Source organism: Paralichthys olivaceus, chromosome 2, assembly GCF_024713975.1.
Source record: "Paralichthys olivaceus isolate ysfri-2021 chromosome 2, ASM2471397v2, whole genome shotgun sequence".
Taxonomy (NCBI): Eukaryota; Metazoa; Chordata; class Actinopteri; order Pleuronectiformes; family Paralichthyidae; genus Paralichthys; species Paralichthys olivaceus.
The window spans coordinates 10,557,463-11,045,049 of NC_091094.1; the positions used below are offsets into that span (position 1 = coordinate 10,557,463).

The 487,587-nt window shown below is 40.6% G+C and overlaps 15 protein-coding genes and 1 long non-coding RNA gene across 35 annotated transcripts; 8 read left to right on the forward strand and 8 right to left on the reverse strand.

Moving 5' to 3' along the window:
* Positions 1-11,335: 11,335 nt before the first annotated feature.
* hrh1 (histamine receptor H1) lies at positions 11,336-18,429 on the forward strand. The gene is made up of 2 exons (XM_069535265.1): positions 11,336-11,484; positions 13,368-18,429. The coding sequence occupies exon 2, from the start codon at positions 13,606-13,608 to the stop codon at positions 15,250-15,252; it is 1,647 nt and encodes a 548-aa protein (XP_069391366.1). The 5' UTR covers positions 11,336-11,484; positions 13,368-13,605; the 3' UTR covers positions 15,253-18,429.
* Positions 18,430-19,678: 1,249 nt separating this feature from the next.
* Positions 19,679-73,878, forward strand: atg7 (ATG7 autophagy related 7 homolog (S. cerevisiae)). Its single transcript, XM_069535263.1, has 19 exons — positions 19,679-20,113; positions 21,333-21,572; positions 21,704-21,758; positions 22,168-22,285; positions 22,423-22,500; positions 22,628-22,744; positions 23,447-23,593; positions 23,981-24,069; positions 26,810-26,931; positions 28,501-28,591; positions 28,716-28,860; positions 30,308-30,466; positions 33,414-33,608; positions 35,094-35,339; positions 36,123-36,238; positions 37,802-37,877; positions 41,047-41,127; positions 46,193-46,315; positions 72,376-73,878. The coding sequence occupies exons 2-19, from the start codon at positions 21,401-21,403 to the stop codon at positions 72,406-72,408; spliced, it is 2,163 nt and encodes a 720-aa protein (XP_069391364.1). The 5' UTR covers positions 19,679-20,113; positions 21,333-21,400; the 3' UTR covers positions 72,409-73,878.
* Positions 73,879-74,764: 886 nt separating this feature from the next.
* Positions 74,765-114,074, reverse strand: vgll4b (vestigial-like family member 4b). Of its 2 annotated transcripts, XM_020096868.2 has the most exons (6): positions 113,739-114,074; positions 112,422-112,495; positions 90,822-91,047; positions 80,608-80,875; positions 80,214-80,331; positions 74,765-79,616 (listed from the first exon to the last, which is right to left on the reverse strand). In XM_020096868.2, the coding sequence occupies exons 2-6, from the start codon at positions 112,483-112,485 to the stop codon at positions 79,363-79,365; spliced, it is 930 nt and encodes a 309-aa protein (XP_019952427.1). In that variant the 5' UTR covers positions 112,486-112,495; positions 113,739-114,074; the 3' UTR covers positions 74,765-79,362. The 2 variants fall into 2 exon arrangements, with proteins under 2 accessions (XP_019952427.1, XP_019952426.1); XM_020096867.2 differs by lacking the exons at positions 112,422-112,495; positions 113,739-114,074 and adding an exon at positions 97,392-97,777.
* Positions 114,075-114,752: 678 nt separating this feature from the next.
* tamm41 (TAM41 mitochondrial translocator assembly and maintenance homolog) lies at positions 114,753-120,006 on the reverse strand. Its single transcript, XM_020096746.2, has 8 exons — positions 119,756-120,006; positions 119,216-119,398; positions 118,728-118,820; positions 118,360-118,510; positions 117,746-117,891; positions 116,916-117,081; positions 116,035-116,097; positions 114,753-115,469 (listed from the first exon to the last, which is right to left on the reverse strand). Exons 1-8 carry the CDS (start codon positions 119,891-119,893, stop codon positions 115,378-115,380), a joined length of 1,032 nt encoding a protein of 343 aa, XP_019952305.2. The 5' UTR covers positions 119,894-120,006; the 3' UTR covers positions 114,753-115,377.
* Positions 120,007-120,098: 92 nt separating this feature from the next.
* syn2b (synapsin IIb) lies at positions 120,099-187,831 on the forward strand. Of its 2 annotated transcripts, XM_069535285.1 has the most exons (14): positions 120,099-120,199; positions 120,338-120,424; positions 159,402-159,459; positions 160,998-161,089; positions 165,494-165,650; positions 166,227-166,316; positions 177,636-177,698; positions 179,226-179,368; positions 179,880-179,954; positions 180,649-180,751; positions 182,914-183,090; positions 183,265-183,331; positions 185,975-186,839; positions 187,201-187,831. In XM_069535285.1, the coding sequence occupies exons 2-14, from the start codon at positions 120,342-120,344 to the stop codon at positions 187,352-187,354; spliced, it is 2,127 nt and encodes a 708-aa protein (XP_069391386.1). In that variant the 5' UTR covers positions 120,099-120,199; positions 120,338-120,341; the 3' UTR covers positions 187,355-187,831. The 2 variants fall into 2 exon arrangements, with proteins under 2 accessions (XP_069391386.1, XP_019952302.2); XM_020096743.2 differs by lacking the exons at positions 120,099-120,199; positions 120,338-120,424 and adding an exon at positions 127,981-128,996.
* Positions 166,523-176,929, reverse strand: LOC109635525 (metalloproteinase inhibitor 4). Of its 2 annotated transcripts, none has more exons than XM_020096747.2 (6): positions 176,781-176,929; positions 176,271-176,592; positions 170,256-170,353; positions 169,655-169,769; positions 169,213-169,337; positions 166,523-168,883 (listed from the first exon to the last, which is right to left on the reverse strand). In XM_020096747.2, exons 2-6 carry the CDS (start codon positions 176,407-176,409, stop codon positions 168,686-168,688), a joined length of 675 nt encoding a protein of 224 aa, XP_019952306.1. In that variant the 5' UTR covers positions 176,410-176,592; positions 176,781-176,929; the 3' UTR covers positions 166,523-168,685. The 2 variants fall into 2 exon arrangements, with proteins under 2 accessions (XP_019952306.1, XP_019952307.1); XM_020096748.2 differs by lacking the exon at positions 176,781-176,929 and adding an exon at positions 176,630-176,774 and having other exon boundaries at positions 176,271-176,466.
* A 3,706-nt stretch (positions 187,832-191,537) lies between the features above and the next one.
* Positions 191,538-223,362, forward strand: pparg (peroxisome proliferator-activated receptor gamma). 4 transcript variants are annotated; one of them, XM_069535305.1, is made up of 9 exons: positions 191,538-192,858; positions 208,026-208,322; positions 208,674-208,840; positions 211,769-211,907; positions 217,165-217,364; positions 218,912-219,026; positions 219,575-219,768; positions 219,879-220,122; positions 221,635-223,362. In XM_069535305.1, exons 2-9 carry the CDS (start codon positions 208,031-208,033, stop codon positions 221,880-221,882), a joined length of 1,599 nt encoding a protein of 532 aa, XP_069391406.1. In that variant the 5' UTR covers positions 191,538-192,858; positions 208,026-208,030; the 3' UTR covers positions 221,883-223,362. The 4 variants fall into 4 exon arrangements, with proteins under 4 accessions (XP_069391406.1, XP_019952399.1, XP_069391394.1 ...); XM_020096840.2 differs by lacking the exon at positions 191,538-192,858 and adding an exon at positions 193,105-193,332; XM_069535293.1 differs by lacking the exon at positions 191,538-192,858 and adding an exon at positions 201,605-201,740.
* Positions 223,363-228,715: 5,353 nt separating this feature from the next.
* On the forward strand, positions 228,716-234,554 carry terf2ip (telomeric repeat binding factor 2, interacting protein). 3 transcript variants are annotated; one of them, XM_069535327.1, is made up of 9 exons: positions 228,716-228,796; positions 230,055-230,297; positions 230,419-230,561; positions 230,736-230,935; positions 231,564-231,641; positions 231,797-232,319; positions 232,412-232,512; positions 233,080-233,847; positions 234,037-234,554. In XM_069535327.1, exons 2-9 carry the CDS (start codon positions 230,062-230,064, stop codon positions 234,256-234,258), a joined length of 2,271 nt encoding a protein of 756 aa, XP_069391428.1. In that variant the 5' UTR covers positions 228,716-228,796; positions 230,055-230,061; the 3' UTR covers positions 234,259-234,554. The 3 variants fall into 3 exon arrangements, with proteins under 3 accessions (XP_069391428.1, XP_069391435.1, XP_069391439.1); XM_069535334.1 differs by having other exon boundaries at positions 230,736-230,923; XM_069535338.1 differs by having other exon boundaries at positions 228,794-228,973; positions 230,736-230,923.
* Positions 234,555-235,482: 928 nt separating this feature from the next.
* Positions 235,483-261,489, reverse strand: iffo2b (intermediate filament family orphan 2b). Of its 2 annotated transcripts, none has more exons than XM_020096676.2 (8): positions 260,448-261,489; positions 245,725-245,785; positions 242,879-242,974; positions 241,316-241,486; positions 240,448-240,599; positions 239,763-239,922; positions 239,524-239,622; positions 235,483-238,982 (listed from the first exon to the last, which is right to left on the reverse strand). In XM_020096676.2, the coding sequence occupies exons 1-8, from the start codon at positions 260,927-260,929 to the stop codon at positions 238,734-238,736; spliced, it is 1,470 nt and encodes a 489-aa protein (XP_019952235.2). In that variant the 5' UTR covers positions 260,930-261,489; the 3' UTR covers positions 235,483-238,733. The 2 variants fall into 2 exon arrangements, with proteins under 2 accessions (XP_019952235.2, XP_019952234.2); XM_020096675.2 differs by having other exon boundaries at positions 238,295-238,982; positions 239,763-239,952.
* On the forward strand, positions 250,644-258,899 carry LOC138412191 (uncharacterized). The gene is made up of 4 exons (XR_011244678.1): positions 250,644-250,772; positions 251,926-252,045; positions 253,477-253,636; positions 255,948-258,899. It is a non-coding gene; the product is annotated as an uncharacterized lncRNA (long non-coding RNA).
* Positions 261,490-262,986: 1,497 nt separating the features above from the next.
* Positions 262,987-265,665, forward strand: mrto4 (MRT4 homolog, ribosome maturation factor). The gene is made up of 8 exons (XM_020096678.2): positions 262,987-263,129; positions 263,684-263,742; positions 263,850-263,953; positions 264,322-264,403; positions 264,507-264,574; positions 264,654-264,805; positions 264,896-264,972; positions 265,068-265,665. Exons 1-8 carry the CDS (start codon positions 263,102-263,104, stop codon positions 265,218-265,220), a joined length of 723 nt encoding a protein of 240 aa, XP_019952237.2. The 5' UTR covers positions 262,987-263,101; the 3' UTR covers positions 265,221-265,665.
* Positions 265,597-269,281, reverse strand: akr7a3 (aldo-keto reductase family 7, member A3 (aflatoxin aldehyde reductase)). Its single transcript, XM_020096677.2, has 7 exons — positions 268,926-269,281; positions 268,366-268,553; positions 268,102-268,206; positions 267,793-267,889; positions 267,012-267,111; positions 266,752-266,881; positions 265,597-266,039 (listed from the first exon to the last, which is right to left on the reverse strand). Exons 1-7 carry the CDS (start codon positions 269,215-269,217, stop codon positions 265,878-265,880), a joined length of 1,074 nt encoding a protein of 357 aa, XP_019952236.2. The 5' UTR covers positions 269,218-269,281; the 3' UTR covers positions 265,597-265,877.
* A 1,493-nt stretch (positions 269,282-270,774) lies between these two features.
* megf6b (multiple EGF-like-domains 6b) lies at positions 270,775-329,414 on the forward strand. 2 transcript variants are annotated; one of them, XM_020096679.2, is made up of 38 exons: positions 270,775-271,502; positions 272,913-273,047; positions 274,265-274,374; positions 281,521-281,625; positions 302,815-302,937; positions 310,080-310,202; positions 312,070-312,195; positions 312,892-313,014; positions 313,401-313,520; positions 313,600-313,737; positions 314,371-314,493; positions 314,663-314,785; positions 316,190-316,360; positions 316,958-317,089; positions 317,171-317,299; positions 317,398-317,526; positions 317,675-317,809; positions 318,123-318,257; positions 318,352-318,477; positions 318,572-318,703; positions 319,010-319,138; positions 319,302-319,433; positions 320,076-320,204; positions 320,634-320,762; positions 321,056-321,184; positions 321,276-321,404; positions 323,560-323,688; positions 323,793-323,921; positions 324,243-324,371; positions 324,493-324,624; positions 324,733-324,861; positions 324,984-325,112; positions 325,745-325,873; positions 326,018-326,146; positions 326,425-326,553; positions 326,642-326,770; positions 327,566-327,694; positions 328,014-329,414. In XM_020096679.2, exons 1-38 carry the CDS (start codon positions 271,411-271,413, stop codon positions 328,076-328,078), a joined length of 4,794 nt encoding a protein of 1,597 aa, XP_019952238.2. In that variant the 5' UTR covers positions 270,775-271,410; the 3' UTR covers positions 328,079-329,414. The 2 variants fall into 2 exon arrangements, with proteins under 2 accessions (XP_019952238.2, XP_069391423.1); XM_069535322.1 differs by lacking the exons at positions 270,775-271,502; positions 272,913-273,047; positions 274,265-274,374; positions 281,521-281,625; positions 302,815-302,937 and adding an exon at positions 306,965-307,258.
* A 1,715-nt stretch (positions 329,415-331,129) lies between these two features.
* kcnab2a (potassium voltage-gated channel subfamily A regulatory beta subunit 2a) lies at positions 331,130-405,741 on the reverse strand. Of its 6 annotated transcripts, none has more exons than XM_020096684.2 (16): positions 405,639-405,741; positions 378,567-378,732; positions 376,928-376,969; positions 346,520-346,563; positions 346,197-346,234; positions 345,825-345,904; positions 341,947-341,991; positions 341,375-341,419; positions 341,077-341,120; positions 340,819-340,905; positions 339,497-339,582; positions 339,038-339,158; positions 338,401-338,495; positions 337,178-337,298; positions 334,805-334,893; positions 331,130-333,496 (listed from the first exon to the last, which is right to left on the reverse strand). In XM_020096684.2, the coding sequence occupies exons 2-16, from the start codon at positions 378,641-378,643 to the stop codon at positions 333,407-333,409; spliced, it is 1,104 nt and encodes a 367-aa protein (XP_019952243.1). In that variant the 5' UTR covers positions 378,644-378,732; positions 405,639-405,741; the 3' UTR covers positions 331,130-333,406. The 6 variants fall into 6 exon arrangements, with proteins under 6 accessions (XP_019952243.1, XP_019952245.1, XP_069391459.1 ...); XM_020096686.2 differs by lacking the exon at positions 405,639-405,741 and adding an exon at positions 398,649-398,793; XM_069535358.1 differs by lacking the exon at positions 405,639-405,741 and adding an exon at positions 383,073-383,182.
* A 973-nt stretch (positions 405,742-406,714) lies between these two features.
* Positions 406,715-412,724, reverse strand: park7 (parkinson protein 7). The gene is made up of 6 exons (XM_020096511.2): positions 412,324-412,724; positions 411,469-411,570; positions 410,313-410,372; positions 409,541-409,610; positions 407,791-407,877; positions 406,715-407,034 (listed from the first exon to the last, which is right to left on the reverse strand). The coding sequence occupies exons 1-6, from the start codon at positions 412,408-412,410 to the stop codon at positions 406,874-406,876; spliced, it is 567 nt and encodes a 188-aa protein (XP_019952070.1). The 5' UTR covers positions 412,411-412,724; the 3' UTR covers positions 406,715-406,873.
* A 22,589-nt stretch (positions 412,725-435,313) lies between these two features.
* Positions 435,314-481,566, reverse strand: pax7a (paired box 7a). Of its 5 annotated transcripts, none has more exons than XM_069535411.1 (9): positions 481,045-481,566; positions 479,591-479,826; positions 478,668-478,794; positions 478,116-478,244; positions 459,707-459,906; positions 451,744-451,909; positions 451,080-451,276; positions 439,298-439,547; positions 435,314-438,110 (listed from the first exon to the last, which is right to left on the reverse strand). In XM_069535411.1, the coding sequence occupies exons 1-9, from the start codon at positions 481,127-481,129 to the stop codon at positions 437,995-437,997; spliced, it is 1,506 nt and encodes a 501-aa protein (XP_069391512.1). In that variant the 5' UTR covers positions 481,130-481,566; the 3' UTR covers positions 435,314-437,994. The 5 variants fall into 5 exon arrangements, with proteins under 5 accessions (XP_069391512.1, XP_069391500.1, XP_069391507.1 ...); XM_069535399.1 differs by having other exon boundaries at positions 478,653-478,794; XM_069535406.1 differs by having other exon boundaries at positions 478,668-478,797.
* Between the last annotated feature and the right edge of the window lie 6,021 nt (positions 481,567-487,587).

Below are 487,587 nucleotides of genomic sequence, written 5' to 3' on the forward strand. Positions count from 1 at the left end.
TGCACAACAACTCACGATAAATCAAACTGTCAGTCTGTAGAACAAAGATGAATTTGATTGCACAGTTAGGATCACTGACTCTGGGGGTCTAGAAGGAAGATGGATATTTTGTGTTTGTGTAATAGTTCATGGTGTGAAAGGGGGTGGGGGGGGGGGGGGGGTGTGAGCTTCAGCACAATATTGTCTACAATATTAGTTTTAAATTTGCTGTGTCCACATACTTTGGACCATATAATACATGTATTTTTATGACATTATCTTATTATATAATATGACATAGAGAGAACACATATACTCACCTCACTAGTTTGCTGCCCACATAATTTGGTTTTGATAAATTTTTTAATCTTTGTAAGATCCAAGTTCTTGGATAGCTGTTCACACCACATAATGATCGGGAGTCTTGCAAGTTCATACTACATGACTAACTGGCAACCAGGGGCTACACATTACACAATCTCTGTTCTCTGTTCACCTCATGCCCAATGTCAGCTGGATAGATAGCTAGATAGATAGATAGACAGATAGATAGATAGATAGATAGATAGATAGATAGATAGATAGATAGATAGATAGATAGATAGATAGATAGATAGATAGATAGATAGATAGATAGATAGATAGATAGATGGATGGATGGAACCAGAACCAAGTGAGCAAGGTAAGCTTCTTGTGCCAGAACTGCTATCCCAAGTCTGCCATTCATTTTTGCATTACGTCAACAACTCAGATGCACTTGGAAATTAAAGTAAATTGTCATTATATATAACTTTTAGTTTAGTGTCCAAAGAGAAAAGCTAAAACGTAGGAGGAAGAAAGAGTGCTGAATGTAGCTATCGTCCACTGTAAGTGGACCAACAATAATCACTTCCTCTTTGCACACAGCATTCCTCTCTCCTGTCTTTGGCAAGTCCTCAAACATCAATAATATTTCTTACAATTATCTGTCATTTTTACTGCATTTGTCACAGTGCTCTGCCAAAACACTTTTTTTTTATTTTGAAAATGCAAAGAAAAACAGACACGGAAAATCTATTTTTCCCTACTTTTTCTCCCCTCCCCCTCCTTTTCAAACACTACTGTAATGAATTGGCATGAATGACAAGAAAGGCAGTGTAGTGAGGAGCCTTTTTCTTGTCTCCATTAGCAGGTCCTGTGTTTCCAGCGAGCATCAAAGAGAGAGGAGCAGAAGAACGCAGGAGGGGGGAGGCAGGCTGTAAGCTTCAAGCTGCACACAGAGATAAAGACCAGACATATCTGTGCGTGTGTGCGTGTGAGAGAGAGAGAAAGAGAGAAAGAGAGAGAGAGAGAGAGAGAGAGGGGGATTAGGCTAACTTTGACTGGCTCTGCTCCATTGTGACAGCAGCTCCTAAGAAGCTGCACACTGCCACATGATGGACAGGGCTTGGAATTGCACAGATAACATCTGCCTCTCTCTCTCCCTTTCTCTCTCCCTCTGTGTGTGTTTGTGTGTGCATGTGTGTGTTTGTCTGTGCATGTGTGTGTGTGTCTGTGCGTGTATGAGTGTGTGTAAAGCTCGAGTTTAACAAATTTGTGTGACTGGAAAAACATGCAGAATGGGCACTGAAGGTCACTGGCTCTTGAAACTGTGCAATTATATACATTTTATGCTTGTGTGTGTGTGTGTGTGTGTGTGTGTGTGTGTGTGTGTGTGTGTGTGTGTGTGTGTGTGTTTGTAGAATGCTTGTCATGAAACAGAATGTGTGTTTTATGTTTGCTATGACAGAATGAATGAAAGATGAGAAACAGGAGACGAAGAAGAAGGACTAAAAGTGAGGAAGAGTGAAATGGACAATTGAAGGGAAACAGACCAAACAAAAGAAAGAGCTAAAATGAGGCTTGTGACAAACCCAAATACAACCTCCTCTTCTTCTTCTTCTTCTCCTTCTTCTTCTTCTCTTAGCACAAATGCAATAGACGTTACTGTATGACCCTGTTTCAGAGTTTTCCCCAGCGCTTTATTTGGAACGACATAAGCTTGTTTCCCCGGTTAGAGTTTTTAATGTTTGACTAAAAACCCTCTGCTAAGCCCCACCATGCCTGACCCTCCTCATTACCTTCATCACTAAATGAAATCAGCAGCGACACTGAAATAATTCTGCAGTCACGAGAAGGAGCTCCGTGCTTCTCTGCCTCTTCCTCTTATATTTATTAATCAGGTTCAAGATGTGATTTGAAGGATCATTATCAAAACCACTGCCATTGGGCACCAAGGTTTTCGAGGTTCATCTGTGATCCATCATCTCTATTTTTGTAGTTTAGTTGTTGTTATGCAGTTTATCTAATCTGATGTATAGACCATCTGTGCAGATTCTATGTGAGAAGAAAAATGATTTCTGTTTGGAATGAGAAAAATGTTTGCCTTGATTCAACAAAAGAAAAACAAACACTGACGGTACAGATCTCACATCTCCATCCCAAATCGTCCCTAAATAAAATGCAGTGATTTGTGACCTTCTCTTTTCAGCCCTCAACCTCAAACCTAATTCGGGCAAACTCAAAAAATCCCAATTAACAGTCTATTGTTTACTTACCAATACGAAAAGGAAGCAATGTATTCCTGGAAGATAATGTTGAAGCTGCGTGATTTCTTTTTCTCCAAATCACTGCTATCTACAAACATGATGCTGGTGGAAACTCATAAACTCCACTATCTCCCAGTGTCATTTCATTGTATCAGTGTCATCGGGCCTCCTCTCTAGAGGCTCATCATATATGGCTTTATCAGTGGCACTGCAGCGAACTGCTGAGCACAGAACTGCAGACGCTTTGCTTGAAAACACATTTCAGCCTGCCAGCAATCGCGTGACAAGCGAGTGGCATTAGCATCAGCAAATCAAGGAGTCGCTCAGCTTTGATGTGAACATGCACAACAGCGACAAAAAATAATACAAATGTTTATTAGGAGATGGTTGTGTTGGATTTATAGCAAGAAATATGCATCCATCCATTATGTGTACTGCTTATCCTGTGAGGGTTGCAGGGGGAGCTGGAGCCAATCACAATACTGTTTCATATATAATGTTCAGCAAATCCAGTTTAATGTTCAGCTTATGATGTCTCATTGGCCAAATTTTTATTTTGCTGCATGTCTCATATTTTGAAAAACAATATTTCAATATAAAGTAAATTCATTTCAGACATTTTAGGAATGTAAGTTGTTTGGTGTTATATAACCATAAGGGCTGTTACAATTGTCAGAACCAATAAAACACCAAGATACAAGTAACTGAAAAGTCTTGCGGGACATTGAACGTATTTTTACAGCTCTCCCTCTCCTCATCTCTTTCACTCAATTCTAAATGAATTCACAGAAATAGGGAATTGTTGATATAGGAATGGTCTGATTAAATAATATAAATTATATGTACAGTACATATACACATACAGCAACACTGAGGTTTGAAAAATCATCTGGAATTTAAGCAATGTAAAGTAAAATTCTGAATATTGCCTTCAAGGAAACAATGAGGCGGTATGTGTGTGTCTGGGGGTGGGGGGGTTAAAGCTCAGACACTGATAATGGGGCCTGCAGGGTCTTGCTGTGTGCATCCATTGGCATGTGTTGGAGGTGCATGTGTAGGAGGTGCATGTGTGTAGCAATACGTATACATGTTTGTCACAGTGTGTGTTGGCGAGGGGGGGGTACATGTGTGTGAGAGAGGGCAAGGCTTTTGTCTGTGTGCAGTGCATTATTCTTCATTAGAAACAGATGAGTGACTCTGTCTATTCCAGGACTGCCCCTGGGTTCAAGTCAATCCACCACCCAGGCACCTAAACACACACACACACACACACACACACACATTCATGTTATTCATGCAGTGTCTGACAGTCAGATGCTCAGTAGATATTTGCATTTTAGAAGTTGTCTCAGCCAACAGACAAAGCATAATAATGTATGTGAACATTTCAGTGAACTTTTTTAACAAACATTAATACTCAACAGATTAGTAACTTTGTCTGGATAGAAACCTCTGGTGATAAAAATGTCTTATGAGTCTTTGAAGTTTGCCCTGGTTTTTGAATTTACTCAAGAAATTAGCATTTCGCAAAAAATATAATACACTTCATATTTATATATTAACTTAAATAAAACTCAATATCACCTTCATTTTAAAGTCGAGTTTGAGACGTTATTAAAGTCCCCAGTCAGCCAGTTTTCATTCAGACCAGGTTTTTCTGAGGTTTCGCTGGAGGAATATAAACTAGTTACAGGATGGATAGACGTGCATGATGAGCCTCTCTGCTTTCTATCTGACAGATTTGCCTGAATATTGCTCGCTTCCGTCGTTGGCTATTTGCCGAGAATGAATTATCCAATATGCAAACACCTCACTATTTCTGCTTAGTCAGGGAGGATAAAGCTTTTGGTTTGTTTGGGATTTTTTACTCTCTATTAAAAACTAATTTTCAAAATCATCAGTATTCACCATGTTACCTTACACCAGGATCCGAGCCCGTATGCATCTATAAGACTCTTAAAAAACATTAGCATTCTTTTTTTTTTTTTCAGTCCATGGCATCTTATGTTATGGTCTTTATGTTAAAGGTAAAACAGCAGGCCCAGTTAACAGGATACAGTATCCAGCTATATGTGCATTAAGTCTAGACATGTATTTACAATAGGATTCCTCCAAATGAAGACAAGAGGTGAATTTTACTCCAGTAGCCTCCACTCCATTGTTAAATTAGCACGGCTGCAGAGAGAAAGACTGACAAAGAGTGAGTGTACGGAGAGAGCAGATTACATAAGTCCTTCACCTCACATGCCTGACTATGTGACTGCAAAATGCCCATGAGATGGAGGGATGGAGGGAGGCAGCGAGGGGCGAGGGGAGGGTTGGGGGACCGCAGTAAATTGGAGAAAATTAAGTGGGAGAGGGGAGAGGAGCGGGATTTGAGAGAGAGGGAGACTGGGAGAGCGAGGGATGGAGAGGGGGAGAGGGGGGGGGCTGATGAGAGGTTTATAAAAAGGAAAGTGAAGATGATGTAGAGGGCGTATGAAGTGGGCCTCTGTCATTCTCCTTAATGCCAGTCACCTCACCTCAGCGACAGCAAAAAGACTGCCGCCGGAGAGGAGTGTGATACGCAGCCTGACAAAAGCTCTTATCTAGATGCAGTGCAGCTTGAAAAATGCTGACGTGCCAACAAGACGTTGAAATCAAGTCCATTGGAAGGCAGACTGAAGACCTCCTTCAAATTGTGTGGCTGACTCAGTGTGTCAGAGAATGTGTTTGCTTCTGCACATTTAAATTAAAAGAACACAAGCGATGTGATGAAATGAAAGCTTCTGTGTTTAGATAAAAAGGTTCTCTGTGAAATATAATGCGGCCAAGTGCTGAATTTATATTAAAGCAGAGATTCATGCAGCACAGCTTCACAGCCACTGTCACAAATCCAAATCACTGGTGCTGGTGAGGATTAAGAGTCTTGCTCAAGGACACCTCAGAAGGACAGATGCTTTTTTTCGTACTGCTCTGGCTTAAGGGCGAGCTCACTACTGATTGTAACACTCCACTGGTGGAATTTAATCGAGTACATTTACTCAAGTGTCATATTTAGAAACTAAATGTTAAGCTATGTCCCTTTTATGCCTCATAACTGTATATTCACACAGCACAGATCAGAAGGAAACATTTTCACTCCACTACAATTATGTGACAACTATAGATATGATTGTATTGGTGGAGCAGTGGTTAGCACTGTTGCCTCACAGCAGGAGGGTTAAATCCCAGTTTGATTCTATGTTATAATGACTGGATGGATGAATAGCAGGCTATAAAAGAAGCCTGCTAAATACAAATTACAATTTCAAGAGCCCATGAAACATGATATTATTAAATTGGTATGATTACATGTCATCAACAACATATCAGGTGGTCAGTCAGCAGAAAATTTAAAATATTTTTCATATATAATTTTTCATTGGGAATATTCAAACTATCTTTTTTTCTGATTTGATCTGATCTGAGCTTCACATGTTGATGCTTGAGGTTAAATAAAATGGAGAGTTTGGAGGTTTGCACTATTGGTTCGTATAGGACGGACATTTCTCACTTTTGAGCCAAATAATTAATCGAAAAAGTCAAATCAATCCATTATGAAAATAATGAGAAGTCGCAGCCATGGCAGCCAAATAGCTTTTTTAATTACTTTGGCCAAAAGCCTTTTTGTTAACTTTTAAATTAATGATGATTATACAATAAATAATAGAACAATCCCCTATATAACAGCATAGCAGTCATAGGGTTCATATGGAGTACCTTCACCTTTGTTATCACTTCAGTAACATTGTCAGTGCAGGACTTACAATGGAGTAGTTTTACAGCACAGTGCATTCTTCACTGAAGGGACAGTATTGGACAGATCAGCTGCATTTTAAGAAGAGAGGATGTGTCCATCTTGGCTAATATAGGAGTAGCAGAAGAAAGAGAGAGGGAGAGAAGGATGAAAACAGGCAGTGAGAGGAAGACTGAAGAAATGAAGGTCAGCCACACTTCCCTCTGTAGATGTTAAAATGAAAAGGACATCCTGCTGTCTGATGATTGGCATCCTTCAGTCTCTTTTTCTGTTTGTTTACAGAGGCGGGAAACAAAAGGTTGCAAAGTCAAGTCCGAGTAAATCCCACATGAAGGGAGATTAGCTTCAGATTTCCTCCTCTTGTTATTTCTCACAGACACTGATCTACTGGTGAGTAGTCAGTGGATGGTGGAGATTATCAGACTGGCCTTCAGTTTACAGACACTTTACAAAAGGTTACGCAGATTCCAAATTCTAAAAGGAGATTTCATCCTTTTTATTCACTTGTAAATGTCTCTCATGCATTTTAGCTGCAGCTTTTAGGATATTTCAGCATTTACAGATCTGACCAGCAGATGTCGCTCTTTACCTGCAAAACATTGACATGGCTTTTGAAGCGTTGCTATGGCAAAGAACCACAAAGGAAATAAGAAATCTAACACTGTCTAATAGGAAATGACTAATATTAGGACTAATATTGATTTATTGATATTCAAAACAAAACCAGTAATTCTGGACTAAGAAGGTCTGTTCCTGAGACATGCAATTTAAAATAAAATAATGTGTGTAAAATTACTATATTAAATAATAGAACTGACGGTCATGACCAGTGATTGTTTCCCATTATAGACATCTAACTTACTCGAAAACCTCAAGCATAATGTACTGTCCGCTTCCGTTTCCCTACAATTTGTAATTACAGGCCATTACGTGCTCCTGTACAGATTGAACCTGATTACATTAGGAAGACCACTGCACGCACTCATTCACACACACAACTGAGAATACACACATTGTCACTTCCACTATGCATGCATGGATACAGGAAACAGGTGCACACACACATAAAAAGATGAATCTGATTGCACTTGCACACACACACATATACACACAGCAGAAATAGACAACCCCTGTCACTACTGCACACTCATAATACAGCAGCGACTGATCCTAGGAGGAAGATCTGCCAATCAAGAAGTTTAGTCTGCATTCCGAAGTGTCCTCAAGCAATCCTTCAATGGGTGTGTGTGAATAGGATGTATATACAGAAGAAGCACTGTACAAATAAGTGAATGTGGCTCTAGATAGATGCAAATAAAGACAAATGTGGTGACTCATACTTCAGTTTAAATCAATATAAAAGTTTATCTGTGGTCATTCATTTATCCAGCTTGCCTGCTGACGTCCTCTCAGGGATGACATCTCCATAGTTACTACATATGTCCTTCTACTTGGCTTGCCTCCTGTTTTTTTTTTTTTTTTTTTTATGAATACAGTAAACCTGTCTAGAATTTGTTCACAGAGCAGCTTCACTCAGCTACTTTCATGGTATTTGAAGAAAGCTGGGAATTCCCCAAGGGATCCAGGAGTTCAATATAAGGACACCTCCTTTTGGTCTTTTTCTTCATTTTAGGTTAGCATTCCATTTCCTACACACACACACACACACACACACAAACGTACACAAACACACACACACATTAATCAGCCACAAATTCCTGCTCCCTTTCTTCTGACTTTCCTTCCCTTTTTCATCTCCCCCTTCTTTTCTTCCTGTCCCCTCCTGCCCTTCCTTCCGCTCTTTTATTTTTCATCACCTCTGCACCCTAAATTTTTCCTGTAGGCAAGAGCTGGGGATGCACTTAATCCATTTGGGCCTGTTAATATGAAATTGATAGGGTTGGTGCATCTCCTGCTTTAACAAGAGTAGAAATAACAATAAATAGTGTCTTTCAACGTTCATTTCCTTTTCACAGAATCACCGGTCGTCTAAATAGGTGGTAATATTACGTGAGTTTGTATCCAGATAATTATTTTTTGGAGCTGATCAGTCAAGATCAACAAAAATAAGAAATCTAAATCTTACATTTATGAAGAATTGAGGACTATAGATGCAACCTGAAGCTTAAATATATGTTTAAAAAAATTCTATCATATGGTTGTAATGATGTCATCATGATGTCATTAGAATGAGTTACACGTCATGATGTGAAGATTGCAATAACTTTTGAAACAGGATATTGTGAGACACGGTCTACAGATTATTTGGATGAACTGATTGCTCATCATCATATGGTTGAAATGACATCACTGTTGATAGTTATTATTACAATATAAAAAGTTCTAATAAATTGGGGTGTATGCATATGATTTTACACAATTACAACAACCATGCCTTTGACTTAATGATGTTAAATGTTAACTTATTTCCCCCTTTTCCGAAAAAAAATGACCTGGGCATAAACCTCGAGCTCTGCCAAGTAGTGCAGCCATATTGACATGAAACTCAGTGTTTGCACACAGTCTCTCATGACAAATCTATTGACTCTGTGACAGTGGTTAAATCAAAGTTTCTCAAGTAACTATCAGGTTCACCTCTTATATTTATGAATGTGTGTCTACAGGCACCTCTTAATAATGATAACAAAAGCTTTCCGAAGCAAGATTTTTGTCTGTATCTTTGGCACAAAGTCAAACATGTTTCCAGAGGGTTTTGCACCAAGTTGCTCCTTGTCACCAATCCTGTTTGTGACATTAATTTACAGGATGGAGGTGGTTAGAAGAGATCATCTCTTCTCTTTGCAGACAATGTTCTGTTGGCTTCATCAGACTGAGGTGGTTTGCGGTCAGCACCTCAAAGTTGGGGGTGGGGTCCTACCCCTAGTGAAGTCACCGGAATACAGAACGAGAAGACAGGTGGGTTTCTGTGGTGCAGCAATGTTGGCTTGGTACTAACCAGTGAGCCTGGAAGGCATAGCCTGGAATTTTCCAATATCCTGCCTTCAACCTGTGGTCATAAGCACAGGGGGAGTGGCTGACATATGCTTTCTGTAGACTTTCAGCCTCAGAGATAACGGGAAAGGTTCAGACATCCAGAGGACCCATGATTTGGCCAATCAAGTAAATGGAGCGGCTGGTACATTGCAAAATTAACCTCTTGATTTGTTGTGATATCTTTTACGGTTTGCTGTACAGTGCTGTTTGTTGTTCGGATCATCTGTTGAGAGATACATGGGTTTATTTTGTTTGTATTTTGCTTATCAAGTGATATACTCCCAGTACATTGGCTGGTTGGTTTATGTTTGAAATTCACCTGTATGCAGCCTTTAGCCAGATGTCACAACAGGATAGTAAAGAAAGAAAAGAATTACTGGATCAGTTGGAATAAAGCTATAAACACATGTCATAAAGTGATAAGGTCGAGCCAACTCTCCCTCTATTCAAACTTTCATTGTCTCTGTACTATTGTAACACTCAAGACTGTAAAAATATAACTGCTTCAATAACAAGCATAAACAAGCATAAACAAGGAAATGTATTGTTTTTTCTTGAAATCTAATTGGATATTGTATACTTCACAAAATCTACATTTTTTAAGCTGAGCTAAGATGACTTGAACAAATCAAACAGGTTGTTTATATTCTACATAAAGCCACACACTAACACGTGCGTTGGCTGACATGTGTTGGGATATAAAGCTGGGGATATATGTTGTATGTTGTGATTAATCTGGTGCTTTACAAATAAAATGGAATTGAGTTGAATTGAGACTCATTGCTTTCACTTATATACCACTCCAGAGATAGAACAGAAAACACAACCATGTTTGAAAATTCTGACACGGTCCCTTCATGAAATTAACGGTCATAAGAAAATATACTTAAAAACACAGCACCACAAAATATACCAGTACAATGTATGTACTAATAGTCTATACATTTCAAAGCAATATATGTAAAATAAATTAAAAACACATCAAAATTTGTTTCTATTATAAAACTGAAACCTATAATTAAGTCACTGCCTACAAATCTGTGGTACCAGTGGGTCCGAAACTTTTCAACCCCTGGCCCAAAATAACAGTGCCAGAGACTTGTGACCCCCATTATCCCCGAGGTAGTTGAGGCTTACAAAGAAGTTCACAAATAATTACATACATGGACATCTGGCAATGTGTTCGGTGAAAATGAAATCTGGCATGCTACCATCAACTTACAAAAAAAATCAGAGCACTTAAAGGGATAGTATACCCAAAAATGAAAATTCCCTATACTCACAACTATGCAGATGGAGGGGTGAAGTGTTTGAGTCCACAAAACACTTTTGGAGTTTCAAGGGTAAACAGCATTATAGCCAAATCCAATACAATTGATGTAACTGGTAACTCCTTCAAACGTAAAAAACAACAGAAAAAAAACATGTCCGTAAGCCCCGACATTCATATTACACATTCACACCTGTGATAAAAACATTGTGTACATGTACTCGTTAAGAGTCAACTGTGAATGGCGTACGTTATGTACCTTACATCTTTTTTTTCTGTAGTTTGATGACGTGGTCAATGGTTACTTCACTTTTGGACATTTGCTATAATTATTATCTGGATGTTTTTATTTTATGTTAATAAAAACAAATTATTCTTTTTTTATATCTTGAAAGTGTAACTACAACAAAATTTTAAGTTTTACATGATACTGGGAAATCATCTCGAGACCCCCACTCTCAGTGTCTCACGACCCCCCGGGGGTCCCAAGCCCTACATTGAGAACCTCTGCTGTAGATTTTGTTATTCGACCTCTAATATCTCCCTTCTGTATAATTTTATTTCGCCGCAGTAATCTCCACATGGCATCGCTATGCAGGAACTCACTGGAACCCACTCGCTCGTTGACGGAGTGAATCCCACACACACTGAATCATGACGCGCCACCTCATCAGGTGAAAACTCCATCCAGGGACAGTCGCTCTTTTATGGCTGCACTTGTTCACGTGGACTTTGAAGTCTGAGTTCAGTCCATTGCACAAAGAGAGAGGAGGAGGAGGGAGGAAGAGACTCTTATTTCTTTCTCCTAAAACCTTTATTCGTTTCTTTATTTCCACCCTGAATACAAGAAGCTGGAATACAAAGGCACACTTGAACGTGGAAATTCATGCTGAGAGGTAAGTGTGGAAACGATCACTGAGATTGTTGAAGTTATTAAGTTTAAACACGCGGACAAAAGTCGTTTCGTTGTCTATTTTGTTCGATCGTTTGCATACCAAAACTGAAAAGTTTCCGTGCGCGGATCAACAGGTTGTTCTTTGCGCACTGACTTCGCGTCAAAGACATTTTTCATGTAGATTCATCAAAGGCAGCGCGATTAATCCGCGTCCGTGCTCTTTTTCTAATGAAACCAGACAGACAATGCTCATTTAAGATAATCACATTGAGGAATTAGTCTGATAAATACCATGTCCTGTCCTGGTGCAGAGAGATTGTGCAAATGCAGAAAACACGCAGCACGTCAATTTTTTTCTCTCTTTTATCCATCCCCTCTGCATTGTGTCATTCTTTGTGAATTCAGTGAGTAATACGGTTCCTAAATATTTGTGTTGCAGAGGCAGTTATTGTACACACAGAGATACTAGACACACAGTCACAGATTATAAATTATAGACTATTGTTTGAGTCAAAGCCTTATGCGAGATTCAAAATATGACAAACAGGATGTGTGTGTTTTAGTCTGTTCGTCATATTTATCACGATTGTACATTTGAATTTGACTTTAATTAAGTGCATTTATTATCATTTGTCCCATTGATGAAATGACTGCTGAGCGATATGGCCAAAAATGTTATCAAGATTATCATGTCGATATCAATGATTATCATGATAAATGTCACATCATCATTTCTTTTGAGTTTAACAACTTCTGAGAGAAGGTTGTGGTTTAAAACTGTTCTTTATGTGCAGAGAATGACACCAAGTACATATTAAATACCTCCTCACCATGCTTACACAATGCATTAGCAATATATTGTGATATATTTTACTTTTGTTATAGACTATTGCTATTGATGCCAATTATATCGCAATAATCATTGTTTTATCATCCAGACTTACTTGTTTCTAAAAGCTGGAGTTCTTGTCAATAAACCTCCTGGATGGAGCCATCATACAGTATCCACAGTGTCATAGTTCATTACCAGTGTTTGGTCATTTCCGTCCCTCTCTGGCTTATGTAGTTATTTATTTGTCTGATTGAATTGGAGGATGCGAGCAGATGTAAACATGAAAGCAAATAAATCTTCCTGCATTGATTCATTTTTATATCAAAACCACCATGACACTAACTGATGAGTCACTATCTGAGGGAGCGCTGCTAAAAAACATCATAACCCCCATTACTGCCTCTGTGTGTGATTTGTGTTGTTTTTCCCCACTGAGCATGAAACACTTGTAATTTTGGAAATACAGCTTAGCGATCGATAGACAGACAGACACAGTAGATAGATAGATAAATAAATAGATAGACAGACAGACAGACAAATAGACAGACAGACAGACAGACAGACAGACACAGTAGATAGATAGATAAATAAATAGACAGACAGACAGACAGACAGACAGACAGACAGACAGACAGACAGATAGATAGATAGATAGATAGATAGATAGATAGATAGATAGATAGATAGATAGATAGATGGATTTTTAGCCTCCTTTGTTCCAGTCACACAGTTTGTCCTCTGCTGTATATTGATGGGATTCGTCACCCTCCCTTCATATGAGTGTTAAAAAAAGCCAGCTGGACAGTGAAAGAGAAACAGCATGAGAGATTTTAGTCCACTAAAAATGTATATCCATACATTAAAGAACAAAGATTAAATGTGTTAAGCAGTATTTAAGTATATATTTAAATCCATTCAAATGTGAGTGATGGAGAGAGATACTCTTATTTACGATGTTTTGTTTTTTGCAGAAGAAATGGGGTTAAAATCGTACAACTTGAATTAAGACAAAAAACTTAATTCTAACCTCTAACGTTCTTTATGTTTTCCAGGTATTATCTATTTGGATATATATATGACAAATGGACTACACATCAATACAATGCTGATGGAGCTTTTTCCTAGTTTTGAAAGGATTTCTTCCACTGGTTGTTATGCAGCAAGTCTTGACTCCAAACACCTTCCTCACCTGATTCAAACACACTGCTTCATACAGTCTGCAGTTAAAGCCATGTTTGAGGACACTTTTACACAATGTGACTGGGTCTAGAGGTGACCGTCTCACCTACCATGATGGAATCTGGTCTGTCATCATCCACTTATCCTCTACTACACCTCAACACCAGCAGCTACGTCAATAACAGCAATAACTGGAGTGGCCTTGTTGACAGTGATTCACTGAGGATCAATCGCACCCTGAGCGGCCACAACCTCTTCCACAAAGCCCTGCTGGGGGTCTTTCTGGGACTCATCTCTCTCCTTACCATCTTCATGAACCTACTTGTGCTCTACGCTGTGAAGCGAGAGAAGAGCCTGCATACTGTCGGGAACCTCTACATCGTCAGCTTGTCGGTGGCTGATCTGATTGTAGGGACCACAGTCATGCCTCTGAACTTGGTGTATTTACTTGAGGATGAATGGAGGCTGGGTCGGGCTGTCTGCCAGTTTTGGCTCATTATGGACTACGTGGCGAGCACAGCCTCGATTTTCAGCTTGTTCATCCTGTGCTTGGACCGGTACCGCTCTGTCAGACAACCACTTAAGTACCTAAAGTATCGAACACGAGGAAAAGCCAGTGTGATGATTTCTGGAGCCTGGCTGCTGTCGATAATGTGGATAATTCCAATTTTAGGATGGAGGTCATTCACACATGTAGAGCTAAAACCTGAAGAGGAGAACAAGTGTGACACGGATTTTCGCTTCGTCACATGGTTTAAGGTCATTACTGCCGTCTTCAACTTCTATGTGCCCTCGATTTTGATGCTGTGGTTCTACACGCACATCTACTTGGCTGTGAGACAGCATCTGAGGGACAGGGAGAGAATCATCCATCCAACTGACTCGTTTGGAAATGAGAATGGACAAAATGTTAAAACAACTGAGAAAAATTCCTCCAAATCAACTGAGAGGGAGTGTGAAGCTCCGCTGAAACTCTCTAAAAAGCAACGCTTGTTGGATCACAACACTCTCGATCAGGTGTATTCACTCGAAGAGGCTGATAAAGTCAAAGCTGCTCCTTCTGCATCTCACAGGAAAATTGTTGTCAAGTGCCAGCAGACATCACTGCTAGCCATGACAACAGAGCGACTCAGAGTGGCACGAAAGGCCAAAAGGTGCTCCTTGGCCCCAGAGGGGAAGCAGCCAGATGTTGATATTCCCATGAGGAACAATTCTGTGCCAACGGATGTCATTTCCTCCGAGGGAAATTATGAGCACAAACTTCAAGCATCATTAAACGAATGTCACGTCACAATACCAAACTCAGCTAGCGGCGTCTGCGATATCAGTCAGGTGTCAGATGTGCAGAGATACACTTCTGCGCTCTATACCACCTACGACCCCAGTCACGCTCTGCGGTGGACGGATGAAGGGGTTGAAGACGCTGAATTGGACCCGGCCAACGCCGTGACTCTGAAACAGGCATGGCAAAAGTTTATAGACCAATCACGTCAGCGCATCCAGAGTCTGAGGATCCATAAAGAGCACAAAGCAGCCAAGCAGTTAGGCTTCATAATCGCTGCCTTCTTGCTGTGCTGGATTCCGTACTTCATAGCTTTCATGGTCATGGCATTCTGCAGAGAGTGTGTGCACCATGACCTGCACATGTTCACGATATGGCTGGGTTACATCAACTCCACTCTCAACCCTTTCATATACCCACTCTGTAATGGGAACTTTAAAAGGGTCTTTAAAAGCATTCTGAACATTCGCTTGTGACAGGAAAACAAGCACAACAAAAATCTTATGTATGTAGAATCTGCTGATGGACAAAACTTTGTGGACAAAACCGTTGAATGTATCTTGTTTCTGATTATTCGTACCTTTGTAGCTTACTGAGCTTTTCAGACTCGGGGGAAGGTTCTGGATGATGTCTGAACTTGATGTTATTTATTTTGTCTGTGTTATGCCACAATGATGATACAAATTGTGTGGGACCAGAGGTCTTTAAACTGAGAGGAATTTTATCTCTAGTCCAGGGAAACAGGAGTGAACATTTATGTTCTTGGTTCTGATGCAGAACAAAGGGAAACTATGTTCAAAATGTGTTTTTAAAGAAAATCTTTCTCCCTATTTATTCATCTTTTTTTGCTTTTTTGCTGTTTTTAAGAGATTAAAGCCATTATCTTAAAAATTATTTGCAAAAGATATTGGTCTGGTTTCATGTAGAAGACGCAGGTGAGTCATTAAATACATCATGTAAAGAAATTTAACAATCAACAAAACAGATAAGTTATTAATTTATATCGACATACACAGTGTGGATTGGCTGCTATATACAGAAGATGAATAATGGCTGTTTGTCTGAATCAAAACACCACTGATTGCACGGGGCCTGTTTAAAACGTGTGTTAAAACTGCAAACAAAACTGCCCTTTAGCAACTGATTGCCAAGCTTACTAATTTCTCATTCATCTGTTTTATGATACGATGTGGCACCTTTTCTGCCATTAGCCTACGAGCATCAAATGTCATTTCACAACGCTGCAGGAAAGAGCCCATGAATTTGAGACTCCTGTAATGCATTGGTATTGATTAAATATTTGGAAACAAACACACAAAGAGCTACCAGCAGGCTCGAGCATCACAGAATAACACACAGTATGGCTCCTATTAGGAAAAGGCTTTGCCTACAATCTCACTGTGGAAAAACATTTTACCATTCCCATAATATCAATGTGTTCAGATTTTCAAAAGCAGTTTGTTATGTTGAATGAATTACATTTTACATGTCAGGGGCCAATTGGTATATTTCACATTCTTGCATGTGAATTATACTGTTAGAAATCGGGTTGTAATAAATAAAACTGCTGTCTTTTAATCCAACATAAATGTGGCTCAAGAAACCCATGCTGTCTCCTGTGTACAATGAACACAGACTGGTTGTGAGTCACTACTTAGCCAAATCAAACAAATCAGAGGGGGGTGGAACTGAGCTGGAAGAGGTGATGATGTGTAGATGCGTGCGTGTGTGTGTGATTGCACTGAGTACATCTCTGTCAACAGAATGGAGCCAGCGTCAGGCTGGTATTCAGGAAAAACACTGGTCTTTTAGAAATCACAAATCAAAGCCATTAAGTTCTGCTCTTAGGTACAAATAACTGCAGATTTAACCACAAATTCTGTCCCATTGTGACAGTGCATTCATCACGTTTAATACTCACCATGGAAAGTTTTTAAGTGCATGTACATCACATCGATTTTTTTCTTCAGCAAATAAATTCCTGCTGCTGTCTGGCCTCCCTCATTCCCTCAAAGTTCTTGGTTGAAGCACATGAAGGATATTGATTTGAGCTAGTTTGAAAAAAACTCACCTATGTGCACATTTCACTCAATCTTTCCTGTCGTGCTGAAAATTCACCTGCTGCAACACAAATGTCATAATCCCATCAGAGGTCAGGTCACGTAAGGACAAAGAAAATCAGAAGGCTGAAGATATATATTTTATATTGATATACATCTTTTTTTAACAATTATGATCAAGATAGCTATATCTAATTGTTTCTAAAAATGTTTTCTTGTGACCCCCCATTATTATATTATATTATTTATATTGTTATAATATAATTTAATTTTCCCAGCTGACCCTGATCAACCTCATAGATAATTCGCTGTATGTCGGTGAGGAACATAAGCATAAGTTGTGCAACTGACCAAACGACGACTGTATTTCAAACTATATTTAATGTTATTGTAGGAAAACCTGCCAAGCTCAAGTCCGACCAGCGATAACATCATCACCTTTAGTGCCAGCACTCATTTCTTTCAGTGAATGAATTAGGAGGGAACCTCTGCACCTCTCACCTCTTCATCTTCCTTTCTTCAACATGTTCCTTATTATTTATGTCACATGATTTATAGATGGGATTCAGTGTTTGCCCAAAATGTGTTCATCAATCAAGCAGTTTTTCAGGATGCCACATTGAGGCTCTCTGAGGGGGTTTAAGTTACATCATTGTGCTGAAGCTGTTTGCTTTAAGTGCTTGTGAAGGGTAAACCCAGGCTCTTTCAAATTTTATATTGATCCATAACCCTCCAATATTTCCCCTTCAGACATTTCTGAGGTGGATGTCAAAGCATAAATACTTCATGTGATATGTAAATAAGAGAGGACAGCATGAGGGAAATCCAACTGACAGGGCATTGCAAACATTTGCTATGGCTGCCAGTGACTAACTGCATAGACACAGCATTTACAGAAATGTCTTATTTATAAAAGTGGTCACTTTTTATTGTAGTGAATTCTATTGTGTCTTTTGCAAGTTTGCAACTTGAATTGATCATGCAGAATAAAGGGGAGTCAACTGAAATTAAAACAGCACAATGGTTAAGTGTGAAACAGAGACTGATATCAACTGTGTAGTGGATATATTTAAGGAATTCATGGATCAAATGCAACATTTTCTGCAGAAATGTATGTCTGTTTGTTTTATTTATATAATTTATGTAGTTGAGTAAACATATTAATAAAACCTTAAACTTACCAAGCTAATTTTGGTCATATTCCCAAAATTCTTTGCCATGAAATTGAATTAAGGAAGAAAATGAATAGTGGGGAAGTTGACAGGTGCTATGAAAATCTAATTTAGCAACACAAGCCAACTGGTTTGACCAGTAGTTCACAGTAAACACATGAATCTCACTGTTGGATATGTTTAACATTTCACTCAACCAGTAAATACGACTCGAATGTCACTAAACCTCAGACGACCTAAAGCTGCATTCAGTGTCAGTGGAGGAGCAACTGATATTTACACTCTAAATTTCACTGTAATAGTCAGTTTCAATCTCTACTTGTTCAAGTGTTTACACCACAATATATAGTTTATATATAATGTGGTTATAATTTGTAATTCAGTGAATCTATAATGCCAATTTAAGAATAAATATGGTTCTTTACTGAAGGATGAAGTCACATTTATTGAGTAACTTACTACTTAACAGTGTTCAAGTGTAACAGAAACGTAAAAGGAATCTAAAGTGGTCATGTGATGATGATCATAATTGATGCTCACAGGATAAATAGCCATCTGAGGTACTCATTGACTATACATCTGTTATAAGTTACAGTGAATTATTCCTCAAGAACATAGTATTTATTACCTCCACTGAGAAGATTGTATTTTCGTTTGTGTTTCTTTGCTAGTTGCCAGTATTGCACAAAAACTAGCAAGAAACTTGCTGGAAGGATGTAGTAGCCTATGGGTCAGGGAAGAACCTATTGAATATTGGTGTAGATCTGGATCATGGGGCAGATGTAGGATATGGATTTAGTAATAGGCTGAAATGTATACCACTCACTCATGGTAGACGAGGTGTATCAGCAAAATGCTAATAGAATTTAGAAGGTAGAATAGAGATGAACAGTGGTTGTAAATGGAATCAGTAGCAGATTTGCTCTTGCAGATGAAGACAGGCAAGAGGTCTTGACACACAATTTTATATTTATTAAGCATCTTCTCAGCCAGACAGTATTTTACATGCAACAGGTAAATAAGCCATTTGTACACTTCACTACTTTTGTTTCCTAGAGTCCTGTGGATTCAAATATGGACAAGTACACTTCCTTTCTTATTACCAATTTCTGTGATCTTGATTTTAATTAATTGTATCTTTTTTAACACAATTGCCTTTTGTCTTTACTTTAACTTCACATTATACCCTTTGCTAGTTTCATGTTTTTTTTAAAATCTTAAGTGTTTGTTCTATATGATTTTTATCGAAAAGCACTTTGAGCAGCATTCTATGTATGGAAGGTGCTGAATAAATAAAATGTATTATTATTATAATGACGTTGACACTGTTTAAATGGTTGATACTAAGAGATACTGGATTTACCTGAATTTAAGAGCATTTTTAAGTGAAAAGAAGTTAGTCTTTTAGTTTGTGAGTGGCAGATCAACATAGTACAACCAATGTCAGAAGTGTAAGTGCAATTTGTATATAGTAATTTATCTTTACTTTATATTCTTCACTTGTCATGCTTGTTTGATTGTCTTGCTGCTGCAACGCTATTCATTTCTCAATCTTGGGACAATAAAGGAATTCTGATTCTGATTCTGATTCTAGTTCGCTTGTCTCTCAGCTGTGAACTTTATAGACGGTCCCTGACTCATTATCGTAAAGTGGTATCCGGCTCGCGTCATTTTTTTTTTTATTTCCCGCAAACTTCCCGGTGGAAACGAGCTCGTAGTCGCTTGTCGGACGAACCCGGAAGTGTGGCCCATGTGTTGTGTCATGTGCAGTCTGTGTCACAGCCACAGTTTGGTTTGACGAGTGATGATGTCACCTGCAGCTTCACATCCTGGTTCACGTCTGTTCGCTCCGACATGAAACGAAGAGGCGCCTACAGGTTCCTGTCGGTGTTCTCCTGCTTCGTCGTCTGCGCCTTCTTGTTTTTATTTTGGTTCTTCATATTTTACTCCATGGTGCAGGCACCGTGAAGTAAAGAGACACATTTCTGCCGCGGTTTGCTAACCTGGGATAGCCCGACGAGCTAATTACCCACACTGCACTGCTTTATTGACAACATCCCCGGCTTGTCACATGATCACCCTAACCAGGAAGTCAAGATTTTCTGGTAAGTAACCTCGGCTTCTTGAAATGTTCACAAAGAAAGCGCGTGTCTGGTTTGTTTGATATCTGGGTTGTGATGCAGTTAGTCAGTCACTGGTGATGTGTAGATACTGGTCGTGTTAAAAAGTGTTGCAGGAGAAGGAGCTGCTTCCTTCATGTGTCTGTGTTCACTCACTGATCAGTAACTGTTTCAAAGTCCTCACACAGGAAATATGGAGTTACAACATACGTTCACTTTACTGTGAAGCCCCAAAGTGTTGAAGGTGTTTCCCTGTTAAAAATCATCTGAATAAAACAAGAATGGTTGGACCTTCACACCAGTATGTGTCAAGATGTTTACATCAGGGTGACTGCTTGATATACAATATGTCTACTCACATATTCTACCATTACTGACAATAACGCCTCAGTTCATTTGTCTTTGCTGCTTCCTTCATCTCTATTAGACATTTTCTTCTTGGACACGGTTTCTCTTAAACTGTTTCTTCTAATCGATGTTGTAAATACTGTTATTTTGTTGGTGTGTTCAGTTACACGTGGCATCTATTGCACTTCTGTCCGTCCTGGGAGAGCGATCCCTCACACGTGTCTCTCTAAGGTTTCTACGTTGTTCTCCTGTTAATATGTGTTTTTCGGGTAGTTTTTCTCTTGTTGAGGGTGAAGAACATTGGATATCGCACCCTGCTAAGCTCTATGAGACATTGTGATTTGTGAATATGGGCTATATAAATAAAATTTGATTGACACATCAATGGGCAGTTTAATAAGCAGTGTAAGAAGTAATGATATGCCAAAACCTTTGTTCATTCCTACAAAAGACATTTCAACATGTCACCTTTGTCCTCTGGGAAACTGGGATGGACATTTTAGCAATTTTGTCACATTTTAATGATGCGCAACCAGTCAAATAATAATAATTAAAATTATTGTTTCAGACCCAGAAATTTATCAGGGTTGTCTATGTAGTCTGGACAGTACACAATTTTCAATTTTAGTCTACATGTATCTACATCACAGATTCACAAATTACACTGACATCAAAATCTGTAGAACATATGAGACTCCCCATGATTGATTTTGTACCTTGTTACTGTTTGCTTCATTGATTGCAATAACAAACGGAATCATTAGAGGTCCTGAGCTCAGAAGTTGGTTGTGTGTTTGTGAAGTTCCAAATTTATGACAGTGAGTGTAACCTTCATACTGTTTGTGTGTCATGACAGATTACACAGCCATCAAGAAACCTACAGTTGTTTCATTGCACAATTAGAACCCTGGTAGTAAAGTTGTGATGGCGTCTGACACCAGTGGAGCAGCGTCCTCTGCTGCGGACCTCAAGCTGCAGTTTGCTCCCTTCAGCAGCGCCCTGGAGGCAGGTTTCTGGCACCAGCTCACTCAGAAGAAACTCAATGAGTACAGGCTGGATGAGAGCCCAAAATGTATCAAAGGCTACTACTACAATGGTGAGCATTTGCGGTCAGAGGGTATCATTATAACGATGGCTCTCCAGTTTATGTTTTATGCATATTATGTAGTGCCAGAAAGAATGAGCTAATTTAAAATCTTTACATTTATTCATATTTCTGTCTCACAGGTGACCCCGTTGGTTTGCCCACACGCCTGACTTTGGAGTTCAGTGCATTTGATGCGTAAGTGTGATGCAATATAGGCTATTGCCAAACTTAACATTATCTGAATCAGAAGTTCTTCTGTTGCTACTGAATTTTTAAAGCTCATCGATCAAACAAATATCAATAAAAAGATGGAGCCAATGAGAATAATTTGGAACGTGCCACCGCTCTCAAAAATGATAGAGAAGAGTTTTAATAAAAATCAATATTTTTAAAGACAATAACTAGATCTAGGTTATGAATGATTTCTCTTTTTGGAACTATAGATGTAGACAAGGCCTTTATTTCAATTATTTATATTTATCTAGGTACAGCAAAGTGAAGCTCTCATTGTAAAGTCAATATGGAATGGGTTTATTTATTATAACTTTAAAGTTAAAGGATGTTCATTCAGTTTAATGAGAATGTGTTTTTTTTTTTCTGTCAGGGATGGTCCCACCCCAGCCCATTGCTGTCCAGCTATTGGAACTCTGTATAACACCAACACACTTGATGCCTTTAAGACGACTGATAAGAAGGCTCTGCTAGAGAAAGAGGCCAAAGAGGTAAAAGATGTGCAGTGGAATATTTCCAAGACACTAAAATAGTCCTTTAAAAAATGAATTGAAACAATGGACTCAAAGTTTTGTAATAGATAATGACATGATTTAAAGTTAAATATTCGTCTCCTGCTGTGTTGTAGATATGGGATGACATCCAGTCTGGAGCTGCGTTGAAGGACCCATCCATCCTCTCCAGATTCAGTCTGTTGACCTTTGCAGTGCGTGTAAACAGTATATTATAAATGAGTTTGTTCCATATGTCAATGATATTATGTGTCACCAGCTTTCTGTTTTTCTGTATTTTTTCTTGCTATTTACTCCACTTTGTGACCACATCTTTTCCAGGACTTAAAGAAGTACCACTTTTATTATTGGTTCTGCTTCCCTGCACTCTGCTTCCCGGAGGCAATAAAGATGATCCAGCAGCCTTCTGTCCTCGAGCAAGTTTTCTCAGCAAAACAGGTAGAAATTTTGCCAGAACACTTTTAATTAGTTAAATTCAGCATTGGTTCCTTCTGTTTTCTAAATTAGAATATTGACATGGTTTTCTCAAAGTGGTGATGGTACAAATTCTTATGCTTTATGATCAGAGTAAAAAATGTGGGGCATTCCCATTCCTTTTTAATTTCTTTTTTTTGTAAGACCTCTTTCCTTTGAAAAAAGCAGCTTCTTGAAGAGTGATGTAATACTAATATAGTGTCTAAGTGTGTACAGGTTCTAGAACAGAATAAAACCCCCCATTAGAAGAAAACATTCCCTCGATGTACATGAGAACAAAGACCATGGCACAGATTATAAGCTCATTATATCTTTATGAATGATTCATTCTTAGGTAGTGGAAATTATGTTTTGAGACATGGTTATGTCTGAGGTTCCACTTTACTTGTATTTGTTTGACTTACTGATAAAAACGCCTCTATTATTTAAATGTTCCTGAGCCTGGCCTAGTTTATATAATTTAAACATGCTTAACATAATTATAAACTGTATATGAGTGATATTATGTAAACTATAATTTACACCATTGTTAGTTCTATTTACAAACAAATATCTTAGAATTGTGGATATCCTGCCTCTGTAAACCTCAGCAGTACCACAAGGTACATTGAACAGTGTGGATGTACAAACCTACATATTTGTGTTGCCTCATTATTTCTGTCTCAGATCGCAGCCTTGCAGGAGGCCTATGACGCCCTGGGGATCAAAAGAGGAACCAGTGCTGTTCCTTATTTCCTAATGAAGTACACAGATGACACAGTTCAGCTGGCTCCCCTTGGGGACTGGGATACTTTCTTCACTGATACTAAAAAGGTAGACAAGATAATTTTATTGTATTTATATTATACATTAAAAAAAGTATTGTTCGTCTTTTAGAGAATCATATATAGTTATGATTCAGATACAATACATGTAAAAGTCAATAACATATAAGATCAATACAGTTTGACTTAAAAATATCCAGTAAAAGTTTACATTCATCAAATATTTAAAAGATACTCATTAGAGACACATTGAATCTTCACTGTGAAGTCACTGAGTTCACCTATTGCATTAAAGCCTGTTGTGTAACACACACACACACACACATACACATACACACACACACACACACACACACACACACACACACACACACACACACACATACACACACACACACACACTTTAATATTAACACACTATGTTTGGTTCTTCTAGGTAACCGTGGGTGTCTATGATCCGTGTACTCTGTCTCAGCATCCGGGCTGGCCTCTGAGAAATCTACTGATCCTCTTAGCTTACCAATGGTAAACCTAAAATCTCAGTTTGTGTGTGTGTGTGTGTGCGTGCATATGTGTGCATTTTCTGTAGAAAATGTTGGTCCTCATTGTGCATTTATATACAAGTTGTCCTGAATTTCACTATGAATGTCCCTAGGCCCACACTGTCTAATTTATTTAGGCACAAAGTGAAAGACAGGAAATCCCTTCCTAACCGATTTCCTGACTCTGAGCTGAAATGGTCCCAAACTTCAGTGGGACTGTGGATACAGAAATCAACCCCCAGAGTTCATTGTGACGAGTTTGAAAAGTATCATCTCATCAAAACGTAATATTACGAGATTCTTTTCACACACAGACTGAAAAAGCAAAGTCTGGCCACTGCTTAGCAACAGTGACTTCTTAAGAGTTTAGCAACAAAGAGATAAACATAATGAATTCCACTTGTTCCTTGATGAATCACCAACTGTTAAGATTGTGCTACTTGTTTACAGAACTGTACATTTTCCTGATAAACAAGGTCTGTTCTGCACAATATCTTACAAACTGGTGTGACTCTCCACAGTTTATTTTGGGATCTAGTCTGTCTTGTCTGCAGCCGTTGCGATGTGATGACGTCATTGACTATTTTCTCAGCTGAAAGATTTTTCAAAACTTAAACCCTGAATTTTCCAGGAAGGCAAGATCCAGATAATAACAGCACGTCTGCACTGTGCATACTTGTCTCCTTATGTTTCTGCACCGTTTCCAAATGGTTATTGTTATGTTAGACAGCAGCTGTTGTCACCGGACAGAAATGAAAAAAAAACTGGGAGCTTCAGTTGTCATTAAAACTCAAAAGATGTTTAGTTTGTCCAGTCTGGACTAATGTAAAAAACATGGCAGCCTCCGTAGAGAGGGTCCCCTCGATGTAAACATAAAGTATTTAAATATAAACTGTCTTTTCTGGGGTAAAGAAAACTACAGTTCATACAATTTAGATGAAACAAACTAGTGAAAACATTATGAGAATTATTCTACTTTAAATTTCCCTTTCAACTAAATCTTACACACTGGACCTTTAAAGTCCAGTGTGTGTCGACATTTCTGAAGTATAAGTGAAATACATTATGATGTCGCTCAGTGATGACTGACTGAGTCATGTTGGAATGTTGGTGGAACATGGAAGCTCTTTTGTCTAGTGGAGAGATTTATTTAGCTGAAATATTCACAGAAGAAACATTTCAGAACACCAGTGGGGAAGTTTGTACAAGTCATCAGATTTATTGCTGAACATTAAGTCGAAAAATGTTATGTTATTCAAGCATATTCAAATATTTACATAGAGATAAAGATAAGAAGCATTTTAATCCCACATCAGTCGTTGACCGCGTGTTTATCTTGTCGCATGCAGCATCTTCTCTCTTGTGAGTTGATGTGCCATGAAAACGTACTTAATTCTCAACAGAGGAAATCTGATGGTAGATGGAAGGCATAAAGACAAACTGTGCGCTGAGATTGCAAATAGAAAACAATTCCAAATCATTGATGCAAAATTGGGGCGAAATAAATTAAACATTATTGTTGTCCAATGATCTTGATTAGAGCCTAAAATAGTGTTATGTGCATAATTAATTTAGCAGGCCTCCTGCAATACTTGGAAAAGTAATTGATGCTTATTTTAAAAACAAGGCTGTGCTCAAAGACCATATTGTCCATATCATGTCATCTGAGCCACAGCTTTATCAAAGCAGAATAATGGATCTTTTCCTTGATGGACACAATCAAAACGTTTTTTTGTTTTTTTTACCATGTCAGTGTTATTTCTTATATTTGCCGTTTGATTAAAAATCACTTTCACTTATTTTAGTGGCAGGTATTTTCAAAGCTCCATTTTTTGCACATAAACACACAAGGTCAAGAGGAAAAAAGTACAAGCTAAAATTAATGTGAATGTAAATTAATGTGTCTTGAGTTCATGCTTAAAAATAGAAAGTAGTTATTTCAGGTGCCAAGGTTGTTCTGTATCGTTGTAGTATAAACAATAAATGAGCTGTTGCCAGATTTGAAATGAACTCTGTGGATCACTGCGAGATAAAAACATTGTTACATCACTTGCGACACGGCATCATCATCGTCATTTAAGAAAGTGATTAATTATCAAACAGCCAGTTTGAAAACACTTTGTACGCCGCTCATTTCTTGTCCCACTTTTCCCCAGAGATCTTAGTTTTTCCTGGCGCTCGTGTTGCTATTTTAAAAATGATTTTTTTGGATAATTATTCAAATGAGGAATTCCCATTGAGGCCAGTTAAGCAATAGTGTTCTGTGATACCAGGGGCTCCGTGCGCTGCAGTCGGAGGCAGTTTTTATCCAATACAAACCTCAGTCAATCTTCTGCTTGACTACACTTTCTATCAGTGATAAACATAAGCTGTTGATACTGGCTCAGATGGGTGAAGATAGAATTTCATTGTAGCCGCAATGTCTCGCTTGTTTGAGTCAAGTTTGACTGTGCAGTCCGCCTAAGTCTTTTAGCACCATATTAGGGAAAATTGATGCTTGTATGTGTTGATTGTATAATTGTGAGTGCTCATTCACCGTTTTACCACAGAGGGAGAGAGAATATTGTTCTTTTTAACTTACAGTGTTTTTTAATATTTAAGTGAGAATTTCACAAAGTCACACATTATGTTCTAGATTGTATTTTTGTAGTTTCTAATTTAATCTCTGCATTATTTATGTTATTTTCACTGTTTGATATGCACATTTTATTTGTGTCTGTCAGGGGGTCTAAGCTGGACACAGTGGAGGTGCTGTGTTTCAGGGACAGAACTCTTCAGGGAAGCCGCTCCATTCAGCACAGCTTAATCTTCCAAGTCAAACTACCTGAACTTCCCATCAACTCAGGTAATCTTGATTCCTTCCTGCGTGTGGTTGTCTTTGTGCATGTGACACTTTATGTTTCCGACATGAAATCTGGAAAATGTCGGACATTTCCAGAAGTTTTCTCTTCCAATGTGAAGAACAAAGCCGGACATTGTCCAGGTCAGACATGTTCACTACAACAGAAACATTACTGGCAGGACATGACATATAAATTCCACTGCAGAAAGATGCTTGTTTTTGCAACCGGCTTGACCCTTATCACCAAAAGCTGTTGAATCTCCTCGTCTTTCCAAGTTGTCTTCATTGGCATCTGCTACGTGTATGTCACCTCTTTCATCCTGAGATATTTGTATTCTTTTGGTTTTTTTAGTTTTGTTTCTGTCTCGTTTAAAACATCTTCACTATGATCGCTTGCCAGCTACATTCTCCCAAGGGCTCACTTTGACATTCCACGGACATTTTACCAGAGGGCTGTAAGGAAAAGTTCCAGAAAATGTCCAGAGCAACTGACTAGGACATTTGAATTCTCACATGTCTTTTGAGGTGTCTCAGTGAGCACCTCCAGGTGAACCAGGGACAGGGGGTTGGTACAGCTGAGAACATTTGGCTAACCAACTTGGCTAACCTGGATTCAACAGGCAGTATAGTGGAGCTGCCAGAGAAAAACACGAGAGGAACACAAAGACTCCTTCAACTGTAGGTTTTGTCAATTTTTGTTTGACGTTCTGCAATAAAAAGTACACCGAAAAACAACTGGTTTGTCTCTGGCTTAAACCCCGGTGGTATCCTCGAATGCCACAGTGTCTTTTTCTGTTCATCTATTTACACTCTTCCATCTGAACGTGTGTGCACTTTTGTGAATGTCTATTGTAAATGATGTGAATCTTCAGTCTTAGTTCACTCTCCTCTGAGGCTGCTTCCTATTGAAGCTGCACTGATCTCTCACAGCTTCTCCATTATTTCTGCGTCTGTTTTCTGAAAAGGGATGAAAGTAATTTAAATGGTAATGGCAGGGTGGCAAAATGAGTAGCCCTGTAAATTGTGAAAGGCTGTTGGGTTCAGATGAGGTGTCTTTATTTACCTCAGTCTACCCCTTCAGCACATCGAGCCTTTTAAATACACTTAGTTGACGTGATCATGCAATAAAAATTCATTCTAAACTTGATGGTTTAGCACAAATGTATTTGGGATTGTTTTGAAAGAGATAAGGTAGAATATTTCTTGCTACTTAGGGAGTTTACAGAGGCCTGCAACCATGAGGAGGTTATAATAGTTGTATATGTCATCGGTCAAGTTGTCATGCGTATAAATAAAGGGTAAATTTTACCCAATTACACTGTGTTTAATTATAAATGGTTCTCATAGGACTATTTCTTTATTTTCTAAGTAACAGGGATATTGATTCTGGAATTTGTTTGTGTGAGCACCACAAATTTGATACACTGTCATTGTACTGGGGTGAAGGCAGAAATAAGAGTGACGGTGTTTAGACTTTTGTGTAAAGGGTGCACTGATGCTACCTGTCTCATTGCTGCGTTACTCTGCAGCACATCTTTTGCTTACACTCTCCTGTAAATGTGTTTATCACAGCATGTCCTAAGAGCGTAGGTTGGGAGAAGAACCCTAAGGGTGCCATGGGACCCAGGATGGTGAACCTAAGTGAATGCATGGACCCTAAAAGGTAAAACTCAGGGTGTGACTGGACTTGCCTCTGACTGTTATACAGGATCTGACAAACTATATAACTACTGAATGGATGTCAAGGGTAATGTATGTCTTCAGATATATTGATTAAGTGTCTCCAGACTTGCAGAGTCCTCAGTGGATCTGAACCTGAAGCTCATGAGATGGAGGCTAGTTCCTTCGCTGGACCTGGAGAAGGTGGTCAACACAAAGTGTCTTCTTCTGGGAGCTGGGACTCTGGGCTGCAATGTAGCCAGGACTCTGATGGTAAGGTTGGAAAACCAAAGTGATGGAGGGACAGAGGGTGGAAAGTAAACAGGAATTTGACAGACTGTTTTGAGCTTGATAATAGTTTGTAATTTTTCAATTTGTATGTATCTTCTGTTGCTCCTGTCACAGGATGTTTTTATCTGCTGTACAACCAGGATGCACAGATTGTCTACGCTATCGTAACAATAACTTATTAGACTAATGTCAAAAATATAAGAATTTATGAATTATTCAGTCTGACGAAAAGTATTACAGAATATTGGTGTTTTTGGAAAAAAAAATATTAGCATTGATTAAATAGAATTTTTTCTGTGCAAAACTCCTCCACAGTGTCTCAAACCAGTGGGACAGCTCATCACCACTTAAATAGATACTTAACACTGAGTGACACTAATTTTCCTCAGACTCTTTAAAACTGAATCAGTGAAGTGATTTAAGTAGGTGCTCAACTAGTTGGATATTTAGCAAAATCATCTTCTGTCACAGACATCTGGTGGAGAGCTAAAGGTGTAAATAAATTAACGATAATGGCTGGTCAAGATTAAAGCATTAATAAATCTGTAAACATAAGCTTCAGAGCAGATTACAAAAAACCCCAACAGACAGAAAATGAGAGGGATGGCTTCCTTGGAAAGTAAAATAGAATAAGAACATATTGGGAAACCATCCAACCTATCATTTTATTAAAGATGTTAGCGTTAAGACAGTTGAAAATGATTGCTGCGGCCTGTGACAGCTGATTATTGGTGAACTTCTGCCAACTGTTTACAGGTTCTGACAGATTTTTGTGAGTCAGTAATGTCACAGCTCTTATGAGAAAAACTGATCTCTGTAACTTGCTCTGGTGATGGAGTAACTTCACTGTCTCAAGACTGAGGGGACGCATGCCCTCCTCCCAAACTGATCTGCAGTCAAACTACAAAAGAAAAACAAACAAAAATCTTATCTCCTCCTTGGCCACCCCCAGGCCCTGCATGATTTCCACAGGCTGAACAAGTGTACCATGACACTTGCTGTGTACTGTAAATAGTTAACGTCTTTCTTTCGTTACTTACATCAAATTCTCAAAATACTTGTATTGAAATTAATTTCCTGGAAACATAAATGAACATCTGTTCTCCTGGGCAGTTGTCATGTAATGCTCTCCAGTAACTTAAGGAAGGAAACTTAAATTATTATATTCAGAAATAAAAAGACAATACCTGTAGGTATTCAATACATCACAAACTGATAGTTATGAATCTAGACTTTCAGCGTTATTGTAATTTGCTTTAATGTCACTTGAACTGCTTTGCAATATCTTAATACGTTGAGAAGCATCTATTTTGTTTTTACACAATACAGTCTGCTCACAAATGCTCCATTAGAGGTTCAGTACAATAAATTGTGTTATTTCAAAATAATCTTTTTAAAAATAAGAATGTGTTTTTCCTTTGTTCTCCAGGGATGGGGAGTGAGACACATCACATTTGTAGACAACGCAAAGATCTCGTACTCTAATCCAGTTCGGCAGCCGCTCTACGAGTTTGAAGACTGTCTCGGAGGAGGGAAGTCCAAAGCCATGGCCGCTGTCGACCGACTCACCAAAATCTTTCCAGGGGTGGTGAGTTCTTAAATTCAAATAAAATGCTGTAACTGTGTGAAATTATATTTTTATATCATCTTGTATGTCTTTCCTTCCTGTGACATTGTAAAGACAATGAACAGTGTCTTTACAATGTCTGCAAATGAAATTATAACATTTTGTTTATGTTATCATATTCCTTTTTGAGTAATTGTGTCTGAGATGCAATGGACATACCAAACAGATAATGAGGAGCTGTCTGACTTGCATGTTAATACTCATGCCTTAATTACTTTGTTAATTAATGATGGGATTTCTCTACTCTGCAATTGTTTCATAGGGCTTAAAAAGTTGCAACATCCTCTGTTCTTAACCCTCAACAAGAGTCATCAGGGTTCTGTTTGGGTGTGAAAGAGGGCACCCGTCTCTTAACAACAGTATCGTGTGAGGTCAAGATTAGGGAGGTCGCCAGTGGTAAAAAAGTAATTATTCAATAATTTGGTCGATATGTTTTTGTAGGCGATTTCATGGCCAAAGTCTTTTTGTTTTGCATCTCAGTAAATTTTTCATAGTTTCTAATAAACTCTACCCAACAGTGTAAACACTCAGAAAATATGACCTAATCACATCTTACACAAATAACAAATGTAATTGCATCTGGATGAAAATAGCAACACTTCAGATATTAGGCTCTTTACACCTGTATGGAAAGTGCAAACGTTCAATGGCTCTTTAAGTGCCTTGTACTTTTCCTGTAAAAAGCTTGTTATATGGAACAAAATGCACCGCTGATCCTTATTAAATGCTGCTTGGCACAAAACAGAAAAACACAGCCTCCTCGCTGGAGGTAATGATGAAGAGATTGTAGAGTATTAATGGGTCAAGCACTGCACCTTCACCTTGGACACTGGGGTTTGACTCCCATGTGTGATTTAACAGATTTTTTAGAGACTTGGTGATTTTTTAAATCCTTTTTTTCATTTATTATCTTGATTGTTTGTCATCTTATCATAATGTTGTGGATTAACATAACATGTTTTGCATGTCAGGATCCCTTTGAATGCATGTGGGCAGTCCTCTGTCAGGAAAGTGTAGAGCACAGTCTGTGTAATGAAATGTTCACATCCTCTGGGCTTCGACTCAGCTTGAGCTTGAACGAAAATGACTAAGAGTAGTTTCTCCTCTCCCAAATTTGCCGGTCTCCTCATCTGTTACATCTCACAGTCTGAGTCATTCACTGTCTGACTGCAGGGGTGAGATGTAGTTTTTCCTTGAATGTGGTAAGACTGAAGCCACTTTAAAGTTTCCGACCCCGTTATCACAACTTGGTAATGAGTTGTTCCTGAAATGATTTACAATAGGTCAGGATTATAGTGTCTGAGACAAGAAGACCTGTGATTTCTCCTCTAATAAAATGCACATACACTCACAGACAGACACACACAGACACACACATACACCCACCCACCCACCTAGACACATAATTGTCATGTCATCAACTTGGCATCCAAACCTCTCTCTGGTTGAATGGGGAATAAAATGGAGAGTGAAGAAGTGAAGTGTCACACTTGATGGATGTGCCCATGCTGACAATATGTGTCTGGACACTTTGTTTGTGTCTATACCACCTGCAACCATACCTCCCTTTCTATTTTTATCAGTGTGGGAGGTGATTGTCGGCTTCTCTTTACCTCATGCTCCTTTTTCTACAAACACAGGGCATCAGGTGCCAGTGTAAAGACAGATTTGAACACTGAGCTGAAAGCACAGAATTGCATTAATTGAATTGTGATCCTCACAACCAGATGATCCGTTGAAAAGGTCAGCAGCAGATTTCGTATTTTGTCTGTGGACAAGTAGTGTCGAGTCACATTTAAGTTTGTTGTGTAGGCAGCAACTTGCCTACCTTCTGTTCTTTTGCGGGGAAGGATTTTTCCACAATCCAAATTATTATGGCTTTTCGTCATTCTCAAGATGAAGGTTGAGGATGTTTACTGTGGAATGTGATCATCTCTGTGGCCTGATTTCATCCTGTGAAGGCTTAGCAACACTGACGTCACAGTGCGGTGTAAATTCAAGACTTGTTTAACAGCTCCCACTCTTGAAATGTGGAGAGCGAAGGCTAAATATCCACTGATTCAGTAAAAGTGGCATTTCTTCTTATTAAGATCTCACACCTTATCGCTGCCATTTTCCATCTGTCTCTTGACAGTGAAGTTTCTCTTGACATTTGCAAGGTGTGACAGTCACAGTAATAAAGTTTGGACAATAAGCCCCAATTTATCCTTTTCATTTCACCATACTGTGTTTTTTTTTTTAAGATTCTCCTTTCATTGTGAAATTAGAAGTGGTGATTTAAAATTTCCTTTTCTCTTCTATAATTGAATGTTACTGGAGAGCCACATCTACACTGTGGTGATGGTGTGATTACCCCCTGCTCCCCCCAGTGTACCAAAGTGTTTTTAACTTCTGGCCTTTTTTCTGTAACCCAGGTAATTATAACACTGAAACACATTTAATTGCATTTTATACACTGTAGCTATAGAAACCAATGTCAGGACATATTATATGTAAGAGCTTGATTTAGACATTAGGTTTTACATAAAGTGAGCAGCAAAAGCAGGGGATTAGTTGTGTAGAGGTGGATATACTTATATACACCACCTAGGAAATAAAGCTGCAAATAAAAGATTTTTGACTCCGGTGCCACCTACAGGTGATGAGCCATCTGTATCAAAAAGAGAAACATTCCCAACAAAATTTGCTCTACTCATTTAAAATCTCCCAGTTAAGTTCAAATTTAATTTTGATTAAATGTTAAAATTGAGTTATGATGGTTTCATGTTTACAACTGCACAGATACTGTTGAATTTAACAATATCCACATATTCACTACAAAAGTGAAAATGAAATGTAGTGATATTTATGATAACTTTATGAGCTGTGTCTTTGTTCCTTCCGTTCTCTCTCTTTCCCCTCCTCTCAGAATTCAGAGGGCTACAACATGAGCATCCCCATGCCCGGTCACCCAGTGAATTTCTCTCCGGACACTCAGGCCCAGGCCCAGAGGGATGTCGAGCAGCTGGAGAAACTCATCTCCGAACACGATGTGGTTTTCTTACTGATGGATACGAGGGAGAGCCGCTGGCTGCCGACAGTGATAGCTGCCAGCAAGAGGAAGGTAGGAGGGGAAGTTGTATAGTTAACACAACAGTTGCTCACTGGTGGCATTGGGGTTATATGTGGGAGTAATCGAAGCTGAACTTGTCATATTGTCTACATAAACAATGAATCACATGATGATGTGTGACATGAAAGTCGGTGCTTCTGGTGACGAACGCACATACAGTTGTGTGAATACAATACTCAGTGTTACTGTAGTTTGCAGTGTCACCACTCTTGTCAACCTTATTTAAAAACACTGACAGAGTGAACAATAGCTTCCAGCACCAAACTGCGCACAGACAAAGTTAGTATATTGTTGTTGAAGAAAGACTTACATCCATCAATTGGCCAGAAACAGAACTATAAATTATGTTCACAATGTATTTCGTCCGATAGTAATTTAGACTGGAGCCGACACATATTGGTGTTTGGGGGATGATGCAGATACCAAAATTACAGAGTAAAGAAAACTCAATACAGATAAATAGTTTTAATATATATACATATTATATTAATTTATTTTATCTTGGATGATTCCTGTGATGCGTTATCACAAGATAATTTGATTGAGGCTTGATATTTTACCTTTTAATTGTAAACTAAAAAACACAATAACCAAATAAATCGATCTTGAAAAAATATTTGAATCTGCAACAGATGTGTGTCCAGGTAAAACACGTCATCGACAAATCATCAATTAGAGCCTGACAGATTTCTCTGTTAATATGGTGACCTTGACAAAACCAGCAGTATTAGTTTAGTACTGGTTAGTATTGACCAGTAGTCTTGTTCCTGGCCACCAGACAAATGTACTGTAAGTTATTCCTATTTTATGGTGGTACAAGGGTAAATAAAATAAAATCAAGATTTAAACTTTCAACACAGCCCTATGGAGGGGACACACACACATTTATGACTTTGTGACATTATTCTTGTTTGACTTTAAACTGGAACTTCAAATTTTGAGGCCATCGTCCAGGAAATTGAAATAGCTTGAAAACACTGGCCACATTTTCTGTTTATCTCTTGGAATTGTATTAGTTGCCAGGCAATGTTGGAGTTATTGAACATTGTGTCAGGATCTTGTAATACCTCCAGTGGTATTACTGGTGCAGCTCTTGTATCCCTACATGCTGGTAAGTGTTTTCAGGGCTGCTGATTAGGTTTCCTTCATGGCCTGCACTTGTGCCGTGGGTATGTTTCAGACACAAATTGGCTTTACAATTTATTTCCTTTGCTTCCCTGAGGGTCTAGATGTTTTCAACATTCTAAAGAGCCTATTAATGCTTTTGTCATTGGTTCCTGAAATGATTCAACACACTGTTCCCTTATTGTTTGTGTAAAACAGGCCATTTAGGTTATTTGATTTGGTTGTAATGTGCTGTGTGTGCTTTGGACAAAATGGAAAACATCTTTATTCAGGCCAAAGCTATATGAGATCTCGTATTGCTACTTTACCTTTTATTACCGATTAACCATTTTTGTTATTGTGTGATTCCAGCTGGTGGTGAATGCTGCTTTAGGCTTCGACACGTTTGTGGTGATGCGCCATGGGCTGAAGAAACCCCCTGTCAGTCAGAATGTTTCTGCAGGCGCAGACTCTTCCCCTTCCTGTTCTTCTGCCTCCTCTTCATCCTCCACACCAGCCGGCTCTGCGCCCTCCTGCCCAGGATCCTCTCTGTTCTCCAACATCCCAGGACACAAGCTGGGCTGCTACTTCTGCAACGATGTTGTGGCACCAGGAGATGTAAGAAAAACTCACAGATATCAAGCAAACACTGAGCTCATTCGCTTACTTAATGTGAAAACATAGGAATGACACAAGGAGAACTGTTTTAGATATTTTCTTCAACTTAAATTCAGCCTCATTTAGCTTCTAATCACTTTTTTATATGAATTGATCAAACACCTACTTGTTGACTCACCGCACAGAACCACACAGAAAAAGTCAGCATCTAGCTGAACATTGTCGAGGAATGAGCCTCCATCAAGCTAAAGAGACAAATATTTTCAGACCACAAAACAAAGCCAAAGTGTAGGTTGGTGTTGTATGAGGTAATCAAAACTTGTTCTGCAGCCATCATGTAATCAAAATAATACATAAAGTGGGATTCCTGACAAAATAAGTACATTTGTGAGAATCACATTTTTCTTGCAATCCACATTCTTCCTGTGTTTGTTATTTGTACTCTGACACTTGTTTCTTTCTCTTTTTGTTCCTTTTCTTCCTCCTGCCCTTCTGATATGAGTAATTTATGAAAGCTGTTCAACAGCTATTGAAGTCTGTCACTGGAAACTATTCAGCTCTGACTTGTGCTGTAAATGTCATTTAGCTCCAGCCTGCTTTCATTAGAGAAATATTAACATTTGAATTGGAGGCGCAGCTTCTCTGTAAATTCTAAATGTTCTCAAATCTAAAATGGAAAGTTTCAAAATGGTAGATTACCCATCATCTGTCTTTGATTATTTATGTATCACCAGCTGTTTTGTTGCAGTCATTGTTCTTATTTATTATTTTTTTCTCTTACAGTCGACCAGGGATCGGACTCTGGATCAGCAGTGCACAGTCAGTAGACCAGGTCTTGCCATGATTGCTGGAGCCCTGGCTGTTGAGATGATGGTGTCCATTCTGCAGCACAGTGAAGGGTAAGGCAGCTCAGACCTATAATTAGGAATCATAGTCGTACTAGTACTGGTCCGGCCATACATGCATAGTACAGAGAAGGAAAGGTAAGAATGGAAAATCAAGCCTGTTGTTTCAAATAAGAGAAAGATATACCTTTTTGTACAATTGCTCAGATCTTTAGAAGTGTGATGTTCCACCGAAACAAAATACACATATTCAGGTTTATGGTAACGTTGAAACATGAACTGTCAGTTATGGTGAACCTCAGTATGGTTTATACAGCTGCTGCATGGAGCTACTCTCTTGCTACTCTGATGTTTACCCGTGCAACAAGTCCACTTTGCCTTTGGTGCTGATAAATGTTCACTTCTTAGCAAATATACATTTGAGATATTTGTGTGTTTGACGAGGTCCTCTGAAGGTTTCATGTTAGATCCTCTTCTTGATTTTAGTTTTGTCCAACTGACTCCATATTAATGTCACAAACAAATTAAAGATCCCTCTGCGAGCTCAGACACTCGCCTGAGTGAGCGGCCCTGATCACCTTTATGTGTTTATCATTCTCTCAGCAGAGCTTCAAGCTGGTTCCTCACTCCCATTGTAAAACTTAAGAAAATGGTGTCTATGCGCTGTTTCAGTAAGCTTCATGCTGCAAACAGCAGAGGTCTTACCCAATTAGGTTTTCACCCAGTTCCATAAATTTGACTTTAGTTTACTGTAGGAACTTTGTTGTCATTTCTAGTCTTTCTCTTACAATTCACCTTCAAAAGCTGTAATACGGCAACAGACTCAACTCCGATCTTCACTTGGCAAACTGTAGTAGCTCAATGTTTTTGTCTTTTATAAGTCTTTTTACCAATGAAGGGTGTTCATGTGCATGTGTATGTCTTTGTGGAAATGTAATTGTGTTTGCCTGTTATGGTGAAAGTCGTGTTAAAGCGTCTGCTTGCTCAGGCTGATAAAACAGCCATTTTTCTGTGTTCAGTGTTTTGATATTATAAGCCTCCACAGAGCTCTTCTGCCTATCCTGGATAAAAAGCTTATAAGGCAACAGAGAACAGGAGAGTTTCTATGTACTGTAGTTTCTGTGCCTCTGTCATTGTGCAGCTCCTTCCTTTGCAACCGGATCTCCTAGTTTTTCACTTTCATAGCTGTGTTTATTTCTGTCGTCCATTACTTTAGTCGTTTTTAAGGACCTTACTGTGGCTTTCTTTTAGGCTTTTACTTTTTCTAACAATCACAGGCTTTAGAAAATTGTCACCTAGGGATCCATTTTGTGGCAGTTTGATTGACATTTCTTACCTTACAGAACCAGTCGTAGCTCAGTGTGAGACATGGTATTACAGTTATTAATAAACATATAGTCAAATCTTTTAATTTGGCAAGATTGAGGGAACTAGACCTCTTAGTTCTCAGTAGAGTTTTTTTTTAAACCTGGCTTTTGTTGTTAAAGGACATTTGCTGCCTTTTGTTCTGTCATTTGTCCAAATAAATGTTGCACAAGCTCTGGTTACATTCATGTACGAAAAAGGAATATATAAATGACATAAACGAAAACAGAAAAATTGTTTTTCTCCATCCAGCGGCTATGCAGTGGCAAGTAGCAGTGACGACCGAATGAATGAACCTCCCACTTCTCTGGGTCTTGTGCCACATCAGGTCAGACACACACACACACACACACACACACACACACACACACACACCCACCCACCCACATGCTTTATATTAAGAATACTGTGCAACTGCTGTTTGACTATTGACCTCCATTATATGCCTGTGCTGTTACCCCACATCTATGTGTTATTATAATGCTAAAATGCTAAAACAGTTGCTTTCATTAGCCCCTTTTACAAAGCCTATTCAAAGGTGGTAGTGTGTAACAGGAAGAGCCAGCAAAGCTTTGCTGTTATACATCACTCCTTTGATGCCATGATTTTAAAATCACACACCATTTGGGTTCAGTGTAAATAAGCAAAGGTGACATAAGAAGATATCTTCTTAACGACAGCACAGCAGCAGGATCTCTGGACAAAAAAGGCTTTTGTCTTTGCATACACTTCTCCTACTGCTGGTGGTTGCTATAGAAATAAAAGCAGTTTTCTCAAGGAAGAGCTCACAGCTCTGCACTGGTGTGTGTCTGTCTATATGTGGTCCAGATATAACTCATGATGTAGAGGACTAAATCTGTTCATAGTCACAGACTGTAATGTAAATAATTTAATTTCAAGGTTAAAACAGTAAATATTAAAGGCTTATTTTCAATAAAGACAGTAAATATTACAATTATTTGTATGTTATTAGATTAAACACAATGTGTTGACCAACACCAGCTGACTCTAAAGGGTTTACATAATTTTTCTTTTTTTTCCCTATTTTTACCAAGGATAAAGTCTTGTGGCTCTCTACAACCATTTTGAAGTAGATTTGAGATTTGAAGTACTTCTGTTGTGGAGAACAATATTAATTCAACCTGAAAGGTCGATCAGTTCTATAGTGAGGAAAATTCATGGCTCAATATATAAACATGAACATAATAAGTGAAATGGTTGGAGTACTACTCTCAGGAGACAATACTTCTGTGCATGTTTTTGTCTGTCCTTGTGTGGCTACTGTTTTTATGTCCATTTTTCAAGACAACTATGGATGAAGGAAGAGATTGAATTTATAAACTTAGTTGGTCATTGGCTTTCCCACTGATTCATTAGTTGTTATTAATTTGACAGTCTAATAAAATATGTGTACTTATTTAGCATGAGGTCGGATATGTGCCTCTTATGTTCCCATGATTGCCAAGGACCAAAAATACAGTCAAAAAAACATATCACAGGAATTCTTTCCAAAGCATAACTGAAATAATGATCATATGCTCTGGACTGGGATGGTCAGTGAATAAAGGAAGACCACAGCTTTCTGATCGCTGTCATGTACTTATCTCACCACCTCCATTTGCATTATCAGTATTCATCACCCTGAGAATCTGCATCTTGCCATTTGCTCAACACCTCTGCTCCTCATTGTATTTCAGCCAACATATTTCTGATAAGAATGACATGCAAATAGATGCTCTGTGCTGATGCAAGGGGATGAGAGAATGATCACCAGAGAGAAATGCAGAGTGAATAATATGCATGAGAGGGTGAATGTGTGTTTCTGTATATTTTGCCAGCAATCGCCTGATATCACATTTCACTGCAGCTCAGTGGTTTGAAGCAGCAGCCTGTGTTTTCTGTGGTGTCACAGTGACAACTTGTGGTGATTTATAGAAACTGCATAATGTTTTTGATTAATAGTCTGTGAAATGGGGCCTTGGGTCATCCCAGCTAACATTGGATGAGAGGTGGGGTACACCCTTAATAGGTCGTCATCATGTCACAGGACCAACATACAGAGACAAACAATCATTCACACTCACATGTACAGTCTCCAATTATCCAAACCCCAGCCTGTATGTTTTTGGACTGTGATCAACTGTCTTTCATTTCCTTGCATTAATGATATTGATTGATTTGTCTGAGAAATTACAGCGAGACGAGAACAGAAGCTGGAGATGCGACATGTTTGTTCACATACCTGGAGGCCTTTAGTACAAAAGAGTCTCTCCATAGACAGTGCATTTTGTTTTATGTGTGGCCACTCATCCATTCAGGTTCATCTCACTTGCCCATGCTCTCCCACTGGTCTGAGTCACTCATTCACTCACCCCTTCATTTTTGTATTTATTCACTGAACACGTTTGCTGTTGCAGTTTTCTTATCATATACTGTACATTTTGTATCTGTACTATCTCTCAAATCCCCCGTCTGCCTTTTCGTTCCTCTTTGTCCTAGAACATTTTAATTAAACTAAAATAGTTTAAGACGAGAAGAAATGAATAAAAAAAAGGAGCATAACAAAACAAGCTTGTTTTGTAAATTGAAATGTTTTGCAAGGTGATACATCCTCACGTGGCCACACAAACTGGGCTTGTGCAACTCTGGCCTCATGCAGAAATATTCAATAATTAAAACCTGGGTGAAAGAAATGTCACGTAGTTTGCACCAAAATATCCCAGCACAAGAACTGAAAGCTTTTAATTACCCTCCCCCATTCACTCCGTGTGCTTTGTGTGGTAATTGGTCACAAATGTTTGATACATTGTCAGTTTCACCACCAGATAATTAAAGTAGGAAGTAATTTCATCTTCTGGTCGACGTGCGTCACCAGAAAACATAATGGGTGAAGCTTTTATTAACCGAAGGATGCGAACATATGCGAGGAGGGAAATAAAGTGGAATATACTGGTGATTATGAGTGGTGTTTCATCACGTGTTGCAACAGAGGTTTGTGAGTGTGTGTCTGTGTTTGTGTACAATGGGCTCTTTGGTCAATAACTGAAGTAATTAGCCATAATTACTGAAGCCTTAAATAGGAGCGAAGGCTTTCAGGAGTGAGAGATGTGATGATGATGTTTCACAGAAAAAGGTTTGCATGCCTCTCTGGCACCAGAGGGCGCTCTCTGCATGATTTTTGAAATGTGAAATACAGAGAAACTCTAAACTGCTTCCTGATTTTTAAATATCTGACAGGAGGTTTAGAACCATGCCTCTGCTTTATATTTACATTTACTTTTAATTTTGTGTCAAGAATACTCACAAATAAGAGACTTAAAAAAACCCTCTTTCTTCTGATTGTGGGTTAGACTTTTTTGTCGTGATGTTACCGTGATATTAAACGTTCTGTTTTTAAAAATAACGTGATTGTGGTTTTGTTACATATGTAATTGTTGAGGAGTGATTCTGCTCCTCTGTGTCACTTCAGTTTTGACTGGTTGATCTCTCCTCCACAGATCCGAGGTTTTCTCGCGAGGTTCGACAACGTCCTTCCTGCCAGCCTGGCCTTCGACAAATGCACCGCGTGTTCACCCACTGTAAGTGATGGCTCGAAAAGTAACTCAATCATATACATTATGTGTTTTCAAATCCAAGATAGTGTTTGGAAGGTAAACTTCTATATTAGCATAGTTCTTTACTATACTTAGATTAGATTCTGTTACTGTGAAACACAAATTGTAGCCTTTGCAGAATTGGGGAGATTCCCATTTCCACATTGTGAGGTTAGTAGAGCTGTGTTGAAATGTTGTTCCTCTAGGAATACTGAACACACACACACACACACACACACACACACACACACACACACACACACACACACAGAAGTTGGAAAAACCATATGGTAACAATCAAGCAGCAGTTGCTCATTGATGTCAGTAACTGTCGTATGAGTGAATTTAGCCCCCCCCTGTGTTTGTGTGTGCGTGTCTGTGTGCACATGTGCATAAAGATGGGTTTTTGAAGGGTCTATGTTTCCATAATTGATCGAGTGGGGTGAGAAAAACTGCCTTTTTTTCTTTTTACCACATTGTCATTGGCCAGTCAGAACCCCAGGTGGCCCTGCGGTTAGCGGTGTCCAGCATCGTGAATGGTTGGTGTACATCCGTGTATGAGCAGGGTGGAGGAAGATAAAACCACAACTTAGAAAGGGAGAAAGTTGAGAGAAAAAAAAGGGGGGAAGAAAAAGGCAGATTCTGTGGGGGTGTAAAGAGTGGAAGTTCAGGGCTGAAGAAAGGGTGTTGTGATGAGTGGAGGGCTGGTTCACTCTCTCTTTCTGCCCTGCTCTCAATGCAGTCTTTGTGTCTATAAAGAGGTCATAAAGCCCCAGATCTATCACTTTCATGTGAACACAGAGCAAGAAACCTAGAGGCAGATGGGGGGAGGGAGCTGGACGACTTGTCCTCTTAAAGTTTGAAGTTTTCTCCACCTACGCTGCTTGTGAAGAAAAAAGTTTGAAGTTCCAGCCCATCTTAAGGTGTCATGTTTCTGCCCGTGTGACTGATGAGATTATTCGCTGTGCACAGAGGGTTCATATGGTTTGATAGGGACAGGGTGAAGCCTGTGTAGTCAAGAACAATGAACAACATGATTCTGGAAAGACGATCCTTTGCTGAGGCAGGGATAAAGGCTATATGGTGAAATCAGTGAAAGTGTTTTGGTTCAGTTAATTCCGCCCACACATCTTTTTCCCTTCACTCTGTTTTGCATTTGCTTATCTGTCCTTCTCTTTCTTCTTTTCTATGAGCCGTCTCCTATTTCCCTTCTTCCTCTTTCCCTCCATCCCTCAGCTCTGTCTTACCGTCTCTCCCTTCCTGTTCTCCCTACTACATATCTCTTCTCCTCCCTTTGTATGTCCCTCTGTCCAGCTATCAGTCCATCCACTGTAATGTGTGAGTGCCTGTCTTTGTCTTGTGTGTGTGTGCGCGTGTGTGCATGTCTGTCTGTGTGTACTCATGCTGCAGTCAGCTGTGTGATGCCAGGTCACTATGGAAACAAAACAATTCAGCCCCTGTCTGGGCTGGAGCAGTTCCTGTAGAGTTGGGGCTTTTCATTCTGCTTGTGTGCGTGTGTGTGTGTGTGTGTTTCCGAACTCTTTCTGGGGCTACACGCCAGAGAGTAAATCACAGCTGACGTGGCTTCATATAAAACTATGCCAGACACCTCTTACTACAACTACTTGTAACACTGCAAAAATGCTGCCTCTATTTATAGTACAAATACAATTATATATGTCGTATGAAGACACTGGACTGGTCACTAATGCTACTTACAATGTTGGTCTATTTAACCATTTGAACAAAGTAAAAGGTTAAAATCAGATTCTTGAATGAAGGTCACTTTTTAATGTATCTTGTGGACGTACACATCATTGATCACCTTTCAGAGGAATCTATAATAATATGGAATCGTTACAGGATTTGTATCATCACAAGGAGCCACAGGAGATTAAGTTAAATTAATATTTGGTCTAGTGATCAGAAATGATTAAGAACAAAATGCTAGTAGTTTATTAAATGTGAGCTTTTGCTACTTTTCCCTCTGTTCTAATACGTCTTTGGGTTAAAGATTGTAAGTCAGGCCAAGCCTATTTAGAGCTCACCTCGTGCTGTGGGAATAATCGTTATCAGTAATGGCCCTGATTTTTAAACCAGCAATTAATTTCACATTTTAGAATAAAACCCTTTCTTTTCCTTTTCTAAGGTAAGTGTTTCTGTTTACTGTATGGGTGCACAGCAACCACAGCCTGTAAATGACATGTTCTTTATGAGTTTTCCCTCCTGTGCAGTGAGCTGTTTCTCTGAAATACCAAAAGGAGTTGAGGTTACTCAGTGAATCAGAGTTGGTGCGTTTTTAAAGTGTCTAACCTGGTGCGACGACCACACATATTAATAGAGGAAGTCAAAGCCACTGAGTCACCAGGAACTGTTAACTCACGCTACGCAGCCTACAATAACTGCATATCATTGCAACACCACCAACTTTTATTCATAGCTGGGTACGAGCTGTATTTAACATGACTTGTGTTTTGAACTCCGTCCATACGACCACCAGCAGCTACATCTGTTACTATTGTTTGTGTGTTTATAGCTGAAGTTAAAGCCCCTTTTAGCCACCAGGACCACCCCGTGTATGTTTGATATGTTGAAGCTATGCTACACACAACCACAGCCTGTGGTGAGTGACACTGTCAGTTAATATCCACAGTATGAATCCACAAACAGCTTCAAAAAGAAAACATTGCCACTGTCAAATAAAGTGAGATGGGAGACATTTATGTGGGAAGTAATCTACAGATGTGTAGCACACCATGGAAAATCCAGATGTTGCGACTCTGTATCAAGGCTGTTGCAGTATACTGGTATTAACGATAATCATGATATTTAAAAATGGCATTCGGAGAACACATACATCTGCCAAGGCCCAGCAGGAATCTTATGAAACCACAGTCAAATCCACTAGATCCAGATTTTTTTGGGTGGTCTTGACCAAATTGGTCACACTCATAAATATCAGTCCTCAAAACATCTTATTTTTCTTTAACATTCATGAATTATTCTGTTAATTTACCATTCTAAAAGTGTAAAAAAAAAGCACTATCCTGAAGAGTATACAATCCTGGATCTGCCCCCTGATCCTGATCAGCTGCTTTCAAAATTATTATTCAAATTTACTGGCATCGCTAACCAGCATGACAGTGACACGGTGGTAACTCCCCATCAGTCTTTCCATTCTCTTAAAAATCAAAATAGTTTTCCATAAAAGTTTGTGACTATTGAAAAGTGTACCTATTTCTACATGAGACGTATTTGTTCTTTGAGTATGTTTGTTTTCATTATTTTACTGCCTATAAATCTCCTCCCAGGTGGGTTCACCTATTCTGAAAAGCTGATGACGAATCTCTACCTGTCGTAGCAGGCACTGTTTGGCTTCGTCGGTCGTTCGCTTGAAGCAGGTGTTTGCCCTTTCGCAACGATCGTAAATAACGTAGTATCTGGAGTGTAATTAATCTGCCAAGAAAGAGACAAAACACACAATGAACACTGTTAAAGATGATTAGCTTGATAGCTTTATTATTTAAATGTCCTGTACAGACAACACAATAATATATATAGATATTTTTTTTTTTTTTTTTTTTTTAGCTTTGTTTGATTGCTGTCTGCCACCAGCATGTGATCACTGCTGAAAACTGTTAACACTTGCTAAACACTGCAAAATCCATTAGATGCCTCTCTCCTCTGGTATAAACTTTCCAAACCGTTTTTAGAAAATTCAGTGTAAACTCTGCAATGAAGTAAAAGCATCATTAAGCTCAATTAAAACAAACAAACAAACAAACACTGAATTACATTTTGTACAAACATTGTTGTAGGTACAACATTCTTGCTATTGGTCACAACCACATCTGCTCTGAATCATCCATTGTTTTCAATGTCCCTTATGGTCTTGTGTGTCTTCTATTGAATTGGGCATGGGTGAATGGTTTAAGTGTGTTTTGTGTGTTTGTGTGCATTGCTTGGATTGACTTTATTAATGTTATCACAAGATCATTACAGTCATCAGGTTTCTGTGACATGAGCAGCTATCTTCCAACAGAGTGGGTTCTGACTGTTGACATCTCATGTAACAGATCCCATAGATGGAGGCGCACAATCAAAGAAATAAAAGTGAGCGAAGGAAAGAAAAGAAAGGTTGAAAAGATGAACAAGGGACACGTCAGTGTGTATTGTGTGCGGTGTGTCTGGCTCGGAGACTAGACGCCAGGTCAGTCTGTGAACACGCGCGAGCAGTTGTGTGTGTGTGTGTGTGTGTGTGTGTGTGTGTGTGTGTGTGTGTGTGTGTGTGTGTGTGTGTGTGTGTGTGTGTGTGTGTGTGTGTGTGTGTGTGTGTGTGTGTGTGTCGATGTCTCAGGCAGAGGTAACCCTACACCTGCAGAGGAGGAACTGTGAGCATCAATGATGGGCTCAGCCAAGTTTAGGAAGGTAGTCAAGAGGGCAGAGGGTATGTGTGTGTGTTAGTGTGCTTTGGGAGTTGAGGTGCGTTGCTGCCGAGGCCCAGAGCCTGTACGGTTATTGTTATTATAACTATTATAATCTGCATTTGAGAGAAAGTTCACCTTCTGAGATGGAAAATTGTATTCTTTTGACCTGGTTTTGAGTTTCTACTTTGTACAGCTGAGCAAATTTAAAAGCATTTGAAATGGGGCATCATCTCTCTTGCCACAATTTTGCATTTCCTGCACCAGATTATTTAAGAATTTCTTTAGGGAAATGATATCAATATTTCCTGGATAATCCTTTTAAGATTCAAACTTACTGTTGTGCAAATTTACGACATTAACAGGTTGGTGATACAGCAACACATACAAAGGACCCACAAAGTGATGAACTACTGTTGTTTAATTTCTTTTAAAACTATAAGTGTAAAACCTGGCTCAAAAGTATGATAGTAAAAGTATAGATAGTAATATGAACCTTGGACCAAGAAAGTAGCTTATATGTAGGAGTCAGAATGTTTTTTTGTGTGTTATCCTTTGCAAAAGACATTACATCTAATGTTAAATAACCTCTTGTTGTTCTTTGTTCGTGTTTTCTTTTTGTCTAGGTCCTGGATCACTATGAGAGGGAAGGTTTTAACTTCCTGTCCAAAGTTTTTAATTCTTCCCACTCTTTCCTGGAAGACCTGACAGGGCTGACATTGTTGCACCAGGAGACGCAGGCAGCAGAGGTAAATTCCTCCCCCAAGTACACCTGCACTAACAAGTATCATCATGCACATGAAACCTTGTGCACCAAGAGCAAAGTGTCAGCACATACATGGATGAAAACACAATGTCACAGTCAGCGCACACACACAAAACATCACTGTTTAGTGAAGTGTCTGTGTATGTTTTCACTTTGTGTAGTGTGTGCATACTTAGCTATGAGAGAAAATCACTTACTTGTATTATATAGTCAGTTTTTTATCTTCTGGGTAAAGAGCAACTCTTTAATCAGACAACAATGACGTCTGATTGGGGGTCTGTGCTTGAGGTAATGCAGGAACTCCGCTTTGTGGGCCCACCACCTGGAAAGTCAAGAGAAAGGGTTTGACATGTGTAAATTCAGGGTCCCAGATTGTCTGCACCTGCAACCTAAAGACCCAAGACATAGAAGTATTACACATGTGAATGAATGACTAGGCCTGATCTGATTTCCCTCTCTCTCACATCTAGACGTGGAAGTACAGATTCCATACTGGTTTGGACAGTTAATCAGCTTCACTCTTTAAAGGATGTTGTAATGAAAGCCTATCAACAGTGGAGGTGTTGTAAAAGGCTTGGTGTCCCATTGTTTCTTATAGAATTAGGTTCTATTTGTCATAGTAGCTGCCCCCTGCAAATATTTTAATTACCAAACAAGTTTAATGACAAATAATCACCTGAACAATATACACAGCCCGTTCTCTCTGTCTGTTGTCAATCTCATCTTCTTCTGGACGAACACCCACAATATCCTTTTTCCTGCTGTCCATCTCCTTCTCTTCCGTCTCTCTCTTTCTTCATCAGCTACAGCTTTCCCTCCCTGCCCCTAGAAATGTTGAGCATAAAAACTAAAAGCACCTTCTCCATGTTAAGTGTCACCAATTTTGTGGTTTTCATGGAGAAAGTGCTGCTTTGTATGGTTTTATATTCTAAGGATTTCATTTCTGCTTTTTGCTGACAATGTAGTTCTATTAGCTCCATAGGTCTGTGACCTTTCGGGCACACAGGGGCAGCTGTTTACAACGAAGTGTGAGACCATTGTACTCTCAGTAATGGGGTGGATTACTCCCATTTTCAAGTTGTTTTCCAGTATTTTGGGGTCTTGTTCACAAGTGAGGGTAGAATGGAGCACATAGCTGAAAATAGCTGAGTGAAAAAGCTGGAAACAAAAACATAAAAAGCTTAGCTGAGGTGAAAGGTAGGTGAGGTAAAAGACAACAAAACAAAGTGCGATGAAAAAAGACAGCCGGTAACGTGACCTAAATGTGCACAAAAGCTTCTGCTCCACTGCAGAGACTGAAAAAAGCATCAGGCGAAAACAGCAGAACTCATGAACATACATTTAATATTTCTTACCATTTCAGTTATCACAGCTCCCCTGGAGAATTTGAGCCAGCAGTTGTTAATCTCGAGGAACCATTTCACAACATTTTCATAATAGCAGTAGATGCAGTAATATCTTCATTTCTCAAAGTGTGGTTGAAGAACTAGGGTGGAAACCCTTGTGGCAGCTGGCATTACTCAACATTTTCAGTTTGGCCATTTTGAAGGAATATTAACACGTTTGATTTTGGACGTGATTGGACACCACATCTTCCAAACTAGTTCTGACAGTGCAAAAACCAGCCCTTTGACTGCTGGAACCTTGACTTGAAGCAAAAGGGGGCAACAATGGCCAGTCATACCTAACCATGGTCCTTCAGGTGCTGAGTAAAATGTATGACCTTGTGAAATCCATAAAAAAATCACCTATATGGTTTAAAGTCAACTTTGTTCGTCTCTGGAAACTATGGTCTTTTTCAAAGTATTTAATTACCAGGAGTTTTCTAATTATATGTTTAACGGGAGATACACTGTTTTAAATCAAAGGGAGGGATATTTTTTCCTGTAACCCTCTGATTATTGTGTTGCCATAGCACCTCACAATTGTTGTCTATGGAACAAGTGGCATAAATTTCCAATAAACATCCAAAATAGTGGTGGAATATGGGTGGTTTTCCTCAAGACTCCCCTCTGACATGAGGCAGAGGGAGTGGAGGGAGAGACAGAAAATGAGTGTGTGTGGGTGGTGGGGGTTGGGTCTGGTTCTGTCGAGCTGTGGGAAAATCCCACGTACTTTCTCCCCAAATGCTACTCATAACACAGAGATGGAGGAGGGGAAAAGTGAAAGGCATGGAACCAAGAGGGCTAGAGGAGGGAAAGAAGTGGAGATAAGAGAAGAGAAAAAGAGGAGAAGAAAGATGGGGGATAAGAAAAAGCCAGTGAAGACGAAAATAATTTCAGCTCTTATATGTTTTTCCTCCATCTTCTCTTCTCCTCTCTTTCTCCCTGAGTAAGGCCTGCTTCATTTCCTCTTAGTCTCATTGCGTCCTGCTATCAGTGCATCTATAGTTCAAAATCATTCAATCCTCAGTTGCACTTGTTCCTTCCCTTGATAGATAGATATGTTTAGTCAACAGGCCAAACCAGATTAATTGTAGAGTCTGATAGAAACAGGTATTACCTGCTTTATAACTCCTTTATAAACTTTAGTTGTTGCTTAAGGAGCCCTAAACATGGCTAACATGTTTTTCAGAGGGTGCGAAGGCGTTGCCAAGGATCAGCAGCAGTTTTGCCAGGATATTGTTCTCAGCCACTTCTTTCAGTGTGAACAGCTTGGACCCAATGACAGATCCAGCCTTCTTTAAGATTGTATTCTGCTTGTTGGTGTTACACTGCATAGAAGATGCTACTTGCAACAACAGGCTGATAGAACATGTAGACCTGAGCCTTCTCAGGGAATAGAGCTGGCTCTGGCCCTCTTTTGTTAAAGGCCTTGGAGTTGATGGACAACCAGGTACTTGTAACAATATCCAAGTAACTCTGAGTGATTTAGACTGGAGAATAGTCTTAATCTCCTTTCACTGTCCACATGCAGACTACCCTAAAGTCCAACATTTATATGATGATAGCACAGTTCCATGGGGAGTCCCAATATACTCACAATATGTGCAGACATACAGCTCTCTAGCCTCACTGCAGTCTGCCCATCAGGTATAACTCATCATCGCATCCTGCACATCCTCATGTCTATCCTTTAGCAGTCTCGGCTGAGTAGGGTTGAAGTCACCTGAGAAGTTGAAGAACACCACACTGTTGGATCTGTCCAGCATGTACATTATTTGGCCATCCACACTCTCTTGATAATCAAACTGCAGGTTGATATTGTGTTATAGGACCAAAACTCTCCTATAGGCCTTGTGATATGTTAGTGCTATCAGCCAAAGATGCTGGTACCAACCACAATGCTTTCCCTAGCACAGGAACTGTCTTGACATCACGTTGACAAGGTGCTGGAGTACTCCACATAGCTGGCCAGCACAAATCTTTTGCATGCAGCGGCTGATGTCATCCAATGAGTCAAGCAGCCTTGCCCTGGTGAAGTCTCTTCTGCTCTCTCGTCACCTGAAGGTGAAATCCAGCCCCGGGATGTGGGAGGGTCTGCAGTGGGTATTCTTGGGGGGAGGTGATGGTGTTATGGGGTTGGGGTGTCCAGCCCCCACTCCCTATGATGAAATGTGTTAAAGAGTCTGGCGTAGGTCCCTTTCTGCTCAATCAGAAGATGGAGAGATTGTTTTGATTGCTCAGCCCACTAGCGCCAGAAGTCTTAGCGCCTGTTTCCTGTACACAGATTAGCTATTCTGAAAACGACTGCTCTTGAAGGACGTCCCTTCAATTTTTTTTCTCTCCCAATTCCAGGAAGGGACAGAAGTTATTCCCTTCGCTTGTGAAAGCATATTATTACTTATTTCATGGGATCCCACTAGAAACAGGCTTGTGGCTTATTGTGGGTCTTGACCCATATTTTAAGAAGAACCAGCCTGAAATAATGATAATTCTCAATGTAAAAATTAGAGGTTTAAAGAGCCCTTGTTGGATACCTTTTTATGTGTAATTATTGGACTTGTATGCAGCTATGAGTCATCATTGGATGATGAATATCACTCTTAACGACTTGTTGCTTTTAGAAAGTTTCTTCTTCTTCTTATGCCTTAGTATTCCCTGAGGAACATAGGCCGTCAACGAACACCCTCCTTCCTCTTCGGTCTTGTACCCCAACTCTTTGAGGAGGTTTGAGTTTACGTCAATATATAACGAGACGTAAGACTTACTGTCTGTGATCAGAAAAGCTGCAGCATTGGTAGTGAAGTACAAAATTTTGTGTTCAGCACTCTCTGGTGTCTTTTTTGAGTTTCAGTCGTTATTTTCATCATAAGATGTTATTTTTACAATGTTCCTTTCTTTTGCATGGTGCTGAATTTGTAACAGGCCATGTGTATCCGTCTGTGTTTTTGCTCGTGCAAGTTTGTGTAACCATTCTAAACTATAATCTACGTCACCAGATAGCAGTACTATGTACTTAAAGCCTATTTTGGGCAAGTTTGTAACCTGAGAACTACTTTTTATGCGGTCACCACAGGGTTTTTGGGGGAGTTTAAGTTCGGTAAAAGTTTAGAGTGTTTGCTGTGCGAGTGCGTGTGTGCACATGTGAAAGAATCACAGCGGATTTGTTTTAGTTTGGTGCACATGCTATATCTTAAGCCTCATGAGGCTATTTTTCTGGCAGTTTTTGAATATTTATGGAATTATCTGTACCTGTACTTGAATTTTTCCTCTACAATTTGGTATAGTCAGTTTTCCTTGTGCACTTGTTATTGTTCAACTATATGTGTAAAGTTCTCATTATACTTCATATGAAGCATTTATCAGTTTGTGTAACTGACCTTCTTACTAACTTGAACAATCTTTCTAACTTTCTGACAAACACAAATGCAAACTTCATGCATTAACCAGCCAGTGTGGCATCTTCATCTGTGTCTTCTACTTGTATGACACCATTTTTTCCCCCGAAGAGTTTTGTTTTGTCTTTGTCTGTCATGTATTAGAAGGGGATCCCCTGCTGTGTTCTCACATCTGATTCTTCTTAATTTCTATGAACGTTATACTCAGAGGCCAGGCGGAGAAAGTCCGCAGATAATCCAGACCCTCTAACTCCGTTTTTTTTACGTTCACACATGCACCTCCTCTGGAGAAAATACAAATAATCTGCAGAGTTCAGTGCATGTCTGAAAAAAGCTCTAGAGAGAGATTAGGGATTCATCAGGATGCAGCAGGAAGCTAAGATGCAAACCTTTTTACACCACTTATGGTTGTAGCGATTAAAACATTGTTTGACCCATAGGCCCTTGACTGCCACACATCTTGCCTTATGTCATATCTTCGACAGCCACTTTTTTACCCATCAATTCGCTGTTGGTAAATCTGGTGGTTGTTTCATTGTAGTGAAGCAGTATTAACATAAAAAAAAAAAAATTCTTCCTCAAATCCAAGTATTGACTGACCTGTGTTCCACCATCTCAGGCTGGGAGGTGGAGCAATTTAACATCTAAAAAAGGTATTAAAAATAGTAAATTAAGTCAAGTTTCAATTCCTAAGCATCCTGCTTAACATTGAAACATTTTGAACAAGTTATGTTATACAATGAAAATGCATGTTAGCATGTCAGAACAGGGTATCGGCCTTCCTGTTACCTCATCTGTAGAGGGCTGGGTCGGACAAATCAACACACACACACAAATTAATAAACACACACGGAGAGCCTGAAAGGAAATGAGTGTCTGTACAGGATGCTGTTCCTCTCCTCTCAGGATCAGGCTAATCCATTTTATGTAAGAAGACAGAGAACAAACTATATGGACTCTCTACACACAAGACCTGGGATATAACCTAATGAAAAACCCACATCTAATGTGATCCCTGTTGCTTCAGCACAATATTCTGCTCCAGTCAGTCAAGTGATGTGTAGAATGGAATTAAACATTGTAAAATGCTTCATTCTGTAACATATAATTTGTTTATTTATTTGAGGTTCTGGAGTTTCTCACATGTAATGATTAACTAAATCAATAACACTCACCCAAGTGCTTTTAGTGAGAAAGATTACGTTGTTGAAATTCTTAAGAAAACATTACTATGCTGTTGTACGTAGCTTGGATTGAGTAACTTATTTCATCAGATAAGCAAAACTGAAAAAAAGACATCCAGTGATCATTGGTCACGCTCTATCTTCCATACGTGATCATGTACAGTAAGCGATGCTGTTTGCTTGTGTGTATTTGTGTTTTCCCACTAATCTCTCTGACTGTTCTGCCCCAGAGGATGTGTGACCCTCTCAGTACAAAGGGTCTTTCTGCAGAATTCATGCTTCACTCCCTTCCCACCTACTCAAACTGGCACAGCCAGTAAGTCACAAGACGGGGATGTGTGTGTTGAACTCGGAGAAGAAAGTGTCATTTGTCACACTCTCCTTTTTTGTTTCGATCTTGTGACACATTTTTTATGGTTCTCATTTGAATACAGTGACAGCTCCTCCACTTTGAACGAGGGTTTTCATAACACTTTGACAGGAATCGTTGGGGGAAACGGGGCAACACTTGATATGATGACGTCCGACAGCTGGTTAACATAGTTTATATTGTGGATTTAGTAATGCAAAAAACTCTTGAGAGGGTGTAACCTGTGCTTTTGTAACATCATCCCCTCCGTGTTGTATTTTGAAGTAAAAACATTGTGAAATTACCATCCCGACATTATAATATGGAACCTTGCTGGAAGTTAAAACTTCAGGGTCTCCTCAGGGTCTGAGGCCCCTGACTGGGGAGGCATTACTTTTTTAGCTGACACTTCAGATATCCAGGGTGACTTATTGTGAGTCAGTGTCTTGCTCAAGTCACATGTACATTTGGGAGCATGGAACACACTTTAGATCATTCAGATGGAGATCAATCGCTCCACAGTTTACCAGCTTAATTATTTTGTTTTTGATAGATGATGAATCACAAGATAACCTGATTCTTGGAAAACAAAATCCAAGGTTGCACTTTTCTCTGTTGGTGTGATTACAGTACATCAGTAAAATATAGACACCTGTGTTTCTACAGATGTGCCCTCGGCTTCTCTGATGTAAGTCTATCATCAGATGCCACTAATAATCACCTTGACTCATGCTACTGCCCCAGAGGAACAGAGGTTACCCAACCACCCCCGCTCTGCTCTGGGCTTCTCTACGTAAAACAGTGTGCTGGCGATAAAGTTGATTTAGTTACGTTGGCCCATGACCCAACAGCTTGGAAAACATACAAGTGGGAGCGCACACACACACACACACACACACACACACACACACACACACATTGACTCCTGGAGCGTCAGAGGGCCCCAAGTATGTCAGAGCTTTATCCAAACACAGCTACGGTTGCTACATGCTACAATTATTACCAGATGGACTCAGGGAAAACATATTAAACCTGCTTTTTCATTAGCACACCGCACACCCGCCTGCGAGAGAGAGTGAGAGACTGACAGACAGAAAGAGAGACATTTCCAAACGTTTGCTTAATTTCACATTTTAAACTGAGCATGACTGACTGTTAGTCCCTGATGGTCCAGGTTGTACATTTCCATTTCCATTCATTTCACCATGAAATGACAAATAATTTCTCTTGTTGCTATGTTGTCAAAACACGTGTGTTTTATGTCTGTTCATGTCAAAGTCCCACCCTTCTTTTTAAGTTCCTGTTAAATGAGATGCAGTCAAGACAACCCTCCAAGTAAAGCTGACAGTCTCAAGTAGTGCTTCAAACTGATTATATGATCTGTCAAATTATAACAGCTGAAAACCTTTTGAAATTTGAACTGTTGAACTGACAAATCAATTTATCACACTATACACATCACATCCTTCCACCAAGTTTCATGGTAATCTGTCCAGTAGTTTTTGCATAATCCTGCTAACTACCAAACAAGTGAACACAGATGCAAACATAACCTCTTTGGCAGAGGTAAATGTGCAGGTACATGGCATTAAAGCATGCCCCTCCCCCTATCATCTTTCTTTCTGTGTAAATGAGGTTTATGGAAAAGCTGAGCGATCTTCAAGGATAAACTTCTGAGTCATTTCAGCTTAAGTTCTTGATTCTTTGTGTTGCTTACGTCTCAGATAATGATCCCTCTAACATCTCGTTCCAAGCACAAACACAAACCACAGAAAAATTTAACAGCTCCAAACCAGTTCTTTGAAGCATTTAGATAGATAGAGTACTAATTGATTTATGGTGAGTGTTGGGTACGACGTTGTGAGGGGAAGGGGCGTTTTTTTTTTTTTATTCACTGCACCACAGATCAACCAGCAGCTTCTTGGTAAGAAATGTTATCTTCATTGAGGTAAAATAGAGGTGACGTTCAGAGAAAGTTACATCAGTAAGTTTAGTTTCTGTTTGTTGATGAGTGCAGGGATTTTACTGAATAATTTGTTATTAATTTATTATTATTGGAAACAATTTTTTCAACTTGTTGAATTGAATTAATCAATTATCTATTTTTGTAATAAATTACACAGTTCTTTCCAAGAAACCTCCAAGGAAAGTACTAGGAAAATATTCTGACGTTATAGACTCAAAAACATCTAATATCATCTTTTCCCTGCACCTCCTCACATTCTCCTTGCATGTTTTTTATTTCCATATATAATTACCAAAAGTGCACATTACAGTACTTGCACATACATGTTCATGTCATCATGTTTCATAGCCCTAAAGCATGTGTGTATTTATGTGTATGTATGCCGGCCATGCCTCCTTGACATCTACTGCACTGCTAATTATAAATGCACACTGGACTTGAAGGGATGCATGTCAGCTATGTACAGACGCATCGCACCTCCTATACACGCTCCACACTAAACATAGTGAGACTAAATCTCTCGTCTTTACAGGCTAAATTCAGAAGCTTTGTGTCACTCAGTGTCTTGACTTGTAAGATCACTTGCTAACCTTCCTAGCCGTCCGCTGAGTGATTGAAGGTTATGTTCTCATGTGCGAGTTCAGTTTAACCGATTCATGTGCATAATTCTGCTCCTGCAAACTGTTGTGATGGTGGAATCTTTAGATTTGAACTCAACTCTCCTGGTGTCTTACATTATCCAACATTTCCTTTAAATCTTGATTGAATTGTAAATATATATTTTTTGTTGTTGTTAGTTTGGCACTCTAAGGCTGGTCTATAGAATCTATGTGATTCTGCAGCCATTATACTAAGTTACCATACTAATTATACATTTTTCCACATTTTATGAGCTTTTTCCCTTTTCTTAATTTGCTGCCAACTGTTACCGGGGCATTTCTTCACCAGTTGTGAGTGTATGTGTGATCACTGCAGTCCAGCTTCTGTCTAGAGTTATTTTTTTTTCCTGGTGGACTGACGTCAGAGTGAGCAATGGCACAGGCATGCAAACAAAAACAAAAAAAATACTATGAATAAAAGACGTTTGACGAAAGTGGCAAACAAGCTGAAGGCAGAGAGAAAAAGTGCCAGTGTGTTTTTGTTTTTCCGTTTTCAGCTTTATTATTTCATGCCAGCAAATGTAACATATAAATCAAAACATGTGAAAAGTTGGAATTAGCGAGGACCTCTGCATCATTGACAAATAGAGAACAGAGCAGATATTCTTTCTTTAACTGATGGATTCCTTCTATGCATACAGACTCCATGTTGAATACCAGACATTCTGTGTCAGGGCAGCTACTCACTCAGGACTGAGGTCAGGTGGCACAGCTACAGTATGTCATCATACCCCCCCCCCCACACACACACACACACACACACACACACACACACACACACACACACACACACACACACACTTTTTCTGTTTCTGTAGCTGAGGTAATGTGAGTCTCAGAACTGGCATCGCTGCTCAGTGTTTGCCATATTACAGGCTGCTATCTTCAGCAAAATACCACTGAAATATCAATACCCGGCATGTATACAGTATATATTATTAAAAAGTACAAATATCCAGTCAGTGATGCATCTTGTTGTTTTGTTTAATTTGTTTCCACACTAACCAAAATAGTCAGACTGTCCTCATTACCTCCATTAAAGAGGTTGTGTTTCCATCAGCATATGTTTGTTTTTTAGCAGGATTGCACTTAAATTGGTGATAGGATGAACTATGGGTCAGCCAAGAGCCCATTCAATTTTGGTGCAGATCCAGGGGCTGGATTGCATTTTTTCAACATTTTCCTTGATTTCTCCGAGAGTAATTCATGAATCTTAAGAAAATCTGACAAATTGGTGCAGATCTAAATGAAAAATCAGGATCTAATGAATTTAAATGTGGTTTCATAAAGACTGTTGGGCCTGGATGGAGGTACACACTCCACTGATTGACATTCTAGTATCTCTCTGTGTTTTGTATCATTTATATTTAGGTTTTTTTCTTTAGACTTGTCCATACGATACCTACATAACTAAGATTAGACAGATTCGTGGAGCAGTGAGAAGAATAGCAGGTGAGGGAATCCAAATGTCTTTGGCGAGCACATTACTCCACTCTACTGGGATGCTACTTTGGTGGGCTGCATAATATTAATACACTCGTACACATGCATGGCTGAAGCTGGTGTAGAGGTGTTCTGTATGTGTGGGGGCAAAGGGGACGCATGGCCTCCAGGACAGCTGTCGCACATCTTTGAGTCTAAAAGGACCCCATACAGAATTACCAATCATCAATCATAGGGGAGTTATTTTCATAAGTCTGGACTTACAAAGCCAAATTTTCCTTCACTATGTGGGAAAACTTACATCGACCCAGCTCCCATACATGGCTTCTCCTCCCCCGGCGCCACTCAGTCCAGAGTGATGCCTTCTTCTGGCCTGGCAGCTGGCTGCATGCACAGACAGACAGAAAGACAGATGACTGGGTTTGAGACAGACTGAGTAGTAGTCTGTCGTCCCTGTTTAGCGCCTACTCCTCTTCCTCTTTAGTAGCTTTTAAGGACTATTTCTGTATCCATGTCTGCATCGCACATTAGAATAGACTTTCACTTCCGAAAAGCCCCACACCAGCCGCCCCCCCACACTCACCGACATAGCACAGATATAGTGTTTCTACGCTCGTCATCTCGAGTATGTAGTTCAATATGAAAATGCATTTTACTATATATACACATATACATCATGATTTCAAAGACAAAAATGCATTTTTATAATAAACATATAATATGCTTTACCAGATGTATATTGCTTTTTGCCATTTTTCAATGTTTCCTTTTCCCTCATTTTACTAAAAGAGCCCTTCTGAATGGCTCATTGATATTCCACACTTTCTATATTTCTTATAGTGTGACATATGTTTGTGGTTTTCACAAATCCTCTGAGCTTGTGGACATTACTTTTTGAAAGTTGCCTGGTCCCACTTTCCTGTTTGTGTTGGTGTTTACCTGCTTGCTTTTTATGTACACAAGCTTAAGTATGGTTTCAAAACCATGTGTGTACGTAGTAGCATTTCCAGCTGCTACACACTCACTTGAGAAGCATTTTAACGAGTCTTATCTGAAGTGTTTATTCTTCTGTTCCTTGTTTGGCAAACCATTGATACAGAAAAACTCTGCAGCTGCATCAAAGGCAGAGATAAGAGCAGGCCCTCTCTGTGTGCGTGCGTGTGTGCCTGAATCTTGTATAGCCTGATTCTGGGCTGCTTGGCTGGTCACAGGTAATCTGCCCTGAAGCTCTGGCCTGAAAAAGATACACACACAGACCCACACGCACAATGTACATGTCTGGTCACAGTGCCAGTTCTTATCTTTTCCCCCCTGATGCTGCTCTGCCCAGCACATGGAGGGCAGCGATAGCATCGAGACTCTGGTTGAGACAACTTTTCTCACACACACAAATAATACATATGGGAATTTATACATGTTTGCTAATGTGTGTAAATACTGTGTGTGTGTGTGTGTGTGTATCCCTGTTTCTCCGCCTCACAGAAACACGTTTGCTCATACAAACGTCTTTTCCTGGCATCATTTCCTCTGACCCAATTTTCCTGTGAAAACAAAAGCGCTTTAATGACGCACATTAATTCAGAAAAAAAAATAAAAACCTGCAGGCCATCTCACTCTGAAAATTTGAATATTGTGTGACACTGAACCATAAGAAAAAAGTAACAACACCTGTTTAATTTTTTTAACTTTTCATTAACATGTGTGTAGCTGAGCCTCATGGTTCGTAGCTGTCCTTCATCATTTTCTCTCAAACGTTGGAAACAGTCCTGGTTGATGATGTCCACAATACATTTTCCAAAAGGAGCTGTCACAGTCACCGTGTCTGTAGTGATACAAGGTAAAGTTTGGATCATTCTGTGGAGACGTTGTCAGTGATTGGTTCTTTGTAATGAAAGACTTTGACTGTCTGATGTTGTTAGCATCACATCAAAAGATTCTCTCCATTGTGGTTTACCAGGCCCTTTGCCTTCTTCGTTCCTGTTAACTGTGTGCGTGTGTGTGGGCATGTTGCTTCATAAAGACTGGTCAGTTTTCTCAAAGTCCTGAGTTCTTTTATAACAGCAGGATTATTTTTTATTCTTTTAAAGTGTTGTCTGTTGCATGTGTGGGAGAATGTGTACGTGTGTACGTGTGTGTATGGATGCCTGAATGCATTTGTGCATGTGCTCATGGGGCCCAACTTGTGCTACTTGTGTTTGATTACTCCTCTGACCACACGTCACTTGGCTTTGAATCACAGATCTAATTAAACTAAGGGCAGGTCTGAACTGGCACACACACACACACACACACACACACACACGTTGATCTGTTATTGCCATTTGGTTAGTTCCACTCTAAAAACAGTTCATTAGGTAGAGTTTATATGGTTGCACACATGCACGCACACACTAATGTCTCACCAGAGGCAGCAGCATAAAACCTACATTTGAGTCTTTAATGTCCAAAGAGTTTGATTCTTCTCTTATTTTTACCACAGTGATGTGTATGTATTTATATATAAGTTCAAATGTAATTACCAGACCAAAAATACACTTAACAGGACTAACAGACCTCCCATGAAAAATCCTATATACATCCTGTATAAATCCTATATATTGCAAATGAAAAACAGTCCATATGAAACCAAAATCAAACTAGATTTTTGGAAAATCATCATCTAACAAATCATTTTCTATATTGCCGACAATGAGTTAAAGTCTTTTTTATCTCTGACACTGATTAAGCAACACTTTAATAGAAGCCTGACACAAACTGTGTTTTCTCCCATTCCCGTAGAAATGTTCGGAAAATACGAGAATTTTTTTTTACTTGCTAAAGGTTTTGATTTCACTTACAGTGCTCCGGTCATAGTTCTTAACTTATGTTATCTGTAAAACAATTCAACACTACATGTGTGTTTCCCGTATGTTGTTAAATTTGTCACATTTGTCTCATTTTGTTGTTTTACACAGATGACAAACTTGTGAGCATTGCGAAACACTCGTATGACGCAGAAATTGTGTTGATAACCTTCTCTAGTTTACAGGAAATGTGTCAGTGGGAAAAGGGGGCCCAGGAGGAGGAGAGGAAGAGGGAGACCATTTGACAGATTAAGCGAGAGAAAGAACAGGCTGATGGCACAAGAGAGAAACCACACTTTTAAATAGATGAGCAAGAAGAACAGAGCACAGTTGAGTTGTTTGACAAAGACTGCAGTTTTAAGAGCCGCACTTAAGAAGAGGTGAATTCATTCTAAGAAAATCAGAGAAAAAGCAGTTCAGGGTTGTCCCTTGAAAGGGAAAGGGATACTGAGAAAGTGAGAGCAAGAAGGACAAATATTAAAGAAAAAAGTTAGGGACTTGGGGGCGGGGTTGTCCTGAAAACGAGGGTGAGAAGTCAGTCGGTGTCTAAGGAGAAAGAACAGGACCCAGCTGTTGCTCCACAGGCCACCACACCCAGCCGAGAGAGACTCCATTTGTTGTTGTAGCTGGCCTTTATGACTCTGAGAGGAAAGAGGGAGAAGGAGGTGGTGGAGTCTGATCGTCTTTAAGTAATGAGAAAGAAAAATAGGGAAGAGGAGCAAGAGTCCGCCCATTATTAGGGAAATGGGCAAAGGTGGGAAAAGAAGGGAGGATGCTGTATCACTTCCTACAGTTTGCCATCTCAGTGTTATGACGTTTGGCTCCGGGGTCTGTTATCTGAACGAGTGTTGTGAGTGCCAGCATTTTGTTTGATTACCCCAAGTCTCAGGAGTTTATGAAAACACAGCCAGGGGACGCGACCCTGAGCTGGGACCTGCACACTAACGCTGTTCCCACCACAGCTCCTCCAAACCATCTCTTTCCTCTCAGTGTCAAACCACTTTCACTCCATCTTATCCTTCACTCTCCCTCTGACGTTACTTTCTCTAACCTTCTGCCCCGTCAGGCTTCAACACTCCTCTCCTTCGGTCATCGCTCCTCCTCCAATAGTTACTTGTATTATAGTTAGTTCTATTTACAGAACAATAAATAGTAGGTTCTGTGGTGGGTTCTCAGAAACTAACAACTGAAACATGCATATCACTTCCTTAATGTTTATTTGTTAGGAAAATATACAATACAGTTTTATGGAGGACTATGAAACATGGAATTAAAGTTGATGGATTTGTGGCTTCAGAGAGAGATGCACAAAATTGGATTAATTACCTTAAAGGTTCAGTGTGTAAGATTTAGGTGAAAGGGATCTATTGGCAGAAATTACAGTCATCCAAACTGGACAAACTAAAACCTTTTGAGTTTTTATGACAACTGAAGCTACCACAGGTTCTCTGTCACGTTCGGAAGGGGAGGGGTTTTCAGCTGCAACTTCAACCTCACCACTAGACGTCACTAAATTCTACACACTGAACCTTTAAGGACGCTCTATCGGCTGAGGCTGTAAATTTGAACGTAAAAGGAATCAACATGTGCGAATTTGGAGAGACGTGAGTTTCCCAGCTGGATGCCAACAGCTTGAATCTGTGTTAGCCACTACAAACACAACCATCTTACTGAACTGATCAGTGTGAAGTTCCATTGTGGGTACTATATTGTAGGCGTCAGGTTTTAACAAGAAAGGAATCTGGACTTGAAATAGTTTATGTATGCACTAACTTTGAATTCTTTCAGATCTATTATGTATTGTCTTCGTAGTCAGAGCCTGATATGAATCATTCATCTGTATCATAGAGCTCCATTGTTTTACTACGTCTATTAAAAACACATGAGTGAGCCACAGTAACTGGCTGACATGTTCTCATTTACATCCTCAACAGGAACAAATGAGCTTGGACCTCAGAGCGGGACAGGGAAGGGAAGTATCAAGGGGTTGAGTCATAATGCTCCTGAATTTTCATGTAGAATTATATTTGCCTTTTCAGAGTCTTGGCTCATCACTTTATTAGTATTTGTCCTGTGTTTCTTCATGCCATGCCTTTGTTTCTCTATAGCCTTTAAACATTACAATAAATACACAGGATGTGGTAGTGAGTTATATAAACAGTATAAAACTGGTGTGTATTCTGTGAAACCTATCACACAGTTACAGTATGTAGCATCATAATGTAAAACCAGACTCTTTATATGATCATTGTTAATTCATTGTAATTGGTGTGAGAAGTGGGTGTGTGTCAGTTTTTTATTGAACCCAGAGGACAGAACATGTGCTGCTGATAGGGCAGGTTAGGTTAGTGACTGCCCCTCCTCTTCCTGTCTCCTGTCGTGTCCTCTTCCTCCTCTTCCTGTCTCATATCTCAATGAATAGAATGAGCGCGTGCGCACACACACACACACACACACACACACACACACACACACAGCCTGTTCCCTGTGCCCCCCCCCCCTGAGAGCTGCAGCCCTGGAACAATGAGAACACCAGAGAGAACACAGGATCGCTGCAGGAAATGGAAGAACACAAAATGCTTGTTTAAAACACCGTGGTGGGGGGCGGCACCACTTAAATCTGTGTGATCTTTTCCAGACGTACATTATTCTGAGGTAGACATTTGATGTGGGGGGGGGTTTGCTCGACATAAGGAGTAGCCATATGGTGCTACATGAGAGTGCCTAAAGTTTTGGCTTTGAGGTAGTTCGACAGTGGAGACACTGCTCCTCAGGCAGGACACACAATACGGTTGTTCAGTTTGTGTTTCTGAAGCTGTTTCCAGACAAGAACTCCAGAGAACGTCCGTACAACTGTTTGTACCCAGTTGTCCAGACTTTTACATGTAAAGATGTCGCAGGAGATTCTCCACTCAGATGCTCTCACAACAGAGAAATCTCCAGAGAGTTCCGTGGTGGTGCAGCTGACAGGATATTGAGATATGAATTCCTCTGCAGAGATCATGTGTTTGTGTACCAGCGTTGGCCCTGATCGCTAAAAGCTCTCTCGATATCTTTGCTTTTTGCATTTTTGCATCTGTCGCGTGTTAGAAACCTCATCAACACGCCCACTTACCTCTGGAATCTCCTGCGTTATTTACCAGGGGCCTGACAAGAGAAACTTCTAGAAAAGCGGTGCAGCATCTTACTCTGACATGTGGGTTCTTACATACAGCCGCTCTGGAGATTATCTGGAGTTCAGCGCCTGTTTGAAAGCAATATAATTGTCAAAGTGAATGATTGTATGTGTTGGAGAAAACAGTCTAGACTTGATCGAGGTTTAAACGCTAAGTTTAAAGTCAGTTCCCCTCTGTATCGACATGAGACACGTAGAGTTTTGAATCTGGATCACACAGCTACAGCATCTACAATCTATTGTTGCATCTGGAACTACTTTATCAAATGAGCGTTTTTACTGCCAAGCAATATCAGCCCAAGCTCTGTTTATTGTGTAGAGTTGTATATACTGCTGGAAGACATTACTTTATTAAACAGAAGGCATGAGGAGCTTTAGAGTCCTTCACTTGTATGTTTTCACTGGACGACTCTGGATCGCCTGAAGTGGTAATGAGTGCATCCTGCGTCATGGTAGAGTTTAAAAGAACCTGGTGGACCTCCTCACATGGGCCCTGACACACGTGTCACCCAAGACAGAGTCACAGTGGGCGTGTTTTTTACAGATTAGCACACATTTGTCAGTGTGTGCTGCAGATCAGAAGATGTTGTGGTTTATTTCATTCTCACTATATAACTTACAAGTATTTTTAAACACATTTGTTTTGAATCTGAAACAACCGGTTGTCAGTAAAATTGGTGCGTTACAGGATTTCCTTCCTAAATAAAAGGAGGAAAAGTGTAATTTGCGATAGACCATGGCCCCGGGGTGTCTGCTGCTATCTGCCTCTGTTAGCATTTACACGGGCGTCACACTATGTTTGGTCTTTTCTCAGAACTGCCAGTGAGAAGTGCATATGTTTGGATTGTACAATGTAACGTAGCCATTGCTGCAACGTTAAGTCCAGCACATAGCAAAGTTTGCACTCTTGTTTGATGTATTTTTAGTTGTTGTTTTATTTTTTCTGATCATACTGATTTGTTGGGGAATGAAGGCATGTGCTCATTTACAAAACGTCAGCAGTCCTACTGTTTTCCAGCATTCAGGAGAGCAGATACCTCACTGAACGGTTTAATTAAATATGATGTGAATCGTGTGTTATTATCGCCATGGTTACCAATCACACATGATACCATAAATGGCAGAATATCTTTCAGAGGAAGACAATATTTTAGTGTATTGAGTTATATTAAAGAGCCTGGTTTTTCATTTTGGGAGCATTATTTCTTCGTTCCATGTTTGTAATGTTTTCGCTCAAAGCCTCTCCTGCAAGTTGGCCCTGCTCGATTTGCTCAGCAAATATGACTTTATCAATTTGATTTAAAGAAAGTAGCAGCACCAATTAAAAATATAAAATAAAGGCACTGGATTCACTGAACCGTGTCAAATTGTAAGCACCCGTAAGGGACACTGAAAGAAATAAAGCTAATGCTGTAATGACACATTGATGATTTCATTGGTTAACGTCATCCCTGGCTTTCTATTAGTTGAGGAATTTTGACGGGATCATTTCACAAAAATCTAAGAGGGGAACATCAGGGAGCAGCAGATTCAGGAGCAGCCTGAGGACTCGACCTGAAACACAGGACATTTGTGTGGTGACAGATATTGAGAAGGAGCTGAGTAAATCTGTGCTTAAACAGAGGCTATTGGAGAAAAATCTCAACATGAAATGAAGAAATAATGCCCTCAAAATGAAAGTCCACACTTTCGAATAAAGAAAGGAATAAAAAGTCAATTTTAAGGATTTGCAGAATATGTGCCTTGATGATTCAAAAACGACTCTAGCTGCTTATTTGTCTCTTCACCTTCGCTGTGAGGCACTCGTGGATTCAGCTCTTATTTGTCTGGTTTTCTAACGGCTTTGACCTTTTACCTCTTCACCCTCCATTAAACCGTCTCTGCCGGAGAAATCACCAAACTGCAGACTCCCGCCACTTTGTGCAGGAATGTCTGAGGGGAGCTCAGGAATGTGGTTGGGAATTCCTTCGTGCTGCAGCAGCTGGGGTTACGTTCGGCTGCATGAGGTCATTTTCTCTGTTGACATAGTTTCTGATGCATCGTGGTCAGCGTCTCAGTCTGTGTGCATTTGTTGCATTTAAGTGTGTTACTGGAAGAGGAGGCTATATGGGGATTACCACCCTCAATGCCATTTAATCTTTTTTACTGGAACATGACACATTGTCTTCCTAGACCAGATTAAGTGAATAATTATTTAACCAGATTCTTTTCCAGCAGTGTTTTATTATCAGTTGTAAAAGAATAGATCTGAAATGACAGCTGAAAGATTAGAGCCATAAAAAGACTTACCATACTGTTATGAAACCCACAAAACAAGACCGACCCTGCTCTTGTTGTAGGACCCAGACTGTTATAAATACCAGCAGTGGCTGAGTAGTAGTCATCACTACATTATTACCTCCTGCGACAGCGTGATTGGTTCAGTTTTCACCTTGTGTCTCTGTGTAAGTGTCATCCTGGCAAAATGTGGTCCTCAACAAATCTGCTGTAGCGGGAAGTACCGCAGAGGTGGTTCTGGGAACTGTGGCGGGTGTTAACATGATTTTGCTTTGTTTCACAAGATGTGGCCACAGAAGGTCACAGGTGTGTAGCTGAGATTGAAACGAAAAGCCCAGTTCAACAGTAGGAGCGATCTGACTCACGGGTTGTGATATTGCAGTAATATGTGGCGAGTGCTCGTGTGTTGGAACGTCAACACGCTGGTTTCCTGAGAACTCTGTCGTCATTATTACATTTTTACGAAGATATTGTCGAGGGCTCATTAAAGGTATTAAGACGACAGAGGGATCAGGGTAAACATAACTGAAACGGTCAGAGCTCAGGTTCGGTATAAAACTCAAGCTCCCACTGTTTATCATTTTCACAGACTCTTACAGAGTTTGAGAGTTTTTTTCTTCTTCCTCTTCTTCTTTCCAGATTAGAGGCTCAGGTTCCAGTTAAACCAGAAAAAGTTTGTTCCCTCGGGTGATGTAGACCTTATCACACCTTTGTACTTCAAAGTGCTGCCGTTTCACAGTTGAATACTCCTCCATACCGGAAACCGAATCCTCTGAAAGGCTACACCCAAACGACATTATTTATTTATTTACATCCCACTGGCCTGAAGCCACAGCTCATTTGGTTTTGTGTGTGTGTGTGTGTGTGCGTGTGGTATGAGATTCCTGTGTGTTGTCGGTGTGCATGTGTCGTGTGAGTGGACGAGTGGACGTGTCATTCAGGGTTTGCAGAAGTGTTTTTAACATCCTGAGGTCAGCAGAAACACACACACACGCACGTTGCTGTTGTTGTTGGTCAGGTAATTTCCAGTGCTGTGTGTTTTCTAGGTTTTACGAGTGTTTTCAGGATGAGTGGACCATGGTTAGTCTGTGGAGAATGAAAAGCAACTGAAAAAAGAAAGAAGCTGGGGAGGGAAATCAGACAGAGGAAGAAATCTTAAAAAAAAGAGCTCATCCTTTATTTCTCTGTATTGAGCAGAAATCAATACTTGTCAACAAGTTTCATTTCTCTTTGATTGCAGTCGTATCTGTGTGGGTCTTCCTCCCACTTCTCCAGATACTCTCTGCCCTGAGGGGTCTTGTGAGAGGGATGAAAGAGGAAACATCCACCCTTCATTAACATTAATCATCGAATGAAAGCCCCCCCCCCCCCCCGGCTAACAGATGTTACATCGTTTGTTGGAGGAATTAAGACATTTTCATGGCCGCCAGCTCTCTGTGAAGTTTGAGCTGACATTTCTGCAGACTCATAGATCTGTCAGGGTGATTTTATAGATCTGAAAACAAGAATCAACACCTATTAGCAGTTTTTACCTCTACTGTTTGTATTGGTCACTTCTATCGTTTAATGGATCATGATTGTTCATTGCTTTTTGCTGCGTTACGTGAATAAAACTTTAGTTCATGACCTCATCCATGAACATGCTTTGTGTTTGAGTCATGTCAGGTAGTGAAGACAACAACTCCCATGATCCCACGCTGCTTCACAAAATCAAAATAGGTCTTTTGTTGTTGTTTTGATTGAGATGCCCCTAGTGGCTGAAGTTACCTTTTCTATGTTGAATTATTGCAGAATTTCTGAAGACTGAACAGTTTAAAGCTCCATGAAAGAAAAATCCACTCAGTCGTGATTTGTATTGACTTTTCTCTTTTTTTACACTTTACAGCTGCTGAACTCACATTCAGATATTCACCAGCCAAGTCGTTTTTTCTCAATAGTCCCAGTGTTTGCATTACTGCATCAGGCTTATTAGGAAAAAAACAGTCTGAACTGAACGCTGCTACTTTAACGTTGGCAGTAAATGCACAGAAAGAGAAATTAAATGTGCATGTTGTTAAATATCTTGTTATAAATGAATAGAATTACCCAGTTTTAATTGGAGCTCGACAGGTTTATCAGTAATATTGATAATATCGGCCGATATCTCTGTAGTCACTGTTTCTGCAGCTTTGTAATTACAACTCAACATCACCTCATATGTAAAATCACAAGAATGAAACATACGTTCACTCCCTCACTGTTTCTTCCTCCATGCTCAGCACACAGTCACTGTTGTATCCAGCAGCCATAAACCACGTCACTCTGTGTGGTCCACTAATTACATATCGGATGGAGCCAGTCTCCATGATGAAAGCTTGACTTTGCGCTTTGTGCTTTGGTGTCAGTTGTAATATGTAAAGCAGATGTGTGTTTAATAGCTGAGCCCATCGGTGGTTGTGCAGCGCTGCCGAGCTCAACGGCTTTAAAGGTTGGATTTTCACTGGGGCCACACGCACTTAAGAAGTATTCCTGTAAGAAGACTCAGGATTTAACATCAGCAACATCCCTGAGCTGTGTCTGAATCTGGTAACCTCACTGAAATCACACTGATCTGAAGAAACTGAAGACGCACAGGAAATATATATATAAGTAGTAGAGCCAGCCCGATATAAGCCTTTCACAGACACGTTGGTATCAGGTTTATATTTCAGGCGTTAAAAATTCTGTTTATTTTTTTTTTCATTCTGGGTTCTCTATATTTGTTTGTACTTGTGTATTTTTTATTGATAGTTATTTATCATAATGTTTATGGTTAAACTTAATATAAAGAAAACAAAATTCTCCCAATATCAGTACCAGCGTGTATATATTTATATATATGTACAAACAATACAGAAAAGATATGAATTTATGTAAATATTTTGCATAAAAACTTTTTTTATTTGTGGTTAAACTGTAAAGTCTATTTAAATAACTGTGTCATAAGGGTTTGATAGCGTTTATTATATTTTGCTCCCTAATATCGGTGTCAGGCTGTAATTAGTAGTTGTGGTCCTACTTCTTCAGAAGCAGTGGTGTGAGAGCAGGAGATGTTGCCACAGCCCCTCGTGCTGAGGCTTGTTCTGTGTTTGCGGGGGAACAGTAATCAGCAGCAGCAGAGGGTTGGCTGTGACTCCAGCAGCTAAAAGCTTCTCTATCTGATCACATCCCAGCCTTGTTTCAACAACTAGCCCGGATTATCGTCGTCATATCAGCCGCTGCCCAACTGATTACAAACACAAGCACATTCACACAATGATTACATGCAGCTTATTCTGTTGGACTTTTTGAAGCATCCAGCGAGCTCAAGTCTTTTTTCCGAACCTGCAGCGGCTGAAGGTCCTGGAGCGATAAGGCTGCTTCAAAGTTAAAGATGTGTCGCTGATTGTGTTTCTGCCAATCCCTTTGAGGTGCTGTCATGGTGTGTGTGTGTGTAGTGTGGGGGTTAACCACTTGAAAGGGATATTCTCCAGGGTACGGCTGCAACTACGAATTTGTTTTGTCGTCGTTTAAAGTCTTGATATCTTTCTGATTCTTTGAAATTAAGAAAAATTGAGAAACATTTCTCGCAGCCCAAACTGACAAATTAACTGTTGCATAAAACTAATGCTGTTTCTCAATGTAGAAGTTAGTTTTTAAAATTGTAAAGATTCTGACATGATAAGAAAAAGAATCATCTGTCTGGCTGTTTCACCCACATAGAGGGAGAGAAAGAGAGATATCGAAGGTTGCTGGTGCTAAAATCAGAAGTTGGGCTCACGACTAAAACTAGAAGGGTGTTCGGAGAGTGTGCAGCTCCTAACTATCTCACCATGTTAAAGAAAATGAGAGAAACAATCGTGGATCTGCCTGTTTTTCCAGATCTGCTCCAAAATGTAATGGGTTCTTCCTTGAATCATGCCTCACCCTTCCACCTCACCTCACCCTTCCACCTCACCTCACCCTTTGCAGACAAACAGGCGGATGAGCACATAAAACTGGCCCACGTCCTAATAGGAGGTAGACGTACGTGTCTTCCTGTCAGTGATCCAGAGAAGAACAGAACAATGATCCTAAACATACGAGCAAGGCCACTAAAGAGCTTTTTAAGGTGACGAGGTGGATTATCCTCGAGCCGCTGAGTCATTCTCCTGATCTCAGTCCAACTGAGAAAGTTTCACCAGCATCTGAAGAGAGAGACACAGTGAGCGAGAGCTGGAGGGGGCTGGAGTGTAGACCCGGGAGAGAATCACCAGGGAAGATACAAAGATGTCTGAAGGTCCAAAGTTTAAGAGACAGGGTTTTTGGTTCGACTTCATGTTTTTCTGTCCAATGACTCTTGTGGCCCCCACCCACTTCTTCTCATGCTGACATCAGCAATAGACGTAAAGATGGACGACATGACATCTTCCCCAAAAGTGAAGCCAAACTCTCATGATGCCTGCAGGCGACTGGCTGCAGTATAGGTCATGGACTGCACCTGCTCCATGTTAGCAGACAGGACATGGATCAAATAAAATCAAATAAAGTCAAAGAACACATCACATGAACATTTTTGGTACTTTTTGACATCAAACTAATGTTTCTGATCATTTTCTAGTAACTTTGGTGTGAATTAGTTATTTGATTCTATCAAAACGGTGAGAAACGTCTTGATTGACAGCTGAAAGACGAACTCGTGATTGGTCGAGCATGTTTATAGGTGGGACGTCGCTACTACATCCCCCGTTCACCACTGTGCAGGCACCTGCACGCAGGATTTTATTTTAAGCTTCATTTTTGTATGAAAGGAGGAAGTTAACTTGAATTCATTGGAACTTAAATGTGGTATAAATATATAAGAGTGTTTTATTTCAATGCACCAACCTTGAAGAACAAATATGTGTAACTGTAAATAATCATATTTAACATATAATAGAACCAAATCTTTCACAGTCAGTAAAAATAGTTTTCTTTGAATGGTTCACATTCAGGTGCTGGTTGTCGACTTGGAACAAAAGCAGTTGGTAAATTCAGTTAATCTCCGTGATTGGAGTGAGCAGTGATTTATTTTGATCTCAGCTTTGCAGAATCAGCTGACGTGTTGCAGCAACACCAGTTAAACGCTCGAGAAACATCCCAAGTATTCAGCCCTGCTCGAAAGAGTGTAGTAAACGTCGTTGGCCTCAGTTTGCTGAAGCTATTCACGTTACATAAGGTCTCCCACAAACCCCCTCACAGCGCCTCCCTTCTCTGCCTCCTCTCTCTCTTTCATTTTGCACAAAAGATTTGTCAAAACACACACACACGCCATCAGTGCGGCATGGCAGTCGTCCAGAGAGGGGCTCCAGTGTCGCTTCATTTCAAAGAGCTCTTTGCTGCGCTCTCCTTTTGATGCTCGCTCCCCAGCAGCAGTGGAGCAGAAATGCAGAACGTCCAGCTTTGATATGAATTTGTCCCTGATTCTCCACTCTGCCCTGAAAAAAATCCACCGGACGACTACAGGGCTGTGATAACACTCAGTTTTAGTTTGTTATCTGTTTTCTGGTTGACTCAGGTTCTTGTGCTGCAGAACAGGTTGGATGGTTTTTTTAACCCTAACCCACAAATGACTTTAGGCTAAAAAATAATATGACACCAGGAAACATTCATGAGGTGAAGACGAGAGAGAGACTCGGATGTAGTTTTTAGTTTTTAGCTGAAGATCCCAACGTCCTCTTTTACCTTCAGCCCTTCAGATTGTTTTAATCACATTTTCAATTGATTTATTTTGTGTCTGGGATCTGAAGAGGTGAAACTTTCCCTCCAATCAACAAGCACAAACATAGCTTGTATCTTTTAGTGCAACCTTTCTGAAAAAACGAATTGACAAAATTGTTAAACGTCGTCTGGTTCCAGTTAGGACAACCTGTTATGACAACCTGCTGCTTTTCTCTCATTATTTTATTATAACTTTGACCTTTTGGTCTGTAACAAGACATTTGTCATCAAGACATTTAAAGACATCACGTTTTACAGACAAACTATTATTTGAGAAAACAATCTGAATTTTAATTGTTAATGGACAATTGTTAATAATTGTCGACTGCAGCTCAACTTCACTGGTTCTTTGTTTGAGTGTTTTTTTTTGTGTCTCCTTGAAAGATCTGAACCACTTCTTTTTATTCGATAGCTTTACTATGGGGACTGTAATCACAGGGGGGGTCTGGTGTGTATAAATGTACATCCTCGGCTCCAGGCAGTATTGTACAGTGTGAATTTCATTTCTTTCGGTCGTAGTCGTTTCACTGGAATTTCAGTTTCTTATGTGTGGTGAAGCAGCTCGTTTAAATAACCCAGCACGTATGTGTCAAAACTCCCTGTGAGTGTGTGTGTGAGTGTGTGTGAGTGTGTGTGAGTGTGTGTGTGAGTGTGTGTGAGTGTGTGTGAGTGTGTGTGAGTGTGTGTGAGTGTGAGAAACATTCCAGTGTTAGAGGTATGTGAATTACGTCTTACAGAGCGAGAATGTGAAGAAACTGCTGCCAGGAGAAGGCCTGTTGTTTACTGACGCAGTACTGCAAAGGAGGTTCCTGTGAGTGTGTGTGTGTGTGTGTGTGTGTGTGTGTGTGTGTGTGTGTGTGTGTGTGTGTGTGTGTGTGTGTGTGTGTGTGTGTGTGTGTGTGTGTGTGTGTGTGTGTGTGTGTGTGTGTGTGTGTGTGTGTGTGTGTGTGTGTGTGTGTGTGTGTGTGCGTGCGTGCGTGCGTGCGTGCGTGCGTGCGTGCGTGCGTGCGTGCGTGCGCATGTGTGTGTGTGTGTGTGTGTCACATGCTGCTGTCACTTCCTGGTGAGGCAGGTTTTAGTTGTGGATGTAAATAATTATTTTAAAAGCTCTTATACATTCGGTGCATGGAGCCAAGAAACGAGCTGCAGGCTTCCTGTATTTTCTCTGACGTGCTTTTTGTTTGAACAAACTATTCAGTTATTAGAAACACACTGAAAACCAGAATCCCGGTTATTTGTTATTTCTTATTTGTTATGTCCTAACAGCTGTTGACAGATGTTGATGATACCATATGTATCCAGACATGAACATAGATATTAAGCGTGATTTACAAACATTGTTCCTATTGAAAAGTGCAAACATGGCTTTGATCAACATCTGATAATGAAATACAAAACTTTTCAGATGTCATGTTTGTCAGAAACACTTTAGTGGGAGAGAAACTCTGAATTTCTACTTAATGCAATGTGTGTTCACAAGAAAACCTCCATAGACACATTCAAGGTCCATTAACTCGTCTTTTCTGGAGCCTGTTCAGACACCAGCTTCAGTTATGTATATTCGGTCAAACCATGCAATTGTACTTTTGCCGTAAGTGTTTATTTCAATGTCTTTTTCTCTGTCTCGTCAGATTTGGGACATGAGCGACGACGAGAGCATCTGAAGGGCGAACAAACCAACGGACTGGACTGTGGCCTCCACGTTTCTGTCTGGTCCTCCTCAATAGATCTCAACATTCACAAAGGACAAGTGGAGTGAAAGACTCGCTGAGGGCTTTGTGGACGACACTGAACCCAACCATGAAATTTACGTCATCACAACCAAGAACATTACAACATTGATGCTGAAATTAAAATTCCAGTTCGTCTTTATTTGGATTCAAGACCAGAAAAAATAGAACAAATAGAAATTCAGAGGTGGGTAATAGTTCAATTAAAAATGATACGAACAGTTAAAAAATTTGATTTTTTTTACTCCTGTTAATTAATCACGTACTTAAAGGAAATGTATGATGCTTTGTTCTGTGTTTTTTTTGGTTGTATGGTTTTTTTTTTTGCGTTTGTCTCCTCCTTCTTTTAGTTTTAGGCGGATGGCACCAACATCATGATGTCACGTGACCTCTCGATGCCCCACATAATGCACATGTAGTCTGTTAGTCTGGCATGTTCCAGAACAAAGCCAGGTGAAGCGAACGCGGAGGGCTGACATTTCCTACAATGGTTGACCAATCCCAACGGAGTGGGCCAATCAGAGCCCAGATAAAGCCTCACAGGGAGTGTTTCAGACAGAGGCTGAGCGGAGGAGCTGATGTTTGAGGACAGATTATTTGAATCTGAACGTGAGCAGAATACGTCTCCTTCAGTCACATTCATTCGGAATCAGCTCGATTCCTTGAGCTAAAACACAAAACACTCCACATTTCCACTTATTGACTTTTCTGAGACGGCTTCAGTGAACAGTCGCAGGTTGAGTCTCTCCGTCAGCACAAGTACTGGATTTGCTGAGGAGCCGTTTTTTTTGGAAGGACTTTGACAAACTACATCTGCTCACTCACTCAGTTTGAGCTTCAGATGAATTATGAAAACCCAAAACACGGTGGACAACTCAGCACATCCATCCGTCTCCCCGTCTGTGATACATACAGTTGTTAATACTTAAACCAGCATCACTCTTGAGGAAACGTGCACAGATGTGACTGAGCAGCAACACAACAGTGGCTCCTGATACAGAAAATATTTACTCTTGCTTCAGAAAAAACCTGGAGAAACTTAAGCGCTTCGTTACGTATGTGTTGACGCATGCATTTGTTTTTTTACTCTGTGCTGATCTGCTGACGTGTGTAATAATTTCAGTGTTAAGAAACGTATACAACAGCTACTTAAGAACAAGGATTAGTGGAATGAGAAGCTTGGAAAGCTTGAAGGTTGGAAATAAACAGAATAATTAAATATAATCCCACAATTTAAGACTTTTACCTCCAGATTCATTGTCACACGTGAGATTAAACTCAGGATTCAGACTTTTGTTTCCATAATTCTTATTTCTCAGTTTTTGTTTTTTTTACCTAATTCTCATCTTGAAATATTTCACCAAAAACAGGGATGAAATGTGTCTGTTATTAAACTGTTAACACCATGTTGCTGCAGAATTGTGTTTTATTTCAGATTTAGATCAGATCAGAAGTTTTTTCTATAATTCATACGACATTCCATCCATTTGGTTCAAGTTCACAGTCGATGTTGGTTCCCACTTTAAGGGAAAAAATCGAGATTCCGAGAATTAAATTGTATTATTGTTAAAATAATGTCTAAATATGTGTAAATATTACAAGTCATAATGCTGTAAGGTGTACTTTTACAAGAATTAAGTTGTTGTGAGAATAAAGTCGTACTATTGTTAAAGTAAAGTTGTAATTGGACGAGAGTAGTCATAATACTATAATAATTAAGTTTATATATTATCACATTAAAGTCAAAGTTAAAAGTTATATTAGACTTTGTCACTTTAGAAAGAATATCAGAAGATCAGCCTGTCGTCTGTGTTAAAATGAGACATGTGGAGACTCTTGATAAATTATGTTTCAGTATAATTTTCACAAATGAAAAAATGGCTCCTCAGCATCATATTATCAGAAGAATCTGTGACGTGACAGTGGAAGAAACTGTATTCTGAAGAAACACTTGGCCTCTTGTAGAGAAGGAAATGTTTGACGCTGGTCGACTGATGAATTTTATTGTTTCTCAAGAAACAGTGACATTTATTAAGATTTTGGATCAAGAGAGTGAAACTCTGGGGACTGCTGGTTCTGCTCACTGGTTAAAGTTTTTTTATTTATCGTCATTGGGCCTTTTTTCTTGTTAGATTACATGATTTTATGAAATCCCAGAACTTTGTTCTTCAATGAGGCCCTTATACTCTGTTGTACAACCTTTTACCTATTTGATTTTCATAATCATCCCATTACTGAGCACAAGCACAGCAGCACAGTTACTTGAGACGGAGGCCCACACACTCAGACAGTGGTTTAAAAGCACTTTATTGTTCATCAAGGCTACTTTACGTACAAAAAAGGTGGCCTGCCAAAACCTTTTTAGTAGGAGACACAGAGCCACAAATTGACTGTTGTTTTCTTAATACAATGTCTTCTCTTCTTTTACAGTTCAGAGTATTAATACCACAAGTACATGCTACTTCCACTTCAAAAAAAAAAGAACCTGGAAAATGTGGTAGTCAGAGTATAGAGCAACTCCTCTTTGATTTATCTGCACAATTTATTTTCATGGTGTTTACAGATGCTAAATGGCCTCCAGATGGGAACCGTGACATCCTCAAAGCTCATTTACTGCTCGGTTCGTCTCAGCCTCACTGACGAGCAACGAAGCAGAAGAACTTCAGCACAAAATACCACTGAAATATGTTTTGAGATTTTCATCGGCCAATTTCAGTGTTCGAATTCAACAAGACTTTTCCTTGTAGCTTGGTTCCCATCTGTAAACCAAAATCAGTCATCAAAAGATTTTCTAAAGAACCCACAATGTGCTGACATGCAGTAGTGGAAATGTAACTTGCCTGCTAGCCCGTGATTAATGTTGATTTTTACACTTAAATGGAAATGGTTTGGAAAAGGCTAACGAGCGTTGTGGGCTGGTAGCAACATCTTTCTGTTCCACCGAAGCAAAACATGCAAACTGATCAAGAGTCTGCTGTTAAGGACCAACTCTTTTCTTTTTGCTCACGAGTGACGTCTCAGAAGTCACAGGAACAAACAGTCTAAATGATGGCGGATCACCGGGGGCCAATGGAAGTAGCGATTGTCACGGACAGCGGTGGCTCGTTGTGGTTTCATACACTTTCCGTGCTCCTGCACTCTATTAACAAAAAAGATCAACTTTTTTCACCAAAAAAAAAAAAGAAAATGCAATGATTACAATTTAAGGACAGGGGGAAAAAACAATTAAATAGCTACATATCATTAACAAATTAATTGTTCCTCAAAAAATACCTACGATTTTTTTCTCTGTACATTCGTTACGCACAGCGTAATGATGGTCTTATAGTTACCTATTATAAAAAAAGTAATTTTTTATTAAGTGATTTTCCTACAGTTTGTAGGGAGAGTGTGCCGAAGCGAAGAGAGAGCCTCCTACCTACAGGGTGGTAGTGAAACAATAATGAGAACAAATAATAATAACAGAAAAACAAAATCTTCTGGACACCAAGCCTCGTTCCCTCATGGTTTCTTACAAAATGCGAAGTACATCCAATCTTAGTCAGGGTCAACTGAATCTGAGGAGGAGGTGATGCTGTGAAAAGACTCGTGGCAGTGAACGTCTCGCAGACTGTTCTACAGAAGCTCAGCTCCTGAAGCTCTGACCCCCCCCCCCCAACATAACAAACTCACCACCCACTCTGAACCTGTCACAGAAAACAAGCCCAGATTGTAGACGACCTGTTTGTAATGAAGTCGACTCACTGGCTGTTGGGTTAGGATTTTAAAACATGTACCATCAGTTCTGGCTCTGTTGCATCTGCTCTGAAATGAGAGGATGGAATGTGTGGATCTAACGTTCCGTGTTGAGAACTTTAATGGATGTACTCATCATATTTGATTAAAAAATACCTAAACCAAATAAATATGTCGAATCTGTAAACCTCATGTTAGAGTCATGCAATGACACTAAACTGTTTCCAACCTCAGCTCTGTAAGTTCTTCGCACTGAACGTCCTGGTAACTTTTATGGCATCGTGTGTCCGTCCGTCATACGTTTGTGGACACCTTGTTATTCTGACATAAAGACGTCAGTGGGGACCCTCTGGGACAAGTGGCTGGTTATCAGCTCGATCTGTTGATGTGGAGATACTGAGTGTAAGTGAGGCCTGTACAAAGTTCCCTATAGGAGGAATGTATGCCGCTGTGGCGCAGGCTCTTTTTACAGAGTAAAATTCATTTCTTCAGGCTGCAGCTTGAACTGCAGCAACAATACAATGTTGTTCAGAACAGAAAGCAGTGAAATATAAAGCAAAAAAAAGGCTGGACACCAAGTCAGGACACGACAAGTCAACTGTTGAGGTTTGAGAGAGTTTTGATGGCGCATCACGAATCCAGAGTTGTGTTGTTTGTTTCCATCTCTATGATGTTTTCCAATGTTGTTTTAGGGACGTTATTTTTTCTCTTTCACAGTTAAATTCAAATTAGTGTTAGACATTTATCTATGGGTCAGAAAAATGTCTGAGAGCTGTCATCACCGTCTCTGACCATCAACAACACCTTGTTTTCCAAAAGCTTTCTAGCCTGCTAGCTTGTCTTTGACTTAGTACTTGTTGGAGCGCACGTAAAGGCTGGTGAGAAGGTGGCGGTTTTAAAACGGCACCCAAATAGTCTCACAACAATTATGTTGTTTTATTTTATCTCAGGCTTTGTGGAAAACAAGGCCCTGCAGACTGATTTGTGCCAATTTGGTGTCTCAGCTTTGTCACGCTGAAGGCCGTAGCATCCTGTACCACCAATGGATCAACATCTTAAGAAAACCGTTAACGGGCAGCGTCTCTCGAAGCCGACTCAACACCCTGGCGATCACGCCCATCGTGCTGAGGTGGTTTTGAGAAACGCAGGTCTCAATCGTTACACAGAGCCTGTCCGGAGGCTTGTCCCACTACAGATGTTTGTTACCATACTGATATTAATGGAAAACAAAAGTACAAAACTGTAATAATAACAATAACAATAATAATATGGAGTACAACTGACCCAGCAGTGAGTGTATAGTGTCTATGTCCGTTACTAACAACGAAAGAAGTAACAACTACCGTCCGAATGAAAAGGCTAATAGTAGTTAAGATTGAAATGCTTAAAAACACTAATAGATACCAGCTATTAAAAAAACAAAACAAAAAATACATGCATGTGTAAAAGCATTAGTTTACCCTTCGAACCTTATAGAAATCTACCAAACCACAGTGTGTAGGGGAGGGAGGGAGGGAGGGAGGGGCAGCAGGGTGTGAGCCAAATATAATTACAACACCCATGTTCAAAGAGACACAAAAACAAAGGGCGTGTTTGAAGAGATCTGAATAATCTTCTCTCCCCCGGTCAAGAAACCAGACAGTTCTTTTTTATCTCCTTTTCTTTCAACCACAAAGTGACATGCAGTGTCATCTATCCCCGCGTCACTGTCAGCAGTTCAGTTCAGCCTGTGAAGCACATCAAAGCTCTTTGTTCCTGCAAACGCCGCGCTGTGACACGCTGCACTTTGTACTACGTCCATCAACACCACAGTTCACTGATTTGATAAAAACCTGACTGTGCTCGTAAAAAAAAAAAAAAATCACCGCACAACAACTTGGCACATTATCTTAACAGGTAAAGACCAGCGGGTGAAGAATCTGATTTCGATCCTACATCGTACTTTACACATGACACAGTTTGCTTGAAGTGGTGTTTTCGATCATGAGGTTTTCCTGCAGTTTCCTCATTTTTTTAAGGGATGTGGAATATGTGTGAGTAAGGCTTCTATACGTTTCCATGGTGACAGCAGTTTACTTTAATTGAGAAGTGGCCAGTTCCTCACACAGTTGAACTAATTGTTTACACCTCAAATTTAATAAGGAGCGCTCTCTGCACCCGCATGTGTGAATTAATGTGACTGTTGAGTGCTGGTGGAGAACTTAACATGTGATGGACAAACAGTAAGTGAAATGGCTTGGGATAGAATTCTGCTCTTCTCCCACCTTCTCCATTTTTTTATTTAACAGCTAAATAAACCAACATCAAATTTATTTGGGTCATAATATTGGCCAGGAGTAAATTATGTCCAGGTAGATGTTATACGGTCCCAGAAAAGTTGATTTCAGTCAGTTTGAGTTCAGTTTTATAAATCCCAGTGTGTACGGTGCCAGATTGTGATGTTGACATGTTAGCCTTCACCCTCTATGGCAGTAGTGCAAGTCAGACCGAGTCGATCGGTTAAGTTTACACATACAGTAACACATACAGAGGAGACAGAGGGTGAGAGACTTAGAACAAGACCAGAGCGGAGCCTAGTTGGTGGCTATTTGTTGTTGGTTGTTGTTTTTGATCTGGGCATTGATAAACGTCAACGTCTAAAGGTTTCTTTGGTAGCACAGTCAGGTGGTTTGTGATTATTTTCTCCAAGGTGGTTCTTTCTCATCTCTTCTATCAAACATCAGGCATCTCATAACGCAGAAGCAGTACACAAAAACTACTGTTAAAAACAAAACAAAAGAAGAAGAAAAGAAAATTAATAATTAAAACGCCGCCTCTCCTCTCTCTCTTTATGTACATATAACTACAGACACGTGCCTGATGATGCTCCTTTCAGTCCAAGAGCTGAGTCCTCATCACTCATGACTTATTGTCTGACATTAGCTAACCAGAGGACAGAGGGTAAAAAAAACCAACGGTTTATTTATTGCTGATTTGATCCTCTACGAGTGCATAGAGGGAGAGAGCACGCTCGACCCGCAGGTGGGCGCTGCCCCTGGGACGCTGGTGACAGACCAACAGAGTGACAGGGATGTTGGAGTCGGGGTGATTGGGAGTGGGGTGTGAGGGGGCAGGGGAAGCGGGGGCAAATCCCTCTAAAATCTCTCGGGCCCTTCAGGAGACCACAGATGGGGAGTGGTTGTGGTTGATCATGTGACTGTCGGGGGAGGAGTTTGGGCTGCTGCCAGACGACGAGGGACTCCCCTTGTTTTTGATCTGCAGCCAGGTCTCGCCCAGCGCCTTGGCGAAGTGGTCGTCCACCGAGCCTGTGATGGACACGGAGTTGGTGGCGGGCTCGGGCTCTTTGTAGTTCTTCCCAAGGCTGCGGCGGAAATGCTCTTCGATCACTGGGTCGCAGGCTGTGTTGGCTAAAAGAGCGAGGGGGGAGAAGGAAACAGATTTTTTAATCCCCATGACGAAATAAAACTTGTATAATACGCAGTGGGTTATTTATTACCCAACATCAGCTTAAACACTAGTAATGTGGGTTTTATTTCAATGGAAAAAACGAAATCCAACATCTACTTCACTTTTTCATTGCAGTTTTTTTTACATTAAATCCCTGTTTTAAATTTCAATGTTAACCTCAATGAGATCATAGGGATTTCACTGCTATCATAAAAAAACAACCACAGTGAAGTTATCAACCCACAAAAAACATAACTGACACAGAGCAGAAGAAGAAAACAAACTGGAGCCTCAAATGACTTTAACTACACAGATAACAGGAGAGACTGTTAACAAAGCATGTAGTGGCTGCATTACAACAACTGATGGACTATAAAGAGAAAAACTGAAGCATCGCTAGTTATATAAGTCAGACTGAATGTAGAAAGTGAGCTGCCCTCTGGGAGAAGTTTTAAACAAACCAAGTTCTGGTAAACATTGCTGAAGTAAAAGAAGACACACAACAAGCATGTCATGTGTGAGTGTTTGTACAAATGCATGTGCATGAGTGCACTCACTGTTGGCTCTCCTGTAGTTGTTAGTGAGGCTTGAGCAGCCATTGTGAGAGACTGGACAGTGAGACAGGTTGCAGTTGCGGTTGTTGGCCGGGGCGCATGTGATCACTGAAGGACGATTCTGAAACATAAAGACAAAATTCAACGTGTTAGGTGCAGGAAGAGTAAATAGAGCATGGGAAATATTACAGTAAAGGAAACAGACCAGGAGAAGAGTTGAGGTTTAAGGGAATGATTCAGTTGCCAACAGGTTTTTAAATCAATTGGAAACTTCCTCCTATCGACCGTTCAATTAACTTTGATGAAAGGACAGTCACATCATAAGGAGGTCAGACCAGAGCTGAGGTTTACCTGACAATTTTCAAATAATCAGAATGTAATAAGATGTGCATGATACCTGCTGGCGTTCCATGGCGCTGACTGCCTGCGGCACTGTGGTCATGGCTGCTGTGCTGCTTCGTGCAGACTCCATCATGCTGTTTTTGGTTAACGCCAGTGGCTGGTCCATGCCGGCTAAGCTGGCCAGGTGGTGATGGTGGTGGTGTGCGTGGCTGTACAGATGGTTGCTGTGGACTGCAAGACCGCTGGGCACCACCACTCGCTCGATGGGGCTCCGGCTCCGGTCCTTAGAGACCGAAGAGCTGCGGTAGTCTCCACTAGGTTTCCTAGGAAACAGAGGTAGAGAGGAAGAACCACATTAATTTACACGAGGCAGATACATTTAATAGTCTAATGTCTTTCAGAGATTCAGGAATGAAAGCATTTATTACGCTTCCAACTTTTAAAATGATTTGTTCTTTGCTACATTTTAAAGAAATTCGGAAGTTTAAAGTAATTTTTGTATTTTACCAACATGATACTGGATCCAAAACTACATTGGCTATCAAATGTTCAAACCTGCGAGAGGGATGAGCTCAAGTGAAAACGAAAGGAGAAGAGACTGGTGGAAATGTAGAAAATGAAAAGATGAAAAGTAGAGACAAATAGGACAGAGAGATAAGAGTCAGTTAAGAGAGAATGAAATGAGAGCGACAACAGAGAAGATGAACAAATGAACAATTGTAAATGGGCAGGACAAACAGATGCTTTTAATACTGATCTAAAACATACACTCTGATTGCTGGAGGATAGATTGATAAGACTATTTTGTAAGAGCACATGCTCACAAACTCACTCTCTTTTCTTGGAAGGAACACTAAAATTATCTAACATGGATGAACTACAAACTTACCCCTGCACAGAGGGGCATAGGGGCAAAAAGTTCAAAATTCCACAAATCTACTTTATCTCCCAAGGGAGCCTGAGGACAGCTGCACTCACTGCTGTCTAGATGAAAACCTGGAAAATCCTGCAGCGTGAAAGTCCTAAGAGTCCAGCTGCGTCTCACTTTCAACAAATCTTGCCAATGCTGTTGTCGTTTTATTTTTTACAGTTTTCTTTTGCTTGACTTCTATTCCACAACACACTTTGACAGAAGGTGAGCTGGCCACAAACATTCCCATTCCATTTGAGAGAGTCACTTCCCACCACCTCCCAAAAAAACCTCCTGCTCTTCATTGAAAACACAGAGATAAAGACCAGAGATTTATACAGTGACAGTTTAATACAGCGCAGATTTTGGCCTCTTTATTCTCCGGCTCCCAGCTCTGATGATAATGACTGTAATATGTAGTGAAGTGGTTGGGCCTGATATTGTGCACACTTGCTTGCAGTTTAACAGGTAGCAATTATTTTCCTCTGTGCGTCAAATGTGGTCTGTGTGCATGTGTGTGTGTGTGTGTTGGACTGTGTATTACACCCTTCCTGCAGCTCCACTCCCCTCCTACAATTTGAGGCCCAGTTACAGGGAGTGAGATTTACTGTACTAGGCTCTTGCTATCTCTGCTTCTCTCTCAGGCTTCAAACACCCACATGCTTACCCACATCTATTCACAAATCAACACACACTGCCTTTCCTCCCTTCAACACTGTAATACACACTATACATAGACAATGAAGCCTCAGTTAGGAAAAAGCTATTAAAATGTACTTTAAATAAGCTCTGCTGAAACAATGGAGGCCAGAAAACGACATGAAATCTTGTCTTTATTCTTCAACCAGATACTGTGTGGAGGCATTTCCCACCCGTGTGAAAAGGTCTGAGTGAGAACAAACGGACTCAAAAGGAAAAAGGAAAAAAAGCTGCAGCCGCTCTTTAAGGTTTGTTTGGATGCAAAACAACAAGTTCAGGCAAACAATTGTAGATCCATGTGACCAGGCAACCTGACTGCTGGGTCAAGCATCTGGAGTCCACAGCACCGTCCTCCACAAATAAATAGTCTCCGCAGAATACAGAGAGGGAGAGAGGAAAGGCTTAGGAGAGGTGGGGGGGCTGCATGTGAATGGTCCGGACCTCTACGATAAGAAAGAGTGAGGTCGGTAGTTTCCTTCGTTTGTGCCGAGAGCTTACATTAGCAGAGGGACCCCCCTCTCTGTTTTCTCTCTTTGTCTTTCTTTCTTCTTTTTCTCTCAATCTGCTGCAAACTTCCTGAGGGTTAAAGAGGGAGAGACTTGGCAGCTCTTACACAAACCCTGGCTGACCATCCAGCTTTTGGTTTTTTTAAGTTCCTTTTTTCTACAATAGTCAGAAATGATTCCTTGGTGGTGTTTATCACATTGAAATCAGGTCATAATAATAACAAAACTGTGCACAACTGAATGTATTGTTGTTAAAACTTTTAATCAAACGCTACAAACCCATATCTTCATTTTTAAGCAAAGCTTTATCATAACAAAGGTCGATCTCTCATCCCCCTCCCAGCAGCTGGGTCTTCAGTATGGTTGTGGAAGTTGTTCCAAACTTTAATCATTGCCAACGAGTGGGCATGCCCACATCCTCACACAAGAGGGGCCGTCACCGGAGCCAGTGAACGGGATCAACAAATCCAACCAATGAATGGCATGGCTGTTGAATCCATCACCGCCCCCGCCTTCCCCTCGCCTGATTGCCCACCAAACCCCGGACCACAATTCATGCCAGGGATCATGCATTCAGAAACCACTGCGCCTTTGTCTCTCTTACTCACCTCTCAATTATCGTTAGGGCTGCAGCTGGGGAGAGGATGGAAAGGGCGGACAGAGGGGGCTACGCATGAGAGATGGGCATGGGGGGTGGTAACAAGGGTGAGAACTGAGACAGAGGGCTGCCAGTTTTGAGTCTAGATGAGTGGATGGGAGCTAAAAGTGGGAGACCAAGGGGGACAGCCTTTGAAACATAAAGAACTCTGAGACTTAGCTCCTACAAGGGAAGGCAACATGTAGCAAAAAGTTGAAGCAGCTTAATATTTCTTTTTTCACAATACATTTTCACTGGGTTACTTTTCACTTTAGAATCAAGCAGATCTTGGCAGATTTTACCATAATTGGTTAAATGATTTTTCTTCCATGAATCAGTCAGACTAGAAAATTCAACTTGTGCCTTTATCAAGGAGAAAGCTAACATATTACAGGGTCTGACCAATTATTTGATGGACCAGGGCCAGAAAAAAAGTTTATGCTGGGCAAGTTGATTGACCTGTAACGGAGTAGATATGGAATCCAAATATAAGACTGGTGTAGTATGCCAAAGATACATTCAAGTTCATGTCTACTGTATACACATAATTAACTGTTATCGAGTAGGTCATCACATATCACAGTCTAATGTTGGCACCATTATGAGATACTTTCCTGAAGCACTTGTGTCTAGCTACCCACGTAGCCCACTTCATGGAGCTACGGTAAGTCCCAAGTTGTTCAAAGTTCAGCGTCTGGTACTAAAATCTGAAAATACTGATACGATCATACACTCTTCCTTGACTTTTCTTTTTTGGCTGCTGACTGGTCAGTAACTGTATTGAGCTAATACTAGCTAACATCAGCATGCAGTAGTTCCCTGCACATATCTCCCGAGTAGAGACATAAATGAATCATGATGTTTGATAAGGTTAAGATTTATTACGACACCACTTATAGCTACAAGCGATGTGACCTCCATGGGCTGTGACTGGAATCAAATGATGTTGGTGTTTGCTACTTCCTAAACACACAAAAAGCCTAGAGGGGTGCGTTTGATTTGTTGTACTCGTCCTTGCCAGATAAGAGGACTGTTTCACTGTTCGCGATTCCATTTGCATCAGATATTAACAACAAGTACTACTTTTTGAGAAAATATTTGTGTATCTTACATGTTGCTGTACGTTAACATAAGAAAGAAAATTTAAATCATTTAGAATAATAAAAACATTTGGTTATGGTCACATGGTGGAGCGCCTCTACTTTGAATGTAATTTGAAAAAAAAGGAAGAGCACTGATTCTTTTTTCAGTTAAAAATGGAAATGTTTGACCGAGCCCTGTGGCGGGCACTCACTGAAAGATCCCTTCATTTAAAACCCTAACAGTCAAACCCTCATAAATGGTATAGTCATATATCCTGAACAAAACTACTTGGATCTGTCATTATATACTGCCTTTTAAGTAACCATTCACATGACAGCCTGTCTTCAAGTTAACCTCAGGTTAAAGATCATGACCATGATCATGTGTTTGAAAGTCTCAAGATTCTTGTAAAAAAAGAACGAACTGGTAATTTGTTCTTTGTATGTGCAAACCTGCCTAATTGACACAATGAAAATCTAAATAAAACAAGTGAAACAATAACTTTAAAAATATGTTTTTTTTCCAAAAGTGTGCTAGGTTTAGAGACTGACAATTTGGTGAGTTAACCATATTTCACTTTGAGGCGAAGATACAGCAGCTATAAAAGCTCTGAGCTTTTTCTCACAATTGTGCTCCAAAGTCTTCAGAGAAAACCTCACTACAAATCTTTGGTTGGGCAGAGGTTTCCATCCTACTCTTTCACGAAATAAATAAAGAAAGAGCAAGGGAGGGAAGGGGAGCGAGATACACACAGGAAACATCTGGGAAAAATCAGGGTGTAGACAGAAGATGACAAAAAAGAAAAAAAAAAAGACATGATGAAGGCTCAACCACAGGTTACAACCAGACCCAAGCTCTGCGAGGTCTGCAGAAACCCACAAAATGGCTATTATATATATATATACATACACACACAGCCTCACAGGACTGACTATGTTTTCTAAAGTATACAAACATCTCCACACAGTGTACTCTCATCAGCCCAGGCATTAATATTTGCATCCTCAGTGCAACCTAGAGTAGGTTTGTCAAAACTCAGACGAAATACACATGGACAGGTATAATGTAGATACTGTTATTGTCAAATTATCTTCTTTGGCATACAACATGCAATATAAATTATTGCATAGAATCAATGAAATATGTTAAATCTTGCCATATGCCATAAGCATGTACATTTCATTTCTACATGATTTCCAAGCAACTGTTTTAAATTGTTCACATTTTCACTCATGCAGAAACACAAGTGCACATTTGCCAGTTGTATGACTGCAGAGACAGAGGGCTGAAGAAAATCCTTTGTTATCAAAGCTGGGACAGATCGGATATGGGAATAACCACAACAAGAAGGCAAAGAAAACATGTGAACACGCACTCGCGCACACACGCACACTGAAAAAAAAACATGCTCGCCCTCCTTTTCTCGCATGCTCACACAATATATAAATAGTCAATAGGGTAACAATGACTTCACCAGCGTTGACCCTGCTCACGCGCACAACGAGAGAAAGACAGAGAGAAAAATAGAGAAAGAGAGATTTTCTCCCCATTTGGCCTCTGGAGAAACTTCCATGAGAACAACTTGCTGATGAAGTTCCCAGTAAAAAGCAGCTGCAGCTTCTAAATGCTACAATACTTACTGCAGTAAACTGACCAACTTGGATTTTGATTTTATATCTTCTATGCACAGCATGAATGAATGTGAGATTACATACTGCTAAAAGAATGAAGCTTCATTTCAAACCTCTGATTCACTGTACACGTGGCTGTTTTTTAAAGCAAGTCAAATAATCAGTGAAAGAACTTCACATTGCTATAGAGAAAGTGACCAAGAAGAGGAGGGTTTTAAAGCAAAAAAAAAGGAGTTGATCACAAAAGTATTGTAATTCTTTTTTGATGGTTACAGAATTGCCACACTAAATCTAGAAGCAACATTTAAGTTAGCCTGTTAGCCTCCGCAAGTGAGTGTGAGGGCTGTTAGTTCAAACTGCGACTTGCTACACTAACAGAGCATAACTTCTCACATTTAACTGTAACAGTTAAACTTTCGAACTGACAACAGCTGACTGCCAGCTGTTGTTGTCCTCTCGTCTCAAATTCATAGCAACTACATGAACACTTAGTGTGAGAGAGAATTTGGGTGCTTCAGAATAAAAGCACTACGGTACTATAACTATTTAAATGTATTATAACATAACTGTATGTACCTTGATAAGTGCATTTTAACTATTGTAACATTGTAATTAATTCAACTTTATTCCAACAGAACTAACAGATAGCAGACTTGTATAATTGCCTGATGACCTCTTGGTCAGTAGTGATCCTTTAGACAGATGCAAGGGGTTTAAAGCAGTACTGCTGTTGAAATAAAACTCAGAAAGACTGATGGATATTCGATGTAAATTCTTGATGGAGGCAGGACTAATTATATACAAGTTTCTACTTCAATATCTAGTCATCTAGTCATATTTAATACTTGTATACCATTGTACCAGCTCTAATGACTACCAGGCACAATTTGGTGAAAATCTTAATTCTTGTCAACTGTTGTGTTCATCACAATGAGATTTAGTCATTACATGATAGTGGTAATTTACAGAAAAAAAACAAAAAAACATGTCTGCAATCAAAGAGAATAAATACCAAATTCTGACATATCCTCCAGCTATATTCCCAAATTAAAAGCCAATATGCGAGATCTGATCTGAGACTGGCTTTTATTTTTAAGTAAGGATGAAAGAGCTGAGCAAGAGAACTTTTATACTCGTGGGTCTACAACTGCTGAGTGGCTGGCAGGCAGGCAGGGAAGCAGGCGAGCAGGCAGCAGCAAGCTTCCAGCCCGCAGGCTCCAGTGGACAGGATAAGGCTTCTTTGTTCAAGACTCCTCCTACTCCTCAGAGAAATGAGAACTTAGACCCTGCTGCCTGACAAGGAGCCCACTCACCACACACACACACACACACACACACACACACACACACACACACACACACACACACACACACACACACACACACACACACACACACGGATGATCACAGATGGACAAGCCCACACGCATGGATAGACAGCACACACGACACATGTACATACCTCACAAACACATGCCAGTGCAGAGGACATGGCTACATATCAACAAAACTTTGCAGCAAAATATTTTTAAAACACTAAGACTGATGGGGGAAATATAACTTTTTATTTCTGTCCCATACAAGAAGTACTAATTTGGTTCATGGTTTTCCTTCTGTCACTACATTTTCCCCTCCCACTGACTTTAACGCGATGTGATTGGACAACAGAGATAACTTATGTTTCCATCTTTACAGCTACGCCCAATATCTAAGGTGCCAGGTGTCTGCCTGTGTCAACACTCAGTGAAAATATGACTGAACTAACAGACAAGAGATGGCCTACGTCACGCAACTCAATAACAACACACATTATTTAGCATAGGATCAGGTAAGCTCAAATGAAAACTGCCACTCAAGCAAAACATATGAGAAAATGTTTTTTTGAAAAGAGGAGACTGAACAAAAAATCTTCACAAACGCAGGAAAAGTCACCATTTTGCAGAGTAGTCCATGGAGACAAAACACAAGCTGCATAGACAGAAACAGCTAGCAAACTCTAACAGCTAGAGTGGTATCAGATAACAATCTCTGGATATCTGGACTGTATGTATGTGAGTGTGTGTGTGTGTGTGTGTGTGTGTGTGTGTGTGTGTGTGTGTGTGTGTGTGTGTGTGCGTGTGGTGGAGGGGTTGCAGGGCTTCTTTCTCTGGTTTGCTTTCCAGCTTCTTCCCAAGAACTAAGTCCATAATTTTCAAATTAAACATAATCGCTGATTGACAAACGAGTTCAATGAAGCTAAGAGCTCATGCATGTTAAATAAAGATGAGTAGACTGCAAAGTGTTCTTCAGTATTTTCTTTTAGCTGCTATTTTTAGCTTTCACTTCTTCTGAAACGACAACCGGTCATTCTCCACTTTGGTGTAATCACTGTTCTTTGGACGGCCACAGCAGTTAAAAGAAGGAAAGAACTTTTCAGAGGCTGACTCTGACTGCAGCTTTTACAAGTAACTAAGCAGTTACCTTTGCCAGGGAAAGAATCTCCCATGAGAAACCTCAAACTAAACGACTAAAAATAAGATGCAGTTAGGATGGCCCAGAGGCAAATAGGTTTCCAGCATGAAATAAAATATCCCGATGAAGCTATGTAAACTAGAAAGCCCTGAATCTGGATTTCAGTCAAATAAAAACTGGCTTTCCTTGGTTGCAGATTAACGTACAGCACAGAGAGTCAAATGACTTCAAGGTCATAGTCAAAATGAAGATTAAATAAAAGAATTGGCTTATCACAGGTTATTCCCAGCACATAATCATGGTACAATGAGCAAGTTTAAAAGCCTGAACCACAGGCGTTTTTTCTTTTAATGTTGCATAAGTTTTATTTTTACAGAACCTAAAACTTGCAACACCAACTGAAAGCTGATATTACAATAAGTCCAATGTAATTTAGCACTCCAACTTACCTAATAAAATCCAACTTGTGATACACGAGTAGGAGGATCAGTGCATGCAGAAGTTAACCGCACGGTGCATGAAAAAAATCTCTCTTCAACATTGAACGACTGAGACAACAGACGAACACGAGTGGGAAGATGGATTTACCGCAGTGCATAATGTTAATTCTCCCACCACTGACACATACATAATAGAAAACGAGATGACTCTGTACAAATGTCACAACGCACAAGCTAATCCTTTGTTATGTGGGTGCCCAGAGAGTCACAAGACGAAGGAACAAAAGACCCTTCCCCTTGTTCTTCTTGAACAACTTGATTGAACAGTCGTAGATTCCTGCACTGTCACACGGCCAACAGAATGAAGAATTTTCATCAGCCGCCAAAGCAAAGCTGGTTTTGTGAGTTTGTGTATTTGTGAGTCATCAAGATCATGGCAAATTAAGGTCCCAGAGGACTAGATAACTGTCATATAAAATATTCATTTACATAATTTCTATTACCTATACCTGCATATTCACGCCGACCACCTAATTACTTAATAGACTGCTACTGGTAGAGCTTTGGAGGCATTAAGTTGTAAAAGGAAAGCTGTGCTTAGTTATGTTTTTAAGTTTGAGAATATACATAAAATGAAGCTCATTGGCAGAGGAGCGATCATATTTAGTAGTTTGAGAAAAAATTATTCCACAATTAAAATCCATTGCAATTGTTTGTTTTAAACTCTTTGTTGTGAGCAGAGAATCACCAACACATTTTACAAATCTGAGGTAGATAAATGTGCTTGCACAAAGCATTATAATCAATATATACTGACCTTGTTATATTGCTATTGATGATGATGACATTGTGATTATTACTCATATTGTTTCATCACCTTGCCCTATGTGGGGTTTGCTCCAATAGTGATTATAATTCAACTGCTGTATTTGATAAAGTAATTTCGTTTCCATGTGCAAACATACACAAATGTGAGCAACATGTTAATCCTCACTCTATGTGGTAGTTTTCCCTTACTCTTGTTGAAGTTTAAGGACAGAGGATGTCGCACATTGTTAAACCCTATGAGACAAATTGTGTTATGGGCTATACAAATAGAATTTGAGTGATTGATGATTGATTGATTTATGTGTTTGCACACGCTTAGCTATATTAATACACTGCCAGAAACAGTGCTCTACTCTTCATCCAAGGCTTCCAGTGAATCCAGTGTACAATTTATAGTGTTCTATTCTGTCACTGCACAGCCCTGTGAGTGACAACTAGGTGATTGTGATAATGCTTGAAACACAGCTCTAACCTCATTGACTGGCTCTGCAATAAATAGAAGTGGCCAGGGTCCCATGACTGACTCAGTCAAACTGAGAGAACGAGAGGAAGAGAGAAAGAGATCTCTGACACCAGTGCCCCGGCCGAGCAGTCCTTCACCACCAATCAGCGCTCCAGAATCTCTGGAATCTCTGGAAGCGGGAATGTGGGAACGCTGGAGATGTGAGTCATTTTTCTGTTGTGCAGTCCCTGTTTCCAAGCTTCCAGAGAGCTGCAGCTATAAGCAGAACACTGGGGAGCCAGCTAAACCTGGCGTAGCACCCTGGGGTCCAAACTGGGACTTCTGAGAAGGCCTGCTTGTGCAAAGCTTTTACCAAGCGAGGAGCCCGCAAACACAAGGTTTTTTTTAAAACAGTGAGTTTTCTGTGTATATGTAGTTTCTAGGAGCATGGTGGCTTCTTCACAGGATACAGTGTATTTTTGTTTTAAAGGAGAAGGACAGAAAAGAGAAGAACTAGGGAATTGCAGATCTCTTTCCTTGCATCTCAGGAAATTAGTATCTGGAAAATAACTATTTCAAGGTCTCGATGAATTTTAATAGAATGTGTGCAAGTGTCTGGTCAGCCTCAGTGTATCCACTTACAGCTGTGTGGCAAACAGTCGGCTCATCTTTGCCACATGCTCGTTGTCGTCCATGTCGCTGTCCCCCTGGTCCCCATTCAGCTTTCTCTTGGTGGGGCTAATGGGAGGAGGACCTGTCCTGTGGCTGGAGATGGAGGAGGATGACGATGACGATGATGAAGAGGAGGAGGAGGAGGAGGACAGGGACAAGGACTGGAGTCTGGGGTCCCCCCTCAAAGCTGCTTCACCTGAGGTTGAAGAAGAGCAAGGGAAGAAGAGAAAGGAGCAATCATTAATATTTATAAAGACTGTATAACAAGACTTAATCACAATCTTGGTCATTTCAAAATGACTGAAACTGAAGCGATAGATGTGAAGTTGCTGTCAACTCATGTGCATTCGCTTTAAACAGGCAGCATAGCCATAAATGTCAATTATAGTAGTTAGTCAAAATGATGGTATTTTCAAGTAGAAGGCGACTGTTTTATTGCCTCTTTAAACAGTGAGACCGCAAAAACTACTTCATGACAGTGTTTTACTGTACCGGCTGTGTTTCAGCTCAAACTTTGGATTTTGTTGACATACAGTTTGCTGAGAGCGGCACAAACCTCTGCCATAAGCAGAAGTATCTGGTTGTGAATGTTTTGGAAGAAATAGTTGTGGATGGGTTCTGCATGTGTGTTTGTGTTGTGAACTATTTCTCTCTGCTTCCCTCCAGTTTCTGTTACAGAAGACCTACAGAGTGGTCGGGGAGTGGGAGTAAAGAAGCTTAAGAGAATCAGGAAAACTACCACTGGCTCTGTCTCAGAACGGGGACTTTCCACTGCTTCGGCCTCATGTATCTGTCTGACGTTTCCCAAACAAAACATTAAGCTTGGATTTAAACTCCTACTACAACTCACAGCTTTCTCTATAACTACTCCTGCAGTGCTGATTATATTTTGGAGAAATATATATTTATTGTATTATATATATATAAAATATATGAATGTTGCAGAATGCAAATCAGTACTGACAGTGTTGATTTAAATGTTTGTGCTTTTTCTGCTATATGCTTCCAAAGGACATAACTTACATTGTATACAGGCAACCATAATACACCGAAGCAAAAGTAGCAATGGATCTGCTATAGGTTGCTCTTTTTTATTTTTGTGTATTCTGCAAATTTAAACAAACTGTGTTGATTTTGAATATTTTAAAAGTGCAATATCAAACTTGAAAAATACTATTGGAAACATTACACGGTGCTGTATGTTTACTGCAAACATTTTCTGAGTTGCTTAAATCAACAGAGGAAGTATCCAGTAAACTAGTGGACAGTGGAGGAGCAAATAAAAACGTTTGGATGCATGAGGTCATAGAAGCTGGATACAAACCGGTTTTAACTGATCTGCAAACAGTAACATCATGTCATTTAGAGGGCAGTACCACACACACACGCACACACACACACACACACACTCACAAACAAACACACTGAAAGGGCTTTGTAATATAGTAAAAAATGTGCTCTATTCAACCAGAGTTCCCCATGTATGTTTAGTTTTAGCTCGGTTTCAATAACACAAGAGCCTTCCTTCCTTTTCCTTCCCTGTCTCTCGGGCATGTTCCTGCTTGCTCCACAGTGTGCCATAGCAACAAGGGTGACATCATTGTTTTTGGCAGGACAGAGGGGTGGCAATAAAAAGATGGGAGTGTGTGACAGCACACTGTCCAATCAGGATCCAGGAAACATAACAGCTTATCAGAAGTACAGGGGTAAAGCATAATAGTGTGTTCCCTGCCAACAAATAAGACCTTCAGTCAAACGCTACTGACCTAAATGCACAATTGAAATAATGCTAAGCTACTAGCTAGATACAAGTAAAACATCATATGAACAGTCAATATTGTGATGTTCAGTTCACACGGTAATTTTAGAGAGGTGAGACTTTCAATATATATGTTTGTGAGTGTGTGTGTGTGTGTGTGTGTGTGTGTGTGTGTGTGGTGTGTGTGTGTGTGTGTGTGTGTGTGTGTGTGTGTGTGTGCATGCATTAGTGTTACTGAATTAGCAAACTGTAACAGGGTATGATATTGCACAGCAGCAGACACAATAGGGTTTGGCAATAGAACAATATCATTCGTTATCTCATAAAAATTAATCAATGGCAAGAAAACTAAAGGCCAACATTTACAGATATATTGCTAATGCATTGTGCAAGCACGGTGAGGAGGTAAAGCCCATCATTGTTCCACCTCAATTAGGGAAAATGTTAAGCTGTTTATCAAGTTTCATTCTCTGTCCATAAAGAAGAGTTTAAAACCACCAGCTACAGTCAGAACACAATGTGACATTTATTGTAAATACTTATCGATATCTAAACAGTGATGCATCAGATAAGTAAAACTCTCCCCTCTGCTTTCTCAGTTCATCAGGTTCACATGATCAAAGCCTTTTTGTCTTGACATGACTTCAAACAGCTCAGAGTCAGGATGAGATTGGATTACAAATGGAGGTGAATCTATCTACCCCCCCCCCCCTCTCTCTTTCATCCCCCCTTCTGATACTTAAAAAAAGATGAGAGAATGATATCTGCTCTCTGCAAAGCAGAAAATGATTATTTTTGGTTTCTCTGCAACCTGAACTTGGCCCTCTGGGCTGCCTTTTTTTGTTAAGTCTATAGAGGTTTAGGCTTTAAATACTCCTCCATGGAGGTTCATGTCTGTGTTGTGTGATGTGATATCTCCGGATGTTAGATCGGTTTGATCTCTGACAGAGGAAAGGAGAGGAGCTAAACAAACAGACAAAGGAGAAAGGCTTACAACAGTGCAACAGTGCAGGGTTCTGAGGAAGTTTTCCATCTTGTTTATTTTGTGCTGTTCAGCAGCAAAAGGGGACAGTCAGCATTCCCCTGCTACCCCGTCACTGTTGGGCCTACTACTGATAGTAGCTTTACAGAGAGAGAAGGGTAGGTGGGAAACAGAGATATAGATGAACATATTGACAAACAGAGAACAAATGAAAACCACAGGGAAGTCAAAAAGTACATATACTTTAACAGAATCTGAGAGCAAATTAACTGCCACAAACAATTACCAAAAACCGAGTTTAATCCCTAAAGCAGCTACTGATGCAGGTAGTTATCTACCTTTGCACTCCAGCCCTTCATTGCTGCCTAATGAACAGGGTTCTGTACTTTTATCTGTTAGCATAAATTCACAGAACCTTTACCCATTCAAAACCACTTTTGACTATGTAAACTTATACCATCCATCACATTGTGATACATCCAGCCACCAAACAGTGCAACACAAGAAGAGACTGCTGTTTTCTCTACACCCTGACTTAAGAAGACTTCATGAATACAGACAGAAAGTAATACACAAAAGATAGATAATATTGAATAGATCCTGTAGATGAACATCACAATTCCCTTCAATCAACCAAACTTCAACAGACACTAATACTATTCACTTCTTCATTTACAACAGCAAATGAATGCCAAAGTCAGTTCTTTTTGCATTCATGTGCCAGAAAAGGCTCACAGGAAACTGAGTATGGATCAATTGACTAATACTAAACTTTATCTTTCAATTAATCAGCCAAAAAACGTTCCGATTAATCGCATAGACAAGATGATAGATCCTCAAATGAAACATTAAATCTTCCATTACTAGAGTTCAGGATAGTTCAAACTACTCAAACATTTGATCCAACAATTACTTGGTACTGTGGTTATCCAGATTGTGATGTGTGTGTAATATTATATTAACACAAAGAAAAGCTGCTGTGATATGTATGTGTGTGTGTGTGTGTGTGTGTGTGTGTGTGTGTGTGTGAGAACATGTACAGTATGAAATAACTGGTTCTATGTCACAGCTGTAGTTGCTAGTAAATGATGACAAAATCGTGAGAGCTTTTAGAATACAAATAAAGCTCTCAAGATGGTGCATGAGTATATATAACGTTGTTTGTCAGGGAATGTATCAAAGCATTAATGCTCATGCACACAATAAAAAGTCAGCACACCCATAATATCACAAAGCTCCCCCAGCCCCTTCTTGGCTCAACATGTTTGAACAAGGAGGGCTTCTCTTTCATGCTTTTTACTGATTGGCCCTTCTCCCTGTTATTATAATCTTTGTTTTCTTATCATGAGGCACATGGATTCAAATTTTAGCTCAGTCAGCTAAAAACAACACACACAAAACCCAGAAAAACAAATAGATGGGCTAATCCTGCAGAGATGAGCTTCCACAGATAGATAAATAAAGTATTGTGTCTGAAATCAGCATGTCAGAAGAGACACACACAGAGGAGGGATGAAATGATTATACATTCCTGGTTAAGACCAAGTGGTTAGTATTACCAGTTCAAATTTTGATTGTCATATAAACCATGTTGGATTAACACACTATCACGGTAAACACTGTGTAGATCAACCAAAGCAGGCAAAGGTCCAGCAAACAATATGGCGGCAGGCCCTGGCAGACACTTTTATAGCTTTCTAAGTCTGAAGTGTGGTTTTATTTTGGTTTTCATAAGAGAGCTTAAGGGAACTTGATCACAATATGGTCACCAAATTGACAGAACATGCTAAGAGAAAAACCCTGCTAAAGAAGCCAACAGGCAGGTTTACTGATAGTATCTTATGTTTAGTCGCCCAAGCAACATATTTGTTTAATTTCCATTCCAGTAGTACTTGATTTGGTAGTAAAAGTGTTACAGCAGGTGAAAGACTAAAGACTCTTATAAAACACTCCTCTGTAGTCATGTCAGTCTAGTTCTATGCAATCACTGTCACTGTCTTCTTACTCATTTGCATATATGTATTAAATCAAATTCAACAATATACACTGTGTGACTGCATGTGTGTTTTCTAGAGACTAATAATAATAGTAATGTGTGTATGAGTACTTTTAACACTTCTTTGATAATACAGAAAACCATAATAACTTGGTCACTATAACTGTGGAATGAAATGTGTCCTGTTTCATCTCTAACCCAGAGTACATGAAAGTAAAAACTACCACCCCTTCCTCCTTCACTCTTGTATTTTTCTTCACTGAGATAGACGGGATGAAACCTGAGAAAGGTGAAGCTTTGGAGAGACGCAGACCCCACCGCCCCACCCCCTCTGATTGGCTTCAATCCCAGGCCAGTGGTGGCAGGCGTCCTTATCTATCACTGCACAGAAGAGTGAGCTTTAGGCAAAGCAAACTGGAGCTATAAATTTCCCAGGAATGCCATGTGTCCCCAAGGGACAGAACTCAGAAAGTAATGTGCCTGAGAGCAGGACTCCTACCTGCTATTTGCCAAACATGAATAACAGCAAGACAACACTTATTTTTCCCTCTCGAAACAATTTAAAAACAGACACAAAACGCCACTGACAGAGGGTTTTATCACATGCTCAACCACAGGAGAGCCCAGTCAGTTTCTGCAGGAACTCATCTCTGTATTTATCATTTTGCAGATACATCTCTTACGTACCTGCTCATAACAAATGGCCATCAGCCTAAACCCTGGCTGTACCTCTGACATGCAAACCTGGCAAAATGTGCATTGGCAACACAAGTGCAATTACAAGTTTATTATAGAGAGGGACAAAAACAAGAAGACAATCATGAAAATGCTTTGGCTTTGTCTTCAGCTTTTAAAAATGTTGTGCTACCTCTACCTTCATCGTTACTCACTACCATCAACAACTTATCAATATTTACAATCCAACCAGTTCCTGAAAGATCCTCTGCAGGATTCTTCATTTAAAAAGACAAGGCTGCAGACTCACATCTGAGGCTAAAGTTAAGTTTTGTCAGTGCTGATTAAATTGCACATACTGCAGTGAAAGTCAAGAGACGGGGCAGGGGAAGGAGTTGTGTTTGGCTCCCAGGACTGGATGATAACATACTGTAATGGCTGACATGTGAGAAGAGCAGGAGTCACATTGTACACTTTGCAAAGACCTGGAAACTCCTGCTCTGTGTACATGACATAATAAGAAACCCTACACTGCTGCTGCTGGACATAACTCCAGTAGAGAAAGGAGAATCCCTGGATTTATCAAAAGCACACAGACAGATTTGTGGATCACAACACAACTCAGGCAGATATTTAACCACATAGATCACAGGAGCTGGCGTGAATAACAAAGAATCAGAGCAACACAGTGAGTCACACACAAGAGGAGAGACATGACATCCACATATCACAGATCACAGGCTGTTATTTCCGCCTGTGATCTCAATCAATAGCCGAGTCTTCCTTTGGGAAGCAGTCAATAACACAGGCAACGATACGAGAGGCTAATAAACACACGCACGGTCCTCTAGCTAGCGAGCTAACACTTATAAGTGGGAGTTTAAGCTAACGCTGCTCACGGTTTAAACTCCGCTCAGAGTTCAAACTGTAGAAAAGTTATAACGAGTTTAAAACGAGAACACAAGTATCAAACTAACTAACGTGTAGTTTTTGTAACACACAGCTTTTGTCTCAAAGTTTAGCAAAGTGTCGCTGAGTGAAAACTGCGTCGCTGAAGTAAAACTCCTCCAACTTCTCTCTCCAGCGTAAATAACGTCCACACCGCAGCGCTGCGTCACGTTGTTTTACCTTCGTAGCAGAGAATACCGATGTTGTTGTTCATCTTGTCCAGGTACTGGTAGTTCAACAGGTCCATTTTCGTGAGAAGCATTTATCGACTTTTTAAACTAGGAAAAAAGAAAAGACCAGCTTTTTTTTTTCTTCTTCTTCTTTTTCTCCGCTCGGTCAAAAAGCTAAAGGCCCAGCCTCCAACTTCAGTTTCCTATAAAACCCAACTTTATTAATATTTTAAAAATCAGCGGAGAGGATCGAAGCCTGGTGAGTTGTTCTGACAGAGTTTGTGTCGCAGAATGGAGGGAGAGCGTCAGTTGTCCTCACAGCCAGCTGTAAGTCGACTGCACTGACACGCAGGCTGAGCTCGGTATGACCGCACCACTGGTTCCTCTGTCTGTGCTGCTGCTGGGAGGGAGGGAGGGGTGGGAGTCAGGGAGAGAGAGAGAGAAAGAGGGAGGGGAGAGAGAGAGAAGAGAGAGAGCGACACAGAGGGAGAGTCAGATAGAGAGAGGGGGGAGAGAGACAGGGGGGGGGCACAGAGGGAGAGTCAGATAGAGGGAGAGTCAGATAGAGAGAGAGAGGGAGGGAGGGAGGGAGGGGTGGGAGTCAGAGAGAGAGAGCGACACAGAGGGAGAGTCCGATAGAGAGACACACACACACACACACAGAAAGAGAGAGACAGAAAGAGAGAGGGAGGGGAGAGAGAAAGAGACAAAAAGAGGGAGGGGTGGGAGTCAGATATAGAGAGAGAGAGAGAGAAAAAGAGGGAGGGGAGAAAGAGAAGAGAGAGAGCGACACAGAGGGAAAGTCAGATAGAGAGAGAGACACAGAGAGAGAGAGAGACAGAAAGAGAGAGGGAGGGAGGGGAGAGAGAGAGCAACACAGGGAGAGTCAGAGAGAGAGGGGGGAGAGAGACGGGGGACACAGAGGGAGAGTCAGAGAGAGAGAGAGAGCGACACAGAGGGAGAGTCAGAGAGAGAGAGACACAAACAGAGAGAGAGAGAGAGACAGAAAGAGAGAGGGAGGGGGACAGACAGAGAGAGGGAAAAAAGAGAGAGAGAGAAAGGAGAGAGAGGGGGGGGGGGGGAGGGAGGGAGAGAGAGAGCACTGGGCATGCTCCCGAAATCCCTGGAGCGCCTCAAATATCACGGATGTTTAAAGCTCAAGCTCAGCCTCTCCACACATCCAGAGAGGAGGAGGAGAGAGGGGAACAGAGGCTTTTTTCTTCTCCTTTTCTTTTAAAATAGAAGTTTGCACATTTTACAACAGGCAGCATTTCAAGAGAGGCCCGAACTGTCAGCATGTGCATCACAACAGAAGTGCTATGATAAGTTTATTACAGGGAGGGACTCGATAAAGATGGAATAAATGAAAATGCTTTGACGTTGTCATGCCTCAGTTTTTGAATTTCTTGTATCAGTCTACATCAGGTGCAGATGAGATAAGATAATCCTATTTTTTTACTCTCTAGCTTTTTTGTTTTTACAGTTTTTTTCAATATTTTACTATGTTTTGTTTTTAATTCAGAACTCAGTACACAATAATACACCTTTATTTTCCCTGAAGGCAATTTGGTTTTGGGCAATTGATAGAAAAACAAGAGAAAGACATGCACTGACAAAAAATACCACAATAAAACAGCTGTTCAGTTGTGTTGAGCGAAGACTTTTATTCATTGAGTTATTTATTCAATGTCTTATTGTTGTTTTTAAACTTGTTTTACAAATAACTTGACTGGACTTGTTGGGAGGCCCATCACGTCTCTGTAGGACCAGAGAAGTGATAGCTGAAGATATTGAAGGTGCCATAAAATCAGTTAACGTCACTATAACCTTATCACAAAGTGGTTGTGTTATTAAAGTGATGGTACGAGAGGCGCTTTGATAAGTTTGATAAGTTAGTACGTGTGCACAACGTAGGGACATGAGAAAAATATAAGACAGAGTAAAGGAGTAGGGAGAACTTTAAAGGTAAGGTCTCACTGAAGCACATATATTCTGTACACATTGTATTTATTATTTCTATTTTATGTTTGTTTGTATTTCCTTAATACAGCATTGTACTTATTTATTGCTTTCTTAGATCCTATTTTCACTTTCCTCCTCCTTTATCTAATTTATTTAAAAAATATCATCATATTATTTAAAATCAGCCCTAACACTTTATAATATAAACAAACTTTCATTTATTCCTTCAATAAGGTACTAAATTCTTGAGAGAACGAGATAATTCTGATCATTTTTCTGTAGTTGCACAAAATGTTTAAAAAACAAGCTTCACTCTAATTCTAATGGATATAAAGAAAGTTATTGGAGGCCTATTGTGATCTCTCACTTTTATAATGGTTCTCTTCTGCCCCCTGGTGTCCGAGAAGGGCTACACCCAGGATTTGTACTCTTGAAAGAAAAGGGACTGCTGTGGAAAAAGCAGGAGGTAAATGGGATGAAAAGAGGTAAAGTTAAGTATAGCTGTTGAATAGAATGTGAATATGACCATCATCACATTACAGGGTTTGTGTGGAAAGAGAAGAGAGAAACCTCCTCAGGGTTTTTGGCCGAGGACATAATGAGCAGGGTGGGGCTGCGTTAACTGAGTGTGAGCTTACACACGAACACACATTTGCCATGTGCGTGTTTTTGTGTGACACATAACCCGCAAACACTAAGCCCCGGAAATGAGCGAAACCATGAAAGGCTCAGACAAAACACTAAATGCCACGACCCAGTTTTTTGAAACCAAAATTGATTATATTTTTAACGCCACAGAGAGGAAGAAAACAACAAAAGCAGAGTAAAAAAAGCCTCATTAGTCCTTCCAACTCTCAGCCTTAGAAAGAAACCTACAGGGACATAAAGCTTTCAAGGAGGTAGATTTAATTTCTTACTCGCAGGTTAAAACCAATGTAGACGACATTTATCAGCAGATTGGCTTATTGAGTCACGGCTGCTCCACTGACTTCTGTCTCTCTAAACAGGCCTAAACCAAAGCATCCACATGAAAAACAACTTATACACCCACTTTATCCTGCTCCACAAACACACATCATTCTAGCCACCTTCCCCTCTTCTTTCTTGCACACACACACACGCACAAAGGCCTCTACCCTCCTCCCTCCCGACGGCTCAGGACTAAGAAACATGCTTCTTGTCTCATTGGACGCCCATTGTTTCCAGTTTCACACACAACAAGGCTGAGCTGAAACAGAGAGTCCATTCAGTGCCACTGCAGCTACTATACAGCTGGCGCTTCATGTTACGACACAGGTTTAAACAGCCATGTGCATCCGAGAAGGAAGAGGCCTGAAAGAGAACTTCTCTCACTCAGATTATAATGTAACACAACAACAACACACCAGGTAGTTTCAGGAAGTAAACCGTTTTTTAAGTGTGACAACTTCTCAGGAAAAACCGCAAGCCACTAATCACTAAGTGTGCTCAACCAGTTCTGGAGGCAAGAGCCATCCATATATAAACAAAAGGTCAGGTTTATAGAGACATGAAGTGCAGACTAGTGCCCCCTTATGGCTTTCAGAGACACTTTTCTCAGACTTGAATTTGAAACCCCAGGTTAAAACAACTTTTACACAAAAGTTTTCTTTCTTATTTAGACCAAACAGAGAAATACAACATTTAATACATGTTAAATTATTTAGCAGGTCAAAGCTGGATGATTTAACACCATACAAGGTTAGAGGATAAGGCTAGAATGTTTTACTAGGTAAAAAAAAAAGAATTACATAGATGCAATTGCATTATTTGTATAAAATTGTCAAAATATCAGGGTCAGAAAAATGTATGTAATGGACCTAGGATGATTACAACCCTTTACTCTAGAAACCTGTTAAACTCTGTACAAAGTCATGATGAATAAAATAATTAAAAAACATAATAATTTCAAAATGTTAATGTCTTGTCTTCTAGTTCCCTATTTAATAGTTAATCAAGGCTTGATTTTGTCAGTGTTTGTATCTGTTGAGTAAATCAATCCAGCATTTTCCCTGTGGCGTCTGCTTTTACGTTAACATGAACATTTGTTGTGCAGTTATCACAGAATCCTGAATTTACTTATAAAAAGGCAAACAAGCTCTCTGACACAGTGTCTTTGTTCTGGCCTGGTAGTGAGATGGAATAAGTATACTAAGGAGATTAATGGTTACACAACAAATGAGAGTGAAATCCCACCTCTTCCTTGCATATGAACAAGTTCTTACACATAATTTGCAGCATGACTCAGGATTAGAAGTGTGAAAGGGAAGAGTTCACCGTGAGGGCTGATAACCAATAGTGGCATCAGCCCCTTAAAGAAAATGTGAGTGTCTTCATGATGTAATGCAAACTTTCATGTTAAAGCCTGCACACACTTTGATTGAATGAGCTGGTTCATACAATCTCCTTTATTTGATTTATTTAGAGTGGAATGGAAGATGTGAGAAGTACACTTTGCTAAATTGGAGGAGGTAGGTATCCTCTAGGGAGCATACAGTGTAAAAAGTGCTGCAGTTTGTTATTATTTTAATCCCTTGCTTTTTTTTTCAGGATGAAAAAGAGGAGCTGTACACAGAGGACACCAGCAAAAATGTCAACTTGGAAAGACAACCAGATTCGAGAGCTTTGGCCAATAAGGGCCTATGATGGTTTTGATGTGCTATAAACAAAAATATGTAATTTCCGCAGCGGAATTTATACGTCATGTCCTGCCTCCTACATGCTCAACCCGAATGTTCCAGACATTTTCCCGTTGTTTTGAATGTGTCTGACCTGGACTGTTTCCTGCTGCTGCCTCTATATGTGAAAGACAAACACAAGATAATGTCCAGATCCACTTTTGTGGAGTTCATCTGAAAACAGCTTTACAGTCTCAAATTAAGCTTCAGTGCATCTCCTGGGACTTCAGGAGCAGGCCCAGGGTACCTGACAAAAAAAATCGAGCTTTAAGTTAGACTCTGGTAATCAGATTTGCATTATGCTCAGTAATTATTTTTTACTCACTAACTGACATGAGTAAATGATCCACAAGCACACCCACCCACACAGCCATCTTTCAACCACTGGAACCTTCCATTATCTCTCATCAGCCCTCTTACGTCCCTGCAGGCCTGTTTATTTATTTGTCTAATCTGTCAGGAAGAGGCACTGCCAACCTACTTCTTCTCCTGTGGTGTCGTGTGTCTCTTACGGAACAGGTCTGGGCTTCTCTGGGGAGTGGGTGTGTCTGGATAACAACACGCCACAGGCCAGGTGGTGATTCATCCTAATGCTTTATTAACACACTCCGCTGTTGTGACACAAACACTGGCAGAGCAAGAGACTAAAGGATGATGGTGGAGTGTAAAAAGCAAAAAAAACCTTTCCTGCTCTTTAAGTCTGTGAGTTGTTGTTTGTTTACTTATCATATGGAAGGATCTTTATGCCTTAAAGGAAGAAAAACTTTGGCCTTAAACTTAAGTAATATCATGATCTTGACAAACCAGGGTGACAGAACAAATCTCACTCGGCAGGGAGCGAAGGTCAAGTCCTCGATTACTTTATGGCACCCTCTGTTGAAATAGTGTCGCAGCATTACCAGCTTTGTTTACAAAATGACATAATGGAATTGGGAAAATTTGTCCCGTCTGAAATGTGTTGTCTCAGCTCTTGGTATCAGGGTTAACTGTGACTTCTGCACAAACCTGGAGGCTGTAAAAAGCTTTGATTACACATAATGTCAGGTTTCTGGGAGTGTTTAGATGACAGAATCCTCAGCGCTTGCCCACGGAGAGAGGGAAATATCAGGTTGCTGCGCTAAAACAATAATAACAACAGGTGATTGTGTGGAAACAAAGCTATTCCGTCATTTCCCACCCATGTGATCTCTCACATCTAACCTGCTGTGGCTATTTTCAATTTCAACCATGACTCATTTTGTGCATGTGCTGACATTTAATTCTAACCAATGAATAAGTGAATCTGTATAAAAATATTCTCCAGAGCAACATTTCTTCTTTCGAAAGTGATATAAAGGCCGACACATGATTTATATCCTGGAAAAATCTCACAGAGATAAAGAAAGTTTCCTGGATCTGCACCGAATGTAATGGTTTCTACCCTGACTCATCCTTCCACCAAGTTTTGTGGAAATGTGTTCAGTTGTTTTTATATAATCTTGCTTACAACTAAACAAACTACAGACAGAAAACTGGACAGGGGAGATGGATATCAGTTATCATTTTCGTAAGAATGTTTATGTTGAAACTATTTATGTTGTTGAGTTTTTTGTTTTAATTCGTATCTTATTTTAATCTGTGATAAAAGATATATGTTTATATATATTTTTCTTTTAAAGGTCCAGTGTGTAAGATTTAGTGGAAAGAGATCTATTGGCCGAAAATGAATATAAAATAATCCTAGGGATGTTTTCACTAATGTGCTTCATCAAAATTATATGAATGGTTGTTGTCTTTACCCTAGAAAAGGCCCTTTATATTTAAAGCATTCATATTTACATCAAGGGGGTCCTCTCTATGGAGGCCGCCATGTTCTTAACAGTAGTCCAAACTAAAAACTTTTGAGTTTTTATTCTCTGTCATGTTTGGAAGGAGAGAGTGAGGTGAGGGGTGTTCAGCTGCAACATGAGATTCCACCACTACATGTCACTCAATTCTACACACTGTACCTTTAATGCAATAACAGACCTCAGCAGCCTCATCCACCAACCACAAGTGCTCTCCTCCGCTCCTCACAACCCACTATCCTGGTAAATGTTGCTTCCAAACTTAAGGCAGTAAGTGGTTGCAAAAGTATGTTATATGTACAATATGTACAAGAGTGCAACTGACAGGATTCAAATCTGTTCACAATATTCAAATCTTTTCTGAGCTGAGGGTTGAGACTTACATGTCTCATCAGCTGTTTTCATACATGAAGATTTTATCTTTCTAATATGAGGAATCCAGCAGGAAATCGAGTCAGACAAGTTAACAAAATGAAACTGTCCTGAACATTCAGGTGAGGGGGGACACCTGCGTAAAGCATGCAGGAGGCAGGACATGATGTACTAATTCTGCTGTGTGCATGGCTCCTCTTTTTCATCCTAAAATATTTGTAATCTTCCAGTATTGTGCCTGTCTTGTGTTAAAAACCTCATCGCACTCACTGCAGACATTGTCCTGCTTCTTTCTGCCATGGGCTCACTTGGAAATTTTAGTAGGGGGGTGGCAGGAAACTACAAACATGTTATCTGACGTTGATATCGAGGTTGGTTGGTCTATGTCGTTTCCAATTAAATCTTATTCCTGGTAATGAAAACTGATCGCTGCCTTCAATTATTAGCGGGACCCATGACAACATTCTTGCCGTGCTAACAATTAGCTGGCAGCATGTGTGCCAGTACTGATCCTTCAGAGGACAGCAGGCTCTGTGCCACTCGAGTTCTGCATCTGTGCCTGGATCACAGCCTCACTGTGCTCAGATGTCATCAACACAACCTTATCACTGGATGCCGAGGATACAAATACTACACATACTTTTCTTAGAGACTATCAAGACTAACATTTTCTTTAAGAGAGCCAGTGCTATCCTTTTTCCATTGAATTCTGAGTAACTATGGTGAGTGCTATCAAAAAGAGAGGAATGTAAAGTATGTGTGGTCAGTGCAGCTCTGAGAAAGTTCCCTCAGTGAAGCAGCAGAGCTGGTGTGGGACCAGCGAGCGTGGCATTTACAGAGTGAAATGTTGGAGAAAAGCTGCTTTGACCAGGGCGACTGACTAATGACTATTTAACACAGACTCTTGTTTAGATAACTTTGATGAACAAATGATGTTGGGAATCTCCCTGTATGCAACATCAAAAAAAGGTTTTCATCAGTATGTGACCTGTTATATAATAGTATTATTGAATCTATGCCCGTCTGACGAATCTTGTCACTGGTAGAAGTAGATGGTGAAGTGTATATGAAAAGCATGAGGCTGTGCACGCCCGCCTCAGACCAACAGGGAGGGTGCCCACATGGAATTAAATTAGTCATATCGAATTTGGGAGAAAATAAATCACAACACAGTGTTGTTTTATTGTTTACCATCACATAACAGTTTTTAAATCATTGTGACGGTGCACAATTTAATAATAGATAGAATAGCGTATCTGTCATTGCCACAGTACTACCAGAAAGCCTGGTATGGCCCTATATACCCCTGGTGTATTGTGCAGTAACACATAAGCAAGTGCAGTATTGAATTTGGTTTGATCAAGACATGCGATTTGTTCAATATTAATAAGTTTTGAATAAACAGGAAACCAAGGCCTTGTAGCAGCAGCCGCTGGGACTCCTCAACATAAGTGATGTTGTCGATGACAACAGCACATTTACGACAACAGCAACACTTGATTCTCCAGTTCAGGGTTCTGCATAGTTACTGAGTCAAGCTTCACCGAACTTTAATAAACAGGTGAACAGCTCTTTGTGCAGCAGCTTAGTTTCGGCTTTGCAGGCTTTAGGACCAGCAGTAGGTCTTTACTAGGTGCAGCTCAATTACTGCAGGTCACTTTTACAGTTTCAGACAGAAAGCTGCAACCAGTGCCACCACAATTCTTACATTGGTTTACTTTAATGTTTGGGCCTTAACAAAAATGAAATAACAAAAAGCTGGGAAGAGGAAATCCCCACACTATTAGCAACTGTCTTCATACAAGTAGGAAAAAGTTGTTTTTGTTGAAAAAGACATTCAGTCAACCATGCACAATAATAAAAGAAAAAAAGTTGCACAAGTGTAGAAAACAGAAAAGCTGTGTGCAGAGAAAAACAAGGGTAAATTGTATTTAACCCCATTACTCGGCGCAGTGACCTTTTTGACACTTGAAATTTGACCTTGTGACCAGTAGCGATCTCTTGCCCCTCAAGTCTTAATGGCCGCTCGCTGAACCACAGCACTAACAAAGCAGTGCCGATGATGCAAGTGCCTGATGTGTATGTGTGTGTGTGTGTGTGTGTGTGTGTGTGTGTGTGTGTGTGTGTGTGTGTGTGTGTGCAGCGGTCAACAGAAACGTTCGTAAAACAGCAGAGGGATGTGTATGTAAAGGGACAGAATGATGAAGTGGAGGAGGGTGAGACAACAACAGACAGACTGAAGGTGGAGCGGGAAGTGACGGAAGGAGGCTGTCACATTTCCAAAGGAGCCTTTTATACCCCTTGTTTCAGCATTTCATGAATTTCTCTATATGCAGTCTTAGGGATAACAACAAGTCAGCTGAAGATACAGACTCAACAAAGAAGCAGGGCATGTTACAACATTTTCAGCCCACTTTCAATAAGTTTCAATAAAAACTAAATCAATAAATAAAGAAACAAATATTCACTTCTCTCCTGAGACTACATTTTCAGACCAGGGGCAAAATGTTTTTTTTTGTAATACAGTTAAGGTTTGTAATGTGGTAGCCATTAAATATGTCCTACAGGAAACTTGGTGTTTGGAATTAAGCAACCAATCATATTTATCCTCATCTTATCAGTTTATTTTATACAAAAGAAACTGAATGGAACCCTAACCCTAACCCGCCACCAACAGAAATCAAGGCACACATTTTAAACATTTGTACTTCAACAAAGCAGCCTACCTTAATTATTTGGACAAATCCATCCCCATTCTCACTGTACAGTATGATGATACAGTATTCCTGTATGTGGAATGTTTGCTTTGTGTTTTATTGCAGTCAAATCCAACTAGTTCTTTGTGTAATAAGAAAACCACTATTTTCATATCACGCAAATACAAGTGCAACTATAGAATGGCACTCGGTAGAGTCATCTCCACCAAATTTGAATGGGTTCTTTCCAGGCCTGGGTCAAACCCCTTCTCCAAGTTTAGTGGAAATGTGCCAAAGCTTCGGAGGTTTTGAGTGTGAGAAGCTCACCCAGATTTGAGTGATCCTGTAAAAGGAGATCATCAATTGCCAACTCTACATCAACACTCACTGTCTCTGTTGTAACTCGCTGAGTTATAGGGAAATGCAAGATCCACATCACGTGTTAAAGTACACGTTTTCTTAACCTTCAAATCTGTCAGAACCCAGGAGAGGCCAGAAGGCAAATCCAATCCTTGCTGAAGACGTTCCAGAGTCACACACCCAAAAAACAAACCCACCCCACCCGCGGGCATCAATTCATGGTCAAATTACCTCCCACCTAGAATCCTGGTTGCCTCTAGTAAGATTTAGTGAAAGTGCCATGATGCAACATCTCCGATTTCACTTTCAGCGTTGATCTGGGTAAACACCATCGAGCAGCAACAAGCTCTGACAAGTCTCGACTGCCCACTAACTGAGAGGAGTACCACCCTGCCGTTTAAAGGCATAAAGCCATTTTTACATTTAGAGACATTAATACTTTAATCAAGGTTACAATCCATTTCATCATATTCCCTCTTTTCTCCAATTCAAGTCACATTTTCACAAAATAATTTTTAGTTCAGGGTCATTTTGAAATATATATTTTAACCGGATTAAAGATTTTACTCATCAGACGTCTGGATCTTAAGTTATCAGAGAAACAAGCTGAGGAAGCATCAGCGACAACTCACCTCGCAGCCCCTCAGAGATGAATTTTGATGTGAAACTGCTTTATTTTGTGAGTAGGAAAGCAACTTTAGGTTTAACTCTGGGTATTCAGGGTTATGAGGGGTTAAGGGTCAGCTCAAACCTTATCAACAGCCCATATAATGACCAATCAGATCACTGGAAACTCACAGTCATCATTCTAAAGGATCCTGACCATAGACTGTAAATAAAGATGGACGACACATCTCCACTTCCTCTCACTAGAATCCAGAATTAATGCCAAAATATCTTAAATATTAACCCAACGGAGCCTGAAGCAATAAGGTGGATGAAGCCACAGGGACATAACACCGATTAACACACTTGAACAATCACGAGTCATTCTCAGCCGTCAATCATTACAACACACTTTTATATTGTCATATAACTAATTAAAACCAAACTTGACTGAAAAATTACAACTTCAAAACAGGAAACTATCCACTGCCATGGAAGAGGCCCAATTTATGATGAATACTGCAGTCAGCCACCAGACGGCTTCTAAGACTCTGGCTTCACTTATGTGAAGCTCCATTTATTTACATATATGATCCTGAAAGTGACAAAAATATAAACATAGTAGGTTTTAAAACAAAGCTTCTAACAAATGGAGGGAGAGTTAATCAGACTTAAAAAAATATTATAACTATGACGTTACATTTAAATTTACAAAAAAGTTTTGATACCCAATAGTGGTGCTGCTTTAACTTTCTTTTCTATTACTGCAGCTCAGAAACAACATGGGGAGAATGTGACGATAAATGGAAATAAAAACTAAATCCTCTGCAATCTTTTCTCTTTTAAAATTTTTTTCCCACACATCAATATGTCTAATGATTATAAATTAATCAGATTGACCTCATCAGACATTAACTACTTCTCTTTCCTCTTGGTTTTGGCAGCACAACAGTCTGACATCACCTTTTGTTGACACTGATGCTGAGTCAACTCTCTGGGGATATAAACGACTGTTATCTTCCTGTTCTCTTCAATCACCTGTACTGTCTGTCTGAGCCTTATTCAGTGCATGATTTACAGTGGAGAACAGACGGCTTCCTCTGGACTGAAACCCTGACTCAGAGCTATAGGAAAACACAGTGGAAACTCTAACAATCAGCGGGGGATTCTGTGTGTGTCTGCGATTGTGTGCGTCCTCTCTAAACAAACAAGCGGTATTACAGAGTACAGAACTAGAGTAGAGGGCACTGTGCAGATCTCAGTCAACCACCTTCTCCTGGCATTGCTGCTTCTTTTGTTGTGGTTCCTGTCAGAAACAAAAGGGCCCTAAACCACCGGCCCTCCTCGGAATGACTGGCCAATCCAACATCCATACAAACGACAATATTTGGATTTGTCCCTGCAGCTGAGTCTGAGCCTGCAAGCCACATTGTTTAAGGTTGATTTCAAATACAGGTTTGTTTCCAGGAAGGGTGGAGCTCTCTGTGAGATCTTCCAAGCAGCCAGCAAAATTGCAGTGCGGGGGTGATGGAGTATTAAGCTTTTCTAGACAATTACTATTATATCAAGATTTGGTCACTACTTTTGTTTTGCATCATTACTTTATATTCAAGGTCCGGACAGTTTGAATAAGACCTGTTGATTACAAACTGTTTGTCCTCTAACAGGAAGGTGAGCGTTCACTAACAGTATGTGTTTATCTCTGTGTGGGAGAGAAAGTGTTTACTTCTTCTGTGATAACGTCAAATTATTGGATCTAAAGGGAAAAACCTTGACTTGCTCAACATCTCTGATCTGTGATTCCCATTCTTCACTTCAACCACTTTGAATGAAAGTACTTAAAGCTGCTATACAATCAATATCTCTGTAGTAGCAACAGACCAAATGACGATATGTAAGGGAGAAGATGCTCACAAACACAGTGACGTTGAAAACATTCCTCAAACTGGGAATAAACAACATAATTTGGTCTTTGCAAACAGAAATGACTAACATGTTTATTCCCATATAGAGCGGGGAAGTGAGATCCGATCCCAAGTGGTCATCAGATTTCTCAGGACAGATGTTATTACTGAACAGGGCCATGGTGATGAACCTATGTTTATTTCCACTGCTCCTAACTGGCCAAAAATAACAGTTATCGCTGAGATATCTACAAGTTTCCATGTAGTGGGACTACAGAGGCTAATGAGGATCTAAATAAACTTAAAACTTATGCCTCTTACAAGTATTATATGTGCAAACTCCACGTTTTGTAACTGTTGCAGACTTTTAAACAGTAAAAAAAACTTAGGTTTTAAAAAGTGCTCAGTCAGGAATGACCTCAGTTTAATAAAAGCAAATGTTTTTCTAATTAAAAAAGTCTTAATTGATCTGGGCCAAGGCCAACTATTCCAATACAGGACGGCAGTACATTCTTTTCCATTTTAGAGCCAAGCAGCGTGACCCTGGACCAATTCGCTACTCATGTGCTGTAATTCAATTCCCCTCAAGGTAGTATTTGTGTGCTTTCCTGAGAAATTCATCTCCCACAGAGTTAAGCTATCTGCAGAGTTGTAGTTTGTAAAAAGATCAACAATGCTTTTCATTTTGATTTGAAAACGTTGTGCACTGCACAACTGGCCCTGACAAGCCTTGCTCTGTCCCTGTGAGTTTAAGCGGCTGTTGTGAAGGCAGGCCCGAGCCTCTCCCTGTTCTGTGGCAAGTGCTCCGGTGTCAAGTGCTGCATACGCATTAGAAAGGTTTGTCACAAATGCAAACAAGCAGGCAGCGGTTACTGCCTGAGCTGCCTGTTGGTCTGGTTGCTGATAGGACTAACAGTAGTTAGTGTGGCAGACTAGCTGGTTGTTTGACTAGCTAAGTAGGCTGACTGGCTCACTGGTTCCACCATTTTTTTTACTGCGCTATTGTGGAAACGGGTCGAGTGAATTGTCTTAGGACAAAGAGGCCATGCACGACACACAACAAAAAGTGACATCAGTGCAGGGGGAAAAACAAAAACACTGCAGGGGAGCGAGGGAGCAGAGGAGGAGGAGTTGAATGCTCCCATGCCATTTTGCACAGAAGTGCAAGGAAGTTGATATTCAGCTCATTTAGGTCGAAGCATTATGGGAACAAGCTGGTGACACGGGAGAGGTTACAGCTGAAACTCTGTCTCACAGTTATCATTATTATGTGTATATAGACTATATATTCCAAGTTAATAATTCATTATGCAACTTAAAGAGAGGGTATATTTTCTCAATGTGAAATGGCTTTAACAGCAAGTATGTACTTTTACTAAAGTACACATGCTTTTCTTAATGGATTTCAGTGCATCATTTCCCTCCTTTTAAGAATTCAAACTATGACTCCCTCTGATAATTTAGTAGCTTTAAATTATGCTGCAACAAAAACAAATAAAATAGCACAGTAGACTGCATACCTCCGCCAAGGCTCAACAGTCCCCTTATGAAACCACATTTGAATTCAATAGATCCACATTTTCATTTTGAATCTGCACCATTAGACACACTCAATATCAGTCCCCTAAAGATGCCAAGTTTTTTCATTGAGATCCATGAATTATTCTATATGAAATCAAGGAAATGTCAACAAACAACCTCTCATAATGTTGAAAAAAAAAAGCCACATCGAAATTGTATGTGTTTCTCCTTGTGTCATGGCCCTATGGTCATGACTGACCCTGCCATGGAGAAATGTCATGGAAATCGGTTTGGTAGTTTCTGTGTAATTCTACTAACTACCTTCTAAATGCAGATGAAAACATAACCTCCTTAGTGGAGGTATTGTATAAATCCATTCCTTTTACTTTTCACTCTACAATATAGATTAAGTCTGCAAGACTACAAAGCAATCATTAAAAACCAGACACATAATCTGCACAGCTGATGCAGAGAAAACTGAAAACACAAATAAACTACAGCACATTAATTATCAGTGGTATCCGCTGAATGTTAAGTGTCCTTGGAGGTTTCACCAGCTCTGGGGCCTGCTGGTCGCAGGGACCTGCTGAGAGGGATTGGCCGTTTCTCCTTAATCTGGGGAGGAATTTATTTTTACAGCAATGCCAGAAGTCCTTAGGAAAGGCAAAAGGCAGAAGAAGATGGAGCCGCAAAAGAAAGAGTGAGGCAGGGAGACTGAGGAGAAACTGAAAAAGACATAGACAGAGATCATCAAGACAGAAAGTTAAAGTTAGAGAGAAAGAGTCAGAGGGAGAAACATCCCACTCTGCCTCCAGTGAAAGCAGGTTAACACTGCAGGCAAACAAACAGCTGTGTTGGTGGCAGTTGGTCTTATTTGCCTGAGTATCTACAACTGCAAAGCTTGCACGGCACAAAGACGCCTATTGTCTTGTGTCAGGAAACAGGGACGGAGCTTACAACTGAACATAATGTTGCACTTCATCGATATGTAATGCGACGCTAATCATAGAAATCATTTGTCCACAATGCACCCTTTGACGGCACAGAAAGAAAAACCGAAGCCAAGAGGAGCCATAAGCGTTGTGAGAAAAACTTACTCTCTTCTTCGGTCGCATGAACAAATGATGCTGCTCTCGACAGAACATCCAGTGGTGTCTCCATGCTGGGACGCCTGCAGGACAGAGGGGAGGGCACTGAGTTCAATATGTTGTTGGCTTTCATCCATATGTAGCATTTTGTACAGAAACTGAATGATAATTTGTTGGATACCATATTATTAAACACCTCAAAAGTGTTCCAGGAGGACCCATTTGAAGTTTTTTATAATGGTGCCAGTATGATAACTCACTTCCAGTACAAACATGGAGATTTTGGTGAAGTCACATCACATTAGAGATGTTGGAACCAGAGAAAGTAAATGCCTAAAACAATTCTGTGATTTTCAGAATAGTTAACAATAATTAATACCCTATACACTGACCAATTGATTAACGACTGCAGCTCTAAACTCCACAAACACTAAAACACTATAACGAGGATATGATAAGACTCTTCAGGGGCCTCTCTTCAGGGGCCTCCTTTACTTTTAATATCTGTTTGCTTACGACACTGTACTTAAGTAAAGTTTTGAATTCATGAGGTATCGTAGTATTCTGTGGCTTCTTGCATCACTACTCTACTCATCATGACCTTCTTGTGATCTTTGGACTTTTCCTAAACTTTGTTTTTGCATTTTTAGGATTTTTGTCCTGCAGTGTTGAGCTTTCAGACTCAGCTCTGCTATGAAAGGTATTTCTGATTTAAAAACAAACACTCTTCAGCTTTTTTCCAGCATTCCTAAAATGCCAGCCCTCACTTCTCCAGTGATATAGAAAACACTGCTCCTGCAGCGTCAGAATAAAGTGTAAAACTAAACGCACATGCACAAAGTCTGTGGAGACTCTGGCAAAGTGGAAATGATCATTTTTAGGAGCAAGTGCATGCGTCCATCTTTCTTTATTCCTTGTGATAGTGTTTACACCAGCCCGACTCCCTGCTTCCTTATCACTGACACTGAGCTGGAATAGATTTGGCGATCAGGTTTCATTTCCTCCTGCTCACAGGTTGCAATATGCAGAGACAACAAGATGTCCCAGACCCGAGCAGGAGGAAAGCATGTGGCCTCAAGAAGGAGAAGGAGGAGGAGGAGGAGGAGGAGGAGGAGGGTGATTCTTGACATGACAAAGTTTTGGAAGCCGTGAATGAAATTTCAACAAGCACCGATCACGTAGATTACCACAGAGACGATCTCTGTCTAAAATCTCTCCTCTGTTCACAAGCTGCATGTTTCTGTGGGAAACTGTCCAGAGATGAAGAGCGCACCCTCCTCATCCTCGAAACAACGTTTAACTTCTTCATGTGTGAGCAGCACTCACCTCCCTCGAGAGCCACTTTGGTATCTTCCACACCAGAGATGGAACAAGAAAACAGAAAATCTAAATAGAGATTAAATCCGCATGCGACAGAAAAAAGAAAATCCGCGGCAAAAAGCAGTCCGCTGCGACGGAAGACAATAGTTACAGAGCTGTCGGAACTAAGTTGGTTGTAAACGAGGAGGAGGAGGGAGGAGGGAGGGAGGGAGGGAGAGAGGGAGGAGGAGAAGCAGGGAGGAGGGAGGGAGGAGGGAGGGAGGAATGCCTGGAATGATGGAATTCAGTTCCTAGCAGGTGGTGAAAGTGCAGCGCGCTGATTGGCTGGAGGAGCGCAGCGGTGACATCAGCATGATAAACAGGTCGTGACGTCACTTCCCTTGAAGGTGAAGCCGCCCGTCAAAGTGTTTACGACCCGGAGGTGATGACGTAGAGAAGAGTGGCGATCAGAGCCCCCCCCATAAAACGTGGTATTTGGTTTTGTTAAAAAATCAAAACAAAAGGAAGAGATGTCATCCACAAATGCAAACACAGCAATTTATTGAAAACAATGTTAACCTAAAATTAACCTATGTTGTTGTATACAACTCCATGTTTACTTGTTCTGTTCCTCTTTTAAAATAAAAGTTCCCTCCTTTAATGACTCTATACCCCTTCTTACTCATGTGAAGTAAGTAATATGTATAAATCATTAAATAATATCTATGTATATATTTACATTTACCTAACAATGTTCTCTTACAAATGATGATTAACTTCAATCTTTCATAGTGACATTCAACCCCCTCAGTGACGGACTGACTTAAGTTTTATTATATTATTCTTTAAAGCCCGTGTTTTCTGGGGATTAGAGGATAATATTATAAAGCTTTGGGTTTACAAATAATCATGCCACTTAAGACCATTGTTGCTGTTTCACTAAAAACTTTATTAAACCTGATTTCTTGTAACTGAATTAGACAACTGTGTTTATCAAGAACCAACTGATGTATTGGCTGGGGACAGAGAAGTGTGACAGTGTCTGTTAACAATTAGGAACTTTATTTAATGGTAGAGGATAAAACTTCAAATTGACTTCTCTCAAACAACTTCTCAACATTGTGTGATCCCATATTTTATAAATCCTGGTTGAGATAATAGCGCAGCCTCCAAAAACATAGTATTAAGAGATTAAAAGATTTGTGGATCTTTGACAAGGAGAAACAGAAGTGTGTCTGTGTGTATGAAACATGTAACACCAGTTCACAGCTTAAACAAAATCTATCAGTACCCTGCTACTTGTTGCAGTGTCATCCGTTCAGCTCTCCCACGCCAGGCACTGTGTGTGTGTCATCATCCACAAAGGTCCAGATTGTATTACTGTGAAATGTCAGCCATAATTCAGTCTGACTCGTGAAATGCCACCTTTTATTTGACAACTTTTTATGAATCGCATGATAAAGGGCAGCAGCACAGATATTTCTTAATTATCCAGACAACCTTATGCATAGTCAGTGGTCCCATTCACACCTACTACAGAGTGTCACAAGCAGAGGTGAGGAGACAACTGCTCCAGCCACAGTTCATCAGGGTAGCATCAAAAGGATGGACGTGCATTGTCAGACTGTCAGTGGTAGACAGACAGGTTCCCAGTGAACAGACAGGTTCAGGACATGTGGGACACAGACGGCTTCCTCCTCCAGCCCTTCCACATCTTAATCAGTTTCTTTGAGCTGTACGACACCGTCTTCCACAAACCTGAGACACAGAGCACCAGACTTTAACAACCACGCTAGAACAACAATATTTCCACATTATTAATAATGCTGGTTGGAGGAACACATTTTATGTCTAACTTTGCCAAAACATATTTTTAATTTCTATAATAAGCTCGACTATTATTCTAAACAAAGGTGAGAGTCATGTTTAAAGGCCACGGTAAAGAAGATGTTTAACTTTTTAGTTTAACAAACATGAATTCTTATTTTAACCTTGTTTTTTTAATACTGATTAAACAAATATACTTTTCAATGCTGTTACCAAAATTAGAGAGGAAAAAAATGTGTGCTCTTAATATAACAATATAGACTGCGGCAGGCTAGCCATTTCCAGTCTTTAAGCTAACCTTAGTGTCAGGTGGCTGTAGCTCTAAAGTTAGCCAACAGACATGAGAATGAGTAACAATCAAGTAACAATAGCAAATCTCCCACAATGACTCTACACTATAATACAAACACAAAATCAGTCAATACAACATCACAACCTGACAATGTTTGATCTAGTATTTTGTAATATTAACTAAAGGAAAACAAATATCTCTTACCAGCTGTAGCAATGCCTTTGATACTCTGTGTTATACTGGAGGTTTTCACAATAGATGAGATACCTGAGGAAAAACAACACAAGTAATTACAAACACATTTCATATCTCAGCACTCTGCAATATGATTTTATTCTATTAACAATCTAGAAATCTAGAAACAAGGAGAAAACTTCCTGTAGAACAATATTTAGTTTCTTCATCCATCTATCTCGACATTTTTCTGCTTCCTGCCATAAAAATGTGACAAATGAAATGTGTCCATCCACAAGTTTCTTGTGAATTATTTTTCAAAGAAAAAATGGGTGACTATTAATCTTAGAACTTATGAGCCGCTGGGTGGCTACATTTTGTTTTATTTACTACCTGTTTACTTATCTACCACTGCATCACTTTTGGCCAGGTTTTAACATTGTGCTGGCTGTGTAAGTGTGTTGTATAATGGATTCCTAACATTATTCATTCCTAACATGACCCTGATGAAGAGGCAAAGTCAACACTTTCAGTCACTAAGTTTCTACACCTGATGAATCTGAGTCTGAGACAAACTTTTCAGCTGAAATTGTCAAAGTGCCCATTATACTTATGATATTTCAATGACAAGCACTTAAACAGGATCATCCAGAACACAAGTGAAGCAGCATCAGTGATCAAAAACTGTTTAACGTTCCAGGTGGAACACAGAATTATGCTAATGAATATTTATCTTTATCTCACCACACAACAATGACCTTGATCTGTGCATCCACCATGCACTGTATCACAGACCCATAGAGCGACTTTTGATTAGGGGGAGTAATTACTTTTTCAATCCATCTCTCTCTCCATCCTACCCATCTTGTCCTCTATTCCCCATCCCTCCGTCCATTCTTTACCCTCCGTACCTTGCTGTACCACAGCTCCACAGTCTGGGTCCTGAGCCACCTGCAGCAGGATCTCCTCCACATCGCGGTTCTTTCCCGGAGGGTCAACCAGCTTTGTGATCTTTTGCTGGAGGGTGCGCGGCAATGCCATCAGCTGGACAAACTGTCCCTCTGGGCTTTTGTCTACCTGCAGGTACACAAGTATATGGATATACATTAATTCAAATGTATGTAAGTATGTATTTGAATACACCAAGAATCACATCTACATGAAGTGAAATGGAAATATTGTAAACTCAGTGGGTGTAAATATTTTATCTTGTCCTTGTATGTAAATAAATAATCGCAGACTAATATTGATGTGATGTAAAGTCTAACTTTGATGTCCTGTCATCAGACATGAGTTCACCTATTTCGGGTTAATTGATTTTCAACAAAACTACAGTGTTATATATTGTAGTGTTTGTAGGACTATGGTATTTAATAAATAAACTGCTATTGTATCTAACACACATATCAAATATATGATAACAAATACTGGTGTTCATTCAAATAACAAACACATAGGAAACAGAATTGATGGGAATATCTTTCAGCATTTAATTTTTTCAGCAAAATGTTCCCTGTTTTGTTTGTGGCAATTAGTGTAAATAATTCTACAACCATTTTATGTTGGGTGTTCATGACATCACCGATTTTAAACAGCAATCAAACACATTGAAAACCCACTAAAATGTACAACAGATGAATGAAATCAAGTTGTAATTCACACTAATACTTTTTGAATTGGATTTTGTCATGACAGATGATAAATTATTTATGTGGTCTGTACATGTTTAACTGTGCCTTACCTCAAGTTTCCCTTGCTGTGATTTGTAGACCACCTGAGGACAGTCCCGCAGGATGTTGCTGTATAGAATTCTGAAGTGCTGAATGTTGTCTTTGACAATATTGGCCACCTTGGACTTGTCTTCTCCAATCACCATCCTGAAATCCCCTTCAGAGGCAAAGACAAGATGTTTTCACATAGGTGAGATATATTTAATCTTTAGTTTAGTTTTTCATCCAGGCTGTGAGACAGTTACCTCATTCTGATGTACTCTTTACCTCATACACTGTACTTCAGTTGTGTAGGATAGCTACTCCTCATGTAAGCATATTTTTAGAACATTAGACATGAAGTACCTGCTTCTATTTCACTTCGATGAATCTGAACAAATTAAAAAGGTTTGTTTTGTTTCTTGGGGCATAACAACTATCGGTCTAATAACTTATATAACTAATAAGCATTTCATTTGCCCTCCAGCCAACTCAGAACCATGCTGAGAGATGGAGAATTGGAAATGTAAACCACAGGCTTTGATATCATCTCTGCTGTTTCTGAATAACAACAGTAAGAAGTGCATGTGTGATAAATGTGTATGTCTTTCACTTTCTTTCCATTTATGTTTTATAGGTTAGTTACCCGCATAAGAGAGGCCAGCTATCTGCAGGAAAAGGTCCTCTTCAGTGAAGCTCTCTGGCAACATGAGGAACGAGGCCGTCACAGCACTCTTCAGGTTGGATACCAAAGCAGCACGGAGCTTTGCATTCTCACTCTGCACCAACATTTTTACCTGCATAGAAACACAAATGCACATGCATATAAGTATGGATGCACACTGCTAATTTGTACACATGCATTTAATCAAAGTCTGACAAGTGTTAATTGAAGCCTGTATGTAATTATTTTTGTAAACTCAAACGCATTATACTTTTTCTACATATCTAAAATACTTTTGTCAAGAGCTGTTTTATCTGAATCAGTCACATTTTAATAATCATGGTACTGACTGGTTTGTGAAGGCGTCCAGCAACGTACATGGTCTTCCAGTGCATCAGGTCATCTATCAGAGACTCCGTACTGATCACACCGTATTTGATAATCTGAAAAGAAGAGTTAAAAGAAGTATGTAGTTTATTCATGTAAAGTTAAGCCCAGAAAAATAATGAAATGAGATATGATTATATACAGACATTGAGTTTTTGGAGGATGCAATCTTTATTTGCACCTAGAAACACAAAATCTGTGTCCTATTGATTTTGTATTCAATTTTGAATTGAAAGGCAAGGTTGGTCTGATCTCTGGTTCCATCGGTTCAATAAAATATGATTCAAAAAACAGTGCTTTGCTTTAACAAACACTAAAGTCATACAAATCAAAACAGAACGTTCTTGTGAGAAGCAGACACAGTGTGAAGAAAGGGACACACAGCTTCATAAGGAAAACTATATGTGTACCTGATAGGCCTGAGAAGAAAGGAATAAAGTGTGTTATTTACCCTCCCATCCACAGGCACCAGAGTGTTGTAGTATACTGCCGCCCCATGATCATTTTGTATGGAGCTGATCATCGTGGGCCCCAATAGCTTGAGGATGGAGTAGTGTTTGCGATTTTGCAGCAGATTCATGGTGTGCCACGTCACTGGGTCGTCCACCGCTAAGACAAAGTCCAGCATGTTTTTCTGTTCATATAAAAAGTGACATATAGACTTGATAAAGTTATGTTGCCGAAAGTATATAATCTGAAATAACTGCAATGCAAATGAAAATAGATTTTGAGTGACACACACGTTCTGGTCTGTTGTAGTGCACAACACACTGTGAATAAGTTATAGCACATGTGTATGTATAGTTATACACAGTGTGTTTGTGCTACAGGAGGATTTCCCACTACCTGGCATGTTATCAATGGACTTTAATGGATGAGTAAACGCATCAATGAGCGATTATTCAAAGTTTTAACCAGTTTATAAAAACCTCTGTTAACTGTGCCCCACCAGGAAGGTAAAGTTTAGTGAGTGGCAGCACATGTCTCTTACCTCCATTTGACCTTGGCTGGTCCCATGCTGTTTGAAAACCCCTGATCCGTAAGCGAAAGCTAAGCTGATGTCCTGAGGGAACTGGGACAGGATCCTCCTGTAGACCACTCCGGTGCTGTGCAGAGCTGGAACAGACATTTTGAACGAGCTGACTCTTTTTAATCAGCAGCAGCATCCGCCGGTTTAATGAGCGGGTTCAACGATGAAATGACGCGTTTAACGAAAATTCAGCAGTATGAGGTAACATGTGCATTGTAGACGGATGTGCCCGGTGTGGCTGAGCACGACAAAACCTAGAGAACACAGTAAAGATGTCGGTTTTATCGATAAACTACCAGCATGTTGTTTTGAGTCAGCTGTGAGGCTTTGACAGGCGACTGAAATGTGCGTCACAGATTCCGCCGCGCGCAGGAGGCTCATGGGAAATGGAGGCAGAGATGGAAAGTAAGCGTTCAGTCGTTAAACAGCTTAAATTATCACTAACACGCGGTTTATTTTGCGCGTTTGTTGCTTTTTTAATTGAACGTAATTGTGAAATATAAACTGGGCAACACGAGGCTGTGTTTTCTATTGTTTTTACAGGTAAATGAAGTCTGAGCGTTGCCAGCAGAGGGCGGTTCTCTACCAAGTTAAGCTAAACATGCTAACTCCTGAGGGCAGCTGTGTCAGGTCAGAGGCTACATGCTAATGTGGCAGCTACTGTCTGCTCTAATGTTAATAAAATTAATATCAAACTGTGATGTCATCGTGCTTGAAATCATCACACATCTGGGCTTCACTGAAAAAATCTACTTCACTTTTTATTTTTTAATATTGATGATACTGTTGAGATAAATATGGAGGTTTAAAACTACACGAGAACTGTTCAAAGTTACCAACTCCTCCCTACAAGTACAAACGCTGCTATCTCCTCAGTTAGGATCTTAATTCATTAATAAGGAGACACCTACAAGTTCAGCGTCAAAAGTTTCACACATGACCAAATCAGCATTTGCTCAACATCATTGATATGTGTGAGGGTGCGGCACGAAGTGTGATGATTTGTCAAGGAATGACCCACGTTTCTTTAAAGCTAATACAAGGCTGAAGATAATGCAGTATAAAACAGAACACAAATCCTCATTCCTGTAGGAGCAATATCCAGTGTTTCAAAGATAAATCATTTGAGGATCAGTGCCGTTGTATTGTATTGTGTTATATCTCCAGTGTTTCAGAGGTTACACTTAAATCTGTTTTGAGCTGTAGGCTAAACTGTGATTTAAAAAAAAAAAAAAAACCTTACCAGTGATCTCCATTTTTATGGCTTGAAAAATCCAGCCCCTTCCTCCCTCGTCCCCACAGTCCCCAGCCCAGTTTTTAGCATTTTTATCGGTTGGTGGATTTGGACTCAGAGCTGGGGGAGAAGTTAAACTTTGATGTTAATCATGAGTTGTCAAATATATACACTGATACATTTAGCCTGCATTTACTGTCTGTAGTCTTCTTTTTCATATTGTTCAACACTGGCTGCATGTGAAGTGCAAACCTGACTGTCAGGACTGATGGTTCAAATAGATTTGCCTTTTCTAAAGTTTCATTTTCTATTGTGTTTTAATTTTGTAATACAGTTCACATCTTGTAAAAAAGACCTTTGAAAAATTTAACAATCCTGAGAGGACACTCTAATATTTAGACTTGAGCTCCCGGAGGAATAAATGAAACCACTGAAAGCATCTTTAACAGTGTTTGGCTGTTAAAAAGTTCACAATGATTCAAACCAAAGACACCGAGCATAACCATGAAAGTAAAGGAAATTAAATAGGAGATTTGTGTGAGATTCTTCTGTAGCAGTAAAAGCCAAAAAGCTTGTGAGGCCATCATCTTTATCTTTATTAGTCAGGAGTCTTATAAGACGATGATGCTCAGATCTATTTAAACAAATGAATATTGAATGTAGATTCTTGACACTTAGCAATATGTCTGAAGCTCATTAGGAGATTGTCACGAGTGGGACAAATATTATCTTCTTAGTAATGACTTGTCTCTTCAGCCATATGAATATTGATGAGGTCACTGAATCTTGGCTAACAAAGTGTTAAAGGGCCTTATTCATTCAGAGACAGAGAAGCACTAGTAGAACTATAAGGGTTTTATTCATTTTATAGTACATATAGAAAATCTTATATTCATACATGTGATCAAGGCTCTAGAGGTGTGAATTATTCCTTTTTATATGTAGACATATGACCTCTGGCTATTTCTCCCTCCCTATAGTTTGTTACTTCTTTTCCTCATGAATAATATAATTCTCATAGGATTCATTCAGTTTTGCATTTCTATGGTCAACTTATCCTTAGTTAGTTATAATTTAGGAGCAGTTGCATAAATGAATGGATTAAGCATCTAAATCAATAAATATAGAGTCGTGTTTCTCACCACACCGAATCCCAAAATTCAGTCTAATTTTTGCTTTGGGTTAGTTTCCAACAGCTCTGTAGTAGTTTTCTACAGAGTGTCTATATTGACTAGCTGTCTGTCAGCTGTCTGGTACTGGGTAGGTAACATATAGTGACTTAATCAAGTGGAAACAAGGTTAATGAACTAAAACAGTGGACCATAAGCCCAATTAAAGCCCATATAGTTGCTTATTTACACGTTCCGCAGTTGAGTAATAAATCATTGTGACCGATAGATGTCAGCCAGAGTTTCACTTGCTTTAACTCTGTTTTTTTCCTCTATCAACTCCTGAGGAAAGTTGGTCGAGGTAAATAAAGGTAAAACTTGCTATAAAGCTCCATAGAGCTCAGCTGAGACATAATATTCTGTAGGTATAGGTCCCTTGATGCACTATTATAAAAATATTTTAGTGCTACATTAAGGAGACTACAGAGCAAAGTAAACTATGTGAAAATGTAGGACTGAAACAAGCACCTTTCTTGCAGAGTGTTGCTTTTATTTTTCAGCTGTAAACATATATTGGGCACAGAGGAGTGGACTCAACACAGGTAGTAAAGTAAAGAGGGAGGCAGCAGGCAAGCAGACAGGAAGAAAGATATTTGTTCATTAATTTCGCCAACCACAGTGAGAAATATGTGTCGCCATCACACCTCCATCTTTCCTCATAGTGTTTGTGTGGGCCTGTGTGAAACGGCTGCAGTGATAGGAGTGAAAGCAAAAGCTGCCTGTGTAACTTTTTGTCTGGAACAAAAACAAGAGGAACTGTCTAAACGGAATCAGTGTTTGTGATGATTGGATATTGATTTTCAAAGTTTCACGTGATTTGTGTGATGGTTCTATCTTGTGCTTCAGTCGGAAAGCTCCACATGATTTTTTCACTTACAGTGCCTCTCCTAGAGTATTAGTGGCTGCCTCAGAAACGATGCATTAAGACGTCAGGACCTTTTTAATTGGTGCGTTTTGGCAATGAATTGCACTGCAGTTGATCTGTTGCTATTAAAACCTAAATATCTTACAGTCCCCCATAGTTTACAGCAATTTCAGGGCTGCAAGAGGAGGAATAGCCTACAGAAAACACTGAGTGGTGCAAATCCAGAAGTACAAACACTGGTAAACGCACACAATAACCGTGAGGATCTTTTCAGCTGTAGCACGCCTGTTGCCATGGAGATTCCGATTGCTGCCCATGCCTAGTGAGGGAACATCAAACGAAAATGCACCATTAAGCACACAAACACACGCGTGCTTCTGTCGACACACAGCTGCTGCAGTGCCCCACTAGTAGAGAGCAACCGATGCTGCTACTTTCATGTTACTCCACAGAAAGGATGCAGTGTCACAGAGCAGGGAGCGAGTCAATACTTTTCATAAGAAGAGAGTGAGGAGTAAGTGAAAGCCAAACTGAACTGCACAGTTGAGGTAACTTGAGAGTTTGAGTGCAGTGCTACTATCTTCCATTTATTTTATAATGGTGTACAGTCGGCCTGTGTGTTAATGTAAACATCACATAAGGGCTCTTAATAGAAATTGCCATTAAATCAATACCTGCTGCTTGTTCCACCTACACACACACACACACACAAACACACACTTTCATCAGACTCAGTGGTCAATGGAGTTTCCGGCTCTTTCAGTTGGCAAGTGTTTGTTGCCTCATAACAACACCTTATCCTCAGTCTGTACAAAATACATGCACAGCTATGTAAATGAAGCTGTACATTAATTTTAAATGAAGGTACAATACAGGTCAGTCCAACAACAGTGCATCTTTATTCATGCTTTTAATCATATTTTAATTTAAGGGGATGAATTTCAATTGTGATCAACTGTAGTTCAGATGTGATATATTACCTGAACCTAATGTATCAGCTCTACTCTGTTGAGAATTATTGTTTAAATTAGATTCTCGTTCAAGTCTCTTATGCAGTGTCTTTTTTGTGTCAGTGTCTGAATCTTTGGCTTTAAAATGACATTAAAATGACATACTGGGCTTTAAATAGCAGTCAGAATAGTTTGTCTCATGTGTTGTACTTCATGCTACACATATACTGATATACTAGTTTAGGTTGGGGTTTACCTGCCTTTAAAAAAACCTGAGAGTTATATATTTGCCATGCTCTACTTTACAATAACTTAACTTTCATCAAACTGAGTTTACACTATATAAAGCACTGCCAGGTAGGGCTGGGCCAGGTGGGACACATGTGATCACTAAAACCTGTTGTAGCAGCAGGGAGTTTGTGCTGCTTGAAATGTTTATTGTTCATGAACTTCTCGTTAGTGTGTTCATCATGTCTGTGGTGTTCTATTGTTGTGCTTGGCAACTGGCAAGTCACCTTCTGTTCTACTTGTTGCCATGGTAGTTTGGAATCTTGAATTTCATCTTGTGCCTAAAATATACTCATAACCAGGCCTATCATAAATATGAGCAGCAGCAGCAGCACTGTAACCCTCTGAAGAGTATGTTTTGTGTGCGTGTGTAGATGTGCAGCGTACAGAAGCCCGGTTAAATGTTGTTTTGGGGGATTTGCAGCAGATATCTGAGTTGTGTGTGGGTGTTGGAATCTTGTAGCTCCTTCCATCCACACAGCGCAGTTTAAATTCATTCAGAGAGCTATCATTTATAATCGCTTTGCTGAATCTACACTATTCCTCGAAGAAGCTCCAGGGGCACGAATAGACTTCTAAAGTTTTCTTTACCTGTTTTTTGATGTTTCAACTGAGTCATGGCATCACGACTCATTTGCAATGCAAGATGCATAGGTAGGGGATTTCTGTGAATGTCTAGCAATGTAAGACCTTGTGTTAAGAGAGGACCAGACAAGAGCTCAGGCCAAAAGTGACCCTGATGCTTCCTGTGCACTACCCTCTGTGTTTTCAATTAACCTCTGAGTGCATGTGACATGACTCCCTGCAAGGAAAACCTCCATTCATTCAGGGTTTTTTATCAGCCAGTCATTAAAAAAGTGCATTTATCAATCTGATAAAACTGGAATTGAGTTAAAATCAATTGAATCATTTGAATAATTCATTCAAATGTGGGAATTTGCTGTTATATGCATGCCTTGCTGAGGTTGTAGCACATATTTTACCATCTCATGAGCACAAGCTCTATCAGAGACTCACACAGTCAAAGATATTCACACAAAATGTCAAAATGTTATTTTATAGATTGTCTGTTATTCAAATCAATGAAACCACAGGACACAGAGGATTACACCTGAGATATCTGCAGCTAAACACACAAACACACCAGCTGTCAAATCATGCAACATGTAAATATCCTACTCCCCCCCACAAAAAATTGTTGACATATTCATCGCATTAATCCTTTTAATGAATGAATGAAGTGTTCCATGTAGTTAATCATTCGTGTTGCAAACATTTATTGCCCCCCACTTTCACTCATTTGCAAAATATTGACTGTGTGTGTGTGTGTGTGTGTGTGTGTTTGTGTGTGTGTTTGTGTGTGTGTGTGTGTGTGTGTGTGTGTGTGTGTGTGTGTGTGTGTGTGTGTGTGTGTGTGTGTGTGTACCGGCTTTTAATAGTAATGCCAATCAAGACGGAGGGTTGATGTGTTTTTATTTCGGCATGTGTCTTTATATGTGATGATGTGGCGTATTGTGTATATGCATGTGTTGACAGATGAGTGATGTCCCTGGCATCATGGGTGTCCGTATTATTACTGTGATTTCACTAACGCAGCTAAACTGCACCTGAGAGAAGCAAACCCTAGGAGCATTGTGACTTATACACTTTTACCTCTTATTTGAAAGAAGATACTGGTGAAAGCAGATTATTTATGTTGTTTATATTTACATATGTTTATGCGGAGTATGTGTTTGTGGAGAGTTGTTGAAAAAATATACACCTGAGCGTCTTCTACTGCAAAAAACACCTCTGTCTCATCTTGACCCAGACACGGTGTGTTTCTTCGACTCTACCGCCTGCATAATTTCATGCATACACATACTCTGTTATATAATGACTGTTTTATGTGTTGTGTGTTGTGTGTCTGTGTCCTGAAACATGTAGGCCAGGATGAGCTTAGGATGTCGCCACAGTTCACACTGCAGCTCTGTGTGTGACTCACTCTGGCCCTCTTCTGGTTGACTGAACACAGCCCCCCTCCTCTCTGGGCTTGACTCATCGTGACTGGCTACAAATATGCATCCTGCATATTTGTTTTTTTTTCCTTGCATTAAGTTATGCAAGGAAAAAAAACTCTTTTTAGGACTGAGAATGGTGCAATTTATGAATTATTTTACAACACAATTTATGCCCGTGGTTGAGTTTACCAGCACGACATGCAGTATGTCATCTGACTTGTCATTATTCTTTATGACAAGAAAAGTGGGTTGACAACTCATTTTTTTCTAGCATCAGCACATTTTCTGTTACGCTACACATCATATAAATTAAGGTGCACGTCAGAGGCATTGGTCTTTACAAGCACAGTGCACAGTTATGTAGCAGCTTTATGTAAAAAAACCAAAAATAAGGGGTGAATAAGAGGTGAATGCCTGCGGCTGTGGTGCAGTAATGGGCAGTGATCATTACCGATGTCTCAGGAAACCCCCCCCCCCTCAAATTATGAGTCAGACTAAAGTAGCTGAGATTCAAATAGGGATGTGAACACACAAATAGTTTGGATTACAATTGGAAAGCAACCTTTCGATTACGTAAAGGTCAAGGAATGTATTTCCATTAATTGACATCGTTTTCCAGAAATCTCAATGCTTGACAATGAACAAGCTTTCAAATCCAGTAAGTGCTGCTGCCGAATGAATATCTCTATATAACAGCTTTACATTTTTTCAGGAATAACCCATTGAAGACAATAGAGAAGTATAGTGTAGTTCCTTCCTCTGCTTCATTCTTCTAATGCCAAGCTGTTCCCTTCAGTGTGGTGCAGACGTGTGTGGAATTTTCTTCCTGCTCGAATAATCTTCTTTCTCTCTCTGTCCTGTCATCTTCTGGCTTTTTTTTCCTCTTTCTTTTTTGAAGTGAAGCTTAGAGCAGAAAACAGAACAGACGCTGCCTGCTGCCGCTGACGGCATTTAGGAATCACGTTCATCACATACCCTGGAATACTGAATTGTATAATGGAGAAGGGATGGGGAGGAGATGACTGTTTAGGAATAGAGTGGAAAGAGACACAGAAAACATAGAAGAAAACAAGCTGCATCTATTGTTTGACTGAATATAGATTTATTTGATAGGCAGCTTTGTGATTTGTTTTCTTCTTGGAAATTGAGAAGTGAAAATATGCTGCAAAACACAGTCCATTATTTAAGGATAACACGTTTCACTAGGGGGAATCATTTGACTAATTACATTGGCAGTTACAAAGCTAGAGGGATGGATGGTCGATGTCCATCTGTTTCTGTTTTCCTCCCTGCCCTCCATCATACCACTTGCTTTTAATGCCAATATACTGGCGCAATTCCATTCTCACATTTTCCATTTGAGAATGAGTCTTTTAGACTCTGTAACACGCACAAATCCCACAATGGAGACGAGAGATCGAGAAGTGGGGTTAAAAAGAATGGATAGATGGGAGGCAGATGAGGGAGGTGGGGCTTGCAGCGCAGGATGGATGGCGTTTCCATCTGTGAACTCCACCTTCAGCACGATCTCAGGAAACCCCCTTCCACTGGTTGCACACGGCACGCAGCGCTACAAGGCTGCAGCATGACACACACACGCGCAGCCTATGATGTAGGAGGATGATGACAGGAGAGAGGAGGAGGAGGCGAGGGGGAGGGGAAAGGGGGAGACAGCCAGTGAGCGTGCCGAGCGAGAGAGTGAGGAGAGGAGAAAGGGCATAGGGAGCGTGAGCGAGTGAAAGAGTGAGATAAGCAGAGAGAGCTGCATCTCCTGAGCGCATTCAGCTTGCAGCAGTTCAAGAGGCAGGCGGGCAGAGTAGAGGGGGAAGAGCACCAGTATCTCATAGGAGGGTACTACACCACGCCTCTCTCTCTCTCGCTCAGAATCACACACGCTCTTCTATCACGTCACACACTCATTTGTGAGGAGGCGTAAGGCTCAGGAGGAGGAACACCACAACTCACGCTGTTTTGCTGCCTAAGCTTTGGAGAGCTGTCTCTTGAAGACTGGACCAGAGCTATATCCATCTCTTCATCCATCTTCTCCTTCCTTGCTTTACATCCTGCAACACAGAAGAAGCTCTTTGTCACCTGCCCCTCAATCATCTGGACTGATCTCTGTCCTCCATCCAACCTTTGATCCGTGTGTTTCTCTGCCTATCTCTGCTCTCCACCATTCAGCCAAGAAATCCAGAGACGCACTCAGAGAGCAACTAACCGACCGAGCGAGAGACCAACCTTCCGACTGCAATCATGAACTTCCTCCGTCGCCGGCTCTCTGACAGCAGCTTCATGTCCAACCTGCCCAATGGCTACATGACCGACCTCCAGAGGCCTGACCCACCTGCTCCTCCTCCCCAGACCACCTCCTCTCCTACCCAGCAGGGCCCAGCACCTGCCCCAGCAGCTGTCCCTGCCCAGTCCCCGACCAAAGCTCCAGCACCGTCCCAGGTGCCCGCCAGCTCCCCCGCAGCTCAGGAGCGACGTCCATCCCAAGTGGCTCAGCAGCCTCAACAGGCCCAGTCCTCCTCCTCCAGTGGTTCCTCTGGCTTCTTCAGCTCCTTCAGCTCCATCACCAACGCTGTCAAACAGACGGCTGCATCTGCCGCCGGTTTTGTGGAGCAGTCGGCGCCCTCTCCCTCCCTCTCCAAGAAGTTCAAGATCCTGTTGGTCATTGACGAGCCCCAGCACGAGTGGTAAGACACTAGCAGCTTTGACGATTGGTTGAGGGTCCAATTGACTTATAGGTGGTTGATGTGAATTGTAGCATGTGCTGAGCATCGTCGCTGAATGAAATTTCAATATAAAGTGAAACAGGCACACTCTAAAATTTTGGGGTGTAAAATGATTAGTTTTTTTAACATTTAAAAAGCCAATATAAAAGGCTGCATTGGTGTAATGCTGACTGACACTAATTTAAAATAAGATAATTTATTTGTGCAGTCCTTGATGGGATTCACACACAAAAACTGTAGCCGAAGAAATGCATTGGATTTTTGCGTGAATCGTAAAATGAATCTTTTACATCCTTATGTCTCAGTCTGTTTGTTTTTGTTGGTGCTTTACGTCTTTATATTTATATATTTATATATATTGTTTCCGCTCACCGAAGCTGCTCCCAAAATAGCAACTGCTCCATTAATCTATTCAGACAGGACATCATCTCTCTGGGGTTCGGATTCACACATCCCACCACCCAGCTCTGTCTATTTTTGTGTGTTTATTTGAGGCTTTAGGACATCATGTGTGTGTTTGAGTGTGTCTATGTAAATGTGAGCAATGAATAAGTGTTTTCATCCCTTGACAGCACAAGTTGGTGAGCAGGATATTATTCCTTTGCTATCACCTCGTACATCATCACGATTCGTACAAGAGCATGTAGCTCTGAATAAAACATCTCTCTCCACACATGAAACGTGAGCCCCTGGCACTTAAATAATGTTGCTATTTCACTCGCTGCTCTCTGCCCACTGCAAATCACATTTTCATGCTGTAAACGTTCTCTGTGTGGACGCTGATGTGTGGCTGATGATGGATTTTACAGCCCCTCATCGCTGCCATTATCTAGGTGTAGTTTGATCTTGTCAGCCTTGTATTGATGCCCGCGTGATAAAGTAACGGCCATACTAGACAAATTTGACCTTTTCAATTTAATGACGTTATGGAGTGTTGTCATATGGCAATTGTCGTTTAGAATCCCTCATACTGAGTGTTGTTACAGTTCTAAACAAAAACCGTGTTGTGGGGTTGAAAGCAAAGCAGAACAAGTGAGTGTGGAGACCTTGAGATGAGATTGTTGCTGTTTGCAAGAAGTCCGAGAGATGGAGGGGACTAAGATTCTGCCGTTCAGTGACACCTGAATACACTTGATTTGTAGATGGAGTCAATGCAATATGGTAAAAAGCTCCAGGACAAACAAACAAAAGAGATGATTTCTTGTTATAGTTTCCTTGCTGTTTGTCAGACTTTAACAGGATTATTTAAAAACTATAGAACCAATTTTATCAAAACTTGGGTTTGAGCCAAGGAGGAAGCCATTCACGCAGATTCGGGGGTGTATATTTGTATTGCTTTAACATTGTGAGAGGGTGTTTTCGACATTTTGTGAAAAAAGCAGGCATGTGTAAAGTGCTTATATCTCTGAACAGATGAAATGTAGTGTGGGTCCAGATAGTATATTTACTCAGTTACTATACGGTAACAAATATTATTTTCAACTATGTCAGAGAATGGATATTTTGCCTCAGTTTAATGTAAACAGTTTTAGTGGAGGTATGTGCCTTTGTTTTTTAATTGGACACTGATTGAATTATTATGTTTTCTGCAGAAGTGTCCCTTTAGTTACAAAAATAGAGTAGAAAAGTCATTTCCAATCTTCAGTGACTTGGTTTTTGGCAAAGAAATGTATGTAATCATGCTTTAGTGCCAAACAAAGAATACAATTACATCTTGCTTTTGGACTTTGCCATTGTAGGTGTCTGATACTGACATTTAAGTGTCTACACAATGTAAAATGCAAATGTAACCAAATGCTCTGTCACTTGGGACAAATTCCAGTTTCTCTGAGGGGCTTGTCCACAGTATGCCAGTGCCATAATACAATCTATAGCTGTAGTACTGGCATCTGTTGTAAATGGACTTAACGCCATCAACTGTCTAGTGAAGTGGATTTTATTTTCTGCGTAATCAGCACAGGATTTTCTCAATGAGGTTGCATTATGCATCTGAGTATACATGCATGAGTGTGGAGGCTCCACGACAATGCATGGACTGAATGTGACTGCTGTTATGGTAATCCTGCTGTAAGCATTTCGGTGGCTTATGATGTGATGGCGTCGGAATGGGAGCCATTACAGGCTACGTTCAGAAAGAGGTATTTGAATGCAACACTTAAATTCTCCTTGCAATAACCATACACCAGAACTGCATGTATGTGGATATAATATGGTTTTACAGGCTGACCATTTGAATTGTAAACTGCTAAATACAAATGGAAATAGACTGAGAGGTTTGTGTTTATTGCTTTTCACCTGCTTGAACACATGAGCGACATAACCAGTAAAAACACATCACAGCTGCCAGAACAGGAACATAATGTAGCTTTTAAAATCAGTGTCTGTTGCTGCCTCACCTCAGACATTTGTAGCAAAGAAAAACCACATGATCAAACTGTGGGGATATGATTACACTACATCTGTGAGTCATGAATTCCAATGGATACTGAGTGAGTTTGCAGTGACTGCTGATATGTTTTACATGCCACATCCTGTAGTACAAATGAAACTTAGTTGTAGGACAATGGCATCTTATATGTTATGCAATGAATTTGACTCATTATTTTCAGAAGTCCTCACATTTTGTTGTAAACATTATTCATCCATGAGAGCTCAAGATAAATATTAATATTTATTCTTTAGACTGAGGATACTTGCAGACCATCCCTTTAAGCATCATGGGCCAGAGAGGCTTTCTGCTAAAAGTTATTGATTTTCCACTCCATCAGTCTTCAGTAAAAATAATATCTCAGAAAACAGAAAGTCACACAGGAAATGAAATTAATAAATAACAACAAATATTAAAGCCAGATACCTGTTATAATGTTGTGAGTGATCAGTGTACAGACAGACAACACTATGAGAATGCAGTTTTAAATGCTTCAAAAGTTGGCACAGGTTTTGATAACAATCTTTTAGTCTATAGGAAGTGCATTCTAGAGTTTGGTTTAATCTTCTCCAGTCACATAAATTGACCTGGGAACAGTAAGAAATTACTGATTAGACGATCTAAGACCAGGGTCAGGCTCATAGGATATTAAGAGATCTATAAATTGTGGGGTCAGTAAAAGTCGTGCTAAAGAATAATGCAATTTTAAAATCAATTCTAGGTGGAAAACCCATTCTGTTGGCCTTTATGGAGAGAGTGTTTTATTAATATCTGGTATCTGTGCCACAAGGTCAGAGACAGACCTTAATTTAAAGACTAATATCAAAAGGAATTTGCAAGTAGACAGAGTGAATGAGTGAATTCAAGGGACTCTCCAACCAGTCCAATTTTTTCAGGTCCGAGGCGGTGGAGCCAGCCAGCTGTCCAAACATTTAAATACAAGCAGAGCAGGCTGAGTGCAGCGGCTTTCATTCGAGGCACAGGTAAAACAGAGGGGAGTATTTTGGTGGAGCAGACAGTAACAGAGCTTTGAAGTGCAAAAGACTGAGACGGCTCGAGGAGTTGATTCATCTACAAACCTGATCCACCTAGTTGTGGGACTCACAGACAGGGAGCAAAGATTGTTTATAAAGATAGAAGACATGACTGAAAAAACAGAGTATCTCAGGACCAAATCAAAAAAATCCAAATACACATCAAAAGTTTGCCAAAGATGGTTTCTTTTCTTTTTTCAGTTATTATCACACTGATGTATGTTCAAGTGTTAATTTGTCCATGAGGTTTGGTTTTATTTCTAAATTGAATATAATAAAGACGAGATGAAATGTCATGATTGACAGCTGAGACAGACTCACGATTGTTTGACTGCCTGTATCAGCTGGACCTTGCTACTGTGGCTTCATCCCCCCCGATCACCAGCACAGACTCAAATGCGCAAGATTGCAGCGTTCATATATAAGTGTTGTTCATATCTGAGATATTTTGGCTTCATTTCTGGATAGTAGAAGACCAAATGAAGACATGCAAAACAACAGCGGGAAACATAGAGATAAAGCCATTTTCCTAAAACTAAAACTTGATTGCATGATGTAGAAGCTCTAACAATCCAAAACAACAACACAAAGAAAGCCTAGACCTTAATGCCCGGACTAGTGAATTATGATGAACAGATTGAAGCAGCACTAAAAGGGAAAGGCATGCAATTAGTGTTGGTCGTGTCCACCTGTCAATTACAATTAACTGAGATAAAACATCCTAGAAATATTAGTCTCAGGGTTTTCTGTTGAGATGTCCCGAGTGGATGATAGTAATGACAAGCAATAACACTTTCTCTTTCTCCGTCTGGGTTCTTTCATTCATTCGTACTTTCCTTTGACTTTTCCTGGAATTAAACTTCCTCCATTCTCCTAATTGAAAGATCCCTCTCTAAATCAATCTTAACTTTGTATCTTGAAATAGATTAAATTAGCATAAAGGCAGCATTTGGCATGAATAGCAATTTGCGGGACATGCAAATATAAATGGGCCATAGCTCCAAATAACATTGGCATTTCTCCTTTTCAGTGCTGTCTGGCAATTGCATAAGCAACTGCAGGTATCATCAGTCTCTCTCCCTCTGACGGCTGCACTCTCTAAGCTCTCAAATATCAACTCTGCTACCGTGATGGTTTACTCTGGCTGTGCCGCAAAGAGAGACCACAATGGGAGTCCAGCAATAAAGCCAAGATGAAAGAGTGAATGTATTTTGAGGCAATACAGAGCGTCTGCGTAGCCTCATGTAGTCTTTATGTAACAGAGCCGAGCCGGTTGAGAAGGGTGAAGGAAGAGATAGTGTCCTCCGGGGCCTTTCAAGGTGAAGATTAGCTAAAAGGGAGAGAAGAGTGCATGGGAACATCTGGGAATCTCCCTATTATTACTTCCTCTTGATGTCGGTGTGATCCTCTTTCCTGTTCGTCTCACCTTTTCCCTCTTTCTCTGCCTTTTATCATGACAGTCGCTCCCTGTGTGGCTCCAGAGAAAGTGCTCTGGGTTCATGATGCGATCAAGTAATGAGAGGAGACATGGTGATTCAGCAGTTTTAGCCCAAAGGCCACATCTGCTCTCTTTCCTTTGCTCTCTATATCTGTCTGCATCTCTCCCCCTGTTTTTCCCTCCATTTCTTTATCTATTCGGTACCAGCAAGTGTGTTTACCACCTATATAGCCAATCAGAGATTATTTTATTTTAGTTCTGTTGACTTTTCAGTATGAGTCATAGTGGAGGGTCTCATTGGTTTGACTGCAGGTGGACACACAGCTCTGTGATAAGGAGGGGTTGATGTGAATGTCAGCTTGTTGCCCTGCGGCTATTGAGCTTTAACTGGTTGGTATTTAAACAAGTTCAGTTTAGCCAATCAGAACCAACATATGAAATTGCTTCACGGTATAAACATTATTTTAATCCGTTGTACTTTGTGCATCAGTGATTGCGAAATCCATCAATTTTCCACAAGCTGACCTGGAGTTATAAAAACTCAAATAAGATCCTGAAGCCATGCTAGCAGCATGGTGACTTTGAGCTAACAACCGCATGGTAGCATACACGTGCCTTCAGCATGACTGTGCTGATGTTAAGCAGGTATAACAGCCGTGTCTCAATTCATGGCGCCCTTGTAGACAACATCTGAAAATCGATTGGACACGGTGGCACAACTTGGCTGTCCCATTTCAAAGGCTGCTCAAAATGTGTCCATCCGAACAAATGCTCCAACAGGTTGATCCTTTTCAAGCAAACCCATCCCAGGGTTCATTGCACCATCTCGGCAAACCATTTTTCAAAGAGATGATACCGTCGGCAAGTTAGCAGTGCACATGTTAAAAAACCAAGGGGCATTAAAACGTTATCTTTGCGTCCCACAGCAGCTCTGTTTCCAGGCAATAGCAGCACGAGCTGGTGATGCTGATCACGGAAATCCATTGTGGACCGAACTGTCTGATTTCAGTTCAGCCTTTGTGGTCTACACAGCCTGTGAAGGCCACCTCCTTCATTAGCCGTATCATTCGAATGAGACAGACCCTGAATTGAGATACATTTTCTTGGAGCCATGAATGTCTGTTTCATAGCAGTCCATCCAATATTGTTGAAATATTTCAGTCTGGACGAAAGCTGTGCACAAATTGACTGACCGAGGGTGTGTTTGTGCATGTGCGAGCTGACCCATGCAAATTTGAAAAAGTTGTTCTAATTGTCTCCATTGCCGGTGGAGACAGGAGTACATAGTGAGAGCAGGTGGTGAGGTGGAGCCTTGTGTATTTCCATCAACAGTTCACACACACTGTACTCACACATCTATAAGCACCTGCATTCTGGTTCTATTCTCTGCCCGTTAGAAAAAACAAATACAGCGCTTTTCATAAATTCACTAAATTCTTGTGCCGATTAAGTTTACTGTGCAACAGTGGCTTGTAAATATAGTCATTTTGATTTCTGCTGAATGTAGTTTTGACTCATATAGTCATAAGGAATTCTTGGTGGAATTGTGATTCTTAGTTGCAGGTTGTATTTCCAAACACACAAGCTGAGAGCCGACCCTAATATAGCCGGCGGCAATGTCATGTTGACTTTGTAGTGTACTCTTGGTTTTGAACTTCTAAAGTCTTTCAGCTCTCAGTTGTTGTCATACAAGACTGGTGGCATTTTGAGCCCAAGGAAGAAAAACAAACTCCAACAAATGTCTAAAAAAAATTAATGACTCTTTTTTTTGTCTCACTTTTTAATTCTTGTCCAAGCTTGTGTAAAGCCAAACAAACAGATTTTGCAAATATCACAAAAAAGCATATAAGGTCGGTGACTTCAGCACGCACTGAAACTTCTGCCCCACTAATGAGGAAAAAAATGGAGGGTGCCAGTTGTAAACATCAAAGCTTGATGGGCCGAAACCTTTCTAAAATTGATGCACAAAACAAATTTAAATGCCATATTTCCATGTTGCCTGTTTGGTTTGACTGGCACTTTTAATTCTGTCATCTTGTTGCACCCTCTTCTGCAATAATGTAATGGCACCTGCTCAGAAATGCAGTGCCCCTAGCTGTTGTCTCAACAAACCATTACCTAAATAAACAGAAGGCTTATGCCTGCTCCCAAGGGACCATGGGAATTTAATGCTGATTTGTTGTACTGACTATGTCATTGCAGACTTACTAATAACCAGCTTGTATCCCTAAAGCCTGTTAAGACTAGAGATCAACCTCAAATTAAAATGTTAGCTCATGTGAATGTTACAGGAAACCTCCTGGCTATCGATGTGTATAAACAGTAAGTTTTGCTTTAGTTTTTCATGACTAAGATAATTGAATTGATCTGAGATGCCACAGCCTGATTGATTCAGTTTCTAATGCCAAAACAAAACTGATCTTTTATCAAAGCAAACAACAAGGACAAGAAAGCTTTGACCTCCTTTTGAAGGATTTGATTCGGCCTCATTTGTAAAATTGTACTAATATATTGCAATTTTAAAAAATGTGTCTGTAATATACATTTAAACTCTCATAGATAAATCATTCTATTAAGGATTATAACTTACTACCCTCACAGAGAGAAATTGATTAATTGAATCCCCTCCGTGCACATCAATAATGATGGGAAAATCAACTTATATCCAATGATGACGGCATCAGGTGAAAAATCTATGAGCTATCAGAGATGACAGATATCAGGGTTATTTTAATTTAATCTTTGCCTATTTTGACCTTTACTCTGATTGAAGCATGTGCATATTCTACAAACAGACCTCTCCAGCCATCTTCTATGAGTGTTACTGCGTATTTGTGTTGTGCTCCTCTGCAGTATTTCAGAGATAAACCCGTTACTATGCACGAGGCATAAGGATACCTAAGAGGGTCTTAAATGAGACCAATCAGCAACACAACCTTTGGTGAAATACTCCACTGTTGCCATGGCAACAGGTAATCTTCAATAATCTTGAAAATTTATGGTCGAGCCTCCTCTTCTCACGTCTCACCCTCCTTCTCTCCCTGTTTCTCGCTGTTTGTCTGTCTATCCCTATTTCACCTCAGGTTTGTAGCTGGTTTATGAACATGAAATAGAAAGTTCGACAAGAAAAGTTTGACAAATATTAGACTTAGTTTGTACACGATACTGGCCAATCCGTGTCTGAGGGTTTTCAGCCTAAAGGTGGGATGAAAACCCTGCCATAATAACGATGATAAAACAAGAATATGAGACACAATTTCAGACAGTCTCTCTTGCAAGAAAAGGATGGATGAAAAGACACAATGGGATTCTAACACAATCCAACTTTGTCACCTTCACAACCATGTACAATCTCTGTGAAGAGGGTGGCAAAGTCGGCTTGTCAGTTTTATAAAGTCTTAGAAATTGTCGTGTGTAGCATTGTTACTAAATACAGTTAAAAAGTTATTTTTATAAATCACGCCAATTTGTCTTGATAATGAAAGCACCTATGGATCTTGTAACTCAATCACAAGCTCATAAATTACTAAATAAAATTACTTTTGAAGCTGAGCAAAGCCAGTGTTCTGTGTAAAGGATCTGAAGCTGTATGGACATGTTAAAGGTAAAGGTATTAAATTGAAGGTGACGACGGTACGTAGTTTTCTTTATTAGAAATAAACAACCTTAAACAAACCACTATAAGGAAGGAAACACACTGGTTCATAGCCACACAATGTAACACTGCACTCTTTCAATATTCACATGCAGTAATTACTTATTTCTACTTAATTAAATTTATACGAGTTGCTATAAAACTGCCCCCAGGCTTATAGGCATGGCTGCACTGTCTGATTAATCACACATTTCTTATTCACTTACTTAGTCAGGGCAAGGGGAGGCACTATGATGTCCAAGGCGAGTTTGGAAGTTATTACTCTTCATGTTAACACAAATCTGTGAAACAAATACAAAAGTATCTGGACACTGTGGTGCCACTGAGAGGATAGGCTGTTGACCTAATTTTTTGCCTTGTTAATATGATCAAATTGAGCGCAAGCCATGAGGGACTCCATCTTGGCTGCATCAGCTAACCAATGCTATTATTTCTTGATTTCTGTTATTATTGACACCAATATTTTAAAAAAAGAAAATGTCACTTGACGACCTCTCCCCCAACGTCCAAATCCTATAAATTTATATATATATATATATATAAAAGCGACACAAATGCCATCCTCTGCCATCCTAGTTGCTACGGAAACATACTAATTGGAACATTTTGCATTTCAGAGGCTGACATACAACATCCCCTGTATAGATGTGGTCACTACTGTAGATATGGAGCCTAGTACAGTGTACAACAAATGATCTATGAGTGTCACAGAAGACAGTGGATTAGCATAGACTCACATGAAGCCATTTCAATGACATGGTGTATATTATATCTGACCATGTACTGTACTATAAACTCCACGCCACATTTTGTTCATTTAGGTTTTAAGCACATATTATTATGAGGACTGCAAATTATGTGTTAAGCTCTCGATTGCCGAGCTTGTATAAATGATAAAAGGTTTAGCAGTGTCAGAAGTGGTACTAAAGAACTAAAAAAATAATTGTAATAACTGATGTTCCATCAGACCAGAGCTGTGCTGTATTATTATGAATTATAAATGAAAAAACAGCTTTCTGTACATTGCCAAACCATAATGATAATGGTGAGCAGCATACTAATTTTCCATTCAGTATTATTTAAGTAAATCATATTTAAACTCAGACATTAATTCAGATTGCTGCATTTTGATATCAGGTCTTCTTGTGAATCCCATTAATATCTAAGAAGAAATTAGAAGACAACAAGTATGAGAAATTTGGTGAATGCCACAAATTGTCCTTAATCATTTTTGCCTCTTAAAAACAGCTTTGTCCATAGAATGGCTTTGTCGTGATATTCCTTGTATCCTTGCAGCTTATGCCATGAAGTTATCCTCTAATTACTCTGAAAGTAGATGTAATTTGATCAGCTCAGCAGCAGTGTGGTGCAATAAGCTGAGTGAGCTATAGGGCTTTTCCCTTGAGTCTGCCCAGGGCACTGCACAGACCTTTTGAAGAGAAGCAGCTTCAGAATGGTAGAAAAGGCACCTGTTTTATTAAACATGGGGCCGAGGGCTTCCCAAATTAATTCTGTGGATTCCCTCCTGCAGAATTTAGATGGAGTCACATGTGCTCCGTTTATCCATTTTGTCCGTGAGCTGTGAGGAAGAGTCGCCTCAGCCTGCCATTGTCTGTCCTCCATTAAGCAGGGGATGTGCAGCTCTGTTAGTTTTGGAGTCTGTGGGGAATCAGGGGTATCTGACAGAAGAAGTGAGGAGTAAATGTGGAAAAAAAGAGAGAAAAGGAAAAATAAGACAGAAGGCAATGGCACAGAAAGCTGGTTAAAGTGGAATATGACAGACTGACGTGAAAGATGGGAGATGGAGGGGAAATGAGCTCAGCAGAATGAGAGACTGTCAATCACTATGTAAGCTCTTCATGGTGTATAACAAAAAGCCGTATCATACAGGCCTCCAGGTTTTTCTCCCTTGTTGTCTTTCTCTCGCTGTCTCAGTTCAGTCCATATAATGAGAGGGACAGACACATTATGAAAGGTCTTAATCAAGACAGAGCTGCTTGGCTCTCTACAGTCTCCTGGTGTGGTCCATACATTTACTAGGGGACCAAATAATGATATTTACTACTCTTTTACAAGCAGAATGTGATGAAAGGCAGAATTTCCAAATTAAGTTGAGCTTTTGAATTATCACAAGGCCGTAAAAATGTCAGTCTCATCATCACCACTACATGCACTCGACATTACTTTTTATTCTGAAATTTTTAATTTCAAATAACTTTTGAATTTGGCTTTATTTGCTTGACACAAGTAAACAAAAACATTCCAAGCTAATAAACTGTTCTTCCCCGTATTTATTGTTATATTGTGATAGAGAAACTTTACCCTGATTTAGTGAATTTGCTTTATTTTGAAAAGGTGAGGGAGATCTCAGGATTCTCTTTTTTGATTACATTTATTAACTTATGGTAATCCATCATCTGTAGGTCCGTACTGCATAGTGCACGTCATCCAGATCTCACTGAAATTAGTGGCACTTGTGGAGTGTGAATGTTGAGGGCTGCAGCTACACGACAGCATTAATCAGATAAAGTGTTTTGTGAAAAATGAAGTGGTTCAGATTGTGACAAAGCTTTGACCTTGGTTCTGCTGCATGGTCATCATTGTTCTCAGCAGCAGGCTACATGCCATGAACAGAGAGGAACACACTACAGCAGGAAATCTGCAGACCCCCATACATTTACCGTACAATGAAGAAGCTGTCGCCCTCCCTGCATCTACCATACACCATTAGTTCTGCAGTGTCAGTGCCTCATCTTCTCTCCTCTTCAACCTCCTATGAATTTTTGCCAAAAGGAAAAGCTTAATTGTAAGAAATCTGTGCAAGTTAAAATCTGACTGTCCTTCTCAAAAACATGAATTTTATAGAAATTGCTCAATAGTGCAGTAGCAGGTTGTGGAACCAGCTGAATCCAGCTGTGTCTTTTAAGTCAGAGGCCTGATTTGCTAAACAGGCTTTTAGGGTTTTTGCCTGCTGTTGCGTAGCAATAGGCAATAATTCTCTGAGGTCTTAAACGGCTCAGTTGACCATATGGTGTTAGGTGCAATGGTGCATTTTGGCAGGGAATGCAGAACACAAACACACACATTCAAACACAATGGCAGCAAGCTACCATGCAAGATCCTGACCATGTGGAACAATTTTTGGTTCAGTGTCTTCCTCACTTGGTGGAAGTGGAAGCTACTACAGTGAAGAATATTAACAGGTTCCTTTAGGAGGAAATCTAATATAGTAATAGTCATTATTTTTTAAAGATATTTTCGGGCATTTTGTCTGTATTGAAAAGACCATGCATCTGTGAAAAGCAGAAAGAGACAGGGGAAGACATGCAGCAAAGGGTTGGATCGGAAACAGACCTGCATGCAGCCGCTGCAGGAGGACTCATGTCTCTCTTTGTGGGGCGCTTGTATAGGAGGGCATCTTTTATTTAAACCTAAAATTTTAAAAAGGGACATTTTTTAAAATCACAAATCAGCAATTGCTTAAGTGCTCCAACAAGTGTATTTGTTGAGTAGAGACAAAGATGTTGGTCAGTATGCCTGCACAGATACAAATGTCAATGATCAGTGATCTGGGGGAGACCTGACCCAATCACTTCCTTTTCTGCCACTTTCCTATAACCTCAATAATATAACAAACACTTAAATAAAGGCCGTCATGTTCAGCTTTTCCTGTTTTGTTCTGCTTCTATGTGCCTCTATGAGCGAGCTTCACTGCAAGTATGTAAACATAAATCGTTGCAGACAGCGCACTCAGACCCCCGAAGGAGCCTGCACGCACATGTAGCACACTGGAGTCCAGACTCCATGAAAGCCTAATGACACCAGAAAGTGATGCATTTCAATTAATTGATGTGTCCTTGTGTACAGTATGTGGTGCTGGAAGCTCTCTGACCTGCTGCTCTCTTAAGTGGAGCAGGAGAATATAAAGTTAGATGGGGGGTGACAATGCTAATATATCCAACTCTTTACTGAGTGCTTATAAATGCCGCTGTGAACGCGCTGTTAAATCCTAAACAACCCCTTTGAAAATGCCCTGACTCTAGATCTAAACGGCAAACTGGGCTTCAGCATCACACACACACACACACAAAGACACACACAATCCAACCTTTTGCATACTGCCTGTTTCTCTCCCTCTGCCTCTCTATCACAGAAACACACACACACACCACATATGGTGCATAGCCCACCCATGACGTGCAAGTCTGTAGTAGGTGTAAGTGTCAAACTGTCAATATGGAGACACCGCAAACTGCAAAGGCCAAGTGGGAGAACCACTTCCTCTCCACTCCATAAAAACAAACACGGCACACACTCACACACATGCACACACTTACAATACTGTATACACTCATGATGTAATTATACATGATACATGATGTTGTACCAGGAATCAGAATCATTCCATTCTTGTGTTTTTAGTTATTTTGATTCAATAATAATAGTGTTTTGATTGAAAAAACCACATCTCGCTCTGAAAGCAACATGAAATATTAAAGGACACAAACAATATCTTGTTCCCTCTAAAATCCCTTACATAAGATAAGACTTATTTGATCTCTAGGGGAAATTCATGTCTAAGCAGCAGAGAGACAGGCCAGTGAGATAATGTTATTTTTTATACATTAAAAAAAAAACTAAAACCATAATGAGTAATGTGTGCAAATATTTCTACAATATTAATCCACCAGTGCTACTCCTGCAGCTATGATGTGTCAATTATATATTCATCAGTTATATATTTATAGTATATTGCTATTGGTATGAGAGAAGTGAAGGGACAAAGATGCTTTTTCTGAACCTGAAACTAATTGAATGGGGGGCTCTCTCTCTATCTCTCAGTAGGTGTGTGTGTTTGTGTGTAGGTGTGTGTGTGTGTGTGTCCTTGTGTAGGTGGATTTGCAGTTTCTGTCTGCGTGTGCTGAAGCCTCCATCAAATTTATCCACCATTCACATCCTCGCAATTCACACACCTCAGGGGGGGGGAAATCACATGACACATCCAAGCCAGCACTTTTCTAAAATGGCTGAAAGAAATATGGCAGGAATACGTCACCGCTCAACCATGTGCTCCTGTGTGTGTGCATTTGTATGTGCAGAGTCTGCTGCCTTTGTGTCGTGACCAGAAAATATCCTTCCTCCTGAGCTTGTCTCAAACACCCACTGTGCAGGTTTGCTGCTGCTAATAGGGACCTGCAGTAAATACTGTGCCGTGCACGTACTTCGCTCGCCTGTGGGTGTAAGATGGGACAGCGGTGAAAAGCAGAGAAGACGCTCTTATGACATACTGGGGAACTCTCTTTCCATCACCATAGCAATCTTTAACATCAACCTCCGACTGGTAGATGCCAAACTCTTTAAGGATTTTTCTTTGAGGCTTGATTGGCCCCGTCATCTGCCAGCAGCCTCTCCCTCACAGGCTGGTGTGTGAAGTGTTCCTGTGGGCCACACTAAAGTCCAGCCTGTTCAAACATCCACATTTCACTTCATTAAAAGCCTCATAGTTAGTGTAATCTCTTGTATTACTACCTCTGCCAAGGAGGTAAGGATTTCATCCCTGTCCATTGTTTGGTTGGATTGTTTCTAGCAATTACACAAAAAGTACTTAACAGATTTCCACAAAACTTGGTGGAAGAATGGGACATAGGCCAAGAACAGGGAATAGTTTATGGAACTTGATGAAATATATTTAGGGGACTGATATCTATAAGTGTGTGTATTTTGCCACTGCTTGATTGAATTTAACGAGACTGTTGGGGCTTGGAGGACGGATGAGTTTTCATTCTTTTTTACTTCTTTACCCACTCTGCTTATGTTCTTTTTATAATCAAACCCAACCTTATCCTTCTCAACCCTGTGGCAATAAAGTGTCACACATTGTTTTTCATTTCCCTGTGACAAAGAGCTATAATAAAAAAATAGAAAGACACAACCGGCGGTTCAGAGAGAAAAAAAAACATCTTCAAGCAGGAGTAGTGTTAAATCTTTCTCTGAATCCTTCAGGAGGAATCCTCAGTTTTTAGGCTGAAAGAAAATTCATCAAATAGCCTGTGGCCACTTGATTTTGGAAGTTCTCAAACTCGATGGCCCATATTCACCTCCACTTCTACTCTGCATGAAAGGTGGAATCTCATCCATATACTGTATTTCATTTTACAGTTTAAATCAGTAAAAATTGATCTAAATAATGTTCTCCCTCATTTAAAATCACATTCATGTAACAGATTGTGTTGTTTGTCTGAAGGATTATCTCACTTTTCTATCAACAATTACTTTGCTGTGACTCCAACCTCTGGCTTTGAAGGCTAGACCTTGAAGTCAAGGTGTATTTTTTTACTCCCAGCCTCATATCAAACAGACACTCTCATGAGTTTAAACTGACTATAATTAGTTTGAATTAATGACAATAAAAATAAAACCCTCTTTCTCATTTAAAATCAGAATTAAACCGACCTCTGGTTATCAGACTTAAATCATTTGAGATTAACTAGACAATTAGAGCTACAAATGGTACAGATGACAGAGGTCAGCAAAAATTGATTGTTTGATCCCCTGGGACAGTCTTCATGATTTTTTGTGTGTTAGTGTTAAATTAGCTCAGGCTAATGGAAGCTCCTCTGCAACATAAGTACATTATTAGTTATTCCTCTCAAAAGGCCAAAATTAACATACCGACTGAATGAGTGAATGGTAGTAGCTTTGGAATTTATCATTTCACATACAGACATTATGTTAATTCACCACAAAAACAGTGACCAGTAAAACAAGCCGCTCTTTATTGAAATCAAACAATGAAAGTAATAGTTAATCATAAGTCAAGAAGGAACATTCAGTCTCATTTTTTAGAAGGAAAATCCCACCATCCCACTGGTGCTACTGGAATGTGTCACAGTGGTTCTGACGACCAGATCAGATGAATCAGAAACTTACAGAGAGACAAATGAGAATGAGTAAATTAGAATAAAATGTAATTTATTCTGAACAAGAGGAGTAGACTTTGGTGGTCAGACCCCAGCAGGAAGTAGAACACCATGGAAGCAGTCCTACATATGATGGTGATAAAAATGGAAGATGAAGGGCCTCTGATTGGACGTTTGAAGGGAGATGACCTGGTAACCAGAGTGAAGGTGATGCACCGGTGGACGTGGGTCACTCGGTGATCATGGTGCTGAACTGACCGCTGAATGACAGGAGAGGGAGATTTTCAAGGAGAGCATGTGGAGGTGTGATTGGAGGAACAGAGAGAATGAGTTGGTGGAGATGGTAGAGAAGACGGTCTTGCAGTTGCTAAATGAAGACCTCAACAGTTTATCTGTCTCCAGTACTTCACGTAATAACAACTGTATGACTCAGTCCAACAAAGCAGGTTTGTCGTGGGAAGTGACTGTGTCTCTGTGTATGAAGTACAGCACGTGAACAGAACATTCATCACCAATGCGAGGTCCTGCGGCCAATTGATATTCAAAAAGAATAATTACATTTTAGTGTTTAGAGGATAGAAGAAGAGAGAGAAAACTGAAGAGAGGGGATGATAACAGTGTGCAGAGGCCAGGATGTGTAAGAGAGAGAGAAAACCCGGAGAAAGGATGGTGTGATGGAGCTTCACCTCCTGTTGGTGATATGTATGTGTTAGTAAAAGAGGGGGAGTGGAGGGTGACGGAAATTGAATAGATGACAAAATGCCTGCAAGGACATGCTCTTATATTTGACATTGTGTTGGAGAAGATTGGAATTGGAGAATTTGTGAAAAAATGATAGCGACAGTAGATGCTGGGGAAGCAACAAAAAAAGGGCTCAGGGCATAAACAATAAAAGCATGGCGGGAAAGTGTGTGCGCATGTGTGTGAGAACAGAGGGTTAAAGAGAGGGACGGGTCTGAGCTGGATGGTCACCGGAAAGATCTGCGACACGTGTCTCCGTCATCCTACTGAGCAGCACGGCACATGACTGCCCCAGGGCTGCTGCACTCAGCCGTGTCATTGCTCTACAACACACTTTTAGACACACACACACACAAACACACACACACGAGGATGAGAGGGTGAAGGAGTGGGAGAAAGTGAGAGGTTATAGGGCAGAGGAAATGGATGGAGATTGAGGTGCAGAGAGATGTCAAGTAAAGGAGTACGATTTAGCGGGGGCTGAAAGTGAGAATGTCACGCCAGCAGAGCATAGACACCTTCAGACTCACACATAGAAATGAACCAGGAAAACCAGAGAGGAAAATATTGCCACTGTTCTGCACTCCTGTTTGTACAAAATGCTTCAGCCAGATGTTACACCATTACCCTGACTCATTTGTATGTCGTGCACAGTTGAGCCTGAATATCCTGATAAAGCAAAGCTCACAATACATTTAATACCATGTGACTGCAGAGTGGTAGTGTAGCAATGAGAATACAGCAGTTCTCTATTGTGAGGCTACAAACTCAGTGTTACTGCTGCCTGTGGCTTGTTGGGCTAAAAAGGCTCAACTTTTATTATCCCCTGTGTGTTTGAAGCCCTTTTTTCCCTGATTGTGAACGTCACAGTCTGAAGTGGAGCACAGGGCTTTAGAGGATATTAGATTAGTTTGTAAATAAAGATGGACGACCTGTCTCCAATTCTTCCCCCTTGATAGAAAAGAGGACAAAATATCCTGGATATGAACGCTGCCACCTTGCACTAAAGACCTAATTTAGAGCCGGAGTCTGAGCAGGGGATGGTGCTGCGTTATCGAGGTTCCACCAAAACACATATTTGACCAAACATGAGTCAATTTCAGTTCTCAATCATAAAATTTAACTCTGTTTTTTATAGCAACAGATAACTGATTAAAACCATTTACTGGAAAAATGTACGGTTGAACAAAAATCATTGTGATAAGGATAGCTAAAATCTTCAAGCTACATTTCACTAAATGTTATCAAGTTATTAGTCATTAACAAGTCAAACCTCTGTATGTGATGAGTCATGTTTTTCATCCCCCTGATTTTGGTTTAAATGCACTGGCTGTTGTTTTTCAAGTCTGACCTTCTGATTTGTTATTGTCCTCAGAGATGCCTCAAAGTCACTAGGTTTGATAATTTGATTTTAAATGAGAGCAAAGCACATAGCAAGTGACAGTTAGTTCTGTCTCAGTGGAAGAGTACTTTGACGCATTATGATAAAATGACCAGAGTCAAATCATGAACTGTTCTTTTTTTATTTTGAACATTTACATAAGAATCACATGAAGCAAGATAACGAAAGTATAAACAAATGAGAGCCTTAGAAGTTAAGGTGACATTTAAACTTTAAATTAGCTTTGGACTGTAGCTGTTGTTTTTGCTTTAGTTTGAAGCATTGACTTGAGAAAGAAAGAATGATCAACCCAGTGGGACTGGAGGTCCTCCGTCTGCTGTTACCCTCTCTGTCTATCAGCCTGTTGTTTGACCTCCTCTATGCCCAAACATGCTGCACATCTTAATATATGTGCACTCTACATGATCCCATGTGTCAATCTTAATTCCCCAAACTCTCTTTAATCGTTCACGATACGAGCCCTGAATTGAAAATGCAAAAGCTCCTTGTGTGGTTAATTCTATAAGTTGGAGGTTGGAGGGAGGAAAACAAGCAACATCTCATTGACATTCTGTATGTTCAGTGTGATATCTGTCTCTTTTCAAAGTCTTTCTCTTCACCTCTGACACACACACACACACACACACACACACAGCCACCCAACAATAATGCTGGGTGCCTCACAAGATGCAATTAATGAGTTGCACTGAAGCAAACAGAAGCAGACGTCCTTGGTATTGCCAGTATGTGACAAACCATTATGGTGAACAATAAAAGAGAGATTCCACATTAAAGGCCTGTGTCACTGTGCTCATGTGCTGTGCAGAGCTGAGCAGCTTTAATGAGTGTTTAGCTTTGGGATCTTGGCTCAAATGATGAGAAACAACAAACTGCTGTCTGTCAGTCATCTCTTTCTGCTAGTGATTCACTATGTCCCTGTACATTAGGATCAGGACAACATGGATTGTGTCTGATGTTTCCATATGGTAAGAGGATCTGTCAACTAAGACAACTTAGTTAACTTATTTTTCTGACAGCGCTAGAAAAACCCCTGTCTTTTTTTAAAGTGACATTTTGTGAAATAGTCTGATAGATTGGCTTCCTTGCAGAGAGTTAGATGAGGAGAGATACTGCTCTCATGTCTGTATAGTGAATATGAAGCTAGAGCCAATTGTTAAGCTTTGTTTAGCACAAAGAGTTGAAAGGGAGGGAAACAGCCAAACTGGATCTATCCAGTAACAAAATCTGCCGACGAGCGCATAATCAAGTTTTTTTGTTTGATCAGATGGAGTATAAATAATGTACGCTGCTGTTTAAGTTATGTATAATTGTCCTTGTTTAGACATGGTGTGACTTACTTTAGTTTGCTGGTTGGATGGTGACAAGATACCTTTTATGATCGTAGATTAATCTCAAGTTAAGTCAGGTTTATTTGGTTAAAGTGGGGGAGCACTGGTCATGTTTAAAACAAACTAGTGGAACCTTATGCAATGATTTAGGAAGATTGAAGTTTTTGTTGTCAAAGTCAAAAATGTCATACCTCAAATGTTCTGATCCACACATCTCTAACATTATAGACCTTTAATCTTAATTTATTAGAGAGGACAGATTTAATAAAATGCTTCTCATCAGGTCAACTATAAACAGTTGTTGTCACCATCCATTTCGGTTCCCTTGAAGATTTATTAGCGTACATAAAAAGTTTCATAGTGTGCCAACAGTCTGAATAGACAACAAGCAGCAGTTATCTCCCTGCAGCTGGATTTATTTGAGTGGAACCCTCATTGATTAATCTCCACCGTGTCTGGTGCAGAATATTGTAAACACACAAACTGGTACATTAATCATGACTGAAAACATTATCCAGTACTGATGCACATGAGCTTGTTGGGGCTTCTACAGTCAAATGTTTTAGCTTTGATAACTGAAGTGTTGATTTCAGTTTGGGCTTAATCTTTACATTATTTGTTTTTACTCTGAGGATTATGGGCTGTCTATCAGGGATATAAACAATAATAAGCATCTGAATTTATAAAACCCTCCATGTAATGCCTCATAATGTATGTGCCTTTGTGTATGAATGTGTGTGCAGAAGAGGTATTACTTTGCAAGGATAAAAGGTAACTTGCAGTTCAGGTTTACTTTGTGTTCAGCACAATGCGAGCTACTTCCATCTCTCGCTACAATAGGCTAATTAATCTATTAATTAATTACTATTGGAACTCTACCACAGCTCTTTCATGTTTGTTTTCTATGTAACTCTTTGACACACCCTCTCTTTGCTTCTCATCTCTGTTGGAGAGTTCAAACGGCTCAGTGAAGGAGAACCGCATCATCTGTTAAGTTCCTTAATTAGCTACGAAAGCTAAGACACATGAATAGATAAATATCCAATGTAACACTGAATAGATAGAGCGCGTAGCTGCAGAGTCCCTGCATCTAAAAATGTATAATCAGCTGCTGTTGTAAAACAGATGACCTGCAATGCACTCACCTACACACACAATAAATAAATAAAGAGTTTAAGGCAAACCATAGAAAACGTTTAAAAGCAATTTGAAGATCACATAGCAACAGAAAACATAACAGCACAAATATAAGAATTCAAATGTTACAAATGAGAAAAGTGTGAAAACAAATTAAAACCTTATGCAATGATTAAAATAATAATAATTGGTAATATTAAAACTACATTAATATGTAAAATATATAGTCATTCTGTTACTCAGGGATGTTGCAGGTTATCAGGAAATTGACGAACTCACTGACAAAAAACGTTATATTAAATAATTTGCCTGCATCTTATCCATGTCAAATGTTTGACTACACTTACAGGTCTTAATAAAAAATGTGAAGACCAAAACATATTGTCTGTTTTGAAAGCTTCCTTACATGACATCCATTTTAAAATTCCTAACTCCGAGGCTACAGTTTTAAGCAGGTGTCACTGCTACTCCTGGAAAACAGTAATTGAGGAATCGACTGGCTACATAAAGGTCTGGTTTACTGCCAATTCTCAGGGAACAACATTGATCGAGTTCTTTGCAATGGGGCAGTAAATTGCCATGGCCTCCATTGCCAATCTTATTTTAGTATGAGGTACAGTTTTCTCTGGAGTACATCAATATCCTTTAATGTACAGTATACTGTTGTAATAGTGAATGGGATTAATCTGTGCTTGTTTTAGGGGTAAAGAGTCTGTATGATAGAGAGTGAAAGACGATAAACTAGTCAATAGCTTTGAATTTCAACACCGGGGCACAGTGGGCTCCATTTTACTGCAGGTGCAAAGCTTGTAATGCAAGTGAACGAGCACCGGGATTGAATTATGTTAATTTTATGTGCTTTGTTCACTTTGTAATGTTGGTCCAAATGAACTCGCCTGTGTCCAAGTCAGGTGTACTGTATTAATACTTAGATCAGGTGGAGCAGTGCAGTTTGGTGCCCATTCGGATACAAAACAAGATAGCTTTTATCTGTCTTTCACATTGCACTAACCAAGGCTTCAAATGCAAGCCTCAAGATGTACGTATTAGCTCAAAAGCCAGATTAATCCAAGGATCGGTGCACAGTCACTAAAGCAGAAGTATCCAATACGATAAGGCACAAACGGGTCCAAAAAACCTAGAAGAATAAGGTCATACAGAATTACTTTCACAATGTTTAGAATGCTTCAGGTCAAGACGAACTGGCAACAGACAAAAGAAACACAGAGATTAAATACTCTGAGCGACGGGCAGATAATGAGACTCAGGTGAAACACATGAGGGCGAAGCAGGTAATCAAATATGGGGAGAGCAGGAAGTGAGGATCTGAAACAAGAAATAAAACAAGAAGCCCATTTTCTCTGCATTGTTTTTCTGTAAAATAAATTTCCTCATAACACTGCATATTGGCAAATGACTGCGATAAATCATCAAAAGGCTCCCATTCAACCAATGTATTATTGTATATTTAGATTATTGTGGTAGTCACCAGCTTGGCTTGTAAATGTAGTAAGAGGGATTTCAGTATCACTTGAAACAAACATCTGTCTCAAAAAGGGAACATCATCTGTCCATAGAATCATAACTGAGTCAGAGTGCTTTGTATTCCTGCTCTGGGACTGTGCACCTCCTCGAAAAAAACAGATTTTCTCTGCGGCAAAGCCAAACCAAACTCCCCACCCGGCCCATTAGGAGACCGGCTGCTGCTTCCAAAGATGGAGCTGATGTCATCAGGCATTGTTGATGCCTGGACCAAGCATTTATCTCATTCCAGCCACTTCTTCAGATTGCACCGTGCTATGAATGCTCGTTTCCATAATCGGCAGTAAGCAGACTAATAAACAGCATAACTGGAAAAGATTATCTGGTTACATGTTTGAACCCCCCCCCCTCACTTCAATAAATACAGAACAATAGATTCCTAATTTTGCTGAGCCACAGGGCACTTTGATTTGTAGAAATAGAAAAACAATCACTGCATATCATGCTGTTTGTTTGGTTTATTTGTTTTGTTATTGTTTGCCAAATGAAACCCTCAACTTAAAGTTAAGGGGTACCCAGGAACATTACATTTTTGGCTCATACGTAAAGTAAGTAAAAGGAAATAGGTTGATCCAGAGTTTCAGTCTTCTCTCACTGTCTGTATTTCTTTAAATTACCACAATCTGTTATCATGTATTCACTGTCTCTCACTACCACTGCCTTTAACCTATCCCTATTCCCTTTCATTAGTACAAGAACACTTCATATACGTTTATATTATGTCCACCAGATTTAGTCCTGTGACATTTCCCAGTGTTCCTCCTACAGTATCTGTGTGTTTGTAAATCCTGTTCATCTTATCACACTCACTGAGAAATGACATAAAATATGAAACCTGAGCTGGAACTGAACTCCTCTCCTTTTCAAGTAACAAAAAAATCAGACTTATTCAAAATCACTCACTGAACCTTGAAATAATCCTCGACTGTGCCTCTGACTAGACAGTGTATATGTGTTTATATGTGTCAATACATGCAGGTCTGTGTGTGCATTTAAAGAAGAGTGTGCTCTTGTGTGTCCGGACAGACAGCAGGACACAAAGATAGCCGGTAGCGACTCGAGTTGAGCATCTGGATTAAGTAGTCATAAAGTCTCTTTGTGCAAAGTCACAGCAGGCTTGTCTGCAGTGATGTATCGGCTCCACGTCTTGCTGCAGACAGACACTCTGTCTCAACCCACCATGAAACCAGGAAGAGTGCTCGCCTTAGTTTCATTTTGCTAAGACATGAATCAGAGCGTAGCTGTCGTTTCATCAATGCTCATCTTGGTGCAAAGATGACAGGCAACAATTTTGAACTTGGAAAGTTGTGTGGTCAAGTTCTTGACTCTTGTCACAAAAATCAAATCAAACCAGTGCAAATTTCAAAGAAAGGTAAATCCAAGGTTGTGGTAAAATTGGATTTTCACAGGCCCTGTTGCTTTGCTGGATCTGATTAGCATGCTTTTACAACACAATAGAGTTATGGAGAAAGCTTAAGTTTAAAACACTGTCCCTTCAGCTCTGCATCCATCTCAGAGTTTCAGACAATAAATAAAACATTGAGCAGGAGTGGGAAACCCAATCTTCAAACCTGAGAACACAACCCTTAATCTTAAAGACCCACAGTGACTGGAGGCTGTGCATCAAGGCAAGACATGCATCTTACTTCAGGAGACAAGCAGATGAGAGGCAGACACTGAGCTGAATTCAAGTTCAGCCAATGAAGTTTTAACCAGTTGTCAAGTATTCTCCTGAGCAGCATGTTCCGATGTACGATATGTACACTAGTGGACTGGGTTGGGTTTGATCATGTGTGCTGGACTATCTAAGCTGTACATGCCTAGTTTGGAAAAAATTATGCATGGGTCGGGTTCAAATACGAAAGACAGAATACCTTTCATGTTCAGGTCGGGCTCAGCAAACATTCTCTCTATTTTTATAATAAAGTAAGTAAGTGAGTAGTTAAACTTATCAACCCTCGATTACATTTCCATTTTCTAATAGTTATCTCCTAACATATCAGCATTGAACCCCAAACATGTGTTGTTCAAGCTCTAATTGTAACATCAGAAGTAGCATTAACATTATCCATGTTTTTATAAAAGAGACCAGTGAAATTGCTAATTAGAAATTTGGGCACAATATCTGATGCAACCTTTGTTGTTAATTTGCAGTAATGAGGTGTTTTATGGTGTTTGAAATGATCATGGCCCCGTATCAGGTAGTTACTGCTTGGCTTCTTCACTCCCCTCAATTAATGAACATCATATTTTATAGGTGTAAAGCCGGGAAAAAACCCTGAAAAGAAATTTGAAATTACAGCTGCATTTTACCTGAGTGAAGCAAAATGTACAGTATTTATCTCTGTCAAGAAATTTATATGTTCTCACACACTGTTTGTTGGTTTGTTTGTCTACACGTGTTGTTTGACTCGATTATGCAAAAACTGCTGAGCCGATTTGCATTTAACTGGGTGTAGGAATGGGACACGGGAAGAGCCCATTCAATTTTGGTCCATTTTCAGTTAAAGGGGCAATTCATTATCCACAATCAATTTCCTTTACATCGCCAGATTGTGTTTGGTATTTTCATCAATTTCTGTGAATTTGACCTGTTGATTTAGGATATTGTAACACTTTCTCTTTACATTTATTGTTCTATAACAGCCAGACACACATTGTTTAGCTTTGACAGAGCCATTCTCAACGTAATTGCAAAATCAAGTAAATTACTTTTTAATCAAATGTTCTTCTGCTCTGAGAAATGTGTTAAGGGATGAGAAGGTTAATGTGAGACAATCTTCAGGAGGCAATGAGAGACAAACTGTGAGGTGAGGAGGGGGGGGGCAATGAACAAGAGAAAGACAAAGCTACAATAGTTGTGTTAAAGCTGAGTTGAAACAAAAAAAGATTAATGTCACACCTGTCTGCTTTCCAAGGACAAGAAGAACAATAACAACACTCTCATGAACACACACACACACACACACACACACACATCAGTAACTCTCAGTATCTGCAGGCTGAACTCAGTGAAACCTCAAGAAAGCAATCACCTCAGCAGTTGGTTCCAACTTATTCCCTAGATGAGCCTTTTTCAATAAAGCAGATGTGCCACTAGTTGACACTTTAGAACACACACATGCACAACACCGCGTCTACAAACATGTACACACTCCTTAGTGTGCTTTTGTGTCAACATGAGAAAATATCCTGCCCCGTAGGTCATCATTCATCACAGTAATGTAATATAAACACAACAACACACCACAGACACTGACCTCTCTGCCAACACAAACACACAGTTACCGCTCACTTACACAAAACACACACACACATCTACCTCTCTGCTAACACAAACACACACTTCTATCTCTGAGCATCATTTGTTAAACTTATTGTACAAACAGAATATATAAATATCTCGTGCATTTCTGTCTTTTAATATTAATATAAACAGGAAGAAGACACTGAACTTTTTGATGAATAATGAATGACTTCAAAATTATAATTATATAATTATATTATATTGATCATACAACTACTGGTTGTTTTCCCCTGCTACATTTTCTACTCAGTCCAGCTCTGTCAAAGGTTTGTTGAAGCCTCAACACCCACAACCTCTCTATCTAACTTACTGTATGAGTCACATCCACCACAATGATGCATCGTAAGAAATACCCTGCATGTGTCACTAACAGTCATGTGACAGGATTTAATGACTGAAGATAAAGTCGGGTGCGTTGCAGAGCTGCTTACATACATTTAAATTGACCAATGACAAGATAATAAATTATGATAAGTCTCCTTGTCATTGTAGCATTAAAAATGCTATCAGTCTTTTTATACCTGAATTCCTGCAGGACAGAGCAGAGTGGATGATGGCATGATCATGTGCTGCAGCTGAATAATTCAAGCGACACCCTGAAAGGACACATGAGCCAAGTCGATACTGATTGATGTAAAGCTTTGTATGCTGAGCATGTTCAGTCGGTGCAGCCAATCACAACTCTGGTTCTTTTGGCTATTTTCTTTTCTTCTTGTGCCCATTATGTGCACAGAAGAACAATCAAGATGTCAAACGGTAAAACTTCTGCTTGGAGAGAAGATAAGTAATTGTATGTCTCTGAGAGTCTCTGGTTGATTCACTGCAGTCCTCCAATGACTATGTCACAGTGTCAGAGGAGGCTGGAAAATGCATAAGTTGATGACAAAAATCACAGTCTCGACTGTACAGATGTCAAGTTTTTGACGACAATCCTAGTTAAAGAAAGTTGGTAATCTTCAGACGATGAATTAGCCTTCGAGGGTGACGGCCAATATTTTGAGGCTTCCAGTGTTGATCGTAGATATCTAGGCCTAGACTCCATCTTTCATTCACCTTACACTATTTACAGTCTGACGAGTCTACATGAGTCAAATGTTTCTCCAGACAAAACACAAACAGCAGTACTTTTTCATTTTAGTCAATGTGTTCTGCCTGCTTGGCTCCTCACGGCAACCAAAACCTGCTCAAACGTGGTTGGTCAAACTAGAATCAGACATCAGAAGGCTTCCAGCTCCAAAATCTTGTCCCGTGCCTACAGATCCAGCATATTCACATGCAGAATCTGTTTATAGAGATCAATTTGAATGTGTTTATAGAGATATGTAGAACCAAAAGGTCAGTGGTTCGATGCCAGTCTTCCCCATCTGCACGCCAAAGTTTCCTTTGGCGAGATACTGAACCCCGAATTGCCACTCTTAGAATAAGTGCTGCCCATAGATGCACTGTGTGAATGGGTGAATGGCAATTACCTGTACTGTGAAGCGCTGTGAGTGGTCATAGAAAAGCACAATATAAATACAGACCATTTACCATTTACAAATAAAGGAAGGTAGTGTGCCATGAAAAAGACAAACACAATTTGTCATGAAAATGTTTGTCTGTTTTTTCATGACTTTATGCTTCCACTCCCTACACCATGATCTTTCTTTATTTCCTGCAGAATTGTTTGTGTTTATCACATTTTCAGCCTGTGGTGTCCTGTTGAAGAACTTGTTTCTTCCCATGCACATTATGAGCTGTGCTGCATATAAATCAACCAACCTTCTTGCCTGGTTCTTATTGAAGAGATTTATCATTGAATAGCATTTGGCAGAAATTCTGTCATCAGTAGGAAAACACTTGCTTCACAGTAACAGGTAGCATGCAGACAGAAAGTTTATATAGAAACTGAAAATAAATCTTAGTCTGCAGCCAAAACTATTCACCAGCTCCAGTGCTATTCCTTCCACTGTATTCTCATCTCTATAGCCGACTTGCCAGCTGGCCAAATAATGACTCTGTCTCCCACCACGCTCGAGCTGACAGGATTGTTGTTACACCTTTTGTGCCCTTTTACCCCAACAGTGAGATTCTTGTTTAACACTCTCCACTCCATTCATGGATCAAGCGATGAGAAGGCCAGGGTATGTTAAGTCTTACATTGCTAGAGTGACTATGCAATGGTCAGAATAGGGGGAGGGCTGTTTTTGTGCAGCTCATTGAAAAAAGAATTATAAACAATTAAAATCACCAAGGCCTTAATTCAAGGGCTGTCAGATAATTTATCAATAGTTCATTTATTTCTGACTTCCTTAATCTTGACTTGTTATTTCTAAATTTTAAAAACGGCTTAGCAAAACAATCGCCCCTGTCCAATCATTCTTGTTTGACTGAACCCATTAAAAAAAGCAGCCACTTGACATGCATGGCTCATTTGTATGCAAACATTCCTTTAATGTGTCTTTGCATTGAATCGATCATGATAAGCAGAGAGGGGAGAGAAGAACAGATGTGTGGGGAAAATAATGAATTGAGAGGCTGAGTGGGAGAAGTACAGTAAAGGAGAAAGGGAGGGGGGTGAGGAATAGCAAGGAAGTGTGGGAGTGTGTGAGAAGGAACATCACCTGTCATGATGCGATATGAATCATACTGTAACTAGAAGCAGACACAGTCATTACACCCTGATTACAGTGGTTATTCTTGTCAATCGTAACTCATTATATTATACAAGACTATAAGCCACGTAAAGCAAAGCTTGAAGAGGATATTTCTTGTGCTAATTCTGACCGTTTCATGTAATGTGAGCAAATGTCAATTTGTAGTTTAGAAAAGATTTAAGGAAACAGAGTAGACAGAGGAACCAAGCTAGGATAAATAATAATATGACTATATTGATGTATTTGAATTTTTAAGGGCTAATTACATTTTGAAGGTCCATAGTTTGAAACACTAATTCCACCTCTCTATTTTCCCAAATCTCCTTCTTTCTGTCATCTTTCTCTTACAATGCACATGAAAGGATTAATCAACAGATCAATATTAAAAATGTAATCTCATGCTCAGCTGTTGAATGTAGCCCAGTTTGGTGGTGATGTTTCCAGGGGCATCCTGTCACATGACCTGTGTCATCAAGGCAGGAAAAACCTCATAGTCCATTATTTGATGATGAAGCTTCATACAGCCTGTTCAAAAACATATTAGCTCAACATGACTTTCACATAAAAACTGTTGATACTTATCATACCATCAATATCACTTTCTCATACTTCCTGAGATTCCCAGTTTCTACAGCATTATATATTTGGGTATATTTATCCTAAAAAAAACTCAGAGCCGCTCCAGTCTTCAGATGTTTACGCCAGATGTGCATTCTTGAGAGGTGGACCTCATGAATTAAAGAGCATGTACTTGTAAATTCACATTTATTTCTGGCTCAGTTTTCCTCTCTGTATTATTTGGATAATAGCAACACTGAGATCTGCTGAAAATCTTAATGTCACCCACACATTGACTGAGCAAACAAATTCTCTGCAGTTACTATAGAAACATAGGTAGGTTCTACTTGGTCAAAATGCATGGACGAGAAATAAAAAAAGATTATACCCAAGTACTGTATATACTTGAGCACCAAGCTAAATGATGACAAGCCGATCAGAAGTAAGAAATTATTGGGTTTCATGCTACATGCTACATGTTTCTGAGCTGGATGAAACTCTGTGACGTTTGGCTTATGCCGGAGAGGATGGAGTTACAGTAATAGTAAGGGTTTTATTTTGGGGATGGTTCTATAGAAAGCATGACTGGACTACTTTTTAATTTGTGTTGGGAAGTGTAGTCTGTCGGGATTTCACTAACAGCTCTGTTAGGATTCATATTCGCAGATGGTGTGTTTTGCTATGTGGCAGCTACATTATGCTTTTTAATGGAATTAAATGAAGGAGCTACATCAGCAGCCTTTCAGTTGAACACTAGCCTGTAATTCTCAATTACTGCGTTGGCCTGACATCCCATGGCTCTGTGTATTGTTTTCCCATTGTGCACTGCAGAAGCTGAACACAGGCTGAATGTGGAGCCTCATTTGCTCCTTAGAGCCACATTCAACAGCAGTGGGGCTAGAGATGCTTGATTTTGCATTGAATCCTCCAGAAAAACTGCAATTTGACTTTTGAATTAAAGCTGCACCGATGACACATTTCAGTCAGAGCGATGACGCCTGTCGTGTGTTTGTTTCTTTATGTAAGAGGTTTCAGTGGTGGAGGGTTATAGCAACATCACAGTGTGTTCAAGCAGCTTCCTCTTCTCCCAAAAAAACAAACACCAATCAAAATTCACCTTGTAGGGGGACTGAGAAAGATGTATCGCTCTAATACTAAGGTCACCAATTTTGCCGGTGTGGTTAGTGATAGTTAAAAGTTCCTGCGTCGTGCCCTCAGAGTGTCTCTGCCACAGATGGTCTGATCCTAATGAACCAAACTAACAAGCCAGATGCTTCTGTGCTGCTGTACACACGGTCCTATGAGGTTATAGGGAACAAACCTTGCATTCATTTTAATTGTGGTGTACAGAGGGACCATGAGCACACACACACACACACACTCAATTTAATGGCAGATTGTGGTGCATATAAGCAGTGATACTGTTTAGAGAAATGAGGAACCTGCTGATACCATTTTTGTAGGATAAGCCCATTCCACAAACTGATGCTGCTTCAAGAAACTCAATGATTTAAAAGACAAGCCCTCTTAAAGATCAATATGTTGGTTTGTTTATTTAAATAGGTTCTATAAAAACAGTCATAGTTTTTATTTTTAGCCATTTTATCAGGCTCATGGTTATCACTATATTCAACTTTAATGTATGGGCTGATGATGTAAACCATCTGCGATACATTCACAGTGTAGTCTAAAATAAAATGTCCTGAGCCTTTTTTCTGTTTGTGTTGGCTGGCGGTCTGTGTGCCTCTGCTCGTCTCCTTCTCTCCATCAGTCTGTTTTTGTCTGCCTGCCCTCCATCTGCCTCTCTTTGTGTGTGTGTGTGTTTGCTTGCAATCTATTTCTACATCCCTCTTGAGCAAGTAGCAGCCAAGATATTAAGAAGTCAACATCAATTCAGATTGTTATTGGGAACATTCATCATTCAAGCTGCAAGATGACGCTTTAATATTTGTAACAGAATTGCAGGTTTAATCTGATTTTAATGTTACAGCCCATTGATGGACACTAATTGCAGTTTTGGTTTGGCAACGTTGATTTGCTGAATCATTTTAAGCTGCTCAAAAATCTCATTAGAAAATACAGTCTCCTACAACTGAGAAAGTTTGGCCATTAACAGCCCACGAGCAGGCATCCATTTTCTCTCCATCATTTGTTCCTCAGGAAGTGTGATGTCCAGTAGAGGGCAGCAAAGACAGCTGCACAAATGTCAGTCTCAATCTCTTCCCTTTTTTTTTTCCCAGGGCCAAAGTGTTTCGGGGAAAGAAGATCCTTGGAGACTACGACATCAGAGTGGAGCAGGTATCACATTGATTTTATAGACCTATGATTCTGCAGAGTCATTTATAAAAGAGTGAGCGGGATCAGTACAGAGATGAAAGTGGACTAACACCATAATCACTTGATGTGGAAATGCTTACAATTTCACTGACAAGAAGAGAAACTGATGCCGAACACATTTTATAGCAAAATGACAAAAATGGCTTTCATATAAGATCCACTTGTGTTTTACTTTTTACAACAAGTTAGAAGTACCTAAAATAACTCAGAGGCTAAAGTGTAAAAGAATAAGTGCTGTCACTCCGCCTCGTTAGATGGAGGTTACAGTAATATGAGGTCACAAGTTAAGTGTCTCTGCCTGTCTGGACCATTGCAACATATTCTGGGCCTAAAGCACGTTTTTAGCCATGCCAGAGTCAGGGCTATAGGGATGGCGTTGTTCGTCCAAATGCTTCATCATGACTGAAATTTCCATGTGTTTTCCGACACATATTCATGGATCCCAGAGGTTGAATTCTAACAGCCTAGATGATCCTCTACCTTCCCCTCAGCATCATGGGGTCAACATTTTCACATCTACTTGATCGACTGGCTCCAAAGTTGGAAAAGATATTAGTTGTTCCAAGATGGTGATTATGGTGAAATAAACAGAGACACCAGAGAATTCGTAAATAAGCGGACCAGAAACCAGAAGACACTCAACACCGGCATAGAAACTCTACTGCTACTAGCGTTTCAGCAGTGTAAACGCAGCGTGACTCACGCGCCTACGCACAACTATGAATGCTCGGCCCCGTGCGTAGGCTACATGCGCACCTGAGGCGTAATTTCGACGCAGATGCATGAATCAAGCTTTAGTTACTGCATTTGAAATGACAAGTCTCTGGGATTTCACACCAAACAGTTTCACACCTAATAGATGTTGACAGTTAAATTACAACCACAAGTCTCGCCACAGAAACAAAAATAGTCACTGGAGGAAACCAGAGTCGGCAGCTATGAGTCACAAAGAAATCCCCACTGTAGTCTGCAACCACACCAAAGCCCAGTATGGTTTTGTACCTGAATAAATGTGTTATTTGTATACTATGATATGATATGATATGATATGTGTTTGTTTCCCAGTAAAAACAATGAAGAATATTAGCAGTACACAAAATAAGTAAAACAAATTTGTATTCTGTACCAAAATATTTCTCTTCATTTCATTGTATTGTCTCTGCAGAGGGGATTTGTTGAGCGAGAACATTTTTCAGTATTTTATTTAGTTTGTTTTGCTCCCAGTACAAGTGACTCAAATGAAAAAATTATGTGTCTGCAACAATGGATTAGAGGTGACATATTACATGTCTTTAGTTCGCACAATATCCAGGAGCACTGACAGTATAATCATCTGGTTTTCCTCTTGTATATGAGTTGTTACAGTTGTTTATTTAAAGCGCAAGGGCCATTTACTGTTTAATGGGATTTCTGAGTATTTAATCAGTGTTTATGTCAAGACTTAATGTGTGTAACTAATAAAACTGCCCCTTCATCCTTTTCCCTTTTCCTTTTCGTAGGCCGAGTTCTCGGAGGTCAACCTCATCTCGCACTCAAATGGAACCTGTAACGTGGACATGCAGGTCGTCAGGAGTGGTACCAAAGTGGTCAGGTCAGCACCACACATGCATGGCTCACACATGTACACGCAGTGTGTTATTGAGAATCTTTAGTGATTAAGATCCTACTTTCAATCCCCACCTTAGTTTTTTCTTTAACCCTACATCCTGACATCGGTCATGAGATTAATCCCTCATTACAACCAAAAAATGCAAACTAACCTCACCACCATCAGTTGGACCTCATCTTCTGACACTGAAACAACCCCACATTGTGTCTCTGCTTTGGGGATTAATTACACTATTTGCAAGGGTATTTAATCCTTAACTTTTTTTCTTGCATTATCATATTTGTAGTTTTAAATGTTTCGTGGTGTCTTAAATCATTTTTTATTTGTTTGACCTAAACTTTCTCCTTGAGGGATACATTTAATATTACTATCATGATGTGGGGCTGTGAGTCTAAACAAATGTGTGTCCCAAGACTGAATTGTTGTAGTTGTTTTGAGGTGATTGTGTCTTCAGTAAGCATGAGGAAACTGTCAACAGCATAATCAATTTGTTGTGTTTGACATTAATTGTTCCATTATTAAATTATTATGAAATAGAATCCTAAAACGTCACAAAAAAATTCAAAACAAATCTCAATGCAAGTCCCCACTTTGGAGGATAATAGAACACAAAGATTTCCATCAGTTTTCAAACCCCAGTGCAGTGTTACACTATTACTACCAGGTTTTCGCATCAATTAATGATGATCCAAAGACCTATCTATGCGATCACAGGGAGAATTTCCCAGAACACTCTTGAAAATGATGAATACACTTGTTAACTAAAATCTCTGATTGGTGGAAAAAGAGCTGGAGACATGTGGCCACAGCCATTACCCTCAGACTGGCACAGTAGATCTGCGTACACACATGTGAATACACCGTAGAGCAGACAATTACGCAGACACACTACAAAACCACACAGGCACCAGTGTCTCAGAAAAAGCCCCAATGCGAGACAGTAACTGTCACCAGGAAACAAAACCAGGAGGAAATGAGGACAGCAGCGTCAGTCTGAGTATCAGCATCTTCTGCCTGTAATTATGCTTTATGAGGGGCCGGTCCTCACATGCTCACACACACAAACATACACTCAACACTGTCCACTGACTTAATGTGAGGTCAGGGAAACCTTGACTCATTGGAGCTGACAGAAGTATTCACGTCAGAGCAGTGATTTTGCAGTCTGTGTATTGCTGAGTTAACCTCAACCCCAGAGAGGACATAATCTTTTTCAAATGTCTCTACAAAATCTGCAGCTACTTTATGAACTATGGGAAATATTTACAGGGTAGAACATGTGGAAGTTCATGATTTTCAATCCCTGAGCAAATGATGAGTCAGAGGATTTTGTGTTAAAGGAGAGGAAGAGGCATCAAGATTATTATATTCCATCTGTAACACTCTATGGAAATATCAGGGACACGGTCGCAAATAACATTTTGAGTTGTGTTACTGCGAATTGAACATTTGCTTATCTCATTGGTGCATGCATTGTTAAGAATTAAATCAGAAATTATCAATATGAACACGCATTAAATGGAAAAATGTTCAAATTGTGTGCAAAAAGTAATGTGTGAGTTCGACCTCTTTAACATTAGCATAGAGCAGGTCCAGGATACAGTATTGTTGTTTTGTTAAAGGATAAGTGCAGCATTGTTATCTATTTTTCTGAAAAGACAGAAACCAACAATGTGTTAATCTGTCTCAGTACGTCTTTGTTTGCCCCAAACCAATTTGTTCTTACTCATAAATGTAAATCTTTAAATACGGATTTTTCACTTTTTTACAAAAAAATAGCAAATAACAAGAAGTTGTACAAGTTTGATACAGTCATTCTTGTTCTACTGAGTATTTACTTGATCTTGACCTCATAAAGCTGATATAACAGTGCAGCTCATTCATGTCTTTTTCATATCAAGTGAACAAAAAGGAGGTCTGTGGCAAACAGGAATAAAAACACTTGTTAGGATCAGTCAAATGATCAACAATCATTGGTTGGTTTTCCATCTTTTCGTGATTTGTTGGAGATAAAGTGTGTATGGAATAACTGGGTTTATTCTGTAATTGTTGACATTTTAAGATGCATCTTTCATGGAACATCAAAGCTCTAGTCTTTTTGGATTTTAGCAGCCAAATTTATGAAGCGTAAATAAATAAACTTCACAGGGCTTTCTCTCTTCCTTCTTAAATCTGAATTCAGCAGGAAAACTATAATAATGAAAAAATGATATTGTCAGTGCTTCTGGTTAAAAAAAAAAGAAGAGATTGCAGACTTCTGTTTTCTAACTTCATGTCTCTTCATGAGTGGTTTCATTTCAACTTTTTTCCTCCCTCAATGCAGTGAAAACCAGTTAGTATGAATTGCTGGCAACACTGGTTTTGGTATCCAAATGAGAGAAGAGTCAAGACCCTGCTGATGTTTACAATTTACTGTCAATAATGAAGAGATTATTGTCACATTAATTGCTGTGTCCTCCCCACCAGAGTCTTTTTAGCTTCTCCGAGTCTGATTAGTATTCTCGGAGCATAAAGAGCCGGTGGTGGTCACACTGTGCCAGAGTTTTCTTTCTGTCTCTTTTCTCTCACTGATCTCTACATCTCTTTTACTCTGTTTTTCTCGCTCTCTATGTCCACCCCCTTGTCTTTCTTCACATCTCCTCGCTCTCACATATTCAGAGGAAGTAACAGGTGTTATGTCCCATCACCATCAACCTTTCATATAACGTTCAAGGTTTTTTAGAGTTTTTCTATTGAGATTCACACATTTATTCTAAGTAAAGCATTAAAAAGTCATGAAACCTTCCAAATTGTAGCGGATAATACAACCCCAAACTATGAACAGGTTATTACATTGAGCAGTTTTATTTTTACTTTGGCACATTCATGCCACATTTTCTCTCAGTTGTCGAATATCAGATTTCAGTTACCATCCAGTCGCCTTCCAGTCCTCGCCCAGTCCCTCACCCCGACTAAGAGTGGTTAATAACCTCAATCTCAAATTGTATATATCAGCACAGATTAAGAACCTTGTTATTATTAAAAGTAGTAAAGATACAACCAGTCGCCCAACACATTTTGTCAGTGCCCATTAGACATGACGCCACATACAGCAGCACGGCTGGATTTGTCTGTGCTGTAAATGGCAACAAATGGCACAATAGGACTGTTTTATGGTTACGGATTAAGAATGATGCTTTGCTAATTTGGAAACCTTGTGGTTTGGGTTTGAACACCACTGGCAAGAATTACCACTGACTACTTTGCTAAGGTTACAGGTGATTACAGTGACAATAACCACATGGTTAAGGTTATAGATTGCCTGCGGTCATGCTTTAAGAAACACCGTTGGTAGGAAATGGGAGTTTCCAGTTGTGTTCATTGGAACATAAGAGATACCACTACTGGTATAAAGTGCCAGGTCAGTCTTGGGTAGAATTAACCCCTGCACTGGCTCCTGTGTAGTATTTATAGTATTTGAATGTACTTTTGAATGACTTTGGAAACCAGTTCTCTAAACTCATTTTACAGACTTTTACCAGCATCCCTCCTGAGAGACACTAATTTGTTTGTTTACCACAGATTTTGTGCTGAGTGAATTATCACCACAGTCTCCCACCATTTATCAGTTCACCGTCTCTAGTGAAGCATTAAAACATGAAGGCTCATCAATCATTTACCTAAGACCCACTGCTCAATTTTATTAAATATTTCAGTTTAACATTGTTTACAGTTTAAAAACACAGGAAAGCAAAAGGTGAAATTCTCTGTGCGAGATAAGAAGAGGAAACATCAATTTTTACTTAACAGCTAAAACCGGTTTTCACCTGTGAGGAGAGTTTATTCTATGTTTTAGATATTTCAGAGGAAAACATCATGTGAGAAGAGGAGGTGAAATAGTCAGACTCTTGCAGAGGTTCAGGCCAGACAAACACGTGCATGGAGGTTGCATGCGTTTAAATGAAATTTCCTCCTTTAATGATACTTTTCATCTCATAGATTTGCCTCTGACTCAGTGATGCTTGCAAATTGATCCATTATAAAGTCATATCATTAAGATTGTTGTGTCATTTTTATTGCACATAATAAGAAAACAACTGTCATATTAATTATCAACTTCAGGCTTCATTTAACATCAAATTCAAGCATCTAGCATCCAAGAAATTATTATTCTCTCACTGCTGCAGCACAAGTTGAAAATAGATTTATTTCACCTTTCACTTATGGCTGGTTTTTAATCTCTACCGAGCCTGTGTTTAATGTCATCCCCTCACTTTCATCATTGACATCTGCATACTGTACTTATCAAAAATGTTAGACAGACAGACTGTGAAAAGAAATGCTCAACAAAACAATCTAGAATTATTTTTTTTATTATTTCAGCTTCATTTAATCTCTCATATCCAGGTCGTTCAGGCCCGACTTTGTCTTGGTGCGACAGCACGCCTTCAGCATGGCGCAGAACGAGGACTTCAGGAACTTGATCATCGGCCTGCAGTATGCGGGCGTCCCCTCGGTCAACTCTCTGGACTCCATCTACAATCTCTGCGACAAGCCTTGGGCCGTAAGGATTTCCAGCAAAACTCATTAACAACTGACACAACCCACACAGTGCTTTAATGACTGTGGCCTGAGGAGATGTGGAAATATGCTTTTAATGGAGGTGGCAGCTTCATTTCAGTTTTAATCAAGATAATTTGGAACATATGATGTCACTTTCATATGAACCTTTGCACAATAACAACACGATGGCAGCAATTTTTACTTTATGAAAATGATCCTGTTGTAGGCGTATTACACTCATTGTGTAATATGAGTGTAATATGCAATTGTGGCTGAGGGGAAGATCGGTCATACTCCAACCAGAAGGTCGGCATTTGATCCCAGTCTGCCGCATCTGGGGAAGTGTCCTTGGGCAAGATGCTGAACCCTGAATAACCCCTTATAGAAAAAGTGCTTCCCATAGATGCACTATATAAATGTGTGTGTGAATGGCAAAAGTTTACTGTAGAGCACTTTGAGTGGTCATCAAGACTAGAAAAACAACAATATGATTACACACCATTTACCATTGTGTCCTTATGTTTGATTTGAAGTCGATTCACTTCTGCTTCTCTCTCTTGGTTCTTGTTTCCTCCAGTTTTCTCAGCTGATCAATAATCAGAAGAGGTTGGGTTCGGATAAGTTCCCTCTTATTGATCAGACCTTCTACCCCAACTACAAAGACATGGTAAGAATATTTTTTTATAGAACATTTATGAGGTTTGTTTGTTAAAGAAGTAGAAATAGTACATACGATTTAGTACATACATATAGGCTACTGCAGAGACTACTCTTATGTAAATATTTTTGTAAATGTTAATGTCACCTCTCAGTTAGGTGCTGTAGAGTCTTATTTTTGTATACAGAAGAAAATCAATAAAGAGTCTGTGACACTTTCATCCATTGAGACATTTTATATACAATCTTTTTTGGTACATGGAAATAAAAAAAAACTATTTAGACAGAAACAGAGACATAAATACAAACCAAAACAATTTGTTCAGTATAAAACAAACATGAAATAGTTTAATAGCTCTTTGCTAAAGCCATACAATTATAATGCATCTGTATTTATTAACACATTTTCCAAATTTAACAAATTACTGCATTGTGCAGTTAAAATGAAACTATGTTATTGTTCAAAATGACCCTAATGTTTATAATTTCCCTGCTAATGCATGAAAATAATAAGTGATGATGCATTTTTATCTGTATGACTTCAGCGAAGTAATCCAGTAACCAGACAGGGGTCAATTCAGATTTGGGACTTTGAATTTTTATATTAAATAATGTCTTAAATCCAGGGATGCAAACTCATCGGGGGAAGAAAGGGTGTCAGGGGAGACCTGGAGAATGGGGGGTGCAGAGGGAGGCAGGTGGAGTGAGTAAATAATGAATGTGTTTTTGCCCTTTACAGCTGTTGCAACTGATGTTTGACCAATTAAGACAGGACTTAGATATGACATTTAACCACAACTACTAAACAGAAACTGCCACAAGGTATTTCCAGTTCAGCTTCTCAGTCAGCTTGACATTTGCCCGCTTCTAAAGAGACATAATCAGGCTACTGTAAAAAGCATTCAGTTAAAATACATCAAAACACCTTTTTAGATAAATGTCTACAGTGTGGTATCATGAATTTGCCTGTTACAAACCGTTCAATAAAGTATCAGCCTTGCTAACATTGTTTTAGCAAACACCGAAAAATAGAATAATCAACTTATGTCGTAATCGATGCCAAAATTGTAACATTAATAACAACAAGTGCAGGGAAAGAGCGGTGGGTTCCTACTGTTTGCAAGACAAGAATAAACAACCCTGTGATGTGAGGTCCTTGCAACACGTCCTGACAGCTGAGTAGAGTTTTTTGATCAATGTAGTTTACTCATTAAAGAGGATTTGTCCCTGCCAAGAGGCTGAGTTGTTTGCATCCCTGTTAATCATTAACTACATCTCATTTATTTCTCCTCTTCTTAGTTAATATCTTACGCCAAAGTTTTTACGGTCTGTTCTTGAAGTTGAAGCTTGAGCAGAAACCACTTCCTAAAAATCATAAATTAAAATCATGAATTGAACCCTGTCCTGTCACATCATTTTCTTTAAGAAACGGGGTGTGGCTTCTACAGGGGGCAGTGCTGTTGTTAACGCGCTCGATTAGATTTTTGGCACAGGAAATAGTAATAGAGTTTAACCAAGGAAACTAAACACACACACACACACAAGATAAAAACCTCTACATGCTCTAAGACAAGATCCGGTTAGCCTTTAAAATGTTAATTTTCACTGAAATACAATATTTACAGTCTCAGAAATTTGAGAGTTCAAACTGTTGTGGTGTGGATGGACGATAATTATGGTAATATATAATATACATGTCTGTCAGATTTTGTCAAATTTTAATTGTGGACGTCTGGTGTTGCCTTGTTGCGTTTTCATTTGCATGGGACAGTTATGTCGATAGAAAGGTAAAAATTCCACACCAAAGAAGGTGGCAGTGCTCAGAAGATCTGTTGACAGTGTGTAAAGTACACTTTACTATGCAGGGTTGTGGCAGAAGTAAGCATCTATTTTCTCCCTCTACTTCCCCCCATTATTTTACTGTAATTATCCACCTCCCCTATACATCTTTAAGAAAATATAGCTCGGATTATTATATAACTCTTTCTAAGTTATGCATGCGCAAATATGAGGTCCTTGATTTTTTCTTTTGCAAAGGTTATGTATTTTCTCTCCACAGAGATGTTAGAGAGCAGATTCACTGGGTTGAATAATGTGCAGTGAAAGGACTTCACATATTCTTATTCTGTGGAAATCAGCAAGTGGAGTGGAATGTGTGAGAGCATGAAAATGACTCAGAGGTCTGCTGAAAGCCCCTGCAGATAATAAAACTTTCCCTAGCACTGCTGTAGAAACCACCTGAACTCTGCTAGCAGAAGCTCGGCAGTGAGTTAAGCTCCCTCGAACATAAAGATCTGCCCTTTTTTTTTTCAGTGAATCGCCAAATTTGAGCCACATAAGCACGAAGCAGGAAAGGCGTTACAGGAGTGAAATTACAGGTCAGGGGTCACTCATCTCCAAGAAGTCTTTCTCAGGTGGGGGTCCACCCCTGTACCAGCTGCAGGTGGTGTCAGAGCGGCGGATGCAGGCGTACTGCCGAGCCTGCTCTCCGTTAAGGCTGTTATCCAGCAGCCAGTCAGTCCACAAGCACTCGTTTTCTCCTGTAGACGCACAGGGCACCGTATAACAAGTGTTGATCTGAGGGGAGAAGAGTATTTGATTTATTCCCCACTCATCTCATTATTTGTTCGCAAATGGTTTTTTTGGGGGGGGGGGGGGGTTAGGAGACTTGATCAGTGTCTCTGAGGACATTTTATGCCATGAGATTTGAATTTCCAATGGAAAAAATGATCACAAGACACATGAAAACCTTTTTTTGTGCAAAAATGGAAAAGAAAGTTAAAGAGACGAGAAAACCTTTGTGCTTCAAGAGCTCAGTTGCTATGCTTCCTCTTCTCTGAGACAGACGAAGAGGAAAGGGACAAAGATAAATATGTATGAAGAATGAGGGAACAGTCCTTACTCACTCTGCATTCACAGCCCATCTGGTATCTGTAGTTGAGATTCTTCTTCTGTGACAGTGATAAGTTGTCCCACGACTCGACCAGGTCGCATTGGCCAATAGAAATCCTCCCATCGCTCCACATGCTCCCTGGTGACATCACAACATGATCACATGAGATGCGTAGTCCATCTTTGTATACAGTCTATAAACCAGACCAGCTGTTTTCTTTATGCCGGACTAAGTGAACCAGCTGACAGCTGTAGTTACTGTATAGAGATGAGAGTGGTATCATCTAACTCTTAGCAAGAAAGCCAATAAGCAAATGTCACGACATTTTCAACTATTCCTTTAAAACAGCCATTTGGGACGAGGAAATAATTGTCACTCTGTATTCTCACTGAAAACAACACTGATGTATTAGTTAGACATTTCTGTACGCGGTCTGTGTTGACTCTCAATTATACCTGAGAGAAGGTACCCTGCTTTATTGTTGTAGTCCAGTTTGACTCCGCACAGTGAGGAGAAGACTGGAGTGTACACATACTGGATATCCTTGGCTTTATCAAAACCTTTGAACATCTGAAATCAAAGACAGGCAGAGAGAAGAGAGTGAAGAGGTTGGTGTTTCAAGAAAAAAGGGGATGTACAATTCTGGCCTGATAAAAAGCTGACAGATATGAAGTAAACTCCAAAACGTAGAGATATTTATGTCTGTAAATAAATAAAAAAACATTTTGGATGTAAAACGGAGACTCTTATCAAGAGCAGATCAGGATTCTGCTCTGTATTTCTATTAACTTCTACAGCAGTAGGTAAAGCGGAGGTGGTCATGTGCACATGTGGAACAAATGAACTTCTTTTGTGTTTGAATGCTGCCATCCACACATATTTTAGACATTTCTGGGACCTGTTTGCTCACGCAGCCAGTTAGAGTTTATTTACTTCTTCTCCTCCTGACAAATGTAATGAAGACAATACCCACACATGCATACGCAGCTGCACAAACAGTAAATATTATGTATATCTGCACCAGCTGCTGCTTTTACTGCTGCCCAGAGGTCTCACCTTGATCATTTTGATTTCATACTGGATCATCTTCATGTAAGGTGAGGAGCTGTTGCTAGGCGACACTATCTTCTCTCCGGAGATCTTTGCCCTTATCACTGCCAACAGGAAAAAGAACAAAGCATTAATGCCAAATACAAACAAGAGGGAAGACAAGAAGCGGATTTAACTGCCAGAGACAATGGAAAACAATCTGATTTATGTTTGTTTATTGACAGTTTTTCCTTCTCTCTAGTTTTTCGTAGAGGGTTGATGGATGGATGGATGGATGGTCCCAGTCCCTCTCAGTAGTGATACAGGATGTGTCCCCCCGTCTCCTCTTAGCAAAATCAAAACCCACATAGAATAACAAGTAGCTCTCTGCTTGCACACTCCCATTAACTGACTCCACACACACATTTATTTATACAGTATATGTCACACACCACTCACACGATATACACGCTGATGCCAAACCATATCTGGCACAGAGGTACTGCACATTACTTTATCCCGTACTGTAAATCAAATAGATGAGAAAAGCAGCAGGATAATTGTTCTGTGGTTCTCGACAGGAAAGTAACGCCATCTCATTTAGAGAGGAAATATTGATTATAATCATAATATTATGAACATTACAGGTTTGACTTATCCAGACCACAACATGCAGCAGTCCAAACTTTGCCAAATCAGACTTTATGATTATAGACTTCACTGTTAAAAATCGACTTTTTTCCTTCCCACAAACCAATGAAATCTGTACAGTTGGACATCTGCATTACTTATTATGTCAACTGACAAAGTAATTCCACTGTAAAACATTTCATTTGAACTAATAACACTGTTGCAGCTCAATCAATCAAACATAATTAAGGTCACAGCTATCTCTGCATGTTTTCCTAAATGTAATACTCAAGAAGAGCGGTGGCAGAATATGGCACAACATACAATATGTTTTTTTCACTGAAGACATTTCTTGTTCACGTTTGTAGATCATATATATGACCAACAGCATTAATGTTATATGCTAAAATATTTTGATTAGTATTTGACCTGGATTCAATTTGGCTTTTCCATTAAACTGGACCAAAAGAAAATTCGTATCAGTTAACACTGCAGTATAACAGCCAGGGAGAAAACAGTCGCCTGTAGATTCACCAGAGTGAGGTGCAGAGAAAGACGAGAGACTAGAGGAACAGAGAGGCAAACATTCTGAGAGTGACCTTGGTAAAATCTTGAACGAGAGGGAAAAGCTACAGGATTAACAAGAGGGAGAGAAAGTGTGACCCAGCACCCCTCCTAACCCGCTCACTCTCTCATGCAGCTAAGAAAACCACCCCCTTGTTTTTGCTCCTCGCTCATCACATAACTACATCGCGGGTTTGTCTGCTGGTCAGAGGAGGAGGAGGGGCTCGGCGTGTTCTGTGAAATCAGTTTCGGGGGGGGAAGACTTATTTTGTTTGTTTGCATGCAGCAAGACAGAAAGGCAGGACTTCAAAGTGAATGTGAACTTGGTTGTGTGAAGCTGTGTAGTTTATATGAGGTGACGTAGAAAACATCTTGAGTCTTTTAAAAATCAATTGGAGGCAAAACAAAGACAATAGAAAGGTCAGACCCCTAAATGTAAAGTGTAATTAGCACATAGATGCTCTATAATACCTTGTAATGCATTTTACATGGTCAGACCTTGTAAGGGCACATTTACCTTTATACTCACCCACACAATCTTCCTTGGTGGAGGTAGTGCTCTGAGATGGCTGTTTATTTTTTTGCTAGTTTATTTCAATTTTTGTGTCTCAAAGAAGAAAATGTTTTACTTTTTACTGCAATAATACATGAAGCTCCAATTTTAAAATACTGAGGAGAAAGAGTTTTTCATGCTGAACATTTGCCGAAGTACAACCTTGAAATACAGAAATGCTTCTTTCTAGCCAATGTTTTCATATTCCATGGACATCACGAGCACTTGTAGTATCAATACTGATGATACTTTTTCTGCTAATACGCTGGAACTTTTTCTGATATAGAGAACTGATAGCTGTCTAGTGAACATACTAAAGTCAGCAGAAATAGTGAATAATTTTATTTTCCACACTGTTGAATGATTATGCAAAAAATATGTTGTATCCAAACTCTTGACGGGTGTTTTTATTTATGTAATTTGCAGTATTTAAAAAATATCTTCTTTCACTGGTGGTTGATTGTGTTTTCGTAGGATAACTGCCACATTTATTATCAGTACATTTACATCAGTACTCCCACTATTATAGCACTGAATAAGACTGATGTTAAATATACAGGAATACTACACTATACCAACGATCATATTATTGCCATCTTTGCCCTGTTTGTTCAGATCATCAAGGAGAAATGTGTTTAAGTAGATTAAGTTAAATGAGCTGCCCCACTTAAGTCTGAATAATGGGTGTATCTGGCCTATTAATGATGAGTGATACCCAAAGGCATGGCAGTGCTCTTTGAAAGGATCAAATCGTGGGCAGTTTGGGCTTTGGCCGTACATCAGTGCAACATGTAGGAGGACAGAAGTTGCTGCCACCAATTAGCCAAGAAAAGACAGTTTAGTATGAAAGCAGATCAGTGCTTTTAATCATTTATCAATACAGTATTTGCTCTTACCAATCTTAATAGCACTTGATGAGGTGTTGTGCAAAAATTTAACACATAGCTTGTTTCATTCCAAGCTAATGATTGATTATTTTGGCCCAGATTCTCTGGAATATTTACCCCCCACCTCGACATCCTCTGAACCGGACAGACTAGTTTACCCACTCGATTCAACTGCTGCAGCTGTGTAACAAACAGGAATCAGGACAGGCATGCCTGCAGAGTGAAAGGGTCCGTGCATCCGCCTCACGGCTACATAACCCAAGAAATATTGCAAACTTGTACCATGAGAACTGATGTAGTAAGTAACTTCCCCCCTCCCACATGAATCGGCACCCTTGTCATGCTCACAAAGCTGGACTGTCAGTGGGCTTTCACTCTGATATTGTTAGTATGCAGCCCAATAGACCAAGCCTATAGACATGGAAATGAAGTAGGGAGAACGAGGGAAAGAAAGAGAGAGAGATGGATTAGGCTGTGTTGGCATGGCTTGGCCTCTGTCCAACACACACACACACCTACACACACAGTCTAAAATACACGGTCATGGAGAGGGATTTGGACAAGGTTTGTCCAGATGGGATATTAGTCAGATGTACAGCTTTATTCAAAGGGTTCAGTGACTCTGTCAACAACACTGTCAGGTCAACTAAAGGCCACCACCAGTCTATCCTTATAAGAAACCAGGACAGTTAAACTACTAAATGAAAGGTTATCTCAGATGCACTTACTGTAAATGAGGCATTTTCCCTATTTGTTTTTTATGGGTACAGGAAACTGCATCCTACCTGAAAAGGGGATCACTGACGCACTCAAAACGTATAAATCTAAATACAGTGACAAGGCCCCAAACAGACCACAGGAAATAGGACCTAATTACAAATGAACATGTAGTTAATTGACCTTGTGCCAAACCTTGCTCCTACTGAGTTACTCCTGTTACACCCACCAAGCTTCCTGTCCATGCACAGGACATACGGAATTTACAATACGTGTATATTTGTGGGCGATTTTCTATTTGAAATTGTTTGCAGAAAAAATGCGTTATTGATTTCACACAGAGGTAAACAGAAGCAGCCAACAGTCAGTGATTACCTGTTGTTTATATTTTATCTTAGCCAGCAGGTTTAAAACTCTTTGTCTGTTGACTCGTTTAAAAAAATCCTAGAAATAGGTTTGCACTCAGTGGTTTGCATTTCATATCGACGAAGAGGAAGTGATTTCGGTTGTGTAGCGTTTACTATTAATATATGTTATACAAGTAGTTTTTTATGTACTGGCATCGGATCGGTACTTGGTATCAGCCAATATGCAAAGTCCAAGTCTTGGAATTGGTATGGGGAAAAAAGGAAATGGAACATCTACCTGTTAACAAACAATGATATTTACCTTGGTAATTCTTTGCTGCATGGCTTTGGAAGTATGCTAGCATTATTACTGTAGATAGTAAGCTCATTAGTTAGAAGTGCTAACATTTAAAGGTTTGGGAAAGGATTAACTCTTAGATTACCAAGTATTGCTCTTACTACAGCCTCATGCTCACTGCTTCAACACAGGGATAAATCTCTAGCTTGCGAGCTGTGGCTCAGGTGATGAGCGGTCGTCCTCTTACCAGAAAGTCAGCAGTTCAAACTCAGTCTTCCCCTCTTCCTCAAGCCATAGAAATACAGACCATTTTACCAGCCTGGTTGCACTGCTAAGCTATGATTGGATAGCAATTAGAACCAATTTTCTTTTGATGCAGTGCTTCAAACGAGAAACTGTGGCTCACCATGTAATATGCATTTCGTAATGTGCTTGTCTTGAAAATGTTGTTTTAGTTTTTGAATGTTGGCTACATGATGGAGAATAATGTCTGTTTCATGCCCTCACACTAAAGTAATTATGGTCATAAACTTTGAGAACTGGATGCTTTCACACCGACCTTATTTGGTCAGGAATTTCAGACTTTTCAGTTCAGGTTGTATGAAATGTACCTCGTATCACGGTCAAGACCAAAGGACCAAACTTTAGTCCGACCAAAATAGGTTCCCTCATCCTGATTAAACTGAACCATGGTTCAATTTAAAAAAAGCTCAACAGTCACTGATCTTTCTAGAAACTGAGTTGCACAGGATTGTTCACCTCCAACAACATAATGTTTGAACGATGAGAACGTTCATTTGGCACATTCAAATTAGTGTCAAGTACCATGATGATGTTACAGTGGCAATGAGATTAATGAAAGGAACCGGTTCATTCATCGTCAGTTCATACAAACAGACAAAAGCACGCCATCTACAAACCAGTCAATGTCAAGTAGCCCACGTAGTTGATAACGATAGTAAATAAGTATTTACTAACTTACTAACAAAACAGAATAATCGCTCTTATATCTCACTCATGGATGACACACTTCATATGTGAAACTGTCCTAAAAACATTGCCCCAAATAGTCCAACTCCCAGTGTGTTCCCATAACCCAGATCTAATTGGTGTAATAGAGGTTTTGAAAACAGGCCTCAGCCACCATTTCATACTGACTATTTTTTGAGGCACATATTTTTTAAAGCACTGTGAAGCAGCTAACCCTTCTCTAAACCTGAAGTGAGATTCAGACCAATTAGATAACAAGACTATTCTTCCTCGACTTTCTCTCCCTCGCTCTCCTCTGCTGGAGTGTAACCTTTGACAGAAGCACATACTCCAGCTTTCCACAGCCTGGAGCCAAGTACTCAGAGTCAGAGCAGAGTGTTGGTTTTGGCCTGTGCTGAGACAAGACAGAAGAGGATGACGGGGGGTGTCAGACAGAGAGACAGGCAGACAGCTCGACACACAGACAGATAGAAAGTAGGCCGGGGCCACACAGTGCTGTCTGTTTTCTAGGGTTTGTTTTTATGTGATTGGGAGCAAGACGACTGAAATATATAACCACAAAAAAACAGATAGTTGAGCTGCCCTGTTTTCACATAAAGGGACAAATAAAAGATCAAAAGAAACAAGGCTGCATCTATTTTTTTCTAAAATAACTAATACTAATCAATAATAATTCCACTAATTGCCCAATTACCACATTACTAACTATACATTCATCCTATATAATGCTTTAATGACATTGACTCTGGAATCTTTCTGTGTACAATTAATATTTTCTATTAATAAAGCTGGAAAAATCCACAATAATAAATCAACTGCTGTGAGAAGCTTCGCCTTGAGGCTCTATTGATTAGTTCTGTATCAGCAGGTTTACTCTTTGGAATGAAATGTATCCTCATTAAGTTGATCAATAAACCAAATGATCAATCAATTAGTTCAGAGGGGGGGCACTCCCATGTTGTTATTGAATTCACAGAATAACTTACAATCACTAATAAAGGCAGCACTTTAATCTGCATGAACTCAAACTACATTGATCTCCCGTCAAAAACTTACCGATCTCAGCGCTGCAGAATAGCTGCTGTGGGTGTGCTGGGTGGCAGCTACATCCCTCCACTGCTACCTCCATGCCTGCACCGAGCAAAAGGAGCACCCAGAGCCCCAGACACACAATCCGCTCTTGGGACACAGCCATGACGACTCTGGCTGCCTGTGTCCGCTCCACAACTCGATGAATGCTCTGCAGCCTCTTCTGATCCCGTCAAGTTCCCAGGGAAGCAAATCAGCAAGCGGTCAGCAAAGGAAGGAGGGAGAGGGGGGTGCAGATGAGAGAGTAGAGTTGAAGCAGTAAGAAAACCTCTGCTGTGCTGAAGTGCAGCTGTGGATAGAAATGTTTTTACAAGTTTAAAATATACCTCTGAATTAAAGCTGCTGGATAAAGTAAGTTGAAGGGAAGGTTGCTGCCGCTCTCTTGTCTTTCTTTCTCTCCCTCTCTCTCTCTCTCTCTCTCTCTCTCCCTCTCCCTCTCTCTCCCTCTCTCTCTGCAGACAACACAGAGAAACTTACAATAGTCGGATCCCCTCACACTCTGGTCCTGAATGCTGAGAGGGTCTCACACAGGGAGCCTCTTATGCACACTTTAGGGACAGCCTCCTCAAACACAGAAAATAAAACTACCATCCTTTGCCTCTTCTTCTTTCCGTCTTTTGATGACCTCCTTCTCCTCCCAGAGGCTGATGTTGGTGTTAAACTCAGTCCTAGATGTTTTGAGATTAGTTGCAGTAACAATAACATCTAAGTCATTAATGTGAATGGGTATAAAAGTCACAGTTGATTTGCGCTCAGCTGTAAAGTACAAGTATTGCTGTGTTGGTGAGAAACCACATTTCCAATCTTAACTAAATGACTCTGCACTGTACTATAGTCAGTTGGGATTTTCATAGATAATATACAGATAGTTTGAGTCATTTATTTCATTTTTAGGTTTTTTAAGGTAATTACAGATCACTCTTCATTAGGTAGCATGCCTCACTGAAATGTATCAATGACATTTGTTGAGATATTTGTTTGAATTCCAGGACAATAACACACAAACGTCACTGGTACTTAGAGGATGAATCTGACTTCCCCTCTAGTGCCACCAGCAGGTCATATTCTGTAAATGTATCTTACCCTCCAAGCAGAAATGACCTGAGGTAATGACTTTAGTGATCCCTAGACTTTGCTCTGATATGCTCTCTGCATAAAATGGCTTTCCTCTCAAATGGTGTGTTAAAAGCTCCAGGGCATTAAGGCATCATTATCTACACACATCTGTGAACAGTGGAAATGGAGTCATTCACTATAGTTTTATGGATAACATCTGTTGTCATTAAGTTTTGTTCATCTTTATTTATCATCATTTATCCCGTTTCGTTTCAGATTACAACACCAAGCTTCCCAGTGGTGGTGAAGATCGGACACGCCCACTCTGGAATGGGAAAGGTAATGATTATTCCTTTACAAACAGTCCTCCCTCCATTTGTACAGACTGCCAGAACCAGTTATTTTACTAAATTATGAAATGCCACGTTGTTGGATTGCAAAAACACATGAAAAGTGTGACGCAGTCTCATCGTGATAGAATGGTGCAGGCGTCAGATGGTGTTTGTTTTGCCTAAATTGAAGACGAATTCACATAATAGGAGAAAGTAGCCACATGGTGGAGTGGAGCAGACCCAACTAGACTGTTGCATCATTTGAGAAATTGCCGTTTGGAAGTGGTTTAAAATCTCAGCCCAGAGATAGTTGAATAAGCACCAGTGTAGGCCCACGTCTCTGTCACAGGCACCACCACTTATTTTCATTCTTCATGCTCTGTCTTTCTCTAATTCTAGTTTATTTCACAGTTTTTTCCCTTCATGGCTGCAGCACATCTTTTTTATATTATTTACTTTTTCTCCTCTCTTTCTGCTGGTATTGCACTGTGTTAATATTTTTTCAGTGTGAAATGAGTGTGATGTGTTTCTCCTCTTTCCTCCTCATTGATCCACCACACAACATTCCCCTGAAACGCTCCATCTGATATTATGTTATTATATTTTCTCTTTTATCACCCTGGGTCCTTTTATCACCCTGTTCCTTTTTGCCTTTTTTTTTTTACTCCATCTAATCCATACCTGTTTTTTTTACCTCAGACGTAAATATCACACTTTATCTGCTTTTTGCTGCTGTTGCATACCACTACGAGTAATACCAAAAAAAAGTTTCCATGCAGTGTAGTTTTTGAAAGAATTTCTCTTCTCAGACATTAACAGTTTCAAAGTATTTCCACACTCCAAATGACTCTGATGTTTGATAAGATGTATAATATTGATTGAATAAAGTCAAATACCACACTCAAAATCAGCAGTTATTGAGTTTCCATTGTTTAAATTGTTAAGCTTTTGTGCATATTTAAAGAAATAGTCTGACATGTAAGAAAAATACTGACCCCAAGCTCATATCTGTACATAAGATACAGCAAGCTGATTAGCTAAGCTGTTTCAATTTAGCAGTGAATGTTCTTAGTGTTCCTTTACCTTTGTAATTATGAAATGAACTGTCTTATGGCTCTAGCTCCAAAAGCTTCTCACTGAGACAAGAGTTGTGTGAAACGTCTCATCCGTCTCTCAGAAAAACACAAAACCTTACATTTAATAAGAAGAAAAACATCTATCCATCCACTAGCTACACTGTAGTTATAGCTATAGCTATATCCCAGCTAACGTGGGGTGAGAGATGGGGTACATCGCATTTAGAACTTCCTCGAATTTCCTTCCTGTGAGGCAGCAGCGCCAACAACCGCACAGCCAAAGAAATACAAATACAAAGAAAATTAGCCCAGAAAATCTCTCAAATGTAACATGGAACTTTTTACAACTCTGGTTTTATTGTGCAACATCAGAAGACACATTTTTACAGGAAGTAATTGCCAGTATACTGACCACGACTTTAAATAAACAATGTTTCATGTGTATTTTTCCTCTGTAGGTCAAAGTGGACAATGTGAGTGATTTCCAGGATATTGCTAGTGTGGTGGCCATCACTCAGACTTACTGCACCACAGAACCATTCATAGACGCCAAGTACGACATCAGGGTCCAGAAAATCGGCGCTGACTACAAAGCATACATGTAAGTGTGTTCCTTTTACTTGTTAGCTGCGTTCAGCGAAAAACCAAATTTTCCATGTGTTAATTTAATGCATTTGTATTTTGCATCTGTTCGTTGCGTAGCAGAGAAAACATTTCCCTTCACAGAGCATGAACTTATAACAACCCCTGAAATGTTTGCTGTTTAATATGTCTGTTCTTTTTCTCTTCATGCTTTTTGTTGTGTGCCAACCTGTGATTGTTGTGTGTCAACCTGTGTTTGTTGTGTGTCAACCTGTGTTTGTTGTGTGTCAACCTGTGCACTCGCTGTAAAAAAAAGACCATGTGGTAACTGGCCCATTTTCCAGGATGCTAATCAGCCTGTGCTTGTTTCCAGACCACACAGGCTTTTCACACAAAATTAACTCTAAAACCATAAACCTGCTGCTACAAGGTTGTCGAGTTCTGTCTGAGTTTATTCTCCTGTAGTTATAATTTCTACAAGTGATGAATGTCTGTAATAATTTAATGCCCAATTTCCTCTCCTTTTCCAGGCGCACATCCATCTCTGGTAATTGGAAGAGCAACACCGGATCTGCCATGCTGGAACAAGTAGCCATGACTGACAAGTGAGCAACGCTTCCACATCAGTGATGCTCAGGCTGCCCTGGTGTCACACTTGTTGTCATTTGTTATGTCACAGACGCACATTTATTCAGATGAAAGCAGATCACATGAGTAAACATGTTTGAAAATGAGTTGATATTTGTGCATCCAATTTTTATTTGACACAGAAATAAAGAGAAATTAGTTGCAGAGGGTTCATGGCTAGAATCTGGATTATAACTGTTTACTCTAAGCGTGCGTAATTATTGATATTAGTCGTCCAGCAGCTCACTGGCTCAACAGTAGCAGTTATTTTCCTCTTTCATCTGGTGTCTGAACAAACAACTTTCCGCTTCCACAGAATCAGGAAGTATCAGCCATGTTTTCTCAAAGTCAGTGTTTTTAATCATAAATCATCTTTTGCAAAAACAAAACCATTAAAATGAGTAAAGGTCCCGGACTCTGTGACAGATAATACCAGACTACAGATACTTTAATGCTTCCAAATTTGAGGGTATAATTATAATTGAATCTGACACTGTGGAAAGAAGTAGCTCTTCCAGTCACATTATCCTTTTGGTCAGTATTGATACAACTTTATCCCATCTGCAGTTACTGTATGTAGCAGCCCAGTGTTTTATTAAATTATCTGTGAACAGATTGTGCACTTTGTTGGTCTAATCCAGTGAACCGTCTGTGCTCTTCTCTTTGTGACAGGTATAAGCTGTGGGTTGATACCTGTTCAGAGATCTTTGGAGGGCTGGATATCTGTGCCATCAAAGCCATCTGTGGCAAGGATGGTAATGACTACATTACTGAGGTAAGGAAAACACAATGATTGGAGGTAGAGAGGGAGATTGAGAAACTCAAAAGACATTGACCTGCCAGTGTGCAGGTTCCATACTGTAATTCTCCTGCATTTTGTACGTTGACACTGGCCTGTGGGAGCTGTATTTCATAAGAGTGCTAATAAGGTCTCTGAGTCTCAAATTTAGCTTGTCTGGCCTAATTTGCAGTAGTCTGCAGTAGTATGCCTCCGCAACCAGTTTGGTTTCTGTGCACATTCTACATACTCTTTTTTTTTTTACCAGATTCATATAAGGTCACTGTGAACTTTGACCTTCGACCACAGAAGTCCAATCATATCATCCTTGAGTCCATGTGAATATTTCTACCAAAGTTGAGGAAATTCCCTCAAGGCATTCTTCAAATATGATGTTCCGGGAAATGTGGCGGATGGATAGACAGACAGACAACCCGAAAACATAATGCTTCCGACCGCTGGCTGTCACCTGCACAGAGGCATATAAATGAGAGACAATACAACATAAACATAAGGAAAAATAAAAGTAGAAATAAAAAAAAAAGATATTGAGATCGCACAGACAAATTACCCCAGAGTGAATTACTAGTGCAGAGCAAAATGTCACTGTGCAGCGGGTTAGATAGTCACAGGTCCCCACAGCAATCTCAGTTGTAGCTGCAGGCAGCAGGAAGCCGGATCCAAACTCAGACACCATGACGCAGCTGCAGAATTCAATCTGAAGAGGTGGCTCATGAATGAACAGGAACTCTAATTACTGGAGGTTGTAAAATTGAGCTTGGTGGCAGTGACAGTGGCCAGGAGGAGTTCCTGGACAGTGAAGATGCCGGATGAGATGAGCAGGGCTGCGAAGGTCAGGCTAATGGAATGAAACAGGCGCGGGATGAAAAATGGAAAAAAACTGTAACAGCCACAGGGCGAGAAAAAAACAAGGTTTTTTGAGACAGTTTGAGAGATTGATGTTCATGTGATGTTCAAGACTTCCTACAGTCTAGTTACTAAGGTAACTGGACTGTTAATGAAGAGAGAAGTGAAGTGTGATTTCCAGGTAAGAAATGTAGCTGAGGTAGATCATGTGACTGGTAGGAGCAGAAATTGAAGTAGGAAAACAAGGTGAATTGTGAGGAACGACAAGGTTTGGAAAATTGCATCATGATTACAAACCCCAGTGAGTGAGTGGGAGGAGGAGGCGGAGGAGGAGGAGGCGGAGGAGGAGGAGGCGGAGGAGGAGGAGGAGGAGGAGGAGGAGGAGGAGGAGATACAAAGCCACACTGTCACACAATATCCACTTTTCTAAACGTCCCACACAAACTTTGATGAAAAATTTAGAAATGTCATGGAAGGTAGTTTAGAAACTAAAGGAGGAGAGATGTGAAAAACATGTATCCCCATGAGTCATCACCGCTGAGAGGTGTTGTTCTTTTTTATAAGGACGCAGTAAAAGCGGGTGTGTGTTTTAAGGATGTTGATTGCTCCTTAAAATACAGAATAGCCCGTCTGTTGTTCAGCAGCAGCCTGGCTGCTTTAATGATTCCCATGTTTTGTGCCAGTTTCGATGTGAGTGTATGTTGAAGGGTACACACACACATTCGTTTCCTCAGTCAAGGACGTTGTATTTTCACCCACAAGATTACACAAAAGCACATTTTCACAAAACTAGAAGGATGCAACATGGATCAAGACAGAATCTTATAAATAATATTTTGTTTTCTATTTTTTTCTATTTGACGAATAGAGAATTCTTTTTAACATTTTATATTTTCACAAATATTTGTTTCATCTATGGATCTTGATGGTGTTTGCAATTTGGTGTAATGAATGTATTGTTGGGTCTTAGTGTAGGCATGTGCTGTACTTAGTCCCATTGTAGTTTGTTATTGTATAAGATTACTTCATTGAGGTGGGATTAAATAACAAATCACCTAAAATACTTTGCAATCCTAACGTCTGAAATGATATAAAAATGTTAGACGACATCAGAAATAATATTAACAATATGTGGTTTTACAACTCTGTCAGCATCCATATAATGAAGAGTTGAATCGAAAACAAATTCTCAATATATTTTATACATGGGAAAAAGTTACCGTTCTACAAGCGTAGCAATTAAGCAATTAACTATTATAACATTGGTTATCGTCTGTGCCCTGTTTGTCCAGGTTGTGGGTTCATCTATGCAGTTAATTGGTGATCACCAGGCAGAGGACCGCCAGCTCATCTCAGAGGTGGTGATCACAAAGATGAACCAAGCTCTGGCTGCCAGGTCGTCCTCTGCTTCCCGTTCACCCGCTCGCTCCCCTCAGGGCATGAAGCCGACCACTGTGCAGCCCCAGCAGGTAGAAGCTGAAATGTTATACAACACATGAGTGTATAAGACTTTAATGCCTAAAGAACTTTTTTTTTTTAAGCTCACTGCCGATTTCTGATGATTTCTTCTCTATCCCACTCTTTCTCTCTCTCTCTCTGTTTTTCTTTCTTTCTGTGTCTCCTCCGCCCCCTCTCTCTCTCAGACTGCTGCCCTGAAGGAAGGAGTCGCAGATCCCAACAGGACCTCAGGCCAGCGCCCTCAACCTCAAGGTTGTCTGAACACTGTTGTTCACTGTAACGCGAGTGCTGCTGCTGTGGTGTCAAAGCATGTCTAAGAACATCTTTGGAAATCATACTGAAATGACATATCAAGTATTTGAAAAATGTATTTCTGTTTCAAACTGAGTACAAACTACTGCCATTAGTGGAAACAATCTTAGCTTTGACCTATGCTGCTGATAAATACTGTTAATATAGAGAGACCCCATATCCCAGATTACCATCACAAGTATAATGAAATTATGTTTGAACAATCTTCGGGGGAATTTTACAAATAGATAACGGGAAATACACTCACTTTCTTGTCAAGAGTTAGGTGAGAACATTGAGACCGACCTGTACAGAAAAAAATGAAGCTATAGCCAGTAGCTGTTAGCTTAGCTTAGAATAAAGACTGAAAACTGAGGGGAACAGTGACTCTACCCAAAGGAAACAAAGTCAGCCTATCGGCATCTCTTAATTTAAAAGGTTATATCCTGTTTTCTTAATGCATACGAAACAGAACAGCAAAAATGGCATGTGTAGTTTCATGCATGGAAGTTTAACTGGCACATGTCCCCCTCTTAAAACCACAATATGTCATATAACCAGTATATTCCTCTCAGAGTAAGAGCATTGTATTTAGTCTGCATCCTCATCTCTGTTCCCTGATAACGAATGTCCATTATCATTACCTCTAACTAATACAATGCTATCATGTGGTCATGTGGCCTTGTCTCTCTTCAACTTGCGACTTGCACTTGAGTTAATAACAATCAAATTTACAGTACAGTGCACCTAACTGCAGCCATAGCTTCTGTGTTAGTGTGGTGACATTTGTGCTCGGGGCTGATGTGTTCAATCTCAATGTGATGACTATGCTAAATTTACAAAGCCATTATTAGTGGAGTTGCGCTGTTTGTCAGTAAGTGCATTTTTGCACATTTGGTGTTTTTGTATTTGGCATGGTTGTGTGCAAATGCCTGTACTCCATATGATGTTTGGTATGTTTGTGCTGGTCGCTCTAGAAATGCCAGCATTTTATGTGTGACATATTTTGACAGGAATTGTTTGAGAGTATCATGTGCCTAAAGGTTAATATTGGAATCTAAAATAAACTACAATAAACTACGACAGTTTTAAAGCTTTTAAAAATTCACATCAGTGGAAAACGTGTTTATTTAGATGGATGTTCTTATTTCTCTGCCTAGAAATGTAAATTCTTAAATCTTTTCCTTGTGATTACTGGGATAAAGTCTGGTCAGCTCAGTTTGCTTCTGTGGTTGACGCTTGGCTTTTGAATGCTTTTTAAATCCTTTTTTTAAAAATCCTTCTTCTGTCAAGAAACAAAGCCTCCTTTGCAGAATCTGAATGTTTTGTGAGTAACTGCTTGGTGTCATCTGTTTTTTGTATTAAACTTGTAGTTCTCTGTTATAATTCCTTAGACAAAGCAAAGTGGCTTAATATGGTTCACAATACATATGTTTCTTTCTCTGCACGATCACTCCTTATTTGCTTGGATCCAGACCATTGAGTTAACATTTGATCTTCACACATCATTCAGCTGCAAGTCTGTATGATTAAGTCTTTCCATTTCAATGTTTCCTGTTTTATGTAAAGAGATGTTGTTTAGAACTGTGTCCTCAGATAAAACAGTGCAAATTCATGTAACATTGGCCGACAAAAGTCATGAACATAGATTTATGAGCAAACCATCTCCAACCAAACTAAAATAACATAAATTCAGTGTTTGTATCCAAGCAAATTGTTTTTTTTACTGTGTCACCCTTTCCAAATCATGTTTGTACAAATGGTATTTTCTTTGATTTTTATGCGTCGTGAGTCCCAAGCAACTATTGGGACGCTTTATGACAAACTGATAAAACGTAAGACTCATGGCCATTGAGCTGCATGACAGTAATGACTCTGTGAGAATGTCTGGGATGAATTTTCATGAAAGTCCTTGTGGTAATTAAACATCTAAATCTAAATAAAATTATAGAAAACCTTTTTAAATATGCTTTAACATATAATGCAGTAAACTGACCATAGTCCTGCATCCAGGAAAGTAAATGATCAGCCACTGAAAACTCATCCCTGTCTCGTCATTGCTCATGTAGCATGAAGAATCACTTGTTTCTTTTGTGCCTCACGGCGAGTTGCTTTGCTGCCTGTGTTTTTGAGCTGTTTTATTCCAATTACCCCCTTTGTTTGTTTTCTGTTTTTCATCCTCATCTCCTCCTCTTCCCTCTCGGTGCCTCTCACTGTCTCCACACTAACTCCTAACGTGCTCGAAAATCAACACTTTGCATGTCCGGCCAGTTGCCATGCCTCCTAGCTGTTGATGTGCTGCCCCCTGCTGGTCGCTGCAGCAGAAACATTCAGAGGCTGCTTTGCTTCAGTCTGTTCCTGACAGATGAGTTGGGTTTTTTATGAATGTGACGGGTCTTTATGTGAATGGACATGTTTAGACTCAAGCTCAGTATCTGTATCGTGTTCTGCTTTGGTCTCTGGTGAGTGTCACAGATGCTTGGTTTTCTAACAGGTGCTACATTTTAAAATAACACTTGTTTCTTTCTTTATTTTTGCTTTTCTTGTCTCTGTGTGTTACATAGGTTATGTACGATTATCTAATATAACTGTCATATCTTTTAGGTGCACCAGTGAAATCAAAGAGTGTGGACCCATCATCAGAGTCAGCTAAGAAAGCATCTGAACCAGTGCCAAAGCCTGAGCAGGCCCAGAAACCTGGTCCAGGTCCTGCTCAGAGACCAGCTCAGAAGCCAAGCCCGGTCCAAAAGGCCGCCTCAGTCACAAAACCTCCAGTTCCGAGGCCTCCGCCGATGACGAGAGCCCCATCTGTCTCAAAGCCAGCCCCAGATTCTGCTTCCACCCCAGCCAAAGCTTCACCATCATCCCCAGCTAAAGCAGCAGCAGCTGCAGTAGCTCCAGCCTCTCCCCCAACCAAAGCAGCCGCAGCCGCCAAAGCTCCAGCCTCCTCTCCAGCTCCAGCCCCAGTCTCTCCCTCACCTCCAGCCCCAGCCCCAGCCTCTCCCTCACCCTCAGCTCCGACAACAGAGCAGCCCAAGCCCCAGCCTCAGGGCTCCCCATCCCCAGCTCCCGGCAAACCAAAAGAGCTGCCTCCCAAACCCACACCACCTGCAAAGCCCATCCCACCTGTACGCAGGAATTCAAGGCCTCAGCTTCAGCCAAAGCCACAAACCCCACCTCCTCCCAAAGCTGTACCCAAACCCCAGCCCGCCGCACCGGCCCCGGAACCCTCTCCGGCCTCAGATGCTGCCCAGGCCGCAGCTTCTATCCCGGCTCAGTCCCCGGCCAAAGCCAGCCAGTCACCGACTAATGCTCAGTCTCCAGCTAAGGCTCAGCCCCAGGCCAAGCTGGCCTCTCCTTCTGCAGACCCTGATTCTGACCCAGCCGAGGCAGCTGCGGCCCTCGATGAGACCCAAGCCCCTGTGGAGGAACAGCCAGCTTCCCAGCAGAAGACCCATCCTCTGCTGAAGTAAGAGCCACATTATGACAGCACCGGTGATAATGGTGAAGACACATGGGCCCGAGTTTGTGGTTAGGATACAAAAATAGAGAGACCATTTGATTTTGATGACATAACTAAATTATTCACGACACCTAAATTGTCAATAATGTCTTTTAAGTGTCTTAAAACGTGACAGTCAAGCTGGTAACTATCTGAAAATAATTGTAATGTTTCTCAAGACCTCATGCACATTTCCTTGTGTGTCTTTGCTCCTCAGTCCTTCAGTAATATTGATACTCACACAGCCCTCTGTTCCCTTCCTTTATACCTCTTTCTTCTCATTATCTCCTCCTCTCCCCCCCCCTCTCTCCTCCTGCCCTCTCCCCAGTAAGTCACAGTCCCTGACCAATGCCTTCAACGCTTTCAGCGACTCCTCTTTCTTCCGCGGGGTCTCGAGCTCCGGAGGCGACGGCCAGGAGGAGGCAAAGGCGGAGACCATTCGCAACCTCCGAAAGTCCTTCGCCAGCCTTTTCTCTGACTAGACACAGCCAACAACAACAACATCAAAAAACATAGTCAGCCCCTCGCTGAGTCTGGCCCCCTCTTTTACCTTTGGCCAGCGATGACTTGATTGACATTAAATGTGAACCAGTCTGAGATTAAAATTTGTGTGTTAACTGTTCTGTATTCCCTCCATCCCCGGTCCCTCCTCTCCCCCTCCACTTTTCTCTGTGTGAGTAACAGTGAGGCCTGCTGGGTAGGATGTTCAGTGAAATGATGACTGCGCCAGAGTCATTGGACTGAAGGAGTTACGTCATTGAATAAGAATAGATTGACTGGAATAACAAAATATTTATTTTTCCCAGAGCACACCTAAAGAATACTTTCAGAAAAATATATAAAAGGTATATTATTCTCGACTACAGATGGGATGTACATACAGTATATATACAGTATATAAATATAAACATGTATTATTATAAAGGGAGATAAGCCAATATTTCCAAAATAAATAAATCCAGTAACACTTTTCAGTTAGCTTTCGTCAGTGGCATAACTCTTTCACTCATTGGCTGGATTTATACACATTTAAAAAAAATAATCAGATATATGATTGTTTCCTCCTCACACACACACACAGACAGTGAATTGCTTTGGGTCAGTAAGTGAAATTGCTCATGTTAATCCAGCTCGTCTCTCTGGTCCTTGGCCTCGTCATCATTGCCCCCCCCCCCCCCACCCCCCCCCCCCCCTTTTTTTTTTTTTTTGTCTCTGAAGTTCGTTGTCGTCTGAGGAAGCTGGAGATCCGTGTGTGTGTGTGTGTTCACCTGTGTTCAGTTGTTATGCATGGCTCCTCCAAGTGGTTCGGTGTGACTTTGGAGCAGTAGGGAGCTCCATCAGTGTTGAGTTTTGCCCTCCGTTGCCTCTCGCTCTCTCTCTCTCTCTAGATGTTGTAGCCTTATTGTGAACAACTCACAGCTATGTTTGTTAGTTGTGCAGATCTGAGTCAATGACGGCATGGGATCCATTCATTTACCTGAATTAGGAAACGAGTGAAGGCTCGATCGATCGATCGACGCCTCGTTAGTTTTTAGAGCTGTGGGTTTGTTCCAAATGTGCCAGACTGAGCAAATCAATCCTTCAAGGTAAATGAATGCATTTCAAACAGTCACTCATGTCTGTTGCTGTGACTGGTGATATATTGTTTCACCTCTGTGTAAATCTATCAACAGTATTGTACTTTGTTGATTATTCTCATAAAAAGACATTGAGACAGTAGTGCAATAACACCTCGACATGACTGTTGAGCACTGTCAACCTGTTATAAATATATATATGACCATACATACATACAGGACCTGTGTATCTGTCAAATACCTTCTTCTTACATTGCCCTTTAAGATTCCTTTCAGTGGCGACTCTCCAGGTTGCTTTGTACTGCCGTTGGATGTCAGGGTTTCGATTAATATGCCATATTACAGTGTTGGTTTTCCAGGACTGAATTTAAGGCAACCTGGGATGAACCTGCCCGAAACTTGACTGGTTGTTTTCAGTTGCTGCATTTCAAGTCCATATGTGTAGAAAATATTTAAAAAATACATAAAGAAATCATGTAACTACTGCATATCAACCTCTCTGCTTCTCCATCATTAGTACTATGTTGCAAGTAGATTAAAACATATTGTATTTGTATGTATGAACGTGTCATCTCAGGAGTTTATTTTTTGTAATATATTGACTGATTTATTTTTTTGAAGTCCCATATTTATGGTATAGTATATTCTTTGTTTTGTATTGTGTTTTTATTTGTAATGCAATACTGCTTTGCATGATCTGGTGACTGAAAATGTTTAATTTTCTGTACAGATAAAAGTTAATAAAGATGTGGTTCCATCATTTCACTCATTCACAAAGTGAGATCCTCAATGACGACTGTAGCTTTTGTTAAAGGGACAGTTGTTATTAGGCATCAGTTTTACCTAGCAACTACAATTGCATTCTGTAGAGCGTACAGCTCCGCCAAGGCCCAACAGTCTCCTTAAATGAAAACAAGCCTTATAGGTCAGGCCACATTTTGTCACAGGTTTCTAGCTCTATTTGTTGCCATACAGCAGCTGAAAAAAACCTTCACCCTTATGAAACTACATTTAAATCCACTAGATCCTGATTTTATTTAGATTCACACTAAATATGTCTGAATTATTTCATCATGTTTCGTAAATTATTCTTTGAGAAATCAATGAAAATGCGGAAAAACCGCCCATATATCTTGCAATGTTATAGGAAGTGAAAAAAACTACCTGGATCCAGCCTGTGATCCAGATTTAATGGCTTCTCTCCTGACCCGCTCTGCATCATTCTACCAGGTTTTATCTAAATGTGTCCAGTAGTTTTTGCATAGTCCTGCTAACAAAGAACAAACACAGATGAAAACATCACTTCCTTGGCGGAGGTAAAGAATGAGGAAGAATCTGTACAAATTTACCTCAATATCTAAATATTGAGATCGAGAAGCATCAACACCTGATTGGACAGACTCTCTTAATGTGAGTGTCCTGGTGTATCATTGTGAAAGTGGCATCATGACTAATGTCCCACATTTACAATTAAAGTCTCTTCTCATGAATAGATGGAAGGAACTAGCTGTGCTGAACCAGCAGATGGCACTATACACATGTGGAGAAAGCTGGGACACATAAAATAATAGGCCCAATTATCATTGTTATTATTGATATTACTATAAGAAGGAGATGACAGTGAGGATCATAATGATGAATTGATGATATGATAAATGATCTTTATCCACCTCTCATATGCTCAATGTCATTGACTGCCCTCCTCAAACCCTCACACATACAAACACAACTGTAACATGATGTCATGCACACTGATCTATACAAACACAAATCTAGATATGCAGTCAACAACATCATAGTTTATAATATATATACATTTAAACATATGTGTGTGTATTTGTTTGACTGTCTTTGACTGTATTAATGGTAAAGCACCTTTATCATGAGGTATTTGACTTTATACTAAATTTAAAATGATTAAGACATTTTACAATGTTCTGTATTCTGCCATCACAGATAATGTGAATCACACACACACATTCAGATTCAAGACACACTTTGAACACAATACGTGCAGTGATGACAGAGGAAATGCTCGCCGCTCAGTTCTCAGTCCACTTGATGACCAGTCAGTGGAGATCTGTGGGAACATCTCCGTCATTCAGCTCATAGGGACGTGCACGTGGGCGGCCGACGCACCGAAACAAGCCTCATCGAGCCAAACCCTGTTTATCTTGGTGCTCGTCCCAACCAACATCATTACATCTAGATTCACTCTGTTAATCTGCCAATATATTTGAGGATGGAGAATCATCTCAGCCTATTTCCTGGTGTCGAGCATCGCTGCTGATGCTGATTTTGAACAACTGGCTCCCCCCCTATATTCCTCAGACATGTCATGTCAGTTATCTATCTATATTAATCACTATGTCAGTGAGAGTCTTGAAAAGGCACACGAGTGCTTTGACAATGAGCATTTTCAGAAATCAGGACTCCGGTCTGCTGGGACTCCACTGTACAAACAATCAGAGATTATTGCTTCGTTTTGTTTGTGACAGCAAAACTCTCGAGGGCATAATTTCCTATTTAGTTCAGCACAAAGAAATTGTGCGTGGGGAGGATGATCATATGTCTGAGAGACAGTGAGAGAATGTGTCTGTAGGTCTGTGAATAAGCAAAGAGCAGCTGACTTAGTTCATATGGTATCGAGTTATGATGGAGCAGATGGCTGTATGGTGAATATAGAGCTGGGTTAGCACAAAGACTTGAGGCAGGGGGACACACCTGTCCTGGCTTTGTCCTCAGGTATCAATGCCCCACCTCTAACTTGACATGTTTTATCTCATTTGATTAACTTGTAAAAATACTGAAATGTGACAATTAATGCTTTTACAGCAAACGTTTTCGTGGCCTGGAGCAGTATCTTTACGTTACAACTCCTTCTACAAGCATAGTCCATATTTGCAAACTTTCTGATTATTAGGGTTAATCGATTCAGCTTGATCCCAAATTTAGAGTTTAACAGTAACCAAACAAATACTAAAAATACCTGGCTTCAACGTGAGGAAATCATGAGTTTAAAGGTAATAAATCTGAAGTGTCTGAAAAGAGCTAGCCATGAACAAAGACCTGAAACAGGGGAGTAACTGTTTTAAGAGCAGAATATTTCTTGGCCAGGAGCATTTAAATTACTGTGTGCCAACATTTCTAACTATCACATTCAGAGTTTAATGGAAATCAAACAAATTACACACATATCAGGCTGTAACAGCAGGAAATATAAGTTTAAAGGGACAGTATGTAAAATTTAGTGACCTCTAGTGGTGAAGTTAAACGTTGCAGCTGAATCACTCTCACCTCACCTTCCCCTTCCAAACATGAAACCGAACCTGTGGTAGCATTCAGTTATAAAAACTCAAAAGGTGTTTAGTTTGTCCAGTCTGGGCTAATGTAAAAAACATGGCGGCCTCCGTAGAGAGGACCCGCTTGTTGTAAATATAAAGAATTTAAATATAAAGAGTCTTTTCTGGAGTAAAGAAAACTACAATTCACACAATTTAGATGAAATGAACTAGTGAAAACATCATGAGGATTATTTTACATTAAATTTCTGCCGATAGATCCCACTCACCTAAATCTTACACACTGGACCTTTAAATCTTGTTAAGATTTCTCCAGTAAAATCTTCTGAATCTTGCAGACAGTGGGAGTCACCACGAACAAGAGTGAGTAAAATATCTGTCACCTCTCAAGTATTTAAAAAAATAATAATAATAGGAGCAAGTTATGGTGACATGATAAAAAAAGACTTGAAACAGGGGTCACACATTAAAATCCATGATGTTGAGGCTTTAACTGTTTTATCAAATGAGATCAACTTAACAGATACTGACATGTAAACGTGACAATTAACTGTTTTAAGGGCGGACTATTTCTTGGCCGGGGGAGCAGTGAAGTTGCAGCTCAGTATGTTCAAATTATTCTGCCAATAAAAATCTAACATTTAATGAAATAGAATGAATTTCAGAAAGCAAACAGATGAAACCAACACCAGAGAGAGGAAACCCCGACGAAGCAAACCTGAGGTGTGGACGGGAATCTGATTCCTCCGCGTGTGTCCTCAGAATCCCGGAGCGAGAGAGAGAGAGAGCGAGAGAGAGAGCGCAAGAGCGAGAGAGCAAGAGCGAGAGCGAGAGAAACACACACACACACACACGCGCGCACAAACACACACACACACACACACAGTGAACGGCAGCATGACAACCACAAACCTCCGCAGCGAACACACCGGAGGACCCCTCTGACACTGCATGTGAGTCCGCTGGAAGAGACGAGGAGCCGCAGACCGAGAAAAGAAGAAGCAGAAGAAGAAGAAGCAGAAGCAGAAGAAGAAGGAGGAGGAGGAGAAGAAACAGAAGAAGAAGAAACAGTTTGAAACACAGCGAGTTGTGTGTGTGTCTCCTCAGGTCAGTCTCTCCTTCCTCCTCTCAATGTGTGTTTACCACCTTAAAAGCCTCCTCAGTCTGCTCTCCACACGTTTTTACAGAAAACAACATTTTCTCATTTCTGACTCAAAATAATCCCGTTTCTCCTCTGACGACATGTCGGGACAGAGAAACTCAACAGTGTGTAACTCAACACACATCAAACATGTCATGTTGTCTAATGTTGGCGCGCACACTACCGGATGTGCCATCTTCTTAAGGTGGACACTTTTTTTTTCGTTGACAGGCTGCCAGTGGCGTACACACGGGGTGGGTGGTGATGCTGAGGGGGGGGGGGGGGGGGGGGGGGGGGGTGCGGCCACAGGACTGTCAAAGTTTCACCCAGTCAAATGTCGGTCAGTGTTTGTGTCTGCGGGACGCGCGAGCACGAGCGTGACTCTGACATGCAAACGCCAGGCAGAGATCTTAGCCATCAGAGCCACTGTCATTTCCCAGGTGAGTGCGGGAGCTGCGGGGGGGCTTTGATGATGAGCGGTCACAGGGTTTGTTGGATTTGTTGTGAATAAACAATAAATCCAGGTTGTTGTCTTTTTTTTTTTACTTTTTAAATTCTTCTCTATCCTGGTTGTCATGTGAGGGTTTTGACGACATTGCACAACAGTCTGTGTTTTTGAACTCACTGAAAAATGTTGCGCGTGACTCAGCAATAATGTGAACACACACATACACAAGCACTGGGCCAACACTGATTCATGGCTGAGGTTTGCTGCTGTGTGATGGCTGATGGGAACTGTTTAACAACCTAATCTTGTTTTATTGTGATCAATGAGAGGCTGTTGTTCAAGACTCAGACCGTCACTGCCGACGGTTGAGTCGAGTTCATATAATCTGTCGTCAACTTCCATTCATCACTTCGTATGATCTATATGTAAATTATTATATATAAATAATGGATGGTGGATATTGTGGCTCCTCTGAGCAAAATGTTTTTATGTTTAGGAATTTTGGTCTTTTTTGCTTATGATTTGGAGACACAGAGTTTTGTTTTTTGTCTGTTTGGTCCACAGTAATTCATTTAAAATAAGTTCACTATTTTATTTAAAAATAATAAACATACATTCAAAGTTCACTGAGATAAATAATCTGCTTCAAGCAAATGGAAAGTCTCAGCAAATTAATTTCATCGGAAACTAGTTTCCAGTTAAAAGTAAAGTAAAGTACACGTTCTGGGTAAAGTAAATTAGCTAAAACGTGCCAGATCATCTGTGGTTTTTCAGTCATGTTGTTATGTGTCTTTATGTCTTAACCAGCATCATTTAGTAAGGGTTATTAATTACTTTATTTTAACAACCCAGATTTTTGAACATATATGAGAAAATGGGAGGAAGTCATAATCAATTATTTGTTTACACATCTTGAAAAGTTGAATATTTAGAGTTAAAGGTTTCACAGATTATATCATAATGATTGAGTCAAATCAATCACCATCAAGCTGATTCTATTAATTGTTCATTCTTTATCAGAATTGTGTAGGTGTGAAGTTCATTTAAGGTTAAACTCCCATCACTGATATAACAGCTCTATTAAAGCAGCAGTTTAAGAAATAATGGAGAAGTTGTGAAAAGTCAAACAAATGTGTCATAATGTCATTATTTCTGTTTGACATTTTAATGCAATATTTTTGCTTAAGGTTCAGTTTAATTTGGGAATGTTGCTATAATAAGGTTAAATTGTTTGGTATGTTTTTCCAAGTGTGCATTTTGACATTTGAGTTTTGGATCATTCATTTAACAAGTGTAGAAGGTGCGGAATGCAGAAATTGTACAAAAATATCAGATTAAAGTCTCAGACGATTTAATCAGCCGCAGCAAAATATATCATCGGTAAATTCATCTTGTCACATCTGCCCGAGCTTCTTAGTGTGACTGCCTGACTCAGAGTATTGATACAGCACCAGCCATTGAATAATTATTGCTTATCAAGTTATACAATTTCTAAAGGTGTGCGTGTGTAAACGCCTGAGACAGGGTCGGACTTTGCTCTGTTGTTATAAATGATAAATGAAAGGAGTGTTGCAAGATCGCGTGCTATGTTTATGTTGTCCCTCACACGGTCTGAAAGTCATGTTTAACTCTCCGTAGACAGCATGCTCCCACACAAAGCTGTGTTTGAGCTGGGGATGAAAAAAAGCTGCCAAGACAGAATTTGTCTTTATTTTTGAAGATTTGTTTTGGATTAAAAATAAAAAAATTCAGATCAAAGGAGCAGTTGTTGGTAGTGGCTTAAGAACTTATGTATAAAACCTCTGTAAGACTTGAACATAATGTCAATATCAACTCTGCATTAATATCCATATGATAATACTGATTAAACACTGATATGCTCCAGTTCAGCCCACAGATAGTTAACCCCCTTCACACTGCCGACATCCTGTTTTCTTTACTTAGGTTCAGCTCTTCGTATCGTTATGGTGAACGTTTTCAGAAAGCCCACCTATGATGTGGTTCTATCAGACATTGTAGTTCAGTCATAAGGTTATCGATTTGTTTTTTGTAAATTAGGTGTAATTATTAACTTCAAGGCTGATCATTTCACAATTGTCTTCTTACAGCGGCGTTTTCTTTTAACAGCAAACAAACATGGCACGCAAGCAGGTTGTTTGCAGATGAAAAAATTCAGCTCCACCAGATAATCTTTTATGTCTCTATCGCAGGATTTTTTCCATAGTGTTTATTTTTTTCAGTATTGTAGAATTAGACTTTAAATCCAGCCATTGAATAGACAAGTAAATTAACTGGATTAAAAAAAAAATCCACTTCTTTCTTAACAGCAGTAACATTTTAAAGTGGTTTAATTAAAGCGTATTTTCTGTATTATTGTATATATTTTATTGTTGTACTGTTGCTGCCAAAAGGCTCTGCATAGTATTATAAGGAAAAAAGCAGTTTATGTGTTGCTGTTCTCTCAACACTGACACGATGTCGAACAGAGAAAACACTTCAATCACAGCCACATTTACCATCTGAGAAGTGACTCACGTTCAGTGTTTCATCAAAGCAAATTTTTCCGTACTCACCTATTTACATTTTGTATTAAATACTGTTTTACTGGATGAGGGAAAATACTTGTATGCAATGTCTTGAATGATTGCTCTTGGGCCATGTTCACGATAATTTGCTGACATCTGAAAACATCTATTTCTCGTCACCATTCACAGTAATAGTAATCTGCATTTTTAATCGACAAAACCTGATCATTCACAAAATACTGGCACTTAAACGCAGCACTTGGTAGGACTTCTATGTGTTAGTCTTTTTGTTGCTTAAAGTCTGGCTAATACATTCCCCAGCATCAGTGAGAGGGCGTCCTTGACTTAGGAAGACCTATTGTCTCAGAGTGGTTCAGAGAGTAGGCTACTGATGGCCTCTGGATTTTCATTAAAGAAAAAGTCATATCAGGCAGGTCTGTAGCTGATTGAGGAGGATTGAGTAATGTTTTGAAAGTGTAAAAAGATTTGTAAGTATCTGCTTTACTGCTGTTTTTTAAAACCTTTGTGGGAGCGTCTGATAACCCTTCAGCAGGGTTACTGGATCAGTATGCAGCTTCTGCATGGTATCATTCAGCAATCGGTGAGGCAGGTGAGATCAACCAGGTTTCCAGAAGCTACAGTCAAGCAAATTAAGTTTAGGGTGCAACTGTAAGGCTATCTGTGGTACAGTTTCTCTTTCAAAGTTCTTGAAATAATGTAAAAAAAAAAGAGACAGAAATCACATTATAGCTCATGAACAAATAGCTGCAGTAAATATTAGTGAGTAAGATTTTACTCACCAGGTGAACTCATGTGTAATCTTGTGCAATCTGGAAACATTAAGAAGAGTTTACCTGAGAAATAAACAGGAGGAAAAAAAACCCAGGTCTTGAACTTGAGAATATTACACAGTCATTTCAGGTGCGATATCTTTTATTTTTAATGCTAAATAACATAATCTATTTTTAACTGTTGGTTGATTTACAGCTTTGTGTTTTGTCAAGCCTTTGTTGTAACAATGTCACCATGTTTTCAGATGTTAGCAATTACTATTGATTATTTGTACAATAGCACGTCAGAAAGAATTGACCACCACATAATAGGACCCAAGTTGGAATCAACCAGAATTATCCTTCAATAGAAGTCTTTAGAATAGTTGTTTTGGTTCCCAACTTATTGCAGGACCCCGATCAGGAAATGAGCCAGGACTCATTATAAGACCCAATTCATTTCAGCTACTGTTCTGCTTTAATGGTGCATCCTCCCAGACAAATTCCTAAATACTCTAATAAAAAAAAAAAACTTTACATAGATATTATTCAACTGACAGTAGGGAAATCCAGTAACCTTTGTCCTAATTTCCCTTTTAGAAAGATGTGGGAGCAAACATCATCCCCTCAGGTCAAAGCGGTTGTCTCTTGTGGGAACAGAAGAGTGACTCAGACATGTGCACAAGGTTCTCCATTGGTTAAATCACTGTGACACTGCTCGAGACAGTATGACGAGTCCCTCCCCCTCAATTTGTAATTGGTGAATGATGATAAATACCAAATGTCCATAGCAATGAAACAGGAACAAAGACTCATAATAGCCGTCCCTATTTATGAAAACTGTTTTTGTCGATGGTGCATTTGTCATTGTCATTAATTCTTTGATGCATAGGTCAAATGTCTGCTAGGCGGTGCCACCTTAGCTATTTGTCAACTGGTCCACTCAAACAGATGTACTACTTGACATTTGATCAACATTTTTGAAACACTTGGTGCTTTATTTCAGACGAACATAGACTTTTGTGGTTGGAGACTGTTGATATTTGCAGTTGTCAGCAACAGCATATTTCATCAACTGTAGCTAGCTAGTTATAGATGCTAATGTTACCTCCGGGAGTTGGTTGAAGTTGATGTCTGACAAGATCGGCTTTTGGACAGCAGGGATGTCCTTGTCAGGAATGGGGCAAGTTCAAACAAATTGTTCATAATACGCAATTAGTTGAAATATATAGGACTGCCCCTAATGTCCTCCATTTCCATAGCAAAACAACATAACATTACTGCCTCATATCACTGACAGAGGGTATGCAACATTTCTAATACAAACATGTCATTAAAGTGTGAATAGAGCTTTTCCTCCATGTTGGCATAAATATTCAATGAAAAGAGCGACAGCCCAAGTAGTACAGTAGTTACACAGACAGGGACATTTGACAGGCCTGCAGTAGCTTGTTAATGTTGTTAAACTATGATTAGACACTGTTCAGTTGAGGGGGTCAACAGAAGTCAATTGTTGAGCCAAGTCTGACACATATATTTCCTTGAACCTTCCTTTTCAAGACAATTCAATATCCGTTTTCTGCATACACCTTTCCCGGCAAACATACTCTATTTCCAGTATATTCTATGAAAGACTGGTACGTCATGTGTTGTTTTGTTATTGTCACTCTCCTCTTTTCCTCTCTACTTTGAGGAACAGGGTATGACCCTTCCCACATTGTAGGCTACCTCTCCCTCTTCCTAGTGTGGAGTCCTCTTCTCCCTCCCTGTCTCCACCCTTTCTAAACCTTGTGTGTGAATGTGTATGATGGTGTGTGCAAGCGCGTGAGACAAAGATCGATAGGTTTTGACTTAGTTCTCTTGTCATTTATGGAATGAATGCCCCCACGCTGTCCTTTGTTTATGCTGAGCATGTGTCCTCGTGCATACATGTCTTTCAGTGGGACAGCATTTCACATACTGTAAATTAATTTGTGTTGTTTGTTTGCGTGTGTGTCTGTGTGTGGTAGGCCTTGACAGCATGCACCACTTCTTACCGTTATCCAGCAAGAAAGCTTTAGAGGCTCAAGGGACTCGTCAACCATCAACTCATGACTATTTAAAGGAAGTAGAAGAAAGTTCATGTCCTTAGATTATTGTAAAAAAACACAGATTCCCAGAGACCAACATATAGAGCGCACATACACACACACATATAGATAAATATGCTACAATAATAAGTGCCCTCTCTTTCCGCGTGTGTGTGTATATATACTGACCCTCTTGAGTGTTTGTATGTCCTTGCCAATATCTCAGTTTAAATAGTAAGTCTATAAGTTCCAATGCTCTCAAATGCCCTTCAGTGTGCAAATATATGCAGCATCATTTGTGTGTGACCTTAAATATGCATCTTTGTTTGCAGAAAAGAGTTCGATATCTTTCTTTACAATCCCCAGAGTGCTGTTCAGCAGAGTTCAGTCACCTCGTCGCCCTGTGATACGAAGCCCACCTCATGCTTCAGTCACAACATGATTCTGACTGCAATGTTGAACACATCCTGAACATCAGTGTGCACATGCACAAGTGCGTGTGTGTGACTCTGGTAGGCCAATTATTCAATCAAGTGGACTAACAATGGATCATTATATTTTTTACACAATGACCAAAAGACGGATTGACAGATTGAAGATTAGACCTTTTTGTTTTTAAACGGTTGCAGTTATGTTGTAGGTACAGTTATTACAATGAGGTATGATCATCTTGAAGCAGAGACACACATTGTAATTTAGTTGATTATAAATTTGACTGGACTTATGATTCCTGCTGTCAGTTGTTTGAAACATTGAATTCAGGCTTATTAAAGCTCAACATTACATGTATGCGGAACTGGATAGAGCCTTCTGTCTGTTCTCTGTGTTCGTTTTGTCCATATTTGTGCATGTTTTCTGAAAGCCTACGGATACAGACGAAGCAGAAGAAATGGAGCAGAACCACAGGAAATCTTAGGGATGGGGGGGGTTCAGTGGAGTTAATAGTTCAAATGAGACGACCATAAGACGTGAGGAAGACATTTCAACAATCGTGGAACTTTTTGCTAAAAGTCGGTAAGAAACTACAATTGTGTACACGATTTTGCTTCGACCAGGCTCTTTCTTCAGATGTACATTATCAAAACCTCCTCCAGCATCAACATGTTTGTTGTTGTCTGTAACTCTCTTCTCTAGGCTGCCCACAAGTGGATGTATTATTTAAAAACCATGCCATCACAAAGGACAAGTGAATGTATGTGGTCAGTGATGGTTTCAGTGTATGTTGCAATGAGTAGGCCTGTTTAACCCCTTAAAATCTGTCCTTTTCCCAGGTCACTGCCCTAAAATTGCATGCTCAGAATGAGTAGGGTATATATCTGCAACTACAGGGTCTATATGAATAATATTGGTTTCTATATATAGTGATATTTCTACATGTGTAAGGGTCAGTTCAGATGTGAGTAGGTCAGAGTAAATGGAGATGTCCGCCACCTTGTTGCCATTGTTTCTTTGTGGAGACAAAGTGAACACTCTTGGTTGAAAAATATTAATTGAAACAATGTGAACTTCTGTGACATAACTTCACTCAACTAGTTCATAAAGTCTACTTAGGTTTTCTTTTAACCAGTTGCTCAGGCAGACAGGCGTGTTTTTGACATTTTCAGCTGACAGAGTGTGGCCTGCCAAGGAAAACAGTCTCTCACTTGGCACTGATCGAAGCATGTGTAGCCAAGTATGTTTGTGCAATATGGACCATTTTACCATGTACACCTGTGCGTTCTGACCACGAGACAGTTATTTGACAGTGCCTCATCATCAGACTCTGATTCTGACCTCATATCGGAAATCCTTTTCTTCCTCTGTGGCACTGGGCTGTAATGCCTATTTTCTGTCCCTCAGCATTTCACGCCACTGTCACCACCCCACTTTCTTCTGAGCAAGCACCTAAGATTCTTGAAACTTATATCTAAAGCTGAAGGAGAGAGTGGTCAAAACACGTCAATGCCCACACATTCATGTCAATGCGACAGCCCTACTGATGATATGACTGTTGATCTTTCCAAGTTTGTCATCCCTGCACTTAACATAGTCACTTAAAATATATATTGATGCAGATTGTGACAGTCAATGAGAAGAAACCAGTTTTCTCTGTCCTGGGAATGTGTGTGATCCTTCCCGCTGATTTTTATTGAGTACAATTTGAGATCTCTAGAATTGTAGAATTTTTCGATTGCCCATTGGCTTATAGCCTAAACTGCTTTCTAAATCATTACCACTGCCAAAGAGGTTATGTTTTTATTGCTGTCTGTCTGTTCTTCTGTTTGTTCTGTCTGTCTGGATTTCTCAAAAACTACAGAACTGATTTCCACGAATTTTGTGGAGTGGGACATGACATTTTTAACCAAAAGACAGACAAAATGTACAAAACGTATTGTAAATGCAGGAAAATCTGACCAACATCTCTCGTATTCGGGTTGGAATTCGAAATCTAACAGGATCAGGCTTGTGTTGTGTTGGTATTGCATAAAGTAGCAGGAGTGAGTGCGTCACCACTGTCACACACTGAGTGACTGAGCAGAGGGAGAGAAGTGCAACCAGAGAGGCATGATGAGGTCGCCTGTCACAGTGTAGCAACAGGAAATCATCTGCATCTGATGTCTACCACCTCACACACACGCACACATAACCATAAGCCGACTCTAGCACACACACAAGAAACTTTATTTAAGAGCACACATACATAAGTATTGCCTGTATAGTTATTCAGAGATATACACACATTCAAATAATGAGGAATGAAAGACCCACACATTCATGTACACAGACACACACACAAAGAGCACATGATAGTTAGCTGTCTGAACTTCTGCTGAGTCCAGACTCTGTTAGAGAGAAAATGTGTGAGTAGTTCTCTTTCTATCGGTCATCACTTCCTGAGGAAAAGCATGACACCACACACACACACACACACACACACGCACACACACACATACGCACGCACGCACACACACACACATACACATATACTCACAGTCTCTTCTCCTGTCACTATCAGTTGCTGGTCACTGACACTTAACTACTCTGGGGAGAAACGGGGTGAGTGGACTGTCCTGCACCCTTGTGTGTGGTTGTGTGTGTGTTTGATTGTTTTGTATGTGTGTGTGTCGCTGCCATTTAGTTCATCACGCTGAATCTGTGCATGAGCTATAAGTAGCTACAGTGGAAGAGGTCAATCTAATGTCACTGTACATCTGATAAAAAAGCTCTAAGCTGTCAGATGACTGTGATGAATACATTTTGTACATTTTGATATCGGTGTCTGGTTGTTGGTTTCCTCTTTTAGTTGATTAGAGCAGACATCGGTGCTTATCAGTGAGACACTGCATGTCAGTCCGTTTTATTTGATATGCAGTTTGCCCACTCTCAGACAGTTAATCACTTCATAAGATGGGTCTTGTTTAAGAGATTACAGTAATATTGTGATAGTTTTTCATACCAGCCCAGAAACCTGCTGTTCAAAATATTTTCACTTTTCCCCTTTGAAGAGTAAAAACTTTATCAGTAAATCTCTCGTGATGTTGCTCCATTTTCTCCAAACCATATCCTCTTTTGAAGTAGACACAAGTTGTAAACACATAATGTGTAATAATTGAACATGTCTAAAATGATTAGACCTATGTTATATATTTGGTTGACTTGTGTAATTACAATATCCAAAATGTTTCAAACATTGTTCAAAACCAAAGAATTCCCCAATTTTATTCAAGGTAATGGGACTTTTCATTTTGGCCAATTGCTTTATATCTGCTGTCTGTGGCTTTGTGGGTCTCTGCTGGCTTAGTCATGTCAGGTAGATTTTTCTGCAGTGGTGATGAAGAAAGAAACTCCTATGATCCACGCTACTTTTACGATTTCATAAAACTAGGTATTTTTCTATTGTTTTGATCTAGAGACCCCTAGTGGCCAAAGTTACATATTGTGTGTTTAATTAGAAATTGTAGGATTAATAATATCCAGATTCTGTGCATATCTGTAGAATCAATAGATGGCTTTTTCTCAGTATCTCCACATCTGACCTACAGTTGATACAATGTTTGACCTACTTTACTCGCTTTTGGAGCTGAATAACAAAAAAATAGACCAAAAAAATCAAATAGAAATCAGAGTGAGGTTGTCTGGCTTCAGTTTTAGTCAGAGCTGTACCCAGCAGACAGAGATGGATGTTTGAATCCTCCCACTGGGTCAGTCTTTGAAGTTTGAGTAAAGTCAGCACCAACCAAGCAAGTGGGTTTTCAGACGCGAAACAACTGCAGCTACGGCAGCTCAGACCTCTAACTGACACTTCAGGTGCCCTAGGTTTTCCATCCTGTTAGCTCATAGGGGAAGGCCCGTGCAGGTACTCTGTGGCTTCACACAACCAGTTTCCTGAAGAGTGAAGCAGGATGGGAGCTTTACAAAGCCTCCTCTTTTGTCAGCTGAGCTCCTGGTTGATATCATATTTAGTGAATTCAGCAGATCCTTAGCACAGCAATCTGTGATTTATTTTCCATTATCCCACAGTTTCCCCACGCAGGACTAACCAGTGTAAAACGCTTGCTTTAACTTCTCTTTTCAAAGAAAATGCAGGGGACTGTGAGGCAGACGCGCAGGCGGGTAGATCTTTGTTTTAGTCACCGACACTCAACCACATGCTGTTTTACATGAAGAGGTCAGGAAGTCACAGAGCTCTGAGCACACACTACACTCATTCATATACATGGCACAACTGTGATAATATAAATGGCTTACAGTGCAAAAAAATGCTTGACTAAAGATGGGAACAGCAATAATGTCAAACCTCAAACGACATCACTAAATATATATTTTTCTTTTCCATTGAATTACCAGCAAAATAAGCTCGAAGATCAAAATACTGTATATTTCCAGCAGTGCTTGTGATGCAGTGAAAGTCTGTTGTGCAAATGATGGTGCAGTGCTCACCCTCCGACAGCGAGTACAGATAGATAAGAGCATTAATGGCTTTGAATGCAGCAGGACAGGTTCTGTCTTTTGTCTCTCACATTGCTAAATATACCAGACTAGCTACTATGTTGACTCCTGTGGTGTCCTTAGCTACTCGCATTGTGCGTTTTCTCCGCCTGACTGTTGAACGACTCCTGCTGTGTGGGAGTGTAGGAAAAGACGTGATGACAGCACTAGATATGTGTTCTGACTGCAGGGCTTGGTCATTCTGAGCTTTGTTTGCATTCCTTCTTTTGTTGAACTTCTGTTGAGCTGTGTTTTCCTTCTTAAGTCCTTTTTTGTATGCAACCTGATAAAAAGCTAATTCAATAAATTCAATTTAACTCCACATTCAAAGGTTCAAGAAAAGAAGCTCAGCCTCTCTCTGTGCTGTAATCTGATCCGCAGCCTTTGCTTCAGTCCATTTTGGACTGAGTCGTTGCCGTTGTGAGGAAATATGAACGTTAAAAAACATTTAATTCATTTTGCAACTTTGTCCCTGAAGGGAAAGATTTCACATCCATGTTTGACCTCTTGCTTTTACCTCTTTTTTCCAGAGCAGCTGCTTTGTCAGGCTGTGAGAACAGCATCAATACCACTCTTTAAATTAACATTGTAGGGATATAAATTCATTTAAAACTCAGGGGTGCACATGTGCGTTAGCGTAGTACAGTACACTTCAGTACCAGTAATTTCAGTGGCTGTTGTAAATGTGACATTTCTGTACCATGAGTGAAGATATGTGCATAGTGAGTAAAACATGAGAAAATATGTGTGAAAAATCTATTTGGTTTCTACTAATAATGTTGAGCTAATCTCACAAGACCACTCTACTTGAGTTCTTGTCTTTGTATAATCCAAGCTATCACTATATTATCCTTGAAGGTGATGGCATTGATGAGGAAGTTTTTTGTCTTGTCTGAATTTTATAGATGAATTAACACAACTATGCAGCTAAATCAGACTAATTAGTTTGACCTAAAATGCAAGAAAAAGTTAATTTCACGTGCCATTTTTAAGTTGGAACATCTTGACAAAAGTAAGATTGATAACTAGTTTAGGTTTAAGACCAATTTTCAAACTTTTTTGAGTCAATCGTTTTTTTTAAGTAAGATCGACTTTTCAAATTTTACATTGTGTCGCGAGTATTGGTAATTGGGTAATCCTGTTTAAAAAAAATGTTTCACATTATCTTGCCAGACCTGCCTGAAAGTTTGCCGTTGGCCCTTTGTTTTTATGTCATGACTGAGGCAATAGCTGATAGAAAGTCCTCCTACACGCTGTACTGTTACCTGGAAGACCAGTTTCTACATGTGGAAATCTGAGGAGAACTGTCACGCACATGCTCTCAAACACACACACATATGCATGCACCCTCTCTTTTACACAATTATGCAGGCACAATCCACATTGCATAAAACCTGAGTAATCATCTGTCACGTTTCATCACATCAGGTTCTGTGCCCACACATTAACAGACACAAACATGTTGATTCAGTGCGACATGGACAATCTCAGGAGAGAAGTTACAGTACCAATTGTTTCACCGTCGGTTCTAACATCATGAACGCTCCTTGGTTTCACTGGCTGCAGAAGCTTGTCAGAGCATGAATTTCCTGAGCTCAGTTTTTCTTAAAGCCTCTCGAGTGTTGTTTGATTTCTTGAAGTGGTCTGAGGACTTGCGCTCTGTCACCACTCTCACTTTATCTCCCTCTGTCTTCATCTCCAGAGCGCTCTCTCTCTCTCCCGCTCGATTTCTGTCTCTAAATGAGTTGATGCCAACCTGGAAGCAGTTGACTCCAACACTGTGTCTGTTTTAGGTTCGGATTGGGTGGCAACCAGCCAACAGATGAAAAAAGTAGCCAGGTTTCTTTGGTTATTAATAGTCAGCATTTTCCCCCTTAGCAGCTTCCAAGGCATTGGAAGCTATACACACACACACACACACACACACACACACACACACACACACACACACACACACACACACACACACACACACACACACACACACACACACACTTTCTCTCTCCTGTTCTGAAACAATGCCACACTGGATCTGAATTTTAAGTGGATCCGCAAACAAGTAAAAAGGAAACAATAAGCAGTTGAGAACGGAGGATGTTTGCTCCACAGGGATGTTTTGCAGAGTAACGTGGAGCCATTTTTATACCTGGTGTGACGGTGCCATCTGAGTTATTTTAGTTTTGTCCTGTTGCAATATTCATCGCATTCTTTGTTGCATTTTTTTTTCCAAATTAAGCACTGGAGGTTGATTAGAGGAGGCTTATTTTGAGGTTCAGTGTTGGTTACAAAAGGTTATTTGGCAGGCCATGTAGCACAGTGAACCTTTTACTCTATTAATTATTTATAAACTGTTGCTACTTTTTCCTTTTCCTTTTCATAGTTTCTCCAATTTAAATCAGGGTCAGGATTCCAGCACAACTTCCTCCCTCGTAAAAAAGAAACGCGTGGGAAAACTCCAGCAGTGATATATAGAATGACTTGTGTACCAACTATTTCCTTCCGAAGAAGTATTCACCAGTCAAATGTTCCATGAAAAGTTTTTTCAATGGTAGTAGTTTAATGGATACTATCAAATCCCAAACCTGATGTAGTGAATTACAACACATCATTGTAATTCATTTTGACCAATCATGCTGATATAAATGCTAGATGTAATGTGTATGACAATTAAAAATCAGAAACATCTGTTTTTTGGAATTGAAAACAGACTTTTTTGACCCATATTATTTCTGTCTTCACTCAGAACGACTAGCAGTATTGAGTATTACTTGAATTCTTGGTTTGCGTTCTTCTTTTTTTTTTTGAGAATTATTGACAATAATAAAGAAAAGATGATATCCCCAGCCTTATCCTCAGAAATTATACATTCATTTCAATATTACATACCCTTATTTGAAAGAACAATGACTTTTTTCTGGCCCCAGTTTCTTAAAAATATTCTGTGTTTACACTTTAAAACAGCTCTGGTTACTTATTATGTTTAAAAAAGCCAAAACAAATGAACAATATACTCTACCCCAAAAAACCCTTATACAAATGTGCCCTTGATTGTAAAGTATTGCATGTGGTTTGCTCTCATGTGGACTGAAGTAACCTCCGATAACTGGACTTTGACCTTCTCAGCTGACTTCTCTCCTCCAATGTCCAACCATCTGAGTACGGTATTGGATAGACTGAAGAGCTTTCATTAATCTTTATCAACACAGAGGAATATCTAGAGGGGGATGTGGAATAGAATTTAAGGCTCATTTTCCACATGCTATTCATGTTTTTCTTTCTAAAGCAGAGTTTATTATAAGACCACATCAGTGATATATTGGTGAATATTGGTGTATCTCATGAAAAGACAAACAAATAATGAGTTGATGCTTTGATCAAGTATTGTCTGTAATATTAAAATTGCTTATTCTTTTTGGAGTTCACAAAATCAGTGCCCTGCCTACTCCTGTTACCATTGAAATTTACTCGAACAGCAAATCCACAGCTAAAAATAGTCCCCAACACATGAAATATTTACACCTGGAATTTTTTTCAGCATAGACATGTGTGGCCTGTTTTTCAGGATTCACATCGTATGAAATTACTGGCAGAGACGGATAAAGCAATTTAGGATTTGGTCTTTAAATGTGATTTATTGTCAGAAAAATTGATATAATTGGCAGCTGTATGCAGTTGACCAAATATTAAACTAATTTGAAAAGGCGCAGTGTTAACAGAAGTTTTCATTTTTCACCTGGTACCAAACACATTTCGCTCTCAGAACATACAGGACGTTCCAGTCCCAACGTCAGATTCCTGCATCCTTGGCCTCAGACAGACGGAGGCTCAAACTGTCTTGCTTTCTGTGTCCTTTGGTTGGGTAATCACACAGCGAGCCACCCAAACAGCAACAGAGGGAGATGGTGTTTTGAGCTGAAAAGACGTTCTTTAGTTCGCCTTGTACTCCCTGTGACACAATCTGCCTCCCTGTTTACCAGATAACAGACAAACTGCCAGAACAAGCCAAAAGACCGGGGGAACTCATCACAGGGAGTGTATGGGAGTGTGTGTGTGCACGCACATTGCTTATGTATTAGATATTTAATTATACCATTAATAAAACTATGTTCACTGAAGCAAGTGGGCTCGTGTATGTTAATTTTCTTCGTCATCTCTTTCATTTCCTTGTTTCTCTTCTCTTATTTAGCTCATCCTCCCTTTCCCTCTCTGTCTGCTCAACTTTTTCCTCTTCCTCCCCTCCTGCCCTCTCCCTCCTTCTTCTCGGCTTGTTTTCTTTTTTAACAAGGCCACACAGAGTCAACATAGGATATTGCATCAGCTAACTCTTCACTGTCTCATCTCTCTCATCCGCAGTCGACATGGTGGACACCCAGCAGCTCCTGGCCTGGCCTGTGGGTTTCAGTTTGAGTGCCGTGGACCTCTCGGAGCTGGACGACAGCTCCCACTCTCTCGACATGAAGCACTTGTCCACGTTGGACTACACCTCCATCTCCTCCACCTCCGTCCATTCCTCTCTGTCTCCCCCACTTATGTCCTCCATCGCTTCCGTCGGCGTGGCCTATGACCCCAGTCCGCCGCAGAGCGAGGAACACCTGACGAACATGGATTACACCAACATGCACAGCTACAGGACAGAGCTGAACATGCACAGTAAGTCTGCTTTGTGGTTTTAAGTTAGTTCCTCTGTTTTTTAGCAGAAAATAAGTATAGCCTGAATCATATGCAACTTATTTTATTAGTTCAAGTCCTTGCAGAAGAAAGGGTCATGTGAATATTCAGGTTTAACACATTGAGAGGAGAGTTTGTGAAGATATTCTTTTATGCATGTGCTGAAATGATCAGCTAGAAATGACAGGACACACATTCAGAGAAACAAGAAGTGTTAAACTTAAACTGAGCAATAAATCTAAATCTGGATCTAAGAGGTGAGGGTAAAGTTATATGTTTTTGTCTTTCTTCCTTCGGTGTTTGCTCCCTGCCTGATTATATTTCTTGTCTCAGATTCAATCAAGCTGGAGCCAGAGTCACCACCTCAGTACTCAGACAGTCCAGTGTTTTCCAAGCTCCAGGACGACACGTCGGCAGCATCGCTAAATATCGAGTGTCGCGTGTGCGGTGACAAAGCCTCAGGGTTTCACTATGGCGTCCATGCCTGTGAGGGCTGTAAGGTAGGACTGAAAGATAGCATGAACGGAGATGAAAGTAAAATGCAGTGTTTCGGTTACAGGATTACATTAAACTCAGACCGCAACTAATAATCATTTCGCAATCAATCTAAAGATAAAGCTTTCTTGATTTATTTTATTTCCACTGATTACTCAAGGAATAATTCATGGATCTTAATGAAAAAAATCCAGCATATTCACAGGACCATGTATATGAAATGCATGAAATATGATGCATATTAATTGAATTTAAGGGGGCATTTGGGTACTGACTGTGTTTTAATTGTAGGATTGTCAATAATTTAATTCTTTGTGAAAATGAGTGGGCACATTTCAGCCAGTGCTCTGCTGTCAGCTGGTTTGAAGTCAGAATCTTTTATGTGAAGAAATGTTTTCTCTTGTTGACTGGAAGTTTCCAATAATTGTATACTCACCTATTGTGACTTACATAACAAAGCAGAGTAGTAGTTAAAAATACATTGTTGCTCTCAAAAGTGACACTCTAGATAATTTACAGTCACCACCTTAGAGTCATGTCAGGAAATAGTGCAGGGTGGGTGTGAAGCTATTTCTGCAGCAAAGTCTTTCTCTGCCAGCCTTCGCTCTTCTGTCACCACATGTTACTCTCAGGTGAAACGTGTTGGTGGAATGAAAAACCCGATAAAGCATGGAGAGAATTCTTCTTTTATGTCTGTCACCTCAACCACAGGCCCAATACATTTTCCACCCTGCGAGGGCTAAACTACAGACATACAGTCCTTTAGACTAGACATTCTCTGTTCTATAGAATATAATTCACTAATAGAGTGTGGGGGATGGGGTTTTCACACATTTCAGACAATGAGACAGGCCTTTAGAAACGGCAGCAGTACTGCATATGAGTTTTTCATTTTGATTTCAAGAAACTGTCTTTCTGTCACCTTCAGCAGGTTTCCTCTCGCTGCTTTAGAATGCTCAGCTTTTCTTTCAGACAACAATGTAATATGTGTTGTAAAGGCTTTACATTGTGATACTGTTGCACTAGACTGCAGTAAATTGCAAGGTATTTTTAATAATTTGTTAAACTTACTTAAACATTTGAGCCAAAACAAATGAAATTGAGAAATCATCCAACTAGAGTGGCACCCAGTAGAGCCCACAGCTCAGACAAGGGCCTCACAATGTCAATCTCACAATGCTATAGAAAATAAAATGTCCATGACAAAAACAAGCTTATGCCCTGACGAAACCAGATTTCAATCCACTAGATCCGGATTGTTATTTAGATGTGCACTACATTTTACACACTCAGTTCCCTAAATGTTCCTGATTTTCCATTAATGATTCCCAGGGAAATCTGTGAAAATCTCACAATGTCAAAGAAAGTGAAAAAACCCTGGGACCATCTCTTTGTCAGGATCTTTGCCAAAAAAACCCACCAACAAACACACAAACAGACTTGCTAGAGGTAGGAATGACCTACAAATTAATGCAGATTAATACAAAGCAACCACAGCCTTGACCATCACCATAGAGTGAAATATGTCAGAGCTGTTGTGTTCGATCTATTACAGAGTACAAAGGTTTGTGTTTTTCTGTCCACTTCTCCATTACCTCCAGAGGCTGAATGAAGGTGAGGTACAGTCAGTCATTGTTCTGCTCAGGTCTCAGGGGACACTCACCAGAGGAGGGGGTCAGCCAAACAGGCAAACACTTAATTGTTTCTAAACAGAAAGCATTCTTTATTGAGGCGGAGTCTTAACCCCCTTTCACTTCCTCCTTCCTAAAATAACCTACAATTTAAAAAAAAAAAAAAAAAAGAACATCTGTGGATTGTAGGAATTCAGATGCCAAACACACCGGCCTCCAGCCACCTGTGGATTTTTATATAAAGCTTAAAAAAAGTTCTCCTGGTTTCCCTTTTCTATTCCATTCAGTTATTTCTATTAGCTTTCTTAGTCAGCCCAGTCAAACACAGCCATTAACAAACATGTGACTGTGTGTATAGTGTGTTTAGGAGTTTGACCATGACTGTGGAGTTAATAGCTGAGATAAGTGTGAGTCTTATGACTACTTTGGTCCTAAGGTTAAAAACATCAAAGCAGAAATCCACCCTAAAATACAACCTACCTGTGGTCAGTGTGGCTGACTTCATCACAGATTAGAGAGAACCTGGAATCTAATCTGCATCAGTCAACAGAAACTTTGTGCTGCTTCACAAAACATAACTTTAAGATGAAAACTGAATTACAACATTTCAAAACAAAGTGGTTGTTATACCTTGTTAGGGAAAATTGAGTTGCAATTTTGTCGTGTCCCATCTTTTTCTTTATTGTGGCCCTTATATTCTAGCTACCCTCACCGAGGAGGTTATGTTTTTCACCGCTGCCTGTTCAATGTTTTATTTGTTTGTAATCAAGTTTACACAAAAACTACTGAACTGATTTCCGTGGGTGAGTGAAATACATAAAATTTTGGTGTGGATCTGGATCATGGTGTGGATCCAGGAATTGTTTTTCACTCTCTTTAACATTGTGAGATTTTTCAACATTTAAACCATTTTAGTGCATCTTGTTTGAATTTAAGACTGTTGGGCTTTGACGGAGGAATGTGCTCTACTGTGTGCTCTCTAGTTGCTGGAGTGTTTTTTGTGTTAATGAGACACAGAGAATGATCTGACAATACATTTTGTCTTTTTTAGATTTTCTTTCTTTACTCAAAATCTGGTCATACTTTTTTATGTCTTATTTTCCTGTCAACACAAACATCAACCGAACTAAAAAAATATTAAAGTGAAAATAACTAAATGCATATTTCATGTAGTTTTATGACACAAATATCTCCCTAGTTCTGAGAAAAAGAGCAGAGTTACTGGAGTAGAGTAAATGTAAAAAAGACAGATGGCTGCAGTGATAATACCCGTTAGTGATGGTGTTGTTTTCTTTCTCACAGGGTTTCTTCAGACGCACTATCAGGTTAAAGTTGGTGTACGATCACTGTGATCTTCACTGTCGCATCCACAAGAAGTCCCGCAACAAATGCCAATACTGTCGCTTCCAGAAGTGCCTTAATGTCGGCATGTCACACAACGGTAAGATGGAGATACTGTCACTCTACAATCAAACATTGCTACACTACAATCAAACATTGCTATCACTGCATGTATCTACTGCATGATTAAGTTTCCATGGTTCACACTGAAGACATAAGGGGGTTTCACTGTTTGTCAAACGGGACTGAAGCCACGCACCCATCCGCTCTTACACTCACTATAAATAAACAGATGTACTTTCTTTGAAATTGTGGCCCAGGAAACGCCTCCTGTTAGAGCAGCTCCTCTGCCTCTGATGTCCTTTGAGAACACAGACACATCTTCACGCCACTGCTGCCACTGGTTCTGAGGTGTGGCGGTGAAGTGTACACCTTCCGCTTCTCCTGTGGTCACTGGCCTCAATCGAAAGCCTTTTAGTTCCCATCACACATGCAAAAAAAAGTTATACCTGCAACACCAACCGCACAACTGAAATACACAATCTTTACATTGCAAACAACAAATGGCATTAACTGTTTTGATGCGCTGGCATTTTCACTGTGTACCTGCATCACAAATCAAATGTGTGGGTTTCCATAGGGCTCATTATTATTTTGTACAGAATACTTCAGTGAGTGTTCATAAATATGTGAACAGCTGACACCACAAATTAAAGTGTTTCATTCTCCACCTTAACAACATGAAAACATAAGCTGGTGTAGGTAATACAAAGGGAGTGTACATGACAGAATTTTGTTGCTGATAGTTCTGAAGAGACATTGACATTTATTTGCAGAAGAATGAATGTTTAAATGAATATGACATTCTTATAATTTTTCATCACTGGTCCAAATATTTTATAATATATAAAAATACAGTAAGATTAAAATCAAATGTTTTGCTTCAGACACAATAAACACAATAAAGAAATCAAATTAAATGAGCAAATCCATATTTAGGAGAACCCGCACAGCCATGCTACACTCACAGAGGCTTTGAAATGCCGTTGGGGATATGCTGCTGAAACATCACTAGCTTAGCTCAGCTTTAGATCTCTAATCCATGTCGCATAACAGGTTTTTGTCAAAGAAAAACAAAAAATAGCAATCCACATTTGCCATGTGCCACACATCCCTGATATGAAGCAAGTGGAGTTACCTTCTGAAATATCAGGTAAAAGCAATCAGACAGTACGTCACAAGCTCCACATCATACACAAGTAGAGACATAGTGTATGATTCTCTCGCCAAAGGAACACCTTCATCCTCACCCATTTCTGTAGAACAGTTTTCCTTCACCTGGCACATCTGTATGTTCCACCTCCCAGCATGTTTCTCATGACTGCGTGGGAGTGCACAGGTTGTTCTTGACTGACATCTTTCAGACTCTCCTTTTGGTTTTGTTTCATCTGTTAGGTAAATTATAGCGTTCACTCTTAGATGAGCTTTAAAAATTCCAGTGTCATTAATCTGGTCCAATTAGAAAGCCTCACAGTGTTTGTTGGCAGACTGTGCAAATTTGCTGGGTGATGAATTAAACTTTGAAACTGTTTGACGGCTAACAAATTAAAGGAAAGCCCAACAGGAAGTTCTTGATTTAGGTAATGGGACACCAGGAGCCACCATGATGGCATCAGTGTGCCTTGGTATATATTCTACAAGTCTCCTGACTCTACTGAAGGGAAAGGACCCAACTCTTTTAAAAACATTATCCCTCATTTACTGTTTTGATGATGGTCTAAAATCTCCCATTGAAGCTCCGTTGGGTTGAGATCTGGTGACTGCAAAGGCCATAGAATACAAAACATTTTCATGGTCTTCAACCATTCAATTACTCCTTGTGTCCTGATCCTCCATTCATTTCTCCATTTTTCCTTTAATTTGTCACTTTCCTGTTCAAGTCAATACGAGAAAACATCCTCAGAGATGATTGTGTGTGTGTCTGTACCTGAACACTTTGTTCATAAAAGACTGTCTGATAAACATATTCGCGTGCAAAGACAAGAAGCTGACAGGACAGGAAACAACGTGGACAGGGTTATACATTATACAACTCTTTATCAAACGCTTTATTGTCATTACCATCTACCATTGTGTGTGTGTGTGTGTGTGTGTGTGTGTGTGTGTGTGTGTGTGTGTGTGTGTGTGTGTGTGCGTGCGTGCGTGCGTGCGTGCGTGTGTGCGTGCGTGTGTGCGTGTGCCTGCACTTACTGCAGCTGAGCACCAACCCCACACTCTTCTCTCTGCTGCTGTGTTTAACCCTAGAGTTACATAAACAATCAAAAGTTTCTGAATGAGAGGTCATTCCCACTTTCTCTGCCAAATCAGCTGGCTGGACATTTGACGGCCTTGTGATTTGAAGTCCAGCGGCAAATTCCTTTCACCCACAGTAACTGCAGAGGGAACCATTCAGAACACCAGTGTGGGTACTTTGGGCATTTAAACCTGTACCCATATCAACATCTACCTATGTTGTTTGTTCTGTGGAGAGCAACTGACATTTTAGAGTCACAACTGATCCACCAGAAATTTGACAGATTCTAGGTGTTGGCCCAAACTTCAGTGTAACTGAGGTTTGTTTATAATGACCTTTAAGACTCTCACTGGGGAGCTGTTTTTCAGCTTAAGCAAGTATTACAAGAAACGCAATTTATACTCTTACATATGTCTTAAATATTTTCAAACATGGTTGAGTTTAACTTGAATGTGAGCCCTGGTGATTTGAGGCTGAACAGCACAGTTATAGCTTCTCCTATGAATAGTTTAGTTTTCCTGTTCTTTTTTTTCCTTTCCTGTTCTTCCCCTCGTCTCTCTCCTCTGATATTCCTCGAGGTTCAGGCGGCACTTTGAAAATCTGCTCTGAATCAGTTTTTACTTTACCAATGATTGACATTTTAGGAGTGCATAGACCTCAACTGATTTCTCCAACCTGCTGTGTCACCACTGCTGGCTCATTTCCCAGGTGGTGATATAGGCCAGTTTAGCCTGTATTCATTTGCTTAAGGTGTGTGTTCATCACACAGTCAGCATTACACAACCTCACACGCGTGCACACACACAGACTTGAATGGAGGAATTAATGACTTCCACTCACAGAAAAAAAGGGGGTTTAACCTTTTCACAACTTCACAGCATCAATTTCATTTCAAGTAAATCACAAAGAGCATTTTCACAAAACTCTGATCTGAAGATTACTGCATCTTTATTTATAACATTTGAAATCACTTATTATAATAAGAAAAATTAGCTATCATTATATAGGAAAGGTAAGTATTTACCTATTTTTATGATCAACATGAATGAAAATATAATAGTAAGTAACCCATCTAAAATGTATTTTATATATATATATATATATATATATATAGTGAATCTAAAATAGATCCTTCAAAATGTGGCTAATCATAGACAGAAAAAAGTTGAAGGCTCATTGGTATTTATTCAAACGCAGTGTATATTATCAGTGGGCGAAGGTGGAAAGAGGAGGAGACTTTGTTTTAAACTGTATGCGAGAGTTTCTCAGGTGTTGAGGTTTTCAATGATCCATAATAACATTGTCATTAGGGTAAACCACATTTTGTAATCGCTTCATCTGACACACCTCATAAAATCCCACGACGAATGTGTTGATGTTGTGTGTGAGTCATTTAAGAGAGAAATGAGCTCTGCTGTGTTACGAGGAGAGTACAGTCTTTTAAAATTACGAAATCTTTCCTAACACATGTCTGGGAATCTTTCCATTTCAAGATCTCCTGTATCTGAATTTCAAAATTCATTTTAATGTGCTGTTGAAAGTTGAAAGTTACTAAACACTGGTATTATGAAAAGATAAGTTAAGAGAAAGAGTCCCAAGAGTCTTTTTAAGCAACAGCAAGATAAATACTTTGTCCATCTGAAATAAATTGCTCCACACTATAAAGTCATTCATTTTTAGAGCCCAACTGATTTTTGGGTGACGCTAATACCAATACTAATTCCGATATATCTTCCAATATAAAGCTTTTATAAGAGATTTTTTTAAAAAGATTTTGGTAATGATTTCTAATTCATTATTCATAAGTCTTTATAAATCCCTTAAAGATACAGTGTGTAGAATTGAGTGAAATCTAGTGGTTAAATTTCATGTTGCAGCTGAACACTTCTCACCTCACCCTCCCCTTCCAAACATGAAAGAGAACCTGTGGTAGCTTCAGTTTTCATAAAAACTCAAAAGGTGTTTAGTTTGTCCAGTCTGGACTACTGCAAAAAAAGATGGCGGCTTCCGTAGAGAAGACCCCCTCGAAGTAAATATAAAGAATTTAAATATAAAGGGCCTTTTCTAGGGTAAAGAAAAAACAACAATTCATACAATTTAGATGAAACTAACTAGTGAAAACATCATGACTATTATTCTAAATTAAATTTCTGCCAATAGATCCCTTTCACCTAAATCTTGCACACTGAACCTTTAAAAACAAAGAAGTGCAATTGAGGCTTTATATTTTACAGTGTAATAATAAACTTAATTACTGCAAAATAAACGTTTGGGAAAACAAACACCGATATGGATAAGTCTGTGAAAGGCTCATATCGGCCGATCAGCCAACCACCCTGGACTCCATTCATGCTTGCAGGTATAATTAGTTTGCTTTAGGCAGTAGGTCATTTCTTTAAATATTAGATAATCAACCTGATTCATTGATCGCTGTCCAAATAATAAAAGATCTGATAAAGACATTTAACAACCATAGCTGTAATTGCAAACAGCCAGAAAGCTCTGCAATAGAACTAGAATAGTAAAAATCTGCAATAATTTCACTCACACAATATTCAAGTTCTGTTATGTTAATCGTTACTGAAATAGTATATTAATTGGTTTAACAACGCAATTATACAAGGCTAACGTTAAGGCGCATACTGCAAAGTGTAAAGTGGTGGTACATTTTGACACTGGCTTGATGTGTTCCTGCAGGATTTGGATTTGAATGCAACATTGTAAATTGGTGTTAGTGTTCCCTGCTGTTTTGAAGGCTTCTGAAGATGAGTGTTAACAGATCAGATACTGATACTGATACATACATCTCAATTCATGATGAAAAGGGTGGATCAGTAAATTTGGATTTCCAAATAAAACACTTATTTGACTCAGTTATAAAAAACAATTGACATTGACAGTTTGCATTTGCGTTCAGTAACCTCTAGAATCAGTTTCTTGAATCTACAGTGTGATTATTCTTGCTGAACAATCTGCCTGCTCCTATATCTTCCTCGCCTGGCAGCCTCTGTCTTTGTTTATCTGTTTGTGTTCTGTAATGTGTTTTTCTGTTGCTCTTTCCCAGCTATTCGTTTTGGCCGAATGCCTCAGGCAGAGAAGGAGAAACTTCTGGCTGAGTTCTCGTCTGACATGGAGCACATGCACCCGGAGGCAGCAGATCTGAGGGCCTTGGCCCGCCATCTGTACGAGGCCTATCTGAAATACTTCCCCCTCACCAAGGCCAAGGCTAGAGCCATCCTCTCTGGGAAGACCGGAGACAACGCAGTAAGCAGCACTGCCTTCTACTTTACTTTTATTTTTACCTCTACTTACTTAATTACTGTGTGGTGAAGGAAACATTAAACATTTAGTTCATAATTGCAATTACATACAACATTTATCTATTCACAGGACATTGTATTTCATATTTAAGCTGATCATTTCAGGTGTAATTTCAATTTTAGTGGCCATGAGCTCACTTCCCCTGTTATCTGGTTTGCCGTAACATAAGGTGAAGGTATGAACTTAAAATAGCTCGCATACCATGGATGCTGCATTCCTTTAAATTAGATTCCAGGTCATCAACATTTACCGGATCTGAACTGCTGGATCAGTTTCATCTCATTTATTACCTGAAGTTTGGTTAATTTAACAGTGAACAATTAATCGATCTGCAGTGGCCAGTTGTTTGAACTCTTCAATGATTCGATTAGAGGGGCTCGCCGAAACAAAGATAGTTTCCTAAATATCTAGACAAATCTGTGACAATCACAGCCAATCAGAGTGCAGGCTCTTCATTTAGAGACCAACTTTAGCAGCAGTATCATAAGTTTGTTTTTCCTTTTCTTTTGCTTCTCTCTCTGATAAGGCTCAAGTTCAAGGCTGCTCTGGATCTCTTTGGTCTGCCTGTTATGACTGGTCATCAGAGTGATAGCAGACGAACGACACTGAATCGTGTGTTTGCATAAGGGAGTCCTCTATTATATAGTGAACCACAGAATATTTACATGTTTTTTTAACATGCAGGCCTTGATGTGAGCTGAGTCCACCTGCACTCCATACACACACATCAGAGGTGAAGGAAGAACAAGGGTTGTAGCGTTACCCTTGTTAATTGCAGTTGTTTGCTAAATTGACTTGTATTTTATGTGTGTATTTTAAAAAGCAAAACGAACTTTTTATTGGTGTTAGGTTATTTGGAGACTGTAAATCGAATGTGTGAATTGTCTATGTCTGTTGGCCCTGTGATGGGCTAGGGACATGTCCAAGGTGAACCCTGCCTCTCACCCAACGTGAGCTGGGATTGGCTCTAACCCCCATGACTCTGAAAGGATAAAGCAATATAGATTACCTTTTCCATTAAATCTTATGAGGCATGACACAAAGAAGAACCCATGTAATTTTGGAGTGCATGAGGATAATCGTGTAGATCCAGGAAGAAGGACGTGTCATTATTCATGTTACCACTCTGAAAAGGGAAGATTTAAGTATATGAATGGTACTATTCATCCTTCAGGCCACTGCATGTCTTTTACCAAACAGCAAAACTTAGACTTTAACGCAGTTAAGCTTCATTTACCTGGAAATTGTGTTTTTGTCTCTGACTGCACATGAGATGTATTTACTTTGCCCCATGTTAGATGTGAAGTGTTTGCTTTTGCAATTGATGAATGAGCCATGACCCATGTGCATAGACAGTGTATGTGATTACACCTGTAGCTCACCCGAGGACATGGGCGTTGCTTCTTTTTTTTCTGCCCTCCAAACATGGCCTGTCTTAGTCCCACAAACTAACCCTTCCTTCTTCCATTTTCTTTCCTCTCTACCTCCAGCCTTTTGTCATCCATGACATGAAGTCTCTAATGGAAGGAGAGCAGTTCATTAATTGCAGGCAGATGCCCTTCCAGGAGCAGCAGCAGACCTCTGTCCTTACAGCCGCACACGGAGGTTTGTAGTAGTGTGTGCATCATTTTGTTTTTTATCAGTTTTCTATTTATCGAGAAATATAACCAGATAATCAAATAGAATTGCCATTTTGATTACATCATCATTCACTGTATGAATATCTGAAAAAATTGTGATGATGGGGATGATTTGAAGATCTGAAAAGAAAGCGTAAAAGACATGTTAATATGCATCAGAAGGATTAAAGACTTATTTTAAGTGTAAAAAGCACTGTATTGCATAGTGCAATGCTCTATTTTGCTTATAAGATAATTTGATGTAGTCAATAGGTAGTCGCGAGAAATAATGTATTTTTGCCATATTTGTATCAAAAGATAAAGATATATACATTCATCTTAATATAATATCTTTCGTGTAGTTCAACCACCTCCAGGGAAAGTGGGGGCTGCAAATCTCTGGCACCATTACTTTGGTTAAAAAAGTCTGAATCGTTGTTTTACTACATTTCTCAAATTGATCTTGTTTCTTTCCAAACTCTGCAGCTAAACAACCTCATCAGAGAGACAAACTTATTTTTATTCAAATTACAGGCCTCACAGAAGTTCACATGGGGTCAGATTATGGCGTGTGGGGAATGACGAGCATCAGCGGACAGGAACCACAGAACGCTGTGGAGCTACGTTTCTTCCAAAGCTGTCAGTCACGCTCAGCTGAAGCAGTGAGGGAAGTGACAGAGTTCGCCAAGAGTATCCCAGGATTCACTGATCTGGATCTAAATGATCAGGTGAGATACAAAGGTTTCTCTTCACTGAGCAGAGGAACCATTAAAACCAGTCGAGGATCATCCACTGAGGATCTTATGAATATCACCTTAACCCTTTCCCCTGTCCCCAGGTAACTTTGCTGAAGTATGGTGTGATAGAGGTCTTGATTATCATGATGTCACCTCTGATGAACAAAGACGGGACCCTGATCTCCTACGGACAGATCTTCATGACGCGGGAGTTCCTCAAGAGTCTCAGGAAACCTTTCTGTCAGATGATGGAACCAAAGTTTGAGTTCTCCGTTAAGTTCAACACGCTCGAGCTGGACGACAGCGACATGGCGCTGTTTCTGGCTGTCATTATCCTCAGCGGGGGTGGGTGACTCTTTTTGCTCTGTTTTTTGTTTTTCTGTTACAGATGAAATTACCTTAGAAACAGCATTTATGGTTTTTCTGTCAGTTCTAGTACAAATATAACAAACTAGATTAACGTTAGGGAACACGCTAGTGATGTTTAGTCTTTACTTTATGTTGCTTCATGGTCAGGTGTAAACATAGACCGTAGGTAAAGATGGACGACATGACTATTCCCCAAAAGTGAAGCCGAACTGTCTCGATCTCCCCCTGGTGGCTGGCTGCTGTGCAGATCATAAGCCTCACCTCCTCCATGTTAGCAAATGGGACCACAAAATGCACCACAAATATATTTTTCTCAATGAGGGTTTCAGTCATTTGAAGTAGTTCTTATCATACTGGTGTATGTTCATTTTTTATTTTTTTCTACTGAGTTTGGTTTTAGTTATTTTATGTTGTAAAAATGGAATAAAATGATTAACAGCTGAGCGTGTGTATCAGTGGCACCTAAATATTGTGGCTCCATCCCCTGATCACTTCCGTTCAGACTGGCTCCAAATGCGCAAGATGGCCGTGTTCGTATCCAGGATATTTCAGCTTCATTTATGCGCAATAGAAGGGAGTGGAGACAATTCATCCATAAAGTCTATGGTTGAAATATTGGGATGGCATAAAGGCTTGTTCTCAAATCTCTTGACAAGAAAGAAGAAAACAATATTTCTTTGATTTTTGCTTTGTTAAAGTGCAGAGAGATCGAAATGTAGCCTGTAATATTTTTAATGTAGTTACAACAAAAATATTTCCTAGGCCAAAACGTCAAATCAGATCAAGTATTTTCACTCTGATTGTAAAGTGCTATAAGGTGGAGGCTGCTAACGATTTAAGTTATCAACCCCTTGTATCATACAAAATATCTCTGGTCAGCCTTGACCTATTTATCCGTTTCCAGGGAGGCATGGGGTTATGGAACAAATGAAGTCTCACCAATTTAAACAGCAACTGCACCATGTAAGAACAAAATACAGCAAAAAGCAGGGATTTGGAGACAATACTTTGTATTGATCTTCCACAGGCAAACAAATTATTGACTGACATTGAACAGACACTTATCTTCATGTGCTATTTTTGACGATTTATATTAAAAAGAAAGTATTTGGAGTTGGAGGCATGAAAGTTTTTGCTGTAGAATAGTCAAATGACAATGATAAAATTCTGGCCTTGAACCTGTTCAGTGTTAAATTATGACATTTAAGTCAATTATTAACTTAAATGGTGAAGATTATAGCTTGAAATAAAGATAACAGGGTTTGTAAATAGCAATAATTCAAGGGTAGGCCTGATCATCTTCACTATTCAAAGAAATGTTGACCTAATAGCTGCTAAATGTTTAGTTACGTGCACCCGTCATAAATCTGCACATGTAGACCACCTTCCTTTGTTGTGTGTCCTTTCTACTTTTCTTCCTTTATGGATCCGTACATGTGTTTTTATTCCTTTCTTCACTGTGTCTCAATTTCTTTGTCACACACCCAGACCGCCCAGGCCTTCTGAATGTGAAACCCATCGAGCAGCTTCAGGAGACCGTGCTTCATTCGCTGGAGTTGCAGCTGAAGCTGAACCACCCAGACTCTCTGCAGCTGTTCGCCAAGCTGCTCCAGAAGATGACCGACCTGCGGCAGATCGTCACGGACCACGTGCACCTCATCCAGCTGCTGAAGAAGACCGAGGTGGACATGTGCTTACACCCGCTGCTGCAGGAGATCATGAAGGACTTGTATTAGAACTTAACTGAAGAAAAGGACAAAAAAGTGGGAAGAAAAACAAAAGAGAAATTTTTATTTTAAAACTCATGAGCTGAGATGGATGCTCTTTGTGTGTTAAAAACGACGGAGGCAGCCAGTCAGATGGACTGACGGAGTGAAATTGAGAAAGGGATGAGGAAAAACAGGGGAAGAGAAATCAAGGATAGAAAGACAGAGTGTGAATGTCAGATCTTGTCTAGACAGCAACATGTGAATAACTTGCGGCTCGCAGTCATTTAGCTGCTGCTGAGCCTGGATATTTCATTATGAGTAGGCTGCCAACTTAAATACAAAACTACCACCTATTGCACCGATCAGGATGAGGGTCGCTGAGTAACTGAGCGAGTGGGGACTTTCTTATTGGCAAGCTCAGGCACAGAATCATGAATGTTGGACGCAGCCTGCTGCCAGGGCCTTAAGAAGAAATGTATCACTGTGAATATTGTAAACCTTGCGTCACACAGTACAGTATCTGTCATTCATGTGCAGCTTACATGTTGCATTTTAACCATCATAGGCAGCAGCAGTGTGTACATGCTTCAGTACCTCTGATGCAGAAATGCATCTCACACACACACAAACAATGCACAGACATTTTCTATTGTCGCATCAGGGCGAATTTTATCTCTTTTTGATCAGCTCTATCCAAAGACAGATATCAGATTATTGCCTGTTTTATATTTTAATCTGAATTACCTGCAGAAACTGTGAGAAAGTGTTGAGGCCAACGAAGGGCACGTTGCCACGATGAGGTCCACTCTTGGAATATAAAAGAGTATACACCATATTGTGCCTTTAAAGGAGACTTATTATGCTTTTTCTGTTTTTCTTACAGTGCATTCAGTTAAAAAAGCCCGATCCCATGGTAAAGTGAGCCCCCCCCCACACAGGAAACACTGCTCCTAAAGCTTCCTGAAACACCAGTAATCAACAAGTAGTCTGATGATACTTCTCCGTCATTACCGTGCCTGTATTTAAAATCCATCTCAAGATGTTCCTCAAGAGCACAGAGAATGGCCTTCTCAGCTGCCGTAGTGGCAACTTTGCGTGTAAACTTTTTTAAGTAATAACCCAGATTAAAATTATGAGCAGAATATGCCTCCTTTAAGATTTGATGTTTGACTTTTTTGTGAAATGAAAGCCATATAAAAATTATTATATACATTATACATATAATGTATAATGTATATTCACTTGTATTATTTTCATACAATTGTGTGTCAAGCACAATTGGCTTTTCAGTCTTAGTTCTATTTTAAATTCTATAACTTGTTATTGTCTATACATTTTTACAATGAAATGATGTTGTATCTACACAAAGTGTCTTCTGTGTCTGACCAATCTGATGTCTTGTTTTTATTTTGTTGTGGGGGGGGGTCAGTGTGCAGACAAAGGGGTGGTTTAACACAACTGAGGGAAAAATTTGTTGTAAATAAAATATTTTCTAACTTTTTATTTGAAATCTCTTTCCTGCTTGAAGTGATATGGATGTACTTGCACATGTACCGTACAAACACATTTCCAAGTCAAGTCTTCTTCGAAAACGTACTAGTCACCCAAACTGCAGGAAATCTGTTTTATGGTCATTACATCAGCTGTCCTCTGTGTTTCTTACCAAACACACACATGCACTCAAACACCGTGTTGAAACGATTGCAACATCTGGAACTGGAAGAGCAAAGTCTGGATCCAGATTTGATCAGCGAGCAGTGAGGGGGACTTTTTTTTTTTTTTGTTTAATGTCTTTTTGATGCTTTTTCGAGGGAGCTTCACCTTTTGTCTTTTTTTTTAAATAGATCAATTTACAGAGAGACCTGGGAAAAAAACATATGATACAGGGAGAGGGACTCGTGTGCAACAGCAGGGTCAGAGTCCAAGTGAAATTCATGACATCACACTTAGACGCCGGGTCACCTCAACACACAGCACACGTTCATTTGCACACAGCTGTCCCAGCGTGTGGAACCAGCTCCCAGGTTGGTTTCAGGAGGGAGACACCCTCCACACATCCATCCTTCCATTCTCTGTACTGCTCATTCTTTCAAGCGTCACAGGCTTGAGCCATTCCCAGCTGGATGTAGTGAGGGGCGTGGTACACAGGTTCAACATACAGAGACAAACCATTCACTCTCATATTCACAGGTTAGAGTCTCCAATGAATCTAACCCCAGTCTGCATGTCTCTGGACTGTGGGAGGAGAGAGTTCACACAGACACGGGGAGAACATGCAAACTTCACAACACCACCCTGCTCTTTACATTTAAAGTTAAAACTCTCCTGTTTCTGAAAATGTATCATTACTGGGAGTAAGAATACTCTCGACTCTCTTTCCTTCTTCTCTCTCCCCTGCTTCCTCCTCTCTCCCCCATTTTTCATCTTTCAACCCCACCAATTAAGGCAGGAGGCCCAGGACACCAAGTGTTTGCTCACTGTGGGAAATGTTGGTTTTACGGTCTTATCTTAACTCTGTAAAGTACCTTAAGATAATGTGTGATATGGTGCTTTAAAAATTCAATAGAACTAAAGTGAATTGAAAGCATGACACATTTTTTTTTCTCCCTCAGGCCATGCTTTTTTTTTACATAGTTCATTTAAATCCACATTTGAGACCAAGCTATACTAATTGCAGGGGAAACTGAAATTAGATACTTCAGGTCTTCAGGATAAACTGGACCTAGAATCCACATTAACAACACTTAATGTGTATATAATGTACATTACATGTAGGATATTTTGTATGTAAATGTGCAGTGATTTAATCTAAAAAAAAAGTCAAGTAAAAAGAGTTGTGTTCTGATAATGTCTCTTTCAAGAAAGAAGTTCAGTTTTTTTCCCTCAGACATATTTTATGAACCACAGATTCTTTTTGTGGTTTGTCGTTCTGTCTGAAGCTTCAGCAAATAGTTGTTTTTGGTCATGAAACAGACACATTTTCTACTGCTGCATAACAAACACAATATTTTTGTATGGTTTTATATTATCTTATCTCTCAGTTCCACCCGATTCCACCATAGGTTACACTTTGCAAAACAATGTTCATTGTTAAAATAACATAAAACAGCAGATATGGATCATTCTTGGCATCAGAAATATATAAATAGCCTCCTTCTGTGAGGTTTGTGGTTTTTGAGTGATGGAATGATGGATAGATGGATAGATAGATAGAGTTGTGTCGTCCATTGTGTTGATAGATATTAAAAGCATTAGTTATGTTTTCTGTAAGATTGATTCCGTTCATTATACTTGTGAAAAACAGGATCTTAACATGTAACATGTGAGTATTTTTCCCAGTATAATGTAGTACAGTGTAAATAATCTGAATACTTGTACTGACTGTCCCTGTGGGCTCATTTTCTCTAGTTATAAGGACAAACAAGAAAATGATGGGAACTTTAAGACGTGATCAGGAATAACAGGAATACATGTGTGAGTCGTGAAAAAGCTGAGACGAGGAGAGAAAGCCAGTGGTGAGAGAGAGACGAGCTGGAAGCAAGGCCCCTAAAAATAAGACTTTTGGATTGGCAGCTGGTGGTGGGGGGTTTCTGGCTCGGGGCCGGATGGTCCTCTTGGATGGCTGATGATGATGGTAATTAAATGTGTTCTTTATGTTGAGTCAGCATATCCTCACTTTGTTACGGCCAGTCTCTGCTGACCCATCCCTGCCAAGATTCCTGAGACGATCTGCCAAATCATTTTTCACAAAGTATATTTCTGCTGTTGTCCGTCCGCACAGAGCCGAGTCCAAAGACAGCATTTTTTGATTTACACAAGGAAGTTTTGTTTTTTCTCCGGCCTCCTTAAAAAACGGCAGCTTCATTTTTTATTCTCTTTTGTTTTGGTGTCAGAGAAGAATTTGACTCCCACCAGTGTGTGATACCTGGTATGTGTTTGTGTCTCCTTGTACGAGCGTGAAATGATACACCTGCCACTGTAAGACCAATATAGCTCATAAGACATTATTTTTATTTAATCTGGTGTTTACATAGAAAACACCTCAGGAATTTTTTATCAAGGCACTACATGTTCTTTTAGGGTTTACTGAAAAAAACTCGAGATGTTTAGAGGTAAACTTTGTTAGCTCAACCGAGATATGACCAGAGTGGGTTTATATTCCCATTGTAAAATGATTATTATCATTGTAGTTGTATAATGTAATAAAACATATTTATATAGCTCCATGTATCAGCATTATTTTCAATAACCTTTATTACAGTTTTCAACTGAAACAAATACTGCACTGTCATCAATTATGACAACATTTGTTTAAAAATGTATTACGTTGTGCTTTTTATTTATTTTAATGCACAAGGACTGTAGAATAAAACATTTACACATTAACATCATAATTTATATTATACCTAATGATTGAATACATTTATTTATCTATAAGTTTATTTCATTCATCGACCAAAGACAATAAATAACAATAAAAAATTTAAATTAAAATAGCTGCGGGCCAACACACAGCCCTTTACATCCATGACAATGTTCCATAAACTGATTCCTTTTACTGTAATGCAACATTCCCTCAGTTGGTTCTGAATCAGTTTTTTTTTTGTGAAAATCTCAGTTCCTTAAAGTTATAATGGCTTTCTCTTTTTTCTAATCTTTTCTGGATAATACAATAAAATAAAATAAAGACATTTGGGTTTGTGGCTAATCAGTCCAACATGAATCTATTAAGTCATCCTCATGTGACAGATTCAGTTGCAACACTGTGGAAAAAGCTCACGTGCGTCCTCCCGCCCACCAACATTCTTCTAACACCGTATCTTTGGTTTTAACTGACAGGGTGGATCAGGTGATTCACTGATTCATTTAAACTTGAATATGATGAATTACAACCTGAGTGGAAAGTTGATGCAACGCCTTGGATTACTTGAACTGTAATGACTCAGATGAGGTCACTGCTGGTGAAACATACTTTGCAACATTCCTTTATGTGTCACATCTAGCGAAAGAACTGATGTAGACTCTCAGTATTTGTTCAAATCTGTTTAAAACACAATATTTCCAATTGTAGCAAGTTACAGTTTCATTTATCTTAGCTCATTGCTTATAGCATAGCAGCCAGTAACAGGGAAAGAGCTAGTTTTATCCGACATGTAATGAAACTAATGAGGAAATGTGTTAATTTGTGAACTGTGAGATATGTTATAGGGAAATCTTGTACAGAGTTGTATCTCCATGTTTCCTTTATTTATCTAAAGGCTAACTCCAGGCCCATATTCAAAAGACACAAATGAGAGCGCTATGATCATAACTCTAAAGAAAATGAATAAACGTATTTCTCAAAATGCCAAACTGTCTTAAAACCAATTTTACACTATTAAAATGAACTGAGTGTACATGTTGTTTGTGAACAACTACAGTACCAAAGTACCAAATATTTGTCCTGGTGACTTCCTGTTTCTACGCTCAGGTTGATGCTTTTCTTTCTCTCTGGTGTTCAAACCCCTTCCACAGAGCAGCTTCCTTTTATGACCATTTTACATGTTTTTTTTCCATATCTGTAGAAATAGTATTGACTCTGAAAATCTAAAATCTGAGAAGAGGAGAAAATAATTCTTTGCGGAGAGTTTGACACTGCCTCACATGACATAAAAATGAAGGTGACGATTTATTGTGGTTCACCAACTGATCTCTACCTAGAGGTCCAGTGTTTCTTTACCTAAGCACACCGACAGGAACAAGGGGACACAACACTGGAGCCTCAAACTGTTTCCCTCAGGAGCCTCCATGGTGATTCCATCAGGAGCTAAAGATTTGAGTGTTGTTGTAATGATATGTTTTATCCTGTTTGAGGTTTGATCTGTTTCCTCGACTTGTTTCTAAATGCTAATTCTTCCTGATGGTTGTTAAAAGATATTTGATACGATGGACTTCATTTCAGACACAGTGAGAATATGAATCCATTCCTCTGCATTGATCAAGGTTTAGGATGTTGTTTGACTGACAGCTCTGGTGTTGAGTTTAGTTGTACAGTGACGCCCTCTGCAGTCTCAGATAACCACTGAGCCATACAGCAGGGGGAGTTTCCCGTCATAACCAAACCACGTCATTCTGTATGTTTTGTCGACCCGACCGCACATATTGCTCATTTTTCTCTGAAAAGGAAAATAAAACTCTGATATTTACTCAACAGATCAGCTCATTAGTGTGATGATGGTTCGGGAGTAAGTGGATGCAGAGGGAGAGAAACAATAGAGAGAGAGAGAGTACAAATAACAATAATGAATCAGTCAGGGCTGTGAGGGAGGTGAGGTCAGCAAGGTGACCCAGTAAACAGGCCAGCCCAATTCCTTCCCACCACCTCCTGACCCAACGCAACTTGGAATATGTGTTTTGTGTATTTCACAAACACACAAAGTCTATAAGTTAGAATTTAAGGAGTGAAAATATCTTCAATTAGGTTTTGGCCCTAAAGAGGTAATTGTATCAACACAGGATGAATTCAAAATGAAAAGCAACAATGAAATAGTGCATATGAAACATTTTGAAATGTTTTGGTTCATTGAAGAACTGAAGAAACAAAACTCCACTGTTAGATAGATGGATAGATAGATTAATGGATGGATAGATAGATAGATAGATAGACAGACAGATAGACAGATAGATAGATAGATAGATAGATAGATAGATAGATAGATAGATAGATAGATAGATAGATAGATAGATAGATAGATAGATAGATAGATAGATAGATAGATAGATAGATAGATAGATAGATAGATAGATAGATGGGTGTCTAGTGTTATGTGTTTTTTGGGTATGTTGTATTATAGACGAACAGAGGGGGCAGTAATGAGACACTGACTTGAAACAATTCAACGAAGAAGAGAAATACGGAAGTGGGCTGTGTTTTGGTTCCTGTCGCGGCGGGAAATCTCACGGTAAACGTTGAACTCAGTATTTGATCATTGTGACGTCTTCTTTATAAACATAACATCAGTTTATTGAGCTGAATGTCTGCCTGTAGTCTGGAAACATTGAAGCTAAAGAAGCTTAAGAAGCTAAAGAAGCAGAGGAGCTAATGTTACTGAGGGGAACCTGCTGCAGTGTTTGTCTGTGTGAGCTGAGAAAACTCAAATACATGTTCAGCTTCTTTCCGGAGTTAATGTTCACTCTAATCGAATGTAATGCAGCTCTGTGTGAGAGTATTTCTGTATTAGTTAATAGCTGTTAATTAGGTTTACTCACTTAAAAACAACTCAGTATCAGAAGTATTAGGATCCTTATGTAAAACAACCATAACTACTCTGTTAAAAGTAAATGTTTTACCCTGAAAATGTTATTTAGCTATGATAAAGTATAATTGGACAAATGCACATTTGTGACACTGATTTAATGTGACATATTTATCACTGGACTATTATTTATCATGCATTGTAAAAGCAGGATTTCACTGTTGTGAACCACCACTGCAATATGGGGGATAGGGGATCATCATGGATTAATCTACTAATTCTTTTATCAATTGATTAAATATCTTGAGGATACATTCTTAAATAGTAAGGAATATGTCAATATGTAAATAGAAGCTTGTTTTGTCAGAGTGATTAAAAATAAAGACAAAAATATTAAAATAATTGAAAGGAAAATATAGTAAATACATGCATTTGAGAGTTTAGAACCTTGAAAAGTTTGTTTTTATCCATAACAATTATTTTAATCAATCATCACTTCAGCTCTACTTGTACATTCTGTTGTGTAGTTAAATTTATATATATTTTATAAATATTTATAATGTGTATACCAAAAACTTTATAACTCGTAACCAAAGCTCAGAAGTAACTTTAGAGCAACAAACTGTTTGTATAAATTAACTGGCTATGGAAGATTCCAACTAAGTAACAAATATTTTCATCTGTGACTAGTCTGTTACTTTTATATATGAATTAATAATTTTCCATGTATAACATCCTGAAATTGGCTGATTGAATAATTGATTGATCAAGTATTTAGGCCCTCACAGCCACAGAACTAGACACATGGCATTGAAGGTTTTGCGTTAGTGAGTATTATGTAAATGACTTGACACTTGGATTCTTTGTTTTCATTTTTGGTTGATATACAGGTTCTAGTGGTCTATCATTGGTCATTCAATAAACATGTATTAAGTACTGTCTGTTATTTCATGTCTTCCACCAGGTGACACATGACCATGCCGTCCAAACAGCAGGATGTGGCCAAATCTAATATCTCCCCTACTCTCTTCTTGACCGTGGACGGTGAACCCATGTCTTTCTTCCTGAGACCGGGTCCCGTCAAACACAAGCTGCAGCCGCTTATCACATCTGGAGGAGGGATGATGTGCAGTGTCCAGCAGCCAGGAGCAATCCTGCTTATTGACCAAGACGAACGAGACTCTATTCCTGAAACTGCTGCTCACTGGTAGGTTCTGGACTGGGATGCTAGTAGAAAGTTTTAAGAGGAAATACAATGCTTTAATTATTTATAACAATCTAAAAAAATTGAAAACCAGAAATGAGGCTGCTGTCTGTTTTCTCCTCAGGTATGTGTCCATCAATTACATTTATGACTGTATCAAGCAGGGTAAACATTTAAACGTTGAGGACTACAGGTTAAATCCTGAAGACATCCCGAGACAGTCTGCTAGACTCCTCAGCAAAGAGGGTTCTTCTGGCCTCACAGGAGGTACAATACAAACACATAACACTTCCTTTTGTCAGGATTTATTCTGCCATTGATTCTGTATTGTCATGTGTACACAGCTTTTGTATTACCTGTATGAGTTGTTGTCACATTAGGAATAAGTATAATTCTGTTTGCGTTTGATTAGTGTTACATACTTTGTGTCATTATAATTAGGCAGGGCTCCCTATACCCCTGAAGAAGATGCAGCCATTTTGAGTTATGTCAGCAAGCACAGGAGCGAGACGGGGGGAAACCGGCTCTGGCAGGAGATGCAGAAGCAGCATGTGACCAGTCATAGCTGGCAGTCGATGAAGTATCGTTATAGGGTTCAACTGTCGAAGAAACTGTCTGATGCTGAGGAGGTGGGAACCAAGGTCATTTTCCTGAAAGTTGTTGTCAACTGTTTCTACATATCACATGTTGTTTTCAGAATTAGGTTCAGGTAGGTTTGTGCATGCAGCTGCTCACATTGTATATTGACATCTTTCAATATAGCATAGGTGCCACAAGTGGCCAGCAACCAATTAGTAGCAGAAAAAAATGGTGGTATCATATTGGTTTACTTTGTGTTATAGAATATTCTTGGGGCTTGCCTCTTTCTGCATTTCATCCAGGTCATCTATGTGTTTTAGATTGTGGCTGTTGCTATATGAAAAATGTCATCTTGTGTGTAAAGCATAAAATTGCCATATAAAAATGTAAATATTGTAATTTTCCTGAATTTCTTTTTAGCTTCAGAATATCTGGCAACTGTGTGGGTGGTACTGCACAAGTTGTAGTGAGAGTGTATTTTTGATACAACCACTAGAGGGCAGCACATTTTAATAAATCTTTTGTACACACTATGACTTAAATCTTATTATTATGACAATCATGAAAACGTATACAGTATATTCCAACAGCCCTTTTAACATACTTTCTATTAACATTCCCCCAGACCACTCATAGTTTGTAGTTTATCTTTTATAGACATGTAGCCTGAAACTTCTTCTCTGTTTATAGGAGGAAAATCAAGAGACAGAAGTTCCAAAATCTTCACATTCACCACAGCCAGAAGCTCTTCAGACAGATCTAACACAGGTGCAGTAGAAACCAGAGCTTACTGTTTCTAAGAAACACCAAAGTCAAAGTACACCCTGTATACTTTATAGGTATTAAACCCATACATTCAATGACATAATGTTTGTGTGTGATTTGACAATTAGCTGAAATGATCAGTTTTGGTGTTTCTGTAGATAGATGATCAGCCTGTACCAGCTGCAAGCTCACATGTTGAAGCTGAAACATCAAACGTCTCTCAGCCTGAGGAGCCTCTAGTGGATCCGCAGGAAGATGCTCCTATTCCAGCTGATAGCACAGAACCAGAAGCAGAAGAGACACAAGCAACCATGTTTCCACAGAATGAAAATGTGCCAGAGGACTCCCTGCAGCCCCCATTCAGCTCTTTTACCCCCCAAAAGCAGAAGGAGAAGCAGGGGGCTTCCCCCAAGCAGGAACAACAGCCCGAGCATCAACCAATGCGCAGGCAGCTTGAGGCGTCATCATCGCCTGAACCTTACGGCAAAAAACTCAGATGGTCATATTCTGCTGAGAAACTGACATCCTCCTCTCAGTCTGCAAAGAAAACAAAAACAGCTGTTAAAAAACACAAATCAATAGACCCACCTCCTTCAAAGAGAGCCAGAGGAATGAGTGTGACAGCAGAGAGTGAAGAACTGGAGAGCGTAGAAACTGTCGTCTCTGAAACACCACAACCAGGTTTTAATTTGTTAACAGACACATGACTCATTTTACAGTTTTACTAAAATGTTATGCAGATTGTATGATCTCTTCTCCATTATCTTCCTCAGATGAAGAGTCAAACTCGTTGGAGAAAGCAGAGAAGAAAAAAGAGAGGAGAAAGTTTGGGATTCTGGAGTTGGCTACAAAGGAGTTTGAAGATGAAAGTGAGGTACGACTACACAACACAACACTGTCCTTTGTGACTTATAACATCAAGACAAGACTTTTTCTCCAGTCAGCATGCAAATGAAATAAAAATGCCTATGCAAATATGTAAACACCCCAGCACAGTAAAAATACATATCCACCCCATAGACATGCAAATCCACATCCACATGCACTAAGTAATCATAAGCCTGTAAAGTAGAATCATTCACAGTTTGGTTTTGAATTTATGAGAGGTCGCTGGTCATTGGGTCATTGTTTTCTTTGTACATAAAAACACCACTTAAAGAAGTGAGGTCAAAATATTCTATTTCCTTTTTGTTTCGTCTGAAAGAAGCAAACACTCACAACTAAGAAGTTGAAACAAAGGAATGTTGTTGATTTTGCTTAAAAATGAAATAAATAATCAAACAATCATAAACAAAAAGATCCATAGTGTTCTTATGGTGATCAAATATTCAGTTAATTTCTGAAATAGTTGCTATGTATCTTAATCTGTTCTCTTCAAACTACAAAACTAAAATAGTTTCATGTGACAGAATCTTGACACTGTTATGTTGCTGTCTCTTAGTTTTCTGAGGATGAAGCTGCAGATCTCGAGAACCCACCTGAAAAAGCAGCAAAACCATCCACATCAACAGAACCAGCCCTTCAGCCCTCAGACACAACTGCAGACCTTGTCTCTGCACGGTCCCAACCTCCTGCACCCGGCCTTCAGGAAGAGGCTCAACAGACCCAGGCCGTCAGCAGTGACAGTGCACCAGAGAAGGGCTGTCCTGAACCTGAACCTGCAGCTGCTGGTCCTGCAGCTTCTGATCTTGGGGCTTCTGGTCCTGCAGCTTCTGATCTTGGGGCTTCTGGTCCTGCAGCTTCTGATCTTGGAGCTTCTGGTCCTGCAGCTTCTGATCTTGGGGCTTCTGGTCCTGCAGCTTCTGATCTTGGAGCTTCTGGTCCTGCAGCTTCTGATCTTGGGGCTTCTGGTCCTGCAGCTTCTGATCTTGGGGCTTCTGGTCCTACAGCTTCTGGTCCTGCAGCTTCTGGTCCTGCAGCTTCTGATCTTGGAGCTTCTGGTCCTGCAGTTTCCGGTCCTGCAGCTTCTGATTTTGGAGCTTTTGGTCCTGCAGCCACAGAGGCTTTTCATGCAGCCTCCAGGGCCCATCTTTTTATATTTGACACTGAATCTCAGGAAGAAGACTCCCATCCCCTCACTTGTGACAATGCTACAGCTCTGTTCAACCCACAGCCACTAGTGAACAAAGACGCTGCACCATCGATCACTCAGGTCCAGTTAGAGGAAGATATGCAGCAACTCAGAGCGCTGATGAAGCAAACCAATCAGGTGAGTGTTCCATTTGTTTTTGCAGTGTGAGTTAGACTCTATGATATTTGTGTTTTTCTAAAAGATAAATGCACAGGTCTTACTGCACTTATTTACTCTTTCTTCTTGAATACATACTCATACATTGAATACATACATACATACATACATACATACATACATAATCTCCACTAATGGTTTCTCTTCTAGGACTTAGTTGATGTGACTAAAGCCCTGTTGAGGACCAGTGGAGATTTCTCTGCTGCGCTGGAACTGCTTTTGAATCCCTACGACATTAATGGATCCTTTTGGAATCGCTATGATGACGGTCTTTTGATCTCCGCTGATCCTGTTGTCCGCCAGCAGCTGCAGGAGAAGTACGGTGAGAAGGAGTTGGCCAAAAGAATAGTGTTTCTCGAGCTGGAGGGATGAAGGAGGAGATCTAGAGATTTGAACATTCCCATTATTTACATAAAATAACTAGTGTGGCAGTTATCTCATATTTATTCTGACTTTCTCTGACGAACTTCGATTAAATCAAATTGGAGACATTTGAGGATAAGGAGTTTTAAAAAAAATTCTAAGTTTGTATGTCGATGACAGGATCTATTGGGCAATTCTCAATTCCTTTGTGAACAGAAGCTTTTAATGCATTTCACGATGGGAATACTTTTATCATTTTGTTTTTTTAATGTTTTTGTTTGTCTCATTAAATCGCTGGAAATTCAGTTTTTATAACTCATGCTGTCATTTTTTAAATATGTTTTGTGCTTTGCCAGATAATTATATAATAGATTACACAATTGGTTAAAAGACAATTCAGTCTAGTACAAAACGTATTTTCAGTTGATTTAATAAAACATTTTTTAAAACAAAATCAGGTCAAGTAAGTCAAATTGGTACGATTTAAACAAAAGGAGTCACTGTTGTTAGTAAGGCCAAATGTTCCTCTACTACTGAAAATTTTCTTAATATTACTTTAGGTTCTTCCTTTTTTCATACGTTATATTTTTCTAATGATCAGATTAATGCATTTCATCTACTGTAGAATTTACTGAGAAGGATGTAGAAGAAAATACTGATCCATTGTTTGATTAATGTGAACTTTACTTTGGATAAAACTGCACATCTATTATCATCCAAACTAATCAGTTTCATTTACTGAAAGGTGTGATTCAACAATATAATATATTAAATAAACTGTAGCTTGAATTAAGTTGGAAGACTCACATGTAATGGATTAAATCGGCTCTTAAAAACAGATTCTACATTTCTTATAAAACAAGTTAGCAGAACATGTTTATAGTTTGTTTTTTTAATACATTTTAAAATTGTTTTCATGAGCTGAGTGTCATGTGTAAAATTGAGTGAACTAGATTTTGTCCATGTCACCACAAGACATTCGTGACCTGTCATCTCACTGAAAGAATCAGACTCACACATTACCTCAAACATTTAAATCTTTTCTACAGCTGCAACAAAATCATCCACATTTTCTGCACCAGCTATAGTAACTGCAGTATAATGTGTAGCTTACTTTTAGTATAGCATAGATAGTAAATAATATAATTTTAACAAAGCAAATAAAACTTAAACTCCTTAGATTACAGTAGAATATAATGAATGTGAAGTATAAGAAAAGAAGCCAATTCATCCTGATTTTTATCCAATCCACCATTTTATTTCATTTATTCCCAATATCAACTGATTACATTCATAACTTTGAAACGATCTACCCCAGACCAACACAAATACATAGTATCAGTAGTTTAAACCAAAAAGAAAGAAAAGAAACCATTTAAATTAACCTCTTACATGGATCAACCTGTGATGCAAATGAAACACAAAGAGCAGTATCTGAAATACGTCTGTAGATTTCTACCCAAATATGGCCACAAGTATTGCTGCACCTTTTTTTTTTCTTCTTCTCCCCATCATATTTATGGAATCAAAAGTCAAGGCAATAACGACGACAAACATGTATGCAAATGAACACATAAAACCAAATGTCAACACAACCATATAGTCCCAGGTCAACACTGATAAAACCCACTTGTATAAAACCGTTTTAGTATGAAACATTCACATCCACCAGGATCTATTTTACATACACCTAGGTCACATACTGTAGGTTGGTAAGAACCCGTTTAGTAAAGCAAAACGTACCAAGGTCTCCGTTAAAGTAACAGCGCACCATATATCCCTGGATTTGAACGGCTACATTTTCTTTGCTCAGCGTTTACTTGTAAGGTCTTTAGAGGAGGCCTCCGATGAAGCTACATTCAGCAAGGAGGAGTGCTACAGTATCTGTGAATAACACAACTGGGATGTGACCTGCTTCAAGTGATGGAACAGAGGAGATAATACACTGACATGTTTGATAGTTTGCAAGACAACACGTTTTACCAGGACATTTCAAACATGTGTGGCAGGGCTGTACAAACACTGAGACTGAGTTAGTAGGAATTCATAGCTTGATTTACATCGTTGTCGTATGTTACTGTACATGTTTGCTTTGGTTGGCTGGTTAGTGTGACGCTCAGTGAAGTGAGAGACAGCGTGTTGTGTTGTTACCTCCGCCAAGGACATTATGTTTGTTTGTGAGCAAGATTACACAAAAACTACAGGACGGAACAATACGAATGTTGGTGGAAGGATGTGGTATGAGTCAGGAAAGAACCCATTTCATTTTGGTGTGGATCCAGATCCAGAATTCTCAGATAATAATTCATGGATATTGATGAAAATAATCTGGCATGTTTATGGGACTAAGGCCGATCAAAATATAAATCTGGATCTGGTCAATTTAAATGAGACTGTTGGGCCTTGGTGGAGGTATGCGCTCTAGTTAGACCTGCTGTTTGTGGATGTTACAACCATACAATCAGTAATGTGTGTGATGTCACAGCTGAAAAGTACAGTAACGACAAAAGTATGGCTCTTAGTTACTGATCAGACTGGTTTTACATCAAGTCAAACAAAAATGCATGTTACGTTCTCTATGTTCCTCATTCTTGTCCGATATAATCAATTTGTTTTTACCAGGGGTGATCTGCTATCGTCAAAACATCTGAAAGAAGTTTGCTACTCCTGAAAATATAATAAAAGCTGAATATGGCAACATTAACATTGGTTAACACAGAGTAATCTGTGAAAAATACATTTCTTCTGCCACAAATGAATCAATGATTAAGATAGATATCATTTTGATTAAAAACGTGGCACACAGTCTGCATTGCAGCTATTTAGTTAAAAAAAATAAAGTTATAAGAAAAAAAGGACCCATATCTCCTTTTCCTCTGCAGTAACATGCTGAAACAAGAAAAGGCCTGTATTTTGACATTCTGCTTCTGTGAATCTTCCAAGAAAGAAGTAGCACTTAAATCTTTGATCCAGCAAACTGTACATACATTATAATACAAAGAGGTGATTAAAAAGATCTCCTCTGTCCCCATGCGTTGGTCAGTTTCAGCACTTATCCAGTGGAAGCACTGAAACTGCTAGACATCTCAAACGGTTTCAAAAGACCAATACCAACAAAAAAAGGCCTCTGGGGTGTACGATCACATGCCTACAGCTCTCTATGTACAGTCTGACACTACAGTCCAGCCCCGGTTCAGGAGAGACAAAGCAGGATGTGCCGCTTGTCTGGAACAGAGCCCCCTGCAGGACAGCAGGAAATAATAATTACACCACATCAAAGGAAGATTTCTGTAATGATATTCTGAATTACGATATTTAATCATTATACTTGTGTAAAATATGTTTCCTTTGGCTTTGCTTATGAGGTTTCAGAGCCTTGTTTGGCTTTGATTTCTTTCATTAAAACTACAGTATTTTAGTCGTTTCAGATGATATGTCTTAGATGTCTTTATGTGCTCAAAATAAACTGCACAAGCTGAGAACAATCTTTCCCCTGTAAAATACATCTGAGTCAGAGCAATGCACTATTTCTGTAGCAAGAAGCGCTGATGTTATTGTCGTGATTCGTCCCTTCTTTAGGGGGCGCTGTTCCAGTTTTTACTGTTGATGTCCACAACAAAACAAATGTCCCAAACTAAGATTGTTTCACACTCAAACGCACAAAAAAAACAAGATGTCTCAAAATGATACATAGAAAACACCTGCTTTGCTGAAAAGGCTAATTGTATTTGAAGAGAACCGATGAAGGGTGAAAGCCAGTCTGAAAATATAAGGCCAGCTAAATTGCATAGAACTTCAGTAGTGCACTGATGCATCAAAAGGCTGTGCTCCGTTCCTCTGTCAACTTTGGCAACCCTGCAGAATTCCCCCAGAAACCAACAGAACTCCAACACCATTTGTCTCCGCTCGTTGTTTTGACTCCTTGGCAGGAGACACTCTGGATCGCAAATCACACGACCGGGACTTAAATAATACAAAAACAAAACAGTTTTCCAATCAAGGGGAAGTGCTCTAAAATCATAAAATTGATCAAAAGATGAATGCATTTTTTTTGGTGTGTGTGTGAATATATTTATTGTTCACCGAACAAGAAGCACAATATGTACTATTTTCAATTCCTTTCGAAAAAAAGGACTTTAATTGGGTAAGAATTTGTAGAAAATTTCTCAGCCAGTTTAAAACGTTTGAGAATATTTTTTTCTCTCCGTCAAAAATGATGTGAAGCTCTGGACAAGAATCCAGTGAGGCAGCAGTGAGGAAGAAAACACAGCTCGGACTCTATACGCACCCTTTTTCTCTTTGTAAAGCAAAGACAGCCCCTCCCCCCAACCACGCTCTAAACAACAGAAATAGTATAAAAGCACCAGTTCTGGGCCTCAGTGAACATGAACTATAACAGGTCAAACAGGCCCAGATTTAAGTTGGTCCACCTCGAGCAGGGTGGAGCTCCATACACCTTTAACCCCTGTGATAACGAACGGTGGTCAGGAGGAGACGGGACAACTAACGGAGACTTCAGCCTCTGCGTCCTTGTCCAAGATCTCGTCCTGGATCTCATCTGTGTTCCCTGAGTCGCTGCTGGCCACAGAGCTGATAGAGGGAGAGTTCCTGCCACCTTTAATCATCCGACGACACGTCTCCATCTGCACGTCCAGGCCTCGCTTCATGCTGCACATCTCCATGTACTCGTGCAGATGTCGGTTCATGTCACTCTTCGCTGTGGCCAGTTCCATCTGAAGAAGACAACAGATCAAACAGATTGAAGGGTAACTGCTGCTTTACTTTATGGATTTTGTATTTTTCAGCTAAAAAACTGTTAATTGCTCGAGTTAATAGCTGCTCGTTCTATTTCAATTTTAACAAAAATAGAGTTCATTTTGTTTTTAATGAACTTTCATCTGGCTGTGTAATAGTAAGAAAATATTTACATTTTGGACAATTTCAATTACTTAAACAGATTTCAAGGTAAAATATTCTTGGATTTCTGCATGTGCAAGAAAAATCTGAATAGTAAATTAACCACAATAATTTCCAAGTATTAGTTATAGTAGATATTTTCTTTATCATCAGTAAAATGAACTCTATGAGTGGAATAATAGTAATGTGTTATGATTGTAAATGTCTGCTGCCCAAATTAGGGATTAAAAGCCATTTGTAATTAACGAAAACTAAAGGACAAAATAAATATTCTGTATGTAGGGTTTTGTTTTACATCTTATTTGACACACACACACACACACAAACAACACACACAGACACACACAGGTTGTGTACCTCGATCTGGCCGATGGTCTCCTGGTACTCCTGCTCTCTGGTCTTAAATAGTGACTCTGTTTCATCAATGAGGCTGCCAAGGCTTCCATCCTGGGAGTCCTTAGAGTGCACAGACAGAGCCTCATTCATCATGCATTAGTAGACGTCTTACACAGCAACCCCAGCAATGATCTACATTCTGACTTGCATGAAAACCCTCTACGCTGTGTGAAGGAGCCAAAGTGCAAACAAGGACTCACGGGATCAGCTGCTTCGCCGTTGCCGTTGGTTGTGCAGTTTGTTGCAGTGATGGCGCACGGCACGTTGTAGTTGGTGAAGTCCTCCCACAGCAGCAGAGTCTGCTCGTTCTCCTCCCACGTCAGGCTGTCGCAGTCGTCGTCGATTTCAAACGTCTCGCGCCTGGCAACAAAGGAGTTATCTGAACAATGTCTGTGCAGGATAAGGACAGAGAAACAGAAAAAGGAGGAGGAGAGAGGGAGGAGAGCAAGGGAGAAGTGTAATGGCCACCAGATACAGTGAAGGTCACGTGCAAAGAGGAAGACATGCTTTTAAAGAGGATGAGAAGATGGAAAGGAAACAATAAGGACAACTGAAAACATACTCCAGAAAATTTTAGGATTAGTAATAATTGATGAAAGTGGAAAAAATATTATAACACAAACTATTGAAGAAGAAGAAAGCGGAATAGCAGAGATTATCACAACATGTATAGATGCAGAGATTTGCTAAATGAGCGTTCTGTATGTGATACAATACTCCTTAAAAACACTAGAGGGAGATGAAGGAATAATGGCAACAATTTCAACATTAGACCTGCAGGAAACTGAAACATATTCAGTGTCATCCACAGCAAACAGCAGCCAGTGCTTCTGATGTATGTTTACAGGCACTGTTTGTGTGTGTGTGTGTTTGTGTGTTACTTACAGCTGGTTGAGCATGCGTTTCATTTCGTCCGTGATGTTGAGCGACTCAGCAACCTCCTCCTCCTCTGAAATGCTGGGCTCGGCATCCATCTCTGAACTCTCTTCATCGGAAACCGCTTTACGCTCTTTCTTCCTGCAGCAGGCCATGGCGCCCTGCAACACACACGCACGCCCACACGCACTTTAGCTTACGGATCCAAAATGAACCCAGAGGCAAAATGTAAAGAAGACAACTAGTGTTTGATGTATTTTTCACTGAATCCTCGGTCATGACAACTGCTCTCATCAGAAGCACAGACGCTTATATGGTATTTCTATAAATGATGTACATGGAACATTTTCTTATATGTGTTTCTTCATCTGCAAACTGAACAACTCTTATGTGTATTCGATGTCCGACTAAAGCTAATTAAGACATAACCAAGTGGATTAGACGGGTTCAAGATGCAACAAACAGCAGCACACATAAATCAGACTGTTTCATCTGTGATATTCTTATTAAAGGCAGAGACACATTACAAAATATGACATTAAAGAAGCCTCCAGCTTGATTCACAGCAGATTTATACTTTATACTTAACACTGGGCTTTTAGCCAGTAATGTAGGCGCAATGTGATAACCTTGTGTGCAGCCAAGATAACACATCAGCATTTCACTTTTATGTTTGTGTGTGTGTGTGTGTGAATGTGCGTGCATATATGAGTCACTACTGTCTCTGTATGTGTTTATGAGTTTATTCGTGGACATGCACACATCCATTCCTGCTCTGGTTTCATTTACAGAGCACTGACTGTTTTCTGTTTTTCTTCGATTACTTTCAGCTCCTCTGACAGACAGACGCACTGCTGATGGACGGACTGACACACACCTTCTCTGGGAGCGACCTGGCCGGACTGACGCTGAACATCTTCGACATGTCCTCCGAGTTGCGTTGCTGCGCCACATCGCACAGTTTGGCTGTGATGTCGATCCGCCTGCAGATGTCCATGTCCACCCTCCTGGCTTTCTCCTGGATCTTGGTGTCCAGGTCAGACATTTGCTATAAATTAGATGAATGGAGATTTTACAGAAACATATGCAAACCAAGCACCTTCTCACACTGTATAAATTATAGTATGTGAACTTGATTCATTGTGGCAGCTGAAATGTTTAGTTTGATCTATGGTCATATTGCCTCTCTCGGTTAGAATGGACTGATTGTCCAGTATACTTCAGTTTTCTCGAAGGGATTTTTGCAGGTTAAATAAAAATTTTATTAAAAGGTTTACAGTGCTCGAACTTGAAGAATGGCACTCAGCAGAGCACATACCTCCGCTAATAGTTCCCTTAAATTCAATCACACTGCACCAAATTTCTTACACACGAAGATATCAGTACCCTTAGTGTGCCAGATTTTTATCATCAAGATCCATAAATTATTCCTTGAGGAAAAGGTGGAAATGTTAAAAAACAATGTTAAAGAAAGTAGAAAAAACGATTCCTGGATCCGTCCTTGGATCCGCACCAGTATAGGTTCTTCCTTGACCTGTACCACATCCTTCTACTTAGTTTGTTGTTGTTTTTGTGTAATCTTACCAACACACAAATAAACATAAAAACCAACCAGCCAACAAAAGGACAGGAGTGAAAACACAACCTCCGGAGGTAAATATTCTGATAAGTTTTGTTGGGGCAGAGATGGATGGAAAAAATGTCTCATGTACATTATTTCCTCTTGTGAAAGTTTTCAAATATAAGACTAAAATGTAAGAAGAGGGTCAACACAGACACAGACATATCCACAGGCACAGGATGTCAAACTACCACTACTACTCCACTTTAAATGTATCCACACAACCTCAGAGCTCCACAACAGAGGCGTCACTTACCTGCTTCTGGAATCACACATTGGGGGATGAAGTAAAACACAGAAAATAACATGAACAATTCTACAAGGTGCAGATGCCACAGTGGAGATAAGCAGGATAAACAACAGAGCTTTCCAAAAACAAATACTTCAACTGACTACATCTATCAGTGAGCGAGCACAGGCTGTGACTGGGCCCAGTGCAGTAATATCCAGCTGTATATCACACCAGAGCAGAGCTGCCAGGGAACAATACAGAGCTGGACAGAACAGGATGTGCTCTTGATCTACAGCGGCCATTTGAGCTATTTTCAATGAATGCTTGTCTTTGGGGGGGGGGGGTTAATATATTTTTCCTGAAGGACACAAAGGAAGGGTGTGTTCAGTGTTAATCCTCAGTGAAAAGCAACCTCCATTAGAATAAAGCTCAGGAATGTGTCGGAGCAGTTGTGAATTCTGCTGCTGGAACACATATTAATCATGATGTGTTTAAGTGTGGGAGTGAACCCAGCAGCTTTTCTTTAAGATGTGAAATCTTTGTCAGACTTGAGGACGACGTCACCCTCTCGCTCAACAAACACTTACATCACTCATCAGGCTCTTGAAGACCACGAGCTCTGCCTTCAGTCTGTCCACCTTCTCGCTCAGCTCGTCCTGGACCTCAGTCGACTCCCGGGCACTCTGAGTTCAAATGTCACAGCGGAAGAGTTCAAATACAGTAAATCAACATTCAAATTGGGTTTGTGAAATGTGTGTTTGACTGCATGAACTCTGTTTACCAACGTTATTGGTTTGTATTTTTTCAGTAAATGTTACGAAACTGGTCTGAATCTTTAAATTGTAAATTTTTAACAGACATTCTGGTGACTTTTACCATTGGCTTTGTTTAATCATTATGCAATTAGAGAATAAGGCTAAAGTAAAATGAGTCATTTAAACAAACAACTGATAAAATCTATTCAAAAGCACAAAAGTTCATTGATCATAGTTGAGGATGTGGCTACAGGTTGCATTCTGATGAGGCCCATACATGAAAATAAAGCTTTCACATGTTTCCACTGTTTTATGATTCTTTTAGTTACTGTTTGGCTCAGTACCCATCAGATCAGTATTTACTTTCCTCTATATATTTACCTGATGCAAATAAGGGGATTGGAACGCAGCCACTTAATGTATGTTAATGTACAAGTATGGATTTGGTGGATTATTTCCAAAAGGCTGAAACTTAAGTGAATTTTTTGGCATGTTCACATTCCTACCAAGAGTTAGATGAGAGGATTGAAACCACTCATATGTTGAATATAAAACTATTGCCAGCAGCTGGATAACTGAGCATAAAGACTAGAAACGGGGAAATGGCTAAAAAAGCTCTGTCAAGATGTAAAGAAAATCCCCCCAACACGACCCCTTCAGCTCAAACACATCCGCTCTGGCACGTGCACACATAGATAAAGGAAAGGCTTTAATCAGAGTTTGTCCTTTTAACTCTTAGGTGCAGCACACAAGTCTAAAGTGAATGAATGTGAAAAGTGTGGAGACGTCTGTCATAGACTTACTGTTGTAGTCTGATTTATGAATTGAAAACCTTATTTCGTAAATTACAGCACACTTGTAATAACAGTAACACTCTATAATCCTTTTTAAAGCAATTTATTTTTAAATAAAATATTTGACTGATTTTATGAACTTATATTAACTGCTGAAAAAGTAGCCATGTGCAGCAATATAGGAAATTGTGGATGTGATACATTGAAATGCATCGAGAAGCATTGTTGTGCATTCGAATCGTTGACTGCGGAATCATAATTGAATCGTGAGGCTAGTGAAGGTGCACTAGTGAGCACGCAGTCATCACAGTCGTGTCAGGCAGCACCTCCCACCTCCTGTTCCAGTTGTGGTGGTTTTTCTTTGCTTGTGTGGAGCTGAGTGGTGATGAGCTAAACTATAGTGCCTCGCGTTTAAGGCTAATTAGCCTAAAGACAAAAACAAATATAGTTCACTTGTGTCTTGCTAGCAAACAGACAGAGGGTGAAACAAACACCGCCTAAATGTGTAGAGCTGAGCAGAAAGCTGTTAACTTTTGGTGGAGATCCGGATCAGGGGGGTTGATCCAGGAATGTTTTGGTATTGGGCACTTCTCCACATTTAGTTTGATTTATCATAGAATGGGTGTGAATCTTGATTAAATATTTATGAGTGTGTGCAATTTTTTGCTGATCCAAATAAAATACTGGATCATAGGCTTTTTTCAGCAGCTGTATGGTAACAAATAGAGTTAGAAACCTGCAACTAGCACAAATATGTATGAGAAACGTACATCAAAATAAATACATAAATAACGTGGCCTCAGCTACAAGGCTTGTTGGGCCTTGGTTGAGTTAACATGCTAATCTCATTTGTCTAACATGTGCAAACATTAAGTGTAAAAACGTCAAGTTACTGTAAGTTCACTGCCTGGTCTCACTTTCGATCTTATAAACATTAACCTAAATAGTTGAGCCTTACTTGTTTTTAACTTTTAAGATAATTATTTGTTTAGCAGCTATTCCCATAATTCCCCCCTCAGTGGAAGGTTATTCTATTGAGCTATTTAAAATGAGCTCTAATCTAAAGACTGTTTTACAAACGAACACTAAAGGAAGATAAACCCTGTTGACTTGAATCTGTCACAGGGAGAGCCTGTTTCTGCTTCTATAGTACGTCGCTGCACAGAGACAGCCCCCCACTGGCTCAAGCCCATGACAATAACTGGCTGTTTGCATTGAATTTACAATGTGTGAGCAGATTCCCCCCCCCCCCCCCCCCCCCCCCCCCCCCCCCCCCCCCCCCCCCCCATACACATGACATCTGCCTGTGTGCTCGGAAAGGTTCAAGCCCCCGGGGGGGATGCCACTCCCTCACTCTATCTGGTATTTTGCTGACCCAGAACCCGACAAACGCGTGCTGTCACCGATCGATCTGTGCAAAAGCAGAAACAGGGAGGGACTCCTCACGCCAGCTGCTGGGATGGCGTTGGTGTTGTAGCCCCGTGGTGTGACACTTGAAATCGATTTTTGCTTTACATCTATTTCTGCTCGCCTGCTCTGGACAGAAACATGATGGGAGGCTGCAGGTGATAATTAAATGTTTATATCTAGGTCAGCTGACTCCTCCTGATGGGTTTGTAATGTGGTTTTTCGAAACAGACAAAAATCCTCCTGGTGCATTAGCCTCCTGTTGTCCTGCTCAGCTGATTGACGCTGCATAAACACAACAAGGCGCTGAGCTATATTTAAATGCACCTGCTGTGGTGGCTGTTTTAGACATGAACAAAGTCTTTCCCTCAGATCTTGTGTACTCTGTGTGTGTGTGGTAAATGACCTTTAGCATGACTTTAAATAGACTGCGTGACTCGGTTGCAGGTTTATATTTTACTGTTTTTGTTTCCCAACCTGCTGCAGGGATTCCACCGTAGACTCCAGCTGCTCCCGTTTGGACACCTCCTCCTCCCATCTGCAACACACAACACAGAGGTTGGTCAGTTACTGCTGGTCCTGGTCCCGTGGGGGCTGCCATACAGGGTAATGGTACTTTAGTGGGAATAATACTCCGGTCTCTGATTACAAAATGCCCTTGGCAGTGTGGGATCACACCCACTTCCTCCTTCTATTTTCAACCTTTTGTCAGTTTTCCTCTTTTGTGCACTAATCTTTGCAACCCCACTGCCTCAATACAAACAATATGGGAGAACAGAGTCCCATCCTTCTTTAAGTACAGTAAACATTGCTCATGAATAGTTTCTGGACCTGTGAATGACTGCAGAGGGACATTTGAGCTTCACCACACCCTAAAGGGTGGAGTGTCTCTCTGCTGCAGACTGGATTCCTTCATGCTCACGGCTTCATTCCTCATGAAGTCACAGGAGAGAGAGTCTATGATCTCACTGCCACCAGCTCAAAGTGAACAGAAATCTTTGCTCGTGTTTTTGACAGAGATAGATCGTACAGAGAGTTTGAACATATTGGAGCAAACACAATCATAGCAATTCTAATATTTTCTGAAGTTGAGTTGGGCTGAATTATTCATCACTTCATAGTCTTCAGCAGTATAGGCCATAAACCCTGCCTCCTCCATGTTAGTGGATGGGACATGGACCAAAACCAAAAGTCAAGGTAGACATAAAGTCAACTACTGGACAAACATCCAAATGATGTCAACAGCGAAAATGGAAGCTTTATTCTGAGGAAGAAGTGGAGACGTGTCGTTAACCTTTGTAAACAGGTTATGAATCAGTACAGCTGAGTCGGATGGGAAGGGCCTTATTTTAATTTGAAAGAAAAATCCTGATGTCGACATTTACGTGATGAGATATTTCAGTTAAGTGGCAGACCAAAAAAAAACTGACAGATATTGCCTTTACTAATGCCGCGGTGCTAACATGGCTAAAAATAAAACACCGGATGCCACCGATGACTGCAAGCTGCACTATGATGAACTATGATTAGCAACGCAGATCTCCTCTCCTCTCGTGATGGGCCATATCGCAGCTCTGCACCATGGAGGCTACGTATAAACAGATTTAGAATCGTCCCTAATTGCCTCTTTGTGGGTATCACGCAGCATCAGTCAGTTCGACATGCTCTTTAAACGCACTCATCTGGTTCCCTGAGAGACGAGATCGCAGCCGTGCTGAGTCACTGATGCTTCCCAAAAGACAAGATGGGGTTCAGAATGAAGAGGGAACTCATTCAGTGATGTGAAGTAACCACAGAGTATCAGACACATTGAAAATGAGCCACTGAGGGACAGTGACTGTACCAAAACAGGGAAGGGGGGTTCTGTGTGTGTGTGTGTGTGTGTGTACTAATTAAATAATAGGGATATGTGTGTGTTCCAGGTATAACTCCTGTTGTGGGGATTTGTCTTCCTTATGAGGGAAAAAAAAGTCCCTTCAACATAAATCTTTAAGTCCTAAGGTGCAGACATATTTTAATATTACTTTAAGATTAAGTTAGGCTCAGACAAACAGTAACTATGATACAGGTATGTGTGTTTGTGTTTGTTTGCCTGTCTGTGCTTACGTGCTGCGTGTGTGAGATATTAGGTTGCCGGTGGGAAAATGTATATATACTGGTGTAAGTTGCACATGCCCGACAGTGGGCCCATATTGCCTGTAAGGGAAAAAGCTGACATCCGATAACCACGACCGACTGGGCCTTAGCTCACCCATACAGCTTTGACCGTGAAGAAACCATAGACTGTATATAAAGAAACACAAACAGCGCCACAAGTCACTTTGGTATCACAACATGCGTCACTGGAAATTCACTTTCACAACAAAACTCAGCTTGTTTCCATTCAGGACCCACTGAATGTACACTGTCTAATTAGAGAGAAGTATTCCTTGGAGGGGCGTGCCAGCTTCGCCCTGTGATTGAAGCCTTGTTCTAAAAACGCTGGCACTGCTGCTTCACGGTGTCCACAACACTCCGCCTGTCTGCCGCAGGAACTCGGCTGAGGTAATCCCAGTTCACAACTGCATCACATCCTCTGCAGACACAAATTGGTTTGTCACAGCATCTGCATCGCCGCTGTTGTCACTTCCTGAACAACTTTTCCTTTAACGAGCGATAACAGGGACGACGTGATTAAATCAACCTGCTGATGGAGGGGAAGCCTCTCTCTGTCTGTATTTATGTGATCTATCAAAGGTAATGGAGTCGTTGAAGTCTGCTTCCACGTTATTTGGAGCAGTTACAACTCAGCCACCCTTAAAAGGCAAATGGAAAATCATTGACTTGTTTTCAAGCATGCAGATTAAAATGGCTAATCCAAACAAAGACGACACCGCGGCCGCAGCGGAGGTATTCAATCTAGCCTCTGTGGTTCTGGTTTTGCTGAAACTTTAGCCTGACTCAGTCAAACGAACTCACCCGGAGTCTCCTTACAAGGACAGCGACGGCAGGAGGGTTGGAGCCTGTGTCAACTCACAGACGTTTGTTTACTGCCAGACTCATCCTCCTCATTCCTGCTCTGATTAATCAGAAACTCTGGTTTATCACGTTAACTTACAGTGCACACTGCCGAATGCAGAAATGAATTAAGTGATTTCTTTTTCATTATTGGGAGACGAAAACCAAAATTAAATCATGATGGAAGTCGAGTTCAGTCTGTTTCATTGAGAAAATCAAAAGCCTTTTAAAGAATTTAAAGAATGAATCATCAAAGAACTATTGCACTGTATCAATCTAATAATGAACATCAGGAAAAAGTTTTCTTCAGTCAGCGAAACATCTTTATCTGCAGAAGCACTGAATAAAATAAATGTTGTTTGTCCGAAAAAGATCCCAACTATGTGTTTTGCGATGCGTGAAGTTGACGGTAACTCTGAGGGAAGAACCAAAAGTGTGTAACATCAAAGAGACAGTTTCCCATACAATTTCTCTCCAATGAACAATAACATTCCTGCAGCACTTGCCAGCTAACACTCCCTGCCTTGTGCGGTATGCCTTGGAGTTACCCTTGTTTGCGAGCTGCCTCAGTGTTTTCCCACCGCTGCAGAGTAATGTGAACAAAGAATGCACGCATCAAAACCTGACCCACTCGTGTTCTCGTGCTAGTTTTTTTTTTCCTTTAATGATTTATACCTTAAATTGATTCAAGTCTGCCAGAATCAAACTGATGACAGATAATGTCTTGGAGGCAACAAAGACGTGTTTTAATAATGTTTCAATAATTAAAATGTTTATTTGCTTTCCGATTCCAAAGATCTTACACGAACAGGCTGCAAATATCTAAAAAAACTTTGAGGTGTGGTTGTGGAGGATTCCATAAATCCTCTGTTGCTCATAATCCAGTCAGTCAGACAACACCCTCTTCAAACTGTATGATGCTCTGGAAAGTGTCAGGGAGTAGAATTCCTCAGTGACCAGACATCTAAATTACAAGCTTAAAAACTGATCCTATGTATTAGAGTAGATTAGCTCTTGAATACATGCACTTCAAGATCCTATTATACACCCTTTAATTCATTTATTTATTTGATATTGCCCTCAAGTTCAGGATCTTCAAGCTTAGGTTTTTATTGGGCTGAAATGCAGCAGTGACCCTTATTACCTCCACCCAGGAAGTTATGTTTTCACCCTTGTCCATTTGTTTTTCACGCAAAAACCACTGGACAGATAACTGGTGCTGATCTGCATCAGGGGCAGATTTAGTCATTTTATTTTCACTTTCCTTAACTTTCACTTTCTCTAACACTTTCATTGATTTCTAAGAGAATAATTGATGAATTCTTGATGAAAAAAATCAGGCATGTTTAGGGGACTGATATTTATGAGTGTGTGCTATTTGGCCAATGTCATTTGAAATGTGGTTTCATAAGGGGACTGTTATGGGCCTTGGCAGAGGTTTGAGCTCTACTGAGTGACATTCTAGTGTACCTGGTGTTTTTCTACCATTCAGTGTAGATAAAAGTTTCATAAAAATATGTTCAACCATTTTTATTTTATTTTGTCAAAATGCCATTTTATAGCCATTTCTTTTTTGGTCATGTTTTTTTTAAATATTGGGTTATTTCAAAGCAATATAGCAAAATATGTTTTGAGAGATATTTTATCTTATATAATGAAATAGTCAGAAATGTGTATGAGTATAAATGATGTGTTATTAAAGCCTCTAAGACCTGGGGTGTGTAGAAATGTTTGGCAAAATATCAAAAGAGTCAGGAAATCTTTGCATAGTAATTGAAAACAAATTATACCGATATTATCAAATCACATCAATAATTATAACTCACTCTAATTACTGGCAAACCTTCCTCCACTGGATGTTTTAAACAACAATCACTGAATTGTCACTAGGACACAAACTGTCACATCTTTCCTGAAACAAATCTCTGCAGATTTGACTGAGTCTAAAAGCTTAAAAGATTTTAATAGCAACATTATAATCATTTCTCATGAGAGCAGGCAAAACTAAAACAGGAAGTGTTACTTGATAACCGATTAGAGGATCAATACATCTGGCTACATGCAGGACAAACACTCACGTTCAGCTCGGCTGCTCATATGAAGTGAAGACATTGACAGTCGTGATAAATCACTATAAGCGTCTGTATAATGTCTTCACCATGACACCAACTTTCCCCATTGTCTACATGCAATAAAAAGGTGCACATGTGGGTCCCATGATGAACAACTCAGATTCTTCCAGTGGTCTTGGCTGGATAAGAGGAACGTGATGAGGGGGAGCGTCTGTTGCACTGAGATGTGAAATGGTGAGTAATGTGATGCTTTGCTGGGAGGAGAGGAAAAAAAAAAAAAAAGCTTGTGTGTGTGTGACTGTAGTAGGTCATTGATTGAATGTCATGATGCTGTGTAATCTATAGCCTCCCCAGACTCCACAGTGAGACATGTGCAGCCTGCTAATAACCCAGGGAAATCAGCTCCGGCAGCGTCTGGCTGCTCGAGGGTCTCTGCTGACAAGACAACAGGCCAAGGTCAAAGCACATGTCATTTCTCTGCCATCTTCTCAAACCATCTTCTGTCCATGAGTCTTCTTTCAGATGAATTCTAGATTCGCTCCATGCTGTGTGCAGAGAGCGTGGTCGGTCTTAAGTGTAGACCACCCGACCCAGACAGGACACAGACACCGCTATGGGCCGAGCTGGAGGACTGTCAGTGTTGCTAAGTAACCACAGACATTTGCCCAAGCCACCACTATCATTGGTCCTCAGGGAGCAACCAAACATTGCCAGTCAGTAATGTAGGGGACAGTGCTAGTGTTTATTTACTGCTCTAAATCTTGTTTTGACTGGCACTGTAGGTCAGTAGATATAAATGGATGTGTATATATTTTAAAATATAGTTAAGTGATTACAAAAACATCAGATTAGATGAAACGTATGTGTATATCTAGTACATGCAGCACATACAGCAACATGTGTCTACATTTCCCTTTTCTTAAACCATTTTCTTTAATTATTATGATTAATTATTATAATCTATATATAATTATTATTCAAATAGCTATTATGTATGTGAATATTGTAGGTATTTGTAATGTGTATATGCAGTATATGTACTGTATGTATGCATGGATGTATATTCATATTATTTTTTCTCATCTCTTATTTCTTTGTAATGTGAACTAGGAAAATTAATGGAGAATCATGGAATAGCTTTAGACAATAATCATTTTTATAACAAGAGATTTTATCTGCATCTTGCATTGATTTGACAGAGTTTGTTATGGCGCCATAATAGACAAGCTTTTACATTTTCCAGCAGAATAGTATAATTTAGAGGAAACGTACTACAATTTTTTGTCTGAGATTTTATTTGCCAAGCTTGAAGGAGGGGCATAATATTTAGTTTTATGCAAAGCTACGAAATAATCCTTTATTTTGCAATTCCATGAGAGTTGGACATGAAAATACGATATAAAATATACATGGGATATAATGCATGTTCAGACTGGATCACTGTGTCTTAAACCTTCTTTATTAAAGTTCATGCTGCAGCAGCTTATGTCTCAGCACTCAAACAAGGACTAAGCTTTTGTAAGCTTTGTTTATCATTTACATCCTCATGAATCATTCTTTTACTGAAGAATCCACACACGACAAAACAATTTTTCCTGGATTTCAACAGACATTGAGAAGCAAGTTGAGGCAGAACAACAACATGGACTAGATACAACACAACCAGGCAACAATAAAAGAGAAATACAGCCTGGGCACCAGTCATGTTTCTGTCATGATTTGGAACAAGGTAAGACCATAACAAACTCATTACCACTGATCAAAGCATCTCACTGAATAGAGGGTTTGTTACAAAACCATTGGATCCTCCCTTCATACTGATGGACTGATAATTGGGAGCCTATGTTGTAACATGTCTAATCCTCCGTGCAGATCTGGCCCCACAACGTTTCCACAATGACTATTCCCCATAATATGGGTGTGAGCTCGACTTGTTTGCACTATGCACAAACTGCACATGCATTATCTAATTGCTTAACTCCCAAAGCCTGTCCCAGCCCTCTTTTCTCTGGCCTGACGGATGCTGCTGTCAGGTTAGCGGCTGACGTTTCTTTTTTTTGGAGGGGTGACAGACACCAATTAATAGGTATGCACCTTGAAAATTAAAATGAGTAATAGCTTTCAATGGAACTTAGGCAAGTGTTTGTAGAGGCAACGGTTCGTCAAACTGTTACATTTTTGCAGGGACATGCACAGCTGCTGCTTCTGTGAAACCACCCCCATATTTAATAGTTTGATTTTATAACTGGAAGCTGAATGTCTTCGCTGGCAGAGAACGGGCAGAGGAGTTTCAGACAACAAGACTTTATTACTAAATTACTGATGAGCACCTGGAAAGTGGATTTTATCACATACACCTTTTAATGACACACACAGGAACCTGGACTCTTTGTGCTTTCTGCAGCAGTGAGGGTGGAGAGGAGGGTGACAGAGCACTGTGACAGGAAATCAGTTTTGCCTGCAGTTTCCATCTAAAAATCAAAGGGACCCCACCCACCTCACAAGGCTCAGTACTGTGCTGCTGTGTTATTGTGTTCACACTGATTTCCCTTCACTGCGGTGCTCATTATAGCTCTGTCATAATATGGGCTTCTGGCTATTTATGTAACACAGACAGTACAAGTACCAGATTCAGAACTGCACAAAAAGAGTAAAGACCTGACTTTTGAAAACACACATCACAATCCCATTATCCCTTTGAGCACAAACAGCGACATGCATGCCCAGGCCATGTTAGGGTGGAGCTGCACGACAGGGAGCGGCAGCAGATAATAGAAGAAAAAAAGATGAGGATGTTCACTTCTGGCACAAATCCTCACATGCCAGGGTGTGTGCAGACAAATTATGTGAGACATAATAAAGCTATGAGACATCGCCACTGGACAAATATCTTTTGTACCACTGGGAACACACACCTGGGGGATGAACCCTGGTAGTGAATATAAAAGTAAAAGTAAAGTAGTGAGTAAAAGAACCGCTCTTGTTGGGTGAAATGTTTCTTGACCACAAAATGTTTCAATCAGTCACGGTGAGTCAAATGAAACTAACTGAGGGTGACGGACCAGGAGAAAGTTTAATAACGCACCTATGCACGTTTAGGAACTGTTATTCTTCTATTGATTATCTTTTAATAAATGGAATGCATATTGTTCTTCTAAAGTGTTTTACAGATCGTGTCTCATCCTCAACCATTAGTGATTTCATCTGCTACCATGCAAGAGGTTCAGTGCCTCATTCTTAGAGCTTGAGACCCCTGATGGACAGAAATTTATAAGACCAGAGAAAATACAACAACATTAAATAATCCACATTTATTCAAGGTAAGCTTTCATTTATTCCTCCGTATAATTTAACAACCATTCTTTTGTTTCAGATGTTCTGCGTGCTGAATATTTACATGTGGTCAGGATGTGAAATACTTACTGTTACTGTGTCTATGGGAGGCTACTTATTATTCTTCAATGTATTTTGTCCATAGCCTCTAAAGTGTAGAACCTAAGTGACAAGAATATGTAATTACATCATCTATATATTTCTCAACTTAAAGGTTATTGCTCATAGTTTTAGTGTTTATGCACTAGCTGCGGTAGAAAAGTCCAGTCGACCAATCGTGAGTCAGTCTCAGCCCCACAAAAAACATCTTTGAGGAAACATTGATTTGACGAGTACTATGATTTTATATTTTGGTCCATGTCCCACCCACTAACATGGAGGAGGTAGGGTTTATGATCACAAGGCGATCGAGGTGCTTTGGCTCAATTTCTGAGGAGCTGTAATGTCGTCCATCTTTATATACAATCTATGCTTTACACTATCAGAAAACAAAAATAGCCTGTTAGCCTTTGCACTATAGAGACCTGTCGGTGTTATTGGTCGTAATAGGAAGATCTTGTTTTTCTTTACATTGATCATAGATTGCGCCTTCAACGCGATAACTATGTTTTTCTGCTGTTATGAAAACGATTCCACGGGAGATTTACAGACTTTATCTCCTCAAGATTTGCAGACAACTCAGGGGAGGCATACATCTGGTTTAGTTTTATGTTGAGCATGCAAGAGCACAGAGACAGATTTAATACCCCAGTCAAAACACACATTTCTGGTACATACTCGACATTCTGTAATGTGTGTGTGTATACGCGTGTTTGTTTTCAAAGGTGTCACGCAAACCAACATTTCCACTGGAATAATGAGCTTTTTAAATTCAGAGGCTATTAAGTCTGCGTGCTGTGTCAGCACATCCAGGCCTTTAGAAAAGGTGCTTTTCAACCAGAGCAGGTCTGAGCAGAGAGGCAAAGACTCCTGTTAAATTTATTAGCTGTAAATAAAATAAGGTCTGATGATTATAGTCTCAGAAGAACATTCATCTGACAAACTGTACATGTGCAGCTTTGCCTCTGGCCACAGCTGCTGCCAGGAGGAGCAGTGCTTTTCCAAAACACTCCACCAACCAAACCTCCTGTGCAGCTCTCATTATGCAGTCAATGCTTTCGAGAAACAGGTGCATTTCTGCACTTTTAAATATGGCAACGCACCACTGCTCTCAGCCATATCGATACCCATGAATAATCAACAACAGCCGCAGCTACGGACACAAGCACTGAGAGAGCAAAGGTACAACAGAGCAGAGAGGGGGACACAATGGTGTCATCCAGATTCTCCTTCCAGTTTGATCAATGCTGAGAAAGAAAAACCAAATTTAAAATTGAATACAGTTGTTGGCTTTGAGATTTAAAAAATGCTGGGTAATGTCCTAAAAGTGCTGTTCCGTGCAGTTTTAAGCAAACAAGGCACATACAGCACGAAAGTGTGTGTTGTTTGTTTGACTATTTTCTACTCACTACATCTCATCCCAAGTTGCATGTGTCTAAAGCTTCAATATTTCACAAGAAAAATGTTGAGGGAATCCAGAACATTTTGTGTTGCAGGAATGTGCTTCCCTCCCTGTTCCAAGGTTATAAATAATTTCAGGATCCTGTGGATTTAATCCGTGACCCTCATACTACTGCTTTAGTATATACAACAGTGAGATAGTATCTGGTATTTGCTAAAACACTTATGGCAGAAACAATTTAATCACTGAGGCCAACTAACCAGAATGTTGCTGGATTTTTCCCCAGCTCCTCCAGTCTGCATCCCAAAGTTTAAGATACTGAACCACAGTAACGCTGTGGTGTCAGCAGCATGTGTGATGAAAGAAGCACAACATATAGAAGCGCTGTACAAATGTGTGTGTGAATGGGTGAATGTGGCTTGTAGTGTAAAACCAAATATATGCAACTTGAATTAAGAAAATGAACATACTTTTTTTTTGTGCCATGAAATATAAACAGAACTGTACTTCTTTTCTGTTTTCTGTCTTTTCTGTTTATTCTGTAAAAGTAGAATAATGAATCCTGTGAAAGGCTGAAAATCTACAAAACACACTTAATTGAATAATCAAATAATGAAAAAGACCTGAATAATACTGCTAAATGCAATTTGCCTTGAAAAGTACAAAAACAGTTGTGACCTCATGGGCACCACTCAGACAGGAAGGGGGAGTGAGAGAGACACAAAATAAACTCTAATCGGGAGCTGAATGGTCTTAGTGAACTGAGCTCTCTCTCTGTCTCTCTCACTGTATCTCAGCAGCAGGAAGTCTTCCACTTCAAGAGGCCCCAGCGCAGAGCGGCGGCTGCGTGCCAGGATGTGGTGCAGCGCTGGCTGGAGGTTGGAGTCTCGGCGCTGCTAGGTGACGGCTTAGAGAAAATCCCTCTCCCAAATAGACGGCCTGGATTATACAGGGGGCAGGTCAGCAGCAATGACAGACAGGCAGAGGCTGTATAGATCATCGGTGAAGCACGATGCACTTCATGGAGGGAAAAATTATGTTTGAGCCTTCAGCCTTGGATTAACATTTTACTTCACCATTTAATTAGGGAGTTATTTCTTTAGTCACTTTCAAAGTGGGCACACAAGTCGTCCTTTCACCTCCTTTAAGCACAGGACGGGAGATAAAGCCCCAGAATAACATCTGTGTATTGCGTCGATCCTCAGACGGCTAAATTCAGCTGTATATGTGAATTACTTGTGTATTATGAACGTGGAGGCCCAGAGGCTCTACTGGTTCACTACACGTCCTACATTTGCACTGACATTAAGCTGCAGCAGGACTCCGTGGTTCACATCCAAGCAGATGTAGAGCTGATAGAGATGTGTCCTTTCACATTCATCTATGAGTAAAACACTGCAGTGAGCACTGCACCTACAAAATTGTATAATACTGCCATTATACTTCTCTCTGCATTTCTTCTTACTGTGCAATCGATATTCATGCAAACCACAGTGATATCATATTAAATTGACAATGAACTGCTGTCAAGTTCATCTGCTGCATTTTAGCACTGATCTGTCTGTATGTGCACTAATATGCATAATGGATGAAGTTGTCTGTGATATCTCTGCACCAAAAGTTAGACATGTAAATGTAAGAACATGCAAATGTTATACAAATGGGGACTTTTATTGTGTGGACTATTGGCCACACAATGGTGAAGCTGTCACAGGCGGCTGCACGCTGTCTCTGTTCCTCTTTAAAATACAGCGAGCTGATGAGTGTCAGATGTGTTGGTCAATGCCAGTCGCTGTTTTCAGCCTCTCAAGCACTGTTGCAAGCCTGTGGCAATTACAGGTAGAGGCTCATTGACCCCACTAGTGATACATTTCACACTGACGCAAGACAGCGGTATGAAAACAGGACAGTGGCATTGACCTTTACCCATCATCCTTTGCACGGCAGTTTGTCAGTGTGAGAGGTATGTAACCTCACAGTCCAGCCACCAAGGCACTAAGTGGTTGTTCATATATGCTGGTGGTCTAATTTATGAAGCCTCTTCTCAGACAACTGTATGTGAACTGTCCATACTTAATGTTTGCATGTGAAAGACACAGAACAAGCAGAACAAGCAAAGCATGAACACATCAGAGTAATTAGTTAAGAATGTGGATTAAATCCGTTAAAGAGCTTTCAGAGAACAACAATTAAACCCAACAACATTGAAAGAATCACATTGTTCTCTACTTGTATAATGTGAGCAGCTGATTAAGTACATTGTTTATATCAACAACCCTTTCTGCCCAGAAAAATGTCCGTTAATATGAACAGAAACAAACAGCACAAGATCCTGATTTATACTATTTTGAGACGAATTCAATCTGGAACTCTCTGACAAAAACACACTTTTCCTCGACAAAACAAACCAAAACACTGGAACACATAATATAAAATCATATGAGAATAGGAATAAAAGCAAAAGCTTCAGAGTAATGAAGTATTTTCTTAAATGATGCTCATTTGCTTTAAAGAATGAATCTTGATTGATTAAAATCCTGTATTTTATGTGAAGATAAAAAATAATTCCTTATAATTTGAAAAGTGAAAATTCTGATTTCGATTTTTAAGTATGTACTTCAAAGTATCATAAGTCCTCTAATAATTTCAAACTGCTGTTTAGTCTAGTTTGTTTTTAAACTGGGTTCTCTGACACTATATAGTCTGATATTGGAAACATAAACATATGATGTGCGTGTGTCCACAAGCATAATTTACATTAGAACAATAAGTTATGAGTGAATAGCAATTGCATTTGTTTATAAATGTAAACATGTTTTTCAAATTACTTACAAATGATATTTAAGAGAAAGTGACAGGGTTCAAAATTTTGTCCTGGGAAACAACTTTATGACTCTGGGTCCAAATGTTTATATATACAACTGTATTGTTTCCATTACCCAGGCACATTTATGTGTTCAAGCTCTGTCTTCAGAAAACAACTTGATGAGCTGCAGTGTAACAAACAACCACATCTGACAAGTCACGCCATTTTGCCTCAGACTCAGAAATGAAACCACTGCGTGTTTCATATTATTCATGAGAGTGGCCGGATCAGAATTGGACCGGCCGGTCATCCATCTCCTTGTGTGTGTCCGCACTAGTAAAGCTTTAATAAATCACCAGGGCGGTGTGGGAGCACAGGGAGGGTGGGGGGCCCTCAATCGGGACTGAGGATGCCTTACAAAGCAGTCTGTATGACACAGAGAGGAGCGAGGGGCTGTAGAGGAGCGGAGGGAAGGACGAAGGAATGGCCGAACACAAAGGGCACAGAACAGAGGAGGCGACGCGGGACGGGGCTCAGGGATTGAATGCTCAAACGTGACTGTAGTAAAAAGGATTTAGAGTGGGACTCACAGAGAAAACAACTGGGTGATGTAGCTCCTGAGCTCAGAGCTGAGGTGGAATGAGGCAGGGAGAGAGATTGATTACCATGATTATTGGTCAATGAAAAGAGGCTGGGAAAGTGTCTTATTCTGCAAATACACAACAAAGAACATGCCTGACACTGGGAGTGTCATTAAAGGTGAAGGTAAATATAACATCTATAGTAGCTGTATACATAGTGAAAAATAGTACAGAACTCCTCCAATATTTATACACAACTGAACAACCTCTATTCGCAGCCATGATACGTGTTTAAATAGTGATTGTTCAAAGTGAAGTGACTGGATATCTGCTTCTAACTAAATCCCTGATTAAAAAGCAAATGATGTGGCTGTTTCAATTACTTATAAAATCAAAAGCTCCTGCTTGTTCTAAAAGGATCCAGATTTTTGACTCGGGCTGCAGCAGTTTTTAAATTTGGCTGCCGTCCCAGTCGTTGCTGTTCATCCTCTCTAGCAGAAATGCACAAAAAAGGATATGCCGGTTACAGGGAATGACTAGACAGGATATCCAGTTTCCCAAAGGGGTGGGAGAGTGCACACATTCTGTGTCACTGAGTCAGTGCTCTCGCAGGGAAATCAGCCGCCGTCATAGCCGACCTCACCGAGCAGACAGAGGCCTGTTAAAAAATGCCTTTCTGCTTGAATCATGACGGCAAACAGAAGCCGGCGGTTGCTTGGCATGTCTCCCTCTGGTAGCCATGCCAAGCCGGCCAGCAGTGACGTGCATGGGTCAGCCAGGGAGGCTGCAGTGAGTCCTCAAGGAAGGGAAGCTGATATGACTAAGGGAGAGGAACAATGAAGCATGCAAAGGAATTTCCTCAAATAAGTGTGTGAAAGAACAGGATCAGTTGAGTTCACAGTCTTTGTGTGAATGCTGAGCAGCCACTCTGACATCCTTCATGTGAAACACTACCTTCAGTGTAACACTTTAACTGTGATGCTGTCATCTCTCCACTTTACTGTCAGATGAGACATCGGCTAATCACAACCAACGGGGGAAGAAAAAGCTTCACTGAAAGTGGTGGGGAGATGAAAATAACTCCATGATCCTGTCTATCAACTGACTCAGAGTACAACTGCACTCATGTGATTCTGTTTTAAAACATATAACCTCGGCTGAATCTGTTTCCCAGAGCCATCTTCAAATATCTTGTTATGTCAAACAAACGGGTCTATGCCCAAATATATTCTTCTTACACTGATTAGAAACAGGAGAGCAAACCTACATTCATTACAAAGAAGAAGCTGGGACCAGGGAATGTTGTTTAAAATGACTGAACTATTAAAGAAAGATAAATAGAAAATAGTTTCAGACTTCAGTCTAGTAAGGGTTTCATCTCTAATGTTAAATATTCCCTGTTCGAGAATTGTGTTTTTTCTTTAAACGCAGCATTGTTTATGTGTTCAGATCTGATGTAGAACAACATTTCGGCTTATAAACTGTACCACGGATACGTTGACCGTGTCAACCACTGACCTTCTGACTGTTATGTGCACTATAAACAGGATTTAATGACAAATCAAAAATGAGTTTTCCCATAAAGTTCCCACATCCAGGGAACATGTCTGTGATATATACTATACAGGGAAATGTTGTATTTAAGATTCCTTTTCATTCTGTGCATCTCAAGTGAGAGCAGTGATGATAGGGGCCCACAGAACAACTGACAAAAAAATGAATAGAGGGTGACACTTCACTTTTTCAGGACCCTAAATCCAGCACTTCTGTTACAGCACTTCAAATGATTCATGCTCACTTACATCAGGATGGAAATGATTGTGCTACAATGAAAACATACTCCAACTTTGTGTAGGGACTGCATACATGTATGCATAATACATTACTTCACATAGGTGTACTTCACCCACCTTCTTCTGTACTCGTCTCTCTCCCTCTTGACTTTGGCCAGCACGTTGTACAGAGCCCTCAGTTCTGGGGTGATGGTGTCTATCTGGACCCCAACTCCGTCCGGGTGCGTCCACGTCACCCCGGGCCCGTGCAGGGTCTCGAAGCGCTCCCCTTGCCTCCGGACGTGGGTGAAGCTCCAGATGGTTCCGGGCAGCCGCGACTCGGGGCCGTCCGTCTGCACCGCGACCTCCCGGGAGTAGAGGTGCCGGTACTTCGTCCTCTGCAGAGCTTGCTGGAGCTGGCCTTCCAGCAGCTTGTTCCTCCTCTCCAGCTCGTGGACTTTGGCGAGGAAGCAGCGGAATCGCAGGTTGAGGGTTTTGAGCACATGGATGTTGGAGCCCAGGTCATTACGCAGGGCGCTGGTCGCCGCGCCCGACCCGGCTGCGGCGGGGACGTTGCACACGGGACCGGGCGGAGAGTCGGAGAAATACAACGAGTTCATGCTGGCAAAACAACAACAAAACCCTGTAATCCAAACTGTGTGCTCTGTCCGGTTTAGACGCAACAACAAAAACCTGTTGTTGTTTTTTGTTTATCTGTGCATATTCCTCCTTCCCAGTTTCTCCTTACAATGCAGATGCTGGGGTGGACTGCGCGGCTGGAGACGGGGTGGCCATCACTGACCCTGCTGGATGTTTACCCCGAGATACTAACATGGAAACCACCACCACCTCCTCCCAGAGAGGGTGCTCAAAAGCAAGTGATAAACCCGGGGAGTCCTTCAGGAGCTACCGAGGGCATCATCTCCTGGAGCAGCGAGAGTTTTGACGCAGACCGCAGTAGGAGGCACCGGCACCGGCACTTGTGTCCGTCAGCCTCATCTCTGTGTCTGCTGGTCTCTGTGTGAGGAGCCGCTGGTGCTGTGCGGGTTCATATAGTGAGGGAAAGGGTCCACCTTCTTTTCCTGATCATTCCCGGCTCACTGGGGCTCAGTCTCCTCCATGTGGTGCGCTGGGGCGGCAGGTGGCAGGACCGCAGAGCCCGGCCTCTCGCTGCTGTGCGCGGATCATGTTGCAAAGTGCTAAACTCGGCTCTGTGCACCACCGGCCCCTCCCACTTCTCTCCTCCCCCTGTTCCTCACCCTCTCTCACCCCTCATGTGAGGCATTACATCCCGGCTGAAGACATCAACACAAGCCTGATTAAAAGGATAAAATAAACTGCCACTGCAACTAGAGCAAAGCCTCTCCAGCTCATTTGGTTTTACGCATTGTATTGAGCGCTGTCATTTTAAAGTGATGAATGATTTTCCCCACAATGATGATTACTTCATATTCAATAATAATCATATTTTTCAGGGACTAACAATATGAAGACACTTCTATTTCCTCACAATTTATTCTCCTCCATTCCATTACTATAGCTATACAGTTATATAGCCTTTATGTGTATATACTTTAGTTTTTACTTTTCATTTGTAATTTAAAATACAACTTTTTCTATTCCTGTTTTATTCCTATATATTTTAGTGTTTTAACTTATTTTATCTTATCTTATCTCGTCTTGTCTTGTCTTGTCTTGTCTTGTCCTGTGCTGTCCTGTCCTGTCCTGTCCTGTCCTGTCCTGTCCTGTCCTGTCCTGTCCTGTCCTGTCCTGTCCTGTCCTGTCTTGTCTTGCCATAGGTGCACTGTATATCACTTCATAGAAGAAAATCCCTTCCCGTTGTATTGGACAATAGAGGTTCTCTCATGTTTAAAGGGCATATGTTTATGTTATAAGTCAGCCTATATTATATATGGATACATTAATACAGGTTGTGTCACGTAGACATACATATTCAGAAATACTGCCCTAGCCTGTTCTGATAAAACGTTTTGCATATAAATGAAAACACATAAAGCACATCTCTGTATGCTTGGTAGGATATTTTACTGCACATGTACTTGAGATAACTTAATACTTTTGGCTCATGAATGTACAATTATTCTGTAACTCTCCTGATGCCACTAAAGGACATTCTTGGACATGTTGACTATAACGTCACTCACAGGGCAGAAGTGGCAACTGCACTTACAAACCACATAGACAAAACATTTTATGTGCAGCTGAATGAATCTGCAGCTTTCCAGTTATATGCAATAGAACAAGAGGCTCAAATGTCTAAACGCAGCCAAGGACCTTACTTCACCTGCACACAGATCTTTGTAAATCTGTTTCTCGTTGTGCCATATGCAAGTTATTGCTTTGGCTCAGGAGACCTCTGGTGGGTTGTAACTCTTACTTCAGATGGTTGTTTGAACTTTATTCATATATTATATGACTGTTTTTGCTCCTGTTGGCTAACAGGCAGAGCAAATTCAGTAAATAAAATATCGTTATGGAAATAACAATTCAAATATACTATATACACTAATTCTTCACTGTTTTCCATCTCTAGTTCTTTTCATTTATCTTCCATATTAAAAAGTTAGTGTTGCTTTTAAAATGAAAACCATCACCGTCCGGAGTGTCTTCTCTCTGTATCACAAATAATCTGCCTCCTAAAAACTCTTTATTTATTTCTTTTTATTTTATTTTGACTCAGGCGCGTCTTGGTCAGCTTCGCCGAACAGAAACATTTGGGGTCCTTTTACTTCACGTGTGCGTCTGCTGCGCTGCCATCGTGAGAGGAAACCATGCCGAAGTCAAAGAGAGACAAGAAAAGTAAGAAAATATCCGTCAGACTGTGACACGGACCGACACATTTAGTGAAAATACACTGGACTGGTTTTGTTTGTAAAAACAACAACAGGAAATCAATGTAAGGGACGAAACAAGCTAACGTTAGCTTAGCTAACGAGTGAAATAGCAGTGGATTCACACAGTACTCTGAAGCTAACTCCGGATTCACAGCCTTCCCTGATCTGAAACTGTGTTTTACCAAGTCTTCAGCCTGTGTGAGGTTATTTTGCTCAGGGTTGACGAATCTAGGTTTAGCGGTTATTATCTAGACGTGTTCTGATCTCTTTATATACAGTCTATGGTTCTGATGTTGTCTGGGTTTGATCAAAGTTGCAAAATCTCCCTTTTTTCCTCATGATTTAAGTAAAGGTCTCCTCCACAAATCTGAAAGTGTGTTTTTTAAAATGTTACGACTTTAATCAGGATGTCTAACACCATCTTAAACTTAAAAAATGAACTTAACTTTCCACTTTAGTTGTCAATCTAAAAAGTAATTGCTAAGTTATTGTTATTACTATATTCTCTGTCTCTCTCAGTTTCGTTAACGAAGACAGCCAAGAAAGGGCTCGAGTTAAAACAGAAACTAATCGAGGAGGTGAGTGTTCTGGTCTCATGTCATCTATATTTGTATAGTCTTGTAAGAAGTTTGCTCAAGCTGTTGATATGATTCACACTAAACTATGCTCCTGTTTGTGTTTGTAGGTACGAAAATGTGTGGACACCTACAGACACTTGTTCATCTTCTCTGTGGCCAACATGAGGAATAACAAGCTGAAAGACATCAGGACAGCATGGAAACACAGCAGGTAACACGGCACGTGAAGCAGCCCATTAGTTTTTTATTTCAATTCAGGCATCAGGCATCTTTGTCATGGTGTGAAAACCGCGGTGTGATGTGTTTTTGTTGGCGGAGCTTTTTAAAGATGGTGTCTACAGGATGATCTTGGAATTACAAATTGTTATTCAACAACTTGTGTTTAAAGTGGGGGACATGGAGTTTGAAGGAGTCATTAGTCAGAGAGTTGTAATATAGAAGTTAAGCTATATTGGCTTCTTATGCTTTTTTCTTTGGTCTTCAGCAAACCTCCCAACTTCATTAAAGCTTATCACCAAACACAGGAGTATCCTTTGAACAGGGGCCACAGGAAAGATTTAACTCTCCTCTCTATTACAGGTTCTTCTTCGGCAAAAACAAAGTCATGATGGTTGCCTTGGGTAAAGGAGAAACAGACGAATACAAAGATAATTTGCACAAGGTGGGTGAGATCTTTCAGAATGGTGTCAAGTCAAAAAATATCACGACAACTGCTGGTATCTGTTGTATGTGCTTTACTTTGTACTGCTTTTGATAATCTGTAGGTCAGCAAGCATCTACGAGGAGAAGTTGGTGTACTATTCACAAACAAAACAAAGGATGAGGTGCAAGAGTAAGTATTGCTTCACAGACCACGGTTGTTGTAATAAATATTAATCAGAATTTAGCTGAATGACATTCTTTCTTCATAGGTATTTCAATCATTTCAAAGAGATGGATTATGCGCGAGCAGGCAACCCAGCACAGATGGCCCTAACTCTGGACGAGGGACCCCTGGAGAAGTTTCCTCACTCCATGGAGCCCCAGTTGAGGCAGTTAGGGCTCCCCACTGCTCTCAAGAAAGGCAAGATAAAAAATATTTGAGTGCAACGATGAAACAGTCAGTGTTTTATATCCTTTGGATCTGTGAAATTTTCTTCTACTTTAATTCTAGGGGTGGTGACACTGCTGAAGGACCATGAGGTCTGTAAGGAGGGAGATGTGCTCACTCCTGAGCAGGCTCGCATTCTGGTGAGTTCCTGAGCATTAAACTAGAGGAGACATCAACAGTGTTTCAATTTTCATTTGACTAAAAGTTCAACCTTGTTCCAATTTTTTTCCCACAGAAACTCTTCGGTATCGAAATGGCAGAATTCAAAGTACAGATCAAATGTATGTGGAACTCAGAAACGGGCGAACTTCAGAACTTTGCCGGTGTGGAGTCTTTGCAGGAGAACGAGGATGACGATGACGACAATGATGGTATTGATGCAGAATAAAACATCTGGATCAGCAGGGGCTTGTACCGATATAATAAGTCGTTTTTTGCCAACCACAACACCAAAAGGACTTTGATGTTGAAACCATTCACCCTGACAGCCTGTGCTGTGTGTGGACTCTAGTCTTTGTCCTATGTCTTTTATTCACCCCAAACATCTTGAATTTAAACTCTGGGCTGTTTTGCTGTTAAGGAGATACTCATCACTGGATTCAAGACTCAACAACCAAATTATCTTGACGCCACTTGTCAAGATTTGGAAACATACTGACAAAATGTCTTGTATTGCATTCAAGTACTTTGTCATTCACCTAAAACAAACATACTGTTTGATATGTGAGGCCACTCATTTGATGCATTTTATGTGGAAGAAAACATTTTTGTTGATTTAAGAAGTTTTATTTTCTTTTTATTGTAACAGTTTAATTAAGGCAGACTCTAGAAAACTTTTTCTCCCTTGTCATTTTTACATTTATACATCAACAGTGTTGTGCTCTTTGACATTAACACATGTAGGTTTCTAATAGATTCATTCTAAAGAAATTAAGAGTTTGGGAAAAAGAAGCACAAGTATCTACGATCACCGGGTCTCTTGCAGATCTATTTTCTGTAAAAACCTGGATAGGGAGATTTTGGCTCTGAGGTGAAAAGAGGGTCTTCATCTAAAGTAGTTTGGACACTCGTGGGCTACAAGATTCCAGGCTTCATCGAAGGCAGCGACCACTCTGTCATCCAGAGGACCCTCCTCTGCAGCATCCAGGTTCTGCAGGAGTTGCTCCATGCTTGACATGCCGATGATGACACCATCTCCAAGATCCCCCTGTAACAACAGACGATAGGAGATAATTTTCAAGGTGGCACACAGCATTTTCCAAACCTACGAGTCAATCTTTGACTCTGTAGTTTTAAAGATAGATGAACAGTAACTGAACAGATACTTTTAGGTGGTGAAACAATTGTATTTTAGCATAAACAAATTTGACTGATGACCATCTGATGTGAGGTAATTGCATTTGTCCACATAAGTTTAAGTATTGACTATTTCTAAAAGATTTGCTACTAATTAAATACAAAACAACAGAAACTTGACCAAAAACTACCACAGGGCTTAAAATCTTTATGATAGTAATATATGGGGGGGCATCATGTATTTAATGAAACCGTGATATGCTAGATCACTGGTCATTTATGTACTACTAGAAAATGAGGAATGGAAAGTCATAAAACTGATGATAAAAGATCTTTAGAATGAGTTAAAGGTCCAGTTAAGTTCCTGTCATTTTTCAATGTGGGCGACGGCCTGTTAAGATTCTTGGTTCATCAGTCTGAATAAGATGTCAGCTCAGGACCTATTCAGTAATTGAATACAAAAATGAAACTTTGTTAAGAATAAGATAATTATCCTCATGTGAAATTAGTAATTATGATTTGGATTTTGATAATCTGCTGTATATCATAATCTTCCCAAAATTAGCAACTGACAGAACTAAATCAAGTCTCAGCAGCTTTCATTGCACAGTTGCTTAAGTTACCTTGAGTTGGGAGTGGTGGTACATCCAGCGCATAGCAGCAGACGTCAGGGTGGGTTTTTCTGAGCCGTACACTGACTCCAGCGTCTTTAGAACCAAGCTGATGGCATGGAATTGACTTTCCTTCCAGTATCTAACACAGAAGAAGACAGTCGCTATTACAGTCTGTGCCTTATCAACACACTGATGTAGAAACTAAAGACTTAAGAACACGAATGATGTGGCTTGTGAAGAATGTCAAAAACAAACTGCAGGTTGTTTACCTGTCTCTATACGCTGTGGCCCAGTTGTTACCAAAGAATCGTCCTGCAGGCTGGGAGCCGTCTTTGTCTTCGTAATGATACTTCCCTGTCAGAAGGCCACCTGGACGAGGATGGGCAATGTCACAGTTCAAGTTTACATTTTCTGGAATACTTGTAATTATGTAGTCAGAGCTGTCACTCAAACAAAATTTAGGATTTCCATGTTACATTTTGAGAACAAGACTTCAGTCAAACATCCAACGCTGTAAAAAATGTTTTACTTTAAGAACAATTGTGCTTTAAGCTACAGTAAATGCTTATGTCATGGCAACCATTCATTGTGTTGGTGTGCTATGCTAACATTTACTATTTAGTGCTAAAAACAAAGTGTGGCCATCACTTGTTTTTCCAATTCAAACCAGAGGACAAACACAAAGTTTGACCTGTTTAGAGGTTACGACAGTTATTGGAATTCATACTGAATATTGAATATAAAATGTTTGAGCCAAATTTGTGACTGTATCAAATTATACAGTAGATTAGTACATTCTGACATTTTTCAGTAAAAACATGGATTTATCATCTGGGGACCACAAATACTTGTTCAGATATTTCAGTCTGGACCAAAGTGACCGATTCATTAACTATCCAGAGATACATGCATGACAAGTGTAACGTGACCTTAAAATGAGGTGTAAGACGTGAGGAGACACATTTATCGCAACTCGTGGGTATTTTCCTCCTGAATCAAATAGAAATGTGTCCGTTAGTTGCACCACAGGGACAGAGAGATGAACAGCACCTGCCAGAGGATTGTACGCGTAGAATCTCATTCCGTAGTATCTCAGACAAGGCAGCAACTCCGTCTCCACCTGTCTTGTTGTGGCGTTGTACATCCCCTGTGAATGAGGGTGAGCAAAGAAAGGGAACATTTCTCAATACAGTGAAGGATGCTTAGCCTCCGTGACACAAACTACTTTAATGTCCAACTCACAGCTTCTCACACAGGGATGCAACAGACATGCAGTATATTTAGCAGCTGATTTACTCTAAGGTGACACAACTGATGGGAGATGTTACTACAGTGTCATTTTCACAAGTGCCAGAGTACCTGATAAACAGTGGGCACGATCCAGTTGTTGTGTCTGCAGATGGTCACGATTTCAGCAACTTCCCATGAAGCATAATTCGACAGGCCAAACTCCTTGAATTTTCCCTGAGGGTGATTTATAACATTGAATCACATGTAATGAAGTGATGTGGAGTAGAAGCGTAGTGTTGCAACATGATAGGTATAGCATCATCTACTGATTTGATCATTTATACACAGCAGACAGATGTTTCTCATAGAAGATCAGGTCTCTGGTGTCTGCACCTCTTTGTGGAGCTCATCACAGGCCCTCAGAGTGTCCTGGATGGGGTTTTGGTGGTCCGGGGCATGGAGGTAGAAGAGGTCCACACAGTCGGCCTGCAGCCTCTGAAGGGAGGTTTGCAGCTGGGAGCGCACACTCTCTGGCTTCAGCGTCTTCCCGTCCCAGGGGTTGGCCTTGGTCGCGATGCTTACTGTGACACAGAGACAAAGAATCAAAAAATTGAAAGAGTTTATCGTAGAAAACAGACGCATTGGTTCTTCACTACAAGTATAAAGCTGAATATAAACCCTGACAGCTTGCATAAGGTTTAAGGGGATGTCATTGAACACTGACCATGTCATGAGAGTTTTATTGCTTTGACATTTTTCTGTGAGGTCACTTGAGTGCAACACTAATATCTGAAGAAAGCTGATGGCTTATGGAGCACAGGCGTAGTTGTGACAAAATCGAATCTGTTTGCTGGCAGCAATTTAACTCTTTAATCTATTCATCTACATTTACTTGTCTTTTCTGTGCACAATATGGTCAACACATTTATTGGGGACATGTTGACAGATTCTACCTGTGCCGGGGAGCTTCATGCCGCCGATGATCGCCTCAGACTTCCCGTCCACGTACATGAATGCTGTGTCCACATGTCTGTGTCCTCTCCCCAGGAACCTCTGCACCATCTCCAGACTCTGCTCGGCGTCAGCTCGGCCGCCGAACGCCATCGACCCCAGTAAGGACGCGGGCCGCTTCGCTTGTGTCGCCATGCTCCTTCCACACACGAACCTCAGCGAAAGTACCGGCACGTCTCTGATCGCGAGGATCTGTTGGAGCTGTCGCGCTCCTCCGGATATTCTCCCCCTCATGATCCTCGGCGAGCGACGCGAGGGCAAAGGTCGTGGAGGAGGAGGAGGAGGAGGAGGCTGATCAGGGAGCGTCGTAAAGTTACTGAACCACTTTAAAACGCAACACGCACATTGAAAGCTGATGGTTAACGTGGCTTCTTATCTTTGTGGTAGCGGAGCAAGAGCAAAGTTCATTATCTCTCACTACTTCCTGTTTTGTTTAGACCCACGTGTTAATGTTTACACGAGTATCTTCGTTACACAACGTGTAGGTGACTTGTGAAAGTCCTAGCACGTAGGTGCTGCACTTCTCATCTTTAACCACAAGGTGCCAGCAAATCCCCACATTTGACCAATCGTGCTAACGATACTAAAGTTTCCCATGACTAAGATAAGATCAAACTTTATTGATCCACACAGCGGCGAGATTCAGTTGTGACAGCAGCAGCAGGCAGGTCAGAATAAGGGAGGCAAGAGTTTACAAATGTTTTTCAAAAGGCAGTAGAATAAAAAATAAATTTAAAAAATGCTGACTATGAACATAATATACACCTTTCATTGTAGTGGTTTGTATAGAAATGTTCAGAAGTGAAGTGCAAGTAGAATAAACTGCAAATAGTATAAGTGACATGAGAGAAAAAACAGCGCAGAAGTTTATTTTAATTTTTTTTCAAAGATCTCAGCCATGCAGATGTGATGGAGTTAATCCACTATCAACAAAGAAGTTGTTTTTAGTATGTACGTTTGAGTATTTTTACATGGGACTACTGTAGACTACTGTAAAAAAAAGATGGCGGAGAGGGTCCCCTCGATGTAAATACAAAGTATTCAAATATTAGGGGGTAAAGAAAACTACAATTCACACAATTTAGATGATGCGAACTAGTGAAAACATCATGAGGATTATTCTACATTAAATTTCTGCCAACAGTTCCCTTTCACCAAAATCTTACACACTGGACCTTTAACCGTATCAGATGTTGGGCCCAGTAGATCTTCACTCCTGCGCCTCTCAACAGGTTGACAGTCATGGATATTCTGTGTGTTTTACGGCTCAGAAATCAACAAACAAAGAAACGTGATCACTACATAACTCAGTGAACTTGTTGCAGTGAAAGATCTACATCCCAACTCTGGCAGCAACACATCTTGTGTCTGAGAGGCCCTGATCTAATTCAAACAACGTGCCGTGTCGCCTCCACCCTCGCAGGGTGCAAGGACGGCGGTGACCCGGGACTGTTCGGGGTCACGAACACACAACATGAGCAGCAATGAACGCTTTGTTTGGGGGAGCAGCGGTAGTGGGTGCTGGCTGCTGACCCTCTGACCGCACCATCAGCTGTTTGCCCTGCAGAGTGAGCGTATAGCTTCTCCAGACCCCTGCACCCCCCCTGCTACCACCACAAACATCCTCTGGAGACTTTTTACATCACGTCTAGATGGTCCCACACCAAACAGGAGCACTTGGCATCCTCCTACGCGCAGACCTCTGTGCGTCAGAGCGCGCAGACTTCGTCCAGTGCGCACAGCTTCAAACCGTTTTCCTCATTACTTGCTTACTGAGCCAAATTAACTTACCATGGTTGTGGGAGGGAATATCATCACATAAAATAGGTCTAGTTGGGCGTCTAGTTGAATAACATCATGGCAGAAAATTCCTCGAGTGGCAAGTCAATGAAATCTTATTGTGCGTTTTTATCCAAGTAAAGTGAATTTTTTTAAAATTAAAATGAAAAACTCTCAGCTATGTCAGTGCACTTTGCAGACGGTGGAGTGTCTCATAGGTTTCAGAGGCTTTGAATAGCAGAGGCCACTCTTGGTGTCCTCCCCTCCATACACCCTCTCCCCCCACCCCTGCCATCATTACCAAGTCAATGGAGGGAGCCAGGGAGCTCGCAGCCGCCGCGAGTCTTTGCCCAGTAAATCCAACATCTGTCGAGAGGGAAGCATAGGTGAGCTGCAGTTTTCAGTCAGTGTCACCCTCACACCGACTCAGAGCGAGATTACGCACCGCATGTGATGGCTGTGTCATCTTTGGTCACTGTTGGTCATTTCCACGTGGAAGATCCTTTACGCGCCGTTTAATTTCATTCGAGACCGTTTGGATGATTTCTTCAGTCCATTAGATTCCTTTTTTCATTTTTAAACCTCTGATCTAACCTCATGACTGAGTTCATGATTTTTAAAACTTTAGTCTAATCCAAGAAGAGGAAAATGGGTGGTCTTATTTTTTCTTTTTTCTTAATATTTATCCAAGAGGCACACACTTTGCGTTATGGCACCGCCAACGACCTGCAACCATATATGTGAGTAACCTTCTTTCATATGTTTCTTCAATAAATGATTTAAACATTCTTCAGAGGATGTTTTCCTTTCAACTTAACCAAGGTGTTTTTACAGCCTCACGTTTCCTTTTGAAGTGTGAGCATGAGAAAACTGCTGGTTCACCTGCACATGCACTAACTTGTGCCAAAGACTCAAACAGAAGGATAAAACATGCTTGTGTTTTTTTCACATGTTTCAGAGGAATCAAAGAGCAGCTGGATCACAGATCTGTTCAGTAAATTTCAATCTGCTATTGGATGTCAACTTTCACATTGTTTTCTATCTACCTGGATGATTATATATTGTGGATGTGCATTGCATTCCTAAGTCTGTCAGAGGTGGTTAGTTTTCTCAAAGCCAAGCACCAGTTTGTTGTAGCAGGTATTCAAACCACCAAAATAATAAATGCACAGCTTTAAATTATGTGAGAGGAGTTTCTCGGCTGTGCCACTAACTGTAAGGTTTTTCATATGCAATTATGCAGACAGGTGGTGGTGACAGTGATTACTATTGTTTATGAGATGAGCAGCTGCATGTTGTCTCAAGATTCCTGCTGATCTCCATACGTTTCCTGTCCGTCCTTGGAGGTTTACCAGAGGAGTAAACTTTTCACTGTCCTCAGTCTGTCCAGCAGTGTGAAGACATCAGTGGCACCTCACAGAGACAGACTTTGTTTAAAAAGGACAAAACATCACAGTTAGACAGCTCATCATTTTTTACCTCAGGGTGAAAACTATCTCGTCTTTCTGCTGACGCTCAGTCTCGTATACGTACAATCAAGTGGAAATGTTTATCTTCTACTGTTTTTCCTGTGAAAACACTTCAAAATGTTTCACCTGAATCATTTGGAAAGTTTTGCCATGATTTTGAAAATAATAAATTGAAGTGGTAACTGTTTACAGAGGTTGCACTTCATATGCTTTTGTTTCCTGACAAACCTGGCTCACATCTAAAACATATTTTAACTTGTCTGGTTATAATTTTTGTCTTTGATTTTTCTCTGTTTTGTTTATCTTGTTTTGCTTTCATGTCCACGCCACCCCCTGAAAGTCTTTCTGGTAACACATTTCAGGAGATTATTGAGTTTAAGTCAGACTACAGGCAGTAACTTGTGCTCAGCGCTCAGAGGGGTGATGTCTGAGGAATTATCTTTAAGTCTTTAAAAATACAAAAACCAGACAGTAAGAGCAGCTTTGCACCTGAACACAGGTACTGCCCTCACAGGCTTTAAGTTGGTCAGCGCTGAAAACCCTCAAGCCTCGCCTGTCTATCTTTACATGCACCATTTCTTGCAGCGCTCATAAATTCCCTCGCTGCCATGTGTTCATCTGTAAAAACAACGCAGAGCATTTTGACATGTTAAGTATTTTTACAACTGCTTTTCATTGCAGGCCCAATGTGTGCGTGGAGAGGGAGGTGACACTGGTAGCCCAGAGGCAGCCGTGTGTGCAGGCCTTCACACGCATGGTTAAAGTGTGGAAGCAAGGCTGTGTGGGGCAGTCGTGGTGCATGGGATACGAGAGGAGGTGAGTAATACACCTTGCTTGTAGTCTGTCTACTCCACCGTTTCAAATCCTTTGGCTCTGTTCCTCCTGCAAACACTCCCAACGTCACCTGCAGGGGATGTCATGCTGCGTTGACTAAGCTCCAGCTACAACAAAGCATTAATTAATGGTTTTGTGTGATTTGCAAGAGTTATGCAACCAAAAGAATTCATCACATAGGGCAGTATCCGACAGGATGAGCTCTGACTCCTTGATCTCCTCCTTCCTCTCCCCTCTTCATCTCTCTTACTCTTGTTCTGTAATCACTGCTTTAAACCTCTCATATCAGTTTAAGTGCAAGGTGTAGCCCCACTTCACCTGAGTTACCATCTATTTAACACTCAGTCGTCCCTGCAGCCAACATTCCTTTGAAGCAGGGTCCTAATGCTAACACTTTAGCCTGTCTCTCTGAGTCAGTGTGAGGAGTCCGCCGCTCACACTCGCTTTCTGCGCGTTATTTACCGTGTTACCAAGTCAAAGCTCACTTTGAAGGCAGCCAAGGCCACAATTACTCGCTGTAAACGGAATGTGTTCCCACAATGTGTAATGAGTATGGAGCAAAGAGAGGGGTCTCAAAGTACAGGGAGAGGACAGTGTCACACTCAAAAAACGTTGTCTTTAGAGTCTGGGAAAAATGTTTGCTGAACAATATGCTGCACCTTGCTTTAAGACTGGGAGCTTTTTGAACAGGGAGAATGTTTATTTTTCCTGATCGAGACATATGGAAATCTAAGAATTAATGCATCAAATATTAAGTCAACCCTAATGCTTATATGCATGTATGGTCACCATAGATCATATATAAAGATGTCTCCAATTCTTCCTATTTAGAAATGAAGCTGAAATATCCTGGATACAAACGCTACCATCAGTGGCCGCAGTGTCAAGGCTCCGTCAATACACACTCTAGACCAATTATTAAGCAAACTCAGCTGTCAATAATAATATTCAATCAATTTTTATGGCATCAAATAACTTAATAAAATCAAGCTTATGAGAAAAACAAATACTTAAACTACCTGAAATGACAGAAACTATCTTTGAGAAGAATTTGATGTGTGCTTTGAATTTTTAGTTTTATCAATGTCTCATCAGTGACCTGGAGATAGTTAGCACAGAACTATTTTCTGCTCTCGAGATTTATATTTGCCACTTCAGAAAGTTTCAAAGTTTTAACGTAATATTTTTCATTTGAACAGGACGGCATACTACACGGCATACAGACAAGTGTACAGACAGGATTATGACACTGTGTACAAGTGTTGCCCTGGATGGTCTCAACTTAACGGAGAAGCGGGTTGTCTTTATCGTAAGTATCCTTGTTCCTTATGTTTTTCTAAAACTTTATCAGATTTGTTATTGATATGACCCTTTTATGTGAAACAGATGGAACATGGAGGTTGGTATGTTTGAGATGTGTCCCCAGCTCTTGTGTTGTTTCTATAGACTGTGAGGACGTAGACTTTAGGTCTAGAAAGTGAAGCTAATGCGGAAGGGTCTGAAATCTGTATTCTCTCAAATGACCAACAGAGGGTGATTCCAACTGTTGCAAAAAGAAGTCTATGAGAAAAAGACCTGACATCTCACAATGGGTGCAGGTTACAGGTGTAGGTGAAGTGTCCTCGAGCTCTCAATCACGCTCATTCCCCACTCCTCAAAATATGTTTACTTCTGGTTTAAAAGAAAAACCAAAAAAACAAAAAAATGGTGCAAAATGCAAAACTCGAGGCTTTAGCACGGCAGCTCATAAACCAATGGGTGACATCATGGTGGGTTTCCACTTGATTTTTATATTCCCACATGGTTTGAATGTGGATGCTGGGAGAATAATCCTCCAGTGGTTAAAGTGTTGACGTGTGAACATTCATCAACAGTTGAATGTGAGTGAGGTCATGGCTCTGCAGCGTGGATACAGCATTGTCTGGCACTTATCATTTGCTGGATACTTTACTTTTACATGGTGCAGCCCTGCTCATAATGTTGCAGTGTGTTTCAATCATCCAGACAGTTATGCCACTTTCTTCACGCGGAGGTGTGACATTGGAAGTGCAGGTCAGAGGATTCAATTATGGCAGAGAAGACAGACCGGCCGTCCAGTGTTTACTCCAACCAATCACAGTGAAGCCCTCAAAACAATACCCATCAGTGGAGACCACCCGCTGTTCTTCATCAAAAGAACAAAGAGAAACTAAAGTGAATCCTCTCACCGTAACTCTGACTCTCTGATGTCCGTGTGTGGACAAGTATTTCTGCTGGACACACTGAAGCTGCCAGGAGCTCATCCCTCTTGTGGATAAGCTTAGCTTTACACCACTGAGACCAAGAAGCCTCCTTTGATGGGATTTTACAGCCAGTGATCCAGATTGCATAGCCTGCATACCATAAACTCATGGTAAAGACCCATGGTAAAGACTTCCTGTAAACAGTTTGTCCCCTGTTCGGTTGACTGACAAGTAAGTTCCAACTTCCCTGTCCCATGTGCCCTGCCTGGAAACACTGTGTGAGACTAATGCTCAGCTCTCACACCCCCAGTGCAGACACATTACTCTGTGGGGCAGCCACCCGATGGGAAGTGGCTGAGCCGGGGAGCAGGAGAAGATCTCCTGGATGCGCCTGTCATCAGTGTCTTATTATGGCATCAGCGCTCTCTTCAAAGCGCCCTTTGTGTCCGGGGAGAAGGTTACAGTATTAAATTATACAAGGAAGCATTGCTCTGTCTACTTTTCACTGGGTCTGGTTTGTTTTAAAACACTCATAAAGAAATGTCTTAAAGACCCATCCTTCAGGACAGTGTCTCCCCTCACTTTAAGTAGACGGCGGGGTTTTGTTTCACCTTTCGTGTGACAATGGCTGCTCTCTTCGACATGAGGCAGGGCTTTTATCTCTGTAACCAAAGAAGCAACCGCACTTTGAGATGGGACAAACTAATCACCCTTTTCTCTGAGCCATTGAACCCGGATAAAAGGAAACTCACGCCACAATCCTCCCTCTCCCACTCCTGCGCACTTTGCTATGCGCTATCTGTACTGTACCTCAGTCAACACTGTACAATCTGTGGAGGCGGTTTTCAACAGCGTCTTCAACATCCAAAAGGAAAAAAATCTGCCCTGCAAAAATCTACAGCTTTGAACAAATCCCCTGAAAAACACCCAAATGAGAAGAAGATGGGAATGCTTTGTATTGAGATAGTGATTTAGTGTCTGGCACTAAACTTCCTTCTCTCTCTGTGTGTTCCCTAATAAAATGTCAGTGTAAGGTAATTAGGCTAACGACCTGTGGGTATTGTGAGGCATTAGAGTGGAACTGAGGGTCTAATTTAGTTGTAGATGCAGCACACACAGTGGCTGAGAAGTGACAGGTTGAATAGTTTGTCATTCCTTCTCTTCAGTTGTCCATTGTGTTCCATTGTACAGATGTTGACATCCTCTTACAATATTGAATTTGTTGTGCTCTCCAGCTTTCTCTGCTTGGCATAGTTAGTCACATATTTGGGTAATATACCAAAGCAGAGCTGCTGTTTTCCATATCTTTCTGTTTCAGGCTACTATCATTTAATTATTATGGTTTGTAAGTTTTCCAGTTACACAATGGCATTGATTAAGAGCGGCTTGCAAATATTTTATAAATATATATAAAATATATTTGGAGTTTTTGTTTTCCAACTTTTGATGTTTTCCAGCATCATTACACAAAGAATATTGCTCATCGTGGAAAGTCAAACTAAAGCTGTTGCAGTTCTTTCACAATATAGCCATGGACTTGTGCAGAAATGAAAATGAATGCTTAATTTTTATTTTCATTAATGAATTGGCAAATTTTGAATCTTGATTTAGTTTGTTAGTTTAAAATGATATTTGAACAAAACTGCCAGTCACCAAAGTATTTAAACATTAATTCTCTGTATTATTTAGATCTAATTAGCCAATTATCTATTCAATAGTTTTATAATCTAAGACTTTTTGTCTTCAAAGTCAGTGAGGAGACTTGTGGAGGCAGACTGGATCGTCTGAATACCCCCCCCTCCAAGTCCAGCTGAGGAGACTTTTGTGTGTTTTGAAAAGAATCCAATTGGCTCTATGACTATCTCGTCCTCCTGAAGGTGAAGAGCTCTTGACTCTGTGGTGGCGACTTCCTCCACTTAACTGTTTGCAGGGCCACTCAATCAAAGAGTTAAACCTTTTTACCTCGGCCAGTAGCCACGGGCCGGGTGAGGATCGATGGGGTTAGCCCCAGCTAAAGTGGAAACAAGCAGTTATGTTGATTGATGGCAACAATAAGCTTTGTGACAGGGGCTGAGGAGCAGCGACAATGGCTTTTCCAGTTTGTTGTCCTCGTTAACTGCTCAGTGGGAACTGGCCTCCTTTTGTGGCGGGACCAGGCGGGTGAAGGTACATGTGAAATAGGCTCAGTAGGCAGGAAAGAGGAAATGGTCTTCTGTCCATGGGTGGTCTGTGTGCGTGTGTGTGTGTGTGTGTGTGTGTGTGTGTGTGTGTGTGTGTGTGCGCACACACACGCAACACAGCATCAACCATTATGTCAGCAGTCATGGGGGCCGCATCGTGCACAGCTAAACGCAAATAGAAACGGACCCAGATCCATAGAAAGGAGCAGACAGAAATCACCCAACTGAGACATAACATGGAGAATTACACACCAACACAGTTGTGTGATTAAATAGTTTGTTCCCTGTACATACGGCCCCTGGTTACACTGACATGGTCCTTTTGATCTCGTGAGTAATGTTCAGGAAGGAAATTTAAGGTCAGTGGAGTATACCCAAAACAAAACTGACACATTTTTTAAGAGTGTGTGGAATAGCTGTCAAATATCAGGTGGAGATCAACAAACTGAGGACTGTTGTAGCTGTAAATGCAAAATGTAAGATCTTGTTATGGGAGGCGATTGTGGAATTGAACATTCCTTAGAGTGAGAGTCCAAAGCAAACATGATTCTCATAGTCTTCAGACATAGGCCCAAAGAAATCGAATGACTGCTGCTGAATAGTCCTCGAGACACAAATGTTAGAATATGTAGCACTTCTTCATAGAAAAACCTGAACAAAACATTAATACATGTCCTGAACATTATTTGTACTTGAGGCCTGTCATCTGCAATGTTGCTAAAGACAACAACTCCCATGATCCCTTGCTGCTTATCAACATCATCAAACGAATGATAATTACATATTGTGAGTTCAAATGTCATCAAGGAACAGATATATAACAGATTTGATATATTTGTACTGGTCAATTAGGGGATGAATAAGTTTACATATAAGGGTTGTACAGGATTTCAGTGCCATGACATATTTTTTCAGTTTGAAACACTGGGTGAAATAAATGAGGCTGCAGAAAACTGACCAATGTCTATAAATTTTATATACAGAAAGTTTCCTGTTTAGTCTGAGTGATATGCATTCCATCATTCTGTCTAATTTACATCCCTGGAACATTAGAAAGAAAAGTGAAAGGATGTATCAGGTATAACTATGTGATATCAGACAAAATATTTCATCCCTTTACTTTTATGTAAATATGAATATAAGTATGTGATGATATGTGTGTGATAATATGATGTAGGGCAAAGCCTGTGATATTCTCATTGTTGGGTCCTGCACACTAAGACATTTTTGCTGAGCATTATTGTGCCTCTTTTGTCAAACTGACCTTGTATCTTGCTCAAATGGTATTTAAATCTTTCAAAGAAACCTGTCAGAGATCATCCGACAGAGCTGGCCCTAGTTTTCACTGGAACTCTTTGAAATGACACATTCCTCTGCGAAGCAAAACATGATTTGTTGCCTCAAAATACAGTGCTTGGCTCCGCGCGTACCAATTATGGCACCAAACGGAGCCCTCGCGCCGGGCCTTTGTGTCTGCGAGTTGTCCTAAATGCGGCCTCCCTCTGGGACTCACTCTGGGGGTTAAACGGATCGACGGAGCCTTGACAAACATGAACTCTCTGCGTGGATGTGGTCGTCCCCTTCAGAAGCTGTGACACCTGCTTGTTTGTTTTTCAAATTCTCGCCGCAAGCCACTGAACCCTGCTCCCTGTTTTGGGGAAGCTGCTAAATCTTCTCAGAGAAGGTGTCTTTGTAATAGAGTTGAGGCATTCACAGCCACAGATGAGTTGGGTTTCGTGCCACGCTGCATGCCACATTATGGAATTATTTCAGGGAAGATTAAGCCAGGGATCAGGGCGGGGGTGGCCCAAAAATGCTCTGGTCAGCTGCCAGAAATCCTGTGTCTCACATCTCAGAAGGTCAAAGGTAGTTTCCCCATGTTGTCTCTTAAAGAAGTTCCCCTAAAGTGACTCTGAGAGACATCTGACCTCGTATTTTGTTGCTGGCGATTGAGTTCATCTCAAGCTTTTTCTCAGGAATGTCCCTCACAGCTGGAGGTTTTTATATCATTGTCCTAAAGGATTTGGATCCAGTCGAAACTGTGCAATTAAACCAAACCACTGTGTGTTGCTCTTTTCCCCTTCTGCTCGTCTCTCATCTGTTGCTTTCACCACATCAAATCTCCCTCACATGAGATAATCACAGAAGTGGGGATAGTTGTGTTACTGTACACTGAAGCACTGCAGCGTATCGTAGCTGTTGTAGACATGCTGTCCAGAGGAGCTGGAAGTAATCATGTGCAGATTAGCAGTGGTGAGAGGGTCTTCCTGCTGGAGTACGATTTCAGTGGGCAAAATGTAGGATTATTAGTTATCGAGCACAACATGGGTTTCTAATGTTTGCAGAGTATTCTGTGTTGACACACTGGCTTGTTTTGGCTTGTGTTTTGTACAGTGCAGTGTATGTGTGTATGTTTATGTGTGGGTTATTTGTACTGTTGAGCAGGTGCCTTAAGGTGTGGCCAGATGACAGGCGCCAGTCTCACTGTAATTCTACTGAGAGACATGGGTGAAATTACTTTGGCTCATTTGTCATTATTAGAAATCATGTCTTAATGTCCTCCTCTATTTTCTGTAAATGTTATTTTTATATTATTCCTTGTGGCTGCCATCTGTAAATATAGCCTATATTTCCACACCCTGAAGCACTTCCTCATTTCCTTAGCACAGGATTGTTGCCTCTGTTTTTTTTTTTACAAGTATTTCAACGCTTTTCTTTGTAAAAGCAAATCAATCAATCAAATCAAAAATCTGTTTCTTTTAATCTGCAAATGTCATATAATGTTTGATCTTTTAATATTTAAAGATGCATGCAAAGAATTTGATGTATTTTTTAATTATTAATTTACAAAGAAATACAACAGAAACTGCGAGAAGCCCCAAATGTATAATTTAACACAATCTATGACGAGCAAATAGTATTTTTTTCTTCAAAAATGACTCATATACAAAAGATTGTGGAAAGTTAAAATTTGTAGGTTAAAGTGAAATAACAGTTTCTGTTTGAACAGTCTCAGCCACTCCGATATCATCATCATGACCATACATGGCCTTTAAATAGCGTCCGAACATCTATCACCTGGTGTGATGATTGGTCACGTTGCCTCTGATTGGACTGGATGGGCTGAAAAATGTGTATCTGGCAGAAGACGTTTTCTTAAATTCTTCCTGTTATTATACCTGCTCTGTGCTCCTTCACTCCCTGTGTCCATGTGTTGCCAGTCAGGAGGAGCAATGACAGACATCAATCCTCGAGACCTGTCATCACTAAGCACTGTACTCTGCCCAGCAGAGTGCAAACAGCAGGCCTGGCTTAAACAGCTGTTTTACTTCTCAGGGATATTAGCCTCAGAACACATCAGATACAGTGAGCATCCAGCACACATGCACGGTATGTGCACACACAGCTAAAGGTGAAGGAATGGAATGTGATGGTGCACCTCTGAGGTGGATGCACATGTTTTGAGCTTCCTAGAGCCTCTCGCTGTTATTGTGTCCTGAATTCTTTGAATGTCACGTTGTAATGAGCGAGAGCAGTTTGACTCACAGGGATTTATGGACGCAAGGCCGTCGGCTCTGGGAGATGAACGAGACATGCTCACCCTGTGGCTCTTTGATTTACCCCCTGACTTACACGAGCACGTCTGTATGACCACAGCTTGTGACAGTGATCAAGAGTTCACATGCCATTCTCAGTTCTCCAACTGTGCAGGAAAGAAGACACTTTTCTTTAAAAGTCACAGAGACTAATTCTGCCAGTCGTGGTAAACACTGTGTTTCTATGAAGATGGAGTTTCATTTGGCTTAATGCCTGAGTCTCTGCTCAGAATGAACCAAGTGATGGATTCCTCTTACATTGGATAGTGTGAATGAAGGAGAATCAAGGTTCCACTTTAGTGAACAGGCCGATGATGAGGCTTTCATAGAAAGAGTTCACAGTTTAAAAATGCCGATGTTGATGTCTCATGGTTACAGCCAGGTGTATGCTTTGCTTTGCTCACCTATTTCTTTGTCCTTCTCTCCCCACCCTGTCTGTCCACATGGACATGTGCAGCTGTGTGCAGCTATGGTGTGTGCTTCAACGGTGGCCATTGTCGGGTGGGTTCCACCCAGCTCTGTGACTGTCCTGCAGGGTTCAACGGACCCAGCTGCCAGTATGGTGAGTACCAACATCCCTACTGTGTTTCTTAAGCTGTGAGCAGACATGAAATCCGGAAAATTGTGTCCAGACATTTGTTGGAGTTTGCCTTTCACATATGAAGAATGCAGGAGATTTTCTGGATCAGACAGGTGCACATCACGGGAACATTCAGGAGAGGAACATTCAGGAGAGGAACATTCAGGAGAGGAACATGGTAGCGTCTGGGTAGAAGATGCAGATCCACATTGAATCATTGTAAAAATCTCTCACATCTCGTTGTCTTTCCATTTTGACATCTTCATCTGAGACTTCTTCCAGTTTTGTATCTGCCGTTGTTAGAATAATCATCAACAAGTCCACTTGCTCACACTGACATTTTCCTGACATCTCACTTGAGGGCTGACAGGAGCTTTTCTGGAAAATGTCTGGACCAACTGACTCTGACATTTGTGTTCTCAGAGGAAGCCCCTCCAGACAATTTCAGGAATATATCCAGAGTTCAGTGCATGTCTGGAAGCAGAAGTTTGTTTTCGTTAAATTTGCCCCACTCAAGCGATTCTTAGGTATCGAGTGCAGAAATAAAGTGTTAAGTAATTTTGCTTTTGTTATTCTTTGCTGGAGCCTGTTTTTCTGATCCATTTCACTCATCTCATCATTTAGAGATCGCCTTTCACTTTGAGTGAATTAGAATCTTCTCACATAAGCATAGGTTGTTTTTTTAACCAGAAGTCCAACTATTTAATCAGCAACTCCATTGTTGAATTAGCTGTTGAAGTAAAACAGTGGAGGGTTCTGTTGTTTTTCTGATAGCACCACACGACAGGAAATTCCTCTTTGTGTAACAATTTAGCAGAATCATCCATCTCTCCCTCCAGTTATACCCTCCCAGACGACACTGACTTCTGTTACATAAGAGTAGAGACAACTGCAAATCCTGGTTCCTTTGTTTCACGATGGTCTGACCTGACCTTACACTCTCCGACCAGCATCTTATATCTCCCAGCTCACCACTAAAGCTATTTTCAGAGATGCACTGAACTCCTTACATTTTTCTGAAATGATCCACAACCATTTCAACAACCATATAAATAATTTCTGATGTTAAATGTGATTTATTTGACTTCCTTAAAGTGATCATTTCCTTTGGGGTTTGGACTATTGGTCCCAAAAAGACATTTGATAAACTCTTGTTAAACTGCTTTCAGAAATGCACTGAACTCTGGATATTTTTTTTACAATTTTGTGGAGGGGACGTATGTGAGAAATCAAATATCAGAATCAGTTTCTCCGGATACTTAGACCCTAAAGTCAAATGTCCTGAGAATGTCTTAGTGAGCCCGTGTGAGAATACAGCAGGAAAATGTGGATGAAAGAGAAGAGCCACACACTTAGAAGATCATGACAAAGATTTTAAATTGAAAGGACAATGAGATTCCCGAACTTTTGACAATGATGGCCGATGCTAGTGTCGATGTACTGTAAACAAAAACATATGATTTCTGCAGCAGTATTTATACATGTCCTTCCTCCTACGTGCTCTACCCAGATGCCACCTCTTGCCTGAATGTTCTAGACATTTGTCTGTTAGTTTGACTCAGAGAGTCTCCTGATGCACTCTTCATACGTGATAGGCAATCTCCAGAAAATGTCCAGACTCAAGTCTGTTCTGTGGTGCGACTGTCGTGGCTACTATAGGAATCATGATCAAGCCCTTGGAAATCGGGCACCGACAGCCCCTCCATATGATTAGGGCTCTCGCCGGCACCGAAGCTGACCTGACTTACTTCTGATTTCTTCATGCTTGAATGAAAGACTTAATCATAAGGACTGAGGATCCATAACCACACATGCTCAATGAGGTGCAGCCGAGCACAGCTTAAGGCCACAGTAAGTGAACATGCAGGACCTGATGGGCCTAGTGGAGGTCTTTGAGAAGATGGAAACCATGTGTTGAACCAGTTTGCGGATCACTCCTACATTAAAGGAACAGGTTAACCTAGAGTTATACCTATAGACATAGTTACAAGTAGTAGACTTGGCATAAATACCCAGGAACGAAGAGTATGGGTTTGAATCCCCTGTAATATCAATGGATTGAATGATGTTATCTGAATGATGTGTGAGAAGGCTTTCACTTACTGCATGTATGTTGTGTAGGATGCCTGCCCTCCTTGATCTCAGCTCTAGCAGCTCATCAGTCATTGCAGAGCACCGCTGCATTTTTCCCTGACACATAATGATGTACAGTTTGCTAACCACTGTATCACTGGATTTGTGCTGAAGCAAAGGCAAGTGCGCATGAGGGGGGTTGTCACTCTTGACAGTGGGAGAGAGCGTTATGTTGGTCTCCTGGATGCTGCTCAACAAAACTCATAAAAAGTAAATTATTAATCTAACGGAAATCCCTCCCGCAATTTTTGCGTAATCCTGCTGTCAAACACACAAATTAGAATGGCACTCCACCATGGCACAACAAGTCACGTTAAATTCAATCGAACAGCAACACATTTCTTCATTTTCAATTTATTTTCATCTATATCCATGAATTATTCTCTGGGATATTGGTGATAATGTTGGAAAACTCCTTATCTCGCCCCCTGGTCTGGATCTGCACCAAAATTGAATGAGTTCTTCCCTGACTCACACAGCATCGTCCCACCAAGTTTCATGAAAATCTGTTTAGTTTTTCTCTTTGTAATCTTGCTTTCAATCAAAAAACTCCTTGGCGGAGGTAATGAATCAGGGAAGAGAGAGAGTGGACATTATCAGGAATCCATCAAAACATCATCGCATCAGACAAATAATTAAGAAAAACAAGTGAAAGAGAAAGAATAAAAATATCTTGTGTAAGATTTGATTTATTGGTCTAATATCCGAACAAGACTTAGGATTCCTGTTTCTGACATCAAACCCCCCTAAGACACCACAACATTAACCTGTCACCCACACATTTATTGGACGAAATAAATAAATAAATCTTATCAAATGAAAACATGTCTCTTTCTGCAGTTTTGGCTTTAGAAAAATAAACAGTGCTGTTGAAACTCAAGCAGTTTCGCTCATCCTGTTGCCATATGTCAGTGCTTTTATTCACGGTCTCATTTTAAAGTATCAAGCAGAACATAAATAAAGGAAGTACAGTAGGTATTCTGGCACAACGTCACCTTCTTGTAATGTGCATGAAGAGGGGGAGCAGTGTTGAAACGTCAACAACACTTGTAGTATTGAGAGCTTATCACGCGACGGATGTGATTTGGCCTTTTGTTGTAGTCAAGACCATTCCATCAAAGCACACTGTCCTAATCTAGTGTAGGAAACCAAAGCCAGACATCAACTTCAGAAAATGTCCAGACAATAGGGTCTGGACTTTCTCCGGAGTTTGCGTTTCACATGTGAAGAACGCAGCTGGAGATTGCACGGGTCAGACAAATGAGTATTAAGATAAGGGGTGGTGTCCGCAGAGATAATGCAAGAAGAAGGACGCGACGCCAACTCGGGTGCGATAAATTCTCCAGACAATATCCTGCTGTATTCTCACATGTGCTCATGGAGAATGTCTGGAGCAACTGACTCAGTGATTTGCATTCTCACATTTAGCCCCTCCGGATAATTTCTGGATAATCCCTGGAGTTCAGTGAATGTCTGAAAGCAGCTATAGTTTGTTGCAAGCCAATTTAAACAAATGGAGACAAAGTTTGCTGATATTTAGCTCCACCAAAGAGGTTTTTATTTTCACCCCCTTCAACAGGATTACATAAAAAACTATGGACCAGATTTTCATGAAACTTGAAGGACGGGACTTGAGCCAAGAAAGAACATTTGACGAGGATCTGGGAAATTTTCATCACTTTATTCAATGTTGTAGGATTTGTTTCCTAGGGAATAATTCATGAAGCTTGTTGAAGTCAGTCTGTCACAATGAGGGAACTGATAACTATGAATGTGTAAATTTGGTGCAGCTTGATTGAATATAAGGGGACTGTTAGACCTTGGTTGAGATTTTATTTTATTTTTCATCATCTTTGCTTGGATGTTGTTCTGCCAGCTCTGAAATTCACTCCACTATCTCGACATCCCATCACAGTCTCCATCCTAGCTCTGCCTCTGGAAGACACTGTTTGATATCAGCCCAGACATCAGCCTCCCCCTTCCCTGTCATTGAGATCCAGCAGCATTGTTCTGCAATGTGAATGATAGCTGTCATGAATGGGCACCTAGGGGCCCATGCTGGTGGAGAGCTATGCAGCAGACCCCCACACCCTGATCCTCCCCACTATTGGAGGCTATCAGTCCTCAAACAGTCTGGCAGTTATATAGCTCTGTGATTGGCACTGAATGGTCTGCAGGAAGAAGGGGGGTTGCGTGTGACTCCGCTTGACCAGGGGCAACAACTTGGGATGATGAGAGTGGGACACAGTCAGGAATAGTCTCGCAGCTGTCCCTTTTTTTTGGGCTCATACATGGGCCAAATACAGGTCACATCAGTGTCAAGAGTCCTGAGGGCAACGGCAAAAGCTGCGGGCTGAGTATAAAGTGGATCGTTGGTGAAAGACCGGTTTATAGAGTGACGGCTCTGATATATTGTTCCGACATAATGAAGAACACTCTGCGGTGGTCAGACACATTAACATTTTCTTGTTGCGCTGTCACTTTTTTTGGGCCCTGGATAAATAACCTCAGTGGTTGTGGGGATGAGGGCACGGCCGCTCTCACATGCTGATGTTATAATTCAGTTATGGCTGCGGTCCACATGTTTCACACAGCTGTCAGTCACCGCCTGTTCTCTTGTCATGTCAACGTAAAAAAGCCGAAGCCGTGGAGGAGAATGTGGTCGAGGACAGCCGCCCTTCACTCAAAGATTCCCTCATCGTTTAATAACCACAGACCGTTCTCGGCAGCATTCCTCCGCCGTCTTGTGTGATGATGTCCCCTCGGTGCGTTTCATGTGGTTCCTCCATGTTTGTGTACAGCGATTGGTGTGTGTGTTTATGACGTTCAAAGGGGCCAATTAGTGCCATGTTCGCAATACTTGTATGAGGCTGTCATCTGTTTTTTCTTTTTAGTAGTGTTGTATCAGTGATGTACAAGGCGGTAATTACTTGTTTTTGTCTTGACTCTGTGGTAAGACAACAGCTGGTGCCTCGAGGCTCCTCAGGTCATTTCAAACTCAATATATCCCATTTTTCTGAGGAACTCAAACCATATCAGTCATTACTATCAGACATTGTGACAGATTAGCTCATTTAACGGTTGTGTAATGTGACATGACTGATGGAGACTTGTGGGAAGAAGTCATCGCAGTTGTGTAAATAACTTTCCGGATGGCAGCAGTTTTATCAGAGACAGGACATGTGTCTGATGGTATTAATTATTCAACAAGTATTTTAAGGTCCTGGAAAAAAATTCTTCTGAGATTTTCTGGCAAATTTGCAACAATTCTGAAGAGGGTTAGGGTTAGGGTCAGAGAGATGTATCTCTGTATTTTTTATGCTGCTTCCAGAGATGCACTGAACTCACTGCACTCAACACACTGGACATTTTCCTGAAATAATCTGGTGAGGCTGTATGTGAGAATGCAAATGTCATTTTTCATAACTTTTCCTGTCAGGCCCACATTTGAATACAAACTGTCAAATCAAATCTCATTACAAACCCAGTGTAAATCATTTTGTCATAAATGTTCACGTTGATGAGGAATGTTTAAGATTAGAAACCAAGTTTTCAAGGTTTAAAGTCATGTTGTCTTTAGCTTTATATTTAAAATGAACCGTTAAGATGTGCTTTTGAGTCTGTTTTGCTGTGGAGTCTCTTTTGTAAAAACTCTATGCCCTGTCTATGGTTGACGTACTCTGTATCCCGCCTGTCATCAGCAGACAAGTGGTATCCACTGGGATCAACAGCCTCCGAGGCTTTTAGACCGCTGGCAGGGCAGATGTCTTCATACCAGCTGACATCTGGGCTCAGACAGACAGCCATATGAACAGAAAGGCAGACAGACACTCTTTGTAACACAAAACTTTACTGTCTCATCTCGAGAATCGTTAGATGTCTCAAAGCTGCCTCATGTTTCCTGTTCTGAGGTGAGGGGTAAAGTCAATGTTGTATCAAAAACATGAATGATGTTGACACGAACATGAGGGGTCAGAAATACCTAAATTAAATCATGCAGCATTATATAAAATACAGAATACTCTGTTCCCACAGGTTTAACAGGCTTTTATTTGTTCAAGATCTTAAACTGTGACATATTTTACTGACAGAGCTCTCTCTGTGTTATAGTATTTTTTCCTGAACCATAAGCTCATGTCTTGGCTGTGTTAGGAGTCGTGTTGCCAGGAGGACCAGCTTGTTCTCAGCATCACTCAAGACAGAGCTTCTACTTTACTGATGGCTATCATTATCATTATTCTGTAATGTTTCGCTTCAAAGCAGACTCCCAGCCTTCTGTAAGTCAGTGTAAAGGTTAGCATATCATACCATCTGACAAGCATTCATCCACCAAGAGTATGAATAGGCTGGATGAAGCCACTTAGTCTGATCTGACTCGTCCATCATAATAACTTAATTGAAACATATCATATTTTTAACAAAAAGATCAAGGTTTTAAAAGGGGAAACTAAAGAACATAAATCCAACATTACTAAATTGTCTATTCTCTTGGCTTCGCACATGTGTTGGCCTTGGCCGGAGGCACATTTTTGGGTTGTCTCGTCCGCCCGGCCATCCCACTCTTGTCTGAAGAATGCCATGAGCAGAATTTATCATGTGGACTGGAGGATGAACTGATTAGATTTTAGTGGTCAAAGGTCAAGGTCACTGTGACCCCACATTCATCTCATTCTTGTGAATGTGATCGGAAACGTTTGGAGGGAATTTCATTACATTCACTTGGTCTGAAGATGAACTCACTAGAATTTAGTGGTCAAAGGTCAAGGTTGCTGTGACCTCACAAAACATGTCATTGGACATAACTCAATAATTCAAACGCTAATTGTGATGGGATAGAATGAATACCAGATTAAATTCCTTAAGGATTAAAGTCCTTACTATCAAGAAAACAAAATGTGTTTTTCTGTGATATTGTATTTTTTGTGACACATTTGAACAAACACAAGAGCTGACCTCGCTGTGGTTGAGAGCAGAGATGGAAGTTGTGGAGCCTTTTTCCAAGAAAGATTAACAGTACAGAAGTTGAGTATGATATCTCCAGAGTTTTATTCAAGCTTATAAACAGTTGACTGAAGCTCTTGATAATAAGGTCATTCATGTCTTTGGAGCCTGTTGGAGCATGAAGTGAACCCTCCACAGTCTAGTGGTCGAGGTGCTGAGAAAAGACAGTGGGAACACGGTGATAAACCACCGTGAAAGAACACCATCAGAGATGCTGCTTTGTATCCACAGAAAATAAGAAGGGAATAACTTCAAAAACTACACAAATTGTGATAACTACATGCTCTTCCATCAGCTGCAGTTACCCGAAATACAAATCTAATTTTATTTCAAAAGTGGGGAGAGGCAGACCGAACAGTTCTGGATATTTTAGGCTGCATTTTTAATTGGATATTTGTCAGCACGGTTGCAAGGTCAGCGAGGCAACCCTGGAGCTATTGTGAGAATTTATTGCTTTGTTAAAGGACACTTGTTGAGTTCTACATGACCTTTGACTTAAGGTTGTCTGGTTGAGGGACTCAATGGAGAAAAAGGTCTGAAGTACCTTCCTGTACTGCGATGTACAAAGAAAGAATGGACCTTGTTTGCAGTTTAAAAGGAGTTGAGATAGTTTATTTCATATCATATGGGACTTCTCTCATCTGACTGATCCACATCATATTCCTGGTTGCTTCCCTCACGATGTTTTGTCTTCATTGTGTTGAAAGTGTCATGTGAGCTCCAGTTTATCTTGAGACAGAGATGAGTACAGTCAGCGAGGTTGATTTCAGATGTTGCTCTTCTCTGCTCCTCCTCTAATAACTGTCCTAGTCTGCAATTAAAGTTCAGCACCACAGTCCAGCCGCCTGTTGTAACCTGCCTCTTTGTCTCCCCTGTTCTGTAACTGCTTCACGCTTGTTTACTTTTGATAAATCTCTTACATCTCTGCTCACACAAATGTTTTTTTTAAATGCATGCAGGGTTTACTCCTGATTAGTCGACTGTAGTAGGTTAAATGTGACCAAACGTATGGATGGTGTTCTTAGTCGCATGTAGGGCATAGTTTTTGTTTTTTTAATTTAACAAACCAATTGTGGGATATTGTCTTTCTAGCCTTTTCAAATTTGAAGATTCCCAGTGATTATAGGAAGCTGCTATTTGTGTAATTCAGCTTAATTCAGCTGATTTATGAGATTTCTCCCTTTGCACTAAGATTGCACATGGGCAGAAAGGTCAGAGGTCAAGCCAACATGTGGGCTGGAACACCCACAGCTGGACTCATGGGTTATGAACAGCAGGGATGCAACACGACATCACTGTTACTCATCGAGTCACGAGTAGAGACTGACGGTGACAGGAGGGAGCAGCGGCGACACAGATGGTGTCTTTCAGGTTGTGTGGGGGGGTGAAGGTCCGCAAGGGTCACGTTGTAGAAAAGAACATCCCTTTACCAGATGGTGAAACCATTTCACACATGCCTCTCACCCTGGCAAGAGGACAAGTTTGACTGTCAGTTGATTAGTGAAGCTAAATATGTAGTGTATCTGCTCCCTTCATGTCTAAGGAATGTAATTAGAGGTGCTCTCAGTGTGCCGGCCTTGGAACCTCCCCATTGTAAAAATAAATCCCTGAACTCTAACTCACATTGAAAGTTTTTTACACGGATGAAGAAAAACCCTTTGAGTAACATCCGTGCTGAGCTGGCAGAGCACTTAGGTTAGTTCCCCCCGAAATGAAAGACACGTGCATGCTGTGGTCTTCATGGCTGGAAACAGGACGAGCTCTTTGCTTCAGAGCATGTACAACATGATTCCATTGTCATGATCCCTCAGTGCGGTTGATCATTTTGTCATGTCTTCTTTTACTATTACTTCTTCTCTGCTTCAAGAAGACAAGGAGGAATAGATTCAAACATAAGGAGAATGTGAGACTATTTCACAGTGATGTTGTTTGGTCCAGACCTTCGGACATTTCAGGTCAAGGTTCCTCAGACAATGGTCCAGAAAATAAGGAGCAACAGAGGTGGCCTCCTTCCAGATCAAACTGAACCACGGTTCAATATGTTTTCAGTGTGAAAAAAGGTTTTTAGCTATTTGGAACGAATTGCAGGAAATTGAAATGGCGTTAAACAAGAGAAGATGAAGAAGAGGATTGCTTGTAGTCTTCAACACCAGTGACATGTGTTTGAATGACGTGGACATTCATTTTGCTGGTAAGACTATCATGATGTTGATGGCATACAATATCCAAATTGACACTTCAGACACACGCTCATCTACAAACTTATCAGTGTCAAGTATAGTTATAGGTGATGACGACAGGATGTATGTGAGTCATACAGACCAAAATAACTGGATCAAATGTAAACAATGGCACAAAACATGAAGCTTGTTCCAGGCTTTCAGATCTACAGTGTGACAGTCACAGTACTGTGGTTTTATCCATGTCATAGTTCAATTAAAGATCACATTTACTTTCACTTTTGGCAACTTCATAGATTCCGGGGAAGATCACATATTGTAGCTTCCCTGTTTTCTCATGTTGTACATCAGACCCGGGATGTGTCGGTGGGGTTGAAAGACTTTTAACGCTGGCCCATGATTCATCTCATTAACTTCCATTTTGGTCTGCAACCCAGAGCTCCACGTGAGGCATGAGAGACATGTAAAGCCATGAGATCTTAAAACAGAGAGATTGTAAAGTTGTGAGATTTCCAGCTGCAGCAGTTTGTCACACGCGACTGGAGCATCCATCCTCTGCTGAGAGGTCAAAAGGTGTTGGACATCAGGGCAATAGGTTATATAATGATCACCACATTTGTTTTATCTGCTCTGAATCTGGTTGCTATACTTTTTAAGAGGAATTTTTTAAAGTGGGAGAGAAGAAGCTGTAAAAGTCAACTGGCTGATAATGTGATAGTAAATGTCTTAAAAGATCAGAAGAAGTTTAAATCGCTGCAGCGTTTCCCTTTCCCTCTGTGATGGGTTTAACAGGCTGCGGATAGAAAGGCTGTGAACAGGTTGAAGTCTGCTTTTTTACTTTTATTTGAAGAGAATTACGACGTCTTAGGTTCTGACCTTTAAAAACGCAAACTGAGGGTAAAGAATGTGTGATGAGCGCCGCGTCAGGAACAGGTGGTCAGGTGTTTTTTTACTTGCTTTTCATTACTTTTGATTTTTTTAAACACTTAAAATTACAACACAATCTCCCATCGGCCGTCAATTGGAGTTTAAATATGTCCTTCACAGAATCAAGTCTTCAGTTTTTTTGACATACGAAGGTTTAATGTCGTTCTTTGAGCATTGTCAGCAGCCAGCATGGCGTGGCTTCCAGAGGCCACAGAGATGTAGAAGCTCCGAACAAATGTTTCCCTGATCTTTTTCTGAACTCCTCGTTGATTCTTTCAATTCATTTTAATTCATTTCTGTATATTTCTCTCACTTTCTCTCTTTTTACTCCATGCTTTCCTCAGGAGGTGTTCTCTTTCAAGGCTGTAAATAATGATTATTTTCCACATTTGTTTATTTTTTAACATTTAGATCATTGGAACAATAGAATAATCTAAACTAAAAGAATTGAGAAATGCCCAACACTTTTTATTTGACCACTAAAAACATAAAATATGAATGAAAACGGGAAAAAGGTGCAAATCTTTGTGGATTTTTTACAACTTGGCTCTTGATCTTGATTAATTGATATGTGAAAACTACAGTAAGGGTGAGGGACAATCTAAATTTATGGAAATCCAAAGAATTTTTTTTTGCCTGTTAACCCTTAAAGGATGAATTAAAAGTCAATCAGTCTTTCCTCCTCCCTTGTCGCCTCCTGAGAGCAGCTCTGAATGTGTGAAGTCAGGAAAGGCAACTCTAATGAGAGGGAGTGTGTTGCAGTCGGAGGGTGGTGAACATCCTCGCCCACGTACCTGCCAATGCATCCTGCACAGCACCCTAATCTCCTGTAATTGCACTGAGACCGGGCTCCCACCCTGTCTCATTAGGCTCTTTACAGCATTCCTGATGAAAGGTCCCTCCTGGTCACGCTGGGGGCGAGGGCATCAAGTTTGTGCAAATTGGCAGTGACAAGAGTTTGCAAAATACAATTAGAGGAATAATCAGTGTGGAGTGATCTCTTGATTTGCCGGTGGGACCCTGATTCTCCTTATCTCTGCTACCTTTCAGATCAGGGGAACTTTCATAGCTTCCTCTAATTTTACTAAATCTGCCTTTGCTGCCTTTGTTCCTCCTTATCAGCTCCTTGTATAAATCACCGACCCAAACATTTCACTTCTAATCTGGGTTTTCCCTCCATCTATGATATTATCTCTGTGCATTATCTGTGGACTTTCTATTCCAGTGCACAGCCAGAGTCTTACTGATGTCTTGTGAGGCGTGAAAAGCAGATGCTTATCGAAACGTAAATATTATGAGACGGGTTCAGTTGACTTTCTCGTGCCAAAGGTTGGTTTGTGTGAAATCAGACTATAGTTTCAGTCTTCAGTGGTTTATCCTGTCGTCATCTCACACTGCTGCGCTGGCTTTCTGCCTGTAGACGCATTACTCTTGTATTTCAGTCAGAGATCAGCAGCTCTGCTCTTTGAGGGAGATCCCAAAGAATCTGAACGGCAACAAATATACTGCTCAGAAAACCAATCTATATCCAGCACATTATTTAAATATTGATACATGGATAATATGTGTATGTAATTCTATACAAAGTGCAGAAGAAACGGAGGAGGTTTAAATGGTGGAGGAAGGTGCAGCAGCAAAGTCATGGTGTTAAATGACAAACTGTGATTGACATGACATACATTTGCATGAATGAAGCCTGTCAGTCAGTTGATTTATATGTGACTTCAATATGTGTGTGTGTGTGTGTGTGTGTGTGTGTGTGTGTGCTGCCAAGGCTTAAGCCGTGTTATAGAAGGGTAAAAAAAACTCCTGTTCCCCTCTGGATCTGCTCCAAAATTGAAGTCTGTGTAGTTTTTGATCATCGCTCTAAATAACAAACATAAGAAAACACTAGAAGCCAAGGCCCAACAGTCCCCTTACACTAATACAAGCCTTATAGCTTAGGCTGCATTACGTTTCTCAGCTACACATTGGTGCTAGTTACAGGTTTGTGGCTCTGTTTGTTACCATACAGCAACTGAAAAAGTCTGCACCTCTATGAAAACACATTTACATCCACTATCTGCATTTTAATTTTGATCTGCACCGAATTTCCGACACTCCCCGATACAAACCCTTTAAATATATGTCTGAGTTTTTTCAAGTCACACATGAATCTTTGAGAAATCAAAGAAATCTTTAAGACTGACCCTGACCCATACCACATCCTTCCACCACAGTTCATGGTAATCCATTCAGTTTTTGTGTAATCCTGTTAACTAACATCGCACATTTAAACAGTAGCCCGTTGGTGGAGGTAAATAATAGCCTGGTTTTGCAGCCTGAGTGAGTGTATGTCTGTTGTCCCTGAACTTCACCTGGGGCAGTTTAGAATTTGATTGCTGTTCCTTTCAACTTTCTTTAAACAACTGTAAAACCATGTAGTGTCACATTTGAGCACGTGAAGCAATAATCAGAGCTTTAGTGTTTATTCCCCCTGTACACCATGAGCATGATGATCTGTCATGTATCTGCCACCTTTTGCCCCTGTAACTAAATGGCTCCCGGCAAGTTTCCGTCTGCTAAGGCCCTGCACATACCACCGCAGCATATCTCACACGTGATTGAAAGGGAGACAGGCTGGAAACCACAACAAGTAATTTTTGGATTCCTTCTGGCTTCCATGTGTTGTCCCAGGCACTCAAAGTTGCTGGGTCAAAGACAGGTCCTAACAGGTAGAGCAAAGATAGAGCACACGCTAAGGGTCAGAGGGCAGCCCCCCGAGGTCCACCAGGTATTTGTTCCTCCTCTTCATTTATGTGAGTCATAAAATGTAATCCTGCATACATGCACAGCTTCATACAGCTGGCCTACATTTTTTGGGTCAGCAACCTGTAACTTTTACTGACAGTAAAAATGAGTGAAAGTCTTCTGAAACCTTTGGTTGTCCTCAGACTTCTGGAGGGAAAGGACTTGTGTCTCCGTCAGACGCTGTCCATCATATCATGTGACAAGACAGTCAAAACAGTGCAGTGAAACACACTGGCACACTTTACCGGCATGCAGCGCTCAGATTTGCAGTCTGAGGTTGTCACAGTCATTGTGTGGCGAAGGAAAAAATTAAAGCTTCCAAGAATGAAAGGCAACTGGCTCCTAAGAATGGGGTTTGCCACAGCATATCAACATACATGAGTACCTGCACAGTGCTCAGACACAGTCACTCTGCACATGTATGCACACACGCACTTATAAGCTTACCTTGCAGTGCAGTGAAATGGATCATCAAAACAGGGATTAGAGGTCTTTAGGGCTCAGAAGAGCGGAACGTTCACGAAACAAACTCAAACACTGGATTGTAGTGTCTTTGATGTCGCACACACAACTCCCTTGTGGCCAAATATGCAGGAATAATATAAGTTAAGGCTCAGTTGTCAGGTTAATAAGCTGCACCACGACTACAGAGTCACATGATTGATATTTTTACCCCTTAGTGTCATTGAGGGTTTCTCTCAGCACAACACTCTGCTGCTCGTCAGTGTTTTTTTGTCAACACTCTCCCCGGGAAGCCGAGTTGAAAAACAACAAAATACAACTGTATAAATAGGCTGATAAGCAGGAAACTGAGACTGTTCTCATCTGTGTTTTCACATGAGAAACATAACAGAAGAAAATAAACCACCATGGCTAAATTCAACTGTCTGATACACCTGTCACGAAAGTAAAAACACCTCCAGACATATCATCTTTTCTCCTGATTGAGGTTTTTTTCAGCCACGAACTCTGGAAAATTTCGTGAGACCGAGTTTGTCTTTCATGTTTACAAAGAACACAGTGGGGAGAATGTCTGGGTCAGTCACTTTCACGATGACAGGACAATGTCCAGAACGCTCAGGTGAGGGGTGGCGTCTAGGTAGAGGATGCAGAAGGCAGGACATGACGTGTGAATTCTGGATTCTGGAAATCACGTTTTTGTTTATATCAACAATCATCTTTTTCATCCTGAGGTATTTGTATTCTTCCTGTTTCACATTTTTCAAATGTCAACAACACACCCACTCACATGCTGTGAATCTTCCACTGTATTGTCACATGGGCACACTTGGACATTTGACTCTGTAGCTGGTGGGAAAAGTCTTCAGACACTGAGACAGTCATTCCAGAAAATTTCAGGGAAATGTCCAGAGTACAGTGCACAATTTATAAAATAACATTTTTAGACCAAAAGTCCCAAAATAATCTCTTTATTTAAATGAAAGAATTGGAAAGGAAATAATCACTTTAAAGTTGGAACAATCTATTAAATCACATTTAGCATCAGAAATGATTTAAATGCTTGTTTATTGTCAAAAGTTAGTGCCTACTTTTTCTTTACTGAGTGAAATTTTGTTGACCAGAAGAGTTTCTGTGGAGTGATAAGAGTGTGTTGGGTATTTCCTGCTCACCACTGACATGTGGTTTCTGTCTAATTACAATATTTTTAAAAAAGGAAAAGGAAGCAGTTTTTTATTGCCTTTACTGTAACACCCTAGAGCAGACAGATTGTTAATGACCTCATGGAAACATTAGAGGTTTGTAAATTGAGGGGCAGACGTCTTAAACTTCAGTCGACATTGCAGAACTGAGTGTGGTTCTTCCTTGGTCATTAAAATGATTTTTTTTAATTCTCTGGTTCCAGAAAAATAGCCACACCACGTCCAAATGAGAGCGCCACTTAACAACAGCTCAGCTCCTACACTGGCCACAATTACAGGGCTCCGGGAATTAACCCTTACCCAAAACTGGCACCATGAACGCGTCAAGTAGGACGGGGCTAGGGAGATTATTGGACTCTTCATACAACTTAATTAGCATTCTGATGTAAGTCAGTGCAGCGAAGCAGAGTGAAAGATGTGTTAACAGAAAGGTCACTTTGACAAGTTAAGTGTGGTAGTTACTATGAATTATGACATGATGGCAGCTGTGTTTTCGTTACATGATGAATGAGAGCATGTCAACTTCATAAACATTCATGTGAACAGCTGGGCTGTTGTTGATGCAGCAGAGGATGTAACAGCAGGGGGCAGTGTTGAGCTTGAGCTGATACATGATCATTGTATTTGTATAGCACATTTCAAAACAGCCGTTACATAGTGACTTCACGAAGAGGACGAATACAAACAGATATACGAAACAGCGAAGGCAACAAGCCAATCAATACAAATCATATAGTACAAAATGTAAAATACAGGAAAGCAGATCAAATTATGCATCAGTATTTTTTCTAGTTTTGATGACCACTCAAAGAGCTTTACAGAAACGTTTCTACATTTCACTCATACATCACTCATACATTGCCAGCACAGTCACCAGGGACAATATGGGTTCACTCTCTGGCCCAAGGACACTTAGGCATGCAGACTAGGGTGAGTGGGATTGAACTGCTGATATTCTGGTTAGTTGACGACCCATACTCTCCTGAGCCACCGCCGAAACATAAGCAATTGCTTAAAAGTACAATACAGTGAAGTATTGACCTTCACCTGCCACCTTTGTTCTGCAGTCTTGACTGAGGAATATTTAATGGGGCCTCATCAGAAACATGAAGGAGAAGGAATGAAATTAATAGTTTTAAACATTTTCAGTGCCCGAATCATTTGTGTGTCATTTTCGTCAGCAATGTTTGAAAATCCAAACAATCCAGCACTGAAAAAAATGTACACTACTTTAAAAAATGTAATGGCCTCATCCTGACCTCACCTCGTACAAACCTGAGGAGTCGCCTTTGTCTCCGCTCTTGTTTGCCTGTGGTCGACCTGTAAATGTCACATAGCACAGATGCAGCAGTCTGGCATAGAGCTGCATTACTTGAGAAACTCGAGAACTGAAGTACTTTCACCATGTAGATGCAATGACCCAAACCTGCAGAGGTAACGCTTGCATAAAACACTTTAAACGTATCTTTGGGATTCTCATGACATCCGACTCCAGGAGCTGAATATCAATCAAAACCCATGAGGAGTTATAGAGTCCATAAAATAACTTTTAGAAAAACCTTCATGAGCTTGCAGGAACATATTTCACTTCACGCTCTGGCAGAAAGCCTTGCAGCGCTGCCTGTCACACAGAATAATGCAAGTGTGTCCCCTACAATAAACTTTTTCATGGTGGGTTTTTTACTGGAGGTCAAAGGTGAGGATGAGCTTCCTATGAAGGAGTGTGAAGTAAATTGTCAGTTGTAGTTCATAGCTGGTGAGTTTGTTAGTCACACAAGATGTTGACTGTGTTTCACCAGTTCTCACATGTGTGGGACAGGTTAGAGAAATCCTCTCCTGAGTCATCATCTCAATGAAACCTCGGACTGAAACACGTCTCATGGCGCCTCCGGCCAATCCCCGTCTTTACAGCACCTGGTAAATGAAAGCAGCTGTGGGGACTGTAGGGAATGTGACTGAGAATGAGCACTAGCAAAGCACATTATTACACCAGCAGGCTTTTAGATCATGGCACTAAAAGGAAACAGGTTAGCGCTATCTCTGATGCCCCCCCCCCCTTTCGGCCTCCTCCTCCTCCTCCCGATTCCTCGATGAATGCTGCAATTTTCCGGCCCATGACCCCCCTGAGATACAATCAGAGGTCTGGTGGTTTTCGTTGGCCCGGTCTAAGCCCCTCAGAGTCTGCCGAAACATCAGCCCCGTCCTCCTCCTCCTGCGGGACCAGTGGCGGTCATCCTTATCGCAGGAAGTCACACAATACAGCTGAGGAATGTAAACCCAGAGCTTTGCTGCAGCTGAACTCGCAGAATCACAATCAGAAGTTTCACTGGAGCTTTTTTATTTTTCATTCTTCACCAGATAGCGTTGGAATGGTGCATCCACTGCAGCGACATTTTCCCATTTTACAAGAAGACATAACAGTGCTGAATAATCGGACTCTTGCTCATAATATTGAGGCTGAGAATGTGTTGACTTTGTTGAACAATGTACAGAAACTCCACCATTCATACAGTACAGGAGGGAGACTCAGTTGATATTGATAATTATGAGGATAAATGTCACATTATTATTTCTTTTAAAGACACATCTGGCTCCTGTGTGAAGGTTGTTGTTTTAAACTGGTCTTTATGAGCAGAAAATAACAAACACTTGATAAACAGCAAAACATTTAACAGATCTGAATTAGATAACGTTTTATACCTCCTCACTGTGCATACACAATTCAGAAGCATTATATCCATATACATTGGACTTTTTATGGCTAGAGATGAAAATTATATTGCAACAATTATTGTTTTATTGCCTTATAACCCTAATAGAAACACCTCCAAGATATCTCCCAAAAGATATCATAAGCAACTCCTATCCTAACTTGGCGTGATGTTTTGTTGGCGCTGGGTGGCGTCTTCATCCTCTTTGTTCCCCCTCATTTGTTTTCATGAAAATACATTTTTATGCAGAGGTGCTCTTTGCTTCAGGCAGTGTGGCCCACCCCCGCTGTCAAACTCTGCATGAAACCCTGAATAAACGGCAATAAAACACAAAACCACTAACTACTGCCTCCACAATGGGATCCGGATGAATCAGCTTTTCTCTGGCAGTCAACAAAAACTACATTATACTGTAAGTTTCTATTGCTGAAAATGTTCAGTTAGTTGACAAGCACGAAGTTAACTTACAAAGATTGAAATACCATTGTTTTGAGTCAAACATAATATTTACTGCTCTCAACTCCCAAATGTAAGAATTGATTGTGTTCCTGCAACATCATTAAAAATGAAATATCTTCTTGTTCACCAAAAACAGGTACATTTAAGATGTCATCGGGAACTCTCGGAATTTGTAATGCCTAAAATTGAAAAAAGGCTTTATATACTAGACTTAAGGAGTTGTTGATATTTTTGGAATTGCTAACTTCACTCTGTCCGAAAGTAATAAAATCCACTTACCAGCACGTCTGGAGTTTGCCAAGTTGAACTGAACTAACCTGGCAGCTTCAGACTGATCAGACACGACAGTTGAATCAATCCTCTTGTCTCACTCTTGGCTATGAAGTGAATAAGTGGTTCACACACTGTCGAATTAATCCTTTAATCAATCAATCAAAAGAAGAATGGACAGATGACATGAACTGACAATAAAAATAGGATTTAGGATGCAGAGCTGCAGACAGTAGAATTTAATGTGTCACTGATAATATTTCATAAAGGAATCATCTGATTTCTGCACAGTGTTTATTATTCAGGAGGAATTTATGCTTTATTTACCGTGAAGATTCTTCTGCCAAATATAGAATATATGTCCACCACATGGTGAAATGGTCCCGTGCGATTCTCCCTGCATGAGTTCGACTCTGACCCTTGACCTTTGACTCTGACCTGGGGCATAAATTGGGCTGCAGACACATTACTTTGTTTCAGGCATTTGATCTGTTTGGAAAACAAGTGAAGCCCCCTCCCCCACCCACCACCCACAGGCTCAGGTCAAGGAGAAGAAACCCTCTGTGATCTGATGTTGACAGATCAGGCCTGATCTCAAAACTCTTCTTTAAGCAGACTCCGGCTCTTGTTTCTTGCCCTCAGTTGTGTCTGATCACTCGTCTGGAGGCTCAGTCTGGTGACGGACACCAGGATGGATGAGGGTGAGGTATGGTAAACTGATCTCGCCGTTGCCCCCTGCAGTCTGAAGAGGGTGTAGCCTATGCTCCAACCTCCCCCAAGACTTTCTTGTCCTCGGAGGTCATTGAGTTTAAGAACCAGGGAAAATTACTTTTATGGGTGGGATTGTCTCTGTGTAGAAATAAGAGTGAACAGCAGTGTAGCATAGAGATATGATGATGGGAATAAGGTCATCTTTCCATGTTGCAACCACAAATGATCAGTAACCTGGTTCATTTCTTTTTTGGCAAAGTTTTGGAACTATTCATTGATTTGCTCATTGGAAAAGACAATATCATTTTAGATAGATCTTTTTTACAATACAAGCATCCTTAAAGTATCATTTCTTTTCACAAATGAGTTTCTTTTGCCCTCAAACATGATTCTCCAAACTGAGAAACTCTGCAAATTCAAGTCCATCAAATATAAAAACATCGATCCAAAGTAGACAATCAGATTCCACTGTTCATTTTCTCCTCATGACCCTTCAGCAGTTCAACATTCCTGCTCGCTCATTGGGCAGAAAGACTTGGAGAGTGATGAGCGTGACACTGACCCTGGTCAGACCCCTTCTCTGGCTGACACACAGGTGTGTGGCCTCAGGGGGGGGATAGACATCCTCACTCACACTCAACACAAACACGCTCACGCTGCAGAGCTCACCACTGGATCCCTCAGGGTGTTTAATCCTGCCCTTGACTCCAGGACGCTCTTCCTTCACTGACTTCCCTTCAGTCAGTTTCTTGCAAAGTGGCATCCAATAAAAATCAGTGAGCGTCACAGGTTGGATCTTTAGCTGCAGTTCATCATAAATAAAACGACAATGGCATGACAGTGAATATCCACCAAGGCCCAACAGCCCCCTGAAGAAACCACATTTAAATTTACGAGATCCAGATTTTTATTTGGATCGGAACTCGTTAGGATTTGCCAACTAATCACGTGTGATTGCTATTTCAAGATTAATGAATAACGTTCTGAGAAATTAACAAAAATGTTGAGAAAATGCCCTATTTCATGATATAAAAGAAAGTGAAAAAAAAATCCTGGATCTGCAAAAATCGAATGGGTTCCTCCCTGACTCAAACTTACCCCATATTTCACTTCCACTTAAGTTTGTGACAATCTGTCCTTTATTTTTTCATAATCCCGCTAAAAACAAACACATAACCTTCCATGTGGAGGTAATAACTTTTATTGTATGGGAGCTCTACTTCTACAATTCTACTGTTCAGTGTTTGCGGTGTGAACATTTCCAGATGTTGTAAACTGAGAGGGAAATCATTTAATTGTCTGGTTAAACGCTGGCATCGTAATACACCAAAACTTGCTGGAAAGGAAAGTAAATGTTGTATAAAGTGATTTTCTGTACATTGGTCCTCTTCCCTGTTTACAGTAACTCTCTTCTTTTTATGGACATAGAGAAGAAGCTCATCTGTGCCAAGTGAATGCTCCCTCCTAATTTTCTCCATCAGTTTTCCGTCCAATATTCCTTCCACTGGCATCGCAAATGAAACAACCCTGTGTCATCAAGTTTAAAACTCAGCAGTGAGCATAATCTCTCCTGACAATCTCCCACAGGAACCAAATCTCACGTAGATGGAGCCAATGTGCACCTGAAACTCAACAACACATTATTTCTTTCATTCTCAATTTTAATTGCTCAAATTATGGTATATACATTGAACTGTCAGCAGCTGTATCTGACCCGAGTCATTATGTGCAGTTTGTGGAACTCAGGGGAAAGATTTTATCTGGTTGGGCTGGTGAAAGATTTGGCAGCATGTGTAGCCTGATGGAAATGAAATGGAAAAACTAGGACTTGTTGTGGAAGCGTTTTCTCGGTCCTGCACGGCTGACAAACACAGTGATCATGTTGGAGGAAGTTAAAAGGTTAGAGGCAGCGAGGACAACACGTTACTGCTGCGTGTTTCCTTTCCACTTGAAATATATTTTTATTCTGTTTGGATGTATTCTACAATTTTTTCCCCTCTCATCTTCATCGAAATTGCGACTTAAGGAGACAGGTTTAAGGATGGAAACAGCTCACACAGTTTCCTGAAGGGATTCTCATGAATTTCCAGGCACTTGAACATTTTCCACACTTTCAAATGTTGGACTTCAAAGATTCAGACTGACATGAAAAGGAAGATAAATTCCTTTTTTTAAACGTTTTTGCTCAAAAAGAAAAGTCCACTGCTGTTTTTAACCAAAACATCAAGCACTTTAAACACGTCTGACTTCACTTTGTTTGTCCTGATTTCTCTTTGAATGAGGTTTGAATGACTGAGTTATAAACTCATCCTGGTTTCTGTCCCTCAGATGTGAACGAGTGTGAGGAGACCAACGGAGGCTGTGAGGCTCTGTGCTGTAACACCATAGGAAGCTTCTACTGCAGGTGTCCTCCTGGACAAATACTGAGCGGAGATGGTAAAACTTGTAAAGGTGAGTAACTCCGCTCGTGTTTGGATGTTGAGAATCATTTTAAAGTGGCACTTTCGCACATGAAGATCACTTTATTTTATTTTCAAGTCTTTTATTTCAATCTGAATGCGTTTTTATATATCGTCTAAAGTTGCCCTTACATTTTGTCCTTATGCTTTTTATATTTTATGTAAGTACCTTGAATCACAATGTTGTTGAAATGTAAAGAAATACAAATAAACTTAAACTTTACTAGTGCAGGTGAGTGCATGTAATGCAAAATGCTTTAGAATTCACAGTAAACAAATGAGACTGGTGCTTGCAAGAAATGAAAATGGTGAAAAAATATTTTATATTTTAAGATTTAGGGTTTGTTAGTCTGCATGCCACAGTGTCTGTGGGAAAGATACTGAACCCCAAATTGCCCCTGACGGCTCTGCTGAGTGAATGAATGGTGTGTGATAGAAGAGCACACAAGCACTGTATGACTGTGTGCGATTTGGTGAATCCAACTCATGCTCAATATCTGGATGGCCCCTCAGTTCTTTGGTTTTAGGCTTACCATTAAAGCTATTATAATTTTCAGCTGCTCTCAGATCCTCAGGCTTTTCCAACGCCTCGGAGGTTAAAAGCTAAAATGCCCTGTAGAACAACTAGAAGACTCAGTGCCAGAAAACCTGAGATATCATCCTGAATCCAAAATGAGAAACATATCAGATATGTCAGATATGCTTTAAAGACGAGTTAAAGGATTTAAAAACTCTGAACCTGACAGGCAAACAACGTGAAGGCTTTCAGATAAGTGTTAAGTGTTCTCTCCTTCTGGTGTAAGTTAGCACCCGGGCCGCAGAGTTCTGAATCAATTGTAACGGACATAATGTGATATTGGATGAGCCAGACTGGAGTCAAGCCTGCTGGATAAAAAAGCATCAGTGCATAAGTCTCTGCGTCAGTCAGAGAGAGGAACAGCTGCTCTGTAGCTGCATGTTTGAGATGATAACAAGCAGATTTGACATGAAGGAAGATATCACGTTACTTAATGCGGAAATGTGGATTTAAAGCAATCCCTTAAAAATCTTAAAAAGTCTCTTGAGGTTCTGAAATTAAATGAAAGTACAAAACCAATGGAGTACACGTTAAAATATGAATATTACGATACCAGATATAATTGGTTTAATGTTGTTATTAAACCAATTATCACATACACATTACTGATAATATTTTCTTCAAATGTTCCTGAACACATCTCAAACTGGAATGGCAATCAGTATACCTGCATACCTCAGCAACACTTCCCTGAAATTCAGTCAAGCTGCACCGAATTTCACACATTCATTGATATCAGTCCTGAATATGTCAGATTTTTTCATAAAGATCCATCAGTTATTCCCTGAGAAAACTGTATATTTCTGGATCCTGTATCCAAAATGTATTGGGTTCTTTTTTTTGTCCATGACCCATCTGCCAACCAAGTTTCATGGAAATCCCTTCTGTAGTTTTTACAGAATTAACAAATTAACAAACAAACAAACGGACAAGGGCAACAAAACCTGCAGAAATAATCCCTTATATATTTTTTGCCCTGTTGAAATACTTCTACTACTAATGACATTTAATTTGACTTCAAGTCTCAACTTACTGTGAAGGTTTGTTTCTTTACATCTTTAACTTTCACTGGACTGATGAAAAGTTTTTGGTCTTTTATTCTGTATTTATTTGCTCATGAACTCTTTCATTTGACTCAGTGAATGTTGCTCCTGCAACCAGTGAACATCAGGACCAGATCATTTTAGCTCAAACAAACCACAGCACCACATCTTTTTAACTCGTACCCTGAAGACCATTAAATACTCTTGGCTTTTTCTGTCTGTAACTGTAGAAGAAAGTGTAGCTACCAGTCTAGAAAGACACAGAGCATCTCTAAACCGCAGCAAAACCAAAAACTCATCTTCTGCCCAGCATTTTCCCATGAGGTTCCTTTTTGCTTCTTCGTAGTTCCATGTTTCTGATTACGGACTCTCTTGTGAGCGGTTGGTTTAATCAGAATAATGATTCCACTGTGCTGCAGCCAAGCCTAGAGGAGAGATGCTGGAGTGCCCTGCAGTCTGTCTGCTGGAGGAACCGGCGAGAGATGTGATCCAGGTCATGGTTATTAGGAGAGCTGATGGGAACGTTGTCACAGCTGGCTTTCATAGCTGTCTCACCCTCTGCCACTGGTGCATATGGGAGGAAAACAGCTAGCATTAGTGTCCTAATTGTCTGTAATTGGCGAGAGAGGTAGAAGAAGCTGGATGGATGTTGTGGATGTTGTGCTACTTGTGTGGTATGGCGCCTGGACAGAGAGATTGGTTTCCCTCTCTTGCGTTGTCGGCCAGACGCTGGGACGGCCGCTGCGCAAATCCCATATTAGTCTGGATGAGAGGCATGATCCATTCAGTTAGCTGTGAAGAATAAATGATTCAGAAGAGCTGGACCGCACATAACCACATTAATACTTAGGGGGGATTCCTGTCCTTGGCAACATGTAGTATTTTTTCAATGAAAGACATCTGCTGTGGGATGTTAATATGCAGACACTGCTGGCATCTCCAAGATATGAACAAATACATCTTTTGTTCAGTAGAATAAAAACAAATTCCATGTTTCCCACTTTTCCTTCGTGGAGAGTTTCCTTCACCAAAGATCCTGCTCAAATTCCTGCAAATGTACTTTTGCTTTCAGACTCTTGTTTTGGTGTGAACGAGCAGCGTTGATGCAAATGGTTCTGATCAGTGTAGAGGAGGCCAACATCGAGTGCTGTCTTGCCGAGCGCAGCGTATAGCACTGTCAACATTTTAGCCGTCATGCCAAATTAACTTTACAGCTCAGACCAACACGACCGTGAAGGTGGGAGTGATGGTCTGCCAGCTCTCGCCACACGCCGTAATGCTGAGAAACTTCGTCCAAAACCAACAGGTATAATATGCTCTCGTTAACCCTGAGAGCAGCATGGTTCCTGTAAGGGTTTATTTTTTAAGACAAACATTTCCCTGTTGATTGCTTCTCTCCAGGATTTGTATGTAGACGCTGAGTTATTCTACAGTTATGGCTCTGAGCCTTTTGTCTGTCTGAGCCGCTTCCCCCCTCACCTGGTTGGCATCTGTGTCCTCATAATTCTCACTTCTGCACAAATATGCATTTTTATGTGCGATGTGAGCGGGAATCTGTTGGCATGTCGTGTCACAGTGAGGAACTGGATCAGTTTCTGCTGGTCCTGGCTGAGCTTGCCTTCACCTCAGATGGTTGCGGCCTGATGTAATGACAGGACAGGTGTACGTTACGGAGGCTTTAATGAGGAGGAATACTCAGAAGAAGTGGAGCTTGTAGTCACTGCCTGTTGCAGAGGTCTCTATGGGCCATTTGCGTTTGGATGAGGGAAGTGATCGTGACCATGAACATGCTTCGTGCTGTGGGAGCTCCACAAAGAGCCGCTGCCATCCTGCTGCTGTGTCTGGATGTATGTGTTGGCAGCAGATGAGAGAGCACAGAGCTTAGCTCCTGAATGGACGATTTCATTACAAGGCTCATTCCTTTGTCAGATGTTTGGATTAAAAATGCTGTATTTGACTTCTGGCACTTATCAAATATGGCATTCCTTTGGTGGCAGGTTTTATTTTTCAATTCATGTCAATATCAAAAGGAAAATACAGACAGCCGTTCACATTCTTTGTTCTCCAACACCTGAAGGATGTGCAGTCACAAATGTGCACACGGTGCCACAACAGAGTTATGCAATGAATTATTCAGGGGAAGATATAAATCTTTGTTGACTTTTTGTGTAGCACTGGATGTACCTTTAGTGTGTGAGAGAGTTTAGACTCAGGGTGAGTGGAGAGTGTGGAGACAAGGGGGAGAGAGAGAAGAGGGGGAGGAGGATCTTTAATGTGCTGGACCTTTAGCTTTGGTAGATGGGAGGGTGAAACAGAGAGAGAGATGGAGGGAGGGGGAAAAATCCAGAGGCAGAGTGAATAAGAACCAAGTTACCATGTAACATCAGAGCAGGAGTCTTTACTGGACAACTGGTTATTACCTTAAACACTTCATGGTTAATATCCTGAATGAAAATAGTTTAAAAGTGAATTTTTTAAAAAGTTGAAATATTACTCTGGAGGTTTTGTGAGACTTTATTCTCCAGCCATGGCTTTGTCATCACGATGGTGGATTTTCCTCCTGGCATCATTTGAAGTGATGGCTTGTCTGACATCCGCTGCAAACTATCCACAAAATTACTATAGGAGGATTTGTTATAGGCCACACTGTTACCATGGATACCATGGCTACAACCTGGGCTACCCGGCGGCAGGTAAGAGACGGTTTCACAGCAGAATGCAGATAAAGATAAAGTTTGTAGATGCAAAGATATCCAGAGGCAAAATTTTGTTTCTATTCATTTTGAAGTTTTTATATAGCAGTAGTAGGAATTTCAGTAGTGAGAGTTGGGTTGCGGCTCAGCCAGACTGGTTTAATCAGTTTCAACGATAATGAGTCTGCTGTACGCGCTGTCTGGCACTGCCCATATAACGCGGTCTCTGATCAGAGCAGGGGAGGATCGCTTTTATCAACAGAGATTAGAGCGCATGAAAACATGAGCTATGAATCATGAGAGACGCTTTGTAATCCGAACACAAACAGGACCAGAGACCAGATACTCTTTCCACAGATTATGTCAATATTATTATGACTGAATATTTCTTCTCATGTTTGGCACACCTGCAGGGTTTGGGGATAAATGCACATGCTAAAACGTGTTTAACATTTATTACTGTCATATTGCTCATCACCCCTGTGATCTGCTGCTTTATTTAGATGTTGTTCTTGGAGATAAATCAATCGTAAATCTCACATCTCATGCTCACAATAAGAACCTATCAAACACAAACCTGTCCTTGGAGATGATGCCGAGCTGGAGGTGGCTGTGGCAGAGATTTAATGTGCCTCCTGCAGAAGCCAGCGGCTGCTGACGCTTTGGCTCTGAGCTTGAGAAAGGATCGTGTTCTGGACATAGAAACCAGGCTGGAGAAGATTCACCGACTCAGCACTGCACTCGACACAGGAACAGCAGCTCCGCAAAGGCTGGAGACGTTTCATGAAAAACCAAAACCAAGAGAGAGCGTGTGCAGCATGGATGGAAAGAGAGGACGGCTCCTGCCAGCTTTCCTGGAAGAAGCAAAGCTCAAGTTTGGCAGCAGAGAGTCAAAGGAGAGGAAAGTTTAGAAGCTTGCATTTGCCCTTAACAGTGTATTTGAGGATGCCGTGACAGGATATTGGGAGAAAATGGGTTCAGCCGAGGGATATTTCTATAACTCAACCGCCTTTGGCAGGTTTCATAGTTTCATAAGTAGATTTTAATCCCTTAATGCTCATATACGCATTTTTGTCCTTGATCAAACCCCATTCTCTTTTATTATGAACAGTAGATTCAGTGTTTCATCTATTAACCACTGAGATTTCGTAATTTACAGCAATGCTTTTCTTCCATTATGCACTGAGACGTCAGGTTTTTGGGTCGTGTATATTAAAGATCTGATTTATGGGTATAAATCAATATATACTGTATATATAAACCAAACCATTCTGCTTGGTAAATTCATAAAAAATGATATTTTAAAAAAGAACCTCACCGTTTTAGGTTTTTGATTTAAGTGCTAAAATAAGAAGGAAAATTAAGAATGCAAAATAAGTTTAAAAAACCCATAAAATCCAGTGAGGAGACAGAAAGACAAACTCGAGATTTGGCAGAATGGTTTAGTCGTTGCAGTTTGGTCCAGTACAAAACAATGAGGTTAGAGCCACCTAATACACTATACACTATACACAATACTAACACTCTACACTCTATACTGTATAAAATACACAATAGTTGTTTGATGCTATATTAATGTCCTTTAAACTTTCTGTCTTGCCCCCACTGACACGTCTCTGTTGTGTGGGAAGAAGCTGGATTGTGTTTCAAGATATAAACGCAACTGTATATATGTGTTTATGTGCATTTTTTTCGCGCCACTAAGAGTAAAAGTCTGTTTATTTCCTCTGTGGAGGAGCTTTGCACTGTGTTTGGAGAAATTATTAATGGGGTTTGTTTGTACTGGACTGTTTAATGTTTACGAGATGTGGTCGAGGTCTTTACAAATATAATTACTATGATGTATATAACTTAACTAGATCATAAACCAGGTCTTTTTTACAGGAGTTGTCTGAATTCTTAAAATAGTTTGTAGCTAACAGTCGCCTGGAGTCAGGTCTGTACTGAACAACACATTTCTCAAGCAGACATTTCACTTGGCGATGACTAATGGACTTTTATGACGTGTTAGCTGCTTTACAGACCCTCAAACTGCAGCCAGAGCCCATTCACACTCTTTCATGTATTATGTCACTCGTCTCAGTCAGCGACATTTCCACTGTATAACTCCTCAGTTCATTTCACTAATACTGAAGCCAACTGGTGACTTGTTGCTGCTCGGAAGGGACGCGAGTTCGGCCTCATGTCCTTCATTTCCAGATGATGATGATGATGATGAAGATGGCGGGCTGTTAGCTTAAGTCCAAACAGTCAGTCTCGATCTCACTGGGGGTCTGCTGTGAAACTCACAAAACAAATTATGTCTCTGACCCCTAAAATAAGAAGTGTTTAGGAACAGAGGCTGTTTAATTTGAAATCTGGTCGCACGGCGAGGCGGTCATGTTCCTCTCGCCGCCACTTTCCCAGATGAAGAATCCCCATTCATTTATTTGTTTATAATCTCGGTGCTTGGCTGAGAGGAATGTGTATGCTTTGCATCCTCTGATTTAAGTTTCCATATGTTTGCTGCACCCAGGGGACTTCGACGAGAAGCACAGGAATTTAAATTTGGTTTTAAATGTTCAGTAGTTGTTACCACATGGGAGATTTGTTTGTTTGAGCTGCAATGCACTTGTAGAATACTTTCCCTTCTCATCCATCATCCACTTTCTTCTTGGAGGACGACTTCATCCTAAAGCCTGCGTAAAATTCCTCTGTCAACTTGGCTTCTACTCTTTTCTCTCATAATGAGAGGATTTAGGCAAATTACACTCATTTCTCTCCCGTCTCTCTTTCCCTCTGCCTGCTTCTGTCTTTCTCTTTATTCCCTCCGTCCCTACAGATATCGATGAATGCCAGGTCCACAATGGAGGCTGCCAACACAGATGTATTAACACCAGGGGCTCCTACTACTGTGAATGTCACCCTGGCTCTCGGATGCATGTGGACGGCCGAACCTGCCTCGGTGAGGAACATTGTATTTTTGGGGAGTTGCTTTTATTTTATTTTTAAACAATTTACATAACAAGGTCAAACTAGTTTTTAATTGATTCATTTTTCTTAATTTTTATCATCTCGCTGATGTTTTAACTTAAGTGAGTCTGATGGATCAGGAGCAAAACACCACCACTGTCAAAAATCCCTGCACCACAATGATTTTAACTTTTCTGTACTCAAGTCTCTTTACAATGTGTTGACTCTTGGTGTAGTGCTCTTAGTGCAGAGGGTTTCAGATTGAATCAACCTTTTTTCAGTGGGGAATTAACTTTGGATCTCAACAAACACATTTTGGATTTATTATGAGTGCCATTGTTTAGGATCCCGTCTTTAGTTATAAATAAAACCTTTCCCTGCATTAAATTCTACTCAAGTAAACTTTCATTCCTTAAATCTGTTAAATCTGCTACTCTTGTTCTCTGCAGTTTTCAGTCAGTACCTGTGCATCGTTAACTGACTTTTCAGAAATAGCTAATCGAGTATAAACCAAGCACTGGGCTTCTGCATCCAGGAATGTATACAGAATGTCCTGTCTGACATTTAGAGTGGAAATTAGTGTGTGTTTCTTGGCCTCATAAAGTCAAAGCTGTTTCATGGTATCATGGAGCAGATAGCTGGGACCCGACCGTCCCCGAGAGGCTCTTGTGTAACAGCTGGTTAATGAAGAAATGACTGATTGTGTTAATAATCGCTGTGCACATGTGGAGTGACTTAAGTTTATCTGTGAGGACGCATATCTAAGAGTGGTTTTAAAATCTATGCAGAGGTGAGCTGCAAAACAAGAATCCAACTCTGAGACCTTGATTTCCACACAACAAGTGTGTAAAAGTACACTTTGCAGAGGATAGACTGACACCATATATACTGGACAGAGGACAGCACATACCGATCGGCTCCACTCATCTTATCTTGATCTGCCAGCAGAGATCAGATGAATCCCACACACTTAGCGTGCGTCTGCATAATATTTGAGCTGGAAGCCGCTCTGTGTTCTTGTGATGGATGGACGTTGACACGGGGCTGCTCAGCTTCTACCTGTTTTGTTGGCATCAGGCCCATGCACCGAGGGCCTCATCTCTTTCCAACAGGACGGGAAACTCAAACGGGGAGATGATTGAACTGACTCTGTCCTTAACCTCATCAGTGGACGAGTGTTGTCCACCACAGAGGCCCTGCCATTCAGAGCTCTGTGATTCTTGGCTCCGTATATGGTGATGGATCTCAGTTCTGAGAGTTACTCTCTAAAGGATGCGTAGGAATGTTAGTACGGTGCTTGTGATCCATCAGATGAAGATTCCTTTTTAAGAGACACTTCAGTCAAATCAGAATTCAGAAAAAACAATATGAAACTGCTGATTGGAAAATTATATTTTTCTGCAAAGATGTTGGATTTTCTTATACTTTCGTGACTGCCTCTGTTTCTGTCCCTTGATTCTCTTCATGCCTCTGTGCAGGCGACAGCTAGTGGATGGAGACGTTATGTTTTCTGGTTGTCCGTCCATCTGTTCGTTTCTTGTTAACGCACCATCTCAGGAACACCTTGAAGGGATTTCAAAGATGAACTGATTAGAATTTATTGGTCAAAGGTCAAAGTCATGGTGACCTCACAAAACATGATTTTGCCCTGAACGTCGGCCTTTTGGGGTTTTCTTCAAATTTTATCAATTGTCTCAACGATTAAGTGATTAGATTCGAGTGGTCAAAGGTCAAAGGTCAAGTTGACCTCATATAATAAAGAATGTATGTAGATAAAAGCTGCACTGGTTGGCCAAGGCATACAACCGCAGGGCAGATTTTGTAATGTATCTTAATGTTTACCTTTTTGCTCTTCTCAGCTGTCCATACATGCGCCATCAGCAACGGAGGATGTGAACACTACTGTGTGCAACAGTCCGCCGCTCATTTCCGCTGCCGATGCAAACCAAACTACATCCTGGCAGAGGACGGGAAGCACTGCAAACGTGAGTGTTTCCAAACTGTGGTGTGAAGCAACACTAGATTACACATGAAAAAACACAGCAGACAGGACGAAGGAATAATAACCGGATGATGGCTGATTGAGGAAACTGCGCCAATAAAACAGAACACTTTGAAGGTGTCTTTCTGAAGATTTGTTCGTAACATTAAAAACAAATCAGTCGCCAGTAGCAATTATCTGATGGATGTCTGTGCCGGAGCAGGAGTAACTGTCACTCATGGGATGAGACATTAAATTAAGGTAAACCACAGAATTCTTTTTCATTGTTTTTTTTCCCAAACATTACATCCTTGATTCTTTTAATGTCTCTGATCTCAGAGGCTTTGTGGTTGAGCATGTTTCTCTCAGAGGTTGGAAATTATACATGTATGTGTTTTTGAATTACCGCCACTGAGATGCTTTTACTTTGTAATTGTTGGCTGTGAACGGCTTCCTCTAATTTCTGCACTGAAGGTTTCTCATCACCTAAATGCAGAGCAAGCTTACACAAGTCACACACACACACACACACACACACACACACACACACACACACACACACTCTCACACACTAAAGCTCTCCACATGCTTTGCATTAAGATGTAGGGAGTTCTCTCCACAACTGTGCCAGAATCATTTCCCACTTGACTTTGACACTGTGTAGGTTTCTCTGTTTGACTGTGTGCTTTTTGTGTCACAGTGCAGAACCCGTGTGCAGATCAGAACGGAGGCTGTGCCCACATTTGTCAAGTCGATGGTGGCAGAGCTCACTGTGACTGTAAGCTCGGTTACATCCTCGCTGAAGACAGGAAAACCTGTGAAGGTAATTTCAGCAAAGTGGTGATTAATTGCACTTGGAGTAAAAAGTGATTATAAGAAAAATAAATAACAAGAAACATCAAAGACTAGAAACTTCACCTCATTTCGTAGTTGCTTAGATTGTTTCTTCAACTGCTGTTTCCAAAATCTGTCTCGCAAAACTAACGAGACAAATTTTTCTCAGACGTTTAAAACGAGTATGTTTTTCTTTTAAAAGTCAAAATAAAGTGGAATTTACAAGCCAGTCTTTCCACTGTCACTATCAACTACCGCTGGGTTAGAAGTGAGTGTGAAGGACAGTTACAAGCTCATGGTGATGAATGTAAATGAAACTGTGCTGACCAGATGAATTTCTTCTAATAATTCAGTGTTTTTTTTATTTTGTCACAGATTTTGACGAGTGTAAGACTGAAGCCAACTGTGCTCATGGCTGTCACAACACTCTGGGCTCCTACGCGTGTGTTTGTAACGCTGCCTATGAGCTGGGGTCGGATGGGAAACAGTGTTACAGTCAGTTTCTTTATTATACACAGTTCATATATTGAGGTGGTAAAATAAGTTTTAAGTTCTATAATCTTATATTATCTAGGAATTGAGATGGAGATTGTGAACAGCTGTGAGAACAACAACGGTGGTTGTTCACACCTCTGCCAGCATTCAACCAGCGGGCCTGTCTGCTCCTGTAACCAAGGTTACAGACTAGATGACGACCTTAAAACCTGCGTTGGTAAGAAATCATAATGGATTAATAAACAGAGTTATAACAGGATGTAGTTCTGATGCATTACCTGAACACTTTACTGTGAAACGTCACAGAAACATTTCATTACTTCTCCTTTAAATTATCACCCAACATGATTTATGGCTAAATTAGAAAACAAAAGATAAATTATTAAACTATGGAGCCCCTTAAAATATGTAATCGGTAGTTATTAGGCAACTGGACTTGTTTGTGTCTTGTAGTCCACCTAAACCCCTGAAGATACCACGACCGAGAACCTCCACAGATATCTTGTGTGTACGAGTTAAAAACAAATCTGTCTTTACTTTAGAGAATTTTTCGGTCTCTAACCTTTGATTGCTTTGATTGCAAATTGCTCTTTCATTCAGGAGAATGAGAAAGAGGAGAATTATATTCTCTGTAGTTTTTGATTTGAGAGTAAAGGTGCAAACATTCACTGAAGTCAGATCTCGTTCAAAGTGCAGCACTATTACCTGAAGTTATAGCGTTGACCTTAACTGGCAGTTAAATCTGTACAATTTACACAGTCTCATAAAAACTGTCTCTCAGTGAGCAGAGAAGCACATGACCTCAGTGGGATCATCATTTTCTTGTCGTCCTGCTTGTTGTGTTTGGCAGACGTCGACGAGTGTGGAGAGCAGAGCTCCTGCTGCGAGCAGGACTGCACCAACTACCCTGGAGGTTACGAGTGCTACTGCTCCGCAGGATACAGGCTCAACTCAGACGGGTGTAGCTGTGATGGTATGTTTCACTCCCCCTCACACTATAAGGGGGATAATATTTATACTCTTACCAGTTCGTTTCACGAGGAGTCAGTGTTGCCTTTGTTTCATTCAGCTGAGTAGACTTTTTTCTCAGCAAAGCTCTTGAGTCTGAGCTGTGTGTGTGTGTGTGTGTGTGGGTTGTTTAGATGTAGACGAGTGTCTGGCTGCCAATGCCGGTTGTGATCACACGTGCCAGAACAGCGCGGGCTCTTTCCAGTGCTTCTGCCGCCGGGGTTTCCGTTTGGACGACGACCGGCAATCCTGCATCCGTGAGTACCAGCAATCAGGGTAAAGAGAGTGGGAACAGCACCAAATATACGCCAAGAGTAAACCTGCAGAACTGTGGCTGCTGGTTCTGAGAGTTTTTAAGTGAATCGCCTGGACTTTGGTTTTATTTCGCAGCAGTGAAACATGAAGCTTGTGTTTATTTGAATGGAATAGAAGTTGTAAGTTTGAAAAGACCATTCTGAGCTGCTGCACAGTTTGATGCCACAACTGGAAAAAATAAAATATGTTCCTGACATTGTGATAATTCCAGCCAATCAGAGATGTTGTTTTTGAATAAGAGACGTTTTTTTAAAACAGAAGTTTCTGGTGTCATTTGAGGACAAACACAGGTTTTACTAATAACATCAACAATGGTTCTTTTCTGTTTAAAATGTCCCTGTGAGTCAGCGTGAGCAATACCAGGACCTTGAAATGGAATTCAGTCATTCGTTTTATCATTTACAGTTGTTCTTTTACATCGATTCAAAAACAATCCTACCGCTTACAGCATGTTTCATTAGACATGACTGTGGAGCACTGAGGAGTTTCTGTAAAGCTGAACCACCTTTTATACAGAAGTACTGTGCGTCATCATTCAAATCCCATCTGATAGAAAACCTGCCCCTGGGCAGGAGCGTTTCAAGGGGTCTTTAGGGGGGTCTTACATTGAATCAAACCTACCCCCCACCCACCAAAATGATTGACTCATGATTCCAATCTTCAAATGATTCTTTTATTATCAAATTACTAAGTTCTAAATTCAAACTGTGCAGCCAAATCGAAAATATTAAAATAGAAAAGTTTAAGTGTAAACCCCAACCATCACCCCAGACACATCAGACACATCAGACACATCAGACACACACTCACACACTCACAGACATTATGAAGCTTTTGGTAGAAAACTAGTGGTGTGGGACCTCGTTAGTGGTTTGACCACAACGTTGCTGTGGACTAATCTAATTCTCAGTTGTTCTTGAGCACCCCCCCCCTTCAGCTTGGGGAACAATTGCTTGCTTTGCTCACCCTCTTGCAACGCCCCTGCCTGATGTGGGAAAGATCGTTTCAGTTGTTGCCCATTTAAAACCTAATTATTCTGAAGTAGCACTATAGAATAAACAGCCAATGCTTTTTTTTAAACTTACTGTATTTATTTCCATCATGTTTAATGTGTATTAATGAGTTTTAAAAGGGACTCTAAGATGTGGGAACATAGTTATAATATCAGGGGGAAAAGTGTTATTCTACAAGAAAAAATATGTATATATTTACGAGAATTAAATGTTATTTTAGTCGAAAGAAAGATTATATAACAATTATCTCATGATATAGATGGATTAACCAAAACCCATCAAGACAAAAAACTGAAGGATGTGCAGTAAATATATTTTTGTAAATGTTTGCAGCGCTTGAGGATGCAGTTGAGGCCCTCTCCAGCGGGGGTCCCATCGAGCTGCCACTCATCCGCCCCCAGCTCACCTTGCTGCAGGACTACAGCCAACCTCTGGAGCGCTATGATGACTACGAAGACGACGAGGGGGAGCTGAGGGCTGAGAGTAACCTGGCAGAGAAGTTTGGTGAGTCCCCCCCCCCCCCCCTCAAACCATTAAGCGCTCATTATCATTAACAGGAACCTGTATCTGATTACCTGAGTGTGGCTCCCGGAGGTGAGGCTGTCAGACAGACTCATTTAGTGCAGCCAGGGACAGACCACACTGTGGGGGTTGATTACTGCGCTGCACGCTCCCAGACTGTTGGTACATCCTGTAACACCACAGTCTCTCTGGCAGGAATGCTGAGGATTATATGACCCGGCAGCTGCTGCAGGTCTGACACAGGACGTCACGAGTGTTGCTTCAGTGAAGGTTGCAAAGAGAATCACCTGAACACTGTCTCCAAACCACACATATATCTGAATGGACAGTGTTGTTGCCTGTGGTCTCTCAGTCAGCTCAAAAAGACACTCGGCCAAAAGTTGTCTAGAAGCACAATCAGGAGAGTTTCAAGGGACTAAAGGGGCCCTACATCGAACTGATCCCACACACGATGCAGGCTGAAACACATTCTATCAGAAAGAACAAATGCATACAGTCCTGAGATTTGAGAAGCTGGAATCATATCACATCATATAACCATCTAAACTTAGATGATTGTTTGTGTTATTGTGTTTCCAGTGTGTCTGGACGACACCTTCGGGAATGACTGCAGCTTGACGTGTGACGACTGCTCTAACGGAGGAAGATGTAACGTGTGGAAAAATGGCTGTGACTGCCCCGATGGATGGACGGGCATCGTCTGCAACCAGAGTGAGGACTGACGACCACACACACACACATGCCACAGTTTGTAAAGTCAGTGATAAACCCTGTTATTTATCGACCTCACAGCTTGCTCCGAGGGATATTTTGGTAAAAACTGCTCCTTCCACTGTAAGTGTAAAAACGGTGCCAACTGTGATCCGGTCACTGGGAGCTGCCGCTGTCCGCCTGGAGTCAGTGGAGACTTGTGTCAGGATGGTGAGTTAGTAAAAAACAAAAGAAATGTATTCCTGTGTATTCTTTCATTTTGTTTTTGAAAACATTTGAAGTTTATTGCATTTTTTCCCTGTGTGCAGGTTGTCCAAAGGGTTTGTACGGAAAACAGTGCAACAAGAAGTGTAACTGTGCAAATAACGGACGATGCCACCGAACCTACGGAGCCTGTCTGTGTGATCCTGGACTGTACGGACGCTTCTGCCACCTCCGTAAGTCACATGACACTCAAACCCTGTCTGGAAACCAACCTGACGAGAGATACAGTCTTCTATTCCACATGAACCCTTTATCCACACATCAGTTTCCCTCTGTGGTGAAGTCCTCCTTGTCTCCTTTGTCTCACTGTCTTTTCTTCAGCTTGTCCAAAGTGGACATTTGGAGCGGGCTGCTCTGACGAGTGTCACTGTGTCCAGCAGAACACTCTGGAGTGTCACCGTCGCCATGGCACCTGCGTCTGTAAATCTGGTTACCGGGGCAACACCTGCAAGGAAGGTGAGTACAATGTCATAAAGCCCTGGCCACTTAAAGGCCATACTACTACTACTACTACTACTACTACTACTACTACTCCTACTACTACTACTACTCCTACTACTACTACTTATATTAATAATAATAACAACAATAATAAATCAATAAAAATGAAAATACTAAATAATCATCTTCAAGTCCAAACAGGAAATCAGGGAACATTCAAACAACAGTTAAAATATATATGTTTTAAGTAAAATAAAGAAATAAAAAGTATACAGATACAGATTTGTGTTGTCGTGGTGTGTAACGCTCTGTCCTCCCCGGTCTGCAGAGTGCGAACCAGGAACGTTTGGATCCGGCTGCGAGAAGAAGTGCTCCTGTCCACCCGGGGTGTCGTGTGACCATGTGACTGGAAAGTGCCAAAGAAAGTGTCCTCCTGGTCGTCACGGGGAGAATTGTGATCAAGGTAAGCGTCCCTGCAGAGGACATCCTTTACTCGTACTGTGAGGCCCCTACGTGTCCTGTTTTGAGATGACTCCCTGCTGTGTGTCTCGTCTCAGACTGTCCAGAGGGATGGTTCGGTGCAGGCTGCGTTCATCCCTGCAACTGCAGCAGCGCCCCGTGTGACAAAGTGACAGGACAATGCAAGTGTCCGTCAGGGACGACAGGAAAACACTGCGAGAACTGTGAGTGCACTCACACTTTTTTACACAACTCCATGACAAAAAAATCTCACAAATGTTCACATAACAACGAGAACATATACATTTTTAATCGCAGTGTGTCAGGAGGGATTGTGGGGCCCAGGCTGCAGAGAGACCTGTCCTGCTTGTGAGAACGGCGGCTCGTGTGATAAACACAACGGATCGTGTAACTGTCCTCCTGGATTCATGGGCAGACTCTGCCAAGACTGTGAGTATCTGCAGTGGGCATTGTTGGGTTTTATGTTTCCATAGTAACCCACATTAAACAGTGATACAGCTGAGCAGAATGACATCTCTGTGGAATGTTTGAATCATGCTGTGGTGGAATCTGTCAGCAGCCTGAACCTCAGACATATTTTCATATATTTTCACAGAGAAGAACAAATATATGATTCAATTTCAACCAACCGCTGCACCACAGCACGGGAACTTTGCAGTTCTCCTCATGTGATCTGTCGAGGTCTCTCACACTACATCAGTCCTGACACTTAAAATATTTGTTTTCCTCGTGCAGCGTGCCTGAGTGGACGTTTCGGTGAAGGGTGCCAAATGAAGTGTGTGTGTGAGAACAACGCTCACTGCGACCCGGTGACTGGACGGTGTACCTGCGCTCCCGGCTGGACTGGACACAACTGCAGGAAAGGTAACAAGACCGGGAAACATCTGTCACTGCTTCAAACCAGAAATATAACATCTGCTACGACAGCGGAGGAGAGTTTATGTGGGAAAATGGATTTAAAATTGGTGATAGAAACATTTGTGAATAAAAGGTTTAGATGTGTTTGACCCTGAAGTTTGTGTTTCAGTGTGCGATGGGGGACACTGGGGAGCCGACTGTGCAGAAACCTGCGACTGCAGAAACGGAGACGGCAGCTGTGATGCTGTGACGGGCCAGTGCAACTGTGAGGCCGGTTACACTGGGACACAGTGTCATCACAGTACGTCGGTGTCTTTGTTACAAGTGTTCAGTATGTTATGAGTTAAAGTCACTGGATGTGGATGTATAATAACGTTTGATTGTAGACAAATGAAAAATGCAGGTGAAGTTATTGATTCCTCATCCAGTCATTCTCAAGTTAGTCATTCTGCTGTGTCATTCTTGATGTCACCACTAGGTGGCGTCAAAGTTAATGTTTCTAATCCTACACAAAGATACGGTGTAAAAAACACTGTCTCTGATTACCTCCAGGTAATGAAAGTACATATACTACATATCTTTTTTTTTTCATTCAGTATTTTTTAAGTTTTCAGTTGTATCATATCAACTTCTTCATACTTTTATTGCTATAGATGTTTTGCTCATGCAGAGGGAAACCGAGAAATCAGAAACTACACACTAGAATTCTTATTTGTTTGTTCAAATGTTGTTGTTTTTTCTTTGTACACTTCACTTTTTGTCCACATCATCTTAAAAATCGAGATTAGAATTTTATTCTCCTACTTGAAACCAATAAATCACCACAAGGTCAAAGAAGAAATCTTTCAATCTCAACTATGTCTCTGTTGTGTCATCTCATTATCAAAGTGGACCTGAAATGTGTGTGTGTGTGTGTGTGTGTGTGTGTGTGTTACTCCCTCAGAGTGTCCAGCAGGTATGTTTGGTCTCGGTTGTCGTCATCGGTGTCAGTGTGACAACAAGGCCTTGTGCGACCATGTGAGCGGAGCTTGTACTTGCCAGGTGGGATGGACGGGAACCTTCTGCGAAAAACGTAAGAGACACTATTTAGATAGAGAGACACTTTATTGATCCCGAAGGAAATTCAAGCATCCAGTGGCAGTAACATACATTGAACATACATTAGACTTGACTTATGCATTAGAGTTAACTTATAACACAGTAACCATATGCAGAAATTGGCCTAAGATGAATGTAAATTTAAATGTGTACAGAGGAATTAAGGAAATTAAATTAAATTAAATTAAACTAATGAAGCGAAATTTTACTTTTACAGAGAAATTAAATATTTGCATAGGATTTCAATATATACAGAGGAATTAAAAATGTGCAGGAATATTTAATATTTGCAGAAAATGTGCATAGAGAAAAAAAAATATTTTATTTATTTAATCACGAAGTCAAATTCTCCCACTGAATATCTGCCATCAACAGACTGTCTTTACATGTGTGTGTGTTTCAGCGTGTCCTCAGGGTTTCTATGGGCTCGACTGTCAGGAGAAGTGTCTGTGTCTGAACGGCGGCGGCTGTGATCACGTCAGTGGAGTTTGTTCGTGTCCTGCCGGATGGATCGGTCCGTTCTGCAACCTGAGTGAGTGACAGGCCCTGACATCTCTCTGCCATTATGAAAGAAGCTGGAATCAGAAACTTATATTGTTCATTTAAGACATTTCTGGATGTTTTTAGCGCTGACTCACACTGGAACAATCCCACGCTTAGTCCCTGAGTTATCTGGGGAAACCCAGCGCAGGTCATACATGAGAAAATGTGGACTTGATGTTCCCCATGCTGTGACCTGCATCACTCACCAGACGCTGGAATTTCCACCTTTGATCAGCAGAGTTCACGAGGAGGTAATGATATTGTTTGTCCCTCTGCTGGCAGCTTGCCCGCCCGGCTTCTATGGGGAAGCGTGTAACCAAACCTGTCGCTGCGGCAACAACGGCGTCTGCCACCCGGCCAGTGGGCAGTGTGTGTGCACGGCGGGCTGGACCGGACCCAGCTGCACAGAGGGTGAGTTTGAAGAACAGAGCAAAGTGCGACATCATCAGGTAAAGAAGAGGTCAGGAGATGGTTTACCTGTGTGTGTGTTTTGTACTCCCAGAATGCCCTGCAGGGTTCTATGGAGCGGACTGCCGGCAGCGCTGCTTGTGTCAGAACGGAGCCTCTTGTAATAAGACCAGTGGAAAATGCACATGTGCCAGTGGGTGGACGGGTACAGCCTGTGAACTGGGTAAGACTCTGGAAGGCTGTGAGTAAGAGTCTCCGTCTGTGTTACCACAAACCACCTGCACATGGATCCTTTAAAGGAAAAACGTCATTTATTACAACTCAGATTTTTTTATGCTTTTGACCGTTATTCATAGCAAAACTGTTCTCAGATCTGAGAACACCAACATCGCTGCGGCAAAGAACACGAGACGATCAGACATGTGAGAAACAGTTCAAACATTCTGATTCAGAGGTAAACGCAAATCAATCATCACTGAATATTGACTCATGTCAGAGAGCCAACCTACTCTTACTTGTGCTGTTGAGAACAAACGTTTTCAGGACTTATTTCTTAAAGTTGGACCCTGGAAGTCTCTGTATTCTGATATGTTGAACTGTTTCTGCAGATGTATTCATGTGTGTTCTCGCTAGATCTAAACCTAAAGCTCTGCAAGTCAAAACTTAACACCAGGAAGTCAGTGTGAAACCCGATCGATCTCCACAACCGACAACTTCCAGCCTCACTTTCTCTTCCAAATACGTTTTTAAATTTAAAATCTTCGTGATCATCTGACTACTGGTGTTCCTTTTTTTTTTCACCATTTCCCAGATCTCAGCATTTCATTTCCTGACTGTGAAGTTAAAAACGATAAAAATAAAACCCAACTGGCACAAAAAACAAAATTTCCCTTCGACCACTGCTTCTGTCTCCACTCCACGTGCAGCAGCCTGTGCATGAGTTTCCCCAGTTTTGTCCAGATGAGTTTTTTGTCTCATGATTAAAAAAAACACAAAAAATAACAGGACATAATGTTAAAGAAAGCCATGAAATATTCCTCTGATCTGCCCCCATGTCCAAATCATCGCCAACACTTCCTTGGCTCACGTCCCGTCTTCCACCAAGAAAAGTGATTCAGTCGTTTTTGCATATTCCTGCTAAATAAGAGACAAACAGCAATAAAAGCATGACCTCTTCTGGAGAGGATTAGTTTCTGCTTTTTCTTGATGTCTCAACAACCACTGTGTTTTCATTTGTATGTTACTTAGCAGGATTACGCAAAAACTATCCTACAGATGAAACGTAACTTGGTGGAAGGAGGCAGGGGTTGTCAGGAAAGAACTCAGGAAGCAGATCCAGGAATTTATTACATATGATGTTTCACCAGTTTCACAGCAAATCATTTCCGGATCTCGATGATAGAAATCAGGCACATTGAGAGAACTGATCTAGGAGTGCATGAAATGGTGCAGCCTGATTTAATTTAAGGAGACTGTTGGCAGGGGTGTGAAATCTACTGAGAAGCATTGAGGACTTATCATTACTGACATGAATCTTTTACTGACCGTAATATCCACAGACACTGATCAGAATCATATTGTGTGTAGACCTCATCGCACTGTAATTAAACAGAACAAACTAATCATGAAGGATCTGGGATCCAAAGGCAAATACGTGCATTCACATGTTAAAAAAATGATTATTGATGAATCTAATTCAGGTTTAATCTGGACTTAGACTCACTCTTCTAAACACACATGAAGCCTGGATCAGTGAAATCCATCCTAAACCACCAGCTCTTTTCATATTACACAATCCTACAGACGTTGCTTAGTCTGGACAGAGATGCAGAAGAATAACATCACCTGAGCCCTGAGGTAAATATTTAAACCTGAGGCCTGTGGTTGTTTCACTCTGCTCAGGAAACTCATCCGTCTTACGCTCATTTGCTGCTTTAGCTCATTTGTTTTCTCCTGAAGTTCGGTTATTTGCTGGCACAGTTTTTGCGCCACAGACGAGTCTGGACTGTAAAAGTCTCCATCACTGACCCGGTGATGACATTCCAGCTCGTTCTCCCTCTGAGCTCCACATCACACACTATCCTCCCTCTGTGCCTGTTACAACCTTCCCCTGCCGAGCCGTGCCAGGTCCAGCCCCCTCCTCAGGAAACCACTAATCCTGCTGCTGGAATGTCTTCACCCTCTGAAACCCTGTGGCTACTCCACCTCTCACTGCCAACTCCTCACTCACTCCAAGCATAACTTTTAAAAAAACCATGGTCCTCAGCAGAAATGGGACAGAGCCTTGTCACATGTGTTTTCACACCATGATGTCTCTGCTTTGTCTGGTCTCACACGTGTGTGTGTTTCTGCCTGTGCATGCTGCCGTATGTTTACAGAGTGTGCAGTGGGTCGGTTCGGGGCCGACTGCCAGCAGCAGTGTGGATGTGAACACGGCGGCCAGTGTGACCGGCAGACGGGACGGTGCAGCTGCCGCGCCGGCTGGATCGGAGAGCTCTGTGAGAAAAGTGAGCCAGTGAGACTCCAAACTAATGAACCTGCACAAACTGCTGCTCTGTGGAAACTATTTTTTGTTTATCACCACCTCCAATTTGCACCTTCCTCTGCGCAGCATGTGAAGCAGGCCTGTTCGGTGCTGGCTGTCAGGAGAGATGCCGGTGTGTGCACACTGTTTCATGTCACCACGTCACTGGAGAGTGTCAGTGTCCACCGGGCTGGAGAGGAAAACTCTGTGACAAAGGTACAAACCTGCAGCTAGAGACCCTGTGGAACTCCTGCAGCCCCTGGTGGACACAGTCTGTTATTTCAACAATGAAGCTTTTATATTTCAAAATTTAATGGACAGGATAAGAAAGAAACTTTTCATTTCCACCAAGAAGTTTATGTTTTCGTCTAAATTAGCAGGATTACACAAAAACTAGTTATCATGACATTTAATTTAATTTAAATGTAGTTTAACTGTTTTGAGATAGTTTTATGTAAATGTCTGATCAGTGAATTGGACACAGTGACTCATGCAGGATGAAACAGCTGATATTGTTGTATTTTTGTTGCGTGTCAGCGTGTTTGCCAGGTACGTACGGGAGGAGCTGTGTGCAGCAGTGCAGCTGTGCTCAGGGAACATCCTGCCACCACATCTCTGGAGAGTGTGGCTGTCCTCCCGGATTCACCGGCAACGGCTGTGAGCAGAGTGAGTTCTGCACCTCTCACTCTCTCACACCCACTGATGATCATCATCCTTCTCTCACTGACGCTTTGATAAACCACAGTGAGAGTAAGAACATCTCTAACACTGTGTGCTCGTCTGTCAGCTTGTCTTCCAGGAACATTTGGTCAGAACTGTAACCAGGTCTGTCAGTGCTCAGAGACAAACCAGCTCTGCCACCCGGTGTCTGGATCTTGTTACTGCGCCCCAGGGTTCCAAGGTCCCAAATGTGACCAAGGTTTGTAAAAAAAAAAACAGAAAAACATATTCATACATAAACATTAGGGCAAATAAGTAAATGAATGCCATTTAAGTTACATAACTCCTGTGTGTTATTTATTTTCAGCCTGTGGAGAGGGTCGTTACGGTCCTAACTGTGAGAGACAATGCAAGTGTGTGAACGGAGGGAAGTGCGTTGCTTCCACTGGAGCCTGTAAATGTCCAGCAGGGTTTATAGGAGCACGCTGCAACATCAGTGAGTCCATCACAGCCTCAGAATGTGAATAAATAAAAGAGTTTTACAGTCTAGGTGACGCGTCTCTGGTGTGTGTGTGTGTGTGTGTGTGTGTGTGTGTGTGTGTGTCCTGGTGCTGACAGCGTGTCCTGCTGGGCGTTATGGCGTCGACTGTGCTCGGGTGGCCAGGTGTGGAGAGGGGGCCAAGAATGACCCGGTCACCGGTCGGTGTTTGTGCGTCCCTGGACGAAGAGGAGAGGACTGTGGACACAGTGAGTTCTCAGCAGTGTTTGCACACGTCTCTTTTACTAAAACAAATAACTAGATCACTACAAAACTTAGTGGAAGGATGGAACATGGGACAAGAAAGAACACATTCAATTTTAGCGGGGATCCCAAAAAAAGACTTTTTTTTGTGGCACTTTTTGACATTTTCACTGATTTCCTGGGAGTAATTCATGGATCTTGATTTAAAAATCAGGCATATCTAGTGGACAGGATCTATTGGTAGAAATTTGATATAAAATAATCCTAGTGATGTTTTTCTATGATGTGTTTAATCTAAATTGTACTAATTGTTGTTTTCTTTATGAGCCCTTTATATTTAAATACTTCATATCTTCAGAGGCCACCCTGTTTTCTATAGTATAGACAAACTAAACACAACTGAAGCCACAGGTTCTCTGTCATGTTTGGAAGGGGAGGGTGAGATGAGGGGTATTCAGCTGCAACATGCAACTTCACCACTAGATGTCACTGAATTCTACACACTGAATCTTTAGGTAAATCTATGGCGACAGTTGGGCCTTGGTGGGTGTGAGCTCTGCTGAGTGCTACTCTAGTTTCGGGCTGTTAAGACGCTTGATGTTAAATTCAATTTGAGTGTGTGTGTGTTTGGCCTCAGGCTGCCCTCCAGGCTGGTTCGGGGCAGACTGTGTCCATCGCTGTAACTGCAGTAACGGAGGAGTGTGTGACTCAGTAACCGGCAACTGTACCTGTGGTCTGGGCTGGACCGGTACACACTGCGACAGAGGTGACGACAAACACAATTCATCCTGTGTTTTCTCACAGCTGCTACGTTTACCTGTTGCATCCACAGCATCATAATAAACCTAAAGAGACAAGTCTTGAGTCAGGAATTAGAATTTATTATTCTTTTTACTCATCTGCCTCCCAGAATGTCCCGTGGGCAGATTTGGTGCCAACTGCCAGCTGAAATGTAAGTGTCAAAATAACGGCACGTGTGACAGAGTGACGGGGACGTGTCAGTGTGGTCCAGGCTTCTATGGACATCTGTGTGAACATGGTGAGAACTGAAATACATGAAGTTAAAGTCAAATCCAACAACGAAATGATCCTAGAAATACTTATTCTCTGTGCAGCCTGATGTAGCTCACTCCTCTGTGTCAAGTGCACAAGGTGACAAATAAAAATACAAAGCACACATAAACATACACTGACCTTTCCAGTAGCAAACGTCAGAGAACTAAAAAGTGAAACTCTGGAGTTGATCAAATGAATGAGAACATTTGAATCCATGAAGGTGGACTTTTAAATCTTACTCCACGCCTCTCTCGTCCTCAGCCTGTCCTCCTGGTCTCCACGGCCCGCTGTGCCAGCTGCAGTGCGACTGTATGAACGCAGCCTCCTGTCACCCTGCGTCAGGACACTGTGTCTGTCCTCCAGGATATTACGGAGCACGCTGCCACAGAGGTCAGTCACATTACTGCTGATACAGTAAAGTAACAGGTTTGTGTCTGCTTTCACTGAAAATCATTTCTATTGTTGGACTGTCCCTCAGTGTGTGAACAGGGAACCTTCGGTCTGGGTTGTGCTAAAGTGTGCGACTGTGAGGACGACTCTCCGTGTGACCCTGCGACAGGAAGATGTCTCTGCTCCTCAGGGAAGACGGGACTCAGATGTGACATCGGTAATCATCAGTCCTTTTTGTTGTGGTTTTAGAACAAATACTGAAGTTAAGATCACGTCGCACAACTCTTCCCTGTATAAACTCTAAGACATTTGAGTTTTATATCAGAAGTCAAATGAAAAATACGTTTTGAAGCCATTTTTTAAGATCAGGCAAACTGGATTACAGCATATGTTCTGAAGAAAAAAACTAAACAGTTACAACAAGGAAGTTATGTCACCAAAACATTGCCTTTTAAATTCCTCAATCAAAGACGAAAGTTACCGAATGAATATTTAGATTTAATAAGAATAAATTGAAATAAATGAGGGTGACAGTTCAGATTGTTCTGCTTTGTGTTGAGACCTTGAGATTCTGACTTTTAGAGTGAGCACTGCTCAAGATGATTCTGAAAATGTATGTTTTGTAAATATTTACACATCGTTTATTTTTATTTGGTATTTAGTGTACATGGGGACCTATTAGCAGCGATGGAGAGTGAATTTAATGACTGTAGAGTAGTAAAAGTAATATCACAGCAATATTGAAATATTCCATTAGTTAGTTAAGTAAAAAGAACTAAAGCAGTTTAATTTAGTCTTTGAGTACAAACCTAAGTTGTTACATTATACTGAAGTGTTTTTAGTATAATGAAGTGTTTTTATTTGGACCTCATTAATATAAGTTATATAAATTTAAACAACAGAAACACATCTGTGTGTTACACTCCAGTATTACTAGCTGTACCTAATAAACTGACAACTGGGAGTCATAGTAATTATAGTTATACTTATATATTTTGTGTTCTTGTGTCAGACTGCAGAGCAAACCTCTACGGCCCAGACTGTGCTGAGACCTGCGAGTGTCAGAACGGAGCACGATGCGACCGACGCAACGGCCGCTGCAGCTGCATGCACAGCTGGATCGGCCTCTCCTGTCAGGAAGGTACAGAACTGAGTGAACACACTGTCACTGCTGCCTGAAGAGTCATCTCACTTCAGTGTAACATCCACAGGGGACATCAGGTGACAGGCTCTGCTGACTCTCGCAGTCAGAGCAGAGGTGGCAGTTTTTCGCTGACTCTGTGAAATGAGAGTAAATAACTAGTATTAGTGCTGACAGCATCTGGTCACCGTGTTCCTTCTGCCGAGGCTGCACTTCCTCTGTGGTGTCGTCTTTTTTTCAGATGGAATATGAAAGTTGTGCATTTAGAAGTGGACTCAGCTCACAGTGTGTGTGTGTGTGTGTGTGTGTGTCTCTGCAGGTGGACCTCCACGTGTCACCTATGGGAGCAGCAGCAGAGGAGACTCACAACAAAACTCATTATAGCATCTACCTGAAAGACTGAAACTGAGAAAGTGATTTTTTTTTTTTTTTACTGGAGTGTGTGAACGCTCGTGAAAGAGTCGTAGCAGCTGGAGGATCTTCATGGAAATAGACTCTCTGATGAGAACTGCAGTTCCACGTTTGGACCCGAGCTACTTCATTTTTTGTATTTTGGTACCAAAGTGACCTTTGAACTGATCGACTCTGTGGCGTGAGCCTGACCTGTCTCCGGTGATCTTCTTGAACTCAAAGTGGAACGTCACCGTAAAATGAAAACACTTTCAGTCTTCAGGAGGAGAACTACTTCCAAACTAGAAATACTACTCCCAAACTAGTACCACCCTGTGATTGTATGCCTCCGCCAACCAGTGTAGTTTCAGTCTAAATACTTTTTTTCCAGATTCATATGAGGTTCATCTTTGTGTCCAAGTTCATCTTTGTGTCCAAGTGACAACTGGTCAAAATGTTTTGAAGAAAGCCCCAAAAGTCAGATCAGAGAAATCATGTTCAAGAGGCCAAAAAATGGTTTTGTGAGGCCACAGAGACTTTGACCATTAAATTCTTATCAGTTCATCGATGAGTCGAAATGAACAATTTCATCCAATTTGAAAAAACGTCCCCAAGGGGTTCCTCAGATATGTTAACAAGGCAAAAAGGTCACAGTGACCTTGACATTTGATCACCAAAATCTAATCAGTTCATCTTTGAGTCAAACTGAATGTTTGTTCAAAAAAGGAAGAAATGATCTTGAGGTATTCTTGAGATATTATGTTAACAAGACGGAGGAAAAAGAAAAAGCAATACCTCCTTCCACTGGCTGTCATGGGTGCGGAGGCATAAAAACATCATCCTCAGAGTGCAGCAGTTTGTTTTTACTGCACTTTTGATATTTTTATTTTACCTTTGTCCATTAACTACCTTCACTGGGTACTTGTATATAAAATAATCTCTTAATTTTGTAAGAAAATGGGCGACATTGCTGGATATGATGCAACCATCTTATAAAACCTGCCAGTTTAATGAAGTAACTAATTGCTTTATCTCCAGATGTTTAATAGAAAAATATCAGTCAAGCACAATTCTGGATTTTAAATAGAAATCACTTTATTTACACAGCTCGCTCTCAATGTTGAAATAATTTCATTTGAATTGATTTTGTGTATAAGTTGCTTCATATTTATATTTAACAGTTGAATATTCGTCAAACTTAAATCACATTTTTTTGTTTTCCACTGTTTAATTGAGATTCTGCATCTCTGACAAACACAGTCCAGTGAACAACCCACAATCAGGTTTATTCTTTTTAACACACGAATGCCAAATAAAGACAGACACATGACGGTTTGTTTCTCATTCTTATTTTATCATTATTTCATTTTCATTGAAGATTGAAGCTGTACATCCTGTCTAAATTTCAGATTCAAGCACAGTGCAGATAGCAACGCCTGCAAAACAAAATAAAAAATAAAAGAGAAAAAGGCAAAGGTGATCACAACCAGAAATATATATATACAAAGGTCAAACTATGTACAGGAAATACCAGTCGCTCACTACGTCATCTTCAGAGCATTTCTCATAATGCATACACAACACAAAGAAATTGCTTCTTTTTGTCAGTCCTAAAATCGATACAATACAGATAGGAAAAATGCAGCATGATGAAAACAAAAATAAAAACTGTTCTTTAAGTTTGTCTCTACTGCATTAAAGGCAAAAACATAAAAAATATATTCTCTGTATAACCTTTGACCTTCTGTAAAATAAGCTCTATCCAGCTGTGGCTTCATTTCTGAACTAGTCTTCAACAATGTTAAACTAGGGCCACTTAAAGCATGACGTCCTCTGAACACACTCCAAACATTAGCAGTTATCTCGGGATCTTTGCTGGGCAGGTCAGCACAGCGTGAAATAACACTGATGGTCAAACTAATGCACAGCAATTTTATTTAAAGGGGAAGTTCCACAGTTTGGGAAGTTTGCTTATAGGTCGTCTTATCCAGAAGATTGATAACATCATTTTCTGCCAATAAGAACCATAGCTAACAGCTAACAGATAATAACGATAATAACAAATAAAGCTGGCTGTTTCTGTCCAAAGGCAACACAATCAGCCGAATGTCGAGGGAAGGATGTGAGGCAGCGAAGAACCCAAGGAATTTTGGTGCAGACACATTGTGAGATTTTTCAACATTTTCATTGTTTTCCCAGAGAATTATTCATTGATCTTGATTAAATAAATCAGGCAAATTTTGGGAACTAATTTCTATGAATGTGTGAAATTTAGTGTGGTTTGATTGATTGTTGGGCCGTGGCGGAGATTCATCCTAGTTGAAAACAGTCTCTTCTAAAATTCTAATTCACCTGATATTGAAACTGAAATAAATGATTCCCATAATCTAATGTATCAAAGTTCCACCTTAAATTTTCTTCTGAAATGTGTCCATCTTAAAAAGCAAAAAAAAGCATGTTTATTATTTACCAATTAAAAAATAAACTATCATTTCATAATGATCAAAGAATAGTACAATAGGCCAAACGGTGGTGTTCACTAGATCAATTCCCTGTAAATAATGTTTTCAGCTCATGAATTGTAAAAAATGATTCTTTCCTACATGACACATTAGGTGCTTGTAATAAAAACTGTTTCCCAGGCCTGGTATCACAGAGGTTGGAATTGGATTGAAGCAGACTTTTGTTTATTGCTCACCTGTAATACAGGCTAGCACGCGGGTAGTTCAACTTGTGGTCATAGCAGTGAGCCCATCACAAGGTGACCTTCACACTGCAGACTGTAGCGGTTCATCAATCAACTGCTCAAAACCTGGAAGATTGTCGGCTGTGGACGGAACCATTTCCTTAGCTTTATATTTTTGCTGTAGCTTCATGTCTATTGGGCAGACAAGACAGTAGTTTCAATCTTCTTCTGTAGCAAATAAGCATTTTTCCCGAATTATGGAACGTCGCCTTAAAGTCTCTATCTTCCTCTCGACTCCCTGCAGATGATAATATTAAGACACAGGAATTTCACAGACTAATGAACTAAATGTTCTTTGCTTTTGTTTTTTTCCTCTTCAGAGAAAACAGCATCGGCTCACGCCAGTTAAACGAACTCAGACATACGAGACACGTCAAACGTATACAGGGATCAACTAATACAACAGGCTGTAGCAAGGGATTCGTTTAATTGTCCCCCTCCCCCTACCTGACACACGCACGCACACGATCAACAGTAGAGACATGAAGTCACTTTGCTCTTGTTAAAAACCAGAGGCTGTAAATCATCACCCACACTTATTATTTATTCCCTCCACTTAAACTGAGAAGCATCTTCATCTCACTCATATCATTCGTACTGATGAGTTTTCTTTATCTGTATTTTTCTTCTAAGGATCAATAGTTTCAGCTGTTAGTAAAGATCTGTTATCTACACGTGTTAGTAAGGGGCGGAGCTTCACCTTGCTTCTCCCGTAGGTTATTGTCGACGAGGTGAAGAGAGTCCATGCTTCGAGGATGTGTCACATGCTATCCACTTGTGCTTTAATCACAGTAAGAGAGCACCCAGAGGAGAAAGAATGATACAGGGTGGCATCAAATTCTGTAGTAATACTTCTAACACGTCTCAAGTCGTACGTCGCTTGAAACATACCTTACTATCCTAAAGCTTTTAGCGGTACTATGCATTCTGTATATGAAGGACCTTTGTTAACTAGCAACAGCATGGTCAAGTAAAGATATACATGGAGTTAAGTCCATACCATAGATAGATAACAAACTGGACAGCACATGCGTCAAGGTGAGTTCTATAATCTTTCAGGAAGCGAGAGTGAAACACTCAGGTGTGTCGTAAAGAGAAAAGAAGAAGATCTTTGGCTGGAGCCACGCTCAAATGTCACTGGTCCTGCCCAGTGTCGACAAACGAAAGAAAGACAGACGAGTAAATACAACCTTCGGACCATGTGCATGGCAACGCACGATTACAACCACCTGCTCTGTTCCTGGAGCTGCTGCCACTGGCTGATTAACTGGAAACACGACCACGCCCTGGAAAACCAACGCCACTTCTACAAGTTAGCGTTGCCCTAAATACTGGGGACATGAGACCAGTCGTCCAAACGGGACAGCTGTCAAGCTGCTCGTCTACACTGAAGCCCACAGCACAGTCTGATGCAACTGTAAAATAAGGCAAAAATACTTGAACAGAATTTGATCAAGGAGAAGTTTCCACGTGATGTGGAGCCAGCGCTGATATGATCACTTCCTGTACAGTAAATCCTCAGCCTGAACAAAGCAGAGCAGAGGTTGGGTAACACAGTGAAGCAGGACACTGCATTTGATTTATGATGACTGCAGTTCCTACTGTTCGGGGTGAATAAATAGCTAATCTCTTCAGTGGCAGTCGCCCGCACACAGCAGCCTCGCTCCTGACTCCTTATCATGAACAGTTCACTGGTCAGGACGGAGGAGGAGCCTCTCGGGCAGAGTGCAGTTGTTAACCCCTCGTCCTCCCAGTCGCCCCTGTCGAACGCAGGACTCCATCACCGCTCCTCGACAGCAGGAGTGTCAGAGCATCAGGCTGGACAGATGCACTGCCAGTGAAGACACAGAGGGAGGTTGAGGAGAGGGAATTATCAGGAGGTGATGCAAAATCTAATAGTGCAGTGGTTGTGTGATAAAAATACTGTACCCATCCTCTCCCCTCCTGTAACTCCCCTCCAGCACCTATACTGACAATACTAAAGTGCTGATTGTTAAAGCCCACAGAAAGGCTCCAATACTGATCATGTGGACAACAACACACACACAGCTCTTCTTTCAGAGAAACCTTGATGGACACGGTTTGTAAATAGAACATCCAGGGAAAAAATGGTACATGTGCAACAGAGTAGTTCTTGTATATCCATACAGTAGGAACTTCAACTTCTGTTTAGTTGCATTCATCTTTGGAAAAACAAACAAAAAAGAATTCTGGCTGCCAAGCAAGCGTGTGCTTATTTTTTTTTAAAAAGTAATTTTTCTCTATGGTTTTAAAATACGTTCAGCTGAATTGAATGTATAACTGATTTAGGTATGAGCGCATATCCCGAATATCTCTCATCCACTTGTCTTTCTATGTGAATCCCTTCATTTCCTGTGGAGGTGACTGTATTTTTTCCCCCTTTTTCTTATCTTATCCCTGTAACTCTAAATGAGGTGCCCTGCGTGGCCTTGGTGTGGCCAGACTCATGCGCCAGGGTCTCACTTAGTAAAAGCTCAAGCAAACAGAGGATCAGGCAAAGGTGGGGCGCTGCTGCAGCCCGGGTGCAGCCCTGCCGGGCGGGGCTGTGCTTCGTGTTAAGAGCGATAGTCCTTTTTACTGTACGGCTTGTTCCCCAGGATGCTGTCCACCTCATGTGTGATGGAGGATGACAACTTTGGAAGAACCTGTGTCGGGGGAGAGAGACAAACATGAACATGTTCTGCGTTTCCTGTCAGAGCGTTTGGTTTTCAGGAACGTTCAGACCTTGTATTAACATCCGCCCTGAATCTCAAATACATTATTAAAGCAGGTATTCATATAACATATATATAAATCTGTAGCTTATTTAATCAATGTAACAATGTCCAAACTGTAAAGAAGTTAGAAACACAAGTAGAGGTATTATCGTCATATGTACTTTAATTATTGCAGTGACGTCAGTACTCAGTGAGACACGTCTCCTGTCAGTGTTATATTTTTATATAGTTTACTAATGATGAATTAAATTGCATTACAGTTTTTAATGTTGCCAGGAAGGAGTTATTTTTTATAATCAGTTCTATCTTGATTCATTTATTATTGTATTACATTGTTATTCCAATTGTAAATTCATATTGATTCTGAATTATTATTTTCGGCCCAGAGGTTTGTAAATACATGTCAAGATAACAAATGAAACTAAATATCAAATGAATCATGTAAATTCATGTGCTTTGTTACAATTATGACATTATTTTTTCATTCAAGAGTTCTTGAAGCAGACAAACAGGCTATTTTACTATGATGTAATTAAATTTATTATTCCCAAGTTGAAAATATAAAAGCTCATTTATTTTCAAATTTTCTCTTTCGTACAGACATGAAACAAATACTGCACTAAATGTCCCCTGAAAAAGGACATATTATGTGGACTTTCTTTTCAGATGAAGGGCTGTTTCTATTTCAGGGTCTGTGATGAAAAATTCTCAGTAAAAGGAAAAAGTACAAAGGCCTGGGGAAATGTGAGGATAGCATTCCAAAATGGAAATATCAAATGTGCTGAGGGAGAGAGAGACATATAGTGCGCACACATCTTGTGTGCTAATGCGTCCACACAGACACACAAAGCATCAGAATAGAGTGTAGTGATGTTCTCTACTTCAGGGCAGACATAATGTGAGCCGAGGAGGTAAACCCCCACCAGTCTGAACACCCCATTAACACAGTGCATCTTATCAGGAGAGGAAGAAGTGGCCTTAAGCTTGCCTCCAATCTCCTGGCAACTGATACTCCGCTGACCTTATTAACTCGGTACAGTAAAGCACCCAAGTGTGCAGCGGCAAACTGCCCCAGAGGCTCAGCTGTACCTAGGAGAGGAGGAGGCTGCTGTTCCAGGCTGTAAGGCACAAATACGGACCTGATGAAACAGGTCAGGTCACATTTTCACTAAAAAAGCCGCTGATTTGCTCTTTGGAAGCTCTCACAAACGTACACACACACACTCATAGCCTCACCTGTATCGCTCCTATGTTCTCCATCAGCTGGTCGGTGCTGGACGCCCCTAGAAGGACTGAGCTCACTCCCTCGTTCCGTAGGCACCACGCTGCAGGAAACCAGTAAACAGCAATGACACCCCCACCATGGCTACGGACACACTATCACAACATCCCTGATTCAAACACACCGCACAACATCTGCACACATCACAAACACAGAGCAGATTGATTTCTTTTATCAAGCTAAGTGACATTTCCTACAAAGTCCTGATATAACATGAAAGGCTACTGCAACACTTCTGCACAAAATGATCTCTTGCCACAAACCTGAATACTAAAGTCCTCCCACTGTAGAAGAAACATTCATGTCTTTTACTTCGGTACAAATACCACATAATAAATACTCAACAAGTAAAGCTACAAAAATATTCTCAGGAAAATGTACTTAAAATATCATAAGTAAAATGATTCGTTAAGTATTATATTGACTAAGGCTGCAACTAACAATTATCAATATTGAGTGATGGAATATTATTATTTTGTCTATAAAATGTCATAACTGTTCAGTCCAGTTTTCCAAAGGCCAAGGAATCGTCTGAAAATGATTTGTTTTGTCCAAACAGAAGAAATATATTTTAAAGATGACTAAACTATCAGAGCAGAACTCATCAATTTCCTGTGACTCAACTAATCAATTTTTAATTAATAGTAGGAGTAGTAGAGCTGAAAGAGGTTATAGTTTTAATAAAGATATTTATAATCGACATATAAGCAGTATTTTATCATTGTGGTTCTTAATTTTAATTACTTTACATGCGGTTGGTTTGTATGATCCAACTGACCATATTTCATCAAGTGAACAAACGTTTTGTGTGTTAAATATTAATGATATAACTCGCTGTAAAATAAAAAGTACATTCTTTCCCTTGCAAATGTAGATAAGTAAAAAGAAAAGGAAAACTTACCGCATTTAAAAAACTGAGTTAGACGTCAAGACTGAACTCAGCAAATAGAATTTGGCATTTATTTTGATGATTTCTTTGAGGAAACACAAAACATCCAAACCCTAGTTCTGTTTGGTTTTCTATCATAATGTTAAGACGTATTATGCAACAACTGCATTATTTTGCTATTAAAGATACTACAGATTAAACAGATTATGGTAGGGATGGCATTTTATGCTGTAAAAACAGTGAGATTACAACTCTGCGCAAATCCACCATCATCAAAATGAAAATGAATGTGTTTTATTAGATTGACAGAAGAGCAGAGCTTCTCTCAGGACAGAGAGATACTCAGTTCACAACCACAGACTGATTCCTGAACGTACCACTACACAACAGCAGGAGAGATTCAGTCATTATATTATACTTTTCAAAACCTCCAACAAGAAAGTTTTTATCTGTTTCTGTTTATTTGTAAAGTACTGAACTGATTTGAACTGAACATGCAGAAATGTGTTTATCGTCGTTTCCTTTTGTCAATTTCTTATGGATGTTGATGTAATATTGATATGGTCGGTACAATTTATTGCAGATGATCTTTTGTCCTTTTATTTTTCCATTTTTTAAGAGGTAGTCAGATGTGCAAGATTTGTTGGCCTTGGCAGAGGCTGGTTAAATACTGTAATGCCACGATATAGTGCGGAGGACAACATGGCGGATATAAATCTCTTGTGTTGCCTTCAGGAGCGCCAGAAGGATTTATGGTAATTGGGAGAGATGAGGGTGTCCACTAATGGGCCGTGAAACCTAATCTATGACACTGCATTACTGCGAGGGGAGAGAATCTGCTGTGATCTGTGCTGATAGAAGGCGAAGTCCCAGATTTACTTGCCGCCTCCCTCAAGCCTGACGCTTTAACAGCTCTCACAGGAGTGTGCGTCTTCAGGGGTTTGCACATTCTCACACTCCTGACCGGCAGGGAATCAATATCGGTCACTCGCTGGATTTATGTCCAGGACGCTATTTTTATGCTGACACCAGAAATTGTTAAATACATATTTACACCAGGGGAAACCAAAGACCTGCATATCCAAACACATACTGTTAACATATTTACATAACAGACATTGATGTTTACTGGTCTTAATGTGTTCTACGGACTATCCTCGAGGACACACTGTATTCTATTAATGTCCATCCTTTTCTGATTGGTTTCTAAGAGGCAATGAGTCCCTTTAATATACACCATTTCTCTTTTATTTTCTTAATTTCAGTTTTTTGTTTTCTTGTTTCCTTTTCGCGTAAATTATTTAAAATTAAAAACTACACAGACACACACAGGACAACACAACACACCCACAGTCAAACCAGGCAACCCCGGTCTGTCGAGGCAGAGGGACGGACAGACAGACAGAAAGAGAGAGAGCGGCAGAGTGTATCTGCGTACCGATGGCGAGTTGGGGCAGAGTGCAGCCCAGCCGCTCCGCGATTGCCTGCAGCTCTTTCAACTTCGCCTGCTGACGCCGGCCCTCCTCGCTCAAGATCTTGTCCTTCAACCACTGGTAGCCCTGTTTGAAAACACAGCACACCTGCTCAAAAACACAGCCCTGCTCACACGGCCGCACCGCAGCTCCTGTGTCACCAGGGCCTGTTTTTAAACACGTGACTCTGTCTCCTGCTGCCTACGCCTGCATATCCCCAGCTACGCTCAATGAAACACTGAATGTTCAGTTCATTATAATTACAAACAAGAACAATTCTGTATTAACAGATATCATTATATGATAATGTCAGAAAAACATGGGATCAAGGGTCAGAAATTAGACTGTACCATAATGCACTTAATGACACATCAGAACCATTAAGAGCCAAAACACCACAAACATCCACAGGCAACAGTGAACCAACAGGAAACAGCTCATTCCACACAAGTCGCCAAAGATACTGCACAACACCAAACACTGAAGAGCCGGTTTCATGAACCAGGAGAGGTCTCATCGACAGTCACTGACAAACAATCCACACGTACAGAACATGCTCCACCCCCACAGGAACATCACTGCAGTAAGTCAGGTGTTAGCTCCTGTGTCTCATAGAGTTGAGTTATTTTTACGATCTTAGTCAATGAGAAACTACTTTACAGAGAAATATGATTCTGAGTGAATTAAATCACGAATAGTGCTTCTCTTCTTCATTATATTAGGTGAATGTGGATGTTTCTTTATACCAGGTCACATTTGATAGTCTGTGGTAATATGCTGATCTGTCTTATGGTTCATCGAGCAATTTAATTTCGTTTCAGCGTAGTGCTGGCAGTGTCAATTTAGACAAACATTCCTCATAGTACAGCACACGTGCTGTACTATTTCTGTTCTGTGTGAACGCATTGTTGCGTGCATGTTTTGTGTGTGTGCATATGTGCGTTAAGCTGACACCAGCTGGCAAACAGTGCTGCTTGTGAAGAGGTGCACAGTGCATGGTTTCAACATGGCACTGACAACACACAGATACGTGGTGTACACAGAGTTACAGAACCTGAAAGACACAAACACAATGTAAACAAACACACAACCAACCAGCAAATCAGTGGGGGAAACCACAACAGTGACACAAGCACAGATGATCAAAGTGAGAAAAAAACGTGAAAAATAGCCAGTGAGGTTTGTCTACCTTCAGAGAGGCCCGAGAGTAGGGAGGCACCCTGCCGTCGTATTTCCCTGAGATGATCCCACAGGCCAGTGGTGACCATGTCATTGCCCCCACACCTGAGAGAACAAACATGTCATCATCAAAATCACTTAAATAAAACAACCATTTACTTTCTCAAAGGAGAGAAAAGATATTCGAAAGACTTAATTTCTACTGTACGTGTTTAACTCCACTTTGTCTGACTACTCCTCTCTAACTGGCTTTTTAATTGGACCTGTTTTTTTTAACCTGGTAGATAAGCTAGAGCAGCTGCCTGAAGAGGATCTGCAATGTCAGAAAGGACTCGTCAATCATTTGTGTGACAATTTATATAAGACTTGAACCAGATCATGTGCTGTAGTTGTAGATGGTCAGTGTCAGAGAGCCACTGAGAAACCACAGCTAAAATTAAGTTAAATGAGAACACAAACTGTAAGGAAAAGAGATACGAGTCCTGTATAATCAATGATCTTCCAAGGTCTGTCAGTGTTTCTTGCACAGAATTTGTGTCCACTATTTGGCTGTCACTTAGTTTCTCTGTTACCAATGGATTTGAAAGAAGTCTCATGGTCGAAGACCTTTGTTTAATAGCTACAATTCCAAATCCAAGCCAGCTCACCTATCTTATGGAAGAGCTCAGGTAGCTGCACCTCCACCTTCTCTCTCTGAAACATGTGGTACTCAGCCTGCTCACAGATGGGAGGAATCTGGTTGAACTGTCGCGCCACAGAGTATGCTTCCTACAGGAAAACATGGAAGAAGAAACAAGGTAAGGACAGTAATGTATATATTGGACAGTGCCTAAATCCCCACTGTACATAGTTCAGCATTAAACACAAACAGGTAAGAATTACTAGGCAATCTATGTGATAGAACGAGAAGAAAAAGATATTTTCTAAAACAAACTTTATAATGCAACATTCGGTGTGGCTGCAGTGTTTGTGGTTTATCAGCAAGTGACAGGTGTGTTTACAGTGTGTGTGTGTGTGTGTGTGTGTGTGTGCTTTGACAGTAGTCACAGTGTCATGTGTACATCACTGCGTTTTTTTTGTCCTGTGTGGAAAAAAAAGGGTCTCACCATTATTTCCATTGGACTCCAGCGGGATGTTCCCCAGTACATGGCCATGCCTTGATTTATCACATGGGTCATTGCTCGAACTGTTTCTGCAAATAAAAAATCAAATCGAATGTTACCCTGTTATGTTTATAGAACAGTATTATGACAACATTTTTATATAACAATATAATGAGAGCCTGTTCTGTATTCTCATAAAATATGTTGTGATCATTTGCAATCTAAAAGGGCTGGACAAATGAGCAGAGAGGAAGAAAAGCTGATTAGGTGAATCGACATGAGTGATTCATTCTGAGGAGAGTGACATCTATTCACAACATCAATGAGAAAATCTACAAGAATCCTTATTATTTATAATCTGACACATGCTAAAAAAGAGGCCAGTAAAATAAACTGATTACAGACAGATTAGATAGGAATCTCATTTTACATTTTATATCTGACCCTGTGTGACTGTAATTTCCACCTTTCTTTGTGACAATAGGTTTCGCTCGACCGCTGCCTTAACTGTCAAACATGTCAGATTACGATCAGGGTATCCCAGGTAACATCACGAGCACAGGAGAGCAATAAAATGGGTTTCCATCTGATAATTTCTCTCCTATGATTTCTCTAAATTTTCCATCCACACAACTCGACCCTTGCTGGTGTGCAGTTCATGAAAACTCAGACTAAACAAACCTTTCTATCATCCAGTGGGAGCTTGGCTTGAGAGGTTTTTTCTGTCAACAGCACTTCACCTCCTTTTCACCCTGTACACTGCCCTTTAACTATTGTCAGAATAAAGTAAACCAGATGGTTTTACCACTTAGTGTTTGAAGACATGGGAAGAATATTTAAAAAGACAACTGGCCAAAAGAATCTCTTGACTTTAACATGAAACAACACCTGCTACTTCTGACTAACAAGACACTGAAATATATTGTGCAACAGCCAGAGTCGATAAGGCATCAAACTGAAGGCAGGAAGATGACCTGTGACCTAACTCTAGCCCAGGGAGGAACTCCGACACTGGAACAGATGGATACCGTGTGACCAGCTGAGCCCACACACAGTGAGCACTCTGCCATTTAAAGGTCTCCAGCCTCAGTATCTATCCTAATTCTAACTGTGGAGGTGGGAGCGCCAGGACAACACACACAGCATTTAAAAATAGATATTTTAGTTACACATTGCAGTAGTCATAGAGACAGAAGAGGTGCGTTTATTATGTGTGATATGACAAAACAGAGGGAAGACATGGTTAAGAGTGTGTGAGAGGATAGGAAAGGACAGATGGTAACTCAGAAGTGATGAATGAAAGTAGAGGGCGAACATTCATTTACCTTCCATGGGTGTATTAGGGTCCGGTCTATTTGCAAACACCACGTCCACATAGTCTAATTGCAGTCTTTCTAGAGAAGCTTTTAAACCTGGAAATGAGCACCACTGTTAGTAAGTAGCAGTTGACAGTATATACTGTCAAAAACTTTGTGTGTAGGGTCCTCAAACTATTTATTTTCACAGGGTTATTGTACAAAAATGTTTTCATCACCACTCAAATGAACCTAAGAGCATTTTGTTGATGCAGTATTGATATGTACCTTCTATAATGTGTTTTCGGGATAAACCTCTTTCAGTCTCAGCTCTGGAAAAAACAAAAGACAATAGATCTTGGTTTTGAAACAGTAATTTGAAATGCTAAACTACTTGCCTCTCCAGAATAATACATATCACATATCCTTTGTGATATATGATCTAATAAATGTTTCAGGCTTATTGAAAGTACCTGACAACAGATAAGTTTGGATGACACATGATCTCATTACCAGGAACATCAAGCAGAGACAAATTATTACAGCGAGAGAATTTCTCATTTGGAAGCAACCAGACGAAACCTACTTTCCACCCCAGAAGATCTTTGTTGTTATCACCAGACTTGAACGTCTAAAAATGAAAAATGAAAGCAAATCTGTGACATCAACAGCTGAACATGGACAGTTACAGCAAAAAAGCAGAAAATGTGTTTTCGACTTTACACAAACCATATGTTTCGAATGTATTAACAGGATGAAGAGCTCAGATACGGTGTAACCATGTGATTCTACCTTATTCCCTCAGTGTCACACTCACCCCACATTTCACAATAAGTGTGATTATGCCAGAACTTGGCCAGCACCAAAGAATGAGTCTTGTAGGCTTATATAGGCTGACAAAGCTATACAAATGCCAATTCAAGACAGATAAAGTATAAGACAAGGCTCTAGAGGTTGAATAATTATTCAGTGGGACACAGGAGTGAGTGTGGATATGGCACAGTGGCCCTCATTAATCTTTTATCTCCCTATCTTACCTTTCCAGCTCACAACACACTGCCTCCCAATATGTGCAAGGAAGGAGATGATACAAGATTAGGGAGGCTGCCTGGGACGGATATTAGAAAACACCAAACTCAATTAAAGTGTGCCTCATACCTCCATCCTTTTTTCTTTATGATGTTTCCGAGCACCACCTCTGCCCTGTGAAGTAGACGGAGAGAAGGTATGATTGAATAAAGATAGTCTTGAAATGATGAAAGCGTTGACACCCCAATATCACAAGGGGAGGATTTCAAGCCCCAAGTCGAAAAAGAAAAACTCTGACAACTCTGTATGATATATATAACGGAGCGTTCGATGGAAAGCCCACCTGCTTAGGACTGGAGGGTGTGAGCTAGCTGCCAGGTCAGAGTCAGCAGGGCCTGGGTCCAGCTGTTCTGTGGAGCCACCACTATGTCACTCATTAACAGCCGCAGGGGTGCTAATGAGTGACATTACTTCCAACAAGGGGCTCATTAAGGCCGGACAACCTGTCCTCTCAGCCTGACAAATAATGAGACACCTGCCTGTAGCATAGCTCCCAACAAAATGCACTTGGGCAATGCTGAAAACTACAACACAGCAACTACAAAGATTTCTTTTGTTTTCTCTAAAAACTACACGAATCATTATTTATGTCATGGTGCATAACGTTTTACCAACACACACAAACACACACACTAGGCCTACATGTTATCAGCTTTTATCAGTGCAAAAGGGCACAAACTGCAAATAGGGAAATCTCAGTAACATATCTTAAATCAAATGCTAGATATGCTTGTCTTTTCCCTGACATTTTTGCAGGTTTAATGTTAGCTAACTACTTAGTCCTAATGAGGATTTATCTCATCTTTCATCCTGCCTACATATTAAGAACAACTCTCTGCAGCAAATCAAACTTTGCCAATGGAAGAAATTTGGTGCATAAACAGTGTATTTAAATATGCGACAATTTTGGACAACAAATACAAGTCTGTATTTGTTGTCCAAAATTGTTGACTGGTGTGCAAAGACCATAAATCTTCCGTTTGGAAATTGACCCAAACCGGGTTGATTCATATATAAGCTTTTTTTGACCTAGTCTTGCTAAACCAGGGTCTTATTTACATAACCGCGGCCATTCTGGCTGGATTATTGTAGTAGCGGATTACAATGCATTTAACTAAAATCCAGGTAATCCAGATGTCTAATTTCCTTCTTCTCTGTACTCCTGTACGTGTGCCAGTTTTAGTCTGCTGATCCAACAAGCAGCATGAGTGGAGTATTTGCTGCAATACAACTGTACAATCTGTTTCAAGCTCTGCCAGCTGGACACACACCTTTTTTAAACAACCAGCAATAAGCACTCTCCTGAGAGCAATAAAGCGTGTTTGAGTGCATAATAAGGTGTGTATGTGTGTATTACTGGAGAATACCCACACAATGGTTTGTATGTCGCCCTTCGGAAATGTGAGTAATTTGAGAGCCCAAACATAAGGTACAGTGCGCCTCGAGCAGGTTAACTGTCTTCATTCATAATTAGGTCTTTATTCCAGTGGTGACTTACAGCACAAGCAATGACATAATGCTGCATTATTCATGGGTTTATAATATTTTATGACTTTCACATTTCTGTGTAATTATACCAATATGCCACCGGGCTCACTCAGTGTCATGCAATTACTATGCATCTAGAGCAAAAGGTTTAAGCCTGAAAGAAAATAAAGTTGAAGTATCTATTCTTCCAATTACTCGCATATTTTTAAATGCTTTGAAGCAATGAGTCTGCTGATAACAGTGGCTACACGGGATAGGCAGAACATTTTTATTTTGCGTATAAACATTTATATTTCTGAAAAATTGTAGGCTACAAAATGGGATGATACGCTGGTTAGGCATCCAATTAATAATTTAATAATTATTTGTTGAATGCTTGTTTTGTTTCTGTATTTTGTAGAGCTAAACCAGAACATACATGACAAACAGCCAGAAACTGTCAAATGCTGTGTATGAGCAGAGCAATGTGAGCACAGTTTACAAGCCCTTCTTATCTGTCCATTTTCTTTTTTAACACAACAAGTTATTAGTATGGATGTAGCCTGTTTGTGCAGCCTCCAACACCAACATACATTCTCTGAGTCTGACTGAGCCAAGAACTTCACATGAAAGCTTTCTCCACTCTGATGTGCAAAGTGTGTGATTTGTTCTACTCCTGCATGTGTGTGTGTGTGTGTGTGTGTGTGTGTGTGTGTGTGTTTGCAATATAAGCTCCTCAGCGCTGCTTTGTGCTGGAAGCTGTTGGGATTAACACCTGTGCAACACATACTGAGCTGTGTTACATGCTGTCACAAACATCTGCACGTGTCAAACAGATTTGTGCTTTCTGTCGAGTTGTGCTTTGTATTATGGAAGCACAATTATTAAAGTTAGCATCAACTTTGTTCCTGTTTTTTCTGGACTCATCGTTTAACAACAAGGCAAACTGATTATTGAATTACCTCCAGAACAGTGGAGGATGGACTGATGACAGTGAAGGATTTAATGAGAAATCAAGAGGAATATAATTGACAACGATTGAATCCTTTCTGGTCTTTTTGTTTTCTTTTGATTTTCACAGTAGCAGTCTGACACATCACCCGAAACATAATGTCAAAACTAGAATATTCTTGGGGAGGATTAAAAAAAAGGGAATTGGTGCTGTTAATCAGAGATAGTGTTCGCAAAGGATAATCCCTTAGATTATTTCAAAGCACCCAAGTTACTACAAAGCCAGATTAATCCACACTGGAATTTAAACCTTCACTACATTCAGCAATAGGGCAACACGGGGCTGCTTTCTGAGGGTAAAAATATCATCACAAGCTGTCCAGTAAATTTAGATTGAGACCGTGAATATCTGAACCCTCGTGAATGTTACTGCAACAATGACAAGGACGAGGACCTGATAAAAAAAGACTTTCAGGTCTAATTTCAAGGAGAGAGACAATCGTGTCAATTAATAGTCAACTTGAAATACTTTACATGAACAATTCAATTTGCTGACAGAGAGAAGTTATATTTCCATCTAAATGTAGAGCAAAGATAACCGTTATGACAGAAAACATGAGAGAAACACGGCATTTGCTTCATATGTTAATTTGAGGAAGGTTCCAGTTTACTTATCATTCCCCACAGATCTAATGCTTTCTTTAGATCCATTTTTGTGAATATTTCAGTCACATATTTCATCTGTTTCATGATGAAGGCATATAGTGTTTCCATTTCTTTTTGCTGCTGATTATTTTTATTAATAAACCAACTTTTCTTCATTCGTTTCATGTTTTTTAATTTGCAAAGGGAAAATGTGAACAAAAACAATGTAGTGATGCTTGTGAGTTTTAAGGACTTTGTTACTGTTATCACACATGGCTGATACATTTTCAAATCAAAGCTTTGAGCAGCTTGAACATTTCTTTATTTATCTCCGTCGGTGGGAGACATTTTCAAAGTATCTGCATGATTCTGGGAAAATATTAGCATCACAATTATCTTGCTTAGATTTGGGGTCATTCATTTAATAGTTTTTTCTATTTACTTGACTACTTGACTCCCAGTTTTCTGCTACTATGCACAATTAGCATTGGACTAATGTCGTGTTAGTATTGGTTGAGGGAGAAATCAAATATGAAGTAGCATTATGGGGTGCTTGAGATTCTTTGGGAGAAAGAAGTTTAGAATCCAGCAGAATTGTCAATATATAGCATAAATATATATATAGCACGTATATAGCTGTGTATTGAGATCCTAGGTTTAAAACGATTAATCATGCAGACTAACTGAAGCTATCTGCATCGCTTTAAACCAATAAAACAAAAGAATGTTTCATGAGATTTGAGTGAGTACCTGAAAATTGCCCTCAGGCATGGCAACTACTTCATAATCTCTGCCTGTGACTTAATCAATCAAGCTTCGGCAGCTTCATAATATCTGGTGTTACAGCTCAATGATGCATGACCCGTGGCACAGGATCTACTCACTTTCCAGCAGCGTAAACCTCTGCTGTGTCAAACAGATTGATGCCATTTTCATACGCCAGAGTCATCAGCTGCTCTGCCATCTGTTGAGAGCAGGGGAGAAGGAAGAGCAGAGGGAAACAATAGGGTGAGAGATCACTCATTTGAGGTGTTGGCACTATTCAAATATTAAAATGTCCCTTCACAAGACTACAGAATGATGTTGGGGGTTTACTTTTGTATAACATGTTTATTCTCTGGCTGTCAAACTTGCAGCGTGTTGTTACTAAAAGTAAAAATAGTGTCTTGAGCAATCCAGGATATGCCAGATCATATGGATGGTTTCCATTCCCAAACCCTGATTGATGGAAGATGACAAAACCCATCTGTTCTCACCTCATCTGTTATCTGTCCGCCAAAAGTCACCCATGTTCCTAAAGAAGATGACAGGGGATGGTTGTCAGTGTAAGTACACAAACACACCAAACACACATGCAAACAGATGAGCCAATAAAGACTGAAACCACAGTGTATGTACTGTTTTATAACTTTTGCAGTTCTAGAACTTGCTTCTATATTATTTACTTCCCCCCCACACTGAGTTAACACTCTTCCTTAGAAGATTATGGTGTGATCTGTTCATCTCATCAATCTGCTATACAAAGTTATTTGTGTGCAGAAAACTTTTCAGTGTTTCTAAGAATGGAAAAGACGCATACCTAATCCAAGGCAGGACACCCGCAGGCCCGACTTCCCAAGGTTTCTGTCAAAACAGAGAGAATTATTCACATTAATGCAGCACTGAGGTGACAGTGATTTGTGATATTTTGCACTGTGGTTGTGGCTAAGACCATTAGAGAAGGATTTAAAGCCTTGTATTCAACCTTGATTGGCCGATAAATCTAATAAAAACCCTATCACACTTTTGTAATGGAAGAAAAGTCTGTTCTGAAGGTTTCGACTGCAGTAGACGCTTAAAGCCATGGAAGATATGAAAAAAAGCTTTGTGTGGATTTGAAGCCTGGACCTACTTCAGCACTGACACACATCGAGTGGATGTGTAGGGAAGGACAGTAACAGGAGCTGACAATGAGAATGTGTGTGTGGGAATATGCAGTTTATGTATGTGTTTGTAAGAAATGTAAGAGAAGAGGAGAAGAGAAGGAGTGGGACTTAAACAGGCCCACCATGACATCCACTGACATTTCACACAACACACCAGGATCCCTCAGCCGCCATCTGACTAAAATCCCCTACAGCAAAGCGGAAGCACGACGACTCACAACAGCTAAAGCTGGCATCTCTGAGCCTATCATGGTCCAGACAGGCAGCTCTGCCGACAATCACAGATTTGGTTCTTTTATACAAGCTTTATAAGTGCTCCGAGATGCCTTTGGATCCTGGTTAAGAGGCAACATCATCACACATTTGGTATTTGGTATTGGTTTCAGTTGATTTTTCCCAAGAGTATTCTTTCACACAAAAAGAGGACCATAGGACTCTTATGGGCTCACATTTTTTTCCAAATATATCTGATGTAAGAAATTATTAAATAAACAAAATGAAATGTGCTACTTCTGCTACCTCCTGCAAGAGATACGCTGGCAGTGTAAAACGATTAAAAAAATGTGTCCAACAGGGATGATGTAACATGGGCAGGAGTCAAAGTAAGCGTGTGGGAGGACAACTCATATATTTTTATAAAACTGCCTGTATAGAAATATAGTTGAAATGAAAAGGAGCAGAGAAGAAGACAGGGGTTATATGTGTTCTGTGAGTGTGTACGTATCCAGATGTGTCTGTTACATCGCTCTGCCTGTGACTGTGTGTGAGTATGAGTGTGTGTGGGTGTTTTGTGAAGCCATGATAAGACTGTTGAATTGCTGCAGTGACTAACAAAACCCTTATTTCAATGTGGTCTGAACACCAAGTCCAAAACCACTGACTAAACTGTTTAAAATAAATATGTAAATCTCAGCAGTATCGCACAGCCTCAAAGCACAGCAGGCTAAGTGGTCTACATTTGTGTTGTTACAGAAACAAAAACAAGCTTTTCAAATGCTTTTAAGTTTTCACTTTTTGATAAATCTACTTTCGTAGAGTTAATCCACTTAAATGTTCACAACATCATCAAACATCATTAGTTCCACTCTTATTCCACTGAACCTCTCCAGAGGATTAAAGAGTCTCTCCCCTTTCATAATATATACTTTTTCTTATATCGAGAAAGCATATCGCAGGAAAAATCTACCATTTCTGGATCCGTCTGGGATTTCGGTGTGACTGAGAAACAAAGAAATTACATCCGCTTCATGTATTTTCCAAGTAAAGCTACTTATTTTCTACTAAGGGCCTCATTAAAAAGATCTGTAATGGTCAGTGAGGTCTGTAATCGTGTTATAGTTTCAATCCAAGAGGCTGATGACGACATCTATAGGAGCCCACTGACTTATACTCAAACACAGTCGCTTGTAAGGGAGAGAATGAGAGTGATAAGGGAATCTAAAGGGACCACGTGCCCTTACGTTGCACCGCGGTGACAAGGTTAACACAAGTCCCCTCTGGCAAATCACTGGAGCTGATCTACAATTAACTGGCTCTTAATTGCATGAGGAAAATACCCCCTCAGGGAGCTGCTGCTCTACATCACTTACAGAGATAACCAAAACCAAAAGCAGCTTACTGAGTGAAAATGATTCGTGGAGCATGTTTGTGTGTTTTTAAAGATGGACTGAGCGTTGTGTCGTATGCAAGAGCAAAATATCTTCACTAATAACTCGGTAGGTTGTAAACACAGTGGGTTTTGGTTTCTAAATCACAGTTGTGCTCCTGTATGTTTAGCACAGAGCATTTCAAGCCTTACACTGTTCCAGATTTAAACACCTAATGTGATGAAATGAATCCACGTTGCTTATAATGTTAATACACAGAGCTTGTTGTGTGCCACTGAAATGCATGCATATTAAACTACTCTAATTAGATAAAGTGAGAGCAACTGTCATAACATGCTTCTAGAGTTGCGTCTTTTTCATCAGCATGTGTTGGGGGTTATCACAAAGTGAAGCTTACAGTGTAAGTGTTGCATGAGCATGTTGTAACCATGAACACTGCACAGTGCAGTACCAGTGTAGTTAAGCTCTTCCTCAATCCTAAAAATAAGTAACAGGGATATCAGAATGCACAGCTCTGCCCTTGCTATTGTTCGCATTGTAATGGTGTCTCTTTGTCAGCACATTGTTGCATTCAATATTTTACTAGACTGGCCTTGAATATTGCATTGTGTGTTACTGCGATGACCCCTCTGCCAGGCCTAGTGAGCATGCAGGGTTCAGGTTCCCGCTGAGCTTCAGCAGACATGAGCTGCAACAGTAAAGTCATCTATATCACACCCTCCTCAATAATGAAGGAGACAGGTACAGTAGTGGATCAGCAAACTCACTTCAGCTGCAGGGACACAGCCACTGAACAGAACACATTGTGACCGCAGCACATGGCCAGTATTCTTGTTTACTTAGAAAAACTAGGTAACCTTTCACTGAGGTTGCTGTTAACATCACCCTTCTAATCCAATCAGCACAAAGCCCAAGGGGACGAGGCAAGGCCTTTCATTTTGGTATGTTGGTTTATTTGATTAAGGGCTGGCTTGGAGATCTATTTGGGGCTTGTTTACACACAGATTGCATTACACTTTAACTTGACACAATGAATTCTGCATGTCTAAGTCTATCATTCACTCTCTGCTGCTGACTTTGGCAGCTGTTGCAGAGAGAACTCTGGAAAATACGGGAGCTTTAAGACCTTCCACCAAGGTCAGCATAACAAAAGGAATACCAGATGAAACCCAAGAGAGTCATTTATTATTGATCAATGGATTAATGATTATTGGATTGTTGTCTCTTGAGGCAAAACATGAAATACAAAAGAGACAAAGACAGAAAGTGTGTAAAGATAAAAATAACTAGTACTCCTGTTATGCCTACTACTAGCTGAGCCATTCCACACATTGTACATTGAGTTAACCACTGCTAACTGTATGAATCACCTTGTTAGAATGGCGTTCAAATTTTACTCACATAATACCCCAAAACTTTGGGCAAGAAATAATATTCTTCACTGTGAAATACTATCTACTACTACAGAAGGGAGGACAGAAGGAAAGGTAATATAGATAGCAAGTATTAATATATGATAGTCGTTGATACCTGGCACCACTCCACAACAATCCACAAGAGTTGAAGTATAAACGTGCTTTGACATGTCATCACAATCCCAATAGGCAATAAAGTAAGTGAGTAATCCAAATACATTCAATCTACTAAAGTCATTAAATGTGTAATTTTCTGTGAATAACACCCTCCCCTGTTAATACAAACACTGTGGTGACCCCTTCAGATCAATCAATACAATTTCAACCACACCACAGTAATGCCTCCGCCAACCTGTCAAGTTGCACATCACATCAATGTCAGTCCAGATTCACATAGTACAAGTAGTGAAGCCTCAGTGTATGAATGTTGGAGTTACAGCTATAAACACATTTTGTGAGGTCACAATAACCTTTGACCGGCAAACTCAGATCATCCTTGAGTCCAAGTGAACATTTGTGCCAAATTTGAAGAAATTCTCTCGAGGCGTTCCTGAGATACTGTGTTTACGAGACTGAGATGTAAAGAGACAGATGTAAGGAAAACTCACATTATGCCTGCAGCTACAGTGATGCACTGATGTGGAGACATGAAAACGCCTGATGGATAAACAGATATACATTACTCCCTACAGACTTGGGAAAATAATGTCATTTTGATCTACTAAAAGAGTCATTTTTATTTTTAGTGATTTGGAACAAATTGGACCCAATTCAAATCAACCGTTGCCATGGTAATCTACTTTCAAATAGGTATTCATAATGTTATTATTTTCTTTTTGTATAACATGGGGCAGATTATCAGACTACTTCCTTTTTCAATTTATTTCTGTTACAAGAAATAGAAATGTAGGATTTGTCTAAGCAGAGATATGTAGTTAGCCGAGTGCCATTTTACAGCATTTATGCATAACCACAAAAATCCCATTAGTCCATGAAATAAGAAATAGTAATCCAAAGATATTCATTAAGAATCAACATTAATTATTATGTTATTCTTAGAAAAGAACATTTTTAATTTCTGTTCACCACAGCTCTAATCTGACATAACGTTATTTAGTCAATCAGAGCTGCTAAAAATCTGCATGCTAACAAAGTTAGCTTTATAGCCACAAAATGGTATTTGGACAGCCTCATCAGAGTGTCAACTAAATATTGATCCTTTCCGGGTTAGTCTTTGTTCTCCAAATATTTCAAAACCCAAAAATATTTACACAGTACAGTGAAGCTCAAGCTGCTTGGAGGAGGAGGAGGAGGACTGAGTCGGAGAGATGGTTTAAAGTGTTTAAAGGGTGAAGTCGGCGGACAGGACACGATGATGAATGAGCAAACAAGGTCACAGAGAGCTGTAAAGAGAAACGTGTTGAGAGGTATGTTCGCTGAGCTGGACTATTAATACTACCTCAGCCGTGGCTTTAACTTGGGAAAAACACAGGCTGAATTCCACTGGCTCGTGGTAGCTGCAGGTGGTTTCCTCCTCCATTCAGGTTTATGTAACATCCATTCCACATAAAGGAATGGAAGGGGGGAGGGAGCGACCGAAGAGAGATATTGGATTAAAATTGTCCTGACTAGGCAATAACAAAGGAGAATCCACTCTGCCCAGAAAAGCTCCTTAACAAATTTAAAGCAGACAAAGGAACAGTTCAATCCTGAATAAAAATGTCATTATTATCTGCTCTTATGTATTAAAAAGTCAAACAGCAATATTGTTTCTCTTTATCCAATTACCTCTTATTTATCCCCAGTATCCACCTTATTGGCTGAGACATGAATGGTTGTGCTCTTTGTTTTGCACATCCTCCAGGGTCTCACCACCAGCCTCTATTCACTTGCTGCCAGCTGGATGACCCTTTTCAGTAACTCAAAGCAAAAACAGTCGATTCTTTTCTCATATAAAGCCAGAGATGGAAATTGTGTGGGCGAGTTGTGACTGGACGTGAATGTTAAAGGATGGGTTATTATTGAGGTGTGGTTTTAAGAGGAAATAGTTTTATTTTGATATATACGCTAATTTGCTTTCTTGCAGAGAGTCAGAAGAAAAGATCGATAAAGGGGTATGAAGGTAGAGCCAGGAAACGATTAGTTTAGCTCAGCACAATGACTGAAAGCAGCAGAAGAAACTATTCTATTAGCTGTTCTGGGCGTGTCCAGACAGATGGGAAATAAGACGACCAGTACCTATAAAGCTCACTCATGAATAAATTATATCCTGATTAGTGCCTGGGACTTTTCCAGTTCTCATGGTTAGTTTTGCCTAACTGCTGCTGCATAAGATCGCAAATATATAAGGAAGGTATTGAATTTCACGTCAAGCTCTAAGGAGAAAGTTATTTTTTAAAATTATTCCTTGTTCAGAAAACAATGTTCTTACAGGCAAAAACAGACAAACCCAAAAGAAGCATCACATTGAACTAAGACTGGTGACATCAGTTCAAGCTAACTGTAAAAAATGTGTCATCATCAACTGGTGATAATACCACTCAATAAATTTCAACTGACATATTTTATGTTTCTCATAATTATTGCACTTTTTTATTTCTTATTCTGAGGATGTTTCTCCTTTAAAGCCTTTAAATTAAAACATGCTCACTAATAAACTGGTATACTTGTTTTTTTGCAGCATCCCCTGTGACAGCAGTTTAAGAGTACAATATCAAATGTGATTTCATTTCTGTATGTAAACAACTTAATACAGCCAGAAACAAAGTGCTTTGTTGCCAATGGCAATTCTTTTTCTCTCTTATAAACAGATTGCCATCGCAGAGGGTTTTCTTGAGGCTAAAATTGTTTTGCTTATAACTCTGGCATTTTCACAGGCTCTTGTCTCGGAATAAATCTGCCTTTGCCCACAGGGATGGGAAATCTGCTATATGTTGAAGAGGAGTGAGGGGGACACTAACAATATAAATGTGGAGGAATCCAAGTTTGAGGTAATGAGTCTTATCATTTAAGCTCCAACATCCTTTTAAACTAAATATCATATTCAAAGGACACTTTATTCAATGATATGAATGATCAAAATGTATTTTTAAAGGTTAAGAATCTGTACATCGGCACACAGTTGCAAACAAAATCACTAATAGATCTACAACAATTAATCAACCAATGAAACTATCAGAGATCAAATTATTGTTTTGAATCAGTTATTAGTAATAGTGTCCAAAATACTCTGCTTCTTAAATATGAAGATTTTCTGTTTTTAAATAACTTTGGAATTTTGATTTGTCTAAACTATATATGTTTAGATGCATCAACTTGGGCTTTGAAGATTTGCAAAGGACATTTTCAGGCTTTTACATAGATATTTATAATTAACACATGGATCAATGATTTAAAAAATGATTGTTGCAGCTGTAATTGTAAATTAGTGAATGAAGGTTATTAGCGTAATATAACTGAACTAAAAAGCCTGTAAGAGAACATCTTGCTGATAAAAACAGAGCAGAGACTACAGTGGGCACTGTATCAATTCAGAGAGACTGGTCCATCTGCCTCATTAAAAAAATGTAGAGGTTAAATATTCATAATACACATGACTAAGCATGATGCTCTTGGGTATATGGGATTTTTGCCTGCTGGCCCATGCTGTAATACTTTATTAAGCTTAATAGATGCTTTTATTTGAGCCAAAAGTGTTCTACATCACTGATTTTACCTAACCTTCAGTTCAAATGTAGAGAAAAGCTAACTACAAATTTCATTATCAAAATAAGTTTTATTTCATTTCTAAATCTAATCTGTCTCCTAACAGCATACAGAACATCTTACTTACTATGGTAGTTTTTAATAACCTCGTATTGAGCATTTGTGCATATTTAAGTCAAACAATCAATATTTTAGCAATGGTACAAAGCCCAATAACCATGTGTAACCCTGAAGGATATAATGTAATGCAGTCAAATGAAATTCCTGCACACATTTATGGTGAATTAATAAACTGATTGAGGACAACACAGATACTGAGTCAATCAAGGACTTGGCTCTACCTGGCATTGTACAACAAAATAAAACAATATAGTCTATTTCTTAAGGATTTTAGAAAATAACACGCAGAGAGAAATGAGTGGTATTAACCCGCACACGCACACACACACACACTCACTCACTCACTCACTCACTCACTCACTCACTCACTCACACACACACACACACTCACACACTCACACACTCACACACACTCTAATTAAACTCTATCAGTGAGGCAGAGAAAGAACAGCTGTCTTCATGTTCTCCTTCAACATATCACATGTCTCTCGCATGCAGACACAGTCAAAGACACATAGGCAAAATACTCCTTAACAACCCCCCATCTTGCTTGTTCTCTTATACACCAACACAGGAAAAAAAAAAAAGAATGCATACAGTGAGACACAAGCCTACATCAATAAATGAACCATCCCACCGTTTGGCAATTTCTCCCCAGAAGCCCAGAGCAAACAGATGGCGAATGTTCTGTGCACATTTAAGATGGTACCTAAGTGGCTACTGTGGCCTGAAATCTTTGCTGTGGATGAGTCTTAGCATTTACATCAGTGAGGCCAAAGTGTGCCATTGCCGTGTTTTCTGTTCCACTACCTCGGTCTATTTATGATTCATATTTCAAGGGGAGTACAGGCTGTGGAAAGCTGGCTTCCCTGGTGAAGAGAGCCCTCAGAATGCAGGAAAATGTCCCCTTACTATGCCCCAAATCTCACACCCACAGCTTTTGTCACCCAACACTGAGCAATGCATGCCTTTTGCCTTTTTATGTGTGTAACAAAATCTGGAAAAATGTGAACCTAGTTTCATCTTTCAGAAAACTACTCCATATTTAAGCAGCATCAATACAGCTTTCATTCTGCAACCACAGCTAATAACAATATCTACAGGCAAATGTACACTGGTAATAAATCTGGAACATTTGCAAGTTTCATTTGTAAATCGTTGGCACTCTATTAATATCTCTGTTATATTTACCTCCATCAAATGTAGTTTTGTTTTTGTTTGTCTTTTTGAAGACAAAAACTACAGGATGCATTTAATTTCGGTGTGGATCCAGATCAGGGGGCAGATCCTAGAATAGTTTTTCTCTTTCTTTAACACTGCGAGAGAGATAAGGCATTTTTTTCAAAAGTTTTGTTGAATTCTTAGAGAATAAATAAAAACTAAATCAGGCGGACTGATGATTATGAGTGTGTGTAATTTGGTGAAGATCCAAAAAAAGGACTCTGATTTAGTTTATTTATATGTGGTTTCATAAAGGGACTGTTAGACCTTGATGAAGGTACATGCTGTTTAGGTGGCCTTCTAATTGACACCTGTTTGTGAACTAACAAAGACAACTCAGGGGAATTGTCTTTTTTAAAGTAGTTTCTGTAGTTTCTCAGTTATTGATAATGATACATCACAACCACACAAAACACTGTGGTGGGATTTAAATGCCATCCGCTTTCACAACAATGCCAGTAGCTGTTTACTGGGGCTGTGACTCATTATCAACTTTATAACAAACAGTGGACCTCCAGAGATGTGAGGAATCCTGCTGAAAGTCTGGGCTAGGGCGATCTGTAGAGCTACACAAGCGGAGGAGGTGAGTCAGCTCTGGTTAACATGGCCACTGCAAGAAATGATACTGAGTGCAAAGCAGCAAAATTGCTTTATCACAAAGTGTGGCAAAAACAATACCATGATTTGACAAAAAAAAAGCTCAAATAGGCTAGAATTTAGTCTGCACGAAGCATAAAAATGGCAGATCCCACTGAAAGGTGATATGTTATCAAACTTAATCACCTCAGTTCTACTTTGCAGCAGTTTACTTTCATGACTAAGCAAAGTAAATGTGAATCATTCTCTACAGACGCTGCCCGAGTTTGACCAATCGAGAGAAGTGCTGATATCGGACTGTGAAGCAGGGCTCATACAGGAGTGACTCCCCACCTGCACTGTCTCACCAGTGTCTCAGATATTCCTCCATTCCCTGAGAGACTACTTTACATAATCATAAGCCATTTTGTGTGCATCATTAATTCAGTCCTGACTGAAGGCATTTAATCAATCCTTGAAGGTGGCTCAGGCTCACATAGCAAAGTTTGATGATTTTAACCAGTGCAGCCATGCAGACCCGGTGTCATATTACAGAACGGCTCCCTCTCTGGTGAGGTGGCTCAGTAAAGCTGCCGCAATCCCTCCCACCTTGAAAAGACGTTCACATTGATGGTTTCCCTGGCCTTGTGGATAAAGTCACTTTCAACCTGAGATGCTTCCTCGCCTGTAGATGTGAGCCGACGGCCTTGATTGAATGTCAAGGCTTCCATTCAGGGAAACAGAAAGGGATGCATGGAAATCAGCTGATCTGAATTTCACAGTACTATCCAGAAGTGAGGATAACCATGGAAAGTTTTGTAGGGTGGATAAAGTAGCTTTAACTGTATTCTTCTGGAGCACAGTTATAAAACCACAAACTCCTTATCTGTCAAAAGGGCTAAATGAAAAATTCAAACTGAATTCAACAAAGAGAAAAAATAAATCATGTGCTCACAGATTAAAGGAGAAATGCATTTCCATTGAAGGGGTTGGAAGTTTCAACTCTAAGATGCACACTTGAAACACACTGACATGACAGATCATTCCAGCCTACTGTACTTCCTCTTGGGCATAGAGCCTGCACCAACATTAACCTTGGCACTCTCCCTTCCTTCCCTTCTTTCTTTCACTCTCTCCTTCCTTCCTTTTCCTTTCTATTCTTAAAAACATTATGTTGCACCCCCAGCACACTTATCCCTGAGCCTCATGCTGCATTTAGAGCTGCATTACCTTCAGTTCACATCAGATATAGGCCTGGGTTCACTAACCCAGAGCCCAATATATATTTTAGACTACACAGCAGAAGCAGAGAAAGCAAAGAACCACTGGCCCTCGAGCAGAGAATGATTTTACTCATTCAATATCATTAGCCTCAATAATGACAGTGTGCCAACATGGCAGGCCTGCCGCTGGCAAATCAGATGCAGAGGATTGTGATGAACCATTCAGACAACAACAGCTCTGAGGATGGGTAATGTGGTTCCTCAAATCAAGTGTTAATTACTCAATCTGCAATCAACATAGCAGTAATTTCTCAAAAATACAACAGAAGCCCTGATTTATTCCGTTTTGAGGACATCATATTGCACATTGTCATCTTGAGCTTTGAGGTTTAAACAGATTAAATTCAAAATGAACAGTTATCTCTTTACCAATAGCATCACGATGAGACATTTTGTCCCGATTATAATGTTTGGTATAAAAGATAAACTGCATTAAAACGGAAATAACTTACAAGGTTTTAATTAAGGCTCCGCTTTTGATTCCACTGCAGAAACAAATGTATTTATCCTCTATCACAATAAATAGAAGCACCCTGAAGCAAGACGACAGTTTACCTTGGAAACATTGTGTCATCAATTGATGATATAACATTAAGTTACTGTGAGTAATTTTCATGTATTGTAAAATGTGCAGCTGTGCTAGTATGCACAATGTGGATGCTGAGCTGCATTGCATTAATAGCCAGCTTGCTGCACATTATCATGTTCCTATGTTACCATGCTGCAAGATAATTCAAACTCATTTCCTCACTGATAATGCCTACAGATTTGTCATCTTGCACTGCTGTTCAATTTGCCTTTCACTTACTCCTCTACATGCTGCACCTCCATATGCTTTTAAAGATATTCCACTTAGTAATCGTTTTTCTGCTTCCTTATCAGCCCTCGTGTAAAAGACTGAATAATTTGAAAAATTCGCCACACAAACAAAAGACCTTGGCATTTTGCTACAAATGCTATTCTGCACATAAACCACTGCTTAAAGGTTAATGTGGTATGGCAGAAAAAACATGGTAACGAGTTCAGGTTGATTCTACACTCAAACAGGTCAGATCATTTCCTTTTAACAAAATACAACACATTTAATCCACACGGGCAGAAATAAAGCAACAGATTTGTAAATATACAAGTGGAAATTGGTAATTGACTGACTGAAGGGGTGGCGATAAATATTCAGCCCAGCGTCATGTCAGCATTGTGTATAAAAGCTATAATTATGTCGACGTTTGTTCCCTTTCCATTTAGAGAGGTTTTTTATATGACAAGATTACTCTGATAGTGGCATATGGTGCTTTGATTCAATGAATGGAAATTAAGTTGATCTAAATATTTCTGCTATAGGTTTAAAACAAGAATTGCAGTGATAATCACCTATATAAATTATTATTATTATTATTATTATTAAAGACTATTATTAGGACTATTGGTAAGTTATAGATTTGTTTTATCAGAACAGTATTTGTGCACTTGGAAAACTAATCTGGTAAAATACTAATTAGTTTCCCCTTCAAAGCTGAACAAATGCACTTTACTCTGCTTTGTTTGTAAAGCTTGTTGACGTTGATCCTGCACAGAACAGATTAGACATCAATTGCCACTAATCAAATACAAATTACATGCAACATCGCATCTTGAAGCAAAAAATTACAAACTGAAAATCGTTTTTTAAATCCCACTTGATGGATAAATAAAAGTTTTGGGAGGTTAAATAATTAATCACTGTCACGATGAAGCACAAAATGTAACTGTCGATCTGAAACAGGTGGTGTGTCGTAAATTTGAGAGAAAGGACAAACAAAGACAAACACATTGTACCAACAGACAATGCATTTGATGAATCCTCATTTAAAATATACTAAGGTAGCAAATCCCCCTATGTAATTTCATTTATATATTTAATAGTCTGAAAGTTTTGGGGCCACATTTATCAGTTAACCTTCTTTAGTACCCTACCGATACTTCATGCCAGTCTTCATGCTTTGCTCGCTGGAGGAAGGCACACTCTGAACAGAGAGTTGTCCGAGACTGCGAGCCACCATAGCTACAGCTCTGAACTTGCTGCGGGTGCCTGTGTTGGGGCTGTTAGCGTTCTGTCGGTTTAGCCTGTCCTCGGTGGTGCGGCTCACCCCCCCGCGATGGTCCGTGCACACTAATGACACCTGCATCTTGGATTTTGATTGTCTGTCACACAGAGGCGTAAAGTCTGAGGATCCAATGAAGAGTGCAACACTGTTCAGTCTGTAGGATGTAAATCCAACCTCAAAAACTGTGTGTCTGATGAAGTTGCAATAAAATCACTGACCAAATCACTGTGGTCAATAAGGAAAAAAAAAAGGACTGCAGAGAAGTGGGAGGGCAGAAGAGAATGTATTCAAACACCGAAGGACCGCTGATCAAGTGAAAAGAAAATCCTCTGAAAGGAAGTCCAAATCCAAGCACAACATTACAGCATCTCTGCCTCTGCTGGTGTGAGAACCAAATTTGGAATCACTGCAGACAAAAACATAAAAAAGCCAATCCAGAAGAATTTAGGGAATAAAAGAAAAAGAAAAAAATATTCTACAAATCACAGCTCAAAAAAAGCAGGGCTTGTGTGAGTATGCCCCAGCAAGTTTTTCCTTGATTCATCCAGAGGTCCTCCTCTCGCTTTACCTCTATATCAGAGGATCATCAGAAGCTGACGAGCAGATATAGAGTCTTGCAATTTCCGTTTTGAACTGAGCTCAGTGCAAGAGATAACTCCTCTTGCTTCTCAGCTTTAAGAGTGGAAATGCATAGATCCACACAAAGAAATGGAGAGAATAAAACACGACAGACAGTTCCAGGAGGTTTTCATCTCTCCCGCGAAGTCCACCTTGACAGCTGCTCTGGATCCTAAATAATCTCCTGAAAACTACAGGACGTTAGCCATATTCACTTCCCCAGCTCTGGCCATTGCCTGGATTAAACTTACATCTGTATGCCTTGTGCTCAGCATAAAGCAGCACAGTGCACACAGGCAAGAGATGGGAGGGGAGAGAGAGAGAGAGAGAGAGAGAGAGAGAGAGAGAGAGAGAGAGGGAGGGAATGTGGTGGGAGGGATATGAAGAGAAGCTGCGAGGAGGAATATTCAGAGAGCCAGGGAGCAAGGCATTGAAATCTGTTGTGTTTACAGCAGCTCTCTCAAGAAAAGGGTAGTACATTTTTTGTGTTACTCTTTGTATGTCTGTTAGCCTGCAGTGTGGTTTGATATAGTTTATTGTGTCAGGAAAAAGGGAAGGAAGCTGCATGTTCAGTGGCCAGGAGCAAACTACAGCCTATGGTCCCTGAGAAGGCGACTCTCACGTGGGTCTGTCCAACTGCCCATGAAATATTCATTATGTAACTTTATCTGTGACAATATATGTCAAAGGCAGGGATGTCACAGACATAACTGAGATGCTGTGTTTAGCCCATAGACCCGTGTTCTCAAATTTTATTATTCTAAATTCTTCAAAGAAATTATTTAATGTTGCATATTAAACTGAGCAATCCAAAAAGAAAAGATACAAGATCGCAGGATGATGCTTGAAAAGCTAATTTCAATATATCATCTATTATTGCTTATTTTTAGCATCAGAATAATAATAAATGGATTTTTAGGTGAACCTGGTGGGTGCAGGTAAGAGTGAAAAGTAAAAATATAATGGTTGGAGGATTAAAATAAACACCACAGTAATTGGACTCAACGCAGCTATGGCTACAAATTGAAGAGACATTAGATGAGACACCCGCTACCAGTAATGTAATACTGAAGCTTATCGGAGTGGATCAGTTCGTGTGCCAAGGAGATAATTAAAAGAGATGCCATCAGGAGCAGACATGTATAGCAAAGTAAAGTCGAAGAAGCGACCTCCATCAGAGAAATCCAGAAACAGGCTGTTGCTAACTGACAGCCCTATTCTTGGTGCTGTGACCTTTTGGTCCCCTGTACTTAAATAGAACCCTGAGGGGAAAGGTGGTTTAATTCAACTGAAATCTGATTTAAATTTCACATTGTGTGCAGAGAGCAGTTAAGCTAAGCTCAAGAGGGCTCCTTCTCTTAACAAAGACAGAGTGTGGAGTTTAGAAGGGATGCCCTAACCAATAGCAGAGTGAGTGTTTGTTTGCATCAATCTCAATAGCAGTGGCAGAAGAAACTTTTATGATGGATGGGCTTGTGTCACCTTCGCAGACTTATGTCCTGCACTCTTGGTCAGGTGGTGTGGAACAGATTTGGGGCTGATGCCATTCCCTCTACCATCTGCTCCACTTGACCAGAGTCTCTGAACGACAGGGTACGGTCCATGTATTCGCCTCCACTGCTCTGGAAATGTGATGCCACAATCCACTCCCCTCTGCTCCAGGGGCCCCAGGAGTCATGACATGGGCAAGGTACTGAGAAGTGGGAGAGGCCAGGGACAGGAGCTGAGGCTGCACAGATACAGTGTCAGTCTTCTGCTCCATGCGAAGTCTACATAACAAAACTGACAAAAAAATCCAACAGCAGGAAACATTTCAGCAAATTCTAGTCAAAAACATGTCTGATAATATTCATGTGCTGGTATTATTCAAAACATATATACCATATCATTTGGGCTTTTACTGCCCTGCCAAGGCTTTTTATGGCCACTGAAACCATGTGACGGCTGATATCTTGTCATAAAAATCTTTTGTTGAGTCCTGATTTATCTGCTTCTAAAAATCTACACATTTATCGACTGGTGTGCAATGCAAGGTACAGTAATCAATACAAGCATGCATCATCTGACGAACTTGTGATCCATCACCTAAACGGATCAATAAAAACTATTTAACTACCATTTTTTTTACATATCGCTCCATTTTTGCCTCTTGCCACCAGATGCATACCACACCGCAGTCAGATATAATCTCTGCAAGATCTATACTCACTTTAACAGTCCAGCGAAAATGTCTGAAATAAATAATGACACAACAAATGCATTGACGCTGTTTAATAAATGAATACACTGGGAGCTATCAACAGCTACTGCCAAACAAATATGCTCAATCCAATAACCCATGCCTGTCACACGTACTATGATTTTAACCACAGGCACATCTGCCAACTGTCTTCAGATTGACAGCATGTATTCCATTCAATTTGACTGTATCTGGAAACCAAAAAGGTACCAAAAGACCAGATAAATAAAAGGTGCTCACTACAGATGACAGACACCTTATCATTGCTTACTGTGACTGTGCCTGGCAGACATTTTAAGTCTGCAGCCTCTTCTGTCAACAAAAAAGATGATTAGTTGAACCTGTTACGTCTCTTTTGTTAGAAACCACTAACCTTGTGCCCATGCACCTATCAACATCTAACACTCCTGCAGTACAGACATCACATTGCTGAAGGGGAATTGTTTCAAGTGCGTGTCTCATGCTCCATTAACTACCACTGTCTTAATGTTATGAATGAAGTTTTAACATGCATGACACATCAAACTGTAGTGCAAAGGTTACACTGCCCCCTCCGGAAAAAATCAGGAAAAAGTCCCGAGCAATTGACTCAGACTATTGTGTTTTCACATAAATGTCCAGAAGAAAATATCAGCAAAATGTCCACACTGCATATTTAATGTTGGAGAGCAGCTTTACACATGTTCATCAGGTTTTCTTTTACTCACTACTATTATCATTAAATGCTGGCCTGAACTTTAAGAGGCTTTGTGTTAACTCATCACAAGATAAATCAGTGAATATTAAGGTTGCTGAACTCAAAATAAGACACTGTGATCTTTACATAATGGCTTAGCGTGTCACTGTTAAATTGCTAATTAGTGACATTGTGTTTAAAGGTGAAAATGTGCTCAAGCCAAAGCTTAACTGTTCTTCTATGATAAAAAAGTAATTTTTGTATCAATGCAGGAAACAACGGAACAATACCAGAGAACCAAATCCTATCAGTTGCCATTGTTAGCGTAGGATTCAGTAGCTGGTAGTTATATAGCAGTTCTGAACAAATAAAGAATAGAAATCCATCTCCTCCCACACCACAATGTCCTCCCCTGTGTTGTGTTGGGCCCTTCCTTTCCTTGCTTTGATTAAGTGCCTGATTTGTGGTTATCCCAAAAAAATCTACTGAGCTGCTAAAATCCCCCTTTGACAATCAATCACTGTGAGTGAATGCAGAGCACTGATAGGACCCTGCATTTCATTCAATGTGCGGGGGAGGAAGAGGAGAGGAATGTTGCAGATTGTACAGCCAAACGTTTCACTGATCATGACTATACGGTGGAGTAAAATTCACCGTAACTACAAAACAGCAGCGCTCATCTTAGAGGAGAATGCAGACGGAGAAGGAAAACAAAGAATCAAGACAACCTTATTAAGATGTAGCCCAACTGCTAAACACTGTTAACACCAGCAAGCTGTGGAAATATGCTGTGCAAATGTCTCTGACTTATTGACAGTACAGAATCCCTTAACACACACACATACACAGAATATTAAAGTTATTGGTTTTGTACTGTTCATCCTTGCAGCCCTGATCGGGACAAGGCTTAGGCAATCAATGAAGCCATACCATAATGAAGCCTCCAGAGTCCTAGTTGCACAGGAGTTTTAGCTCAGACAACTGACCTCGCTAAGCTACAACCCACATACTGCTGCTAGGGAGCACAGTGGCAGAGGGGAGGACAGCGACTCTGATCAACTGAGCGTTAGAAACTAGTCTGATCACAGAGGTACTGCGGGATACTGTGATGAGCGGTGATCCTTCACCACAACAGCAGCACTAGCTCTAAAAATAGGCACTGGCTCTCTGAATCAATGTTGCACAGTGAGCCTGCATGGACTAAACGCAAAGAACGCCTTTAGCTTCGAAAAAGGGGGAAAGAGTCTCCCTAATCGGACATTCATCACCGCAGTGAGCATCTCATGACGTCTTTACTAATTTGTTCTGGGGGCAGTCTGGGTACCTCCGACCTGAGACTGGCACATGAACTGGCATCCAGACTTGCTGCAGGGTGCTACGCCTGATCTCTCTCCCAAGCGAGGGAAGCAAGCTCTAGCTTTCTGCAGCCCTCTGTAGGGACTACTGCACAGATCCTCTGAAAATGATTCCTTTGAAATCTGCAATTTAACATGGGGTTTACATCTTAAAGCAGAGCTCTTCAAGTTGGGTAAACAGAATAACCTAAACTCATGAATATCACTTAACAGCTGGTTCCACTACTTATATATTAACGCTAACACGGTGTTCTGCACGTCTGCCACTGTTTACTTAAGAAAACGTATCCAGGGGCATCGGGCCAGGACAAGGTCATTATCGGCGGGAGGTGATTGTTAGTGCAGCAAACACCCACACAGACAGAATGGCCACAGAGTTGTATCAAGTGTTGGTGTTGGCCAGCTGTTCAAAGGAGGTTAAAGTTCCACTTACTGAGGGTTTAATTGAACAGCATTGGTGAGGATTTGAGTAACCGAGTGAAAAGGATAGCATCCCTGAGATGAGGGCTGGGGAGGCAGTAGAGTGTGGGTCTGTGTGTGGGTGAACAGGCTTAAGAGAGTTAATGGAAAACGATGTGAGGTCAGACAGACTGACAGTGCTGATCGACAGATGTGGTGATGCTTTTCTAGCAGCTTACTGCATCCTGAGGCTGTGTCTAAACATTTCTAATGGCCGACTGTTTCATCACAGTAATGAGGCTGCAATTAAATGAAATATAAACATTGAAGAATATTGTTGTTTATTGGTTATCCTTGCATCATGACTGATTTGGAAGAACTATATTTATTGCTTATCTGAATGATCTCAAAAATGGAAGTGCTTACCAGTTTTACGATTAACCACGGTAATATTCCCGATGGTTAGCATTACTGTGTGAATTTTAAATTATCATCATAACCATGGTTATTACTACTGTGTAAAACTCATGGTAAAAACTGTCCAGCATCAGCCATAGTGACTGTGTCCCACACACAGGCTCGCTAGCACTGCGTGCAACACGGGTTTATTATGTGCATGTGTAAAGTTAACTTTGTGTTGGTTTGAGAACTTATGAGACACATTTAAAACATTGAACAAATAGTCCAACAATCTGAGCGCACAAAGTTCACCTGCTACGCACAACACTGCATGCAGCCAGGACATCAGAGTGACTGGAACGATCACGATCAGATACCTTTAATAAATAACTAAATACATGTGATTATCATTTTGCGACAAACAAGCAGACACACACAATTTTCATACCGTTTCATCCCTAATCTCAAGTGAGGCGTTGGAGGTTATAAACATTTGTTTTAAATGTACAAATTAAATACTAAATATTATCCTTGTAATTGTGGGAATTCCTGAGGAAGCAGAAGAGTGAAAAGAGACACAGGTCACATCTGTGAGCAGTGTGCGCTCCGAGTCTTAATTCTCCAGTGAACATGACAGAGTCCCAACAGACAGCAGGGCTCAGGAGGAGTTGTCATTTCAGCTGTCCCTGCTGACACATCTAACAGCAGGAGAGCTGAGAAATTAAAAAAATAGAGGACAGGGAACCCCTGTTCTTATGTAAAATGAAGTCATAATGATGCCTTTTGGCTTTAGCTAAAGATGCTCTGTAATTTAAATTAATGGTGACTGTACACAGTGTGTCTGTGATGCTTAGCTAGATAAATATTTATGAAAAAAGGCACCTCATATAAAATATGAAATGAGGTTAATGCACAGTCTGAGTTTAAGTCAATATAGTGACCAGCAGTGAACTAACAGCCATGAAGGGATTTCAGCATCAGAGCTTGTAAAACAAGGTGTGCTAAAACCAAACAGGGCCGTGTTACATAGTCCCAGGGAGGACACTCACTAATCTGAAGAAATGTGGGGTGAAAGGAGAGAGCAGAATAATATGTCCCGATCAACGGAGGAACCTAGCGCCTGCCTGTGTGCATTTGTCATACCTAAGGGAATGTTCACACAAAGAAGCTATGCAGAAATGTTTTCTACAGCACGCATTCCAGATAAAAGATGTGGCACCTTGGCATCCGGTGTCTAGACACTCAAATCCGAGTAATGAGCCGTTGTCGAGAACCCTTACATTTAAAATAAATGTTTAAAACTTGATGTAAAAACCTTAAGACTATAGGTTCTTATTATAACAGTTTGACAGATTGCTTCAAAGCAAACACATTTTCATCTTAAGCTTTTAATGGTCCTGTCACATAATCATCAAATGAAAGGGGTAAAACCAAGCTTATGAACCAGATTGCTCCCTTATATCTCAGCTGCAGAAGATGTGTCCCTGAATGGCCTCGATCTAAAATATAGAAACAAGGCAGCTCCACAATGCAGTCAGACTACTATTAGTAAATCCCTGACCTTGCTAGTCTATGAGATCACACCAGCTTCAACCTTTTTCCTGGTGGTCCTGTATGAGGTCAGTCTACACCAGGACCTGATATCTCATAACAAAGGAACAGTCTAAGAAGACAGAAATACATTACATTACAGAAATACGTACCAGCAGAAATCAAGAAGGGGAAAAGAAAAAAGAGAAAAACATTAAATGCATAAGAAGAAGAAGAAAAATGGTAAGTTTGTACAATAACAAATTTGTTCAGAACTGTAGTTTTGGAGAGTTGATCCAGCTTGAGTGGATAGTCTGTATTCTCAGTAATAAAACCGATAAGAGTATATGAACAATAAAAGGATAAGAAGGATCAAGAGAGCAAAAACAGAATGATATGTAATGAGCTTATAATATGATGTCACAATGTGAAATTTGATGAAAGGAATGAATATTACATAATCAGAAAAAAACCCCTCTTTAATCGGTCCTGTCCAGTACAACAATACCTGCATCAAACCAAGTCAGACTAAGGGCTTGCTTTTGGAGTATTTCTGAATGATCGGTCAAGTGTGAAACTAAATTTCAGTGGCCACGAAACCACAGAAATGTACTAAAAGCTTTCATGAACTTTCCATGAAAGAGTTCAGGATAACCTGAATGGGAAACACTTTGGCTGTGTCCATGACCACAGGAACAAAGAAATCTAAAAATGTGTGTCATGTACTCCATGTTATGCAAGATGTATATATAATGTAAATCCACCATACTGTTTCTGCCTAAAGTGCTCTGATATTTTATTGTGAAAGAAAAAGACCGAAAACTATATAAGGGGAAGGTTTCCGCCATGTTTACCACTGATGCAGCACATTTTGATGTTTAATGAGGAGTTCATGGGAGAGAGGAAGCAATAGATACGGCCCTGGGTGAAATTTTAAACAAACAAACCCTCACCCTATTTAGAAATGGAACTTGACAGTTCAGGAAATACATGCTGAATGTTGTTAAGTAACAACTTCAATGGGATGCGAAGTGACAACAGCACAATTCGTAAGCCTGAGTGTCTAAAAGGCTGAGGACAGTGGAGCGGGCCTCCTACCTCCTGTCACTACTGGGTATTCAAACCCAGTACAGAGCAATCCCCCTGCGGCTGCCACCACTGCTGCCACATACGCACGCATACGCACGCACATGCATACACACACTCACTTTAAGACAAAGAAAAGCACATGGTCACTGCAGAAATGCATGAAATGGATGCAAAGCGTGATCAGTCATGTTTGATTGAAAATAACATGTTCAGTGCTTTCAGTATTTAACAGCATCATGAAGGAAAACAGGTGTAAAAGTACTTTTACTGTTTAAATTTTCAGACTGACAACAGGGCCAGTGTCATACATGGGTTAATAATTCCTTAACGGAGAAAACGAAATCAATAAAAAACAGATTATCCTGGTCATAATCACCATTTCAACTATAATAACTGTAACAAAATTGGCATCATGATATTGATTATACACAGACACACAATGTACAACGCAATTGTGTATAAGGAGCTGCACCTTAAATACTTTCTTTTTTGCAACATCTTGTCAAATAAAAGCAAAAGAAACTAGATGTGTGACAAGCACACGCCCCCTGGCAGCGCATCTTGACAGAAATCTGACATCAAAGTGAAAACTGTGGTTTAATACATCAAAATACAAAGCCCTACAAATGAGAAGTGTACCTCATTGTAAATCAATGTGACCAAGAGACATGGTAAATAGAGACATAAAATAATGAACTAAGTCACAACTTGTGATCTTGGAGATCATCTAAATGAGCAGGCATTTTAATTTGAAATATAACAAAAACAGAATTGCGTCATCCCTGGCATTCCCAACCTCTTGATTCCACACTCACATTTCTGACGGGAGCATTTTGACAAGCTGTCAGACTAGGCCAGCCAGAGATAGCTCAAAGAGGAACGGGAGAGGTCACCACAGGAAACTGAGCCTATATTACACCAAATACCTACAGATATCGTCCTTCTCTGGTGACAGAGATAAAGAATGGCCATTTCTGCAGCTCTCATCAAAGTAGTAAGATTACGAGGCTTGGGATGTAGCGGATGAACAGGTTAGGCTGCAGCCCATTCAACTGTATCCAGCTGCAGCTGTGGATACGAGTCTGTTGCTAAATTTAGCACTTGAGTAGGGGATTGCCTGAAGAAAAACATCACAATTGCCCAGGCTGCAGCCTGATGTGATGTGATATATTTTTAACGGTTTAGAGTGACTTGGTTCAGATTTATGTCCTCACCAAGAGCTTAGTGTGTGTTCATAAGTGAGAAATGAGAGACATGGCATAATGTGTACGTGCAAGAAAGAGACACACACATGAGCACAGAAAGAATACATGTCTGAATGAGGCTTTGAAGCAGCAGCAATGAGCCTATGGAAGAAAAGAAACATTCCTCCACACTGCCACCTTGTGACAGGGTTATATGTTGACAGATTTTAGTCGTACCTTGCTCATGTTTTAACACCAGGCTATGCTTAATAAAACTGATCAAGATTAAAAGTAGCATGGTCAACAGTGTCAGTCTTATGAATGATGCTCAGTGAAAGCATGAATGAAGTGAGTTCAGTGGATGTATTTTTGAATAGTAAATTATTTGTTTCTACTTAGCTGCTTAAGTGGAACACTTGCATCATCTAGTGGAGATCAGTGGTTATTAACACAGAATTATTAGAAGGGACTTCTGCTGGTCCTATTCTGTCACATAATTCTATAGCTTTACAACTAGGTAATGAGGTAATATGCTTTGTGTTAGTATGTATCTTTTTGTTTTTTTATTATTGTGTTGAGGAACAATTTTTAAGCTAGTGTGATTTTTTTTTTAGAATTTATGTCCACCTTTCCCTTAAAGCTAAAAGAAAACAAATTCAATACTACCAATTCTACAGAGATTTATTATTTCTTTAGTTTTGGTTTTACAGCACACAAACAGCATGTAGTTGGTTCTTAGCTGCTCTTATTAACTCAAGTCAGATGTTTCCCAACCCCCCCCCCCCCCAAAAAAAAACCATTGCACACTGCCTAACCATCACCAATACATATAGTTGACCATGTAGCGGCTAAAAATGTTTCCCTAAGAACAGAGTGAAAAGTGATCATCCATTCATTTGGTAACTTAAAAAATATGTAAGCCTGTGATATGGTGTTGACTGTGGCTGTTTCAAATTGTTTTTTGATATTTGTATGCCCCCTAGTGGCCAAAACATCAATTCAAATTCAATTAAATTCAAAAGACTTTATTGTCATTGCACGGCCCTCCTTCATACACTAGCACAATGAAATTGTGGCACAGTCCTCCTCCTCGATGCCAAACATACAATTAACAAGACACAAGATACAAACCACTACACAAATTGAGATAAAAATAAGGGGATTCCAGGACTAAAGGCATTTAACGAAGTGGATGTACTATACAAAAAAAGGATAATTGTACTGATAATGTACCGATAAATGCAAATAATATGCATATTTGGAGAAGTGCAAACTGTACAGAATAAATACTATATACCGATAACGTACCGATATATCAGCAATGCATCCAATGAGTATGTTCAACTTGTGATATCAAAGCTATTCTGATTTAAAATAATTTAATTCATCTGACATTTGGGAAAATGTTTCCATAAAAAAAATTGTGTCCATCTGCAGATTATAGCTTTAATAAGAAGAAAAGGTTGAGAAAACACAGAAACAGCTTTCCATGTACTGTATGAAAGTGGAGGTCATTACCATTTCCATTAGTGTTAAGTCACTCCAGAAATCTATACTCCCTCAGCCATCCTCTGTATTGTGTAGCTTGAACAGGAGACGTAAAGCTTCCTGTCTCGCCCCTTCTGAACTCAAGCTGGCTCCTTCTCCCGCTGCCTGCCTTGTTCAGTCAGAGGACATGGACACTAGGGAAAGTTCTCAGGTCTCCAAACAGGCCCACTGAATCGTAGTATTTTGTTTCAAGGACAACATCATCCTTTACCTTAAGTTGCACAATATTTATAATTTTAAAACTTATCAAAGATAGAGATAGTTCTAAGATAAAGGGAACCTATTAGTGTTCATTCACTGATCAGTGTTTGAGTTGTAATACAAAAAACAATCCAGGATAAAACGTAGTATATTGAAAGGTCTGTGTTTATATGTTGTTTAAAGATATGTCGGCAGGTTAGTGTGTAGAGAAGAAACAGTAACAGCGAGACTACAATAAAACTTTTGTGGTCAACTTTTTGGGAAAATAAATACATTTCTGAAGAAATGCTGGCCTGCCTCCCTGACCACACACCTTAAATAATGATGAGTTGGAGTCAGAGGTTACATGTACTTGCTGACCCAATTGCTGCACTAATTACAGAATGGCGAGGGATCACGATACAAGAAACAACGGATCCTGGCAGGATTTCCTCTGCCAGTTGAGCTACTGCTCCTGTGGTAAACCAATACCTTGGTTAAACAGCAAGAGAAATCACACTTAGATTTTTCAATAGCTCAATTAGATCAAACAGAAGGAATAAAAGGTTTCGAACCACAATTTTAGTGTTCATCATGTGTAAGCTGTACTCATAGTTAGAGTCTCTGAGGTTTGTAATTAAACAACCACACATATTAAACTCCCTTTCTAAATGCATGCTCACAAAGCTGCACACAAACCAGTCATGGGCGACTGACTGAGCTTTACACACCACAGAGATAACTACGGACAAGGTAACATGCCAGCGGAGGTGATATACAATCTGTCTGTTGATGACAGTAAAACTCAGGTCACTGCAGACATGGTAACAGCAGCCGACCATAACCGCGTTCTAGTCACTGGTCTCAGTCAAAAACAACAGCAGTCATGCCTGTGTGTGTGATAAAAAGCTATCCATGTCCACGACAATAACAACATTGACTTAACAGGCCTTGTTAGACAGCACAACAGTCGCTCAGCCTGCTGTACGGCCTCAATAGCAGCAGTATATAAAATAGCCTGTTTGATTTCCTGTCACAGTCTTGATAGCTACACAAAATGTAAAAAATATGTTGTTCGGCCTCCGTAGTGGGTTTATTACTTAATATATTACAAAAACAATCTTATAAATCATATGCACATAAATGTGTTGATTTTTTTAAATGAAGCTTGGTGTAATGACAAATTCAAAAATCACAATATTACCTTGATTATACCTGATGATAACATGACAATATTCTCAATAAGTGTTTCTATGAAAGCTTTGAATCTCCACAAAAAAGCATTGAGCTAAGATAAAGCCTTGTTTTTGGTTTTTTAACAAAGCATTTATCAGATAACACAATGAGATTTAAAATTCTTTATTTTGCTTAAATATATGTATACAATTGGAGATGTTAGTCCACATTTAAAAGGGCATTTAGTCTTAACAATCAAATCAAACACAACATTAATTTTAAACCCAAAAAACACTTTGAATAATCCATTATTTGAAACTATATAACATCAACCATGGCAGTTATAATATCTATTCAAATATTACTGTAGGTATATCGTTGGCATCTTCCAGTGCCTGTTTGCCTTTATGAGGCAGAATTCTCTGCACAGTAAACAGGAAAGCAGCGCATAAGAAGGACGACATGATCAAGGGGAAAAGGAAAGAAGAGTCTGAGTGAGATTTTAAGGGGCCAGGTAACTCCTTACGGAGCACTCTGTCCTTCCCATGTAGTTGGGCAAATATGTCACCGACCTAGATGATTAAAATAAAACTTGAGCCCCAGTGCCTTTGCATAAGTGCAGTCTGACCCGAGGAAAGATTGTAAGTTATATTAACAAAGGGGAAGATAAAAATGTTCCCAACTGCTCATCTGTGTCTGATGGCAGTATCTGTCAAAGTAAAATCAACAGCAGAGTTACATAGTAGTGATTTTTGAGACCAACCACAAAAACACAAACAAAACCTTACTATATGATCGCATGCATCCAGTTAGTTGGACCTGAAGTGTCTGACCACCTGCAATCACAAAGCTAACGTCACCTGCTGATTTTCAGCTCCCACAACTCACCAAATATCTGCGTCCCTGTCAAGCTGTGCCCCTCTCTTACCTGTACTTCATGCCTGTCTGATAGGACACACACTCCTCCAGGGCCAGGCCATTCATCTTCAGGAAGTCTTCCATGTTCTTAATCTGAGCAGCAACTCTCTGTTCCCGGAGTCTCTGCAGCTCAGCCGGGTCGGTGGCCCTGACCGGTGGCTGATTCAGCCCCTGGTCTGAGTGGTAGCGGTTAATGCCGCTCCGGATGCTCTCGCTGTATGACATAGAAAGCATCTTGCCGCTGCCACTGCTGCTGCTCTTACGAACACCGCTGCTTGGGGCTGGTGGTTTGGGGATCTGCAGGTTTTCAGGAGGACAGTAACTGGACTTGCGCCTGCCAGGAGGCCCCTGGGGGCCACCAGCGTACCCCCCCGCAAACATGCCCCCCGCCCTCTTCTCCTTCTCGGGATGTTGAGAAAAACCCGTGCAGTGAAGAATAAAGTAGGGACACGAGCGGCGCAAGGACCTGACAGGGTACAGCCACCTCCTTAAATAGCACCTGCTCCCATAACAAAACAGCTCTCCTGCTCGGGGCAGCACATGGCCATGCATCCTGTAACCAGAGTCGCACAACACAGCCCTGCACCACCCTCCCTTGACAGGTACACAATGACAGGGTTACACTGATAGGGAGCATCCAGGTGACTTGCTGGTGATTAAGGAGCAGGACTAAAGAGGGCACATGCTATCTGCAAAGAGGAGGCATTCACACATGCACCAAGCAACAGGAGGGGAAATCGTCCCTTGTGTAACTTCTAAGACCTGAGTGGTATGAACAAAAGTACTCAGGGGCAAACTTTCTGAAAGAAGTGACATAAATAAAGTGTATCTGACAAAAAAGGCACAAGAGATTCTCAAAACAACTGAATAATATCCAATAGCCATGTTTTTTGGAGGGTCTTTTTTCGAATTAGAAATATTGGAGGAAATAAAATGTTTTCCAGCTTAAATGTTTTTGTTTCAATAATTAAAGGTCCAGTGTGTAAGATTTAGGTGAAAGGATAGAAAAATTCTCATGATGTTTTCACTAGTTAATTTCATCTAAACTGTATGAATTGTAGTTTTCTTTACCCTAAAAAATGCCCTTTATATAAATAATACTTTATATTTACATCGAGGGGACCCTCTCTACTGGGGCCGCCATGTTCTTTACATTAGTCCAGACTGAACAAACTAAACACCTTTTGAGTTGTCATGACAATTTTTGTTGAATTGAGTCGATTCCTCTATAATTTGACTCTTAAACAGTGTTCTTCTCAATTTAATCAATGGAGGGCAGCACTGTGTCGATTCCAGTATCACTTGAAAGTAACACAAAGTCAAAGGCACTGGTTTGAGACTGGGTTTTTATATTAATAACATTATTAATATATTATACTGCAAAAACATGTTATTTGAATGCGCATGCATTCTAAATGACTTCTGTGAAAACTATATATAATATACAAAGTTCAGTAATTATTACTGTACATAAAAATGGTAATTAAATGGTTAAATCTTATTTGAGAAAATCTGAAAAATCTTAAACACAGATTAAGACTAAATTGCAGCATAATCTCTTTCTTTGAAGCATATGTTTATTATTATTATTATTAGCACATGTTATTGATTGTAAAGGTTTTTTTTATAAACAAAGTATCCATCAAATATTAATATACGACATAATAAAGAGTTTTTCTCTGAGTGATATTTCACTTGCATTTCAATAAAGGAAATTTAATCCCGATTCTTAAAAAGTATTACTCTCGGTTTGGGTCACTGTCAATCCACCGCAACTGAGAATAAGATGAATGTATTTGACTGCTGGAATATAAAATATTCTGGAAGGTCTAAATGTTCACTGTCTCTTTTAGCAGCTTGTCAACTACAAACGACTCACAGAGTAATGCTGACATCAAACCTTCTCTTAAACTCTGATTTTAAATTGGAAATAAAATAGCATTAAATCTTAAACATGAATGTATTGCTGTAAACAGATCGTAAAATACCAAAAGTCAAAATATTAATGTGGAATTAAAAGAAATTAATCCAAACCGCTCATGCCATCATCGACTCTCAAACAGTTGGTTTCCTCACATAGAGACAGAAGATGTAAATAAAGGAGACTTCAAGCTAGGCAGCATGCACATACACACACACACACACACACAAAACATCAATGCTCTGCCAACCGCTCACACACAAAACACACACGCAAACAAACACACTCCTGATGTGGTCATCAGTGAAAACCTTTCCTCAAACTCACCCGATTTCTTGGGGGTCGGCTCATGAGCGAGGTTGTGGGGTTCCAGTCCGCTCTTTTAAGCACACACTGCAGACAGTGATGAAGCGGGTCCACCCAAACTGGGAGTGTCTTACTAGGAAACGTCTAAACCTATTAGTGAATGAGAGAGTGCTTCCCTTCCCTCCCCTCACCACTTGGACCATACTCTATGTCCACAACCAACACCTCTCCTCCTCCTCTGCTCCCCGAGAGATCTCATGGTAGAAATCCATTTATGTCGTTTAGCGGCTGTCTTGTTTCTGCTAACCGCAGCAAATAATATCAGCCTTGAATTATTCACCAAAGCTTTTGCGCTAAAAGCCTCTGATTGTTGTTCCACAGGAAAGAATACTAAGAGCTGGACAATAATGAGGGTCTGAGTGTTGGGTGCGCACGAAACCCACACAAACACAGTGTCAAGCAAACACACACGGTACGGACACACACAGAGAAAGATAAACCACCAAGCATGTTCAAGTAGTCTCTAACCAAGGCACTATGAAAACCACCCTGGTTAAGCCTGCAGGCCTGCAGCATCTGCCGCAGTGTTCAGGTCAATGTCAAAAATTAGTGGGTCACATTACAATGAATCTGAACACAGAACTGGCCAGCACCTGAATAGGACACTGAAGATATATTTATATATATGACACTATATTGACATATTTGGAACACAGAGGAAAGCTTCCTATGTGCTTACAGGAAAGTCATATTTATCACCATCATCACTGATAAGAGATAACAAGACCCTAATGGACACTTACTTACTTTATGTTATTCAAATATATATTATAACAGCACAATTATGGTCACTAGATGTATATATTAATTGGTCAACCACTAAATCTGGCATTTTAACAAAATTGCCATTAATGCCAGCGACAGCAGATATCTGCAGAGTGCAGACAAATAAGACACTTGCTTACTTACTTTTTTTTTGCAAGTTTTTAGTTTAACAGTATCGATTTTTGATTTGCTAGAGCATTTTCTGATTTAAAATGATGCAGAGATATGCAAACTAACAGAGACAATTTCTACACATTTTGGTGACATCACCCCTGAAATACGAGTCATAAAAATGTGTCATTTGTTGCAAGAATATTGTGTACATGATCTATTTTTCCCTGAGGAGACATATAGTGGTCAAGTCAACGACCCTCCCTGTCAGGAAAACACTCAGTCCCCTGAAATCTGTATAAAGGTTGAACAGTAGCCAGAGCCGGAAATACTTCACTAAAAGCATCTGTAGTTCAGGATCATAAAGGCCAATGTGAAATGGATGTGGACAAGAGTCACTGTTACAAAACACTACGGATATATGACTCATTCGGGATAATGATGGAACACTAAACAAAGTGAAAAAGATGACGTCATCACCACGTAAACAATATGCCTTTTAATGATCATTGTGAAGTGAAAGCAGAGGGAAGACCTGGATTCCATCATAGTGGGATAAAACTTTGAGTGGTTATTTACAACCTGGTGAAGGTCTGACAGGCATTATGGTTGCAGCACTAAAGTTTGTGTGTTACGATATAGAGATGACCATTGAAATTGAACCAAAACGTCCCTTCCCGGCATCACTCCGTGAAACTGTCAGAGTGACAGACATGCACAAATAAGGGGCTTAATCGATCCTAGGCCAGGGGAGCAGCTCGTGGGACAGTTTGTGCTTTAAAAGGACAGAAAAGTGCAAGAAGCCAAGATAAAAATCCAATAAAGAGCTCATTACAAGAAGATCCACACAGTCAGGGCTTTTTATAACTGGATCAGCAAAATAAGGCCTGATATGAGACCATAAAACATGATCCTACTCTAAAGCAGCGCAACGACTGACCATCTACACTACACCCTACTGCAGGAGTGAGTACCAGCTCCCACAGGAGAACATGATCACATCCCTGACCATTATTACAATCATCTCTCAGGCCTTTAGGACAAGACACATCACGGTGAACTAACAAGGAAAAAAAATCCTTTAATTGCACTTTAATTATGAATTATGAATGACTGAAAAGATCTGCTTAATCATGAAAAAGCTAAAAAAGTGCCTCGATAACAGCTCAGTAAAAAAGCACAGTGGTGGATGTCTCAAATGTCACCGGTGAAGAAAATGAAATATAGGGAAAAAACAGATCAAAACTCAGACAGTTATTGTCGATTCAAAGGTTTTGTGAGCAACCTTGCAACAAAATCCACCATCACCCCTATCAGGTTTAAGCTGGATAGTGCATTGCCAGCTAAATAGTAGATGATGGTGTTATCTATGCTGCAGAGGTTTACTAATGGATGTAAGGTTTTATATGACGGAACAGAGCGTCTCTATGGCAAGGTTATAACAGTGAATTAAAACTAGAACAAAATGTTATAAATGTATCATGTACAAATGAAAAAGGTCAACACCTCACACACAGAAATAATAACCCTGCCCTTCGACAACAAACAAACCGGCAGATATAGAGACAGACAAGTACCTGTAGAACTGCAGCTGTCGTTTGGGGCTCCCATAACGAGCGCTGGACGTCAGGGGAAAGGAGGAAAAAAGGAAAGATTCAGTTAATAAAGGCAGGAAAGGGAAGAAGTTAGCAGTGGTGGGAATGAAGGTGCAGACAGACAGCATAAAATATGGAAGAGTAAAGTAGGAGGAAATAGATAAAGTGCATTAGAAGTGAAAAGTGCTGTTATTTGTGCAGATTTGAAAACAAAAGAAAATATTTTTAGATGTTTGCATCTATATTGAATCCAGCTTCCTGATCTCACTGTTTCTACTCATCTCAGATTGTTCTTGACAGATTAAAAATATAGCTATAAATTATAAAATTTAGTATCTTCTTTGAATGAGTGTTTTTTCAGAACTTCATCACACACACGCACACACACACACACACACACACACACAGGGAATGGCAGTATAACATATAATATCAATCCAACAGATGGCAAAATAAAAGATTTATAACAGACAATATTTCAACAGCTGTCAAACTGCTGTAATAAAAGTATCACGAAACAGCGGACAGCCATGGTGCCAAATCTGGACAAACTGGAGGCAAAGTGTAACACAGCCATGAAGTTGCTGGAGGAGTGGAACAGATGCTTTCTAATGATACAAGCTGATGAATCTCTGGTGCCACATGCTGGTGAAATATGAAAGTGCAAGGTAAAATGTACAAATTAGCAATGGCTGTCCAATCTGCTGTACCCACTGAGAGAACGCAATGCAGACTTTACAAGGTGACAAGGTATGTTTGGTGTTACTTGTGTTGGCATTGTAAAATACACTCAGGCCACGCACAAATGATCTGTGCCTTCATGAGTAAGAGGAAGGTAGGATAAAGGTTAGGCAGCTAATGATTAAACCTCCAGGAAATAAACATGAATCACAATGTCCTCAATTTCCTCAATTTCCTCTCCATGAGCTGTGTCCTTAAAGAAGATTGAGTGAATGAATGAGTGATATTAAATCTGTGTGTGTGTGTGTGTGTGTGTTTCTCAGCGATACCATAGTTTGTGTACTTGTCACAAATGACTCCGACAATGCTGAAAATGCCAGTCTGTCATTGGTGAATATGCAAATCTATGTACAGATACAGTAACATGCCTTTAAAGTATATTAATTTCACCCAGGTTAAACTTCAGTTTTCTTTTCTTGGAAATCCCTTCTTCTTGCCACCACAAAACAGCTGTGCTGTACGTCTTCTGGCAAGAATTGTTTTAGTTCTTGCCAGGGGAATAAGAAATGATTTCTGATGCCAAAGCTAGACAAAATGTCATCAATTTGGAAGTGTTTTCACAAATTAAATGTCAATGTTAGCCATTATGCAAGACTTCTGTTTTTCCAGCTATTCACAGCAAGTAATTATTTTGTATTCCTAGATTTGTGTTGGTGCTCAGTTAAGACTGTCATACTGCATAATAAAAGATGTTCTATGTCATTCGTTCTCTGTATGCATTCATTTTTGGACAGCACATGTTACAGGGCAGATTTTCAAAGCAACAAAAATACAGAAGCAAATTAAGTGCTGTATAATAATAATTTACAGTCAATACTTTTGATTAAATGTTGAAATTTACTGAATTGTCTATGCATACAGCATGTTTCCATCGACTCACCTGTAGATCATGCCTGGGGAGCCAGTCTGTCGGAGGGAGAGGCGAGCAGGGGAGTCTGTGGTAGATTCAGGATACATGTAGGCAGGAGGGAGGGGGTGTGGCCAGCCTGCCAGGGATGGTGTTCTTTGAATGGGACCACAGGGTAGTGCCTGTCACAGAGCAGAGCCTTTGGAAACAGAGACAGAGAGACAGACATGTATGTCAGATAGTGAAGAGGTTTCCCTGCATGTAACCTCACTACTCAGATGATAGTCATGTTGCTCGATGCAAAAAAAAAAAGAAGATATTTCAGAGTCAGCTGCTGAAACTAATGATCAGATTTTTTAGGATATACATCAAGTGCTTGTGAGGATTTTGTGACATGTATTAGGGTTTCCCAATCTGAAAACATTGAATCTGTTGCTATAACGCTGAGTGGATCTGTCTGGCACTTAGATCTGGCAAGAACATTCAGCGACTTAACCCAGGAACTCTAATTAGTGACAGATTACTATTATGTCCATTGGACAAGACACGCAAGACTGTGTGGACTGGCCACAGCTTGTTTAGCCCCTCCCCATGAAAATATAAAGCATATTTGACGATGATGAGCACGTCCCAGAGAAGGTCATGAGTATGAGAGGTTAATTAAACACCAGCCCGCCAACGCTCCCACAGCAACGGGGGGGAGCAAGGACTCGATGATGATGTCTGAACAAGCCAGTCTGTTGTCCTGTTGGTCAGGAGCCACTTGGTAAACTGTGGATGTCAAGATTCTTCTAAGTAAAGGGTGGTGCAAGTGTAATACAGGGAGTAGTGGTGATAAATTGCAGCAAATAGTAGTTGCTGACAGCCGACATTTCATGATATTGCTAAACTGCACTCAAACATAAAACTATATTATATAAAGTAAAATCACTGTCAAGAAAAGATAGGTAGGTGAGTTTATCACCTCGGCCAAGGGGATTATGTTTTCATCTGCAATTGGTTAGTCACAGGATAACAGAAAAACTACTCAACCGATTTCCATTCAATTTTGTGGGGGGTGGGGCATGACACAAGAAATGGGGAATATGCACTCCACTGAGTCACATCCTAGTTTGACATAATTTTCCTTTTTTATGGGGCTGCTACATTCCTCCACCACTAGATGGGGTGATGCTCTCATTCTGCAGACATGAGCTGAATAAATAAACCAGCAGACCAACAGTACCTCTGTAGTTTACAGCTGCAGGATTTTAACATCTTTAGAGGGTTATGAATACCAGTCTGGATTTATCTGAACAACAACATGTTCAGAGAGAATGATAACCACAACACAGAACAATACAACTGTAAATGTGGCTAAAATCCAAGCAGAAACAACAAGCAGCACACATGCATATTAGAATCTTTATCCTCCTTCATCATCCCAGTGGCTACTGTGCACTGTGTGTGCAAGACAGCAAACCATGGCCAATGCACTGCTTAAAGCGATTCTATGAATAATTCAAAGTGTCTGCCCAAGAAGCAGGCCACTGCGGTAAAGAGGGCAACAGGAAGTTGGGCATCAATAAGGGTTAGGTGGGTGGTGAAGGAAACACACATCAGATACCTTTGAAACAAGTAAAATACTTCATCCAGGCATTTCAAGTCAGCACCAAGGTCTGGGAGTGGGACCATCTGCACTGCTGATGTTTTAGTCCACTTAACTGAAGTGGATACAATAAAATGAGATCAGCGGAGAGCGTGGCACCTCTGTCACCCTCACAAAGCTGAGAGTTGAGCAGTCCGTGCTACCCAATTTAACCAGCGGCTGCACTCACGTGAGTCACTGCTCATGGCAGACATTGTAGCGATAATGTGAAGGTGACTTTCTCCCTCCATCAATTTACCAGACAGCCGGTTAGGAGTCCCCTGTTTCCAAGGACTCATTTAACACTCGCTGCCTTTTCATTTCACTTACACTGTGATGGGTCACAACTCAACCCTGCTTATCAGGTGATGATGGTGGCATGACCCTGATGGTGAAGACATGGCAGTATAGATCTACTACACAGCACAGCAACGTTCTCCTGGATCATTTGTTACTGGTGGGGATTAAAAAGAGAGGGTTGTATAGTGGACTATATGAAAGTACCTTTCTTAAAGAAAAAGCTTCTAACGGCTTATTGCTCTTAGAATTTAGGATATTTTTGGGCTAATTATCAGTTCAGACTGATAGAAATTACATGTTCAACATCTTCTGTGTCATATGTCAGTTTGCTATTAGCAAAGGCTGGGATCTTTATGTCTTATGAAAGTGTATAAGGGAATAGTCTTAGTATGGCCAAATATAATTCCTGAGACCCTGCCTCTGTAAGGATTTGCTACACTCATAGCAGACACCGCCGCCAAGGCTATTGCCGTATCTTGCAATGTTTAAGAAGGATAAAAGAAATTGCTGGGTCCACCCATTTATCTGGATATGCTCCAAAATGTAGTGGAAATGGGTTCAGAAGCTTTTGTGTTATCCTGCTAACTAATAAACAGACAAAGATTAAAACATAACCTCCTTGGTTGAGGTAATAAACTGAATAGATTTAGATCTGAGACAGTTGACTGGACAAAACAAGCGATTTAATGGCAGTTTGACACTAATGGACATGCATGTATGACGTTAGCATGATATTTTGAGTATGAGGAAGAAGTATGAGGAAGAACAGGTGTAAAATATGTAGAAAAAATGTTGTTGTTAGTGCTTAAAAGAGAGTATAATCAATCAATCAATCATCAAATTGTATTTATATCGCCCATGTTCACAATTCACAATTTGTCTCATAGGGCTTAACAAGGTACATCCCCTGTCCTTAAACCTCAACAAGAGGAAGGAGAACTAGCAAAAAAAACCAGGAAAAAATTAATAAATAGAAAACTCAGAGAGAGCCACATCTGAGGGATCCCTCTCCCAGGATGAACAGAGTGCAATAGATACTGCGTTCGGAAGAAGCTTGAACCATGAGTTCAAGACATAATTTGGAGCAAGTTGTGCAGCACAAAATAAAAATCCAACAGTTTAGCACGACCTGACCCATCCAATGAGCACATGGTTATATAAATTAGGAAAACTACCACATGGGGCCTCTTGGCTCCAGTTAACTACTTTTTGTCTCTGCAGTGTGATAAAGCAAGTTATCAGTTGTTTTATCCTATTTAGATGCAGCACAAGAAAGTGTTACCACCTGATCACCGACTGGATCACTGAGTGTAGCATATTGTAGAGCAATGCAGCAGTCTCACACAGCTGCCTGTAGTGAGCTGCAGTTTGAGAGGATGATGCTGCTGACTGCAGCAATGCGGAACATTACAGACTCATCCTGGCTCAAGTTAGAGGGCTCAGATTTACTGCACTAATGGGCCAAGGTGCACTTTGCAGATTAAAACTGCAAACAGAGAAAGTGAAGGAAGAAAGTACAAAGAAACTGTGGGAAGAAATTGTAATATTTGAATACAAGCTGCCTGTGTCAAACCACTCAGACCTGAATTTAAAAACTACAGACATGTCGCAATCGAAAACGAAAACAATGGCTGTAGCTAGACCATTATTTGTGTATATTCAAATTATTTCAAACTGTCATCTGCGCCTTTCTGTCAAGACAAGGAATATAGTATCTGTGCCTGATGAGCCTTGAAAATCGACTTTATGGTTTGTATTTACTCTTCTCACCGGTATCCTGTAGCAAATCGCCCACTCCAATGCAGTGATAGCCCCTTGCGTTTTTGATGCAGTGTTTTGTTGATCTGAACTTGGCCTGAAGCATCAAGACTACATGTCATTTCAAATTGTTTCACTGCAATACCCCACGCAGGTCTGTGCACTGTTCATTTTAGTAAAAAGAAAAAAAAAAAAAAAAAAGATAATGTAAATAGAACTCCAGTGAATTACATCCTGATTGATCACCTTCATACAATAAGTCATAAAAATAATCCAAAATTGTATGGCGATAAGTATAAATGTGCAAAAAGTATCACAAAATAATACAACATTGTATTAAATACAGGATGGGTAGTCACTCATAGTTACCAAATATATTTGTTCACATTAATATTTGTGTAAAAGAGATTTTACTGTTTTACTGATTTGGTGTAGCTTTATCCAGAGCTAACTAAAATGTCAGCAATCTACCAATACTTCACGGTGGAAAATCCCACAAGTACGATGACAACAATTTGCACTGGTATCAGATCAGCACACGGTATCGGCCAATGTGCAAAGTCTTTGAAATCACTATTGGGAAGGGCAAATTTGGATTAGAACATTATTATATATTGTATATAGAGAACTACAGACTTATTTCATCACAACTGGACAGCGGCAGTGGTCAGCAGAAAGACTGGATGGACTGGGAAAGGTGTATCTCCCCAGCCTCTGATAGCTTACCTCATACACCTCAGTATCTTCTAGACAAAAAATAAAAAAATGAGTCACAAAAGGCAGTTCTCATGCTCTCTATCCACAAATCCACCTACACCAAGCCTGAGTGAATTCCCTCTTGAGACAGGGCTTACGTGAGCAAGGCAAGCAGGCAGGGCTGGCCTGGAAAGCACAGCACGGTGTTGTGTAGTATGTTGGCAGCTGCAGAAAACACACACGGACCCAAGCAGATGGCTGCGGAAGAGGGAGACAGGCTAACAGACGAGAACTGCCGGGGATATCCTACATGGGAGTTCAGTCAGGCAGAGAAAGAGAGAGAAAAGCTAACTGTGTTATCCATCCGGCTACAAAGAGGATTCAGATGGAATCTCCTCCTCTTATTCTTCTTCAGAGACATTCATCAGAGGAGCAACTCAAAAGCATGTGAAGATGTGAAAGATGTGAATCCATGTCAGTGCATTATCTTTACTCTCATCATTGGCCCGACAGTTTAGGCTTTTATAAATGGCCTCCCTCTCTGTTAAGCTACGGAGGGCCCTTGATTACAGAGGCAGTTGCAGGTCACTGGCTGCCAGCAGAGAAAAAGAACTAACAGCAATTTACATAAATAGCCTATTTATACAGCAAAGTTCTGATATAAATCCTCCTCCCCCAGTTAAAAGAAGTTAAAAGCGCAACTGAGAGCTCTGCTGTCAGATATCATTAAATTCTAGGGCAGGCGCAGCTGTTTTACATAGAGGTTTACCACATGTTATAATCAAACTTTAAGCCATGGCCATCATCAGCTGCTGTCAGTAAGCCTACATAGATTAGAGTTCAAGGTCGAATAAGGTCTAACACAAGGCATTATAAACTGAAGAACCAATAGGATTACATTATTGGTTTTCATTTTATTTTTTATTGTTTCAAGCTCTTGTTTTTATTGGATTTGTTGTCTGTCCACACAAATGCAATGACCATAGAATGAATATGGCGCGTCTCCACTTCCTCCCACTATCCAGAAGACAAAGACAAAATATTCAAGATACATAAACAGCAATCTTGCGCATTTGGGGTCAAAGTATGCAGTGATTGGGGGGTGGAGCAGCGCTAGCAAGGTCCTGCCAACACACGTGCTTGACCAATTGCTACTAGTCGGTCACAGCTGCAAATCATGTTTCAGCCCATTTTTATAGAACCAAATAAACACTTGAACATACATCAGTGTGTTAAGAAGTACATAAAAGGATAGAAACCATCTATGAAGAAACTTTATTTGACATGTACTTTTCAAATTCATGTCCCACTTATAGTTGTATGACCTATACAGCAGCCAGGAAGTGGTAGTGTTTCGGAAGAGATCAAGATTATTTGGGGTCATTATTGGGGAGCTATCATGTCTCATCCATCTTCATATACAGTCTATTGCAATGACTCATCACCGCAGCTAAGTGTTGCCAAACAGACTTATTTTTGGTATGTGTCGAAAAACCAGACACATTATGAAAGTATCTGTCAGAAAATGCTACACTAAAGAAATTTCACTACTTTTCTAACTGTTCAATAATTCTAGACGTTCGTCAAGAAAGGAGGCAGAAACATGAACAACCTTTTACCTGGTTAGTATACAGTATGAGAGTATGAGATGTATGGCCCCGTGCTGCTTGCCTGACTGACATCATGAAGATGAATCAGCACTCTGTGTCCTTGCTCAACATTACCTATGTGCTTTACCTATTTTGTGATGACTTATAGTCAGTCCCTAACATTGAAACATGATGCTACAGAATCTGTGACAGAAATACTATCCACTACAAACACAAGTCAAGACAAATTCAAAAGGAATGAGTGGAAGATTACAAGCAAGTTGGCAAGTACAGCTGAATAGACTGAACTGCGAACATGGGCCTGTGAGGCTAAAATGAAGCCTTTGTGAGCACTGCAGAGAAGAAACTGCAGTGAACCACACTGCAGTAGAAATATGAAACCATCTTTCTTTTCTTCAGCCCAAGAGAGACAAGTGTGATGTCACTGTCTTGTTCCGGCTTCACACTCCTGCACTTAGCTTGTGGTATTTATACTGCAAGTGTCCATCATGACTAGATGAGGACAGAGCAGCTCTATGTACAATCATGGTGTTAGACTGATCTTTTTACCATATGACAGAAGTAGTTAACCTAGGTTTTTGCTTTCAGACTACACCCAACATGCACTTCAAAACAGCATTATGCAATATGTTCTGAACTGAGTCCTTACCTTCCCTGGCTGGGTCAACTGCCTGTTTAAATCACAACTGCATCAGAAATGTAAGATAAGCAAAACATGGCAGTAAATGAAAATGTAGCCAGAATTAAATTTTCTATGCAAGTACTCAACCGAACAGCGAATGGTAAACATCTTTTCAACATTTTTAGTACATTTTCATCCATAGCTTTTTTGCTAGGCAATGGCTGTTACTGCGGGAGCTGTTGATGCAATAGGAAGAAGAGACTGTCTTATTTGGGGTTAGCCGACATTGGCTGCGTAGTCCGGGTCCTACGCAGGCCAAGTAAAACAAATGAATGGATTCCAAATGCATTCAAACGAATTGCATGTCATGTCAACTGGGCAGCTCTGATAAATATCCAATTACCTAAGGTCTTTTTCACAGCAGACATTTTGTCATGTCATTGAAGAAAGAACTTTAAAACGTAACAGAGCCATTGTTGTTTTTTCAGTACCTAGTGTCCCAGTAAGACATGACAGTGTACCAAAATACCAAGACCCCGAAACTGAAACAGCTAAATGATAGTCAGCCATCATTTATTGTATTATCTAACTCTGTGTCAATCCTGTCATGAAACATTACATGGGTAGGCCTCATTTTTTTAGGTTTGTGAGCAGAGAACATTGAGACAAAAACTAAGCTGGGAAGAGAGACACAGACTGACAGAGGTAATCAAACATATAAATCCTGTCAGTCATTATGGAGGATCAAGAGGACAGCAGCAGATCAGTCAAACAATATTAATGCCAGAACTTCTGCACCACACAAACAATAACTTAAAGCAATACATATGCACGAGTAGCTTATATTCAGACTACTGATGTGTACATCAGATACTAAACAAAACACTTCTAAAGGCCTAACTTCAGCAGCTATAATATAAAATTTATGTCCAAACGGAGCAGAGGTTTTAATGTTTCAACAACTAACACACAGGCCGCATGGCTTCTGGCTTAACCTGGCTAGAAACATAAACATATACATTATAGCCAGTGGTAGTATTTAAGTTATCTGGTGGATTTAGCTTCCTGTAGTCATCAAAGTAGTTGGTGCGGATGGAACATCATTGCAGCATACGTAGGATAAGTGATGTTCAATACTGTTCTGCTGCTGCTTTTCTATTTATACAATTACACTTTTATTTAAATAGATTGTTAAATAACTCACAAGGTTTTCTTATGCTTTGTCCTAATGTCTCCACATATAAGCCATTGATATTTTATTTTCCTGCCACAGAAAATAAAAACTTCTCCCTCAGGTCGCTACAATGCTACTCTGACAGATGTGGTTTCTCACTGACAGAAAAAACATTGTGAGCCTGGTCCAGAGCTCCTAATGAAATCTGGTGCAAATGCAGCAAGTGGCCCTGGGCGAAGCAGCAGACAGCTACTAACCAACACATGCCTTCAGAGGAGCAGGTGAGCAAACAAAAGAAGTGTGCATTGCCGATTCTATATTTTCTGGCAAGGAGGAAAGCAGAAGAGAAAACCGCAGTAGACATTGAGGGGAAAAAGCTGAGTAGGCACTAGAGAGCAGGCTGGTCTTGTGAGGCCCTGTGGTGCAAAAACAGCCTGAATCACCGCGCTCTCAAAACTTCACTGCCTTCTTTTCATGTCCTCAAGCAACTTTCATATGGATTTAACAAAATAAGGTAAAACTTGAATACTTTATCCTTGATAACATGGTAAAAATGTGACACACATTTTGTATTTAATTCCACAGTTTCACACACAAATCTGCACTTACATATCATGCTTTTATTTGACAACATAATCAAAAACTACTAACAATGAGTTAATAAAGAGTCTAGGTCAGTGTCTTGATGCAGGAAACCAAAGATCAAACCTGTGATCTCAAGTAATTGGATGGTCTCTGTACCGCACCACACTGCCACTTTACTGTAACAAGATGTGCTTTTCTTATTCCTCTGTGTGTCATCCTCACCACTGCAAGGTCACTGAAGAACTGAGAAAATGTAAGAGGGGGTGGTATTGTCTTGCACTTACTTTTACATCTTATGCTGCTGCAAATGTGCTTTCACACATCTAACCGAAAGGCCTACCATGGTGTTTGTTGAGCACTGCACAAGAAGAGAACCACCCCGTCTTCACTTTGATGCTAACTTTTAGTCAGCACCATCATTGTAGGTTTCAGGTTTCATTCTAAATGAATTGTTATGGGGTGAAGCTGACTTTGTGATCACAACATCCTCAGGCTGGAAATCATCCTCCCTCGCTTATTATCTTCATTTTCCATTTCTATGTGTCGTCTATTAAAGAACAAATATCCGTCAATCTATTATCTATACAGCTTACCCTTGGCTGGAGCCAATCCTCACTGACATCTGGCCAGAGGCAGGGTACGCTCACATACATTAAAACGTGTGTCAATTTAGATTCTCCAATTAACCTAATCCTAATCTGCATGTCTTCAGAATGTGGGTATATGATTACAGTCATTGCAATAGTCATTGCAACAGTCATTGCAACACAAGACAAGACATTCAAGCAACAACATGACATGAATCCCATTATGGGGTTGTATGTATATAAAAAAAAATATATATGTATTTAAAAATCAGTAGCATGGTAACATTGATTAATTTTTAACCATATTCATTAATGAAATCAGAATGTTTTATGAGATTGGAATTAAAATATTCACCAAAAAATTTAGATGAAATTTAAGAAATGTCAAACCTTCAATATAGTGCCTCTCTCTCCAATCCAAAGAAAGAATACACACACACACAAACCAGAAAAGAACACATCAAATTCATGTAATTTATTTTTATGTCATATAAATAGACTAAGCCATGCTGAAAACAAGCAGATAATCTTCTTACCCTACAACCTGAGAGCTGCCCACAGGATTGTATGGTCACTACAGTTTGTCTATCTGTAGTGTTTATTTAGTGTGCAGGTGCAGTATAGAGTAATCCTGTAATTCATTGGCAGTGATGACAAATTAATCCCTCTATATCCATATCCTGTAAACAGAATGCTGTGTGGTGTCTGAGATGAGACACTACACTCAATTTTCAGCTAAGTTAAACACGATTACGATATACAGAAACAAATACATTTTCAAGAAACCCAAGATGTCAAAAAGCATGACTTAACTAGCTGGTAGATGCATTGTGAAATGGACATCCTGATATTTATATCACCTCAGATTATATGTTGTGGAGATAATAAAAAGCTAGTAAGAAAAGTAAAACCTCAATGTCACTTTTGGTAATTGACTAGTTTTTAATCACATTCTCTGTCATAACAGTTACAGCCTACCCCTTATACAAGAAACACTTTGTGTGGACTTGTTTCTAATACAGGGTGAAGAAAAGGACTAAACACACATCAATTCCATCAAATATTTTTTTATCTGTAGAAACATTTGAAATTTATCTAAATCTGCAAAGGCAGTCCACAAAAAGCAACACATTTACCTGGAGCAGTCATTGGAACTAAACAACCTGTTTATTCACCTCTTAATGTCTGAGGAACAAAGCAGGAGGATTTGCATAAACATAGTCATCAGGGGATGACATATGACCTCAGCAAACCCAAAATATCAAGAGGCTCCACTTCAATGCCCGATTTGCATAACTGTGAAGTTTCAGGAAAATATTCCAGCTCTTATCTCAAAATGAAATCATTACAGATGCATGGAAGGATGGACATACTGATCACTTTATCCCCCTGCATCCAGGGTAATAACAAACCTGGCCATTTCAAGTACTTGTGTTCAACAGACCTGTGACCACATATTGAAAAGCAAAAAATACAAAGAGCTCCAACCTGAGGTAATGAATTAATTCCCATCAAAAGATCCCCCAACTGTCCACTGTACTGCAGCCTCCAGTACATAAACTGTCAATGTGTCACAGGATTAAAGTGAAGAATTGTGACAAACTGCCAAATTACACATGCAGTATAAACACCCACTCACCCACACTCTTCACTCACACAGACCATGCTACTTCGCCCACTCAGAGTGGTAGCGTTGACAAGGATGACCACCACACTCAGTCACATTAAGCACATACTACACATGTTAAAGTGTTGCATTCATAAAATACAATCAAGTTTACACTTGAGGAAAATCTGAAATAAATTTGTTTATTACTTGCTCTCACGATATGAGAACTATGCATAAATAGATATGCATTTTAATTGCAAGGTTTTGACATGGAACATATTGCTTTAAGGTTCGGTTTTGCCTGATGCCATGGCTTGTCAGGTGAAGACCAGTGATTGATGCACTGGAAACACGTCTGATTTTGATAGAAGATGCTATGATGGTAGTAAGTGAAAGCTCTTTCAGACTCCCTCTCCTCAATAACTAAATGTTAAGGAACCTTGTCCAGAAAACGGTGCCTGTGAAACCCAGAGCCTCAGTCAAGGACGTTTGCAAATTCCAAAATATTACTTGTGATGAGAAAAACTGATTTTTTGGCCAGTATTATATTCAGGGTTGTGGATTAGTTTTTGGGGCATTCCAAATGGCATGCAAACAAAGGATTGATGCCACGTCTGTTTGGCAGACATACAAGACCATTCAGGTTCAGCTGGGGTCCATACTGTGCCTTTAAAATAGCAGAAAAAAGCCTGGAGATTTGTGAAGCAGAGACAATCTGCTTGTCTGACATACAATGTGTGATTCACACAGACATTAAATGCCAGCTGAGGGAGGTTGCGGCCTTTACTGTGATTTTCAGATGAGAGACGGTGACGGACTGCAGCATTACGTCCTCCTTAAGTAATCATTGTAGCCCCAACATTGTGAAAAATCCTCCCGTATATAAAGCATGGAGGGCACAGGTTTTTGTCCTTCTGATCACATATATGTGTGCAGATCTGACTCACTCATGGATGAGTTGGCAGGGTCACTTTTCACACACACAAATACTACCTCAGGACACGAGTGCAGCTGCTCTCTTGAAACAAAAACTGCTCTTTGTCGTGGCTCCAGAATGGAAACATCATTCACTTATCTTTTTTGACTCCAGAGAGCATTGCGAATAATTGCTTGATAAAGTTACTCTACATGTAGTATGACAGAGGAGGCCTAATGTAAATGCTAAACTGCTGGATTTCAAACTGCAGGTTCCTGCCTTGTTTTTGCTGCATGCTGTGAAAGCATAGAATTGCCTTCAAACATAATCTGTGTATGAACACAAGAGCAGCAGTGCAGCCAGCATATAGTAAAATATACAGAGCCCTCCATTGAAAGTAGGACAAACTTAATGGCTACATGTAAGTGCCCACACAAAGACTGTATGGCAGTGTATGGATGCACCTAAGCATACTTTAACATAAAAGCTATTTGAGTTTCTATGAAAAGATAGAAGGAGTATTGACACTGATTGTCCATCTTCCCATCTCTCTTTCTGTTCAAACACAAACACTCACATTACATCAGACGACCCACACATACCCTTGCTGCATGCGTGGTCGAGCATGAGAATAGTACCAGGTTTCCTGAGGCATAAAGGGTTAACGTCATGCTGTTTATTCATATCCACATATATGCTGCTGGCCTGCCCATAGTCTGTGTCACAGAAAATCACTGTAGAATCGGTGTAGAAGTGTTTGTTTACTGACTGATTCCTGCTTCCCTGAGGCAACAGCAGCTCCTCTCCGAGAAGAGAGGGCCTATATGTGTGTGAAGGCAGCGGCACTTGTTTTGATCCTGTGTGTCAGCGCAATGTGTCCAGGTGTTATGGTGAGTCAACGTGCCATCTGTACTGTTATATTAACCTTCGTAAACTGTGAGGCTAACAGCAGGTAACGTGTAGGACTGCAAAGTTGGGAAATACTGTGAGCCGCAGCACTGTGCCATTGACTGTGTGTTGGCTTGAGTTGATACTGTTATTATTTCTTCTCAGGAATCCATGTGTTTGCAGCCTATATCTACCAAATATTTCTGTTGCACTGCCACGCAGGTCCTAATGTTTGTGGGTTATTTTCTACTTCATTTCGGATCATATTCCTATATTGGTTATCTTGCTTCAAAACACCAGCAGAGCTGACCGGATACGCAGAAGGTGGTGCCTGCTCAGGGCTGTGGAAGCTCACACTCACAAGTCATTGGGCTTTTAATGGGGGCATGACAGGTGCTGAAACATGAAAGCAAGTACGGACCCAAATGAAAGTATGACCCTGAAAATGAGCATATGTCCCCTTTAATATCAATATTGTGTCTCCAGTTGACAGTCTCTCTGCCTCCTAGAGTGCTGTCCATCTGTCTTTCAACCTGTTTTACTGTAAGTAGCCCATCCCTGTAAAATATTACTCTGCCTCCTCTCAGTCACTTCAGAATAATGTACTTTATCATACAGTTATTTAAATTACTCTCATACCACATCCTCCTTTTCACTCAAGCTTTTCTCTGCTTGTGATCTCGAAAACTAAGTGTATTCTACCATTTTTGTTTCTTCTACTTTATGCAAGTTAGTTAAATACAGTGCGTAAATTCACATTTTATGATGACAAGACACATATTCCTATTTACAAACCGCATTGTTAGAACAATGGTCGCATGTCAGTGATAAATGGAACCAACTTTGCAAAACACAAACATATTACTATGACTTAATCATTTATTGACATGCAAAAAAGCATTGAAACATTTTTTTACATTTTCAACTACTCTCTAAAGTGCAAAAAAAATCAAATGAATAATAGTTCTCCTGCCATTTTAAAAACCAAAAAATGTTTAGCTCGTTGCCGTGGTGAACCCTGTTTAGCTTATGTGACAGCACTGAATTGATGATTGTTTGTCTTTGTAATCTGCTGTGCATTTGTTCACTAAATACAATACTTCTAAGTTGCATTCACACCCACACTGCGATCATATCACGAGAAAGATAGTGTCAGGTTTGAACTGTCACTCAAAGACAATCTGATCAGAACCTAGAAAGGTTTGAGAGAAACTGTTTTTAGATCACAAGCCACTCGTCTCCAAACGAGGTCAGCCAGTGATCTAAAAACTTTAAACCACAGGGGTATCACAGGGGCTCAGAAGTCAAACCTATATTTGTCCTCATCGAAAAACCCAGAGTATGTTACGTCAGCTTTGGATATAAAGTAGATCACCACAGAGTTACACTCACAAGAAAATCAGCCCCTTTCACAAACCTGTTTTCATTGTGCTTACACTTCAAATTTACTGCCGTTTAAGTTTTAAAACCTTTGTCACCAGTAAATAAGAGCAGCATTTTGTCACAGTAGGATTGTTTGAAGAGACATAATAATAACATTACAAAATCACACAGCACCACCAGTTATCTGCAGAAAAAAGATATTCAAATGAAAATCAAATACTCTGATTTTATAGGCCGTCTTCTAATCGGTACATTAATTTGAAATTATTAATCGGTAAATGTGCTGATTGGCAGATTTGTTCTCCTCTCCTAGTGCTCTTTTTTTCCCCATTTTTCAATGAATTGATGATAATATATTCACATTATATTCACCATATCTCACTGTCTAAGAGCTATGTGCCAGGTCAGCTAATCCTCTGCTCTCACTGAACCACTAAGAAACATTAGGACTGACAAACATTAGATGTGATTTCATTTATTTGTGTTCAACATTTGTTTCTATGAATAATGCAACTTTGCTAATGTGTGCTTAATCTTATTACTTGAGATTTGTGCCCTCTCATTTCATCCTTGTCATGTGTGAGAATTAACAGCCTTAGATTCCTCTAAACCTGAATTATTTACTCTTTTGGGGTAATCAAATGCAGTCAGTAGTTGGACCAGCCCACAAGCTCTATGGATAGCTGTAGGACCAGGAGAGGAACAGACATAGCCTGAGCCGGGCGAGGGATGTATGAACAGGCACCGCCACCATCCAAGGCATCTGCTTTTTAACACTTTCCCTAATATCCCCAAAGACTGAGACACAAAGCACAAGCACACAACACTAATTTGTGCATAACACTGAACTAAACCAAAGTGAGTTAGCCTAAGGTGCATCGTGTTAGCATGAAACAAACAGCTAACACACTTTGTGCAAGGCAGTGATTAGTATGCTAAACACTAAGCAGGCAACGCAGCATCAGGGTTTTACTAATTTGGCAGACAAAAAATAATCCACACAGTTCTCAGGCTTCATACTGAGGATTTTTTAATCAATCGCAAGTATTTGCACCAAATACAGACATGACCCTGCTAACTCAGCCAACACCAAAGCCACATTGTCTCATAAGTCACATACACAGCCCGGGCTCAATCATTATTCACACGCAATATTGTTGCTGCAATTCATATGGACTGTCCACAAAGTGTGGCAGTGTATCATGATTATCCTGGTTTGAGCTTTGACCTACACCCACAAATCACATCTGACAGGAAAACAATATTTAAACATGGCAACATGAATCATGTAGATCACACTAAATCTGAGAAGGATCAGCTGTATGTCAACACTGACCTGTTAGATCTAAAAGTAGCTTCGATGTGTATAAATGATTGCTGTGCTATTTTGGCCCTCGCTGTTTGTGGTTCGTTCTTAGAAGAAGGCAACATTCAGACAACAGGTCACTCATCCTCACTTGCATGTGTCAGATTTCTTTAAGGAGCTTAAAAGTCTCACAGCTGTTTATAGCAGAGGCAGGTCACCTCCAAAATCACGAAACCTTTATGAAATAAAACATTCAGAGGAAATGATTAGATGCAATATTTTACTTAAAAAACAATAGACAATGAGTGAAGCTTCGTTTTGATTTTCTTTAAGTGAAAACATTGATCAAAAAGCAAAAAATATTTTTTCCAGATGGGAAATTTTTTTGTGGCTAATTTAAACTCTATCAGGGTTCAAACCAGTCAGGTGACACATTTTCATCTATCATCAGTTTATCCATGCAATGGGACTATTTTAGGTATTTGTGTGCTCGCACTGAAAACACTCAAACTAAACAATTATTTTAATCACACTTTACGCAGTAAATTGCTCTTTTAATTAACCAACCAACACATTATCGAGCTTTGTGTGGGAATGTTTCTGCAGTAATTGTCTCCATTACAGGGATTTATGAAGTTCCAAGGACGCACAGTAGATACACAACATCTGACACAGCGCAAGGGGATGATTGGGCCAAATAATACAAAGTGGTGTTTGAAATGCAGTGGGGCAGTGCACTGTTGCATAATATAGTTGCATTGGTTTAGAATGTTAACATGCATTTAGAAATATATGTTCTTCTAAGCAAGTCTTTGAATAAGAACACAGAATGCTCTCGTGTGGTCCACTGTCAAACTGGGACAATTCCTGTGTGTAGACTCCTAACTTTTAAAACAAAACAGAATAAATGCCTTGCTGTTGTATGCCTCCACTATGTCTTTTCAGACTAAAACATATGTTGTTAAAATGGAGGGACAACAGGAAAAACATAATGCTTCCAGCATCAGCTGTCACCAGTATAGAGGCATAACAACAACAAGCTTGTGGGTTGACATGTTTATTTTTTCATGCTGGGAGGGTTTTCTATGTTTTTTACAGCACCTTAACTGAATGAAATAAAAAAACTATGCTGAGAGTTTTCTGCCACGTTTTTGGTCACACATGATTCTCTGGCCTTTCCTCGTTTGTTTGACCAAGGGCTCAGCTTAACCATCAACACCACCAAAACTTATAATTTTTATGTGCGATTTTTAGCAGTTGTTGCTTTATTAATATGAATGTTACTCTACAAACAAAAAGTTGCATTCAAGCCAAAAAAGCTGTCTGTATGTAGCAAATTCTTGTTCATTTTGCTTCTGTCTGAGCCAAATCAGACATTTAAAACAAGACCGGAGCATTCAATGGTTGAGTCCCCATACAGAGGCTTTAGTTATAGTAGCTGCAGGTTCGGTTCTGACCCGGCTCTTTCTTGTTAATGATAAATTAAATTCTAAACAAAAATCTTAAAACAAGAGAGAATAAATTATACAGTATTACATTTTTGTGTAAGTTTTATGTTGCTTCAGAAAGGTTATTATTACTGACCTTCAGAAAGTTTTTAAGAGTATAACATGTAAACCACAATTGTTAACAAAATATATACACCACCATCAGCAGGGATTTATTCTGGATTAATTTTTTCATATTCATTTGTCCTGACACAACCTCTCTTTCACAAGCTCTCTCACTGGGGTTATTTTTCTTTGTGCCGTGATCTGCTGCATCGTAAGTATATACAACTGTATTGAATTGCTATTGAATTGCCATTTGTTGCGAAACACTCATATCCAGCTAAGTAGTCTCAAAAAACTATGAGGGAGTGGATTGACCAGATTTTAGAAATGTACTCAACATCCCCTTTCTCCGCCCCAGACCCACTAATCTGTGAGACTAGCACAGAAAAAAATGACAAAATCAGTGGCAGAAATGTTTATGAACATACAAACAGGAAGCTGATTGATTATTTCAAGTTATAACCAAGCTGTGGCTCCAACAATTTGTAAACTAGTCTTTCAAATGTACATATTCTGAAACCTTTGAGCCAGTTCAGGCTTTATCAAGACAGACATAAACCAGAAACTCCCATCTTCTCTTTTCATGAACAGAAATATATTTAGAAAAAAATGGGAACAGAGGAGGAGGAAAGCACACCTGCTAAACAAATGTGTGATAAATTCACAGATCTGGGTGACGTCCCCTTGGGAGCTCCAAAACAGGGCTAATGAAGGTAGACAGGCCACTGAATCTCAACTGCAGAATGATAACTGAGCTCTGTTTAGGAAACACCCCCAGTGGAGAGTTCAGCAGACCAAGCTGTAAAAACTGGGCTGAGACAGGACCCACATTAGTGAAAGGGACACATTTAATTACTTTAGTATATCAGCTGTATATACTGTCTGCACAATGATCTGCACATGACTGACTGACCTGAAAAGACTTGAAGTTTCCTTTTTTCCTTTAATAAGCTTGTCAAATCTTATTTGAAGTGAAACAATAAGTAATTCAAAGTGCCTTCATGATTTATATGTTCATTCTAGTAGAGTAACTTTACATGATGTAATGTTTTAAAATATGAATTACTCTTCTAATACTGTATGGTGCAGCAATTCTTTTTATCCTCTGTCTGAAATGCTCCATTTTAGCTCTTGGACGCCTCCAAAAAAGCCTAGTTAGTCACCTGACCCACTTGTTTGTGATTGGTCAACCACATGTAGAGAGTGTCGGAAATGTCACGCCTCTTACCCAGAGGCTTCGTGATCAGATGTACAACATGGGATGGGTACTGAAAAGTGGTATTAAATGGATCCTACAATATTATTTCAATCTCTCAAAACATCTAAAGTCCACCCCAAGCAGGAGGAGAGGAAATTACAAGTTTCCTGTCATTTGTTTACTGTTCATTGGTCATTGCTAAGTTATCAAGTTAATGTGTGAGCAGCCTGGAGCCCAAACTCAGAGTAAACAAAATAACACAAACATGGGTTAATGATGGCTAACATTAGCAGTGCTAGCTCAAGCAGCTTTCTTTCATATTTCACATTGCTAAGCCTTCAACTGAGTGGTTGTATGCCATTTAAATCTGACAAAGCCTACATACAACCTTATTTTTGTTTCAAAATCAAAACTGCCCCACTTTCCACCTTGCTTGTTTACAACATGCGGACTATAACGGATGGGAAAGTGCGGCTGTTGTCTGCCAGAGCTGCAGCCCTGGGCAGTGGCGGGTGGCTATATAACATCTGTTAACTGATATTGTACATTAATAAAATAATTGTAGTAGGTAGTTAGTTTTTGCTATTAGTATCAAGTAGCTTTACTAAGCCAGGGTGGCACCATTTAATAGTTGAATGACCACATGTTCTTTTCTTTGTATTTAAAAACGAGAGAAAGAGACTGTAGTTCAAGAAGTTAAAGGCTAAACATTGGCTCCATTAAAAAAAACAGGGCCATAAAGGACAATATCACAATACAATGGACAAAATGCAGACAATAGCAGTGTTTCCCCTACGTTAATAAAATTCAAAATTATAGCTGCCGCTGCTTCGAGATCAGGGCAGACGCACATTATGAATCCAGTATCCTTGAACTCTGTCATATCACCCTGCCACATGTCCTCCCTCCTCACTGACCTGCACTCACTTTACACATTAACAATAAACACCATCACTAATCAGAAGTTATTGGGATCTGGACTGCACTTGAAGTTTACTTTGTGTTTGTTTGATTCGCTCGAGAGAAAGAATGACATCTAATAAAAGGAAATTCCAGATTAATCAGCCTTTTCTGTTTTCACTGGATGTCACTAGATGTTTCTTTGGTGGGAATGTTTGAAGTGTTGTTGGTTGTATTGTTTGCTGGGTCTTGTCACTGCTTTTGCATTAAGTGGAAGATTAAAAAAAAAAAACATTATCTCATCATAAGCCTGTCAGTTGACAATACAAATTATAGGTTAGTTTTAACAGCAGCAGCAGGCTCACTGTTAGGATAGACAAGGACACATTTATTGCAGACATTTCAGAAAAATCAGAGCTTCTCTGCAATATACAAGTAGCAGCCTAGTGAAAGGACACACCAGCACTCGAATCTGCCTTTATCTGCTCTTTACAGAGCAACAGCTTACTGCACCAAACTGAACCCCTGCAACCTGCCTTTCTTGTGCTTTCCTCTTGGACTAGAGCCCATGGGCAGGCAAACACATACACTGTATGTGTGTGTGGACAGTCGCGCACACACACACACTCACGCACACAGAGATACTGGCCCAACAACAATCAGCCTAAGCATGAACACCCACACACAAACACATTTAAATGGCAAAGTAACACATTCGGTCAGGCACACATGACTGTCACAACCTCTCACAACACACATCTTAAGATTGGCAGTTGAAGCATCGCTGCAGGGAGTTGCTGGCTGTGGTACCTGCAACAGATGGAACTACTGCAGGCACCGCAGCAGCAGGGCAGGTGAGGTGAAAAAGAATAAAACCTCCTGTGTGAATGCGCATGTGTTTCCACGTGTATCTTTGCACAAGGTCTGGACCGTGTCTTTCACCGTGGTTATTTTGAGGTTCTTTATAAATCCTACAGCATATCCAAGTATCTGGCAAGCATTCAAAAGAACAGGGCATGCATTAAACATGACAGCTATTCAGACAGAGGAGAGTAACAGAGTAGAAACAGAAGAGCAAAATACATGCCAGTATAATAAGGTATGCAAAGACGGTTTTCAATGCAGCAGCTGCAGCAGCAGCACTATCAACCACACTGACAGCTCTGAGACCGTCAGGGAGATCTGGAGAGGTAGATATGCAACCTCGCTAGCATACTGTATGTATGACAATGTTCAATGCTGCGGCATAGAACAGCATTTGCTCCCCTGTAGGAACACACAAGCATAATCATCCCAACTCTCATTGAGTGAAGTGAGAAGAGAGGCAGGAAGAGAGAGTGGTGAGAGGAGAGAGGGAGAGATGTAGCCTCAGACCAAGTGATGATGCTCTTAAAAACACCCACCTCAGTCTGCTGCTGATTCCTGACGCAGTGAGCACAACCAGGGAGTAAATGCAGAGTACAGTAGCTCTGATGGAGGAGCAGCAGCAACCAAAATCCAAGAAATTGAGCAGGAAAAACCGAGAGAGGAGAGAGAGAGAGGTGTGGGATGATATGAGACTGGTGTATACGAGATCATGTGTGACCAAGACCTTATGCCTGAGTGAGATGAGCATGTATGTGGGACATGAGAAAGACAAAAATACAGACCGATAACTAAAAGTGACACAAGACAAACAGAACAGGAATGGGAACACGAGGGAAAGAAAGAAAGAGACCGACACGGAGAGAAGAGACAGAATAAATGTGTGAGCTTGGAGAGTCACTGAGCAGAGCAGATGGATTAAAGGAAATGCCCCTCCCTCTTCCCTCTACACACACGTAAACACACACCTCCCTTTGCACTGTCAGCATGCAAGAAAGCATGCATTCAGTGAATCAGAGTGAACTGTAAATGGTGAAAGAGAAGAAGGGCGGGCCAGAGTAGAGCAAGCAAAGAGCATTTGTGTTCATTTAAAAACCAATGACATGACAGTCCTTCCTCGTACTGAGAGGTCTGTGGTTTCCACTGAGAGTGGCTCAAAGTTACCGGCAGCATAGTGTTACCTCACGTAGTGATGTAGTGATGTCAATGCAAACACTGAGGAAAATCAACCACAAACCCCTGTGTAACTTTGATATGCAATGTATGTATTCTACCTTCCAAAAGATTTTCAGTATGTTGTACTCAGTGTGACGCAAACCCTAAAAAGGTCTGTGTCAAGGTCCAGGTTCGTTCATGACTCAGCACTCTCACATTCATGCAGAGGGCAGAGCTCTTCTTAACAATAATAATAATAATAATACCAATTGTTGGTGGGTCAAAAATATTGGCAGATATGAGCGTTTGTGCATTTATGTTGTTTAGATTTTATATAAAAAATACTTTATATAGTTATTTATGTTGAGGTTTATAGTTTAAAATTAAAATATCAAGCCTCAATTACATACAATAACAATGTACAATGTATTTACAGTACCTGCATCACCCATCAAATATCCATATCTGTCAGGCTCCAATAATAATAATAATAATAATAATGATGATGATGAAAAATCACTTGTTACATAATATGTAACGCCGGTGTTCCCCACAGGTTGAGTATTTACTTGCAGTGGGTGGTGTGGTATGTGACTGATTTAAAATAAAGACTCAGTTTAGATGGGGAAGGGTGTAACCCATGTTATTTTCTGCAGCTACAATCACACGCAGGTTATTGATAGATGTACACTATACCCAAACACCTTACATGCAGGCTTCTAATGTCATACAAAATGCCAATGTTCCCTAAACGCCTCACAGGCAGACACTGGGGATCTGTTGATGCTAACTAGAAGCTGCACAAAGAAAACCCTGAATTAATTACTGCTGCATACTCAACTCAGAGTTGTTTAGTGAAACAAGGTGTAAGATTTAACAAATCCATTCATCATCAGACCCAAAACGCCCTTTTATGGGGAAATTCCCTATTTACTGTCCTGAATAATATTTACATTTCAATGGAAATACGGAAGATATAAGATGTCAGTCATACTGTTAACCAACTGTTTATCCGCTAAAAAAAGTGCTGTAGTTTCTGTGATCTTGTCTTATTGTTGTCATTTACAAGTAATGCTAGCACAAAATCAGTCTGTTGTAAAGCAACTGCTCTCAAACAGCAGGAATGGAAGTTTCACTAATGTTATAAACAAGATATCATATCGACTAACTGTCAAAACTTATCTGACTAAACACCAAGATAACCGTTTGGTGCATAACCTGTGTGGTGCAGTATGTAGTCCTGAAAATGTGATGGTCTGATTGTTAGCTAACATTTTCAGCAAATTAAAAATGAATGAAAAAATGTTAACTGTCAGTTTTTGTATTCTCTATGTTATTTCTGATCCCTCAGTACTTTCACTTCAAACAAATAATCTTAGATGTGCTCTACCTCTGTAGTTACAGTTTGTTTTTAGTGTGATGCTCAGATCAGTTTCATCTAAATGTGTGTTAATGGATTTGCCTTACCCTGTGTGTATGTGTCTGTCTGTCTGTGTGTGTGTGTGTGTGTGTGTGTGTGTGTGTGTGTGTGTGTGTGTGTGTGTGTGTATGTGTGTGTGTGTATGTATGTGTGCGTGCGTGTTTCCCAGAGCCTGAAGGGACAGCTACAGCTTCACTGTTGCGCACCACTGTCCCTCGCCTTTCTTTCCAAGCTCAGTCACAGCATCTCCAACTTCTGGTTCCAGCCAGGCAGTAGCTCCACAGCTCGCTCCTCCAATCATGACAACTAAGCATGGCACCGTGTATGACAGACAGTCTGATGGGGCCATATCAAGAGATTGTCACCCACATCCAAACAATAACTATAACCTCCTAAGATCTAATAGCTAAGGGCACAGGAACACCCACACAAACTCCATTCAGGCTAAACAAAACTAAAACATTTAATATTGCCTTTTATGAAATTGTGTGATTCTACAAGTAGGAAAAAAAGGAGGAAAAATTACCATGAACTCTGCTCAAAATCCACTGTCCAAAGACACCCAGAAACACACTCGCAAACATGCCCTACCAAAATGACCCACCTTGAGACTCCACATTCATATTGAATAGAGTCAGGGTTGACTTTGTGCTGTGTAATGCAGTGAGCATGTAGTCTGAATGTGGACGGGAGTATTTGACCTTCTCAATAACAACTGGGCACTGTGGGCAGTTTAAGACTCAATCAGTCCATTAATATTGTGAAGTATTGTTTGAGGCCCCAAAAACAATGTACAGCAACCATTCTTTCTTTCTCTACACATGACTGTGCCAGTGCAAGGTCACTGGGTGCGTAGAAAGACAATAAACACTAATTAAAAACGGCCACACACAACCTGTAGGACAGATATTTTGGCAGATTAAAGCATTTTTAATGGACTATATATAGTCTGATCCTTAATTGTAACTCGCTGTGTTCTAGGTACAACTGCATTATTAACTGAAACCAGCTGTATGATAACCACACTGACAGCAAGCATCAAAGTGCCTCAGAAAGAAGATCGAACCCTCTTGAAGAAAACTGTCCTTATTTGACTCTATTTCACTTAACAGGTGCACCAAGTGTGTTGCAGACTGAAAAAGCTTATGAAACTGTATTTGGTTCTTTAAAGGGATGAAGATAGGATGTTTAAATCTTTGATTCCACAATACTTCAACAGTGGCAATCCCTGTGTCCAACAGGACTTTACATAAGAATAAGGAGTACCCAGCCAGGGGTCGTGGGTGTCCAGAGTTTTGTGGCTGCAATTCTGTATATAAATATATGAAGTATAGTGTGTAATGATCAACACAAGTAAATGCATTTCTTTACTGATGGAGAGAAACACCATTATAGCGATGGCACACAGTATAGTACATTGTCAACAACAGGTACAATATTACATGTGACAAATAAGTGAGGAAGTGGCTGTGACTGTGCAAACCAGTTTTCAGTTTTTTTACACAGCTAGTATGCTACCAATCTTAGCTTGCTTGCGAATTAGTTTGTATGCTTATTCACCATTGTACACAGTGCATATAGTCTGTCCAAAATCCACCATCCTTGTTTTTTTTATTTTGTCAGCATACTCTAAGAAAATTGGGAAACGTTCCACCAACACACTTGAGATCAGGGACATTCCATTAGAAATGAATGGTAGATTTGCATTCCTAAACAGAGCTATTTGGAGATGAGGCATTAGGATTCCTGAGCACTTTAACCCGCATGTGTAAAAACAGGCCTTTTCCTGACTGATGAGAACAAGTATCATTAGACTGTTTATTTTTATCTACACATGAATAAGGGGAAAGTAAATGGACAATAGAATAGAGGTGGCTTCCAAATTATTATCACTCTACATAAGAACACTTAACACAACAGTTTACATGCAGTCAGTTATTCTTTAAACCCCATAATGAGTTGACTCTCAAGTCCTATGAGTATTGCTGAGTAGAGGACCATTAGGCTTTTAGTACTACAGCCTGCATGGTCTCACTGGAATCACTACAGAGAACAGAGCAAATGACAGGCAATCAGTACACAAAATTACAGGCACTGAGGAATTAGTCTGCAACTTCCTGTACAACACAGGTGGACACACAATTGTAAATCAGCTCCTGACTTGATAGATGAGTGTAAAGACACAGTATTGATAAATGTCTCCAATTGACACAGGAGTTGATGATGATGTCAAACTAATGTTAAAGGTTTGGACTTCAAGCTTCAAACACGGTCAGATAATCTAAAGCCATAGCTTAAACTAGGATCAGAAATCGGAGTTCATACCTGACAGTGATTATGCCATTGAAATATAATTTTTAGGCATTAAAACAAGTGCTTTGCAATACTCTATAGTGACAAAAATCCCCCTAGAATGCAAACATAAAACATTTATATGACAAACAGGTGAAGGTAGCAAGTTATCCTTCCAAGCTAACACATACTACACTAATGACGACCCACACTGTACCTAGATATCAAACAAAGCTTATTGCATAAAGTTGCTGCAAGCTGTAAATGTATCATCTCTGTGCAGAAAGCAGAAGATGACCAATCAGCTGCCTCCTTCTCATTCAGACTCACAATTGGTCTGCAGCTACCTGTACCCATCAGACATCTTCACCAAGTGGACAGGACGACTTGACAGTAGTGGAACAATTTTTATCCCAGAGCATGAAAGTGAAGAGTACTCACTCTGCAGATACTTCTGAGGACCGCAATGTCCAGAATGATAAGAATAACTCAATCTATGCAATTACATAAAAACAAAAACATAAATTAATATGGTTCTTTATACTTCTGTAGATGTCCATTAAAGCATTTTCTGGCAAACAGATTAATTAATTGGGGAAAATAGTTGGTAAAACCAAAAATTCCTATCAATCATCTGGATACAAGTGAATATGTAGAGAAAATGCATCTTTCAAACTTTTACATCCACATTTCATTTAATTTGATTTAAAACAATTTACTGGAAAGTTAAGAATAGAATTCACTGACCTACAGCCAAAATTTAAATTCCACATTAGGTTAAGTGGCTAAGATCGAAAAAATCTATTCACTCATTGCTGATGACACAGAAAAAAATGTTTGTTTGACAAAATCCCATTGGCTTTCAAGCTGTCTGTTACCTCATGAAATTTATCTGCTGAAGCAACTCAGGCACAAAAATTCCACGTGCATTGTCTGCAGGCCAACATGTGTATTTGGGATCTAATCAGGAGATGCAAAGTGCAGCACTCTAATTGCATCATTAGCTAAACCAATGACTCAGTCACAGTGACTTCAGTCTTACCCTCCCCCCACCACTCCCTCTTCTGCCCCATCCAGAAATAGGGAGTCAAGCCTCCAGCTCTTTACTGTACAGCTGCTCAAGCAGAATAATTCTAACATGTTATGTGCAACAGCGCAAAATGTTAACGTTCCAGAAATATCCGAGTGAAAAACATAGCATTAATGAGACTGCTATACAACTGTCATCGAGACACATATTTCCAACGCTGCTGTTTGTCCTACCAGGGAACAATTTGCGCTTCATTTTGGAACATGTTTATAAAGCATATTAGCTCAGGCACACAATGCAGTGATGTTGCTTCAAGGTGACAGGCACTGCCCTATCTAAAATGTTGCAGGCTGTCATAGGACAAACAACAAGCCTGAACCTTTATAGTGCAACCTGAAGTAAGAGTCATACACAAGTGCATGCTGATGATTTAGATTTTTGACTTTATGTGATTTTAGCAGTGAACAATACCCTCTTGGTGCACTGTAATAGCAGCCTCATTCTTTTTTTGACTCACTTTAGTGTTGTTGAAGAATGGTGGGTGGAAAAAAAACACTTAAGTTGCCCTCCTACAGATTTTGAGTAAGGCCCCCTGACTTGCTGTGGTTCTGCTTGTTTTGCAAAGAGTGACTAAGAGGCAGCTTCCTCCCAATTGCAAATACGGGGCCTATATGCCAGAATGAAAAAAAAAAAACCTAACACCCCTGGTTCTTCCTGTTGTATGTGCTCAAGCAAAGAAATGATGAGCAAACATCTTGACAGGCCTGGTGTTGTGGAGGATATGTCTCCGGTGAAGACAACTCGTGTTGCAGCATGCTGCCCCGGGCAGACAGGCTCCGTTCAGGTACATTTAATACATTTATTATTATTATACATCTATTATTAATAAGTCATTCTACTGACAGCTAGGATCGGTATCAACGTGACCTTAATCTCGCTATTATGACATCCCCTGGATTCATGTTTATCTTGAATCACGCTAAAATAGATTTTCCTTCTGTTATGATGATTTCACTTCATGTGTTTGACAGGGCTTTTTCTCTGCAGGGGGAATGAACCTGGCCTCTGCCGCACTGTGTTAGCTACAGTCAGTGAATGCAGCACAATCTGACTGCGGCTGCTGAGGATGGAGAGCCTACGGGACATGACATCTCCATGTCGGCTCACATCTGCACGTCGATCCCTCAGTGATGAAGCTGCGGATTTCTGTCTGTGCTGGACGCATCCGGTGCACGAGCGTCCGCGTCGGGCTACAGCTCTCAACTCTGCCCGGTCAATTTGAGACGCTGGTGTCGGTCCATTTTAGCCCGTGAGTGGCAGGGAACTTCGGGCTCACCACGCCGCACAGTTAGCAGACTAACCACGGCGTTGACAAAGAAACAGAAGCGACTCTCACACGCCTCCTCTGTCCCTGCTGTGGTGTTAAAGTGTGTGTCCCTGCTGCTGTTATGAACATAGCTTGTCAATTTCGATCCCCGTCTGTAGCTAGTTACCGTGATTAACGCTGCGTTTACCGCGTTGCTAGCATGAAACAGCGGCCGTGACAGCATCCCACCGACGTCAAACCCTTTCTTAATGAACACCATCGCTATGAAAAGCGTGCCTTCACTCACACAACACTTCATCTCTTACCTTTAGTCGGATTCCGTCTCTTCCTCTGACTGAGGAGCTTCTGTTGCTCTGACACCACCACCACGCGCTGCATCACAGCCCCGCCCCTCCCCAGCCAGGCGCGAGCCGCGATTGGTCGACATGAATATAGCCGCAGCCAGGCCGAGGCCTCTCATTGGTCAGTGTCGCCTGCCAATCTATTTGGATTCCGCTTCCCGCGTTTAGCAGCAGCAGTCATTAGACAGTAGAGTGAGACAAACAGATTCAGAAGGTTTGAATCAAATATACTTTATTGTCCCCATGGGGACATTCCTATTGTCCAACAATCCCTTAGATTCAATCAATCAGCACCAGATCACACACTCCCAGAGATCAGTCCCTTAAAAACACCTGATTCTTTTTTATCAAGATCCATGAATGATTTTTGCAATATAACAAAAAATAACTTTATAAAATAACAGTTTCTTTTCCTGCTCGTGCAGTGCAGGTGTATATAATGTACATAATTACATACTGTATTTTTTTATTTAATTATTTTTGTATATATATTTATTATCTTGTCAATGTAATTCTGACCGGCCTGCTGCTGTAACAACTGAATTTCCCTGGTGTGTGGATCAGTAAAGTTTGATCTTATCTAAAGGTGTATGGTGAGTGAAGTCATAAAGCAGTCACAATTATTCAGTAGAGAAGCTACAATCAAACAAAATACATTTCAGATTTTGAAAGCATGTCCATTCATTGTTACCGCTGCCAAAGCGTATAGTTTGGAGGCAAGATTACACAAAACAAGAAATTGGAAACATGTGGTATGGGTCAGGATAGACCCATCGAATTTTGGTGCAGATCTGGATCAGGGATCAAGGATTTTTTAAATAAATTTTCTTTATAATAAATAGTTTTTTTTCTGTATTTTCACTTATTTCCCAGGGAATAATTCATTGATCTTGATGGAAAAAAAAATCTGACACATTTAGGGCTTTAATGTGATTTGGCAGAGGCATGCGATCTACTGAGTTCCATTATAGTTTATACTGTGTTTCAGTGTTGAACTACACAAGGATTCATTTCATTGCAGACTAAGAAAGACAATAATGTTTCAGAGCAGAAACACCTTTATTCTCTGGGCAGAGTGATTTGTGATGAGTGACTTTGAGTCTTGCACCATGCTACACAGGATCTGCCTTCTCAGTAGTGGCACACTTGTGCAGCAGGAAGCGCTACTTGCAGGATGTAAAATGAACACACGGCTACATTCAGTCCTTCAAAATAAGAGGAGCCTTGACTTGAGCTGCCACCTCAGCCCCCAGAAGTTCCTCTACAATTGTCAGTGCGCACTCAAAACTGGTGCCTGGCCCGCGGCTGGTGATGTAGTGGCCATCTTTCTGCACACGAGCCTCCGAGTATTTATAGTGATCTAAGAAAAAGAAAAATGCAAAGAGCAATACCATAAGGATAATCACAATATGAGAGCTTGAAGCCACAAGCTGAAAACCAAACAAGCCTTTACTCACAGATAACCTACCACTATTCCAGTTGACCCAGTTCTAGTATATTCTGTCAAATTCCTGCATCCTCTCTTACCTGAGTGGTGCCTCTCCCCTACTGCATAGTGACATGATTAGTCTATAGCCAGGAAAAGGCCAGTACAGCACCATCTGCTGCCCTATACCTCTAATTACAATTCCTTTGGTTCTTCTGAGGTACAGAAAGACACTTTAAAGCAACTAGCTATAAATTGACTGTATATTAAGATGGACGAAATGACAGGTCCCCAAAAGTGAAGCCAAAGCATCTCGATCTGACTGCAGTATAGGTCATAAATCCCGCCTCCTTCATGATAGTGGATGGGACATGTACTAAAACTAAAGTCAAAGTACAAATTATGGTTTCTGTCAATTATCTCATTGAAGTTTGTTCAAATGCTTATCTTTAACATCATGATTGACAGCTGAGACCTACTCCAGATTGGTCTTAGGGACCTCGATACTGCTGCTCCACGATCACTGTTGTGCAGACTCTGGCTCCAAATGCGAAAAATGGTGGCATTTGTAATCAGGATATTTTAGCTTATTTTCTGGATAATGGGAGGAAGTGAAAATGTTTCGTCCATCTTTTTATACAGTCTATGATTTTAAAAACATTACTCATTGTATTGAGTTGTTTTTTTTACCTCCAGTCATCATTTTCTCCTTCATGGCAGGATGTGTGGTGACTGTCCTGCCGTAGCCAATGCCATGTGCCAGAAGAGCAGTGGGACCTGTAGAAGGGCAAAGCTTTTTCAGGTTCATTTACTTCAGAACATGTTCATTTGCTTATGTCAGTCCAGTTTTTCATCTCAGTGCAGTTTAAAAATGGTTGCGGGAGTCAAGGGTAAAATAGTGTGTCCTCAAATCCTTCTCTTCAAGCTACACACTAAATATAAAATAATATTCAGCCAGAGACAATCTAAATACAGAAAACGCAGAAGGGATTGCAGTTGGCAATATAAATGAAGGACTTAAGTGCAAAATATTTGATGACAACGTTATGTCCTAAATGTGTCCTCAACTGTACCATTGTTTCTAAGAATACACACATGCAGTATACAGTTTCAGCCTCTCCCTGAAGACTCTGCACCACATTGAAAAGAGAGGGGGGGGGGAGAGGCAGAAGACATTACTGCTGCATTAACTTTGGTAGCGTCCTAGCACTGCAGTGAGCTCGTACAAAAACTGTTAATAAATAGAAAGTTATTGATTATGCTACTTGGCTGTCTTCCCATGCAGTCTAAAGATTACACTTTCCCCTGGCAGAACAGCAGACTGCCAGTTAAAGCCAAGCTACTCCTGTTACAAACAGTCCCCACCCAAAGGACGCCACTCAGAGAGAGAGAGAGAGAGAGACCTTCTGAGAACCAGAGACAGACAGCAAGGCTGACGGGGAGAGAAGGGTGATGACCATCTTTCAATCCTCTGATAGGAAAACCATGTATCTATTTCTTTATGGACACAAACCTTACATGCATCTACAAATAGCACATCAAAAAGAGAAGCAAACAATAGGTAATCCGATTTTTTTCTTCACACCTGTTATTTGCTTGCTTTTCAATCAAGTCATTTATGAACAGACCTTTTCCACATGTCAGGATAATTTTCATGGCAAAATAATAAGTCTTGCAATCGGCCCTCATACTGGCAGTTTCATTAAACTATATATTCCTGGGAGGATTTCAGTCATTTTCTAGGACATCCTTCAATCCACTTTGCTGCACTGGTTCCCTGTCCTATTCAAAATGTCCTTCCAGTGTCCTTTCCTCTACATACAGGGGCCGTCAAATGAAATGTCAGTGCTTATGGGGGTCACTCGGGGACAGTTATTAATCAAACCCTTTAATTTCAAACGGCAAAAGAGGGAGAGGGTCACAAAAGACCACTGGTTAATAGAGCGTGTTTTTTTTATTAACCTTGAGCATTTATCACAATCTGGTAAAGGTGAGTGGTAAACATGTTTAGGGGCTCATTCTTTTACATCCAGGAAATCCCCCATATTCAGAACCGTGTTCATATAAAACTGTACCTTTTCCCCTGTCGAGATCTTAACTCCTTAAATCCAATTTACTAACACAACTGATTATGACTCATATAAAAATTACGCCCCCTACTATCCATTTACACTCAAACGCAGTGCATGCGTCCTGCTGGTAACTGCTGTTTGCTGCCGATGTTAAAAAATGCTGGGAAAATTCCATAATGTAATTTAAATGTATACATGTCTATATAATACAAAGGTTGGAATACATCACATGTCATGATTCCATTACTGCTTATTGCTAGTATGACCTTATTCAGACGGTCAAACTTGGTGTTAACCCAGTGAAAAGCTTCTCTACAAGAGGCTGGCCCCGTGTAATTCTGATTTTAGTTTGTTTTCACAAACTGTACCTGCACAGATGGCTGCGATCAGACCTTTCCTGCCGTCTTGTTCCTGCAGCACCTCCTTCACAGCAGGAGACTGAAAGAGAGCATGGAAACCAGACCCACTGTGACGCGTTTGTGATTGCACAGTGTGTATGCTGACTGCACTATAATCCTAAAAACCAAACTGACAATGTTTTGAACACATTGAAAAATAACCCATCACAGTTTCAAAACAGCCACATATATCTCATAATATTACATCTAAACTAAACCTGGACATGTCCTATCGATCGGATGAGTCTGATTAAAAGATTTACTTTGGATAAACATTTTAGAACATTTAGAGTTCCCCATGCTTCCTAAGCAGCACAGAGGGGTAGAATATAATAGCGAAAAAGTGCACTAAGTACCACCAATGGCAGCAAGAAACAATACATTCATAAATATGAATATTATATGAGACAGTTTCTATACTCATTAATCTTGTTCAGGGTCACATAGAGCTGTACTCAGCATGCAGAGGCAATTATTTATTATCAATATTTAATGCAGAGAAAAATAGCTTAAAAGTCTTGCTTCATCAAATAAAGAGTCCAAAACAAACAAGTAATAAAGAGAGAGAGAGAGAGAGTGTATCCGCGCCGACTGCCGATTATTATTCTGTTGGTCAACTAATCGATTGATTATCAAATCATTGCAGCAATTTTCACAATTGAGAATTTGAGACAAAACTTGACAATATGAGAACCATGGATTGTGTTTATGTGGTTTATGAGTCTTTTTGTGTGTTTTTTACCTCTGCCAGATTCTTTGCCCCTGGCATTCCTCCTGGCAGATACACCACATCATAAGGGCCCTGGGAAACAGATGAGGTTAAACATTACAGAACAATAGCCAGGATCTATTGAACTCACGGTTAATCAAACTCAAAGGTTCAGTGTGTAGAATTTAGTGACATCTAGTGGTGAAGTTGTTGTTGAAGCTGAATACCCCTCACCTCACCCTCCCCTTCCAAACATGACAGAGAACCTGCGGTAGACTTTAGTTGTCATAAACCTAAAAGGTGTTTAGTTTGCCCAGTTTGGAAAACTATAAAAAACATGGTCGCAACCGTAGAGAGAACCCTCTCCTGATGTAAATATATACTTTGTAATATTAAGCCTGGAAACATGTAATGACGGTGATGAAACAAAGCATTGTGTGCAGATTATATCTTTTTGTTTATTTTTGCAGTGAAAAGTAACACCTGCTACATATAAACATCCATGGTGAGCTATCATTTGAAATTAGATGCCCAACATTTTATTTCACGAAGTTACAAAACTTCAGTAATTGTGGCACGTGCACAAGTACTTAGTAACCCGAATTTAGGAAACACATGGGTGGATATCACAGCTTGGCTTCCTGTAGCCAGTTAAGAGTCTTTCTATTCTTGTGATATGAATTTTTACCCACTCGTCCGGTAAATCATTTCAAGCTCTGAGATATTTTTAGATTGTCGTGCAAATACAGCATCTTCAGCATCAACACCCACGCATGTTCCATAATGTTCAGATCATGGAACTGTGTGGGGTTTCCAAAAGCTTCAGATTGTGTTTCTTGAAGTTTCTTTCTTGGGGTTTCTTCTCTTCTTTGAATAGTGGTCCTTACAGTTTCTCTTGACTGACTGTGTAATATGTGCATCCAGAATTTGGTGATATTTCAGCTCTTCTTTCTCAGAGTTATATTTCCTGTACTCCTGACTGCCACACAACCCCAAAGCAGTATATTCCCTCTCGTATCTATGGGAGTTGGCAAAGAGAGGTTGTTACTAAATCCGGGATTGATTTGGAGATATAGGCCCATCATTAGTGTCCATTTGCAGCAGTGGTTGTTTTATTTCAACATATTAAATCAAATTTGACCTGGTCTTCATGAATTTGTGCAGATGCTGTCTAGATACTGTGTATAACCTGTTTGCTGGCCTCTTCCAGGCTGGCGTCAGGACAGATGACCACGTTTCTGCTGCACTGAACTGGATCTTTGCCGGTCAGTCCCGCAACTGTGACTGAAATCTACACGTTTACACACACACACACACACACACACACACACACACACACACACACACACAATATCAGTGAATACTCAGATCATGGTATCTTCAGGAGGGAGTTGTACATGTGACATAAACACAGGCTACTGGACTTGCTTGTGTCTCTTGAAGACACCTCTCATCAAGATGAACCGAGAACATCTTCCAGAGACACAATCATGTCCAGTTGCCTTTACACACATGTTCAACTCCTGCACACACACACACACACACACACACACACACACACACACACACACACACACACACACACACACACACACACACACACACGTCAGAATAAGACATGGCATCCTGGCTGACTGTGACTTTATTTTGAAAGGTATCAAATGGCGGAGAGCTGGAGGACGTTGGACTTTGACATTTAACTTGGTCTCATGTGAGATTGTGAGAGTGTCACAGTTTAACACTCGGCTCATTAAAGTCCAGTTCAACCTGTGACTGGTCAGTGAGTAACTACAAGCTAGTCCAGCAGTTAGCTGACTGATCAATGTTAGTATTATCTTGTATTTAATACCAGCTACATGTTAATAATCATCACTCAGACGTTACCACCAGTGAGACATTACAATCATATAAATCATTATACGTGTTGTGACCTGACTGGCTAAGGGGGGAGGCTAATTTTAAACTGAAGCTAGCAGGCTAAGTTGTGTGTCACCACCATTAGCCAGCTAGCTGCTAACACACAGAGCACGTCACACAGACAGACCCCAGCTCTCCGCATGATGTCCACAGGAATGACGGTCTCCATCTCCTCTGCACCTGCAGACAGGATCACTAACGCCTTCTTACTCATGGTGGAGCTGAGCTGGGACACTGATGCACAGAGACACGATCACTTCCTGCAGCAGGAACTGAAACTGACCCAGTCTGCTGTGAGACAAGGGCTGGGTTGCCAGGTTAGCTCCTCTATCCCCCTTTTCACAGAGGCAGCTCCATCCCACCAACCACAGAACTTGCTGCACAGTGTCAACACTAAACTAATCAAAGGTTAGCTCGTGAACTAAAGAGACACTGAGAGCTAATACAGAGAAACTACTCTTTATGTCCTCTGCAGTGAGAAAGAGTAAATGAAATGTTTTGCAAATACAGCAGATTTCTTTTTTTGTGGATCTGCACCAAACTGCACATACTCACAAATATCAGTCCCCCTGAACATTTTGAATTCTTTTTCATCAAGATTTATGAATTCAACGAAAATATTGCAATGTTTATGAAAGTGAAAGCTCTGCGGATCTGCGCTAAAATATATTGGGGACTTTCCAGACCCATACCACATCCTTTCACCAAGTTTATGGTAATTTGTCTTGTAGATTTTTTTTTGCAAATCCTTTCTTCGTTTATTGAAAATAAATACATTTGAAATATTTATAAAATTTATATACAACTGCAATAGTATGACTTTTGACTTCTGAACTCTGCCCCCAGACTCACAGACACTGCTCTCAGACACAAACAAACACAGTAAATATTTTTAGAAGATGTTTTGCAGGACAGTGTGCCTTGGATTCTTTCATGAAACACAATTTACAATGTTTTGAATGCCGTAAGCAAGGGGCACTCGAAGTAGATGTTGTAACTTATGCAGTCAAAACTGTGTATTTGCACAATAACTGAGTGAAGTATATTATCTAGCAGTATCAGTGCAGATAGTAGTATCCAGTCCAGAAAGTGAATTAATTCTGGTGCTATTAAACATACACTTATAATGTAAGAGACATAAACGTGAAGATTATGATCCCTATAACAGGCAGTACAGGCTTCATTCCAGCAGGTGGTAGCATTAACTCAAGATTCAAAAAAGAAAGTTTCTCCTCCATCAGTGTTTTCACCTCAGTCTTAAATCCACAGACAATAACAAATTAGTGTTATTTTCCCTGTAAATCCATGAGCCCTGTTAGTTAATCGCACTGTAATTGTCAGAGTGATTCAGGGTTAACTCAGTCAGATTCTGAATGTGCTTTTTAAAAACAACACCAAGCAGGAGGTCACCACGTTACAGGGCCTGTTTCTGCAGGTTCACAGAGTTCTCCAGAATCTGTCTGAGAACTTCTGCCGCAAACTCTCCACAAAGTTAGTGAATCAAATCCCAGGCTTAATGTCTGGGGCTTTACTGTTGCACGCACCTATCCTAGTTAATGTGCCTCTGTACATTCTGCTGCTGAGATCCCACTTTCATATTTGTGCGTCGAGCTCGAGCTCAGTGAAATGGCAGATTAGACAAAAGCGTAGGGGGTGCTGGCAGCAGGTTGTTTGTTGCGTGCCTGTGAGTGAATCCAAGAGCCAGTGGTGATTACCAACATATGCAGCTGGGGATCAACTGAACCAGACCCGCGGTGGCACTCATTTCCATACATTAATTCACTTATATACGTTTGCTAATTCCTTCCAGTAGGCCTATGTGATCATCAAGTGCACGATCACACTGAGCAAATCTTTCAAAATGACTCGTGACACAGGAGTAAAGAACGACGATGAATGTCTGAGACACAGAGAACAAACACATGAAACATCAAATCTGACTGTTTGCTTCATCTTCTCCTGTAAGTTTTTATTCTTTTATAAAACGCAATAAACTAAAACAACTTCCTGGAAGATAATAAAACATTGAAGTAGAAGGGTGGTGATTTCAACTTTTTTAATTGCCAACAAATCCCTATAAACTATCAATAGATTGAACCTAGTAGGAAGCACTGTGTGGCTGGACAAACCATGACCTTGATTCCCCTTTTTTCTTGCCATAGACCTCCACTAATATGAGCCTCACGATTGTACAGGTTTCCTTCTTTATGACAATCAAGTGTAGTTTATTTTGCCTCTCATACACACTCTGCTGCATGCCGCTTCTCTAGAACACACTAATCCACGACTAAAACAAGCCGTTTTAGGAAATTGCTTGATATTCTTTAAATTAATCAATGAATTTTTTGTGACCAATGTTATCTGTAATCAGTTGTAATCAATGAACTTGTGGCTGAGAAATGCAGACAGGATATGGAGGTTGGAAAATATTGAAACTTATGATAAGGTTTGGTTGTGGATCTGGTTGTGGAACTGTATTCTTATCTCTAAAACCACTCAGAATGATCTTCACCCATAGTTTTTAAGGAAAATACTTTTATTGGCAACAAATGATGTGTGTGTAAGTGTACGTTGTACTTAGTGTGGGTGCTCATCTTGTGGATTTCTGTTTGCATTATTATTTCTCTCTTGCTCCATGTTTCCTCCATGACCAGGCCCTGCTCTGCTTTATCTGGCCGTTCACAGAGGTCTGCTGGAAAACCTGAAGGCTTTCTGAAACCAAACCTTCTGGGGGGGCGACTAGAATACAGAAACATTTTTTTAAGACGGGGACAGAGAGGGAAAAAAATGAAAATCCTCACACTGAAATGAGGGAATTCCACAAATTACCGTTTGTCACAAGGTAATCCTGTTACTATTGCAAAGAATATGAAATGGTGTAAACATGGAAATAAACTGCCAGTGTGGATGTAGCTTACAAGCAGTGGCTCTGTTTAGTTGAGATACACAGCTGCAAACCCTGTTTCAGATCCCCAGTAAGGAAGAGTGCCACAACATTCAAAAGTGGTTACACAAAATTTGTTTCCACAGGCAGAGATTACATTTTTCAGATGATTTTCTTTCTATTTATTCTTTGCATTTCTACATTCCAACTCATTTTGTTCAACATTTTGCTCAGTAGTGACTCTACCCAGTGATCTAATGGCAGCTTTCAGGGCTTGTGCTGCAGCAGTCAGAAAACTGATGAATATTAAGGAGCATTTTATCTTTCCGTCTGTGCACAGGTTTTTATCCAGTGTCTGTTTCACACACTGTGCAGTGGAATGAGTGACAACCATATAATCTTGATTGCATCTTGATGCTATTACCTTATGATGCCAAGTGCTCAGGCAGCAGCTGGGGGGGATGGTGAGGAGACGGGAGAAAAGGTGACATTGAATTCTTTGCACCTGTGTCGGGGGGTCGTGCAGTGCAGTGCAGACACAAGATGGCGCCAGCTGAGTGAGTTCAACTTGGTGCAGGAGGGTTCAGAAGCAAGGCCAATGGTGTGAGAACGTTTTCAACTAACATCTCAACAAATCATAAAACAGAAAATAATACAAAAAGTTGACTTCAGAAGGCAACAGCAGAGGCAATCAGCTGTCTTTGTCAAATCATCAAAAGTTTCTATGAACGGAGCAGATAAACAGAACAAAGATACGTTTGCATGTTACGTCTCAGCCTTCATTAAACCTTCTGTGTTAAATGCTTTATCCAAAATGAGATTCCTGCAAATCCAATGCATGACAAATGGTTTTCAACCACAGAGGAAGTATTACAAATTAAGGCAGCATATTAATGTGTTGTTTAGATTATTGAGTGTGTGTAGCAACATGAACCAGAATTGCCTCACAGTCATTTCTGGTTTGGAATAATCTGCCAATCCTCAAATTATGCCCTGGTCCATATTATTTCTGGGGGAGGTGCAGAAGTGACTCCTCTGTCTCTTTATTCTGCCTCTCTGTCTCAGTGAGTATCAGTGTGTTTATTAGATGCCTTAATGCTGAGCAGTGTGGCCTATCTTCAAACAGGAATGCTGGTGATATTGGCCCTGCAGCGGTGCCCCCACCCCAGCCCCAGCCCCGGCCTGCTCCCCTACACAGAGGGCAATAAAGACACAAGGAGGATTAGTGTTGTGTGCCTAACAAAGTGGTTGCCAGAGAGTGAGAGGGCCATGCCCATGGGCTCAACCGCAGCCCTGCTCTGCTCAGCTCCGCTCGGCGCTGTCGAGGTCCCCCCCCCTACTGCTCGGTCTTCCCTAAGGTCCGCTCTCTCTCAGGGAGCTCTGTGGATGTGTGATAGACTCTGAGTGGGTGAATTCATGTTGATGCTAAAGAGGCAGAGGACGCAGACAGATAATCCACAGCTTAAGCAGTGCTGTAGTAACTTTTCCCCCTTAAACAAGGGAACATATGTGCAAACAGTTAAATTTAATTCAATCACACTCTGGCGCTGTGAGGAAAAGACTTTCCCATAGTGAAGTCAGACAAAATTTCCAGCTCGTAGCAGTCGCTTGAAATTTTGCCGCCAATAAAGCTGTGATGGTGTAGTTTAACCTACAGAGCAATGGTCCCCAACACAGATAGTGCCATGTCTTTCTTTGTTTAGTTGTCCCACTCAACGTCCAGGGGAAAAACACGGTGTGATTCCGAGCACAGGCAGACTAAAAGGCTGCACACTGTGTTTGTGGATATCTCTCTCACTATAACCAAATAGAGCACCATATAATTGTACAAGTCTGATAAACAGAGTGGCTGTGGTCTTGTAAATGTTGTCAGGTTAGATAGGAGTGTTACATCTGAGATTAGTGTGGAGGAACGTGTCTGTGGGTGCAGGCCTGCGAGGACAGACGCCTCTGGTTTGATGGAGAGCCGTGTACAGGACAGGACAGGTGAACCAAACAGCTGCTACCCCCGTTTTTCCTTAAAAACCCCAGCGTGACCGATCAGGCCATGGCTCTCACACATAAAGGTCCGCTTTTCACACGGTAGCTGTCTCAGGCCACGTTACACACATCTTTTAGATGCTCCTTTCTTGCGTCGGGGGGTAATGAAATTTACGCTGGAGACCCCAGAATATGCAGGCATATGGTGGCTATTAATGCTCCCTTCTCCTGCGCCGCAGCCCTGTGCCCAACACCATGGTCTGTTCCCGCCTGTCTGTTCTGGGTCCTCTTCTCTCCTCAAGCTGTTTGCCTTTTACCTCTGTCACGCCAGCCGGGATTCACACAGCAGCATGAACCGCTGTGTCTGGAAGAAAGGCCAAGTTCTGTTAATACTTGGCTAAGTTTACATGTTCATTCACACTTGATTATGGGGGAAGCCCTGAGTTCTGAATGGTTTCAGTATGGCAGAGAGGAAGCTATGCCGTTCACGATGGGGACGTTGTACATTTAAGCTTTTGTTGTGGAACTTATATTTCTGGTAAGAAAGATCAGAGCAGAAAAACATACGTAACATGATTCCTATTAAAAATAATAGTTTTATGAAGTTATCATGTAATGATTAGTGCAGTTTGAGTCTTACGTCACGTATTTTCAACTCAGAATAATTCACGGTGCAATAAATGTGGCAAAAATTCTGTTCAGGTTTTTCCTTCTCAGGCCTCAGAAATGATTGCGGCTCTATATGTTTCATTCTTTGAACAACTAACCAAAGCCACACAGAAAACCGATGGCAAAACATCCATTTTCCATTCCTTGGTAATGGAAACGGATGCTCAATAGTCTCCCCATGCAAAGTATTATGGCGTTAAAAAAGCATGCAGGTGTAGTCTATTTTTACCTGCATAAGCCTTTATAGATTAACACAGTTTACCAGCCCATGCTCAGCTTTTGGTTCACCATCATAACTCCGAAATTAACCGGTTTCCACTCACTTAATCCCTCACTTTTTATACAAACGCATACTGCATTATCTGACTTAATGTCTGAGACGTCTCCAAACAATTTTCCCTTAAAAACGAACTGGTATGAAAACATTCCCACGAAAATTATGCTTCCTTCATTGTAGTCGGAGGAGATATTTGCAGCTCGGAATGTAATTTTTCTGGGTTTCGGAGGAGACAAACTAGCTATAAATAAATCCTATGCAATCGCAATTATGTCTCTTCCCCTCTCACTATTCCCACACTTTTGATTTCCACTTTAAAAGCAGAGTGATATATTCCTATGATTGGAAATGTTCAATGCACTTCTGGAGGAGGGTGCGCTGTCCTGTGCAGATAAGGTTGCCAATGCGAGATCTGTCTTTTCTGAAATAGAAGCCTGACAAACAGCACTGTCTCTCCCAGACACAGTGGGAGACGAGTGTGCTCGGATGGAAGCCTTTGAGACTGGCCTTTTTAATATCGGCACCGCTGTAACATCAGTAAGGTGACATTTCGGCAGCACCATCAAGATCCAACGGTGGCCATGCTGCTTCGACAATCAATTATCCATGCATAACATCCCGCCAGTGTGTGCAACATGAATCAGCCCTGGACCAGGCTTCTCCTCTGCCTTGATTCTCGAGAAAAGAGAGACCTTTCATTCGACCCTTAAGAAAGGGAGAAATGCTCTGTGTGCTGATAAGGGAGTGAAGAGAGGAAAAGTTGTGGAGGGAAGAAAAAAAAAACTGGCAAATCAGGGTTGATATTTATTTGCATTATCTTGAAAGCAGCTCAAATTGGTTTCATTCCAGTGGCTGTGAATTGTGATCCAGAGAGCACAACGACCATCTCCGAGCAGAAGCCAACATTACGAGTGAAAAGGCAGAATGCATTCTTTGTGTGCGCTCAGTGGACGATGGGGGAAGAATCCATTTCATCTGTTGCCCAAGGAGAGGGAAATACATTTCACAGCACATACTGCTCATATCAGGTCTTAAGACCAGCTGAGTTGTTGTACGATTGTTATCAGTGTATAGAAGCTGTATGTAATTTACTTTACACAAAAAACTGACCTAAATGAGATCTCCTTTAGCAGATGGTAAGTATCTTCTAAGGTTCTTCTTTGCTCTTGAAAATAGAGCGATTGGAGGGCATTTGAGGAAACAAATTCTGGCCATGCCTGTAAAACCACTGGCACTGTTGTACTTTATCCTCACTTATATTGAAGAGTTTTACGTCTGTATGTGTCTTGTGGTGGTATCATACTCTCTTGCAACAAGCTTGTACAACACATATATCTTGCGGTAATCAGATCATATCAAGTTTTAAGTTTAGCCCACAAACACAATGCATGGCCCCGTGTCAAGTATAAGATTTGGGGTGCTGAAACCTCACAGTAAGCAAAGTCAGAGGACCCAGTTTCTGGAAGCAGCCGTCTATACTCCCTGAACCCAGAAGCTTCCTTCCTTCCTCCAGCATTTGACAAACAGCACCATTCCCCCCGCTTGCCTTCATTTCCATCTGTATGCTATCACTTGGCTGTCAGCGGCCGGATTGGCCTGTAGTTCGCGGGATGAAAGAGAGGGAGATCCTGTTGAGTGAATAATCTTGCCAGTTTACAGAGGAGAGTGGATGTCAACTTGACAGACTGTGAGTAGCACACAGATTTGGGATTCATGGGCAATCCCATAGTCCCTTTAAGTCCGGACGTGTGAATGTGAAATCAATAGTACATCCATACAACAGTTTGTTTGCTGGACCCTGGGACGTTTTGTTATGAAAATAAGAGTCATGGATCGTCACCTTAGGGATTGAGGACACAGAAAAGGGGACTATAAACATGGGATTGCAGCATGAAAATCCCCATCTCTCTCTTTCTGTCTTTTAAAAAAAAAAACTGAGAATAAAAATCATGCAGTATTTCAATGTATCTATTTATCATTATAATGTAGTTTTATAAACATGAAACCAGTGCAATGAAGTGCAGTTTTCATGTTTGTGTTTCGTTTTCGTGAAATCTCTCATGTGTATAATTTCTCATTATATTCTTCATGAATGGGTTTGTTTTTAATTACCATATTCATCTTGTGGTTCTATTTGAAACATCTCCTCTATACACAAAACCACCAACCTCAGACACTGTGTCACCATGATGTGTATCACAGGAGACACTCAATAGACTTCAGTGGCACCTTTAGAGACACATGCATGTGCATCGCTGCTGCGTACATATATAACATAGCTGTCTGGGTTGGCACCGCCATCGTGCCCTGCTGTTTGTTTGATATGCAAAGGAGTGCTGTGGAGCAGCTCCACGGTCTCGACTAAAGTACTTTACTCCTCACATAACCCAAAGTGGCAGCAGCAGCATCAGGATGAGCTCCAAGAGCGAGGTGGCTCCCTCTCAGTAATTTATAATGCACTTAACTCCTCTACCCTGTTGATTGTCTGCATTACCAAGAATCAGACACGAGGCAAAACAAATAAAAAATGCCACTTTTTATTCAGGTTTAAATCGTCGAGAGCACGAGTCTTTCATTACATTCCCGCTCATTCACATCGGGGCCTGTGTGGAACAGAGACTGGGATTATGGTGGCAAAGGAAAACCATTTCAAACTGCTTCCATAAACACCATCAAAGAATAGTGACTTAAAAAAATAAGGACGAGGGGGAGAATAAACATAAAATGTGTCAGCTGAAGTGTGGATATGTTCAATAAAGTTTGGGCAAAAGCCAAAATTCATTATTGAAAAAGACAGCCTTATTAGATTTCCGTAGCAGACACTTCAGGGACCCTGCACCACACCCATCAAGCCACTGTGACAAGCGACTTCCCAGAATGCCGCGCTGCTGCTCCGAGGACCTAGACCCCAGCCTGCAGTCTATATGGCTGCCCATGGCTCTGGGTGGAGACCATTATTAAATGTGCTCTGCGGAGGGCCTGCAGGTAGCTCCCAGGATCAGACACAAGGAGAGCAAGAGGAGGCTGTTTGGCTTAAGTGTTTTTTATTAGGATAGATGGAGGCCTAAGCTCCGTAACAGAGCTTCAGCCCTTTCTCCCAGACAGGGACCCACTTTCCCTCCTCGCTCCACACAGGGCCCGTATCAAAACATCGGCCCCCTCGCAGACATGCCGCGCAAAATGGCATGTTCTCTTTTTTCACTTGGCTCAGCTTTCTCCCTGTCAAAATACAAACACTCCATGATGGAATTCTGCAATTTCCTTCATCATCTGCAACAAGCCCATTTCGCGACTGTTAAACCCCATAATTTTTCTCACTGAAAACAAAGCTGCACAGGGCGGATTGACAGGGCGACCACGTGAGTCCGTGCATAAGTGTACAATTAATGACATACTTGTGTGAAAAACCCTGCTGTTGCCTTAATATCGTGTGTCTGAACCTTGAACCCAGAGCGCGAAACACTGAACACATCTGCAGCCAAACATGAGTTTTTGGCTCCACCCCTGCTCCATATTTTTCACACATTGCTGCAGCTCATATCAGAGCCAGCTGGCCCGATGACATAACTTTCTCCTCCATGTTGTAACGATTCGGTGACATGAACATGTGTAAGCCTGCTTTTACACTACCCATCACCGAACATCTGCTCCTGAAGGACAGTGAGTCAAGAGGAGCGGAATCGCCTCAACGCCTTAATTTGATGACCAGAAGAGCTTGTTAAAAAATCTCTCTGAGGGAAGAACTTAATGTGAACTTTACAACAACTCAAGGACCGCACATGTGGTAACGTTGCAGAAGTTTTATACATGTATCAACCATGTCTGCATTATGAGAAGCAGAACTTCTACCTCTTCCTATAAAATGCAATCAAAAGTGAGAGGAAATATTTTTATAGAGGACTTTACCTTGTCTTGACCCGCGCTGTCGTCATCAGAGGAATGTTGTGAACCCCCGAAAAAAAAAAAAAATCTCCCATCTGGTTTGCCATCGCTCCAAATGCTGTTAAACGTGTGGGAACTACAATGGTCGTCACTGGGCACAGAGGAGGAAGAGAAGAAAGAGGGAACAGAATGGATTCAGTTGAAAGATCCAGCTGTTAGAACCATGTGAACCCTGGGAAAGTCTGATATTGTTTTTAATATATGGGTGAGCCCATCAGCCTGACTCATAAAGCCTCCTAAAAAATGTAGGGAACAGGTGGAAGGGGAAGTTTGGCAAAGGGGTGAAAAAGGCTGAATGCCTGGTCAGTTCTCTCTGCCAACATTGTGAGTGTTGCTTTGAAACCTCTTTTTAAAAACCTCATGCAATGCAGTAAATCTATTTTATTTAGTTAATTTTTCCATGTTCTCTTTTTAAAGTCTTTTATTTCTCAAAATTCAACTATTTCTCCACGTTGAATTTTATCTTGTGCTCTCTAAGCTGCACGCAGTAGCTTGTGTCAGTATAAACAGGCAAATATGAAAAGAGAAGAAAACAATAAAAAAAATAAAAAAAATAGTTCCAAAGCTGTAATGTGGTGCAATGCGGGTGAGGACTGTACAGCAGTGTATATATTGACTTCTCTGTTTTCTGTAATGTTTCATTGAATAAAACAAACACACAGCCCCTCAATCCAGTTTTATCCATAACCTCTGAAATGAGACTTTATGTTTCATACAAACGGCATCTCGGTTACATCAATAATCCTGCAAATGAAATCGATTTCCCCTCCCGCTCTTCCAATTCTGATCACAGCTGGGTTCCCCATATGGAGTATTAATGGGGTGGAGCACCCTGAGCCTGATCTAAAGCTGGAGAATTCTGGGCACACCACAACATCAAATCCCACTGTAATTACCTTCATGCAAACACAGGGGCCCTCTCCAACACAATGTGGGCTGAAGAAATGGGATTTGTGTGCATTGTTTTCTTTTGATGCCGGAATTGATCTTGAAAATTCTTTGGTGCAATTTGCTGAGATGCTTATGAAAATTGAAGAGCAGTGACTGCGCCCCATACAAATGTCCTGTTGTGACAAACACAATATGCCAGCATCATCGACGTTCATCCACCTTTTTTTGACTTTCTGGTGCAACAATAGCTAATCATTGTGTTTTCCATAAATTCAAATTATAGAGAGCACGGATCTTGACCATCTCCAGTCATCTTTTTTTACTTAACATGAAATTCTCCAAATCAAAGATAAAACCAATTTCACCGCTGCAGATGGCTAAGCAGCTGGTTCTCCTCAATTAGCTTACACATGTATTTGAGCCTGGTTTTGGCACAGCAAATAAAATGCCATTTTGTCACTAGATTATGCCATCTGACATACGGCTATTGTCTTAATTCCCTCAGGCTGCGGTGTAGCAAAATCACTGCACACACAGAGGGCCAGGCTGTATCCTGTCTTACAGACGTCCCTATCCCATCATGCACACCCTGGCCTTCTCTCTCCAGCAGGTGGGGGTGGTCATGCACCACGCAACATGGTTATGGGTTTAAGTCTGAAATCTACATACTGAAATGACTTCAGCTCTGTCGCACAATGCCAAACTTGCTGGAAGTCTGATGAGTTTATTTCATCAAATCCAGAAATGCTGCAGAGAGAGAGAGTGCGAGAGAGACAGAGAGAAAGTGAGAGGGAGAGAGAGCAAGAGAGAGAGAAATTGATGGAGAGAGAGAGACGGACGGACGGATGGAGAGAGATGGACAGAGTGAGTGGAGAGAGTCCATTTCTACACACAAAAGGCTGTGTCCATCAACCTCTGAGCGTGTGCATGTGTGTATGTGCGTGTGTGTGTGTGTGTGTGTGTGTGTGTGTGTGTGTATCCCCTCTGCATACATAGATGTGTGGAGGTAAGTTTGATGTGAATCCTCTCTGCCCTCTGAGTAGCACAGTGACTGCTGTCCATCTGCTCCAGGGTCTCAGGTGTGTGTTATCTCTTCCTGTGCCCCTGGGAACTTTCAACAGATATGCCAGTCAGCCTGAGCTGAACTGCTCTTGTAAATTACTCACTAAACATCCCTGCCCTGGATTCTGCATTCGGGGGAAAATCAATTATTTGACCCCCCCTTACATTTCACAGTCCATTTTCAGCATGCTGGGGCCAATTACACCCAGCAGAAAGACTACTCTTTATGTCATTCCCACGATGACCTCCATCTTGCAGCTCCACACGGAGCACTGTTAATGCACCAACTACAAGCACTTGTGCCACGAAGGAGCGTGCTAATGCACTGGTTACCCACACTTTAGCCACACCAAGCGCAGGAATACAGCAGCTGAGAGGCAGCGCCACAGCCAAGCACAGCCGGCCGCAGTGTCTCTCAACTGGGAGGTGATCATCCCGTGTCCAGTGCACGGAGCGAACGCCACTGACGGTTTGACAGCCCTAATGAAAGCTGATTACCAGGAGGCATCTATTAATTTGTCCTTAATCATGACAAAGAGAGTCTGTGGCTAACAGCTGTGAAATGGCAGCCGCCGCGCGGAAATGAGGCTCAGGGAAAGGCCGGGGACAAGGGGTTAGGCCCTGTGCTGTCATTAACCGCCTGCCATTGTGTGTGCTCGCTCAGAGCTTAGCTACAGGTAACTCAATAAGATAACACGGAGCACGCTCTGCCCTGGTCTTTGTGAAAAGCTATTGCTGTGAATCCTGGGCGGCCGAGCACAGAATAGGGGGATATTGGTTTGCATGCTCTGAGCAGGAGTTCTTATGATCCAGGTGAGAAGCTGACAGTAACAGGTTTAAGCTCGGTTCCTCATCTGCTGCAGGGGCGCGGAGGGAAAAGTCAATCAAGCACTGAACAGGTTGTTGAATAAGGGACTGAGCCGGCCTTTCAGAGAGACACAGTGCAACAGATGCACGCTCAATCAAGCTGTCATTTTAGATTTTTACAATACGAGGGTGGAACGACAAGTTTGTTTTGTGTTTAAAAAATACCAGAAAAAAAAAACGAGGACACATCAGACTGATATTATCATATTTGAATATTACCAGTTAAAGTCCTACATGTAAATGCTGCAGTGGATTGGTTAAGTAATGATCAGAGACGGGGCCTCCTTCAATAATGATCTGCCAGGGTAAAGTGGTTTACAGGACCCCAGGGAAACGTTGGGAGGGAGGGGAGATAATTATAGGGGCTGTCACAAGGTTGGTGATAAAATGACACCACTAAGTATTTAAACCACACACTGATCAATCAGGGGACTAATGATCTTTGAATCTCTGTTGTCTTTGTAAACACAATAACACAGTAACACATGCTTTGGAGTGTAAATAACACCAGAAACTCATACATATGCACAAACATATAAGCCACCACTTACAGCGGATATGCCAAACAGGTTTGATCTCAGCTGTGAAAGGGTCTGACTCACTCTTTTTTAGAATTTGCCTGAATAAAAACAGATTCAGCAAATAGTCGCTTTCCAACATTTGTCATAATACTTCTGTCACTTCACCGGCTGTCATAACCAGACTGTTCATCTCCAGGTCCTCCCACTATCCAGAAATGAAGCTGAAATATTCCAAATACGGACACGACCATCTCGAAGTTATTTCGAGCCAGATTCTGCAAAGTAGTGAACGTAGTGTGGAGCAACGGTAGCAATGTCCCACCAATACACTGCTCGACCATACGTGAGACAGTCTCAGTGGTCAATTGTGACGTTTCACCCTGGAAAAATGAGCACTCACATCAATGTGGTAAGAACTACCTATAATTATAAAAAACATCTTTGAGAAAAATTACCTTGAAATGTATTTTGAATTTTTTATTGTGCTCCACATTCCATCTACTAACATGGAGGAGGTGTAGTTCATGATGTATACAGCAGCGTGCCACCAGGGGGGGATCTAGATCATCACATCCTCTGGTTCACATTCACCAGCAGCAGCCTGTAAGGTCGTCTTAAAACACAGTCTGATCACGCTCAGTGGGCCCTTACATGAAAATGTCAAATCAGAATGGACTTCCCTTCTGCTGGGAGGTTATTTGACAAGTGGACACCAGACCATGCATCACTAATGTTAAATAATCTGAATAATCCATTTAATTAGCGTGGGACAACACAGACAGGTTTACGCAGTGATGTTGAATCTGTTCTGCTCTGGAATACGTTTGGTCTCACATTGTTCCTGTTCTTTATTACCATTGCCTTTTTTTCTGGCTCATCCAATCACAAATGACAAGGTGGGTTTTTTCCAATGGGAATCAGAACAATTGAATAGTTTTTACACCATGTTGAAATATGTGGAATGGTAAAATTTGTGCCAGACAGGGAGCGTCTCATTTTCATTATGAATGGCAGTGATTGGTGTCTAGTGTGACTGCTCAGTCCAGTCATTGGTCAAACAACTCTGTGGGTGATATGATGAGTTTTCATGACTGAAACTTTAAGCTTTACATTGGACACCTTTGTTTATGCTGCTTCTGTAAAGCTACAAACCACATAATATTTCTCATTTTAAATTATTATGATTCCTATTTAGATATATACAGACACAAAGCACACAATAAAAAACATGAGAATGTGTCTCTGAAATTTTTATTGCATTTAAACTTGAATATAAATCTGTATTTTATTATGATTTATCAGAATTTTCCTCATTATACGTCTGTGTTTTCTTTCTGCTCTGAAAACACTCTGATAGCCTGATCGGTGACGGACTGCAGGGCTCGGATGTAACATGACAAACAAGGCAGAACATTTCGTTTGGCCTCATATGAATTAATCAGTGGAAATGTGCAGACATGTTGAGCAAACAGTCATTTAAGACTCTGCTGAGACACTGATGGAAGCTGTGATTCAATTAGATACTGAGCTGTTAAAGATGCAACAAGTCTTTTCTCAGGACAACAGAAACAGCTGGTTTCAACAAAAACACACAACTGACAGATACACACATCCACTGACGACCAGCTAAATCATTCAGCGATAGTATATTGATATCAACATTGATATATATGTGTATTGTGAATTTTGGTAATATTTCATTTCAACTTATTACTAAATATTATATGTACATGTATATATACACATCTGGATATCCACAGCCTCATTAGTGGAAACATTTAAACTTCTTTTTCTTAATTCACATCTAACTTTATTGTACATTAGAAGATTTTACATGTCAGCCATGCTGCAAAGACAACAGACTTTGTTGCTCTGTGTTGCGTCAGAAACTGTCTCACACATGTTAAACGCAGCAACATCAACATCTCTAAAACATTAGTCTTGTGAAGTGGGGCTCAATCCTGGCATAATACTTATCCAGCATATTTTAGTTACGTTAAGTAACAGAAATTATATTATGTATTTCAGAATTAGACTTTTATCCTCTCAATATAATCTTCAAAACATGTCGCATGTTGAAACCACTTTGAAACCAGCGTCGGTGTCTGTTCTCTCTCAGTGACCGAGCAGCGTCTCATTCAGCTTGAACGTCAGTTACTTTACTGAAAGTGCAAATAGATCTTTTTGCTTTGAGACGGAAGCTTATTTTCTGACTGAAGTTTAATCTTGGGCAAAATATACAAAACAAACACATGCTACAAATCTATCACAATTATTAAAAGGTATAAAATACAATTATAGCAACACTAATTAGAATATTATGTTTTATTGCATGCACTGTAATGAAATGGTTAGCGGTTAGTTCGCCTCACAGTAAGAAGGTTCCTGGTTTGAATCACAAGGTTTTTGAATTGACCATCGGTGTGACTGTGAATGGTTGCTGTGCGTTGGCCCTGTGATATGCTGGCGATCTGCCGCTTGCTTAATATCAGCTTGTACTGGCTAAAGCACCTCCGCAACCTGGTGGTACAGTATTAGATGTTTTACTGAACCTGATTTCAAATGAGAGTTTTAAGATTTAAGGTTCTACATGAGTTTTTATTCTTTATAAATCAGTGGCAGCAAGAAAGTGGTTAAACAGGGAAAGTAGATTTTCAATGTTTACGTCGTATCTCTTATAAATGGTCAGTTGATCTTTTAATTGTTTTTATTAGCATTTTTTTTATTAGGATCTGACTATTACAGACTTTCAATTTGCCTGCAGTGAATGATAAAATGCCACACCGTGAGTTTTCTTTATTTCTGTTTGTCATCTGGTGGGTGTTGTTGGTTTAGGGGTCGGGGCAGCGGGGAGTTGAGAGACGCCGCAGGCTTCACGCTGAGCTCCCCGGTGCTGCCCCCTCTCATCTACGAGAAGAGTCTCTCCTCCCCTGCTAAGTTTGCAAAGTCCAATTTTCAGCTAATACGGAGGTCGCAGCAGCAGGCGCACAGGGCGTAGTAGGACATAATGGCTATGGGATTGTAAATATTGGTTTTAGGGAGACACAATTGGAGGGCAAGCGGAGAGAAATTTCCATAGAGTATGTGCTAGCCCCATTGGAGGCCCCGGTGCAGCAGAATAGATTTTCCATTCTAGTGTGTCACATTAGATTTTCGGAGGTGCTCAGTGGCAGGTACATGTCATTAGTAACACTTTAGCACAGTAATGAACCTTTTTATTTATCCGGTGCTTCTCTCATGAATGAATAAGGAGCCGCTCCCCGACTGTGCCCAGCCGTGAGGAGCAGACAGGGGAGGCAGAGGGGGAGAGAGGGAGAAAGGGAAAGAGAGAGAGAGAGAGAGAGATGGGAGAGAGAGGTGGGGGTGTGGGGGCTGGAGCAATATGAAGGCAAAAGGGGAACGTGGAGCCCTGGGGACTGCTGAGGAGGGTTAAATGATCATTATAGTGACACTCACATGCACACACATATGTGTCAGTGAGCAAAAGAGCAAAGCACACATACATGCACACAACACACACACACACGCACAAACGCATACATGCACACTCCCCCACCACCTCTGCTCCCTGGGGTCCTGATCTGACACTCTATTTACACACACATTTACACAGTCTACTCCCTCCTTTATAAAGCTGACAGGTACTTAAGCGGTACATTACTCCGAGGAGCTCAAGCCTCACGGCGGTGTAACCAAACTGTCCATTCACCGTCGGCCTTGTCTCAGTGCTCATTCAATAATGGCCCCTGAGAAATGCACCAGTAATGAGGCGTTGTAGCCGAGCAGGCGGGCCGGTGAGTCCGGCGCTGAGCACCAGGACACTTTTAATACGGTCCAGGCTCATTGGTGGAGGGGGGAAATGTGTCGGAGTCTGTGAGAGACACCAGGAGCTTCAGATGTGTTTCAGTCTAATGGGACATCAGCTCTCCAGACCTGCTGATGGTAGAGTTGACACATGTCTACGTCTGTTAGTGTCTCTATTTCTTCAGAAATCAACTGCATCAGAAATCAATCAACAGTGCTATGGAGCTGAGACAAATTTTAACATAAACAGATGTGGGATGTAGCTGTTACTGTCATGAAGTACTTTCATGTATCTGTACTTTACTGAAGCACATTTTTTATTTGAGGAACTTTTCACTTTTACTCCAATGCATATATCAACAAATCTCTGTGCTTCTCTCCATTACATTTTTACAATGAAATGCGTTTCATGTTCACATGTAATATTTATTAGAGCAATCAATAGCGATAGGGGATGGGAGCTGCGGCAGCATCACTGCTGAAGAAACACCTGAAACTAGAGCAACACTCAGTCGAGTGCATATACCTCCGCCAAGACCCACCAGTGTCCTTAAATTCAATCAAGCTGCAGCAAATTGTACACTCATAAATATCAATGTGATTGATTTTTTTTCCTTATCTGTGAAAACGTCAAAAACTTCAGATTTCGCAATGTTAAAGAAAGTGATAACATCCTGGATCCACCCCTGATCCGGATCCTAACAAAACTTTAAAGGGTTCGTCCCTGACTGATACCACATCCCTCCACCAAGTTTCATGGAAATCTGTTAATTTTTTTTGTCTGTACTTTTGCTTACAAACACACAAACAATCGGACAGGGGGTGAAAACAGAAGAGGTAGTAATTTACAATAAAGATGAAATGGACGGTTGCATTGGGGAACAGGCTACACTCAACAAGTACTTTTACTTTTAATACTTTAATTAAAAGCAACTTACTTACTCAAGTAGAAAAGTTAATGTGGTACTTTTACTTGCAAGCAATGTTTGAGTACTTCCTGCACCACCGAACATCAATCAACCAACCAATCAGCGCGTATCTGTTTTAGGTCAGTGAACCAATAACATACAGGTGGCAGACCTCCATCTTAGAGCGCCTCCTCCTCTGCTCCTCTCACATCTCAGCCCAGTGCAGTGAAGCGGTTAGAGTGGCAATAGCTGGTGTGGTCAGGGCCCCATGTCACCCCTCGCATCCTCAGTGTTCATTTCCCTTTCATCTTGAGTGTGAAATCGCTGCCGGTGCAGCACTGACCTCAGCATTAAGAGGTCAACTATTGAAATCTGATGTGCGCCTCTCTGGCTGAGGGACTTCAACAGATGGAGGGAAAGAGAGGGAAGGTAAGAACTGGACGGGGAAAGAACCATCTTATAACAAGATGTGTGTTACTGGGCTGTCTTAAAAAAATCACTTTCTAATAAAAAGTTAAAGAATCTGTCAGAAGAGTGAGAATTACAATTTTGCACCAACCCTAACCCTAAATCATATGGGGGAAAAAATCTATCTTAAAGGAAATAGAAAATAAGAATAAACATGACAGATAATGTTAAATTTAATACTTCTGAGGGGCGGTGAACTCATCAGAAACATTCCTGTGTGAGGCTTCACCTGACTGCTGTGAACTGCAGAGAGCATGTGATCATGAATTTGAATATCACCATTACAATTTGTGTCCATTTATTCTAGGTCATGTTCAATATCTGGACTCAGCGTTCGTATGTGTTTTCATTTTCAAATCACTCCCACTCATGTAAATAGATGCTTGGTTTCTCAATTTCTGTGCTGCAAACATTATGTGCAAACATTCCTCCCAGTCGAGGGCAGACATAGCTCTGAGTCGAGAAACTCTGAAAACTTCAAACTTTGCGGCTTTTGGCAGCTCACTGCAAAATACTTGCCAGAACGTCGAACCTCCGTGTGTTTCAAACATAAGGTTCTGCATTTAAAGTCAATTCGACACCTCATCCCAGTATGAATCCCCTCCGAAAGCGTATGTGATATGAAGAGTCAGAGAAGTTTGAGTTCTTGTCTCATATTTCCCATCGGCTACACTTTCATCCCTCTCTCTGTAGTAGACCACCCCTAGCAACCCTGCCCAAATAAGGTGTTCTGCCTTCAGTGCTCTCCTCTCTGAAGAATCTGAGGAGTTCAGAATCTGCCGAAACTTTGGATCTCAAACACAAACATCTTTTATTCAAAGGGTGTCTGTAATCACAAATAAATAGCATTTCTGGCGATGAGCACAAGGCACAAGAGAGAGAGAGGGGAGCCTATCTCAGGAGCAGATAACTAGTAGATATGATTCCTTAGATAAGGAGCAGTAATTTGGCTTTTAGAGATAGCTCTGGGGGCTGCTGTGCTGAGCTGCGCTGATTTACTGTGTGTATGGGAGGCTGTTTTTTTTCCCACATTTTTATCTCTCCTGTTGAAGAGCTTTTCATCTCTGATGATTTTCCCTCTTTTTTATGTATTTCCCCCAGAAGGTGAGATCACAAACCCACAGAAGGCAGAGTGGCATGTTTTAAAGCGATGGACAAAATACAAATATTTGAAAATGTATTTCATGGTAATTATGTCAGGTTTCATGGCCTTGGCACAGTACTGAGGCACAGCCTGGATGCCTTAATTTGTATAGAAATTGTAATCATTTGTTCATTTCAAGGTGAAAATTGCATTTTTTAATTTAAATTGTATCCTGCGTGATAGGCTATTATCTAGAAAAATTGTCTCTGTGTATGGCGGTCTATGCCCTGCCGTCACGCCTGTTTAGAGCCCACTTCTCCTGAGAAAGGGCTTATATATGAATCTCCTGACTGAATGCACCCAGCTTGTTCTTCACTTAGGGCCGCCACTGCACTCATTTCCATTTTTGTTATTAATATTAATTAGTTTGAGAGCACAGCTCAGATTTTAAATGTAAATCAAGCTTGGCTTCACAGTGATTTTTATCTTACTCAGATTTCTTAGATTTATAACTTTACTTTTTTTTTTAATCTCCTTTAGTTTTTTTAAATCTGCTTTGAGGGAGGTGTGTGCATTGGGGTGAGTCTTTGTGTAAGGACGTGTATTTGCAATACCAAACAAAAGAGCGGACACTTTTCTCATAAACTAAATGTAAACGAATCAAATACAATATAGGTAAAAAGATTTTTACAATTGTGAGTTTCTGCTAAATCAGACGACTTTAAGCTACGACAATACCTTATTTGAGCTCCTACTTATTACTTATACATGACAGATTGTCTAATACATGAGGGGGGTAACCATGAAATTCAAAATACCTCAAATGTTCTGAAAATATGATTTTCTCCCTATGCAAAACACACCGTTGGGAAGAAGATATATGCACAGCAAGCTGTGCGTCTGTGTCAGTGGGATCCTTGAGGTGACGAGCACAAAGCTGAGGCTCAGGTACACGGCGTATGCTGGCATAATTACAGGATTTGGGGGATTATTATACTGTAAGTGCTTTCATGGCGACAGCTGGGAGCTTTTTACTCCCTGTGACACATAATCTCAAAGAATAAAACCAAGACCCCCAGAGCATCTCTTAATCATTTCTTAGCATACCTGCACACGGCTCTGAACTCACTTTCTGAAGACAGATTTGTAAAATTAGAATATGATTATCATATCGGGTATAAATCATTCTAAAGTCATGTTTTCAAACACATTTTCTTCAAATGTTTTGGCCTATTTTTCTCCGCTGAAGGCCCTCACTGGCTGTTTGTGTTCTACACTCTTCTTCTTCTTCCTCTTCTTCTTCACGGGTTTCCTGCTCTTCAGCAGCCAGTTATTTATCACAGCATGCAGGTTGAAGAGCCTGGTCCTAAATTAGATCTGAATCACAGCTCCTATTCCATGGCTCAGATTGAAAGTGAGTATGACCAGGCTGAGGTTGGGACTTCTTTATCACTGCCTCCTGAGCGATAGGGCCTCCTGGTCTCTACAGCGAGGCTCAGGAGTTTCATTTCCATCCCTGTGATCTAAACAAACCCATTACCGCCAGCCATTTATGCACAGGGGCAGTACGCAAGCCCCGGGCCTGAGGACACAGCCCAAAGCTAAGCTACCATGGCACAGAGCCACCTCCAATGGCCGCGTGTCCATATAGAGAGGGGAGAGGAAGAACGGAGCACTCGGGCCCCTGCACTTTATCTAAACCACTCCAGAGAGGCGAGTGGAATCGGCTCTTGTGGGCTCTGTTTATCCCCTGCTCCTGTAGTCAATCAATTAGGGGATCAAAGCGGGAGATGAGCGAAGTGTCATAAAGCTCTCCCACACAACACCGCCTGAGCTGCCACCTTGTCCAGTCTGAGTGACAGCAAACCAGAGGGAGACAAAACTGCCGGGCTGGCACCTCAGGAGACGAGCTGGAGCAAAGGGGACAACCATGGCACATGCCAGGGTCTAATCTGGACAACCAGAACACAAACTTTTAGAGGAATATATCAGGGATGACACATGGCAGGCAAAAAGCCACCTCACAATGTATATTATTAAAAAATGTTGAGGGGATCCACTGAAACCCGTCTGTCTCCTCGGATTGACAGAAAGTATGCTTTGGAATCAATTAAATAATTTACTCCTGCCTCACAGAAATACTTCTGCAGAGCCCACTCTGCAAAACACACATTGTTTTAAATGTGTTTTTTAATCAGAATTTTTCTATATGAGCCTTGAGGATTTAACATTGTGATAAAACTGCAGTTTAGTTATTTTGAATACATCCAAAGTGAATACTAAATATTTGGCATCTGTTCATGCTTGTCCTCAAATATCTTTTCAATATGAATGATAGTTACCTCATAATAAAATAGTCTGATAGAAGTTTATCCAGATCAGTACTTACTTTATTGAGCTTCAAATTTATCTCCTTATACAATTTGATGTAAACAATGTTAATAAATAGTGATTAATGATGCCTTTCATTCGTTCCATTTAATTTTTAATAAAGAATTGGTTGTTATTTTGTAATATATAAAATGTAAACACATCTCTCGTGGTATAACTGAGCCTGATTAAGTGTTGACAGTGTGTGTCTGCAGTGATCAGACACTTCCAACATGTTTGAAATGTGTTTAAAATCAGTCAGCAGAGTGAACATGCCTCTGACGTGCCCGACATACCTCCAGCAGTGCTGAGGGTGAAAACCTGAATGAGCTCCAGTGTAAATAAAGCACAACCGATGCCTCCATACCACACCGGTTAGTTCCCCTGCATACATGCCATACCACAGAGACGTGCAGACAACATTCCACTGGCCAGCAGGAGCAGAGGGAGAGAGGAGAGCGCTGCTGGTCAGTGAGCATGAATGAGTGACTTCCTACAGCTGCAAACAGAAACACACAGACACACTCACACTGTGTGTCTGTGAGTCTGGGACGTCTGAGCTTTCATCACTCCTTAATCACATCACCACCACTGGAACAGACACTGCTGGCTCCACTGATGTATGTGAACACATGGAGGACATGCAAATATGAGAAACTGCATGTGCATTTAGTTAACTATATGCATATGTATGTTACTATTATTATTATTCACTTTAAATGTGAGCAAATACTATGACAGGAGGCGCAGAGAGAGAGTTCAGGTACAATCTCCTTACAAACCACTTTTCAATTCTCAATATGAACACGTTTTTATCTGGATCTGCACCAAATTGCTCAAACTATCATCTTTTTTTCCATCAAGATTCATGAATTATTCTTTGAGAAATTAATATAAATATGGAAAAGTTAAATGCAAGTGGGAAAAAAAAACTGGATTTACCCCCTTATCCGGATCAGCCCCAAAATGTTATTGGCTATTTCCTTACCCACACCGCATCCTTCCACCAAGTTTTTTGGTAATTTTCTCTTAGTGTAGCAGTGTTAGGGTTTTAGTTTTTGTGTGATCCGGCTAACTAACAGACGGACAAACAAAACAAAAACATCACCTCCATGGTGGAGGTAAAAATCCGTAGTTTTCCACAGCCCAGGTAGAACTCTGTAGGCCCAAAACTCATCTATGTTCAATTCATAATGACGTTAAATGAAAAAGAACAAAGTGTACGATTTGAGAAGCTGGAAAATTTGCTTAATTGATGATTTTAATGGTTCTTGAGAACATCAGAATAGCTGTAAATTATTGTCCTGTGGGTTCATACACACATTTATAGTAGTAGATATTGAAAGTGTTAAAAAAAACCACACTGTATAAAGAAAGGAGACAAATGGCAGAAATTTTGGATCTTTAATTGATAACAGTTACGCCAGTGTTACAGTAAACACACCAACAGGCTGAAGGTAGTAAATACCAATACAAGTTTCCCACTACTCTAATACTTCATACAGCAGAATAAATTATACCATGATAATATATACACATGCGGAACAGAAAGAAGGAGTAAAGCAAAGCACAGATGTCAGAAAGGAACTAAAAAGGTTAAGGGTCAAACAGACGGGAGGGGGATAAGGAGTTGAATGCTTTTAAATATCCAAATGTGTTAGAAATGGGTTTGATACACTAAAGACAATTCTAAAATTCTTCCTTTTTAAAATATACACATGAGTGAGGCGTCTAAGTGGAGCAGCCGGAAACTGCTGCGGTTCAGTGCAGATTCGACGTGACTTTGACTTTTCCTCCGTGAAGTCTCATTGGTCCACAAATCAAACAAGACTCGGCTCAGTTTCCCCTCAGAGCAGAGGGGCGACTCCGCCGGCTTCGTCATCACTGGTCCCCCCCCCCCCCACCCCCCACACCGACAGGCTCAGGAGTTCAGGTGTGTTAGGTTCAGGGTCCAGTCGAGTCCAGTCTGCACCAATAATCAGTCTGTGGTCATGAACACCCTCAAAACGCTCTGACGTGCGAAGACGTTCATCCGGCCACTTTTTCAAATATACAGCGGTCCTGTGGTCCAGGGAGTGTTTCAGTCCGATCCCCTTTTATACAATTTTTAATTTTTTTTTTCATGGAATTTATATTTTACTAAATTTATACAAATTCATTCTCACCTGGGCCCAAAAATCAACCAACAAACAAAACTTTTGGTCAAAACAGCTAAAAACCAATTAAATACAAGTAAAAGAAACTCATAATGAAAAGCCAACTCAAACAATAATACTTCCACAGATCCCTTGCTCACCTACCACTCCACATAGTGTTGTTTTAGTATAAAACATACTCTTTATAAACAAACAATACACAATCTGCTCCAGCTACTGTACAGGTTTCAGTTTTTAGAAGGTGACCAAGGACCTAATTCTGTCTCGAGATGAAGTTAACAAACATCATCAATATCGCACTGATGTCGATGAAAGACAAATAATAATACATCTCAAGGGAACAGCAGGTCCTGCATTGTGTCAAGTCAACTATGAGTGCTACACAAACGTCTCATATTCACTATTCTTTAAGGTTTTTTTTCTTCTTTTTGTACATTTCAGAGAGGAAGTCAAAGTGGGGGATTGGACGTGGGGGGGTGGGGGGTGCGGAGGGGGATGGGGGCAATCATTGCTGTTACCTGTGCCCTTTCACAACTGACTGGATTATATGATTTTCCAGCATGCATGTGAATGGCACAGCTTGTGTGCTTTTTAATCTCATAACAGAGAGCGCTGGAATGCTCATAGTATGTTTTTAAATGGAGCCTGAGGAATGTCTGGAAAAAGGAATGATTATTTAGTCTGAGAGTGGAAAAATGACTGAAGGTGCATTTACAGAATGTGCTAAATACTCCACACACAAAAAAACAGAATCCTGGCTGGCGATGGGAAGGGTCACTGTGAATTAGTGTCGACGCTATATTTGTGTGATTTAATCTGCTTTACACTGTTTAAGTCACACAGATTCCCTGGTAGAGGAGGATTTGGGAGGAGCAGAGGGGGGAATCGAGTTAGCCCTCCTTGGCAAGGTCCATATTTCTAAACAAAATACATTAATTTCCCCAATCCTGTTTTTGCAAACAATGCTCGCCTCCCCACGGACCATGGCTAAGGATGGGATGGAGGTTAGAAGGGGAAAACTATTGGCCGACAAAACGCCGATTGAATTCCCTGCAGAATCCATCCAGCCAGACTTCCCACAGAGTGGCCAAGTTCTTTAGGAATGTCAAGACGAATATGAAAGTGGGAAGGTCAAATCGCTCATGAGCGTTAGAGCTCAGGGAGCAGGCAGAGGAGCAGCAGCTTGGAAAACAATCATCCTCTCTGGTGTGACTGTGCCGACACGCAAACATGCACACGCAACAGACACGCAACTCCCAAATGGTTTCAGTCATCCACTGTGTTTTTACAGACCGACATCTAACAGAGAAAAGAGATACGAGTGGAATCAAAGAACAACGTAAATCACATTAACCATAATCATATAACAGCAACAATAATCTTAACAATATCAAAAAGGAACGAGAATAAGAGTCACTTAAATGATATTGGCTTTGTTAACTACTATGAACAGCTAGGTCAGAGTACATGTTGTTGATGGCTCGAAATGTGTGTTGGGCTGCAGCCATGACAAAGGGGAAACCGGCCCAAGGCAGCCGACCATTCTTGGGTCGTCTGGGGTCCTGTCTGGCCCCGCAAAACAAAACCGGGTTCGGGGAAGGGGTGTGAGAACAAGGAGCAGTTAGGGGTGCCCAAAGATTTGAGGAGAGCAGGTGCAGAGCCGCCTGGTGGTTGACGATGGTGTGAAAAGTTTTAGTTCCATCACTCCTTGATGATCCTTCTCACACCCACAAGCGTCACTTTTCGCTGATAACACTGCATGGCTGCGTGTGTGTGCCCGTGCGCTGATGTCATGGCCTGGGCTGCAGATCGAGCAGCGGAGAGGTGAGCTGGAGTTGGGAGTCCAGACTTGATGGAGCATGGAGGAGGGTGGCAGAGGGTGGAGGAGAGAGGTCCGGGGTGCGTCCCGAGGGCCTCAGTAGGCCTGTCCCGTCTCCACCTGCAGGAGTCCCAGCACGGCCGAGTGGTCTCCGAGTTTCATCCTCCTCTGGGTGGACAAGCTCACGTTCTTGGCTAGGTAGTCAACAGCAGCTACACAGGAAAAACAATAAGACAAGAAAACACACACGTTAGACAGGTGGTAGATTCCTGAGACATACACTGTATATCCAATTCTCTCCCATTTCATTCCTGTGATCAAGGCTGAAATAAGTTGTGGCAGAAGCTGGTGAGTCAAATGAAAAAACAATTCTCAGAGAGAGTGAAAGATAACAACTCCTCCCCAGTCCCTTGTCTGAGGTTGGCACGTCGCTGGCACGGAGCATGTGCATCCTGGTAAAGTCTCCATGCTGTCACTCACACGGGTCCCTGTGTGTGTTCTATGTGCCAGTCTTCATTACACTTGGCATCTCTGATTTCATGCCCTCCACACTCCACATGGCCGATCATTTTCATCCCCCGACAGCAGCTCTCTCCTCTCTCCTCCATTCATTACCCATCTACTGTGCTCAATCACCATCTTAATTAACCTCACATCAGCTCACATCCGCACTGCCATCAGTTTCGTGCTGCTGACAAAAACACACAGAAATGTGACGGACTGGCGCGCGCTCACGTGCGTCTGCAAGACAAGCGCAGGAAGAAAGAAAAAAAAAAGAAAACCAGCAGATGCACAATGCAAACAGATCTGCACTCGAACCTGCACATAAATACAAACAAATGTTGGCCTGCTGACGCTGGCTGACTTGCTGGGGAAGTGTGCTTCATTTTACTTCTTATGAATGGCTGTGACAGCATCAGTCAATTATGCTAATCTAATAAAGCAAACTCTTTCCTGCCCTGAGGGTATGTGTGTGTGTGTGTGTGTGTGTGTGTGTGTGTGTGTGTGTGTGTGTGTGTGTGTGTGTGTGTGTGTGTGATGGAGATGAGAGAGAGGGAAAGAGAGAGGTGGACAAGAGGACACCGTGGCCCCTGAGGGTGTGCCGTTCTTTGAAGTGGCCCTCTCCTCTTTCCCATCCAAGTGGAGTGGGGTGTGACTAAGGCAGCTCTCTGGGAGTATGGTGGTGGTGGGATGAGAGAGAGGGGGGGTCTTTATCAAGAGCACGTGTCTGCCTCAACCAACCAGGGTGCAAAGGTCAGGAGGTTCTCTTGCCTGGGTATCACTTCAGAGGCTTTTTTAAATGTTGTCAAAAGGAGGGTGCAGAAACAAATGACCTGCTCTGGTTCATCTCACCCACAGTCTCTCTCAGTATGTAATGCTCATGCAGAGGTTCACTTACTCTGGCCATACTGGCTGTACTGGTAGCCCGCGGTGACGGGGTCCACGCTGTAGCTGGTGGCACTGTAGGTGGGGGGGCAGTATGACTGGGAGGAGGACAGGCTGTCCACACCCTTGATGGTGTCGGAGCGCTGGCTGCAGCTGGCCGAGATGGGGATGGAGCCGTCCAGGCTGCTGTGCAGGGGGGAAATGGAAAAGTCGTGCTGGGACTGGGAGGGTACGGCGCTGGGGTTACTCAGGATGCTCATCACCTGGGGGGTAAGGGGGGAACAGAGGATGTTATACATTTGGAAAATTGAGGATCAAAGAATTGACAGAGTTGAGGGAAAGTACTTTTTTTCCCCTGGAAATAAAGTGCCATCCCAGCACTTCATGGTAAAGATGGCGATAGAAATATACAATTTCAAGTTTGAAATAGGGAAAGGGAAAAACTTCCCCATCTCTTTTTTTTTTTCTTGAGAGCAGGGGAAAGGATACATGGAGGGTGATGAGGTTAAAAAAAGGAGAAAGGGAACAAGAGAGACTGTTTCCATTAGTTGGCGGTGCCAGTAAGTGTTCTGCTCTGGGACAGAAGGGTCCCAGGGTGATAATAGACCCACCATCCGTGCCAGACAGCCCCTGTCCTGGAGCCTGAGGCCTGAGCCCGAGCCTACAGCACAACAAGCACCAAGGGAGTCCCTAATCCCTCGCCCCTAGCCTACCCATCTCATGAATAGTAATGGAGTTGGAACTGGTAAATGATCCCCTCAGATCCACACACAAAGTAGGCTCCACAAACATTACTGAGGGGCCCGCTGATACTGCAAGTTGGGGCTCGCCGGAATATTACAGTGTGTATATTATTCATAGTGCATAAAAGCTTCCAATTCAATATTCTAGATTACTGTAATAGCATGTGACATTCGTCAGAAGAAGGTCTCAAAATATGTTAAAATGGAAGAGATTACCTCTGGTGCTACTCCAGTCTGAAGAGGCCCAGAACACTGTGAAGAATTTTGTTTTCTTATGCTGTGAGTTCCTTTAAGTGAAAAAGGGAAAGTGGCGAGAGTGTGTGTGTGAGAGAGAGTGAGAGTGTGTGTGTGTGTGTGTGTGTGTGTGTGTGTGTGTGTGTGTGTGTGTGAAAGAGGGGGTGGTAAGAAGGGAATTGTCCCACACATGCTTCCCTCCTATTGCAGGGAGCCTTCCTTTCAACATCAGGTTCATGTTGAGTTTCGCTATGCTGCACTGGCCTTTGGCCCTTTGGCTGCTAAACCAATTAGCCCATCATGGAGGTGGTTACACAGGGGTGATACACATGCAGACATATGTTTGCACGCATGCACACACACATTTACAACACAACCATATAGGCAACGCGAGCCAAACAGTCCACAAAGGATGCACGAAGCCAGGAATATCCCACAGAGGGAAAATTAACCATATTCTGCAAATTAATCATATCTTTACAAAAAGGCCTCCCAGGAAATCTGCAGCACTCGAAGCACATCAGAAGCATAAAGGCTGGTTAGTCATTTCCACATGTTAATTCTATCAGTATGGAAAACCCCCATCGTCCCCTCCACATCTGTGGACAGAGCATGTGACATGTATCCATAAGAGGGAGATTCATGGCCCTCTTCATGCTGGACACATGTGATGCTCCCTTCCATATGGAGCCAAGCTGCACACTGCGAGGAAGATGAGGACTAGTATATGTGATGGCTGAGAGCGAAGGTAGGGGGGAGCTCTTCATATGTCCAGAGAGCGACAGCTGGAGGGCATGAGTCCATTTTAGTCATTGGTTTAATTGAAGCTTGATTACATCGCTTCCTTGTGAAATAGAAGAGCCAACAAACGGCTCGATTATTATAATTCATGCTCATGAAAGTTCTTCAAAAGAAAATGACTCCTTATCATCGACATTGTTGCAGTTTTGCTATTTTAGCGAATTAGGATGGATCGACCTCTTTAGAGCCTGTCAAGTTTGTCATCTGCGAGGATGTAGTTACCCTTCACTCGTCCTCCCCAAAAAGAAGAGGACCATCCTGATTATAACTTTTACTGGAGGAGAAAAAGGTACAAGCTCCTCTCTAGTAATAAGGTTTTCATTAGTCCGAATTTTTTACTAATACAGCAAAATAAAAATCTTTCAGGTGCCAGGTTGAGTCACTTCGGCCTCTAAACACGACTCAAAACTGTGTGATGAGTTCTATCCACATGTCTTGTGTTATCCATGGACAAAGACCATATGTTTTCAGCCCTGTCTGTTTATTGGTGGGTTTGTTTGTATGTAAAAAAGATTATGCAAAAACTGCTGGACGGATTGCCATGAAACTCGTCAGTAGAATGCAGCATGGGTCAGAAATGAACCCATCAAATTTTGGTGCAGGTCCAGAAGTTACATTGTGTAATAGGGCGTTTTTCATTATTTTCATTGATACCTCCAATGATTATTCATGAATCTTGATGGGAAAGAAAATTAGAAATATTTAGGGGACTGATATTTATGAGTGTGTGAAATTTAGTGCAGATCCAAATTAATAATTCAGATCTGGCGAACTTAAATGTGGTTTCATATCTGTCGGGCCTTGGCAGAGGTGTGAACTCTACTTAACGCTATTCTAGTTGCTACTTTGATGTCCCCATAAAGACCTTTAAGCTCACATCCAAGTGTTAAATGATACTTAGTCACAAACGGTCATAAAAAAACATTAGCAGCTGGATACCGTCATTTATTTCTGTCGCTATGTGTAAAACAAAACTTTATAGATATTAAATTCTGGCATAAAGTGTAATGTTCCTTGTGGCGTTGACTCAAAATCCCTCTCAAACTCCTACTCAGTGTATTTACTCTCACCGAGGAATAAAAAGCTTTTTTTCAGTTTATACAAAGCAAGAGAAGATGATGTGATTTTCCGATTGTACTTTGTTGATGTTGTTTCTCTGAATCTGTGGCATTCAATGACTCAAAATAGAAATGACATGTTGTATGAAACCAGGTAGTTTAACCAGGACTTGTTGAGTTTGAATTCAAAAGGTAAAATAAGACACCTTTATTCACAATATTTCTCCTAACATACTCTTGCGGAAAATACTTCTTCCTTTCCTTGTCTATCTCGACTTCCCTCCATCCCCCTCCCCTCTCCCCCCACCTCTCTCTCTCTCTCCCCTTGCATACAGCGTCCTCAGCAGCCCAGAGTTCGTTTGTTGTTCGACGTTGTGTGAGTGCTGGTTTGGGAGATAATGTGAGCCAGGACCTAGTTTAAAGGACAATGCTCCAGGGCGTTCCCTGCCTCTCTCTCCCTCTCTCTCATACACAGACACACACACACACACACTCCCCTCACCCTCACCCTCTCCTCCTCTGCTGCCTCTCTACAGATAGATTACTTTATAAATAATAATAAAAAAGTAATTAATTCTCTCAACTTCTGAGCCTCCAGCCTGTGGCGAAGTGAATGGGGAAGTGTAAATTGATACAATGTGCATCCTTTCAGATAAATAAATAGTACATTTGAGACACAAAAAGGGTCTCTTTCATACCTCCCTAATTTCTTCAACAGTCAAATTACATTTTTTTTTTGTCGATACGAATGTTTGACGAGTTGTTGGATTTCTTTCCAGAATAAAACAATGTGAAGGAGACAGAAACACTGCGAGTGAAACAAGGAGACACACAAACAAAAAGACAGGGAGAGAGGCAAGTGAAGAAAGAAAATGCAGACGTGCCAGAACTATTTTATCATTAGCAGTTTGTGATGTCCCTGGAACAATTAATGTGCGTCTATGTCTGTGTGGACTTACAAAGTGTCCCTCAAAAATCATATTGCAACTGCATGTCAAGTTTGTGGCGATAACAACTGAGCACATAGACTTTTGTGTTGGACAAAAACAGCGCAAATACACAAATGTAAGGGGAGGAAATGGAGCGGGCGAAAATATGAGAGCCTATAGAAAGAGGGCGAGGGGGGCAGAGGAGAGAAGAGAAAGTGATATAGAGTGAGAGGAAAAGTGGAGGCTTTGGGAAGTACAAAGACTCCTGTAGGACTGCACTGGCCTGAGGGCTAGCCTGCCTGGAGAGCTGATAGGAGCCCCTTCTGTTCCATTCCCGGCGCCAGCGCCAACACACCCCACTCCACAAATACTCTTAATCTGCGCAAGACTGGATTAGTTCCTCTGTCACCGATAGCTCCCCGTTCTGCCCAAATCAAAATGCCCCCGAGATGTACCTTTAAGTTAGGCAGAGGTCACCGGGGCAGACGGGGAAAAATGAGCACTCCAAATGTCTGTAAGTTATCTGAGTGCTGCAGAATAGCATCTTGCACCTTAGCAGATCTGCCCAGCTGATACTCGCCTCAGCAGAGTGATTAAAGATCCACAGTGATGACACTGAATTTCAGATCAATATTTGAAGGCCAGTCCTGCGGGTGTGATTACAGGAAGAGAAAAGTGTTTAAATCTGTGACCCCAAGAGTCACACTCACCCAGTGAGAGCGGCCGAAATATTAAGACCCCTAAAATATGCGACTGTGGAACAAATGGAGATATTTTCTTTGAGAATTTGTTCACAAAAAATATTGCAATGCCTCAGATCCCCTTTTCAGAAAACCAGATTTAAATATCTAATAACCAAAAACAAAACAAAAAATGAAGGAAAAAGAAAATACACACACACACACACACACACACACACTCAAGTCTGTCGACTCCTGCTCCCACAACGTCCCACCCATCCCCCATCCCTCACATGAGAGGGCCGGCCCAGCGGGCAGTAAGGCCCCTCATCTGAGCAGACAAAATGACTATTTAAAAATAACAGTGATTGCATAAATTGAATTAAAGCGTTTTGGTCACGGTGGAGGTGGCGCGAGGGGTGGCATGGGGCCACAGCAGACAGCCGGGATGGTGGCAGGCAGCAGATGACGGGCTCTGGCCTGCATGCCACTGCGTTAATTGGCCGCAGCACATTAATAAAAACTGAAAAGTGTCTTCCACCGTGCGCCTTTTAGGATGAAGAGACAGAGGCAGAATGAGGGGTAGAAGGGGAGGAAGGGTGGCGGGCGAGCGGCAGGCGTTGGGGGGGTTGACGCTGGAGGGAGAGAAATGGGCCTTTGAAGAATATGGTGTGTGTGGGGGGGGGTTGGGGCGGGGTGCTAATTGTGTTCAATTAAGTGGCTGATTGGCACTGACAGAATCTGGGCATTGACAAGTCAGGCACAGATGAGGACGATTAGCAGGCACTGGAACAAGCTGTCACTCCTCACAACGTGTTAGCTGCCATGCGCCTGCGTCTCCTCTGCCCATGAAGCTGTTTACTCATACAAAGTAGAAATGCAATAGAAATCATATCTATTTTAGGTTCATCTACACATCTTCTGTGTCTCTTTGCAAATTTCCATTAAGCCAAATCTTTTCCAGCCCACTTTTAGCTCATGCTGGCGTTAAGTGTTCAAGAAAGCACAGCTGCTGGAGCTGGAGGAAGGTCCCCCCCCTCGCTCCTAAACATCCCACAGTATGAGCTATAAACTTGGCCCTGCACTAACCAGAGGTTAATATGCCGTCTATTGGACTGCAATTGGAGAACGTGTGGGGAGCAATCCTCTATTCTCTGCTAGTGATATGCTTGAGTAACTATGGGATGGATTCAGCCACTGGGAACAAGAGAGGCCCCTTAAAGTGCACACTCTTGCACACTCACACGCACACACACACACGCACGCACAGCCTTCGACTCTCCGCACCTTGCACTGACGCCTCTCCTAAATTAAACGGCAGATTTTCTGATTCCAGGAGAGTGGTTTCAGTGAGACAGGGCTTGTGTGTGTGTGTGTGTGTGTGTGTGTGTGTGTGTGTGTGTGTGTGTGTGTGTGTGTGTGTGTGTGCGCAACTGAGGGAGCAGCCCCAGAAGGAAAAGCGAGGCGGATCGAGGGAGTGAAGGAGAAAAAAGCTGCAGTAGGAGGAGGAGGAGGAGGAGGAGGAGGAGGGGGTTGTTTGCTAAAAACAGCAGGGGCCAGGTCTAGTGAAAAATGTCAGGTCAAATTGTTCTTGACAGTGTTAATATCTGCACCTCATAGCCATAATTACATGTAAATACATAGTGAAATAGCTCTCAGCTGGAGACTGAGAGGGGCGAGCTTCTGCATGAGACAACCAGCTGAGGACCCAACCACCTCCCATAGTCTCATCTTATTGTAAGGAAGAAGAAAAGAGACAGGTGAAATGAAGCATGCTGGCTGTGGATACTCATATTTCTGGCCTTTTTTAACGAAGGCAAAGAAAACTACAAGTGTTGGATAAACTTTCCTTTGGGTCATGAGCACAAGAGGGAAGAAGATCAGTGCAGGACATGCAGGATGAGACAGAATGGGGAAGGAGGGACAGAAATGAGAGAATGTGGGTGAGAGTAGAAGTCAGAGAGAGTATTAATCACAGCTATGCACCTGTCAGAGTGGCATCTGGAACTAACGGGAACCACATGCAGCTCGACAACATCCCAAACCTCCGGCTATAGCTGGGCAGGTTCACAGCGAACCAGCGCTCTGTCTTCCCCCAGCCGTCCCATAACCCTGTGCACCCTGACCCCTCAACCCGCAAAGATAGGTCACTCAGCGTCTGCACCACAGACACTCCACCTGCCCTGCAGCTTCTTATTACAAGAAGAAGGTATTCTTATTATTAATATTATTCTTATTATTATTTCAATCCGGTGCAAGTCACCTTCAAATTGTGTGTATGTATGAGTCTCCGTGTGTAATAGGTATTTCAGATAGGATCGATGTCTGTGCCTATACTTTAATAAAGGCAGCGCCACTATCCACCTTATAGGCATTTCGACTGCGTGGGACACAGCATGTGAATCAGTCTCAGTCATTTTCCTCCTTAAATCCCCATCTTCTAGGATTTACTGAAATTCATATTGGCTGCCTCTGCAAGATAAATGTAAATCACATTCCCTTATATTTACTATTTATCAGGATGCAGCAGCTCACTTTCAGCAGGAAATATCTCTCACCCGCACACAAACACCCTTGCATTTAAATAGCATTTTTATTGTCCGCCATAGCCTTTCATCTGGGCGTATGGGAGAAGAGCCGCCTCTCCAGGGGAGAGAGTTGGAGCAAGGGAGGAAGGTGGGGAGAGAGAGGGAAAGAGAGAGAGAGAGAGAGCAAAGCAGTATTGGCAAGGCATCATGGGATGACAAAAAGCCAAACGGAGGGAAGGAAGGTTGGTAGGTGAAAAATAGACGATGAATACACAAAGCTCCGACCAAAAATATTTTGGAAGGGTGAGGAAAATGGCTTCAGTCGGGTTGCCGAGACCTGAAAGATGCAGCAAGCAACAAATGGCACAGGTAGAAAAATGAGTAGGACTCTCTCTGCATGTAAAGCAGCATCCGCAACCGTGGTGTGCTCCACAAGTGGCGCTCTTTGGTTCTGTAATAGCTTTGAGTTTATGCTGAAAAAGTGCTGGTTTGTTAGTTTTATCTCACGTCATAAAAGCGGCAGATGCGACTCTCTACAAACAGCGGAGAAGCCAAGACGCTTTATCATATACAGTAGAGGATGAAGGCGAACGTAACGCGTGCAGAGGTTGATTTCTAGTGTCACAGATGCAGAATCTTTCCTCTGAGTTCAAAAGTGTTGCAAAACAACAGCAAACACTAATAATCTGTTCAGAAACAGTATAGCCAGTGGATATGATTTACAGTCCCTGGATTTTCTTGGCAGCTGCCGACAGCAGGACTCGTTTTTCTGAAAGCCTCTTACATCTTTTTTTATACTTGCCAAATTGAAACAGTATTTGTTTTAATGGGAGTTCTAATTAACCAGTATGTATTCCCCCTCTTGCACTGCGAGTGGCTGAGCTGTGAATGCAGGCTATGTGCTCATCCCCTTTGATTTGTTGTCAGTGGAGCCTGCCAGCTGACACAGTGCCCGGTGAGAGGCTTAATGCCCAAGTTTTAATAATGTGGGGGACTACATGAATCTCCCCCTCTCATTGGTATTCAGGTGCAGAATGTCTTGTTAGAAGTCAGGGAGGGAGGCGGAATGAAGCCAGAGCTCCAGATTGTTCCGTACATTTTCCCCTCTCCATTTTTTTTTTTTTTTTTGGCAACGGCAGAGCTTGCTTCTTAAAAATAATTCATCCCGCTTTTAAAAGAAGCGTCTGCACTAGCTAATGGAAGAGCAGCAGCACAGTTTGGAGTCTCCCCTGGCTTATCTCTCTCAGACAGTTGTGGGGAGTCGCTGGTGAGCATGGTGTCAGCGTGCGTGGTACGGTGCAGCGCCGCGCGGGCAGGCAGGCCTGGGGACACAGATCAAAGGGAGGCAGGGTTGAGAGCCGCTCTGCCTCTGATCCCGTGTACGTGTGTGTGAGTGTGTGCGTGCGTGCGTGTGTGTAATGTGTGCAGGCCCGGCCCACTCACACAGCCCAAAGGCCCTCCTCAGATACACACACGCACATCCTTGTCATTCCAAAACACACAACACTTTCATAAAAACTGCAAAACAGAAAAAAAGTTCCTCACAAAACTTTTGCAAACTTCCCTCATCAAAACAGCAATAAAATCTCTACCCACCGCACCAACCTACGGAGGTCACCGACTTCCAACTGTGGGAACACCATGCAACATCGCTGCGTGCGTTCAACAGTGCAGTTCCCACTATTACAATGCAAGAAAAATGCTTTTTGTCCGTGTTTTCCCTGCCATTATTTCCAGATATTTCTCTGAGGAGTGAAACCCAAGCTCTGCCACCAAGCTCCTCTTGCATGGCTTCAGCCCTCCAGTGCACTTCAATTATTTTCTTTCCTCTCCCAGCAGGTGTCCCTGTCATGCAGTAAAGAGGAATGCAGGCCAAATGTCTCCCTGCAAATGAAATGCTCATGAACACGGCTTCTAGGAATCACTGGAGAAGTATCTAACGGGCCCTTTTTGTCTGGTTTTGGGGGAAATATACAATATTCTTTAGATATAAATGTCTAAGGACCTTCTAAAGAAGAAGGTGTGACCTCTTCAGTTAAAGCTATGCTGTCTGTTCAAAGCAAATATCGCTTTTTTTTTTTCTAGTCTAGAATATGCAAAGTTCAAATTTGAAGCATCATAATGGCTTCGAAGGAGGTCGACACAGAGACTAATTTCAAATGAAATATTAGAGATGAGAACGACCATAATAAAAAGGAAGAAATAAGCTTAAATCTCCAGGTGCTCATGGCTGAAAAATACCTGGATGCTTGACCTCCATGCCCTTGCCTTTCCTCCTTTCAAACACCTGCTGTGTCGCTAAATGAAACAAGACCAACAACAAAACACACTTCTGGTTTCATACCTTATGCCCAGCCATGCACAGCTTCACTCTCACCACCTCTAATACGCTGCCTCCCTCAACCAGCCAAACATGTTGTATATCCCACAATGACAGTAACCAGTTTGGAGAGTGGATAGCTTCTCCGCCGCCTGTAATGGGAAAATGTGTGCTGTCGGGATAGGTTATGGGATTGGGATGGACGCGGGCTCCTGTCGGGGCCGCTGAACGCTGCAGGATTCCATTACAGACTTGGCACCTCGCCACTGCGGGCCCATTTACCGGGGAATCAGAGAATTTTTGTCAATCTCTGTACAGCGAGGCCATCAATGCCAGACACTTGAAGAAATAGCTCCACACATACAAATGCACAAGCATATCTCCAGCAAGCAGATGCTGTCTGCAACTTACAATATCAAAATTCTCATTTCCATCTCGATAGAGAGCGTGTTTGTGTTCGACCCTTTTTCCCATTACAGGGGAGGGAAGGCAGGCGAGTGAAAAACATGCTGTAAATCATGAAAAATACACGGCATGGAGTCAAATGTGTGATCGACAGTTTTCTTAAGCTGAAAGTGAGTGAAATTAAAGAGGAAGACAACACGAGGTCTGACCTGGACACGATAAACTGAATGTTGTATTGTGTGAGTTTTGTGTGTTTTTGGAGAGCTACTAGTGACAGAGAGAGAGAGAGAGAGAGAGAGAGAGAGAGAGAGAGAGAGAGAGAGAGAGAGAAGGAGGGGGGGCTTGGGGGTGGGGGGTGAGGGTGGGGGGTGCACGGCCCAGCGGGATACTGCACCGTGGAGTGAACTCTGATTCTTCTGTCAGTGGGAACATTCATCTCCATGCTGAGAGACTGATAGGAATGCCACACAGCATTCTGCATGCATTCAATACATTTCAATTCTGTGCAGTGCAAACATGGTGTGACACATCAAAACATCCACATGCATATACCACCCCTCTGAAAATATGAACAAACTCCACAATTCAACTTGATAATAAAAAATAAATAAATACAAATAAACTGCATTTCAGGTGGGTTCTTATAGACTTCCGTCAAACCCACTTGATAGGGTAATTGAATACTGGAAATCCAAGCTGTACAGTTGCCCAAAGGCTCCTGTTCTAATCCTCACTATGACAGGAAATGTTCAATATCCCAACACATTCTTGAATGCCTGTGCAGAGAGGGAGAGAAAGCGACAGTGCGCCCCATGCCAGTATTAGAGAGAGCCATTAATGAAAAAAAAATGCCTCCATGTTCCTGGTGTTTTTGTGCAGGTTTGCAGTGAGAGCATTAGCAGTTAAAGCCCCTGTGCCACGATTAACAATCAAACACGCTGTGAGCCTCCATGTTATCCTCCGTCGCTCCGGCAGGAGAGAAAATCTCTTTTTTGTCACAAAATCCTTAATTCTTTTTTTCTCCGAAGAAAGAGGGTAATACCAAGAATGTTTCCAATCTGCTTTGAGAAATATTTGAAGAAGAAGAAAAAAACTCCCAATAAAACACGTGTGAACGACGGGGTAATTGTGGACAAATGCAGCATTGAAATTCATTTTCAACTCTTTACACACCATTTCAATCTTATTTTCTGCCTGTTAACCACATCTTGTTGGTGAGGGTGGGCAAGACTGCCCAGTATTGATGGGTAATTGTGTGTAATTCACTCTGTACACATGATGTGCATCTGCACAAATCACTTTTTTTATTCCGCGCTACTTAAAGCTCAACCCTTAGCATAAGAGATGAATTTAAACGCTCATTAATGGGCACGTTGACAAAGGGGTTCACATGCGAAATCCAGCAAACGGATGCAAAGGAACCTGCAGCTAAGGGGAACAGAGATGATGGTTTTCATGACAGGGGAGGGGGGGGAAATAGTTTTGGGCCTTGTGCAGATTCAAACTAGGACTAAACCTAAGAAGATGAAGAAGTGCCGGTGAAGTGACCAGCTACAAAAACCTTGTGGAGATCACAACACCTCCGTCAGTCTGTGCATTGAACTCCCTGCTGAACTCATGCAGCAAAGACAAGAAGGAAATCACACATACGGCGCTGCAGTCTTCCCGCTGCAGACAATTATGTGCAGAAGATTATGGGGTCTACATTTATAAGCTTTAGCTAATTATTTCATCTGCATGTGTTCTCACTGCGCTGCACAGGATTTAAGACGTCCCAGGAAAGTCGGGAAACCGCTGTTTGGAGCAGCTTGAGCACTTGTGCTACTATCTAGATGAATTTTAATTTGTTGATGTTAATCCAATTGTTTTACAAATGTAGCAATTTAGAATAGCTAGAGTAAATCCAGGGCTTTGGAAGGCGAACATAAAAGCCCACACTGGCAGTTATTTTGCTGAACACGCTGTTTCTGAATTTTAATTTCAGTCAAGTACAATTAGTCTGAGCAGTGGAAGGAGGAGGAGGATGGAGGGATGTTAGCGCTACCTATAGGGGAAGGTATAGACGTGATACATGAAGGTAAAGCCTGTTGGACTGACCTGTGGGGAGAGGCCGTTACCAACAGAGTTCATGTGGTTGCTGGACGCAGAGGGGCTCATGAAAGTATCAGAGTAACTGGAGAAGCTGTGGCGGTTGGACGACAGGCCATAAGCGGAGCTGCCATCGGCACTCAGACCTCCCTGGTGCATGGAGGATGGAGGCAGGGGCTGGGGTCTGTGCAACGTGCTGCCGCCCTCTGACAAAAAAACAATACAAAAAAGTGCACAGGTAAGAACAAATAGGAAATTGAAATTCTGCGCTGAAGCAACAACATGAATCACCAGGTAGTAACCTCAAAATGTAAGTTCAAGAGGTCATAAATCACAGATTAAATGTCCTTCCTGCAAATTCTTCAGCCAATAAACACAACGCTGAACATTAAAAGTGTTGCAGAAATGACCTGCGTCTCACAAGAGAAGAAGTGAAGGCTTGTTTTCGTCCCACTGTGACAAAGCTGTGATTGTAAAGATAACTACTTGCTGCATGGTTCTTATATACAGCACATGGTTTATAATGATGTTACCATGAACATAAAATATGGATGGCATACCCCAAATAAATAGCACTAATGTAATCTTTACCAAAATTAGATTAACCTCAGATCTACTTTAAGTTTCAAAATGGAAGTGGTTTTGTGTCTGGGTGCAGACGTGTCAGTCTTACCCTGTGATAGCGTGGTGCCGGGGTAACCGGACTCCTGGAGCTGGTACGTGGGTAGAGTGGGCATGCCCGTGGGTGGAAATCCTCCAGGAAGCAGGTGGTTGAAGGCCGCTAGCTGGTTTGCTCCAGCCTGTTTGCGCCATCGAGCTCGCCTGTTGCTGAACCACACCTACACAGAAGAAATTAACGGCACGATTTCAAAACAAAGTTCAAATTCTTCACAAATACTTTTATTTCATCAAGTGCAGCGAGCATGCAGACCCTCTGCAGAGTGGGCTGGCTCCTGCCACCTGTGATTAATCTGCCGGTTAGCGCGAGTGCTGGTGGTGGCTGAGAGTCGGCGGTCCCTGTGGGAGCTGCCACAGAGGCTCAGTGGTCTGTCCCTGTTGTTCTTAAGTGGCTGAAGCTGTGATCTGTGTAAACATGCTGCCCTAAGCCTCCTTCAGAGGGAAGAAGTCATTCAAAGGTCAGACGTAGGTGAGCAGTCTCCACATCCCACACCTCAAACTATTAGATGCTTTGCGAGAAGCCATCACTCCTCTGGAGTCACAGGGCAGCTTTATCTGTTGCTACACCGTTTTCAACGTGGTTGTTTTTAAAGCTTTAAAATTCACTTTCGAGAAAGTGTTTTAAACTCAGAGTTGAGACTCTTGAGTTCTGAGCCTGCAAATGGCAAAATGCTTCCAAAATGAGCAGCACTAAAGCACAGACACACAATGTCAACTCCCTGAAAGACAGGGGGGGGCTCTTAGTCTTTTGAACCGCAAAGATTTACACATTTTAAAAAGGCTTCTGCTCCAACAAAACACAAATATAATCAGGCTGTTTTGAAAGGAGCCAGCAACCTGTTCCATTTAGCCCGAGACAAGGCCCCGGCTTCACTGTGTGCCGAGGGTTGAAGGACATTGATCTATGCCTCGCACAGGCAATTCATCAGAGTTTAATACACTGTCAGAGCAGTTCATCTACTGTTGTGTTTCAAACGGCCCGGGCTATTGTGAGGACACATGAAAGAGGGGGGACAAAAGCCCCTCCATACGCCACGGAGAACAGTGGACACAAAGGGAGGGCGTCCCTTTTAAACAGGTCTTAAAGAGGGACACTTTCAAGGGGACTTACACAGCGACATACTCACTGCTTTTCAGGGGCTGCCTCTTTTTTTTGTACACACAAACATACATATAAACTCGTAAAGGCCTACAAGGGATCTCAGTCCAACAGAGATCTCAATTTGAATGTACTTCTTTTCCCACACGGTCAAGGCATCAGTGAAGAACTGTTTTTTTTGCTTAAAAGTTTAGTGGTGAGCGCTCACTAGAAAGAAAACAGGATTCAACAGGCGACGACTTGCAAACTCCTCAATTGTACAACTGCAAAACCAACATGAAATCTTTATCCGAGTCCGAGTCGCCTCTCAAGACCCCGTCTGAATCCCTCAATCGTGTATTCCAAAACAAATGTGGTGTGTGGCTGCGGTGAAATGTCCGCTATTGGGATGTAGTGGAGCGTGGACCGGGGTCTGAGCTAAGCTTCTAGTTGGGCCAGACAAACAGCTGCCTACAGAGGCGGGGTGGGGGTGGAGGGGTACGGTGGGGTACACCCCTTCCTTCCACACCCCCCCATCACTGCACCCCACAGTGCCACTTCACCTCCGACCTCATCCACTCACCCCGCCCCTCTTTTATGTTTGCACTTTCACTTCCTTCCCCCTTTGTCATCCAGGCTTAGGAAGGAGGTGTTCAATCATGGCCGACACAAAACACTTAAACGCTAAAGTCGCTTTTTTCTTCTTTTATTTTTAGATTTTTATCGTTTTCATTTTTAGTACTTTTCCCTTTGGTCCCTTACTTTACTAAAATAGTAAAGTTCCCAGCTCCTTTATTTATTGTGGCTGCTCTCTTACATTTTTAGATATTTCCTTTATATAAATATATTTTGAAATAATTTCCCATCACTGTGGATTTAATGTAAATCTTGATAATGAAATCCATCATAAACATGGAGCTTGGTGTTTTAGCCTTCATGCAATTGAAGTTTGAGAAAGTCTTTATGAGTCCAGACACTAAACAAACATTTATCAATCAGTAGATGTTTAGGCCTGCCATCATAAAACTACTGTAAAGGTGTCAATATTTAGCAAAATCACTTAAGCCTTTTTTATACAGGAATTCCTGAACATTTTCGAATCCAATTCTTTGGACATTCAGGGTTTGTCTTTCACCATAGAGAACGCAGCAGGAGATTGTTGGGGTCGGATGCACTCACAGGGTGTTCCTTAACCCTGACTAAGTGCTGTGAGTGGCAAAACATGGCGATAAACAAGTTAGATCTTTCTTTATTCGTGACTCGCTGAAGGCAAATGAGGACGTTCTCCGTCTTACACATCTGTTTACAACAACTAAAACAATGTGGCCACATGTGCCCTGACCACGTCCAGATGTGGTATGAGCGACTGGATCTCAATGTGTCATGGATGCATTTACACCTGTATCCAGAGCTGCCCACTTGTGATCATAACCAGCTCTATTCAGTTATTTTGCATGAACTCCAGTTGTATTGTGTCCACTTTGATAAAAATGGTACGAAAGGCGAGTTCATGTCACGGACGGAGTGCTTCCTCCAGCAATCATCGCGCCCTCGGCACAGACTGGGATAAACATGTGAACCAGTGATGATGCACATGTGCCCAGCTGCTCATACGGTATCACACACATGCACACACACATTTGCTCTCACACAGTCTAACACACAGCCCGAAGCTGAGGATTTGAGGCTGCGCTCTGGAACCTGATCACAAAGTCACCTTGGACCACAGATTCTCCTCTGCTTTTCCCAATCCGGTTTAATTCGCTGCAGCACAGAGAGCCGCCGCGCTCCTCCACGTCTCCCCCTCTACCTACAAACGTGCAGTTCATGCATGTGACTCACTTCTGTCTCGTTGTCATGGACTTAGAGGTTTCCCAGCGTCCAGTTCACTTGGATATATTGGAAGCATATCTCTGAATCGTTGTGGAGTAAAGTTTTGGAGGGAAACAGATGAGAAGTGCATCTTATAGAAGTCAAGCAGCTTGTGAACCAAAGAGGAAGGCTGGAAGGAAGACCCAGTTGGAGGTGGACAAAGGGTGAAGGTTGTTCCACAGCAGAGGAGGGTTTAGACAAAAACCTCGAACCTGCAATCGGATGACAAACCTGCAAACACACGTTTCAGTCTCCAGCTCGAGTTTGGCTGCCTGCATCGGTTCATTGCTTTCAATCTCCCATTCACTCCACGCCAAAAGAATCGATTCCTAGCGATCTAGAGGCACTTTGCATTTTCTCATCTCTGATCAGCGATAATACGCTGCAAACATTGTAAACCTGTGACACTGCAGTGCAGTGAGAAAATAAAAAAAAACATCTGTGTTGTTTTCTCTTAAACAGGATCGCTCATATTTCAGAATTCCCCCCGTTCAGTCAATCCTCCATGAATTATTTTGTCAAAGACGAGTACTGAATGTGTGTGACGCCTTTCAGGAGCCAATTTGCAACATTCGGTAGATGAATACCGAGAGCCGAGATAATGACAAAACAAAATGTGCTGCTGACTTCATATCCACAAAAAACACAGAGGGGTGATGCAAGCAGCCTCAACATACAAATCCTCTTCTGTCTCATACCACGCAATACCTCCCCCCCGAACTTGCACACCTCCCCCTTCTCCTCTCTCCTTCCCCTTTTCTTTCCCCTCTCTCTCTCTCTCTCTCTCTGATTCCCTCCCTGCTTGCCTTCCAGACTGGCACTATGCTAATTAAAGTAGCTAGGAGTATGAATTTGAGAGGAGAGTGGGATTAGCTTGATAAGTATCAGGAGTACAGAAGCACTGTACCAAAGTCATTTAAATTCTAATAATAAGAAACTGTTAGAACATTCACACTGATGCATTGCAACAATTTCTCCCCGACAATCTACACAAATCCTATTTATTCCTTTATGAAACATAAACCCACACTGGCGGGAATACAGTTGCCTGTTGGGTTTGCTTGTCAGCACTCGGCTCCATTGTGATTTCCTCTCTTGCCGCTGGTACTTGACTAATATTATAACAATCAGGAAACTGTGTATTACCTCCTCACACCTCCCTATGGGATTATATTTTCAGCAGCTGTGTTGAAAAGTGGTTTAAGAGCACCAGCCTGAGTTTGAATTTGGCTCCACTGGTCTTTCACAAAAAAAATATGAGGAGGCCACACTCACATTTAGATCTTTTTCCCTCAGTGCTCATTCCATACATCAACAGGCCAGCACAAGCCACAGATAAAGAGAGAAACTTTTTACCAAATTGATTTGCACGCTTCGTAAAAAGCAATGCTTATACCTTATTAGATTCCATGGACTATAATAGCTACATGCAGAATGTTTATTGGTAATGAAAGAGGATCTATGTGACAGATTTGGTAAAGCGAGCTGGTGGCGGCGTGCTGAGATGATGAGCCTCAGCCCAGACTCAGAAGTGAGTCTCTTTAAAAACTTCAGTTTAAATGGAGGAGAATGTAATTTGCTTCATCTCTGAGTGCTGATTTACAGCGGCCTGCAGCCCATATCCTCCCGTCTTCTTCGCCGCAACCCCCACCTGGTCCGCCCCACAGAGGAATCGGACACAAACACTGCTCTCTTCTCTAATAGCTCATGGAATGGCTTTGCCGCCAGCTCCTGTTAAAACTGAGGGGCTATCAGATGGAAAGTGGCAGCGCTCACTGCATCAGCGCAGCGTATACTGAAGGTAGAAGTTGGCAGTATCCTCTCCCGCCGAGACAGCCTGGAACTAATCGCTGAGAGATATGGATCATATCCCACAATTTGTCAGTTGGGGTGATAAAACCATTGTGAGGCTCGTGGTGGTGAAGCAGCGCTGGTAGCTCTGCTGAAAGGGGCAGTGGGGCTGATAAAGATGGATGGTGAAAAGGTCTTTAAATGGCAGGCGAGGGCAGACACAAGGGAATTAGCTCTGTTTATGAGTTTGGGTTGTGCGTCAGTGCTAAGCCAAACACTTCCACAAGAATCAAGCAGTTTAATTTACAACACAGAGGTGGAGAGCCGGTGCAGCCGTGTCTGCACCTCACCAGTGCCGTTTACCTCAATCTGAGGAAACTACTTTCCACATTAACACCGTTTTTAATGACACGAGTGAACCATGACTGTGGACACAAATTCAACTTAAAATATGAGTGTGTGAGACCCCTCCGACATCCCCAGCCTCTAGTTTTTTCCTCAGCCTCAAACAGATTAGTCTCTGAGCGACATCTGGAAGATGCGTCATTGCAGCTGTGCAGGAGAAACTTTGCTCTCAGGCCAAAGGGTCTCCTCTCTCCTACCCTGTGATGGGCCATTTGGGCACCTACATATGAAAGCGCAGCTGGTTGAGATTTTCAGAACACGGCCATACAAACAACACACACATGCACACACTCATTTTTATTATCTTTATTATTATCAGTTTATTTAAAAGGGTTACGTGCTTCTATGTTGTATGATATGACAGTAGTGTTAAGAACTTGAAAAACAATCAGACTCATAAGAAGTTACAGAGTATCCTCTTGTAAACACGCTTGAACTGAAGTGCAACTTTGTCCATTATTGCTTCGTAAGCTTCTCAGAAAATTAAGTTTGAGTTGACCTTTTGAGACTTTCAAAGACTTTCAGAATTAGATTATGAGGAAAACAGCATTAACAAATTAAAGCCATGACTCAAATTCCACAGGTTTTCACATGACATCATTTAAGTCTATCATCAGCAGAGAGACAGCAGCCATTCCGTTTTCCTTTTCTTCTCTCGCTTTCATGGTATTTTTGTTCGTCTCCATAAATACACAGGTTCTAATACAGGCATGGATTATTCTTTCAGACCCGAGGTGTCACTGCCCTCTGTGATCACTATGACTCGCACTAGAATGATGTATTTATATGTGGCATTAACGATATAATAAAAATGTTGGTTGGTGCAATTGTGTGGTTAATTTCCATCATATTAGAGTGTTGGAACCCAATTAACCCAATGCAAAATTTAATTTACTTTTAAATCAATACTATCAGATTGTCCTAGAGTAGATTTTCCATGAGATTTATTGATGCAGCCTTTAGTTCTCCCACCTTTTTTCCACATTTACCTCTTATACAAGCAAAAAAACAAAAAAACAATATATTCCTCAATAACAGACAAGAGATAAATTTCTCTTCCCTTGAGTGAGGCATTAAACGCTCAGACGTAGGACATCACTGCATTTTGGGGGGTTTTAAGATGGACAAAGACATGTGTGGAATCAGTTACCCCCCAACTGCATGTTTGTAGTGTGATGAACAGTTAGCATGCGGTGAGGAGTTTGGGAGGTTCAGAGGGAGTGTGAACGACTGTGGTAAGAGGAGAACGGTGCCCCAGACCCTTTTTTTTTTACTAGCGGCTGATTGATTAATGTTGTTGTCGGGGCATAGGTTCCCAAGAGAGGATGAGGAACCCTGTGTGATATGTGGAAGATTTTACAAGCAGCGGCGAGCTTGAAAGTGATGGGGATGAGATCCTGGCCAAAGGCCGAAATGAGAAATCCATCAGGAATGCATTCCCTTTCTCTCCTCTGTCCCCCCCCCCCTCTTTCTCCCAGTATTTGGAAGAACAGCTGTTGCTATAACTCTACTGTACACATCTTCCTTCAATCTTACATACAACCACAGGGCACCCAGGCTGTCAAAGAGTTTTGCGGGTCTGAGCTGTGAAGATGGGGAGCATTGCTGTCAAATCACTTAAAACACGGAGTCTAATGGTAAGCAGCCAAACATGCACTGTGTGATACGGGAAAAGAGGGTCACATCTTGCTGAGAGATGAATGCAGCATTGCCGTGGGTGAAAGACTAATATTTTCACAACCTTTTGTAAGTGGGGGAATTCAGTGGTGTTATGCTTTTTATGGGCGTGTTTGGAGGAATTACAGAGAGGCATGTGCCAGGTGTGATCGGGTGTGAGCGTCTACAACAGGCTGCAGCAGAAGCAACATATTTGCCTCAGTGATGCTCAGGACGGAGCTACTGCAGCACATCAATGTTGACAGGTGCAGCTTTTAGAGTTAGCATAGCTAATGTCCAATTATACATGTGTTTAAAGAATCAGTACACTCAAATAACAAAGAAACTGTTACAGAGTGTTGCCTCACTTACCTCGAGTGGGATCTACAGGCATGCAGCCCTTTTTGTTCAGAGATTTCTCACCCCACCTCCACCTCAATACCATGGAGGTAAATGTAATTTTGTTTACATGGAAGAAAGAAAATCTACTGACAACCTGTTTTTCTATGTCACAGTCCAAAACAGTTGATTGATTGGAGCTTTGTTCTATCAAAGAAACAGTTCCTGTGAAATCTGACTGTGCTCCAGGAGTTGTCCTGAATATCATGTTCATTTCTTCTGGTTTAATTATCCCCACGCCGGTTAGAGTTTTCTATGCTTGTTTGTCTGTTAGTTTGTAGCATTACACAAAACTACCGGACGTATTTCTACAAAATGGTGGAGGGATGCAGTACATTCACAGTATGTGTCTGAGAAGAACCTATACAATGTTGATGCATATTTGGATCAGGAATAGTTCACTTTCTCTGTCAGTCTAAGATATTTACTTAAAAAAAATAAAAACAATTCATTGATTTGCCAGGGAATAATAATGATAATAATTAATTAATCTATATAAAGAAAATCAGGCATATTTAGGAACCTGATTGTGTACGATTTGGTGCAGCTTGATGGAATTTAAGGAGACTGTTGGGCAGTACTGCTTCTTTTTAGTTTTTAAAATGCAAAATACTCCATCAATTTTCCAGCACATGGAAAAACCAAGCAAAACATTTCCACATGGCACTAGAGATATGAGAATGTGTGTTTTCATGCAGGCCTGTTACAGAACAATGTGTTTGCTCACATCCGTATGTGTGCTGTGCTGTAGTCTGACCTGTACTCTGGCCTCTGTGAGTTTCGTCCTCTGAGCCAGCTCCTCTCTGGTGTAGATGTCTGGGTAATGTGTCCGTTCAAAGGCCTTCTCCAGCTCCTCCAGCTGCTCAGCGGTGAACGTAGTGCGACTGCGCCTCTGCTTCCTCTTCAGGGGCAGGTCGGGCTCCGAGTCTACATCTGAGCCCTCATCTGTGCGGTTACCTGAGGTGAGGAGAAAAGGACACAGGGCCATCTGTGTGTGATCGTGGAGTGAAAACAAGTAAAGAGGAGTCTTTTGTGTGAATTAACCGAGGGGTGTTTGAGGAAAATGGTATCAAATGTGAGCTGAAACCGATCATAAATTAGCTCTAACAGTATTATCTGCGTTTTGGAGCCTCTTTTGTTGCAGAAGAGAGGGGGACTGGCAACATAGAAGATTCAAATGACAGCTTCTCCTCTCTCAATATACAACTGGGAGAATATTATCTTAATCTGTGGATATTTATTTAATGTAGAGGAGGCCCTGATACACAATCCTGCCTCTGAAAGGGGCCCCAGAGGCTGTGAAGGCAGAGGGCTGAGGGGGAGTGGGGGTGTTCGTGGGTAGAGGGGTTAATCTGCACAGGCCACCTTGCTGCTCCTCACCCTGCTTTTCTCTCTCAGTGGCCCAGGGCACAGTGCTCATACACAGCACAGCCAGAGTGGATAAAATAGAACACAATATCACACCGAAACCATTCAGCGCCATGTGTTTCCGTCTGCTGTCATTAAATGAATCACAACATATTTTACATTACTTTTTAGGCATTCAACTAAGCTGAATTTTTGCTCGAGGAACATAGATAGAGCACAAAGATGCACAATCCAGGCCGACAGGGAAATTTCTGACAGCAAATACGCATTACCATTGCACATTACCGTTATAACTGAATTTAGAAAATTGCATCATTTTCACCTCCTCTGCACGTCTATTCAAACTACATGGCCCTTTTCATTTCATGTCATAAAATTCACATTTTCATAATTTCCTCATTGAGACATTGACAAGGCGGCGTGATGTGCCAGTGTTGCTCCAGGCCCCTTTTGGATTGCATCACGCACCGTCCAGAAAGTGTGGGAGAGGGAAAATAAAGGCAGATATTGAAGAAGAGGGTGTAAGAAGAGATTTGTGCTTCTGACAGTGGCCCCTCGCTATTCAGCTCAAATGAAAACTATAACGCTCACCTGAATGTTTTGCCTGAGTGAGTTCCTGCCGCCTGATTCATTGTCTCACCGCTGCGATTTGTCTGTTTCAAGCTCACTCCAACATCAAATCTTTCAGAGTAAGTGGACAAAAGAATACTCAGACTGCGCCTCCAAATAACAACTGTGAGAACAAAAGAGCAACAGAGCTGGCGGAGACTCAAGGCCAGCTTCAGAGTTTAATTAAACAAGGAATTAGGGGATTATATGGAAGCTATCATTACAGGCCACTCCATGAGTCTTCTACGAACATTTTTTGTCCCCCTGAGCTCATGCTCAATGATTCTCTGTGGATTACATGTGGCCGCAGGACATGAGGCCGCATTCATTAAATCAATTCTTCAGTCTTATCCTTTTTAATAAAGATTGATTCTTGAAGCACAGGCTCACTCCACTGCAGAACACCCTTGAACATACAAAGTTGAATATGTACATACACCACATATCCCTTTGTTGGTTTTCATGAGGATGCGTATATCCATTTGCCCGGTAACTTGCCGTGACGACACTTGAGACCGGCCCAGCAGTGTACAGATCACTTTCCAAAGTCACCTCTGCGTCCTACAGGGAGACCCTCGAGTCGACTCACACTCAAGGGGCTCGGAGAAAGACACCAAAGTCTGCTCCTGCTCAAATTATTTTCTTTTCCTCCCCCCTTTGTTTGAGGTTCTCTTGCAGACTTTATTTTGCGAGTAAACCGCTGCGGTAATCTGTGTCACATTTAGCATGCTATCAGGCTAATGACTGATAAACCTCCGCAGACAATGGTGCATAACCCTGCTCTCAATTAAGCACAACACATCTGCTCTTGTACATGAACCAGAAGCACAAGGTCGACAGCCCTGCCTGTAATGAGTAAGGGAAAATGGAAAATGGCACACACTGAATGGGGGCCAACTGGGATTGGGGTTGAATGTAAAGCTCATCAATATGCTGGTGAGTAAAAAGACAGAGGACGTCCAAAAACACATGTCTGCTGTCCAGACTGTTAGTTCTGGTTAATATACAGTGGTGGTACAATAAAGGACCAGTCCGTTCATGGATAGCAGATGGTTTAGAAACTGGTCTCAAAGGCTGCATGACAGTAAATATCTTTTTCTGTCTTTTTTCTGGACGAAAACACTTTAAGTTGTAAATTTAAGTCTGTTTTCATCTCACCCTAAAGACAAAATGAGCAAATATGCAAACTGGAAGGGTGCTAGGAGAACGGATACCTCCGCCAAAGCTAACACCTTATGTCACTGAGTTAAAGAAAGTGAAAAACAACTGATTCTCCTTTGGCCTGTATCCCACCCTACTGCCAAGTTTCAATAAAATCGGTTCAGTAGTTTTTGCGTAATCTGGCTACCAGTCAAACAAACCAAGTAACAGCAATGAAAACATAACCTCCGTGGCGAAGGTAACTAAATCCCTGCAGGGCTGCTGAGTTCAGTTTCTTGATGCTTCTCTCGACACAAAAAAGGTGCTCTGTGATTACGCCTTTGTATAATAGAACTGGTGTAATTTCCACTCAAAGGTTCAGGGGATATTGATAAACCGCTCCTGCCTTGTCTCATTAGTTATTGTCCAATTAGAATGTAATTATGTGCCATCCAGTGGGCATGATTACTGCCGTGTACTCTCCTCCAGGGGCCCTCTAAGGTTTTGCCCTGGTATTGATTTAATATTGTGCCCATTATGAATAAGAGTTAATTAGGTTTACACATTGCTTTGTCGAGGTAAGAGCTTGATTAAGATTGAGGATAACGTTGGGTTTTGTTGAAGTAAAAACTACCTTAACCTAAATGGTCTGGAATGCCGGGAATGAAATGACTGGAATACAGAGCTTCGGTACTGAAGAGGATCAATCAATGACAACTGAATCAATATTGATAAACTAATGAAGGTGATCACATTAAAGAGGGCTGATGTTAATCTCTGCAAACATGACATTCTATAAACTATACTGATCTTTATCGTATAAATCACCATGATCCACTGCTTTATACTAACATAACAGGTTTTGACAGTGCACTGATGGAGCCAGATGTCAACTGAACAACAACCTTACTGTTCACTTTCCAAGCAAAATACTTTCTTTACCACATTTTTTCTCAAGTGTTTCTGGAGCATCATCATTCATGTTTAGTTTGAAATGTTTTCCAGCTGTGATAAAGTTTTCTTTTCAGTTCAGAGAATATTGTGGATCAACAGCATTCAAGTGAAGTCAAGTGTACTCGCTCTACATACTCAAGCTTGTTTAGGGTTTGGATGGAGTATGGTTTTAGGACATGCAGCTAATAAGTGAGAATTCTGTCTTTTCATAATTGAAATCGTTTTTTTATATTAGATAAATATCATGTTTGTATGGGTGAATCATTCTCCTAGAGAACTTCATGTTTTATACAGAAACTGTCTACAGTGGGTGTACACACACAATTATTGTGTTATTAATTAATGTCGAGTGATTAACGTGGAGAACCACACTTTGACCCTGATGTGACTCTGTTTTAATGACGCTCTAACTCTCTGACTTTTTAGATAAAACAGAGTTAAACTCTTGAAATACTCGAGCAGCTAGTTAATAATTTTGAGGTTACCTTGAGGTTTAAAAGCCGCTCTCTCTCCCCTGAGATTTCACCGCTGACCTCACAGACAGACTCCTCAGACTACAGGCAGATGGGATCCTCATCACCTCCTCATATCGACCCCCCCCCCTACATACTCACTGCTCTACTCTTCTTCCCTTCAACCCCTCAAACCTTTACCCTCGAGATACTGAGGTAACATAGATTAAACAAGCAGCTGTCCATTCAATACTGACAATTAAACAAGTGATATGTAAAGTTCCAGATTTATGATGCATAACAAGAGCAATGAACTTCATGTCTACTCGGTTGTTGAAAATACTACATCAGGAAATTCAATACTGTGCAGAGGTTTTGAATGACACAGATTGAAGGGCCTAAAGTAAATGATTACAAGACGTTATACTGTTACCAGCATGAAATCTTATATTTTTTCTGAGCTTTATTCCTTTTCATGTGTAGTCTTCTATCAGCTCTAATGTGAAAATATAAAAAAATACATGAAGGATATAATCACAGTAAAAAGGATAATAATAATAATAATAATAATTATATACCCTCAAATATAAGTGCATTTAGCAAATGATGAAGTCAGGGAATTATTATATTTTTGCATTTAAACATACAAACAGAAATAAAAAATGTCACTGTTTAAAAGGTTGAAAAAACAAAATCATGCTTTTGCAGCTGTGCAGGTGTAAAGTCGTTTTTAACCTTCACCTGTGAGCAGCACTGACTTAAACTAAAGTTGTTCTCTAAAGCCGCACCATGTCAGACTGTCTCTGATATCATAACCCGTGGCCCTCATATCAGCCATACCTTTGCAAACTATCCAAGACACAGGGACAAAAACAGACAGGGCTTTGGCAGTGCAGCATTAGCTCATAATGGCTCATTTTGAAAAGCATATTAGTTCCAGCATAATTACAATCAGGCCTCACGCTCAGTGTTTTGCAGGCATTCACAGGACCAGCCTCTGAGCACCGAGTCACACCAGTTGACTGTGACTGACAGCAGATTTAGTTCAAAATGCTGTTTTTTCCTCCCTCTTTTTCCCCCACGGGACAAAAATAACACCGCATCCTTTCTCCCTATTTATGTTGACTTGTTTATTTTGTGCCTACCTTTTGTCGTAGTTGATGCTGCAATTATACTTTTTGTCAGTCAGAGGGGGTGAATATCAAAAGGCCTAATTATGCAAACAGGCCTGTGATAAGAGGCATCTGCCTGAGATGGGATCTGCTATCTCTGACATGCATCTGTCTCTGTGCTGTCTCTGCTGCTCCAGGCCTGCATATAAACAGCCCTGCCTGTCCCCGGGACTGCACGCAATTCAACTGCTAACACTAGAGTGGAGGGATGTTTTTTCGGGGGCGGGGTGGGGGATCGCGCAGCAACATCAAATAGCTAACAACTTCCCAATTTGCATTTTTCCGAGAATGGTGCAGCATCTCTGCTTAATGCACTTGCCTGTTCATCCCAAAGGGGTTGCCAAGTTAAAGGAGGCATGTGATTCAATGCATTTACCGAAGGATGTTTCTGAGATAGGAACCTTATGTGAATACAAGATAGACGACAGCGATAACCAGAATGGTTTAAAGACAAATTCCCTATGAATAATCTCTTCCTGTAGTTATCTCCCTGCTCACGAAAAACAAAACGTGAGCATAGAGCCTCTGCAACGTGTCGGAGATTTAATTCTGTATATTAGATATATTCAGATCAACATAACATAAAAAAGGGTAATGTGTAAATGTGGCACTCGGTTTGGTGACATCTCAAAATACATAATCAATTTCCACTGGCTGTCAGTGACCTTCTCTGGGCAGTGATTTGACATTTAGCTGAAATTGAATCTGGAGGAGAAGTGGAAGTTTACATATAAGGATATTTTAAATGCACCTATCTAAAATAAAATCATTCTCACCTTAAGGGACAGATGCCATGGGATAGGTTTTGTCTCGTACCTCGTGTCAATACGTCAGCAGGTGATTGAGGGCCAAAGGCATTTGTCCCAGGATTTACCCGCAGGATGAGGACAAGTGGAAGTAAACTAAAATTTGTGCTCTACCAGTACGGAAATTATACTTTATAAAGGAACTTTTAAAAAGAAGTGGATTGATGAAAATATTAGAAAATGCTGCCTGTTACCAAACGCACATCCCTTTAGTGGCGGTGTCAGAGTTTTAGACTCTTTTACATCAACATTCCTCAAGAAAATTCCAAGACTTTTCTTCCCTTGTCTCATGGACAGAATCACATTCTTTAGAAAAGGAGTAGGGGGCTTGAAAAAGAGGACAAAAATGCAAGGAAGGAAGAAAGATGGGAGGCTCTATAATGTTTGGCTCTCACAACAAACAATTAGCCCCCTTTTCTGTGTTTGAGGTGGGGAGAAAGTGAGAGAGAGTGAAGAGGAGGGGGGTGCGAGAGAAAGCAGAGGAGACAGACAGGGAGAAGCAGCGAGAGCGATGCTCTTTTATGGCTCTTGTCATATGGATGAAGGCACGGCGCGTCCATGAGAGCGCACGCTCACCTTCAACAACAGGGCGTCCACTGGGCCTCCCGGCCTTTTCAGCCTGGAGAGACGAGCTCCTCAGGGGGCCATTAGAGCATGAATAGGGGCCTGACAGCCCTGTGCAGCTCCGCAGGGCATCCATAAACGCTGACATATTGACTCCCCATGCCTCTGCACTGCACTGAGTGTGAAAGCGTGAAGGGCTTGAAGGGTGGGATTCTTTTTCTTTAATATACTACTGACTAAAACGAGTAATTTAACAGCAATATGATTTGTTGCTTTTGGCTCTTTTTCTGCATGAAGAAAACACTGTTGTTCACCAGACTATTGTCTAAGTTTGGTTTTTCCATTTTTGAAAATATAAGTTATTGTTTTAAGGGGGGCAAGGTAACATGCACATAAATATGTTTGTTTCCAGGATTTAGATAATCAAAAATCCTGTATTTACTTATATGCTCCTGTACTAGAACAAAGTCAGAATACAGAGGATCTAACGAAACTACAGAGAGACTTGAAAACAAAATGTGAACCTTGTCACCAGCTGTCACTTCCCTTACCAAGACTGAGCTTCACACCAGGTTTCTTCTTCTTCTCCTTCTTATTTAGAGCAGAATGTCATCGCCTCAGCTTAAGTCTTTACTAATTGAGGTCACAGTGAAAGTAATGAAATTAACAGAGAGCACAAGAAAGTAAAAAAGAAAGCCCATTGGGGGTCTCTGCCAAATGGCACTGGAGCCAGAGCCCCGGTCCCCAGCTAAAAGCTCTAAAAACCTACGCAGGAAATCAAACAGTGATGTCTCAGGGCTATGAGCTGAGGTCTCCTGGAGGAACAAATCATTTTCTCAACAAAGCCAAAGAGAGATTACTGGGCACAGTATAGGAATGCACAGCGGACATTTTTATGTGCCCAAGGGAAGTTTCCTAATTTTCTGGACGAGGCTGGGCAGCAAATATTGTGTAAAAGTTTTGAGTGATACAGAGGACATTATGGAGGGAGGACAAGTTGGGAAGACTGATGGAAACTTTAATAAAAACTCAGGATTCATGTGCACGAAGCAGAGAAAATATGAAAATGTTTCATCAATGGGCAGTAAAATAAAGGTTTTTAATCTATTTTGGCTACTGCCTCATATATTTGAATACTCCTGTACATCCTGTTTTTGAAATCTGAAAAATAATAAAATAAAAACACAAAGTTTGCTTTGAAATAAACAAATGTAATATATTATCAAAAATACTATTATTCTACATTGTATTCTGGTCCCCTGATACTTAATGGATCGCAAGTGAACAAACTGTTGCCAATTATTCAGAAATTAAATGAATATTTGCTGTTAAATCCTTTTTCTCTGGGCAGAGTGAAGCATCACAGTGCCTGGCATTAGTTTGAGATATTCCTCACATATTGAGGGTTTGTAATGTGGCACAGTAGCAAAGCTTTTTATACTGAGACAACATATTCCCCAAGGAGAGAATGACTGACGATGCAGAAATAAGCCCATTAGTTGAAAATGGAGGGGGGGGACAACATTTGAAGTTGTTATTTTGTCGGCTGTAGGACGGGAGCCCCGCCCCACTGTTTGGACAACAGCTTTCACATTTTAACTCGGTGGCGAAAAAACACATTTCTGATTCGCAACACTTAAGGGAACGTGTTTATTGTCTTGTGGTTGTGGAGAGAAAAAAAACATGCACAATTAAAACAAATGAATATTTCAGTGGTGAAGCACATCAAGAGCATAAAATGTGAAATGTTCTGGCGTTAAGTAGCATAGGCTAATGGCGATTTTTAAACTAGCAGACCATGGTCAGTGTCTCTCATTCATCACTGAGGGAGAGCACTGTGCGAAACGTAATTACTGTTGCACATTATGTGGGCTATTCCTGTATTGTAATAAAATTAGCCAGAAATGCTTTTTGTCTTTTCTAATGCAGCTCCATGGTAACCACTGGACGGCCATAATGCAGAACACCACCGTGATCTGTGCCAGCTGTCAGAGTTTGACAACCCGAGCCGCCAAGGCAAATTGGAGGAAACTACATTTCTTTCAGTAAATTACGTGGCTCTGACCTGCTCATCTATTACAGAATTTAACATGGGGCATGATAAAGCTGGAGATGTCCCGATGGGCTCCACACTCATTCATGTTACACTCGGCTTTATTGTTTGGAAATATAACAAGCGCTTAATCACAAAGACAAAGACCTTTTCCCTGCCAGAGGTCTTGGTCATTATTATATTGTCCATTTTAAACATTGTCCTGAGATCTCTTCAGGCAGGCGAGGAATTCAATTAGACCTTACAGTTTATTCTACATACGTTAGATTTGTATTTGTAATGACGGGACTGCTGGTTATTTTACTTGTATCACTTTTACTGAATCCGCATCATAATTAACATTCCTAAAAAATATAATGGAAATAATAAAACCCCTTTTGAAACATGTCTATATGTATTGAAACACACCAATGTGTGTATTATAGGTGCTCAATCTGATATTTGCAAAAGCAATCATTAAAAAATGATCTTTCACAGGATTGAAAAGAAAAAATTCAAAAAGACATAATTTGGTTAGTTTGACCCATTAATATATTTTTATTTTTATTTGGTTTAAATCATAGAAACAACTTAATTTGTAAACTTTCATCTTCTGACTGTGTCCTGTACTCTACAGAATCACTGGTGGAAGTTTTGTGGGCTTCATCATTATCTAATCTGTGATCCAGTGACAACATTTATATTGTTTGGTGAATAACTTATTAGGCAAAATGACTACGATTCATGAAATTACACGGTTATTTAACTACTGCTTACAGCCGACATTACTCTGTACACTGTCTGTCATCATTTGGCAGTTCACCTAAGTCGAGACCAAAACAAAAAAACCTCCAGTCTTCATGAGGACAATAACGGGAGAAATGTAGATGTTTAGGGATTCTTTTCTGAGTTGTGTGATGCTTTAATATCGTGGACGCTCAGAATCATTTTACTGCCTGTTAACAAATCGTTACTGGTGCTTCCTGACAACAGGCACCATTGTCTGTAAAGGTCATGAATTCAGTTAATTACATTTGTTTATTGTAGCAAACTAATGACAGCTTTTCTAATAACAGAACAATGGCAGCAGGAGGTTTGTTTTGTTTGATGTTGCCTGAACTGAATTACACTTGTTTGTATTTATTTTGGAGGCCTAGAGGATAAAGACACTAAGAGGACATCTCAAAGCAATTAAATGAGATTTCTGTCTGATAACAAATACTATAGGTTTTTTTCCCCCATTAAAACCATTGCAGCTAATCTCCCCTGCTGAGACCACTTGTCTCTCCTCATGGCATTGCAAGGAATCAGAAGTGTGAGACAAATAAATGGGCTTTAAAAAAACATTGTCGAGTAACGTTTCCACTCGAGAGCAGCAACAGCCCGCATGTCAACTCATTCTCTTCTCATTTCCTGCACTCTCGTCGCAGAGACACCTCTGTCTAATGAAGGAGAAGGGACTGCAACCCCACAGGGTCTGTCATCCCTGAGTGTTGTTTTCCCTGGACAGCCCAGTCATTGTCCACCTCCACTGAAGGTAATACTCACCAATCGGGATTCATTACAACACCAAATCTACCAATGAACTGCCCACCACAGGCGCAAACACACGCCTGCCCGAGAGAAGAAATAGGCGTCCAAGGGACCCCCCCTCCAAACTAAATTGGATTGCCAATACGGCCCACAGACATTTGAGAAGTCGAGAAAAACAATGGAGCAGAAAATAAATACTGCAAAGCCACAATGATGGCTCCACTTTGTAAACTAACACAGTATTGATCGTCTTCTTTTTTTGTTTGTTTAGAAAAGCCTCATCCCTGCTAATAGCTGTCTGAGAGTGTAATCTCTCCCTTGTCCTCCCCCTCCTCTCCTCCCCTCCACATTCCCTATTATGTGGTTTTCTTTCAGCGCGCCTCAAATAGTTTAGGTTCAGTGTCGCACTGGGGTACGGGGCATGGGACTGGGGACCAATTGTTTGCTAATGTTGACACCTGCCAGAGCAGGCTTGGTCTATTTGGGGCCCGCCAAGCTGCAAACTGGATGCTCCCCCTCTTTAGCAAGATTAAGTGTGGGTTGCTGGGGTCACAAATCACTGGACTCCCTCTGATGTTGTTAGGCACAGAGCCAGAGACTGAGCGGACTAAAAGAGAAAGCTGAGGAGGGAGGAACAGAGGAGGGAAGAGGGATGAAGAGTGACAGTCTATTGTTTGCTGAAAAGGAGGGGAATAATGTATCTTCTTGAGTGTGCGTAGCCGGTGTGTCCCGTCCAAAGAAATCAACAGTGGCTCCATGTCACCAGAGCACACAGCAGACTTCTGCCTCACTTTATGTGCTCATAGATGATCAGGAATATTTGAAATCTTTGTTTAAAACTTAACATTAACAGGAAACTTATTGTCACAGTCTGCACACAACAAATTGTGTAGTTCCCTCTCTCAATATATAGCATTAGTGGTAGGAAGAAATATGATGCAGCACATAAAGCCAATTTTCTTTAAGATTACTTCTTTGAGAATAAATAAACATAAAAATATACTGACTTTTCTCTCTTTTTTGAGACACATATATAAAGACCAAGAGAAAGCCAGTTAATGGGCAAGGCCATGAGAGACAGTGCTCAGCTCCTCCTCCTCCTCCTCCTCCTTCCTTTGCAGATGTACATTAATGCAAAAGAAGGCAGCGTTGTGAGCTGCTGCAGAAGCGCCCTCTCTCCCTTTAAAACTGCTGCTGTCCAGCCTGATCGTGTCAGTTTGAAGGCCCCCATTGAAAAGTATTCATGCATCTGCCTTTGAGGCACAATAGCAGCTAGTTTATAAACTGTCTGCCCAGGCACCCAAAGGCTTTAGTTCGTATTGTTTTCGGCCCCTTAATAAACTTTTTGGAGGAGTTCATCAACTCGCCTGAATAGCCTATGCAGCAAGTCTCAAGACAGAAAATAACAGAGGGGCCTTTTCTCCTCCCTCTTCTTTCTCTCGTCCTTTTCTAGTGGCTGTTCATCTAACAATGGTGAGAGCAGCCTGTCAGACATCACAGGGCTTTTTTTGTACCAATACAAGGGAGAAAAAAGTATTCAATAAACAGAGAAAGCGACCTCTTAAAATGGAAATGGAGGAATATTGAATTTTCACATTTGCACAGAAGGTTAAGGCTACTTTACTTACAAAATTATTTTTGAGTGAGCTGAATGTTGGGGTTTTTCAAGCAGGGGTTTGCAAGAGCGTGGAGTTCAAGTGATTAATATTTTGCAGAATCTGCACAACATGTTTTTTGCTGAAAGTCAGGAAAATGTTTGAATTTGTAAATTAAAACACTGCTGGAGGTGGGAAACACAGGACATTTTTGTATTAAACTATTAGTTTTCTGTTGCAGATTGCCTGACACCTGTTAGACAGGCAGCAGGAGAAAAATGATGGGATGCAATAAAATGTAATTTTGGCTGTAAGCCATTAATCCACTGTCATACCTTTAAACTCTGTGGAAACAAAATTAGCCAAACTTAAAAGTCTTTAATAGATGTCTGCTCTAATTAATTTCATACCTAATTAAAACAAGGCTACAGTCCGTGCAGACTTGCCTGTTTAGCCCGCTGGATGGCCATAATTGAAGTAATAGCAGGGGGGTTAAAAAAAAAAAGCTTGCTTAGAAATAAAAGCCCGCAGCGGTTCAATTCAACAACAACGCCATCCAACCAGGCAGCACCCCCCCCACCCCCCACCCCTCCACCATCTGACCCACAAAGGCCTCATTGGCTGCCCCGTCCTCACCACCTACTGTTTCCCACCGATGCTCTCGGTGCGCGTTAACACCCTAATTAGATGTGACAAGTTCAACGAGCTGGTTCCAGAGGAGGAAAAGCTGGTCAGGTTATGATTTCCGAGTCAGACTCACAGGGGGAATCTGTGGACAGCTGATTCCTGTCAGCCTCATTCATCTTCTTCCAGCCAATTAAACTTTATACTGCGCACAAAGCGACGCCAATCCGGGCCAGAGGCTGCGTTAAATACCCGGAGAGGAAACGCAAACGTCTGAGGTGATGTGGATATATGGGTATATATAAATATAGGCTCACAAATATAATAATAATAATAATACATGTAAAAAAAAAGGGACCAAGTATTTATAGTATATATAGTATATAAATAATATATAAATATCAGAAGTTGTAGTTGTATTCAATATTTGCCATGATGCAAAAAATGCTTCTGATATTTAGGAGCAACATTTCCTAGAGTAGCTGTCACAATACAAAAAATTGAATTTGTCAAAATATTATAATTTCCTGAAATAGCACGAAATTGATTTACTTCTTCATTATTAGGTTAGCAAATAATTGATAAATTGTCATTTTCACAATATGTCAGCCAAAATGACTCAGTGTTTTTTGATGGATTGCACCAAAAACAAAACAAACAAATGACAAAGTGAAAAAAAACTCTACTTTCTTTAAGCCCATACCTTTATTACTAATGCCCTCACCTGTTGACGTGTGTGTGTGTGTGTGTGTGTGTGTGTGTGTGTGTGTGTGTGTGTGTGTGTGTGTGTGTGTGTGTGTGTGTGTGTGTGTGTGTGTGTGTGTGTGAGAGAGAGAGGGAGAGAGACTCAGGTCAAACTTGACCAGAGTCAGCAGCAGAGGAGGGAGACTGTGAGCTTTGTATTTATTTTGGAGCAGAGCCCCGCAGGCACAGTCCAGGATCCCGCAGCCCCACGGTGAAAATTGGCGGAATAAAACACAGACAGAAACGGGAGACGCGCTGAAGCACCCCACTGTTGTGACAGGATACCTGGAGGGCAACGCTTCCTCTTTAATTTGTCTCGTATGGTTTGAGACCCCCAACCACACATCCAATCCTCAGAGTCTATATAAGCCTCCTGAAATTTAATTCTCGATGGTTAAATTATGGGCTATAATTAAATATCATATCATGTTGGAAAAATAATGCTCAGTGGCGTGGAGGCATCTTATCAAGTCGGTCTTCTTCGTCTCCTCTCGTTGTTATCACATTAATAGTAACAACATCTAAACTGGGCCTATCAGCATGTGCGGGGGAAATTGCGGGCTAAACAAAGGGCACCTATGGGCTTACAGCTTATATTCTGATATTTTCGAGCAGGAAATGTTAACCTTGAAATGCTACTATCTGCGTCTAACAATGTGCGATCATAACCCCATAAATGAGGGGAGAAATTGAATCCTTTTAAGTTATTAAGCAGGAAAGGATTATAAACTCGTCTTTATAAATGAGCTAGAAATCCCCATGTCTTCCTCTGTACACTTTTAAATTTCCCACTAGAAGCTGGGGAGGAAAGATTGCTCCTTTTCAAGAGCCCCACAAGAGATGGAAAAACCATTTTTGCGCCCAGATAGGGAGTCGTCCCACATGGTAAGCGCCACTTTAATTAATAGACAGCCTTGAGAGGTATCACTGTCAGCCTGGATAATGGCGGCAGAGCCACTGTTTGTGCTTCCATGAATATTTCTGATGTGATCAAAGTCAAATGCCAGCGCAGACTGAATTTAAGCCTGCTCCATTTTTTTTTAACTCAGCCTAATGCTGTCGACACTTAAAGCCCCCGACTCTGACACGTCTCTGTGGTGTGGTGGGCCTACGAGCTTAAAGTGCACACCTTCACATTCATGCATTACTCATTATACTCATAGAAGCAGCAGGGTTTCATGTTATTATGCTGCAGGGTTTGCTCAAGTTACCTTGGAGCCAGCGCGATCATTTCTTACACAGGTTGTAGCCCACCAAATATCGCGATATGTCACAAACAGACAATCACATCATTATTTTTGAATTTATTCTAAATAACTTATTTCAATGCAGCTCATTGTAGTAGTAGCCTCCACGAAATAAATGAAATTCTATATGGAATGTATTCTCCTTCCAAAAAGCATTTTTAGCTTATTACTTGAACAAATTTTGAAATTCGTGGCAACATTTTAGGCATAATGATAGACTGAGATACAATGCAGGCTCAATGCAATGTGAGCTACATGCATGAAGTCGATGTATTGATTATCTATTATTTTATTATAATATAATTATTTTATTAAAATATTCTGTTGAGCTCTTGCAAGTATTTTTTTTATATTGATCTTAATCATCATTTTATATTTGTCATCGTAAGTCTTCTTATTGTTTAACCCAAAAAAAAGTGGCTCTCAATTAAATGCTAAGGGTGTCAACAAAAACTACAGTTTTGGTGCATTACTTAACTGAAATTGAAATTTGTCACAGCATTTTAGGCGCAGACAGGCTGCTCACTGTGAAACCGTTTAATCAAGTTAGTGGTTACTAAGCAACGGAGTCGGTTACTAAGTTACCTGCCATTGAAGTTATAGGTACATGGTTTTAATGTGAGGTATGTCAGATTGTAAACTGCAATCTGACAGAACTGTCTAATTTGACTCAATGAGTATCGTGTTTTCCTAAGTGTAAAACATTTTCATAAATTGGTTAATTAAATTGCCAGTGTTTACTATGAATAGCTGGGAAAATGTTGAATATTAGAAAGAATGGCAGCTTACATAGAGACACACATTAAAGTGGCCAACTATTTAATTACCCTAAAATTTTAATTTAATATTTTACCACATTTATTATTTTTTCCTAAAAATGAAACCATAAATTTGGGATATTGAAATTTGTATTTTATTTTATTTTAATCGATCACATTCTGTCTTTCAGCTCCTGTCCCCTTTTTGAAAAAAAAATAAAAATGAAGGCCCACCGATGTAAATTCCAGTGAAATGTGGCTTGAGTGGCTGCGGGGACAGGGGAGGTTAATCCGAGTTTAATGCAGTGAAGCACAGCGCAGGGTCTGGGCTATGATGGGTATGTTATCTCTGCCCAACATTTGGGTCTCCCTCAATTTCCACCCAGCCAAATAGCTGCGAGAAAGTGCAGATGGAGTCACTCTCAATGCCTGAGGAAAAAACGTTATTAATAGCTAAATAACTTCCCCATACTTTCACTGAATCTCTCTCACACACTGTTCCAGATGGATTTGTTTGAAGTGGTCTCTCGCTTCATTCCCCTGTCCTTCTCATTCAGCACGGCTTTAGACCCGAAATATAGCTACATTATATTACCATACACTTAGAGACCGGCTGTGTGCGCGCGGAAGTGTGTATTATAGTTAGTGTGTCCGTGCGCGAGTGCCCTCATGTGTGTCTGTGACGTTGAGTGTGAGGGGCCGCTTTTCACACTCTTCATCACTGTAGGCTGAGTGTTAATACCAGCTAGAAATTATAATTATTATCAATGTTATAATTATTATTGCTGTAAAACATGGCTGTACCCGGTAATTGAGAATAAACCTAAAATAATCTGTGCGTAATTGCCTGACGCATGAGGTAAATTTCCAAACCTTTGCAGGTAGCTTACTTTACATGAAAAGCTGAGACAGGAAAGTGAAAACATGATTATTTTCTCTAAATATGTTTAAAACTAAGTGAGTGCCATATATTAAGTCTTAAATTATATTTGAATTAACAGAAGCCTCCTCCCCCTTGACTCCTAACCTGGCTCTCTGGGTTGTCTGACTCCCTCACGCGTCTCCACCGGGCTGTCACTTTCCATCCCTGACGCTCGGGAGTAATCCCACGTGGCATCTGTTTAATTAGGCTGAAGAACTCAGGTAAGCCTGCAATTCGCTCAAGTGTCGATCGCCTGTCTCAACCTCATTTGACGGCCAGGTTGGGTGCGTTAGTGTAGAGGCGGTTGGACGCGGGACAGCTGATTCAAATTCTACTTCTCTCCCTGAGTGCGCATGGAGCAAAACAAAGGGATGCCCAAGTTTGCGCAGCAACCTTTCCCCCATTCCTTGCGCGTAATTAAACTTTGGCACAGACTTAAACAGCCGCGCAAATGTGCGCACCATGGATGAGGAACTTGTCCCTGCACAAACAGAATGGTGGGTGGAGCAGGATCTCCGCTTGGTGATCACCACACGGTAAAAAAAAAAGAAAAAGGGCCCATTGGGTGGAACTATTTTCGTAGAAATAACACTTATATCCATGCAGCAAAAATAGAATTTACAAATATTGTAATGTGGTGAACAGTTTAAATACACGTTTTAATAAAGTTAGATTAGAGCTGGGATAAATCCGTGATATAACCCCTGAGAAAATCAAATACACAGACCTAATAAACAAATAGATAAATAAATAAAGTCTTAAAATCTGGATAAGTAAACGAAAAAAAAATCTCATGAATTTTGTGCCCAGGGCGAGCCACTGTGAGCTCCGCTCTGAGATGAAAGTGAAAAGAAATAAAAGGCTCTATTTAATCTGCTTTAAAACCCCTCTCCACATAAGGGCTGTGCTTCAAACTCGGAGAGTGAGGGGCTGATTGGGGATAAATACATTTCTTACCATGCCTGCGAGCTATTACACCCGGCACGAACACAGCCACCTATTCAGCAACCATCGTCTCCACTGCTTACTCTAATAAGTATTAACATTATTAAATGCCATCCGGATGCTAGTAGTCTAAACTGCATTACGCATGAGGGTGCGTCTTTTTATAGCAGCGTAATTCCGCCCCAATTTAAAACATAAGCAGCGCTACGAGAGAGAAAAAAAACACAGGAGCTGGAACATTATGAGGATATTTTGTGTTTTAACACTTCATAAGTCAAACTATCACATTATCCAGAAAACGCGTACTGGGCGCGGCTGAACAGACTCTCCAGAAAAAAACCGCTGGTGATTTGTAACCAGCAGGATCCGAAATGAACACTGGAGACATTTCCAACAAAACGGTGACATTTTTTTCTCATAACATTAATGCGTGGTGTGACAGAAGAAAAAAGGAGAGACCGTTTTCACGCTATCAACTGATTCTTCTCCAACGCCATTATATAAAATTACAAAACTATCTAGCAGCGGGGCGCACTGAATAATTCATCTCCTTTTATGTCTCTCTGCGCCCTTTGTCCAAACTTTTCTCTCTCTTTTAGCCGGGTTTTTTGAATGTGAATGGACGGGCCCATACTCTACTCTCTTTTTTTTCTCCGCTGCCATCTTTCCAGGATTTGCTTTTGTACCTCAGACTCTTCACTTTCAGAAAGGCGTCAATAGAGGGGAGGTTTTGCTTGTGAAGTCCAAATTCAAGTTTGAAATTTTTTTGGGAAGTGTCTTTTTTCTTATTTTGAGGTTTGGAAAAAGAGGGCGTTTCTTTCTTATCTAAACTCCATTCACACATCTTTGATCATCAGACAGCTTCATAGCACTGAGCCAGTTTCACTCCTCATAACCAAAGGCACCTCTAAACCAAAGGCCCAAATAATACATGAGAATAAAATCAAGAATTGTTGGCAGTGAACTAAAACGAACAATTCTACTTGTGTTAAAAAAATAATTTAGAAGAAGAAAATCATCACATTTGATAATTGAGAGTCTAATTATGTCCCCGGGTGCAACGTTATAGTTGCATTTAAATACATGCCATATAAAAAATATGAAACCCACATTGCATACCAATACATTTTAAGGTTATTAAAACCCCATAAATTCTATTGACAAATAGTGACAGTGAATACCTGCATCAAAGCTTTATTCCCCCTCCTCGCAGAGCATTACTAATAGAGCAAATAATAATGTGGACATTGATTTCCTCTTTAACTGACAAGTGGTGAAATGTCAGTGAACTGACATCGATTGTGAAATGGGTCAAACTGTCAGCTGTCGTTTAGGGGCTCGTTAAATGAGTGAATGGATGAGGAAGGCATTCGCCACACAAATTAATTTTCTGCAGTTTAAATACCTTCTGCCAAGGCTCTCATAAATAATTGAGCAAATGAACAACTGCTGGCTCGGAGTTAAAAGCAGGAATAAATTCTCCGTTTAGCTGCAGCTCGGATGTGGGACAATTTTCCCAAGAGGACGTTGAAGGGAGGAAGGAAAACATTTGCTTCCTGCTTACAAGGCTGCAATTTACTTTAAATGATGATAATAATAATGATAACAATACAATAATAATAATATCTGTATAGTGTAGATGATAATTTGTTATTCCAGACATGTACAAAAAGGGCCATATACTATCTGCTGTTAACTTACATTTATCACCGAGGATGCCATCGATGCTATGCTTTGTTTTCTTTTCTCCATCTTCATCCTTCTTATCACAGTCATCCTCGTCATCTTTTTTGCCAAATCGGGCCCTCAATACGCGGCTGATGGAGCTCACTAATGGCAAATAAAAAAGTAAATGGGTGATTAGCCCTTAAAACCCATAGAAGAACCATAATAATCCTATCATACATTTATTTTAGAAGGACAAAATATAAATGTATATATAAATATATAAAGCACAGGTCAAGTTTTTCAGTTGAGAAAATGTTGAAAAGAAAATTGGAAAAGAAAAAAAAAAAGGAGCAATGTTAAATACAATAATAGGCTATAGATTTACTAGTGCAGAAGCAAAAGGATGACTTTTTTATTTCTGGGTCAACCAGCTGAGGGTGAGCTCTCCTGGCACTCTCAAACATTTTATTATCAGTAACTTAAAGGGGCTTAAAACATGTTGGTGCTGGTCATTCTGCTGGTGATGCTGCAGTGTTCGCTGGTAATAAGGGAGAAAAAAGTGCAGCTTACCAGATGAGGCCTCACCTGAAGGAACTGTGCTTCTGTCGCACACCCCGTCCTTCAGCAGCTTATCCCGGATCTCCCAGCTGAACATACCCGGGTTCTCTCGCTTGTACTCCTCGATGCGCTTCTCCACGTCGGGAGTTGCCACCTGCTTTAGGTGTGAGATGTGTGTGAACGTGAAGAGAAAGAGAGGGGAACAAATTTACAGACACTTTTAATTGAAGGGAACAAGAAAATATAGACACACGAGTCAAGCACAAGATGTAAATACAATGTAAAAGACATACACATCTATAAATGATGTTTCATTTTAAAATCTGAAATATTACCACTAACATTCCACTGTAAAAAATAGGCCCATTGACATGTCTTTGCAGAAATATTAACTAAATATTAATCTTCAGAAAAACCATATGCCCCCATGTATTATCATATAAATATGTAATGGAAAAATGTAAAATACGTCTAATATTTAGGATTGAATGTTATAATTATAAAATAATGATAAAAAAATATACATCTGATTACCGAGATAATTTTAAAACTTCAGGGTTATTTTTAGATAAACATTTGAATTATTTTTTTAATAAATTATGTATATTTTAGATATTTATACAAATATTCAAAAAAAGTAATGCATCAGCAATAAAGTTATATGACGAGGAACCGAGTGGAGCTTTTATATGTAATTTCAATTTTTGGTGCAAAAAAAGGAACCGGTTGTTGTTATTTTTATTATTACTATTCTTATTATTATTGTTACATTTCAGGAAGCCTATTCAAAGACAGAGGAGATGAAACCTTTTTCTCTCTCGATCTTTCCATCACACTGTTATGTTAACACTACAGCAGATCAGGGCTCCTCAGGTGTGATGCCCCCCTGACCCACCCTTCCTCGCCCCACTCTCACCCACAGAGCCCGATCACCACGGGCCGCCACTCACCCTGGGCTTGCTGCCTCCTATGGCTCCGGGACGGATGGAGCCGGTCTCCTGGTACCGGCAGAGAATCTTGGAGACGCAGCCGTGAGACACCCGCAGCTGTCGCGAGATTACGCACGGCCGGATGCCGTGGTGGGCCATCTCCACTATCTTGTGTCGGATGTGATTTGGCAGCGGCCTCCCGTTGATGAACACTCCGCCAAGCTGGTTCACCCGACCCTGGCCCAATGGGGTGGACACTGCGCCACAACAAACAACAACATCAGCCTCGGAAATAAACAACAACACAAGGTGCAGAGTGTGCTGAGTGGATGCAGTTTTAGTTTGTGTGATGTATAGTGGAACAGCAGCATGTTTTTGCCATGTTGCTGACTTTGACCAGGACGCAGGTTACGCACATTATCTTTTCATACATTTTCAAGAGCCAGATTCATCCAGCGTCAGTGACAGGATGTATCCGAGGCCACTCCAGGCTGCAGCTCCACATTCAAGAGACACTGAGCAGGGTGACACTTCCCACCTTGATTATTCCTAGTCATGCTGTACAAATATTGATGTGATCCTTTGAGCCGTCTCTTTGCCGTGTGTGTTATTGCCATTTCCAGCAGCAGGACACTTGAACAAATCCCCGCAGCTCGAGTCACTTGCGAGCTACGTGGTTTTTGTCCATTTCACTCCAGAGCACTTGAGCACGCAGCGGGCGTAATGGGAAAACTGCTCCCGTAAATGCATGCAAATACAAAAGTGATCTTTTTTCCGCCCATATGTTCAGACGGCTGGAGTGTGGCGGGCTTGGAAGTTTTCAGAAATTACCAATTTAATTGCTTGTGTGTGCATGGGAGTGTGTGTGTGCATGTATATGTGTGTGTAACAATCGAGGATGGACTTGTAAAAGTGCTCCTTGAGATAAGGAACCAAAACATTGCTTATTATCTAGTTTAAAATCGCATAAAGGCAAATTATTGGTACATTGGCCTGATTTTTTTAATACACGTCAAATAAAATAATATTCAGGCCTTGCATACTCTTATAATTTAAATTACTTAAATGATTTTATTAAACATAAAAACAGCTTCATTAAAATGTAAAATAAAATACATTAATAGGAATATTATTTTGTATTTAAAAAGTATGAATTATTGGGGAGTGTGTGCAGCTTAGGGTTAGGGATCAAAAACATTATTGTAATTGTAAAATATGTTACAATTAAATACAGACATGGAAAACACCAGGACTCAAACAAAACATATTATATATAATTACATTTAAAAAAAAAAAGAAGCTGTGATCTGATCTGAAACTACAGGACTTATCAGTTTTTATTGAGGTTGTAAAACTTTAATCATCATTAAATCGAGGTTGCAATTGTTCACCCAGTGTTTTACTTATCAGCAATAAACAGTTTGACCACCACACAAAATAAATAGAGTCACAAGCTGCGTGTCATGTTTCCTTACCTTCCAGGGGAAAGCCGGTTCTTGGGTAATTCTGTCCTGGCGCAGGGCGCATCATCCGAGGCACTGTTCCTGGCAAAGTAGCCATCCCACAGCTACTCACACAAAACACAGACTCTGCTCAAAACCTGCTATACGCTCACAAAGTCCAGGTCAAAAAGAATAAAAACTGAATATCTTTAAAAATGCTTCAAAAAAAGATCTCTCTCTCTCTTTCTCTCTTTCTTTCTTTCTTTCTCTGTGCGCTGTCAAATCCCAAATCCCAGGCGAAGAAACTGGACGAGCCCTTCTTCCACCGGGGGAGGAATAAAAGTGATGCTCTCCTCTGGTGCGATGAATGTGCGAAATAAGATAAAAAGTCAGTAACAAATGAAATGAAAACAGCCTTAAGTCTGCACACCGGAGGAGATGCACCAAAGTTATGGATGTGAATTTAGGGGGAGAAAAGTGCAATGTTATTATTTTCCCTCGCTGTAGTTTGGGTTGAGTATAATGTCTGCTGGCTGGTTGGAAGTAGTTTAAGTGGCCAACTTTCGTGCATGTCGTAGGAGGAGACAGCCGCGCGCTCCCATTGGCTCCCCGGCCTCTCCTGGGCTTATCCAGGAGCCGGCGGACCAACCAGAGGCGCGCATTCCACTTTTAATTCACTGCTGCCTCCCTCATAAGAAAAAGACCCAACACACCAAACCCAGGTCTAAATGTAATCAAATCTAAATGTTATTCTAAATCCCGTCTTTTAAAAAAAATGTGTGTGTGTCTGCCTCCGTGATATTCAGCCGCTTAAACCTGTGGAATATTAATGCGTTTATCAAAAGATGATATTTGATCTTTCTTTCTTTCTCTTTCTTTTTTCTCTGATCATCACAAAAAAAAAGAAAAAAACATATATGCAACAAATATATAAGTAAAAAAAACAAACATTGAAAGTTGTTATAAAATAGTTTGCATGTATAGAATAACACTTTGATTAAAAATACATTTGCAAATAAATATCTGAATTTATCTAAATTGTCATTTTCGATCAAATATAATGAATCGTCTGCAGCCATCGCCTGGTCTGAACCCCCCCCCCCAAGAAAAGAAATCGAACCTGAAACAGCTGAGGTGAGGACAGTACGATGTGTGGATGGACGGACAGGGGCTGTACACGCGGCTGCACGTCTGCTTCATCACGACGGTTTGGTCCATAAGATGCTTTTGGCTTGTTAACCTTTCAATTAAGTAAATGTGCGCAGCGTGCACATCTGAATCGCTCCTATAGCTTCTCCTTTGTGGTAATTACAACATCGGATCGACCCGCCATTGATGACAACAGGTTGACTTGCCCCCGGAGTACACACAAGAGTAATTGCTTAAAGGTAATTGTTCAAAAAAAAAAAGAAAGAAAAACGATGCGCTACTATTAAAGTGGGATAAAAAGCGCACATGTGGCAGAGAAAGGAGAGGTGCGTGTGTCAACTCTGTGGGCCCACCGTGCATATAAAATCGTGACAATTGCCGTGGAAAACACTCCTGGTGGAAGGCAATTTCACAAATAATTTTAGCAACAATTAGGGAGTGTGGAGGGGTGAAATGGCGATTTCACATGCAGATGCGCCGGTGGGAAGGATCTGGTACCCTGCCGAATAGCTCTGACCCTCACTCTCCCGCTTTGGTTTGCTTCACATGGGACAGGGGCGCACAAAGAGGCCGCCTCACCCTCCTGGGAAGGCGCAAAGAGCACTGGATTAAGTCAAGCATCAATCATGTGAAATCCAAACAATAGCCAATTTCTCTTTATGGGGAAGCATGTTTCTCTACATACTCCACCTCCCCTACTCCTCTCTTCCTCTCCCATGCTGCAACAGGTATGTTCCTTCTTTCTTTTCTTTTTTTTTTTTAGAGAATAATCACTCGGACACGGACATCAAGCTAATAATCCCGTATCCCTGCAAATATCATTGGTTCACCACCACCAGGTCTGGCCTCTGTTATTCTAATCATTATTAGCCTGGTATTCATTGGTTATGCAGCTGCTGATAAAACAACAGGAGTTTAGAGTGGGCTGTGAAATGTGCATCATTTACATTATTGTGAATTTAAGTGTGGTGGTAATATAATTTCAAACATAAAGGCAGATGTGTTTTCTCTGAGGTCACTGCCTTTTAATGCTTTTGTTACCCACAGCCTGTCCCGTAGATTCTGATTTGTTTTGGTTTATTTCACAACTTATGTTCAGTTGTAATGTTGTTATCCCCCCAAAAAGTTTTATATCGTTCCCAAAATGTATAATTTACAATTCTCTTTCAGACAAATGTGCAGGAGGAGGACAACGACCTTATACAGCGTATAAGAGACTTTAGAGCGGAATGAAAACAGAGCTCATCTAATGCAGCATTTATTACTTCTTGAAAATCACTATATTGTAATTGTGTTTGTTCTGACATTAGATATTTTGATCCATTCATAGATGCTTTTATCAATTTTAAATACGCAATGGCTGGTTAAATTTACAGTAATCCAGGATGTTCATCGGGCATTATATAAAGAAAACAGGTTATTACAACCTCCTTATTCAGAGTTTTCATTGTTTATGAGCTATATAATTTATTAATTATAGCTTTAGGCTAAGTGTATTATGAAAACAGTTTACCTCAACCTTTATTGAGTAAATTCATAGTTTATCTGCGGATTCATAAAGTAAAATTAAACCTTCAGCAAAAAAAACTAAGCATATATCACTAAAACGGTTTATTACAACCTACTTATTATGTATACTTTAAAAGCAGGATTTTAAAGTAAATTAAACCTTTATTGAAAAAAGCTAACATCTTATTACAAAAACAGTTTATTACAGCCTCCTTATTAAGAGTTTTTGTAGTTTATCAATCAGTTTATGAAGTAAAATTATAGCTTTAGTCCATAAAAGAGTGTACCACAAAAACAGCTAGTTATAGGCTCCTTATTAAGAGTTTCCAGTTTATTAACAGGTAAATAAAGTAAAAGTAGATCCTCAGTAACAAAAAGTAAGAGTGTATAACAAAAACAACTGATTTTGAATCTTACAAATGCTCGTTTGTGGTTTTCTTGTGTTTTCTGTTGGGATAAGTTACCATTAAGGCATTGGCACCATGTCCACTAGTGGGCGACGACTGCTTCATCTTTTTTCTGTCAGTTGAATTATGTCCTTCAGGACAGAAAAGGGTCCACTGGGCCCTTTTCAGAGTTTGCAGCTCCAAACAACAGACCTGTAAAGGTAGAGGAGAGTACGCATCATATTTCCTTACTGTCTGACCACGAATAGCATCTGAGTCTCACTCGTCCTCGTCACACCCTAAACCACATTTATTCTGGTTGTTTCTGCAGGGTTCAGCTCCGCGTCTGGTTCATGTATATAACTCTGTCATTTAAGTTTCCTCTCAGCTGCAGCAGACAGAAAAAAACTCTTCCTCTCTCTCACGATACAGTCTGCAATCTTATCTTGATCAGGGTCTCTCTTCAAACACTTTCCCTCATAGCCTCTCATTATTTGTGTTCTGGTAATTACCAAAGTTTCTTTCTTGCTTGTAGGTGAACCCCCTCCCCTTCTCTCTCTTCTATCTACGTGTATTTTCTCTATACAGAAGCACAAAAGAGAAAACACCTTGGTTTAGAGGCATCGCCAATTTCATCTTTATCTTTTTCTGAGCTGAACAAAGACGATAAGTGCATATAAACATTATTTTTATTTGAATTTGAACACTTCTCTTATCTTCCAGAAGGTGAGGGTGAAGTGTTGGATCCAAACAAACAATACATTCTGTCTTTTAGATTATGATTTTTTTAATTTTATATTGCTTTGAATGAAGTCTGTCAGAGCTGATAAACCTTTGTGCTGCACTGTTTCCACACGATGAATAAACTCCATGAAATGAAAAGGAACAACCTTGAGGAACTTAGTTTAAACTCAGACTTTAAATATGTAAAACACATAATTAAAACTAAACTGCTGTATTTGACAATTTTAAATATTTCGAAAACACGATAAACATTCAGACAAATCTCCAGTCTCCTGCAGTTTTCCAATCCCTGCTAACCTGCACTGTAAAAATCATAAAGCAAATGATATTAGTTTCCTGAATATGCATATTAATGCTGAAGGAAAACAGATATATTTTTTTAATTAATCTTTTCTTTTGTCATGATGCTTCTCTTGCGATGCTGGCCTCATTTCTGGTGAAGCTGAAGCAACTGCATGCAAAGTCTATCTATGTGGTTAGTATAGATATTTTACTCTGAATGCAAATCTCAGAGTCAGTAAAATGTCTGAGTGAGCCCAGGTGAGAATACAGCAAGAACATATCTGGATAATTCACAGTTGATGACGTTTCAGGGACTTGGTTCGTTAATGTCCCGGCGAAATTCGAATGCTCCCCTGCACCATCACTTGTCTCAATGTTCTGGAAATATTCCTGTTGTTGTGAACATGTCGGACCCACACAACCTCCTACTGCATTCTACTTCATACTCTGGGAAATGACCAAACACAACCTTCACGTCTTAGCTCTTCACGACAACAGCCACCAAAAATTCTAAGAGGAGGAAGTTGCTCAGTGGATAAAACCAATCATTTATTAAAAATGAATAATAAACACTCTGTCCCTTTTAAAACCATCATCTGATCACTTCCACTGCCAGGCTCAAGGCTTCTGAGACAGTTTCTGTGATGCCATGACAAACTGCTTCAATAGTGACAAAGTGCACTTCCACCATCTCCTTGCTAACTTGTTGAGACATTCTCACATCTGCTCGGTATTATCCAAATGTGTAATCACTTCCTCATGGGAATTATTTTACCACGATAGAGAGAGTATTATGAGGAGACTGGCGAAAAGCTTATTTTGTGTTGTACCTTTAATTAAAGAAAGCTGATTTGAGATACTCATCTCATTATGTGTGGCACAGGGAGAAGCTCTGAACAGGCATGTCGGGTCTGACAAGGTGATGTTTGGTTAATAAGGAGAGCAAAGGCCCAGGAATTCCTCACAGTCATTTGGAACAAGTTAGCCTACGTGTGAACCTTGCCTGAACTCGCACTGCTCCTCCGAGGTGGCTCAATACAATACATATAGGAAACACAGAAGTATGACGAGATAAAGTCGGACAAAGGCAAGGCTGGAAAGGTTTGAAAAAATTCAATGAATTCTCAAAAGGACAAGTCAATTTACATAACCATAAAGACTCTAGAGTGTGTAAAACCATTTCGGCTTCCAGGGTTGGAGACTCTTTTTGAAATTTTGCTTTAAGCTGTTTTCAGACGTGCACTGAAGTCTAGATATTCTCCTGAAAACTTTCCAGAGGGGTTGTGTGTGAGAATGTAAATGTCCAAGTCAGTTAGTCCAGACATATTCAGAGTGAGCCCATGTTAGAAAACAGTAGGAAAAGGTCGTGGTTGCGTTGATGACGTTTTGACCACACAACAGACACAAAATCAAAGATTACCAATATGTCGGAATGAAAAATAAGTGCTGTGAACACAGAAGATGGCAACAAAGGTGTTAACTTGAAAAGACAATAAGATTCGAGAGCTATTCGCAATCGAAAGCAAACACTGGTGTCGATTTGTCGTAATTAAAAACACAGGATTTCCACGTGTCCGTTATTTCCTGGCCCCTGTATACTCAGGAGCCACCGCACGCATGAATGTTCCAGAAATGTTTCCTGTCGTTGTTAACGTGTCTGATCTGGAAAATCTACTGCTGCGTTCATGGAATGTGAAAGGCAAACTCCAGGAAATGTATGGATCCCATTTTCATGTCTGCAAACAGCTTTGGAGAAGTAACGGTTCTGAAACCATATGAACGGGATTTGAGAGTGACACAATTCCCCCCTGGGATCAATAAAGTATTTCTGATTCTGATTCTAAAACCTGTAACCAAAAATCATTTCCTTGTTTCATCACAAGACTTCCCACAACAACGTTACTCTGTCCTACATCATCTCTTTACACACACAATGTGTGGCAGAGGAAAAGCAACATATGTTACGTTGACATCCGAGTCCGGTGTGTTGAGTTATGAGTCATGGTGACATCTATAACTCAGCCAGTGATCAAACACAGCCACAGGCCACAGAGAGAGGGGGGGGGGGGGGGGGTCAAACTTGAACAAGCACACATAAAAAATAAAAGATGGTTAAACTGTGGAGGCAAGTCAAGCGGCTCGGAGCAGGGAGATGTTGCCTCCTTGTTGCAACACCATCAGCAGGACTGATCGGTTCTGCAGAGATTGTTGGGGGGGTGCGGGTGACATCACACAAACAGGCAGACTCAGCTGCATGGGTGCAGGTGGGTGCAGGTGCAGAGTGGGGGGGTTGATCTGTGGCAGAGCGGGTGACATCCTGTCACTGCTCATTATAGTGTGAATTCCGTGTAACACCTTCACTTGGCGCGAGCAGCACAAAACTAGTGATGTGACACTGGAGATAGAGGTCTGGGGAGGAAGGGAAGGAGGGAGCGCAAATCCAGTTTGATCCCTGAGGAACAGGTGGAAGATAATGGAGACGGAGGACAATGTGCTGCACCAACAC

Bases quoted from the DNA above. Each gene is read 5' to 3' on its own strand.
- hrh1 (XM_069535265.1), top strand. From the start codon at position 13,606: ATGATGGAATCTGGTCTGTCATCATCCACTTATCCTCTACTACACCTC.
- atg7 (XM_069535263.1), top strand. From the start codon at position 21,401: ATGGCGTCTGACACCAGTGGAGCAGCGTCCTCTGCTGCGGACCTCAAG. The intron at 24,070-26,809 runs GTAAACCTAAAA...TGTGTCTGTCAG, and splicing joins ATCCTCTTAGCTTACCAATG to GGGGTCTAAGCTGGACACAG. The intron at 30,467-33,413 runs GTGAGTTCTTAA...CCCTCCTCTCAG, and splicing joins CCAAAATCTTTCCAGGGGTG to AATTCAGAGGGCTACAACAT.
- vgll4b (XM_020096867.2), bottom strand. From the start codon at position 97,473: ATGCTTCTCACGAAAATGGACCTGTTGAACTACCAGTACCTGGACAAG. The intron at 80,876-90,821 runs GTAAGTGGATAC...TCTGTTTCCTAG, and splicing joins CGACTGTTTGCCACACAGCT to GAAACCTAGTGGAGACTACC. The intron at 79,617-80,213 runs GTGAGTGCACTC...TCGCTCTTTTAG, and splicing joins CAACTACAGGAGAGCCAACA to CCAACACAGCCTGCGACCCA.
- tamm41 (XM_020096746.2), bottom strand. From the start codon at position 119,893: ATGTCTGTTCCAGCTCTGCACAGCACCGGAGTGGTCTACAGGAGGATC. The intron at 116,098-116,915 runs GTACGGAGGGTA...GTTTTTCCTCAG, and splicing joins TGGAGCTGTGGTACAGCAAG to GTATCTCATCTATTGTGAAA. The intron at 115,470-116,034 runs GTAAGAGATATT...TCTGTGTCTCAG, and splicing joins CAAAGGCATTGCTACAGCTG to GTTTGTGGAAGACGGTGTCG.
- syn2b (XM_020096743.2), top strand. From the start codon at position 128,554: ATGAACTTCCTCCGTCGCCGGCTCTCTGACAGCAGCTTCATGTCCAAC. The intron at 166,317-177,635 runs GTAAGAATATTT...GTTTCGTTTCAG, and splicing joins ACCCCAACTACAAAGACATG to ATTACAACACCAAGCTTCCC. The intron at 183,091-183,264 runs GTAGAAGCTGAA...TCTCTCTCTCAG, and splicing joins CCACTGTGCAGCCCCAGCAG to ACTGCTGCCCTGAAGGAAGG.
- LOC109635525 (XM_020096747.2), bottom strand. From the start codon at position 176,409: ATGGCTGTGTCCCAAGAGCGGATTGTGTGTCTGGGGCTCTGGGTGCTC. The intron at 170,354-176,270 runs GTAAGTTTTTGA...TCCTGTTGGCAG, and splicing joins ATTCTGCAGCGCTGAGATCG to TGATAAGGGCAAAGATCTCC. The intron at 169,770-170,255 runs GTGAGACCTCTG...CTTTGATTTCAG, and splicing joins ATGAAATCAAAATGATCAAG to ATGTTCAAAGGTTTTGATAA.
- pparg (XM_020096840.2), top strand. From the start codon at position 193,227: ATGTCGGTCAGTGTTTGTGTCTGCGGGACGCGCGAGCACGAGCGTGAC. The intron at 219,027-219,574 runs GTTTGTAGTAGT...TTCAAATTACAG, and splicing joins CCTTACAGCCGCACACGGAG to GCCTCACAGAAGTTCACATG. The intron at 220,123-221,634 runs GTGGGTGACTCT...TCACACACCCAG, and splicing joins TGTCATTATCCTCAGCGGGG to ACCGCCCAGGCCTTCTGAAT.
- terf2ip (XM_069535327.1), top strand. From the start codon at position 230,062: ATGACCATGCCGTCCAAACAGCAGGATGTGGCCAAATCTAATATCTCC. The intron at 230,936-231,563 runs GTCATTTTCCTG...CTCTGTTTATAG, and splicing joins CTGAGGAGGTGGGAACCAAG to GAGGAAAATCAAGAGACAGA. The intron at 232,320-232,411 runs GTTTTAATTTGT...TATCTTCCTCAG, and splicing joins CTCTGAAACACCACAACCAG to ATGAAGAGTCAAACTCGTTG.
- iffo2b (XM_020096675.2), bottom strand. From the start codon at position 260,929: ATGAACTCGTTGTATTTCTCCGACTCTCCGCCCGGTCCCGTGTGCAAC. The intron at 239,953-240,447 runs GTAAGTAACACA...TATCCTGCACAG, and splicing joins AAACGCATGCTCAACCAGCT to ACATTGTTCAGATAACTCCT. The intron at 238,983-239,523 runs GTACACAACCTG...TGTCTTCTTCAG, and splicing joins AGACCATCGGCCAGATCGAG to ATGGAACTGGCCACAGCGAA.
- mrto4 (XM_020096678.2), top strand. From the start codon at position 263,102: ATGCCGAAGTCAAAGAGAGACAAGAAAA. The intron at 264,404-264,506 runs GTGGGTGAGATC...GATAATCTGTAG, and splicing joins ACAAAGATAATTTGCACAAG to GTCAGCAAGCATCTACGAGG. The intron at 264,806-264,895 runs GCAAGATAAAAA...CTTTAATTCTAG, and splicing joins CCCCACTGCTCTCAAGAAAG to GGGTGGTGACACTGCTGAAG.
- akr7a3 (XM_020096677.2), bottom strand. From the start codon at position 269,217: ATGAGGGGGAGAATATCCGGAGGAGCGCGACAGCTCCAACAGATCCTC. The intron at 268,207-268,365 runs GTGCAGACACCA...AATCACCCTCAG, and splicing joins GTGATGAGCTCCACAAAGAG to GGAAAATTCAAGGAGTTTGG. The intron at 266,882-267,011 runs GTAAACAACCTG...CTTCTGTGTTAG, and splicing joins GCCACAGCGTATAGAGACAG to ATACTGGAAGGAAAGTCAAT.
- megf6b (XM_020096679.2), top strand. From the start codon at position 271,411: ATGGGTGGTCTTATTTTTTCTTTTTTCTTAATATTTATCCAAGAGGCA. The intron at 324,372-324,492 runs GTGAGTTCTGCA...CTCGTCTGTCAG, and splicing joins CGGCAACGGCTGTGAGCAGA to CTTGTCTTCCAGGAACATTT. The intron at 326,147-326,424 runs GTGAGAACTGAA...TCTCGTCCTCAG, and splicing joins TGGACATCTGTGTGAACATG to CCTGTCCTCCTGGTCTCCAC.
- kcnab2a (XM_020096680.2), bottom strand. From the start codon at position 372,421: ATGCTTTCTATGTCATACAGCGAGAGCATCCGGAGCGGCATTAACCGC. The intron at 337,299-338,400 runs GTAGACAAACCT...GTTTTCAAACAG, and splicing joins ACTCTCGGGCCTCTCTGAAG to GGCTACCAGTGGTTGAAGGA. The intron at 333,497-334,804 runs GTGAGGCTATGA...CCCCCGACACAG, and splicing joins AGAACATAGGAGCGATACAG to GTTCTTCCAAAGTTGTCATC.
- park7 (XM_020096511.2), bottom strand. From the start codon at position 412,410: ATGAGTAAGAAGGCGTTAGTGATCCTGTCTGCAGGTGCAGAGGAGATG. The intron at 409,611-410,312 runs GTAAAAAACACA...GCTCTCTTTCAG, and splicing joins GGGCAAAGAATCTGGCAGAG to TCTCCTGCTGTGAAGGAGGT. The intron at 407,878-409,540 runs GTACAGTTTGTG...GCCCTTCTACAG, and splicing joins GATCGCAGCCATCTGTGCAG to GTCCCACTGCTCTTCTGGCA.
- pax7a (XM_069535393.1), bottom strand. From the start codon at position 481,129: ATGGCTACTTTGCCAGGAACAGTGCCTCGGATGATGCGCCCTGCGCCA. The intron at 478,245-478,652 runs GTAAGCTGCACT...ATTTGCCATTAG, and splicing joins TTCAGGTGAGGCCTCATCTG to TGAGCTCCATCAGCCGCGTA. The intron at 451,910-459,706 runs GTCAGACTACAG...TCTTCTGTGTAG, and splicing joins TCACAGAGGCCAGAGTACAG to GTGTGGTTCAGCAACAGGCG.